Genomic DNA, 485,888 nt, shown 5'->3' with positions numbered 1-485,888 from the left:
AAACCCGAGCGCGAAGCGCGAGGGTTTTTCTGCGAATCTTATCCCGATCGGTGCTACGCAGGGAAACTGGAGGGAAATATCCGATTAATTTTGAAGGTCGAGGGGTATTTGGCTGGATTATTTTTTTCATTCCAATTTCAAACAATTAAATGTGTGGCATTTCACGTCATATAGTATGGTTTTTCACTCGTAGTTGTGGCTTCTCCAGCGTATATTTTCTGTCTGCACAAAATGCAGAGAATTGTTTCCAAATTGTGGCTTTTGTCTTCACTGTATCATTGGGAACATTATTTTTAAATTTTTGATCAATAATCTCCAAGGATTCTCCTCCAAATCTGCTCATGTCGAGGTAAAGTCTTTGAACTTGATTTTTTGTAATGACAGTTTTGGGGTTTGAAACGCGTACAAATTGTTTATCGGATATTTTCATTGCTTAGCAACAAACAGGGAAATATCCGAAAAATATCCGAAGTAAAACTCTCTTACTTGTACCACGTGACGGGAAATGCCACCATTTGATTGGTTGAAATTGGGATGAAAAAAATAATCGTAAAAATCACGCAGAATCGTGAATTAAGTCATAAGTGAGATTAGAATGCCCACAGAAGGAAAAGACAATAAATTTTTGTAAAAAAATGCGTCAAGAAAAATTTTTGTTCAGTAGTTTGCTCAGACTTTTTTTTTAATAAATGGAAATAAAAAAGCGCAAACAAAAGTGTTGTATGATGAAAAAAATTAGTTGCTGGAAAACCAAGTTTCTTGGCGGGGATTTTTTACCTCTTCGTCTCTGTCACACCTCATAGCATGAATTTAATTCTCTATTTTCAAAACTGCAAATTTAATTCTAACTTTTTTTCATACAATCTATCGTTTCGGAGGTAAATTTATCAGAGTTTACCATTTCGCTACTGATGTGAACAATTATATCCATTTTTTCTTCATTCCAAGATTTCACATTTTTTAAATTGTTCTTTCTTCAATTCGTTTATTTCTCATTTGTAATTTTTTTGATTTCCAAGCTCTTCAGCGTTACAAACCCATTTCGACAAGTGCGGAACGATTTATTTTAGGTACTGTACTACAACTCTTATAATATATGAAAAAACGAATTTACAAAGTTTAAATATTTTGCGGGCACCCCATCATGCCCCGGGTCCCTTTATGTGAAATTCATACATTTAATTTTGCGATGCTCCGTTTCGAAAATTATTACTATTCCAGTTGAGTGATTTGTACTTCAACTCCAGCAGCGAACCTCCTCCGCACTCCTAATAATATTATTTCTATAATTAACTTCGGAGCCCGTATCTCACATTCAGAATTTTTCCATTACGAATCAATGTTAGGATACTTAACTCATATTCCATTTCCCAACCAATATCACTCAATTAAATTTTACCCAAATGACAGCCATGACTGTTCATCTAAACAAATTCTCACTCCCATATTTCTTCCGAAAAATATACATCATTATTTTGGAAAGTGAGATCACGGTATCCCAAACTCGCCCAATATTTCATTCTTGTCTCTAAATCTAGCACCGGACGCGTGGATTTTTAAAAGCCGTAACTTGAACGTCTTATCTCTTGACAGAATGTAAACGTTTTGACTATAAAAATTGTCATATATTCACAGGGAGGATTTACTTCGTGCGTCAGACAAAATGTCAAGCTCGTAAGCAAATAAACTCCCAAAGTATGTTATTTTTCCCCGTTTTTATTAAATTTTGGAGATTTTTTTCGGGGAATGGATTTTTGACTGATGTACGTTCACAATCGTGGAAACCTGATAGAGAATTCCATCTAATAAATTAATCTCATGTGACTAGCTTGATAAATAGTCTAAAAGTTCTGCCAAATATGCCAATTACAGATTAGAAAAAATTATCGCATATAATACCACAAGTGGTTCAAAATTATCGAATATTTCCCGATAGATTCGTTGCAAACAAATGAAGGAGTCAAGTTTTTCAGGCTAAAAAATCACGAGTGCGAAGCACGAGTGATTTTTCCTGAAAAACTTGACGACTTCATTTGTATGCAGGGAACCTAGAGGGAAATATTCTATAATTTTGAAGCTCGAGTGGTATTCAGGGGATTATTTTTCCTATCCAAATTTCGGCCAAGAGAATTGTGCCATGACATGAAAAGAGGTTTATTTGGTTAAGTGTCGTTTGTTTACCAAAATATTCAAAAAATTATCGCATGTAATACCACAAGAGCTCCGAAATTATCGGATATTTCCCGATAGGTTCGTTGCAAACAAATGAACGTGTCAAGTTTTCCAGTTTAAAAATCACGAGCGCGAAGCGCGAGTGATTTTTCTGGAAAACTTGACGAGCTTATTTGTTTGCAGGGAACCTTGAGGGGAAATATCAGATAATTTCGAAGTTCGAGTGGTATTCGGGGGATTATTTTTTGCATCCAAATCTTGGCCGATAGAATTGCACCATGAGACATAATTTTCAACGAATTGCCATTTAATCTGTCAGATACAATTGAGGGTTACTTCAACATTTGTTTTTTTTTTATATATATCAACATGCAAAATTTCCAGTGTAATTTTCAAGAATATCCGCTGAAATACCGTGTTGACTATACAAAATAACGTCGAATGGTGCAATCCTATTGGCCAAGATTTGGATGGGAAAAATAATCGCTGATATTCGAGGTAGGCTATACAAAATATCAACAAATGGTGCAATTCTATTGGCTGAAATTTGGGTGGGAAAAATAATCGCATATAATATCACAAGAGCTCCGAAATTATTGGATATTTCCCGATAGGTTCGTTGCAAACAAATAAACGTGTCAAGTTTTCCAGAAAAATCACTCGCGCTTCGCGCTCGTGATTTTTAAACTGGAAATCGGATGAAATCAGCAATCACTGTGTCATCGAATTTTTGAATGAATGGCCCCTCGACGAAAGTACTGTACTCAAATATTCCAACAGTAAATTTGTCTAACTTCCCGAAGATCCAATTGAAAAAACGTATTGAATTTAGATAATCAATGATGGTTTTGTTTTTTTTTATATAATTATAAAACAGCTCCTCTGAGTATTTTTCACGCCTGGGCCGGAAAAAGTGATTGTGACGAATGCGATTTTACAGTCCAAACCGAGAGCAAGTCCATCAACTGGATGTGCTGTCCCAAACTGCACTGAGTGAAAAATGATTCCACCGGGTCTTTACCTTTTCTTTTTTAACATTAACAATATTTTCGCCAAATTCTCTGTGTCACAAAAATTCACTTACCTTCAACCTCTTGAAAACTCCAAATGCTGATTTAATATCAATCCCTAAGCACCTGACACATAAATAAAAATTACAACTTAAACCAACGTGACAAATACACTTGACTTACCATTAAGCCTCCACAGATTTTCTGAAAACGATAACGATGTGCGTCAATGCTGATACGGGTCTTGTCTTATCGATCTTGTCGTCTAAGATGAGTCCTTAACAACATATAGCTGTGTCCGTCGTATACAAGGAAAATATATAGAGTATGGCTGGGTATAAGGCAGGATAAGCTACCGAATGGGAATTCTGGAGACGTATTGTGGGTTGTCTTGACAACAGGATTCACTCCTTCTACCAACACTGACGAATTGATATTCCACATTACATAAATCTTTGTTTTTTAAGAAGAGGGGCGACCACTGGGGATGAGAGTAGAGATGAATATTGGGGTTTCAAAAAAATTCATCTCATTTATTGAATTTCTTTCCCTACGATTGATATTATCCAGCTTGTCATCTCTCTAATTCTAATTCTCTTCGAATTATTTGATGCCTAAAAAAGGTTCGGCGTTAGTTCTGTTGAATTTAAGAGTAAATTTCTCTATTGTCTGGCAGCTTAGTTGGTCTGACCGATTTTCCTCACCATTTTCCTGGGCTCTAAAACGAAAAACAAAAATTCTGAACGAATATGTCACTGACTCTCACATCCTCAAAGCCAATGAACCATCACACAAATATAACATTACATTTCAGTGATGCGAAGCGTGCTCGTGCGTATGTACTCACCAATTACAAATTGGTTTTGTTGATATACAATGAATCTACGTTTTTCTCATGTTTTTCTCGTAGTCAATAAGTTTAAGGTTGTACCCTCGCTCTGTATATATTTAATGACTGAATAAACATGTTTTGATAGAAAAAAAAAGTAGCTTAGTTGGTAAGAGTACTCGGCGTAATATGGGGAGACCCGGGTTCGACTCCCGGCCGGGTCAAAGTGGAAATTTTTTCTCTTTAATTGCAATTCTCTTCGATGGATATTTTCTCACTACATGTTATGTCTGAATATATGCTCTGATTTTCACCGAAAATTATGTTCAATGAATTGTGGGATATTCAGAACGATTATTTATACTTTTAGGAGATCTACTAAGGTTATAGTACATTTCGATACAAGTGCGATGGGGTAGTAACGAGTGTAAAGTTGGGGGCCCGAGGCGAAGTCGAGGGCTGCCAATCACACGAGTTAAAAAACCCCGTCGTATATGTATCCGAACTAGACTTTTTGTTAGTGATGTTACGGTCAGGGAGTGGCGAACTGTATCATTTTTCGTTTATAAGTTCTTACTTTTCGTTTACAAGTAAAGGAAAAGGCACTTTTTAACACGGGCTGAATATAGCAGCAGTGACAAAAAGATCGCAACGAGAAAAAAATAATTTTCCCCCGGGATATTATCAAATAGTTCAAAAACGTGTCCCGGGATATTATCAAATAGTTCAAAAACGTGTCTCTCACTGTTTAACTCCCTGACGAAATGATCAGAGGAACCTTCAGCCCCCTCACGCCGTACGCCCCTGATATTGTTTTGAATGCCCCCGCAATAACATGGTTACTCTTTAATTTGTTTGATGGAATAGTGACTAATTGACGGAGCAAAGGTATTATGGAGATGCTAACGATGAAGTGAATTGACAATGAGTGGGAAAAACAAAAATACTGCAAAACTACTGAATTTCTAACATTATGGTGCATAGGGCCATTATTAAAAATCCTTCACAGCTCTCTTAGTGATAGTCTATTCCAAATTTTCTTGTACTTTATAAGTAGTTGAGTACACATTCTAGTGAGACATGTTAAGAAGAAAAAAAAATCTCTCAGCACTGACAAATCAAAAATTTTTCGAGCAACTCGTTAAAGGTAATCATTAGAGCTATCTACGAGAAAAATGTCACAAGTAAATGTCTAATAATTAATCCACACGACAACAATCTTAATAGTAAAAGTTAAGCCTCTACTTGTTGATCCCCAAAATTAAGTCTCAAAGTCTTCAGCCTGACGCTGATATAATACATCAAATGGACTTCGTGGACACGAGGGTAGAGACAATGTGGATCAGAATAAAAGTTACCGGGGTCAGCTCGAGGGTCACAAGGGTTCAGGTAAGGGTCAGACTCGAAGTCCGGAATTTTCATACGATTAATTCATTCTGATAAGACCCTCAGCTTTTCTGAAATCCAAAAATATAATAGATCATTTACAGCGCTACGAATAACAAGTTACATATTTACTCATCTAAAGTTTTACATGAATGGAGCTGATCGAAAGATATTTTTGTTTGAACGACCGTTAAAAAAACAGCCCAAATTATATGATATTCGCGTGGTACGAACTTCAGAGCGAGAGTCACATTTTTCATGACAATGACAATGAATTTGCTGAATGTGGGAGCTCTTGGAAAAAAAATCGTCAGATACCTCGTGAATTCACGAAAGAGGACAGCGACTCGCCCCAGAATAAAACCGAGAGAGTCAACTATATGCAATCGATAATCTCCACGAACAAAAATACCTACCTCCCTCGTTGAAAGCTTATACAGTCAACGGCTTTAGCCCAACCCAGTGAATAGTAGACCAGGCTGATGGCACTGTTGGATGTACCCGTTCATATCAAGCGGGTATACTTTAGTTTTTGTGGTCCACCAATGCGCCGCTTTCCTTATATTTAAGGGGGTGCTCTCATGTGAACGCATACATTTTACCACTTTTTAGGAAATTTTTTTTTATGCGACAACAAAATTCAATCATTTTAATTTTTTAATATATTTTTCGCACTGTACACTACGAAATCTTACAAGAGACGAATAACCAAGCCGCTAGTGAGGCCCCAGTTCACCTCTATTAAGAGAGGGTAATTTCGCACCCCTGAAATTGTACAGAGAAATTTTGTCTTGACCATGAATAAATAATCTAATAAATAATAAATCTTTGAAAAAGTTCAGTAATAAGCGGTCTCGAAGGAAAGGCCACCACGATAATCTCAGTTGTAAAACCTTTTCCTTAATGCGAAAATATAAAAACTCTCGAACGAGTGAATTTTGTTTTCGGGGAAAACTAAAATTCAACAGATTTTATAGTTGTGGCAAGATATTCAGGTTACGGGTAGTTTATTAATTGCTTCTGTTTGTTGTAATAAGTATTGTGCTTCAGTGTAAGTACTTTGTAAATTTTATTTAGGAAAACTGGAAACAGGAGGTACTGCTCCCCGAGTGGAAATGATGTCAGGCGAGCCTGAGGTTTGATCAGAACTTGATCTGGTGGTGGCCAGGTTCAACTAATCAGGCGAGACTTGATGAAGAGCTGATCAGTTTTTGATTTACTCCATCTGGTCGGAATTACTCTGATCAGGTTCTGATATGGTGAGCTTGATCTGAACCTGAAGTCCGTCCAGCTGTAATCACCTTGATCAAGTTCGGATGAGATGGGCCTGATCTTATACTGAAGTCCGTCTGCTTGCGATTATTCAGATCGATTCTGATCACTTCAACTTGAGCGGAAATTGAGCAATGTGCTTACAATTGTCATCTGCTAGGCAGAGTACCGAGGATAAATGTCTATGTACAAAAAAAGGGGAAAAACCCGTAGGTGCGCGTGAACGGCGAGTAGTGTACACGTGTTGACCGCTTGCTCGGGCTACTACGACTTATCCGGGGAAAAAGGGAAAAAATGAGGAATTTCGCTACTCAATAAATTCCGTTTCAGAAAAAAGTATCTTTATCGAAAATCTCCCGAACGTGCCCATCTCATCTGTACCTAGCTAAAGGTGTCAATAATGAAACAATGGTTAAAAGATGGCATGAACATTACTATGAACATCTTGTGACGCAGCACTCACCGTGCAGCATAGTCCGAGTGTTCATTCGATCAAATCCAGATCTGTTTGAGGGGATTAACTTCTGTCCAAGTTCCGGTTATCTAGCCTCATCGAATTCTGATGGTCCCATGATTGTATTGAACAGTGAAGCTCCTCCGATTTCTTTAATCCAAAACTTATAATTTTATAACAATCATGAAAGTGTTTTTTTGGTGTTTTAAGAATAAAGATAAAGATATCACGAATTTAGTCAGAAGTGATGTTACAACGCACTATGTTATTTTACTTTTCCGCATCGATTTTTGACTGTGGACCTAATTTGCAACATATTACATCATAAAAAATCCCTATATCAGCAAAATAATTACTGGCACTATTTCCTGAAATGTGAATTTAGTATGCATTCGAATTTAATGGACTTGCCTATGAGTGACTTGCAATTTGTTGTTATGATTTCTGTGCTCGATGATCAGAATCTGAAATTAATAACCTTGAATTGTGCCCTTTCGTACCCCACATCCTCGAACATCGCAAAAACCTTTCTATTTCTGTTATTTTCATGGTTTTACGTAATTTTCAAGATTAAATGTCCTTGTTTCAATTAATCGATATTTTTTCGTTGAGTTGCATAATCGACAGCTCTTTGGTTGATTTGTTCTTCAAGGACAACGGCAAACGTCTGAATTTCAAATGCTGAATATTTGAATGTTCTGAAATGCGAATGGAGGGGAGAATGTTCTTCGATCTACTTTCGATAACAAAGTTTTGTGAGTGTTCGATAAGATATTCGCTATTTCTAGCCTAACTTTGTATGATATGCGGTTCATCAACATATTTCAAGAGAACTCTTGAATTGGAATAGTTTTTTGAAGGGTGTTCTAGGGACCAATAACTTTCACACAAGGATAGTACCCACTTTTGTTGACTCCCTACCCAAATGGAAATTCAGCCCAAGTTCAAATCAAAGTCATGTCAAACCAGATGTGACGATTAATCAAAAAAAGGTAAAAATAATTGTATCGGGCTCTGACCAATTGCATAACGACATTTTTCGTCAGAATTTGATAAGATCCAATTGATCCGAATTTGATGAAACCATTTGATTCAGTTGGGATGATGTTTGGTAGGGCCGAATCTATTCCGAACGCACATATCCACTTCTCATCTGAACGACTGATTCATGAATCAATGCCAGATCAGATTCCGATCAAATTAGCAGTAAGGCACAAAGAGAATATGCTGCATATATTTCACAGCGTCCCTCCCCTACTTGCGTTATCATGATGAAATATTATCAATGCATATCCTTATAACAACATTTCTTCTATTTTAAATAATTCCATAGAGCAATTTTGTCGTAATCGTTTCTGTGACAATTCCAAAATATATCCTTTGATATGTGGAGTCAGGTGAGTATGATGAGATTTAGATCATAGTACTTTCAGAATATCTGATGGCGGAATAAAAGAGGGGGGGGATAGATCACCGTATTTGGATCAAAATGAATTGAAGCTGCCTGCCTGCCTCAGACTGAGATCATGTCCACTCCATCAGATTTTAATCAGGATCTTCTCAGTGCTGCTGCCATTATGTTTGGTTCAATTTACTGGACCAGAACCTGATCAATTTCGAAGCGGACCAACCTAATCAGATGAAACCTGACGAAAATAATGGAAAACACTGTCAATCTTTGGAACAGGAGATACAACTCGTTGCTATGAACATATTCTTCCCAAAATTAATCGGAAAAAAGAAAAGAACGAAAATGGGAAGGGCGCATGCGATTTATATGATGTAACGGAGGTTGATTTGGCTTTAATCGTGTGGGTGTGTGTATATGTGCAGTAGCCCTCGCCCTTATTTTCGGAGATGTAGAGATTTCGATAATTGACTTGGCCGATACGCTACCGCATATCTGGATATTATAGACATACGGATTATTTATGTTAGTGCTTAAATAATGGGGTGTACGTCAGTCCGTTTCTGACATAAGTTTTCAGAAAAGTTTTTAAAGTAAATTAATTGAACGTCTGTATTTGCGTACGGAAAAAATAAAGAGCGGGCGTGCGACTAGTGAAATTCCACTGTATTTGTGATGGCTTCAACAAATACATATATGTATATATATACATATATTGACATGATCTATATGGATATTAGGATATTTCGATACAAGTGCGATGAGGTGATGAAGAGTGTGAAGTTGGCAGCCCGAGGCGAAGCCGATGGTTGCCAATCAGTCGCACGTGCATCCAAACTATACTTTTTGTTAGTGATGTTACGTTCAGTGAGTGGCGAACTGTGCCATCTTTCGTTTACTAGTAAATGAAAAGTCTTTTCATTTAAAAGTATCGGCTTTTCGTTTACAAGTCAAAGAAAAGGGACTTTTCGACACGGGCTGAGTGTAGCAGCGACAAAAAGTGCCAAAAAGTTACAAAAAGTGACCTTTCGATGACAAAATTCACTTTTCGGTTACAGCGACTAGTAGGACGATTCTCCCTGAAAACATTACCCCACTCGTATCGATATGTCCTTTTCTCACCTTTATAACGTCATGTACTATTTTTCACACAATTTTTTCTAGAATCTAATTATCCTAAAACAATTATTATTTCAAAAATCACTATCTGAGTTTTCGTTTCTAGTTTCCTCAATTAACTCTTGGAGAAGTTAGACAATTTTCCTTACGACTCGAATTCACCTCACTAGATTTAGAAGTAATAATGGTTTTAAAAATAATTATCTGATTTTTTTCTAGTTTCCTCAATCAGATCTTGGGAAGCCTCCATCTTCCGCAAAAATAAAAATCACTAAACTGTGAGCCAACACCCCTAACGACCAAATATATAGATTGCAATTGAATGAGGCTCACTGCTACCCTTGCTGTCGATTAACCCTGGGCGGTCCCATGGGATTGCTCGTCTCAAGGGCGATTCGAAGTTCAGCAACCAAAATCACTTAGATTTGTGCCACAAAGAACCCAAGATAATACATATCGATCTCGGTTATTGCCCCGCTCCATCCCTGATTCCATCGTCCCGTACATACACTCGCCCGTTAGCGTTTGTTACGTCGTAACGTGTCGTTATGACGTCACAAAGAGGAAACAATGAGGAAAAAGATTATGGGCTCGGTACGAAAATAGACAAGGGTTATTTAGCAACTCCCACAAAAGATATTCTCGGCTTTCTTATCAGTGTCCGATCGATTCCAGATGCGAGATATCCAGAATTTAAGTGATGTGTTACGTGGAGTATCCACGGAATTGGTTTATTTCTGAGGTGTTCAAATTCTGGAATATCTTCCAATATTGGAATTAAATATTTCCACGTCGATAGAAAAAAATTATTTTGCTATGAAATATCTTGAAATATGTACTTATGTCAAGAATTAAGTAACGGAATGTTATTAAATTAAAATTTAAAAAAACTTACTGAATTTAAATAATCAATGATGTTTTTATTATTATTATTATTATTATTTGCTTCGAAAATTTTGAACTGTTGTTGGAAAATTAGAACACAGCTCTTCTGTTTATCTTCAAAAATCACTCGACAAGGTTTATGATGTGCTTGGAAAAGTCTCCAGAAAAGGACTAATTTATGATCTGTTGTGCTCTGAACTTGAGAGCATTGCAAACCTTACGACATGTGGTATTCAAAGGAAACTCTGTTCTTTGGAGTCATAAACGTTCTGTTGTTTTTTCCCTTAGTAAAGGTTTTTTAAATAGTAAGAATTCAGTCTCTGGACAACGGTCCTCTGGGTCTGTCGTGCCTTCCTCGTGCCAATAATGATGTGATAAGATTAAAGTAATTGATTATGTTACTACATTTATTTATCTACTTTTACCTATATCCCAATAGTTGCTGTCAGGTTTTTTCTGAACTCGTAAAACTTAGAGTTTTAAGTAAAACGTACGTCACGGAGTGTACAAATTACTCAATTCCTGGTAAATTTAACATGACGGGAACCGTACTTTACGATTCCAAACTCGTAACCTCGACAGTGGGGTTGCCTCATCGCAAGTCTGTTGTGGTGACGATCGGTGCAGTAACAATAATAAAACTCTGACGTATGGGTGAGATCCTTGCCTGACATGCCAAAGGTCGTAACTTCAAATCGCGCTTGAAGAAAAAAATACTAAAACCAATTTTACGGAACTGATTCGTAAATTTTCCTCCTCGTGTAGTACTTTTTTCCATTCCACCTTTCACCCCATGTTTACGTTTCAAACAGTAAATTTTACGGAACTCCTCACGTACTTTTTCCAGTATTTTTTCCTCCCGTGTTCTACAGGCGAGTGAATATGGCACAGTGTAGGATCCAGGGCCGCATGCATAGAGTTGTGTAGGGCCAATTAGCCAAAAATAGGGCAGAAAGAAAGGGACGACACATTTAAAAAACCGAGTCGCTTGAAAGATATCTGTGAAAAATGATTCTAATTGAAAACTTTTTTCCCAAAAAATTATTAAACTAATTGAGCTAAAATTGTGCTCAATTTGTGTTCAGATTTCTTGGAGATAGTTTGGTCACCTTTTTATGCAAATTTCTACAAATTGACCGCTGGGACAACGGCAGTAACAGTTTACAGGCAGAAATGATCGTAAAACTTGATCTTTTCCCTTTTCAGACGCTTCTACCTCATTTCCAGAAACGAGGAATCAAAAATTGGAAAATCAGAAAATTGAACTATTGCAAAACTTCTATTCAGACTCAAAACAAGATATCACCGTAGAGTAAATAACCGAGGTACTTGGATATAATTGTGGGAATACTTTTTAAAAATTAAAAACAGTTAGCTATCTAGTAAGTCCATATAATTAATATGAAGTACTGTCTTTACACTTGAACTTAGCACTTAACATGAACTTTAACTCTACTGACTCTAATTAATTAAATACAACGTCTGAGCCCTAACAATCTCCGTCCACCACCTACTGTGGTACCTTCTTCACTCCTCAATTTCAAATAACTGCTAATTCTAAAAATCATTTCTCGTGACCCCCGATTCCTTCCACTTGGTCCCTTCTCCTATCACTATTATCCGGCCCCGTTCGCCATTTTCCATCTCAGGGAAGCTCCCCAAGTGTGACGGACTGGGCCAGCTAATGGTCACTAAGGGTTAGTTCCTCTGGAGACATCATAGGAGAAAGATATACATTCTGCGTGCGATAATAAAAAATTAAAGTTTACAGCCAAATCGTTTGATATTATTTAGTAAATCCCTATCCATAATCCAATAGTCTACCAAAAATTTTGAAATTTTCACTTACGAATCCGTGAACTGCTCATTACGCCCAGAAAAAATAATCTTCCTTTTTTTCACCCCCAGCGGATCAGACAGGAATTTGCAAAGGTCTTGCTGTTTGCAATATAAGGATCTGAGAAGATGAATAGTCAGATGGATTTTCGGGGTGGGGTTCGCGCGCCGGTGAGGGGAGGACAGGGGGAGAATGGTGAAGAGAGAATGAGCGGGGGAGGCAGATACGCCAGCGGTAGCAACCCCTTTTCGCGCGTAATAGTAATGGCCGCTGGGGGTTTCGGTGGCGTGCGCTACGTTTTCAAACTTCCCCGAAGAAAGGGCATGTGTTGAAGGGAGAGGGATATTACGTGCAAGCTTTGTCGTTGTAGAGGATACTCACACAAACTCATACCACCGGCCTCAAATGACGTCATTGCTCCGTGGCGCCGATAGTTCAATGTTTCACCCCTCGTCTCTCATCCCTCCCCGACGCTCCGGTTTCTCTGACGTCAGTCCTTGGCTCACGACCGGTGAAATATTCTAGGTTTGACAGTAGGCCATCTTTTTTTTCCTTACAGACCGAAACTTCTGTAATTTCCTCTCAGTTTTTCCTTCATTTTCACTTATTTTCACTTATGAAGCTCCAACAATTCTCGTGTATATATACAATATACAATATGTTTCATCGATTTTCATGGTCTCGGTTACAGAACAGACACGTGATGACGATTTTAAAAAGTTTAGATGTAGTATCCATTCACATGACATCTGTCATGTCGAAGGAATTGGTGTGTTTATGGTAACGGATTGTTTCCGGGTAATATCGGATGGTCGTTGGAGAGAAAAAATATATACAGGGTGTCCTATTTGAAACAATCCACGTAAATATCTCTCGAGGGGAGCAAATGACAGGAAATGTTTTCAGCCATTAGGTGCAGGGTTTTAACGGGGACATTTGATGCATGCATTTTTTCAGCTTTCAAGGCTGTGCTTGCAAGCTGCAAGCATAAGCTTTTTTTAAAAATTGTGATCACATTTTTTACCTTAATGAAAATGGGACGCCTTGATCAGTTGTTTGCTGACACCTCATCAGTCATATCAATTCCTGCGTTTTTACTCAGAAAATGCGACGAAAAGGAATTTTTGTATCACGATAAAGATTCAGATGGTGCGCCTTGTTGGAATATTTGAGTACTATTGGATTATATAGTTTCATTTTACTAAGAAATACTTCAAGGGCTTATGTATTCAAAAACGAATCGATGTAGAGAGTGCCGGAGAGTGAACATAAACATAAACAATGACTCCATCTCTCCATGGCGAGAAAGAAATAAGAGTTCTTTTGTAAATAGGTGCCGATATTCTTTTTGGTTCTATAACCGTTTTGTCAGTTAGCTGAAGCAGCCCATAGAGTACAGACGCTTTTCTTCCTCGTGCGTTTTAAAATAAAGGATAAAGTTATTGATGAATTCATTGCATTTTATATTAATTGAACTTCCCATTTCCAATAAGTACAGTTCTTTCATTGTCCTACAAAAATCACTCGACACCTCTTTTTGCTTTCTGGGAAACAGCTCTACTAAGGGACTAATTTACGATCGGTTGTACTCCGCTTTTGAGACGGTTTAATCCTAAACATATGCTGAAATTTCAACAACGGACTGTGTTCCTTTGAGTCATAAAACTGTTTTTTCTTTTCCCTGAGAGAGTTTTCCCTTTGATATAGTTTTTAGTCTCTGGACAACGGTCCTCTAGCTAAGACGTGCCTTCCTCGTGCTAATAAAGAATATTCTATAAAGTATTTTCACTGTGTCTCTTGAATAATTTGTTCACTTACCCCCATATTCCAATACGCCTCATACACTCGAGCTGTGGAGAATCATCGGAATGGAGTCGTCTCTAATCGTTTGATTGGTCGGGATGTTCTCATTTCATAGCCTGCACAGTCATCGGATAGAAAAATTAGTATATTACGCAACAAGTGCGGTAAATATTTTTCGATGAACGCGGAGGTTGGAAAGTAAGTCAGAGGCAAGCACTACAATCACGTGAGCTGGAAAATCTATAGTGCACATATTACGTACAGAATTTGACATTACGACCTTCGCAAAAAACGAATAACTTTGAGTGATACGAAACCATCAAGTAATTAGTTTGGAAACGACGGATATTTAATATTAGTACGAAATGGTACGATAATTTTTACTGAAAAAATATTTTTCCGTGTAACTTGTAATTGTAAAGTAATATAAATACATTTCCAAGATGCAATCGACTATGAAGCAACTGAAAATCCCTGAATAAGAGAGATGCAAAGGAATAGAGATATTCATTGCAGACAAGCTAAATCTCTCCGGGAATCAGACCGAAGCAATTCACTGTGAGTGATTTAAGGCCGTCTGAGTAAACTTGGCGGAAGGGTATTCCTATCAAACGTTTGTATTTGTACTGGCTTGCGGGGAAAGGTCAGAATACTCAGGTTATCGGAATTGATTCGATTATTTACATCGAATTCAAATTCAAATTGCGTGAAAGCACTTTCATGAAGAAAATACTATCGGAATGAGATTGATCTAGAGCATGTACAAATATATATTTTTGAGCTTTCATCAATATCGGAGGTTACATTTAATGATCAAAAACTATTGAATGTTGAGTTTGATCGGGCTATCAACTCGAGTGATTGATTGACCGAAGTTGAAAATAATTATGAATAATTATGAGTTGCTTGATTATTTTTTTAATGAAAGGATTGAATTTCATTAACAAAAATAATCAGTATTTACAATGTTTATAAACCTCAAAAACAACTCAAAAACAATGATTCTATAAAATCTTGATTCAATTTGAAAACTTTTGGCCTATAGAGACTTTCAGATTTTTGGAGTATTTGTCTTATCGAATATATTCAAATATCCAATTTTTATTCTCATCGAGATTAGAGCTGATTTTCCCACTGTCTGTGTGGAATATAATAATGATCTTTGTGCTAAAAAAAAGTTTTTTAAATGATACCAAATGTAAAAACATGGAATATGTTAAAACATACTTCGTATGTCGAGTATGTCTAGTATGAATAAATTGAAAGGTGATATGTCGCCAGTAATTTAATTTGTGATTCTCAGCTAGACGGGATGGAGTCTGACAGGATACGATGGGATAGGATAAGTGTTGGATACCACCTCATCTATTTATACCAGTAATCAACGGTATTGTAGCTAAGTATGAAGACGTAGTGATCCTTAGCAAATAACTTTTATTATCTAGCAATCTAAGTACCTTAGTTCTTATCTATTTTCAAAAAGGGAACACAGGACAAAACATGAACTGAACTAACTAACCAAGTCGCGTGAGGCCCAGAGTTCACACTCGACTTCAGAGAGCAATAGGGCCCCCTCCTCTTGCACCCATCCTGGTCTTCTCTGGTCACCAAACGTAATTGAGGAAAACTACAGCGGATAATCTTCACGGGGATTCCCTTTAAGGGGTTATTCTCATGTGAACGCCTATATTTTACCACTTTTTCGGAATTTTTTTTTTATGCGACAACAAACTTCAATCATGTTGATTTTTCAATATATTTTTATTTGTATTTTGAAGTATACGAAAAAAATTCTTTTTTTCGTTTTTTACATTTTTAACATATATATTTTTTAAGTCAAAGTAGTCTCCAACAAAAAAAGGTAGTTCACTGGTCAAGGTGATAACGGCTGATCATGTTGTCTGACATAAAAAAATCGAATGGATTATTATTCAGTAGATCTGTGGCTATCGTCCCTACCAAATATAATCAATTTCATTAAAAACAAAAAAAAATATCGAACTTCAAAAAAAAAATCACGAAAATCTCGTTCTTTTTCGTTACAAATCGTTTAAAAAAAATATGAAGATATTGTCGAAAATAAACAATTGTGGTAGGGACGATAACTATAAATGAGTAGAAGAACATATGTAAATTTTAAAGCAATCGGTTGAATACTTTTTCTTGTAGGACCTTGACCGTTTCAGAAAATGATGATTCGAGAAAAACGCGTTTAAAGTTGAAAGCCTGGTAGACAATCGCTTACGATACGTCGGCGACTATGAGCTGTAACTTATCAAATACTATGAATTTCGGTCTGAATTTTTCACAGCATGTTTTCAATAGGTTTTACTGTCAAAATATCAAAAAAAAAAAAAACGATTTTTTGAAGTGCTCACATGAGAATAACCCCTTAATTATTCTATGAAGGGGGGCCTCATAAAAATAAACTAATTAATATTTTCTATATTTTGAATTATTTTATAGTCGGGTGAATTTTGTGGTGGGGAAAACCCCAAAATTTAACAGATTTACCCACGTAATAGTATTTCGTGGAAAATTAGAACATTTCAACATTTGAAATCACGATTTTCTACATTTGTGGTGATACCATTGAAGATATTTAATCCCCTTATCAACACTGAGTTGGTCTATCTTCTGTTCTGTAATCCTACAGAGATATCTAAACAATATTCCTCTAAAAATATTCTGCGGAGAAAATTAGGATGAACACAGCTCGATACCAGTTTCCTTGAAATTCAATTCTGCCGTTTCATTTGGTTTTCACTGAGCTGGAAAAGTGAGTCAACCCCCTACAAACTAACATTTTCCATGTATACGGTGAGTATGAATAAGCATTACGTGAAACTAATACTAGCCAGCAATAAGTTTATCCTAATAACAATGACCTTCTTAGTAGGAGTTCTTCTGGTCGCCCCTGATATCATCCTGCCAGATAGTCCTGTGGAATTTGATAAGGATTTCACCATCACCACCCTTTCCATTCCAAAACAAGTGGGAATTTCTCCTTCGACAAATTTTCTCGATTAAATTTTCACCCCAACCAATCCGTATGATATCATGAAAAACTGATACTGTCAATCTTAAATTGTTCCCCTCTGAATAATTCCAACAATCATTTGTTTGTAAACATTCTTCTATTTTTCATCATTAATCAACCAACACCTGGGTCTTCAAGTTAATTGGACACCCACATGTTGGGGAGAAGGGGGAAGTCGTACAAAAGAATTTTTCAACAAAATTGTTGATTTGATGAAACTGAGGTCGTTAAACAATAATAAAAACATCCTTCCCAATGGAAGTTTCTCTTATCACTACCACTTCAGCAAAAAAATTGAAATCGTAAACAATGTAGGTCAAGAGGAATCGAGAACACGTGGAACCGTTCAGTTGTAAATTCCCGAGGGATGTGATACGCAATGCTCGATCACATGATTTTCAAGGATAATGGGGGAGATCTGCCGAATTGGGTGCTTCATCCTCATGAGGATTACCTTCACATCAACATATAGATCCTATCATACTGGCTGAAAAAATACTTTGTCATTGACATGGAAGATGATCTATAATATATATTGTATCGAAAGTAAATCCATTCGATTGTCATGAAAAAAACGATAGCTTAAATTGTTTATAGGAAAAACAAGCAGCGTAGAACTCCTAGTTGATAGACACCATGTGTTGATAATCCTTTTTTCGAATTTGTTTTTTAGATCATTTAATTTTTGCCAATACAATTGGTAATTGGCGTCTGAATGGATGCGTCGAAATTCCATTTGAAACGGCAATTAAGAGTCGTCAGTTTTCATCCATCTAGTAAAAACAATTCGGTTGTTGCTATTGGAGGTCATATTTTAAACTGTTTATCAAAAATTAATTGGCAGTTAGATTGAATAGGTTTTTGTACGATTTGTATTTCTTTTATTCTCGTGTTTCTACTTGAGATTGAAAAACATTTTTCTGTGTGAAAATTGCGAGAAGTTGGGGGTGTGATGTGTCTGCTCTGTTTTCTTGGGCCTAAGCAGAGGTGCATGAGTGGGACCGTTGCTGATGTGACTCACCGGATCCGGGGTGTTGTGGCCCTTTAGTCTTTTTAGTTAGGATCATTTCCTCTAAGGAAAAGGCATGATCTAGAGCGATTGTCCCTTTCGAGCGTATAAAATAATAAAAGAGGATAAAATAACATTCGCACGTGTGAATTATTACAACTATCCCATTTCTAATAGTTGCCCACAAATAATGAATAGTATCACGATCATTGATAATCCTGAAATTAGCAAAAAAAGAGCTTCAATCGAGGATATATAAAAAAAATCGCGCAATTTAAACAGTTTCATATTTTGTTTTGTTCTATAACAAACGATTTAGTTGTAATAAAGGCTTAATTGTGAGATAGTGTATTTTTAAACATGTGCAACCATCCCGTTCCCCCTTGAGCAAAACAAAATCAACACTATTTTTAAAGTTTATCTAACAAAATTATTTTAATTAATTTAAAAACAAAATCATTTTCAGTGCAATAAAAACAAACAAAAGTTGAAGTTCTCTGAGTGGTATATTTTCAACTTATGATTCATTTTAAATTTAAATTAATTTAGACGTTTTAAGCTAAAAAGAAGCTAAAAAGTTATATAGCAATTAACAGTTTTTTTTATTCATTGGTAACATAAAGTAGACTAAATTATTCACATTTCTATTTTTTGGTTTAATTCCCTCGAAATCTTCATGAACTTACAGTTTTCAACTTTTCCGTTTTAAATTTATTTAAATTTACGATAAATCACATAAAATATTTGAAACAAGACTTGTATAACTCGACAGACTTCACGTCGTATTCAGTCTGAGAGAAGAGTTTGATTCAGAGTGCGCACTGCCACTGCGCATCAGCGCCAGTACGATTTAAGTGATTTTAACGTACGAAAAAAGCTGAAAAATGGGCATCAGCGTCTAAATTGTGGTTCATGTCATTAGGACAGACGAACCTCGCGTCGCTCAGCTAAATCGTGATTTTCGGGCCCAACAATATTAAGGAGTCCCTGTCATACGGCGATAAAAGCATCATTTAACTCATTTGATGATATAGAGCCTTCGGTTCCCCTTCAACTCGGATTACAAAGCCACATTCGTCAAATCATTCTTTTACTGCCTAATGACATAATCTATCATTTCATGCCTAGGCCGTAAAAAGTGATGCTGGCGAGTGCGACTTTACAGCCTGAGCGGAAGGCCAGGATCATAAAGCTCATGGGTCAGAATCACTTCTTTTATGGTGGCTATGAAGTTATTTTATGTCATTCAGCTGAAGTTTGCGGATTTTCTAGAGTATTTTCGCGTCATGGCCCTCGGCTTTCAGAATAGAATTAATTTCGAGAATACTGTATAATAGGCATAATTTATATTTCCTAGTGAAAAATTTATAAATCTATGGGATATGTTGAAATCAGAATTTATTTGAAGAATAATCACAATTTATAATAAAAACTCTCGTGAACGTCACCTTTATGCATTTATTAACTTTCAATTAATAAACAGATTTCTATATTAATAGTTATTTATAAATAAATTGCAATATTATGTTGGAACATAATACAATACAAAGCAACAAGACAATATAAATGTTGTCATCAACCAGTTAAACATCCAAATAATAATATCCCTCTCATATTATTAGATATAATGTGCTACAAATGATTCATAATTTGATGACAAACTGACGAAAATCGATAGCCTCGACTTTGTCGTTGTTCAAGGAATAAAAAAACTAGAAAAACACTTGATCCACTCACAATCGAATAATTATTCTGTCATTCAACTGTGCGATTAAAAAAATGAAAATCCGTTGCTCCAAAAATTATTTGCATGCAGTATATTCACTAGTTTGTGGACACCCTTACGAACTAAATGAATCATTTAAAAAAAAAATTCTCTGTTGAAATCATCAGATCGATTGACTCACAAAGTGTGACATTTCATTTTATTAACTTATTCAATATTTTTTTGAATTCAGCAAATCATGTCCAGAATTTAAAAACCATAATTTGACCTGATTCAATAAATAAAAATAAAGTTCAAATTTGATTATAACATTTAGTAGGTGTTATTCGATTATCAACCAATGTGCTCTTATTCGATTTAAATAAACAATTTCTCCGGGTGTACCATGGGCACTATTATTATTCATACGGTATATACATAACTTTCTTCATTTTCTCCTCAACTACCGAAATCAAATTGAGAATAAAAGGCCGAGAGAGAGAGAGAGATTTAACAATTAACAAAATACTCTTGCTATGAGTTTTTACGCATCCTCATCATCAGTGACTTCTTCAATTTTGGGGCTGTTATCAATGGGCACCTCCAACACTGGAACACTATTGAAACCCTCGTGTTCTCCATCATACGGATGACAATCGCTCAAGTCATCGTGATCTGTTGATATACAGTTAGCTTCTTCTTCGACCTGAAACGAATAATTAAAAAACCCTCAATCTGCTGAGCAAAATGACAATTAATTTTTGTAGAAAATGTGGGTAGACCCTTGGTTTTCCTACAACTATTTTTATCATCATACAAAATTTTCCTTCTTTTCTTTTATTCATTTTTTCACAATTTTGAAGGCAACCCTTTACACAAAACTTTTTCATGGCGTATTTTTTATGAAAATTTCTTTTTGATTTTTTCAACGGTTTCAAGCATTTCATTTTATATGGGCAATTTTACTATGTGGCATCAAGAATTTCAGGGTAATCTAGTGGTCAACGTATTAGGGCTCGCAATCGTAAGGTCGTATGTCGAAATATCAAGTTTTCAAAATTGAGTTTGAGACCGATAGAGGCGCCTAAAATAGTGAAATGATAAAAAAATGTGGCACGAGCTACAATAGATTAATTTCTACATATTATTTGCGTAGCGTCTTGAACCTTCCAAACTCCGGAATTCAAGACAAATATTATCAAACCACCCCTCACCCCTCACCCCTGAGACATTCGATTCTCATACTTCAATTAATCTTTATATTAAAACAACTTCACCATTGTAAACAAACCCCACAAAATACATAATCACATATAAATAAATAAACGTTAAAAATAATGAAAGTCGTCAATTATTGTAGTGAATTTAATTATTAACTCGGAAGTATCGATTAAAATAATAAGATCGGTACACATATCTTCATTTCAATAATACGACATCGAGAAATAATTTAATACCCGCACCCAAATCGCCACAAAAAAATTTGTATTTCATTAATTTCAACATTAATTTTAGAAACACGACCGCCCATGATCTGTCACATATATTTCCTCATTAGTATATTATTATATAAGTGCCATAAGTAATAATCTGTAATGAGTTGTCAATAAATTGCTGAATATTCTTCAATTAACCCGTAATTCAACTAATTTTATTGATTTTCTTAAATTGGTCGGATTCATCGAGCAATATTTGGACGATGATCGGCGCCGATATTGGCCGGACATCGGCGGATCGTCGGCTACCTCCATACCTCCCTCACTCCAATGATTACCCCTTTTGTTTAACCCCATATTTTCATGATTAAAATGATTACGCTAGATGATTAAAATCAGCAGACATACATGCGTGTCATCATCAGCGTCCGGGCTGTCAGGTCTCTCCTCATGATCCTGTGACTTGGTATTGTCATGGCAACGGCATTCCTCGGAGATGGAACGAGGTAGGCCGGAATCATCAGGTGCAGAGAGTGCGATCTCTGCGAGTTTCTCCTCGATATCTTGTCTTTTACGAGCCTCTTCAGATGCCCTTTCAATCGCATACCGCTCCTCCTCTTCTTTCGCGATGATAGCTTCGAGTTCAGCGGCACGTCTTGATGATTGATAATTTTCATGATTAAAATCAGCAATAAATTTTTACGACACAACAGTAAATCCTACCTCTGCTCTTCAGCAATCCTCGCGTCACGAGTTCTCTCAGCCTCGAGTCTCTCTTCTTTGGCTATTCTCTCCGCCTCTGCCTTTTCCTGTTCCTCAATTTCCCGGAGACGCGCGGCACGCGCCTCTCGCTCCAACCTCTCGCGCTCTTCAATTTCCGCTTTCCATCTTTCCTCAGCCAATCTACATGATAACACAAGATGCACACAGATATGACGGGAATAAGGGAGACAATCGAAGAGACCAGGTAATTGTTACCTGGCCTGTTCGGCTTGCCTCCTTTTTTCTTCCTCAGCTTGCCTTTTAAGCTCCTCCACTTGCCTTCTCAATTCTTCTTCATCGAGTTTGCGTTGAAGCACTAGAAAAATATTAAAAAATAATCGCCCATGTTCCGACCCATTATCACGGCCCATAAGGTATGGCAAAATATTGGGAAATTTATTTTGTTGGATTTTCTATAAGAAAACTCAGGAATTATCTGTAGAAAATGTTTAAAGTATTTCATCCACAATAAGATAGCTAACTCTGGCTGTTTTTTAAATCCATACGAGGCTGAGGGTGCGTTCCACGCGAACTATTTCAATTTTCTGACTCGAACACATTGACCAATTAGGAGAAAGTCTTACACATGAAGTTAGTCGATGACTTCTGTGGTTAATTTAATTTAATTTATGTGCTTGTGCTTTCATAGACTGATGAAGGGCGATCACACCGTAAAAAAACGAATGTGAAAGTCATTGGTATAAATATGATGAGAGAGGTGACTTGATCCACAATAGATGATTTTAGGAACACGAACGTTTTTATGAAAAATTGATAAAATAGACGTACGATATTTTCATTATCGCATTCCAATTGTAAATATGATAAATATTAATCCGCCATATCTCACCGATGATAATTAATTTGGTCTTTGCATAATGATAAATTCATAAAATGTGAATTTAAAAAAATGTTGGTCACGTCGCCATATTATTATCGTTTTCCTCTCGCACATAATAATCCGCATTTCTTCGAATATCGCTAGAAGTTTCCCTTTTTCGCACTCAGGGACTTCACGCACCCGAATTTTTTTTTCTTCATGTGAGAAATTTGACTACCATCAAATTTCAAGAAAATTAGACTCATTCGCTGGCTTATTGTGCATAAATCATATACCATAAAATTCTCAAGAGCTACAATAATTATATACTATTGTCTACAAAGGAACTTTTCTTATAACATCTCTCCAAAACTTTGCCATACCTATCTCAGAAAAATGGACATGAAAACGCATTAATGTGAAGAAGAAGTCCATTATGACAGTCAGGATGATACACCAAATTGAAGTCGAGGTGACAGATAAAATAGAGGACAGAAACGTAGAGAACGTGCAACGAGTAACACTTAAGATGTGTATTGGAGTTTTACAAAGACAGGAAGTACAGATAGATCAACTGATATATTCTGTTTCCAATAGTTCTTTAGTTTGTGGTTTGAAATGTTTTATTATCATCAAAATTTCACTCAGACTGGGGTCCAATATCGGTTTCAAGACGAAGAACTCCACCCTTTTTACCCTCATCGTCAGTCTCCTGTTGATCTTCACCACTTCCCCAGAAGTCATCAACTTCAACAGCTTCAACATCTTCAGTTGGTGCTCCTTCACCCTCCAAATCTGGTAGCTGTTCACTTTCGACTGCTGTCTCCCCTTCTAATTCTACAGTAACGTCTTCTTGTGTCTCTGGCATTTGAGCGGATTCAGGTACTTCTGGCTGTGATTCTGAGATTTCTAATTTTTCCTGGATGTCAGGAGATTCAGATTCTATGATCACAGGTTCTTCTAGTTGCTGCTCTACAACTTCTGGTTCTACTGGCTCTTCAGGAAATACTTCTGGCGTTTGGACTTGGGGCTCTGAAAGGATCTCTTCTGCTTCTGCTTGGGGTTCTGGTTCTGGTTCTGGTTCTGGTTCTGGTTCTTGTGGAACTTGCGGTTCGGGTTCTGTTTCCACTAAAGATTGTTGCTCTGGTTCAGACTCTGCGACAACTGGTTGCTCTGGTTCAGGCTCTGCTACAACTGGTTGCTCTGGTTCTGATGCCTCTGGTTCTGCTTCTGGTTCTGATGCTTCTGGAACTGGTTCTGGTTGTGATGCCTCTGGAACTGGTTCCGGTTCTGATTCTATTACTACAGGCTCTTCTAGCACTGATTCTGGTTCTGCTTCTGCAACAGTAATCTCCTCTTGAATTGGTGCTGGTTCTGGAATTATTGGTATTTCCTCCACAGGTTGTGGCTGTGGCTCTGGTTCTGGCTCTGGCTTTGGCTCTGGCTCGATATTTTTTTCCGTCTTAGCAGGCTTTCGTCTAGTAGTCCGCACTTTCTTCTCTTTCAGAACTTCAGGTTTATCTTCTTTGATTTCTTCAGGTTCTTTCTCAACGACTGGTTCAGATGGCTCCTCCAGAACTGGTTTTGGTTCTGGAGCTTGGATTTCTTGTGGTTCGTACACTGTCGCCAAATCTGGTTTGTACACGGGCTCTGGATCTGGTGATGCTGAAGAGACCAGATTGTTAACTTTACTGAATAACAATTATATGGGGATCGTCACTCAAGGAAGATAGCAATAGGTTTGAAGCGTTTGGTGGTAAAACTCCGGAGGATTCAAACTCTCACCTCTTCTTGGTGCTGCTGAAGCAATGAAGTCTTCTGCCAATGCTCGAGCTAAAATTCATACTCATGATTTCTTTCATTCGTCATGGTTTTTTATCTTTTCTACGTGTAGAAGAACGAATCTAATGAAGGGATAAGTATTTCTAGAAGCGTGGTCTCCACAAGGTAATTAATCATAGACGGCCTTGGTGATAATCGAAACATTCATGATGATACAGCAATAATTTTTTGGTTGTAGCTAATGAAGAGCAGTTGTCTTGTCATTTAAGGGTATCAGAGTATCTTTTGCAGTTCAGTATACATAGTATCCTAACATACAACGTCTAAACCAAAGCTGGAAGTTTTTTTTTTGCAATCAGTTTAGCAAGTACCAACGATAGTGCGAAATTTGGAGATAACTTCAACTGATAAAAAATATACTAATTTTTTTTTGTAAATATTCGAACGATCGTAATTTACGAATCTAAATTGGTCTAGGCCATAAGGGAAAAATATGAAATACCTAGTGTAACATTAATGATTGTATAAATAACTCATTATGCGTGCTACGTCACTTTAAACTTGAGAAAAAAAAACAATAGCTGAAAGTGCTCGACCAATTGACGATTTTTTTTTTCAAGTTCGTTTAAATCCGTTCACGTCAAAAAAACATGTTTTGAAGGCCCGATTAAGATTAATTGAGAATCGAAACATAACCTCAAACTAGTATTACAGATTGCGACCAAAATAATTATTTGATAATTACCAAATCCAATTACCCCTTTTCATTTATTGTTACCGTATATTTGTAATTATGATTGATTCCAATAAAACTATTTTTTCAGTAGTCTATTTATATTCACGGTTTATGATCACGTGACCCTCGGCAATCGAGTCTGACGGTAATGAATTGAGATGCATAATGGATACAATAATCACGTGGAAGTGTATTGCGGATTCATTAAGAAAAAATGTATTCATGAAAAACTTGGTTTGGGCAATATCAGGGGAATGGCCTGTGATTTTTAACTTGAAAACCTTGATTCCTCCATTTGCTTTCACCGAACCATTAGGAAATGCGCGGTAATTTTGAAGCTCTTGTGGTATTAACAAGTGAAAATGCATGATTATCAGCGATACTGCTGGAGAGAAGTAATTTATCCCTTCATTCCTCTCAATAAATGGAGATAAGGAAAGAAAATCATGATGTACTAACCCTTTCTGAGCTCCCTTTCGGTGAGCGGAGGGTCGGGATCTAGGTGACACATGTAACACAAACATTCCCGAGTATTACTAGAATATCACCAGGACAGCACAATGACAATTAAGCACAGATGCACTAAGTGTTGAATTAGTATTAACAAATCAGTTGCTAGTGTTACAGGGCAAATGCAAAGTGCAATGAAAATCAAGTACCAGGACAGTGAGTTAATATTAATGTCGTTTAATGTAGCCTTAATCACACGCCGCTTCATTTTTGTCGCTGAAGCTATTTTAGTTTCAGTGAACTAGAAGCTTACCTCGAAGTATGAAATTCGCTCAGAATAATTTGTCAATAAATTCGTATTATTATTAATAAGTGAAAATAAGTGATTACAGTTCCATAAATTGTTTTTATTGGTGCAGTCAAGTCGTTTCTGCTTCTACATTTTTTTATTCAATTTCTTTTCCATCAAGTGTTATGGAGTCGCTTCGATTGTTGTCCAATTAGTACTTTTTCACTAGTGTATTTAGGCCATTGACGATTAAAAAATTGCTAAAAATGTGACGCTTTCATTTTTTATTTTTTAAGGTCATTTTTAACACTTCGTTGGTTGTATGGGCGCCAGGATTTCGATGAAAGTCCAGTGAAAAAAAATTGTAAACTTGTCAGTAAAAACTAAAATGTTTGAAATTTTCGGTAACTGTAAATATTGAACAGTTGATCGAATTGTTTCTATCAAGTGAAACGTCACAGAACGTTAGATATGATACGAAAATCTGTAGAACTTCGGAAATTTCATGGCAGTTGCTACAGAAAAAAGACGATTTGAGGGAATGTGCCAAACGCTAATGGCGTTTTACACAGATTTTCCCTTTGTTTTCACCCCAGTCTCCTTTGGAACATTCTACAAGAAAGGAAGATCTCTAGAAATTTCAACAGATAGACCAACTTCACAGTATTTACTAAAGCGTAGAAAAATAATGAGAATTTCTGCAGAAAACGATAGTCTATAATCATTTATATAGAACGAGAAACCTATTTATAAAATTTTCCGCGAAAAAAAATTGTTATCTTATGCGATGTGATTGTAACATGTCTAAATAACACAAAAAAATCAACACACAAATTCCCCGCACGGTATTTAAACGCGTTTTGTTTCTATTCAGCCCTTTAACACATTCCTTGTCTGCACAGGCAAAATTACCACAGGTATTTATGACAAGGACAGTCAATGCAGATTTTTTGCAAATGTGGTGTCAGTGTAAATTATTTGTTCCCGATTATTCATCGGTATACACGAACTATCGCTCCCCTTACCTATATGAAACGAGACCGAATGCGCGCTTCGCGCGCTCTATTTTGATTTCCCGCCTCAAACACATTGACCAATTAGGAGAAAGTCTTAGACATGAAGTTAGTCGATGACTTCTGTGGTTAATTTAATTTAATTTATGTGCTTGTGCTTTCATAGACTGATGAAGGGCGATCACACCGTAAAAGAACGAATGTGAAAGTCGTTGGTATAAATATGATGAGAGAGGTAACTTGATTCACAATGGATGCTTTTAGGAACACGAACGTTTTCGCCTTTTCGACTAACGCGAAACTTCATTCATTTAATCGGCCAATGGGAAAGACCTTACGCGATTTCGACTCGGACGAACTTCATTTATGTGCTTCTGCTTTCATAAATAGGAAAGAAGAACCAGCGAAAATCCCGAATAACAAGTCGAATAACAACTCGAATAAGAATCGATTATCCAAATGTTGAAGTCGAAAGTCGTCCTCGTTATATACGACGAAGAACTGTCAAGAATCTCGAAGAAGAAATCGAATTAGAACTTGAATGTCAACTCGAATATTCTCGATTGTCGATATATCGAACTCGAAAGTCGAATGAGGAGAAGCGTCAATTACGAAAGAAAATTACGAAACTAATCGATTATGTAATAGTTATGGTCGATCATTTGATAATCGATAGTCGATGCGTTTGTATATAAACCGCGACACGCGTCACTAATCGAAAATGGCGGATTTCATAGGAACACTCGAGGGTGTAACACTCATGATCGATCATTTGACAATCGATAATCAATTAGTGAAGAAGCAAAGGCAAATCCGGCGTGAACGCCGCGGTGGCGCCAGTTTTTCTTGAATACGATTCCTTATCCCCTTCCAGTTCTATTTGTTTTGGTATCACTCCCCATTTAGCGGAATTTTGGCGTTGGGGTCAGTGTGGCCTGGAATGATTCATGGATTACCGTCACGATGCTTCTCCATTTTATATTAAGTTCAAGAAATAATATGTAATTAAGCGAAGGTGATTATTTGTATTTGTATTTGAGGGAAAAAGTCCACGTTTCATGAAGGTGTGTGAAGTATCACAGTTCTCCAAAGTGTTGGGCACTCATTGAAACGACGTTTCAAAAAAAATCTGATATGAGAAAATTGGTTATTTTTCTTCTCACAATATCTGTCTTAGATCCTGTAAAATGTTTAATGACCTGCTTATTTTCAAATAAGATTATAAAACCAATTTATAAATTAATTCGTGCAGAAATAAACTGATTTCAAAATTTATTATGTTGAAATATTCAATTCAAATTTAAATGTTGAAAATTTTTTGTGTTAAATTTGCTTGTGTTGAGTTTCAGTGTTGAATTTGTATATGTCAACACTTACTTGTGTTATTTAAACGTGTAATACGTTTTCATAACCGAAAGTTCTAGAATTCTCCAAAAAATGACAAACAAACAAATGTTTAAAGAGTGAATGAGCAAGTTTTCAAAATTATCAAGAAAGTTCCGCAGCCACGATTGCAAATATTATCGTTAAATCGTTATTCCAGTTGAAAACGTAGAGTTTTCAATTGTTAATACTAACTTTTATTAAAATATCCTTAACGAGGTTTATACCCATCTTAAAATGAGGTGTCAATTTTCTCCCCATTTTTTCAACACTTTAAAACAATTTTATTGAACGAGTCATGAATATTATACTGTGAAACTCATAATGCGAGCGACGGTGTGTTAATATATTTCCCCCAGAAACTGAATAGGATTCCGAGTTCAGATAACGTTCTTCTGGTGTTGAGGGGCGGGATGATATGTCGGGGATAATCCGGGGGGTTACGAGGGTTTTTATAACCTGCGGAGAATTCTTTACACGAGACGTTACATGAGGGTGATACCGATTTTTTTTTTTTTTTCGTTATTTTTCGAGGATATGAATAAGGTATAAAACGAGTGATTTTATTCCTCCTCCAGCTCTGGCAGGCCATCCTCGTCGTCCTGCGTTGGCTGTTTTTTCATTTTAGTCGGGTCCTCATTAAGCTCAGGTACGCGGTCCCTCCATCCAGGGCCTGAAATGTTTAACATATCGGCTGCTGTTCCTTCTGCGTATTTTCATCAATTCCCAGTTTTTGTGGGCGCGTCATTCGGCGCCTTCGATATACTGACCATGACTTAGTGTTATCTATATTTTTCCTCATTAATTTTTTTATCGGATCTTTAGCGCTTCCGAGGTAGACATAATTATGAAAAAAACTCGGCTGCTTTTAACTTGAATTTTTATACCGTCTTACGTTCTCTTCATTGCACTATTACTGCCTCTTGAATATTCCCACTTTTTGTGTTGGCTTTAGACATCATTAGACACATGTAAAATAATTGAAAAAAAAAAACAATGACAATGAAGGTAAGTGAATTTTAGGGACTACCATTAATCATTGGTAAAACTGTAGGACATACTTTTGTACTGATTTTAATTCAATTTGAGCTCTCTATGTTTGATGGATTGGAAAGACAAGAGCTTTTTGAGAAGTACGTTAGTGAGAATGCTTGATATGTATGGACAAAAATGAATCATCTGTCTATAGCTGTTTTTAGTCCATCTCAGTATGTTATAGTTTTTATAGTTTTTCTCCGAACAGCACCGATATGGTCATAATGGTTTTAATAAATAGAACCAGAGAAGAAACAGAAAGGAATGAATGAACAAGGGCCTTTTGTCAAATGGCTCTAGAGTGTCAAATCTTTAAATAAATAATTAAGGTAATAGTTAAATCGTTTTTATATTATTGAGATAATCCCTATCCATAATCCAATATTCATCGAGTTTTGCTTCTATCAAAAAATTCAGGAGATTAAAAAATTGTGCGGAATACCGTAGTGCATTTTCATGAAAATTCTACTTTATTTCTATGGTACTTTTTGGTGATTTTTGACTCATTCTATTGTTTTTCAAAAGACCAGTCTTAGACGCTCCTTAGATTATCAGGAATATATATAAAAAATCCAAGAAAAAAGAGACTGGAAGCTGAATTTTTTAAATTAAAAATTCACATCATAATTTAATATATAATATATAATATATTATATATGATATATTGTATATCATGTGTCGTACCCTGATATAATCGATTATGAAGTTTCGCACTTACTTGGAGGGTTATCCCTTCAATTTGGTAGAAATTTTACAAATATAGAAAACATCAAATGCTAGTGATTTTCTAGGTCAAATATTCCACTAGAATCCGCTGAACATTAATAAAAACTTGAATAGAAATGGAACAAATTGTTCTAACGAATTTGCTACGATTTTCCATGAAATCAACCAATTAATAAAATTAAGACTATAAAACTCTTAAATTAAATAACTTTATTTCGATTGGTTTAAGAAAATGCTTTGCTATAATCACCAAATTGGCCTCATGTTCAGTACTATTCCAAATTTCTGAACAATTTGTTATTCTTTAGTATTCGTTAATCTGTCGCTGAGAATTTTCAATTTTCTATGAGGTTTTTTTTATATTTAAAATTTAATGTACTTCTCAAAAATCATTTGCGTCCATACTGCTTTTTAGGAATTCTCTTTTGAGAATTTTCGTTGCATATTTCCCAAACTCCCAAAAATTATAACGAAACGAGATAACATTAACAGTAGATTTTTGCGATGGGGTTTTATCACTCGTGTGAGAGCTGGCTAGCAATACGAGTGCTGAAGTTTTGGGTGAAGGAGTGCGGTTTTTACTGAAGTTTTCCACTAGACTTGGAAAACTTCAGTAAAAACCGCACCGTTTTCCACTAGATTTGGAAAACTTCTGCAAAAACCGTATTGCAGGATAAAATTTCCGGAGTTCGTTAAAGGGAGCCGTCTAAAATTCACTTATCACATCAGGACAAAAAAAAAAGAAAAAAAAGTAGAACACACGGGTTGCATACATCATAACACAACATAAATAAAAACAAAATTCTCAGACAGAAACGGAGAGACAATAAGATAAAAAAAACACTATGTCAAGGAACGGACAAAAAAATTCAAAATAAATCGAGACAATGCATCACACACGTCGGCGTCGTGAAGCCGTGGTTTATACAATTTATGATTCATTTTTTCAGTGCTTTTATCAAAATAATAATGATGATTCAGTAGTGGTATTGAAATTTACATTAACTGGGATTTTTAATTTTTTAAAAATTATTTTAGAAGCAAAACGTGGGAGGAAATAACATTAAACCACTTGTTGGATTAAGTTTTATTGGAAAAATCAGATTTGGAAATCTAATTTGCGATAAAACTCATTTTCATCCCACGTTTGACCTTCTGGAGGTGTAATTTTTATCCAAAAGTTCTTTCCGCGGAATGATTTTCACTTCTTCGAGCTCGAGGAAGGCCAATACCAATCCCCGCATGAGAAAAAGGGAAGGTCAGTACGGAAAAATTAGATTCCAACTCCACTACTAAATTCCAATGGCAATTAACTGAAATGACAATGTAAATGACTATGCGATACTAAATAATTCTTCTAAATACTCTAATCAACGTCTGATTCCCATAAAAATTACTGTGCTGCTTTACAATCTCAGCGCAAACGACAGGCCTGAGGAAAATTGCATTGAGCCCGTGTTGAGAAGTGCCTTTTCGTTTACTTCTAAACGAAAAATCAAAACTTGTAAACGAAAAGACTTTTCGTTCACTAGTAAACGAAAAATGACACAGTTCGTCACTCTCTGAACGTAACATCACTAACAAAAAGTCTAGTTCGGATCCACGAGCGACGGGGTATTTTAACTCGTCTGATTGGTACTTTAACTTTACACTCGTTACCACCTGGTCGCACTTGTATTGAAATATACTACTTCAACTCCGGTGAACTTGTATATCAGCCTCGTAAAAATTCAAAGTCTAATGAATGACGAGAAGAATCCCGAAAAAATCCGAAAAAAATATCCCCAAGATAAATCTTAATTTTTCATTTTTTAATTTATTTGAGACATATTTTGATTTCAAATGGACATTTTCAAAAAAAGAGGATTTATGTTTATTAAATTATTCACCACATTCACCGTTTTTTTATATAAATTAATAATTTTTGTTTTCTTTGGAAGGGGGCTTTGGCCCCCTCTCATCGCCACCTGAGGCTTCACCCTAGACTCCGCCAGAGGCGCTGCGCCCCCTGGACCCCCAGTATTGGTCTGTCACAGAACCCCTCTGCGTTAGTACAAAAAAAGGAAGGGAGGGTTTGACGAGCCCGAAGAGAGAAGGATTAGGGGGATGATATCCGTGACCGAAGGGATATTTGTCTCGGGGATATTTTTTCCGCCACTCGACGAGACGATAGACGTCAAATGGTTGACGCAACAAATCCCGTGACGGAGTCCAATGTCGGCAATGATCGGGTATATTCGGCGTTCATCATTAACCAATCACAATGAGTTAGCAAAAAAATTGCTGTGCGGTACAGTAAAAAATGAACGAAGGCACGATAAAATAAACTGATCTACACATAAATTTTTCAATTAAACTTAAATGAAAGATGCTAAACCTTCAAATTTTGTAGTGCTGTTTTGTAAATTTCACGCAGCCACATACCATTAATGATAAAATTTATGGTATTGATAGTAATGTTGATATATGAATAAAAGACATTGCAATATTCTACGATTTTGCAGTTCACTTCTAATGCCCAACTCAGTAATTTTTCGGCAACTTTTCTCTCCGTGTACGAACTACAAGACTTCCATCCGGAAGCAAAAATAAATAAATTGGTTTCGTCAAATCGTCAGAATGTATCGTCACGTCGTCAGTTCTGATGTAGAATTACTCACAGGCACTGGCAGCCGCCTGTCGATTCTTAGCGTAATAACTCAGCAGATTAACGTCACTCTGCACATCCGCTGCGCGCAAATCTGCTACTTTATAGTAGGGTCTTCTTCTCGAGTGTGGTTTTCCTCCAGTATAACTGACACCGGCAAGATGACCGGCACCGAATTCCCGATGAGCTGATGAGTCATACCAATTCGGTGATTCATCTTCTTTTTTGGCACTGTTGCGTCCTTGGAGGAGACGTCTTATGTAGTCGTCGCTGCGCATACGCTCTGGGACGATGACTTCGGCAAAATCACTATCGTCATCACAAAAATATTGTATTAAGGTTGTTGTGGCGCGACAGTCTGTGTGAAAAGTTAATGCGCTGAAAAAGGGGCCGGATTGAACGAGAGTATTTTGCCTGGCCCAGGCTTGGTCCAATAGTTACCCGAGTGGTAATTATGTAAAGCGAGCGTGAGGTTTGATCAGAACTTGATCTGGTGGCGACCAGGTTCAACTGATCAAGCGAGACTTGATGAAGAACTGATCAGTTTTTGATTTACTCCATCTGATCGGAATTACTCTGATCAGGTTCTGATATGGTGAGCTTGATCTGAACCGCAGGTCCGTTCAGCTGTAATCACCTTGATCAAGTTCGGATGAGATGGGCCTGATCTTATACTCAAGTCCGTCTGCTTGCGATTATTCAGATCAAATTCTGATCAGTTCAACTTGAGCGGAAATCGAGCATTGTGTTTACAATTGTCATCTGCTAGGCAGAGTATTGAGAATAAATGTCTATGTATAAAAAAAGGGAGAAAACGCCTAGGTGCACGTGAACGGCGAGTGCTGCACGCGTGTTGACCGCTTGCTCGGGCTACAACGACTTACCCGGGGAAAAGAGAAAAAAAATGGGGAATTTCTCTACTCAATAAATTCCGTTTCAGACGAAAGGCTCTTTATCGAAATTCCCCCGAACGTGTCCATCTCATCTGTGCCTCGCTAAAGGTGTCAATAATGAAAAAATGGTTAAAAGATGGCATGAACATTACTATGAACATGTTACGACGCAACACCCACCGTGCAGCATAGTCCGAGCGTTCATTTGATCAAATCCGGATCTGTCTGACGGGATTAACTTCTGATCAAGTTCCGGTTATCTAGCCTCATCAAATTCTGATCAGTTGTGTCTAATTAAATTCACATTTGGTCATATTGATCAAGTTCGGATTAGATCCGATTGATCAAGTCCGGCACGAGTGAAGGCGTTACATACCTGATCAAGTTTTGATCTAGTCCTCGGATTAGTACCTGATTATATCTGAGGGCGGACTTAATCCGAACTTGAAGCAGACCTGAGCTAAGTTTCCACTCGGGTAATTCCTACCTGGGCCAGGGTGCTATTCCATCGACCGATATTTCAATCGAAAAAATAATCTACAGAATTTTTACAAATTTTTTCGTCTACTAAAGGGAATGTCCTCTTGTTCATCAGTCAGACAGAATAAACAAAATTATTAATGATGCCATAAATTACCTAGATAATGGTCTCGGTACAAAAACATGGATTTTCCGGAGAAGGGAATCCGCTCTGGCACGAATTTCTCTCGCTTCGTCGTCGAACAGCTGTGAAAATATTAAAGAATTATATTCCAGGACGTTTCATCTAATAAAAAATTCATCTAATGATCGATAAAATGACGCAGTTTCCGCTCGCGAGAAAGTCTTTCAACCATAAACACTTCCTAAAAAATATAGTTCATCACTTTCGTATTCCTAATTATAACTTACGATGTTGTCCCTGGAGTTGAGGTACCTCGACACGTAAGAAACACTGGAGGGTCTCGGCAAATCCCGTATCCTCTGTAGTTCAGCAGCAATGACACTGGGTCTGACTCGTGAGTAAATTCTAATCGGCACTGGCACTTGACGAGTGTAGTGAATAACTGGATAAGGTGTATGGATCACATGGACCAGCCTCTTGTGACCAATGTAGGGGATTGTGTGGGGCAGATGGTTGAGTGCCTAATTTATCACATTTTTAATAACAATTGTTCATCGAAAATCAACAGCACTGAGAGATCACAGCAGGCGATAATAAATTATTTCTTGCAAAATTATCATTTTTTTATGATTTATCATTTGGTGAAGTGAACTTCATTAAATTTTTTTATAAATCTATTGGACCGATCATGTTTTCTCACTAAATTTTGGATAATATTTGCACTTTTGTGGATAGTGTTGCGGATAGTTGGATAGAATTTTATTTAAATACTAGTTCAAGTGATGAATATTGAAGTATTTAGTATTTACAAGCGAGGAAAGTATTAAATGTTCAAAGATTTCGAATAGAAAAATTCAAATATTAAAAGTAGAATATTTATTTACTTGAGGAATTACCGCGAAATATTGAATGTTCGTATTTTGAATAATTGAACGCTTCCTAAATAGTGAGTATCGTTAATTTTGTAACTTCAATTAGTTCTCATTAATAATGAACTTTGTATCGAAATACCTGGTATTTAATATTTTGTACAAGGAAAAAATTGAATTTAAACCGAAATTAAGTATTAAATTAAGGACTTGAGAATTTCATAATGTCTAGTTAAAAATGAATTAAGAAGCCACTAATGGACTTTTCTCACTAGAGTAATGAGTATTTAACATTCAAGGTTTAATCATCAATTTGGAATTGATGATCGTATCAAGACGGTTCATGAAATGAATAAAATGAAATCCCAATTGTAAATTCCCAGTCTACGATTTTAATTCTGTAAATTGATACATTTTGTTGAAATGTCTTTAAATATTAACGATTTGAAAATTTATTATTTCGTGTAGTATGTAATTATACTAACCAATAAAATATTTGGTATGTAGTTTTGCACAATGATTACCGAAAATAATAAATATTGAAAGCTATTTAATTACGTTCAAAGTGAATGCAAAAAAGTTGATTCCAAAAAAGATAGATTTTTAAGAAGTTATTCGAAAATTTGATAAAATCAGGGTAAACAATACTATGGGAGTACAGCCCCATATAATTTTTGAAGCCTATTTACAGATGTACATATTCATTAACGAATTTTTCTGAGGGTAACTGCGGCTATGATTGATCATGAGCAGTTTCTGATCACTGAGTTGCAGTTTTATTCATTTTGTTTTTTTTTTTGACAAAATTATTGAGTTTTGTTACAGACCGTGCGAAGAGAATAGTATTTTTACTTGAATTCTCAGTCGGAATCATGTGACTAATGAGCTCGAAAGAGCTCTAAAATAAATCGTAAAATGCCCTGGACCTGACAAGCTACCATTTTCAGTGCTTTGTTGTGGAGTGAAGTATCTAGCAGCGCAGATAAATTTATATTAGTAGTATTTCATCATATAAGTGATAAATTAGTGTAATAATGGTCGGTATCACATCTTCAATTAACAATAAATGCCTTAAACATTAGTATTTCATTACATAAAACGAGGTACTCAGAAACTAATAGAACATTCTAACTTGCTTCAGTTGTTAATCAGTATTATTTAACTTGGATATTCATATAGTTTTCTCTTGTCTTGATGATTATATAGATCCACAGTGACAATAATAGTTAATATAAATTATAAATCAACACAGCAGTGATGACTGAGTTCCTGAATTTCTTAAAATTCACAGTATTTTACCTATTAATAATTTATTATCCGCCAAGATCAGACAAAAGTTTCTACGTAAATGTTAGACCGCCTTGTGTTCGTGATTAGAAACTATTGAGAGTGCATGGTATGTGTAGACAAAAATTAAGGGTCTGTCTATAGCTCTGTTTAGTTCTTGTCAGTATTTTATAGTTTTTCTCGGTGTCAGAATTTTTAGAATAATTTTAATGAACAGAAACAGAAAAGAAAAAAAAAAGAAATAGAACAAGGGCCTTTTGTTGAATGGGTCCAGAGTGTGAAGACTTTGGTCACTAAGGGTTTGTTCCTCTGGAGACATCATAGGAAAAAGATATACCTTCTGCGTGCGATAATAAATAATTAAAGTTTATTGCTAAATCGTCTGATATTATTTAGTAAATCCATGTCCATAATTGGATGGAAACTGGCTCACTTTGTAATCAGAAACTCCTCCACTTGTAAAACGTTGATCCGAAATTCCCTCAAAATTGATTCTTTAAAACTGTGATTTTAGTTAATTATTTAATGTTCAACTTAACCCAATATATTGATAATCATTAATAAATATCGACATTTCAAGTTGAAGGAAGTGTCAATCGAATTTGATTGACATTTTTTTTTATTCGTCCTTCAGGATCACCACTGGGCTTAACTGATCAGAAACTGCATCAATTACTTTAGCTGCGTCATTTACGTCTTTGAAGACCGCACTTACCCATCTAGTTATTGATTCGCTAATTGGGAATGGACTAATTGGCTAATTGGGTTTCACTAATTTGCAAAAACTTCAGCTTTCCATTTACATTTGTTTATTTTTCACCAAAATTTACATTTTGGTGAGAAATAAAAAAATGAAAGGCTTAATTAGAAATAAAATCCTCAAACTAAAGGGAAATGTACCCCAAAATTACTCATAAAATAATTTCAATTGATCCATAAAATTATTATTCCAATATGAATATTAAAATCTCAAAGAAAAATACAGAATTCCACAAAATTTGAATAAATTACTTGAGGTTTGGCATCAAATATTGACTGCAGTCCATCTCGTAATTTTTATCAACTCATTTGATCAACTTGTAATTAATGACAGATTGTGAACGCTCGATTGATTCTCTCAATGCTGATAATTAGGTATTGTTAGTCCTCCAAGCGTAGGTTCCATTTCAATTGATTTGAATAATCTTGCTATAGATGCGGGAGTCACCCAAAAGCGAAGGAAGCTGAGTCGCCTTCGAAGTGTGTCATGTAAAGAGGATGGACCATTCCCTTTGCCGATGAATTGAGAATTTGTTAGGACACTCTTGGATGTACGTTGGAATGTGAGACATTTCTTCATTTGAGACAGACTTTGGAGATGGTGAGTGAGGCATTCCATAAAATAGTTGAAGGTTACTTTAGATTTCTGGCTAGTTGGATTGCCTGGGCTTGATGATGATAATGCAGTGTTGGGCATAAGTATAATTTATAAGCATTATCATTTATAAGTATTATTATGTTATTATTTATGAATACAATTTATAATTTAGAATTATACTCATACTCGTCTATAATTTTATGTAAATATTAGTTTAAAGAGTGAATATTGCAGTATTTAGTATGTATAACAGATGAAAATACTAAATATTAATGTTCAGTACTGGAAAAAATGAAAATATGAAATTTTAAAATCTTAAAGAGTCGGAGTGGTCTCCGCTCTTTACTTCGAAAAGTTCACCGATCCAAAAGGCTTTAAATATACTGGAGAAATATGTAAAGATCTGAAAAAATGAAAAACTGCTAATTTGGAATTTTAATGTAGCAAGAAAATTTAGTGTACTATAACTGACAATACTCACAGTGTAAATAACTTAAAATTATTATTATGGGTGAAACCATTTTTTTTTTAAATTTAAAAATTCTGGAAAATTTAATTATTTGAAGACCACCAAATACTAAATATTGAGGTATGTAGTGGTTTGAAACTTGAATCGGTTCTAAATAATGAATAACTTTATATTTAAGTATTTTTAATAACGAACAAAATATTCTGTATTGGAATTATCTGATAAAAGTTCGACTTATAATTTCTACGAGAATTTATCGTTAAAAACGAATCAATAAGTCACTAATGGACTTTTATTGATACAGTAATGAGTGTTCAAAATTCGAAATATTTCGAATCATCAATTGATGATTTTGGGACAATTTATGATATTGAATACAATAAAATAACAATTATAAAATTGTAATCTTTAATTCTCATTTTCTAAATTGATACATTTATTGGAATATTGTAAATTAAATAATTTACTAATAACTGGTGGGTGTGGATGACAAAAGCAGTTGAAAAAATAATATTATTAATATCGAAAAAAGAGGCATTAAACGTGGAAAAAATAATTAGTCAAAAAATACTTGAAGCTATCTTTAAGTATTAAGTATTCAAAAATTTAGTATTCAGTGCATAACTAAATAATAAATAATCTGATATTTACTATTTAGATTTCCACTAAACATTAAATATTTTTTTAGTTAATATTTAGAGATGTATCAAGTATTGAATAACAAAATATTTAGTATTTTGACTGATAGAACATACAAAATACCCAAATAATTAATCTGCACATATGAAATATAAAATTTTCAGATAATTCGTTACTTAGAACTTCTTATCTAGAAAATATTACCCAACACTGCGATAATGATAATGATGATAGCGATACGAGCGGAATAGCGTCAATTTTTTTCGTTTACATGAAAAAAAGTTGAACCATCATTCGATACATTTTCTTAAACAATTCCAATGTCATCACGAACAATAAAAAAATGTTCGCGTTTAAGTTTCCCATCATCTTAACGACCTGAGTTTTTGACAGTAAATATCACATTTATGGGAAAATTATAATAAAATTTTGAACTCAAGATAGGACTCTTGAAATCGTAATCACTCGATTAAAACTTCATCCATTATAATCATTCAATCATCGGAAGATTCAAATATACATTTGATGGAACTTTCTCTCATTAATAGTTAATTATGCCATTATTGTCTTAAATAAAAAAAGTAATGAATTAAAAGCTGACCTGCGTTTGCTGGATTGGTGTAATTGGTCGAATGATGCCCCCAGGATTCTGTTGTTTATTTATTGAATTTCCATATTTATGATGCCCAAGTTGTTAAAGATGAACCCACCCAATCACCAAAAATAAAGGGAGAGAGAGGCAACGAAGGCGACAGGACAAATTAAGCGCAGCGTATACAGAGAAAATAAAGCATAAACTTTGTTAGTATATCAATAATTTTCGTCTTAGATAAACATGGTAATAATGCTATTCTAATGAATGCGTTAAATTTTGTCTCGTTTTTATGAAAAAATACATTAATTGAACGTAACTCGTGTACTCCAAGTATCACACACTCGTACGATTGATTCATATTAATGTGAAGTAAATACTACTATTAAACAACCAATATAGGGAGCGAGGGCCCATTCATTTAAAAATTTCATGGTACATCGATTGCCGATTTCATACAATTGCGAAAGGATCTCAATGATTTCATGCGATTATCCATTTCATGCGATTTCATAGAAGTTTTGCAACAATTTCAGATAATTTTGAGTGATTTCAAATTTGTATGGCATCTCTTTCGTGGAAAAAGGGGAATTGATGAAGCGCGATCTTAGAATTACCATTTCATAACATACCGGTCATCGTCCTCATTCATTCGTTAACTCCATACCAATCTCGGCTCAATGATTAGCCGTTTTGTTTAGCCCTACATGGAAACGGTTTCCTGCGTTTTTCGAGTAGGCAATGATGTCCTTCTTGACAAGAGCATCGACTATCGCCACGTGTTTGTATTCCAGGCACGTGTACTTGACTATTCCGAGGCTTCTTTTAAGGGGGAGCGGGATCCACGTGTCTCTTGATATTTCAGAATTTTCGGATCTTCTACAACTATTAATTTTTTATTTATGAGACTATATCCGAGGAGCCATTCATTCGTGAAATCACTATGTCACTTCGGGCTGAAATCATGTTTGAAATCACAGGAAATCTCATGAAATCGGTCGAAGTTAATTGCAATCAGAGAAATTCTGGGATTTCATCGATTTCAGGTGACTGCAAATGAAATCACATGAAATCAGTGAAATGACTCGATTACTGACTGTCGAACGAGTAAGAAGTGTTTCGTATTTACGCTCCGTGACAGTGTCAATCGTGTTTACCTGTGCGTTCACGGTACTTTGAAAAATCGCGATTTTGGACAAATGTACATTCTATGAAAACAAATTAATTTGTTGCAAGTGTCATTGAGAGGAGGGGGGAAGTGCACTTCTCCCCTCTTTTCTTCTAGTAGAGTCTCTCGTAGACTGGGAAACTTTTGAATTGTAAAGAGAAGGGAAAAATCATATCTAATATAATGACAGCATCCACTAGCGGGATGACAGTTGTGTCCCAAGGAAACACTGATCATAGGCAATCGAAAAGGCAAGGAGGTTTGTACTCTCAGCGGCTGGCAAGGGACGTCCACCCTGATAACAAACGAGCCATCGTAATCGATCCCATTCAAGGTATTCCTGTTGATAAGTTTATGACATGCATTGGTGAATATATAGGACGACAGAAAGTCTTTTCAATTTCACGTCTCAAGGGAGGTCAAGTTTGTATTTACGTCGATTCTCCCGACACAGCTGACAAACTGATACTAACCCAAACAGATTTATCGATTAATGGGATTCGATTGAGAATCAGACCATTAGTTTCGCAGTCTAAGCGCCTTATTATTTCCAGCGTACACTCTTCTCTCCCTCACTACATACTAGAGGAAAAACTTACAGAATATGGCATCAAGACTGTCTCACCGATAACGTACATAGGAGCAGGGTCCAAAGTCCCTGGATATGAGCACGTCAAAAGTTTCCGTCGTCAAGTCTCCATTAACCCTGGGGATGAGACAAAGCTACCCAAGGTCATCAAAATCAGCTGGAATAACTTTGACTATATTTGCTACCCATCCACGGAAAGTCCGGTCTGCTTCCACTGCAAAGAAACCGGTCACTTCCGCAACAATTGTCCACAAATCCAGACAATGGGTTCCTCTCAGAGCACGGCTCACTCAGTGAACAATACGATCGAAAATTATGAGGACTGTATGATAGACCAAACCGATGTCACCGAACCCGACTTGAGCACTTCCGCTGTATTGAATAACGCTGAATTTCCAGAACTACCGAAAACCAGGGAAACAGCACAGGAAACGCTTATGGAATCTGAATCTGCCTCCATCAAACGTTCCCGTACGCCAGGCAAAATTTGCGAATCAGAGGCGGAAAGCTCCGACGATGATAAGACGCTGAAACGAACGAGGAATGATGACACTGCAAATGAATCACTTACCTCGGGCACCAACGGCAGGGATAGAGATACAGACGCCGAAGGTTTTGTCACCCCTAAACCCTTGAAAAGGAGGAACCGATTCAACTCGGAAGCTAAAGGACAAAAGAGAGCCCAATTCACTAAAGATTTGATTCATTCCAAAACACCACGCCTCCGGGCACACCTTCAAGTATCAGGTAGTGAATGGTGTGTTAATTATGAGCAATTCGTTGAAATGTTGGTAGCATGGCAAAACGATCGAGAAACCAGTAAAATCAAGGCAGAATTTAGTGATCAAATGGATAATTTTATACTCTTCCTTCGATATATTGGAATACACATTGATGACATAACAATAAAGATGTCAATCACGAGATTGGCGAATCGACTTGAAAATGATCTTGAGACTGATACTGATTCCTCCAATAGTCAGGTAAACAATTAAACAACACAATGGAAATTACAACGATCGATATCAAAACAATGTTCTGGAATGTTCGTGGTCTCCGAAAACACTACATGGATGTTCTTCTGGCGTCACGAGAGAATGATATTATCGTTTGCGTAGAAACCAAGATTGATCCACAAGACACTCGTACATTGAAATTTCCTGATTGTCAAACGCACCGAGAAGACGCAAAAGTGAATTCTGGAGGCATTGCCTTCATTTACAAAAAACACATCAAAATCAAAATTATTGACACAGGTCCGCCCATACACCCTGATGTACAAATCGCTGCAATACAGATTGTCAATGTCTCAGACCCAATAACCATTATTGCATGCTACCGAACTCCTGGGGCAACTCTTCAGCTGGAATATTGGCAGAAAATCACATCATTTACGAGGAAATTTCGACGTTCTGTTCTAGTAGGAGACTTTAACGCGCATCACCAGTCGTGGAATTGTGCAAAAATGACATTAATGGTGAAAAACTACTTGAATCTATACAAACCGAAAACTTATTTCTACATAATCCCACAACCAATACACATCTGGACATCTATAGAAATAAGTTTTCTAACTTGGATTTAGTTTTTTCTACTCCCGATATTGCTGACATAATGACAGTGATCGCTAATGATGAAACGTGGGGATCAGACCATTACCCGCTATTTATAAGCTTTACAACAGAACGTAGCATTTATCACAAACGTTCTTTAAAAATCACATCGGTGAGTACAGACTGGGAGGAGCTGACTAAACTCCTTGAAAAATTGTTTCCTCAATATCTTGACCCATATTTCCTTCACCTAGAACCGTCTCAAAAATATTCCTCATTCATAAACGATATTATCCAGACTGTCAAACAATGTACTCCTACGAGAAGAACTGTACCCCCCAGATTTCATAAAAATCCAGTGATGTGGTGGGACGAGGAATGCGCGAAGGCCACGAAACTAAGGAGGGCTACTTACTTGAAGTGGCAAGACACCAAAGAAGAAGCTGATCTGTGTAGTTATAAACGAGCAGTTGCATCTGCTACTAGAACATTCAAACGGAAAAAAAAATCCTGTTTTATTAATTTTGCAGAAGGCATTGACTTTAGGAAAAACGGAAAATATGTCTGGAGAACAAGTAAAGTTCTGAACAATACATGGGTTAAAATCAAACCAGACAACCCTCGGGACCCCGAATTAATCACGAAATCAATTGCTACGACTCTGAACAAAATTGCGCCAGCTTCCACCACCTCAGATCCTCAATCCCCTCTCCTCCAAATGCCTTACTCCTTCCTTGATCGAATCTTTGATTTCACCGAACTCAATTTTGCCCTCAATACCAAAAAAGACGAGTCCTCCCCAGGTCCAGATGGAATAACCTATCAGTTATTAAAAAGACTACCCATTAAACTCCACCTCGTTCTCTTAGACATATTTAATGAGATGTACACAACGGGAGATTTCCCTGATGAGTGGAAACACTCCTTCATTCATTTTATCCCGAAACCGAATAATCGGGACGTCAGACCGATAGCCTTGACTTCATGTGTGGCAAAAACTTTCGAAACTATGGTGAAAAATAGACTCCAATGGTGGTGTGAATCTAAAAATTTAATCCCCAATTACCAATCAGGTTTTCGTCCGGGACTTTCATGTATTGACAACCTGAGTAACTTGTATCTTAACGCGGAATTTAATTTGAAAGAAAACAAAGAAACAATCGCAGTCTTTCTAGATGTCCAAGGGGCATTTGACAATGTCAACCCTGACATAATGATTGATAACCTAGTAGATATGCAGTGCCCAATAAATGCCCTCCGCTTTATTAAACACCTAATACACGAAAGATTTATTCACGCTGAGTCGATTGGTGATAAAATACTGACAGTTCGCAAAGGAGTTCCCCAAGGAGGTGTGCTGTCTCCACTGCTTTACACCATCTATACTCGAAATATAATGAGAAACATCGATCAAGATATTAAATGTTCTCTGTTTGCCGATGATATCGCATTATATTGCTCATATAAAGGATCTGTTCTGGAAGTAAAGACTCTTGAAAACTCCATTGCGCAATTATCGAGAAACTTGAATAAACTAGGTTTAGAACTTGCTCCAAACAAAACTACTGTGTTACAATTCACTAAAACAAAATTAAAATTTGAAGAAGTCAAAATCACCATCGATAATGTAGAAATTACACCTAGCCCAGTAGTCAAGTTTTTGGGAATTAATTTTGACTCTGAACTCAATTTTAAATATCAAGTAAGTAAAGTCCAGCAAAAAACATTGAGGGCTCTAGATATTGTAAAGTTTCTCCGACGAACTTGGTGGGGTTCTGACCCTTCCACTCTTATTATTCTATATAAAAGTTTCATTCGATCAGTCATTGATTATGGAATTTTTATATATCTTCCCAACACAAAATTCATGAGAGATAAACTTGAGAAAATCCAGTATTCTGCTATTCGATTAGCGCTTGGGTATAGATGCTCAACCCCCACTAATGTCCTCATCGGAGAATCAAAACTCACGTATATTCAGGATAGAGCCAAATTTCTCTGTAAGACATATTTATTAAAAGCGCTCTCGAACCAACAATCACAGATAGCAAAAATTATCCACAACCTGTTCGAAATTAATTCTTACTCTCACCGTCCTAGAGACAAATTAATGATCAAATGTATCTGCGAGGTGCTCCCTCTAAAAGAATCGCTTTACATTGACACAAATTATCATATATTCACACACTCATTTGATGCCTACATTGTACCCATCGCCCTGAACGACAACTTGGGACGTTCGGCGCAAGGGGAAAACGAAATTAATCGATTTGTCAATGAAGAGCTTCAGAGAACTAGTCACGATTATTACCGAGTCTTCACTGACGGAAGTAAAAATAGTAATAATAATTATGTTGGAGCTGCGTGCGTCTGTCCTGAGATGAACACGCGTATCTCCACAACCTTAAATGTATATTCATCAAGCTTCACTGCTGAATGCGTTGCACTTACACTTGCGTTAAAATTTATAAAGGAAAATCCAGGCCACAGATACGTAATTTTAACAGACTCCTTGAGTGCTTGTCAGGCACTTAATAGCGGTAAACTAGCAGTTAAAACAAATCCATATATTACTGAAATCAGACAATTAGTTATTGAAATAACCAAAGAATCGAATCCTCTATCAGAAATCCCAATTATCTGGATTCCCTCGCATTGCGGCATAGAGGGCAATGACGAAGCCGACAAGTTGGCGGGAGAGGCGGAAGGTGATTTTAGTCATGAATTTAGGGTACCTTTTACGGATTTCCGAGCACTTTTTAAGAAGGAAGAACGAACACAGACAATTAGCAAAATCGTCGAAATAGGGAAGGAAAAAGGTGTACAATATTTCGAACTTTTTTACAAGGAGTCTGCAAGACCATGGTACGGAAAGTGTAAGCTCTCTAGAGAATGTATTGTCACAGTCAATCGCGTCAGAGCTAATCATTATCATCTCGCAGCCTCTTTGGCTCGAGTTGGGATCTCCAATGATCCCAGTTGTTCGTGTGGCGCAGAAAGCCAAACTTTTGACCACATCTTATGGCATTGCCCCAGGTACGAACAACAAAGAGACAAACTGATAGACAGACTATTTGAAAAAAAAATTCCTAGGCCTTATACGACAAAAAAATTCCTAGATGCGACAGATTTTGGGTACATAGAGGAAATATGTAAGTTCCTCAAAAACTGCAAAATACAAATCTGAATTAGAAATTAAGGGAAAAAAAAAAAAAAAAAAAAAAAAAAAAAAAAAACAATGTATCAAATGAGAAATGTAATACTTCTGAAAGTGTAAATAACCCCTAGGTTGGGTTCATCACTTTAAAACAATAAAAAAAAAAAAAAAAAAAAAAATCAGTGAAATGCCATGCAATCAGTGAAATCGCATGAACTATAACACCAAAGAATAAAGAGAAAATCGTCCGCAGATAAGACAAAAAAAATTCGAATGTATTAAATAGGTGAAATAAATACGGAATATTTTCGATGAATTCAACGTGTTTTGCATCGAGGTGTTAACCACCTTTTGTTTTCAACTCCGGACGCTTTTTTTACGGAAAAAAAAACAAATACACAACGCCAGAGGATCGACTCATAAAGTTCTCAGAGAAAATCGATCGACGTATTTTCTCAGAATCCCCCAAATCGACGTTGGACGCGTTTGAACTGGCAATTTCGACCACACGCGAAGTAGTACAGTTATTAACGAAGCGTCGTCAAATCATGTGAAATCGTGAAATCGTGAAATCACCGGAAAAAAATCCCTGGCAATCACATGAAATCAACGATTTCAAGAAATCATTTCTGATCTCGAAATCAGATGAAATCAGCAATCACTGTGTCATCGAATTTTTGAATGAATGGCCCCTCGACTATATCAGAGTCTCAACCAGTGAATTAGCCACGTGCACCGAGAGAAATATCCAGTGAAAATTACGGAAGTGGTTATTTGCGCACCGATTACGGCGTTGACTGGGAAATTTTACGTGACAGTACAGGAACTTTCAGGGAAATTGCCCAAATTAAAACTAAAATTATTCAACTGAAATAAAATTTCTCGTACGACAGATCTGTTCCAGACATTTATTTCGTCAGCAGAACTTGATTCAACCAACTCATGATATTCTACAGAAAAATGATTCTCAATTGTGGATAGAATATTTATTTATTAAGTCACAAATATATACGAGTAGTTAGCATTTAAGATTATTGACAATGACAACAAGTCCCTATAGTATGGAAACTGACTAGGTAATCACTCCGCTACAGAAGAAATAAAATTTTCGATTGCGATGATCATTTTTAAAATGACATGTTAGATGTTTATGAATTTTTCATAAGCCAGTGTGTGCGTGAATTCTGGGATACGAAGATGTGTTTCATAAAAAATTGTTGAGTTTATCAGACCCTTTTTTGAGGGACATTTCACCTCGTATTCCAAGTCATTCTTCAATAGAATTTTTTAAACTAGCAAAATTCATCAATTTTCTTTGTCCCATTGCCAATATAAACAATTTCAAGACACCTGACATATCTAATCGCAATAGACAATTAAACGCAACTTAATATTCTAAAATTGAAAGCAGTTTCATAACAAACACGAGAATACAATTTTCATTAAAAATATCGATTTCAACCTGTCGAGACTAAAAGTCGAAGAAAATTCCACAGCAATTTTAGATTTGAAATTCGGAAAATATCATGTTCATAGGATAATAATTATCCTTATTATGTCCCTAAGGGCCAAAACAAACCACGCAGATCTTTCAGGACGTCTTAAAGATGTGTCATCAACACAGAATTTTATCGCACCAGTTTTTATAAAATCACTAAAAAATAATCGACAATGGAATAAAAATCCAAATTCTCCAGAAATAGAATCGAACATCTTCCAGGAAAATATCCTTGTAATTTAATAATTCTTTACTACACGGATTACTTGGAATAATTGAAAATATATGGGATAGTCCGGATTTTTAATTTGGCGAGAGCGACCTGATGGTAACGTAGGAGGTTAGCGTGCCTGCGGGGCAGAGGTCACTGCGTGGGCGGGCCATTCAAACTCGCCCAACTGATCTTGCATGTTATTTATGATATCAAACATTGCGTCGATTATTTTTGATGCGCCCGTTTTATAAATCTCGTATCACACCTCGTTCATGACGAAGTCTCCGAATTTTTCATGTTATCCTATTTTTATTTTATTTCTTTTAAATAATTCACAACACACCAACAACGTAACCTCTATAGAATGACGTGTTGTTTACTTCGGCTCATTTCGCCGCTACGGAGAGTGGTTCGATTTGAATATTCGCGACATAATAACTGCGTCGAACAAAAGTGCGCGGGTGTCGAACCTCTCGTGAAAATTTTTATTTATGAAAAAATTAATTTAAATATTAGTGCGCAATAAGAATCGATCCGCATTGCTTAACCCTGAATTATCCACAAAATGGCATCGATACAACAAAATTTCAATGCACCCATTTTCTAGTATTTTGGTTTTCTTTCTAAATAAAGCAACAGAGTATCGAAACTTTTGATATTTTCCCCCATTCCATGTCCTCCAAATTTACTGCGGAAGTTCCTTAAAGTGACTCTACCCTCACGTCAGCATTCTACCCACCGGATATGCTCTTTTTGAATATTTTCAATTGCTAAATTTTCAAAAAATTTATATATACTCAGTATTATCTAAAATAAATTTCTGAAAGTATTGATATTCTTTCAAACATTTCCTTCTTATAAACAAATTATAGAGCTCATTTGCCAACCACTGGATTATCTTCTACGAATTGTCAACAAATTTCTTTATTTTTAGACGTTTGATGATCAACAATTCAAATTTTAATCGTTAACTACAATGGAAATATTGGTTTCTCATAAAATACCGTTTCAAATTCTGATTTTTAAGTTTTTTCCTTTAAAAAGCAAACGGTAATAAAATTGACCAAAAAATGATTCCAAATGTGATAGAACTTTCTGAAAATTGTGCGTAGTTCTCGATAATTTTTGATTTTACTAAAAAGATAGCTACTTTAAGCAATATATGTACCCCCCCCCCCCCCCTACGCTTGGTGAATGCTCAATAAATCTCCCAGATTTTTGGTACTCCGTCCCTTTTATAATCCCCCTTTCACTTGACTCGGGCAACGCCCCTCTAGGACATCCCCAATCGTACATTTCACAGAATTTCTACCCCCCGCGTTCCAAAATAACTGCGATTAGGGCTCTACCGCACTGAGCCCTTCGCCAAATTCCCCGGATTTCCATTTCTCAATAACGATCGACTTAATTGGAGAAATGATAGAGAACCACAAATTTTATTGTTGCCGAAAAATAATGATTGTCGGAGGAAAGTACAGTGCGAGAAAAATGTAATTTTGTCAATCATATTTGTTTTAGACAGACAAATGCTCGAAATTCGAAAATTCGCTTTAAACTTTTGTCAGAAGAATATTTAATTAGCAAAGTTATATATTTTTTTCAGGATAATCGAACATTGACAGAGCAGCTTTCCTGATAAAAAATTTAATTGTCGCTGAAAAATAATGTCTGTCGGAAAAAAATTAATCAATGTTGACATAACAGGTTTTCTGACGACGAATAACCAACGATTGTAATTAGCAAAAATTTACTGCGATAAAATCGGAAATTTTACACAAAAAAATTTATCATGTTTCTCGATTCTGCCTCAAAAGGCTCTTCAGGATAATCTTAGCCCTTGACATGGATTTGTTTTTTATTGTCAATGACGATGATGATCTATTTTTCGATGGGCTTTTTAAACGCGATAAGAGTAGTGACGGTAGCTTGTGCCACCGGGAAGACGTCCAGACGTGTGACTATCGTAGGATGAGTGATAACCACCGGGACCTCCCGTTGAACGTGTAGATCTTTCAGTGGAGTATGTACCATATGGGCCAGACTCGCGTTTATAAGTGGACTGCTCTGTACGTGTTTGTGGTCTACCACGTGGATCCGATGATGATGAGGTGTTGGTGTAACTGTAGCTGTACTGCTCCTGCGCCGATCTGACTCCAGCGTCGGGATAGTCACGGACGACGTAATGCCGGGGTGTCTAGATACGAGGGAGACAAGGATAACTATTGGAGAACCTTTTGTCCATTTCGGAGGGTACTTAAGGTCTTTTTGCACGGATGCGGCTTTTTTTGGGTCTTGTGACCGGTAATGGGGTACAGGGGGAGTTGGATATTCAGGATTTCATGAGGATTATAGAAATAGAGACGAAGCAAATTTTTTCATTGAAGAGATTTCTCGGGAAATTTTATAAGTTGGAAACTGCAAAAAATTATTTTTGTCGAATATTCAGTGACTTTAGAGAAGTATTTTTTTTAATCTTTTATTTGTGGAATGGAGCAATTCTCTGAGAACTCGGATCTTGTTAGTTATAACTTTGAGGGAACTCCGGCAATAATTAATAGCATAACTCATCGAAATAATTTCCTTGAGGGAAAGGAAAATTTTGAAAAATTAAACACAGAAAAAACTAATCGCAAACTCCGAGATTTAAAACGTAATTTACGGGATATTCAAACAGGTAAATGACGATTTCTCAAACGTAGTTAACAATTTTTAAAATGTAAATTACGAGATCGTCCTTTTTTCCACGTCATTTACGAGATCTCGATCACGTAAAATCCTAGATTTATGAAATCGTAAATATGACCGAAAACAAAATAACTTGTTTTGACAATATAAAATCTGTATGTTTTTAATGATTTTATGTTATCTGGGCTCAACTTTCAGAGACATTTTTTCAAAAATGTTTGAAGGGAATTTCGAAAATATTGCGAACGACGTTGATTAAACCACTAAAAAATTGCTACGTTTTTTGGCATCGTGATTTACAAGATAGAAACTCGTAATTTACGAGTTCAAAATTCTACTTTACGTGTTACGTTTTGGAAATGGTAATTTACACTTCCAAATTCGTAATTTAGGACTTTTTCAGACGTAATTTACATTTTTACAACGTAATCATAATTTGCGAGTTTAAAAATCTCGTAAATTAAGTTTCAAATTTCGTATTTTACCACTAGTTTTTTTCTGTTTGAATAATTATTAATGGAGTTCATTGAAGTTCATAGGAGTTCGTGCAAAACACTCATCCTCTACAGTAATATGATGATCATAATTTAAACCTAACTCGGTCCCCCTTGGGAGTGCTGAGACCGAAGAAATACAATTTTGAAAAACTCAATCCTCCTCTAAAGTAAACCAATATTTAGGAAATACCATTTTTTTTTAATCAAAATCTAAAATTTCGAGAATAGCCCAATACCATTTCCAACCGAATTTCAACAATTGAATTGAGCAAATTTTTTCCTCTATTTCATTCCCAGAGTCCAAGAAAAATATTCAATTTATATAATTTTCTTCTTCTCCAAATGCAGAAGCAGAGAGAGTGTCATATGAAATATGTTAGACTTTCCTTCTCCCCTCCCCACAATTACCAAAATAACCTATTAATTCATTTGAAATGAAATCCTCTTCACATATTTCATCTTTATATTCCTCCCAAGTACGAGTATCAACGTAATTCTGAGTCAATTCCTAACGAATTTTTCATCGAGGTCTTTATACCCTCGAAGCACCGTCGAAAGCTCCCCTGACAAGACATAAATATCCCCAACGCCTGACATTTAATCTCCCCCAGAACTTTTTATCACCCACGCAAAGATTATACCCCCAAAACTGCAAGTTCATATATAATTCAGGGCATTAATCAAGACGAAAATATCCACCGGAATGTTTTCTTTTTCCTCCGCGATTCTTTCTCTATTAACGTCACAAATTATAAATTCTACATTATATTCTCCATTCGTTGACGGGAAATCGCCTCAGATATTAAAGAAAAATATAATACAAAATTACCAATCAAAAAACTATTATTAAAGATATAAAATTGAAGAATAAACAAAGGAAAATTCAATAATTTGAAAGATTGACGATTCGTCATTAAATTTTTTAATCTATGGAACATCTCAATAATTAATTAATTAATTATCATGTCATATGAAATTTCTCTGACTGAATGATCATAATTTTTTTGAATAATCAACCTAATTTTTTAAAATAATTTATCTAATAAAATCGTATCACAATTTGCTATTTTTGCGAAACATTTTTCATATCTATTCGTGTGGCGAGAAATGTCACTGAATGAAGCTGCCGAGCCTTTAAAATGAGTCGTCAGCATCTGAACTTTTGTCCGACTCGACACCTCACGGAAATCTCCTTTTCCTCCCATCGTAATACAACAGTAAAACTCACCACGCAATCACGTAGGAGTAATAGTCTTATAAAAACTATGACGTAGTGCCAAGAACGTAAAATAATAGTTGATAATGGATTTAATAATAATCTACCCTTGATGAAAATATTCAGAACACTGTCGAGGAGGAGCTGTTAGGCAATAATAATAATAATAATAATAATAATGCTCTTGGCGAGCATTCCCTTGACATAAAATTATTAACAGTGAGGGAGGGAGAAAGGAGTCCGTTGATTTATTATCCTTGGGAAAAGGTTTAATAAATGTTACTCGGTGTCTCATCGGCCAAAATTTTGTAAGATGAATAATAATTATTCTTAGAATAATTCCCTTGTCTATCGTAACTTCACATGAATCAGTGGTGGGCAGAATAGTATTTTATAAATACGAAGTATTTAAGTACTTTGGGATTTCATATTTTTCATATTTTAAGTAATAAACTTTCTGAATATCTGAATTATCTGAATTTTGTAGTTTATTCGTGCAAAGTCATTAGATATTTCAGTATTTGGTATTTTCTACCAGTCAAAGTACTAAACAGGGGTTTGTTATTTAATAGTGGATTACTTGGTAAATATTGCATTACTATCAGCTGAAATTTAAACAAAGAAAATAATTCCCGAAGGCAACTCGAGCTTTAAAATTAATCGAAGATTTCCCTTCAGGTTTTCCACTTTTTACGACTTAAAAATTTGCAGATGCAACTGATAAAAAATATTCCAAATTTATTTGTAAATATTCGAAAGACTGTAATTTACGAATCTAAATCGAATTAGGTCATAAGGGGAAAAATGTAAAATAACGAGTGCAACGTTGATGGCGGTTTAAATAATCCATTAAGGAGACAAAAAAACGAGGCTGTTGCATTTTCTAGAGTTTAATTCTCCAATAATACGAGCTCATATAATTATTATACTTTCATCTTCTAAGATATATTAGTATTTTCTTTTAGTGTAAACCATGTAACTACTGAAAATTTTTACGTCCGGTTTTTTTTCTGTAAATAAAGATTGAGTGTATCTGTTCAAAGTGAACTGTTTTTTTTTAATAGCCTAATCATCTTTGCCAAAATTATTATGAAAGAATTATGTCCTCAATATTTGTTTAGTACTCCTTTCCATACAAACGAATCTGTCAAGTTTTGCAGAAAAATTTCTCACTCTAAATAGCGCTCCAATCGAAAAATACCTGCGAATTTTCAAATATTTGGAGGTATCATTTAAAGAATTCAATTTCGGAATATTTGTTCATGAGATTTACTCTGAAGTGCTTGTTCCCTTCCCAGTGTACTTCGATTTCCACGGTCTAATAATGTTTTCAAATGTCAATGTTATTATCAAATATTGTCTATGCATTTCCTCAATTTACGAATTATCCAAAAAATCAGGAATCCTTAGGAATTATTCAAAAATCAGGTTGTCTGCAACGTAAAAACCCCAACTTCATTCTCATTTCGATTGTTTGTAATGTTATTGTGATGACTTATTATTCCACAAGTGTTGCAGAAACCCTTAAGGTCCAAGCAAGACTCCAGCCACCACCCCTCCCCCTTTTTTTGCGTTGCCATTTTCTTCTCACTGCACTCCTCCATTTCCTACTCAGTATCGAATCAACCAAATGCCTAATTTTCTCATACGCAATTTTCTACGATTCTAACATTAATTCGCCCAAAAATGTAATTTTGCCAATTACATATTCTTCCGCCAACAATTTAATGTTGATTTTCCCGAGGGCTCATTCATCGGGAAATCTACTAACAGCGATTGCCGATTTCATACAATTTCAAAGGAATTTCGATTATTTCATACCATTATCGATTTCATGCGATTTCATAGAAGTTTTTCAACGATTTAAGAGAATTTTGAGTAATTTCAAATTTGTTGTTACGTCTGTTCAATAGAAAATGGGAATTGATTAGTGGCGCTCTTACAATGATTTATTGTCATTTCATAACATATCACAAATAAGCGAACAAAATAACTTGTTTTTTATCATAATATTTGAATAGGATTCCTTAATTTCTGATTTCACGATTATACATGATGTCACCAACTGCAAGTGATTGCAATCGAAATTGTTAAAAATCAATGAAATCTGATTTCACCGATTTGACTAGATTTCCAGGGATTTCGTACGATTTCATTTCTAACGATTTCACAAATGAATGACCTCTCGAATTGTCCAATGGAAATTTCGGGCAGTTATTTGTACAAAACAAAATACGATTGACAAAATTATATTTTCCCCTCAGTGTATAAGCGCAAACTCCGTAAATTAACATTAGTTTTTCAATCCCCTAGTGCCTGTCTGTCAAGTCACTCTCCAATTAACAACGTGAATCTTAAAATACGAACATTGCGAGTAAAGTAATGAGTTTCACCGATAGAAACGTTCCGAATTTATAAAACCGTGTAAATTCCCAAAGTGTTTATCTGTTCCAATAAATAAATACATCACGTGTTTTTTTAAATAAATCGACTACCGTTGTTCCAATCAACCGCGTGATCCAACCGTTTGATTCTTCACTTAAGAACAAAACATACTGCTGTACACTCCGAAATTCCAGCATTAGAACCACATTTTTCCCATCTTAAAACCTCGTTGCCGTTAAAAGCAATATCCTAATCCAACACCGTTACAACCTTTTTCCTACAGACAGTCCGACTCAAGACCTTTCCTGATCCTCAGACTCACATGTCCACTCTCTACCCCTACTCCGATCCTCTAATAGTCACGTGATCATCCCTCAATATCTCCCAGAAATTGTTTGTAGACTTCACTTTTCGAATCACCATTGAACACGACTGGTTGTCTCAACAAATTGTACTCCCAGACAAGGAAATAAAGTTCTTTTATTTTGTGGATTATTAAAAACGAGTACGTTTACTCTGGTATCCAACAACACACCATAACATTCTCTGATGAATACAAAAAATCTACCTCTACGCAAAGATCTACTCAATAAAAGAGTCTCATCAAAACGCAGATATCTAAATATCTCCACAATGTTTACAATTTTACAGGTATTACATTCGCGTTAAAAACGAGCAGTAGAGCCCTGGGGTCTAAAAGCATTATACATATTTAACAATAATAACAAAATACTTATAACGATAAAAATATCTTTATAAATATTTATTATCGTTAATAATAATACTAATTATTATTATCGTTATAAATATTTCGGTAAATGACGAATACCCTATTTCGAAAAAGAAGTGAAGGTATTGGAGTTTACATTTCGAACTGTTTATCAAAAATTAATTTTCAGTTGGATTAAACAATTTTTTGTACCATTTGTATTCTTTCATTCTGGTGTTTCCACTTGAGGTCCAGAACACATTTTTATGGGTGAAAATTCTGAGAAGTTGGGGCTGAGGTATCTGCTCTGTTTTCTTGGGTCTAAACAGAGTTGCCTGAGTGGGACGATTGTTAATGTGAGTCATCGAGTCCAGGGTGTTCTATCCCTTTTGTTATTTTCGTCAATTCCTCTGAGGAAACCAACAGCAGCGGATGTGCCTTTCCAAGCGTGTCCACAACCGCATTTAAAATACTTATTCACAAGTTTGGATAATTTAAAATTACCCCACATCTAATAGAAGGGATAAAATATTAATGCGAAAAATCTGAAGTCATCAACCTCCTCTTTATTCATCAGAAAAATCTAAAAAAATATCATTACATAGGCTTTCAGAATCTGTACCAAGATGGTTTTTGCAGTGCCATGAGAATTTTAGTTCGCCCACTGGCGGGTATAACGACGTGTCTATTGGCTCCAGGTTGTCTCGATAAGACACCCCTTTCAAAAACATGACCCCTAGCTGCCAATTCAGCAGCTGCATCTAATCCAACTTTAGACACAGTACCACCTCTGATTAATTGCCTAGTGTGATCATCCTTGGCAGCATTTTTTCCACGAATACGATCATTATCTGCTATCGTAACATACTGATAGAATTCTTTTTCCGGATTCACCTTCTTTCGGCCCCAAACGGTAAACGGCTCCGGTACCAATGACGGCCGAGGTACAAATGGTACCTTCTCCCACGGGAACAATTCACGTTCCTAGAAATTTATTTTATTTTGGAAGAGTTTAAGGCAGTTTGGAAAATTTTCTGACTTCTCTGGATCATGCCGGCGTTCTTAGCAGGGATATTAATATCCAATAGCCTTCCACTTCCACACCACAACCTCCACTGGACGCACGTATGAGTTTTAGAAAGGGTACAGATGTCGGTGATTCGGAGATTTTTTTTTTTTAACCCCAGAGCTCGCTCTTTTCGTGATTATCGTGCTAACTTTGTTGATTGTGTGAGAGTAAATTATGGATTTTCAATACATAATTGCTGAAAGTTTTGTGACCTTCAGTTGGCTCTATCAAAAAGGTGACAAAAAATTTATTTTTCTAGATTTGTGTTCAGAGCCCAGGGAGGAATCGTCTTGTCAAGCCCGATGAGGGGAAAAGATCGGTAGCGAGGGTGTGCAAAAATGCACTAGACTAGGCTCTATGGGATTAGCCTACATGGAGAGGAAAATCTGTGAATTTTCAGTGTGATTTCGATAAAAATTACTATGCTGATTTACAATCAACAATTACCAGCATTTGTTTTGTCTCATTCACCGGCCTGCCCTTTTTTGCTGCATTAGGTTTCTCCACATAGATACTACTAGTTTGGCTGTGCTGTTTATTTATCCTCGCATCCTCATGTGAGACCACGAGAGGACCTGCATTTTTTGAGTGGGCTTCGAACCACTGACCATTAGTCTCAATAGAGACGCGTCTTGGACTTACGCCCAGAATGCCAAGAATAGTCTGCGGTATGTCTCCTTAACCCTGCGAAGGGGAGATTGAACCAGATATCGATCTAGCCGATTCCTGAAACCGACGGAGGAGAGACAAAACTAGAGAGCAACCTTGTCGTCCCTTAGAGTCTCGAGAGAGTAGCGAGTGAAGCCCACCAAAAGGAATAGCCGGTTGATCAGTTCTCAATCGTGAGAAAGGAGAAAGTCCAGGCTATCCCGGGTGCAGTGCTGGGGGTGAAGTACAGACTTAAAGGAGCTAACTAGAAGTTCAACGCTCAGGACTTGCCGAGCGCGAACTGCTTGAGCGCGTGCCGTGCACGCCTTTATATAGTCGATCTGGAGTGGGGGGGAGAGTAGTGTGACGCAGCGCTCGCTGCGCCCTACAAGTGGTATCGAAGCGCCAAAATTCAGAATTAAGAACCAGGAGCGTAAGTAGTGCAGCGACTGCAACATTTTCCCCTTCATTTCGGACTGTTAGCCTGTGTCAGTGAAAGCGTATAATAAATTTTATGTCTCGCCCTTAAATAGCAGCAGCAGAAGATCGTGAAAAATTCATAAAATGATTTTCCACTTTAATTAATACTTTCAATTTTTGAATGGAACTCATATCGAATAATTTGAGTCGTTGCTTGATAAAGAATATTTATAGAAATACTTTGACCCGTGGAATAGATCAGTTTCGCATTTCATAACTGGTGCATTTAAAAATTAGAACTATTCGAGCCTAATTAGGTCAGATGACGAGTGAATTAACCAGTCATCATTAGAAAATTAAATGGGTTAGAGAGGATCATGGCTCATACTCGTTTTACATCCGGAAATGCCGAGGTCTCTGCCAAAATATTTATCCACCGGTATTGCCCACACTGTTGACGTACCACTGACGTTTGAATTCTATATATTATTGCCGGATTCATCAGACTGATCGATTGGCAAGTCCAATCGATGATTGATAATTTTTCGTTTTTATGCTTCGCGAATGTACAGCGCTAACTTCCTCTAACACACCATAAATAAATATCTAAATTTCCACTATTTTTTATCGACATTTTTAGACACTTAAAAATGTTTGAATGCAATGAAAAGTGTTTTAATTTGCAAACATGAATGACGATGTTTAGATATCAATTAGTCTGAAATTTTAGGTACCAATTAGTCTAAAAATGAAATTCAGACCAATTTTCATTTTATTCCAGCTCTTTTACTGCATAAAAAAATGTTTTTAAAAAATTTGACGAATAAATTCCGACAGAAAAATGACTTATTTGAATTAGAAAAAAAAATATCTCTATTCGGTTTTTCTACTCATATCATGAAAGTACTGTTCAATAATAAGGAAAATCGTTAACTTATTTCAAAGGAAAGGATTTATATTCCAGAAATTATTTGTTCAAAGCAAATAAAATATTCATCAATTTCAAAACGTTTTTTTCTTTTTGTTTTCCAACGTTCTTTGTACATTGAACAAGTCATATTTTATGTTGTTAAAATGTTAACTGTCTATTTAACATTTATAAAGGATTTATTTGCATTAAGTAATTTTCATTCAATTTATAAAATTTACGTAAGTAAATTAATTTATTTTGTTCAAATAAATCATTAATTCGTTTTTCGTTTTGTTGGACGAATCTGAAACTCCGCATTCCAATTTTTTGATTTATAATCTGACACTGATGACGTTAATCATCCGAATCTAACGAATATATTTACTGATGAAGAATGCCGGGATGTACGTGCATGAATTTACGGTGACGTAGATATGAACCACACGCTTGCATCCGCAAACGGTGGGGGCATAGGCGAGCGTCGGGACGCTGTGAGGCTAAATTAGGGCAGCGTAACGCAACACCGGCGCTACTACGTGACCGACGCTCTCCCACTATTCCCCTTCTCCATTCGTTTAAACGATTACGCGGAAAAATTTGTTTTGCAAAAAGAAATTGTCGAGGAGATTTATGCGAATTCCGGCAGTCAATCAGTACACTGACTCATCTGCATTCAATGTAAGTTCTGGACAGGGAGAAAAGTTCAATAAAAATTACCCCAAAACTTGAATAATTCTGAAACAAAGTCTCATTAAGAAAAGAAATTACCGCGTGACCTTGAATTTTTTTATAATAATAGGAACATATTGCGATAGCGTTCGGGAACAGAAATATTCAGTAAAAATTACGTCTTTTGTGTAATTTCGAAGCGAAGGTTCCGTCATTTTTATGTAAATTGTCTGTGGAAAATTGCGATAGTTTCACGTCAAATGTCCCAATCGATTCCCTCATCGATCAGCAAAATCCGAGTTCCGGAATTATTACGGAATATTTCAGCAGCGAAATGGAAAAACGAGACGACTTGACTTATCGCTGAGTCGAGTTTTTACGCGATATCTCCGAATCTAAGAGAGATACTTGAATTTTTGTCATGACATTTATTTTAGCTCTCAATGCGTTCCACAAAAAAGGTTAGAATGAAAATTTTGCTATCTTTCCTATATTTCGAGATATTCATTCAAAACGTGTCAATAATCAGGAGTGACTCGTTTTACCACTTCGCTACTGCTTTTTCTTCGTTTTCGTAGAAAATCAGAATGAAGCTTTGGTAGAATCTTTCTCTAACGATACGTGAAACCTCAAGCTCATCTGGTAATCGTTCTATGAATGAAGAGTTATTATTGTATAAGTTCTCCTTTGAATCGTAATTTAATTGAGTATCGAAGTGGTAAAGCGCGATAAGTTGACGCATCTCTAGTTTTTGAGCGATATCTCCGAATCTAAGAGAGATAGCACAATTTTCGTAATAATATTTATTGTAGTTCTCAATTGGCTCCACAAAAAAGCTTATAATGAAAATTTGGCTATCTGCAGTAGATTTTGAGATATTTATAAAAAACAAGGCAATACTCAAAAATCACTTGTCTCGTTCTACAACTTCGCTAATGAATTGTCAATCATGTAAAGGATAATGATTGTCCCTTAATAATGAATGTCTTTTAGAAACTATCGATATGTCTATCTTTTAGAGATATCTTCGTCGACGCAACTTTCTACACCATTTCATTCTAATTCCGTAGCGAACAGGTAAAACGAGATAAACGATTTCTAACTATTGACGATTTTTTAATGAATATCTCAAAATCTAGAGGGAATAGCAAAATTATCATCATAATCTTTTTTGTGTAGTGGATTGCCAGCTACCATAAATGTTATGATAAACATCACGCTATCTCTCTTAGATTCGGAGATATCACTCAAAAACTCGATTGAAAGATAAGTCAACTTATCTCGTTTTACCACTTCGCTACTGAATTAATCAACTGCATCAACCAATTTATTTATTGTATCATGTCCTCTTCTTCGCTGGATTTAACAATCCATATGGATGTGCAAAGTAAAAAAAACTTCTCACTCTAGCTAAACCAACAAATTTTACGTCGCCTTTTCACGCAGAGAACATTACGTGAAAGTTCCGTAATTCGCAAGCGAGAATAAAAAAGACAAAAAAAAATACGGAACGCTCCGTAAATAATACGCAGCGAGTTACGTAATTTTTGCTGAGGATTCCGTAGTTTTGATCAAACCTCCGCAATTTTCATCGCACCTTTATTTTTACTAGGGAGTTACGGAACTTTTACGTAATTTTTATTGAACTATTTCTCTTAAAACAACGAATATTTTTTCATTTCGAGGGGAATTCGCTAGTTTCTAGGGTTTCCTAAGAGTCTATTTCTACCTGAATCGCTATGTTTAACACATGACCAAGAGTACTTTAATAAAAATATCGAGGAAATTCCGCAACTCACGAGTGATCACTAAGGTCCGATAAAAAATACGGAAGAATCAGTGAAAAGTTACGGAACGCGCTGGAAAAATTACGTAACTCGCTGCTATTTATTTACGAAGCCTTCTGTACTTTCTGCTGTATGGTTCGTAATTTTTGTCGTCGAAAACTTACGAATTACGAAACCTCCATGTAATTTTTGTGGAAATTTTTCTCTCCCCGCATCATCGAAGGCCTCTAAAGGATAGTACATTTCAAGCCCCTATAGTACGAAAAATATTCAAAAAATTACGAAACCCATAAGTAATCGTGGGACGAATTTGGTTTCCGGAAAAAGTACTGAAAGTCCCGTAAAAATTGTCCCAAAAGGTCGTAAAAATTCCAGCTCACTGGGACAATTTTTACCTTTCAGTAATTTATTCTCAAAAGCAAAGTTACCCCACAATTACATAAAAGTTATTTTTACTTGCAATCATTAACAAAAAGTCTAATTCGGATACACTTGCGACGGGGCATTTTCACTCCTCTGATTGACCCTTCAATTTCACATTCATTACGATCCCGTCGCACTTCTATCGAAATATACGATTTTACCGTAATTTTTCGAATATTTTTCTCTCTGTGTAACGGCACATAGTAGATCATCCCCCTGTGTGTGCAGACTTGACAGCCAAGCACGTGGAGAAAAGTGATATGTTTTCTACTGCGTGACCTCAACGATTTTGTTCGGTCGCAGGACCTGAAAAAGTCAGGACGAGTGCTCTAGGTATTTTTAGTCTCGCAGCGTTGGCGTCCGATCGCCCAACGACTAAACATCCCTAGCCATGCGAGTGAAAATCCCTAGGTTTCTAGTAATGAACGACGCGTCATTGCCAATCTCGAGACAAGAAAAAGTGAGATCAGGCTGGAAAATACGTTTTTCTGGGTCCGTATCGCCCAGAAAATAGTGTTTTTTAGAGATCGATCTGGAAAAATGTTTTCCATTCATAATTTATCAACAATTAGTCAGTAGTTTTTCATCAGCATACAACGAGAAAAATATATAATTTTGTCATATTTGTTTCTGACAACAAAATGGCTGATATTCCCATGAATGAACCGATAATATTTGCACTTAAAAATCGTATTTAATTTGTTGTCAGATGAATATTTGATTGGCAAAATTATATTTTTCTCTCGGCACACTACACAAAATTAACTACATATTATTTTTCGTTTTATTTTCTAAGTATAAACATTTCACAGTCCCGGAAAATGGCCCTGTAGCTCGGAATAGTCGTAACTGTGACCCCATTGCTCTCTACATCATCTATTAATACCCACTTTGATTTTAAAACTCTAGTTCACGCATATCCCATTTACCCACACATTCTTCACGCTAATCCTGAACACGCAGTGAATTTTTTTAAAATCACCCACTGATTGTGTAAAGGGATAGAATGGAATTCGCGAGTTGAGCTCGACGTTGAATTTTTTTAAAATGTAAAAATAAATTGTAAACGTTGGAGGCATAGTGCCAAATATCGTTGATGCATATGTGTGAGGGCACGTGTAGATTGCCACAATACTCGTGCCAAATATTACGGATGGAGATTATGATAAAACTCCTATTTTCATATTTTTATAAACAATTTTACTAGGTTTTTCGCATTTGACGAGAATATTTACTTCGTGAACATGAAAAACACAGAAAACTTGTCATTCAAAACCCGGAATGTCATATATCGGGATTTTCTTACACAAATAATATTTTTGTTCCTTAATGTAAAGGAATTATTTGTAAACATGAGTGGAAAGTCAGTTCCACTTGTCTATTGTTGGTGGATCTCCAAATCTATTGGATTTATTTGAATGTTTATTAAGATATCTTCAATGAAGATAAAGTCAACAGTGAAGTGGTGCAACAAAATTTTTCAATTTTATTTGACGGCAAAAATTTAAATAAAGTCCATGAATTGTCGATCGATTCTATTGAATTATTTTTGTCCAATTTGAGTTGATAAAAAACATGGATAATTCAATAATCTATTCAATTTTTCCATATAGATTATCTTTAGATTTTTTAGACAAATTTCTCAGCTCAAATTTTTTAAGTTTATTAAACTTTTTAAGACGAAAAAATGGTAAATTAGCGCTTGATAAATTTGAGTGGTAGAAAGTCTATCTAAAATGAAAAAAGGTAAGTTATAGAGGGAAAATTGAATTCAATTGATTTTTTTATTGAGCAGATCGACAAAATCGACCAAAAACAGATAAAAAGTTAATTAAAAAATTCGAATCTATAGATATCCCACTAAATTTTGATCGAGTGCTCAGGTTTTTCTATTAATCAACTCATTTTCGCCAATTCACTATTGAGTTTTAAAGTGATGACAATTGTTTTTTTATAATTATGATGAGAGACGAGGGGTTTTTAACAAAACAAATGCATCTACAATGTTTTACATCACGTGAAAAATTAATAACAATCGTAAACCCGTGTGAGACACCGAGTACACTTTTATTTATCCAATGCAGAATAAGAAATCGATGATTATTTGGAGTGATTGATATAATGAAAGTAGTAGTGGTCGGAGTAAAGTGTGGAAGTTGAGACTTAGCGACACATTATCGAATCCTTCCACCAACAAACCAGATTCATCAATTAATTACAGTTACACAATTATCATTTAATCTGGTAGTAATTTACTTGTTGATGAAGGAAACGTAAATGTGATGTTTTTATTGTGATTAACATTGAACGCTGCAGAGTCAATGTTTCGCTGTATTTATTTGTCAGGTAAACAATTAAATATGGGAGAACGCCATTACGATCCTCGAGTCAAGCTATACATGAAAATGTTTATAAAAAATTTAAGCGTAAAGCTGATTGTCATTGCGTGCACAGCTGTTTGTTATTGTCATTTTGAGATTATTGAGTATTTGTTGGTAAAATCGGATGGAGCCATTCAAAGAAAGTAATGGGAATTTGATTGCATTTTATTATTGCAATATCTTTCGTTTTCCGAGCAAAATGATTTTTGAATGATTTTTTGTGTCAATGAATTTTTGTTAAAAAGAAATGTTACCGTGGAAAATACCGTGGAGGTTTTATTCTGAATTTTTTTTTAAAGTGACGCATTATCACATGATATGAAAAAAATAACTAGTATAACTAAACTAACTAATTAACTGCAGAATTTAGATGAAAAAACTTGAGGATATGAGCAGCATTTCACTGTAAATTTGACGGTAAATTATTTAAATTTGGTAAGATTAGATTAAAATTCCGATACTAAAGCGTTTAAAAACATTTAAAAAGTTCAAAAATAAAATTCAAGTTGTTGAAGCCTCTCGGGCGATAACTTTTTGCTAGAGCTTACACATTTCGTATTTTTCTATAAATACGTAAACAATTGATTTATGAAAAAGTAGATTTTTAAGCGTAAAATGATGAAATAACTGAAAAATTGCCATTTTTTAACTTACGATCATTCTCTCTAAATAATTAATAATTAACCGATGTCATACCTAAAAAGCAATGGTTTCGGAAGTTGTAACAATGCCAATTGTTTATTTATAAAGAACTCCCGAAATTTCTTGAAAAAAATTGAGTCTTGATAATTTTCTTTCAATTGTTCTCGATCGATTCAATCAACACCTATGCTTTAATTAATAACTAATTGATGAGAACGTAAATGGCTCCATATATAGTACGGTATGTACAAAATTTTAATAAATGTTTACACAATTTTAAACGAACATTTTTTATTGAAAATTAAATTTCCCACTAAGAGAATTGAACGAAATATCTCCACAAAATCACTCCTTATTCATAAATATAAATTCCTGAACAACATTGAACTCAGTTATGATTCCGATCCAAATAAAAAAAGCCGAAACGTTGACTCGCCTTTTCAACATAGTGATTAGTGAGTAGTTTCACTAGTGAATGTCTGTCCAAGTGATAATTTGAAAGAATTGTATAGGAAAATGGGTAATTAGTAGCGTAATGCGTACACACGATTCTAATTAACGTCCTTAGACCTCGAAAAAACTAAAATTATAAAAAACTAAATCACTCAAAAAAACAAACATTACTAACCGTGATGGTGTAGTGAGAAGAAATGGGCCGCGTGTAGGGTCGTCGGGTCGTATAGAAATCGCTTTCGTAAACCATATTCGCTTCGTTGAGTTAGTACTTAAACTCAAAAAAAATATATTCCTGCAGTTAATCCAAATGAGCAGTAGATCCGCTTAAACAGTTGATGTTGCCGCGGTGGAAGTTCGTACGGTTCTGTCTTTAAAGTCAACGTCAGAGACTTTTGGTACGCACTCCAACTCCTCTACATATGTCCAACGCTTTATTTTTTCCCGCCTGTATAGAACCCCAACATCCCACCCCCTCACTGGTCATCTCTTTCGTTCATTAGTTTTTTTAGGGAACGGAATAGATTGCGTCAGGGTCCTCCTCCTCCTCCACCCCCCCCCCCTCCCAGTCTGATGCATCGAGAGAAATAGAATCGTGTTAAGGTTGCACACGTCCACTATTTTTTATGCTTCCAAATCAGTGTTGGGAAAACTTAAGTATAACATTATTTAAATACGTTCAAGTACTAAATATTGCCAAAGTTAGTATTTATAAGCGTTGAAAAATGTAAACATTGAAGTATTTTTTATATTTTTAGTTAAATATTATTTTTTTTTGTATTAAGGATATTCAGGTGAGGTATAGAAATGCAGCCAAATTTAGTAAACATTTTTTGGAGATTCATAAATATATCCGGAAGCCTTGTGTGGTATTGGATTATGGATGGGGATTGTGTCAATAAAATAAAAACGATTTAACTATAAACTTTAATTATTTATTATCGCACGCAGAAGGTATATCTGTTGGAATATAGCCTCAGTCTTTTGAGACTTTATTTTATGAGTCTATGGTTTCAAAAATGTATCAACATGAAGAGAGAGAGAGAGAGAAAGATCTCTAGACATAAACACAAACCATGAGGTCATGTGGCAAAGGAACTGGGGATTCTTTGTCACATTATGACGATTTTTCTTTTTAGTCTAGTTGACCACTTCAGTCTGCTGTGGCAGGTCGTAGAGTACAGACATTTCTTCCTCGAGTAATTTTTCAATAAATGATAATTAAGAATATTTAAAACCACTGCGTACAAAGTTATTTCTCTGTCCCCCATATTCCATTAATATCTTTCTGGTATGATGTCTCCAGATCAACTGACTATTAGTGACCAACGATTTAACACTCTAGACCCATTTGACAAAAGACCATTGTTCTTTAATTCCTTTCTGTTTCTTCTCTGGTTCTATTTATTTATTTAAAACCATTCTAAACATTTCGGTACTGTTTGGAGAAAAAGTATAAAAATTATAACATACCGAGATGGACTGAAAACAGCTATAGACAGACGATTCATTTTTGTCCACACATATCAAGCACTCTCAATATGCGAAGTTCCAAATTAAAGCGGGGAAAATTTGCGTTGAGTCGGGGACGAGGGAAAACCGAGACCCGACGGGAAAGGACGAGGGCTTGACACCCCCTAGTGACGTCGGGTCCAAAACAAGGACCACACAGGGTGAATGGACAAAGTCGGAGGACAATTGGACATTCAGGCCTCGACCTGCCAACGAGACACTCCTTTGACTGTCCTCCAACGTAGCACATATTCGTATATCATTGTCGCGCGATTTCAGAGCTTAAATCATATTGTCTTATATTGTATCCAAATCCACTTATTACATTAAATTCTCAAACATTAAAAACCTCATAAAAGTTATTACTACAAAATGTTAGAAGAATGTCATTCGAATACAATAAATTATTGAAAATAGTCGATTTAAACCACGTGCATGAGACAAAAGTGGAAAATTCACAGGCCAACGATAAAAATGTGGTCAATATCAAGACATTTCATTCATGTATGAGAAATTAATAAGAACACCTTCTACGAAAATAATAATATTCATTCAGAATGTTTTCCAGTCGTAGTTAACAAAAAACTACAACATTGCACTAAACTGATGGATAGGAATATCCACGGTATATTCCAAAATTTTGTAAACGATATCGTGGATTTGATTATCCGAAAATAATTTGGCATATAACTATTAATGAATATGTTTGCAAATAGCCATTAATGAAACGTAAGATATTCATAATCTACAAAATGACGGATTAAATAGTTGATAATGTGGTGTGTAATTAATTGTTGGTTTTTTCATGAAATAAATAGAGAACAAAAGTCAATCTTATTCTCTTCTGAGTGTTGAAAGACATTTTTATGGGTTCGAATTAGGAAAAGTGTGAGGTATGATGTTTAGATTTGATTTTAAGTATGTAGACAAAGTGGAATGAATAGGACTCTTTGAGAGATGTGACTAAAAGGTCCAGGGTGTTGTTTCCCTTTGTAAATCTTGTTAGCTCCTCTAAGAAATCGGTACAGAACGGATGTGTCTTCCGAGCACAATTATTTGAGTTAAATAATAAAGAAAAAAAATAGTTTAAATTACTTACAAAATTATTATTTCTAATAACCCATTTCTAATATTAATCGAATAGAACAGGCCTCAATTAATTTATATTTACGTCTCTCCACACTTTCCACATTTTCCATTCCAAAAAAACATAATTCTCAAAGGGATTTTGATTTGAGGTTAAGTGGAACCAATCCAACATAAAGACTACACATTAGATATTATCCCATATTTTGCGTGTACCGAGCTCAACATGCACTCACTTACATATCATTTATGATTCTCTACGAAGGCGCGAGTCGAAGAAAAAACATTTTGTAACATCAAAGGAAATAGTGAAAAAAAAGGAGAAAACTATGACAAGCTGGCAACTCTGCAACAAAAAATATGGCATTAGTCCGCGGTTGCCATTTTTTTTCTCGCAAATCAATTATTCCCGGTTTATTATTAACAGTGGAATGAAAAATGTTTCAAGACATGCCCCACGTGTAAAAAAATTAAATGGCGATACAAATATTATTTAAACATAGAAAGTGTCAAATACACTGTGACCATTTTGAAAGACGTCAATTTCCACAGTTCAGGTAGTGGTCTTCTGCAACAATACCATAAATACTCCTGCCCCACCCCGCCAACATTTCCTCATCCCCTGAACATCATTAAAAAATGAACATACTAAACCCCGGAATTTTTTTTTTATTAAAATTATTGGGAATATTAAACAATTTGAGTGGGGCCGTTGATAAAATACCCTCTAAATATAACAGACGATGCGAGGAAATAGAAGAGACATTAACTAGAAATCCTACGATTTTTGTTTGTAAACAAATATGTCAGGAATTAAAGTGCATCAACAAAGTTCCACTTTGTCTCTCTCCCGCAGTTTTGAGGGAAATTGAAATTCTCTTTTTGAGGGATCACCAATTTTTTTCGTAAAATTGAAATTTCCCACCAATAATTAAATTTTTGACGTCTTGGAAGTAATAATAAACCATGATATTGACGAAGAGTGACAGGGATGACCTTCAAGGAATATCACGGTCAATGATGCACCATTGTATCTCCTTTCTAATTTTCTTTTCCATTCCGTCTATTTTTGTTTTTGTTTTTCACCCTGCAATGACGCAGGGAATGGCAAGGTCGAGTGAAGCTTTAAATCTTTTATCATCGAGAAGCACGCGATGAAAATCAATGATGCAGCATTTTTATTTTCACAAGCTCATACAGCAGAATAAAAAAAATTGCGTAATTACAGACAAATCCCCCTCCAAACGAGACAAAAAAATGATCATTAATCATTTTTCTCTGCAATAATTTAACTATTGATAACTCTGTCTATGGCAACACTTCTCGATGACTTGTAAACAAAAGAAAAAACTTGTAAACGGAAAAAAAAAACTTGTAAACGGAAAGAAAAAACTTGTAAACGAAAAATGACACAATTCGCCACTCGCTAAACGTCACATCAGTACCAAAAAATATAGTTTGTCTACACGTGCGACAGGGTCTTTTAACTCGTGTGATTGGCAGCCCTGAGCGTCGGCTTGAGCCGCCAACTTCACACTCATTACCACTCCGTCGGACCGGTACCCAAATATTCTATTAAAAGTTATAACCCACCATACAATCTATTCAATCATTGAAAATCGTTAAATTTGTCAGTCAAATTTTGCAAGAACAATTTGAAAACATTTTTGGCATCCAACGTCACTAAAATTAAACTTTACACAGTAGAGTTAGTGTTTTAAATATTAATTATTTATAAATGAATAATTAAAACTCTTCAAATATTCTGGAAATTTCCAGATTTCGATTCTTCAATTCAGTAGCGAAGTGGTAAAACGAGATAAGTTGACTTACCTCCGATATAACTCCGAATCTAAGAGTGATAACCCAATTTTTGCGAAAACATTGTTTAAAGTAGGCATCAAAAACGCTCCCTAACTCAACGAAAAGTGATCGTTGAATTTCGGAGACTTCCGGGGTTCATCGGATCGGTGATCTTCGGGTCTCACCAACGAGCTATCCCTCAACGCAACTTAATGCTTAATAATTTTTCGAGTCAATTAACACGATTGTTGTTTAACACCGACTTGATTCACCACAATTTAATTGTATCCAACAATCACTCAAACAACTGTGTACATTTTGTATATTTTTTTGATAAGTGATAATAAATCGAGACGTCTTTTATACCTCAGTTTTCGGCCTCAGTTGGTCTCCTCTTCTCGACACAATTTTCCGACGCCTGACAATCCAAAATCTACGTTCCTCAACAAACAATCATTTATTGTACAACTCAATTCGCTCTACACAAACGTTCTAATGGAAATTTTGTTATGTTCCCCAGATTTTGAGATATTCATCAAAAACTAGCCAATAGTCAAAAGTCACTTATGTCGTTTTACCATTCCGCTGTTGCTTTTTTTTGCTAGAAATTAATTTCTTGGAATTAATTTATTACGATTTTAAACAAATACTATTAATTTTCTCAAGATGTTTTCATCTTGAGAAAATTAATAGTTCTCTACTTGTTCATTATTTCAGAAAGTGGATAAAAAATTATTTTACCAATTATCCTTTCAAACTACATTTTTCTGCTCCTCCGATTTTCGAAACCGAAAATAATCGAAATTTATATTCAGCACTGTAAACTTTGAACAATAAAATCGTCGTAAAATGGACGGCAACTTGAGCGCTGAAATGGAAGCTCTAATGTTCGACCGTAAAAGTAGAAAACATTTCGCTGGGAAAACATTATCCTTTAAATTCTTCTCAACAATAACAATCATATTGCGAAATTCTGTTGTAAATCCTCATTATCCGGAGCACTTGAAGGGGCAGTTTTTTTATGAACTCGTGAAGAATTTCATTAAACCTAAAAATAAATATTGTCCATGAAACGTTACTTCACATTTTTTCAGCCACCATCAACACGAGCTATAGACAATGAAATGCGGCCAACGTCTAAATCAACAGTTTTTATCTCGCCGTTCTTTCTCACCTCCCACGCGGGTAGTAGAGACCCAGTGCTCAATATTTGTGTCAATGCCACGAAAAAATATTTGTTGAGTACTGAAAGAAATTTTGTGATCGCTCTCGAATAAAACGATCTCCTCAATTAAATTTAAATCCAATGAAAGGCATTTGTAGCTCACTCAGTCAAACTAGAGCAATAGAAAAGTTCAATATGTATTGGTAGGGTTACTTTTTAAAAAGATAAGGACAGATTATTTTCTATGAAAAGGGGTACAATTGATATTAACACTGTCTTCACTATTTTTAATACACTTAACACACTCTTCAGACACTCTTAAACGCACAAAAGAACATTCAACACTCGATACGCGCACTCTTAAGCGCGTGTATCGAACACGTCCTCTGGGAGTGTTCATTGTATAATCGTGCTAGACAAATAATGATTAAAAAATTATGCGACCAAAAGTTTTTTCCACCGTATTATTCTGGGGAATTTTTGGCCAGACTAGAGAAAAAATCTATTATGATCATTAGTGAATTTCTAGAAAAATGTTCGATAAGAATTTAAGCAATATAACCTTCTTGTATCCTACCATTTGTAAACAAATTAAACCGACCAGGTTTAAAACTGTTTAATAATAAAAAAAAAAAAGCGCACACAAGCAAAACGTCTAAGTCCTAATCGTCCTAATCGTCTAACCACGCGTCTATCGTCTATCATTCCTCAAAACCAACTCTGACCCTGTCTCTCTTCTCAACCCTTGGCTGGGCCCTAATCACGTCACGTGGTCCTAGCATCCCTGGACCTCACTGGCTGCAACGATCTCCGCCTGTCACATCTGTGGGCCTCATAAACCCCCAAAATATGACCCTCTAGGTACTTCTATCGTACAGACTTGCATCCTTGTACCAATCCATGTCTATTTGCGGGGTTTCCCCACGAATAGCACCTACGCTGCGACTACAATATAATCCTATAGCCCTACATCTTATCCTAGTATTATCTTAATAAAATGAATTGCATTTTTGTTCATTTTACGCTGCTTTTGGAAAATTAGAACACAGCTCTTCTGTTTATCTTCAAAAATCACTCGACAAGGTTTATGATGTGTTTGAAAGAGTCTCCAGAAAAGGACTAATTTATGATGTGTTGTGCTCTGAACTTGAGAGCATTGTCATTCTTACGACAGGTGGCATTCAAAGGAAACTCTGTCCTCTGGAGTCATAAACGTTCTCTTGTTTTTTCCCATAGTAAAGGTTTTTCATATAGTAAGAATTCAGTCTCTGGACACCGGTGCTTTAGGTCAGTCGTGTCTTCCTCGTGCCTGTAATAAAGAGTTCTAGTTAAAGTAATTAATTGTATTGCTACATTTATTTATATATTTTACCCATATCCCAATAGCGAGTTTTGCCGAAATTATTCACTGTTTTATTACCAGCGGGGGAAAGAATGTTTTACTGTAATTCTCAGTCGGAATCATCGAACGAAAATGCTCGAATGACCGCCAAAATAACTCGTCAAATACCATAGATCTGACAAGCTGCCATTTTTAGTACTTTGTTGTGGAGTGAAGTCGCAGCGCGGGTGAATGTGTAACAGTGGAATTTCATCATACAAGTGACGAATTAGTGTAATAATAATCGGTATCACCTCTTCAATTGATAATAATGGATCACGTGGTTAATAAAATAAATAGTCGATCATATTTTTTAACAAGTGATGTCTTCATCTTTATTCTGAAAACACAAAAAAAAACATTTTCACAATTGTTATAAATTTATACGTTTGGATTACAGAAATCGGAGGAACTTCACTGTTGAATACAATGATGGGACTATTTGCAGCGCTTCGATTAGGGCTGAAATAGAAAACGATTAGTTCCGGGTTGTTGCAAAGTTGGAGACTAAACTTGAACTAACTGAAATTAAATGTGTATTCGCACATAAAATGATGAATGGAGTGGGGGAAGCATGACCATAAGAAACGAAGGTGGATAATCGGGTCTTACTTGGGCCGTAGGGTCTGCGGTCCATGAGCGACCCTACTAAACACATAACGGACCCAAACAAACGGCGGTATTTCGATAAATAATATATTAAAAAAATTTTGTTAATTTTGGGGAATTCCCGGTAATAACGATCAAAGGTCATGGATAATTGAGGACATAAACTGATAATTTCGGAGTTAGCGCTAATAAACCGGACATCTGAATCTTATTACAATATTTGTGGAATATTGGGGGAAAAAAATAATAGAGAAAAAATTCTCAGTAGTAATACCCCAAGACCTTCAAAATTATCGGATACTTCCCGAGACTTTCATTGCGTAGCAACGAATAAGGGATAAAGGATACGTTTTGCAGTTTAAATTACGATTTGGAAATAAACTGTTCTTTATTATCGCACGCAGAAGGTATATCTTTCTCCTGTGATGTCTCCAGAGGAACTAACTCTTAGTGACCAAAGTTTTCACCCTCTGGACCCATTCAACAAAAGGCCCTTCTTCTCGCATTTCTTTCTTTTCCTTCTCTGTTTCTGTTTATTAAAACTATTCTAAACATTCCCTCACTGTTCTGAGAAAAACTCTAAAATACTCACATGAACTAAACAAAGCTGTGGACAGACCGTTAATTTTTGTCCACACATACCATGCACTCTCAATGATATATTTTTACATTCTAGGCTATTATTATTCTGCATCATTTCTACCAAAATTAGATTTTTTTTTGGATCGGCATTCGACGACTACAATGTTTTTATTTAGAAGCAAAAACTTATCGATATATTTATAACCAGTAATAGCCTGAAATATTTCAACGTACTTAACCCAGAATTCATTAACTCATCCATTACACGACAAAATTGCGATCATTTTTCGTTTGTTATTCAGTGGACTGTTTGTCAAGGCAGAATTTATTTAAAAATAAATTATCCAATGTCAAGTTTAAAATAGGCGAAAACTGCCACATCACTTCGCGCTCAAGAACTAATATTTAGCAATTACATCGATAATGCAGGGATTTGTATCGAAAGAGTCGCCATCTTGTTGCGCGATGAGTATTGGCGCAGTAGCTGCTTTTTTGTTTTGTAAACATACCAGTGGGAGGATCGGTTAAATTAATTGTTTATTTTGGACATTAAAATGTGGAGGATAATTTTGTAGATTAATTTGCAACGATAATTAAGGTTTAATATGTCACAACACGGCGCAGCTCTGCAAACTTATAATCAAGAACTTGTTAAATGTGAGTTACGTGTAACATAACCTTCAAAGTGTAGTTGAGAATTTGATAGCATAATTTTGTTGAATTTCTTTTAGAAGAAGTGGGTTTATGAGAAAATATCAAAAGACGGTTTTTGTCAGGAATTTTGTTAAATTACCAATCGAATGGTTGACATTTCATTCATGGACTTCATTGTTAATGAGATAAATAAGAAATTTACAAGTAAACTCAGTAGCTTGAAGTGATTTCAACTTTGGTTTCTAAAAATGATTGTACCGTGAATCAACAGTAGATTTTATTGTTCATTTAACGTAATTTCAGGCGGAAATATATTTATTGTCTTATAAGACAGTGTATTACGACAAAGTACAAAAGATTCTGGTCAGATAAGCCCTGTAATTTGACTGAAAGGCGGATAAAAACTCACTCAATCCAATTAAAACATCTTTCGGATTAAACAGTGAATATTGATTAATAATGAGCAATATTTTTTTTGAGTTAAACATTAAATAACTTGTTAACCCTTAGCGCTCCGTTGGCTCCGCTACCGAGCCGACCGTCATTCCATCCGTCAACGCGCGGAGCGCTAAGGGTTAAAATGTCAGGTAATCGCCACCGCAAGAAAAGTTTTCTAATTCACAGGGTTTCTTCGCATTACAGAGTAAGACTTTTGATATTAAAAAATTGCTAAAAATAATTAATCATTCTTCAGAGAACGATAATTTTTCAAAATCCTCCTTGAACTCTTCAGGAAATCATTTACTTTTAGAGCTCCCCCCCCCCCCCTCACAAAAGCAGGCGTTATCGGTTTTGCATTTACGAGATCGTCCGCGCGTGCTACGCACGCGCCATCTTTTCCAAATCATAAGAATTGAAAACTCTAGAAAATGAATGCTCTTATTCTATCTTCGAAGTTAAAATTAAAACTCATGGAAAAAGACAATTGGGAAAATCTTAATATATTTCGATTGCTCTAAGATTGCATATACTATACAGTGCGAGGCAGCATACGGTATACAGAATCGAGAACATTTCCGCAAATTCGAGATTTAGCTATAATAGCGACAGCAATCAGTCAAGTCAGGAAGAGGGCGTTCTTAGTCTCATAATAATCTAATCTAATAATTAAAGATTTTCTAATTATTTGTGAACATCAAATTATGCGATTGAGATTATTTATTCCCTTCACATAACCAAGAACATCGCTGCTTGCGAATTTTTTTTCGTGAGTAGTAGTGCAGGAGACATTGTTGCCGCACTAAGGTGTATACCTGCGACTTACAACCGTAGGGAAGGTTCAAACTGAATGTCTGCAAAAAAATCGCGTTTTAAATTTTTATTAATGAAACCATTAACTCCAAACCTATGCCACTTGCGTTCAATAAACATTTACAGGAGTGGGACGGATTTTGAAATGAAAACAAAAATAATGTTCCAACAATTATAATTGACATTACAACATATGTTAAGAACTATGAACAAACATTAACATGAATACATCCTTTGTATCACTTATCTGTGATTCCGGAGAGCTTTATCTACTTTAATCATAAAATTAATTAGTCTTCAGTTTTCTCTGTTATATATAAAAAATACAAATGTTTAGTAATACTTTTTCTTCAAAAACAGGGCCATATATTGAAATAAATTCTGAATAAATACTAATGTTCATGAATAGATTATTATAATTCCATCTGTTTTGGTTGTTAAAGCTAAATGAGTATTAACGTTACTGCTATGAAGTTGGCAGTCTTTAAAAGTAAAAAATCAGATTCTTAAAGAGCTCAAGCTTGTCAATGTTTCATTTTTGTGTAAAAAAATAACAGTATTAAACTTGTTATAGAATTCAATTTTTGCGTAAAAAAATAACAGTGTTAAACTTGTTATAGAACTCAATTTTTGTGTGAAAAAATAACAGTTTAGAACTTGTTATAGAAAAAATTTTCAATTTTGCAATTGAACTTCCAGAGTAAATAGCCCGTCATTAAAGCTATTCAGCTTTCAGTTTCTGAAACAAAAAAGATTATCTGTTCTTAATAACTGTTTAATGAATGATTCAATGCATTTTCATTTATATTTCCATAGAAAATTTTTTTTATTAATGTTCTAATGAAAATATTATACTGAATTCTGCTTGAAACTAAGCCAACATTAGATGAAAATATTGCAATATTCTCTTGCATTGAAGGGAGAATAGTGAAAAATTAAAAGTAATTAAATTTGGATAACCATAACCATTAATAAAAAAAAGTACCTTATTCGCGACGTCCATCGCCTCTCCAGATGCAGATTCAGCTGCCCCTCGTTTGAGAATGAGAGGAGGTGCTTCGACAGCATCATCCAACTCATCTTCATTGAGGGCTACATCCTCAGTCAGGACTGCAATGTCATCCATGCTGTTAATATTCAGAACAAAACCATCCCCACGACAATCAACTCGACCTTTAATGGTCATTTTGATTCCCTCGATCAAATCTTCTCTCGGGATGTATGTTACCACATGAATGGTCATGCGATGAACCCTTGTACAAAACATGCCAGATCCATAACTCGAACCACTTACCGTGGTAATGCTTCTGAATGGCTCTTTGAGCCATCCAGTGATCTGGACTGGCCCGCGAGCAGCACAAACGTTCTCCATCTCAATTTTTTATATGAGATGACCTTCGACCTTCCATTGTCAGCTCCATTCGTAATGTTAAATGTGCCAAAGATGTCGAAAGTGCTCCTACGTGCAAATTGAAATTCTTTGTCGCTCACAGTGTCCGTTGATCGCCGATACTGTGGATTGGCCGCTTTAATAATCCCTCCAGTGATTTTTATTATCTAAAAAGTAAAATTTCAAATTTTTCATCTATTCTCATAGATATTCATACAGATATTCGCATAGATATTCATATAGATATTCATTTTGTTTCCAAAACAGAAAACTGACCTAGAAAACTGAACTGGGCATTTATGTTATTTATTCGTTGATATTTTTTTTCCCTCAAGGTTCCCTACAAATAAATAACGTACGTTCTTACGTTAATTTGTTTGCAACGAACCTATCGGGAAATATTCGATAATTTCGGAGCTCTTGTGGTATTATATGCGATAATTTTTTCATAATTCTGCGGGTAGGCTATATATAAAAAAAACAAACGATAACTTAACCAAATAAACCTCTCTTCATTTCATGGCACAATTCTCTTTGCCGAAATTTGGATAGGAAAAATAATCTCCTGAATACCACTCGAGCTTCAACATTATCGAGTATTTCCCTCTAGGTTCCCTACCACTCTTGTGGTATTATATGTGACAATTTCACTTTTTTTCTTTTTGAATGGAAATCACCTGTACCTGATACATCTTGATCTCATCCTTGTATTTGAGAGCATCATCCCCCGAGCAAAGTATGCGAACCCTTCTGCCATCATTGTTATTTAAAATGCACTTGTAAATCCACTTAGATGGAGACTTTGGCAACTCTCTCAGGCCTTCAATGCAGTCGACGTAGCCGATGATTTTCCTAAGAAAAAAAAAATGAAATTACTCTCCGAACACGTGTCAATGATAGGTTATGATGATTGAATGCATAATAAATTTTTGAAATATGTTCATTTTTTAAAAATAATAATAGGAATACTTACATGAGTGTAGCTGCAACATTGAAATGATCAATGGCTCTGTTGGTCGTATATTTAATAGGTGGAGATGTCATGATGTTTCACGATTATAAATTATCTCCTTTTTATAATAGGATAAAAACACTCAAACACGTTGCCAAATGTGATGGTTTTTACCGGTTCATTTGTTCCAGCCCAATGTGCGACTAATATAATCGACAGATGTCGCTTCGGTTTCTGTCTTACGCTTACGCATTTTCGAGATATTTCTTCGAGAAATATCGATATCGATCTGTACACGGGTCTCCTTTTTATAATAGGATTGCAATTACCGTAACATATAAATTTAAAAGGTGGGGTTCTGAAATTGTAGTTTTTTTCTGCTTTTTTCGGCATATTTTCATTTTTGGAACATCTCTAATTGATACAGGACTGTACCAAAATTCCAGATAAAATTGAAAAACAAAAACTATCTATGCCAGATAGTTCCCTATATCTGACCGGGCCTTAAAGTAAAAATTCTCGTAGCGCGTGTGAATAGACACTTTCCCTAAACGTTTGTATTCTTCAATAACTCCAATTTAGTGGAACAAAATTGATTGATTCTTCTTTTTTTTGAGGTATTGGGTCTCTCTAAGAAATGAAAAATAAAAATTACACATTTGTTCTTAATTTTTAATTTAAAATTTTCTGTAAGATTTTAAATTTTCGATTTTCCGGAAATGTATCAGAATGAATTTTTGTATTCCATTAACGTGGAATACACGCTAAAATGTTTATAATTCCCATATACTTCCCTGATTGATATTTTACCGTCTTTCGTCGGCTTTGTTAAAATATAATAAATATTTTCAAATAGTAATTTTTTTCCGATTAAATAGGTTTGGAGAACATGAAATTACGACGGGCTGAATTACAAACAGAAATAGAGACACAAGAAGAGGAGAAGAGTAACTTACAGCGAGAAATTGAAAAGATGTCGTATAAACTAACACGGATCAATGACAGCCTAGGGAAGAGGATCGCTGTAAGAAATGAGTATGATCGCACAATAGCGGATACGGAATCAGCCTATATGAAGGTAATTTTCATCTGAATGAAACACGCCCTATCCTTAAAATCAACGTTGGGCAAACTTGAATTGAATTTCATTTAAATACTAGTTTAGTAAATATTCGTGTACTCGATACCTAAAAGCTTTCTCCCTAGTAAATCTCGCTAGTATTTACAACTTGAATTGGTCAATAATGAATAACTGCGTATCTAAATATCTGGTATTTACTATTTTCAAAATGAAAAGAAATTAATTTGTGTTGGAATTACCTGATGAACTGTGGACTAATGGATTTTTATGATAATGTCTAGCTAAAAATGAATCAATAAGCCACTAGTAGACTTTTATTAATAGAGTAATGAGTCTTTAAAATTCACGATATGCTTAATGATCAATTTAGGATTGATGATCGTTTCAGAACAATTAATGAGATAGCGTAAAATTAAATCACTTGTGTAAATTGTTAGTCTTCAATTTTAATTTTGTAACATGATACGTTTCGTTGAAATAGTGTAAATTTGATGATTTACCAATAAGTGACGAGTGTTCATGATGACGATAGTTCCTGATGCCCTGGTTAACGCGACAGGGGGCTGGGACGGAACAGCTTCTTTTTTCATTTTCTGGCCAGCACGTCAGGTTTATTGTTGGCAAGTCCATCAGAATGTCCTGGTATCCGGTAGTCCTTCAATTCGTCCTGTGTAAATTCATCCCAGAAACCCATCTCGTTTCTCTTTCATAATATAAAATATGGAAATTATGTTTTGGGTATTTCACCCGGTAAAGTCCATGCCTAACGAGCCCTATAACAAAGACAACTTCGCGGAGAAGCTTCATTTGAAACTTCACTTTTGAACTTTGAAGTTCTCACGGTTAGTTTCGTTTACTTGTGAGAGCTCCCTGAGACATTGGACGTTTTTTAAATTTAGTCAATTAGTGATTGAAGTTATTCACAGAGTTTTTCAGGCAACTCGTCGATTACCACATCAGCATTTCGACCATAGAAATGAATAAAAGTTACGGCCAAGTTGTGAATTATTCGAATGCACTTAATTATTAGCTGGGAAGTATCGGCTAAGGAGTCAATCGACACTCTCCCAAAAAAATTAAAATTCTAGAACACATAAAAAAAAAGATGTGGAAGAAAATTCGTATGTTGTCGGGAAGTGTCAATATCTCCACATTCACAAAATCAGTGCCCGGAATTCAGAATCAGTCCTAGATCTTTAATCCCTGGCGTATAGGATCTGTACGCCAGGCGCAAACGCGATCTGTTCCAAGAACCAGGAGACTTCCATCCCGTTATTTCCAGGAGACAGAGCCCTGCAGACTAATTTGAATTATTTATGAGTTTAACCAATTGGAATTCGTTCACAATTAGTTTATTATCGCATTGGGTGAGAGGAACAATTCTCCATTTCTTTGGCCTAATTTCAATCCTTTACGACAATCGGTGGACGAGAGCTTCAAATACGCTAAATTTATTTATAACACATACATTAGTAAACAATTTGAAATTCTATTTGCAGTATTCGATAGGACAGTCTCTCAAGAATTTTCAGTGAGAGTTTGCGATTTTTTGGGTGAAGTTCTCTCGAAAAAGGAGATGATTGAACCGATACGAGAATATTTTCATCTGCAACGTTTATTAACTTGAAATGAATGTAAAAAATGAATTGAAAAAAAATCCATCAATTGACTGCAGAGACAACTTCATTGACTTTCTAAAGTAATTTTTCTAATGTCACAAGCAATTATTCATTTATTGAATTCAGAATATTTTTGTTGTTATTGGGGAACAGCTGATTTAAAGAATAATTTGCCATTGAACAGTTAAAAATTGAAAGAATAATGGAATTCTAATTAATGGCGATGATTAAGGCTCACCAGTAGCCCCATTTAATTGAGGAACTTGAATCATTTAGCCGTGAAGAATTAAAGAACGATCTGACAATAGCATTTTCGGATTTTAGGAGCAATAATTGTATAACTGATATCACAAAAAATATAAAAATTATATTCTGACAATTTCTATTTATATTTCCAGATTCTTGAAAGTTCCCAACTCCTCCTAAATATGATAAAACGTGAAGCAACAACTTTGGATCAAACACTAATTAAAACCAACGGAGAAAAGCCGCAGTATAGACAACAATAACAAAAAACCTCAAATTCTAGAAAATTATTTATTAAAATATTTATCACAGCAGTGGGGGCTGCCTCAACTGATTGGGAATTTAATCCAGTACAAACTTGTAAATATCACTAGACATATTTTTATAAACAACTCTTTCTACCTGTTTAATCATTATTGGTTCTATAAATACGTAAATAATGGACGAATAGAATATCTATAATAATGCCTTTCAGATTAAGTAATTATTATGAAGTTTGGCGTCAGATGGGTTGTAGCACTGCCATAATAGTAGCATAAATAATTTAATAAATTTTATTAAAATAATGAGATTTGAGAATTTCGAATTATTCTAATCTTGTTTGTTAAACTTCAAAGCTACTTTGTAATAATATTAGACGAATATAAAGACTATTTTTTACATGACAATAATTTCATAAATTAGATAATACAATGTGTTTATAATAAATACCGTAAAAACGTAGTGAATTATATTAAAAATAAGGGTCCAACCATTTCCATTTCTTTAACAGTCTTTCTGAAATAAAAATAACTCCTATGAAGATAAACTGAAAACATTCTTTTTTTTTATTTTTTATCATTATCATTCTTATTTATCATTTATCATTATCATATCATTATTTAATATTTAAGAATCAACTAGATTATCTTTCGAATGTAATTTTGCTAGTTGTCAGTTATTCCGATAACTTGGAATGATCTCCAATTACCAGTGAATTTCAGATAACCCTCAAATCTCTAAACATTATAATTGGAAAATCAAAATAAAGTTTCATGAAAAGCTAATCGTTTTCCAATAGAGTAGCTCTTTGGATTCAATTAAAAAATACACGTAATACTAAGGTAATTGCAAGTTGATGATTGAACACATGTAATGGTTTAAAGATTGTTAATTGTCATGATAGATCTATCCATTCACAATGTCCTCTTTATCGAACTCATTTTTCAATCTTCATTAGAAACGCTCGTAGAAGATATTGTTGTAACCTACCTTTTGATAAATACAAACGGAAATAAATAATAATTGCTATACAATTCTACAAAATACGGGCTCACCCGCTCTCAAGGATGGAATTAATTTTATCTATTAAATTCCAAAGTGCTGATTTTAAATGATTCAAATATCAAAAATATGGTCTTTGGGGAACTAAAAATGACTATCTAAAAACGACCAAGGTAATCAATCAATTGGCATATAATTGAAGACAGAAAAAAACATACACTAAAATGTGATAGTTTTAATGAAACAAAAGTTCGTCGTCTTTGAAGAGTGAAACGCAGGGAATTTTCATAAACTTTTGTAGAAATTTAATTACCAGAAGTTGATTGTGAATATCCTCACCCACATTAACTTAAAATTCTGCACCAAATTGATTTACCTAGATTGCTGACGTCTCGATCGTCTCAATCCAAATCTAGGGGAGGTCATAACAATTAAAATTGGGGGTTATTTCAATTAAAATTGGTGTGGATAAGAATTCTCACAGCTAACTTATCCTCAGCTAATGCAATTCCCCAAACAGGTGATGAAAATTCACAAAATTTTGCTGGAAAGATCTTTCGAAATGGGAATTCAGAATCAGCGTAACCAATTCTATTAGCTATTAGAAAAATTGGGTCGAGCCCGGGAAGACCTAAATAAATAAAATTCTTCTACATATGAATTCCTTCCTGACCTCCTCAAAGTGAATATCTAAAATAGAACATCAATCACAATGAATGAAATAGACAACTAAGTAAATAAGGATGCTCACTGTCAGAATATAACACTATTTTCAATTATTTTTTAATTATGTTTTTATATCCAACACAACGAGCCAATAGATGTGAAAGCCCAAAATAAATTATAAAAAAATTTTTGGAGACTAATCAGTCTGCATTTTATAGACCTGTGTTATCAGCGACTCTTACGAACTGTAAAATCCACTGACAAATGTTATATTTTCAAACATGAAGGTGAAAAATCAATCAAAATAACGTTCGAAAGCTAATCCTCCCAGATCTTAGATTATCAAACAACATTACCTCAAGCATTTCCCATTCCCTTCTGCTCATTCCAGATCTCCTGCATCTCTCCAGGATCTCCATACCCATGCGAAGAAATAACATACTTATAATTATACTTGGTGTAGTCCTTCTTATAAAAATGGAACTCATCACAGTGAAACGGCTCAATATCAGCCTTTTTGGCAACCAGCCCCAGATAAATATCATCAAATCTAAAATGCTGGGTGTACAAACTCGTGAGGTACATCTCAATCATAGCAGCCTTTGAAAGAATATACGCCCCAGCAGTGACATACGGTGGCCACAAATCATACGGATATTCCTCCAGAGAGACATACCACTTGGAGCTCTTATGTCTGTGAGGAGAGGACACGAAAACGTACCCCGCAAAGAGTTTCACATCGTCAGGAAGTTCAAAATCAAGGACCTGACGTCGCCCCCTGGTTAATTTTTTATAAAGCATCGAATTGTTGAACCTATTCACTAAATCAGCTTGATCATCTCCAACAACTACTGATCTATCTCGTCTCATTAACTTCTGCACTTTAGAAATCTGCAATAATTTTTTATCCACTTTTTCATCTCTCATTTTTATCGATTGATCATCAGCAATGGGCATTCGCGTTTTGTTATGACTCTTCCATCCCTCCTTTCGTCGCATTAAAATTTTCTCTCGTGCAGTTGCTCTTGCAATTCTCGATAAAACCTTTGGCACCTCTTCACTCTGATTTACACTATCTCCAACATAATTGAGCGGATTATTAACTTCTATGACGTTTCCTCCCACCAATGGTCCCTCGTGAATCCCGGATGAATCCTTTGGCACTTGGTTATCCCTAAATAAACCATCTCCAACATCTTCAATTTCTCCTGATCTCCCACTCTGATCAGGCATTGACTTGTTATGATGTTTCCACCCTTCTCTTTGTCTCATCAGAATCTTTTCTCGAACAGTTGTTCTTTCAGTTTTTAGGATATTCGTTGGCATCTCTACAGTTTGAATACCTTCCATATCCATTAATGCATCATTATCTTCAGGTGTTGCTACTGTATCATAATGATCCGCTTCATTCCTCTGCCGGCCAGATGCCCTCTTGACTAGTCTATTTGGATCTTTCAAATACTCTGGATAGTAAGCGGGATTTCTGATGAATCTCAGGACATTCTTAACAGACACATAAATATCGTCATCCACGAACATATAAAATTTGGAGTTCCTGCAGTGATTGTACGCCCATTTAAACCCGATCATCGTTTTAATGGTGTTATTGAAATAAGAATCGATAAAATTAGCTTGCAAAATGTCTTTGAACTTCTCTGATTCTTCGTCTATCCTCTTCTGGAGGTCTTCGTCGTTTTCATGAATTCCTAGTAGAAAAACAGTCCTCGTGGGGACGTCGAAGAATCTTTTCTTGAAGCCCCAAGTGTTCCTGATTGCGACTCTTCTTTGAAAATGCTCAGCTGATGATTTTACGAGAAATACAATTCTCAAACTTCGAAAATCATTCTGGGTATCCACGCAGAAGTCCTTCAAATCGTGAATGTAACTGTAGTTGTAATCGTTGATGGGATCCATCTCCGGTTTCTTCCGGTGTTTCAGGGAATCGATGAAGCTGTGGATATCACCCTCGTAGGGATACTTGAAGTAGGTGTCGTAGGAGAGCTCGAAGACATGGGTGAAGGCTCCAAAAAAATCCAGGACGAAGATTGAGAATGCGAAGATCAGAATATATTTAAGTTTTATTCTGGAGATCATCCTGAGGCGTCTCTGGGTATACGGGGCCAACGAGGCGATCATGTGGTAATTTTATGTCAATCGTCGGAATCAGATTATTTGTCTTGGGATCCTCTGCTAAAAATTACAACAAGGTGAAATATTATTGATCATTAATCCTTTTTGCCGAAGACATTCTAGACTTATGAGTATATTAAATTTAGATTAATTCAAGAGATTAGGTGATGAGATACATTGCTATTTTTGTTTTTCCGATTTGTGTAACTAATAGTGTTGGACAGAACAGTATTTAGTAGATACGAAGTGTTTAAATACTTTCGGACTTGATATTTTCCACATTCTAGGTAACGAATTATCTGAATATTCCATATTCTGTTTGGGCAGACTAATTAAGTATTCGAGTATTTTGCATTTACCATCAGTCAAGATAGGACTGTCACCACTCCGCCATCATTCAGCACCACTCAGATCCTTAGTTTCTTACTTCGATTACATCGAAATCCTATAAACAACCACATTGTTATGAATTCCAAACCAACTGAATGAGAAAAAAAGTCCTACAATAGTCAAATCATTAAATACCTTACAATGACTCGAGAGATGTTGAGGTCATTCCCATCACCTCGCGTTAATCCACATTTTAGACTAATTTAATCGATTACGTAGTGTAAATCACTCTGAGACAATCACTGAAAGCCCCGCCGTTGTCTTAATGAAGCCCTAATTAATCCTCCACGTTTTAATGCTCCACAAACATTCGCACTTGAAAGTCACATAACCTCAAAAATCCCTTCAGCAGTCAACCGATTCCCACAGTCTGCCAGATCACAACTTGATATTAAAAATATTAAACTCTATTTTGATTCACGAAAATTGTTATCAATTTACTGAATGAGGATTTTCGATCCAAAAGATGAGTCATGACAGTTAAACCCCGGTGATATGCACATTTAAATGTTTCATGTTCTCCCCCCTTCGAGTCATCAAACCGTCGCCATCTTGTGAGTAGGTCACGAACCGGAGGTAGAAGCTAGTCAAAACATTTCTCCACCATCGTCAATAAATACCCCCCAGCAATCGAAAAGAAATTTCTTCCAATAAATCGCTAAAATCAGCAAATAATTGGTTACGTATTTAGGTGAAAGAAGTGATAATATTTACGATCTGTCGAAAAGTTCAACGACCCCGGGGTGACTGTGACAAGCCGAGGCAACCGGCCATGTTTATATCCGAGTGAATTTGAGAGTCCTGGGCTGAAGGGGGCCTTCACAAAATTAAAGGGTGAAGGAATAACACAGAATTTTATTTATCAGTGGTTACAATAATTCTCATTGGAGTTTATCTGTTGGAAATTGTGGTACACAACACTCTACCATGGAGACCAGTGAAAGAGGTAAGTACTCTGTTTAATTTATCGTAAATAGGAATGTAACAATATTGAGGGATTGACACAAATCGTGAGGGCAATGGCAGTGTCAGGGTCGAAACGAAACTAGTTCAGTGACCGATTTTTTTTCACCATATCGTCACCTATCATTGCCATAGCATCATTTTCTCTTCAGAGATGAGCAATTTCATAGTTTTGTTAACGAAAATAAATTGAATTTTGAGTAAACAACGAGAGAATCTCAGATGAAAATTGCTCGATGTCGTAGAGTCTGTTTATCATCAGAAGAATCTCATCAAATGTTTACTCCATTCAGTGAAAAATATAATTTATGAATAATTCAGCAACATTAGGATATCTTATCATATTCTTGTGGAATATTCTACAGATTTTTGTTTGTTGTTGACAAGAACGACATGAAGAGAGATAAAATTATTGGTCAATGTGGAAAGCTGAGGAAATTTTACTATACATGGGATAAAGATAAAAATATTAATGAAGATCGTGATGAGAAGTGGAATGAGGGCAAACGAATGTGACAGCGAGGAGAAGCACGTGAAAATAGTTCTAAGTAAAATACTATATATATCATGCAATCAGTGATTGCATCGTGGCGACACCTATTATACGTATTTTTGACTCAGATCGAACTCTAGGTTTTCCAAAAAAAAAACAAATCTATTAATGATCTGCAGTCAGCAGGTCATTCTCTGGTATTATTTCGAGTACTATTGAATATTCTTTGGATAATGAAGTCAGAATTGATTGTTTTATTCTGTCTGTCTATATTTGATACGAAAAGTATTAACGAGAACATGATAAATGTTGAATAAACGAGTTAAAATATTGAAGTGTTAATTATTATTAGTGTTTATATTTTCATTTTTTATATTCTTCGAATATAATCAAGGAGATTATGATTTTTTTTACTAATTAAAATCCGTTATATAACGATCCCTGACTGTAATCAAGGGTTTTTCTATGGTTTCTGGACTGAAAGAGAGTATACTACATATATGCAGTAGTACATATATGTCTCTGGAAAGTTCTTTGAATTACTTTCAAAATGACACCTAATGTGCCCAATTCGAATGATTTTTCATTGACTTATGAGAATTTTAAAACTGAAATGATTAACAAAACCTGAAAAATTAATTTTAAGATTTTGTTGGAAAAAGTCATTTTGGTGGGATTTTTTGAAGTCCCATATAAACTCTACAAAAATGTCTATAGACCGTTTCGAAGTATGATGATAGTCCTTCAAAATTGTGTATTCTAAATCCTATTTCATTGAATTTCCACTTTTTACGTTATTTACATTGAAAAAAATATTTTTGTGCCAGGTGTTGAGGTTTTAGACTCGAGCAATGGGGATGTATCATAAAATCTTCGAATCGTCCCCCTATATTATTCATTCGATTGATTAAGACAAATGTTATAAGCAATAATGCGTCGATTTTAGTACGTCACGTTTTGAAAATTTCTCATTTTGTCTTTTAAATATGAAAATTCCATAGTTTTTACTGTAGATTTAATGAATAGTTCTGTTTTAGATGGGAATATATTAAACGACCCTTAATTTGACCCCTGAATTATCCACATATCATCATTTTTCATCGCCGTGTGAGAAATTTTAGCAATAAAATTTCGTAATTTCATTAAAAAATTCCCATACTATATGATCATCTGAAAGTTTTACCAATTTTTACACAACATAAAAGTCACAAATTTAGAATTTATTAATGATTGAATGATCTTCATTCAATCTACAATCATAAATGCAATTTTTATTTTGTTATTACTGTTCACGCAGAAGATGGGAAGTTTTTATCGCGTTTCACTTCTTGTGACGGTATAGGATATTGTTACCTATTTTTAATTAAGTTACGGTTTTTTAATTAAGTACTAAGAGAATTAGGACAATTCTCGATATAATTTTTCAAGAAAAATCTACTGAAAACATGAATAGTCTAGACCGGGACTTGAATCCGAAACCATCGGATTATGCATCGGGCCCAAGATTGATTGAACAAAATTGGAGTTTCCATTTGGGCAATATTTATTAAAAATTAATCTTCGATTGGATCAACTGATTCTTCTTACGATTTATGTTTTTCTTATTCTCGTGTCTCTACTTCACATCGAAACACATTTATATGTGGGAAACTCTGAGAAGTTTGAGAAAAAAACCCTTTTATTACTTTCTTTATTTACCAGTTTAAAAAATTCAAAATTACTCGATTTCCATTAAACAAAATACCATAATTTTCCTTTAAAAACATTTTTTTACTTCCCAAATAAAAGTCTATTTTTCCAATGTCCATCATTAGATCAGAAGATATCCGTTATCTAAAAACTCCCTTTCGAGTCAAAATTTATTTTCAACCGTTAAATGAAACTCATCTTCGCCAATCGCCGTATCAATTCCAAAAATTTAAATAATTTAATGAATAGCATTTTATTTAATCTCTTTAGTCAATGATTTTTCCCTCTTTCGATCCTCAATTTCGTCTTGTCTCAGTCTGGATCCCTTTTATTTCCTCTTATTCTCTCGTTATATAAGTCCAAGGTCGTTTGCCATATCCCCAAGTTTCTCGCGTGCACAAGAAAAAGAAATTAAAAAAAAATTATCTTCAACGTGCGCCTGCATTTCGCTGCTATTTTGTACTCCGAGTGTAGCCCAAACTCTCCCTTCCAGTCGTCCCCAGCCGGTTATAGCACCGACTAACTGCTGTGTTGCATCTTAAATATGAAAATTATTATATTCTCGTGTCAGCGAGAAGAATATTTGACAAGTTTATCATCTGTAGACGAAACAAATTTCAATTTTCAACGAAATCAATTGACTTAATTTTAACATTATTAATTATTGATAAGACCATTTGCCTTCAACAAATGATCTTATTACAAAATATGACACACTTTTTTCATACTTGTTATGGTTTCTCGAGAAGTGGGGAAGGGGGATGAGGGAAAAATTTGCCAATCTGCTGTTGCACCTGTCGATTTTGGTAACTTTTTTTTTTCTATTATGTTCCCTCAGCCTTTGTCGATTGGGAAAGCAGATATTAGATGAGTTTTGGTTGGTTATTATGATCTTGGTTTTTTTTTTTATTCTTTGTGGCATAAAAGTTTGTTTCGATGCTTTACTTCTTTTAATAGGTTTATCTGAATGGGATCAGTAGGCGTGCAATATGGCATGAGGGAAACGGACGTCCTGGTGGTGTATCCTCACGATGATATTAATTATTATGGTTTTTATTCTTGAGATTTTTCTTTTAGGATAGTTGAACAATTACTCGTAGAGTCAAGGAAATCCGAAGGCGTCATAAGGTCATCATAATAAGGTCTTGTCAGTGATTAAAGGGGAGTTCCACGTGGAAAAGTATTTTTTTTTGTTTTATGAACTATTTTATTTTAAAAAATTATGGTATTGGAATGGGGGTAAATGATTATGCGATGGATTTAATTTTTTATGATTCAATTAACTTTATTCAATGGAGGGCATGCCCCCATGCCCTCCATTGCATAAAGGACGACCGAAAGAAATTGATGACAAATTTCTTTAAAAAATTTGAGGAATGAGGTATTTATTGATTCGTCCATTCTGTTTAAAAGAAATACGAGTCAGATAAACAGTCTGTCTGTAGCTCATAGTTTGTGGTACTAATAAATAATTTCAGTATATAACCCTGAATTTATCATTTAAATTAATAAAAAATCATTTAAAAGTGCTATAACTGCTGACCATCCGCATCTGACAATTCGCAAATTGTTCATTAAATTTAATACGCCATTATCGTCATCACCACCTGTCAGTTATTACCAGATTATTTAATTTAGAATACTTGAACAAAATATCCCAATTACCAAAATTAAAATTGAAGACTGATAGTTTACAATTGTGATTTAATTTTACTCAATCTCATGAATTGTCCTTAAACGATCATCAGTTCTAAATTGATGATTAAAAACATATTGAATTCTAGAGGCTCATTATTCTATTAAAATAACTCCATTAGTGGCTCATTGATTCATTTTTCGTTGGAAATTATCATAAAAATCCATAATTCTACATTTTATCAGTTAATTCCAAGATAGTTTTTTTTTTTTGTTGAAAATACAAAATACCATGTATTGACATATAGAATTATTCATTATGTAGAAGTAAAGTAGTACAGTTTTAGTAGTCAATACTAGTGATATTTTTAATCTAAGAAGTTTTAGACTATTAACTAAATGAATATTTAAGATTTGGCGGTCTTCAAGTAAACAAATTTTTTGACATTTAATTCTTTAATTTTTTTTAATACTAAATATTTTAATAATGAGTATTTTCATCGGTTAAAACTTCTCGATACTGCAATATTCAGTAATTAAACTAGTATTTGCATAAAATTATAGTCAAGTATTTCCAACAGTAATTTCACTCCTTAAACAATTGTATATTTGATCGTGGACACACGGTATGATCAGAAATTATAGAGAATATCGTGGCAACACGTCAAATTGAATCGGATCATTCTGTATGGAAGGGTGGGAGGAAATAGTTTAATAAAAATTGATCGCAAGTCCGTAATTGGTGAGTGAAAACAAAGATCAAATAAAAATTACCAAGGGTCCAACAAAAGTGTGCGCTATTATGAAGCGTTCGGCACTTTTTACAAATCTTTCCGTAATTTTGATTGAATTGTTTTTTGCTTATGAACTACGAAATTTGTATATAATTTTCTACTGAATATTTCTCTCTGTGCGATCAATTAGCTTAAGTCGGATTAACCTTCTAATTAATATTCTATTCCTATCTTTATTTCATGGAAGAAAAAATAATCGTCAGGTGGAGAGGATATTATTAAGATAATTTAAGTGTAAATTTAAAAATTTACTTCTCAATCATAAAAAAAGGGAATGATTTAGAAGAGAAAATACGTTTTTCATCAAACTGTCCCTAGCTAATGTCTCGATAGCTAATGACCCCAATAGTCGTCAGCTACTGAAAAAAATCATAAACTAATTATTTTACGCATTCCGGGAGATAATAGATAATGAAACACGCGCTTATAATACGTGAGTGATAGGCCAAAGGAAAAGTACGATTTACCACGAACTTGATTTTTCCATTTTACGTGAAAACTACTCCTGCGATATTCTCAAGGATAATCGAACAAGAAATAGATTATTCGAAAAATGCAGCTAGTTTTATAAACATTTTTTTCATATGTTATTGAATAAATGTTAGCATCGCTCGTGATATTTCATAAATCGGAGAAGCAGAACAAAAGTACGACTGAATTTTAAATTTGTTGTTTGGTTTTTGACATCACATGAGATTTATCTAAAATCAGATTGTGGGCACGAAGTCCTTACAAAATGTAGGATCGATCGGGTACAAAGAAAAATAAAAATACTTCAATGAAAAATAAGAGCAGAAACATGAAAAGACATGGAAATTCCGAGGAAAGACGGTTAGGTCTGATAAAATATTATAAATGGAGCTAACCAACATCTGAGGGAACAAATTTCAGTACTTTTTAAAAGTCAGGCACATTAGACCATATAATCCTCTTTTTTACGACATATCTTAGCTATCACGCATAGAATAGAATAATATATAACAGTAAGTATATGATATTGATCGTTTGACCGAAGTTTAAATGATTTAAAGTTTCAAACTAATTATATATCACTAAAAATGAATAAACACAGTTTTAAAATTTTTTTTAACATTTTGTTTTTGCGTCTGATGATCAAAAATTTAGATTTTGGTCTTTGATCAGAATGAAAGTGTTGATTTTTCATTAAAACTCTTATATGAAATTCTGGTTTTTCACTTTTTTTTTAACCAAATACGAAAATTTAATTGAGGAAAAAATTACAAGTTGAAATGTGATCGAGTTTTCGAAAAATTTGTATGTTGAAATAACATAGAGAAAAGCGATGATGATGCAGTAAAAAATGTCAAATGGCTGCTGTCAGATAGACGATAATTCCTGCTTGCATTTGTGGCCAAAAAAATTATCTTTTGGGTCAGTTTCTCGATGAATGTAACTTACTAATGAATTATTAACAAATGCACAATATGTGAATTACTAAGACAAAAAATGGAACGAAAATTTTATCAATTTTTTAGTAGACATACATTTTTAAAAAATTCCTAACCGCGTGCGTAACAGCTAGATTACCATTTGACCGTGAGGGTATTCAAATCTTTCTCATTTTATAATCTGCCCAATATGTCACACCTGATAGCCACTATCTTTCTTACTTGACAAGAACCAAATAGGGCTAAGAATATTTAAGGTGTTCTGTGGAAAAAGTCAAAGATATGAAGAAAAATGGAAAAATCCATTCGTACGAAACATCAGATATGTTACACAACAGAGAATTTCAACATATTTTTTTCAAAATTTCCCTCAAACAAATTAAGGGAAACTTCAATGTTTCTGTGATATCGCAAACTATAACCTTCGGGGTTGCCTCACTCTCAATTGCGGAAATTTACATCGCACAAAAAATACGGTTTCCGTCTAAAATTCTCTGGGAATTTTCGAAGTGAAACTTCTTGGGCAGCTTCGCAAAAGTTTCCGTTAAACGTTTAACACTTCGGCGGGCGTAGGATTGCACGTTTAACGTCACTCGGAAAAAGAAAAGCGAAAGAGATCCGAGTGGAAATCCCCTGAGGCCGCTCTGATGTTGGATCAGTATTTGATCCGGTATTCGTCAGGTTTGTCTGATCAGGCCATGCCTGATGATGAACTGATCAAGTTTTGATCAAGTTACTCGGATCCGAATTATCGAGGTCAGGTTTTGATCTGATCAGCTTGACCTCAGTCTGATCAGCTGATACATGATTAGAAACTGATCAAGCTTTGATCAAGTGACCCTGTTCCGAACTACCTAAGATGAATTATGATCAGGTTTTGATCTGATCATCTTGATCTGAGTCTGATCAAGTGATATCGATGGGAAACTCATCAAATTTTGATCCAGTTCATCGGAACATAAATAGTCCAGGTAGAACCGAATCAGGTTCTCATCCAATCCGTCTAAGCTTAGTCTGATCGGATGATTATGATTAAGTTTGAATCCAATCGTCCAGATCTCGAAAACTACAGACTACATTAAATACATGACATCGATTTGCTCATTATTATTATATCACTATTTAAATCGTTGTCATCAACGGAATTGAATCCTGACCGAAAAAATCTTGTAAAATATACGCGCACATCCGGAAATAATTACAAAGTTAACAGATACCTCGATAGAGATCGTATAGGCAAAATAGAGTTGACTTGATCATAAGATCCGGTTAGCCTAGTCGATCGGAGATAGGACTGATAATCGGAACATCGCAGGTTCGAGCCCCAGCATCGGTAAAATGACATGTGATTTTTCATATGTTGACTGTTTGACTGTTACCTGTTGATGTTTCACTGTTAATAATGGAAGATATCCATTAAGATAGATCAACAGTAGTGAAAAAATTGAATTATTTTTTGTTTTCAGCTACTAATGATTGTTTATTCGCATCATCAGATTGAAATAATGTTGACTTGATCAAATCCTGAGCTGTTTGGCCTGATCAAGTCTTGATTTAAAAAGCCGTTACGTTACTGATCAGAGCTTGATCAAGTCATCATGTCATTTTCTGATCCAACATCAGGCGCAACTTGATCCAATCCTGGTTTGGACCTGATGATAATTTCCACTCGGGATAAATTTGAGACCAGGCTGACCTGACCAAAATCCGATCCGAATTATTGCAGGAGGACGGATCTTAGCCTAAGATTAGTTTTACCTTATCCAAATTTGGTCAAAGTAATTGTAAGCAAAATGCTCGATTTCCGCTCAAGTTGAACTGATCTGAATAATCGCAAGTAGACGGATCTCAGTATAAGATCAGGTCCATCTCATCCGAACTTGATCAAGGTGATTACAGCTGAACGGACCTCAGGTTCAGATCATGCTCACCATATCAGAACTTGATCAGAATAATTCCGATCAGATGGAGTGAATCAAAAAATGATCAGTTCTTCATCAAGTCTCGCCTGATCAGTTGAACCTGGCCACCACCAGATCAAGTTCTGATCAAACCTCAGGCACGCCTGACATCATTTCCACTCGGGCTCCCCCACCTGCCACGTGCGACAATGTCACACGATCAAATATCCCTATAGTCCTTTGTTATATCCCAGCTTTTGGTAATTGCGTTATTGTTGAATATGTGAACCGCGCGATAAAGTATAAACAATTAATCTACTATTTAAGAGACGGTTAAGTCTGAACGGATCAGACCTAAACCGGACTCCGACGCGTACAAAAGTCGTAAACTCTTTGTAATGGATCAGATGACACAGTTATTGTAACCTAGTAATAAACAATATAATGTAAATACCAATAAATTATAAAATAATAGTAAATGCCCCCCACACTGGGTACCAAAACTTATTCTCAAAACTACTATTTTTGGGAAGTTTTTTTCGAAGCTATTTTTTTCCAAAAAATCTTTCTCTGCTGTATTTTTGTACTTTCTCTAAATATTATCCAAAGTGAAATTCAAAACATCATCACAACAAAATAGTCTACCGACCATCCACCAAATAATCTTTTTGGGTCACCGGAGAGATCTTCCGAAAATGATGATGATTGGTCGGTGATTATTTATATTTAAAAATATCCCAAAAATTTTTAAAATTTTTAACAATTTTTTTTACACTCACTTGATAACATGTCACGTGTTGTGGTAATACTTGACATGACCACCGCAACACTTGTGCACGTTTGTAGTTGAAAATCTATCTAGAGGCACAAAGGCCGCCTCTCAAAACGATAAGAGAGAAGACGTGACACTGATTGAACGTGCTTTTAGCATCACGTATGAGAATTAACATAGCATTCATTCTCACTGAGACTAATTTATTTTAGTGTGTCAACTATCAGCGGAAAAACTCCACCCACGCGTGGATATTTATAACAATAAATGTTCGTGATACTGAGGGGTTTCGTTCTTGGGAAAGAATTATGATATTGATTCGAAATATTTATCCGAGAAATTACCTAACCGTTTGGTAATCGCCCGGTTTTTTTTCCGGTCACGAAGAAATACCAGGTCGTTCGCTAAAATTTGGGGGCTGTTTAGAAAAAATTATCTGGCCGTTCGATAAAACATTAACTGCGACGGATAATTGGTAACTGATTATTAAAAGTCATCTAGTCTTCTTTACCGAATTACATCATCGCTTCGTTAAATATTTTTACTGCTTCATTAAAAGTATCTAGGGATAGGTATAATTTTTGTTAAAAATGTTAAATTGGAGTGAGTGTTTAGGTAATTTTTTATCATATGGCAAAAATACAAAACAATTACCAATCGAGATGGTAATTGGTAGCGAAAAATTTCTCTCCATTTATAGGAGGTTCACCGCAGTTACGTAATGGAGAAATTGAAGTAACTCTACCCTCAGGTCAGTATTTGACCGACCGGTTATGTCGCTTTTGAATATTTTCAGTTGATGAATTTTCCAATCCATTGTATGAGTAAAATTCGAATAAATTGATATATAGTATAATTTAAATAAGGTTTCAGAAAGTATTGATATTTTTTTAATGCATGGCTTTGTTGCAAACAAATAATAAAAATTGTTTTTTAAACACTGGGTTATATTCTAAAAAGTATATGAAGCATTATATATTCATATTTTCATATTTGACTACAACGGAAATGTTGATTTTTCAGTAAAACTCTGGTGTGAAATTCTCATTTTTAAATTTTTTTTAAAGCAAAAACTATAATTAAATTAAAGAAAAAAATTACCTTTCCAAAAGTGACGAAGTTTTTTAAAAATTTCGTGTAACTTTGGATAATCTTTGAATGGTTTGTCTCAAAAATAAACATGAATCAATGAGCCGCTAATAGTTTGTCATTAATATAGTAATGAGTCTTTAAAATTCAAGTTGTTTTGAATCATCAATTTAGAATTGATGATCGTTCCGAAACAATTCATGAGACTGACTAAAATTAAATCACAATAGTACATTTTTCGTCTTCGATTTTAATTTTGTAAGGTGATACATTTTGTTGAAATATTGTAAATTAAATAATTTTCCTAATACCCGACGGGTGTCGGTGATGACAATGGCCTATTTCAATGTATTGAATAATTCGCAAATTGTTGAATACATGTTCAACATGATCCATTGTGTTCGCCTATGAACAAAAGATTAATAAGTTTACATTTTTTACTGGCAGCCCAACAATAATATTATTAATATTGAAACAAAGATGTTCTGCTAAATGCAAACGTGGACAAAATAATTAGCCAGAAAATACTCAAATACATCTTTAAATATCAAGTATTCGAAGTTTTAGTATTTACTGCATAACTGAATACAAAATAATAACATATTTGGTATTTAATTTTGCACTCAATACTGGATACTTTTTACTCAATATTTACAGACATAAAGTATTAAAATAAAATTACATTAGAATAGTATTGGAAATGGGTTATTAGAATTAATAATTCTGTAAGTAACTTAAACTATTTTCTTTCTTTATTATGTAACTCAAATAATTGTGCTCGGAAGACACATCCGCTCTGTACCGATTCCTTAGAGGAACTAACTTGATTTCCAAAGGGAAAAAACACCCTGGACCTTCTAGTCACATACTCTCAAAGAGTCCTATTCAGTCTACTTTGTCTACATACTTAAAATCAAACCTAAACATCATACCTCACACTTCTCATAATTCCAACCCATAAAAAGATTTTTCAATTAAAATATAAAGACTCAGAAGAGAATAAGATTGATTTTTTTTCTCTATTTATTTCATGAAAAATCCAACAAATAGAATGAAAATAAAAAATATTGTTCTGCCCAAAAATGCATGAAAATTCCGTAAGTGCCAAATAACCCAAAATTTCGATAAAAATTACGCGATAAACCAGGAAAACGTCCGGAACGTTCCGTAAAAATTACGTAACTCGCTACCGATAATTTACGGAGCGTTCCATACTTTTTACTGAACCTTTCAGCATTTTCAAGAAAACTTTATTTCGATTTGCGAATCCCGAAAATACCGCGTAATTTTTATGAAAACCTTTCTCTCCATGAGCTCAATAACTCATAAAAATATATATATTCAGTCATCAGTGAAATTTTCTCCTGGAAATCCACAAGGACTAACTTTTTCCCTTATTATCCTGATATATAGTTTGATGCACTGAATCTGTTCTCTGTGGAAAAGGGAAATAGGCGTCTGCGATCTGGACGCATGGGAGACATCGACATGAAATTTCTCAAGGCCATAGGCTGCGAGATTCTGACACGTGCTACGGCTACTGCAATTGCACATATACCGTGTTAAAATCCCACACATAAACACTTAGACTTGCAAAGGATATAACTGCATACAGATTAAAAGTTACGAAACAATTTTATTGTCGTTGGCAGGAAACAAGGCTAGGAGTAGTTGCAGTATTAACACATGGAGATAACAGCGTCAAAATGACACAAAAGAATCCAAAACATGTCCAACTCCCAGTTCACATGAATACCTGCCCCTTGAAAATTTAATAACTAAAGTACAAATCACGGATTTCCGAACTCAATTCAAATGTCAACACCACAAAGAAACGTCCACCAAAATTATAGAGCAAGGAACTAGTGCCAAAGGGATAAAAGGGTCAAAATTATGATTTTCTTAATTTAGGCATTTAAACCCAAGAGTTTATTCTGCTGCAAAAAAGATTTTGTTTTTTAACAACATATCCATAATTTGTCTTCTTAGTTCTTCAACAGTCAGTAGTCTTCAATGTCTTTAATTATTTAATGTACATGAGGCGAGAAACGAGTCAACTAATAAAATAATATTTATTATTAAAGTTAAAAAAAAAACGAATTTCATATGGTGGAAAATGGCCTTCACTTTAGTCCATTAATAAATTTTGGACGATACTGTTGATAGAGTGGACAGTGCCAGAGCGCATGATCTATATCTTCAGATGGTTCACCTCCTTGGCCAATTCTTTTTAATGAACTGGCTAAACCTTAATGATCTACCCTGGCCCACTTCACCCAAGACATAGCCTTTGTCATAGCTTTTCGTCGTAGCTTTTGTCAAGTTTAGGATATCAATAGTACCAACGTTTTTTGCTTTTTTTGTATAATAATGTTCCAAGTAATTGGTTCTATAACGAGTAGACATTTCCAAAATTTTGTCTTCGGTACTAGGGAAGGATTATCCCTTAAAACCTTCATTGAAATGTGTAAAGGAAGCAAGATTCGATCTTTGAGCCAATGAAACATTGCATTCCCTGCAAGATGGTCTGCTTCTTCATTTTCATCTACTCCCATGTGGAATGGAACCCATGGGAATTTAACATTTTCAAATCGATTTCAGCATTTTCCTTTAACCTTGAGTATTGGTGTTAAATAAAAGGGATCTTCTCAATAATCAATAAAGTGGATCTTCCAGAAGATAAATGAAATAGGCCTTAAACGTCACACAAATTTCACTTTCACTTTCTGGCCTATGGACGTGGTACATTCTTCAAAAATTATAAATTTCCAACGCTGATCATAAAAATCAAATCAGTACAACTGTTGTAATCATCTTTTAACTCCAATTTAATGGCATAAAAAAACCTTATGTTATGATTGAATTCATTTGAAGAACGATAGTCAAAGATATTTTTGGAGTTATTAATTATTAAGAGAATATTTTTTTTACATATTTCCCAATAAATTGAAGCAGCAATTACAGCTTCTTGTTTGGATCTTCAAACTTGAAATCTGGTTAAAATCACATCCAAATATTTTCCATAAACAATTTGTATTTTTTGAACCATTGTTGCATGAACTTAGAATATTTTTTGTATTCGCGGAAAAATTCGCATTTTCAAATTATTTTTCATAAGAATTTTTATATATATTTGTATTTCTCAGGAAATTGAATCAAAAGAAACAGAGTCAAGACAATAGACAATAGATATAACGGAGACAATTCTGTGCACAATCCATTGTGGAGTGTAAAACACAATTATTTGATAAAATGATCAAAACATTTTTATTTCCATTAACAAATTTTCTATTTAAGAGAATAATACCATATGTTTGGGTTTCACTTAATTGCGGATGATTAAAAAAGTGAATTGAGGCGTCTCATTTTGATTGTGTTAACGATCTTCTCAGAAAAATCGGCAGCAGAACGTGTTGACCCGAGATAATTACTGGCTTTTCCTACGGATAAAGACAAAAAAAGAAGATGATCATTTTGTGTACGAGTTTGAGTGTCAAAGGTTATCGGAATAAATTAGAGTGGTGTTTGTAATTGGAGTAGTGGATATTATTTTTTATTATTTGTAAAATTAATTGTTAAAGTATCGACTCCAAGCGGCTGTTTCCGACGAGTTTTTGCTCATTTTTTTCGCTATTCCGTTCGTAAAAAGATAATCGATATTAAACTTTAATTCGTTCTCAGAAATAATTTATTTATTCTCTATGAATATCGGTTTTTGTTAAATAATGTTCCTAGAAATAATGTTTTATTTACCATCGTCCCTATATTTCTCAGAGATGTTTATAATAATTTTCAGTTATTACAATGGATTTCAATTAACTGAGATGTTTTCATTCAAAAAAACAACGACTGAAAAAAACAAAAATAAGTTTTCTGTAAAAAAAATAATTGAAGTGAAACCAAAGTTTTTTATTACTGAAAATGTGGAAATCTGTATATAAGATTTATTTACATTGTTGATCTAAGACTAAATTCTTACCTTACGTTCCTTTCAATATTGACAAATGATTTATCTATACTTGACGTCTGTTCCATTTGCAAAAGTGTTCGTTGTACAAGGAGCAGTGCAGGCAGACCTCCGTAGTCTAGTTGACAATTTATTTTCTTGTCTTTGGGAATTCGGGCAGTACCATAGGATGTGGTAAAAATTTTGAGATTCTGGACCGCGTAAGCAGACCGGGTCAATTATAATTCCAGTTCGGTGTAGTGATGCTCCTAGATCGTAGTGGTTTGCTCTAATACGATTCACACTGTCAATACATTCTCTGGATAATTACATTGCTTGCAACAGTGGGTGGGGAGATTGTCTAAAAATTGTCTTTTGTCTAAAGTATAATTCAAAGTATTTGGCGCCTTTTTTCTGACAGTTCATCGGTTGAGCTAGAATCATGCTTGTTGCACTAGAGAATTCGTCTGAGGCCAACCGAGCCGAATTTTTTTAGCTCACTGTCTCTGTCAGACTCAATAGCACTAATTTAATTTTCAATTTTCCCATATGAACAATATTATATAATATACTATTGGATTAGGGATTGTCGCAATAATATAAAAATGATTTAACTATCAACTTTAATTATTTATTATCGCACGCAGAAGGTATATCTCTCTGGTATGATGTCTCCAGACAGATCAACTGACTCTTAGTGACCAAAGATTTCACACCCTAGATCCATTTGACAAAAGGCCCTTGTTCATTCATTCCTTTCTGTTTCTTCTCTGGTTCTATTTATTAAAACCATTCTAAACATTTCAGTTCTGTTTGGAGAAAAACTATAAAAACTATAACATACTGAGATGGACTGAAAACAGCTATAGACAGACAATTCATTTTTGTCCACACATATCAAACACTCTCAATATATACCTTATATACTATACTAGGAATATGATTTGATTTTTTAAGTTGAAAAAAATACTTCTGTTCTCTTCTCTCTCGCATTTTCCATTAAATGTTTTTTATACGCTAATGACATAAATAAATAACTCGTTCTATCAGTTTAGTTTTAGGGTGCAACTACTTCACGACATCCCTTAAATTCCTCCTAAGCACGACATATTTTCATTCATAAAGTCCAGAAATAATAAACTCAATTTGATCTCCATAAAATAATCTCGGAGTGCGTATTTTCAGTCGTAATATGATTCCCTCAACGCTTCATAAATACCACATTTCAAGTAAATGAACATCTGTTTGTTCAGAATCAACAAGACATTAAAGCTCTGAAATACAGTATAAAACGTTTGAGCTAATAATTTTCCACAAAAATGGGTCAGGGTGTAAATTTCCAATGTTGACAAGTGTGGAAAGTAGGTTAGTAGGTAATATGCACCGACTCACAGCGAGGAGTATCCCGACATTGGCCCATATCCGGCTATTGCACATTGCTTCCCTACCCCTCGCGAGTGTCAAGGGAACTTGCTGGGAGGGCGGGGGTCAGGGGTGCGGGGACCAAAGGGGAGAGAGTTAGTGGGGTGGAGGATGTTTCCAACGGATTGCACAAGGTCCTGACAACTCTGTTGAGTGCACTCGAACCCCATATCACGTCTGGACAATGTAAAATTATATAACGATGTGAAATATTCGTTAAATTTCGAGGAAATTATCGGATAGATATTTTTATATTTCATTTTTTTACTCACTCGAACATATCGGCATTCGTAAATTCAATAAGTTTCGGGAATCCCATTTTTCAGTTGTATTGGGTGTAAATAATTTAACAAGATAATTGAATAAATAAATTTTATAAATAATAAATTGAAAAAAAAATCATATTCAGCGTCATTTAAATTGTATGTTGCGTAGAATTATCTGTCATTATTTTTTTGAATGAATAAATGAGTTTACGTTAATTGGAAATAACTGAATTAATAAAATTACTTAAACTTTAGGGAACCAGATATTTTTTTAGATGACAGCGATGTCTGGTGAAATTATGAATATGAATCAATTTTTTGTAACTTTAAATCGATTATTTTTAATAGGGACACATCTTCTTCCATTAAATAAGACGTTCTTACAATTAATTTTATCAGATGTTTAACTTATTTGAACGTTATCATTGTCATCATTATTCTTATCTATTTCTTCTCTACGACTGATTATATTTTTTCACTTCTCGAGCTCTTCCTTCACTGTTTCCATAAAATGTTACAAGAAAAATATGATATATATTTAATTAAAATAACATCGGAAGAGATGAACAGAAAACCTACATCAGCCTTAGAAAAAATGTTTTTTTTTCAAAGTCGCAGGCGAGGATTATAAAGCCCATAAGCTCATGGACAGTTGATCACCAATTGCCAGGACCGCAACCTTCAGCTGTCACTGAAAATTTCGTGATCTTTCAAATTTTTAAACAACATAAAGACGAGATTTCCACAGTTCATTGAAATTTTCAAGAAATAGCAAATTATTATATATTATAATGAAACTTTTACTGTATAATATATTCTATATTATACTATTATATTATATATTATACTGTTCTTTCTTGGATTTTCCACCAGTATTTAATTTATACTCTAGACTGAGGCGCAAGGCGCAGCGTCTCATAGCTTCATGATATCTTCTATCGAAAGTAATTAAAATATATACAAAATTTTCAAGTGCTAATCTATTAGCAAGAAAATAATTCTCTATATAATACACAAGCGATTGTCCTTTTGTTGTTATTATACATTTTTAACCATTTGCTGTTAAAACTGTAAATATGTCCTGCTGAAGAATGTTCTATTCATTACTTTTTTTTCTTTGTTTTTCGGCTTTTGCGACCTTGACTATTGATATTATTGGTTTCCGGCTGGATACCACAGTTTATTTCAGCGTTTTTGCCGAATTCCCCAGTTAAAATGTCCTCTCATGAAGTTAAAGCTACCGAAAGATTCGATTTATGGGAATTTCGAGATTTAAATATTCTTACAGATTCTTATTTACAGCTCATCTTAATTCAAAGTGTCTAATCAACTTTTACTGAAACCGGGTAATTAACGTGGATTAAAGGCGATAGATCAGAGTTAATCAATAGCGATTATTCAGTTCCACTGAAAGCTTTTCATTGAGATCTTTTTCATGAATCGTAATTAATTGCAATCGCAATGAAACATTGAGATCTTTTTCATGAATCGCAATTAATTGCAATTCATGAAAAAGATCTCAATGTTTCATGACATTTAAACTCCAGGTCAAGTTGGAATACGAAAAACATCCTGATGCTTCCACATATTCATATGTTGAGACAAAAACAACAATATTAAAGTTGTATTCGGGCCGTCGAGCTCTGATTCTCTATCAATTATGCGCATATTGTGAAACATGAACCCAACGATCTATGACAATCGTCCGTGACAATGTTCTCATATTAATCGCCAGCAGATTGAAATTTTCATGCCTCTGTTTTCAATCGGTGAATGACAATTGTTTGCTAATGCGCATTTGTTTTCTATTGAAATTTTTTACTGCACAATGTGGTCACCAGGATAACGGTGCATGGGTGTGATTGTCACACGGCTCGAATGCTGTTTCATTGGTGTCCTTGGTGGCTATGTTACTGCGCTAACTGCGCCCACGCCCGTTAGATCAATCTTCCTCATGAACGAGCATTATTTATAGCCAAGTACCTACGTGAATGTGTTTATCAACGTTTCCATGTGTACGCATGGTTTCTTCTAGTTCGAGATGCATGAGTGAACGAATAATTGGGCGTTCATGAGAAATTGAGAGGTGAATTAAATGACTCCAATACACCGAAAGAAATTTTGAATGAAATCTTGACCTTCAGAAGGCGAAACGAGCGATGAAAGTTGGTTTTATCACCAAAATTAGTCTCCCAAGTCTAATGTTCCTGACAAAACTGGACTCAACAATTTTTTTTTTTTTTATTATTAAACAGTTTTAAACCTGGTCGGTTTAATTTGTGACTCAACAATTTGTTGTATCATTTAGTCCCACGTTTCGTTCTCTGGAGAATCAATTTTTATGCAAAATTTTTTTCCGTGTGCTGTATTCGATTTTGAACACTTGGAAGTACCAGAGGTCTGACATGCATGGAACATTATCTACAATTTATTCTACACGACGAATTGATCTTTATGTAGCTGTTTTTAAAACGGAGAGGATTTGAATTGACGACAAATCGCATTTATTGAAAGTCAAGAAGTTGAGAATTAACATCTTGAGCTTTTGCGATTGGTTAGTCGTGGAAATCGATGGTTCCTGTGTCTTTTGATTGATTCTCGGTTTTTCTTGTGCTTCAAAGTTAAGTTTGATGATGTTTTGGAAGAATGCAGTCATCGCTGAAACTCTTTATCTTAATGTCACTAAATCAAAGTTGAAGAATGATTACAGTAGCTTATCGTCATTTCTTGGGAGAGTTCGCGTAAGAGTCAATTGTCCAATAGATTCTTTCAGCAAGAGAGTTGTAAACCAGATAATTAGTTGTACAGACAAAAGGAATAATGATAATGATCACGACATCTAACTGAAGGAAACATCTGACAAAATTAACCGTAAAGAAATTTAATCGAATGAGAACCTCAATGCAAGGAAATAGTGTGTTATTGTTAATTTATAAGTAAAATAAGTATTCCATGGAGATGCCCGTTAGGGTGTTGGCCAAGAAAAAGTGTTGACTCTGAATGTCCATCCCTAACGTAATCGACTCAGGTCAGGCGCTAGCGGGTATTTATACACGACACAACTACCCCCTCTACGATCTCTAAGTGATTTTTAATGATGATCTGGAGCAGATGGCAATAAATTAGAATATTGCTCTTAGTTACACAATATAAATCGTCTATGGTCTTTCCAATGGTACATCTTTCATATTTTTCGGATCGATAGTTACGAAAATACCCGCATAGCGACGGTCCCCATTCGCATTCTCACGATTTCACATAAATAAAATTGCCAGAATCAATTCCTGGCGTTGGCAGCACTGACCCACCCGAATGGGAACCTCAAATGTACGTACGACATTGAAGTATTACCAACAGTGGATTTGAATGTGATGTTAACATTCAAAGAAGTAAAAAGGAAAAGCATCTTTATTCAACTGAATTATCAATTCAATTTTTTAAAAAGTCCATGACACATTAAAAATTTTTTTTTGTCTTAAAAAAATCTATAAAATCTGATGAAAAAAATTAATAAATTTTCGAAAAAAATGCGCGAAGAAAGAGTTTCAAAGATTTTCATGACAATACTTTTTCTTGGGACTTTTTTTACAAAAATTAATTTTTGTTTGTTTTAGCATATGCAATAACAAAACGGTGTGCCACTAATTTAAGCATAAATTCCGGGCTTGATGCATCAGAAATATCATCATCCTTTTTATGTTTACGAGACATAGTCGCGCGCCACCGCGCGCGATTTGGTTAATCTTAATTGTTGTGATATTTTTTATTTAAGTCACATTTGCGGTGAGCGCACCTTATTTTAACTACTGTATGAGTAGAGCAGTTGAATTATAGGGATATAAAAAGTCAATGTAATATTTAAATTCAAAATAATTATACCAAAATGATCCTGAAGTAATCGCGTATGACGTTGAACACGTCATCATTTCGTAAACATGGATCTTTAAAAATTGCTGATATATTCACAGCTGATCTATTTCCCACTTGTAGGCAACATGCAATATTTTAAATGTCTTGAAGCTGTAAGACGACTTGGAAAATACAGGAGTTTCGATAAGACATAGATATTTACATTTGATAAGTAACTTGTTTAATTTCCATTTTCTAACTAAGTTTTTATTTTCTACTAATTAACTCATCCTTTGACTTGATTTACTTGATACTTGTGTACTTGTGAAATTCAAATTTTGCCGCTGTGAATGTATCTACCAATCACGAATAAGTGTTACGGAATTTCGATATGTTCGATTCGATTCGAGATTTGAGGTGTATGTCCTTTTTACAAAAGGATTATGGATTTGAGACATACCATTTTCGTAGGTACTTTTCATGGCCTTTTTTTGGCTTCTCGCAAAATTCATTAGCCGTTATTATTTTATAATAAACCAGTAAAATTGTTCCCCTGACTTTGATCTCGTGCCTAATGCGTTTCAAGGTCACATCTAAAAGAATTGCTTCAACAGAGGCTGAACAATATTTCCCCGCAATTAAGTTCATTAATTTATAATTAGACTTGGCCTAATAGACCTTTGATGATTCACAGATTAATTTTCCCATGAATTTCATGAGCATTGGCTTTACTAATTGATCGATAGATGTAACGAATATTTGGCTGTTTCCCCCATTGTAGAAAAATACAGAGTGACCATGGGAATACGGAAGAAACCCAAGCGAAACTGGTCGATGGACGGATAGTTTTTGAGAAGAGTGAAAGGACAGAAAAAAAAGGGCGAAAAATGGCTTGGATGCAGCTGTCGAAGAAACCGTCGGTTGCACAATGCACGGATTCGGAGGAGCCTAATTTCTAAAACAGTTTGTGGCCCCCAATCAGACGCTCCATTGTTCCACAGGAACCTAGGAAGGCTTTTGCAATTTTTTTCCCAAAAGATCCTTCTCGTTTCAACTTCACCTAATGACCGCTCAGCGTTTAATGTGTTTTTTTTTTTCATCTTGTGGACTTACCTTGCTTTTAAAATTTTTGGAAATTTCACTGGTTTAATGTCTTTTCTACGAGCGAACGTAAAACCGAAGAGTTAATAATATGTATTATGGTTTTCAGGCTGAAATATAACAGCAGAAATCGAATTAACCTAGTTAAGTACACATTTATAAATAAAACGAATGAAATCTAATAAAAGACTAGAATAAATAAAAACCAGTGAATCATTGCGTGGGAGTCATCAGATTCCAACGTAGAAATCATATTCACAGAATATCAAGCATTAAATGATGGATCAAAAATGTTTATCGAATATAATAATGAGAGCAAGCGTTAATAATCACCAGAGGTGATGGTATTTCTAAGTATATAATTATAATTATGGGAAGAATATACACTTTTCTCATTAAATACCCCTTTAATGGTAAATACACCATCGATTAACATTTGGAATTAATTAAAATACTGAATATCAAGTTCTGTCAAATTTAGAAACTTGAGAAAATCAATTTCAATAATTTTGTAGCTCGTAAATATAAAACGGTTAAGTATTTAGTATTTAAGCCTTTTCTGAATACTAACTACTTGTGTACTGGAAGAAAAATGTAGGAAAGGGACGAATTATTTTTTCATTCAAGCAGTCAGTGTTTTTTTAACAGTTCCAATGGAATAAGTCCTTGACGATACGAAATTTCTGGGGACTTTTGATGGACTGCATGATTAAATGGTCTGTTTCAATCATTTAGTCTGAGGGATCCAACCAGAAACCTCATGATTCAGTCACATCAGCTGGAGATCATGTTAGATTTAACACTGAATTTTTTGCATTTTTCTAGTGACTACATATGACTTGACTTCAAAATGTATTTTATTCGATTCAAGTAAATATAATTCGCAGAGACATGATTTATATTCCCCCTTAGAATGTTAAGTGTTTCAAATTAGTTCCAGTACTTCACACTTGTCGCAAGACAAAAATATCTGAAAAATTTTCTTCTGTCAGTATGCAATTAGAGGTTGTCGATGAGAGTCAACATCGTGGAGAATGGAGAACTGCTAGAGGCACATTCGACCCGAACCATCAAAGTCCCAAGAATTTTTCGGCTCCAACTCAGCCTCTTCTTTTTTTTTTACTTGATATTTTGTTTATTCCATTTTTTCTCAACCCAACGGACTGCAGTCGCGTCATTTTGCGGGGGTAGATGCAGAACGAACGCTAGAGAAACCGGATTTCTGAAAAAAATCAAAACGAAATAACACAGAGTCCAGTTAACCTTTTCTCGTCCTCGACGACTTCCACCAATCGCGAAAATGAGAGGGAGAGAGAGAAAGATAAATAAAGCACAGGTGGGAATAGAAAAACACAGGGTGCGGATAAACCCGTATGATTGTTGAACTATTTACTTTCTCTAATTCAAACGTAGGTCGAGGATTTGCATGTTTCAAGGACATTTCGTATCGGTATTTATTGCCTCAACGCGTTCGTGTGGAAAAATTGTAAACGTTAAAAAATTCAATAGCACTCGTGAGAATTTTCTTTAAAAATTCTTCTTAAAAATTTTTCTTTTCATTTTCTTTTAATTTTTTTTTTTTTGTGGACATTTGCTTCATCACATTTTGGAACATTTTATCGTAATCACTTTTTAATTGATATCATTGACATTGAAATAATGATATTTATCTGTAATTGTATTCATCGATTTTTTCAAATCACTGTTCATTAAATCTGTAGCAAAACGATAAAACGGTTTAAGTAGATTATTTTCAAAATTGATTTTTTCATATTAGTAGACGCTTCAACATGCAATGCATCTGTTGCAGAAGCGATTCGAGTTGTAGAATAAGTTGAGTGACTTTTGTAGAAATAAATCAAACCGGTCAAGTCGCAATTTTGCTCTAAATAAATTGCCAAAGAGCTACTTCGACATAGCTTTTATTTGATTAATCAAGTAGAATGACAAGAAGACGGATTTATTAAATCGACTTCCCTACATTGACGAAGACAGCTGTGATTTTTACCAAAATCTGATCGCTGACCCAATTCAAATGAATTGCTAGAGAATTTCTGTTTAACGCTATTTTTTATTTTTATTTAGTTGTCAAATTTTCAGGGTAGACTATTCCACAAAAATTTTCTTGGCTCATGTTTTACAAAAAACTATTTTCTATTTATTTTTAGCAGATTTCATCGATTTTTTCATAATAAAAAAAAATTATATTTCATAAACTTAATTTCTTAAAATTTATATTGGATTATGGATAGGGATTGTCTCCATAATATAAAAACGATTTAACTATCAAATTTGATTATTTATTGTCTCCCGATCAACTGACTTTTAGTGACCAAAGATTTCACACTCTGGATCCATTTGACAAAAGGCCCTTGTTCTTTCATTCCTTTTTGTTTCTTCTCTGGTTTTATTTATTAACATCGTTATAAACATTTCGGTACTGTTTGGAGAAAAACTATAAAAACTATAACATACTGAGATGGACTGAAAACAGCTGTAGACAGACGATTCATTTTTGTCCACACATATCAAGCACTCTCAATAATTTAATTTAGAATTCAATTAAATAGAGCGGATTTTCCATTTTACTTTTTTGAATGTTCGCAACACATTCAAATTCAGTTAGTAAATTACGTGTCACGTTGTTTGTCCGCGATGGACTCTTAAATTACTTAACCGATTTTAATGAAATTGGCACACCGTGTGCACTTTCATTCAACTTAAAAGATGGGATACCAGCTTTAACGTCTTCCTTCGTAAATATCAATTTCATTGTACTAAGGGGCTACGGTAGTAGAAAATCTGTCATGGAGGTCGCCATATTTTTTTACAAATGGCATCTAGGTTAAAAAGCATGGTGACCACCCTGACTGATGTTCTCCTACCGTTCCTTCTAAATAGTTCAGTGCAATGTAATATAACAAAAACCTTAGCCACAGCAACGCGTGGCCGGGTCTACTAGTGTAATATAATATGAAATCGTGAGAATGCGAATTGGGACCCTCGTTATGCGGGTATTTTCGTAACTATCGATCCGGAAACTATGAAAGATGTGCCATTGAAAAGATCATAGACGATTTCCATGTGTCACTAACGGCAACATTCTAATTCATTGTTCCCTGCTTGAGATAATTATTAAAAATGATTTAGAGGTCGTGGAGTGGGTGGTTGTGTCGTATATCGTTCGGTGCCGCTCGGCCTGAGTCGGTTCGGTTAGGGATGAACATTTAGAGTCAAAAATTTGCCTGCTAGGTGTCTTAGCCCAGATCTCGATAATTATTTTTGTTGCAATCTGTAATGACAGTTTGAGATATCGATTTTCAAATAATTTCAACCGGACCTCAACTCTCTAACAACCGGTCGAACTCGGAGCCAATTAGAATCGTTCTAGCCGACCTAACCCAATCCTGAGGTGTGTCTCGGTCAGTGAAGAAGGACAACTCTCCATTCTCTTCTCAATCAACCAATGAAACGTTTCCTGACCACCTTCGGAACGCCATTACCAATAAATTGGTCTCAAAGACGTATAATTTTCAATTAATTACCATAAAACATCCGAGCAACATTTCTCCGTAATTTCCCCCCATTAATTATCTTTATCTTATGGAAAAGGTGGGAATAGAAAAATTAGAAAGAACTGAGATTCGTGTATATTCTGCCATCTTCATTTTTAAACTGCTTTACATAAAAATCTGACGCTTTATGTGAAATAAAAAATCTCAACAAATCAAACGTCATTATCAAAAATTCCGGGTGTTAAATGTTTTGTATTATTTCCTCGGAAATCGCACAGAACAAAACAAGAGCGATAAAAGAACTAGAGATGAAGTAGTTGCGAGAATAAAAATGAGGAAAAAAAAAGTGGTGGTGGCTGTCAAGGTCAGCCACATGGTACAGTATAACGAAGAGAAGGCGTCTCCGTGTTGGCATCTTCTCTCGTCTTTTCGTTGCACCACGCGCCAAACAAACATTCACATCTCTCTCGCACGTTTTAGAGTACGAGAGAAGGTGGAGAGGGGTCATATATCTCGTTTTACTTGTCTATATTGGGGAATTTGCGCTTTCATGATTCAGATGTATCAGTAGGATAATTTCTTGATTACACGGAGAGAAAAATTCTTGAAAAATTATACGTTTGTTCCGTAATCTGCCAGTTAAAATTACAGAACAGTTACACATTTTTTCATTGAACGTTCCATACTTTTTCTGGAATGTTTAGGACTTTTTCCTGAAAGTTCGCTGACAAAGTGCGTAACTGTTCTGTCATTTATTGAGAGTACTGATATGTGTGGACAAAAATGAATCGTCTGTCTCTAGCTGTTTTCAGTCCATCTCAGTATGTTATAATTGTTATAGTTTTTCTCCAAACAATACCGAAATGTTTATAATGATTTTAATAAATAGAACCAGAGAAGAAACAAAAAGAAATAAATGAACAAGGGCCTTTGGTCAAATGGGTCTAGAGTGTGAAATCTTTGGTCACTAAGAGTCAGTTGATCTGTCTGGAGACATCATACCAGAAAGATATACCTTCTGCGTGTGATAATAAATAATTAAAGTTGATAGTTAAATTATTTTTATATTATTGAGACAATAATCCATAATCCAAAATCATTTCTACCAAATATTGTTTTGACTGGCAGATTACGAAACGAGCACGTAATTTTTCAAGAATTTTTCTCTTCGTGTCCGGATTGTTTATTTATCAAATACGAAAGTACTTTTGAATCAGCGTTGGGCAGACTTGGATATAATTTATTTAAATCGGGTTTAAGTACTAAATATTACAGGATTTAGTATTTATTATCGTTGAAAATACTAAATACCGGATGCCTGGTGAATTTTATATTAATAATAATAACAATGATAAGCTGTTAGAAGATGTTATAGAATTTTAAATAGAAAGGAGAAGGTGGAACCATACAAATGGCAAGTGCAGAGATAAAACTGTAAAAGTAGCATCAATATAAATAAATTCTATTCTGTTCTATCAAATACCGGAATACTCATTTATTTAAATGACACTTAGTACTAAATATTCGTGTATTTAATACTTGATAGCTTCATAAATAATAAGTATGGCTAGAATTTACAACTTCAATTGATTCTGAATAATTGATAACTTTATATCTCAATACCTGGTCTTTAGTATTATTTTCAACAAAAGAAAACATTAATCTGCATTGGAATTAACTGACGAAACTCCCTGGACTTCTTTTATTATTATTATTTAAAATGTTGAAATCTGTACATAAGATTATGTGCACTGTTGATTTAATAATAAATTCTTAACATACTTTCCCGTATTTATTGACAAATTACTTCTGTATAGTTGAAGTCTGTTCCATTTGCAAATTTGGCTGTTGTATAAGGAGGAGGAGTGCAAGCAGACCTTCTTAGTCTAGTTTACAATTTATTGCTTTGGATTTGGAAATTTCGGCAGTACCACAGGGTATGGTAAAAATCTTGAGATTCTGCTCCGCATGGGCAGCCCGGGTCATTTATAATTCCAAGCCGGTGAAGTGATGCTCCTAGATGGTACTGGTTTGCTCTAATACGATTGATACTGACAATAAATTGTCTGGGTAATTTACATTGCTTGTACCAAGACTGTGGAGATTGCCTAAGGTATAATTCAAAGTGTTTGGCCCCTTTTTTCTTATGGCTCGTTGCTGGTGGTGGAATCATGTTTGTGGTACTAGAGCATTCTTCTGTTTTACAGCGATTTCGGTAATCTGTGGAGGGAATAGGGAATTTCTATGATAAATCGTGTACCAGGTTTAGCATGTGGACTTATGGATTTTTATGAATTTCTAGTTAAAAATGAATCAATGAGCCACTAATGGACTTTTATTAATAGAGTAATGAGCCTATCAAATTCAAGATGTTTGTAATCACCAATTTAGAATTAATGATTGTGTCAGAACAATTCAAGAGATTGAGTTAATCTAAACCACAATTGTAACTTTTTTGGATTTTTTAAATTGTAATACATTTTGTGGAAATATTTTAAATTAAATAGTTTACTTATAACTGAGAGGTGTCAATGATAACAATTGCATATTAAGTTTAATGAAAAATTTCCAAGTTGTTTGATACACACTCAACATACAACATCAATTGTTCCCATATGAACAGCAGATTCTGAAGTTGACGTTTTCCCTGGCACTTCCAAAAATAATATTACGGTTGCGTATCTCCCTTCGAATCCCCAACTTAAGAACAATCTGACAGCCTGTGATGTCTGTCCAAGGGCGATTGTCTTCTGATCTGTCTGGTCATCAGATCTTCTGATCTTCTGATCTGATGACCAGACCTCCGCAGAATCTCTTTTCATTGATGGAACGGAAATAGCAAATAATATATTTGAAAATAATCTCATTCCAGAATTATCTGATCAGAATTCCTTCCAACGTCCGAACAAAATATGAAATTCCTCACAGAACAATTTCCCTTTATTTTCAATCTCCTCCTAGTGTTTCATCAGCCTACCATTTTGATTCCAACAAAATCAAAATGGCTGACAGCATAACACATTCATATTGCACGTCAAAATTGAAAAAAAAAAATTTTAACTTGTAAGTATAGATTCTCATTACTAACCCCGCAAAAATCGAGCTAAAAAGGTAGAAGTATTGTAACTTTAGTACCTCGTTTTCCGTGTTATCTCCGGCTAACCTTGAGCGAGTGATCGAGGAAGGCCATCAGGAGAGCGCGGGCTCGCTTTCATGTAAACTTGAGTGGTGGGGAATAACTGGAGAGGGGATGCCACTTGAATGTTGCACTAGAACTTGACTCGCGCAAGCTCCAAGAGCCCCTTTTTCCAAGCTCCTCGCACATTTCACTTATCTCACTACGAATTTGTTGATAACACTCACGAATTGTCTCATCACCTGGACATTTATGGCATCATCAGGGGCAGTGGGGAAATTAGGGAAAATTTTTTCAAGACGATCGTCATACAATTGTTGACTCTTTTTTTTTATTAAGCAATTAGAAACCTATTTACAAGGGTTATTAACTGTGTACATAGGGATGTGGAGTGTTATTCCATAAATAATAATAATAGCAATCTGACATAACGATTCAGTTTAACAAATTAAATGTTCAAATTATGTTCTTTGAAGGGTGTGTCAATTGTTGAATCAATGGGTGAAATTTTAATTGTCTGGAATTTGTCTCTGGAAAATTTTAATTAATGGGGTTTTATAGACCTGACATTTACCTTGACATTTGCTTTTTGATTCCGAATGGAAGTATTGTATTTGAACGATTTTTGGATTTTCTAATTTTAATTGCTAGTTATCTAGAATGCTATGACACACGAAAAAACGATGTTTTTTATATCATGTGCGTGTGTATGTGCTGAAAAATCCACAACTTTGAAGATTGTATTGTAGAAAGTGACAAAAAAACGGCAAAATTTGTAGCCAAAAATCTGAATTTTCAATTTTTTTTACTTGTTTATAATAATATAATGAATTTCACAATATACATATGACCTATTTGGGAAGAACTTTTGGTGCACGCACATTATCTATCTTAATAACTAATAATAATTAATCAATGAGGGTGGTAATTATATTAGTTACCTTGTTGTTTATGTTCATTGAATGAAAAATGTACCCGTTGATAGTGGAGACTTCGCATATTTTGGAGTAATTTTTTTTATGCACTGTGTAACGAGGACCGTCGTTAGTTGCACAGAGGAGTCAGCGCGGTAGAGACCACTAGTAGCAAACCACGCACATACGACTCGGTCCTGGACTGGTGCTCTCAGTCGTTCGCCGGTTCGCGACTATAATGCCCGATCCGTTGCGTATACCTCCGCCGGTATAATTTAATTACCAATATCTCAATCAAATACAAATCTTCAAGTTCATGGTTTAATTCATACCAGTGAATTGTGTAATCAAAAAATGGAATTTTTTTCCATTTCATAATTAAAGATATTAAATCAACAATTTCTGGAGAATAGTGAATATCAGCAGTTTCCTATCTATATAAAAAAAAGAAATCATTTATTTTCACCTCATTAGCAGAAGAATGGAGTTTGAAATTTGTGAAATGCAGTGAAAAAAGCGATTGCGAGTTAAAATTTTTTTGCGAAAAATAGTTTTGTTAATAAAACAAAAATGAATTAAAATTTTTAAGTAAAGAAACGAGAAAATTTCTTCGTTTTATCTCGGGATCATTATTCGCCTTTTTGATTAATTTTGAAAAGTTAACTGAATTACTATTTCAGTGAAAATATAAGTGTCATTAACGAATACTTAAATGAGCTCATTCAGACTGACTTTGAGTCTGGTGTAGTACTATGCTGTGATTGATAACTATGGGGGTGAGGGATGGAAAGAAAATGTAAAAACCCGAGAGACTATACATGGAAAATAAACTATAAGTGTCATTAACACCGAAAAATTGTTTCCGAGTGATCGATAAAACTTTAACGGACTCCCAAACACTCTGAGCCAGTTGCCAAAATTTTATCGCACACATTTCGCGGACTTTTGCGCAGTTACGGCTAGTGTATACGATGATGCACATAACCGAGGCCAATGCACACTTTTCGAATCAGCCTCTGGCTTTCGCAAAATTCAGATCGTTGATGCGACGATGTAATTCACGATTCAATACCATTCTATATTTACCCCGTTAAAACGTTAATTTAAAAATAAATTAGTGAAATATTCGGTTCGATAGATGTTTGCGAACTTAACCACTTGACAGAACGTGAAAAAAAATAAACAAAAAGTAAACAAAACATCGTTCGGCGAGTGATACGGTTGAAAATAATCTTGACCTTGGACTTGCAGACGTTTAAATTTGAGTCATCGGTTAGGCCGGGGTTGCTAATGTTAATGTTCTTTAAATCCTTTATTGCGCCGACGAATTGCCAAGATAACGCGATTTTTCTCATATCGAGCGGTCGAATATTCAGACTCGTCGACAATTTATTTTTAGTGATAACGATCACCTTGAAATATTTAATTACAAGTTCACTTTGAAATCATGACATCAACAGGAAAACGTGTTTTATTCGTTTAATAATTTATTTATTTATTTATTGTCGAATTGATTTATTTATTTTTGGAGGTAAAAAATATTTTTGCAATAACTGTCACGTGGTTTCATGTTGTCCCAGAATACAGTTAAAATAAGAGTTTAGTAGATTGGAGCAGAATATAAGTGAAACTGTGGGGCACATATCGATTCTACAGGCGTGTCTATATCGCTCTATGCACCCGCTGGAGGGCCAGACGAGCCGCCGACATTGGCCTTGAAATTCTCGTCGCTAACTCGTAGTCCCCCGCGGATACCCGTGAAAACCCATATACGTTTGTCTTTCGTACAAAAGCAAATAGATTAAAAAAAATGAGATATGGTATAAAAACAGTCGGCTCTCACCACTCGATCTCGTCGTGTTTCTTGTGATAAATGTGTCGGAACAGCGCGTTCATTCACACATCCCAAGTCCCTGAGATATGATTTTTTTACGTGGTTAGCGAATTTCCAAAAATAAATACGATATTCGAAAGTAGAAATTTGCAACATAACATCCTTTCGCTTAAGAAAAAGTATAGGGGGAATTACGCTATTTCTTTCCTTGGGTTGAAGGATTTTAATAGTAAATGGTGGAAGATGTTTTTTCGCAGGCTATTAAATTGGCGATTTTTTAAAATGGCACTTGATTTTTGGTGGAAAAGTAATCACAATTCTGATATCACCAGGTTCACAAAATCAGCTATAAAAACAAAAAAAGTGGCTATTGTCGTAAACGACATTTAAAGTTCGGAATTTGAATTTTCAATGAAATAATTCTTTAGTCGGTTTTTTAAAATATCGTCAGGCATTGCTGAATAAAATCACGGCATATTACAACTTCGTTGTTAATGACAATATAATGGAAATAGAATTTCACTGTTTTTTACAGCGACGAAAAAAAAAATTAAAAATATGGTTCCGTCAATAATTGAGTAAACGATGAATGAATACATTGTTTTTCTTAAATAAATGATTTCTGAAATTTTTTTTATGACAAATATTTATAGACAAAAAAACTTTCTGATTAACATACCTATCAATTCTCAATTAATTTTCTTAAAGTTCATAAGAATGAATTCCTAATTTGCAATTCATGAAAATTCATTAACAATTAATTCTGATGAACTAGAGGAATTGGTCCTCTTGAACTAGAATTAATGAAGAATTAGTTCTTATGAGCTCTTCTATCTTCAGAGCTTTTTTCCACAACAATTTGTATCGGAAAAAATTGCCAAAGTTTCTCCCTAAATTCAGTGCGAATTATTATAATCCTCAACTTGCCAAAATCCAAAAATTGAACGGCCCAAATTCCCGCCCCATCATTAATTCCTCAAAATCCTCAACTGAAAATATAAAAATCGTTTATAGACCGGAGTAACAACGCCAAAGACCCTTGGACAAGTGATTTGAGTGAACGAAGCCAAAACCTAAACCAAAATTACCTAAAAAAATGATTAGTGTCGGCATCAGCTAAACCGAAATTCCCCAACTTTAAAAATCTTCCGGAAGCTCTGGGGATTGTAGTTTCGTGCCATATGGATTGTGAAATGAGTGTACAAATGTAATAGAGAATCAAAAACACCCAGTGGAAACAATTTTGCGGAAATAAGAAGTGGTTTAGTTAAGAAGATCGGGAAAAAAAAACCGGTTGCACAAGATGATAAAGAAGGAGAAACCGATGATGTCGGTGACGGCAATAATCCAGGGCGCCCAGGCGCAACACTGGGCACGTGGTAACACCTGTACGTGTAATAAAAATCATTAATTATATGCACACACTAATATTTTAAGGCAACAAAAAATTGACAAACAAAAAATCCACCGGAACATAAATTTCTCTCGAAAGTATCATATTTTCTCTTATCATTCCATCTTATCAAACATTATTTGACACGTCCTGAAGTATAATGATAATGATTACTAATTATCATTAATCTCACTAATTGCTGGGGTATCTAATTGCAAATGGGTAAGAAAAAAGATTATTGGTGAAGCGAATTAATTGTTGGGGCGATTTATTTATAAAAAAAATAGGATTTTGACAAATTCTTCAAAAACCTCATTGTAAAAAATAGATTGAGTGTTTTTAAATTATTAACACTACAGCAAATACTGTAATGTTAATAATTATCAATAATTCCACATTCTTTAAATATTTTCCAAAGATCTTCCTTTGAAAGTAACTTTTCCGAATTTCCGGCAATGCAATTCATTTTTCTTTTTAATGTCTGAAATATTTTTTAATAATCAAAAACTTAGATTGCAATTCACCCATTTACAGTTCGAAGGTTTAAATTTCAGGTGAATAAAAACGGGAATAAAAATTGTGTAAAAATTCGAATGAAAGTCCTAACCCAGCGGTTTGGTACCGTATTTTAAATTAAAAGAATTTTTTTTATTAAAGAAAAACATTTTTTAATGTGGACTGTCTTCCTTTGAGATTATAAAGAGAATTGTAATTGCTGTACACTGAACTAATTACCGTCTCGGAAAATAATATTTACCAGTGACGCACTGTCGCATATGCTCGGAAGATGAAGATGCCTCACATAAACATCGACACACGTGTTTCGCTCATTTCCTCTGCTTCCTGTTGGTTATAACGAGCAGCTAAAATATAACGAAATGCTAATTAAGTGTGGGAGGCATGAATTTCGAAATTTATGGATAATTTGTATATAAATATTTCTTCTCCTAGTATAATATATAAAATTAAGTAACTTAGGAATTACTCGTGAAATCCCTTGAAATAATAAAATTGTTATATAGAATTGCGACAAGAAATTCATGGAATTGTGAGAAGGAATTCATAACTCCCATAGAATTGTTGGAAATACTTATAATATATGCGATATATTATACATTATTTATTACATTAGATATATTATTATCATATTTCATTTTGGAAAAAATGGTTCCAGAGGGGGTTTAACCCACGACTTTTGCATTATTAACATGTGAGTATTCATAACATTGATTGTTTGCTGAAGATTTCAATCATTTAAATTTTAAACAAATTGTTTATTATCAGAAATTAACAGACATTACTAGTTTATTTAAAGTCGCTCTGCCCTAGGATTTTTTACCGGCCCGATACGCTACTTTTGTATATTAATAACAATTGATTCCCTTTAGTTCGAAAATTTCTATCCATATACATAACTGCAACACTATGTATAAGCGACCTTATATAACGATATATAAGCGATTATACTCCATTTGTCCCCTGCGGAATCGTGAGAAAATTGCGACCAGAGGCTTTTGAATTTTTTCCGTTGCCAAATTTCCCAACTAATTGCATGAGAAATATTCGAAAAAAATCGTACATCGTCAGGATTATCTCAATTAAATTTTCAAATGTATTGATTTTTTTAACCATTTCCTTCTTATATAAAATAATAAAACTTGTTTCCCAAGCGGTGGATTATCTTTTACGAAGTGTCAAAAGTTCTTGATTTCTTTACCTCTAATGAACAATAATCCAGATTTTTATCTTTGATTACAATAGAAATGCTGATTTTCCCATGAGATTCAGTATTCAGTTCTAACTTTTCAACTTAATTCATTAAAAAATAGAAAAGATAATTAAATTGAGGAAAAAATTACAACTCTAAACGTTATCGAGTTTTCTAATAATCTTGGGTAGTTTTCCTTAATCTTTGAATTTATTAATGGGGTAGAAGTATCTTAACATAAAATTGTTGTCACATGCGAAGGCTTAAAATTTTCTCCTCTACTCAAATCAAAATTTTGATTAAAGAATCCTCTCGTGTACACAAAAATTTTTACACTGAGACCTCAAAATTTGATATAAGTGATACCTTTCACCAGAACAATAGATTTGGAAGAAAAAACTATTAAATAAATAAAAAGTTGACTCAATAAAAAATTTGATCTTCATCCACAAAAAAAAAACTTCTAAAAATTCACACTTACCAAACAGAAATGTGTAAATATCCCAATCCCAACACTTTCAACAAATGAAAAATTAAAAATGTGCAATTTTTATAAATACGTCCTTTCACTTCACTAAAACGTCAACATTTTGGTGCACTTGATACAATTCTCCTTGAAGTCAAGTCTACAAAAAAAAATAATTGCTCACGGATAACGCTAGGTTCACAATTAGCATCGGTCAATTAGTCTCCACGAATTAGCATGTTTAATTTTCGCCCTTTCATTACCGTCGAAATGTGTTATTATCTGATGATAATCTGTAACTCATGCGGAGCAATGTTGTGTCACGTTGTGAGTCGTTTCATCATGCATGTAGATGTTGAATAGGTGGAAAAATTACAATGAAAAGTCATGCACCAGTGAGGTTCGGTGGTAAACACTCGGGCGTTGGGGTGAAGGTCGGCTATTGAGTTGGAGCGATGAATTTGCCGCCGACATCATCACTGAAGTGTCAGTGTTATCAGTCGGTGAGCCCATTTGCCAATGTCCCTGGAAAACTTAACTTCTAAACTACACAAACACATGCACACGTGGATGATTATTGAATGGAAGGTCATGCTCGTTATTTCGTTATCGTTAGTTCACGAGGCTCGAAAGGTTCTTTCAATCTTCATTCCTTAGTCATTTTGCACACCTGGATTGTGTGCATACAATTTTTTTTTTCCCGGAAGCTTTAAATTCTTTCGTTGGAAAAAAAAATCTTCTAACCGTTTTTGAACTCTCTATTTCGATAATCAAGTAGTGTGATGTCATGTTTAGTTTATGTATATGTTTTGTAACTGTAATATATATGTATACACGGTATATGTATGTATAATGATTAGATGAGGCACTTTGCAGGCCTTACTGTTGCGTATTAAAAAAATTCTGATGAACAATCCAAGAGAGAAGAGAATTAAAACTCATTTTTTTGGAATTATCTATTACATAATATATATTAAATTATATATTTTATGATATATATATTGTGAAAATTTTCTGGGAAGTGGACCGAAATAAAAAATTTTAATTATTTGTCTAAAAACAATTCCATTCTCCTACTTCAGATTGAATTTTTTTTTTAATTTGCTAGGTATAATCGCATGTGTACTTTATGGCACATGGTGAAAGAAAAAGGAGTATGGAATTGTTTATAGACAAATAATTGAAGAATTTTTGTTCAATGAAATTGCACAACCAAAAAAAGTGTGCATGTGTCGCCTTAAAAAAAACGTATTCTATAGTTTTCAATTCTTCTGTTAAATTTACAAACATCTTACAATCGTAATATTGTAGAAACCAAGTTTTATAATAACAATTATAAACAAGCCAATTGAAAGCAACGTAAATAGCAATTCAAGTATAATGTGAGTTGAACCGTGATTATTTCCAAAAATCATTAATATTTACCTCTGGCTTTCAACCCATATTTTTTGTGCGTCATGGTGGGAGAAAAAAATAAATAAATCATGAATTCAAAGCATAATATTTATTTATATATATTATGCTTTAAATTAAACATTAAAAAAAATTTGTTACTATGCTAAAAATTTAACTATGGAATTAAATTGAATTAAATATACAATACATATTCAATTTATTTGATGAATACATAAATTTTCAATTATAATGGAAATCAATTTTATTGAATGATAAGTTTGCTGTTTAATATTTATATTATATATATACATATATACATATCTAATATATTATGATATTTAATTTTTTTTGAAGAGGTATAGTATATGATACCTCAGCAAAAAACGGTGACGTGAGTTTTTCAAATTAAGAATTAACTCACATCGACGACGCAGTCCTTAATGACTTCATTAACATTGGTACATGTGTTTGACATGTTTTAAATAAGATAGGCGTAGATTCGTTGTTTTTAAAAACTTCGTACTTTAGGTACATTTTTTATTATTTAATATTTCTGTCAGTTTATTTTGGAGGCCCAGGGATATTCTAGTGCTCAAGTATTTTGCACATTTAATTCTCAACAGTAAAACACATAATGCTTTACACATGATGCCAGAAGATTAGGTGTAGCATAATTTTTCGAGCAAACACAATAACTACATTTTATGAAATATAATAATAATTCTCCCCTCATCCTCTTTGCAATTTAGGAAGTGATTTATTTGAAAGAAACTCATGTCTTCCTATACTAAAAATTTTATTTTTTTATTTTTTCGAGTTCTACGTGTCCACCCTCCCGAGCCTTTACATTTTATTCCAACCCTTGCGGTGCCATGGGACTGACTTTTCCCCCAACTGTACCACCTTTGGACTGGGGCTGAGGCAAACCATAGGAGACCCCGGCCGTACAGTCGGCCGATGGTGCAGGGTCCTAGTGTACCCTTCCATCACACTAACTAGAAAGATACACTGAATCTCTTATATTCGTACATTCTGCTCAGCAATTTTTTGAGCGAGCGGTCACCTATCCAAGTACTAACCCAACGAAACGTTCCTTAGCTTCGACGTCCGTCGGAGCAAAGTCTTATTCACTTTTTACAATTTTTTATTTAACCATGTTTTATCTAACAGTACAATCAATACTTACAAGTACTTACAGCTATTTACAAACCAAAAAAACAGATATAAAAACAATTTTGATGTAAAATATGGGTTTTTTTTTTCTTGCAAACATTGGCTAGTTTTGTGGCTCCCGAGATTAGTTTTACATTTATTAATTATTATGTTCCCATAGCATTTTATTGGGGTAAAAGTAGCCTATGTTGGGATCAAGTTAGTAAACTTAATTTAAAGCACCAAAAAAACAAAAAAAAAAATATTATGTCTGAACATAATTTAAGACGTAATTGAGATTAATTAAAACGTAACAAAAAAAAACGTGTAAATAAGAACAACGCTTTTCTCGTCAATAGCAGATATTTTACTCATAAATTGTTTTTTCTATAAAATAAGTATGAGAAAGGACTCTAGGCATGTCCTCCTCCTACCTATGTCTATAGACCTTTAAAAGCGTTTCAACAGTTTTTTAAAATCCGGCCATTGACGTAAACAGTGAACAATCGGTCACGTCGTTGTCCTTGAGAAACGCCGTTCCGTCGATTACTGAACGTGAAATAGTAAAGCTATCATTTTTTTTTTATTCTGAATAATTCTGCAATCACGTGATCCTGGCCTTAGCCCCTCAGATCATTACTTTCTGCCGCGTAAAGGCCTTGAAAGGTCACATGACGGAAAAAGTGCAAGACCTTTAGTTTTCCCACACGTGCATACAGGTTCATTCAAAGGATTTCACGTGGGCTGTTTTTTCCAATAGTGCAGAGTTCTAGTTCGTAATTCACTGTTCACTTTTTTTTTTTTATTGACGATACGACCACGAATCGACCTCATAACCTTCTACGATTGACCCAGGTACGAGAGAATAGCTGCGCATGACACGTTGATCTATATTAAGTGCAACTGCATATAGAATACGTCACTGGGCTGTGAGTAGGTGCGTTCTCGGGTAGTTTCATGGCCTCGGTCAATTGCTCTATCAATATACAAAATCAATTAGATATTGTTAGGATATTCGTGCACAAAGTAATGGTGAGAAATGGAAAAGGAACTGAATTGTAAATATTTTATAATTAGAGGAGCTAGTCCATCAAGTCGGTATCTTACCGACCGAACACGCTGATTTTGAATATTTTCAGTTCTCAAATTTTCCGACTAATTGCTTTCATGATATAATATATGTATAATATTTAGATAATCTATAGGATGTATATAACAGAAATGTACGTTAAATGTATCATTAAATTCAAATGAATTGAATTGAATTAAATCCATATACCATTTATTATATATACGCTATATATAATATATATATTATACATTAAACGTATCATTCAATCAAATTTATTTTGCTTATAATTAAAAATATATATTTTATGAGACATGCACTCGTTTTTTGGAGGTGTAATTTCATTGAACACAAAGTTTTTAGTTGTTTGTTTAAAAATAATTCCATACGTTTTTTTTCTATAAACAAATAATGTAACTTGGTTCCAAAAAAGGTGGATTGTCTTTTACGAAATGGCAAAAAAGTTTTTGATTTTTTTTTACGTTTAATGATAAAACATTTAGATTTCAATCTTTGATTACAACAGAAATATTGATTTCCCTATAAAACACAGTGTTAAACTCTGATTTTGAACTTTACTTTTGAAAACCAAAAATGACGATTAAATTAGAGAAAAAATTACGATTCAAAATGCGATCAAGTTTTCTCAAAATTTTGTGTCATTTTCTGTAATTTTCGAATTTACTAAGAGAGCTGAGCTTCTTTAATAGAAGTGGATTAAAATCAGCAATAAATTAGAACAAGTGATGATATTTTTGTTTAATTATGTTATCATCATTAGACTGAATGAAATATGAAGTAAAGCGGACGGATTATTTTTTTATTTAAACATACAGTGTTTTTCAATAGTGTGAATGGAATAAGTCCTTGACGATACGAAATATCTGGGGACTTTTGATGGTCGCGTGATTAAATTGTATGCTTCAATGATCGTTGATTCTGAGGGCTCCAAACAGAAACCTCATGATTCGATCACCGGGGGGGTCAAATCTATCGCATATTCCTTTGGACTCCCTGAATATTTTATCACATTTAAATAGTTATTTGAATGTATCGCATTCCGTCAATCAGAAAACTTATTCTTGGTGACATCAACGGAATCGCATGCGATCTAAGATTTTCAATAGAATAATGACACATTTTCAAACGAATATGTGTCATTATTTACGCTCTGTAGGGAGTCCCCTATTAATATGAAGATTTAAAATGTTGAAAAAAGGAATTCTATTTTAAATGGAAATTTCAATCAAATATATTCTGTAAAATCTTCGATATTTTCCTCTGAGTGGATATTTCGAGTGAAATAAATCAATAGTTTATAATTTCTGTCCTTTGGCGGCTTATTCTCCAGTGAAATGGTTTTCTACTTTTTCACTTAAATATTCGAGCTGTTATTTGAACCTCATTCAACGATATGTTTTTGGACATCTCACTATGATTTTAGTATTCAAACTTCACACGTCCGAATCTGAATCTCGAAAGAGATCCAGAGAAAATATTTTTGTTTGTCAACAAACATTGAAAAAATTCTCAATTTTTTCAAAACTCTCCGACGTTTTCTTCAAAGGAATTCCGAAAACTTCCGATAAATTTTCAAATTAAATTTCAAATCACGATTGTCCACTCGTCACTTACGAAATTCACAACATTCTCTCTAAATTTTTGGAGTTTCATTTAGGCCTTTGAGCCCCAACTTTTTTTTTATTAGGACCCGACGGTCGGACGAATAGGGGTCAAAGCATCTGTACAAAAAGGGTACATGAAATTCAGACGTTTCTTTTTGTTGTCCCTATAGTGTGGCGTGAATCGAACAACAGATAATGCTCGAGCGATCTTCAATAATAATATATATTAACAATTTACGTGGAAATTGGACTATGAAAAGAAGCGCCCAGTCGTTATATTTCAATTTGAATCACATCACAGAAAAAATGTTCATGAATTTTTATCTCATTTATCTTTCACGGTGGCAAAGAAACCTCCCCCACTGGAAAAATTCTGCATGAATATCACAAGTGATGATAGACTTTTTCAGAGCGATTCGACGTGATGACGTCATCGTCTGACGATTTAAATGCTCTTCCGAAACTGAAAACCAGTTTTTTACTGAGTGTTTCTTGTGCATACACTTTCGCCTCTTTCGGGAATGTTGCTCAGTCCGTTATACTTTTAGTGGAAAAAATATGGAAGTTGCAATTTAAAATTATTTTTTATTTTCATTTATCTTTCATTGGATGACGAAGATCGGATACTATTTCGCTAAATGCACGGAAATTTGATAAGATTCACATGAAGAGACAAACAGATTCTCTCATTCAAGAGCTATTGTGAGTTAATTTATGAGAAATAATTAGGAGATTGATTGGGGTAATTAACTCAAGATAAATAACGTCGTCTATCAATTGGGTCATCTTTGTAGAATTAAATGCAAATAAATTGATCATCACATTCGAGGGTAAAAAATTTATTCACGAGAAAGTGCGCTTCAACCTTGCGATATCTTTTATTTTCCCCAGGGTTTTTCAAACCTGTACTTATAAGGCAAGCAACTGGCCTGCAAGTCCCCGATAAATTTCATGGTGAATCGACAAGGCAAGACTGCAGGGGAAATTTTAAAAAACTTTAATGCATGCACATCATGCATTTTACTTTTGAAGAAAAAAAATATTGGATTATGGATAGGGATTGTCTCAATAATATAAAAACGATTCAACTATCAACTTAATTATTTATTATCGAACGCAGAAGGTATATCTTTCTGGTGTGATGTCTCCAGACAGATCAACTGACTCTTAGTGACCAAAGATTTGACACTCTAGACCCATTTGACAAAAGGCCCTTGTTCATTCATTCCTTTCTGTTTCTATTTATTAAAACTATTCTAAACAATTCGGTACTGTTTGGAGAAAAACTATAAAAACTATAACATACTGCGATGGACTGAAAACAGCTATAGACAGACGATTCATTTTTGTCCACCCATATCAAGCACTCTCAATAGAAATATTGCCGGTCTTCCTTGTAGTGCAGGGAGAGAAAAATCAAAATGCTAGAAGACTGGAACATGTTTTATTCACACGTAAAAAGTCCTATGGCTGCTATAAATTTTGTAATTAATGAGATGCGGCTTCGTAAAATTAACAAAAGCACACGATAAAATTTGCAGGTCTATCATTTTTTATTAAAAAAAAATTTTTTTTTTAAATTAAAATAAAAAATGGATACACCTCCTTTAAAGGTTCCTGTCTAGATCAGTTGATTTTATTGCGCCTTCCTTTACTTTTGATTGTGCCGCATAGCAATTTTTCATTAACTGATTATGATTGGTTAACGATGAGCGCCGAATATAACCGATTATTCCCGACGTTGGACTTCGTCTTGGGAGGTCTTTTCGTCGCCCATTGGACTTTGCATTTTTACGAGGCCGATATAGAAGTTTTCCTAAGCCGATAAAGAAATTTTACTAGCTGGTATCGTAATTTTTCGCAGACCTGCAGTTTACGCCGCGATTGTAAGGCAGCACAGTAATTAGTATCGGAATCACTGTACAAATTTACAGATTTGTCTTTCCCTGTCGACAAGTTGTTGGAAAAATCTGTACATTTTTATGACCACTGATATGATCTTCAGGCCGGTCCTTTTCGAAAAGAACAAAAAGTAGTTACGCCAGATATTCATTTAATTACGAGGACTAATTATTTTACAAAATTATATTTCTTCGATTTAGTCATTCTCAGGAGGACCTAATTAGGTTTCAATTATGATAATCTTATAGTTCTTGAAGATGACTCTGTTGCACGCAACCTCAAATGAACTGCACTTAACGCGTTAATAATTTCGATTTTTATCTAAATTTCTAATTTCAATTTTTTTATAAATTTTGTAATTCTCTAGCGAGAGGAGTTTTGATAATTTTTTAAATTTCCGTAATTACTGAAGGGGTTCGCTGAATGTTATAATTACCATAATCATGTTTTAGAAAACTACAAATGACATAATTCAAACATAATAAGAATCGCCTAATGATGACGTGACTACAGAAATATGATATTGAAAAAATAAACACTTCTCGGAAGTAAACGGATATTCGTCAGAAATAATTTTCTTTCTCGGTGTTTACTGATGTCAATTTCTTTTTCAATTTTTTGTTTAGCAATAATTCCATTCAGTGTGATACTTTCACATTTTTTTTAAATAAAAAATCTACGGAACACAGACTGTTTTTATATTGTGCTTACATTTTTCACCGATTAGAGGTCATAGCCTTAAGGTATATTCATAGAAAATACGTTTTTCATAAATAATGATTATAGTAGTCCCGAGTTTTTGGAAAATTTCCAAGTGGATTTACTACACAACTCGGGACATAATAAATAATGAAATGTGCGGTTTCACACCCGAGGTATTGGCCGAACGGGTGTTATGACCGATTTCTAAATTCGATCTTTAAAGCCCATGAGGAAATGATTCACGAGGAAAAAACTCGTATAAAGTGGATACGTTATAATTAAAGGAAGTATATACCTAATACTTAAAATAAATATAATAATTTGCTATTCCATATTCCCTTTCAAGCACTAAAATGTTTCCGTCGAAGAACGTCAAAGAAGTCGATTGTCTTCCGGCTAACATCGATATACTCGAACCAAAAGTGTTTTTCTCGTATGCACTTACCTTCAGATACCGAGTTTTTATGGTTCCCATTGTTAATTTAGGGATTTTCACATATAATACCACAAGTGCTTCAAAATTATCGAATATTTCCCGATAGATTCGTTAGAAACAAATGAAGGAGTCAAGTTTTTCAGGCTAAAAAATCACGAGTGCAAAGCACGAGTGATTTTTCCTGAAAAACTTGACGACTTCATTTGTATGCAGGGAACCTAGAGGGAAATATTCTATAATTTTGAAGCTCGAGTGGTATTCAGGGGATTATTTTTCCTATCCAAATTTCGGCCAAGAGAATTGTGCCATGACATGAAAAGAGGTTTATTTGGTTAAGTGTCGTTTGTTTATCAAAATTATCAAAAAATTATCGCATATAATACCATAAGAGCTCTGAAATTATCGGATATTACCCGATAGGTTTGTTGCAAACAAATGAACGTGTCAAGTTTTCCAGTTTAAAAATCACGAGCGCGAAGCGCGAGTGATTTTTCTGGAAAACTTGACAAGCTTATTTGTTTGTAGAGAACCTTGAGGGAAATATCAGATAATTTCGAAGTTCGAGTGGTATTCGGGGGATTATTTTTTGCATCCAAATGTTGGCCGATAGAATTGCACCATGAGACATAATTTTCAACGAATTGCCATTTAATCTGTCAGATACAATTGAGGGTTACTTCAACATTTGTTTTTTTTATATATAGCAACATGCAAAATTTCCAGTGAAATTTCCAAGAATTTCCGCTGAAATACCGTGTTGACTATACAAAATAACGTCGAATGGTGCGATCCTATTGGCCAAGATTTGGATGGGAAAAATAATCGCTGAAATTCGAGGTAGGCTATACAAAATATCAACAAATGGTACAATTCTATTGGCTGAAATTTGGGTGGGAAAAATAATCTAATGAAAACAAAGAAAAACAATTTTTTTTTGAGGAAAAAAATTTTGGTTTAACTATATTTATTGATTCTTTTTCTGGAGACTTGACTGAAGGCAGATCTCCTGTATTTTCTCTCATCTGGCATTAATAAACCTCCCCGACTTCTCGCCTGAAAACCGTTAGCTCAGGGTCAATGGCGGGAAAATTCGGGGTCCAATGATATTTACTTTGACCACAAATGTCTCATTAATAGTATTCCCGTCCCCACAAGCAGTTCTGGACGAAGAAAAATTTTTCTGAATAATTTACCATTATTTAAAAATAATGTAGTTCATAAATTGGCGGGAAGGAATCACGACTGGTACGGCCAATCAGAACGGAGGGCTCCACTATCGAACTCGTGTTAAGGCGTCTCTCTTGCTAATGTCCTGGCGGATGTTAACCTCTCAGTAAATGTCTTGAGTTGGTTTACATGTCTCACATGTTGTTTTTGAGCAAAGTGAAGTGCATAGTTATACAATTGATTGAAATATTGTAATGGAAGAAACTGATAATGATGACGGTACGGTATAATTATTTAAAACATACCCATTGAATATAGAATATACTCGGATGGAATATAAAGAATCCTTAAATGGCGTATATTTTGATTGCGAATCTTTTGTTGATCATAGCGTAACTGCTTTAATTAATTACAAAATATAGTTGAACATAACTAATTCATTACCGCGTTATTATGATGTTTTTCAAGATCGAAACCCAAACAGCCATTGTTGTCTGCATCAAAAGCATACCATCAGTCTGATGATGTATGAAAGCTCAACAAGTCTCAAGCATTCAATGTAATAACGATATCTAAGTATCCTTAAGATATATTATTATTCATTTGAGGATAATATTTCACCAGAATTAAGAATTTTATTTAAAAAATTTTATTTAGAATTAGAAATGAATTAGAATTAGTAAATCAATGAATTAGATGTTATCGCCAGACCAACTTAAAAAATTATTCTAGAAATAATGTTGGGCAACGATTATTAACATGTCAAATTATTCCGACTTATTTCGAATTTTCGATTTTTTTTCGAAGTCTATACGGTACGATAATTATTTCTTCCAACGTAACTCTAATATTTGGAACTGAACTTCAACTAAATTTTAAACTGAAAATGTCTAGCTTGGGCAAATACCTTCTAAACAAATATTTTCTCTTGTCAAGAATATGAATCTTTAATTAAAATCAATTTGTCCCTCAGTGTAGGGTAACAATTCGCATGATTCCCCAGAAGTTTTCAATATTCCTCAAAAGCCCTGTGAAAAGTTTCCCAGTAATTCTTTCACCACTGGGCTAGAGCGATGACTTTCAAAATTTCAGTAATATTGATAAAGACAATTCAAAAGTTGCTGCTTTCAATAACTTAATATGTTATCATTCGCTCTATTTTGTTTCCACGTTTTTATTCATAAAAACAGTCAATATTTACGATATATATAACTTAAAAATTAGTAGAAAAAACTTTTGTCTAATTACAACGATTTTACTAAATTTTGAGGTCGTGTAGGGGCTCTCAAGGATATAGACTATTTATTAATTATATTCATTATATTAACTATATTGACTATATTAACAATATTAACAATATTATTAAAAATACACCACTCATAGCTCTAGGCTCTTTTCAAATTTTTGTGCGAATCATTTACTCTATCGATTTGAACTCCCCAGCCAATAATACCCGTCTCCGATATTTCATATTTATATGTTCCCGTCATTATACTTGTCTTCGGACTGCTCTTCATATATACAATGAATGTATTCGTTCATTTACCTATTCACACCTGAGCTAGCCAACTGGCATGCTTGAACCCTCGCCTTCGTCTTCAAACCATCGACATTGAACGTATTTTCGTTTGGTCTAGTTCGAAATTAATGCTCATTTTAAAGTTCAACAACTTACGTGCGTGAAGGTGTGAAATACCTAGGATTTCATCACGTTTGAGGCAATTGTTGAGGCGATCTTTTGTCATCGATGAGTGGATATTGCTAAAATTAGCATATGGATATGTACAATGAGTCATTGTAATCTCTTTACTATTATTTATATTCAAAACGCAATTCTATACATTTTGTATTACCTAACATGAAAGGTGATGAAGTATTTTTTAAACAATAAACTTAATCTTTTTTGTGAATTTATATATCCGGATAAGATGGTGAAATTTTACAAAATTTCAGATTAACCTTTCAAAACTGAAAAAGATATCTTTGGAACGAAAACAATTGTTAAATATAAGTAAGTTGTCGATTTCGGGCCATTGACAACCAAAGATGATTCATTTAACAATTTCTTGGAATTTTCTGCTGTCATATTTCAATTCTTGGATTATGTTCGAAATTTTTCCATTCTCATTGCACAAATGAATATAAATAGTAGTGACATCACGTTTTGCTGGATTGTCATTGTCAATGGGAGTGTCTATTCGCACGCGCTACGGTAAATTTTACCTTAAATCCATGGCGTGGATATAAGACAGCGCCTTAATCCTCTTTTTTCCCGTAGATATGAGATAAATGCGACAGTTTTTGATCAGATAAGCCCAGTGGTCCAAATGGACGGGGAATAAAAATAAAAAACTCAAACAAATCCAATTAAAACTTCTCTTAACTTGAGACGCAGATATCCATTAATAATTGTCAATCATTTTTTCGAGTGGGACTTTAACTAATTAATTAAAATCAGTTTTAAAGAATTCAATCTTTGAGACGTTTTGGTTGCAGTTTTACAGGCGGATGAGTTTCTGACCACCAAGTGAGACATTTTCTGATCAGGAAAACAAGGCGGTTTAGCATTCACGTAGAACCTCTTGTTTGATCTTCTTGGCAATTAACGACTTCTCATTTTTAATTTTCTTTGCATCTGCATCTCGTTATCCGTGTTCAGTCTTATCCTACTCTAGAAAGAACAAACGAGACCGAACGTGCGCTGTGACTGTGAAAATATTCAAAATTAAATGGGCTCTCAATTAAAATTAAGCGCCTCAGACAGCTGTGAACCGATAAGACATCGACGTGAAAGACTTTCGAGCTATCGATAGTATCGATGTTTGTTGTTTTTACAATAAAAAAATAATAGCACCCCGGGGCTGTGACATTGATACCGATTTGGCCTTTGGTTCTTCACTAATCGACTATCGATTAGAGCTATGACATCATCGATTATCTCCATAAAATTCGCCATGTTCGATTATTGACCTTTTTATATAGGAAAATCGATGATATTCGAGGATATAGACTCTCGAGGATTCACTAGTATCGATGTCCTTTTTAACTGTTAATACTATCGATATTTGCTTTTTACAATGGAATATATAATAACAGGTCCTTTCTATCGATCGATACAATCGATGTCTGCTTGTTATCGATCAATACTATCGATATTTACTCTTTTTACAACAGGACATCTATACTATTGATACCTCAAAAGTGTGTCACACTGATTTCTCGTAGGTGTACACCTCTCTAAGGCAGCACATTTCAATTCAGAACTCATTTAATTTTCAAATTGTCATTAATGATTCTCATAATTACAGCGCATTCGGTCCCGTCTACGGTAAAAAAGGAGGCCAATACGCCGCCTTAAATTCACGCTAGAAATGACCTTAAATCCACGTCACAATTTACCATGTATCCACGGTAGCAATTATTAGGAGTGTGAATAAGTCTTTCCCGTTTTTTTCAAATTTTGAGCCTTTATTGTGAAAAAATGGTTACAAATGAGTTATTGAAAGTATTGGCCATCGTCTTCTTGCGTTTGACACGAATCTTCATCAAGCAAAGTCGCCAATTCTTGATCTTCAAAGATTTGCGGCCGCCCGGAAGGCTCCTTGTCTTCCACGTCGAAATCACCACTTTTGAAGCGTCGAAACCATCCGCGAACACTTGAATCATCGACACAACCTTCTCCATAAGCTTCCTGAAGCAATCGATGCGCCTCGGCAGCAGATTTCTTCAAATTGAACCAATAAAGTGAAACTTCCCGCAAATGACGTCGACTCGGCTCAAATTTCGACATTTTCACGATATCAAAAATTTATGATGCGAAAAAATTTCAACTAATGTGTTAGTGTGGAATTGTTGACAGATGAATAAGCTTTGATTATGACATATGTAACCATTGAATACTCGTACAGTATTGGTGGCGGCATCTCTTACTAAAAACGGGAAAGACTTATTCACACACCTACCTTATTATTATTATTATTATTATTATTATTATTATTATTATTGTTAAATTCATGGTAAAAGCTCTAAGGGACAGATCATCTATTGGAATCGTTATTAGCAACTCAAATGATTTTTGTAACTACGTATACCTACAAACTCATCGAGACAAGCGAAACCGCCTTAGCGTAGGTCGTAACCCGTTCGGAAACGTTTCAAAATAATATCCGACTGTACACCCCAGGGGGAAAAAAAATTAATACGCGAGAAGAAAAGAAAAAGAAGTCAATGCTGCTTTCGTACATGTATCCAGTGTGGCTGCGTTTATCATGTAAACACGCGGGTATAAATATATTTGCTACGATGAATAGCCTGAGCTCTCGAGCGTTGTACCGACGTATTTGCTTGGTCAAGGTGCCCGGGCGGTCTGTCTCGTTTTTTTTTTTCTCATGAGAGAGACAAAAGAGAGCGAGGAGAGAGAAGAGAGAAAGACCTTGGGGGAGTGTGAAAAAATTAATTCAGCCGTTCGAGGAAAATGATTTAATATTCAGTGATCGGGTAATTTGTCAAATGCGTGTATATGCTGATCGTAAATCACAATTGTGGGTGACAATGATGTTCAATTGGAATTACTGATAAACTTAAGGTTGCTGTCGTGCGACAATCTCGGTTAAAAGTTTATGCGCGGTAAAGTTACTCAGATTAAAGCACAATCTTTTGACAGTGTGGAAGCTCATTTGATTGATTGTATTGGATGTGGACAGCTAAAATATAACGATATTTTTCATTGTAACTGTTATTTATTATGTAAATTTACGGACTACCTGTAATTATTTAACGATAACCAAACGGTCAGGCGATTTAATTTTTTATTGTTGTATTGGATTCTTGGTACTGATGCAGCTTCTATCCTGAATAATTTTTAGTTGAAAAGGTATCAAGTCGATGATTTTTTAAAAATTATAATCCTTTATGCTCTATTTAAACGCGAAAAAAGTTACACAAATTTCAAAAATCATGATCTCAAGTTTAAAATCCACTATCTAAAACAGAAAATAATTATTTTGCAGCGGTTTTTTTAAGTTATTCACCATAATAATTTTAACCGAAATTGTACATGAGATTTTAGACGAAACAACCTTAATGGCATAATTTTAATAAGTCAAAATTTCAAATAAATATATTAAATCGTTTCATTTGTACGCTCGGGCGACACATCAGCTCTGGTTCGTTTTCTTATAGAAACTAACTATAATGACAAAAGGGATACAATAGCCTGGACATAATGACTCGTATCAACGAAGGTCCTACTCATGCAACTCTTTAGATCTGTGAAAACAGAGCATACACATCATACCCCAAACTTGTCACTTTAAACTTCAATTTCCGCGCATGAAAATGTTCTTCGAATTGAAGGGAAAACACGAGAATAAAAAAAAATAAAATCGTATGAAGACTTATTCAATTAAACTGAAAATTAATTTTTGATAAACAGTTCGAAATGTCGACTGCAATAGGAAGCAATAAGTAAAATGCATTTTCAATCGGAGCAATTAATTTATTTATTTGGAGGCATTTCCTCACTGAGAACAGTCTTCTATGAGGAGTAATTAAAAAAAAAGAAATTTGCAAATGCGATTTTCTGTCGCTCATAAAATCCGTCTAAGATGAATATTTATATTTTATATTATTTCGAAGAGAGCCACGAAGACCTTTTGATTTTTTTAAAAACCTGCCTGAAATTATGAATATATTGAGAATATAGAATTTCACTGATGGAACACGTAATCCTTATATTGGACTCAACTCCATAAAATTTATAATGTCCCAAGGAATTCTCAAAAAAATATTTTTATAATATTCTCCAGGTAATAATGTACCTAGAAAATTCTTTTTCATTCATCATAAAAATGACTAGTCCCGCAACTGGTTACATAATTGATGTTCATGGTATTTGCTGTCACCCTGACATCTCACTCCGGTTGACCCTGTACCACCATCTGTTCAATTACGTATCACGATATCGTTCGTAAATATCCACGAGTGAATTGAACAATAAATACACGCGTTTGTTGAGGAATTTCACACGTGAAACTGAAATTCATTGGCTGATTAACTGTCTAATTTTTATCTAATATAAAATTGCTCAATTCGTATTTGTTGTTTTTCAGGGCTGAGCCTCGACAGCAGTAACATGTCGATGTCCTCGGTGGGGCCCCAGAGTCCTCTGGATATGAAACCAGATACTGCGAGCCTCATGAACTCCGGGAATTTCAGCCCTTCTGGACCTAATAGCCCGGGGTGAGTTTTGAGAAAATATTCGGAATATTTAGTAAAGAGAAAGAAAATGATTAAAATTACCATTTCCATAACGAAGTGGTAAAGTGAGACAAGTTGACTCATCTCTAAATCGGAGAGAGGTAGTGAAATTTTTGTTATAAGATTTTTTGTAATACTCAATTCGCTCCACGAAAAATGTTATCAGTAGTAATACCCCAAGACCTTCAAAATTATCGGATATTTCCCGAGAGTTTCGTTGCGTAGCAACGAGAGGGATAACTTTTGCAAGTTGAAAATCCCGAGCATGAAGTGCGAGGGTTTTTCTGCGAAACTTATCCCGATCGGTGCTACGCGGGGAAACTGGAGGGAAATATCCGACTAATTTTCAAGGTCGAGGGGTATTTGGCTGGATTATTTTTTTCATTCCAATTGCAAACAATTAAATGTGTGGCATTTCACGTCATATGGTATGGTTTTTCACTCGTAGTTGTGGCTTCTCCAACGTATATTTTCTGTCTGCAGAAAATCCAGAGAATTGTTTCCAAATTGTTGCTTTTGTCTTCACCGTATTATTAGGAACATTATTTTTAATTTTTTGATCAATAATCTCCAAGGATTCTTCTCCAAATGTGCTCATGTCGAGGTAAAGTCTTTGAACTTGATTTTTTCTAATGACAGTTTTGGGGTTTGAAACACGTACAAATTGTTTATCGGATATTTTCCTTGCTTAGCAACAAACAGGAAAATATCCGAAAAATATCCGTAAAAGAACGAATGTGAAAGTCGTTGGTATAAATATGATGAGAGAGGTAACTTGATTCACAATGGATGCTTTTAGGAACACGAACGTTTTCGCCTTTTCGACCAACGCGAAACTCCATTCATTTAATCGGCCAATGGGAAAGACCTTACGCCATTTCGACTCGGACGAACTTCATTTATGTGCTTCTGCTTTTATAAATAGGATGAGACCGCCAGCGCGCTTCGCGCGCCGGTTTTGAATTTATTCCGGAGTAGAACATGTAATATTTTCGATGGTGACTTATCATAACGATGAAACGAAACTAACTCATTTTCGGGCAACATAAACAATTCCAGTAATTCTACTAATTGATTGTTTAAGTCACCATCGAAAATATTACATGTTCTACTTCGGAATAAATTCAAATTCGGCGCGCTGGCGGTCTCGTCCACTATGAACCCGAACGAATAAGGAAAAAGTCTTACGCATGAAGTTAGCCAATGTCTTACGTAGCTAACTTAATTTATGTGCTTCTCCTTTAATAAATAGGAAACAGACATCGATTATTTTTATAAATCGATTGACAAACAGTCGATTCTCGAATCTCCCAATTCGATTATTCGAGAATACGTCATTTTCACCCTTACTAACATCGATATGAGCTGCTGCATCTGCACGCTGCGTGTGCCATGAAAAAATTATATAGACGTCAATCGACTAGTCCTATAACACGCCTCAGATGACCCTTAACATATCACATATTAGTCGGCCATTATCGCAACGTTATATTGTACTCAAACAAATGTATGGATTTCCGTGTGAGACGTACTACGATATGCCCGTGTCATCCGGCTCACACAGGAATTCCTGCGTGCAGCACGCTGCACGCTGTACGTGATGCAGCGTGAATAGTCACACCCGACAAAATTAAGATATTTCTCCACTTAAAATAATTCTGAGTAAATAAGCTGCAGGTGGAAACTATCTTCGTGTCTAGTCCGCGTAATTCTCCAAATTCAAATACCATCATTTACGAATTAGTTCTCAACTACAAGATAAAGTTTGAAAAATCTGTAAAAATTTAGAGGACCGAAATGAAAAGAAATCAGTGACTCCGGAGCATTCGTGACTGACGTGACCACAATCTGCAGGTCTGTCTGATCCCAGCCTTAAAAACGCATTACCGGGGATGAGTCTGGCGTGGCCGTCACGCCACTTTTGCATTCGCGCATTGTATGTTGTCTATATCGCTGTATCCGGTAGCCCTGATGTAATTTTGAGAGGTCACGCAAATTGCGGTCACTTGCCCAGACTTGTCATCAGTTGTATGACATACAACGTTAGGATTATTTTTTATTATTGGATTTCGGATAATTATATTGCAATTATTCTGTCAGGTATTGAACGGTGTAAATTAATGTTTTCGGGACGAAATTGAAATTGTTGATGCGAAATAGCTAATCGGGTTTGCTTAGGACACGACTACGACAACTTAATTTATGTTTAAGGCATTGAAGTGATTATTGACTGCGAATTCATTGGACAATTTTGAGAATTTTTGGGGATTTCCCCAAGTACAAAATTCACTCTTTCTCCTCTGGAAATATGTTCTAGAGCTTTATTGCGATATGGCCCAATATATAAAAAGGTGGAAAACTTTTATTACCCGTTTTGCTGAGCAACATTTGACCACCAGAAGTGGACATGGGATTATAAATAAAAACCCCTTTTGGGGATGGAAATGTTCTGGTCCATGAGGCCCAAAAATACTATCTTTGAGTTTAGTCTGTCGTGAGAATCTGTAGAGGAACATACCTCCTGACGAAAGTAGAGTCACGAATAACGAATAAATTATAAAGTGAATAAAATATAACGGAAGTGTTGTTTATTTCAATCCCATATGTCAATAAGAATGTTTTAAAAGTTGATATTGTGGTCATGAATTTCATATTTGTCGGGAAAAAATGTGCTATAATTACACGAGAACGGGAATCAGACATTTGTTATCCAAAATCACCGGAAATTTACCTAATTAATTGAAGGTGAATGATTACGGTCATCTAATTGAGGTGAACAGATAGTTAGTCCGACATTTCTATCTATATTTGGATTCATTCGTACTAAGGATGTTCAGGCGAAATTAAAAAATGGAGCCAAATTTTTAAGATTTTTTTTTGACATTTTTAGATATACCCGAAGCCTTGTGCTGAGTTTCGAATTTCTGAGGAACGTCTATCGAACGCAGTAAATTATTGAAAACATCCGTTTTAACCCACGTTCGTAGGGAAAAATGAAGAAATGCCAATATTATGAAACTTAGTTTTCTGCTAGAAGACCATAGATGCCATTTTCTCTCCTACACGAAGAGAAAAATTGTGTAGAAACTGAGGGCCTGTTCCGTAACCTACCAGTGAAAACAATATTCGGTAAAAATGACGGAAGAGCTGCGCACTTTTTCAGTGAACTATCATGAAAAAGTCCAAAACGTTTTAGAAAAAGTATGGAACGTTCAGTGAAAAAATGCGTAACTATTTCGTGATGTTTTCGAAATCCTGTTGTGACTAGCAAATTACGGAACAGGCACGTAATTTTTAAAGAACTTTTCTCTTCGTATACATTTCATTATATTGTTATATCCAGCGAAGAATAAAGACGACACAGGTTGGTAAATGTTTGGGGCGGTTTATTAATTACAAGAAGTGTGACGATGTGTCATGTAAGAGCTCCGAAGAAAGACACACCAAGACTAATGTTAATCCAAAAGACAGTCGTTCTTCTGACCAAGTTCAGGTCATAGACAAATGAATGATATTCGAACGGGGACACGTAACAATATTAACAACAATTCTTCAATAACTTTCCCTCCATAAACGTGTAAAATCCAATATTCGTACATTTCCTTGTCTTAACTCAAATGAAAACATTATATCCAACTTGATTATATCCTAGATATCCTATTTTCTGATGCAATGACATTGAAAAATTGGTCGTGCGGAGTCTTTGCGTGCAGAAGAAATGAAACTTCTTGGTGATATTCCAAAGAATGCGTATCATCTCGTACAAGAGAAAAATAGCGAGAGGAAAAAGACAATAATATGATCTATCGCGCAACATTTTTCTCAATTCACGTTTTATAAATTCATCACTAAACAAAGTCGAAATTTTCAATTTACAATTGGATTGTGATGACTAAACTTCGATGTAAAAAGTCTTTCGTCCATTTTATCTAAATTTCTCGCGAATATCGCATAGTCAGGTGCCTATTCATTCTTCCCGTTCCCTCACTCCCACTCTATCCTTCTCTCTTGCTCTTCTCCCTCCGAGCAGCGTTGAACGTTCAACGCCACTCCCTCCACTGCCGCGTTAAACGCTCAGCGCAACCTTTGCCGAAGTCGCCTAAGAAGTTTCACTTGGAATACATCGGGAACTACGCTATTCGCAATAGGAATTACTCAGTGTATCAATGCATATCGAATGGCCACCTAGCCAGTTCATGGGAGGGTGACACTTTTTTTTATGAGACAACCCATAATGCCCATAATGCCCATAATGTTTATCCATGGCTCCTTCCGCCGAGATGCGGTTGAATGGATGCCACAAATCATCCTTGATGGATCAATAAATTCCTACACGTTTCCAGGTCATTTACCATGGGATGCCACAGTAGCCTTCTGAGCACATCACCAGGCGGCCAAAGTAAGACCGGTGCTGGTTCCCCGTATCCACCGAATCATCCACTATCCGGCAGCAAACATCTGTGCTCGATCTGCGGTGATCGGGCCAGTGGAAAACATTATGGTGTCTACAGGTTCGTATTAACCCATCCGGTCACGGAATATCGTTCATATGAAATTATTCAACCTCCGTTTCTTCGATATTCTATTCACTGTTTTTTATTATTCAAGAAAAAAAAATTTAATTAGCGATATTTCTTTGTGTGGCTGTTTTTTATGGGTCTGATGAATTTTGCTGGTCGTAAAATAACGAGAGTGACCCGGTGGAATATATATACAAGGAACACTCAAGAACTACGATTGTGCAAGAAATTACTAACCGAAATGAAGAATTTCATGGAGTGTTATAATTATTCTATCAATTATAATTTTTTTCCTGGCTAATGAGATCATTGAATTGCTTTCGAGGCCTTAGATTCCTGCTTAAAGATTCCCCCTTTCTTATACACTGAAAAAAAAAGTTTTTGCCAAATATACATTTACTTCAGAGAAGTATTTATTTTTTCAATATCGTATTTCTCCACTCTAGTCATTACTAAAAAATTGTGATTATATTGCCATTATGTTAATTAGATTCATCGACAACGTGATGGTGTTAATAATAATCTCGAGTGAACTATTTTAATGGTTATGAATGATTGACAAATTCATAGAAATTCTTCCCACTAGAAATTTTCATTTAATGTTTTGTGTAACATAATCATCTGTAGAAGCAATAAGATTCCCATTAATTAAAGTTGATTAGGTTCCTCTAGTAATTACTCAATCCAAGAAATATTTTTTTGGAAAATTAAATACTTTTCTTAAATAACTGAATATTTGGCAGAGAGAAATTTTTTTTCTCAGTGTACCCTAAGCAACACAAATTATCTTGCACTGAGAGGAATAATGAGTGAAAATCAAGGAATTCCTCCAATAGTATCAAAACAATACTTTCCTAAAATCCATGCAAATTCGTTGGCTTCGATTTGTTGTTACCATTGCGAAAAATTAATTGCCTTAAAACACCACAAATGTCATCAAAATGAAAAATAATTAATTCCTTTTTAAAAAAACTCTTCACCATTATCCCGAGAAAATATTTTTTTGATTCACCAACTGACTAAGTGAGTCTTATTGTAGTCCGGGATTGCGCCCCCTATTTAGTCTAAAGGATTGAAGAGTAAAAGTCTTATGTCTTATGATAGCCAGCCAATATTAAGACATTTCGCCGACATTCTCAGATGACTTCAAAAGTAGATATAAAATACTGTTTCTCGCCATCGACCGAACCTGTAACCAGAACAATCGGCGCGAGTCTGAACCCCTGGCCCCGCTGATGTGGCTGATACAGGGGCTGTCTTTCCTATTTCTTTATGACTATATTCGTCTGGATATGAGCTAAGAACCCAATCACATCGATGATTTTGTCATCCCAGTCGAAGACGACGATATTGGGTCTCATCGGAACGATGGGCCTGATCATTGCAAACGAGATGCTCCGGTAGATCTTGCCTCTATCATTCACGACAACGGACTCAATATCCTCTGGAGAATTTTTTCTCTTTTCTACGTATAAGTCATTGTAGCCCAATTGTAAGCACAACCTTCGATTTCCGCTCAATTTGAACTGATCAGAATTTGATCTGAATAATCGCAAGCAGACGGACTTCAGTATAAGATCAGGCCCATCTCATCCGAACTTGATCAAGGTGATTACAGCTGGAAGGACCTCAGGTTCGGATCAAGCTCACCATATCAGAACCTGGTCAGAGTAATTCCGATCAGATGGAGTAAATTAAAAACTGATCAGTTCTTCATCAAGTCTCGCCTGATCAGTTGAACCTGGCCACCACCAGATCAAGTTCTGATCAAACCTCAGGCTCGTTTTACATAATTTCCACTCGGGTAGGTTTTTGTTGCGCTGCTTATGTCACTCATTATTATCATTTATTTACACTACTCTCCTTCCTTTTCCCCATCACTTCCGCATTCCTCTTCTGCCCCCCTGAAGGTCTTCTCCACTCTCCTCACTCTGTCACGCATTTTTCTGTCTGGTGGTGCCCTTAACATCTCCACCATCCTCTCCCTCCAATACTTTCTGCTACTGGACCTGCATCATTTCGTCCACCGGCTCTCATCCTCCATCTTTAGCCTTCTCCTCAGCACGTTGCACCTCACGATATCCTCCATTATCTCTCCTTCTCTCCCACAGGCCCTACAGTTGCCCTTGTTCATACCCGTCGTTCTCCGTATCACCGCAGTCCCGCACCTCCACCTTGTCCAACCTGCCTCCCATCAAGAAATACTATTTCCGATGACGCTTGGTTGACGGACGTCGTGCCGGTCAGGGTTTTCCATGGTCTTGATTGGTCACCAGGAGAGTCTGTAGGTGGCGTACAGCTCCCGGGGTAAATACCACACAGTTGGAGAGTAAGTCGACCCATGATACCACAACACAATGTAAAGCCCCGAGTAGGGTATGCATCCTTTTGTAAAAAGGACATACACCTCAAATCTCGAATCGAATCGAACATATCGAAATTCCGTAACACTTATTCGTGACTGGTAGATACATTCACAGCGGAAAAATTTGAATTTCACAAGTACACAAGTATCAAGTAAATCAAGTCAAAGGATGAGTTAATTAGTAGAAAATAAAAACTTAGTTAGAAAATGGAAATGAAACAAGTTACTCATCAAATGTAAATATCTATATCTTATCGAAACTCCTGTATTTTCCAAGTCGTGTTACAGCTTCAAGACATTTAAAATTTTGCATGTTGCCTACAAGTGGGAAATAGATCAGCTGTGAATATATCAGCAATTTTTGAAGATCCATGTTTACGAAATGATGACGTGTTCAACGTCATACGCGATTACTTCAGGATCATTTTGGTATAATTATTTTGAGGTTAAATATTACATTGACTTTTCATATCCATATAATTCAACTGCTCTACTCATACAGTAGCTAAAATAAGGTGCGCTCACCGCAAATGTGACTTAAATAAAAAATATCACAACAATGAAGATTAACCAAATCGCGAGCGGTGGCGCGCGGCTATGTCTCGTGGAATAAATAATATAATATTGCTGTCATGACAACACTCTTAAAGACTTGTCATGACAATCGAAATTCCATTTCATTGAAAGCTCGTTGAAGCTTTTCAAGTTTTTTTCTCTCTATTATTTCGTCAATTTTTCACCTTTTCAGTTTTTAACAAACTGTCTGATTGTTCAAGGACACAATTCACAGCTCGGTTTGATATCCCCAGCGAGCATTTACTGTTGTCACTGAATAATGCGTCAAGTTACTTTTATATAGCCCTCTGGCAATGTCGAAAATTTTTCTCATTAAGTCTTTCCCCGTCTACACCTATACCTGACTCATTCCCATTTCTTCAAAAATTTTATCATTGTCAGTGCGTAATTCTGGAGAGGGGTTCAGACCACCGTAAAAGGGAGGTTTTTTTGTACGTCTTTGTTCGGCCGAAGTGATGGGAAATCGCGTGGGCGCCCCTTGTCATTTTTTCAACTCAGTAGACAGTCGCGCAAACGTCTGTTTCCTCCTTTTTAGATTTTTTTTCCTCTCATTCATCCACTCCTCATGCTTTACGAATAAAGTTTTCTGAGGCAATCAATTACGTATTTATATTCAGAATCTATTAGTCCTTCGTCTGTAGAGTTTTAATCTAATTATGATAAGGCTGATTTGTCATTAAAGTGCACCTTAAGGTAATTCTGCTTCTAAATATTTCGATAATTTCAAAGTTGATCGAAAAATACTTCACGTTTTCAGAAAACTCGATCTCCTTTGGAATCATAATTTTGACATAAATTTAATTATCATTTCTGTTTTTTAAGAAAAAAATTAAGAAATCAGAAGCTAATGCAGTGGTTCATGGGAAAAACCATATTTTTGTTGCAGTTAAAGACTAGAACTAGAATTTTCGATCATTAGACTTAAATAATTAAGGAATTATTTGAAATTTCGTAAAAATAATCCACCCTTGGAAAAATAAGTTACATTATTTGTTTATGGGGAAGAAGGGTTTTTAAAAATATTAATACTTTCTGAAATTCAATTTCGATAATACTGGGTTTATGAATTTATTCGAATTTTACTCATGCAATTAGTTGGGAATTTTGGCAATTGAAAATATTCAAAACAACCTATCCCGGCGGTAACATACCGATCGACCTGAGGGTAGAGCTACTTTGAATATGTTTAGTAAATTGCAGTAAATTTTATTTAGTGTTTATTCCCTGAATGACAGCAAAAATACAAACTGGGTATTTCTCCCGGACAACCCTAATCCAAATATTAGAAAAAATTGGAACAATTAAAGCTCACCAGCTGTGGGAAAATCTAATACTGTTACGTAAAACTTCTTGGGATTCCTGATGATGTTTTTTGTAATTTTCACAGCAATACAAGGAAAAATTCACATTTTACCCAATAAAATTATCAGTATCAGTGCTGGAATTTTCCCTAATAATTATTGTGCACTTTTTTTTGTTTTACCACTAAATTCAACGATGACTCTTCAATCAATGGCGACTAACTTTGTGCACAGAAACAGCAAGTTTCCAAATTTCTCAAAAAGAGTTGATAAAATTAACGTAGAACAATCTACCGTTTATTAAGTTTTCTAATTATTCTAATTACTAAATGGTTCACGAAGTTTATCGTGAAATCATCGTGAAATAATTTTCCTACTTTCTCAGGAAAACATTGGCAGAAATTTACAAAACTTTACCAAAATTTCGAGATAAACAGGGGAACGCTATTATGTGACTGTAGATGAGTTATTGAAATGTATGAGTATCTTTTCTTTGCTATCAATTAATGGATGGCGAGCTTTCGAACGGTTTTTACAATATATTTTCCCTATTAATTTATATTTATTAAGAATATGTATAGATCTAAATGGGGAAATGAACAAAATATTTAATTAGCTGATGCAACGAATTTTCTTTGTTCATTTCTATCATTTTCCCCTATTTTATTCAATTGATTATCGTAGAGTTTGAATTCATTATGATAGAGGAGATCAAGACTAAAATTTTCAGATTAAAAAACTAGTTGGATCCAGTGAATTTTGAGATATTCCGCATAATCATTTTACACAAAAATCTGAAGATCTATGAAACTAATCGTTCAATTACGTTCATTTTCAAGACCATGTGCCAAAATCTCGTCCATATTTTTCCTTAGATAAGACGGCCAACATTTTTTTTTCAAAAACCAAAAAGTGCCAATAACTATGATTCCCTCCAGGATCCACTTTCCAATTTTTGATTGATTCCAATGGATCCAATCAGGACGAAAAAGATGGCAACGAAAAAAACAGAATACTTTCTTTAGTTTTTGAGATATTCCAAAGAAATCATTTATAAACTAATCGCAATTCCACAAAAAGGGCTTAACCGGTCGAACCGAATCTCAATGCAAAGTTACTCGCAATTCTTACTCACTGTCTGCCAAAATTTCAAATTTTTTGGACCCATTTTTCTACCCATCTATATCTTTTCAAAAAAATTTGTATTTTTTCATTTCAAACCATTTTACATCCTTTCCAACCAAAATTACATGATTGTTTGCGAACAAATTTCCTTTCCTCGAGATTTCTATTCTGTAGGAAGAGAACAATCGATAAATTGACGTGGCGGAGTTTTTCAAAACAAAAGGTTTTTTGTTTTTTTTTTATAACATTACATCCTTTCCAACAAAAATTAGAAGATTTTTTTTGCGATCGACATGGAACGATCCCAATGCTTCCACTCAGAAGCAAAAAAAAGTCAAGGATTTCCCTCAATTATTCTGAACAATTTACGAATATTCACAAAAACTCTACCAATGCCACGGAGAGTAACGACTTTAATACTATTTTCTTTGGCCTCCAAAAACAAGACTCATTATACAATTCTATTGTTTCAGAACAGTTTTCACAATAGAGAGTAATTAATTACCTCATTCAATGCTCAAACATTGAAACTCATAAAAATAAAAAATAAAACACTGGATGAAAAAATTATTTCACACGACAATATGATGTGCCATAATAACTCGTAATTTTCACGCGTGTAATGACTACGACTGCACATTTTGTGTCATGAGAAAACACGAGATCCTGCCTGGTAATAAAAAGTTCCTCCACCTTTCCCTCGAATTGCAGATTTTATATCGAAGGCATAGAATAACCTTGGACTTGCTGAGAGTCATGTTTATGAGTCTACCCACCCGTAGTTCCTACAAACATGAGAAGCCAGTGTTGGCCTCCTGAGTTACTCCGCTCCAATGCCATCTAATTGAGCAATCCACGCCCGTTTACCGAGAATCCCAATGATCCTTTTTTTATTCTATAATCAGTCAGCGTAAATTTTTATATTAAAATATTATTCTCTATTTATACGACCGGAGAAATGAGTACATGGGAATTAATCATCCACTTCTAGTCACAGTTGAATCTATATCGGTTTATGAGGACCTTGGAGATATAATTCATGTGTTTGCGAGGTATTTCATTGCCGCAGAATTTAAAAACTTCAAAGGAATGGGGGAGTGCAAACTTTTGACTGCATTATCGCATTACCGCACTCACAAGTTGTCCGACAATTTTACTTTCATCTTCTTGTGATGCAGGAGACGATGAAGGAAGAAATATTTTTTTTTATTATCATTATTCAAAGAGTTGAAATCTGTACATAAGATTTACAGGGTCGATCTAATATTAAATTCTTAACTTACATTTCTTAAAATATTGAGAAATTATTTTTATATACTTAAGGTCTAGTTCATTTGCAAAATTGTTATTTGCTCACTGTTAAGGAGAAGTGTGGGCAGACCTCCTCGGGTTGGTTAACAATTTGTTTCTGTGCATTTGGAAATTTGGGGAGTATCACAGGATGTGGTCGAAATCTTGAGATTCTGCTCCGCATCAGCAGCCCGAATTGTTTATAATTTCAATCAGGTGTAATAATCCGTCTAGATGGTAATGGTTGGTCTAATATGATTGACATTGACAACAGATTCTCTGGATAATTTACATTGCTTGTACCAAGTGTGTGGAGATTGTTTATAGTATAATTCAACGTAATTAGCACTTTTTTTTCTTATGGTTCGTTGCTTGTGCTAGAATCATGTTTGTAGTACTAGGGCATTCCTCTGTTTTAAAATGATTTCGATAATTTGTTTAGGGAATGGAAAAGGGGATAGAAATGTCGGCGGGGAAATAATGTCAAAGATCTTGAATTAACGCTTTAGTGCGTTGGGGGCGATTTCTTTTTAAATATGAAAATTGAGGAAAAAAATTGGTCAAGAAAAATTTTTGTCTGGTGCTTTGCTGTGACAATTTTTGAAAAATGAATGCAAATGAGAAAAACTCACTGTTCTTGTCGAATTTAATAGCATCAATCTAATTGTCTATTTTCCAATCGGTGGAAACTATTTCCTTCGACAATTTTTTTTCATCGTTGAAAACTTTTGTTGGGCGCTTTTTATTATTTTTGTTTATTTGTCACAAATTTTCAGAGCAAACCATTACGCAAAACTTTTTCGTGGCGCATTTTTTATAAATAATTATTTTTGTTTTTTCTTCGCCAGATATCAGAGATTTTCCAAAATTGAAAAAAAAGTCTTCACATTTCATGGATTTTGTTTATTAAATTTACATTTAGAATTCAATTAAATAGAGTTCTTTTTCCATTTTACTTCCTTGAAAGTATTGTTGATAATACTTCAATGTCGTACGTACATTTGAGGCTTTCATTCCGGTGGGTCAGTGTTTATATGCAAAGAGTATTTGATTTCCTGCCAGCCACGAATTTTCTTCTTTCCAGAAATTCTTTGATCTACTTTAGAATCAAAATTATTATTATGATTAAATAAGTGGATATAGTAATCAACCTGTTTCTACGTTTTCTTAAGTAAGTTATAATTGACCGGAGAAATTCGCATGGTGAATCACAGAGAATATTATTACCTGGAATAAAACTGGAGATTGTAATGAGATATCGTGAAGTCGCGAGAAGTTTATATTTCTTCCCCAGAACAACAACATATTCATTTACAATGACGGAATCACATCCAGAGAGAAATATTCACTAAAAACTGAGAAATTTTATACGAACATATCGTAATTTTTATCAGAAGATTCAGATAAAAATTATGGAACGTTCAGGAAAAATTCGCTGACTGTTCTGTAAAATATACTATAATTGCACTTCAATTTTGCTGTTATTAATTTTCATGTTTTTTTTTTCATTTCAATAACTCAAGTCCTTTTTATCTCATTTCAAGTTATTGCGTGTCTAGATATTTTATTTTTTATCATCTTAACGAACGTTTTGCATAATTTTTTCTTTGCTCTAAGTGCTCATAGTTATTAATGATGAAAACAAAATTTAATCGGAATTTGTAAATTGCATATATCTAGGCATTTTTATCGAATCTAGTTTATTTTCAATATCTTCTTTCCCAAATCTTATTAATTGGGCCACAATGAACCATCTTCAATGGTCGATAACTTAAGATGGGCTAAGGAAAATTCGAATTTTTTTGCTTTCAAATAGAAACTTTGTAGCTTCTTCCTTGGAGAACATATTAATTTAAAAATCATCAAGTTTTTCAGCCTTGTCCTGAATAAATAAGGTTCGGCTCCAAGAGCTATTTTATTTGATTTAAGTGAATAAAACTGTTGGAAAATTAGAACACAGCTCTTCTCTTCTGCTTCAAAAATCACTCGACAAGGTTTATCATATGTTTAAAATAGTTTCCAGAAAAGGGACTGATTTATGATCTGTTGTGCTCTGGACTTGAGAGCATTGTGATCCTTACCACAAGTGGTATTCAAAGGAGACTCTGTCCTCTGGAAACATAAAGGTTCTATTGTTTTTCTCCTAGTATAGATTTTTCATATTATAAGAAGTAAGTTAGTCTCTGGACACCAGTCCTCTAGATCAGTCGTGCCTTCCTCGTGCAAGTTAAATAAAGAGTTTATGATTATAAAATTAATTAAATCACTACATTTATTTATACCCTTTTATCCATATCCCAATAAAAACTCCCAGAAAAATGATTGATATTTCTCATAAAATCTGATCTGATTCTTGTTTCAAGAAAAAAATATCTCCATGAAAATAATTTTTTCTGGCAACGTAAAAAGACTCCGAAAATACAAAAATCAAAAATTAAATTTTCGCCGGGAAGAGATCCCTTGGGAAGTTACTCCCCAGAAAAAATCTGTTAGAGAAAATGAAGATGAAAATGAAAATGAAAATGAAAATGGAATAATTTCCTCTCCATAATGCGGTCCGATAACTCTTCTCACGAAATATTCTCCGATGAAAATTTGCTCTATTTTTCATCGATCTGATGTCTGTGGACTTTATTGTCATGAAGACAGTCAGTGAACTAATCGATAATCAGTTGTATACACTTCAGGACAGTTTTGAATTTTGTCACCGGAGAATAAGCACTGATTACATGCTATTAATTTACTCCCCTCCCAGTCCCGACAGAATAGTTGTGTGGTAAAGACGTCCGGATATTCTTCGTGAATTCTCAAATTATTTTTGGTTCATTTGTACAAGAGGTAATTTTTTCCTAAAAATTCTCGCATGTAATACCACAAGAGCTCCGAAATTATCGGATATTTCCCGATAGGTTCGTTGCAAACAAATGAACGTGTCAAGTTTTCCAGTTTAAAAATCACGAGCGCGAAGCGCGAGTGATTTTTCTGGAAAACTTGACGAGCTTATTTGTTTGCAGGGAACCTTGAGGGAAATATCAGATAATTTCGAAGTTCGAGTGGTATTCGGGGGATTATTTTTTGCATCCAAATCTTGGCCGATAGAATTGCACCATGAGACATAGTTTTCAACGAATTGCCATTTAATCTGTCAGATACAATTGAGGGTTACTTAAACATTTGTTTTTTTTTATATATATCAACATGCAAAATTTCCAGTGAAATTTCCAAGAATATCCGCTGAAATACCGTGTTGACTATACAAAATAACGTCGAATGGTGCAATCCTATTGGCCAAGATTTGGATGGGAAAAATAATCGCATGTAATACCACAAGAGCTCCGAAATTATCGGATATTTCCCGATAGGTTCGTTGCAAACAAATGAACGTGTCAAGTTTTCCAGTTTAAAAATCACGAGCGCGAAGCGCGAGTGATTTTTCTGGAAAACTTGACGAGCTTATTTGTTTGCAGGGAACCTTGAGGGAAATATCAGATAATTTCGAAGTTCGAGTGGTATTCGGGGGATTATTTTTTGCATCCAAATCTTGGCCGATAGAATTGCACCATGAGACATAATTTTCAACGAATTGCCATTTAATCTGTCAGATACAATTGAGGGTTACTTCAACATTTGTTTTTTTTTATATATATCAACATGCAAAATTTCCAGTGTAATTTTCAAGAATATCCGCTGAAATACCGTGTTGACTATACAAAATAACGTCGAATGGTGCAATCCTATTGGCCAAGATTTGGATGGGAAAAATAATCGCATGTAATACCACAAGAGCTCCGAAATTATCGGATATTTCCCGATAGGTTCGTTGCAAACAAATGAACGTGTCAAGTTTTCCAGTTTAAAAATCACGAGCGCGAAGCGCGAGTGATTTTTCTGGAAAACTTGACGAGCTTATTTGTTTGCAGGGAACCTTGAGGGAAATATCAGATAATTTCGAAGTTCGAGTGGTATTCGGGGGATTATTTTTTGCATCCAAATCTTGGCCGATAGAATTGCACCATGAGACATAATTTTCAACGAATTGCCATTTAATCTGTCAGATACAATTGAGGGTTACTTCAACATTTGTTTTTTTTTATATATATCAACATGCAAAATTTCCAGTGTAATTTTCAAGAATATCCGCTGAAATACCGTGTTGACTATACAAAATAACGTCGAATGGTGCAATCCTATTGGCCAAGATTTGGATGGGAAAAATAATCGCATGTAATACCACAAGAGCTCCGAAATTATCGGATATTTCCCGATAGGTTCGTTGCAAACAAATGAACGTGTCAAGTTTTCCAGTTTAAAAATCACGAGCGCGAAGCGCGAGTGATTTTTCTGGAAAACTTGACGAGCTTATTTGTTTGCAGGGAACCTTGAGGGAAATATCAGATAATTTCGAAGTTCGAGTGGTATTCGGGGGATTATTTTTTGCATCCAAATCTTGGCCGATAGAATTGCACCATGAGACATAATTTTCAACGAATTGCCATTTAATCTGTCAGATACAATTGAGGGTTACTTCAACATTTGTTTTTTTTTATATATATCAACATGCAAAATTTCCAGTGTAATTTTCAAGAATATCCGCTGAAATACCGTGTTGACTATACAAAATAACGTCGAATGGTGCAATCCTATTGGCCAAGATTTGGATGGGAAAAATAATCGCATATAATACCACAAGAGCTCCGAAATTATCGGATATTTCCCGGTAGGTTCGTTGCAAACAAATGAACGTGTCAAGTTTTTCAGTTTAAAAATTTTTCTGGAAAACTTGACAAGCTTATTTGTTTGTAGGGAACCTTGAGGGAAATATCAGATAATTTCGAAACTCGAGTGGTATTCGGGGGATTATTTTTTGCATCCAAATCTTGGCCGATAGAATTGCACCATGAGACATAATTTTCAACGAATTGCCATTTAATCTGTCAGATACAATTGAGGGTTACTTCAACATTTGTTTTTTTTTATATATAGCAACATGCAAAATTTCCAGTGAAATTTCCAAGAATTTCCGCTGAAATACCGTGTTGGCTATACAAAATAACGTCGAATGGTGCAATCCTATTGGCCAAGATTTAGATGGGAAAAATAATCGCTGATATTCGAGGTAGGCTATACAAAATATCAACAAATGGTGCAATTCTATTGGCTGAAATTTGGGTGGGAAAAATAATCAAGTGAAAACGAAGGTTCGATAAAAATTGCAGACGCCCTTCGTAATTTTAATCGGACTCCTGTTTTCACTTCCACGTAATTTTTATTGAACTATTGTTGTCCATGAACTTTGATTATCATCGCAGTGTTCCTTGACCAGGTTTAAACAATAAAAAAAGTTTTCCGAAAAATTTCCCAACTGAAAATATTTAGAAGCATCGTATCTCGTCAATAAAATATCGACTTGACAGTACAGCTACTTCAACAAATAATGCATAATGAATAAAATGATGGAATTTTGCCTTAATTCCAGAAATTTATTCTCTAGACAATTAATAAAAATTATTTTGTAATTGAAATTGTCATTGTCATGATAATGATCCACTTTATCACCCCAACAATTGAAACGAATGGAGTCAGACAGAAATACTTTGAAACATTTGTTTCTTCACTCTTCATTCATTTCCCCCCATAGTAATCTGAATTCACATTATTCCGTCAATCCAAATAACCGAGTTGGCTGTCATGACATTGTACATCCCTCTCTTTCATCATCCCAGCCCCCAGATCCTTTGATATTGAATTGAAACTCAACCGAGATTTAAATACCACAAGATAAATTTAATCTCCAGACATCACCTCGTGAAATTAATTTTGGCGAATTTATAAATTGACGTTAAAACGGTGAAAATGAGACCGGAAATTGACGTGAAAGTGAAAGCAGTGGATGAATGCCAAACATCAGCATCAAAACCGTTAAACTTCCAGGGGTTACAAAAATAAATCTCCAACATCTTCAACTGATGCATTTTACCAAGAAATTTTTCCTCTGGGTTTCATCCAAAAATTCACAAAAATAAAATTGAAAAATAAAACTCGTTATTTTAGGATGTTTAAATAACATGTCTGTTGGAGAATGAATTTCCGAATAATATACTGAATAAAATTTATTACCAATTTGTTTCAGTTGTGAAGGCTGCAAGGGCTTCTTCAAACGAACGGTGCGGAAGGACCTCTCCTACGCCTGTCGTGAGGAAAAATCCTGTATTATCGATAAGAGACAGAGGAATCGCTGTCAATATTGTCGTTATCAGAAGTGTCTGGCTATGGGAATGAAACGGGAAGCTGTACAGGAGGAGAGACAGCGTACGAAGGAACGAGATCAGAGCGAAGTTGAGAGTACCAGTAGTTCGCATTCTGATATGCCTATTGAGAGAATCTTAGAGGCTGAGAAGAGAGTGGAGTGTAAAATGGAACATCAGGGGAATTATGATGTGAGTTACACCATGAGTAACGGTCAAATTTTATTTAACTAGGTATTAAAAAGATGTTTAAAGGGGCACTGGTGGAAAAAACATTAATTTTATCAAGATTTCAGTTGGATCCACTCAATAGGTTGACGATTGTCAAACAAAAGTGATTTCACTATGGACTAAAGTTATGTCTTCTGTGGGACTGATTTGATTGAAGGAGATAGAACTTCTTTTGGATTGTAGATTCCTTTATTTATGGGAATGACAGGAGTCTTCGATTCCTTGCCCATTTTTCTTTTTTCTGGAGGTCCTTTGGTTCACTTAAGCATGTAAATTGTTCTTATGATTAAATAGGTGGTTGTAGTTTTGACACGTCTCTACATTGTCTTAAGGGGTTATTCTCATGTGAACGCCTATATTTTACCACTTTTTCGGAATTTTTTTTTATGCGACAACAAACTTCAATCATGTTGATTTTTCAATATATTTTTATTTGTATTTTGAAATATACGAAAAAAATTTTTTTTTTCGTTTTTTACATTTTTAACATATATTTTTTTAAAGTCAAAGTAGTCCCTAACAAAAAAAGGTAGTTCACTGGTCAAGGTGATAGCGGCTGTTCATGTTGTCTGACATAAAAAAATCGAATGGATTATTATTCAGTAGATCTGTGGCTATCGTCCCTACCAAATATAATCAATTTCATTAAAAACAAAAAAAAATATCGAACTTCAAAAAAAAAATCACGAAAATCTCCTTCTTTTTCGTTACAAATCGTTTAAAAAAAATATGAAGATATTGTCGAAAATAAACAATTGTGGTAGGGACGATAACTATAAATGAGTAGAAGAACATATGTAAATTTTAAAGCAATCGGTTGAATACTTTTTCTTGTAGGACCTTGACCGTTTCAGAAAATGATGATTCGAGAAAAACGCGTTTAAAGTTGAAAGCCTGGTAGACAATCGCTTACCACACGTCGGCGACTATGAGCTGTAACTTATCAAATACTATGAATTTCGGTCTGAATTTTTCACAGCATGTTTTCAATAGGTTTTACTGTCAAAATATAAAAAAAAAAAAAAATCGATTTTTTGAAGTGCTCACATGAGAATAACCCCTTAAGTAAATAATGATTGAGAAGTCATGATTAATGATTTAAGTAATGATTGAAGTAAATGATAATTGGAGAATTTTATATGGTGAATCAATTGTATCAGTTCTAGAGAAGTTCTATTTGTATCAATCACCTCGATCGCAGAAAATAAAATAACTCCATTCCAAAGTTTTCAGCTTAATGATAATTAGTCCAAATGAAATTCTCTTGATACAATTAAGTTATTTTATCAGGCCAAAAAGTGCAGTAAAATCCGTCAGGATAGGTATTGCCGTATTACGAACAGTGGATTTGAATGTATTATGAACATTCAAACAAGAAAAATGGAAAATCAACTCTATTCAATTGAATTCTACATTCACGTTTAAAAAACAAAGGCCATGAAATATAAAAACTATTTTTTATTCTGAAAAAATTAATGAAATCTCCTGAAAAAAAAGACACAATAATTTTTTGTCGAAAATGCGCGAAGAAAGAGTTTTATGCAGTTGTTTGCCCTGAGAATTTTGAAACAATCGATAAAAATCAAACCGAACACGAGACAAAAGTTCTTTATGAGCAAAAAAACTAGTTGAAGACGAAGGTTCTTCGTATACTGAAGGTAATGAAATACTTTACAGCATAAAAAATTCAAATTAGAGAAACCAAAGCAACATAGTCGAGACAACTGACAAAAACTGAAAATAAATTATATTTTTCCACTTGGGGACCAAAATTTAAAAAAAAAACGAAACAATTTTTCTATTCGTCCACTTCTCTCTCCCCTCAAGGAAAAAATAGATGAGATAAACTTCTAGGAGTTCAAGACGGGAGCGTTGACTCATTTGGCATAGACTACATCGACATATTGATTGTTGATTTGAAATGATAAATTATCGATGAATAAATGATTTTTTCTGATTTCATCTCACCATAAATTTGCCAAATTCCCTCAGAAGTTTTCTTGACGAACCAACTGGTAAAGTTTAATGCATTCCAAGTCCTCGGTTATTTAACAAAAAATTAAAATTCAATCACCCAATTTAAATTCTCGATATTGTCTGAGTAATTGACATGCATTATTCATACTTGTTTCATAACGGGACTGCCTTCGATGAAAATTTAAGCATAAAAAAACTGGAATCTTTCAATCGTGTTCTCTCAGGCTCTCTCATAAACTCTCTATTGGAGAATGTGCAATTATGAAGTTGAAAACAATTGAGTACGCGAGTTTCCTCTTGTTACGTCATTTAATTTTTGCATTTTCCAATTCTAGGTAAAAATTGATGGATCAACTTCTTTCGTGTTTTCAAGTATAAATTTTTCGATTCGAAAATCGATTGATTAATAGATTGATAAACTGCTTTCATTTTTCAACCATGAATCTCTTTATTCGAAAATTCATTTGGACAAAATTTTAAAAAACGGTGATATCACGAATTTTTTTCTGAACAAATGTAAATATTTTTCATTGCAGAATTCGCAGTTTTCACAATGAATTATTTGTTGAACGATTTATTTTCCCTTGTTAACATCTTGAACATAATTCCATTATCGACTTGCAAATGTTGCACACTAGTACAAATATGTTTTAATGAAACTTTGATTGAGGAAAAAATTAATTAGTTCATCGATGTAATACGAAAAATTTAGTGAAATTCATTAAAGAATGATTGTCACTTCAGTTACCGTCCTATTTTTAAGAATAATACTTCTTCTTACGTGAAAATTCATCATTTTGAAAATAGCAAATGTTCAATGTATGTAAGTAAAACATTCCCAGTCGATTTATTCGGATGTCAGTACTTTATATTTTTATCTTTGATAGTTTTAATAGAGTAAAAGACCAAATTAAATGATCATTCATCATTCATCACTTCGATTCTTTTGAATAAACAAGGGTACTTCGAATAATATAATATAATATAATATAATATCCTAATTTTCATAAGTTTAATTAATCTTCTCAACAGTGCAAACTTTTTTTTCAATGCACAAGTTGCCTTTGTGACCCTGAATTATTCATTCCACGATTTCTCGAAAAAACTTTCCAGATTATCGAATTTTTCCGTCTCGTCAAATGTCCAAAATTAATTCCACAAATATTTGTTTCAGAACGCCCTTTCCAGTATTTGCAATGCGACGAATAAGCAGCTGTTCCAGTTGGTGGAATGGGCCAAACACATTCCCCACTTTACATCACTCCCCCTGGAGGATCAGGTCCTCCTGCTTCGTGCAGGTTGGAATGAGCTGCTGATAGCGGCATTTTCTCATCGCTCAATCGACGTGTCCGATGTTATAGTCCTGGCGACAGGTATCACCGTCCAGAGAAATTCAGCTGAGCAAGTTGGCCTTGAGAAAATCTACGATCGTGTTCTCTCCGAGCTTGTGACAAAAATGCGTGAGATGAAGGTAGACAAGACCGAGTTGGGGTGCCTCAGGGCCATAATATTGTTCAACTCCGAGGTTCGTGGATTGAAATCAGCCCAAGAAGTTGAACTTCTTCGTGAAAAAGTGTACGCAGCCCTCGAGGAGTATGTCAGGATTGCAAAGCCCAATGAACCAGGACGATTTGCCAAGCTCCTACTTCGTCTCCCTTCATTGCGTTCAATTGGTCTCAAATGCCTTGAACATTTGTTCTTCTTCAGACTGATTGGTGATGTGCCCATCGATTCATTTCTCATGGAAGTGCTGGAGAGTCCAGCTGATCCTTAGGAGATGGAGGTGTGCCGCGTATTGGGGCACACCGACATGTAATTTGCAATTAACAGGAGACAATTATCTTTTCAAAGTATAAATTAATTATTTCTGAATAACACACCTGAGGGGGGAATTTGATGAGGTATTTTTTTCAAACAGGGATACTTATTAATAGATTTTATCCGCTATTTTTTTCGTTATTTATGTCGAATGAGTAAATAAAAAAATAATTTTGACGGATTAGAGTAGATGAAAAGAAAAAATAGAGGAGAGTATAGAGTCGGGACTGCTGCAAAATTAATTAATTCGATGATTTATTTGGGAGAAATTCTTTTTTCGAGACGTTATACACTATGCAATTGTATATTTGGAAATATTTATGTGTTTTTTTTGTTACATTCCAAGCGCAGCTTTTTATTTGATTCTTTCAGGAGGAGATTGTTTCTTAGGTAGTTGCATACATGGGTATACCCATATACGTACAATTACCCAATAAAAAAAATGAATATGTAAATTACGGTAATTTATTGAACTCTTGTTTGTTTTCTTCTTGTGTATATTAAGAGATATGATTGACGAGGGATAAATTGGGGGTGAAGTGTAATGACTATTGTTTTTACGTATGGAAAATTTCTGTGGAAAATATGTCAGTCAATGGATTATTTTTCTAGGAATTTTTAGAAACGTTGGGAGATGTTCTAGAGGAACTGGGTCTTTTTTAAATTTTCTCGTGAAATTCCAAGTTCATGAGGTACTGGGGTATTAAGGAATACACGAAGTTCGGAGAAATCAATTTATAAGTTCCATTTTTGTATGTTAAGAGCCAGTCATTATCATGAAAAGTACAGAAAGAATAGAAGAATGAGCCACGTACCGACAACAGTGATTTCGGAAACTGTCGAAGGGAAGTCTAGATACCAAGACTCGTCGAGAAGAATTGAAAAAACATACTCCGATGAGGATTGGTTGATGGATCCCTTAACGGCCAAGGTTTTCCATGGTTTCCCTTGTACGTGGTGTACAGTTCCTGGGATACAATGCCACACAGTTGCCACGAAAATTGGCTTATGATACTGAAAAAAAAGGAAAAATCTGAGAAATGTACACGTGGCAAGGGAAAAAGAAAATATAATTAACAAAAAAAAATGCAAGAGTGAGCTTATCCTAACGGATTTTACTGCACTCTAGAAACTCTGGACCCTTCAAATTAATGTCATCACTGGTGTCGATGTGCTGGCGATATTTTTATTCTGTCGATGTCGACAGTAACAAGATAGGCGGCGAATCGGTAGTCGCCGACAGTGGTAGGCTGACTGAGAATTATAAGAATATTCTGAGAGTTCGTAACATTAGTTTTTAGAGAAGATGGAGTGGTGTCTTATGTCATTAAGTGAAATGCGAGGCTTTTTCAGACTGCGTTAAGGGGGTGGCACACAAAGAGAAAATTCTACCGTAAATTAGCGTACTGTTCACTGACCTATGGGATCAACTCGTGGTCACCAAAAAGATCAGATGTGGTAACCTAATTCCTAGGGAAACTCCTAAGAAAAATGGGGTAATTAGGGTGCCACATTTTTGGTGGTTCATCTGAATTTAATTGTGATTTTTTTTTCTTCTTTCGAGGATAGTGGATAGTCCTTTAAATTTTGAGGGGACTCAAATGGAATAGTCGTGTATTTTTGTCTCTGTACATGAGGTGTGAGGGCCAAGGCGAAGTCAAGTCTTCCCTAATCATGCCCAAGGCCATCACCTAACGTAGTCTAGAAAATCCAAAGACTTCAGGGATGGCCTCAGGTTCAGATGTTATGGATTTAATGTCAGGTGGGCGAAAATCCTTAGGGGGGAAGGCGAGGATTATAATCACATTAGTCAAATGATAATTTTATCGCCTCATTACATAATTAGTATTTCAAGGAAGGCCCAATGTCGATCCCCGCATGACTTAAAGCTAAGATCAGTAGGAAAAAGGTCATAACGGAGAAGATAATTTTAACAATCAACAATTTTCCGTTTTCATGAAAATTTTGACGTATCATGAATAAAAATGAGACGATCAGAGATTGAGTTATTGGAAAAAACAATTGAATGTAAAGATACAATGTCAATAATTTTTGTCTGAATTTTACTTAACAATTGCGCTGACACTTCAGATTATTATGGCATTGAAAATTAGAATTTCGTGGAAAAATCTTAAGAACTGAAGATTCTGGTTCCATTTTTTCCTGTGAAATAAACAGAGAACCGGAAAATTGTTGTTAATAAATTATTGAATTTGTAGAACAAAGACACTGAAAGCAATCTACAAAAAAATGAAATTTCTGGTCTCATAAAAAATTTAATGTCACTTAACATCGCATATTCATATTAGATTGAAAATTTAAAGAAAATAAGACCTTCTGATTCTCATGTCACTTGAAATCCTGGAACTCTACTGGATTTCTAGTGAAACCAGGAGTTTCACGTCTTGAGCGAAAGAAATATTTATTTACTTCAGAAAAGTATTTATTGTTTTAAAATTATATTCCTTTAATTAGATCATTCCAAGGGGATGATCCCATTGGTTTCAATTATGACCAGCTTACTGCCTCTAAGGATAACTATGCCAACCAAAGCCTTAAATCAACTTCTTCAATGATTTTCTTTTATTCTGTAAATTCCTGATTTTCTAAAAGCAGGCATTTCCATGAATGTTTCAATATTAATAAATATTTAAGCGGTTCAGTTGAAATTATAACTGATATGATCGTCTGAACACCGAAATATGTCCGCAAAATTATAAATAATTGAACCCTTACGTTGATTTTTTGTGTAAAAATTCCATTTCACAATTCCATGGCAGGGAATTCAAGTTATTTATAAGTTATTCATGTCGTAATATCAAAATAAAATTCATAAAAACTTTGGCAACCGATAGAAAACGATTTTATGAATTCTCAGAATATTTTTATAGGACTGATGTCCACAAGGAATGGTTGATAAATATTAAATGGCCAATACCAGAAAACGTCATATTGACAACAGAGAATATTAAGAGATCTTGGAACTCCACGAAATGATTTTATGAAACTTCGAGTAATTTCGTAGGGATAATTGCCACAGAAAACTTCACGTTTCCACGATTTTGTTTCAAATTTATTCAAAAATCAATGAAAAGACAGTTTGTTGTGGCTATAAGAATACCTCTAGCGTTTGGCGTATTATTTTCCCAAGGAAACGAAAATTGTAAAAAATATTTACGAATTTGATATAATTCACGATATCCTCCGTAGACATATATTTTACAGAAATTCTATGACTTTTTCATACGTCTCATGCAGCTAAACAATTTATTGACGACTGTAAAACTGAAAGTCCTGCATTTCGAAAAAAAATCATTGAACGATTTAATCGAAATTAAATCACATAAATACTGCGAGAAAATATAAATGTACTTTCGTTGTAGAAAACTAAGAATTGCGTAGAAAGAAAATAGACAATTAACGATTAAATCTGAACAAGAATGTAGACTTGTTATTGACAAATTTTTCGTCTAATGTTGAGTGGCAGCTGAGAGATGTAAAACAAATAATTAATGAATTCTACAATTCAGGTAAATCTGTCTGACGACTGAGATTTCTTGAAAGCAGGGGATAAAATTAAATTTATTCACCACTATTTTGTCTCTGAAGTAATTTACGTAAATTCAACGTATTGTTTATTAAATAAATTGTCAGTAGAATGTGAAAAGACTCATTTGCTCTCAGCTGTCGCCATTAATGTCATCGATAAAAACAGTAATAAATTACCTACTTACGATTAACTATTAACGATACAATTATCGAATCGATATTTCTATTTTTGCGTGAATGCGTAGGGGATCGTTAGTTGTTGGTTATTGTTATTACACTTGATTAGAGTTTTTTAATGTTGATGCCTATCGCAGAGAAAAACCCACGATTATTCAGAATACAAGATCATATTGTAAATTATGATATTTTAATTTTAATTATTTTTGTATAAATCAAAATTATAATTTCATCATTTGATTCTATTAATTTTTTCATTGATCGAGACCTGATGCCTACCAGTGCATTACCAATAATCACAATCGAAAGAATTAATTATAGAATATAAAAAAATCTATAATGGAAATGAAATAGAATATATAACACTTGTAATATTTTTCTCGTGATGTCGCTGACAAATGGATAAATAAAAAGTGGAGGAAGGAAACCTGAACCGAAATTACCTCGACGTACGTGAGAGTCAATAGTTTTGGTATCCAACAAAAAAAAAAAAAGATAAAATTAATAAAAAGAAAATAAAAACAAACTACAAGGAAAGAAATTATTTTGACAGACTAGGAAAGCACGGGCGAGAATGCTACCTGTGAAAATTTTCATAATGAATTATATTTGAATGTTGAAAAAAAAATATGTAAGAATAAAACCGAGATATATATTAACTTAAGCATAGCGAGGAAAATTTAATGAAAATCCTGACGATTACTTGCAGTAGATTAAGGGCATAATTACACGATACAGTAATGAGAAAGCCGAGTAATTGCTTTTATTCATTTTTATCGCACCTCTAGATGTTACAGTACGAAATATGACAGGACAAAACATTAAAATTATGAGGCACCTGTGGAGAGGTCGATTTTATCCAATGAAAAATGTCGAATAAATGAGGAAGGAAACGACATATTTTTTTTCGACTGTGACAGTAATATATATTATCCTTTGATGTTTTGTCCTTGTGATGTTCATTGATAATCTTATCGTCTGTAATGTTACATTCGAGTAATGGATAGGGGTGATGTTTAACTCTGTAAAGTATTGTAAAAGAAAATGTTTTTTATTAATGCTCAAATTACTGGATTCACTGATCGAAAGGTAATGAACATTTGGTTGGTGAATTGAAGAATAGATTTGTTGTAGGATAATTAAAATCTTTGATCAATCAATGACAAATTGGCATTATCGACTTGCAAATGTTACACACTAGTACAAATATGTTTTAATGGAAGTTTGATTGAGGAAAAATTAATTTGGTCATCGAAGAAATACGAAAAATTTAGCGAAATTTATTGTAGAATCATCGTCACTGCAGTTACCGTCCTATTTTCAAGGATAACAATTCTTTTTTACGTGAAAATTCATCATTTTGAAAATAACAAATATCCAATGTACCTCTTTAATCATTTAGAAAGAATACAGTGTTCTGTGGATAATGCGTTCAAATAAAACACTACCAGCAGAATTATTCAGGTGTCATTATTTTATATTTTTATCTTTCATAGTTTTAATAGAATAAAATGATAAATTAAATGCTCATTCATCAATTCGAATAATGTGAATAAAAAAGGGTATTTTCAATAATATAATATAATATTTAGATAACATAAAAAAATATTTAAAAATTCAGTAACACTGATAATATGCTGTGCAAACTATACACATTTTAATAACTTTTAATTTGAAAATGATCCAGCGATTCTGATTACTTCCGTCAGATTACGAGATATCAGATATCGTATAGAATTAGACGAAAATGAACTAGAGAGTTGGAACTTGGAGGATATATTCTTCGAAATGATAATAATTATCCTTCCGAAGTTCCAAAACGATGAACCACGCAGATCTTTCAGGAGAAAATATTAAAGATATGTCTTCAGCAACAGAATCTTATGGCACCATTTTTTATAAAATCACTAAAAAATAATGGACAATGGAATAAACATCCAAATTCTCCACAAATAGAATCGAATATCTTCCAGGAATATATCGTTGTAATTTAATAATTCTTTACTACACGGATTACGTGTAATAATTGAAAGTATATGGGATAGCCCGGGTTTTTGTTCGGTGAGAGCGACCTGATGGTAACGTAGGAGGTTACTGTGCCTGCGGTCCAGAGATCACTGTATGTGCGGGCCATTCAAACTCATACAATTGATTGCTTGCACGTTATTTATGTTATCAAACATTGGGAGCACGTCTAAATATCCGGTCGAAAATATCCAGTCCAAAATATCCAGTTAAAAATACCCAATTCGAAAATATCCGATTGTAAAAAACCCAATAGCAAATATATCCGCGAACATTGGATCTGTTTGTAGATCCAAGAAGGTGGATTGGAGTTCAAAATAGATTTGTCTAATTTTTGTATTGGATTTGATAGCATTTGGATATTTGTGTTTTGGATATTATTGTTTTGGACATTTTTCATTGGAGATTTTTGTTTGGGTATTTTCGACTGGATATTTAGACGTGGAACCCAAACATTGTGTCGATCATTTTAGACGCGTCGGTTTTATAAAGATCCTATTACATCTTGTTCCTAATGAATTCTCTGAAGCTTCTATGTAGTTCTATCCTCATTTCTTATAAATAATCACAACACACCAACAACTTAACTTCTTTGCAAGTGCGTGTTGTTTACTTCGGCTCATCCCCGCTGATACGAGTAGTATAATTTTGAATACTTGGGAGATACCCTGCTTCGTCGAAACAAAAATTCGTGATTGTCAAACCTCTCCTGAAAACGGTTTATTAAAAAAATCATTAAAATATTAGCGCGTAATAAAGATATCTCCGGATTGTTTAACTATGAATTACATAAAATGGTACGGAATTAAGAAAATTTTAATGCACCCACTTTATATCATTTTGATCATTTTATTTTTTTATCTTGAGTGCCATATTACTTACCATCAGAGTCAAATTATCAATCCCATTATATATTCTAGGGTGAAATATTTATTTTTCAATGAACGAATTCTTATGCCCTCAACAATGACGTTACACGGAGCCTCACAATTTGTATTTTGCAAAAATAATCATTTCACCCCACAAAATAATCGCATTTAAATTTTTACTCTGATGGTAAGTTAGACGGTCAGTTAATGATGCAGTTGTGTCGAAACCCTTGATATTTCTCCCACTCTACACCCCGCCAACAAGTTAAATAAACACCCCACATAAATCATTCCTATTTGTTGAAAAACGCGACTGGATCCGTTTGAAGAAACCACTCCAATTCTTTCATTGATGATTCTTAGATTTTTCTGATCCCCTTATAATTCTATTGAAATTCTCGATGCGATCTCCTCAATGAGCGGCTTTAATTAACTTTTTAATAGGCATTTACAAAATGTTTGTTCCACTGCCTTTTCAATTAAATGGGATTATCCCAGACAACTTAAAGCCGATTAGTTCTGTATGAGTCTCAAAGACCTTCATTTTATAAGTAAATGAAATAATTTTCCTGTATAACAAAGGGTTCACTTATGAAAACATTTTTATTGATTGAAATGGATTAATTGGGCTCACGAAAACAATTTTATTTCATTCCATCATTTCAAATCTTCAACATCTGGATCTTGCTCACATCTATCTCCATCTGCTCCTTCGATCTATTCTGAATTAATAAATAATCGAAAATATCTCCGGTATTAGACAATTCGTTCTGTTACATTCATTATCATTGACAATGGGTTGATTGAATTTTTATGTACATTCACAAATTGGTTAAAAAAAAAGTACAAAATCAAAAATAATCATTGGCTATAAATTAAATTGCGTGAATTCGTTGGACACTGATTATTCCCAGCACGCGGGAAGCAAAGGTACAGTCTTGATTCCGGATTTATCTGAAAAAAAAGAAAAAACTTTAAGAAAACAAAATTTGAGTTTTTATATTTATCGTTGAAATCAATGTTTTGATGAATGACTATGTTCAGATTTTTTTTACACAAGCACTGATCACAGACAGAAATTACTCACTGAGTGTGGTATAAAACTGATAATTTTTCGAATTTTCCTATTTTTTCTAATTCACGTTGTTGTATCTATGAAGGATCTTCATCAAATGGATCACTCAAATTTTTTTGTCTCCAAAAATTGAGAAAAAAATTTGAGCAGCGTTAGGCAGAAAAGTTTTTTTTATAAATACGACGTGTTCAAATAGCTTCGTACTTGATATTCTTCGCATTCTAAATTTGTAATTTATGCGTGTAAGGTAATTAAGTATTTGAGTATTTTGTATTGACAACCAATCAAAGTATTAAATATTTTGTTATTTAATTCTTGACACATCTTTGAAGACCAAGTAAAAAGGATTGACTATTGAGTGCAAAATTAAATACTAAATATTTTATTATTTAGTATTATGAGATTATTTAGTATTTTGTCAAGCAATATTTGTAGTTTCTGTCAGAAGTTTCAGAGAATAAATCGTGAAGAATGAAAAATTCTCTGGTTAAATGGGTCTTTGTTCGATCTGCTAGATATTATTTATTCAATGGAAAACTTTTCTTAGAGGATTTTGTGTAGCATTTTGTATAGTGTGATTTGCACAAATCAAATGAAAAATGCTCGAATTTATCCGAATAATCATCGAATTAAAATAATTGATGATGTTAAGAACATAGACAAAATGACGATCTATTTATTTCAATTCTTTCCTTTGAAAAGAGCTCAGAGTCTGCTGCATTCAGAATCATGTTTGTTTAGTGGCTCATAAAATTATTCAGAAAAATTTCTCATAAAATCTTTCTCCATTTGCCGCAATAATTCAACAGTAAAAAATCTGAGAAAATTTTTCCTCGTAAATTTTACTGAAATGTTCGGTTAATCTAGACGGTCTGATAAAATAATCAGTCCGGGAATTTTATTACCAAATTTTATCACACGTCTGGGCAATGAAAACGTCGATAGATAGACGCTATCATTAAAAGACATGTAAAATTAACGTTAAGCAATTTATCAACTTACAAAATTTTTATTTCGTTATCCAATAATTTGTTGAATATCTAATGAATTATTGTTTAATTTAGAATTTCTCTTCCTCAAGACCGTGTTTGAAGAACATGAGTACTGGAGTTGAGACACCATCGATTTCACGATATTCCATGAGACCAACGAGTCCATCGATGTCCATGGATTCACCGGTGAAGAACTGAAGTTCCTTAAATCTTCCGAGGATTTCCTTCATTACTTTGTTCATGTTGGTTTTGAAAACATCAACCTGATCTGGTGATTTTTCCTCCAATTTAGCTACCAATCTGAAAACAAAACAATACATGAAGCAGTGGTTATAAAAACGAAAAGGACAAAAAAATGAAATTTCTATAATGAAAATAATTCAGGATGAAGGAACGAAAAATTGAATAATTAAAGAATCAGTCGATTTCGGGAACATTAATATTAAATAAATGATTAACAATAATCTTCAAATTTTTAGACTCAAAGGGGAAGTACTGCAATAGCTGGGACTCTTCAAAACGAATCGTAGTCAAACAAGTCTATAAATTTTCCATAATTTTGCATCCATGAGATGTTACAGTGAAAAAATAAAATAAAATTCAAGGAGAACACAATCCTTGAAGTGCACATAAACAAATGACGTGTCCTTTAAAAGAGCAGAATATTAAAAACGATGATTGAAATAACAGTTATTGATTAATTTTATGAATATTGTTACTCACTTCTTCATAAAGTCTTTAAGGTAAAGAGTATAAGATTTCTTGTCTCCAAAGGCGTAAGTTTCTGCCAATCTGTGATTCAGCACAACATCGACCCCAGACTCAACTCCTTCCTCTGTACCTTCATCAGCTTCCTCCGCTGAGGGATTGAAACCCTCGATCTGAATTTCTCCAGCTTTACGGGTCACCAACTGAAACAATTACATAATGAATAATCCAGAAATGGTGGAGAACAATCAAATAATGTGTCATTCTGCCGAAAATTTTCATCAATTTTTTCAGTCGCTCTAACGTTTGTATATCAGGAAAAAATCATGAGGTATTCAGAGTCGAATGAATCAATTGCTGACCCTTGTGACTCTATGTACGAGGTATGATAATAGGTTTGAAATTCGTGAGAATAGTCTACTGCCATCACGTAATTATGAATTTAATAATTAGAAAATATTTGGATTTTTCGTTTAGCAGAATAAATTAATTATTCGAATTTCCCAAACAAGAAAAATCAATTGTTGATGTGGGAAAAATTGAATTCTCGACAAGGATTTCCAAAACAAATGAAAAATACTATTTTTAAAATTATTATCGTCATTAAATGTTGTTTTTTTCTTTCTTCCTAAATTTAAAACTATATTAAATGTAAAAATAATTGGACCTTTTTCGTCTTATGTACGAAAAGAAAACGACTCATTCACCCAATTTAATTGATAATTAAATAATTTTATGGTCAAGAATCCCGTGACAATGTCCTCATGATTTGAGTTTATGGAGAGTTTACCTTTCTTAAAGGTCAGAGTCCTCAGGGCCCCAGATCAAAGTTTCAAGCCCTTTTTCCCAAATATTATAAGAAATACGTGTTGTGGGAGATTATAAATTCACAAGGATATATTCCCGAGACATAGTAAAGTCTATGTATGGAGTATTTAAATTTTGATTCAATGGCCAATTATTTTTTGTCATTTTCCAAAAACCAGTGACAGAAGACTTAGTGTTGATAACACATCTTTGCTATTATCGCCTGAACGATCTGCTTTGTTCATTGTTTGTAAACTTCTGAAGGATAATTATTATCATTTGAAGAATATATTTTGAAATATATCCATAAGACTGAAATATATACATAAGATCCTCGAGACGATCTTTAATCTTTAAGACAATGCAAATTAGTAATTAACTTGGTTAACCTCTAATATACACAACGCCACCCCAATAAATTTCCAAATATTCGTCAAAAATTGATAGTGATTTTCCCGTGCAAATGGCTCCCTAGTTTAATTGATTATTAAAATGTTTCGACTTTCAACTAACTCAACGCACAGGAATGCGAATGGCTGGGTGATCCAGACAGACAAAAACATAATTAATCAATAATAAAAAAATCTCTGAATAGTTCATGTTAACTTACCTTGCCATAAACTTCGTACAACACGTCGTCAATCAATTTAATTTTGTAAGTGTCCGAGAACATCTCGTCACCTGGAAATCAAAATAGAGAATGTTAAATTAATAGGTTATGTTCGTTACCCTATTATAAAAAAAACGTCTTCGTAGATCTTCTCTGCCAAAAAATATCGTAAAAAATAAATGTATCGAGGATGAAAGAGCAAATATGAAATCCCAAGTGAATTCTGACAGGAGAGAGGGTGAATAAGTGTCACTGCGATTGTCAATCTGGATTTTGCAATTTACTGTATATTGCGACAGAAACAACAATCACCAAAAATATACATGAAAAAATGACGTAGAAATGTGTGAAATGATACGCACCAGTGAAAATATCCTTATAGATCTTCATTTTGGAAGATGGGAATAGATTATGTTACAGCTAAAACTAAATAAGACACAGCCACTACAACGAGCGAACCGGAAAAGGACACGGACGACTGTGAAGTGAAGAAGGAGCACTGTCGACGTCGAGTGCGCATCTTCATGGCTATATGCACTTCCGCCCTAATGGGCGGATCCTCAACGACAATATGGTTGGCGCGCAAATTATGTATTTTTCAATGTAACTTATTTGTATCGCTTGGAAATTATTCGTGATGATTTAGGAATGGAATTTTATTATTTGGGAATTAATTGTTTATGTATAATTAATTTTTATTTTTAGGGTATATAGTTAGCAGGCAGAAGGATTAAATATTGAGTTGAAAAAACCGAATATGCCTGAACCGATGGGATATGATTTGAGAAGTATGAAAAATATCATCGACAAATTTGGAAAGTGATAATTACCATCCAAACATAATTCTCATGTTTTATTTGCGTTTTATTTGCGAACACCCCGATCACGGCTCAACTGTGTGGTGTTGGTGTTTGCAAGGTTTGCAAGCATCTCTCGATCAGCTGTCGAACTTGTATATACTTCAGGACTTCGAGAAAATTAGTTGCTTTGCATTTTATGCTGATTACTGGTGTGAAATTTTATGAAATTACCAGTGTCCTTTCAATAATGAAAAGAGTGATATTGTTTGTACTTCCCAAATCATTTCCCATCGGTTCAGGCATATTCGGTTTTTTAAACTCAATATTTAAACATTCTGCCTGCTAACTATATGCCCTAAAGATAAAAATTAATTATACATAAATAATTGGTTCCCAAATAATAAAATTCCATTCTTAAATCATCACGAATAATTCCCAAGCGATACAAATAAGTTACGTTGAAAAATACATGATTTGCCTGCTAATTAAATGGGGGGGGGGTCGTGGATCCTCAATGAAATAGTCGATACAGGGGGGACCTGACTTATCAGGATGTCTTTTTAAAAATGGACTGCGGTTTGTGGATATCAGGTTTCCTCAGGTACTTGAAGTAGCCCTACCCCTTTGGTGAATTCAATGATTATCGACAACTACACAAAATTTCTAGAAAATTCGATCACATTTGGAATTGTAATTTTTTTATCAATTCAATTATCTTTTCTCTGTTTCAGAAACAAAAGGTAAATAATGAGAACTTCATACAGCGGTTTATGGGAAAATTAACATTGCTGTTGCAGTCAAAGATTGAAATCTGGAATTTCGATCATTAGAGGTAAAAAAAGCTTGATTTGAGATATTCGCGAGAAAACGTTAAAAAACAAATGACTATTGGTGAAACACTAATAGATGCATCAAGCTGGACTTTGGCACCGAGCTAGTCTCAAGTTACATCAACAAAGGGAGAAAGTTTCAGATTTTTTGGAACGATTTTCTGTTTAATTATCAAATTTACAAAAAAATCATCCCCCAACCGGTCCCCAAATTTCGGAGTCTCACATTTCAGACCAATGTTTGGCATACTCAGGTATAATTTTATGTAAATGCTGGTTTAAGTGCTCTAAGTATTCATTAATACTTGAATTGTTCTAAATAATGAATAACTTCATATCTAAATGCCTGATGTTTATTATTTTCAAAATGAAAACAAAAGTTAATCTGCATTGAAATGAATTGATGAAATGTTGACTTACGGATTTTTATGATAATTTCTAGTTAAAAATGAATCAATGAACGATTAATGGACTTTTATTAACAGAGTAATGAGTCTTTAATATTTAAGATGTATTTCATCTTTAACTTAGCCTTGACGCTCGTTTCATAACTATTCGTGAAATTGAGTAAAATTAAATCACAATTATAAATTTTTAGCCTTTGATTGTATAAATTGAAACATTTTGTTGAAATATTGTAAATTCAAGAATTTACGAATAACTGACGGATGCTAATGATGACAATGACGAATTAAGTCTAACGAATAATTTGCCAATTGTTTGATACACTTTCAACGTGATCCATTGTCTTCACGTACGAACAGAAAATTCAGTAGTTCAATTTGTTTCTGGCATTTTCAAAAATCCTATTGATAATATAAGAAAAAGAGACGGTTTATCAAATTCAAACGTAGAAAACATTTGTCAGAACGTCCAAAAACACGTCTTCAAATGTTAAGTGTTTGAAAATTCAGTATTTATTGCACAACTAAATATAAAATGATAAAATATTTGCTATGGAGTTTCACACCAAATACTAAATTTTTTTTTATTTACTAGTTTAAGACGTATCAAGTATTCAATCACAAAATGTTTAGCATTTTCACTGGTGCTAAATACAAAAGACTGAAGTACTCAAGTACTTTAAAATTATATCACTATTTATAATACAAAATATTCATATTCATGATTTGTTGCTTATAAGGTCAATAATATCAAGTTCGAAACTATTTAAAAACTTCGTATCTATCAAATACTCTTCTATCCAACGCTGTTTTAGACCAACCTCCATAACTCAAACAAAATTAAAAGCTCATCGATTCCAATGCTTTCAATCAGACCCAAAAATGATCAACAATTACATTACAAAAATCCTCCTCTTAACATGAATTTCTGACTAAATGCAATCGAAAAATATTCACGTCATCAATAATCTCCAGCTCCCCATATTCTTATCAATAAATAATTACCACAGATCATATTCTTCCTTCCCTAATACCCCCACCATCCAATAACTAAATCCCCCCAAAATAATGAAAACTGCTCTCCTCATCTGTTTACCCAACATACGATATACTTATTACCGGATTAGTTGACCCCTGTGGCTTTTAAATTACTCCCGGAAGACTGCATCCAGGACATCTGGCCCATCACGTTCTCCACTCGAATCCCCTCAATCCAAAACTCTAGAAGGAAAAAAAAAACAACCGCCAGTGGTATCAATTACATTGTTGTTATTGCACCGAGGGATGAAAGATTCCCGTTGATATAATACACTGGTATAAGAGCATACAACAATGGACAGGTATCAAAAGGGGCGAGAGGGGCTCTGGGGGGGTGAAAATTTGTGGTAAAGCCCAGTGGCAAATGTGTAATGCGATAGCCATCTAGGGGGTGTGCAACTAGGCGTTTAATTTCTCAATTCACTAAATAGATACAGTAACAGGGAGAAAAAAAGTTACTGGTCCACGATATAATGGCTAAGGGCCTTTGGAGATTTCAGTTGATCCTGCGAACATGTCGGAGTCGTACACGAGACGAAAAAGTGACTTCAGTATTGCGAGAATCCTCTCAGATGATCCAAAATCATCGTCGCAGGTTGAAAAAGGAGAGGAATTATCGAATGCTGATAGTGATTCATTTGATAGTGATGATGATCTTGATGTTGTCACGGTTGATCACCAGAAGGAGACTTCTCGTGATGATCAGCACGATCATCGGCTGATGCTCGTGAATTCCTGTGAAAAAAACGATAAAGTGCATTTATCTCGGGATGATGATTCAAATTTGAACGTTTGCGGGGAATTAAAGTTGCAGAGTGATCTTCAGTGGCTTCACTGCACGAGGTACAGACCCCCGAGGCTACCGAGAAGAACTTCTGGAGCCAGAAATTGCAAGAGAAGACCAGCTACACATCCTAGAATACCTTTTACGTCCTTTCAACTGGAGGTACTCGAGAATAAATACAAGAGTGGGCCGTATCTTACGCGGAAGGATGTTCTACAGCTGGCGGGGAACCTGGGGCTCCCCCAGAGTCGAGTGAAAATTTGGTTTCAAAATCGACGGGCGAGGGATCGGCGGGAGAACAGGGTATCGAGTAGTTTAAGTATTCACTAAAATGGTAGAGTAACAGGGAAAAGAGTTCGTGGTCCAGGATATATGATGGATAAGGATTTTTGAAGATGTTAGTTGGTCCTGCGGACATGTCGATGTCGCACGCGAGACGAAAAAGTGACTTCAGTATTGCGAGAATCCTCTCAGATCGTCCAAAATCATCGCCAGACATTGAAAAAGGACAGGAATTATCGCATGTTGATAATGATTCATTTGATTATGATAATGATCTTTATGTTGTCACGGTCGATCATCAGAAGTAGGTGCCTGGTGATCATCAGGACCATAGGCTGATGCTGGTGGATTCATGTGAGAAAAACGATAAAGTGCATTTATCTCGGGGTGATGATTCAACGTTGAACGTTTGTGGGGAACTGGAGTTGTAGTGATCATTAGTGGCTTCACTAAACGAGGTGCAGACTTTCGAGGCAACCGAGAAGAAATTCCGGAGCCAGAATTCCCGGCGGGGAATCTGGGGCTGCCCCAGATTCGAGTTGAAATTTAGTGTCAATATTGACCGGCGATGGATCGACGGGAGAACAGGGTATCGAATAATTTAAGTATTCACTAAATAAATAGAGTGACAGCCAAATAATTTTGTGAGTTTATATCAAATTATTTTATATAAGACAAGAATAAATTTAATAAGGAGTGAATAAACGAATAATTCCAAGTATTTATGCTGCAGTCAACTCACTTCAATTCAGTTCCCTCGAAATAAATCGTTTTAAATTCAACTTGATTTTTAATTAAACTTTATTAGTTTAAATCAATTAATTATGATTTTTTTTAGTTCTTCTCTTATATTTACCATCATCTTCCAAGAGAAATTTTTATATTTCTATATTTCTTATTGATTAAGTCAATGTTTAGGTGTGGAAAAAAATTATTCAACAGCATACAAATGTGATGATCATTTTTTTATAATTACAACTGATTGGTAAAATTTGCAAATTAAATTAATGAGTTCAGACTGAACAAACTAAATAATTGGTTACAAGCATTTTACAGAAATTGTTCTTTCAATATTTTCATACAGTTATTTCTTTTCATGATTTTGTGCGCATCAGCTTCTAACAATCAACAATACATTAATTATTCTTATTAATACACAGAAAATGGTGCGCTCAGATAATTCTCTAATTAATTTAAATCGTCAGAGAGCAATGACACTCTCTCTTCCAGCACCAACACCAACCCATTTAACTGAAATAGAAAAATCGTACCAGAACATTTAAAACATTTATATAAATTAAAAAATAGTGATTTATTTGATTTGTCTTACCTGGAATATTTAAATTTTCCTCAATTATTCTCACAAACTTGCGAGCATTCACGGGTAATTTGTCGAGGGAACGAACACCCTCTGTTGTTGATTTCCAGCCCTCAATCGTTTCATAAATCGGCTCGACCTTTGCAAGATCCGATGCTGTACTTGGAAAATGTTCAATTTCTTTTCCATTGAGACGATAACCAGTGCATATCTTCAACTCAGGAAGTGTATCCAGTATGTCCAATTTAGTTAAGCACAGTGCGGTATATCTGAAACAAGTAAAAGCAGAAATATTTCAGTTATAGGCGAGACATGAAATTATTTTTAAAAACCATTCAGGGAGACTTATGTATTGCATATAACGTAATTATTTTTATATTTATTTATATCATTAGTCCGTAATAAAACGTAAGTATTGCGAGAAAAAATTGGAGGAGGGGGAGGGGATGAAAATGGGAAAAAAACTCGTAGTACAGATTAATTTATTGATTTTTATATTTTTGTTATTTTTCCCCACAAATGTACTCTTCTCCAAATAAATAGTAAATAATCAATCAACTATTTTCCAAAGATAGCAAATGAGACAAAAATACATATAACTAAAACCAAAAAAAAATGTCTCGCGGTGTCTCTAGTGTAGGTTTTCCTATGGAAATTGATGATATTTCCGTCAGCGTGACATCATTTATTCATTCAGGAATAAATTTAAAAAATAACTAAAAAATAACTATCATCATATTTACGTTATGTGACCAGCATTTTATGAAATCAACGACCAACTTAAAAAAAAAGCTTTAAAGATATTTACCCGTTAACCATAGTGGTGAACTTGAGTAAAGCCAGATCTAACCAGCCGCACCGTCTTTTCCTGCGCGTTGTAACTCCAATTTCCCTTCCACGAGTCTGCAAAATTTCACCAGTAGAATCTGTTAGTTCTGTTGGAAAAGGTCCATCACCAACTCTTGTCGTATAAGCCTTGACAACACCGATAGTCTCTCCGATGGTGTTAGGTGGTAATCCCAGACCAGTGATAACTCCTCCAATACTGCAATTTGAACTCGTTACGTAGGGGTAAGTACCAAAATCAATGTCCAGCATGGCAGCGTTGGCTCCCTCCACGAGGACCTTTTGGCCGGACTTAAGAGCGCCGTTGAGGTAGTAAACTGTTTCTTTCACGAGTGGTCTCACACGTTCAGCATAACTTCGAATAAAAGAAGAAAACATGATAACGGAATGATTTCAGCTCAATTTAAAAACTAATTTGAAGTTAATAATTAAATAGATAATTTAATAATTCAGATATTCGTTTAAGTACTGAATATTGCAGTAATAAGTCTTTCTAATCGATGAATATTCTGAATATTGACATATTTTGTAGAAGGTATTTCGATGTATTTGAGTATTTTGGATTCATCATCGATCAAAATGCTAAATATTTTGTTACTTATTAATACCTGATAAATCTCCAAATGTCATGTAAAAAAATGATTCAGCATTTCGTATAAAACTAAATACTAAATTTTCGAATACTTAATATTTGAAAAAGTCTTTAAATATTTTTTGACTGAGTATTGAGAATGCTTGATATGTCTGGACGAAAAAGAATGGTCTGTGTATAACTGTTTTCAGTCCAGTATGTTATCGTTTTATACTTTTTCTCCAAACAGTCCCGAAATGTTTAGGATCGTTTTAATAAATAGAACCAGAGAAAAAACAGACAGGAATTAATGAACAAGGGCCTTTTGTCAAATGGGTCTAGAGTGTCAAATCTTTGGTCAATAAGATTCAGTTGATCTGCCTGGAGACATCATACCAGAAAGATATACCTTCTGTGTACGATAATAAAGAATTAAAGTTAATAGTGTTGTACACCCCAAAATTCCAGTCTTAGAACCATATTTTTCCTCTCCTTACAACCTTATAATTAAAACCTTAAGCCGTTAAAAGCAAAATCCTATCCTAAAACTATTCTAACTTTCTCCCCAATAAACAAGCCTCATTTAAAAGATTTTCCTGCGAAGAGTCCCACTCAAGACCCTTCCTGATCCTCAGGCTCATACATCCACTCTCTACCCCTACTCCAATCCTCTAATAGTAATCACATGGTCATCCCTCAAACCTCCCAAATATATTTTGTAGACCTCACTTTTCGAACACCTTTGCACACAACTGGTTGTCTCAACAAATTGTACTCCCAGACAAGCGAATAAACTTCTTTTATTTTTGTGGACTATCAAAAACGAGTACGTTTACTCCGGTATCCAACAATAGTTAAATCGTTTCTACATTATTGAGACAATCCCTATCCATAATCCAATGCTAAGTGATTTTTCCATATTTTCATTTAACGGAACATCTCTTTTTTAAGTATTAATATTATTTTTGGAAATCCCAGAAAAAAAGTGAACTGCAGGATTTTCTATTTTTACGCGAACACAATTACTCATATTGAACACGTATGGGACGAATCGTAGTTTACTCATTAAATTTAATGGGCCAAAATGTATCAATGATGAGAGTTAACATCGAAGAATTTATAATTGTGATTTAATTTTACGCAATTGCCCGAGTTGCCTTGAAACTGTCATCAATTCTAAATTGATCATTAAAAACCTCTTGAATTTTAAAGATTCATTACTCTTTTAATAAAAGTCCAGTAGTAACTGATTGATTCATTTTTAATCGGAAATTATCATAAAAATCCATAAGCGCACCTTTGATCAGTTAATTAGAATACAGATCAACTTTGTTTTCATGTTGAAATTACTAAATACTAGGTATGGTGGTAAGTTATTTATTATTTAGAACCAATTCAAGTAGCAAATACTACCGATATTTACTGTTTAGGAAGCTTTCAAGCATTAAGTATATGAATATTTAGTATTTGGTGTTCATCAAGTAGATAAGTATTTCGGTATTTAATATTTTCCATTTTTTTCTTACTGTAGATTGTGATATTTAGTCTTTTGCCTCGGTTATAAAGACAAAACACTCCAATATTGAGCACTTGAACCAGTATAAAAACATGATCTCTATCAGAGGTATCGAAGATAAACTTGAAACGGCGTCTTTTGCTTATGGAAAGCAAATTCAATAGTTTAATATTTCGCAATTTAATACATCGTAATCCAGCGAACATTCCATGATCTACTATTACCGTTGATAATATAATTTACCTCTTATACCGCTCCAATTCCGAGTTGACATCAACCTGAAGTGATGGAAACATTCTTTGATACTGCAGTACCAGAGTCTTGAATTTTTCCGAAAATTTATCGAAATCCCCGAGAAGATCTCCAATTCTCAGTCCATTTCTGGTAGCTTTACTCGAATAGGTAGGGCCAATGCCTTTCTTCGTTGTTCCAAGTGACTGTGTGCCTTTCTCCAGCTCCTGCATGCCATCAACTTGCTGATGAAAGTCGAAGACAATGTGAGCACGATCGGAGATGATCAATCTGTCCTGCCAGTCCTTGAGGCCCTTCGCCTCATTTTGCTCAAGTTCCTCGAACAATCCCGGCAAATGAATGACTACTCCATTTCCTGAAACAATCGGAGATATTCCAGTGAAGTTTATTTATCGTTAGTAATAATTTTTATTCTAAGTTTGATCGATGCTTGAGTAATGAGATTTGTCAGGCGACTTCTTGAATTTTATTTATAGCAGTTATATCTCGTAATTGACTTGAGATTTCTGAGTATTTTATCGATTATAATATTATTGCAAAGTCCAAGTGGAATGGAAAATTATTGCGAACGGATAACTGTCTGATTATCGTGGGAATGAAGAGCTCCGTAATTAATTAATACTAGAACAATAACGTTTGCGATTAATTAGCGCTATTGCGCTGCAAGACAATCTTGTTATGGAATAAAAATATCAGGCAAACAATTATTTTTATAACTGTTTGAGAGTATCACAGAAAAACGGAATGATTATATTATCCTTGTTTATTATAAACGAAGTTGACTAGATTTTTTAATATCACTATTAAGTCGCAATTAAAAATGACGACGATAGCTAAATTGGTTGATGGCACTATTACGATAATGATTGAAAAATTTGAATTTTTCATGGATCGAAGTCAAGGTTTTCGCAACTTCATTCAAACTTATTGAAGTACATGTAAACAAAATTTATCTTCATCATTGTAAAAGCGGTGAATCGAGTTTAGAGGATTTTAGTTATAGACGAGAATTTGACGAATAACTCAGAATTTTGACGAGATGAAAGAAATTTCGTCATAGCCTCTTTTAGAATCCTCAATCGACTCTACAAAATAGGTCATGAGAAAATATTTGCAGTTAGTGTTAATTTCTGGGACATTCATCAAAAACTAGTCAAAGCTATATCTAAAGTCAACTTAATTGGAAATGGATTCTTACTCAATTAAAGAAAATGAAAAAAATGGTGAAATATCAGTGAATGAAGGAAATTATACACAGAATAACTGTTCAACATATACATAATTTAGCCGCAAAAATTATTGTATTAAATAAAGATTATTCCATTTTGATAATTTGACACAGTTAATTTCTCTATCGAGTAAGAATTTAGTAGCAAAAATAATGATTGTTGTATTTTGATAAAGTAAAACAATGAATTTCTTTCCAGCGAATGACAAAATTGATTATCCACAAAAACAACATTATGCGCAAATAGAAGAGCATGCAAACATTTTATTAAAAAATCTCACCTAGAACAGACTTGCATTTTGGATTGATGATTCCACTAGGCAACAGATGAAAGAAGAACGGGACTCCATCAACGACCACCGTATGTCCAGCATTATTTCCTCCCTAACAGAAAGAAATTATATTACTATAAGTACCAGTACTCGTGCAGTTATGGGTATTTAGGACACGTAAACCACTTTTTTTTCATTAGTTTAAAGTTTTCATCAATATCGGGTGTGACGGGTTAAGTTCAATTTTATTAAAATACTTGTTTGAGTATTGAATATTGAAGCATTTAGTATTTATAATCAATGAAAAAACTCCATATTGAAATATTTGATATTAAAAACAATGAAAATATTAGATACCGCAATGCTTACTTCCTTAAAAAACGACAATAACTAAATATTCGTGTACTTAATACTTCAAAGCTTCTGAATAATGAATAACTTTGTAGCTAGTGTCGTGGTTCAATCTGACTCTCAGAACGATCAGTTTGAGCTCACGTCGCACCTGAAGACTTTGTAGCTAAATACCTGGTATTAACTACTAACTATTCGAAAATTTAGTGTTTAGTGCATTCCTAAGTACTTAATAATTTATTACATACATCGCAGTAATTAAACATCATTAATTAATTATTATTATTCAGTTTTTATTTATAATTTTTTATTTAGTATTTAGTGATGTACCAAACATTGAATACTAGATAATAAGTAAATAATAAATTATTTAGTTTTATACGAAATACTGAATACTTTTTCCTTGATATTCAGAAATGTATGAGTATTAAATAACAAAATATTTAGTATTTTGACTGGCGAATACTTAATTACTTTGCACCTGAAAAATACAAACTATTCCGATAATTCGTTAGTTCGAACGTGGAAAATATCAAGATCGATCGACTTCTTTATTTTCCCACTTAAGTTTTCCCTAATAAATAAATTTAATCTCGAATTCCTGGGTATTTTCCCATCCCCAAGACCTTCAAACTTCCTGCAAATTCATTTTTTTCGCTATTAGTCCCATAAATTACTAGAAAAATGCACTTTACGACTTGACATTTTTTAATCGTGCGACTACTGGTGCCTTCTCGGTATCACTTCATAAAAATCGTTAATGTCTCGCACTACGTTATCATTTACGCGAGTCCCAGATAACAGAAATTAATCAGCTAAAGTGAATTTGTATTTAACAGTTTATCCTTTCTCCTCGAGTCCCAATGCCAATTTTTTGTCACTCAATTTTCATTCGTCGAATCAAAGTGCAGTTACGGCTTCGTCATACGATGATTGATTATCATTGAATTGCAGATTTTACTAAGTCGACGCATTAAGTGTGGTAATTTTCCCAAGACAATCGGTCATAAATCAAGTACGTTAATGAGCAGGAGACATTTACGATTATTCGCCTCAAGGATCTATAACGAGCGCATTACATTGAAAAAATCTGTCCTTTGAGAAGTACGTTTTAATTTATATTGAGAAAACACGTTAGTAAAATTGTTTAAAAATTGTCACTGGGTCTTATGAGCCACTAATGGCCCAACAAAGTAATGAGTGGTTAACAGTTCACTTAGAATTGATGGTCCTTTCAATACAATTCATGAGATGGAATAAAATTTAATGAAATTGTAAATTTTTAGTCTTTAATTTTAATTTTGTACATTGATACATTTTGTTGAAATATGGTAAATTGAATAATTTGCTCATAACTGACACGTGATGATGATAATGGTGTATTAAATTCAATGAGTAATTTGCGAATTGTGTTCGCGTGTAAACAGAAACTCTGCCGTTTACTTTTTTCTCTGGCATTCCCAAAAATAATGTTATTAATATTCAAAAAATTTGGAGAAGATGATTTGTCCGAAAGTATTTAGATACGCCTCTAAATGGTGAATACTAGAAAATTTAGTATTTCGTGCATAACGAAAGATTAAATAACAAAATATTTAGGATTTTGGCTGGTGGTAAATAGGAAATACTCAAATACCTAATTACTTCGCACATGTAACACACGAGATATTCAGATAACTCGTTACTTAGAAAGTATTCAAATGCTTTGTAGGACAGGTGGAAAACATTCAAATTCTTCGTATTTATAAAATACTCTTCTGCCCAACGCTATAAGGAACACATAATGACGAAACATGCCATCTCTCTCATATTTTCAGATACTCATAAAAAATTGTTTGAGAATCCAATTCTGCATAAGCCAATACACCAATCTACAACTGAATTTCTTGATACGAGTGAAGACATATTCCTCAATAAATTTTTTCCCAAATGCACCAAAGTGAAGATTTTTCTACCGGTAAACAAATTCTACATGTTGGCGCTGACAATTGGCAGGTTCTGAAGCCATTGGAAACTCTAAAAATAATAACTGTTCTCAAAATCAACGCTCAAGGCCTGCCTCCACTCCCCACCCCATCTATTTCACATTTGTTACAACACACACGTTGTAAAAATCATGGCGAAATACATCTAAATAGAACAATGGACAAGAATTAATAGGAAAGAGTAATTTGATGCGAATAAACTCCCACATAATCGCAAAAATCTAATTACATGTCCAGTTGGCATGCTTCACATGTGAGAATTTCCTACAAGTTTCACATTCAGTCTCAATATAAAAATAGTGGTAACAAAAAATGATCAGTTTTTCATTTCACAACTGCAAGCACACAACTGCTTTTATGATGCCGGAAAAATAATGAAAAAGTAAAAAACACTGAGTTTCAGTGTTGGAGGAAGAAACAGATACGAAAATTTTATTGTACCAAAAAAAGAGAAGGTTGGAAATATATTTTATGAACACATTTCGAATAAGTTTGGACTTCAATAATCAGTGCTTCATCGCAATGTGAGAAAATGATGATGATCTCAGTCCCCCAAAATTTCTTTTCCCCCAAAAAAAATCCTTATTCGTTGGGTTCATCAGAAAATCAACAAATTGGCAATCGAAACCGAAGAGGATTGACTTCCTCTTTGATCGAAACCATAGAAACTCGATATCTACAGCTAAGCAATACGAGAAAAGAACTTTTGTTGGGCAATACATTTTGTTCTCGTTTCGGAGCACAAGAAAATCTTACCTGACACCGGCAGACAACATCAGCATCGTCAGCGAGCATATCCACAACCTTGCCTTTTCCCTCATCGCCCCATTGTGCTCCAAGTACAACCGTGACCTTCGATTCATCTGTGGTAATTGTTGTCCTCTGTTTTTTCCTAGGTGATGACAAATTACCATCACCATTCGCCTGCTGAAGTCTCGGACACGCGGACATGATTACAATTTTCGATTTTATTTCACTTTGCACCCGAGATAATTAACTCGAGATTTTTAATTGTCGTGATGGTGGGTTTTGTTGGACCTGAGGGGCGATTTTACAACCCAGAAGAGATGAAGACACTCCGTAAATGGGGTTGGCAATTTTCAGAGGAAAAAAAAAATGGACACGAGAACGTGCCTCGTTGAACCCCCGCGTCGCACTCGCCTGAGGAATCACGGGATCTTGGCAGCGCCGTCATTATTCAACCGGAAATTTAACGTGCGATAAGGGAAATGGCGACATCTAATGGCGTCGGGAGGAGTCTGCAGAGGGAAAAGCAAAGAGGATAGACCAAAGTAGAGGCTCAGTTGTGGGGGTTTGACTGACGCCAGTTTCTCCACGTTACCGACACGATTTCACCCCCGAGGAGACGGGGCGCCACGAGTCCTACTGGGGTATCTGCATATCGGCCAAGCGGGGGGGCTCCGTTCGTACTTGTTCAACTGTACAAATGATCAACTGTACACAGAATTTTCAAACGGTGAGAGCACCGTTTGAAAATTCTAAAATTCTAAAAAGCTAGGCTGTACATGTGGCGCTGGGTCCACATGTACAGCCTAGCTTTTTCTCTCGACAGTTGAATCCCTTCACAGTGGTACTCTCACCGTCTGAAAATTTTGTGTACAGTTGATCATTTGTACAGTTGAACAAGTACGAACGGAGCCCCCCCGCTTGGCCGATATGCAGATACCCCAGTAGGACTCGTGGCGCCCCGTCTCCTCGGGGGTGAAATCGTGTCGGTAACGTGGAGAAACTGGCGTCAGTCAAACCCCCAGAACTGAGCCTCTACTTTGGTCTATCCTCTTTGGGGAAAAGGGGTTTAAGACCGAAGAACTGACCAGGGATTATAGGGGATCTCTGAACTGACGCACTAAACCAAAGAGGATTGACTGAAGTAGAGGCTCAGTTCTGGGGGTGTTAGTGACGCCAGCAGGATCGTAGTACCTCACCCCAGACGAGGCAGGGCGCCACACGCAATGCTGGGGTGTCTGCCCGCTTTTAATTGCAAATAATTCTTAATCCCTATCTTACTGCAGATAATTCTCATTTCCGAGTTTCTTTGAAATCATGAATCAAGAAACCATTCGTTTTTTTTTATTATTAAACAGTTTTAGACCCATCCCTAAAATAGGTACAGCCGCAAAGAATGGTACAGGAAGTGGCGGCCATTTTCCCCAGAAGTTTCGGGGGTAGGGCCATCTAGAATCACTGTAGGGAACTGAAAAAGAGAATTTCTTTACCTGTTGTGAAAATTACCGATCGGGGAAAAGAATGCGAATGTCCTCTATCATAATTTTATTGTAACACATAATTTTTATGTTTTATAGATGGCGATAGTAATCCAATAATCATCTTTCAACGTTCTGTCAAGGGATGCTCAACCTAAAATACTAACGAGAATGTGCATGGAAGCTATATGCCCCGTTTTTTTCAAATAATTAATTAATTGTTAATGAATTAATTTATTGTATCGATGATGGTTATTCACTCTTTGAACTTAATCAGAAATTTTTTTTTCGCAGTGCTCTATAATATTTCTTATTGTTACGGTTAGTTATATATAATTGGACCAACCTAAATTACCGGTGATGTAATTTAAAATTTAACAAAATAATAAATAAATAGTTGTACATTCGATTATATATAATTAACCGTAACAAGAAGAAATATTATAGAGCACTGCGAAAAAAATATCTGATTAAGTTCAAAGAGTGAATAACCATCATCGATACAATAAATTAATTCATTAACAATTAATTAATTATTTGAAAAAAACGGGGCATGTAGCTTCCATGCACATTCTCGTTAGTATTTTACGTTGAGCATCCCTTGACAGAACGTTGAAAGATGATTATTGGATTACTATCGCCATCTATAAAACATAAAAATTTTGTATTACAATGAAATTATGATAGAGGACATTCGCATTCTTTTCTCCGATCGGTAATTTTCACAACAGGTAAAGAAATTCTCTTTTTCAGTTCCCTACAGTGATTCTAGATGGCCCTACCCCCAAAACTTCTGGGGAAAATGGCCGCCACTTCCTGTACCATTCTTTGCGGATGTACCTATTTTAGACCCATCCTGGAAAATCAGGTGGAATTCTTGAGAATGGTTGGAAAAAATGCGATAAAAAATACGATGCGAAAATGCGAAAAATACAGAACGGTGTACCTAGCACAATCACAAATTAATTATACATTCTAGTTATGCTTATTTGTTTGGGAATCTATTGAGGATATTTGGGAAAGTAGTTTCACCATTTGGGAAAGACTAGGATTTTGATGACTTAAGTGAGATGTCTGGCTGTGCACCCAGGGAAGTAGTTAAGGTCAACTCGATCTTTGCGCAATTGATAGACAGGATCGGCTAGCTATCGGATAGTGATCGACCATTTATTGACGCTAGATTATGGGTTAAAGTTGATGATTTTTAGCAACAAATATTCCCGTCTTCATGTTGCATTTTCTCAAAATAAATCTGTAAACTTTCGAATTTTCCAGCACATACACATAGATATGATCTCGAAACATCATTTCTTTACGTTTCATAACACTTTAGACAACTTGCCATCGAAATTAGAGAATCGAAACATCGGTAAAATATAAGCCTGCGATTAGGGAGCACAAAAGAAGAGAAACGTGATCTGCTCAGTAGTAATACCCCAAGACCTTCAAAATTATCGGATATTTCCCGAGAGTTTCGTTGCGTAGCAACGAGAGGGATAAGGTTCGCAGGTTAAAAAACCCGAGCGCGAAGCGCGAGGGTTTTTCTGCGAATCTTATCCCGATCGGTGCTACGCAGGGAAACTGGAGGGAAATATCCGATTAATTTTGAAGGTCGAGGGGTATTTGGCTGGATTATTTTTTTCATTCCAATTTCAAACAATTAAATGTGTGGCATTTCACGTCATATAGTATGGTTTTTCACTCGGCGTTGTGGCTTCTCCAGCGTATATTTTCTGTCTGCACAAAATGCAGAGAATTGTTTCCAAATTGTGGCTTTTGTCTTCACTGTATTATTAGGAACATTATTTTTAATTTTTTGATCAATAATCTCCAAGGATTCTCCTCCAAATCTGCTCATGTCGAGGTAAAGTCTTTGAACTTGATTTTTTGTAATGACAGTTTTGGGGTTTGAAACGCGTACAAATTGTTTATCGGATATTTTCATTGCTTAGCAACAAACAGGGAAATATCCGAAAAATATCCGAAGTAAAACTCTCTTACTTGTACCACGTGACGGGAAATGCCACCATTTGATTGGTTGAAATTGGGATGAAAAAAATAATCTAGGAAAAATTCCGATTTTTTTATGACTCCAGAAATTCTTAAAATCCGTATATTTTCTTCAAAACTGTTAAAATACTCATCAATTAATTTTTCATTTTCAAATTTTGAGAGAATAATCAAAAAAATATTCAGAATTGACAATAGGAGAACAACAATTGTTATCGCATCATCAATTATTAATAAAATAATATTGCATAAAATTGTTCTGCAGTTATCATTGTCCTTGCTTTTATTATTATTAGTAACTATCTCAAATAACATTCTGTCTGTCCATTGTCAAAGTGACAGGAGAAAAGCTTAAGCTTTCTATACCTTAAGGGGGTACTCTCATGCAATCACTTCGAAAAATCGATTTTTATTTTTTTATATTTTGACAGTAAAACCTATTGAAAACATGCTGTGAAAAATTCAGACCGAAATTCATAGTCTTTGATAAGTTACAGCTCATAGTCGCCGACGTGTCGTAAGCGACTGTCTACCAGGCTTTAAACTTTAAACGCATTTTTCTCGAATCATCATTTTCTGAAACTCTCATGGTCCTAGAAAAAAAAGTATTCAACCGATTGCTTTAAAATTTACATATGTTCTTCTACTCATTTATAGTTATCGTCCCTACCAGAATTGTTTATTTTCGAAAATATTTTCATATTTTTTTTAAACGATTTTTAACGAAAAAAAAACAAGATTTTCGTGACTTTTTTTTGAAGTTCGACATTTTTTTTTTTTTAATGAAATTGATTATATTTGGTAGGGACGATAGCCGCAGAACTACTGAATAATAATCCATTCGATTTTTTTTATCTCAGACAACATGAACAGCCGCTATCACCATGACCAGTGAACTACTTTTTTTTGTTGGGGACTACTTTGATTTAAAAAAAAAAATATATTAAAAAAGTAAAAAACGAAAAAAAAAATTTTTTTTGTACATTTCAAAATACAAATAAAAATATATTAAAAAACTAAAATGATTGAATTTTGTTGTCACATAAAAAAAAATTTCCTAAAAAGGGGTAAAATGTATGCGTTCACGTGAGAGTACCCCCTTAAAAGTCCTTGCTCACTTGGGAAAATGTGAGGCTGATGGGTCAACCGATGTGACATGGAATACCTCATAGATAATTAAAGTCGAACGTATTACCCTACATTAATTTCAATTCAATGGGGTCGTAAGCCCTGTCGTTGATTCCTGAATTAGTAGTGACGTTAAATAATTATCAACGTACCCTATATTTTTCAGTACTTCTTTCCCTGGGAGTCTATAATTATTGTCAGGCATTATTCACATTCAACGAATCTCCACGATATCCTCGTCGGAACTCAGTTGTTTGAAAGTTCTTGATGAAGGGAACATAGTTCAGAAGTGTATCGGAAGTGTATTCTGAAAAAAAAACTCAATGTATCCGATCAATTTGGAAATATAAAATGAATTTCTGTGGTCGACTCAAAGAAGTCGTTTGTTTCCGAGAGTTCATTGCGCTGACCAATTGCAAATCTGAGAGCAGCGAAACAAGTCCGGAAATTGATTTCGATGAGGAGATCAAGTACTCTCGAATATCGATGAAAATCATCGGAATTTGGCCCTTCGCATATCGCGGAAAACGGACCATTCACTATATTGCAGTGCCTGTTTTAATTTTCTTAGTTCTCCTGACGACGAAATCGTACGTCATAGAATGGAAAAATGACGGAACCTATCAGTTATTCATCACCATTTTTTTCGAATTAGTTACTACCAAAGTCTTCATATGCAAACTTTTCGATGAACAAATTCAAGAAATATTTGCTTTCATGGAAGATGATTGGAATCGGTCAAAATATTTTACTGTTGAGAGAAAGAATATAATGATGAATAGTGCCAAACAATCACAAATTATTGCAAAAGTGGTGGCGGTTGTGACGGCTGCTGGAACTGCATGTAAGTCGCAAATCTATAATTTAAGTCTATAATTTAAAATCTTTTCGTGAAATACGGATTATTTATTATTTCCTGAAATTGTTTGTGTGCGCCGTAATTCAACCATGATTAAAAAAAAAATTTGAGATTTCATTTATTTTAGGTCCACAATAATAAAATTTGGTATTTAAAATTAACGAAATTAGATGATTAGTTTCTGCAATACCTCCCCTTATCTGTAAAACTCTGCTCCTTATTATCTCAAAAACTACCAGCCCTATTTGCTCCCGAATTGCGGAAAAATACGTCATATTTATTAAATATTTCTCTATATTCGTAAATAACAATTTGCAATATTTCAACAAAATGTATTTACAAAGTTTACAAATTTAATTTTACTCAATCTCTTCAATTGTTCTGACACAATCACCAATTCCAAATTAATGATTAAATACATCCAAAATTTTAAAGACTCATTACTCTATTAATAAAAATTCATTAGTGGCTCATCGATTCCTGTTCAACTAGAAATTATCACAATAATCCATAAGTCCATATTTCATCAGTTAATTCCAATACAAAATAATTTTATTTTCTCGTTGAAAATACTAAATACCAGTTATTTAGATATAAAGTTATTCATCATTGTGAACCAATCCAAGCAGTCAATACTAGCGATTCTTACTATTTTGGAAGTTTTCAACTATTAAGTGCACGAAGATCTAGTATTTGGCGTTCTTCAAGTAAATAACGATTTCGGTATTTAATATTTTCCTTTTTTAATACTAAATATTTCGAGATTGAGTATTCTCGTAGTTTATGAATAACAAAGACTCAGTACTTAAAGTACTATTCAGATAAAATTATGCTGAACGTTACCCAACACTGGCCATATACCATCTTGTGTTGAACCTTTTCAGCTGTAATAAGTCTTCCATGGATAGCATCACAAGTCCTGCAGGAATCAGTTCAATTTTACGCTGATGTCTGGTATCCTTTTACCATATCGCCCATCTCTGCATTTATAATGATCCTAGAATTTTTAACGATACTGTATACTGCCATGGCCTTTGTTTGTCTCGAAACCTACTTCATCATTGTGGCCAAACACTGTTGTGCACAATTAAAAATCCTCAGCAGTACCATTGAGCAGTATAATGGACGTATTCTGCATAATATTCCCACGCAGCAGTACGATTGTGCTTGTACTGAATGCATTGTTATGAGACACGTTGAAATAATCGAGTGAGTTGTTAAATCATAAGGCATTACCAATTCCTGATGTTCATCTGATGATATCAAATTCACAGATTTTTCAAGTCAATCAAAAAATTGTTTCATCCACTTATATCGACTAATTTGGTACTGGGACAGATGTATATTCTTGCAGCAGTTGTTACGTCCTTTAAGGTAAAATAAATTGGGTTCAAGCGTTTTTTTCTCTCTAATTGTAATTTTCTTCCAATTATTTGATGCCTAAAGGTGGTTAGACGATGTTTTTGTTGAATTTTTTCATGAATTTCTATAGTATCCAGTTGCTCAGTTGGTAAGATCACCCGGTGTCATACTGGGAGACTCAATTGTGCTTTATACTGTTTTTTAAGGTTTGTTATATTGTAAATATTTATTATCTGAGAGAGAAAATGTTTTCGTTAATTCGAATTCTCTTCGATTTTTTTAAAGATCAATCAAAGTGAGTAGACCAAGTAGCCATATTCTTTATTGTTTCGTACGACATTGTTTATTCATAAGTGTTCAACGTCTTCATTGTAAAATGACTTTTCTTCCACAGTTATAATCTTCAAGCTAATGATATTGGCCAAATGCAATTCCCTTAATAAAATTATTTTTTTTTCTGTCAGTGTATGAGGAACTTGTATTTGGTATAATTTTGGACTAACAATTAATTCCAGCAAAGCGGATCTGCAAGTAATTTTTTTCTCGTCATTTGTTGGATGTCCGGATGTCTGGGAATTCTGACAAAACTCCTATATTGCAACGTCGGTGAAGAGCTCAGACAAGAGGTATTACTGTGGATTCTCGGATCATCATTGTTAGGCTGGAACTGAGAATGTGTTGATGTACAATTATTGGAAATTAGTAGATATATTTGATAGTAATAGTCATTAGATAGTAATTTTAACTCTCAGTGCAGTTAGTAAAACTGCGCTCGCTTAGGTGGCCAGAGTGCTCAACGCAATACTGGCAGATCCGGGTTCGATTCCCAACTTGGCCGGGGCAGAATTTTTGTCTCCTAATTTCGAATCGTCTTAGATCTTTTAAAGAATCATACATCTGTATTTCGGAATGTGTTTTCAAATAATTTCCATGAAGCATGTGATAACACAGGTTATTAACAGTTTCCGTATTTTCTCGAAAAAGTGGATAATAGTGAGATAAATTACACTGCCATTCGTAGAGAGAATCTTCGAAAACTGATAAATATTTTCAAAGTTAGAAAAGGAATAGCTCTTTACATAAAAAAGAAAAAAGTACTCTAAAAGGCTTCGAAAAACGAAACAATTGTCAATATTTGTTAAAAAATAATCGTTCTTCAGTGACAAGATCTATAATCATGTCCTCAATTTACCACTAAAATTTAAGATTAAAAATTAAACTTTTTGAGGAATGGCAAATCGCAAAAAAAATGATTCGGTCATAACAGCTTCAAAAAATCATTAGATTGAGTTTAATTGCACTCATTTTTAAAACTTTTTTGATGACCTTCAAATGTGCGCAAACGAGAATTCAATTCTTAATAGTTCAATTAAATTATTTGCCCTTTGTCAAAAAACAATAAAGTTGAAGGAAAAATTTTAAAAAGTTCGTAACTCTTTAAAAAAAAACTCAATCCCTCAAAAAAAATTATGACAGCTTCATCTCATATAATTAGTCTCTGAAAAAAATTGCGAAACCGTGGGTAGTCATTAAAAAACTCCCTGGCGCCCAGTAAAGTTTATTAATTCAGTCGAAAAAGATTTTCCGTTAATAATCTTGAGCTCCAACGGCCTCTGATCCATGCTGCCCCGAGTGAAGGCCTTCAGCCCTTTGTCGAATTTGCATTGTTAATCGTCATTGAGTCAAGTTGCCAATTAATGAAATTTTTTTTCTGACACAGAGTCTCAACGTAGGTGATGCTGTATTCAATTGTCAATGGCATGAACTAGAGGGAATCGATGCTAAATCAAGCTTGATGACGATGATTATTTCACAAAAAATGCCTATGGTGATAATGGCTGGTGGGATTTTTCCAGTTTCACACGAATTATTCAAGGACGTAAGAAATACATCACACATCACATATTTCGTAATAAATTCGATCAATGATGCGTTTTAAATTTCAGTGTGTCTTCTCGGTGCTTTCGGTGTTCTCACTCTTCCGGTCCATCTATAAGAAGACCAGTCGATCACCGACAACTGAAATTTGAAAATAAAAATGAATAAATAATGATCCAGAATAGGAAACTTCCAGAATTATCTCCAAATTATCTCAAAATTTTGTAAGCTCCAATTGGAATCTAAGCGCTCAAGACATTGCTAATTAATCAACAATTAATTCTTATAAACAGGAGAAGTCCCCTAGGTCTTCCCCGACTTCTCCAGCAACGGTTACAATCCCTGATGAGGAACAGGAGGATGTTGCTGAAGACACAGCGGACATCATCGCCAACGTGTTTCTCTTCGTACTGTCCGATCTGCTGTTGATGGCATTGTGGTACAGACCTTGCATCATTGGCCCATTGGCTGAGGAAAGATGTCTTCGAGCCTCATCGTAGGATCTGGTCCTGATTTAGTCAAAAAATCCCGAATGATGGAATTGGCTGCTGAAGCAACAAGTCATAGAAATCATGAAGATAATACGCAATTGACGTTAACTCCACACGATTCTTCTCTCCCTCTCCTTTCTCAGGATTGCGACCTAATCAACCGGATATCTCTCCCGGTGAGCTTTGCTCACCCATCTCACTCCTCTCCTTCCCGGGATTCGAGAAGATGAGTTTGGTCTCTAGTTCTCTCCCTCCTCCATCGGTTTGAAGAATCAGCTCCATCGGCCTCATATTCCATCTCCCCTTGACAGGGTTGACAAGACCTGTCGCGGACCATTCTTTGCCCAAATGGAAGATGTGTCGTACTCGAAAGATAATTAATGTTAGCCACTCAAGCTAATCTATACATTTCTATAGACAATCGCCACCTATCACCTCCTCTTCTTCTTTCTCCTCTTTAGCGGATGTGAGTAGACGATTTGCCTTCTAGCCTCTGGATGCAGCTCCAGAGACCCGTCCCACTAGGATACAGTTATATTGGTAACTCTCAGGGCTAAGTTTAACCAAATCTCATCGCCAGAATTTTGTATACCCGCTAAATGGCATTAAAAAATTAAAAGTGAGACCTCTATTATGAGAATAATGGTTTCAGGGTCAGGGATTCGGTTAACAAAATGTAACGTTTGTTGTCAGCTTCTTTGGGCGGATAGCTAAGCTGTTTATATTATATATTGGGGTAACTGTGTCTTCTCTAGGTCCTATCATGTCACTCGTAAAATCTTCACTTTAACATTCCTTCGATGTAGACGCCCCTTAATTAGGCTCAAATTCCTACAATAAAATTTGAAGCGTACTTTCGCCGATTTCCCTAATTATCCGCCTAATCGAAATCCATTATCCGGATCGCAGAGCTTATTATAATCCTGGGACAAATTTACAAGCCCCGAGTCATAATACCATAATAGCCTGCTGTCCTGGCCGCCTGACTGGCGCTGTAACACATCCAGGTCATTACACTGGTCCATTATCCTGAAATATTGTATTGAATATTCTAGAAGATAGGATATCTTACAGGTAACTGTCATAAATTAACGTTGGAAAAGCTCAAAATAAAGGGTTCGTACTCGCAAAGGGAGTTTGTCATTCATCTGCAACCTGTTCACATCCATGATATTGTATATTATGTTATATTAGACGTATAATTAAAAAAAAACAGTTTCTATTGTCTTCTCTTTTGGAGTTTCTATCACTATTTTTCTTTTTTTCTTTTATGTCGCGTGCGCTTAAATAAATAAGTAATTAAGGGTATTGATGATAAGGGCTGCAAGATTAATTCTACAACTGATCAAATATTGCTTTCATTTAATTTGTCCACTTAAATTATATCTACATTACATGGTTTTTGGATTATGATTTGCAAAAATTTTCTTTACAGAAACAAGTTATGAAAATAACGATAGATCGCGATATTATAATTACTCTCAAATTCACATTATTCATTGCATGTTCTCACATTTGTTTCATTAAAAAAACATGGGATGTTAACGATTTTTCATTCTTAATGATGTATACTTGCTATTTTGAGTTTTTTCGGATGACGAATTGCTCTGCCTGATTCACTGTCCGATGATTCTGATTCAGAATCATTGTAGTTACCGATTCCAACTGCTTCTGCTTTCACAACCTCACATGTTTCGGCAGCAAAGTTTCCCGTTATTTTTGCTTTCTCGAGGGTTCGAACTGGTAAAAAAAATTGGGATTAAATCAATGAAGGTGCGGCCTTGGTAACAATACACCAAAAAATATTTTGACATATTATTAAGTTAATAAAAAATGGTAGACAAAAAGGTGTTGAAAAAAAAATGAATACATGAGATAAAACTAAGCACAATACAAAATAGCACCGTAACTATTCGAAGAAGCATACGTAATCATTACCAGAATCGGTTTATTTGTTAATCAGATTCCCTAACAGCAAATTGAAAAGTCTTGAACACTCGTAGCCATTCAAATTACATTTTACATAGGATTATTTTTTTCAATCCTATGTGTTTATAGATAAATAATTGAAATTGCGTAGAGTTTTCTAAGTTGAATGATGTTATTAAAATCCAATCAAGTGACTTAGAATACAGAAACGATTGATTATAAATTATTTATAGAAAATTCTCGTCATTTTCGAAAAAACACATTTTCCAATTATTCTATCCTCCAAAAGTAAACCTTTTTCTCCGGAAAAAAGTTTGTTTTCAAGTTTAAATGTGTTTTGGAAAAGGACAATGTCGAGATTTAAATTCGATCCAGATAAAAATTGAAAAAAAATCCTTGTACAATGTTCGCAAACTTGTAGTTAAATAGAGCTCACATGAATGTTCTTAGGTCTGAATATGAAATTAGTATATTTCGATAGAGAGGAAATAGCCATACGACTGGAATATTCTGGAAAATAAAAATTTAGAGAAGGATTACATACTCTGCGATTCTAACAAATTATTCTGTCTCTTGAGGTCCTCAATGTCCTGCTGGTGTGAGGAATTTTTGCGTCTCATCTGCTGAATATACTCAGCAGCTTTTTTCAGTATTTGCGCTCTACTCGCAACTTTTTCGCCCTGAAGTGATGGTACAGTATCACGTAAACTCGAAAAACTGTCTTTGATGTGATCTCTTCGCTTGCGTTCTAACGCGTTATGGTGCGCCCTCTTTTCAGCCTAAAAAATTTTTAACAATTCGATTGAATAATTCGTCAATTGTATTCCATGAAATTACTACCTGTGAATAGTACTGAGGATTGTTCGATTGCCTCTGTCTGGAATCGGAGTCATCGCCTTCCTAAAAACAAAATAGTAACGCCAAGTTGCAATTGAACTGATGATTTAGTTATATTTTTTCCCATAAAAAATTATTAATTTCACAAATAAATACATTAATCCTGTGAATGTAAATACTAATCCGAACTTACTAATTAATTATTATTATTTTTATGCTACTTACATCACTCTCGATATCAATGTCCCTGTCATCGTCACTCATTTCACTTCGTGATTAACAAAAAAAAAATCACTGAACAATGACGAGATTCACAAAAGACTGACTGTTGATATGATGTAGCTCTAGTACGACTGATCGAACATTTGCTCCGATCTATTTTATCCAAAATTTCGACTTTCTAGGGGTTTCCAACTGCTGACAAACAATCAACAGGACACTATGAATGAATAAAAATTCACGTGACTTGTAGTAACTTCATGGGATTCGTTTCTGGATGAATTATTCTCACAATTCTCGTGCAACAACAACAAACACAGAGAGACACGAGATAGCAAACGTCAGGGAGTACGTAATGGCAATGAATGCTGGAAGGAGAGGAAAACACGAGAATATATTTGGGAACGGAGCGCCCCCGCTGTTATTGGTTTGCCAGCGCAGATGGCGGGTACGTTAGTTGCTGCGCGGGAATTTTTGAAATAGTGTAGGATACTGAACATGTGCCAGAAAATTGTTGATATAACATTTGATAATTTACAGGTAAATAATTGAATTGATTCGAGGATTTTTGTCATTCAATAATCGTATTAATCGCCGAATTTTTTGTTAAATTTAGAATTGATGTTATTATTAAGGTTTCCAAATTGTTAACGGTTTATATTATTAAATATATTATTGAGATAATTATTAAGGTTTTCAATTCTCGTTGTTTACAGAAAAATACATGAAATTGTTCAAAGTTTTCTTATACGTAAAGAACGTGTTTTGTAAAATTGTTAATTAAATGAATTTGTTATAATCCTAAATGTCATCGATTGATTATAAATTGTGTATAGAAAATGCTTGTCATTTATAACAAATTCATCGACAAAAACAACATTTTTAGATTATTCTGTCTTCTAAAAATAAAATTGTTGCTTTAAAGAAAACGGTCAAATTGTTTTTAAGTCAATGGATTATTTAATTTGTCAATATACGTTCCGCTAAAATACGGTTGCATTATTGTAACAATATAGAAATACGATCAGTAAAATGTTGATAAAAATTAGCCAACATGTCGTCAAGGTCGTATACTTTACACAGTTATGGCCTGAAAAAAGCAATAGAAATATTCCAAAAAATAATCAAATAAATAATGGATCATGAATTCTGCCGGTGGTCATATACGGACTTAATTTTTTGTTGCGAAACGATGTAGAATGGTCGCACACATATACACACGATGTTTTTGAAGATGTCTGATTTACTTCGCAGATAGAATAAAAAATTTCGAACACCAAAACGCCTTTCTTGAATTATTATGCAGTACTTTTCTGTATCATTATCGATATATTCATTTGGGGCAGAATCATTACCTGATTATCATTTGTGGAACCTGTGTGGAGAAGTGTTACTACTGTCATTACTGATTAGGGATTTTCAGAAGAAAATAAATTAACAGAATATGTGATTTTATGGAAAAAATTTAATTTCTGTTTCGAATACAAACTCTCACAGCTCTTAAATTACTTCGTAAACAAAAAAGGTAAATAGATTGATCTCGTCTGTTCCTCATTCACACCACCCTCAAACACGTCTTTTTTTGTTGTCTGTTTTGAATTTATTCCTACATTAAATAATAAACATGAACACACACTTAATCATCAGACCCAGCAGTTCTCTTCGCTTTCCTTTGCCTTGGACTCTGTTTTGGGGTTCTTGGGGATTTGTCTGGAATAAAAACATTCAAGTTATTAGTGATTGGAAAAGGAAATTCACCCACTACTAATTTATAATTAAGTTTCAATCAAATTTCATAAAATGAGGCGAATGACTTCAATTTGAGTGTTAACTTTTATTCGCTGATTCGGAATTTCGCAGATAAAAGACTTTATTTTAAATTTTTCACTTATTCCAAAGAGAAAGGTTTAATTATATTGAACAACAGATTCGCAGTAAATATGTTTTTTAGTTTAATAAAATCAGTTGTTTATATACTAAATACATTAAATGAATACTCATTCGATTGGAATAATGAACTTTTTTGTGTATAAGAAACCTATTCGATTCATATTGAGCTTGATTTGATGTAAATAATTTTCATTTGATTCCAATAAAGTAGCTCTGCTTGTCTTCATTAGATTTATATATATTCAGGAAAAAATGTGAAGCAGAACATACGACAATATCTTATGAGAAAATGAATATTTCTGTTTGCGTCAACGATGAAAATCTGAATTTTTTATCATTAGAGGCAAAAAAATAAGGAATTTTTTAGAGGTTTACTGATGCAATTAGTTGGAAAATTTCGCAAGTGAACAGATTTGAAAGTAGCGTATCCGGGCAGTAAAATATCAAGATAACGAGAGAGCTATTTTAACTCTGTAGTGAAAATGAGTAATTGAAAAAATGAACTTACTGAGTCTATTGAGAGTCTCTTTTGGTAGCCAGTCGAAATCCACATTGTTGGGGTTCGACGTACCCATCTCCACAGCCTGTTTCCTCGTCGACGAAGATCGCGACTTCCTTCCAAGAGATGCAAGTAGCTGCTGTCCACCCACGAGGGTCAGAATGACACAGGCAGCAAGGAAAATGTATAGGAAAACAGTCTCACCATCCAGACCTTCGTCTAATTCGATTATCTGGACTGTTTCATTGTAGACAGCTTCACTGAATATCGCTCCATTCTAAGAACAAAAATGATAATGATTCAGAAGAGAAGTAAAAGATTAAAATCGGACAATAATTTTAAAAAATTTGCATAAATTCATTCAAAAGTAGAATTAAATTATTAAATCATTTAAGCCCATGAAAATATCACTTTTAATCACGAATAACGTGATAAAAAAACGGGAAAAATCATGAACATTATAATTTATATTGAATTGACAACGAAATCGGAGATTTTATTTTTTTTTCTTCTAAATTACGTTCAGTGTTGCTATCCTCCAAAAACCAAAAATGTATTTATCAGAATTTTCTGGCTTGTTGTTCGTTTTCGGAGAAAGATGAAACCAAACTTTATAATTTTGTTCGTTTTTTTCTCGTCAATTTGGATTTTTACTACCAAGACATTCTCAAATTTTAGTAAATTACGACACCACAAAAAGACCATAATTTCCTACCCCTAACTTTCTTCCGGTCACAATATTCTAAACCCCTTGCAATAACACTGATAGAGTAGCCTTAACGGTAAAAAATATGGCTTTCATTTGAAGCAAAATCACCAAAAATACTTTGAAAACGATAAATAACTTCAGTTTTCCTATTTCTAGACTAGATTGATAATATTTCTTACAGCATCTCTGTAATTCAGATTGACATTGAGACCGAATGGTCGTCCAGCAAAGGTCTCAGAAGGAATGAATGAATATTGTAGAGTTGCTTCGTGATCAGGCTTGACAACTTTGTTGACAGCAAGATGAGTGAAATTCTGGATGTAGAATTTGAAGTCCATGGGATAACGCAGGGATGTCTCCAATGTGTCCAGGATGAAGTCTGTCTTGCCTTTGTTGGTGAAGCCGACGAGGAATTCAACTATATGGCCTCCGGGGAGTTCTATATTCATAAATAAATAAAGTTTAACATGATGATCTAATTTCATTGGAAACTTTTTTTTCATTGTTCTTTGGGTAATTCACGTGTTCATATTCCGATTGCCTTTTCATTCACGCTTTAACAAACCCGCCACAAGGATTAAACAATTATCAAACATCTTTTGACATTTTTCCGGAGAACCCTTCACTATCACGATGTTAACGAAAAATAATTTTATATTTAAAAAAAACGAAAACAAAAATAGTAATTACTATAATTTAAATTAATTTTCCAAAATGTCGAATTCTTTTCAATATTTTTTTCCATCAATGAAGAAACTGGACTACAAAACAGTTGATGGTTGTATTATAAAGTGTCGAACTATTTTTTAATTTTCTCAAATTAAACAGGAAAACAACCCAATTTGAATCTTTAAGTGATAATTGCCCATATCTTCTCATTTTTTGAGTTATAAAATTGACGTGAAAAAATATACCATTCTTAAGTTTTACCGTTATTTAATAACTCATAAAGTTCTGTATGAATCATGAAAGGAATTCTCAATAAACTTTTGCCAAAATTCTCAAAACTTGACTAAAAATTTGTAAAGATATACACACAACAATGGAGATTTTGAAGTCATTGAACAATTATAAAATCGGAAAAATGAGAACATGTCGGTAATAACTCCTGAATCATAACAAAAATAATTGATTTGAACATGAGTTGACTTCCTTACGTTGTCCCAACGCTCAATTTTTCAGGGAAGACCTCATGAAGATTCTTTAGTATTCTCTACCCAAGATTAGAATAATAATGAAACCCCTGAAGAGGTCTCTCCTGGTAGATGAAAAATAGAGCTATTGTACAGAATTTTTTCACGTCATCTCCATTTCTACTTTTATAAAATTGCTAACGACCGTTCAGGTCCATCAATCGTCTGTCCTCATGTCCTCATGTTTCTCACCTAAAGTCGACAACGGACTAATAACAGGTTTCGTGAACAAAATAGTGGTATCAGCATCAGCTGAAGCTGTCTGTGCCTCTTCCTCTAATTCATCCTCAATCAGTACATTACTCTCCTCCTCGACGTCCACCATATCGTCAACAGTTTCATCCTCCTGGGCATATGCTACATGAGCCCCTGCAACAAAACCCCCAAAACCTTCATTAATAAAAGAAAATAAAATCCTTCTAATCTAGAATAATCTACAAAAGGCGATACAAAAGGCAAAAAACTGCGCAATAATTCAGTGATCTGTCTCCAAATGTGAAGATCTTTCACACAAACTTTTCATTTCATAACATAAAAAAATGTGAAAAATCATTTTAAGGTGAACAAGAACGGTCTGAGTTATTTAAAAATATTTATCCCACATGTTTGATGTATTGTTTCACTGTAAAAATAAGGTAACTTACCACCATTAAGAATGGAAATCAACGCCGGCAAGGTAATGAGTACAAGAAACACCAAACTCCTCATATTTATGGCTAGTTTATGAAAAAATAACTTTGAAAAAATTATTAATATATTTTCACACTTAGTTTCAAACCGAGTATTTTGGAACCTAGTGGATAGGTGAAATCCAACTACGTCACTACAAACTCCAAAGCCCGATTGTCAAGAGTAAACTGGTACGATTTACGATGATTTTTGGTTGAGTCTCCAATATCATTCTCTCCAACCTACTGCTACGTGGAAGAACCGCTGCAATCGTCAATCGTCCCAGCGACCAACGTGGAAGTGGAAAACCAAAATAAAAAAATCATGAAGTTCGGCTTCGTCCACGAGTTTTCGGGCAGGCATTCCCCAATGGTGCCATCCCGTGGCGGCCGATCGAGTTAAATAACAAAATGGCGGATGTTTGTTTTCGTGGCATGTGAAGGAGGAAGGAGAGTCCAAAAAATCTTCCAATTTTGATAGATTTTGAACAACTTGAATCAGAACCGGTTATTGGTAAGTGGAAATATTGAGTTTGCACCGAATGGAATTGTGGATGTGGGTGAAAGTGATGGAAATTAATTTTTATTCAACTTTTTACTGCACGCAATTTCCATTTTCCCTTATCGCCGTTGGATTTGTTGATATTTTGATAACGTCAAACAAGTGCTGGGTTTATGATTACAAATAGAAGAACTGTAGTAGTTCTAACTTTGGTTTGTTTTTTGGGCCAGAGCCCCATAGAGATCCGGGAAATGCAATACCTCCATTTTTAACATTCTTGGTTGGAATTCATTGAAGAAATTTTTTTTTACTTTCCCTTGGGTCTCGATAAAAAATGTCAACAACAAAAATATGGAATAACAGATAAACCTAAGGAACGAGAGAGAAAAAAACTAGGAAGACAGTTTCCAGCAGTAAACAATAGTATCATTTTACACAATCAAAATGGCATTGAAGTGAGATGGATAGGGAACATAGGAATATGTAGATATGAAACAATTCTAAATGTCGGGGATACGAAGGGATTCCAATAGTTCATTCCGGAGAATATCTGTAGCTACTCAGTGGTCAAAGGTGATTAAAATTCAAGAAGTTAATAATTTGTTAAAAACATTTGGATGGGTACTGCTAATTTATTTACAAAATTAACTGTACTATAAAGAGAACAATGGCAATTTGTCCTTTTTTCATGAATGTAATTTACGATGTAATAAATGTTTTTCTTACAGATTAACAGAGGATCAAATCAGGATGGATTTGGACGATGACTTTTTCTTCGAGGAGGACAAAATGTTAGTTAAAAACATTTGGTTGATTCAGTTATAATATTTAATATCTGATGTTTATGTCGATGTTTCAATGTGATTTGATATTCAAGCAATTGTTGATGTGCTTCGTCGTGTTTGTTTTGTTCATGCATGCGTTATTACGTTGGCATGAACCAGTAAGAAAGATTTGAGTGATAATACGACAAAGGAGGAAAAGGATAAAGGCGATTTTGATATTCTCACTGAACACGTTGAGTCGGAGGAGCTCATCATGATGGAAGATCGCATGTATGCCGTTCTTGTTTTTTAATATGAAATTTATGTCTTGAAACATTCATGTCGCTTTTTCGCATCCTTTCATTGCCTGCTGCTCTGGATATGATCAGTCCAGAGGTATCACTGGTTGCGCAAGAGTCACCATCTAAACATCAGCTGTTTCTTTTGCAAACGTAAGTTTAGGAAATTTCTCTGAAGCTCGTGATGTAATCCAGGCGTCAGGGGTTTTTGAGTCGAAAAATTCCTATCAACGGTTTTTCTGTTTCTATCGCTAATATTAAAGTTAAGGAAGAGAAAGGCGAACCATTTTTTTCAAAATGATTAGAAGCGTAGAAAAAATATCACTCAAATTTTTTCCGACTTCTTTAACAAAGTATTTTGGTGTTATGACTTTTTATATTCTACCCTTTCATTCTAATGACTCGGGTTATTTTCACCCAATTTGAAAACATCACGCGTTTAAGGAGGAGTTGCCGGTACTCCACAACTTTCAATGTCCTTTTTTAGATTCTCAGCGAAACATTGATAAGATTGACACAAAAATAATACCGTTTCAACCTACGTGATTATTCAATGAGTTATAATTTTCCTCATCGTAGAAGAATTGTTGCTACGGTTTCATATAATTTCCTAAAAAATTCATAAAATTTTAGTAAAACTCAACAAAAATAGTCACGTAGTTGCTTAGTTGTGTTTATTATGTGTATTCTCCGTAACTATTTTTGTTTATGTTTTTTATTTGTGTCATCGAATGACGGTAAAATAAAAAGGGTGAATTTTTGCGTCAATCGGATCAACTCATTCGCAGAAAATCGGTAAAAATAAAAGAAATGGAGAGTTATCGTCAATAGCTCTTCAAAGGTTCTATGCTTCAGCAATTGTACGAATTTCTTTCGGTTTCCTTCAATTTCTTGATGCGTTAGAACGGATTTTTAGATCTCTGTACGACTGGAGATAGGTAATTCCTAACAAGAGAATTGATATATAACAGTGTCTAGTATTTAATTGCACCTGCGGTATTCTCCGTCTAAATGGAATTAGTTTCATCAATCTATTGCATAATAAATTTTGAACAAAGCATTCGCACCCCGTACATACTTGGATTTATCAAAATCGCGATAACTTTTAGCTGAAAATATTTGAAAAATTATTCCAAAAAAATAGTTTTTGGCTATAATAATCTGTTGAGAATGTACTGAACCGTATTATTCAAGTTTGTAAAATTTTGATAATTATCACAAGCGCTGTTTTTCGTTACTGTGTGTTTCCCTGCTTTATATGCAATTAAATATCTTCAGCTTTCATGCTAACCACATGCAATACAAAATATTCTTTTAACAATGCTGTAGGAGAAAGTGAGGCAAAAACACAGAAGGAAAAGGTAAAAATTGAAATGCCATTGTTTGACCTATTTACAACTAAAATAAACTATTTATTGCTTCTCAGGAATTCTCGTCCAAGGATTAGTATTTCATCCTTTCTAAATTTGAAAAATGACTACGGAAAAAAAGGTCCCTGAACACGTCGTCCATGAAAAAACAGACCTCCGAGAAATAGTTTAGAAATAATCCATTACCAAAAAATTGCTCATGGATAAAATAACTATAAAAATAACCGATGGAAAAATACCCCATGGACAAAATAGTCCATGGAAGGAATAGGAAATCCCGGAATAATAGTTTATAATCAAAAGGCTTCTTACACTTTCTCGCATTTGTGAATTAAACCCTAAGTTTATGATCAATGAATATTAATAGTTTATGAACAATTTTTTCTGTTTATGAATCATACAATCGTTTTCCTGCTGGTTTATTTTGCAACTCTCTCTTCTAACAAGAAACACTAGATGGGTATTCACCGTCGATTTTGATGAGACAGTACAGAGGACTTAACATTAAAGGGCACGTATTTTTTCGCATTATCAAATACGTTAATTTGAGATTTGAAATTTCGTGCACCATGAGCGTCTGTGAAATTTCACTCTCCACACGTGTGTTCAAAGGATGGGTTTCGCCCTTGGAGAAAAAATAATATCGAAAAAATAAAAATAAATAACAACGAATATCAAATAATAATAATAATGCAAAATAGCCAATATCTCAGACACCAGGGTCGGCAAAGTGGGTCTTTGTGATGCAAATGGCCACATATTAAAGTCCCATCAAGATGAGAGGGGGACACCTACCTAACGTTTCTTGAAAGTACTTTTCTTCATCACCTAACAACTCCGATTCACTCATATTCCTTTGGGGTCATCTAGGGGTATGACAATTACCTCTGGCAATGTGGTAATTCACAAAGACAGTAGCAACATGATTGGCATTAGTATTGGAGGTGGAGCACCCTACTGTCCTTGTTTATACATAGTCCAAGTATTCGACAATACCCCAACAGCTTTGGAAGGTACACTTCAATCCGGAGATGAACTGTGTGCAGTTAATGGTGCATCAGTCAAAGGGAAAACTAAAATTGAGGTGGCCAAGATGATTCAGGCTTGTGATAGTCAGGTTAGCGTCAATTACAATAAACTGCACGCCGATCCTCGACAGGGAAAGACTCTGGATATTGCATTGAAAAAGGTGGGGAGATTAATATTGACTGGATAAATGGTGAAATTGTGATACATTTTTTTTTCTCTAATCACAGGTGAAACATAGACTCGTCGAGGGGATGGGAAGTGCAACTGCTGATGCACTGGGCCTTTCACGAGCTATTTTATGTAATGATGCACTAGTACAACGATTAACAGCTCTACAGAGGACAGAGAATTTGTACAGAGGTCTTGTGTCACATGCCAAGTCTATGCTACATGCTTTCTTTGATTTAACTCAGATTTATAAAGGTAAGATTATTTTGCAGTATTCTGGTTTAAGTGGCCATGTCATTTACTATCAGAGTAAATATTTCAATTCGATTATTTTGTAGGCAAAAGGATTATTTTGGAAAACAGGGATTGTTGAGCTCTCTGTAAGGTGATTATTGAGGGCATGAAAATTCGTTTTTCGAGAAATAAACATTTCACTCACGAAAATAATGGGATTGAAAGTTTTCATATGGTTACTTAAAAAATTTTCTTTCCAAAGGCCCATTTCTTGCCTCTTTCTTCTAATCAAATTTATGATTGTTTAATGTTCCTGCGTGAGGGGTAATGGACTTGAAATTTTTTAATAAAAAAATAACAGAATGATGGTTTCAGATAACTTTTCAAAACTCATGAAGCCGGACATTCCCGAAAAGTTGATGATCTCGTAAAATATTTTGTTGGCGATCAGTTGAAAATTTGGATTATTATTTTTGGGATTTGGATTATTTTGAACCTTCCATCCGTATTGTTAAATATTTATCAATGCAATTCACCAGTCTTTGATATCAAATAATTATAATATTCATTAACTAATGCATTTATTATTTCAGTATTCGGCGATGCATTTGCAGCGATTGGGGTTCGTGAGCCTCAGCCTCGTGCCAGTGAAGCATTTCGTCAATTCGGTGAACAGCATCGTCAAATGGAAAAATTTGGGGTGACTATGCTTAAAGCCCTGAAACCCATTCTCAGTGACTTAGGAACATATCTCCACAAAGCCATCCCAGACACTCGTCTGACGATCAGCAAATACGCCGACGCAAAATTCGAGTATTTGTCCTACTGTCTCAAAGTCAAAGAGTTGGATGACGAAGAGCAGAGTTACGCAGCACTACAGGAGCCCCTGTATCGGGTTGAAACCGGGAATTACGAGTATCGATTAGTTCTGAGATGCCGACAGGAGGCGAGATCAAAATTTGCAAAATTAAGATCTGATGTGCTCGTCAAGTTGGAGCTTTTGGACAATAAGCACGTACAGGATGTCGTTTGGCAGTTACAGAAATTTGCATCTGGACTCTCGAAGTATTACGCCAATACAAGAGAGCTTTTGGACTCAGCTACGCTCTTTCCAGTCGAAGTAGATTTATCACAGTCAGCTTTTCAATACAAGTCTACGGGGCCGCAGAGTCTGACAGATAGTGAGGATAATGAATATCTTGATGATCCTGAGGAGAAGAATGAGGGAAAATCTAGCAATGATGTCTTCATGCTGGATACGAGTGAACCTTTGTTACTTATGCCTGAGTTCAATGATCTCAAGTAACAGTGGGTTAAGTCAAATGGTGATAGCATAATTTACATTCCACGCCAAATACTGAATTCCAAAGAATTTTATTGCTTTAGGTAAATTTTAATTGATTTATGAGAAACTCCATGTCAATTTGAAGATTCAAGTTTTGTCATTCATTGGAAAATATTATTGTTGTGAGCGACGTTTTGAGAAATAACTTCGAATCTAAGAGAGATAGCGGAATATTTGTAATAACATTGATTGTAGTGCTCAATTGGCTCCCCAAAAAGGGTTCAATGAAAATTTTACCATTTCCCATAGATTTCGAGATATTCATCAAGAACTGGTTGATAGTCAGAAGTCACTTATCTAGTTTTACCGCTTCGGTACTAAATTATTAAATTAATTTGGTTTCAGATTTTGAGAAATTTACACAAAATCACTAACTACAACAATAACACAAAACTACAAAACTATAAAAGTGACAAAGTAGTCCAGCAGAGAAAAGCCAAATTTTGGAATATTGGCTTTTTCTGCTGGAAATTCATTCTGTTTCGCAAATTTGTGAATGTTTTAATGGACATGGAACAGCCATAAATACCCTATTCTATTATTTAATTTATGAATTATTATTGTTGTGCGTAATGATTTGAGTATGTATACAAATGCTTGTATACAGAAAGATTCTTTCAGCGTTATGAATTCTGAATTTACTTAATTTAATCTATCATTTCAAGAAGGAATAAAGATTAAAATTATCAATTTAGTGATGTGAATTTTCATGTTTTTTCCCAGAGAACTTTGACTTTCAGTGAAATAATGAAAAACTCCTTTCGTGGGATCACAAAATTATTCTCGCCTTTAGTACAAGAGCACTAATTTTTTTAACACAATTAAACTACTCAGCTCCACAAGGGCCGGAACTCTCAAATGGAATAAACGAATTCAAAAAACAATTTTTTAATTATTCCAATTTTGTGGTTTATAATTCGCTCTGAACTTGGAATACTAGTTACAACAGCCACTTGGAATTTTAGGAGTTGTTGATAATTGTTTTCGAACTAATCGGGTGGATCTGCCTTTGATCTTATTATAAAAACTAGTCTGGGTTTCGAAGATGTCGAGTTCATTCCACATGAAGAAGTAGGACCACTTTGACCCATTCAACATGCGCTTGGCCGTCAAATTAGGTAAAATTGACATTTTTCAATAGCGTCACTCCATATGGATAGAGAATCATTTGTAGATTAATAATTTATTTGTCTAATTAATTGTTGTTAATGGAAAATGTGGCTCACAGAGGTCACTACTAAGGCTTCATTTTAAATTATTTATTTAAAAATAAAGGAAAAACTAACGAACTATTCTAAGCATAGTACAAACGAGCGCAAGCTTAGTTCAAACGATAGTAGTAGTTCATTTTTGGAAAAGCCATTTCCTGTTGGCTATCTGGTTATGGATAAGTTGCACCCAACCTCAAAACGTCATCCAACATCTTTATATACATTCTTCTCCGCCCAACAGAGGCGTAATCCAACAAAAGATGTGTCAAACCAGTCTCTCAATTGACGAATCAGCAATGACAGATTTACAAGTGCTTCGGTAGATCCTGTGAAAATATATCGCATTTATATAATAAATACTCGTATCAAAGGTTAGATGATCGATAATGGATCGCAATAAACTTGGACTGTCCGTCAAAAATTCCATCATGATGGAGGACCTGAAATTCAAATTTTTGGGCCTTATAAATAAACAGGTGAGGTTACCAAGAATATAACAACAAATAAATTCACATGATGAAATTTCCGGTTTCATATTCAGGATATGTGACTAGTTACAACCGTCAATGACATGAAAACAGGTAAAAACTTATCTTCTAGACTTCCGAATGAGAATTTTTGCACTCGAGTTGTATTCCTTGTTTGAGTCATTGACAATTTGAGGAAGTCGGAATAAAAAAAAAATTTGGTTTACTCCGGAATGACACAAGTGCCACCATTACAATATTCTTTTGGTTTCTGGGGCATCAGTTACCGTTCAGATAAATACGAAATGCGAGTTTTATTCGTAGCTTTGTGTGCAACAAAGTTTTTCTTCAATTTTTCACAAATAAATTCATGAATGGAAGTAATTTCTTTAAAACACAAAAGTCATTTACTTTAGAATGACATGCGAGCAACCATTAAAAGTTATTTAGTCCTCTATTTGTTCAATTTTCTCAAAACTAATACTCAATATTTGTATTTTTACATTTCAGAACATTCCATATCATTTCGATGCAACATTAGAAAATACAAAAAGATGACGATTGCAAAGCTTCCCTTGTGAATAAACAAAAAAGGAATTTCAAGATTAATGGCATAAATAATTTATTTCGATAAAAAGTTATATGCTTCCGATCGATTTCGAAGATGAACACGAAATCACTAATGGTTGTGTCGATTTCCCTGAAAATTCGTAAAAACTTTGTTTTTTTCCAAATCAGAAGTCTGAAGATATTTTTGAATGTTATCTGTTCAAAGAATACAATGAGCTCACAAATTGTGGTCCCCTTCTACTGATTCAAACTTAAAAGACGATTCCGACAGCTGGTTTCTGGAATCGATTGTTATGGTAATCGTGGACGTGTAATAAATTTCCTGATGATTTTGTTAAATGACATGTTTCAAATTTGAGTACATCTAAACAGAATTTTGCCCTGCAAATTTGTAGGAGATATATTTGAATTATAAAAAATACCATCGGTTCTATGGAAGAAAAACCTAATAATAAAGATGATAATAAAAATATTCTTGCTAAATTAGACTTCTCAAAAAATAATTCGAACAAAAATCTGATGTTATTTGATAATATGTAATACACAATGAATTGTTCCTGATCGAGTGATATGATGAACAAAATAATCCTTCGGAATTAAATTGCAATTTTTTTAGTTGCAGTGACTATTCTCTATGCAAACGATTTCCTCCTCATGATGAATTTAAATAATTGCAGAATCAAACGAAGATTCCATCGATGGGACTGAATCCAGAGTTATTAAACCCGCTCGACTCTATTCGTCACGATTTTCAAGATGACGCTAAATCAGAGGCCAGCCAGTCAACAGAAGGTGAAGCAGTACCAGACCAGGAGATCCTGGAGTCGATAGAATTATCGTATTACAATACAGACGGTACCTTCGACTCTTGTAGACACGAATTGAAGAAATTACCGGATAAGTTGAACTGTAAAGATATCGAGAGGTACTACAAGAGGCTGAAGCAGCAACAGCAGGTGGTGTCCAAGAAGGTGCTGCAGTTGATTCTGCAGCAACAGAGTGCCTGTAACGCGGAATTTCAAGAGATTTTGAAGCTTCAGGAGCAACTTCAAGATGTCCTCGAGATTTGCAGGATGGGAAGGTTTGATCTCAATCTGGCAAAGAAGCAGTTCACCACTGCGAGTTTGGGGATTTTAGCAAATTACAGGAAGCGCCAGACAGTTCAGCAACTTCTGAATAGCCTAAATACCATCAAAACCTTGCAAAAGACGGAAGATCGTCTGCAAGAGCTGCTGAAAGAGGAGAATTATCCAGGTGCTATATCTCTCCTTCTGGAATGTCAATCAGCTGCTCAAACTTACAAGCATTTCCACTGCGTCGTCGCCCTGCATGGAAAGCTCCAGGACACGCTCGAGCAAAGTGAAGAGACGCTCGACCACACGCTCTCCCGGATATGTCTTCAATTCGACAAGAAAACGTACTCCTCAGTCCAGGAGGCCTATAAACTCCTTGGCAAAACCCAGACAGCAATCGATCAGCTTCATATGCACTTTACAGCTGCTATTCACAACACGGCCTTCTCCGCAGTTCACTCTTACGCTGGCGGTGACATAAAACGTCAGTACAAGCAGATCTGTCAATCAATTCCACGCGACTCTCAAATCAACTGCCTCATTGACCTCAGCAAGGCCCTCTGGAGGATAGTCTGTTCGTACCACCAGGTCCTCTCCTGGCACAAGTCAAATCCCTCTTCCCCGGAGGCTTCAGATCCTCCGAAGAACCTCGAGGAGACCTTCAGCAATCAATACATCAAACAAAAGTTGGAAAATGGGATGACGAGAATATGGCACGATGTGGAGATCAAAATCTGTACATTCCTCACAGCCACAGACCTGACTTCCCTCAAGTTTGAGCAGTTTGTCCAGGTTCTTGGAATTATAAATCGTCTCATCGAAGTTGGGGAAGAACTCTGTGGCTCCAAAACTGAGAATCTCCAGAAGACTATGAGAAATCAGTGCTTCTTGTATTTCTCTCATTACCATGTCTGCAGGCTCGATGAATTGAGGATTTTCCTTGAGCACGATGGCTGGGAGCTTTGTCCGGTTAAGTCAACATTCGTTGCAACTCAACTGCAGGAGTTCAAAAGCCTCAGACCAGCATTGATCGACTGCAGAAGCCCGGATGGCTCCAGTGAGCATGACAACTCAGTCTTCGGGTGGTTGCATAGGTATCTAGAGACTGATGTCTCTCCATTCGATGTTGGCATGGATGAGACCATGGATGAGGACATTCTTGCCAATAATTTAAGTCTTGATATTTCAGGTCAGTGATACATAAGTTAATGTAACGTTACTTATATAATTATTAAATATACAGCCGATTTGTAGTTGATAATTAAGAGGTCTTAGTCGACGCTTGTTCAGTATGTAGTACTTTATCTGAAAAAAGTGCTGGCACATTTTGGTACTCTTGATAGAACAGTTCGAAGCCTGGGTGAACAAATAGATGATTAGCTAACTCATCACCGTTGTCAATATAGAGAAGTGCAATTAGTAAAAGAATTCCGGAATAAAATAACGATCGGAGAAATTTACTTCAACAATTGAAAATTGGGGAATAGTTCTTTGGGAAATATTTCTTGGGCAATTTTTTTAGAGGATCTTTTTTGGGCATAAAATTTCAGGAATCTTTATCGGAATTTTTTTCCCTGGGAATAGCTATTCGGTAATCAATTTCAATTGAACAATACCAATCGTAGAAATCGATTCAAGAGAAAGTACAAATTTGCAAGAAAAAGTGACATTGCTGGCGGTTGATGTTTGGACCTGGAGGCATTGGTATCGCTGGATTTCTCTGAGGATAACCACTCTTTGGCCTCTTCCAATAGCGTGTCCTCATCCTGTATAATAATCAATTTCCATTAATTCCATACAGAATGACATTGGATGAAACTTCAAGTTCTTTATGAACTTCGCTGATCGATTGAACACATGCTCGATACTTTAATTAGGAACCTACGACTCGATATGTTCATAATTATTATTATTGATTATTATTTCAGGTGGTGATTACTCGGAAGTGTCTTCTGATGAAGAGACCGAAATCATTGACGAGGGTTCTAAGAAAAAGAAGAAGAAGAGGGGAATCACAGGCCCAATGGTCACCAACACGACGTTGAGTGTCTTGAGGATCTGTGGAAGATACCTCCAAATGTCTAGATTACTCAGATCGATTGCTGTGACTGTCACCCAGAGCATGTTTCAATTTTTCGAGCTTTACTTCTATGCAATTCATAATTTTTTTACTTCAGACCTCGAGATCTCCAGTGATTCTGTTTACAGTCCGATATTAAAACTGACTTTAGCTAGAATTCGTGAGAATTTGATATTGGGAGAGGGAGAAGTAAAAGAAGAGGATGGAAACGGAATGAGAAGTGTGAAGATTCAGCAGCCGATGCTATCGATGACAGTTGATCTTGCTAATGAGAAAAGATTGTATGGATTGGCCGAAAGGATTGTTGCGGTGGAGTCAATTGTGTTCCTGGGGGCACAGTACGAGAGTCTCAAGAGTTATTTGGAGAGATTGATCAAGGAAAAGGAGGAGAGAGGATTTCTCAATCAGTTCTATGGACAAACGATAGCATCTGCAGTTGATTTGAGGAAGCCGGTGTACATGGCTGTGGTATCGAGGGCCTTTGATGTTGCAGGAGTATTGAATCTTATGGGAAAAGTCAATTGGGAAGTGAGGGATGTGATGTCCCAGCACAGTCCATATGTGGATAAGATTCTGAAGGAGGTGCTGGAGATGAAGAAGAGACTGGATGAGGTGGGGGCGATACTGCCGCTGGTCGATGAAGTCAAAACTGCAATCTGGGAAAATGTGGGACATCTGGTGACGCATACTCTTGTGGAGGGGTGAGTGGAAATTTTTGATTTATTTGATTTGCTCGCTTGTGCAGAAGGGAGTCAAGATATTTTTATTTGTTTTTATTTGTTAAGGTCTCAAGGGATAGCGTATTCATAAATTAGATGTATTGTTGAATTTTTAAGTTGTCAATTATCATTATCAATCTTTAATATGGAATTTTTGTAATCTGAAGTTGCAATATTTGAGTTACGATGTATTTTACTTACGAAGATTTGAGTTGGAGTGATTGATATGGTGAATCAGAGAGGATATTATTGAGTAGAAGAACTTTGAAATTGTGTTGCGATATCGTCAAGTTGGGAGAAGTTCGTATTTTTCCCTTAGAACAACAACATATTCATTTACAATTGACACAAATTTGGATATCACAAACATCGTCAATGTGGTCTATGAGAAGTTCAATTCAAAGATTAGTATTATTCCAAGGAAAAACAATCAATTTACTTATTGAAGTATTTATTTCACGACTACAAACTTTTTATTTATTCGTGAAAGTGGAAATTTTGTTAGCTGAAGATCATATTATGTTTAAAGAAAGTCAACTTTTTCATTCGTTCGGTGAATATATATGACTTGATCCTAAGAGCTGTTTGATTTGATTCAATCAAATACAACTCGAAGAGAAATGTTAATGTTCGTCCTAAGATCTTATGTATTTTAAATTAGTTCTCGTAATTATTACTTATTTCAAGATAATAATATCAATCAAAATAATTTATTCTATTGGTATAGCAACAGTTAGTTCATAGCCGGCATTTCTATTGTAAATTACCTCGTGACTGTCTAGAGTCTAAAGTAAACTTTTCATAATAATTCTTGAAAATTCTCGAAATATTCTTTCATTTCTCTCTTCATAATCCAATAAGAACGATTGCCATACTTCCATTCGGACACAAAAATACTTCGTACGATTTAGTATTAGTATTTAATATTTCAAACAGGAATTGAAAAGTCACATTTCCATATTAACAATTACTTACAGTCTTTTTGACATAATGATCAATTTTTTCCCTCCCCATAATCATAATTTCCATATATTCTCTTATTTAATCATCTCATCACTTGATTTTACAGATTCTCAAATGGTAAAAAATGCTCCAACGGAGGTCGTGCTCTCATGCAACTCGACTATACCCAACTGAAATCCAACTTCGAGATAATAACGTCTGTGAGACCAATGCCCCACAGCGAATACGTGGAAACCTACATCAAAGCCTATTACATATCAGAAAATATACTCGAGGGATGGATAAAGGAACACAAGGTACTCAATCAGTGCTGCTGGCAAATGAATCCTCTTAACAAATCCTTGATAAGTTTATCGAATAAAAAACTAAATATCTCATTTGTGTACTTACAACCGTTGAACTTTCTTCCAGGAATATTCGGTGAAACATTTGATAGGTCTCATCTCCTGCGCCTGTCAAAATAATAAAAAGTCACGCCAGCGACTCATCTCGATCGTCGAGGAACAACGACCCAACAGGTAACGATTGTTACAGACCCATCACTCTACAATAATTTAAACAAACGGAAAAATGTTTTTAATGAAGAATTTGAGAACTAAATCAATCATGTAGATTTCGCTTTCTATTGGAGTAATCGAAAGATTGGAAGATCTGTAAGTGAATCTCATTTTTTATTTTTATTATAAGTATATTATGTTAATTTTAAGGCTATCACAGCCATGGTTAATGGTACAGTTGGTTTAAGGCTGGAGGTTGCGTCTAGTTTCATCATTGCGTCGACCTTTTGCAAACATTCCAGGGCTTTGAATACTGATGTTTGGACGGATGTCTCGCATCTATGTTTCCTGGTGATATGGATAGCGGGGGTTGGTCTAATCACGCTTTTAATCGATTAGCTCTTCGTCTTTATCGATCGTCTTCCTGGGTTTTTAAGTAACGAGATCGGACCCACGCCATAATTATAAAAATCATGATTGAAAAGGTCAACATCAAATGAGTTTTCAATTCAAATTTGCCGGTTTAGATAGGTGTGATCTAATGAAGAATCAGTGTCGTAGAATTTTGACATATCGATAGTATCGATTTGTCCTTTTTACAGTAGAATCTATTGATTAATTGACAATAACTCTGCTGATAAATCGAGAAGTTGAGAGCATGATTCGATGACATCGGTAAGGCCCCCATTATCATATAGGAACAGGATAATGGGGGGCAATGGGGGGGGGGGGATAATGGGGGGTTTCCTCTATGAGGGAAAAAAAAAACACGTTAACTACCATGAACCTCGATTCAAACCGTACATTCATGCAAAACTCAATGCGAAACTCAAAACAGTCGGAATATTGTTACCTTCACCCTCTCAAGATGACAATAAACGAAACGAGAAAATATCGAGCGTCAGCGGATTTTTATTTCTGTGTTACGAACACACCATACTATAGACAATCGAAAAGGGTTGAATAAAAATCGAGGAGAATCGAAGGGAGAGGCTGCAGAATTAGCTCGATTTGCTCGGAGGTATTCGCAGAGCGGGGTAGGGTCGATCGCTCGGTCTCGGGAAGAAACTCACTTAAAAATATAAAATAATAAGACAAAATCGACCAGGAAACCTACTACATAAAGACGAGAGTTATTTTATATTGTAGAAAATCGCGAATCTCTCTTGAAGTAATTTTTTACCCATATTCGCACTCTTGAGGGTTACATAATCCTAAAATAAACAAAGGGACAGGTGGCAGAATTCTGAAAAATTCAGTCATTAAATATATATGTAGACCTCCAGATATCGGAGTTGCACCCCAGAAAATACACATTAATATTTGCAAAACGTCCACGCAATGCTGAAACTAAAGGTGCCGTCCATTCAGAGGCCAACTGTGACAAGTATTTTACCAGTGCAACATACAAGACAGTTTAACAGCATAAATATTCATTTAATAGGGAAGTGATAAATGCTTTTATTATCTGGAAAGTAGGCGCTCTTAGGAGTGAATATCCATAGTATATTGTTCACTGCGGGCGGAAAGTCGCCCATTCCCGGCGAGTTTGATAGGTGCTGCCTGAGGTGGATGAAGGATGGTGGAGATCACGAGGACTGCAGCTATCGAACTCACCGGGAATGGGGAACTTGCGCCAGCGGTGCACATACGATTTTTTCACCCATCTGTTACGAAAAGTTCGCGCACAGTATAATTCAGGAGGGTTTCGCCGTCGTCAAATAGGGGTGGTCTAGGGGACGCAGCGCCCCCGGCAAGGAACATTGTTTTATTTGTATGTGATATGTGTAATTAAAAAATGCGGATATAATCAATAATTTATTTGAAAAAAGTGGCGTAACAAGTAGTCATTTCGTCAAGAAAGAAAAATGAAAGAAAGCAAAATATGAAAAACAGGATTTTTCTAAAACTTTGATCAAAATATAAAATGAACATTTTTCATGCGTATAACAACAGACTTGACAAAATAGAAAATTTCCAGATATTATTACAAAGAAAAAAAGGTCAGATATATTTTTGTTGGAAAAAAGGTTCACCAACTTTCCCTGCGAATGAAATCATTTTTTATTTTTTTTGATGAATAAGACAATATTTCTGAAATTAAATGAAAAATGCAGTATTGGTGAAGGAAATAACCAATACTGTGAAAACTATAGAAGTTGTAACTACTGATTAGTATGTACTAACGCGGCCGTACTACCTACCAGTGTCTGTTTACATCGAGTTTTTGGGTTTGGCGAAGCTTATCTGTAGAACTGCTCCGTAATTACTATAATACCATGTATTAAGGATCACCAACCCAGCCAAATCTAAGTGAACTCTCAATACCTCGATGTAAATAGGTTTAGTGTGGGGAATATGACGGTAGCGTCGAATTTTTTTATACAGGAACGTGAGCAATCAGTGAAAAATCGAGAAGTGAAATTTTGCAACTTTTAGAAAAGAAAAAAAAGAAAAGAAGAAAAAGAAAAAAAGAAAAGTACTTACTTTCTCGTCTCTTAGTAGGGAACAAAGTACGAACTTTTTGTGCAGAGATGTGAAAAAAGATATTTCTTCTAGAGATATTGATTCCCCCATAAAATATGTATTTTATTGTTCTCTTCTGCATTTCGAAAATTTTCACCAATTTCTTCTCCATTGTATTATTAATTTTATGGAGACACTTTTATGGAGATTTTGAGAAAAAAACGCTTTCCAGATCCTAGAAACATTCAACTCTTCTAACATATAGTTGATTTTTTATGTCTAAACATTTTTAACGCTATTTAAATAACGAACTCATCATGTCACGAATTGTAAATAAAGAGTGTATTTAATTAACCAACAATTAAAGGAAAAAGTTGTTTCAGCCTACGCTTCAGGTCGATCCCCATCATACTGCCATCTGTTCCTTCCCCTCTCCACGGCAACGACCACACTGATTTGTTGTCTTTTTCCCGAAATCCCGATAAATGTATTCAGAATTACAACTTAAATTAGTTTTACCTCTCCATGTTCTCTTCAGTTGTGTCACTTTCCCACGACCCTTTTTTCGGGCGTTTCCAGATTTAATTCTTGATGTAGTCTATGTGAACTTCCATTGTCGGCCAACTCATCGACTTTTTCATTATCGAGAATATCAGCCTGACCTGGAACCCACACCGTCCACATATGGGGGGAGGGGGACCTGGTTACCAGGGACAATTGTCCTGGGCTTCGTTTAATTCAACTGTCAATTATCTCTGGAGATATCTAAAACTACTAAAAAAAACTCCTGAATTATAAGTAAAACTTGTATTTAATTAACCCAAAATACACAAAGGGATGTCCTCTATTTCATGGCCAATGTAGATTAATCCCCGTGACATCCAACGCCGCGATATCTACGTCCACTCCCAGTAAATCACCTAAACTCGGTTTCGTTCTTCCAAAGTCCCCATGAACAAACTCCTTAACGTAAGTTCCTGCTTGTGTCTTAAAATCCAAAATAAAAAGATTATCTAACAAAATGTCTGGAGTATTTTTTTTCAATTCTTCAGCCTCTTTGTTCGTCAATCGCCTCCCACGCATTCTGTACAGCATTCGCACACGTGCGGCCAATGGCCGTCGATGTAGCACCCTGACAGGTGTCTTTTGAATAATCTTCACATGCCTCATCTCCGCTAGTTTTTCTAAATTCAGGGCTTCGATTTTTGATTTATTGTTGACGACACACAGAGCCCTGTAAAATTTTGATTTCTTGTTCTCGCCGTCCTTGAGGGTCTTCAAATGTTCTGCGTCCAGGAATTTCAGATTCGAAGTAATTTGTACTAGTTCTGTAGACGAGTTGATCTTTTCAGAAATCATTTTCATTTCATCCTCAGGAATCGTTGTACGTCTAGGGTTGATCAATTCGACAGCGAATGGCCTCCCAGAATTGATTGTCCTTACATCAACGTCTTCCCTACCTGACGACAAGAATTTTAATGAATCAGCTCTCGTCGCCTCAATCAAAGGTCCACAAAGAAGGTCCTGTACAGACGATTCCATTTTCTTCTCTCCATTTATGAACCAAGGTGTCTGACTGAGTTCTCTCGACAATTTGTTGTATCTTCCTCCAATAAATACACCAGCATGAGAACAGGATATTTTCTCCAACTGTATTGGTCGCGTCGGTTTTGCTGGGGGAATAGCGAAGAATTCAGCAAATTTATTCTTGTCGATCGTTGAGAGGACCTTCTTGATGTTGTTTCTACTGTACTTAATGTTTCGATTTCTTCGTTCGTGATAATTTGGGTCACATTTCTTCAACAGATAGTCGTAATCACTCTCGTCGCAATCGTGGATCAGTGAGATATCAATTAAGAAAGGGGATGGACTGTTACCAGTGATCGATGTCTTCGAAATTTTGGCTTCGATCCTGGGGAGCATCTGGATCTTCCAGACGTCTTTGATTGATTCGATTCTGAGAAATAAATGTTCTAGGTCGTTCGGGGGAAGGTCCAGGTTCTCGCGAATTGATATGTCGAGGAACTTCTCACGGAGCGTGAGGGACATTGGGACTGAGAGGGCACATGTGAACGTGGGGGAATCGTTGCCCTCCAAAAGAATGACTCTGGTTATCTGAAATTGACGAAATTGAGATATTGAGTTTGAAGAATTCGTTTTTTAAAAATGAAATTCGATTCAACAGGTGGAATTTGAATTTATATTTTGAAACGTTAGGGAACACTTTGTTAATTATTTATTTTTAAAAAGTGTCATGTTTCTTTATCAGAAATCTACTTGTTCAGGAATATTCCTAAGCCTAGGAATGAGGATAGTTTTGGTTTAAGGAGTTTTTGCCCACATCTTCTCATTTTTCATGTTTTTTGGAATTTTTTCGAGCCCCTAAATCAGATAAAGGAAAAAATATTTTCAGGTTTTGTCATTATTCAAGGACTCACTAATTTTCATAGTTGTGCGTCTATTTGTTTGAATTTTTCGTAATGGTTTGTAAATTTGATTAAAAGTTTACTGAGAAAGTAGGAAAATTCTTCCACATTGAAAATTCGTGAGCCATTGAAAAATAGTAAAACTATAAAACGATATATTTTTTCACATCAATTTTGTCAACGGTTTCCCAGAAATAAAAAATCTAAAAAAAAATGAGAAGATATCGTCATTGCGCAGATGTCAGACGTAATTTTGTTGGCAAAGTTCGTAATTGAGAGGTATTACTAGGAGGTTACGATTAAAAGGTGCTTGTTGTCGTGTTTTTACCTCCTCCAACACTTGGTGTTTGCCGGTCTCTTGAAGTATTCCAAGGCAAGCGATACAGGGAGATTCCTCAGATATTTTGTAGGATTCTTCAACATATTTTAGCTGGAAAATAATAAATTTTTGTTACGTTGTGAGGGAATTCAACTTGAAAATGTCAATATGAAAATTGGAAAATATTTAGCGATCGATAACTCAAGATTGGCAGTGAAATTAATGCACTGTGACATAATTTCAAATGTGATTTGTGAGTCTTTAAAAGGAATTGAGATATATTAAAATGGTATCATGTGATCAGATCATCTTAGGAAAAAATAAAAATCAAATTATTTTTGAGCATGAATTTAATTAGAAGTTAAATAGGTTTATAAGAAAATATTACGACATGACATTTAAGATATCATGTAGTTTGTCTTCACAAAAAAATCTCTTATGAAATTGTTTGAACCAAAATGATCTATTACCAAGATAATTCCACATTAAACAAGAGTAGAAATTCAACTGTTACTATTTTAACAGAATTATGTTTTACCTTTTTGGAGGCCTCAATTGGATTTTCATAATATTCAGGATTGTGTACAGAGACTAGTCGTAAACAGCAATTTATGCAGCATCCAATCTCCAATAAATACTTGAATATCTTTATTTCCGTCTCATGAGTCAGCGAATCCATTTTGAAGGTGTCAACTTGTTAACGAATATCAGGAAATCACGTTAATAAAAATTTTCAAACGATGTTTGTCAGTCATCTGCACACGTGTGCAACATTGAAAACATTCAAAGTTTGTACTGCTCAAATAAAAAATAAAAATTGAGGTTATGGTTCCTTCTTCAGTCGATAAAGTCCATTACAGCAGAGTTCTTGAGATATATTCCTGGCAGATGGAGCGGCTGATGACTTATTCATTTTACCTTTGAAAATGGGGAATGGAAATGAGGAAAAATATATTCCTCTGATCATTTAATAAGCAATAAGCAATATTGTATTTTCACACTAGGCTAGATACAGAAATTTCTGGACTTTTTAAATTTTCAATAAATGATTCACGAATACTAAATTAAAAAATGATTACATAAGATTATTCGTATATAATTGTGGAATTATTTATTCAATTGATGAATATGTTATAAATCAAAAATAAATATCTCCGTCAGCTACAAAGTTGGACTTTCAGCTCCACTCAACAATTTTTTAATGTAATTTTTTTTTTTTGTATCAAATGACATTGAATTAACCCCTTTTATCTTCAATAGAAAATATCGAAATATCGACATACAGATAAAATCTGGTTTAGACTTCTCCAGACAACTAATTACTGAAGTCCTTAAGGGGTTACACCACTGTAGAATTTTCAAAAAATTGAAAATCTTTTTATTGGCTTAAAAATTGTTTTGAACCCTCTAAAATAAAAGGTAAAAGGTTTCATATCGGTCTGAAATTTTTTTCATGAAATTTCGCCCTCTTCTCCGAACACAAGTCAAATATTCAAACGCATTTTCCTCGAAACATGTTTTTTCAAAACTGCAAGCAGTGTAACTCAAACAATTTTTATTTTTTTTACTCCAAATTTATATCACTTATTTAAAATAACATTCCGCACAGAAATACGTAGTCGATTTTCGATAAGTTGTATTTGTTGGTCAAATAGAGGTTTTTAGAGACATTTCAGTAACCATTTGTAGGTGAAACAATAACTTTTTTCTTTAAATGTTTGTCAACTTCACAAAAATTAATATTTCAAAAATTTTCTACGTATTTCTGTAGATATTCTAATGCAGATTGAGAAAATATTTTTTTTGTTCCAGATTAATTTTTACGCCTTGAGTACTGCTTGCAGTGGAGCCATGTTTTTCAAAACCTGTTGACAGGAGTTGCCATTATGCCGCTATTTTGTATTTTTCTTCAATAAAAAAATTTGTTTTCTTCATTTCAAGAGATGCATAACAATATCCTCACAAAGAATTATCCTCATATTTTTTCTTCTAGCAAAAAACACTGTTTTTTGCCTCCCTACAGTGGTGTAACCCCTTAAGGGGTTATTCTCATGTGAGCACTTCAAAAAATCGATTTTTTTTTTTTTTGATATTTTGACAGTAAAACCTATTGAAAACATGCTGTGAAAAATTCAGACCGAAATTCATAGTATTTGATAAGTTACAGCTCATAGTCGCCGACGTGTCGTAAGCGATTGTCTACCAGGCTTTAAACTTTAAACGCGTTTTTCTCGAATCATCATTTTCTGAAACGGTCAAGGTCCTACAAGAAAAAGTATCCAACCGATTGCTTTAAAATTTACATATGTTCTTCTACTCATTTATAGTTATCGTCCCTACCACAATTGTTTATTTTCGACAATATCTTCATATTTTTTTTAAACGATTTGTAACGAAAAAGAAGGAGATTTTCGTGATTTTTTTTTTGAAGTTCGATATTTTTTTTTGTTTTTAATGAAATTGATTATATGTGGTAGGGACGATAGCCACAGATCTACTGAATAATAATCCATTCGATTTTTTTATCTCAGACAACATGAACAGCTGCTATCACCTTGACCAGTGAGCTACCTTTTTTTGTTGGGGACTACTTTGACTTTAAAAAAATATATGTTAAAAATGTAAAAAACGAAAAAAAAATTTTTTTTCGTATACTTCAAAATACAAATAAAAATGTATTGAAAAATCAACATGATTGAAGTTTGTTGTCGCATTAAAAAAAAATTCCGAAAAAGTGGTAAAATATAGGCGTACACATGAGAATAACCCCTTAAACGAACGCTAACACAATTAATTAATTGATTATACATAATTAATTAATTATGTTGAACGAGTTGAACACTCGTCCTACATAATTAATTGTGTTAGCGTATAAACAAAAATTTTGGAGTTTACTTTTTTGTCGGGCACTTTCAAAAAATAATATTTTTAATATTCAAAAGACAGAACTTCCGTTAAATTCAAACGTATGGGAAATAATTAGGGTGAAAATACTTAAATACATTTTTAACTAAATTAGTGCATAAGTAACTCCAACATTATACAACATTTAGTGTTTAGTTTTGCACCAAATACTGAATCCTTCTTTGCTTGATACTTACAGACGTATCGAACATTAACTAACAAAATATTTAATATTTCAACGAGTGATAAATACAAAGTACTTAAATACTAACTCACTTTGTGGATTAAATACAAAATGTTCAGATAATTTGTTACTTAAGAGACAGAAAATATCAAGTCCGATAATATTTAAACAGTTGGCACTTGTAAAATAGTGTTATATATTTTTCCTAATCGACTAATATCCACTAAAAATTACGTATATATTTCGTAATCTCAGTGAATTGGACAGATTATTACAGTTTAGCGAGTTCAGGGATCGAAGGATTGCAGATGCAGTGAACCATCTGAAGGTTTAGCTCATGTGCTCTGGTACTGTCCACTCTACACGGAAAGAAAAATCTGACAATTTTTATAGTGTTATTCCGATAAAAATTACTGTGCTGTCTTACAATGTTGGTGTAAACTGCAGGTCTGAGAAAAATTACTATGCCACTTAGGAACATGTCTTAAGGGGTTATTCTCATGTGAACGCCTATATTTTACCACTTTTTCGGAATTTTTTTTTTATGCGACAACAACCTTCAATCATGTTGATTTTTCAATATATTTTTATTTGTATTTTGAAATATACGAAAAAATTTTTTTTTTGCGTTTTTTACATTTTTAACATATATTTTTTTAAAGTCAAAGTAGTCCCCAACAAAAAAAGGTAGCTCACTGGTCAAGGTGATAGCAGCTGTTCATGTTGTCTGAGATAAAAAAATCGAATGGATTATTATTCAGTAGATCTGTGGCTATCGTCCCTACCACATATAATCAATTTCATTAAAAACAAAAAAAAATATCGAATTTCAAAAAAAAAATCACGAAAATCTCCTTCTTTTTCGTTACAAATCGTTTAAAAAAAATATGAAGATATTGTCGAAAATAAACAATTGTGGTAGGGACGATAACTATAAATGAGTAGAAGAACATATGTAAATTTTAAAGCAATCGGTTGGATACTTTTTCTTGTAGGACCTTGACCGTTTCAGAAAATGATGATTCGAGAAAAACGCGTTTAAAGTTTAAAGCCTGGTAGACAATCGCTTACGACACGTCGGCGACTATGAGCTGTAACTTATCAAATACTATGAATTTCGGTCTGAATTTTTCACAGCATGTTTTCAATAGGTTTTACTGTCAAAATATATTAAAAAAAAATCGATTTTTTGAAGTGCTCACATGAGAATAACCCCTTAATCAGCTTACGAAAACTTCTATATCGGTTTTGTAAAAATGCAAAGTTTGATGCAACATTTCCCATATGACAAAGGCGAAGATCGGCAATAATCGGTTATTTTCGGCGCTCATCGTTAATCAATCACTATTGGATTGTGGATAGGGATTGTTTCAATAATATAAAAACGATTTAACTATCAACTTTAATTATTTATTATCGCACGCATAAGGTATATCTTTCGGGTATCTTCAGATGTTTCTGCAGACCTTTCTGATGTCTCCAGATCAACTGACTCTTAGTGACCAAAGGGTTCAGACTGTAGACCCATTTGACAAAAGGCCCTTGTTCATTAATTCCTTTCTGTTTCTATTTATTAAAACTATTCTAAACATTTCGGTGCTGTTCGGAGAAAAATTATAAAAACTATAACATACTGAGATGGACTGAAAACAGCTGTAGACAGACGATTCATTTTTGTCCACACATATCAAGCCCTGAAGACTTGCTGTGTGGCAGAGTCAAAAGGCCCAGTAAAAAGGCCCATAAAATAAAGACCTAGATAGGAATTTTTAAAAGATTTCTATCAACTTTTCATTAAATGTCAAATAAAAAACGATAGACCTTGAAATTTTACAGTGTTGTTTAGTAAATTTTACGAAGTCAATATCAATAATTACAAAATTTAAATTGCAACTCGATGTGTGAGTAAAAGACATCGCAGTATTGTAGCTCGATTCTAGTACTCGGAACCGTAATTTTTCACAGATTTTTCTCTTCGTGTATAACTACTATTGCCCAAAACTTCTGAATAGACTGCAAAGTGAGTATTATTCTCCACCTTATGAAATTTGCCATTATCTGAAAACCTTAAAAATAAAGATTATTGTTTTAATTAACTCGTTTCTCACCTCAGGTAAATTCGATATTTAATGATATTGAAGACAACTGAATGTTGAACAAGTAAGAAGGCAAATTATGTATATTTTGTTGAAAAACAAAATATTTTCTTGTCGTTGTGTTGTGTTTCTTGTCTTGAATAAATCAATAGATTTGAATGTATAAAGAAAAAAATATTTCGTAATCCTCGAGGCAAATGTCCATTACGAAAATTTTCTGAAGCTGTTAAGGTTTTTTCAATCTATTCTATTTTTACTTGAATTCGTTATGAAAAATTATATTTCAGACCCTTAAATTTTCTTAGTCACCGCCATAACCGCTTCGAACGTACGTCGCTGACCCCCGAGAGGAGAAATTCCTATAATCATAGAACCATTTCAAGTAAGACAGCCCATTTCTTCGAAAAAAAAAAATACAATTATAGAAAAGTTGACAGGGCATATTGTTAGAAAGGTTTTTACATTTTTCTTATTTCCTCCCAGAAATATCTTAATAGAATTTTTCTGGTTATTTGGAGTAGCATGCGATGCTGAGGAAGTAGAATAATACCGAAAGAGGGAGGCTTTTTTTCCCTTGCCATATTGTGTGCGTATATGTGTTGACGCCTGAAACGTTTGTCGATCGATCTTCGTCAGACTTGATTTCGCAGCGTGCTACACAATAATCCAACAAATAGAATTGTACATTGCCCCATCTAGAACGGTTTTTCCACTCCCCGTATATCTTGACAACTGGCGGTGCGTTGTCAACAGACCCTTATATTAGGACTATGTCGAACTTAGGGTCTAAATCAGTGAAGCTTTTGTCAATTTATTGGAATTGTCAGTGGCTTCAAAAATCGAGCTCGTTGCTAGATTGTTGTTAAATAATTTAATGCTATTTTAATATTTTTTAAAATATATAGAACCTACAGATATTTTACTGACCTAATCATATAAATACTATACACTGAGAGAAAAATAAAATTTTTCCAGTTAAATATTTGTCTGATAAGAATTGAAAGCGCATTTCCCAATGGAAATTTCGGGCATTTGTTTGTCCAAAACAAAATATCATTGGCAAAATTATATTGTTCCCTCCGTCTACTTATCTATATGATTCCATCGCTTCCCTCAACTCTTCCATAAAATGTTGATAGAAAAATTTAATTAGTTGTAAAACAATTAAGTAGCGTAGAACTTGTACTTGGTGGACCCCATATTAGATTTTAATTGAAAGGTTAATAAATGAATAGACGTTTAAGTAAGAGTAATTGAATTATATTTTACTAAGATGTGTTCACACTTCGAGAGCAGTCGCCGAACTAACAAACGATTTCGAAGTCTCAAAAGCCGAAGCATCGGCATCATGGTTTCTTTCTTTCCATAAACAGAGATTTGTTTATATTATTTAGTAAACACTCGTTAGAGTTTTCGTCGTAAGACCACACAGACGGCTTCTCCAAGAAATAATGACCTCGCGGTATAATAAATATAGACTTGTATAGGTCTGTAATATGATCGTATTGTTTTTGCTCTTTTCAATACCCCATGAGTTGATAATTCTTTTTTCAATTTTTTTTTCCAGATTCTTCAATTTTTTCCAATTGGTCATTGTCTTCTGAATAGATCTGTCAGAGTTTAGAAAAGAAAAATCAACAGTTGTCAGTTTTCATTCATTCAGCAAAAACAATTCAATTGTTACCGAGAAATAATAACTATTTTATGTGGTTATTTTTCCTATCCAAATTTCAGCCAATAGAATTGCACCATTTGTTGATATTTTAGCCTACCCCGAATTTCAGCGATTATTTTTCCCATCCAAATCTTGGCCAATAGGATTGCACCATTCGACGTTATTTTATATAGTCAACACGGTATTTCAGCGGAAATTCTTGGAAATTTCACTGGAAATTTTGCATGTTGCCTATATAAAAAAAAACAAATGATGACGTAACCCTCAATTGTATCTGACAGATTAAATGGCAATTCGTTGAAAATTATGTCTCATGGTGCAATTCTATCGGCCAAGATTTGGATGCAAAAAATAATCACATATAATACCACAAGTGCTTCAAAATTATCGAATATTTCCCGATAGATTCGTTGCAAACAAATGAAGGAGTCAAGTTTTTCAGGCTAAAAAATCACGAGCGCGAAGCACGAGTGATTTTTCCTGAAAAACTTGACGACTTCATTTGTATGCAGGGAACCTAGAGGGAAATATTCTATAATTTTGAAGCACTTGTGGTATTATATGTGATTATTTTTTGCATCCAAATCTTGGCCGATAGAATTGCACCATGAGACATAATTTTCAACGAATTGCCATTTAATCTGTCAGATACAATTGAGGGTTACTTCAACATTTGTTTTTTTTTATATATATCAACATGCAAAATTTCCAGTGAAATTTCCAAGAATTTCCGCTGAAATACCGTGTTGGCTATACAAAATAACGTCGAATGGTGCAATCCTATTGGCCGAGATTTGGGTGGGAAAAATAATCGCTGATATTCGAGGTAGGCTATACAAAATATCAACAAATGGTGCAATTCTATTGGCTGAAATTTGGGTGGGAAAAATAATCCCCCGAATACCACTCGAACTTCGAAATTATCTGATATTTCCCTCAAGCCTAGGTTCCCTACAAACAAATAAGCTTGGGTATTATATGCGATTATTTTTTTCATCCCAATTTCAACGAATCAAATGGTGGCATTTCCCGTCACGTGGTACAAGTAAGAGGGTTTTACTTCGGATATTTTTCGGATATTTCCCTGTTTGCTGCTAAGCAATGAAAATATCCGATAAAAAATTTGTACGCGTTTCAAACCCCAAAACTGTCATTAGAAAAAATCAAGTTCGAAGACTTTACCTCGACATGAGCAGATTTCGAGGAGAATCCTTGGACATTATTGATAAAAAAAAATTTTAAAAATGTTCCTAATACTACGGTGAAGACAAAAGCCACAATTTGGAAACAATTCTCTGCATTCAATTCCCAATTGAAATTGGAGACCAAAAAAATCAGTGAAATATCAGGCTTCCATTCGGAAGCCAAAGTCTTTCTCAGCCTTTATTCTTTCATCTCAATTCCTGACCCGCAGACGTGTCAATCCTTCTTGTATTCATTTTTATTATTTATTTTTCTCCAAAATCTTCAACAAACTGTGATACGTTATTGAAAATGGCCATTCTTCTCAATACACATCCTGTGAATGCGTTCCCAGTGAATGGTATGCGTGGATAAGACCAAGGATGGGTGTGCTGGAGGCGGGGGGAGGACGCGAAAAAGGAGAACAGAAAGTATGAGCAGTGGCATCGTGAAGAATGTCATAGATAGTTGTTTCTGGACGAGGAGGGGTGGCTGACACCTCGGTGATGGATCGTTGGTTGGTCCACGACGGCTGGCTGCTGCCGTTTTCTGCTCATCCTGATGCTTCTCAATCCAACATACGCGTGATCCATATTTCGGTCATGGGAGGGATGGAATCAGGAGAATAAGTAATTTATAACGGGCTCACTTCCGTTAATTAAATTTAATAAAAACTCCGCTGCAATGCGATACTACTGGTTCTTTGTTATTCATTACGAGACCGAATGCGCGCTTCGCGCGCCCTATTTTGATTTCCCGCCTCAAACACATTGACCAATTAGGAGAAAGTCTTACACATGAAGTTAGTCGATGACTTCTGTGGTTAATTTAATTTAATTTATGCGCTTGTGCTTTCATAGACCGATGAAGGGCGATCACACCGTAAAAGAACGAATGTGAAAGTCGTTGGTATAAATATGATGAGAGAGGTAACTTGATTCACAATGGATGCTTTTAGGAACACGAACGTTTTCGCCTTTTCGACTAACGCGAAACTTCATTCATTTAATCGGCCAATGGGAAAGACCTTACGCGATTTCGACTCGGGCGAACTTCATTTATGTGCTTCTGCTTTTATAAATAGGAAATAGGAAAGTGCTGGAACCTAAGAGTTGGATTATTTACGTTGTCGTGGTTTTACATCTTGTGTGCATTGTTTTAGTTTAAAATATCAGGGTATATTAGGCGTTTAGTTTGCATTGTTTCAGATAATTACATATTTGTTGTATATAGTTGGAGTCTATTACCTTTGCGAATTTTGTTGCGGTGTAAGGAGGGGAACAGTTCTTGGCTGTTGGATTTTTCATGAAATAAATAAAGAACAAAAATCAATCTTATTCTCTTTTGAGTGTTTATATTTAAATTGAAAAACATTTTTATGGGTTGGAATTATGAGAAGTGTGAGGTATCATGTTTAGGTTTGATTTTAAGTATGTTGACAATGTGGAATGAATAGGATTCTTTGAAAGCATCTGACTTAAAAAAGGTCCAGGGTGTTGTTTCCCTTTGTAGATCTAGTTATTTGAGTTGAATAATAAATTATTTGAGTTAAATAATAAAGAAAGAAAATAGTTTAAATTACTTACAGAATTATTATTTCTAATAACCCATTTCCAATATTGGCTCTCAGTTTACTAAACAATTTTGTTCTCTGAAGGTGAAGACAAAAGCCACAATGTGGAAACAATTCTCTGCATTTTGTGCAGACAGAAAATATACGCTGGAAACCACAACTACCAGTGAAAAACCGTACCATATGACGCGAATGCCACACATTTAATTGCTTGAAATTGGAATGAAAAAAATTATCCAGCCAACTAGCTCTCGACCTTCGAAATTAGTCGGATATTTCCCCCCAGTTTCCCGGCGTAGCACCGGTCGGGATAAGTTTCGCAGAAAAACCCTCGCGCTCGTGAATGTGTGAGTAAAAGACATTACTCACACATGAAAATTCCTATTAATACAGTAAATTTTGCAATAAATTTTAATTGTAATTATTGATATGTGGCTTCGTAAAATTGACTGAACACCACTATAAAATTTCGAAGTCTATCATTTTCTATTTGAGATTAAATGAAAAATTGATAGAAATCTTTTAAAAATTACTAGCTAGCTCAATTTATTAGGTGTGTGAATAAGTCTTTCCCGTTTTTTGTAAGAGATGCCGCCACCAATACTGTGGGAGTATTCAATGGTTACATATGTCATAATCAAAGCTTATTCATCTGTCAACAATTCCACACTAACACATTAGTTGAAATTTTTTCGCATCATAAATTTTTGATATCGTGAAAATGTCGAAATTTGAGCCGAGTCGACGTCATTTGCGGGAAGTGTCACTTTATTGGTTCAATTTGAAGAAATCTGCTGCCGAGGCGCATCGATTGCTTCAGGAAGTTTATGGAGAAGGTTGTGTCGATGATTCAAGTGTTCGCGGATGGTTTCGACGCTTCAAAAGTGGTGATTTCGACGTGGAAGACAAGGAGCGTTCCGGGCGGCCGCAAATCTTTGAAGATCAAGATTTGGCGACTTTGCTTGATGAAGATTCGTGTCAAACGCAAGAAGACGATGGCCAATACTTTCAATAATTCATTTGTAACCATTTTTTCACAATAAAGGCTTAAACTTGAAAAAAACGGGAAAGACTTATTCACACTCCTAATACTTAATTGGGCCTTTTTACTGTTCCAGGTAGCAATTCTGCGGTATCTATTCGTGATTGGTTAACGATGAGCGCCGAAGATAGCCGATTATTGCCGACGTTGGACTTTGTCATATGGGAAATGTTGCATCAGACTTTGAATTTTTACGTAACCGATACAGAAATTTTCCTAAGCCGATAAAAAAATTTTACTAGCTGGTATCGTAATTTTTCTCAGACCTGCAGCTTACGCCGAGATTATAAGGCAGCACACTAGTTTTTATCGGAATGGCACTATACAAATTGTCAGACGCTCGGCACAGGAATTTTTCAGCGACTTTTCTCTTCGTGTACGTCAATGATATCCCAACCAGTCAAGGGTTGGGTGAAACCGAACTGCTGTACCGCTATATGCGACGAGAGGAGAAACAGTCCGTTATTCTGAGTAATACTATGGGGTTGTCGTGGATTAAAAAAAAATATCAGTATATGGTGGCGCAGTGGGAGCGTGCTAATGGCTACTGACATGCAGTTTTGATGGATCGTCCCACCGCACACTTTCTATAACCACTCCTGAAACAACCACGGCGTTTTCCCAACCAACTCAGCCGTACACCAACAATGTTCAGCATCATACGAAGGGGATGAACTAGTTTCACCCTGAAAACCATCATCATATTTACCAAATGCTAGACGCCCTTTTCATATTTTACTTCTATTTCGCTTGAAAAATTTCATTATTTCAATTCTCAAATTTGAATTTTTGCATTTCAGGTACTTTTGCTAGCATTTTTGGGAACATACCATGTGGACTCAGGCACTTCAATTTTCTTGTACTCCAGAAGTCGTTAAGGGATTACTCTCATGTGAACGCCTACATTTTACCACTTTTTAGGAAATTTTTTTTTTATGCGACAACAAAATTCAATCATTTTAGTTTTTTAATATATTTTTATTTGTATTTTGAAATGTACAAAAAAATTTTTTTTTGCAAGGGGAAGCTTGTCAACTTTTCCAGTTTAAAAATCACGAGCGCGAAGCGCGAGTGATTTTTCTGGAAAACTTGACGACTTCATTTGTTTGCAACGAATCTATCGGGAAATACTCGATAATTTTGAAGCACTTGTGGTATTATATGTGATTATTTTTCCCACCCAAATTTCAGCCAATAGAATTGCACCATTTGTTGATATTTTGTATAGCCTACCTCGAATATCAGCGATTATTTTTCCCATCCAAATCTTGGCCAATAGGATTGCACCATTCGACGTTATTTTATATAGTCAACACGGTATTTCAGCGGAAATTCTTGGAAATTTCACTGGAAATTTTGCATGTTGATATATATAAAAAAAAACAAATGTTGAAGTAACCGTCAATTGTATCTGACAGATGAAATGGCAATTCGTTGAAAATTATGTCTCAGGGTGCAATTCTATCGGCCAACATTTGGATGCAAAAAATAATCCCCCGAATACCACTCGAACTTCGAAATTATCTGATATTTCCCTCAAGGTTCCCTACAAACAAATAAGCTCGTCAAGTTTTCCAGAAAAATCACTCGCGCTTCGCGCTCGTGATTTTTACACTGGAAAACTTGACACGTTCATTTGTTTGCAACGAACCTATCGAGAAATATCCGATAATTTCGGAGCTCTTGTGGTATTATATGCGATAATTTTTTGATAATTTTGATAAACAAACGACACCTAACCAAATAAACCTCTTTTCATGTCATGGCACAATTCTCTTGGCCGAAATTTGGATAGGAAAAATAATCCCCTGAATACCACTCGAGCTTCAAAATTATAGAATATTTCTCTCTAGGTTCCCTGCATACAAATGAAGTCGTCAGGTTTTTCGGGGAGTGCGAAGCACTCGTGATTTTTGAGCCTGAAAAACTTGACTCCTTCATTTGTTTGCAACGAATCTATCGGGAAATATTCGATAATTTTGAAGCACTTGTGGTATTATATGTGAAAATTGGAGTTATTGTTTACAGTGAATCTATTACAGTGATTATAGTTACAGTGAATCTATACACGACACTACCACCCCCTCCACTACTTCTGACTAATTTTTAATAATTATCTCGAGCAGGGGACAATGAATTAGATTATTGGCCTTAGTTACACTATATAAATCGTCTATGTTCGTTTCGATCGCACACCCTTCATATTTTTCGGATCGATAGTTAAAAAATACTCGCATAGCAACGGTCCCAGATTCACATTCTCACGAGTTTACATTATAAAATTGTCAGAATAAATTCGTAGCGTTCGGAGCACTGACCCACCCGAATGAGAGCCTTAAATGTACGTACGACATTGAAGTATTACGAACAGTGGATTTGAATGTGTTGGGAATATTCGAAGATATGAATTGAATTCTAATTCAATCTTAAGAACCAAAGCCCATGAAATATAAATCCTTATTTTTATTTTGAAAAAATCTATGAAATCTGCTGAAAAAAAAACAAATAAATTTTAGTAAAAAATGCGTCAAAAGTGTTTCGTGTTTTGGTTTGCCCTGAAAAGTTTTAAAATTTAAATAGAAATAAAAAGGAACATGAAAGAATGGTTTTGACAATTACCATCTGGCCTTCTACCTCAAACGTAAAGGATTGATACATTCTGCCTTTTGTGGATGTGGTCAGCCGAGTGAGGACCTTGATCATGTCCTTTGGAACTGTCCTCTCTATGCGCAGTACAGATATCCCATGATCCACGGTCTTCCATCGCTCGGACACTTACCATAATACCAAACTCAATCATTTGTAAAAGACCTGAATAAGGAATGTTTAGTCACTATAGACAATTTTCTAGAGAAATGTAACATAAATGTATAACTGCTCAATTTCTGAAGATATTATTGGAATATGGGTGTAAGTGAACAAAATATATTCAAGAGACATAGTGAAAATTATTAGATTTTAATAAATTGGAAGCCAGGTTAATTAACAAAAATGCACGATATAAGTAAGAGCAGTTTTTATTTCTTGAGGAATATATGTTCACACTTCGAGAGCAGTCGACGAACTAACAAACGACTTGGAAAATCTTAAAAACCAAAGCATCGTCATCATGGTTTCTTTCTTCCAATGAACAATGATTTCTTTTTTTCATTCTATAAACATAAACTGGAGGTTTCGGCGCAAGACCATGCAGACGGTCTCTCCAGGAAACAATGACCTCACAGTACTGGTGTAAACTTATATATGCCTCTAATATAATCATATTGAAAATACTTTATAGAATATTCTTTATTAGCACGAGGAAGGCACGTCTTAATTAGAGGACCGTTGTGCAGAGACTAAAAACTATATCAAAGGGAAAACTCTCTCAGAGAAAAGAAAAACAGTTTTATGACTCAAAGGAACACAGTCCTATGTTGAAATTTCAGCATATGTTTAGGATTAAACCGTCTCGAAAGCGGAGTACAACCGATCGTAAATTAGTCCCTTAGTAGAGCTGTTTCCCAGAAAGTAAAAGAGGTGTCGAGTGATTTTTGTAGGACAATGAAAGAACTGTACTCAAATATTCCAACACATATCATAACGAAAAACTAAATTCGCAAATTCCAAATTATTCCTGTAAATATATATTTGTACCTTTCTAAACCTATAGGTTTCAGCAAGCTTAAATAAATAAAAAAACAATGATTTTGCATGATGAAAAAAAAATGACGGAAAACCAAGGTTCTTCACTGAGAAAAAAATATAATTGTATTAGGAGTGTGAATAAGTCTTTCCCGTTTTTTTCAAATTTTGAGCCTTTATTGTGAAAAAATGGTTACAAATGAATTATTGAAAGTATTGGCCATCGTCTTCTTGCGTTTGACACGAATCTTCATCAAGCAAAGTCGCCAATTCTTGATCTTCAAAGATTTGCGGCCGCCCGGAACGCTCCTTGTCTTCCACGTCGAAATCACCACTTTTGAAGTTTCGAAACCATCCGCGAACACTTGAATCATCGACACAACCTTCTCCATAAGCTTCCTGAAGCAATCGATGCGCCTCGGCAGCAGATTTCTTCAAATTGAACCAATAAAGTGAAACTTCCCGCAAATGACGTCGACTCGGCTCAAAATTCGACATTTTCACGATATCAAAAATTTATGATGCGAAAAAATTTCAACTAATGTGTTAGTGTGGAATCGTTGACAGACGAATAAGCTTTGATTATGACATATGTAACCATTGAATACTCGCACAGTATTGGTGGCGGCATCTCTTACAAAAAACGGGAAAGACTTATTCACACACCTAATACCAATGATATTTGTTTTAAACAATCCAGTGAGAGTGCTTGATATGTGTGGATAAAAATGAATCATCTGTCTATAACTGTTTTCACTCCATCTCAGTATGTTATAGTTTTTATAATTTTTCGTCAAACAGTACCGAAATGTTTAGGATGGTTTTAATAAATAAAATCAGAGAAGAAACAGAAAGGAATTAATGAACAAGGGCCTTTTGTCAAATGGGCCTAGAGTGTGAAATCTTTGGTCACTAAGAGTCAGTTGATCTGTCTGGAGACATCATACCAGAACGATATACCTTCTGCGTGCGATAATAAATAATTAAAGTTAATGGTTAAATCCTTTTTATATTATTGGGATAATCCCTATCCATAATCTAATGCAATCAAATGCCCTAAGTTTCCGTTGGGAAATCCCCTTTAGATTCTTATCCGAGGAATATTTAATTGGCAAAATTATATTTTTATCTTAGTATTGAACTATTTTTTACAAAAACTGATTTCTACCTTTTTCAGCATATTATCGTTTATTTCAAACACAATGTTCATCTATTGTTTAAAATGGGGTTACTATTAGGCTTCTTTATGGGGCGTATGCGAGACGAAATAACTGATTCAACTTGTTCAAAGGGGCACAGGCGCGACGGGTCTTTATGTTTTTTCTTCTCACATTGATGTATCTGTCCCCGAGGATCTCCGCATAAAACCGAGTGACAACTAAAGGAGAAAAGCAGAGACGACTCCTGCGAAAATACTGTTATTCATTAATTTTTCCAATGTCATTACTCAAGTTTTTTAATAAAACGTGTAAAAATCGCATGAGAAATTAGACAATGATAACTTGCAGAAGGCAATTTTATCCAATAAAAGAAGTATTTCGACTGATGTTTCATCGTTCTAGGACCACCTCGAACGATAAAAAGTTGAACTAATATCCTGGAAAAAATACAATATTTTGAAATCCGTGACTGCGAATACGAATCCTCGGGGATACTACGAGATATTTTGGGAAGTTCAGAGTACACAAAGTGTGGGTCCATGTAGACATAGTTCTGTAACGTCTTGACGTATCCCAAGAGCATTTCCGTATTCCCCAAGGGACATCCTCGGTGGTTCCATGTACCTGGACCCCTCAGATATTTTACCTTCGCTCGCATGACATCCGCGTTAAAAATTTTTTTTCTGTCCGCATGAAAAAAGGTTATTCTTCCGCTGAAAAAATTCAAAACTGTTTTTTCAAGATATTTTTGAGTGTGACATACAGGCGGAACCCTGATTCACATCAGTTTCAAAGTGAAATAAAATTTTTCTTATTTTCTACATTTGATGTAGCAAGTTGTGCTTATGGCACAATGAAAAAGGATAAAAAGTGCTCGGTAAATATTTTAAAAGTCTGCTACGAAATTATGTTGCGAAAGAGTATTAACATAAAAACGATAGTCTGTTTGGAGACAATTTGACTGTGATTTTTTTATTCCCCATCATCTTAATTTCACGTTATTGATGGTGTTGGATTATGGAATAGGGATTGTCTTAACAATATAAAACGATTTAACTATCAACTTTAATTATTTATGATCGCACGCAGAAGGTATATCTTTCTGGTATGATGTCTCCAGACAGATCAACTGACTCTTAGTGACCAAACATTTCACACTCTAGACCAGTGTCTCGCAAACTTTTTTAGTCTGCGGCACGCTAACTGAGGAATTTTTTTTCCGCGGCACACTAAGCTAAATAAATTTTCGGAAGAAAATGTATATTTAAAATAATTTAAAAAATTGGTTTTTTCAAATCGCTACATTAATTAATATTTGGTACAATAGAAAGGAACATATTCTTATTTTAAGCTTAATGTGATGGATGGGCTTGTTTCTGGGAACAAATTTGCATTATTCGTACCCCCTCGCTTGTGCATCTTGTTGTTACGACAAAGTTTGGGAGGGCAAATACGAGTACCTGCGTTCTGGCTAATTTAGTTAAAGTTAAATGACTATTTTTTGGGTAATTTTATAGTTATCAGAAATTGGTTTTTAGATTAATCTCAGAATATCTAGTGCAACTTGGAAAATGTTTTGCGGCACACTTACCATTCTCCCGCGGCACACAGTTTGCGAGACACTGCTCTAGACCCATTCGACAAAAGGCCTTTGTTCATTAATTCCTTTCTGTTTCTATTTATTAAAACCATTCTAAACATTTCGGTGCTGTTCGGAGAAAAAGTATAAAAATTATAACATATTGAGATGGACTGAAAACAGCTATAGACAGACGATTAATTTTTGTCCACACATATAAAGCACTCTCAACAAAGTTTATCGACCACATACACATCAGATCATCAAATTTTGTCTTTTTACGTTTCACACCATTTTACAATATTTCTAAGCAAAATTAGAAAATCCAAAATCCAGACGACTATACAACTTCCGTTCATAACCAAAAATTTTTTTCACACTAAATGTTATGTGCACCAGGAAAAAAAACGTGAAATAAAGTTGTCAGGTGCCATCTGCTGGTGCCCAGTGTCTCGGCATTTTTTTCAGGCCCAAGATAACGAGAATAAAATGACAGAGCAAAATCTTAGATCGAATAACAAAAAATAATGAAATAATTCATTCATATGAAAAAAAATGAGACCTGAGAATAGATAATATAATATATAAATGTCGTGGGTAGGCCGTGAGACAAGGACGAGAGGAGAATGACACGGTCACGTAGAAATGACAGGTACATGGTCTTCTCGAAGGCCCTCGGTTTTGGCTGCGCGATATCGCCTGATCTGACACACACAAGTCCCATCCCGCCGCCGGCGGACTCAGTCCCAGACTGATGGCGCAGAGGATGTGTATCGCGACGGGTTTTCGTCTCGTTCGTCTGCCAATATGCCTACCTGTCAACACACACTGAATTCAATTAGTTTTGAGGATATTCTACGATGATATGAGAAATTTACCTTATCAACAAATTTTTCAGGTAAAATGGGGGGGGAAATAGATGGAAATTATTGACGAAGACCTATAAATCGACAAATCATCGAGTCAATGGGGGGATGATTAATGGATTACGCAGGGTTAGAGAATTTTTTCGAGTCAATGGGATGAGAATCGTTTCAATTCCCGGGAAAAGCCGCTGGAATAGTTCAAAATGTTTGTTTGTTAAACTAATTTGAATTTTTATATCGAGGATCCGGGTAATAATTTTAGATTTCGATTACTTTTTCTAGAAAAAATATGAAAAAAAAACAAACTAGGCAAGAGACTTCGATATTTTTTCCATTCATTTTGTTCCCCATTGTTTCAGATTATTATTAAAAATACCTTAAAGAAAATGAAAAAACAATTCCTATATTTTAACTTGCGAGTTCTGCTGTCGGCCCTGATAATGTTTTTTATCGAATAAAAGGGTTCAAACCGAAGCTTTTCAACTTGAGAATACAGGTCAATATTCAAAATGTCGACTAACAATTTCATTTCTCCTCTGTTAAAATTAACAAACTCAAAAGTACTCAAAACCCTACACAAATTCATTATAATGACAGAACAAAATAGTATCTCAACTCCATTGTAATTAAACACCTAAAATAAGTTAAATTATAGTGTCAACAAATCATGCAGATTTGAGCACTTTAAATAATAAAAAAAATTGAGAATATGTGTTTAAAGAAATAATTTAAAATGTATTGGTGTTTATTCGAGCCTTTGGAGATTATTCAGTTTTTTATAGCTCAAGAGTTTTCGAAACACTCGAAAATACTGTTTTTCAAAATTTATTGTAGTTTCTGAGTAACCTATCCTGCCCCGCATCTCCCCTAATTATCTCATTATATATATAATATATAATATATATCATATATTATAATCAATATATAATATATATATTATTAATATATTAATTCCTATATTTATAATATATAATATATATATATTTAAAGAAATATAGGAAAGATAATAAATATAGGAAAGAATATTGTCCTAATTATCATTTAATTATGTAAATAATTACTATTGTTAGGACAAAATTAGCCGAGATCATTTACTCCCCTGATGTTTATGTACCAACAGCCTTATTTACATCGTTGCGACCTGGACACACCCTCCCAAGCCCTGGGAAAAAGTCACAAGTGGATGGCCACCTACAGATATGCCTCTTCGTGTCAAGAAAATCACTTCTCGCTTTGTTGCATCCTACGAGGCTCAATATTTCTCTCCATCCTTCTCGAATAACATTTACATTTTAAATATTACGAAACATTTTTAAATACAAAATTTTCCCCATTTCTATGCTCCCCGGTCTCAATTTTTGTGTCGCAATGAACCTTTCTGGGCTCAATACTTCTACATACTTTACAAGTCTTATCGGTAATGATATAATTTCTTTTTTGTTTCAGATTAAATAAATGTGGAAGGTATCGTTGACATTGAATCGAATTTCATTGATAAGAAAAATCGGAACTTGACCTTTCGACGAAGATCAATTATCGGGTGTACAATCAATATCATTGTTGGTATATTGTCGATGTATTGATAAATAATTGTCCTTTCATTGAATTTTTTTTAATACATAAAAATACTATTCATAAAAATACTATTTCGCAGAAAGTATAACATTGTGAATATTTATCGGGTTCTGCCGATTACAATTACTGTGCTGCCTTACTATTGGATTAGGGATAGGGATTGTGTCAATAATATCGATAGGGGTGCGTCTGAGCGAAAAGTGGAAAAGGAGTTTTCGGTTCCAAATCACCCCCAAAACATGCCGGTGCAGTCCCAGCAGGATCATATAAATGACTCTGTAGAAACGATTTAACTATTAACTTTAATTATTTATTATCGTCCGCAGAAGGTATATATTTCTGGTGTGATGTCTCTAGATCAACTGACGCTTAGTGACCAAACATTTCACACTCTAGACCCATTTGACAAGAGGCCCTTGTTCATTAATTCCTTTCTGTTTCTTCTCTGGTTCTATTTACTAAAACTATTCTAAACATTTCGGTACTGTTCGAAAAAAAACTATAAAACAACTATAACATACTGAGATATGGACTGAAAACAGCTATAGACAGACGATTCATTTTTGTCTAGACATATGATGCACTCTCAATACTTACAATCTCGGCGCGAATTGCAGATCTGGGAAAAATTTCTATGTCGGCCTTGTAAACAATTCGCAGTCTAATGGGTGACCAGGAGATGGCCGCTAAATGGCTGATGCGTCATGTACGATGATAGAGCCCAAAGTCGGCAATAATCGGAGACAGTCGGCGCTCATCGTTAGCCAATCACAATGAGCTGATGAAAAATTGTTGTGCCGTACAGTCAAAAATGAAGGAATTAACAATAAAATAAATATCTCAATAAGAATTTTTAAAGAGTTTTTATGAATTTTTCATTTGAATTCATAAAAAATGATAGATCTTCAAAATTTATGGTGATATTTTGTAAACTTCACGAGAGCCAGCCCTCGTTACCAGACCTGACCCCACGTTACATTCCAATGCTCATCCACTATTGATCCAGGCTTGGATGCCAAGCCTGATCCAAGCTTACCTAGTGTTGGCAATAGCTTGGGTGAAGCATGTGCCATTGGTAATTTCCTACCTGGGAATCTCGGCGCAAATTGCAGACCTAAGGAAAATTACTATGCCATATAGTAAAATTTCTTTATTGGCCTCGTAAACATTCAATGTCTGATGCAACATTTTCCATATGACGAAGTCCAACGTCGGCAATACCCTGGCAGGAGATGAGGAATGGCCGACAGTGGACCGACATTTGGCCAATGCTGGCCGACTGTCGGCCATTCCTCATCTCCTGTTAGGGTAATCGGCACTCATCGTTAACCAATCACAAATAGTTACCGAAGAATTGCTATGTGGAACAGTAAAAAGGGCCAGTAAGAAGGTCCAATTAAGTAAATTGAGCTGGATAGTAATTTTTAAAAGATTTCTATCAATTTTTCATTTAATCTCAGATAAAAAATGATAGACCTTGAAATTTTATAGTGTGATTTAGTCAATTTTACGAAGGCACATATCATTAATTACGAAATTTATTGCAAAATTTACGGTATTGATGGGAATTTTGATGTGCCAGTAACAGACATTTCAGTATTGTAGCTCGACTCTAGTGCCCGACACAGTAATTTTTCACAGACTTTTCTCTCCGTGTAGTAGTTTGATATAACACGAATAATATAAAACTTGAATTTGAAACCTTAAAATGTTTTTAGACAGCAGCAAAATGATATCGATCCTTAAACTAATTATACAATAACAGAATTATTTTCTCGCCTCATCTGCATGCAATAACAATTTATTCATTACTAAAATGAAATTTTTTGAAACATATCGTGAGTCGACACTTTGTGTAGCATTACCTCATCATGAATGACACTGCAGTTTTATTGGGATATCTGTGGTCACATTTACCTGAACTAGCGCACTAATATAATAATACCCTTGACCATTTTTTATCTTAATCTACATAAGTAGATACTGAAAAAGTATAATTGCGCTGTGTGTGTGAACGGCTCTTTTATATCACGCACATGTGCAGCGCGACGTCACTACACCCGCGCGAGAAAAATTGTGACAATATAGGGGAAGGTGGGGTAAAGTGGACCGCATGCTATCGACTCAAAACCTTCATGAATCCTATGTCTGGCGATACAAAAGTGCTTTAGGTATTTTTTTGTAAATTTATATACATAAACAATGGAAAAAAATCGATCATTAATTATCATCGATCATTAATTGACTAACCAGTTATCCAGTGATTAACTATTGGGATATGGATAAAAGTGTATAAATAAATGTCGTGATTTAATCAATTTTATAATCATGAACTCTTTATTTAACTTGCACGAGGAAGGCACGACTAATCTATAGGACTGCTGTCCAGAGACTAACTTACTTCTTATAATATGAAAAATCTTTACTAGGAGAAAAACAATAGAACCTTTATGTTTCCAGAGGACAGAGTCACCTTTGAATACCACTTGTGGTAAGGATCACAATGCTCTCAAGTCCAGACCACAACAGATCATAGATCAGTCCCATTTCTGCAAACTATTTCAAACATATGATAAACCTTGTCGAGTGATTTTTGAAGCAGAACAGAAGAGCTGTGTTCTAATTTTCCAACATCAACCAACAATGGACCTACCATCGCTCAGTGCGCTAGTGGATCTCCTATCGAATCCTCATCGAGTAGCCATCGATCGATCGGCTACGACTAATTCGCAAATTTACGTATCATCAGTTAAAGTAATCATCATTTAAAGGTGTGAATTTTGTATTTATTCGAGTTTACATTTCAAATATTCGTCAAAAATTAATTTTCAGATGGAATGAATGGGTCTTTGGACGATTAGCATTTCTTGTATTCTAATGTTTCCACTTGAGAGTAGAAAACATTTTTATGAGAGAAAATTCTAGGAAGTTTGGGGGTGATGTGTATGCTCTATTTTTCTGAATGTATACAGAGGTGCAGTGCATGAGTGGGACCATTGTTGATGATGAGAGACATCAGATCTAGGGTGTTGTATCCCTTTAGTCTTTTAGTTGGTTATTTTAAGGAAACGAAGCAGAGCGGTTGTGCCTTTCCATCGTATAAAATAAAAGAATAAAACAGGTCTCACTCGGCGAATAATTTACAATTATCCCATTTCCAATTGTATTGATTCATGAAATTAGCTCATTTTTCCTTTGAAATTTTAGTCCAGTCAAGTAAATGCGTCTGGACAACTAAATGAAATTTTTCATATTCAGGATAAGCTTTGATACCTTTGATTGACTTGATTTAAATGTATAATCGTTATTTCCGGAAAAGATATTTTATAAATAATCATTAGTTCTATCAATGTCTCGTCTAATTAATTCCTTTCAACTACTATCATGTATCACTGATGATTGATGGGCCATGGGTTCCAAATTAGTGATTTTGATATTGTGTACAAATCAGTGAAACAAAAATCAGTTTAAAGTTTTCAGATTAGCATATGGTGGATACATTTATTCAATCAAATCATGAAACTTCATTTTCTTATTAAAATTCCTGATGAGGAAATGAAAAATGGGCATTGTCGGGTAATTGTGCGGTCAAATTGAGGACAATTCAAGATATTTCTATCTAAGACAGTACTATTCATTAAAATTGGAGTAAAAATATCGAAAAAATGACAACTTTTCGAAACGTGACCTGCTCAAATCCGCGCATTATCGCTTAGAACGTTTGTCTTAATCGATAGAATGGATAATATAGAGTGTTGATTTGAAGCTGGCGATGATGTCTTCAAACTGCTATATGGTATATCTCCACTAATTCAGTATAAAACATCAATAACTGGCCAAAACTCTTTTTTTTTCAGTCTGATCACACTTAAATCATTTTTTAAGTGTGATATAACGTAAAAAATGCAAATCACCTACAACAATTTGATGGAAATTCAATGAAATTGGATTTATCATATACCATTTTGAAGAACTATTAACACACTTCAGAATGGGGCACGTGAGATGGCAATTTGAAGCTTCTTTAATCACCTTTCCAACCGGTATCCCACATAATTATTGTTTGATAGTGTAAGGAGGAGGATTTCAGTCTAGAAATCAAAGAACATTGAGAGCGCTTGATATGTGTGGACAAAAATGAATCGTCTGTCTATAGCTGTAGTCAATCCATCTCAGTATGTTATAGTTTTTTTATAGTTTTTCTCCAAACAGTACCGAAATGTTTATAATGGTTTTAATAAATAGAACCAGAGAAGAAAGACAAAGGAATGAATGAACAAGGGCCTTTTGTCAAATGGGTCTAGAGTGTGAAATCTTTGGTCACTAAGAGTCAGTTGATCTGGACACAATAAATAATTAAAGTTAATAGTTAAATCGTTTTTATATTTGTAGGGAAATATTCCCTGAGTGTCAGGAGTTTGAAATAAACTAAAACCAATGCTTCTTATTTTAAGAAGTATTACATTAGTCGATTATATTAAATGAACGATTGAATACAGCAACTCCGATAAATTCCGGATTAAATGGAACAATGGATGTAAAACGAAATAAGTTTGGCGATGTGCTCTCGGTTAAGTCGTGGAGCGAACTGTCCTCCACTTTTCGTAGTTCTAGGGACCTCAGGCCCACGTAGACCCCTTTTGTTTATGACCGGAAAACAGCCAACGTCGCCAGCGTCCTAATGTTTTCCAGATGAAAATCCGGGGTGTCGAGTGGAGTACACACAAGCGCCCCCTTGTCCTCTACTACGTCATGTGAGTTGGTCCAACGTATTATTGTTTTGAAAAATTCCCTCACATATTATTGAGACAATGCCTATCCATAATCCAATAATGAAAAATTCTTAGTTGCGGACACGAATCGTTATATTGTGGATAATGATGATGATAATTGTTCTGCGTGAAAAATATCGTTTTTGAAGAAATTTTTCCGAATAAACAGATTTGTTTTGAATAATTTTGTGCTGGTTGATTGATACAAATTGTAAATAAACGGAAGTAAATTTCAAGGAAGGGGTGAATTAATCCCTCAATGGAATGGAGTTGTGTCAGTGCCATGTCAGAAGTATAACTGGGGGTAATAAAGTTGGAGCGATAATTATGACAGGCTCGTTACTCGTGCGAACACGTCGGTTGGGTTATTAAGTGTTAATGAATGGACGTGTCAGAGTCATGCCGACCGGCTGGTACCAACTCCATAATAATGCAGTGAGAAAGGAACAGTAAAAATTAATATTAATCTTATTTATGTTTGAATTTTCATTTTAACTGCTTGTTCGTCACTGAATATTCTAAGTAATAGAAAACTTATGAAATGAAATCTGTCACCGATCTATTTTCCCTTGACATTATTATGCATATTATGTATAGTAATATAATAAAATTATAATTATATAAAATATATAAAAATTTGTAATAAATATTTGGTGTTAATTGTTCATTTAAGAAAACAACTAGCACATCTTGCAGTCTATACGGAGCAAAATGTTGTTAAAGAAAATTTTACGGAATATTTACGTAATTTTTAATGTATGAAATGATGGATAAGTAGAAATTTCGAAAATTAACATTTTAGTGGATGAGAAATTTGGATTCGTTGAAGACGGTCACATGATCATTATGTACTCCTCTTCGCGCAGTCATAGATCAGGTTTTTATCGTGTGAATGGGGTTCACTGTTTTGATTAGCTTAAAAGAACTTAATTGCTTATGGAAATTCAATTCTAATTTTAATGAGGACGTTCGTTTTTGCTCGGTATTAAAGAAGAATTCTGTTCAGAATCATTTGCTTCCTTGGGGACTGCAGTTTAATTATGAAGGCATGAAAATCTTCACATGAATCTATATCGACCTAAATTATAATTTAATTCCAATACGCAATTAAAAGTTACTCCTAATTTAATCGAAAAAATGGAAACCGATTCATCCAACGAGAATAGCAGCTCTGATTTCGAAAAGATGAATCCTTTATACAAGTCAGCATTAAATTCTAATGGTGGATTTGAAATGATGAGAAAGTGGGATGATAAACAATTATTTAAAATAGCCTCTTAATCATTCAACGAGAAATGTTTGACTGCTCTTGGATTTAGTATCTTTAAGTAAGTCAATTAAATATACAGATATGAATTTAAAGTAACTTTATTCGATATAAAACTACCGAGTGAGTTAAATTTCTTCAAAATAAGTGGTGAGCCATCATGTGCCACTCAAGTGCATTATTTTTCTCCACATTACAAATTACCATCACATACCAAGGATGATATTCTAACTCCATTTTTGACGTGACAACGTCTTAAATTAGGTTGCGGCTGGGAGTCACTTATGAAAAAGTGTAACGCCCGGTAACGTTACGATGAGTCACCGAACGAGAGAGAGGCCCGCCGAATGCCTTGCGTCTCTCTCCCACTCAACTATGATCGGTCTCAAATAGGAGTTAGTTAAGTTTAAGTTTACATGTACAATGTTTTAGTAAACAAAATATATTTCTATAGTTAAAATTTGTGCAATTCTTATTTTCATTCAATTCCTTGTTCCTATTGTGCAATTTAATTATATTCATATCAATAAATATTCTACCGAGAAAAAGACGTTGTCACGTAAAATCTTCGCCCGTAAAACCGACTTTACAGGCAACAATTTTTTTTCTATGAGATTTTTATTGCATAATATTGGGTTATGAATAGGGATTGTCTCAATAATATAAAAACGATTTAACTATCAACTTTAATTATTTATTATCACACGCAGAAGGTATATCTTTCTGGTATGATGTCTCCAGACAGATCAACTGATTCTTAGTTACCAAAGATTTCACACTCTAGACCCATTTGACAAAAGGCCCTTGTTTGTTAATTCCTTTCTGTTTCTATTTATTAAAACTATTCTAAACAATTCGGTACTGTTTGGAGAAAAACTATAAAAACTATAACATACTGAGATGGATTGAAAACACCTATAGACAGACGATTCATTTTTGTCCACACATATCAAGCACTCTCAATACCTAACTAGATTAATTTTCAGCATCTAAACAATTTTTCTAGTAAAATAAAAGTTAAACGTAATATATAGTTTTCAAGAAATCAGGTACACGTGTTGAATTATTTTTATAATATCAATTTTCCAATCGATATAAACGATTTATTTATCAATAATTTTGTTCATTCACTGGTGTCATCAGAATTTTCAGTTTTCCCATGTTTTTTCTTTTTTTCAATTTCACATTTTCTGATGAAATATTTTTTTTCTCAAAATCGACTATTCATTCTATGGATTAAAATAAAAGCGAATAAAATTCAAACGACAATCGAATTTCATTTATCGAATCATTAATTTTTTCATACATCAGTACTGTCACCCTAGTAGTTTTTTTTCATTTCTAATGCACTCCATCCCCATTAGAATATTCCAAATTACAGTAAAAAATAATTCAACTATAAATTTAATTAAGCGAAAGTGTCACCCCAGGATCGACCAAAGGTTGAGTTAATCCCCTTAAAAAAATAACAGCATGAAAATTATTATGGTAAAGGAGAAAATCCAATCGATCTTCCTCGGATGAATTTTTCCATAATTCCAGGCATTTTCGGAAATTGTGTCAGGCACTATCTTTTCCTCCAACTTTGTATGGCCGCGCACACACGCGACATCCGGAGTTGAGGGAGAGGGTAGCACGGAAAAAGGGTCCACAAGGGGCCGAGACTGGGGGTTAACAGAAGAAGGTGGGGAATTGGTGTCACAATGGAGCCATCGATCATTTGCCGGCAGTCTCTCTCGATTGGTGTGTGCTCTGTGCCCAACTGCAGGCCAATGCCACTGGAGGTACGAATGAATCAATGTGAGCCAAGCTACCGGTTATTACAGAATGCCAACCCCTATATGTATACATATCTATCTATATAAAAAATTCCCACTGCTTTCCAAAGAGAAGGAGGGTGATGAGAGCAGAAGAATGAACACGTACTTGGAAAAATTATAAGTTTGTTAGTCACTTCATTGGAGACTCGTGATATCGATAGGAATTTTCACCGATAAGCTGATACCAGAGAACACCGAAGACCGAAAACAAACAACATACTCTGGAATTTGCCAGTCGAAACAATATTCGGTCAAAATTACGGAACAGTTACGTTTTTTTCAGTGAACTTTCAGGAAATAGTTGAAAACTATTGAGAGTGCTTGGTATGTGTGAACAATTAATAGTCTGTCCATAGCTGTTTTCAATCCATCTCAGTATGTTATAGTTTTTATAGTTTTTCTCCAAACAGTACCGAATTGTTTAGAATAGTTTTAATAAATAGAAACAGAAAGGAATTAATGAACAAGGGTCTTTTGTCAAATGGGTCTAGAGTGTGAAATCTTTGGTCACTAAGAGTCAGTTGATCTGTCTGGAGACATCATACCAGAAAGATATACCTTCTACATGCGATAATAAAGAATTTAAAGTTGATAGTTAAGTCGTATTGATATTTATTGGGATATTATTAGATTTTATTAATTAGAAATCAGGTTAATGAAAAATAGACGATATAAGTAAGAGCAGTTTTATTTCTATGATGATGCGTTCACACTTCGAGAGCAGTCGACGAACTGACAAACGATCTTGAAATCTCAAAAAACGCAAAGCATCGTCATCGTGGTTTATTTCTTTCCATAAACAGAAATTTGTTTATATTATTTAATAAACAAACATTCATTGGAGTTTTTGTCGTAAGACCACACAAACGGCCTCTCCAGGAAACAATGACCTCATAGTATTGACATAGACTTATATAGGTCTGTAATACAATCATATTGTTTTTGCTCTTTTCAATAGATATGGGTAAAAGTAGATAAATAAATGTAGCAACACAATCAATTACTTTAACTTGAACTCTTTATTATTGGCACGAGGACTGGTGTCCACAGACTGAATTCTTAGTATTCTTACTATTTGAAAAACCTTTACTAAGGGAAAAAATGAGAGAACGTTTAGGACTCCAGAGGACAGAATTTCCTTTGAATATCACATGTCGTAAGGGTTGCAACTCTCTCAAGTGCGGAACACAACACATCATAAATTAGTCCTGGAGACTCTTTCGAACACATCATAAACCTCGTCGAGTGATTTTTGAAGACAAACAGAAGAGTTGTGTTCTAATGTTCCAAAAATATTATTTAGATAATCCCTGTCCATAATCACATATAATACCACAAGTGGTTCAAAATTATCGAATATTTCCCGATAGATTCGTTGCAAACAAATGAAGGAGTCAAGTTTTTCAGGCTAAAAAATCACGAGTGCGAAGCACGAGTTCATATGTATGCAGGGAACCTAGAGGGAAATATTCTATAATTTTGAAGCTCGAGTGGTATTCAGGGGATTATTTTTCCTATCCAAATTTCGGCCAAGAGAATTGTGCCATGACATGAAAAGAGGTTTATTTGGTTAGGTGTCGTTTGTTTATCAAAATTATCAAAAAATTGTCGCATATAATACCACAAGAGCTCCGAAATTATCGGATATTTCCCGATAGGTTCGTTGCAAACAAATGAACGTGTCAAGTTTTCCAGTCTAAAAATCACGAGCGCGAAGCGCGAGTGATTTTTCTGGAAAACTTGACAAGCTTATTTATTTGTAGGGAACCTTGAGGGAAATATCAGATAATTTCGAAGTTCGAGTGGTATTCGGGGGATTATTTTTTGCATCCAAATCTTGGCCGATAGAATTGCACCATGAGACATAATTTTCAACGAATTGCCATTTAATCTGTCAGATACAATTGAGGGTTACTTCAACATTTGTTTTTTTTTATATATATCAACATGCAAAATTTCCAGTGTAATTTTCAAGAATATCCGCTGAAATACCGTGTTGACTATACAAAATAACGTCGAATGGTGCAATCCTATTGGCCAAGATTTGGATGGGAAAAATAATCGCTGATATTCGAGGTAGGCTATACAAAATATCAACAAATGGTGCAATTCTATTGGCTGAAATTTGGGTGGGAAAAATAATCCAATAAAAACGTGTGGGGAATCTTTTGGCATACAGCAAACACTTCGGCCGTTTATGAGCTAAACAACCCAGCACTTGGGCAACTCAATAGACGAAAGAGCCTTGTCTTTGGATCCCACCTCTCACCCTGGAAGAACGGAGGACTAGGGGCACTCTGGAACAGTGTCTCGCGTTAACTACATCAGATCATCAACCCAGCTAGAATTATATCGAGTGTTTCACTAAAACGTATATGTTAAAAACTGATTAAAGATCGTGTCGTATAATTAAATATTGGGAGATATTTATTTCCTACAAACGTTACAGAAAAAGTGTGGAACGTTCAGTGAAAAAATGCGTAACTGTTCCGTAATTTTTACTGAATACTGTTTTCACTGGTAAATTACGGAACAGCCACGTAATTTTTCAAGAATTTTTTTCTCCGGGCAAGCGGGCGACTGTAAATGAGTGATTGAAATGTATGGATATATTTTCTTTATCGTTAATGAATTGATGGCGAGAACTGATGAAAAAATATAATTTTAGTAATTAAGTTTATTGTGGACAAACAAATATTGGAAATTTCTAGTGGAAAATCCGCTTTAAATTCTTATCAGAAAAATATTTAATAGGCAAAATTATATTTTTCTCTCAGTGAACTTCTAAATGGTTTTTGCAATCTTTTTATTTATTAATTTATAGATATGAAAAATTTATATCGATCTGAATGGGAAAATGAGCAAAAACATGTCATTATTTGAGTAAACAATATTTATAGGTTTATTTTTATCATTTTTCTCAATTTTATTCAATTGATTATGATAGGGCAGGAGAGACCACCGACCAATATTTTCAAACAAATTTTTATATGAACGTTTTACACCATTCTACATCGTTCTCAAGCAAAATTAGAATTTTGTTTGTGGGGGAGAATTGGACGATTGCAATGCTTCCAGTAGGAAGCACAAAAGACGGAATCGTGCTGATTAAAAAATTGATAATAACATGATATTCGTCCGCTATTCGTGATAGCAATCTGTTCTTGTTATCTCTTCGGATAATCACTTCTTTCTTGGCCGGAGAAAATTAAATTCCGCAGTTTGTTTTGTTGAGGTGATGAATCACATCTTGATATTGTTGTCAGTGCATTCAGATGACGGTGCTAGCTCCACTGTTTATGTATTTAATTTCCTTCTCTATGTCGCTAATTAGATGTGATTTGGGTAGTTGAGAAGGATCATGCGGTTGAGGGAAGTTATAACAAGATCATACAGTAACGATACCTCGAATTAGAAAGACGAATTCATTGGTCATCCAGTATTAATTGCTAAGTTGAAGAGGATATAAAAACCTGTCATTCTATATTATAAAACTCATTTAAAGTTAAAAAATTAATTAGTTAATTAAGAATCACGTGTCCAGGTGCAACAGGACGATGGAATGAAGTTATCATTTTGGATCAAGTTTGATTGAGAATTGACGAAGGTGGATCCAGTCTACATTCTCAAGGTTGAACCAACTTAGATGAAGTTCGTAAATTCACTGAGTCTCCAGGTTGGAATTTCCAGCCTCGATCAACGCTTTCAATTGCTGGATAATTCACCAATTAATTAATTATCATTGATAACTCCTTGAAGTATTTTAGTGGAATAAAATTGGCCACATTGAGGTACGTCATTTGTGAACCCAATAATTATAGAGAGTGAATGGAACATTTAGGTATGAGTTTGAATGAGTCTTGGATTCGATAATGAAATCAAGTTTCATTCCATCCTGGGTCCTTCAGCCTGGAGGAACAAGACTCCTTCAAGATTCCATTGAGATTCGAAGGACAATATGTAGCTAAAATTGGATCAATATGGGATTCCACGGTGGAATCAAGATTGCTTCCACGCTGGACCTCCCAAGCTCGATCTCCAATCCTGGATGTACCTTGTTTCCATCATCAGGATGAGCATTGCTCACTTGGGACCTTCAATAAGGATTGCAAATATTAGATTCGCTAGCAATGATAGTCCAAAGCGTCCAAATCAAGGTCACGAAGATGATCCTGATCTGATCTCGTTATAATGACCGGAAATGATGTGCTGGCCAGAGGAATGCGAAAGAACTCGAATTTGAAATTCAGCAGAGGATCATGAGGATCCGATAAAAGATTAGAAAGGTTGGTAGAGGAAGAATCACAAGGATCAGTCCAAGGGTCACAAAAGTTGAAATAAGGCAATCTGGGGGTCACGAGTAATAAAAAAAGTCAGAATGATGGAAATGATCAATGATTATCGGGATAAGAGGCAGAAAAATGAGATTAATGTCACAGGTATTGAAATCAGGATCATGAGGACAATCATATGGACTTTGAGGATTCGTGAAATATCCTCGTCATCACGTTTACTCAACTCTACGAATTACCGATCGACGGAGGGGGCTGACCAAGATAAGGGGGGGCTAGGCCCCCGGGTTGAGAAGTTGAACAAACGAGGAACGTAGCCGCCTTTTGTAACAGTTAATCGCGTTCGATATATCATATTCAGAGTGCTTGATATGTGTGGACAAAAATGAATAGTCTGTCTATAGCGGTTTCCAGTTCATCTCAGTATGTTATAGTTTTTATACTTTTTCTCCAAACAGTACCAAAATGTTTAGAATGGTTTCAATAAACAGAACCAGAGAAGAAACAAAAAGGAATGAATGAACGAGGGCCTTTTGTCAAATGGGTCTAGAGTGTGAAATCTCCCAGTCACTAAGAGTCAGTTGATCTGTCTGGAGACATCAGACCAGAAACATACCTTCTGCGTGCGATAATTTAACTAGGGAGTTATTAAATGTTACTAGAGGCGAGCATTAAAAGAATCACAACAATGTACGCCACTGTTTTTCCATTCAATTTTTGACGCCCGAATGCGCCATTCTCCCAAAAATTGTGGAGTCGTCGTCCACCTGTTTTCCTCATTCAATTGGATGGATGAATTGACTACAACGAAATGATGTTCTAACTAAATTACAGGACATGGTTTCTTTCATCGGCATTCACATGTCTGAGGGGGAAATGAACAAGTGATTTGGGGGTTATGATGTCTCGCCGGGTTACTAGGTTCAGGCTTGGCGCTTAACAGTGTGCGGAACGGGGAAATGCAATACCTAGCATGTCGCGAAAAATATGAAATTGACTTTTCATCGAATATTTTAACTCTCATCAGTGCAAAAACATGTAAATTCCATGCGACACGGCGTGACGTATAATACGTATTTTACGTTGCTGTATGAAGTGTATATTACGTTTTATACGTTTGAAAAAGGTGACGTAAAATACATGGTATAATACGTATAAAATACTATGGATTTTACGTGGCGTATTTTACATGCCCAACCCTGCTTCTGACCCAATAAACAGCACGGAGTAGGGATTTTTTGTCTACACTAGAAATTACTAGGAAATTATTTATATTGCAAAACAACGTTTGCCGGGTCAGCTAGTAAATAATTAAAGTTAATAGTTAAATCGTTTTTATATTATTGACACAATCCCTATCTATAAACTAATATATCAGTTCCCCATTTTTCTTATCAAATTCGGTTACATTTATTCCGAATTAGCAGAGAATAAAATGAAAATATGATTCACTCCTTGTCACTCCCCACTCACTCAGAACCGATAAATTTTCCCAGACTAAATTCCCAGTGACTTCTTGACTCTCTAAGACGACCATAATATCCGCATAATAGCGAATTGTTAGCTGGGGATAATCCCCGGATTACTTCTGCCCAGCAGAAGTGCCCATCCTAAACATTCAAAAAGATGTCTTGTCAATCACGAGAAAAAAAAAGTTTCACGGTACAAGTCACAACACTACAACGGGTGGTCCTGCGAAGAGACACTGGAACTTTTTCTGCTATTCATGGATCCTCACAGCAACTTTCGAAGGTCCAGTACGCACACCCAACAAGTGACCTCAGGGCGAGGCGCGTATATAGTTGTTTAAAATACGTAGTTTTCAGGTATATGGAGAAGAAAGGCATCATTGAGGGCGGATGCAGAGAGAATGAACCACGAGAATTTAAATGTTTCTTCCATGAATTGTTGGGTGTTGCAAGTAGACGTGGAAATGTTGAATGGACGAATACAAATATTCAGTAAAAATGACAAAACTTAAATTCGCATGTCAATTACAAAAGTCGTTGAGAAGATTTATCTGATGACATTACAATTTTTCACGGAAAATTTAGATAAAAATGATGAAATGCTCGGAACAAATTCCGTAAAATTTTCCTCCACTAATGTAATTGTTTATGGGGTTAATATTTTGTTCGTGGGGTTGAAGTAATATTTGCGTGCGGAAATAAAAGATTGTCCACTCACTGTAAGAAAATTACTCCCACCATTTCAAACGTAACATCATCAAATTGTTAACAATCATTCATTGACAGGATATTTTTGTGTTTTTCGAAAATCAGTTGAATTTTACACATGAGAATGAATTTAACATTTGTGGATGTCATTGGAATATTTATAATTATAAAATTCAATGAAGTGGAATGTAAATATTTCTGCCCCAAACTGACCTGTGGGAAATCAACCCTTTGAAGTTAATTACAACGCTTTAAAATTCCGATTAATAACTTAATTTCTTTTTTGTTGAAATCACCAATTTCAAACGTACTTGGAACGATACAAGAATTTATTGCAACGACAGAACAAAATTGAATGAGTTGAATCACATCGATTTCAGCAGTTTAAACAATTAAAAAAAAAATATACATATATATATATATATATATATCTTTATTTTCAAAAAAATTTCACCACCATTGATATAAAAGATCATTAACCAAAAAATTCTTCCAAGGATTAATACTTATTGTTTACTATCAAGTTCTGAAATATTGAAAATTGTATTAATTTTCCTTCACTAGTCAGAGAAATAACTTTTAATTTAATTAACTGTTGACTTTGAGAGTTCAGTCGATAAGAAAATGTTATAGAAATATTCGAAATAGTTTTTGATACGATAGAGACCAGTGTTTCATACATACAGGCATGTGGACGTTTGATGTTGGTTTAGAGGTTTGGCTGGTTAGAATGACAACGCAGGTGCCTCATCCTACGTCAAAAATTCTGGAGAGATTGTCAAAAACTCAGCGTGAAACTTCTCATAAGACAGACGTAGAAAGATACACCCGTGACTAAAATGTCTTCGAAAGACAAGATGATCACCTGGACAATTGTTTAGGGGGATAAGTGACTCATTTGAGTAATTACACGGGTGACTTAATTAAGGTGTTTAAAATCTACCTAATTATTGCTGAAATCAAAATAATCCTTCTTTGATCCGTTAATTAAAAAAAAAATGAAGTTAACGTTTTTTGTCGGCGATCTATATGTTTAGTATATACGAAACCGCTGATTTATATATAATATATTTAATATAATCCATAATAAATAATAAAAGTTATAACTTGTTGTTTAGACTCGTTTTTTTAAAGCGCAATAAATCACTACTCGTCATTGGCTCACCCTCCGAGTAATAATTACTCTAATAAAATATTTTAGGAACCACATAACATTCAAATTGTTGATTAATCTCGAGAGCCATTAAGGGGTTACTCTCATGTGAACGCATACATTTTACCACTTTTTAGGAAATTCTTTTTTATGCGACAACAAAATTCAATCATTTTAATTTTTTAATATATTTTTATTTGTATTTTGAAATGTACGAAAAAAATTTTTTTTTTCGTTTTTTACATTTTTAACATATATTTTTTTAAAGTCAAAGTAGTCCCCAACAAAAAAAGGTAGTTCACTGGTCATGGTGATAGCGGCTGTTCATGTTGTCTGAGATAAAAAAATCGAATGGATTATTATGCAGTAGATCTGCGGCTATCGTCCCTACCAAATATAATCAATTTCATTAAAAAAAAAAAATATCGAACTTCAAAAAAAAATCACGAAAATCTTGTTCTTTTTCGTTAAAAATCGTTTAAAAAAAATATGAAAATATTTTCGAAAATAAACAATTCTGGTGGGGACGATAACTATGAAGGAGTAGAAGAACATATGTAAATTTTAAAGCAATCGGTTGAATACTTTTTTTTTTAGGACCATGAGAGTTTCAGAAAATGATGATTCGAGAAAAATGCGTTTAAAGTTTAAAGCCTGGTAGACAGTCGCTTACGACACGTCGGCGACTATGAGCTGTAACTTATCAAAGACTATGAATTTCGGTCTAAATTTTTCACAGCATGTTTTCAATACGTTTTACTGTCAAAATAAAAAAAAATCGATTTTTCGAAGTGATCACATGAGAGTAACCCCTTAACTGACCAAAGATTAATATAAAAAGCGGATAATTCATACATGTTAAATTGTTGATGCATACCAGCTTTTAACGTAAATATGTGCAAGTAATTGTTGCATTATTGAATAAAAAAATGGTTTAAAAAACTCATAGTAACCAAAATTTTGACAAAAAGCTCCTCGTTCATTCATCTCTCTCTCTCTTTCTATATTAAATCATTCTCCCTTTCCTGATGCTTTTCTAAGAAAAACTAGAAAACACCGACATGGACATAGTATTAATTTTCGTACACTCACACCAAGTGCTCTCAATACTCGATGAATTGACGGAATGGCAAAATAAAAAAGACAGGTGCGTCACACGAAAAACCGCCAAAAAATTCCCCACATCGGGATCGAGCAAGGCCACCAACCGATAAGTGTCAACTGCACCGTGTCAGATAAAAATGAAGGAAAAAACCGATGAAAACAAAAAATATAAAAAAAAAACTTGAAATATATATACAATCAAGAACCGATCCATCAAGGTCTTACTCGGATGGTAGGCGAGAATATTCCCAGCAATTGGCGAGTTAGCCCTGCCCATTTATCGAATAAACCCACCTCCATTGGTCGAGAAAAGAACCGATCCCACCCATCTAACTGGTCACATACTGCGCAGGTATGGGAAAAAAAGTGGGGATTACCCGCCAAGGTCCTGCCCTGATATCACCTGGGAACGCGCTGGTAACCCCCGAAAGCTCTTACCTGCCTCCGTCAAACAACAGTCAGCTTCAGGATACCGAAGCGATTGTACCCAGTGATACATCCACATTTTTTTTCTATCTAAACAATAACATCGTTCACACGCCGGGTTATCTGGAAATTCCTTAATTATCTCAAATTACACCAATCAAGCAATAAATTTCAAGTGAATAAGTGTTTCGTGCTGCAAAAACATGTGAATAATAAAGAAATTGGAGGTGATGTCAAAGAACATTATCAGTTAATGTGTTTGACCCTTGTGATGCTGAAGACCTTGAAAGGTTTCAGTGATTGAAATAGCAAAAACTAATTATTTATACATCCCTGAGTTCGACAAATCCTAGTGACTTTTAGTGTGCAAGTGTTGACAGGTCATTCTCCACGAAATTGCCGTCGATTCGACTCGAGATAGTCAATTCCAATCTCATTGTTTCCACTGTCCAGTGACCATTTTCGACGGGATATTCAAATTTATTGTACGTTAAAAATGCCGACGACAGGTGTTGGTCGATGTGGTTAACGGAAGTTGTCTCGTATCGAACGAAATCGTAAAATAAATCATTAAAAGAGAAAGATTATTGATGTCCCTACCTGACCGTGAGGATGATGATGATGGATATGGGTATGTATGGTAGCTATGGTAAACCAGACTCATACTACAGTTTACATACGAGTCATCAGATACCACAATCTGGAGTACAGTCACCAGAATTGACAAATCCGTACTATCCACAAGCCTCGATATCTCCATATGTCAGTACACCTGATATTTATATAACTCCTGAATCAGGTTCGAGTGGTTCAGGTGTATCTGGTACACCACCTCAAGGTTATTATTCAACCTCAGCTGGTCCAAGTTTGCCCGACGACGGAACGGCTATTATCTCATCCGAGAATGGTCTTAGCTACACGAATTTGGACTACGCCAACTATTCGTCAAGTTGTTCGAATGCTGATCAGCATCACCAGGGATACCATCACATTCAGCACTTGTCGGGCCAACAGCTTCATTCTAGTCATCACAATGAGGATTATCAAATCAATCATCACGGGGTCCAGTCAACGACCGGTAATTACCACCATCAGGTGCCCCAGGATGTCATTGGATACAGTCAATCCCATGGTATTAGACAGGAGTATCAGACGATTAATTATAAGGAGGAAAGCACTGACGGCGGTGGTTATCACAGTTGTTTGCAGCAGTCTACTCTACACGGTGTACCTAGTCATCATCATCAGGGACAACAGACTTTGCCGCATGTTCAGGGTCATCAACAACCGGCGCAAGTGCCTACGTACAAGTGGATGCAGGTCAAGAGGAATGTTCCAAAACCGACTGGTAAGTGGTTCTTTTGGATGGATTTGAAACTGTCGTGTGGAGCTTGGTGCACATCAGTTGTGCATTTTTCGTGGGATCTTGCAGATATGGATCTGGATAGGTTTCGAAACCGTCGTATATAGAGTTGCTAACTCCGTCACTCTGGATGCTGTCCTGATTGCCTGATGCGCTAATTGGCGAACAGTATTCTTGATTAATTGCTGATCCAATTTATGGGATCTGAAGAGTGTCGGAAATTATTGACGCAAAATTTAATGATTCTGATGTAGTTGGAATTCATCTAATGTCAACGCTTCTAGGATATTGAATTATGGATAGGGATTGTGTCAATAATATAAAAACGATTTAACTATGAACTTTAATTATTTATTACCACACGCAGAAGGTATATCTTTCTGGTATGATGTCTCCAGACAGATCAACTGACTCTTAGTGACCAAAGATTTGATACTCTAGACCCAGTTGACAAAAGGCCCTTGTTCATTAATTCCTCTCTGTTTCTTCTCTAGTTCTATTTATTTAAACTATTCTAAACATTTTGGTACTGTTTGGAAAAAAACTATAAAAATTATAACATACTGAGATGAACTGAAAACAGCTATAGACAGACGATTCATTTTTGTCCGCACATATCAAGCACTCTCAATATAGGAAAACAATATTTTTGATTAGTTGTGGATTCAACTTATCAGATCTGAAGAGTGTGGAAAGATCTCGAGCTAAAATTCAATGATTCCGATCTAGTTGGAATTCATCTAATTTCGATCCTTTGAGGGAAACAATATTTTTGATTAACTGCGGATCCAATTTATGGGATCTGAAGAGTGTCGGAAGTTCTCGAGGCAAAATTTGATGGTTCCGATCTCGTTGGAATTCATATAATTTCAACGCTTCTGGGGAAACAATATTTTTGATTAATTGCGTATCAACTTATCAGATCTGAAGAGTGTCGGAAGTTCTCGGGTAGAAATATCAATCGGGTTGTTGAGGTTGAAATTTGTTTCAGATGAAATATTGATTATGATTTTCTCATCAGATTCTGCAGATAAGAGTCTGACTGTCTTGTTTCTAAACCGGTTATTAGGATTCGACATGACTTAGTCACTTCTGATCCTATCCTGACCAGTCAAAGCTGCTCAAATTAGACTGAAGACTTCTGGTGCAATGCAGATCTAGAATACTTGATCTCAAACTTTATAGGGAATGTGATGTTTTTGAAAAATATAATCATATTGGAATCACTGCTTATTGACTATTCTGTTGGAAATTTTGATATTACAGATTCTCAATTCTTGTTGACATTTCGATAACATACGGAGCGACGTGCCCTCATAGAACATTTTACACAACTGTAACAGAACTTTTCCTGAACATACGATCACCAGAATTTCCCAATCAATTCCGTAATCAATGAGTGAACTCCCAGTTCCGTAATTGTTATTGAATATTTCTCTTCGCGTGAGGAACTATTTCCTCAGTTGGACGAGTGAATTACCCAGGTGGGAAGTTTGGATCCTGATGATGGAAACAAGGTAGATCCAGGATTGGAGATCGAGGTTGGGAGGTCCAGCGTGGAAGCAATCTTGATTCCACCGTGGAATCCCATATTGATCCAATTTCAGCCGTATATTGTCCTTCGAATCTCAATGGAATCTTGAAGGAGTCTTGTTCCTCCAGGCTGAAAGCCTCAGGATGGAATGAAACTTGATTTCATTGTCGTATCCAAGACTCATTCAAACTCAGACCTAAATGTTCCATTCAATCCTTATAATTGTTAGCTTCACAAATGACGTACCTCAATGTGCCCAATTCAATTCAACTAAAATACTTCAAGGAGTTATCAATGATTTTCTTTTTTCATCCCAATTTGAACTAATCAAATGGGGGCATTTCCCGTCACGTGGTACAAGTAAAAGGGTTTTACTTCGGATATTTTTCGGATATTTCCCTGTTTGTTGCTAAGTAATGAAAATATCCGATAAACAATTTGTACGCCTTCCAAACCCCAAAACTGTCATTAGAAAAAATCAAGTTCAAAGACTTTACCTCGACATGAGCAGATTTAGAGGAGAATCCTTGGAGATTATTGATCAAAAAATTAATAAAAATGTTCCTAATAATACGGTGGAGACAAAAGCCACAATTTGGAAACGATTCCCTGCATTTTGTGCAGACAGAAAATATATGCTGGAAGCCACAACTACGAAATGCCACACATTAAATTGGTGGAAATTGGAATGAAAAAAATAATCTAGGCAAATACCCCTCGACCTTGAAAATTAATCGGATATTTCCCTACAGTTTCCCTGCGTAGCACCGATCGGGATAAGTTTCGCAGAAAAACTCTCGTGCTTCGGGCTCGGGATTTTTAACTTGCAAAATTTATCCCTCTCGTTGCTACACAACGAAACTCTCGTATTACTACTGATTATTAATTATTGAAGAATTATCGGGTAATTAAAAGGGTTCATCGAGGCGGCAAATTCGAGTCTGAACACTCAGTGAATATTCGAACTTGATTAAAGCTTGACTCAACCTTGAAAATAGGCTCGATCCTAACTTCACCCCATCGTCGATTCCCACCGGGGCATAATTTCCTTCTTAAATTTGTGATGATAATTCGGGTTTTTCCAACTGAATATGCTTTATCTAAAGCGGATTTCGTAGCTGCGCATATTCTCAGCCGTCGCGGGTTGATACCGTTAATCATAATACCCATCAAAGGCGATGGCTCTTACTGATTATGAGGTAAATCCCGCAGAGCGATGATAAAGTTTTCATTTTAGAAAGCAATCTAATGACAATTTTTTAGCCAAATCTCTATCGATATTTAGTCACTGTGGTATTGAAACTATTAGACGTACAACTACGGATGCGTTGCATATGTGGATTAAGATAATTTCAATCCTCTTTCTCAATTACTAATCGTTATTCTTCTGCGCCTCATTTGAATTTTTCGTGATTATGAGGAGTAGAGACGTGAGGAACTGGCGCCAGTCGTCCGTCGAATCCGTTGTATCTACGAGGACCAGAGGTGGACGTGAACGCATTAAGTCAATTAAAACGTTAAACGCGGCCAAGCGAACTCGGCCCTCGTTATCTCGACAGGCTCGCTTCTACATAGTTTTATGGTCCAATCGTTAGAGTCACCCGGATGACACATCAGCCTAACCGCATTATAAAATACTATTATATTTTTATGAATAATGAATTACATTATAAATATTATTTCAATAAATTATTAATCTGTGGAAAACATGTTGGGATTTTTGTTGTAAAAGCAAGAACGTTCGATAACACTCAGTATTATATTTTTATCATAATTTGAATAATGACTTTCATTATAAATTTTCTTTCAATCAATTTTTAATGTGTGGGAAACGCGATCGTGATTAATTTTCTGTTACACGGAGAAAAATATTTCATAAAAAACAGATTTTTTCGTAATTTTTGGGCGCCATCAAGGGGGAGGATATTAAAAATGAGATAATTTAAATTACAAAATTGCCAAACTTTGACTTAAAAAATTTTATTCTCTAATCGCTCGGAAATTTCCTCTCGTTCCCAATTCATTAGACGAACTAACATAACTAACAAAGAGGTACAACATTCTGACAACCAAAATCCATTCGTCTGTAATAATTAATCCGGTCTATCAGTGTAGATTTAGTAACCATACACTGATAGAACGATTTAATTACTCCTAGCGAAATTGGTTAACTATTAACGAGTAATAGAGTCGAACATGGACAAATGAATGTTTGTTAATAGTAAACGAATGGCTCACTTGGATGGTCGATGTCAAGTTAAATGAGGTTTATCAAATATTCATTTGTTAACTATTAACTAATGTACGGTTAGTGGAACCAAGTGGATAGTAACATACTACCAAAATCCATTCGTCCGTAATAACTAATCGGGTCGATCAGCGTAGGATTCCCCGTTTAAAACTATATGAATGTTTAGAGCCAGTAAGAACAACTATAATTTATTTATTTTATAGTAATAAGATAAATTTATGATATAGTAATAATTCTTGTAGTAACGCCTACCATAGGATATGGTAAGACATTCTCAATAGTAATGAACTCTACAGATATTGTTAAAAATAGAATTTCTTATGATAACGCGTACTATGGCACATAGTGAAGGATCCCATAGTTCGTTGGTAACATTTTTCATAAGTGTTTGGGGAAAAGTAGGGTAAAATATAGTAATACCGCCGATGCACAATAAAGTGAGAAATAAACAATATTTAAAAAAACGAGGAAAATAGTAGAACAACTAGCTATCATAACTATACATAGTAACCGTTACCACTCGTCTCATAGGTGCCATCATTATCGAGTATAGTAGAGAGCTCAATGTGCCTATAGTACCATTTACAATGCCCACATGTAGGGAAATATTCCCTGAGTGTCAGGAGTTTGAAATAAACTAAAACCAATGCTTCTTATTTTAAAAAGTATTACATTAGTCGATCATATTAAATAAACGATTGAATACAGCAACTCCGATAAATTCCGGATTAAATGGAACAATGGATGTAAAAAGAAATAAGTTTGGCGATGTGCTCTCGGTTAAGTCGTGGAGCGAACTGTCCTCCACTTTTCGTAGTTCTAGGGACCTCAGGCCCACGTAGACCCCTTTTGTTTATGACCGGAAAACAGCCAACGTCGCCAGCGTCCTAATGTTTTCCAGATGAAAATCCGAGGTGTCGAGTGGAGTACACACAAGGACCCCCTTGTCCTCTACTACGTCCTGTTAGTTGGTCCAACGTATTATTGTTTTGAAAAATTCCCTCACACACAATGCTAAATCGTCCCATAATAATTCGTCATGATTGCTACTGCGAATAGTAATCATTATTATAGTCGCATAGTATTACTATACTAGGCTTACTGTAGAGCAATGTAATTTCTACTATTCTACGTGGTAATCATTATCATGAAGGTCAAGCGAAAAAATCATTTACCGTATTTTGATGGTAATGAATTAATTGCTTTCGAGTGAATAAATAAATAAATATTTATTAGGTTTTTATTGGAAGCCAGGTTAATGAAAAAATGGCCGAAAGACTGATTACAGTTCTGGACTAATGAGGACCGTCTAGCGGCAATAAAAATCGAAAAAGTCACAGTCAGGGTAATGAAAAATAGACTTTTAAATAAGAGCAATTGAATTATAATTTACTAAGCTGTGTTCACACCTCGAGAGCAGTCGTCGAACTAACAAACGATTTTGAAATCTCAAAAACCAAAGCATCAGCATCACGGTTTCTTTCTTTCCATAAACAGACATTTGTTTATATTATTTAATAAACATTCATTGGAGTTTTCGTTGTAAGACCACACAGACGGCCTCTCCAAGAAATAATTATCTCATAGTATTTATATAAACTTATATAGGTCTGTAATATGATCATATTGTTTTTGCTCTTTTCAATAATATTGTTTTCCATCTACAAAGGTGAAGAATTCATTGGCAAAAAAAATTTGATGGCCTGTAAGTTCTCGACGGGAAAATTCAGTAGGAAAATGAATTTATTGGGCGGAGCAAATTCTACACAGCCGGCGTTTACATTCATGCCAGAAGATTTTAATCCCCCTGATCTCTTCCGGGATTGGACGATACATCTGTCTCTTTCTTCCCTCGTTCGATCCTCCATGTGGATGAGAGACTGCCGTGTCGTGTCGTCTCTCGGGTACAGAGCGAGGGGAAACTGTAACGTCCAACCCCTCGCTGTCAAGCATCCCCGGGCACAATCTATCATACACCAAACTCGATTTCATTTTTTTTTCTCGTTGTTCAATGATTGGACCAACCCCGGAATTTTCCATATAGAGTAACGATATGAGAGATATGTTCGTATGCTGTATCTTCGGGGGGCTACAGAAAAATTAGATTATTCAATTTTTCGGGCATTTCTTCAACCTTTCCATGTATTTTACGTTTTTACGAAAAAAAATTTTCGTATTACAATTCAGTACTAACAGGATAATATTTGGATGAAATTATAGGAATTGCCAAGTGAAAGAAATACAATTGTCAATTTGCTATTCATATAATCTTTTTTAAACCTGGCAGGTATATTGTGTCAATAATATAAAAACGATTTAACTATCGACTTTAATTATTTATTATCACACGCAGAAGGTATATCTTTCTCTTATGATGTCTCCAGACAGATCACCCTAATAGGAGATGAGGAATGGCCGACTGTCGGCCAGCATTGGCCAAATGTCGGCCAGCATTGGCCAAATGTCGACCGACTGTCGGCCGTTCCTCATCTCCTGTTAGGGTCAACTGACTCTTAGTGACCAAAGATTTGACACTCTAGACCCATTTGACAAAAGGCCCTTGTTCATTAATTCCTTTCTGTTTCTATTTATTAAAACTATTCTAAACAATTCGATACTGTTCGGAGAAAAACTATAAAAAAACTAGAACATACTGAGATGGATTGAAAACAGCTACAAACAGACGACTCATTTTTGTCCACACATATCAAGCACTCTCAGTAGTAGGAGATAAGGAACAGCCGACAGTCGCCCGATACTGGCCCAGTGTCGGCCAATGTTGGTCCATCCTCGGCCGAGTGTTGGCCGATGTTGGGTCATCTCCGAAAGAGTGTCGGTCGATGTTGGTCCATCCCCGGCGGAATGTCGTCCATTCCTCATGTCCTACTAGGGAAATGAAGGCGAGGAACACTCTAGGTTCGAGGGTGAAATTTCAAATTTCAGTATTTTGGTTATGAAACAGTGGTCGAGTAATTTGAGATTCGAATCTTTATATTTCATTAATGATTAATTTAATTATTGAATCATTATTTGGAACTAGGGTTAGGTTTAAATTACAGTAATCGTATTACTCTAAAGGATGACTAGTTTCTACCCGACCTTGAATGAAGTCCATTAATAATTGTTTAGGACTTCTAAATTTTTGATTATCTCGATAAAATAATTTCGACGCATTATTTAATGGTCATACTTATCACAGTCCACTCGAAGTTATAATTAACATGATCATATTCCAGAACAATACAATTGACGAGATTGTAATCAAAATGATCAGGGAATTACTCGATTTCGAAATAAAGAATTGAAAAAATAAATTCTTCTTCGAAGTAAATGGATATTCAGCAAAAAACACTTTGTTTATCAGTGCATGTGCAATGTCCCGGTCTGGACTATCCATTTTTTCAGTAATTTTTCTTGCAAAAATTATATGGAGAATTATCCTGTTCCTCTTCCTACCTCATCCAAATCCTCTCCAACGACTCCTTTGACGTCACAACAAAGATGTGGAACGCTATATAAACTTCCCTCCTATGATGTAAAAATGTACATTGGACTGATGTAATGCACATTGAGCTGAATCTACTGAATTCGAAAATTTCTTCTCACAGAGACCGCCAAAGTCCAGTGATTGGCTCGCACTCTATTAATCCAAACCAGAGCGAACCTAGCGGGGTTCATGTTGTGAAAGCATGACTTACAATTATTTTATAAAATTCTCTGAACTATTCCCTGGCGATTAGATCGAATGAAAAATGCATCAGCTTAACAATTTTCCTAATACTTTCCAAGTGAATGAATTTAGAAATTTTTTTTATCACTTTTAGTTATTAGTGAGTGTTATTGTATATTTGGTGAGGGTTAGTTTAGTTGTACAGCGAGTCGAGTAAAAAGCTGTTCCATGTGGGGGTTAGCTCCCGTGGCTCATGGGGCGACGCGTGAGTGACCGGGACACAATATCTCGCGAGGGGATCTCAGAGGATCGTTCGCGTGTTTCAGTCGTACCCGCCTGTTTCACCCCCTCTGATCACCCAGCGCAAAACCCACCGGCCACTTTTACCTGTATAAACCTTAACGTGTTGTAGCGTAGCCTGACCGACCAGTCGTCTGACTACTCGTTCTCGTTCTGCTTCCTCATGTCCACGTGTCTCTCACCCACTCGCGCCCACCGGTGATTTTCATTTCCGCGCGATGGAAAGGCTTTGGCCAGAAATTCTTCTGGAATTTTTTTTTTATCCATATTCAATATGAAAAATTCGTGATATCAACATCCCACGTATTTGAATGAAATTAACCCGGTGGAAGGCCCGAATATCTCATTAGTAATCGGTATTGAGTGTTAAATTGTCAAATTGTCTGGTTGTCAATGTAACAAATCACTGATTAATAATAGTTGATTATGCGTGTGATATTGCACCTGTACAAGGCACAACCCACAGCCTTGATATATATAATAATAATGATTTAGAGAATTACGAGGTAGAACTGTTGGTAATTTAATTACTCCACTTATTTTTGGTGTTTTTTAAATCAGCACAAATATGGATAAACTTAGCTGAGGAAGAAATTACCATCTCAGGTTCAGAGGAAAGTCGCATCACACCAGTACCTGAAGATGGATCAAAAAGTGATGAAGTAATTATTAGGAGTGTGAATAAGTCTTTCCCGTTTTTTTCAAATTTTGAGCCTTTATTGTGAAAAAATGGTTACAAATGAATTATTGAAAGTATTGGCCATCGTCTTCTTGCGATTGACACGAATCTTCATCAAGCAAAGTCGCCAATTCTTGATCTTCAAAGATTTGCGGCCGCCCGGAACGCTCCTTGTCTTCCACGTCGAAATCACCACTTTTGAAGCGTCGAAACCATCCGCGAACACTTGAATCATCGACAAAACCTTCTCCATAAGCTTCCTGAAGCAATCGATGCGCCTCGGCAGCAGATTTCTGCAAATTGAACCAATAAAGTGAAACTTCCCGCAAATGACGTCGACTCGGCTCAAATTTCGACATTTTCACGATATCAAAAATTTATGATGCGAAAAAATTTCAACTAATGTGTTAGTGTGGAATTGTTGACAGATGAATAAGCTTTGATTATGACATATGTAACCATTGAATACTCGCACAGTATTGGTGGCGGCATCTCTTATAAAAAACGGGAAAGACTTATTCACACACCTAATAGATCAGGTTCTGATCAATTGTGTAACAGCGTTTTATATTAGACTTTGATCAGGTCAAGTTGATCTGAATTTGATGAAATCATTTGATTCAGTTGGGATGATGCTTGCTAGGTCTGAATGTTGGATTATGGTATTAAATAAGGAAACACATTTGTCAACTTTCAGAAATGATTTTAATTTGGAATATTTCTAAGACTTGACAGATAGAAGTCACTTCACTCAATGAATATCTACAAGAGACTGAAGAGGTATTACAAGTTAGACTCAGTTGCCCCGGAGAGGGTCATATTATTTCCACCCCCTGAAACATTTCCTTTTTATAACCCCTTCTGGTCAGCAGATGTATTTTGGAAATATCCAAATGTTATAAAAACTAAGGAAGAACTGTGGACATTTCACATGATTTTAAAACCAAGGGAACATCCGGATAACGTGGGAAATGAGGAAATAAAACGTAGAAAGAGTGAATTTTGCAACTGGGGGAATCCGCGAAAACCAACACTGAATGTCTTCAGAAGGTGCACATCCACTTCTGACGTCAACGACCGATTTATGAATCAATTCGACATCCGATTTCAATCAAATTAGCAGTAAAGCAAAAGAAAGGGATAGACTGTGTATATTTCGCAGTGTTTATCCCCTATTTACGTTACTGCAATTAAATATTAACAATGCAATTTTATCGTAATAAGTCGAGTCCTTATTTATAAATACATTTTCCCTGATCACCAATTTAACCAGACAGAATAAAAAATTAATTAAACTAAATGAGAACTGTGACAGAATGGGATATTACTACTGGTGGCAGTGACAATTGCCAAATATATCCTATTGGAAATGGGTAATTTGAAATAATAATTATAGAAATAATTGAAACTATTTTTCTACTTTATTATTTAACTTAAATAATTGTGCTTGGAAGACACATCCGCTCTGTACCGATTCCTTAGAGGAACTAACTAGATTTACAAAGGGAAACAACACCCTGAACCTTTTTTAAGTCAGATGCTCTCAAAGAGTCCTATTCATTCCACTTTGTCTACATACGTAAAATCAAACCTAAACACCACACCTCACACTTCTCAGTATTAGATTTTAATTGGAAGCCAGGTTAATGAAAAATAGATGATTTAAGTAAGAGCAGTTTTATTTTATGGTTATGTGTTCACACTTCGAGAGCAGTCGTCGAACTGACAAACGATGTTGAAATCTCAAAAAAAAGCAAAGCATCGTCATCACGGTTTCTTTTTTTCCATAAACAGACATTTGTTTATATTATTTAATAAACATAAACTGGAGTTTTCGTCGTAAGACCACACAGACGGTCTCTCCAGGAAACACTGACCTCATAGTATTGATATAAACTTATGTAGGTATGTAATGTGATCGTATTTTTTTTGCTCTTTTCAATACTCAGAATTCCAGTCCATAAAAATGTTTTTTCAATTCAAAGTATAAACACTCAGAAGAGAATTAAATTTTGCTTTTGCTTTTCATTTATTTAATTCATGAACAAACGAATAGATTCATTGAAAAGTGCAGTCAGGTGAGTATGATCTGATCTACATCGTAGTACCCTCACAATATCTGATTTCTGAGTTAAGGTAGGGGAGCATGACCAAATTTGAATCAGAATAATTTGAGGCTGCCAGAGCACAGACTGAGATCATGTCGACTTTATCAGATTCTGATTAGGATTTCCTCAGTGCTGCTGCCCTTATAGTTGATCAAGTTAACGGATAAAAACCTGATCAATTTCTGGTGAGGACCGATTTAATTACATGAAACCAGACTATGGTTGGATCAATTTCTGATCTTAACTCAGAATATATGACCGGAATTTTTACTCGGGTAGTCCCGTGCACGACCAGAAATTATTGATAAAAATTAGTCTATCGTTGCGTAAAAGAGCATCATGAGTCGTCTCGTTACCTCATTTCTACACGAAAAAAAGTGAATGGTATAAATTATTATACAGAAAGAAATATTTAATAAAAATTACGGAATACAGTTCACTCACCGATTACCGAATCGACAAGGAATTTTTACGAGAAAGCATCATAATTTTTCATTGACTATTCAGATAAAAATTAGGGAACGATAAAGAAAAATTCTGTTATTGTTCGGCAAAACTATTTCCTATAACCGCACTTCGTTTCACAATCATGGAAACGATACGTTATTTTTATTGAATATTTTTCTAGAGTTACCATAAATATATGATAAATTATTTTTTCCCTTGACCTTCATTCCGGTGCGTCACCTTAGCAGATTTAATGAATCTCAATGACACGATAATGAATTTATCGTTTCGCAATCAGACAATATCGTTAAATACATTCAAAAAGAGTAACACAACTTATCAAAGCCCAATATAAACACTTGAGGCCACCAATAATTATTAATTTCGTGTCTATCTCCCTCAATATTTCACCCGAATTTTCGTCGTTTGTCATTTGATAAAAATTTTGCAAATGAAAAATTTTGAATATCATAAGTTTAAAGGCAGTACCAATACTTCTTTTGTTTTATTAACGCATTTTAATACATAAATCTGGGCTGCTCCCACAATTTATTAACTACAAATACAAATATATAATTTACTAGATTTACTTAATTAAATGAAATCGTATATTTCTCTCACTTTACTTCAGAAAAAAAAAACGTTCATATTTTGAGGACGAAGGAGGTCTTTTACATCGAAGGGTTGGAATATTCCTTCCACTAATAATTATTATCAAGCTGCACCAATTGAATGCCTCTTCTTAAAACAAAACGATTCTAAATCTTATCACGTCCAATTTATTGTAAAAGTCTTCTGAAATTTTTTTAATTTTCAATTAGCAAATTTCTTCGTTTTTCTAAATCTACTGTAAGCGTAGAACGATTTTAATAATAAATTAATATCACTGGTGAACAAAAATTAGAATTATGAGAATAACTATTATACTTCACCCGATAGGAACAAAAATGTAACAAAGTTATCGACCAGCAGTGACGTTAATGTATTTTTAATTTATTATCTGTACGTTGGTTCATATGATTGTACATTTGGATAACCTGTTAGGGTATACATGAATGGGGGGGAGGGGGGGGGGTTTAGATGACTACAGTATACATGCAGCCCCTTAAACACCTAAGAGTGACATCTGACATGACTCAGTACATTAGTAGGCATAAGCATCTAATTAAATTCCCATTAATTATGGCTTAAATAGTCACATACTGTCAGATCTTTAAACTGTTATAGTAAAGTGTCTAGAGAAAGTTTAATATAATTTAATAAGTGCAATATAGAAACAATTGAAACATTTCAATTTAACAAACGACTTTATTATTTACAAGAATAATAATGTGCTATGTCAAAGAAGGACTGTTTCCTGAATTATTTACGTTTTGGGGGCTTTATTGTAATTACGAAGGAATAAATATCTTCATATAAATCTATCTCTACCTGAATTATCAATAAATTTCAATAAGCAATTAAAAGCTACACCAAATTTAATCGAAAAAGTGGAAATCGATTCATACAAAGAGAACAACAGCTTTGATTTCAAAAAGATGAGAAGAGATTTGAAATGATGAGAAGGTGGGATGATAAACAATTCATTAAAATAGCCTCTTAATCATTCAAAGAGAATTGTTTAACTGCTCTTACATTTAGTATCTTTAGGTAAGTTAATTAAATATACAGATATGAATTTAAAGTCACTTTATTCGATATAAAACTACCGCGTGAGTTAAATTTCTTCAAAATAAGTGGTGGGCCATCAGGTGCAACTCAAGTGCATTCTTTTTCCCCACATTACCAATTACGATCACATAACAAGGATAAAATCATAACTCCATTTTTCTATGATATTTTTGTTCCATAACAGAATTGATTTTCCGCGCTGCAGCGCTAATTGTTTGTAAAACCGAGCATTCCCACGTAGGAGAGGAGAGCTGGCCGACAATCGGCCGACACTGGCCCAATATCGGCCAATACTGGGCGAGCCTCGGGCCACTGTTGGCCGTCCGTCATCTCCTACTAGGGTTATTGCGGCTCTATTTATGTTTAAGGTAAAATCATGGAAATGAAAATTGAAACAAATAACAAACCCTTTGCTCTTCTAATGGTAATAGATTTTGTTCATTTTCTTCTCATTAATGACAATCAATAACAGATTTCTGCATCAATTATGAGCATTCGTGTCTGCACGTCATGTGAAATTTCTAACTAAAACTCGTATTGACCAATAAACGATACAATAAAAGTCTCACATCTGGAGTGGCTAATAAACCCCGCGATTAGATCACCCTCGTGTTAATAATATTATTTTATAGAACTCAGTATATCTATATATCTATATATATATATAAATATAATGTACTGACCAACGTTGGGTCACGTGGGTCTGTGTCTAGGTGCGCTGGATTTAACACCGGTCTGCGCCCACCTCCGTACGCTGCGAGGCCACCACCAGGACACGAATCGCGCGCAGACGATTTATCGAACCGTGTTGAATGTTGAAAAAAAAAGTATGTTCACGCAGACATCCCAGGGTGCCCACAGAGTCTTTAATATGCGATGATTCAAGTTCATACTGCCTATATTTGGATTGCACAGATAAAATTTCCCTCTCGGGGAGAGAAACATTCGCTAAAAATTACGTACATTTTCTGTAATTCAAAAGTCAAGTGCGGTTGTGGGAAATTTGACGGAACTATCGCGCAATTTTTATTAAATTACGATACTGTCACGTAAAATGTGACAGTCTATTATGTAATTGGTGAGCGAGTCGCAAGTTCCGTAATTTTTCTTGAATGTTTCTATCCGGGTGTGAAAATTGCAAGGAATGTTTTGTTAATGTAACAACACAGTTTTCTCATGAATATGTGCGAAAATGCTCGATCCTTTTCAATTTTTTTTACAAAATATTCTCCATAATGTCCTGTATCTATATGAATTAAAATATATAATGGAATAGTTTTTAAGATATTTAGGTTTTTCAGTTTCTGAGTAGTAAAAGTGGAGTAAAAATTAAGATATTTATCTGAAATCGATCACGAACCTGCCTCTCATCACACGGAAAGGAATATTGAGTAAAAAATACGGAACATAAGTTCACTTATCTATTACAAAGCTGACGAATAAAATTTACAATTTTTCGGTTTTTTTTTTTTCGAAAACTTCGATAAAAATTGGGGAACGATCGATCGTTTTTACTCGATTTTTCTGTCCCAGTAGATCGGTACAAAATTTTTATTAAAAAATTATCTCCGTGTATCGTGTTATTGTTTTAGAACGCTAAAACCTGTATATTAAGTTACTGACCCTTTTATATAATAATTAATATTAATTCGATTACATTGTCTTACTACAAATTACTTATTATTGTGTCGGGCACTAAAATCGAGCTCGAATACTCCAATGTCTTTTACTCGCGCATCAAAATTCCTATCAATACCCTAAATTTTGCAATAAACATTGTAATTCTTGATACGTGGCATCGTAAAATTGACTAAACACCACTATAAAATTTCAAACTCTATCATTTTTTATTTGAAATTAAACTAAAAATTGATAGAAATCGTTTAAAAATTCCTATCTACCTCACCTCATTATATTGGGCCTTCCCACTGGGCCCTTTTACCCTTCCACACAGCAATTCTTCGGTATCTATCCGTGATTGGTTAACGATGAGCGCCGAATATAGCCGATTTTTACCGACGTTGGTCTTCGTCATATGAGAAATGTTGCATCAAACTTTGAATTTTTACAAAACCGATATAGAAATTTTCCTCGCCGACATAGTAATTTTTCTCAAATAGTAATTTTTCTCTGCACGTTACACCGAGATTATAAGGCAGCACAGTAATTTTCATCGGAATGGGACTCTATAAATTATCAAATTTTTCTCTCTGTTGGAATATAGCCTCAGTCTTTTGAGACTCGATTTTATGACCCTATGGTTTCAAAAATGTATCAACATGAAGAGAGAGAGAGAGAGAGAGATCTCTAGACATAAACACAAGCCATGAGGTCATGTGGCAAAGGAACTGGGGATCCTTTGTCACATTATGACAATTTTTCTTTTTAGTCTAGTCGACCACTTCAGTCTGCTGTGGCAGGTCGTAGAGTACAGACATTTCTTCCTCGAGTAATTTTTCAATAAACGATAATTAAGAATATTTAAAACCACTATTAGATTTTAATAAATTGGAAGCCAGGTTAATTAACAAAAATGCACGATATAAGTAAGAGCAGTTTTTATTTCTTGAGGAATATATGTTCACACTTCGAGAGCAGTCGACGAACTAACAAACGACTTGGAAAATCTTAAAAACCAAAGCATCGTCATCATGGTTTCTTTCTTCCAATGAACAATGATTTCTTTCTTTTATTCTATAAACATAAACTGGAGGTTTCGGCGCAAGACCACGCAGACGGTCTCTCCAGGAAACAATGACCTCACAGTACTGGTGTAAACTTATATATGCCTCTAATATAATCATATTGTTTTTGCTCTTTTCAATAACCACTGCGTACAAAGTTATTTCTCTGTCCCCCATATTCCATTACTCTCTGTGTTGAATTTCACAGCCTCTTACGTATCAGCATATTTTTTCCCCGTGTATTTCACGAGATAGACGAGTTGGAAGGCCTTGAACATTCACGTGGAACTCACAGCCAATAATCATCTGCTTCTGAGGTTTAAAATCACCCCTCTCTATATCACTGAAGTGACATTATGCAATGCAAATATTATTCAAAGGCTAAAAGCCGTGGCCAGATGATGTAACACCAGCTTCCGCATACTTCAGACCCCATGGGTACTCTGCCATTAGGTATAGTGTTACGACTGGCTGAGACCCGGCGGAGTGATGGGGGATGGGGTGGGGTGGAGGGGGGGGGGGCTAAGCCCTCGTTTGAATGCGGGTTTTTAAGGTAAACCTGAAAAGAGGATTGAGCCACTTACGGTGGAAGGCTTCTTTTCACCCATTCTGACTCTTCAATGAACAAAAAAAAAAAAAAAAACCGGAACAACCCTCTTCCAACATGTAATCCCCTCTGTCACCGCCTCCTTTCGTTCGAATAATAGGGAAAAAATCCGAGTAATCAGACAAAATGGCGGGCTTTATCTTGAATTAAAAATACTGAAAAAAATCAACAGCTGTCATTCTTAAATGTATCGGGTTACAATTTCATTTTCATGGTATAACGCTTTCTAAATTGAAGTCAAATATTAAGGGATCTATTTTCAGTGGTTTTTTTTTTCATCTTTTTATGTTTGAGGAGACAACAGATATTTGATAGCTGTCTTTTCGGAAAACCTGTATGCCAGATACAAATCGGATCGATTCTAGTATAATGTATCCAGGGAAGGGGAGGGGCGAGGGGAGGAGGTACTTTTTTTTCTCAGTTAAAATCTTGAAATCTGTACATAAGATTTATTTACACAGTCGATCTAATAATAAATTCGTAACTTACATTTTTTTTAATATTAAAAAGATATTTTTATATAGTTTTATATTTTTATATAGAGCCTGTGCCATTTGCAAATTTGTTCCCTATATGGGGAGGGGTACATGCAGGTACTTATGATTATTCTGGTTTTAAGCTTGAAGGGATAAATTCCGCCAATAATTTTTCAGTATTTAAATAATATCCTTTATTACGTGCTTATAATTGCTGTGTTATCTGCCTGATTACAAAGAACTTACGACGTTTGTACGCGTCGGTGTGCGATTGTGGTCGGATCCTTGCAGAGTAAACCGTTTTTTAAATAATACATTGATTGGTCGTATTTTATCATTTGGTCAGCATAATCCAATTAAGTTGCCCAGGTGTCACGCTGACGATGCTGTATGTCCCCATATACTATATAGCATAATGCAATTAGCCAGAACTGAGGTGTAGGAATAATTATTAATCGTAGTCAGATTTGAGAATGAGTGCACAGAGAAAAATGTTCAAGAAAAATGACGTATCTTTTCTGTAATTCTGGAGCGAAAGGCGACTGTCGGAAATTTTACAGAACTGTCACGGAATTTTTCCTAAAAGTTCCGTAATTTTTGGTTGAGTCGGAAATGGGTGAAAAATTACGATCCTGTCGCGAAAAATGTGCTCGTCGGTTCTGTAGTCAATGAGGGAACTGCGAGTTTCGTAATTTTTACGGATTATTTTTTTCATCCCAATTTCAACCAATCAAATGGTGGCATTTCCCGGCACCTGGTACAAGTAAAACGGTTTTACTTCGGATATTTTTCGAATATTTCCCTGTTTGTTGATAAGTAATGAAAATATCCGATAAACAATTTGTACGCATTTCAAACCCTAAAACTGTCATTACAAAAAATCAAGTTCAAAGACTTTACCTCGAGATGAGCAGATTTGGAGGAGAATCCTTGGACATTATTGATAAAAAAAAAATTTTTAAATGTTCCTAATACTACGGTGAAGGCAAAAGCCACAATTTGGAAACAATTCTCTGAATTTTGTGCAGACAGAAAATATGTATACGCGGGAAGCCACAACTACCAGTGAAAAACCATAACATATGACGTGAAATGCCACACATTTGATTGTTTAAAATTGGAATGAAAAAAATAATCCAGCCAAATACCCCTCGACCTTGAAAATTAATCGGATATTTCCCTCCAGTTTCCCTGCGTAGCACCGATCGGGATAAGTTTCGCAGAAAAACGCTCGGGATTTTTAACCTGGAAAAGTTATCCCTCTCGTTACTACGCAACGAAACTCTCGGAAGATATTTCACTTCGTATGCTTTTACAAGTAAGCGAACAGACACTTTTCCGTACGGGGTGAACGTAGCAGCAATGACAAAAACTTACTATAGTCATCCATTTTTGACAAACGTCATTTACATTTACAATTTCCTCTGTTTTCCTATCTATTTTACATAAATAACACTTCTACAGCCAATAAATAAAAATTACGTAATTACGGATTATTTCAGTCATTATAAAACGTCGAATGAGGAATCGAAAGTCAAAAGATGAGCACAAAAATATTAGTATGAGTGCACCTTTCATAAAATTGAACGTTCTATTTTTTATAGTTAGGAGGTATACATTCTAATGTAATCATTATTGATTCTTTTAATGAGCACAGTTAACACTCTTTATTTCTTATTGTCATTAAGGATAAACTTTATATTCAGACCTTCAGGGGTATCACCTAAAGCGAACGAAAAAGAGATCCGTCACTTAATTCACCCTGTGAATGTCCAGGCCAATGCACTGAGTTAACATTTTACTTAAGGCCTTAACGAATGTGGAAGTTTCTCCAGACTCATACATCAATTTAAGGGCTCCCACGTTTTTGTTTCGTCTCTTAGCATCAGCTGTTTTACCTGTTTCATCCTTCTCACTTCTCCACACGGAGAGAAATATTCAGTAAAAATTACGGAACTTACGCCAGCTTACTGATTACAAAAGTGACTAAGGAAATTTCCGCCATGATATTACATTTTTTCACAGAAAATTTTAGTAAAAATTACTCAACAATTCCGTAAAATTTTCTTCCACCCATGTAGGAAATCACCAATGGCCCAGGCTTCACCCAAGCTATTCCCAAGACTAGGTAAGCTTGGATCAAGCTTGGCATCCAAGCCCGGATCAATAGTGGATGAGCATTGGAATGTAACGTGGGACCAGGCCTGTTAACGAGTGCTGGCCCAAGCTAACTTATTAAGGCTGGTCCAGGCCTTCGAACCAGCGCCGTTCCAGGCTTATATATTAAAAAATCCCTAGGCTTTATTCAAACAGTTTATAGTACTCAACATATCCAGATAAATTACAAATGAACCAGATACCCTGTGGCATTCGAAAACTTACTTTACACTTGTGTAACAATATGGGGTTAACAATGAGGCATAATACCATAGGACATTGCCACCCTTTGGTTTGACGTGTGAGTAAAATCAGCATGCCGCCTAGTTAAAAAGAAATAAATTTCAGGCAGTTGGTCAGTCTGGGCCCAGGACTGGTCGAGAGACTATGAACCAAGGCTGAATGAACCAGACTTTTCCCAGGCTTGGCACAAGCTTGGTACCCAGGTTTGATGTCAGGGAAGGATCCAAGCCTGGGCTTTCTCTGGTGTGACTAAGATACCAAGCCTGGTGGAGTCTAGGACTCCCAAAGCTTGGCGATTCCTACCTGAGCACTAGATGTCGCACCACAATTATGGGAAAAATCCCTAGTTTTTATTGAATGTTTATCTCCTTGGATGAGTATGTTCCGGGTTTATTGTCTCATTCATATGCTCCGGGAGAAATATCCCGCAACATTTATGAAACGTGATTGGAGATCGAGCCTGGGAGTTTCATCAACGCGAAAGCGATCTTGATTCCATCGTGGAATTCCATATTGATCCAATTTTAGCTACATACTGTCCTTCGAATCTCAATGGAATCTTGAAGGAGTCTTGTTGCTCCAGGCTGAAGGCGCCAGGATGGAATGAAACTTGATTTCATTGTCGAATCCAAGACTCATTCAAACTCAGACCTCTATATGCTACATGGGTATCATCAAGACGGGAAGTTTATATAGCGTTCCACATTTCTTGTGACGTCAAAGGAAATCTTTGGATAGGATTTTGGATGAGGTAGGAAGGGGAACAGGATAATTCTCCATATGATTTTTGCAAGAAAAATTACTGAAAAAATGGATAGTCCAGACCGGGGGGGGGGGACATTTGTTCCATTCAGTCCTTATAATTGTTGGCTTCACAAATGACCTACCTCAATGTACCCACTTCTATTCCGCTAAAATACTTCAAGGTTAATTATCAATGATAATTAATTATTGGGGAAGTGTTGGACAATTCAAAGGGTTCATCGAGGATTGTTGGTCAAATTTCGTCCCAGGCTGGAAATTTTTATCTAAACACTTAATGAATTTTCGAACTTCACTCAAGCTTAATTCAACCTTGAGAATCTAGGGTACGTCGGCCTTGGTGAATTCTCAATCAAGCTTGATCCGATCTACATTTCATCGTCCATTTGCACCTGTGTAGACGATTCATCGGATGAATTCCCCATTCCCTACACAGATGACCGAAATCATTTTAAAGGAGACGAATTTGCTGGTACAATTACTTTAATTCACATGTATTTTCCATACAAATACAGCTTTCCACTCTTTTTCTCAAAAGAAAAACTTATATTGACTTCAGTGTGGCGCATCACTACACCGGCTCGAAATTTTAAACGACCCGAGCTCACCTATGTTCATGTGTAACTGAATCCGAAATGATACTGTCCAAATTTTCAAATGCAAAAAAACAAATTGTTTATTGAACTAAAGAGGTCTGACTGCACTCCTCCACACACTACGAACAAAATTTCCAGATGAAACGGATTATAATTATACAGAAACAACTGGTCAATATTTCAAGGAATGTGAGTGAAAAATTTAGTATTAGACCAACAGTGTAAATAAATCTTAAGTACAAATTTCAACACATTAAATAAAAAAAAAATACTTGAACGATGACGAAGGTTGCGTTAGGCAGCAAAATATTTATCTTTCCCAGGGCTTCTCCTATTTTTCACCTTCACTTGTTGACTTATTGAACGAAAAATTTCTCAATTAGTTAATTTTTCCCTAAAATATTTCGATTGAATCAATGTTCGTGTTTTGCCGAGGGTGTAGTATAGATTTAATGGACTCGTAGATTCATCGTTGTATGCGCAGGCTAATTACGTCGTCCGAGGTGAATGGTTGTGGCCGTTCGTTGGGTGGGCGATGGCGAAACGATTAGATTAGATCGAATTAATGGCCCTTACGGGCTTCAACCCCATCCCCTGCCCCAACTGAAGTCTAAAGTATTTACTCTTGGAAGGTGTAGGTAATATGATTCCAATAAAAAAATCCTATCGAAAGAGGAAATTATTTCCTGATTACATAATTCCTTTTTAATGTTAATTTTAATTTTCCCTGCGTTATGGGTAGTTAATGGGCGCTTATAATTAATTTGAAAGATTTTATGGAGGTGATGGGAAAAGTATCCGTCACAATATATTTCATTATAACAGATCTCTCTGGACTCAATTGAGGCTTAGATTCGACTAATGACATCAACTGACACTGAAGCTATTGTGATCTCACTCGGACCATCTGATCCATTATTACCCCTTAAGCCAGCTTGACCCTTTGGTCTCTTCAGCCCCGAAGAATCCTCGAAAATTGACCAGCTGTATTGGACAACAAAACGTATTATCCCTTTCGGTAAAAGGATACATCCGCTCAATTTTATCTCAAATATTGCGTCATGACGTGGTGACCGTTTATTCCTGCGCGGAGGGAAATATTCACATATAATACCACAAGTGCTTCAAAATTATCGAATATTTCCCGATAGATTCGTTGCAAACAAATGAAGGAGTCAAGTTTTTCAGGCTAAAAAATCACGAGTGCGAAGCACGAGTGATTTTTCCTGAAAAACTTGACGACTGTTCAGGGGATTATTTTTCCTATCCAAATTTCGGCCAAGAGAATTGTGCCATGAGACATAATTTTCAACGAATTGCCATCCAATCTGTCAGATACAATTGAGGGTTACTTCATCATTTGTTTTTTTTTTCTATAGGCAACAGGCAAAATTTCCAGTGAAATTTCCAAGAATTTCCGCTGAAATACCGTGTTGGCTATACAAAATTATCGGATATTTCCCGAAAGTTTCGTTGCGTAGCAACGAGAGGGATAACTTTTGCAGGTTAAAAATCCCGAGCGTTTTTCGGCGAAACTTATCCCGATCGGTGCTACGCAGGGAAACTGGAGGAAAATATCCGATTAATTTTGAAGGTCGAGGGGTATTTGGCTGGATTATTTTTTTCATTCCAATTTCAAACAATTAAATGTGTGGCATTTCACGTCATATAGTATGGTTGTTCACTCGTAGTCGTGGCTTCTCCAGCGTATATTATTTCATTATTATTAACGGAATTCATTGCAAGTTCTTGCAAGAACTTGCAGCTGGCCATCGCCCGAGGGCCTTCAGCCAAGTATTTACAAATATTTACATTTTATTGTATAGCAATTGTTGTAACAAAAAGCAGCGTATATTTTCTGTCTGCACAAAACGCCGAGAATTGTTTCCAAATTGTGGCTTTTGTCTTCACTGTGTTATTAGGAACATTATTTCTAATTTTTTGATCAATAATCTCCAAGGATTCTCCTCCAAATCTGCTCATGTCGAGGTAAAGTCTTTGAACTTGATTGTTCCTAATGACAGTTTTGGGGTTTGAAACGCGTACAAATTGTTTATCGGATATTTTCATTGCTTAGCAACAAACAGGGAAATATCCGAAAAATATCCGAAGTAAAACCGTTTTACTTGTACTACGTGATGTGAAATGCCACCATTTGATTTGTTGAAATTAGGATGAAAAAAGTAATTTTCCATAATTCTGGAGCGAAATCCGATTGTCCGGAATTCTTACGGAACTGCCAAGGAATTTTTCCTGAAAGTTCCGTAAGTTTTCGCGGAATTGACTGTGAAAAATTTTGATACCATCGTGTAAAATTTCTCCGTCAATTCTGTAGTCGATGAGCGAACTGCGGGTTCCGTAATTTTTACGGAATATTTATAGCCACGTGTAACCTTTTTTTATCGAATACTCTGATACTAAATTACTTTTGAAATTTTAGTATGAAACTTGTAGTCTGTTTACTTTAGTAGATATTGGATTATTACGTTTAATTCTTTATATTAAATGACGGTTACAAAAACGAATCGACGTGGACGGCGACAGAGCGTCGCCCGAGAGTCTGTATAAACATAAACAATATTTTCTGAGTAAGAAAGAACAGAGGGTTCTTTCATTAGGTGACGAATTTGGTTTTGGCCTTAGTGACTAGTTCTTTAGTCTCTTGGAGAGATCCATAGCGTACAGACGTATCTTCTCCGTGCCATTTTAAAGAATAAAAGATTTCAAGTTATTCCATTGCGCTGAGTACTTATTTATATATCCCACAACCAATAGTAGATGTGGGAAGTAAAGTTGGCGTGTATCTAAAAAATATATCATCTAAGGAAAAAGTGATGAAAATTCAGAAGAAAAGAGAATAGAGGAGCGAGAATACTTTGAATAATTTTATAACAACTGTGGAAAAGCCTGGTCTGTAGGAAAGCCCTTCGCAAGTGCGAAGTACATCATGGATTAATAGGGCTCGTGCTAATCACCATAGTCTGGCTGAGTAAACTGCTGAGTGGCTGATAAACTGTTTGAATAAAGCCTAGGGATTTTTTAATATATGAGCCTGGAACGGCGCTGGTTCGAAGGCCTGGACCAGCCTTAATAAGTTAGCTTGGGCCAGCCCTCGTTACCAGACCTGGGAGCAAGTCTAAATATCCGGTCGAAAATATCCAGTCCAAAATATCCAGTTAAAAATATCCAATTCGAAAATATCCGATTGTAAAAAACCCAATAGCAAATATATCCGCGAACATTGGATCTGTTTGTAGATCCAAGAAGGTGGATTGGAGTTCAAAATAAATTTGTCTAACTTTTGTATTGGATTTGATAGCATTTGGATATTTGTGTTTTGGATATTATTGTTTTGGACATTTTTCATTGGAGATTTTTGTTTGGGTATTTTCGACTGGATATTTAGACGTGGAACCCCAGGCCTCGCCCCACGTTACATTTCAATGCTCATCCACTATTGATCCGGGCTTGGATGCCAAGCCTGATCCAAGCTTACCTAGTCTTGGGAATAGCTTGGGTGAAGCCTGGGCCATTGGTGATTTCCCAATGAGCTAAAAAGATGGCAGAAAGGGTGGGAAAATGTTCAAAAAAGTGCTTCACCGCAAAAATACCCAATTATTCACTCCAAATATTTTTCTGTTACAGCACCAAAAGCCCCATCGAACAACGGAGATTACAATAGTGTCCAACTGACATCAGTACCATCAAACTACTCATCACCAGCCGGCACCGTAAATTGCCTGACCGTCGGTAATTTACCCGGAATGTCAGGTGGTTTCAACAACACAGGCCGAACAAATTTTACAAATAAACAACTGACGGAATTGGAAAAAGAGTTTCACTTCAATAAGTACCTGACTAGGGCGAGACGAATTGAAATAGCGTCCACCTTACAGCTCAATGAAACCCAGGTGAAGATATGGTTCCAAAATCGTAGAATGAAACAGAAAAAACGGATGAAGGAGGGATTGATACCAAGTGATAGTTCAGTACCATCCGGTATTTGCGGTGCACGGAGCAGTAGTAACTCACCAACAGGATCAAATCTCGATGTTGGAGTATCCTTCCTTCCTAATTTTCCTAATGAAAATAGCCGGGAGTCCATGAACTCCTCGAAGGATTGATGGGTTCCCATTGTTTTTTATATTTTTTGTTCAAGACTGCTCTGTATTTTTTTTCATGTTTTTTATTCCAAAGAGTCTTTCGTGATTGTTTAACGATGAATGAAAATATATTCTCAGTGAAAATTACTATGCACGTATCACAATTAAAGTCGCTAAAACGAAATTACATATTAATAAATAGAAGGCGAGATGTCGAGTGGAAAATTCGAGATATGATTTTTCCAAAACAAATGTGATTTGTAAACTATATTTTCCCCGGGAATATCAGACGATTCTCATTAACAAAATGATAATATCACGCTGCCCTGATCCGCTCTCGTAGAGCTTTAATCGATCGTCAGTCAATGGCCAATCGCTATTCGATTGTTAGTCGATTCTCAGTCGATTAATTGAGCAGAGATCGAACAGAATATGAGTACAGAATTGAAAATTGAATTTTCCAAGTCTTTGGATCGAAATAAATCGTAATCCTCATGTAAAAAATACATGACATCTGAAATCGATTAATCGAAAATGGTGGACATAATCGAAATATGGCGGGCGTATTGAAAGCGACACAGCGACTAAGTGGCCGTCCATGGCACTTATTTGCCTATACAAAAAGTGACGCGGGTCACTAATCGAAACTGGCGGATTTCATGGAGATAATTGATTATGTCATAGTCATAATCGATCATTTTACAATCAATAATCGATTAGTAAAAAAGGAAAGGGAAAACCAGCATCAACGCCGCGGCTGCAGCGGCCCTAGTATGTAGAATATATACAACATCTGAAATCGATTAATCGAAAATGGCGGACCTAATCCCAAAATGGCCGCTCACAAAAAAGGAAAAATTGCTCATACTTCGAAAATGGCTAATTCATAGGCATAATTGATTATTCCACAGTCATCATCGATCATTCAATAATCGATTAGTGATAAAGTCAAATGAAAACAGATATCAACGCTGCGGCCGAAATGGCGCTGGTCCTATATAAAATGCAATACAGCTAGGTTACTAACCGAACATGGCGGATTTCATGGAGATAATCGATTATTCCAGAATCCCAATGGATAATCGATTAGTGAAAAAGCAAAGGCAAAGCAGGCATCAAGAGCGTGGCCGCGGTGGCGCTAGTGTGATTCCAAAAAAATCTGACATCTGAAATCGATTAATCGAAAATGATGAATATAATCGAAACATGGCAAGGAACATTGAAAACGACACAGCAAACAGGCGGCCGCCCTCGGAACTCGTACGAAAAATATATCACTCAATTTTAAAAATGAAAACGAGATTCGTGATGAGAATGAATATTCGCGATATATTGTACTGCATAGTAATTTTCACGAGATTATTGCTCTCCTTTGTCAACGACCATTAACAATTTTGTAATATAAAGAAATAAATATAACAAATCACGCGGAGAATGAGGGATTAAGTACCCTCTCATTGACTAAAGTTGAATTCTTGTTTCTCGGCCATGGGATTTAGACGGAGCTCATACCACCCGCTGCACTCATACCATTTTTACCTTGTGCGCCCCGTCATCACGCAACCATAATTTAAAAAACTCGCGGCTTTCACTTGGCGTGTCTCGTTTCGTGGACTCTTTCGTGTTTCACATTGAGAAAAAAAAAATGGAAAAAAAAAAGTTTATTCGTAACATAAAAATAAAATGAAAAATCTCTACAACTTATTTGTCTGGCCGCCTAGTGCGCTTATTTCTTTGTTGATGGTGTAGATAGACTACTGAGAGATTTTTATATTTATTTAAAATTTATCATCGATCAACTGTTGAAGAGATGGATAAGCTCAACCGAATAAATACCTCGGGTCATAGATTTTCTATTCTTTTCTCTGTAACCGTGTATTAAATATATTTTCAAACACCAAAAGTTACCATCGAGTATCTCGCAAAGATGATGATTTTGTTCTTGTGTACTTCGTGTAAATTGTAATCAAATTATCGATCATTTTATCCTACAATATTATTTTTAAATAGAGGAGTTGCGAGGTTAATGTAAGGGATTCTTTGTCGAATCGGTAGGTGAGAAAAATCTTCTGGATGAAGATTATGGGTTTTTATGATCTATCACTTATCACTTATCATATTTAGACGGTCCTGTCCGGAGGTGCAATCAGCCTCTCGGCCATTTTACACCCTGCCCTCAGGCAGCCGTCTAGTCGCTGGTATCGAGTATCTGTGCCGTACGAGCTAACTCATAGAGCCCCTTGATCCCGTCCCTGTCGACACGTATATCTATGCAAGTAGACCCGAAGACATTCCATCTGGCTTCATCGTTATGATCTATCATTGGATGTATTTTCCATGTTTTCCAAAAATAAATTAAAAATAATTATGAATTTTCAAATGTCATCAATAATATATGTATATTATATATATATTATATATAATATATCATATATGTTATATAATATAATATATACAGACAACCGATTTGACCAAGAATCCCTCATTTGAAATATAATGTTTTGCGAGTAGTACTCATTTCTATTGTGATAGCCCTTGACTATATATATATATCTACGATCATTAATTTAATAATCAATTGATGATACGAAATAACGAAGTAATGCCGATAGTGAAAAGTTTATTTAAAAAATACTCAATATTATTATAAATCAACTTGGATGTAAATAATTTAATCGCGAATTTTGAAAGAGATGGGTTGCATAATCTGCCTAGTACGACTCAAGGAAAAAAAGAATTGTTACACAAACATGTTTACCTCGAAATGTGTTTTCAAGTGTAATATTTCATAACTTGGAATGATGAGTATTTAAGGATAGCAATTAAGGGAGTGAAAACTCGAACGGATTTGGATGCAAACATTGATTTATCTCCGAGAGTTAACATTAATAGATTTGAGGTCGATAGCTTTCAGGAATTGTTAGAACAATTCTTCCGATATTCAACACTTGACGATTGATTCGATGCTACTCATGAAGTTAAGGAAGATCGAAAGTCTAACACATACTCGGAGTGGAAGAATCTTGCCTCTATCAGTCTAAATTAAGTGGTAATCGATTGTAGTTTATTGAAAATATGTAGAGAAAATAAATATTATATTAAGAAACATGAAGTGGTGGGTTTTTATTCACATTCAGCCTTTTCGTTGGTGAAAATAGGGAAATAGGTTTATTCTATTTTTCCCCATTTTTGAGAATGAAAAATTTTTTTTTGGTGCACATTTAATGTTGATTATTTTTCCCATCCAAATCTTGGCCAATAGGATTGCACCATTCGACGTTATTTTGTATAGCCAACACGGTATTTCAGCGGAAATTCTTGGAAATTTCACTGGAAATTTTGCATGTTGCCTATATAAAAAAAAAAAACAAATGATGAAGTAACCCTCAATTGTATCTGACAGATTAAATGGCAATTCGTTGAAAATTATGTCTCATGGTGCAATTCTATCGGCCAAGATTTGGATGCAAAAAATAATCCCCCGAATACCACTCGAACTTCGAAATTATCTGATATTTCCCTCAAGGTTCCCTACAAACAAATAAGCTTGTCAAGTTTTCCAGAAAAATCACTCGCGCTTCGCGCTCGTGATTTTTAAACTGGAAAACTTGACACGTTCATTTGTTTGCAACGAACCTATCGGGAAATATCCGATAATTTCGGAGCTCTTGTGCTATTATATGCGATAATTTTTTCATAATTTTGATAAACAAACGACAACTTAACCAAATAAACCTCTTTTCATGTCATGGCACAATTCTCTTGGCCGAAATTTGGATAGGAAAAATAATCCCCTGAATACCACTCGAGCTTCAAAATTATAGAATATTTCCCTCTAGGTTCCCTGCATACAAATGAAGTCGTCAAGTTTTTCAGGCTAAAAAATCACGAGTGCGAAGCACGAGTGATTTTTCCTGACTCCTTCCCTTCCTTTGCTTTCCCTCCTTTCCTTCATTTGTTTGCAACGAATCTATCGGGAAATATTCCATAATTTTGAAGCTCTTGTGGTATTATATGTGAATAATTGGGTATCTTGCTCCTGAAAATTTTCCGACAAAAATGGAAACGGGAAACATTCTGATCATCGATTATTCTGCCAAAATATAACATTTAAATGCATTTTCTCTCTAACTTGTAACACGATTGCATTGATAATTATGCTTTCGATTTTGGATGACAAAGGCCCGAGGAAAATGTGAAAACCCGGGATGTTATACACCTAAACCAAATTGAAAAAAATATTTTCCCTTTCAAATTTTCCAGGAATTGGTTGATTGGTTTTATTACTGGGGGCGCCACCGATCAATCCTGAGAGATCAAGCTACCCTCAATCGTACAAGTAGGTTCCTCATGTTTCTACACTGGATAACTTCGAGGAAATTTGCAGGAGAATTTCGCATTTGAAGGACGGGCTCCGTTCGTACTTGTTCAACTGTACAAATGATCAACTGTACAGAGAATTTTCAAACAGTGAGAGCACCACTGTGCAGGGATTCAACTGTCAAGAGAAAAAACTAGGCATAGCCACATCCAAAGAGGATAGACCAAAGTAGAGGCTCAGTTCTGGGGGTTTGACTGACGCCAGTTTCTCCACGTTACCGACACGATTTCACCCCCGAGGAGACGGGGCGCCACGAGTCCTACTGGGGTATCTGCATATCGGCCAAGCGGGGGGGGCTCCGTTCGTACTCGTTCAACTGTACAAATGATCAACTGTACACAGAATTTTCAAACGGTGAGAGTACCGTTTGAAAATTCTAAAATTCTAAAAAGCTAGGCTGTACATGTGGACCCAGCGCCACATGTACAGCCTAGCTTTTTCTCTCGGCAGTTGAATTCCTTCACAGTGATGCTCTCGCCGTCTGAAAATTCTGTGTACAGTTGATCATTTGTACAGTTGAACAAGTACGAACGGAGCCCCCCCCCAGTTGGCCGATATGCAGATACCCCAGTAGGACTCGTGGCGCCCCGTCTCCTCGGGGGTGAAATCGTGTCGGTAACGTGGAGAAACTGGCGTCAGTCAAACCCCCAGAACTGAGCCTCTACTTTGGTCTATCCTCTTTGGCCACATCTGTACAGGCGGCGCAGGGTGGGTTAAACAGCGTCGACAAGGTAGAGATTGATACTTTTTTTCTCTCGACAGTTGAATCCCTGCGCAGTGGTGCTCTCACCGTCTGACAATTCTGTGTACAGTTGAGCATTTCTACAGTTGAACAAGTACGAACGAAGCCCCTCCCCGCCCCTTAAGCGCCACAACAAGACACACACGCTTTGCAGGCGTTGTGGCAGATCGTCTTATCACATTCAAAAGTCCCGATGTGCACAGTGTGGATACCCAGCTAAGAAGATGCGTTCCTGTAAGTTTCCCAAATAAAAACAAATCCTTAAATACTAGTACAGAGAAGTGACAAATAGATTCAGTTTGATTGGTTTTGAGAGGAGAATGCATTGTAATTTAGATTATTTTTGTGAGACAACTGATCCATCCAAGCCAAGAGGAGGAAGACCACTGGTACTGGACGTATGCATCAGCTTAAGATCGTTCGTCGCAAGTTCAAGTTCGTATTTATTATTTTATGCTTGGAAAGAAATTAAACAACGCTCAGCAGCTCCTACATTATTGGGGGGAATTCATGGCTGAGGATCAAATTGGTTAGGTTGAAATGAAAAGTCCAGAATTCATTAACTTGTTGTTTATCAAATCCGATCACTCTCCTTTGTTTTCAACTCAGACAGTAGATTAATTGTGTTAATGGATTTAGGGAGGAACTTCCAAAACCGAAAGCAGTCGCCACCAAAGAAATGATTCTATAATGAGCATGTTTTACTTCAATAAAGATCATGAAATTTTGTAGAGCAAATATCGTAATTATTCATTCATCACGTTCTGATTAGAAATATTTGAACAAAGTAAGATACTCAGCATAAATTTGAATAAATCATTTAACACTGAATAATAATGAGCTGATAATTGTCGATTACGTCCTGGCGATCACTGAAGGGGCTAGTCAAGAGGCTGATCAATAGCAAATCATTTCTATGTACGACTGCCGATTCGATATCCCTGCAAGCCCACTTGCCTCTATGGCGTCTCAGGTGGGTCTGCAGATTCCTCCGGGATGCCAGCAATATCCACAATCCAATCGATATAGCTATAGACATTCGTTAGAATATAATGCTCCAGTGATCTGTGTGATGCCGACATTATTCCACTAAGTCTGTTGTTGACTATGAAAGCGGAACCGCTGTCACCCTATTTCAAAACAGATTTATCAGATAAGGATTTTTTGCGATAAAGTACTGAGGTTTTATATTAATTTCGTTCTTTTGTCCTTATGCAACAAATATCTGAAAAAACTTGGGACAACACAGGAGTCAATTATCAATACATTGAAATAGAGAAATGTTGTAGGTGTGTACTTACCTGTGTCGAATTAACGGTTTCATTCCGGATACAAATTAGACCATTTTGGATCCATCCGTCGCACGGTACGACCTTAAACGTGGCTTTTTTCATCGTTCCGAGTGTTCTGGGATTTGAAGATGTGGGTCCGGCTCCAAGCAGGATACCTTCGTCACCGAACTCGGGGGGAGCGCACGGTAACTTAATAATTTGCTGTGTAGGACCTAGCTCTACAACTTCGTTTAACTGGAAGAATAAGGGCGTATTTAGTCATCAAACCTGAGTTGACAACTTGGCTCATTGGCAATGTCCAAGCTGAGAAGGGTTTACGTACCTCGAGAATGGCTATATCGAAAAGTGACCATGGATTTAAATTTTGCTGAACGTACCAGCTGCCGAATCTATGTATTCGTTTAACAGTGTAGTCGTTGCCACGCTGACGAAGACTAGCAACCCCTGCTATGACAGACATCTGGCGCGGGAGCCAGAAGTAAGGGGATTTCATAAATGTTGTGTCGTAGGAGACAGTACAGTGTGCAGCAGTCAGTACATGAGTTGGGGTAATGAGCGATCCGCTACAGAGTTCCACGTTCCGGGTTCCATTGAACTGGTAGAAGATAGGGAGGAAGACATTTGATGGAAATTCTTCAATTAGGGCGTCTTCCCCATTAATCATTCTTGCTTGTCGTCGTGCCTCAACATCTTTTGAGGGATAACGGTTCATGAAAATCTATCTTATGTTTTTTTGCAGTTTTATGTCAATACCTTTCATTCTGCAATCTAATAAATTGCAGCCTAATTGCAAAATAGGAGACTAACAGTTTCCAAACTTTACCTTTAACAGAATCGCAGAATATAAAACAGATGTAGATCAAAGAAATTGTATTCAATTTTGCAAAAAACATGTTGGTCGGTGTGATAGGCAACATACTGACGAATGGATTACTAAAAGCCACTTTTATGTACCATTGGATGCCAGTGCCATAAGGCGAGAATTATATTGTAAAGTTTGGAAGTTTTAATATCTTTTGAAGTTTATCAAAAAATGGAGTACAATAAAGTTGACCATCATCAGCGATAACACACGTGTTTCTAAATGAAGAATGTTCACATTAAGAATAAATTCGGAAAAATATTGGGGAATAGTTTCATTTTTTTGTAACGTAAAATTAATACTAAAATATTTCTACTTTTGAAGTCTGGTTTAGTATACCTCCAATGGCCCTGGCCAGATAAGGTAGTCCACATTCCTCGAACTGCATATTATTGCGGTTTTATGATTCCACATAAAAGGGAAGATAATATTTTCTGAAGGTTAAAAGATCGAACGCATAAATTCCAATGGTTTTTCGGCCATTTTTGTGACTGATAGTAAATTGATAGGGGGTATAAAATAATCAAAAATAACTTTTGACGCCTGGCTTCGTTAAAAAAGAGAATTTTTCCATAATAAAAAATCCATTTTTCTCGATTAATCACATTCATCAGGAAATATTTTCTGAACCATGTGATGTAAATCACTTTTCATGCTGACCTAAAACACAGGCAAGTATATTCATGAATTTTGTTTTGTGTTTCCAATTGAATAGAAATAAAACATAACACGTTCACCTGAAAATTATATTATTGTGAATGCGCAACTGCTCGTGGGATTATTTTGTCTCTTCCGCGCTCCAGGACGAGGAAATCGGTGCGTGACTAATTCTGTCGTGAAGTGGTAAACTAGGATAAGTGCATTTTTTTTGAAAATGGGTTTTTTGTTTAAATTGAAGCATAACATTGTTCCGGAGGTCCTCACAAAAGGATTTAGCTGAAAATTAATTTTTGGTGCCAGTATCGAACAAAAATGAGGAGGATAAGTGACATTATGACAGCGCAAATGAAGATAAGTTGACATATCCTCGGAGGTTGAGTTGCTGGGAAAGGATAAGTTGACTTATCTTACTATTTTTACACGACTTGCTGCATTATTTGAAATCAACTTAAAGCGATCCTTGGCGTAGTTCGTTGCGTGCTTGCCTCTGAAAACAAGCCGCTCGAAACAGACCTCGTTCAAATCCAGCACTTGACAATTTATTTAAACAAATCAACAATAATTCGTTGGGGATTCCGGGACAGTAGTTAGGAATCACATACTGAGTTTCCCGGCTTATGAGTCGCACTATTCTCGCAGCAGAACCCCCAAGAAATTTCTACCTTCTCACTTGACCCGGACTCAGATGTTTAAACTGTATAAGGAAGCATATCCTGATCAAGCCGTTTCGAGATGGTCATATGAACAAGAGATCAAAGCGCTGGGCTTATCATTCAAGGAACCGAAAACTGACACGTGCAGAACCTGCGATCAATTGCAGATTCAACTGAAATCAGCTACTGCCGAGTTAGAGAAGACTTATGCCAAGGAACAACTGGAAACTGGTCTCATTTAAATATGGCCAATGCACCATACAGCATGCACACATAATCATTTCAGAGAAATTATGACGGCAAAGACGAGATCTGAATCGAATTAATGTCGGTGCTTTTCTAACGATTACTTATGTCAAAGTGCATTGCTATTTATGAAAGCATAAGCACATGAATTACGTTAGCCACATAAGCCAAAGGGAAATAATTTTAAAAGCTGTCTCGGAAAAGACTATGATACTGGATAGGATTTCTAGTAAATCAGTTACCTCTCCGCAGTTGCCTTTAATCAGTAGTTGGATTGACGATAATATCACGGTAGTCATCTGCATCAAGTTTGGTATGATGTTGACAGCGTTTATCCTAAATATGATATGGATCCTTACCGCAATGAGAATAATAGTAATGGTTTGCACGATACAGAGAATGGTGCGCTCCAATGGCCAGATGCCCAGTGCTTTACACCACCACCTCGGTAAATCAAGAGCATAGTGCACATCGACATTCCATTGCAAATGCAATTCAATGTTATCTTTCATCGGCAGACTAGTACCTCTAGCGTATTTGGACAACAATGATGAGACACTACGAAGTGTTCTCTATGACAATAGGCAGTGGGGACTAGGGAGTACCGTGTGCTCCTCACGGCATTTATTATTTACCTGTACAGCACTCGGGTTGAAGTGTTACTCATGCAAACTATTACTTATTCAAATTCTTTCAATGAATAATATAGAGCGCATGCATCCGTGCTGCGCTAACCCTTTTACATTGATTATTCATCTGAACACTACTCATGTTAAAATTGTCTTGGATATCCACCATCTGATGAAATAGTCATGATGATGTCCAGTTCTTTATATCATTTAGATGAATAATTTAATTTCTACCACTGGTTATTAATTTTTTTCTTCGAAAATATAAATTCATAATCATTCAACCTTGCACAACCTTCGTGACATATAGGGGTAACACTACATCACTATAATAGCATTGATATACATAGGGTAGGTCCCACGGTCCCTATCCTATGGACAAAGGCACAGGCCAAGGACTAATCCTTAGCCCCATCCTATTCAACATTTACACCTCTTTCCTACCCCAACTCCACCAGTTCCAGGCTGAATCTATCGCCTTCGCCGACGACCTCGTAATCTTTTCTCGCAACTCCAACCTCTCCTCTTGTTTGGAATCTGTAGAAGAAGCAACCAACTCCATAGCCAATCATCTATCTGACAGAAACCTTGAAATCTCACCTAATCATCTTTTCAAAAAAATACTTCATCCCTTCTGACCATCACATCTCTATCAACGACACTCTCATTCAAGCCAAAGAAACCACCAGATTTCTTGGGGTCACCCTATTTCCGGTTCTCCTTCTCCCCTCACATCTCAGCCTTAACCAGTAAATGTGCCAAAGTTATTGCACTCATAAAATCCCTCAGAAAAACCGGGTATGGAGCACACCCCAATAATCTCATCACCTTCTACAGAGGTCTAATTCGGAGCTCCATAGAATATGGCAGTCACATTCTTCGTTACTCAAACTTCTCTCACTTCGACAAACTCAACAAGCTTCAATACAAAGCCCTCCGTCTTGCTATTGGTCTTAGAAATTCTACCTCCACGAACGTTATCTTTGCTGAAGCTGCTGAATCCCCTCTAAATCTACGAATTTCCCAACTTTCGAATAGGTACATGGCTAAATGTTTCTCCCAATCACTCCACCCTGCTCTCGACAAACTCGCCTCCTTACACTCGATCCTTTCTAGGAAAAACTCCAACATCCATAGCATCAAAACCGATTTCCCCATTTGTCGCTCGTACACCAAACTCCTACAGCACATGCACCTAGTTCACTCCCATTCCCTTGCTACCCCTTACCAATTTCCGTTCTCTCTCATCAATTCCCCTCCTCTAATCAACACTTCCATTGGCCATTCTTTAAAGAATGCCATAAACATAACTGCCACCCTGTCTGATGAGTTATCCAAAAACAACCTTGACCTCCACACCCAAATTTACACTGATAGGTCGAAAACACATGAGGGCTCCTATGTGGGCTTTGCTGTCGCTGTCCCCTTCAAAGACATCGTCATCAAACACAAGATCACTTCTTATGCCTCGATATTTACAGCGGGAGCCCTATCCTTACTAACCTCCCTCCAAACCATTGATACCCTTAAAATCGAACGCTCCGTTATCCTCTCAGACTCCCTCAGCGTTCTGATAGCTCTATCCCATCTTTCAAACCAAAAATCTTCCTCTCACATAATCTACGAAATCCTCGAACTCTACTCAAATCTCTCCCTCAATGGATACCACATCTCTACAGACAGAGAGACAGGGAGAGACAAAGAGACACAGTGAGAGACAGAGAGAGACAAGGAGAAGGAGAGAGAGGCGGAGAGACACAGAGAGAGACAGGGAGAGGCAGAGAGAGACAGAGAGAAGCAGGGAGAGACAAAGAGAGACAGGGAGAGGCAGAGAGAGAGCGAGAGCGAAACAGGGAGACAGAGAGGGAGTGAGAGAGGCAGAGAGAGACATGGAGAGACGGGGAGAGGCAGAGAGCGACAGGGAGAGGCAGAGAGAGGCGGAGAGAGACAGAGAGAAACGTTTATTATATTTTGTATCAAGCATAAACAAATAAATAAAATTTATAAAAAAATCAAAATTACTGTATTAGTTTCAAGATTATTCCAATATAACAGCCACCATAACCTCTTTTGAGCTGTCAAAATCCAATGTCATTTCCAATAACACCCACACATGTCACTAATGACTAATCAGCACAATCCATCGTTTATCAAATATTATGCCGTTTAATTTAATGCTTCTCATCAAAATATCAATTTATGAAAAGTTAATATATATGATGTATATGTACACTATATATACATGTCACTACACATTATTGTTCATAACAGAGGAATCGACGCAAGCGGCTGATCGGTGGGTCGATCTAAATTTTTTATCTCCATTTAATTAATCAAAAAATGAATGTACAAACGAAAGGGAAAGCAATTCGTGATGTACAAACGATTCTCTATCGAGTTCACTGCTTATGAACTCTAATCAAGCAATTTTTGATTCCGTTCCGGCCAGCATCATGGCAAGATTTATTTAATTAATATTAATTAATGGGTGAATGTACAAACAAAACTTTTGCTAGTACAATCATGTACTAACGATGTACAATCGAGTATATAATGTCGTTTTTGCAATTAGTGACCCGTGTCGGCTAAGTACCTGGGGGTCACATCTCTCTCATCTGGATTCGCTCCCATGTGGGAATCCCAGGCAATGAAATAGCTGATCGTAACGCCAAAGAGGCGGGGGGGGGCTCCGTTTGTACTTGTTCAACTGTACAAATGATCAACTGTACAGAGAATTTTCAAACGTTGAGAGCACCGGTGTGCAGGGATTCAACTGTCGAGACAGAAAGGGACCCAGCGCCACATGTACAGCCACATTTTTGTCTCGACAGTTGAATCCCTGCACAGTGGTGCTCTCACCATTTGAAAATTCTCTGTACAGTTGAACAAGTAAAAACGGAGCCCCCCCTACGACCGGACCACTGCGGGAGCTATATAGAATGTTTCTCCCGGATCATCAACTGGTAAGTAGACGCTCTTTGAGTGAAATACCAATAACTAAAGCTCAATATTTGCACATCGTTATATTCAGTTTCAAAAAATGAAGAAATTTCAAAATAACGGAGAATAACAAAATAAAAGAAATATTCTCATCAATTTAATTGCAGCATGAATCTGAGAACGGACAAAAAGGAAAACATAATTTTGGTAATTTTTGCAAAACTTTCATGATTCATGACGAAGAAGTGACCTCCTGTTAAGCGACAGGAGACATTATTACGGATTATCATAAATATCATATCTTTAACAATATCTTTTGACATATTGTACCATGCACAATCATAGAGAGCACTCCGCAATTTGTCAGCGTGGCTCGATAATTTTTCACCAACATAGCAATACATGAGAAGTTCCATGTACCAGACATAAAGTCTTGCTGCGTAGCTCATTACTATACGGTCCACAGTACCTCTTTGAATGCTAACAAGCAGTAAACCCCCTAAATAGACAAAATCAATGTCAGAATGCATCCCAGTAATAAATATGTTTCGATTATAATCTCCCATATGTATGAGAAAATTTCAGAGGATATCTTGGCCGGAAATTCTAGTACTATCCTTTTGAAAATGATATCAAGCCATAAATTTTTTTAACCTTCAAGTTTTGGAACTTTACATTAATATTTATTTACTCTACAATCTGCTTTGATAGAAGAAAATATTAAATAATTGAAATGTTTTTTGTCTTTATATTGCATCATGATATCTCCCTACAGGAATGTACTCTATGTAATTTTTTCGTGCCTGTGGTCTTTGGCTTGAGAAGACCACAGGCACGAAATGAGGTATGGTCATGAGAATAATTTCATGAGAATAATTTCCTAAGCTAGAGAACGCCCTTACCTGTGGCACAAATGGCAATACTATTGCTCAGAAGTTCCGTCAGGATGATAATATTGATTAAGACATCCATGTGTTGCCCCAGTTCAATTAATTGATTATGTCTCTTGGAGTATTCTTTAATTTTACATCTCTGCATTAAATGATCATCTCCATCATTAATTTTTTTAATATCGACCTCGAGTATTTCAAACTGACCACAAATATGGAGAGCAGTATTGAATATAAATGCATCACACCCTGTGTATGCCAATACTGCCCACAATATAGAAAAGAATACCAAATAGTAATAAAGTAAATAAATACTGAGAGGCATCGTGGCTGGAACCCAGCATGAAGGTGCCAGTAACATATTTCTTGATCTATTGGTTTGTGAAATCTCCCTTATTATAGTTGGACGGTCAATCCACGCTGTCAGTAACATAGCCAGAACTGCTCCTGCAATTTGTAAAATAAAAACTAAACGTCCCCAGTATGCATTCCGATACATGATATCTCGGGATTCTTTTCCAGTAGCATTTGACCAATCATCAATTATCGATGAAATAATATAACGCATTTGTTGTTGACCGAGCCAAAGGGAAAGAACTTTAAAAGCTGTCTCTGCATAAACTATGATGCCGCTCATGATTTCTAGTAAATCTATCATCTCTCCGCAATTACCCTTTGTCAGTAGCTGGACTGATGACAATATGGTGGTAATCACCTGTATCAAGTTTGAACTAATGTTGATATTATCCTAAATGTAATATGGTTTCTTACCGATGTCAAAATAATACCACTAGTTTGCACGATACAGAAAATGTTGCGTTGCCATGGCCAGATGCCTAGGGTTTTACACCACCACTTCGGAAAGTCGAGAGCATAGTGCACATCCACATTCCATTGTGAATGTAAATTAATGTTGTGTTGCATCGGGAGACTTGTACCTCTAGCGCATTCTTACAACAATGATGAGATGCTATGAAGTATTCTGTATGACAGTAGACAGTCGGCCATAGGAAAAATACCGCACGCTCTTCATGGCATTTATTATTTACCGGTACAGCACTCAGGCTGAAGTTTTCCATAAATATCATCCTATTACCTATAAAATACTTATGCAAGTGATCAGGTATTCCGAGTCCCTGGATGGATAATACAATTCGTGGCGAGCCATTATTCCTCTTGTCGCGACTCATACTGAAATTTTCCTGAATACATATCGACAATTTTTTCAAATAGTTATGATGGTCTGCAGTTCGGTACATCATGCTAATGAATGATTTAGTTTACCGCTGGGTATACATTTCTTTCGAATACAAAATTCATAAGCATTGCCCAAAGAGGATAGACCAAAGTAGAGGCTCAGTTCTGGGGGTTTGACTGACGCCAGTTTCTCCACGTTACCGACACGATTTCACCCCCGAGGAGACGGGGCGCCACGAGTCCTACTGGGGTATCTGCATATCGGCCAAGCGGGGGGGCTCCGTTCGGACTTGTTCAACTGTACAAATGATCAACTGTAGACAAAATTTTCAGACGGTGAGAGTACCACCGTGAAGGGATTCAACTGTCGAGAGAAAAAGCTAGGCTGTACATGTGGACCCAGCGCCACATGTACAGCCTAGCTTTTTAGAATTTTAGAATTTTCAAACGGTGCTCTCACCGTTTGAAAATTCTGTGTACAGTTGATCATTTGTACAGTTGAACAAGTACGAACGGAGCCCCCCCGCTTGGCCGATATGCAGATACCCCAGTAGGACTCGTGGCGCCCCGTCTCCTCGGGGGTGAAATCGTGTCGGTAACGTGGAGAAACTGGCGTCAGTCAAACCCCCAGAACTGAGCCTCTACTTTGGTCTATCCTCTTTGGCATTGCCGGTGATGTTGCTCAGTTCAACTTCATCGTGTGTCCCAGACGGTTGGGGGGGCTCCGTTTGTACTTTTCCAAATGTACAAATGATGAACAGTAGGGAGAATTTTCAAACGTTGAGAGCACCGGTGTGCGGTGTCCAACTGTCGAGACAAAAAGGTAAGCTGTACATGTGGCGCTGGGTCCACATGTACAGCCACATTTTTGTCTCGACAGTTGGATCCCTGCACACCGGTGCTCTCAACATTTGAAAATTCTCTCTACTGTTCATCATTTGTACATTTGGAAAAGTACAAACGGAGCTCCCCCAGACGATTTACGATATTTCTAAATATCTGAAAATGGCTCTAGTCGATTTATGTACTTTGTGCTTTGCCCTCGGCTCTTAGGGAATTTACAGCAAAAGTTGCCAAAATTCGGGAGGTGGGGATACGTTCGTACTTGTTCAACTGTAGAAATGGTCAACTGTACACAGTTTTTTCAGACGGTGAGAGCACCACTGTGCAGGGATTCAACTGTCGAGAGAAAAAACTAGGCATAGCCACATCTGTACAGGCGGGGCAGGGTGGGTGAAACCGCGTCGACAAGGTAGACATTGATAGTTTTTTCTCTCGACAGTTGAATCCCTGCACAGTAGTGCTCTCACCGTTTGAAAATTCTCTGTACAGTTGATCATTTGTACAGTTGAACTGGATAGGCTAAGTTAGGGGATGCCCCCCTTAACCCCCTAGAATTGAGGGTTGCGCCTTCTACGGCTGGAATTGTTACTAGCATTGGCGTGGGTCGCCAGACCCCCGGGACCTGGACCTCTACCGCCTCTACTTTAGTCTATCCTCCATGGATAGGTCATGAATTTAACTCTTTCAACCAAGTATAGTAGATAACCTTAAAGAAAGGAGTAAACGTCAACTCTCCAAACGATACATAATTTGCTGAGTTTTTCATGAATAAATACTTGTGAAATTCACCATAATGTTCCGTAACTTCCTTAAGATTGCTGTGGATATCTACTGAAAGCGATATCGAGGTAAATACGATTAAAAATTGCGAGGCTCATACTTAAATCCCTTATGATGCTTGTGATGATCGTGAATCTTTGGAGTGACACATCACTGGTCTTCATTCAGGGATAACATAGCATGAATTGCATTTATAAACCATTGTGGTATAAAAATTCCGGGCTAATTCAGGAAAAATGTAAACCTAGCGTTTCTTACACTGTTAAGTGTTGAATAATCTCCAAGAGGACTGAGCTTAGTGACAAACGTCAAGAAACCCTGCTTGTGATCAAAATTTGTTGATGAGGTCATTAGCTGATTGGCTCATTAGCTCATACTGACACCAGGACTTACATTCACACTGATTTTCAAATCCTGAAGTTTGTATTGGGATTACAGTGGTGGCAATAGTTTTTGTTGGAAATGGGATCTATAAATAAATATTAATGTAGTAGATTAAATTTTATTTCTTCTGGTTTTTCAAATGGCTCGAGGAAGAAACGTCTGTACTCTACGAATCTTCTCAGCAGGCTAAAGGCTAGTCTCAAAGATCAAAGAAAATTCGTTGTGTAATGACAGAATCCTGTGTTATTTCTTACGCAAAAAATATTGTGTGTTTATGTAGACCCTTGGACGATCCTGGTGCCGTCCACGTCGATTCGTTTTTATAATTGTCATGAAGACAATTGTCATAAGGCATCGGCAGTAACCCCCTAGAGTCCTTTGCTGAGTGCAATTAGATGATCATTTCCATCATTTTTCTACTGAACTATTCTTTACTATTGTAATTAAGGTGGTATCATTTGAATGGATGATAGCGAATTGGATTCTGCCGACGAGTATACCAGTCTGATGGACGCCCACGTAGCAGAGAGCAGGACTGATAGCACAGGTCTGGTGACTGAGAGAAAGAAACGAAAATCGAGAACATCCGGGAGTGAGGAGGTACCGTGAAAATCCTTCTTTCATATTAACAACAGTGCAAACGTTGTAAATTCGGTAGTGAATGAGTAAACGATTGTGTGTCGATGTTTTTCGATAAATGAATTTTTGCACGAAAAATACACACGTTTCGTATAAATTTTTCTCGGGCCCTAGTTTATTTACAGTTGCGATTACAAAGTACCCCTGTGATCTGTGAATAGGAGAAACGGTTCAGAACACGGGCCGGTAAAAGTATTTATTCGCAAGTATTTATTCTCTCATTATGAAAATATACTTAAAAAATTTGGGACAATTATTCAAATTTTTTCAAAGAGCCTTTTCTTGATTAATGATCTACATGTTGTGTATTGGAAGACTTGACGTTTCATCCTCCCTCCCCCATATTATTGACAGACAGCCACCATTTGTTGCTGTAATAATTCATTTTTAATTTCTCTCGATTCACTTATTTCTCAATATTCTTGAGGAGGGCTCTTTGAAAATGTTCCTAATATTCTTAATTTTTTCAATTATATGACCATAATCTTTGGGAATCTAGTACTTACAAAAAACAATTCATAATTACACGGGTTTGCAGATAGATATTCAAACAAAAAACTATCTAGATAACAATATTAGACTTAATGATCCTATTCAACTATAATACATGTAAACTTGATAATTTCCCCAGGTTGACACCCTACCAGAGGTTCGCATTGAAAATCCCGGCTCCTCTGCCTTTTTCTCGGCCTCCAGGGCTCCCGGTAATCCCCAGTCTTCAGGAGTTGATCCAGAAGACTACCAACAAGAAGATGAAGAAGAGGAACTGAAGTATGGAGCTGCCCACGTAATAAAACTTTTTGTACCGGTGTCGCTGTGCATGTTGGTGGTGGTTGCAACCATCAGCTCAATTACGTTTTATACGAAGAAAGATGTCTACCTCGTGTACACGCCCTTTCACGATGACACCGATGATACAAGCACAAAAGTTTGGCAAGCTCTTGCCAATTCTCTGATTCTTCTCTGTGTCATCGTTTGCATGACAGTTGTCCTCATTATTCTGTATAAATACAGATTTTACAAAGTTATTCATGGATGGCTGATAATAAGTTCTCTTATGCTGCTGTTTATATTCACAACTTTGTACTGCGAGGAGATACTCAAGGCTTACAATATTCCAATGGACTTGATTACCCTAGTTATTATTTTATGGAATTTCGGAGCGGTCGGGATGATCTGTATTCACTGGCAGGGACCACTGGCTCTTCAACAAGCTTATCTGATATTCATAGCAGCACTGATGGCTCTTGTATTCATTAAATATTTACCTGAGTGGACTGCCTGGGTGGTACTAGCTGTTATCAGTTTTTGGGGTAAGTTTTCATATTACGCATATGTGTATTTCAAAGTAATCGGTTTTATATGACAGCAATAGTCTTGACTTATTGCTGTCAAGAAACCAATGAAAAGTTAATTACCAGTGCTGTAGAACTGCAAGTCAATATTGTTATAGATTTAAAATATCACAAATCATTATTATTGTTATTATTAATGCTGTTTGACAGTATCAGAAAAACGGAATTATGGTATTATCCGTCTTCGTTATAAAATATTGACGTGTTGTATGGAATAATGGACCAATAGAAATGTCAAAAATCAACATTTTAATGGGTAAGAAATTCCGATTCATTCCAGATAGTCACATGATCATCATGTAATGATAGTAATGCTCTTTTTACATTTAGAGATGATGTTTTTATTATATGATTTAGGTGTCACTGTTTGCATTAACTTAGAAGGACCTTTTAATTGCTAATGGGAATTCAATTCTAATTTATATGAAGACATTTCCTATATTAAAGATGGATTTTTTCTCAGAATCATTTACGCTCTTGGGGGCGTCATTTTAATTACGAAGGGATGGAAATCTTCACATATGTCTATCTCTACCTAAATTAACCTTAAATTCCAATCAATAATTATAAGCTACTCCTAATGCAATTGTAAAAGTATAAATAGATTCATACAAGGAGAACAACAGCTCTGATTTCAAAAAGCTGAATCCTTCATACAAGTCAGCATTACATTCTAATAATGCATTTGAAATTATGAGAAGGGGGGATGATAAACAATTATTTAAAAAGGCCCTCTTAGTTATTCAAGGAGAAATGGTTGATTCCTCTTGAATTTAGTATCTTAAAATCAGTGCTGCGCCATCAGATGCAACTCAAATGAATTCTTCTTCTCCACATCACAAACCAACATCATAACTCCATTTTTCTATATTTTTATTCCATAAAAAGATTGATTTTCAGTACTGCAGCGCTAATTGTTCGTGAACGGAAGCTTTATCGTGGTTTTATGAATATCTGAGCGAAACAAAACTCAGTAAGATCTATAATTGAGAAATTCCATTACTTTACTGGTGAATAATTCTTTGAATCGTAAGATCTTGGTACAACATAAACACTCCCACCTACATTTGGTGGATTGTAAAGTTTCCATTCGAATGTAAAAAAACTAAAAACTTGAAATCTAAAGTTGGAAAAAAATCACACCCAAAACAAAAATTCCTATCGAGGTTTCATGGCATCCTAATTTAATAATTTTTATTATTGCAGACTTAATTGCTGTATTAACACCCAAGGGACCCCTTCGGATTTTGGTGGAAACCGCTCAAGAGCGAAACGAACCGATATTCCCCGCTCTTATTTACTCTTCAACTATTTTATACAGTTTTACCGTTGCTTATACTGGATATGTTGGAGCTGCAACGATGGCAAGCGGAGATACTGTTGAGGGAGATGGTATGGCCTCACCAGCACGTGCACAACTGCAAAATCAAAATATCGCAGGGGAGAGGGAAGAGAGTGGATTTACCACTGAATGGGTTGAAAATCATGGTGAGTTAAAAGAAGAACCATTGAGAGTTAGGGTTTAATTCTACTTAATTACCTGGTGCAGAATTTCTTCTGTTAAACTTTTTTTTACAAAAGACCATAATTATCGAGCGATTTTGCAGAAGAAAGAGGAACCAGAAGGGCCCAACTGGTCACTGATACCGTTGACACACCCAGAAGAACTACCCAACAACCCGTAACCCATAATCAGTCTCAAGGATCACTTCCTGAAGAAGAACGAGGAGTTAAACTTGGACTTGGAGATTTTATCTTTTACAGTGTTCTTGTCGGAAAAGCCTCAAGTTATGGAGATTGGAATACAACTCTGGCTTGTTTTGTGGCTATTTTGATTGTAAGTATTAATATTCAACAGTTAATTACCGTTTTCAATTCAAATATTCGAATTCCAGGTAACTGCACAAAATTGCAGTTTAATTTAAAACTCTAAAACGAATAGATTCAATTCAACTGGATATGAAAAATCATTTTCTCATTATCATACTTTTCTCCTCGTTCTTAGAACGAACACACAATTTTTTAGTAAACTTTCTTTCCATATGAAATATCTCGCACGTGAAAATTTTCAAGCTTCCAGTTCTCTTCAAGATAACGCAAAAAAAAGAGTCAAAAATTATTTCGCAGTGCAGTCCATATATTTTTTAATTGAAAAGATTTGTAATGGTCCAGAGTATTCATTAACGGGCTATCGCGGATTAACAAATGAAAAAATGAAACAACAATCAGTGACATGCTGACTGTCATATCCTTGCTTTTGTCAATTACAAAGAGAGCTGCCGAATTTTTTGATAAGACGGATGATAACAGAGATGTATATTCTTAAATTTTCTGTTGCAGGGATTGTGTTTGACACTACTTCTCCTTGCGATATTCAAGAAAGCACTACCTGCCTTACCAATATCCATCACCTTCGGTTTGATATTCTACTTTGCAACTCGAGTAATTGTAGCTCCATTTGCCGATAGTTTGGCTAGTGAGCAAGTATTTATTTAATCTTAAGTTTTGTTAAAATCAAAAGACTTGTTGGTATTTCATTTTGAACGGCATTTAATTACTGATTTCATCATATTACTTCACGCCACTTAATTCAGTTATTGGCTCATTAATGAATTAAATTCAATAATCAGTCACTTGTACAAAGCCAATTAGAGAGAATAGTGCGAGATTATTCTTTTTATCGATTGTAAAATAATTGGAACGCATCATTAATGATATAATCAATTCATTAATCATAACTTTGAATTCAATGTATTGATATAATAATTGATAATTAATAAATGGGAATTTTATGATAATAGCGTGATATATTTTCGCTCTTATATACAGAACAGATCTATTTTATTAATATCTTTCCTGTAGAAAAAATTGTTCACGGAACATGAGGTAATGTATGTCGAATAACTCATTTCATTCGTAGTCTTAACTATTCATTACTCATTAAGATGATTAAGAACCACTAGACACCAGGGGGTAGTTTTAAGTCCGTATTGCACAGCCATGGGATTAATTATATAGCGAAATAGTGAATAACACGGATTATACCTTCAATATTTTGGAGACAAATAGGTTTTATGAACAAATTCGTGGATAAATTAATTGTCTACAACTGAAATAGTTCGAATACTTGTGACGTTGACATAAATTATCAATGGCCACTAAATAATTTTTTTAGAATTTTTTTTAATGAATATTTCGACAATAAGTGGATTTTATGAAGAAGATAAAGAAACCATGACTCTTGTAGAGATGTTGATTAATTACAAAAAATTCTATTCTGTGTTTGAATAAATCCACTACTGTCTAAAATATATACGGAAATCTGGGAATCCGTTTGGTCTTCACAACTTCACTATTAAAATATGTGATGATATTCACAATTTCTTAGTTAAATAGAATTTTTCATTCGTCTCGGCTAATGATTATTTCTTCCTTAGGCAAAATTGTATTGCATACGAATAAATCTCTTTCAACACAAAACTAATAACAATATCATGTTAATATAATTTATTTATGTGCGATATTTTTTTTCTTCAACATTTATAAGCTAATTCGCTCGATTCCACTTGAGGCCCATGTTGAGATGTTTTAATGATTAATTAAGTGCAAGGTAACATTATTATAATTGTAATGAACTAATATAATTTAGTAGGTTTCAGATCATAAATCATTTTCTGTATTCAACATATTGTTTTTCAGATTATATGTTGAAAAAGCATTCAAGTTGAGATTCATTTCATTTTAAACCCGCAATTATCATGTTCATTGCGGAAATTACATCATACATCGAAAGACTACATTTTTTTTATCGAGAATTCAATTCTCTGCAAAAAAAAGTTTGGTGACATTCACAAGATGGTTCCGTAATTAATTAGGATTATAGTTTAGACAGATTTAGAATTTTCAATTTGCTAATTGTTCAAATACTTCACTAATGAGTAGATTTAGGGACATGTTTCTTGATTTTTGATCAAGCACTAGTGTTATACTTACATTTTTTCATGGAACATTCGTCATAGAACATTCATGTCAGACATAACTATTATTAATTAATAATTGCAACGTTTTAAAGGCCTGAAAATGTGATGTTTTTTCAAAAGGTGACGGTTCTGTGACGAACCATTCCGATCGTGATGTATGACCAAGTTGCAAGTGTTAATTAATTAAATAATTGATCTAATTTCCAGTTACATTCAGATCCAATCATCTCAATTAGTTTAAAATCATCATCACCAGGGCCCTTAGGTGGAAATTGTTCCATAACTAGCCTTTAAAATTCTTCCGCGTTAGTTACAAATTTTCAAAATTACTCTCTCCACAATTTAATGCAACTTATTCTATAAATTCATTTATAACCCGATATTTTTAAATTAAGTTATTACATTTAAAAATTTCTTAGTGCGTACTTTAATTGAATACTGATATTTGCCGAAGCGATAATGCAATACTTGCTATTTAATGAGGCCACTTTAATATCATTTATTCTCATCTATCCTCCTCCTCCGTCACCCCTCTTTCCTCTAATCAATCGAACAATTGCTCCCAGTGGGACATAAACAAATAAATTACATAATTGACTGAATGAGGAAGAGATTAAATATCTAACGGTAACCAAACGTAAAATGTACCGAGAGATAATTTTTTCATCTCAATTTTTCTTTAAAAATATTGCTCTTCGATTCATTAATTATTTCGGGAATAATTTAATCGATTCAGAAGAAAATATTAAAAGACCGGCCTTGTAGTCGACAATATTTTCTTGATTATATCAGTCATAAAATTATATCTAACATTTCCCTCTAGAACTATTCATTAACGACGTAATTATTCAATAAGAATTGTTCTACTAATTTTTACTTCTTTATGTTGCAATTGTTTGAAGTATTTTTTTCTCTGAAAAATCACAATCGCCAAAAACGAGTAGTAAAATGTAGATTTCTATTTTGAATAGAATTACATTCGCAAAAAAACTATTATCATTCATCGTAGAAGAAAAAATAAATAATAATTTCATATTACAAAATTATCAGCTGTCAAACTGAATAAAATTAAAAATAATAAGAGCCAACAATGTGACCCAAACCGTATTTTTTAGCTGGTCCCGTATTTGCTGCTCTCAAATGTACCACGTCTGAAGAATGAACTGAATTCAAGAAGTGATTTTTTATCGATGTTACTAAGATTCCCTCGGAATTTATAGAGAGGCTCGCAATTGGGTAATTCCGAACAAACTTGAATTAATCGCCTGAGATATTCTTCCAGACGTTTTCTTCGTTGTTTAGCAACTATTTCGTATCTAGGAAATACCTGCCGTGGTGGAAAGCGAATTGATGATACCTGAAAATCACAAGATAATTGGGTAAATTTTTAAATCACTAGCACTTCGCGCGCTTCAGTCTAGAGTATGGACATAATACAGATAGAAAATCCAAGGGAGAAGAGAATAGAAACTCATTTTTTAAAATTAACATTCGTTAGCGAAGTGGTAAAGCGAGATAAGTGACTTTTAACGGTTGATTAGTTTTTGATGAATACCTCGAAATCTAAGGAAGATTATAAAATTTTTATTGTAAGCTTTTATGGAGCGAATTGAGTGCTACAATAAATGTTATGTCGATATCTCTTACATTCGCAAATATTGCTCAAAAACTAGACTCATACACGCTATGGTTTTACACCAAATGTTCAGATTTGCGCTTTATTTTTTGCAAATTTAATTAACGCAGCTTTGAGTTTACGGTAAATCCAAGATTAGTGAACATTAAAAAAGATGTGGAAAACTAGATTACATTAAGAATTGCAATTTTGGTCTCAATTCATTTTATTGATTTTTGAAAAAGTTATCAAATCAAGATTCCATCCAGTGTCCTAGATAAAAATAAATAAGCTAAGTACTGTAATAAAAAATAAATATTTGAACTTTTCATAATTAGATGTGAGAAAATCGCCATTTGTAATTTTATCAAAAATAATCCACAATTTCACGAATATCATCTCTTATTTGCATGAAGAAATGCTTAAAAAACAGTTTTCTTAATATTTCATCATGTAAATTTAATTGAAAAATTGCAAAACGCGAAATATTTAGAAGTACCATTGCTTGGAGGGGACTAGAGCTCCTTTTTAAGGTCCTTTCAAACATTTTCAATGTGAATAGAGTTGACAGACTTAATTTTACTTACCTTTCCGTCATATTTCTGCCTCATGCTGACATAAAGTTCTCGGAATCGTCGGTAGCGACGTAAAAGTGTCCAACTATCATCAACAGCAACGACACGAACTTCGTACTCGTAGTGACTCGAGGTGCCGGCTCCACGTATGACGTATGAGGGTACGGAGATGATCATATTGATGACAGCATCGGCTGGGCTATCACTAGGTATCAGTGATGGTAGTGATCTTGTAATTGAGAGGGAATAGGGACTGCCTAGTCGATCTCCACGATTGAGGCTCTGTAAGAAAATCCATTTATGATTTATCATGGTTCTATTATGACCAGTATTAATGCCTTTCTTGAACATTTATCGTTCGGTTGGATATACTGAGCTATCTGGAATAGATAATTTTTGTTTTTATATTTTATCTGCAACTTCGGTGCAATCTTGCATCAAGCAGAGATGTACAAAAAAATGAAAATACAGGACCCGGCTATAAAAGTAAATGATTTCCTGAAGAGTTCAAGGAGGATTATTTTAAAATGTCGTTCTCTGAAAAATTATAAATTATTTTTGGCAATTTTTTAATATCAATAGTCTTACTCTATTATGTGCAAAACTCTGGGAATCAGAAAACTTTTCGTGAGGTGGCAATTAGCTGTCACTTTAGCCTGTCAGGGAGAGGGAAGCCCACTTTTTACCAATCGTAAAAAGTTGTTCTCTGAAATTTTTTAAACAATTTTTAGAAATTTTTTAATTACTATAGTGTTACCGTAAAATACATAGAACCCGGGGAATTTAAGAAATTCAATTGTGACAATCAACTGTCACTTTATTGCGAAATAACTGGAGGGGTGGCCAAATTCATGCTGCTATTTGGTGATGCAAAATGTGCTGATGTTGCAAAGTGATAGCTGATCACAACCTCACTTAAACTTTTCTAATTCCCAGAGTTTTAGGCATTTTACGGTAAGACTAGATAATTTAAAATTTTTTAAAAATATTTACTAATTTTTCGTTATTTTAAAATAATGCTCCATGAATTCCGTGGGAAATCGTTTAATTTTATAGCCCACCCCGCTCTCTCCTTCCCTCCAGCTCCACCCAATCAGGCATTATCCGGTTTGCAATTATTGCATTTATCATAAAATATAAATTTAAAAAACCAGGTTCTATATTTTTAGTTTTTCTTCAGAATATTTTCATTTTTTCAGTGCATTTATAGTTGATGCAGGACTGCACCAAAGTGTTAAATAAAATATAAAAACAAAAACTATCCATTCGATATAGTTTAGTCTATCCAATCAGGCCTTAACGTAAAACTAGAATGATAACGATGAAACCAATTCCGTTTGAAGTTATCACAAATAAACGAAGTTATGATATTATGTTTGTTTGTTATAAAATACTGACATGTTGTATGAAATGCTGGACATAAAGAAATTTCCAAAATCAACATTTTGTTTGGTTTGTTCAAGATGGTCACATGAGCATCATGTAATGATCGTGATCATTACATCATATCATATACATAATTATCATGGAGATTGTTTAGGGGATTGTGTTCACTTGAAATCATCATTAGACTTCATCGTTGGTTTATTTACCCGTTTTATCAAATAACACCCGATCTATTAGTCCCGTAATTTCCCTTTATCCGTTCAAATATTTAAAAAACACTCACGGTAAGGTAAACCGAAGAATATCCCCTGCTGACCGGCCCCTTTTGCGCTCCATTCCTCAGACTCTGCTTCCTCTCCTCATCCTGATCGCTCATAACATCCCTCCCTCCCGGCGATCCTCGCCCAACTCCACCAATCCCACTTTCCACTCCAGAATTCCAGTTCTCATCTTCAGACTCTGTCTCCATATAATCCACCCTTCCTTCCACCCTTTCCAAACCCCCCCTCATCTCGTACTCCTTTCCCCTCTTCCGTAGCCAGATCTCAAGCTCAATCTGCTGCCTGTGAAGATCCTGAAGTACGAGAATCTGTCGATTCAAATCATCCTTAGCTGGTGCACCAGACTCAAGACATCTCATAACCGTCATCTTCTGTCGTGTTATCCTCTGGTTGAGCCTCTTCATCGCCTGATTCTCATGATGATCAGTGCTTAAAGTCTCTACTGATCCTCTCGCATGACTTGCAAATGTCCTATCTTCTTCATCATTATCATCATCATCATCATTATCTTTAGAAGTCTCACCTAAATCACTAGTTAATTCTTTATTGTCATCACTTTGCTCAATTATCTTATAATTATCACTCACTAATTCAGTCTTTTTTTCTTGTTTCTCTGATTCTGAAGACGTTTGAAGAATTATCGATTCATCGCCGATAGGCTCATTGGAAGTTATCGTTTGATGATTTATCATGTACTCATCAATTTTGTCTTCACTTGAGGGCAATATTCCAGGATCCTCATCGGTCTTACGGTCATTTAGGTCGAGAAAATGTTCATCTGGTGAGTTAATTGCCTCATGGGACTCGATGGAGCTGACGGGTTCAACTACATTGGGCGAGGACGGAAATGACTGGAGGTCTGGAGTGTCAGCTGCTGCTGTGTGGAAGGTCTCACTTGTATCGGTGGACATGCTGAAGTCAGGAGGCAACAGACAGAGAGCTGAAGCGATTCTCAGCTTGCGATTGCAGGCGTCCTGGAAGGATTTCAGATCACAGCTTGCTAAAACATCGCTGGAACTGCTGGAACGACCGGAAGAGGCTGGAAGCGTACGTTTTAGATTTAGGGAGAGAGATTGTTTGCGTTTGAGGAGCTCCTGGAGTTGTTCCTGGGTGCGTTTGGCCAAAACGAGCTTCTTTTCGGTTATCCCTTGACCCTCAAACTAGAAGAGAGGAAACAGTGAAATCGTGAATCGTGGGATTTAAGTCCATTGTAGACAATGGTTTTTTGCTTTCCAATGAAACTACAGTGAGTTTGAGACTAAAAAGCAAAGGAAAACCGTTACGGACACGGCTCGTTATAATAGTGAATTAACGTTTTATGGAAAGCCTGAAGGAAGAAGGGTTCCCCTCAAAAAACCTGTTCAGCTACATTTTTTTTTATTTATATTGTCCTTCACTATAAACAATATGAGAGAAACTTCGTACTTGTGTTATTTATTATTCAAATAGTTACCTCGAGACTGAGCATTTGCTTCTGTTTGTCTGCCATATCTGATAGCTCCTCTTCCATTTTTTCCACTCGAGATTGATGTTCATTCAGGGATTTGACTTTGTTATGGAGTTCGGACTCTAACGCAGCCAATTCTTTTTTCTGTTAAAAGCAAATAAGTTTCTTTATAATTAATTATAAGACGATGACAACAAATGTAGAGAGCAAAACAATTTACGTTTCGAACTTTGACTTTCATGAGTAATTTTGAATTTGGATAATGAGGACGGATATTTTGCGATATTTATAGATTACAAAATCCCCTATCCAACATCATTTTCATAATAAAAAAGTTAATCGTGAAACAAGTAATTTAAATACAAACATGATGATTGACGAGTTCCTTCATGGTATCCACTGATTTTTTATTATTAAAACTTCCCCAGGACTCTGGCAAACTGCTCTCGCTGATGGTATTCTCATCCGTCTGAAAAATTAACCAAATTTCGATTAACGATAAAATTCCTTCATAATAATTTCCATCCATTATTATACAAATTATCAAGACCCATTTACATTAATCCATCAACTTCAATATAATCCAAAGCAATTTATTCATCTTACCTTGATCACATTTTGTTGTTGTATCATCAATTCATTGTGATTACTCATGAATTCTTCGAACTGTAGCTGTTTGTTCTGGAGATTGGTACGAAGGGAGGCGACTTCCCTACACAAACTTTCTACCTAGCCACACATACCATACTTCAACGTTAACAAAAACAAAATAAACTCAGTAGTAATTAAGTTATAATCAATAAATATGAAAGAAAATATGTCCAACGATTTTTTTTTCATTTTCTACAAAATCAATAGATAAGTAAATGAATAAAAGAATCAAATCACTTGTACAGTACAACTCAAAACAGTTTCGACTTATGTGTAAACAAGTGGGGATCTGGATGAATTAATTAATAGAAATAATTAATAAAAATTATCAGACAAAAATGAAGGAGTGACTGACGATCATGCGATGGTTACTGCACCAATTTCTCTTCTCAATTATTTCGCATTTTCAAATATCTTACCTGTCCTCAACCATTCAAGTTTTCATATTCCAATTTACCCGTTCTCACTTGCTCTCAAATACTTCGGGTTTGTTAATTGAATATTGATAATTAATTACGAGTTGTAATTAATAACGAAAATTTAGTGAAAAATCAATAAAATATGTAACAGCTTGTTGCAACTCGCGTTCAAATGAAATATAATGACAACAATGGATGTATTAAATCAAATACGAAAGAATCGTTGCTCATTCGAATGTAAGATGTCAAACGCCAATGTTTGTAAGAAAAATTTATTAATTTATTAACAGTTGAGTATAACAATTTATAGATCCTCTCTTCTCATAACAAACCCATAGACCATCTAAACCAATAATCTAATATGTACATTATTCCGGCGCTCTTGCGCTTTTACAAGTCTTCTACTTTAGGTAGAACATTCCAGTTAATGTTTGTCAAGCAATATCAACAGTTTTTTTAAAATAGAAATGAGTATTTTTACAGGTAATTAAAATATAGTGGTGAAATTCTGATTTCAGAGAATTTATATAGAGTGTTTTTTGAGTATCCGGAAAACTAGCGAGATTAGGGTTACTTAATCAGAAATATTGAGGAACATCCTGAAGAAATGTTTACATTCTCGAAATCCAATCTCGTGACATCCATTTTTTTATTATTAAAAGAGCAAAAAGTTTGAGATTCGTTTAGATTTTCATTTATATCGATATTCACACTAATCCATTCTAAGATCAGATCGAGATTCGTATTAAAAGATCCTCCATATGATTAAAAGAATAAAAAGTTTTTCACTTATTTTGATTTCCATTTCGATGATTTTTCCTCAAACATAAATAGAGCCACAAGAACGCTCGCGTTTACGAACAATTAGCGCTGCAGCTCCGAAAATCAATGTTGTTATGGAACCAAAATATCGTGGAATAACGGAGTTATGATATTATCGTTGTTAGGGGATCGTAATTGGCAATTTGGAGAAGAAGAATGAACTTGAGTTGCATCTGATGGCGCAGCACTGGTTTTGAGTAAACTTAGTTCTCTCGGTGGTCTTGTATCAAATGAAGGCTTTAAATTCACATCAGTATATTTAGTTAACATACCTACAGACACTAAATGTAAGAGCAGTCAAGCATTTCTCTTTGAATAATTAAGAGGCTTGTTTATCAACCCTCCTTCTCATCATTTTAAATCCATTATTAGAATTTAATGCTGACTTCTAACTTGTATAAAGGACTCATCTTTTTGAAATCAGCACCGTTGTTCTCCTAATGTGAATTAATTTCCACTTTTCCAATTAATTAAGAGTAGCTTTTAATTGCTTATTGAAATTTAATGATAATTCAGGCAGAGATAGATTTATATGAAGATTTTCATTCCTTCGTAATTAAAATGAAGCCCCCAAGAGAGTAAATGATTCTGAGAAGAATCCATCGTTAATTTAGGAAATGTCTTCATATAAATTAGAATTCAATTCCCGTAAGCAATTAAAAGATCCTTCTAAGTTAATGAAAACAGTGACACCTAAATCTTATAATAAAAACTTCATCTCTACCTACAAAAAGAGGCGTACATAATCCATTATATAATGATCACGTTGCCATATTGAACAAATCGGAATTTCTGACCTATTAAAATGTTAACTTGTGCATCATTTCATACAATATGGCAAAATTTTATAACAAACAAGTCAAATATCATAATTCCGTTTTTCCATGATATTTTGAAAGAGTTGTGACAGGAGGTACTATTTTCCCCTCGCGTCGGGGCGATTTCCCCACTCTCGGGAATCGTCTCAGACTACCGTAGGCTAGGTCCTAGGGATAAAAACCCACCACCCGTCTTTACGACGACTGCCAGGGACCCTAGCCGCCCTCAAAGGGCGCATGCGTCGGAAATATCGATCGAACTACCCCGCAACAGGTCGTTCGATCGGAAAAACGATTACTCTTGCCCCGGTGCTATTGTCGATCACACTGTACACGTCCCGGTGCCTTTTTCGCCCGGTGTTACGTCCGAATACTTTCGTGTAATTATTGTACGTGTGCTTTTGTCATACATTTATAATTTCTTAATTAATAATTCTATTGTATTGTGAAGTAATTTAATTTATTGTGTCACGTGGAGTCGATTCCCGAGGTGTGCCAGACATACAGGTCTTATTACCGTCAATAAAGTAAGTTGTGAATTTATTACGCTTCTGCCTTAATTCTCCTTTCTCTCTCACTCTCTTTAGTCTATACTGGGTCTTCCAACTCTCTCACACCCCGAGATTTCCGGGAAACGTTGTTGGCTCTCGAAAAACCAACTGGCGCCCAATTAACTATTATTAAATTGTTTATTAAGCATATCTCACTAGAGAAATACTAGAGCCCTGACAGCCCTTGACCCAGGCCGCGTCAGGTGAGGGTCTTTATATATATTATTCGGATTAACGAGTATATTATAAATTGTTTATAAAAGAAAGCCCGTGTCTCAGAGTAATAAAATAAATTTACTTGTGCTATTTTCATTCCATAACAAGATTGACTTGAGGCGCTGCAGCACGAATTAATCGTTACCGACACGTTTATGTTCTAGGGTCAGCTAAAATCAAACACATCATCCTTCTGGAAACGATCGGACTATATCCTACTTTCATATTATTCCTTGAAACCCACCTTCCCTTCAGAGGATCCTCTATAAAAATCAAAATTTCATCACTCAAACGATACTTAAAATGCTTAAAATTCCTGGCTTTTTGTCATTCATAATTCACCCATTCCAGCCATTAATCCAGTGAATATTGACTTCACAAATATGTGAAAAATTATCCGAACTGAATATAATCTCATAGATTCATGAAAATCTACCTATAAATTCCTGGGACCAGCTAGGAATTTTTGACATAATTGTGCATAACGTTTACCATACCAATAATTTGAGATAATTCGTCACATGTCAAGTGGACATACGTGGGAATAAATGATGATATTGCCAGACAAACAGATAATAACACCGAGTGCGATGAGGGCAAGATAAAACTGGCAATTCATTGATATTACATCTACATCCGGATCTGCTGAATCCAGTCCACTTACTTGTGTCATCTCGTCTCGCCTTTCTTGCTCGAGTACACGTCGTCTTGTACGCAATTCACGTTGTTTCGCCTCTAATGCAGCTATTGCATCTGCCCATTCTTTCCATTGTGCACCCCATTCTCTTTCTAATTCCCTTTGAGCCCCCTCCAATGCTTCACGTCTCGCTGCCCATCTTTCCTCCCTTTCTTCTTGTTCTTTCTAAAATGGATAGAGAGCAGACATAGTCATTAGTTTTCATTTTTCAATGTTTTTTGCGTTCCTTATTACACATTTGATACATGACAATCTCTTAATTTTCGACTTTTAAATATAATTTCCACTTAACCACAAGAGCGAGTGAGACCTTCTCTAGTATTTACAGCACAAACAGTGCGGAGTGAGTATATAATCGCGATTATGTGACAATAAGCATTTACTCATACTTTCTCTGCCATCACTGAATAGTGTGTTTCCGGGTAGGGGTGATGGAATGCAATTTTTCATGGATTTTTTAGCAGAAAAAGGAGCATTGAAATATATCGAAGATTAAAAATGAATTGGTGTACACTGAGAAACAAAATATTTTCGCCAAATATCCAGTTACTTCAAGAAAGTATTTATTTTTTCAATCCTTCATTTCTGAGACCGAGTAACTCCCTGACTATTCTGATTACGTTTGAATGGCGTCAAGTATAGTGTTCTACAATATGATCAGATTAATTATAACATTGAGTGAACTCCTGGAATAATTGTGACTACTGAATCATTCATGGAAATCCTTCCGTTAAGGAAATTAGAAATTTTAGAACTAAATGATTATGAATGGAGTTCATTCAAGGTCACGTACAAAATACTCATTCTCGAGAGGAACATGATTATTATCGTAATATTGTAGTGACTTGGTTGGAGAAATGCAATATTTATAGAAAAGCTAGGATAAGCTTAACCCAAAAGAAACAAAATTTGACCGCATTCTAAAACACAGAGAAGGGTCGTTTTTTATTTTTTTCAATTTTTCGTGCTGATTGTGATTTAATACAATTTTCTGTAAAACCAAAAGAATAAATAGATCGACTGACCTTAAAGTCTTCTTTCTCCTTAATCAAAGCTGCCTTTTGTTGTTCTAATTCTTCAAGAGCTCTCAAATCCTCACTCGAGTTTAGTAAATTATCGCTGGAGGTCGACACATGAAGATCCGAAACACTCCAACTGAGTAGTGATAATCTTGATAGATTAACAACCGTCGATTGCAGATTGCCATTACCAGATCCGCCTTCTTTCCTCAATTTTGCAGCCTCGACAGGATCATTGTACCTGAACATGTTATTTCTACCAAGGAGAATAATGCATCCCTGAGATAATCTCGTAGGTTTGTCCACCTAAATGGAGAATAAGTAAAATAAAATTTTAATTAAATTAATTAAAACAATGCTACATCCTCGCAAGAAACGAATTACTAAGCGACTCCTCACCTGAACCATATTGATCCAACAATGAGGTGATAGTGGCAGTAAAGTAGCCACCCCAGCAATGAGTTCAACGATACAATGTTCAGGTTCGACATCTGGACCAGTCAGGGCAATATCCTGCAGAGAAATGGCTTCCTCTGTACCCACCAGAGTCTTTCCCTCTTTCAAATGATACAGAGTAACCCCAGTACTCAATAAATCATCATCAATACCCACGAGATGAGGCATTTCAGAGTCCAGTACAACTCCAACTCCACTTTTACGTAATCCCAGGGCTTTTTGTTCTTGTAAAATTTTCTGTGTCTCCCTCCATTTCTCCGTCCATTCCTCCGTCAAGACTTTCTCCTGCTCTTGTTTCTCATGTATTTGCGCCAGCAAAACCTTCTGCTGGGGAGGCTTTTCTAGACTCATATCCTTTCCCATCATCGATTTCAGTTTTAGAATCTCTTCTCTCAATTCACGAATTAATTTTACATTTGCGTCCTCATTTATAGTTGGTTTATTTATGATGTTCTTAGCTCTATTAGCATATCGAAGGGTGCTCAGTGTTTCTCCATAATTGCAGTCAGCTGGACTGATTGCGGCAATCATTATCGTCTTGGAGTTCCCACCGAGGGAATCCTTCAATAGCCATGTGAGGACTGAGTCTCTGTAGGGGATAAAAACGCTTTTTCGAATGTTGTTTGAGTCGGTGGAGGATTGAGAGACTTCTGCCAGGGCGGAGATGACTGACCCCAAGGTTACCAGGGATTTATTTATATGGGCGCCCTCTTTTAATCGCTGGCCTGTGGCTCCTGTTGCATTCGCTCGTTCACTGGAATGATTTAGCATTAGTGAATTATGGGTCAAGAATGGATCTGGAGGGATGGAAACAATGAATATGTGAAACCTGCATTCAGTTTTCTTTCAATTTCTCAATCATGCTTTTGGAATCTGATTAATTTGTTTTTCATTTACAAATATTTCAACTAGTGTTCACTAATTGACGTTCAATTATTGGAAATTGTAGCTTTCCACATGTTGAAAGTGCTAATAGCGTTGACGAGATAGTCGAGCACTGGATCAATAACAAAATTAGTAGTTAGAGCCGAGCTACAGAATTTTGAGTGGTACTATAGTAATCTTCGTAATGTAATTGTTATTTAATTAGATGCAATATTGTGCTCTTTGCATGTGTTTACTGATTTATTAAATAAATTATTCACGCATTAAATCCCATCGATTTTTTATATTTCCTAATAATCTAATATTCGAATTTACAGTGATCAATGAGAACACTTAAAAGTAGAATATTTAAAGGACTGATCATGATTTTTTTCCGGAGTGAAAGTGATTTTCGCCAAAATCGAATTGAGCGACCGGATGATGTTTTTTTTCGCATTTGTGAACCCCCAGATGTCAATAAAGCTCCCAGGAGCGAGAGAAACGTGAAAAAAACGTTTTCGCCCGGGCGGCCAGGGAACTGATCTTGAATTTTTTCGGAGACAAAGAGAATTTCGGCCGAATGAAATTTATTGTTGTTACTTTACCTTCCAGCCAAGTCTACCAGATGCACCTTAGAAACAGTCTCCGATGGCAAGTTTCCTTCGGAAAATCCAGCCTGCACGAATGTTATTGTAAATATCGCGTGACTTCTACTGCTCACATCGTTCATATTTGTACTTGCAGTTGTTCTGTGCGTATTTCCTCGCACCATGTATTCCTGCAATGCCAAAAGAGTCAAGTATATATCTATTAAGTTATCTAACAACATTCATTTTTTTGTTAACATGTAGAGGAGGCCGGGGCATGACGGGGCACGTCAGAAACAGACCGCCATTTTGGTTGACTTTTTAGTGCGGAAATTGTTAATTCCCGTCTCCAATGTACTAAAATTGGGGGCAGACTGAAGTGCTCGTAACAAACTAAACAAAAAATTGAAAATCAGTTTTTTCCATTTTTTAGTTTTTATTGCTCGAAAGAGGTTTTAACATTTTCTCATAAAATCCCTCGCTTCGAAGATAAATGCTCAACTGTGGAAAATTTCAATTTTTACTTGTTACAGTTTAACACTGGCTACTGATGGGTTTAGTATCATTTTATGTTTATTAATTTATATATTTTCTATGTTTTAAATTGTAGTTATTCAATTTTTTAATTCTTCATTCTTTTATTTTCGAAATAACTGCAATAAAAATCAATTCAACATCGTCATTCGTGTTGAAATATTCATGAGAAGCACTCACCTGAATGTCAGTGTAATCATAAACCAAGTGATTAGACAGGTCCTGGACATAAGGCCCCCTTTTTGGATGCTCTCGGACCTTTAGGGAATGTGATTGATTCTGGTCTGGCCTCAAAAGATCTCGTACTCGTTCATTATGAATCTCAAGAAATGAAACTTCTGTCCTGTAAGATGCGCCTGTTTCCTTTCCCGCTGCCATCCTCGCGAATAAAGTCTTGCATATCCTTGGGATTAGGCCCTGGGCTTCCTAGTAATTAAGGCCCAAAGTAGTTAAGATAAATATTGATTTATTTATTAATTTTCCGAGAAGAAATCATTGACTTCACTTCAAAAATTAAAAAAAACGTAGTTTCGTGAAATGACAACTCATTGTAGGCGATATCAATGGAATCGCATGCAATAACATATTTTTAATGAAATAATGACCCATTTTCAAAGGAATATTTCATTATCTACTCTCTATGGGGAACCCACTGCAAAAATCAAGAATTAAAATGTTGAAACAATAGAATTGTTTATTGTTACGAAAGAATATGCATCGAACAAAATATATTTCGTAAAATCAACGATATTTTTCACTCAGTGGAGTAATCATTCATAGAGAGATAATAATTACCGGCGAGCCCATCATTGTAAACGTTTTTCCCGATCCAGTCTGACCGTAGGCGAAAACACAGGCGTTGTATCCAGCAAAAGCACTCTCAATGACATCTGTTCCGAGATCATAGAATACCTGAAACGGTAATGGTAAATATGAGGACACCTTAAATGGTATGAAAGTCAAGTAACAGACGCGCTCGTTCGTTTTCTCTGATTCTTAATTTATTCTGTGATGTAATTATGATGCTATGCATCTACTTCGTACGGAAACAGACACCTTTGAGACGATAAGACGGACATCGTGACCATTCTGCGCCGTAAATTCCAATCACGGTAGGTGTGATTGATGAGGATTACTAAAAAAGGATTGTGAAACCGTTATAAATAATTTTGGCAAGTTGACGGCTTCTCGCCATCATTGAATTCATCATCGCAATTGTTTTTTCATTTCTCTCTAGTCATTCACTCCCATCGTTTTCATTCACTAGGTGTAAGCACGCACTTTGCGCGCGTAGTTTATGGTATGTTGTTAAAGAAAAAAGAGTATGGAATGGTTTTTAGATAAATAATTTAAATTTTTTTATGCACTGAAATGACAGCCAACAAAGCAAGTCCATGTGTTGGCTAGAAAAAGGTGTTTTATAGTTTTCAATTTTTGTATTAAATTTACAATGATCATGCAATCATTATATTGTAAAAACCAAATTTCATAATAACAATTATGGACAAGTTTGTTGAACACAAAGGATATAACAATTCGAGTATAATGTTATTTCAAATATGGTCATTGCCAAAAAGCATTGAAAATTACAATTGTCGTGTATACTGAGCTGAATTTATATTTTAGTTATTTGGGGCCTTTAACACATATTTTCTCTGAAGTTAACAATGGAGAAAAAAATAAATCCTAAAATGTATCCTAAAATGTATATTGCAAAATACAACAGGAATGTAGACTGTTATGTCAATTTTTAATGGAGGAGTAATAAAATAAATGACCACATGAAATCGAATTTTCGAGAAATGAAAATTGGTTGAAAAAAATACGATCATAATTAAAATAATTCAATTTGTGGAAACAAATTAAAGACACTCACATCGCAATTCTCTTTTAGCAAAAATACTAGTTTTTTGGATTAATTATTAATTTTTCATAACGATGAGGGAATAAGTGGAGAAAAAAAAACTAAAAAAGTACATTTAGAGCTAAGAAAAAATTACTTAAAAGTCTTGTAATCTCGCAAAAATTGAGATGATTTGATTGAGCTACATTTGTAAATTGATGAACTTTCTTTAGCTTTAGATGCATCATCCAAGTGAGCCATTCGTCAGCTATGAGCGAATGTTGAATTGATCATATTGGACGCTGTCCTTCTTTAATAGTCAACGAATGTCAATTGGAATGAATAAATCGTTCTATCACTGCTTTGTATTGTTAGCAATATTGAGCTCTCGAATTTGGGGCAGACAAGCATTCAGTGGTACAATTTTAAAAGAAAAGTGATTGACAGTGAAATCGAATAAAACCGAAAATGGCAACGATTCGACGGTGAAAGAGTCAGCTAAAACTCTGAAGACTATTCTTACTCACTTCTTCTTGCGATGCATAGTTTCCATCACCAGTATCAAAGGACCAATAGGAATGATCGAATGTGAAGTCTTTGTACGTTTCCTTGTCAATGTCTCTGCATCCACCAGGACTCTAGAAAAAAAAACAAATAACAAAATCAATCAACTTAACTATTTACATTTTCTTTTACGATTGTGAGTGTATATTCGATGGGTGTGGTTGGAACTAGCCCTGAGCAAAGTCGGGAAAAATTGGGGCACTTTCTCGATGCCGCCCACGGAGGAACAATCTTGAATCCTCGTAAAATATGAAAAAATATATAATTGATAGTAACGATTGCCTCTGAAAATTATCTTTCGTCGATCTGCAGTGGCATGAAATTATACTTTGAAAAACCGCATATTAAAAATACAATATTTTTCCAGACACAGTGGAAAACAAATGCTGAATCGAGATCCGAGCCGACGGTGAAGATTCTGTACCTTGTGAGGTGTTTCAGGGCGTGCACTGAGAGAAAAATATCGTAGATTCTACGGAATAGATGTGGTTGGATGCATGTTCTTTTCTTTGAAAATAGAATTCCCTTGTTTCAACATTTTAGATTGTCTTTTTATCAGTGGATTTCCTATAAAATTTAGATAATAACATATTCCTTTGAAAACGTGTTATTATTCTATTGAAAATATCTTACTGCATGCGATTCTATTGATGTCGCCTACGATAAATTTTCAGATCGACAGAATGCATTCAAATAATTATTTAAATGTGATGAAATATTCAGGGAATCCAGAGGAACATACGATAGATCTGATCATGAGGTTTGTGTTTGGAGCCCTCAGAATCAACGATTGACGCATACACTTTAATCACACAATCCACCAAAAGTACCCAGATACTTCGTATCATCAGGGATTTATTCCATTGCTACTATTGAAAAACACTGAGGGTTTGAATAAAAAAATAATCCTTTCGTATTACTACATTTTTATCTCAGTGTGTGTAATGGAGATCATCAGAAGGGGATAAAATTCCTCAGTACATTCGATGATGATTTTGTTTATGAGAATTATGGTGATGGCAAAGAAAGTAAAATTCTAATAATTTTATTTTTCATCCCGAAACAAACGTCCAAGTGCGATTATGAAAATAATATCCGGTGGACGGTGTCTACGGCCATTATTTTCATAAATCAACAGATTGCCAAAATTAATAAATCAATATTTCGAGAATACAGCCTCTTCTCTTATAATAATCTGGATAAGTTTCTCCCAGTCCGGAAATACAGTCACGCTCGACTAGCAGCTACTCTCTATAGCTGCAAATGATGACATAAAAACATTCTAAAGTTATCCAAACGTACCTTGCTGCTGAATATCCGTGTCTTCTTGCCATCCATTTGTACCATGAGCTTAGCATTCATAGCCAATTCTCTGCAACAGAAAAAGAAGTTATGAGAGAGAGGAATAAAAAAAGCCAAATGATCGTTAATGGATGGTGGCTATGGGTCAGGCATATTCGAATCTCCCCAATGACTTCCTAGAGACTGTAGAAATAGATCTAGAACAGGAAGTTATGAAATAATAATTTCGAAAATTAGAAATTAATGAACTGAGGAAATAAATGCAAAGCGACACAAATTGTAAATTATTTTATCAACATATCGCGAGAACAACGAGATTCAAGTTAATAATATTTTGTTATCAATAAAAGAGCTTAAATTTACAGGATTTATTCACACCGTCTGTGAATAAAACAACATGAGCTAACAAAACTGATGTTTTTCTCAATAATTCTAACTTTATCTAGTTTGCTATTTGCAGTACCCGAGTGAAAATCTAGTTTAGGTTAAGATCAAAGTCGCATCGAACGAGAGCTGATGATGGTTTTAAATGCGATGAAATAATTGGATCAGGTTCCGATCAATTGTGTAACCGTTTTTATGATCATAATTGGATCAGATCAAATTAATTTGATTTTGTGAAATCATTTGATCTAGTTGGGATGATGCTTGGTAGACCTGAATCTATTTAGAATGTACATATTCACCTCTGACGTAAATGACTGATTCATGAATCAATCCCACATCATATTCCAATCAAATTATCAGTAAAGCCAAAAAAGGGATTGGTTGCGTATATTTATCACAACGTTTATCAAATTAAATATTATCAATGCACATAATGAACAATTTTATCGTAATAAATCAACACCTTATGTCTAAATACATTTAGACATAAATACATTAAGACATGAGGAGTTAATTTAGGACTTGACATCTAAATAAATAATATATCCATGAATATCAATTTGAACAGAAAGAATGAGATAATAATTAAATTGAAGAAAAGCTGTTACAATGCCATACAATTGACAATTCTCAAATATATCCTTTGAAAATTGTAATCAGGTGAGTATGATCATTTAGATCATAGTACTTTCAGAATATCTGACTTCTGATTGACGACAGGGGAATATGACCAAATTTATATGACCTCAGACTACGATAATGTCCACATCATCAGATTCTAATCAGGATCTCCTCAGCGTTGTTGCCATTGTGTCTGCCCACATCAACTGAATCAAATCTGATCAATTTCTGATGAGTGCAGATCTGATCAGATGGAATCCGACTACGATCGGATCAATTTGTGATCCTGACTCAGGCTACCTGACCCAAATTCGCTCGGGTAACTCCGTTGAGCTAGACAGTCCAGAACTTTGATCCAATTGGTCAACAGCTTTCAATTACATGCTTCTTATATGATTTCTTTACGGGCCCTGGCTAAAGGTACTACATGTTAAATACCTAGTCCTGTGTAGTACACAAAAAAATTGGAAGAGAATTACAATTAGAAGGAAAAATTTCCGTTTTAACTCAGCCAGGAATGGAACCCTAACCCCCCAGTATCGCGCCGAGCACTATTACCGAGTGAGCTACTGAGTCCAGTGACTCTAAATAAAAAATGTCTTTACAAGTATGGACTCAAGCGACGAAAAGTAAATAAAAGATATTGAATTAATTAATCACTTTAGTTCCCATTAAAATTCAATTAAAGTTGATCGAAATAAAGTTCCAATTAAAATTCTTCGAGCTGATACTAAATTTGACAACGAATGTAATGAAATACATTTTTCACGCACTTGCGATGTAAAGTTATATTTGCAACTAGTTTAGTTCTGATGATAATGCACTTGCACAGAGGCCATCACACGCTTCAGGCTCTTACCGCCTTTGTGGTTGTGCATAATCATCATCTGTCTACAAATATTGCATAATACACTATTTCAGTATAATTGTAATAGAGCTCCACTGGAATCTTGGAGAATGCCAACACAAATGCAGTTCCGGATACGACAAAACACACGATTCTATTGTCAGTTATCAGACTTTCCTACAGTCCACCAAATGAATGCCTGTGGTTCAACGTTCTCAAGTAGAAATGGGCAGAAAATTATCTTCAGGGCGAAAAATTTATTTACCAATGTCAGTTCAAATTTATCATTTTGCAGATGTTCTTTTTCTATCATTCACACGTGTCAACAGAACACGATAATTTGCACAAATATTAGTACATAAACTTTTTTTTTCAATTTATTTATGTATTCAAACCTATTGGTTTATTCTGCTACAAAAAGATGTTTTTTTTCAAACAGAAATATACATAAAATATCTTCTTACTTCTTCAACATTTGGTAGTCTCCAATATCTTAAAATATCTAATTTATATGAGGTGAAGAACGAGTCAATTAACAATAATGTTTATTTTAAAAATTTTCAGAAAATAGGGAATTTCATAAGATCAAAAATAGTTTACTTTGCATTCCATTAATAAGTTTTTGACGATACTGTTCCCAGAATGAATAGTGCCAGAGCATATGAAATTTTATATCTTAAAAATAAGATAAGACCCTGCAGATTTTTACATAGATTCAAGGAAACCCCAGACTTTATGATATTTAAAACAATTATCTTCCATAAGAACTCAACTGTAAAGTTTCATTAAAAAAACTTGTGTTCTTCTTCAACTTTTCTGAAGATCTGCCCCAAGTTGCAGAATTTGTACGCCCACGTAACGAAAACAACCGTAATTATGGAGAAGACTTGATTTTCTTAAATAACTATGAATAAATAATTTTTAAAAAACGAGGGAAACCAATTTATCAATTTCTCTCGATAGTTTTGCAGATACCATTACATAAGCGTACAAATTCTGTAATTTTGGACCAACGACAGGTGAGATAAATATTGTCTTAAGCGCCAATTTAAATATTAAATATTCCAGTATTTGATATTCAGCATTTAGGGTAGGTTAGTACATGGATTGGTGACCGTTTGGGAAGACCACGTGTTCATCCAAAAAAAACGGTGGGGAAGGCACGAGTGTGGAGACCCAGACTATCCTCCCTACCCAGTCAGTGTGACAGAAAGGGCCATTGAGACATTTTACTATCGGTCGATCGTACGGAAAGGGTTTTCCATGGTTTCCTTCTAGCCCTGTATAACTGCAGGTTAGTTTAGGAAAAAGTCGGCCCCATGGCCCCCTGGGGGAAGGGAACAAAAGGTAAAGGCCCGCAAGGGTATACTTCTCAATAACACCAAATAAAAATATCTATATAATATAAAAGGGACTGGCCCATCAAGAGAAAATCATCACTTTTTGGGTTCCAATTTCGGAAAAAAAAGGTGAACAAACCCTCAGCTGATGGGGATTTTTCTAAATTTTTGAACTCAACTTGGAATAATGTGCAATTAAGTTGGAAATACAGGAGAGCCTTTGACCTACTAACAATCAACGTCCATAAACATGGGGCAGAAGTTAATGGCCCCTCTGACCATCCTCCTGTCCCAGGTATTGAAAACAGCTATGGATAATCCTTCGACTGAGATGCCCTGGTGGAGCCCTCAGTGACTCGCATAGATCTGTTTCCTTTGTTCCTGCAGTGAGGAGATTACAGACGACACCCCATCAACTTCTATGCTGGATGTCCTCAGTGCTTTCCTAATTATTCTTAAGTGAATGAAGGATAGCCCGTGCTAAGGTAGTACTTTGTAAATCCAAAATTTCAGTTTATAGTCAGCCATATGTCAGTCCCTTCCCATAAATGATCTAAAATTTTAGACTAAAATGTTTTGTCTGGGGTCAACTGCTGGGTTTATGATGGTGATAAAAGCAATGATGGGATAAATCTAGCACGTCTTTCGACGTAGAATTTGTTGAAGTTCTTTTGTATTTTTCTCACCATTGGCTTTGTTTAAAATTTTTGTCCTCGTTTGTATGATGACCAGATATTTTAACAACAATATAACTTAATCGAAGTGGAAGCAGGACTTTCCACGTGACTCCTGTACAACTCTAAAACCCCTTATCCTAGCAGTAACTGAATTTTTTTGTTCTCAGCAACGAACTCTTTTCTGAGAAAACTGATTCGTTTGTCATATTCTCTACTCTTTGATTAGGAAGCTCATGCCAGCTGATGACGATACGTTGCGTTGCTAGGATTGAAAACAATAGTCGTTACATTTGGTCTGTAGTTTATGTAATCCTAGTTGCAAACTAGTCGACTAGTTAATATTCAGTTTTCTTCTAAATCCTACAGACTATATTTAAAAATGTACGCTGAGAGAAAAATGTAACAAAACGGACGGATTATTTTTTAATCCATACACTCAGTGTTTTTCAATAGTACCAATAGAATAAGTCCTTGACGATACGAAATATCTGGGAACTTTCAATGGATTACGTGATTAAATTGTATGCTTCAATCGTTGATTCTGAGGGATCCAAACGAAAACCTCATGACTCGATAACATGGGGGTTCAAATCTATCGTATATTCCTTTGAATTCCGGGAGTATTTCATCACACTTAAATAATTACTCGAATCCATTGCATTCCGTCGATCTGAAAACTTGATATAGGCGAGATCAACGGGATCGCATGCAATAAGATATTGTCAATGGAATAATGACTCGTTTTCAAATGAATATGTCATTATCCCAGTTCTACAGAGAACCCATTGATAAAATGAAAATTGAAATTTTTGAAATATTGGAATTCTATTTTCATATAAAAGAACATGCATTCACCAAAATATATTCTGTAGAATCTACGACATTTTTCTCTCAGTGTAAATTTTGGCAAATTATGTTCTGTAGAAAAATGACTGTTTTCAGCCTCTGGGAAGACCACCTACGCATAATCAAAACCTACAATCATCTTCAGAGGATTAATTTTCACATATAATACCACAAGTGGTTCAAAATTATCGAATATTTCCCGATAGATTCGTTGCAAACAAATGAAGGAGTCAAGTTTTTCAGGCTAAAAAATCACGAGTGCGAAGCACGAGTGATTTTTACTGAAAAACTTGACGACTTCATTTGTATGCAGGGAACCTAGAGGGAAATATTCTATAATTTTGAAGCTCGAGTGGTATTCAGGGGATTATTTTTCCTATCCAAATTTCGGCCAAGAGAATTGTGCCATGACATGAAAAGACGTTTATTTGGTTAGGTGTCGTTTGTTTATCAAAATTATCAAAAAATTATCGCATATAATACCACAAGAGCTCCGAAATTATCGGATATTTCCCGATAGGTTCGTTGCAAACAAATGAACGTGTCAAGTTTTCCAGTTTAAAAATCACGAACGCGAAGCGCGAGTGATTTTTCTGGAAAACTTGACAAGCTTATTTGTTTGTAGGGAACCTTGAGGGAAATATCAGATAATTTCGAAGTTCGAGTGGTATTCGGGGGATTATTTTTTCCATCCAAATGTTGGCCGATAGAATTGCACCATGAGACATAATTTTCAACGAATTGCCATTTAATCTGTCAGATACAATTGAGGGTTACTTCATCATTTGTTTTTTTTTATATAGGCAACATGCAAAATTTCCAGTGAAATTTCCAAGAATTTCCGCTGAAATACCGTGTTGGCTATACAAAATAACGTCGAATGGTGCAATCGTAAAAAATCCGAACCGACAATCAACCTAGAATCTGAGAATTGTCACCGAGAGCATCTTCAGCAGTGATGGTCATGAACTGTCATGAATTGTAATCGAGCACCTCCAGCAGCAGGAGGCATCAACTTCCTCGTACCTCAAATCTCGATGTAAATAACCCCGTTGTAACATTCCTTCCTGAATTCAGCAGTGAAGTGCTAAAACGAGATAAGTTGACTTAGCTCTCAGTCTAGTTTTTGATGGTTATCTCCGAATTTAAGAGAGATACGTGAATTATCGTCAAGACATTTTTTGTAGCTCTCCATTCGCTCCACAAAAAAGGTCTGAATAACAATTTTGCTACCTCCCCTAGATTTCAAGATATTCATCAAAAACAGGACCATAGTCGAAAGTAACTTATCTTGTTTTACCACTTCGTTACTGAATTATCGTATCGCGTCCGGGTCTCTACGCTTCGCCACCCTGAGAGGTCAACCAAGTCCTCTACCCCCCTTCGCTCTGAGATTCTCTCGAACAACAAATGGAAACACAAGAGAAAAAATGAAGAGCGAATGAGACAAAAACAAGAGGAAAAGTGACAGATACGACAGGTGGGAGTATGTGTAACACGATGGACGACGCCATCTGGATTATATTCGAAGGAGAGAGACCATCTGAAAACCCTCGGTAAAAATTAAACTATCGTTTTGGACACTCAACATCCAAACTTTTTCATCGAATTCCTGTAAATTAAGCAGGTAAAATATATCTGAACAAGGAAACATCAATTGACGGTGACTCACCTTTTATTGAAGGGGCGAACCCTAACGGCCACCTTCACCGAAGCCATAACTCTCGAAACAAAACAAAGAACAAATGACCAACGAAACAATCACCAACACTCAACTCTTGTTTTATTCACAAAATTTAACACTCCTGTTATGCGTTAAGTGATCCATCGTAATCCTGAATTATTGTCTTCGGGGTTATTCTCGTAAAATGGTAGTTTGCACAGCCACACAACTCCATTATCAGACGCACTTTCCTGCCCCTCAATGTTACGCTTGAGACACTGGCGCACTGACTGGCGACTGAATATTTAGAACTTGTGTGAGAGGGTCAGTTGATGGTTGGCCACGATGATAGGGCGGTGGGGGGTGATAAGAGGAATTTTCAAACTGTGCATTTCAGACATAGAGGACAGACTGAAGTAGAGGCTCAGCTCCCGGAGGTCAGGTGACCCCACGCCAACAGTAGTAATGATCCCCACGAGAGAGGCGTCGCCGTCGATTTTGGCAGTGGCTCAGGCGCCCGAAAGTTCCCTCACTAATTGAAACATTATATCTCCCTTCCTAATGAATATTAAAGAATGAAACCAACGTCACTTGGGGGGGAATTAAATTCTACGCATTCCGACCAAGTTTCATCCCTTAATCTTGATAAGTGAAAATGAAAAACCACGAGGAAAGTCGGTGAGTGACGACAACCACAATGGAATCTCGGCGCAGAGGTGCTCAAAAATTTCTCCGCTCGTTAAAAAATTGTATCTTCCTTCCTAATCAATATTAAGGAATGAAAGTGATGCTGTTTGAAGAAGAATTGAATTCTCCCCAATTGGGCAAAATTTCATCCCTTAATCTCAATAAATAAATATTAAAAACTGGGAGGAAAGCCGAAGAGGAGCAGTAAACCCAATGGAATCTTGGCGCAGGTACCACGCTTTGATTAAATTACTCTCAAACCCAGAAAGTGTCGAATCAATCGTTATCAGATTTTATACACAAGTATGAGTCAATGACAATATCCAACATCCAAAATTTAATATTTTTAGCTTAATATTTACGCTTTTCGACCACATTTACATTGAAAATCTATAAAAAAGGACAATTGCTTGAATATCCAAATCCCCCTGGGGGAGTCGATCGATATTTCTATTGATTTCGATAGAGAATACCACGACGAATAATTAAAGAAGAATGAAATTCGATTAGTCATAGTAACGATCATGAGGAAATGATTAAAAATAAATAAACATGCAAAATTATCGATAATTCTAATTCGATGAAACGTTTAAATCATAAAACACAAAACCCGATTCTGTAAACTTCATTCTGCAAGTCGAATCCTAAAAACGTAAACGATCTTCGGAATTTACATCGTTAGAACAGTTGCAGCGTACCTCGGTGCACAGGCAAAAAACTTTCGAGAAAAATACCGTCTTGGATTTGCAGAGTTAAAGCAGTCCATTATAATTTAGCTCAGTCTTTAGGCCACTTAGGAATCACCAGCTGTGGGGATTGCCCGTGTGGTTCTTCTGAAGATATCAATCACGTCCTCTGGCAGTGTCCGTTATATATTTCCCATAGGAAAACTACGACGAGGAGATTGAGAGCTTGTGGCTTCTGCCCCCCGTACCCCACCAACTTCTTTTCAAATTTAGTCGATCCACAATCTGTTCGTGCAATAGATGATTTCCTGGATAACGTTAATCTCAGAACTTAAAAAACTAGGGCACTATCAGCAACTTTACAACACTTTCCTTCTTGTCTATTGTTGCCAAATTTGGTCTCACATTTATGTAATTTAGCAGAATGAATCCGAAGGTTCGAATGCTTCGAAATAAAAAAAAGCAGTTGCACTAGACCTTGTGATCTTCCATTGAAACCAAAAACTGAAATTTCCTCATTCCAATGCAACGAAAAACTTGGACTTTTCAATGGGGTGAGAATCCACTGCATAATCAGAAAGTCTCGTAAAGTCTTGTAAAAAAATACAAGATGTGGAACGCTGCATAAGTTGATGGATAATGTTGGTAGAACTCTCAACACGAATCTGAAGACCACACTGGACATAATATGACATCTCCACAGCTTCGTATGAAGTTCTCGGTGGTGTCTGATTCGTTGGAGAAATTTTCAGAATTTCTTACAATTTTTTGAAGAAACATCTCCAACTGGGTTGTAACATTTTACTGCAAATACACGGAAACAAATATAAAAAAACATGACAGACTGAAGAATATTTAATCATTCACATTATACATAAATTCTCCATTTTCTCAGTCATTTCTTCAAAACATAATATTTGCATCGTTTCTATGCCAAAATCAATATGGATACAAATACAAAGGAATTCCGGTGGACATCTTTGATGATTAATTTCATCTCAGAAAACATTCCGGCAGATGGGACACGTCGGTTTTTGGCTCGTGGTGAACCATTTGTACTGAAAAAAAAATTAGAACAAAGTTAGTAGACTGAGAAAGAAAATGGTTTTCGTCGAAAATTCATTTACTTAAATAGTTAATTAGCGGTGTAAGTCGCTAATTGCATCGCTAATTGTTCGTAAACGCGAGCGTTATTTTGGCTCTATTTATGTTTGAGGGAAACATTGCAGTAACATTAATGTAGTTACAGTGTAATTGATAACTCCATTAATTTTCTATTATAATAAAACTCAGAATAAGATCATACTGCTTTCCGAAATTTCAAAATTTTTAACATAATTTTCAGTTGTTAATTTTTGGTTAATTAAAAAAAGTGAATTCATTCACAGATTTTATCGACTTCACTTGTCTGAGGTGGATCCCAGCGTTTATTTTTCTATTAATATCCATTAAAAGGATCGATCGATAGCAAGACCAATGAAAAAACCCGTACCAATCAATCTCATGAAAAGAAAATTTACTGTTCCCTAAATCCTGAAATATTAACAAGTCCTGAATAATCAAACCTGATTAATCTCAGTTTGTCACTCTACTAATTCACCGTTAAAAATACACGTTAATTAGAATAGTGCTGGACTGCCTTGACTAGAGGAGAATAGATTTAATAAAATGTTTCTCTCAAATAAATAGATATTCGGCAAAATGTTTCCCCAAGTGTAATTTACTAATAATCAAACCCGAAATTGATATTCTACGATTTCAAAAATAAGATTTGAAAAATGAAAAAATGCACTTTAAAACGATTCCTTACCAGACAACGTGCGTGATATTTCTTCTTGCAGGTACGACACACAATTTTTGGTATCTTATACGTATTATAATGAAAAATGCTGAAACAGATGTAGCACTCTTCAACTCCAGCAAATTTCCTATCCAGATTCGTCTTCCACATATTGAGCCCTTCCGAAATCGAGCCATTCTGGTGTGTCAAAAATATTGACAATTGCTTGTGATAATTTTTCCAGGTGGTTTTTCCACCTATCTCTTGCCCTGACTCAACAACAACATGCCCCAAGGGATAATTAACAGGGAGCGCCATACTCAGTTCTAATTTAGTATCGTCCATCTGATAAAAAGCAATAACAGTTCTAACATTGGGAAGTACTTTGATATGCAGATTTTCCATATCTTTCAATTTTTCGTTGGACAATTCCTCTCGACAAAGAATAGGACTGACGTAGATGGTTGTGACTCTCTCCATTATACTTGAAATTCTAGAGTCTGCCGTACTCCACCATTGCCTGGCCAGTGCTGGTAACTGTCTCAGGCACTCGATATAAATCGAGCAGACAATTTCGTCGATCTTAATCGCACTCGGGTTGTCATCAATTGTTATAATTAATTCTCGTTTGAATATCTCTATATCCCGATCCACAATTCCTCTACTCCTGCTCTCCCGCAGTATATCCATAGGCATAAGCCTGAAGAGATTATGCATTAAATTTGGAAATAGCTCGTTCTTCAGGGACTCAGCATAATTATACCTGAGATCAGCATCTGCCGCCTTACACATCTTCAGTACCACCATCCATTCCAGTAAATAAGCCAACGTATAGGTGTACGAATCTGTATGACTTTGAATAATATAGCTCGAGGGATCATGGCGACTAAAATCAATCAGCATAGCATGGACGATCTTCTCATTTTCCAAAAGACTTGCTCGGAGTTTCATGAAATTTAACGTATTGGGATTAAAATTCTCCCCGTCAATCGCTGCTTTATCCTCGTCCACCATCTCTGGAATCAGACTTGTCAGAAGATAAAAGCATGAGATTTGTATGGACATCAGAGAGGATGTAAATCGCATCATGGTGAATTCCATCAATTGATCCGTGTTGATCCTCGAGGAGTTTTTCCTGAAGACAGCTGTGTCTAAAACCGTCAACGTTTTTCCTAAATGATGGAGAACAATGACTGGGGCCAAATGATCATCTGTCAAGTTCAATAGATCTGCGTAGAACATCCACATTTTCACAATAATCTCATTTACATCCCGAGCGAATATTTCCTTCCATTCTTCTTTCAGATTCTCAGGTAGCTGGACAGTTTTCTCTTTGCTGAGCTGTCGTAAAACTACTTGGAATTCGAAGAAAAAATCACTGACAGCTGATATGAAGCATCGTACTTTGCCGTCCTCATGATTTTCCTTAGATTTTTGAATTGATAGAAGCCATGATAAAAGATAAATCATGGCAGAGTCCCATACAGAGTCATCTATTTCTGGGACTTTTCGGATGACATCTGTGAAGAGTCTAACGAATTCCAAACGCAGATGAAATTCAGAGAGTGAAAGATGGGCGATATTGGCAGGTTTCTCTCCATCGTGTAAACTATATACCCCTTTTTTGTGTAGAGATATGAAATGTTTGAGAACTTTCAAAGGTCTGGCTAAAGGTTCTTCACCACAAAGGAGTCTTCTGGATATAATGAGAGCATGCATGTGATAGCCGAGGGGTTTTTTAAGTGGATCAATGAGTTCTGCTTCCTCTAAAGTCTGTTCATTTAGATAATCTTCCAAGAATTGTTCTTCTTCTTCTTCTATAAAGACTGAAGACTCATCATTGCCATAAAAATATCTCAAGAACTCATTGAAGACGCTCCCCAATTCGTTACAATACGTCTCCACATTTTCAGCCTCGACAATCTTCTTCCAAACCTTCCTAGGAATTTCTTGTTTCAGTTTCTTGCATTGTTCGTCCAATTGGTCATGAATTATAGCAATACAATCATAATTCTTCGAGTGTCGGTAATGAGTCCGATAGAACGTACCTAAACTTGTGATGAGGATTATAAATTTGAGATTACTTGGGAGATTCATTAAACACTCCTTCAGTGAATCTTGATCAAGGTCTTCCTCATGTAGCTTTACAATTAAGTGATTAATCAGGTGAGCATTGAGTAATGCCCATTTTAAACAAGAGCCCATCATATCTGGTGGCGTTTCTTCTGCTGGAGTGATGAAAATCACATCTTTATCCGTTCTAATTTTCGTCATTGAATTCGGCAGATAGAAATTGCCAGAAATAAGCTCCCCCTGTAGAACTAAAGTAATAACTCGAGGAAGCCAATCAGAAGCAAGTACTTCATGTTCCAAATTCAATAGACTTAGAGTACTCAGAGCCTTGTGATACTTATAATTATTCGAAGATTCTATGAAATCAATAGATATTTTAATAAGTTGGCCGATATTCGTGTCGTCAGAACCATAAAGTCTGTCTAGAAGTAGCTTGTAGCAATCTCTCTGGACCTCAATAAAATGTACATTTGTTCCCTGTATTTTTTGCTGAATTTTCACAAAACCGTTCTTCCACTTTTCTTGGATTGACTCTTTAAGCTCAACTGATAACTTCTCGTTGAGATTCAGTTCAAAAAGTGTCTTGAGCATTTTCAAAGCTCCTAAAGACAATACCGTATGGGCCCACGTTAGTTCTAAAAGCTTGCTTATCAACGCCGTAACATTTTCCAATATTTTATACTCTGATTTGCTGGAAACTGAGCAAAGAATCTCCGAGATTTTATTAACAGTTTCGTCATTCACTGTTAATTCACCATCAGTCGATTCAAAAACTAGTAAAAGTAGTCTCATATCGATATTTTCTACGGTCCCCTGTAGAATCATCGCATTGCAAATGTCTGTCAAGTATTCGGTTATTCTGGGCGTCCGCAACCAGTCCTTAATCAAATTATCTCTTCTATTTTCCGGCCGAAGAGCACACGTCAGGGCCGAATTCAATAAAATCTTACTTTGAAGACTATTCAAAGAATTTAGAACGTGTTCCTTCTCCTCATCAGACATATATTTCCATACAGTAAAGGTCAGTGCGATGGCTTCTTGACAACCACTCTCAAGTAGGGGCTTGAGGTTGTCATTATAAAAATTCAGGAGATTTCCGTTTTCCTGTTGACGTTGTGCTAACGATAAGAAGAGATCCTTAGATTCAAATATGCAAAGTAATCGAGTCAAATAAATGATATTCGTATCAGATTTGTCGTCCTTGTTCCTCTGTATGTACGAAACACAAAGTTTGCTCACAAATTCCTCTAATTCCTTCCTGAACACCTCATCTTCATCAAGGGTTAACGGTACGCGTAGATCATCTACATCAAGGGTTAACGGTACGCGTGGATTATCTTCATCAAGGATGAACGGTACGCGTGGCTCATCTTCATCAGGGGTTAACGGTTCGAGTAGATCATCTTCATCAGAGGTTACTTCAGCATCTTCATTGGCGGTTAGCCAGTTATCTTCATCAAGGGTTACATCATGATCTTCAGCGGCTCTCCTTTCTTCCTCAATCACTCCCCCAGTCACCTGCTCACACTCGATGAACCTTACTCTCTTATTTTTTTTAATCGGATTCTCTGGGTTCTTGAGACTCGACAAAAACTTGATTTCAGCCATCTGAACACTATCAATTATCAATTTATTGTGAGATGTTAGGGCCGTCGTATTGATTTTATGGAATACTGATTCAATCTGCTCCCAAAAGGTTTGTATCAACTCTGAATAAATATTGTACTCGTCATTGTTTCGATTTTTACTCCAGTATTTGATCAAATTGGCGACTTCACGGAAGATTATTGTCTTGGTCGGCGAAAAGTCATTGATTGATGATTCAACGATGGGCATCAGCTGATCCTTCAGAAGAGCTTTACAAAGTTCATTGTCTTGATTATTCAGAATTATTGTGTATTTTAAGCACTCAACGAAGGCTGTCGCAACTGCCAACATCTCAGATTTACTTGTCACGACCGTCTTAACGCTGAATCCTTGTCTCATATTTTCGAAGAAGTTTATAAATAGTTGGGATTTATTCTCAATATCGAATGTCGGGAATTTTGAAAGGAAGGGGAGAAAATTGGGGTAGATTGCAGACGCAGATCCTTCTCCACCACTCCTCAAGATTTTCCAGAGTTTTGGGAGAACCAATTTTTCGATGCTGACGAATGACTGCCAGTCCTCGATTTTATCGATGGCTACGAGGGCGCATTCCCACACCGCTGAGAGAATTCCTGGGTCTGATTCGGCAAGGCTGTTCATTATTATGGTCATTGCTCGCTTCTTTTCTCCGTGTAGAAATGCTGGAGCATTAGAGACGATAGAAGCTAGGGCATGGAAAAATGCTGTCCTTATTAGAAGCACTTTGTGTCTTCCCAATTTCCAAAATGTGGGGGATGATATTATCTTCTGGTTGATGTCCATGGTTTGCGTTATTTGGGCCAAAGGGACTTGCTTGAGGTAATGGGCATAACCCTGCAGACAGCAAATCAAAGTTCTCTGTTCCTTGGCTTCAGTTTCCTCGGGTGTTTGAGTCTTCTGAGTGAGGACGGATTGTGGTGGTCGGGGGAGGATGTTATCTTGAATGTAGCCGAGGATTTCACATTGACAGTGAATAAGGGCAGGGACTGCTTTGGCTTCTGGAAAGGTTGAATCGAAGGAGTTGAGGGCAGCAGAAGCAGCTGGAGGATAGGTGTCGAATTGAGAGGTGTACCAACAACCGGCAAGTTGTTTTAGGTAGAGAGCTAGGGTACGGCCAACTCGATGCACCAACGCAGAGTGGGCTACTTGAGAGGCCTCTCGTACACGATGCTCGATGTCCACGGCGAGGACACAATAATTACGGGGCCACAAAGGCAAGACATCGGTCACAGAAGACATGGGAGCATTTTCGCAGAGATATGTAAATTCTTGAAGCGCCTGTGAAAAAGGATATGCTGAAGGATCGGTCGATTTTTCAACACTTTTGAACAAAAACATCCTTATTAAGGGGTTACTCTCATGTGATCACTTCGAAAAATCGATTTTTTTTTATATTTTGACAGTAAAACCTATTGAAAACATGCTGTGAAAAATTCAGACCGAAATTCATAGTATTTGATAAGCTACAGCTCATAGTCGCCGACGTGTCGTAAGCCACTGTCTACCAGGCTTTAAACTTTAAACGCGTTTTTTCGAATCATCATTTTCTGAAACGGTCATGGTCCTAGAAAAAAAAGTATTCAACCGATTGCTTTAAAATTTACATATGTTCTTCTACTCATTTATAGTTATCGTCCCTACCACAATTGTTTATTTTCGAAAATATTTTCATATTTTTTTTGAACAATTTTTAGCGAAAAAGAACAAGATTTTCGTGACTTTTTTTTGAAGTTCGATATTTTTTTTTTTCCAATGAAATTTATTATATTTGGTAGGGACGATAGCCGCAGATCTACTGAATAATAATCCATTCGATTTTTTTATCTCAGACAACATGAACAGCCGCTATCACCTTGACCAGTGAACTACCTTTTTTTGTTGGGGACTACTTTGACGTTAAAAAAATATATGTTAAAAATGTAAAAAACGAAAAAAAAAATTTTTTTCGTACATTTCAAAATATAAATAAAAATATATTAAAAAATCAACATGATTGAAGTTTGTTGTCGCATAAAAAAAAATTTCCTAAAAAGTGGTAAAATGTAGGCGTTCACATGAGAGTAACCCCTTAACAGAATTCTATGACAGAAAATACTTTAAGTTGTATCGTGTTGAATACGATGAATATGACGCCGATCATTTCTGACGCGAATAGAACAAAAATCAATCCAAATTTATGGTTGACAAAGATGAAAATTTTCAGATACTTGTAACCTTCATCTGCTTTTTGTTATGATTTTTTTTTACGAGTTTGGCAAACACACGAATTGATGAATTTCGTAAGGATTATTTCTCTTTATTTATAAAAGTTTGCAGAGCTATAGAAGGAACTGTCAATGGAAATTTGTGTTCAATTGTCTGTGTGACCACCTGACGTGTTAAGACAAAATTAATATGCGATCATCAACTGCTTCGCCATAAAAAGCGTTTTTCAGTACTAAATTCGTTAGGAATCTATTCAACGATTCAATACGATGATTACAGAAATTTAAATACCTTAAATTTAGTTATTGGATCTTTCTTATTCATTTTTTTTAACACCAAACGAAATTCGGGATTGATCGAATTGATATCCCCTTCGCCGCTGGCACTGATAGACAATCCAGGTAGCACAGGCACGTACCCGCCATCCCTAGCTGCAGAGAATCCCACGAAATTCGGTACCGATGACCCCAAGAGTTCAGCACTTCTGCTACTGTTTGATGGCTAAACATTATAAATTATTAGAATTCCCCCGGGAATCAACAGCTATCAACCGTTATTTACTAACATCAATTTATAGGTTAACTACAGTCTACATATCAAAACTAATTCATTAGGAATTTACCTTGGCGTTATTCTTCGTTCGTTGAGCTTTATTTTTTCCCATTGTTGAATATTCACGTATTCAGAATCATTTGTGCTGTAAAAAATCAGGTTATTTATGTTTTATTCTTCCAACAGGTCAATAGTTTGACGTGCACATTCGACGATTACCCACCGAGTATGAAATGGAGTACGAAATATTACTAGAAAAATTTGTTCATATTCTTTATTATTGAAACGGAATTTACCTTCTCAATGAGTGCTTCCATAAATAAATTGCAAGGAATATTTTTTTTGATAAATTTTCTCAATTATTGTGATCAGCTTTAGGCTTTTCCTTTTGTAGTTAGTGGTTTGCAAGGCGAATCCAGACTGTGACCGTTAATTTTTATTCGGTATCACTCTGATTACCACTTCAGTTACTCGAAACGCGAGATGTCATCGCTATCGAACCCCTTCCCCTCATTTTGTGTAAAAATCATTTACTTTAGTGAGACGGAAAACTTTATTGTTGCTCCGAAATAAATAGTTACCTTCGGGCCTTTAAGTCATAATCCATCGATTCTCATATTCACAAGTCCTTTCAACTCAGTAAAATGTTGTTTTTTATTGTTTAGAAAAGTTGATCGTTATCGTCAAGAGGTCCTTTTGATTTTCAAATTAATTGATAAAATCATAACAATAGCCCACAAAGTAGAACGACTTTCATGAATTTGCGCGCCTATTTATTCGAAATAGCCAATGGCAACTCAAGGTACAATGAATTTAACAGGGTGGCCATAGTTAAATCCAAGATGTCCGTCCGCTTGACGCGAGAACTTCCACCGCAATCCGCTAAAAATACTTTTTTACTGACTTAAGTAATAGTAATTACATTAATTGGAGTTTTGTCGAGCTATGGAGTTTTCGGTGACAGATTCAGCAGTTTTGGAGACATCTATAGATATCGTTGAGGATACACCAGTGGACGAGGATTCGTTTACAGAGATTGAGATCAGCCACAACGTTAACATCCCTGTCGACAATAATAAGGTATAAATCACTGGTGTTTTCCAGCCTTTAGACCCTCCTCAAGGGGCAATAAAATTTATTGTTGAACAACATTGAACCTTTCTTAGTACTCACTGCGTCAATTAGCCCTGGGGATTCGCCAACTTCCCGCCTTTTTGAGTATTGAGTCCCAAATTTAGACACTTGTAAACTTCGTTGGCCTGTTATGAATTTTTTTACGAGAGTTTGGCAAACACATGAATCGATGATTCTCATGAGGATTTTTTTGTGTTTTATTTACGAGAGAATGTAGAGATACAGGAGGAATTGTCAAAGAAAATGTCTTATGCAAATTTTTGGAAATTATGCAAGTAGACTCCTAAATTTTGTCATAAATGTACTGAAATTATATTTATGGTTGATCGTGTTTTCACTCCATGAGTCAGTTATTTTTTTAAATATAAAAGTGAGAGACTTTTTTTTTATTTAATATACACATCAGGTCAAAGAGGTTAACGAATATCGACAATAATTAGAAATTTGTGTTCTGTTGATTAGCCAACATTTTTTGGAGTATTTCAAATTTCCCATTAAGATTGTTTCTTCTTGTTGGATCTTCAATTAAATCAACAAAATTTATCATTTTGTTCTTTCTCATAGATATTTTTCCACGTCACTTTTTAGTTTCCTTGGGTCTGATCTTCAGGGCGCCCACCTATAGTGTGGTATAGGAAGCACAGATGCAGATACTGTACAAATTCGTTCGCTGAGTGCCCTGAAGATCCTACCCCTGGAGAGTTAAAAGAATTATCTGAACGTTTTGCTTTTTAATGGCTATTGACCCATTCGATGCATACAATACAATCGGCGGAAATTGTAGAAAACAATAACTGATAATGATACAGGAACTAACTCAAAGTAATTCAGTCAATTTAGCGATAATCAACAAGTGAGGAATACAAGAGCTCAGTCGATAGTGTGGCCCTTCAATTATCCTATGGATAGTGGCCCTCATAGTCGAGGCGTCAAGGGTCTTATGGTTAATCTATGTCAGACGATCGATTTTTTTCCACCATTCTCTGGCGTCTAAATATATAAAGGGAATTCTCTGTTAAATCGCTGGGTCGTTGACCTTCACTCGTTCCCAAAAATACTAATTTTTAGATGTTTTTATGGATTTCTAACATAACTGTTGTGCTATTCAACCAATTGTGATGAATAAAGAAAGAAAATCTTGGAATATCCATCGTCTAGTAGAATATATTTTTCACATTGCTATCTGATACATGAAATGTGGAAATTCGGGGAAAAAATAGAGGAAAACTCAAATTTCACTGGATCTACGTAATTGATTTTTTTTAAGAAATTCATGAACATTCTACTATCGATCAGCAGTCGTACTTAACTCACCGAACCGTGAAAAACGTTACAACTTCCATCACAATTAACTAAATTACCAACTTTTCTGGAAATACAAAGTTATCCATTCACCCACAGCTAAAAAATTGACTTTCTCCTTTTATCTCTCAGCAGGATTCAGTGGACATCTCCACCGAACCCGACAACACAGATCTAATTCATCCCTGTTACATTCACGTGGAAAGATGCGATAAAATTTGGGAGACAATGAAGCTTATTCGAGAGCTGCAGGAGCCCCACTCCGACGACTCCCTTGAACACCTCTATTACGATGATACCCACGAGCATGATGACGACGAGGACGAAGAGGAAAGACGAGTAATGGCTGCTGACGATGAGGAAGAAGAAACGACTGACTCTCCCCTGAACGACGAGGAATCAAATTCCTCCTCTCAAGCGCATCCCATGATTCCCTACATAAAATATCAACCAGTATTGGGTAATGGTAACACAGCCCTCCCAAACTTTCAATTTTCTGTAAAAAGCACTCGTGCTCTATATCAATGTAACACATGCGGACGTCAATACAGCCACCGTTCCACATTACGAGAGCACTCAGAGCGAATCCACAACATAATTCTGCCCATGATTCGTCGTCCCCCCAAATGGAAACCCGATCGATCAGACAGCAGCTCAAAAACCGATGACAAATCACCCGACAATGATGACGACGAGAGTAATCATGAGTCAGGAAGTACCATCTCATCAACTCCTTCAGAAGACAAAGAACGGCTTCTGGATTCAGCCAGTGAAACTCACGAAACTGATTACCTCAGTTCATCCGGTAAAATTCGTCACACAGGGACCTGCAAACACTGCGGCAAGGTTCTCTCGGAGAAATATTACTTAAAAGTCCACGAGACTCTACTCCATGGACTTGTATCTCCCTTCCGTAATGGTGGTGGTCCCCTTGTCCTCAAGAACTATATAACGAAAGCACCACCTGTGGTTAGCTGTGATCACTGCAACGATTCGTTCTACGGAATTGAAAAGTTGAATGAACACAAGCACATCATTCATGGAATAGCTACAGAATCTTCCATATCAATCCCCACTGTTTCGTCATCCTCGGACAGTAAAATTAACGGCAGGAAACAGGTGGCAGTGAAAAAGCTAACGATATCATCTGTACAAACGTTGTCCTCCAAACGGCTGGAGCCGCAGAGTTCATCGAGTCAAAACCTGAAGACGTTAAAATTGAAGTCATCTGTCGTAACATCACAACTCATTCGAAGAAACAAGAATGAAAAGACGACACGAGCATGTGAATTTTGCGAAAAGATCTACAGCAACGAGAGAAATTGGAAAATTCATCTTATAACAGTCCATGGGGTAGCACCACCCCAGAAAATAGTTTCCCGTAGAACCTACGTTAACAATTCTTTAGGAATTCACAGTTGCAAGTACTGCAACCGAAAATTTTCCTACGCAACTACTCTCCGAAATCATGTGATTTTGCAGCACATGAAAGAACAAATTTCAAGTCAAAAGCCAGTAAAGCCTCAGAAGTCCTCACAGATTCAAAAGAAATCACCACCAGTTCCTTCATCATTAGAACTCGATGTTTTTCAAGTCAACAAAGCCCCACCAAAATTAACAAAAATCGCTCCACTAGAGCAGGAAGACGCGAAACCTCTGATTTACAGTTGTGAAAGTTGCTCTAATACGTATTGCTCACGGCAGAGTCTTCTGTACCACATGGCCAGTGTTCATCAGATTTATCAGAATTATACCAGAAAGGTAAGAAGAAATTTCAACAAACCATTTGTCTGTCAAGTCTGTCACGAAAGATTTTGGGGTAAGAAAAATCTCACCCAACATGAGCTCATCTTTCATGGAATACGGACCTCATCTCTACAGGGAAAACAAAGACTCGTTCACAAGGCGAAACAACGATCTAGCTTGTGCTTGACAAAATCCAAGGATGGAATAGTAAAGAGACCCCCACAATTGACGCCAGTTCGTTCTCTACGTGATAAAGAGCGTTTGAACTACGACGAGATGAAACTATTGAACGAGAAAGAGATCTACAAGACCCCGAAGACTCCACTAGTCTCGAGAACAAAGAAAGATACCACATTACAGACATCATCGGATAATGAAGAGCCAGTGCTTCAATGTATACTTTGCAACAGACACTGCAAGAAGATAAGGAAGCATTTTGTAGAATTTCATAAGGTGCGAAATCCGGAAATACTGATCTCCCAGTGTCAGATATCTCCAATGAATCAATTATCTACCACGAAGGAAAGCAGGACCGCGGTGATGGTCAAGAAGGAAATCGTGGCTCCAGTGCGTATTAAAAAGGAAATCAAAGCTCCATTACTGGTTAAGAGGGAGATTAAGGCTCCGTTGCCGATAAAAAAAGATGTGAAGACTGGTTCGCGGACTAAGGCAAATCTGATAAATATTTCTCAGATAAAACAAGAGCCTGGTGCTCTTCACATTCCTGTGAAACGAAAAAGAAGACCAGTAGATTCCATGAGACAGAAGAAGACGATGCCTGTTCCGGGACCACAAGCGCCTTTTGAACTTGTATTGAAGGAAATACAGCAGAGGAAACGACGAGTCTATTCATGTAAATCCTGTGGATTTGTAACTTATGGGTATGAAACAGCGAGGAGGCATTGCAGAACGGTGCATGCAGGGGGAGAAATTGCTGGAGTACAACAGACAAAAGGGGATTCACCGGAAAACATGGATGTTAAGATTGCTCCCGTGATCCAGAGGCGCAGGTCTGAGGGACAATTGGGAAACCGAAAACGACGGAGGGAGTCGTTGGATAAAAAGGAGATTCAGAAGAGGAGGATCTCATCGATCTTCGGGGGTGAGCTGAGAATGACGAGAGCTGTAAAGAGACTGAAAGAGGAATTGGAACACAAGTGTGAGAATTGCGAGAGAATGTTTAGGAATGCTGATATTCTCGCTGCTCACAAGGTTTCTTGTAAAGTTAGAATGATGTTCGAGTCGGGAATGGAGTCCAATGATACTAGGGAAAGCAGTGATAGAGATTCTGGTATTGGTATTAGTATTACGATTAAGAAAAAAAATGACTCGTATGAAATCGTCAGCAGAGATAGCAGCGGAGAGAGGCCTTCCAAAAGGTTAGTAATGAGGTTTAATTAATTATCTGTGAATAAGTAATAATTATCTGTGAAACGTTCTCCAGTCTGCTGGCAAATCTGGATTTTTTCAAAACCGAGCAGGCCCTGCAGGGGTTTCCAGGATTTGTTTGAAAGCCATGACCCGCAAGGTTCCTTTCCTATCTGGATCACATTTTCTCTTGTAGACTCAATACTAATACATTCCATTCGTAAATTTGAAAAAAATCTCGTATGCTGTTATAGCATAATGGAACCATAATTTAGAACCGAAATAATAAGTTTTTATGCAATCAACCTCATTGCTCTATTCAGTTTCAATTAAACGTTTATCATTATTATTTTTACAGATTTAATATGGGAGATGGTTCCTCCGACGCTTCATCCGATACAAGAAACTCTCTGAATTTCGTTCCTGAACGTCGAGCCATTAAAAGAGAGAAAATGGATGACGACGATTGGGAGGTAGATCTGGAACGAGAAGTTTTTGAAGAACAGGAGTTAGAGAGCGTCGACGCTGTGGAGGATCCACCAACTGGACAGATTTTGTCATTAAGAGATCTTTGTAAAAGAGCACTTGGATACACTCGTGAAGTACCCAAGAGCCCAAAAATTCGCAGCACCAGGCGGCACGGTTTCCAATGCAGGATCTGCAAGGGATACTGGCCAAGTCGCAGATCCAGAGGGACACACTGTTGGAAGGCTCATAACGTCTCAGCCACTGAGCCTTATCTTGTCTACAGGGTCGAGACATTGAGAAACCTTTGTGTCAATGTACTGAAGCATCATGGCGATCCCGAGGCTGCTAAGAAAATTTGGTATCCTTGTCATGTCTGTAACAGCGTCTGGCCGACTATTAAATCCCGACAGAGTCATGTCAGTGCACACGAGTGGAGGAAGAAGGGTAGTTCATAATTTTGTAGATTCATTATTTAGGAATGAAGACGTCAAGATAAAGTAGTGATTATTTATTACTTTTGTTGGACATAATTTGGATTATTGTATGATCACTTTGCTATGTTATTTCGTTAGTGGAGCACGTGATTATGTTTTGGAATTGATTATTTGGGATAGAGGGGAGGATTTTTATACACATTTTTTGCGGCTATCCGATTATTTACAAGCAGATGTCTCTTAACTTGTTGAATTTCCCTTCTAAACCCTGGGTTTTTGGAGGCATTTGTAAAATTGTGAAAAAAACCGTAGACATAGAAATACTTTAGAAGCAAACAAATATAATCATGTTCACACATTAGACGCTATGATCGATCTGATCTTTGTATAAATTTTCAATTCATCAACATAAGTAATACAACAGAAAGAAACCGCATAACCTCATTAAATTGTCTTTATTTGAATTCGACATGTCACTACATGATTTAGATAATTTTTTAACAAATTAAAACTCGTCACGTGTTGTTAATTAGGCGTAAGGTCGATGATTAGACCAAAGCAGTGTTATTAACAAATGCAAAAAAAAAATCTCTATTAAAAGGGAAACAATAAAATAGCTTAATTGATAAAAAATTAAGGGAAAAAAAATTGTGCATTGAATGTAAAAACATTAGCATTCAGTATGTCCTGTTTCGTTCTGTTATGTTACTTCGGTATAAGTGTACTAATTAATTACCAATCAAATAATATGAATTATGTACCAGTTAGATTGCCAGGGACACATCACGCTCGACGAAGCTAAACGTTTTAAACCCATTGATATTTTTTCATCAATAAAAACATTTTAATGAAATAAGTAAGGATAGTTTGTATGTAGGAATTTGTTTCGAAAGATTTTTAAAAAATCATGAATAATGTGCATGTAATGGCATTTATTTTAAACGTACATCATTGAATTATAATGTAAATAAATGAAAAAAAAATTATCCATACAATAAAACATGTGTTTCTATACTCTAAATACTTCACTGCATCCTCCACTTTACTTAACTCATTAGATTTTATAAAATAATTGAATGAATAATAGCTACATTAGTCTTTGGAAATCTTCATCAAGAAGATCAAAGATAATGTAGTGCGTCTCTGGTTTGAAAAGAATCCTAATGTTTTTGTAATAATAAGGATAATCAAGTGAATTCAATCGAATTATCCTACATAACTGAAATTGCAGTATAAGATAACAAAAACAAAACATGAATGAAAAAAATAGCAATTTGATACTTGTTTTTGGTCTCTTCGATGTTTGGTTTATCTTGTAGGCGGTAACTCTTTCTGGAACACTGATAAAAAAATACTTTGATCAAATTTTGAATGGTAAAATGGCTCAGGTTACAAGATATATTTTTCTTGATTATAATTATACCTTATGATGAGGATGAAGAATTAGGGGAATCAAGGAAATTAGAATTTTTTAACGGATCCTTCTGCATGATTTCTGTGATATATTTTTTTATTTTTTGAAGACTTCTAATTGGCTTTTTTGTTCATAAGGCAAGAATGTTTTTTTTTATTTGCTCAAAGTGATGGGGTCCGTATAATAAATGAGTTAGACTGTCAGATTCAGATTTGTAAATTATAGTCTTTCAAATATTTACAGATAAATTTGGTATATTCTTAGTTACTTGGATCTGAGAATTTACTCTTTATGAAAGGTCACATACACTTGTAAAGAATGATTATTACTGTAGAAAAACACAGCACCAATGCAAAACAATCAACAAGTTTTCTATTAATTTTTCTTACAAATGCGTTTTTTAAATTATACCGGCATTAACTAATAATTTACTTAATACTACTTTTAATAGTAGTTTATTTTTGTTACTACTCTTTTGGGAGCATTTTATGTGTTTTCTGTATTTTTCCAAATTTAACTCTTTTTTCAAATACAATTTGTTACCTCAAAATTCCAGTACTATTGCTTCGGAAGATAATTTTCCTAGGAAATCATTTTCTGGGAAAAAATTGTCCAGGGACCATTAATTCTTGAACAGCCATTATGTCGCCAAAGGAAGTATTAATCATTAATTATAGGAAACAAGGAATACCTTCAAAAGGCCAAAACAATCAACAGATAAACGAATAAATTTCACTCTCACCTGGATGACCTAGAAGTTTCCATCAGGGATTTACTTCGCCCTTCGGTTGAGCCTGATGGGTAAAAGCTGCCCATTGACGTTAAGTGATTGAGCATCAAGGGCGAGTTTAGCTGACGCTGCATTTTCAAAATTAACAAATGCACAAGTACTGTCTGGAGTTCGGTAGACACTAGCAACACGTCCATAACAGGAGAATGCGCGTTTAAGAGCAGATTCAGTGATGGCACTGGTTAGTGATCCAACCCATACAGCTCTATTATTCACATTGATCTTAGGTGGAGTCTTGAGAACAGCTTTCTTCGCACCGGAGGCATTTATAACTCTCAACTCTCTAATCGCAGGTGATGGAGTTATGTGTTGAGCTATTTCGGAAGATTGATATTCTGACTGTCCTCTACGAACTACTTTACTATCAGAAGTAGATGAAGTATTTTTATTTTCATTAGGCTCTCTATACGGCAGGTCATCCTTAGCGAAAGAAGAAAAATTTGCCATCTCCATGAATAATCGTGCATAGGAGGGATTTTCTTCACTGTCTGATTCATATATGTCAGCATCCGAAATGGAGATGGAATTTTCAGGAGAGTCTTCGATGTTCCTGGTCTTTGCTAGATCAGTAAGGAATTCGATAGCCTCGTGGAAAGTGGAATAAGGAATGTCATAGAGAAGGTTGATTATGTCGGTTTCTGAGAAACCCATATTTTGAAATTTACCTATTTTCGAACGGAAAAGCTCACAACGGACTACTTTATTATTGGGGAATAGGTTCAGGCATTCTTTGAAGCACTGCTCAGCCTTCTCGAACTCCTGGGAAAAAGAAAATTTATTACTATAAAATTGTGATAAAGCTCTGACAAAAGCATTCATTTGCACTTATTTACTTGAGTAGCAGCGAGTTCAAATGAGAGAACACAGTGGAGAACTGATATTGTACTGAATGTAGTTAATCATTATTCTATACTACTTGCCAAGACAGTCCAGGCATCAGAGATAAAAATTCGATCAAGCCTTTATGAAAAGTAGCAGTGAATCTATTGAATCTACAAAATAATATCATCTAATTCTTTGCAATAGAATACCATCATCCAACATTTGTACGAAAAAGCTGGCCAACCCTTTGTTTGTAACGCAATAGAAACACATATGTTTCTCAATAATCTTTAAAACTGATTATCATTTTAATTTCCATTAGATATGATTTGATTATTTACCTCCATTCGCATAAATATTTGACCTTGTCTACATTTCAGCCTTGATAAGTTTATAGTATCATCAGTATGAGTCATTACAAATTGTATATCTCTGAGAGCTCTGTAAAAAAAGATAATCAATAAATGAATCCACCAGTTTCGATAATTAAATATCAAATTACGGTGCTGAAAGGCCAGGCCGACTCACTCTTCGTAATTTCCACTGCATAATTGTGAGTAACTTCTATTGAAATAATGTCGAATATCAGAGGAATCTAACGCAAGTGCTCTAGTTAAGAACTCGGTTCCTCTATCAGGCTTCCCTTCTATAATATATTTGTACGCCTCGAAACCAAAACCCTCGGATGTTTTATTTATTCCTCCTTTGGCAATTTTCCCCTGAAACATTTCAGCAAACAGTTCATATTGTTGTATTTGATGGTTTTAAGAAATTAATAAGTTGGATTATTTATTTATTTGTGAAAAACATTCAAATCGTTGCAACGTTTTTTTATTTACTCAAGAGATTGTGACAACTGAAGATTATTTAGAAGGGATGAGATGTCCTTCAGATGAGTTAAATTTTACCCGTGTTAAACAAGTTAGGGGATAGGGGAGGTAATTAGGGGATGTCTTCAAGGAGAGGTTTTTGGAAAAGTGGAGAGGGGATTATTGTGATACTGGAGGGTTAAAGAGCCAAAAAATAAAGGGACATTTGGCACGATTTACTGCGGATTCTAATTTACAATATTTAAATATTTGTTGTAATTACAAAGGTTTCTTACGAAGTGAAAATACGGGTTACATAAAATGTATTTATTTGTTATTTCACCTGCGAAGATAAGAGAATATTTTCTATGACTATCGAGACTGAATCATTTCTAATTTTAGTTTCAACTTTATGTTTATGTTCTCATAAAAATAAAGAATATGTCTGATCAATTATAGTGGATATAAAATACATTATGGGTTACAACTGAATAATAGAATTGAATTGAAATTGTTGAGATTATTGTAAAATGTCGGAAAACGCGGGGTGAAATGGGGTTCCAATGACAGCTCTCAGGTTCAAGTAAGAGGGCAGCAAAACTTTCGACTGTAGGGAAATTACTTCAGTACCTGGACTGAAAGAAAAATGTGGTAAAACGATCGGATTGATTTTTTATTTAAACCCCCACTGGGGTAGAAATCTATCGCATATTCCTTTGTATTCCGCGAATATTTCATCACATTTAAATAGTTATTTGAATGTATCGCATTCCGTCAACCTGAAACCTTATGGTAGCCGACATCACCGGAATCGCATGTGATAAAATACTTGTGATGGAATAATGATTCATTTTTAAGCGAATATGTCTTTATCGAGACTCAAGAGGAACCCAACTGATAAAATGACGTTCTGAAATGGCGAAACAATGGGATTCCCTTTTTATATGAGAGAAAATTCATCCAGCAAAATAGATTCCGTGGAACCTAGAATATTTTGTTCTCAGGGTGAGGTTGATATCTGTAACCCTGAGGACCAACGATTGAAGGATACAGTATGACTCCGCTGTTTGTTTAAAATACCGAGATATTTCGTTACATCAATTAATTGTTCTGTTTGCATTATTGAACAAGATCGAATAGTTGAGACAAAAAATAATCGTTCAGTTTGCTAAATTTTCCCTCAGTGTAACAGTTTAACAAAAGCCACCAACCTTTTTAACACGTTTGAAGCCATCTAAACACTCCTCCTGGAGTTCTTCCTCCGTTAAGTTCAATTTAACAGGTCTCAAAACATCTTCTTTATCTCGACCGACCTTCAGCCCAGTTTTCCCGATAATTGATTGTACAAAAGCTGACTCTACTTGGTTGGATATATCAAGATCATTACCACGACCATCATTCTCGCCAGGTTCAATAGTCTCCTCGGTGGAGCTCCTGTCACTTGTTTGACACATCTCAACGCCAGGAGGTTTTTTAAATTTACTATCATCCGGCGCTTCCGTTGCAGACTTAGCTTTCTTCTTCATCATCCTCTTATCGTGTTTTATATTACCCTTGGACTTTTTCCTGGCGACGACCTTGCTATTTTCACTGTTATTAATACCATTCTGCTTATTCTTCATCACTTCTTTTCCCTTGGCTTTGTTTTTCGATGGTTTAGGACACATTTTTGGAGGTATTCAAATGTTGTTTTAATTATTCAAAATGTAAAATTGGAAAGATCCAGCTACAACCGATTTCAACGATCCTCACACAATTTTGTCAAAGCAATTGAGATTTTATTATTGCCTTCAACAAATGTAACAGCAAATATAAAACTGACGAATTCTCTCGAAAAGTATGACAACAGACAGGCTTCAACGAGTTTATAGGGCGAGTGGGTGATGCACACACCAATCTGCTTGATCTGATTGGTTCTGACAAATATTGTACTGCTTGGTACATGAGAAGGAACCAGGTATCTCAATACAGATCCCCCCACTCGACGCTGGACTCCCCCGTTTGTGTTGTTCAATCCCCCTACCCAAAGCCGGTGATGTTCTTTTTTTTTGTAACATTGCTGATAAAAGAATTCTGCGGACTTCTGTGACTGGTTTTTCCAGAATTAACAAATTTTATCGTTTGTACTGGGTGTGTAACCGTTTGTACTGGGGTTTAAATGTTTCGTTAGTCATTTATTTTTAAGTGAATAAGTAACAATCCAACATGAGATTGGCTGACAGATTACTGAAAATTGATATTTTTCAATCGTTCTACTCCATATCGATCGACAGTCGTTTGTAGTTCAATAATTGAATTGTCTAATCCAAAGAGGCCTGAAGATAATCCGAAGAGGCCTGATTGCCTGAAGTAGAGGCTCAGTTCTGGGAGTTTGAGTGACGCCAGCAGCATCGTAGTACGTCACCAAGAAGAGGCAGGACGTCGCACGATCCTGGGGGGTCTGTACGTCAGCCGACTTAATAATTCCTCAATAACAGTTTCGCTGTTAGATACAGAGGGACTAGTTAAAAATGGAGGTGTAGTTATCTGTCTCCCCGAGATGCTCTTTTTTCTATGGAAATTAGATAACATTAGGATGAGCAGAAAGGAGGATATGAGGATGTTTGATTTAAAATTAGGGAGCGATCTCCATCTCTACCATTTTTTTTACCTTTTTGACAGAACAATCGAATGATTTCTTGATTCGGGATTTCAAAGAAACTCTGAAAATGAGAATTGTTTGTAGTAAGATCGGGATTAAGAATTATTTTCAATTAAAAACTGGCAGACACCCCAGCATTGCATGTAGTGCCCTGCCTCTTCTGGGGTAAGGTACTACGAAGCTACTGGTATCACTCAAACCTCCAGAGCTGAGCTATCAGTCAATCCTCTTTGTGGTCCACTGTAATTCATGCCATCGCCATTTTCCCTAGATCATTTCCAGGAACAGAATGTGTCCATCTGAGATTGTACAAATGATCCCCTCCCCCGGGTGGGGCGGGGTAATGAATAAAAAAGTTAACAAAAATTCGTACTTTTATTTTTGCCCTTTATTTTCTTATATTTTAAAATACGTTTTACATTTTTTCTGGCTTTACTAATTATTTTTACAATTTTAAAAATACTTCCTTTAATACCGAACAGCTGAATGGCTGAGCGATAAGGAGTTGAGGGGAAGGTCAATTCGTATCTGACTTTTTCCCTCCGTAATTGGGCGCCATCTTTGGGAAAATTTGTAAGTTTGTTTCTTGCTTGTGTGGTGTCCCACGTTTGGAAGAATTTCGTGGATTTCCCAAAAATTTCGAGCAATTTTCACCGAAAATGATAGATTTGAGGGGTGATAATATCAACAAAGATGGTCCGGTGTCAAGAAAAAGCAATGACGATCTCAATATCCCAGGTGAGATGACCTGTTAATGATTTTTTTCAAGGTTTTCTGGTACATAGTATCGATTCTAACCTCAAAAAGTTACAACATGTTATCACGAAGAATCAATTCAATTTTTTCAAGAGAATGTGTCTTATCGGTTATCTAATGACATTTGTGGGAGAGAATGGTCGGAATGAATTTTTTAAGGAGTCAGAAATGTCTGATGGACTTCTAACCTATTCTGAGGGACAATCGTCAATGATTTTGGAGGCTCAAAGGGGAAAAATGATAACGATTTGCCCTATTAATGATAAAAAACAATGGGTTTTCTTCAAAAACCCATTTCCTCGTACATTCTGATGAAGGGCTGAGGGTTGGAAGTGAAAATTAAATTTGGGAAATTTTCAAGGACACATGACAGGAGTCAAACCATTAGTTATGTAAATATTTTTAGATTCGCCCAAGTTTGTATGGCTACACTGAGGAAAAATATTGTAGATTCTACGGAATATATTTTGTTGAATGCATATTCTTTCATATGAAAATAGAAATCCATTATTTCAACGTATTAAAGCTTCATTTTACCAGTGGGCTCCCTATAGAACGAAGATGATGACATATTCGTCATAAAATGAGTCATTATTTCATTGAAAATATCTTATTACATACGATTCCGTTAATGTCGGTTACAGTAGGTATTCAGATCAACGGACTGCGATACATTCAAATAACTATTTAAATGTAATGAAATGTTCAGGGAATCCAAAGGAATATAGAATCGATTTGACCCCATGTGATCAAATCATGAAGATTCTGCTTGTGGCCTGCAGAATCAACGATTGAAGCATACAGTTTAATCACGCAATCCATTAAAAGTACCCAGATATTTCATGTCAAAAAATATTTTATCTGTTTGACTACATTTTTAGAAACATTTTTATAACACCTCTAGATTGACATTAAGGGGGGATCCTGCTTTAGAGGCTTCAAAAAATCTATATTTTCAAGGATTTTTTTGAAAAGGAAAGAAATGTCTGATTGAAATGAAACTCTTAGGATTTATTCTTATATATTTGAAGAGTCTTCTCAAATTTTTTTATTATTATACATTAGATATTTTTCATGTTTGAAGAAATTTACGGAGGCACCTCGAGTGTGCAATTTCTGTGTGGTGGGGAAGATGCAGGTCGCAATTTTCATGTGAAACAAAAAAACAAAAGAAATTTTTAATTTTCAATAGTGTAATTCCTAGGTGAACCACGAAAATTCAACAAAAAGTGAAAAATTCAACAATTTTTCGCAGATTGAAAAAAAAATGCATTAAAAAAAAAAATTACTTTAAATCGTTTAAAAACCGGATTAATGTTAACTTTCTTAAGATATGTTAGGTTCACCTAGAAGAGAATTTGATTCCAAATACAACGATTTTGATTCGTTTCGATAGGACGTTTACTTTTTTCCTATCTTGCCCCTCAATTTGAAAAAATCATAAAAATGGAAATCCGAGAAATGGCGTGTCAAAGTTTTCGTGATGCTCGCATACCTGCTCGACGCTTGCTCACTATTTCGTCTGTATCTCCGGAAATAATCCGAATTTTGTTCTGAAATTTTGGAGACATATTCTTGGATAGTTTAGGAAGTGACTTACGCAAAAAAAAATCGATTTTTTGAAGCCTCTAAAGCAGGCTCCCCCCTTAATCGAATCTTGCGTTAGTTTTTGTTTCACGAGTTCTTCAATGATTTCTCATGACACCTATTGGTCATTAGACATTAGAAATCCCTTCAGGAAATGGAGGCCACTTGATTTGTAATGATTTCTAGAGATTTTTTCCTGGATATTCAAGCGAGTGAGCTCTGATTTTTTTATTCACCAGCTCCTCAAGGAAAAACCCAATATCTGATAATTCGATAATTCTATCCATTTAAAATAAAAAGTTTCACGACATTTTTGATCATCTCATGTACCCCCAAAGATATTTGACAAAAATAATAATCTACCAATAACAGTAGTAAGTAATAATGAATAATAATAAAAATAAGCATAATAAAAAGTGAATTTTAGAACTCGACTGCGATTATTTTATGAATATTTTGAATTTGTTCTCCGTTATTAATTAGCTTGGTATCATTTCAGTAACTTCTCAACAAGGATTGACTCCTCTCAGTCCGTACCTGAACTTTGATCCGTCATATCTACCTAATAGTCAACCGGAGTTCATTTTTCCTGAGGGAGCTGTCAAACAAAGAGGGAGATTTGAGCTGGCATTCAGTCAAATTGGAGCTGCGTGTATACTTGGTGCTGGATTCGGTGGGGCAACTGGTTTTTACAGAGGACTCAAGGCCACAACACTGGCTGGACAAACTGGAAAACTTAGGAGAACTCAGTAAGATTGTCAACATAATAAACAAATTTATATCTAGATGATTATAAATGAAGAGAGAATTTCACAAATTTTGTTGCGTTAAGTTTTCTATCATTTCGTTGATACGTTATTGTTGTAGCATATGACGCACTATACTTTATTCAATTATGATTGTTAATGCATTTTTTTAAATCCAGATTAATAAATCATGTGATGAAAAATGGTGCATCAGTGGCAAATACTTTGGGAGTTGTAACTGTCATGTATAGTGGATTTGGAGTCCTTCTTCAATGGGTTAGAGGAACAGACGATTTCGTTAACACTCTCACTGCTGCTACTGCTACCGGAATACTGTTCAAATCAACATGTATGTGTCCATTATTTTTAAACGGTTACTAAACATTATCTCAGGGAGACAGTGTATTCAAATCAATCATGGATAGAACTAAATATTTTGTAGATTTTCGTTGAATTTTTTTTTAAAACGTTATTGACAGTTGACATAGTTTTCTTCAAAAAGAATTACATCAATATGTCATGTAAAGTCCTATTGATGACATCTCGTCGAAACATTTTTTCCAGTTAAACAAAAACTCAAGAATTTAACGGCCCCGAAGAGAAAAAAAATTGAGTGTCTGCAGGCCCAACGTCAAGACTCAATGTATTCTTTATCTTTAATTATTTGTCTTTAAATATATATGATTGATTTTCAACACACGAATCTCACTCCAATAGTTGACAATTTTTTAAACTCATCTCAGTTATGACTTAAATGTCAATTGGCGATTTCCAAAGCTGAAATTCATTTTGTAAAAGTGATAATTTCATTCATTCAATTCAAGTCTTTAATAGTTTAATAATCTTCAATAATAATAATGGACAAATATGGTTTTACAGCTGGAGCTCGAAGGTGTGCGATTGGTGGTGGTGTTGGATTAGGACTAGCTGCGCTATACTGCCTGTGGAACAGTCGTGAAACCCTAACTGAGTTGAGGCATCATAGCATGAATCCAGCGTAAGATGTGTGTAGATTTTTTACCCCCGGTAGAAAGCTTGCAAAAAAAATCACACTGCAATAACTAATTATCTCTTTCAGATGATAACACGATAATTCAAACATTGACACGTCGCAGAGGTCAAGTTTTCTATAATAGATTAAACAGTGGTTAACTTTGCCAGTGTCCCTAGTCTTGAATCAATTGCAATTACCATGAATTATTAAGGTTAATTGAGTTATCAATTTTCTCTTTGATTCGCATAGTTCAGAGAGCAATTTGAGGGGAGATGTTGCCATTTTTTCATTCATAACATGTAATTAATTCACATAATAAATCGCTTTAAAGGCTATTTGTCGGTTTCTAGTCTTTCAATATTTTAAAATTAACTTGTATCGTTATTTACTAACTTTTCCCCTAAAATTTACTTGTTATTGTGTAAATAAACAAATTTAATACACTGAGAGGAAAATATCGTAGATTTTGCAGAACATATCTTGTTGAATGGATATTCTTTCGTATCAAACTAGAATTCTATTGTTTTAACATCTTAATTCTTAATTTTCCTTTTCAAATAAAATAGGGTGTAATTATAAAAATTCAACTTTTTTCATTATTTTAGCATTCAGTGTTATGAGCACCTACTGATTGAAGAAAAAAAATTATACGAAATATTCGTATAAATAGTGAAATATCGAAATCTTTTATAAACTCAAATCGGATTATTAGAAGTGGATTTAATAGAAAAAAATAAAGACAATATGGTGCCCCTAAACGGGGCTAACGATGAAATTTGAAATCGAGAGTCATGTCTAGAATTGTGATTTACCCATTTATTTATTCGACAGGGAATCATTTAAGAAAAATGTGGTGCTTATCGCCCTTCACATGAGGTACAAAATTAAAAAATTCAAGTTATTTTCTGGTGTTGTTCTGTCCTGCGCGACTTATTCAAAGCCTCGGATGTTATGTCAACACCTAATTTTTCTTTTCTAGTCGGTTTATTTGGCTTAGATATCACGACAAATGTGTGGCGGAACGTTTTTACATACGCTGAGAGAAAAATTTAGTAAAATGTAACGATTGTTTCATAAAATCAAGATATGTTTCATAAAATCTACAACATTTTCCTCTCAGTGTATTTATTTTAAACAATGGATGCCAAATTAAGAAGGAGACGGATTAATTATTATTTGATCTTCGAAAAAGAATAGGAATCATCGCATATTCAATTGGTATTACTTCACATTAATCCTGTCAGGTCACGCAAGTTGTTTACAAAAAATTTCGTCATCCCCTAGTTGACAAAAGCTGTATTGACAGAGAAGGTAATTCTCTAGAAAAATATCCTCTCAACTTTGTTTTATAATTCCCTTCCATGGATATTCACAAACTAATGCAGGTGGTACCGAACGTAGCTATTCTCAAAATTAAAATCTTTAACTCGTTTTTTAATAATTTCTATTTCAGATCCAAGTGACAATCTGACCTCCTCACCACCTCTGGGCTAGCAAAAAATTCTCCACCTCTGTAAATAGTAAATGACACAAAATCGACACTGACGGAATTAATTAATGCGAAACTGCTGTATGGTACAATTAATTAATGTATTACCAAGAAGAAAATCTAAACAAAGGAATAAATTATAAATTGCAGTTATACCAAATCACAAAGACGATTTATCCTTCTTTGTCGGATTAAATTCATTCTGTGTATCTATGTCGTCTATGACAGCCGAACCCACGGCGAACGTAATCTTATCTTATTCTATCTCAACCGGACGGGTACCTGATAGTGATTGGGTACAACAGTCTCTATTCCAACCAGAACAGATACGAAAACGAATTTTTGAAGATTTTAGTTTCTAAAAGTGAGAAAAAAGCGCCGACGATTCACACAAGCTCTCGAATTCTTCGTTCATCTTTAACTAATTAAGTTATTCAATTAGAATTGGATTGAGAACGTCAAATATTAGTGAGTGAAGAAAATGTTCAAGTGTTTAAAAACTTCAGAAAATGATTTCCAGTGTTTTGAGCGGCAGTGAATAATAATATCTCAATATCTCAGATATATATTCCTTTTTTATGACCCTCTTTTGAGCTCTAATGCCTCAGCGAAAATAATTCTACGTAATTCGATATTCAAAGCTTTTTAGTAAATTTCACAAGAAATTATGAGTATTTGTGTAATTGCCTGGGAATAATAATCGACTGTGTGAACAGAATGAGCGCATCAGAATTTGTGGAGATGTGTGACGAAGTAATAGACAACTTTCGAAACGTTATGCTGGAAGCTTAAGAGAACACGCCTCCCTTAAATAAATATTTAAACTGTCGCCTTGGGAGTTTTATACTTGTCGTGGCCTCTCGTGATTTTTACCTGTGATTCACCGTTTCCAGTAGAATAAATAGATAAATGTCCATTGTGCATTCAGAAAAATGTACAGAGTTTTCCGGGATGAGTTTTTACACTTGTATAAAACCTATTTCTTCTTCGGAATGGAAGCTTTGTTTTTTGGCACCATCGAATCGAAGATTTTTCATTGGAAATAGAAGAAAAATGCTGTACGCTGGCAAAATTTTGCAGAAAAATCAATTTAAATGAATTTAGTATAACTTTCATGCACCGAAAAGTAATTTGCAACTCATTTTCTACAGATGAAAAATACGTCTTTAAGGATGTGCAGTATTGTTTAAGGCAAAATTAATGCTTTTCTCCGTTTTTTGGCAGATTATCGATGAGATTAACGCGAAAAAATATCACGTTTCTATTTTTTTTTTAATTATTCACTGATTCACGAGGTTTCAAGAGGTAGCGAAACTTTTCCTGCATTTTTTTCGACTTTTAAAGAGAATCGCAGATCTGTAGGAAAAATGCAAGGAAATCAAATTTCTTTTTTGGCAAAATAACAAGAAATCGCACATCCACACATTTTCTAAAAACTTTTTTCGACGTTTCATGACATTCGATATTATTTTCAGGCAGAATTACAAAATTCTAAAAATGAAGGATTACAAAACTTCCATTTAAAAGCAAAAAATAAAATAAAAAACGAGCAACTCGGTAACAAATGTATTTTCACAAACGGCAAAAAACTGCTTTCCGTGGATTATCCCATAAAATGTTAAGAGTTAATCAATACCTATTTCAATCTATCAACAAATGTCAGCTGTCATGATGGCACTCTTGTAGATCAAATAATAATAATCTCCTACCAATTTTATAAACGAAAGATAAAATATTTTTCAATCACGGTTTCACTGTGAGATATTTTCGTATTGAAAAAGTGCAATCATCTACAACTTATTTGTTTCTTGAGATAATTATTTCGTTATGATCAACAACAAAGCAATTATTAATGCTTGAGAGTCTTGCATTTGACGAATTTTGTTTTTTGGCCAGTTTAACTAGCGATTTTATAGCCCCAAACAGGTCTCGTACGAGAACCTGTTTGTTTTATTCTCAGTGTACACAGTAAAATGTGGACGGATTTTTTATTTGTTAATACGCAAATCCCTGTAGAAAATATTTTTCGATGTCTGGTTTTCATGCACTTGCTGTTAGGAGTAGGCTAAGACGGAGAAAAAAAGTTTTTCGTTTGAACTCTGTTTATTTATACGATTTTTCAATCAATATGTCAAAAAAACAACACTTTAACTTCATTTTAAATTTTGTGTGGAGTGAATTGAGGCCTACAACCAATGTTACGACAAAAATTTTGCTATTACCCATAGATTTGGAGATATTGCTAAAAACGCGAGTCAGAGACGAGCGAACTTATCTCGTTTTACCATGTCACAACTGAATAACTTTCATGAAATGGAAAGTGTTTTTCCGGAAGAAGCCTTCGATAATGTAATGCTATCAGTTGCATTTTCATTATTTATGAAATTATTTCACTGATTACTGTTTCGATGCCAAAATGCTCTCAATTCTTGCGACTTTGGACTCACTACATACGAATCTCTTGAATTTATCGGTGCAATTTTCTTTCACATTTTCATTTCATTTGACATTTCCTTTGACGTTGTCAATTCAAAAACAATTAACATCTCAAGCACTTGACTTCCTTCACATTCCAGATATTAATACAAATGAATCACCAGACAAATTGGAAAAAATAAGCATAGAAATCTCATTAGCAACAGATTTAGATAATTTTCCTAACGCTACGTTTTCTCGACGTTCTGGGTTTTTGATGTATTTACGACCGTAACATTCCTCAGAACATCTAAACAAAGACTATTTTTAAAAGTAGAAGAAAATTAGAAACTGCCCACGAAACTAGAACAATTATTCACATTACACCAATAATTTAGGAGAAGAAGAAAAATGACGAAATTTGAATCCTTCAATACTTGGAGTTTTGTCATCATAAATAATGAATGAACTCTAATGTCAATCGATGAAGAATGTCTATGGATTACTGATCAAACTGAAGACTTCCCCAGTTCTTGGTCAACTGTTGCGCAGTGCACAGTGTTCCGTAGTGTTCATAAACAGTGAAAAACCGTTGGGGATCGAAAGATGAGATTGAGATAACATTTTTTTCCATTTGAAGTTGACCGATAACAGGAATAAAAGTGAAAAGTGACCAATGACATTATTGCCATAACATTAAATATTTTCTTTCGTTTATGATAAGAACAACGTGATGTTGTGATTATGGCGTAAAATTAGAAAAACAGAAAACTATTCGATGCGTCAAATAAAAATTAGTAATCACTGGTGAAGCGATAAAACAGAATACGTCGACACATTTTCACGGTAAGTTTTTTATAGATGTGGTTAAAAATTAAGATTTATAGTTCAATGTAGTTCAGATTTTTTTTGGAAAAAATATGAAAATTATAAAATGAATGTGCACAAATATCAGAAATTGTATTCAAATTTCGTAGTGTTATTTACAAATATTTCACTTCCAATTAATTAATTAAATTTGGAAATTCAAGTTTATGCAAACAAAATTTATAAAAACTATGAACATTTAGCATCATTACATTTACATTTTACACGACATTATTTTTTAGTATTCTTAATTTATTGATAAATAATGAAAAGTGATTAAACCCAAGACAATTAAATATTCATAAATTATTCATAGAAAATACTCATAATTTTCAAATTTCGTGATTTTTTTGGGTTGTTATCAATCTTTGCCTACAACTGCACTTTTTATTTGTTTCTCAATCCAAGATACACTTCCTGGCGGTTAAAGATCGAAATTCAAATTGATATTTGCAAGACTCGGACAATAATATATGTATACATATACATATACAATGTATTTGGTTCCGTCATGTACACTCATTCGGGCTTTCACATTCTGTTCTCTTCCCTGTGTCCCTTGCAATAACTTAAATTAAGTAAAGCAGTACATAATTTCATAATTTTCTAAATTTTCCTTATTCATAATTTCAATCCAGCGTAGGAATATTCTTAAATGGTAGTGGTTCGGTCTAGTATGATTAACACCGACAATATCTTCTCTGGATAATTTCTATTGTCTCTACCAGGAGCATGAACATTCTCTAAAATGTAATTCAAAGTATTTGGTGCCTTTTTTCTTAAGATTCGTAGTCTGTCTCAGAATATTTGTTGGGCTACATATTTCGTCTGCTTAAAAATGATTTCGATAATCGGTGCAGAGAACGGGGAACCAAATTTTCATACACTGAAAGAAAAATATTGTACATTCTACGGAACACATTTTGTTGGATGCATGTTCTTTCATACGACAATAGAATTCCATTGTTAAAACATTTTAAATCTTAATTTCACCAGTGGGTTCCCTGTAGAGCTGAGATACTGACATATTCGTTTGGAAATGATTCATTATTCCATTGTAAATATCTTATTGCATGCGATTCTGTTGATGTCACCTACGATAAATTTTCAGATCGACAGAATGCGATACATTCAAATAACTATTTTAATGTTATGAAATATTCGGGGAATCCAAAGGAAGATACGATAGATTTAAACCCCTATGTGATCGAATCATGAGGTTTGTGTTTAGAGCCCTCATAATTAATGATTGAAGCTGACAGTTTAATGAAACAATCCACTAAAAGTACCCAGATATTTCGAATCCTCAAGAACTTATTCCATTGGCGCTATTAAAAAACACTGAGTATTTAAATTAAAAAATAATCCGTCAGTTTACTATATTTTTTTCTCAGTGTAATTTTACTGAACATTTCTCTTCGTGCGGTTAAATTACTCGCAAATAATAAATCCCCTTTAGCTGAAAGCTTTCCGGTAAATGCCTATTGTCAGAAAAATCTCTCTTGCATTTTTTCTTGCAATAAGCTACGTTAAAAACTGAACAAACTAGCAAATTAATGTTGAAATCATATACAGCCGTTCTTAAATTGCAATACAGATGAATGGAAATCAGGCAGAAAAACGCCTGGGGATTCTCTACTCGTTATCAGCGATATTCTCAACAATGTCCCTGGTATGCATCTTAATTGCCTGGCAACACTGGTCTCGCACCCTGAACGGATGCGTCGGGATCGACGTTGATTGTGGTTGTATTTTGTACGGTGTTAACTCGTTTAGCACCTTTATGGGTGGTGACGTCAAGATCTGCCACTTTGGCGTGTACGGACTCGTCCCAGCAATTTTTATGGGCGTTATTCTTGGATTCTACCATGGGTACAGATCGTGCATCACGCGGAGTCTTGATGAGCCAAAAGTTACGAGAGGAATTAGCTATTACAATAACAGGTGATTTTTTTTTTAATTTAGAGGTATTTTACCGGTATCTTAAGACAAAAATGAAGCAAAAATCACCGTAAAACGTGAGATTTTGCATCTAAAAATGTTGTCTGTTTATCGATACATTTATCGATTGGGCATCAACATGATTACTTGGTCAATGGCTGGTTAATCGTTAATCGATGACTAGGTGATGATCAATTAACTGATCACTATTAGTTCAAATGACCGAAGACCGACTGGTTGATCATTATTCGATTGGTAGTCAATCCTCAGTCGATCAATTGAGCAAAGATCGTTTAGCACTTGACTGAGTGCATAACTCGATTCTACTATTGAGCAATCTCTCAGGGGAGATATAAACGAATAGATTTGTAAATTTACTGGATTTAATCAAACGGTACGAAAAACCGAAAATTTATATATTTTATACATTGACGTAATTTTATTTGTTTTTCTCTTTCATGGTAGCAAGTTTTTAATCTAAGAATGAAAAGATGAAACAATCCTCTTAGAAACAAATGTCAAAATCGTATTGTTTTAGTGTGTGATCGATGTGCACCTACGCAGTTTTTTATATAGCTCTGAAATGAATGTAGAAATGACTTTCATGGAAAAGTTGACCTTCGGAGTATTACTTTACTACCCCTCATTCAATTGATTGTTATCTTTTCGTAGGAGTGATAATGAAGGTGGTGTGGTTGTAATAGCTCCCAAGGGTAGATCGCCCTGTAAACAATGGATGACGCCTACTTTCTTAGCTGCATTGATCGGTTGTCTGTCGTTGGCACATGCTGTCGTTGTCACTGACGGATATTACAAGACTTGTGAGCAATATACGAAACAGACACTTCAAATGTTGGGATCCAGGGGGAGAGAAGCTGAGGTGAAAAGAATTAATGAAATAATGATTAATAACTAAATTATTTTATCTTCGTATATCATTTCGAGTTTTTACGATTTATTCCTATCCCACCCACAATACCTTGTACCGTATTCACCGAATAATTGGAGAAATGAAAATCTCTTTGTCACCAGGTGATACATAACCGCCTAGGATGTGGGTCAATCTTTGATTTTATGGATTACCTTCAACCGGACACTAACAATTGGAGGCGAGGTGACGAGATCAACACGGGTTTAGCACTTCAACTCGCAATCTCATCATCTTGGTTCAATTTCTTCATTTGGGGACTTATTATGTGCATCAACTTGGTAATGGCCAGGCAGGTGCATCGCATTTTGGGAGATAAACTCTGGTGCTGTTGATGTTAAGGACCATTAATAAACCTAACAAAATTCATCAGAACCAGCCAATTTGCGCTATACGTACAATTATGTTGGTGATTAGTGATTACATGAGAAAATGTCAGGATACCTTTGGTTGGGAATTTTATCAATGGCGAAAATGATTGTCAATAGGACCTACCAGTCGATTACAAACCATTGAAAACGGTGGCGTGCTGATTGCTGAATCCTGTTAGATGTGTTTGATTATAATAGCCAATCGTTTGTGAATTTGGAAAATGGGGTTTGGAGGGGCAGCTCTCACAACTGTGCGGTTCTACATATTTGGACGTATGACATGGATTACCTCCTCGAGGTTCTCCGTGAGTGTGATGTTGGCACTTTGAGAAAAAATGATGCCATCGTTGGAAAGTCTTCACCAGCTTGCTGACAGATCTGGATACCATCGATCGTGGTTTTCTAAATTGAAACATGCGGAGATCATTTAACACACAATGAACATTAATTTATTCGACTCGTGGTCGGTCTCAATGCGGGTTTTTACATTTACAAGAATTGAGTTACTGATTATTTTATGGTTGATTTAATTGGTGATTTAAGAGTTGATTTAACTGGTGAGTTACTTGAAAATTCTGAGGTGATTTCTCGTTGAACGTTGAAACTGAACTGGTTAATTGAGGGGGTGTAATAGTGAAAATAATTCGACTGGTGACCGTTGACCGATGAATCACGATCATTGTCGTAGTTTTCCGATGATTGGCGAAGTGCCTTCCGATCCGGTTCAACTATGTTCTAAACAAATATTTATTGTAGTCCTTAATTTCCTGCACAAAAAAAAGGTTCTGATAAATATTTTATTATCTCTCCTCGATTTCGAGATATTCTTCAAAAACTGGTCACCAGTCAGTGACTTGTCTCGTTCTATGACTTCACTATTTGATTTAGTCAATTATAAATTGACAATTTGCATGAAACGAGAGTTACGTCAACTGAATGCATTCTACAAATTTCATTTCTCCACCAAGAAAATAATATAAAATAATATTTCTTCTAAAATACAGTTTCTATGAATTCAAAACATAATTTTATTTGTCTCATTTATTGCAACTTTAGCCAGTCGAACACTAAAAAATTGGTCCAAAAGGTGAACATCCTTTTTTATTCATTTATCAGAAATTTTCAATAATATCATAACTCTCACCATAACAGTTTTGGTTTTCTGCAAGATAAACGGAATTAGTCGATCCGAAGATCATTTACAATTACAATTGAATATTGTATGATACACAGATGTCTTTATGTTACACAGGATTGAATCTTTTTCTTGTTTAAATATAACAAGTTGACATAACAATTTAACAACAAAATAAGCCAACAAATATTATAAATACATGTGTGTTTGTTGTTTCGTTTTATGCCTATACATTATGTTATTATATTACTTCAAGTAAAATTAGTCACATTATATATAGAAAAAAGAAATTGATCCGTGAAGTTTTACTAAGTTTACGGATGAAATTGAAGTCTTGGAAGTCGTACGCATGTCGCACAAGATGTCCTCTCATTCGTGACGATATTTTCTCCCTCGTTTTTTCGATGAAAAAAAAAAATTAATTATGGAACAACAAATACTGCTGACAGAGTACATTAATTTATGGATTCGGATGATGGAATTATCCTCATGCTTGTTTTGGATGTGCCACTGGTGCTGGATTTGGATCTGAACGGAAGCACGAAAGAAGAAAACCAGTGTACAATGCGAACAAAACCCCCATTGCTATCAGCATGTACATGTAGATGTTGAGTTCCGGCTGACGGAACCTATTTTTCCTCAGCCATTCAAGGACCTCTCCTTCCTTGTGTAAATCACCTGCAAATTCAATTGTCATTAGCTTATTTCTGAATAAAATTGAAGGGAGGTAGATAGACAGATTCGTTCATTTTCATAAGCAGTGAATTATTTAAGAAACAAAATAAAGAAATCAAGGAAATTTTCTGAACTCCGATTCATTTTCGATGACTTCTTCAAACCAAAAATGTCTCGCGCTGTATTTTCTATTAATTCAATTTTATTTACTCACCTCGATAAATACTTGGAAATTTCTTACGGAAGTAAACAATCGCCGGTAATTTTGTAACTCCCCATTTCCTGGCATAACGTGTATCCGCCATTTTAACGAACGTTATATCTAGATTATCAGTTTCACTGTCGATACTTTCTAGTTTTTGATTAACTTCGGCGCTCTCCTTGTTGTTGTGTTCATCTAAAAAGCAAATGTTCCCTTTATCAAGGCTCATTATCCCTTCACACCCTATCACAAATCATTTGTTGTTGACATAACTTACAGAAAAAAACAGTTACGAATTCGTTTTCCTCTAATAATTTATCCAACATCTTCCTGTTGACCTCTTCGATCTCATTTTTTATTTCGAAGACATCCTGAGATGTTAGCCACTGCAGAATCTTGTCAGCTTGAGTCAAATCTCCATCGTAAATTAGGGGCATTTTTTTTCTAAAATAAACTAATGACGGAACGTTGATGATTTGGTATTTTTCCGCAGCCTCTGGACTTGATATCTTAACAAAGTCAATCCCAAAGAGATCTGCTTCACCGTCGATTTGCTCCAGAGCTTCCATTATCTCATCGCACTCTGGACAGTCTTCATCATCTTCAAGAATCAATTGTTATGGATAAGTCATCGTCATTTAACAGTGAGGAATTTAGGGATGTTCGGTACTTACAGAAGAAAACAGCTAGAAATGGAGACTCATCCAATAGTCTCTCCAGCATTCTGTCATTAACCGACTCAATTTCATCTGCTAATTCTCGATTGTCGTCGTCAATCAGCCACTCAAGCACTGATTCCTCATTCTGCAGGTCACCTGAAATTAAGCAAAAGTTCCTTCATCAGCAGTTCAAGAAGATTCTGAATAGAAAGAAAATATAATTGGAGTCATTAAATTTTCCATAAATCCAGACGTAGCTTCTTTTTGTTCAAATTTTCCATATTAATGAAAAGTATTTAGGACTCGATTTTTCAAACGATCGATTTCTTCAATAAAATCGATCCATTTCAAATCTAGACAGTATCTGATCCTTTCTGACTGCACAATCACAAATGAAATATCCGTGGGAAAATTATTTCGAATAATTATACTTAAAATAATTATATTATTACACTTATTTTGAGTATAACGTATACACTTTAATTACGTTACGAAATGATACAAAATGATAGAAAGACAAACCTTCGAATAACAGTGGATTTCCATTCCTGAAGTAGACCAGAGCTGGAAATGTCTTGATGGAGTATCTCTTCGCTAGTTGCGGATCTCGTATTTTCACTAGATGAATACCAAATACGTCGCACTCATCGTCGATACGTTCCAATCCCTCGAGAATGTCATCACAGATATGACAATTTTGTTTATCTGGTTGTAAATTGGAGGAAGAAATTAGTGAAATCACATTTCATATCGAGATCTTAACTTTAACTTAATAAAAAATCAAGAAATTTGTTTTAAACAGAATAGTGTTTGCAGGTTATATACGTCAATGGCCAGTGTTTTTAAATATAATTTGACGCAGAAGAAGGTCTCATGTAAGAAGACGGAAAAGATCATTCCCGTTACTTAAACCTTAGTTGTACTGAGAGAAAATTGTAGTAAAATGGCCGAATTATTTATTGATTCAAACGCTCAGTGTTTTACAATAGTACTTTTAATTGATTGTTTGATTGAACTGTCTGCTTCAATCAGTGACTATGAGGACTCCAAACACAAACCTCATGATTCGATCACATGGAGATTCAAATTTATCGTATATTCCATTGGATTCCCTCAATATTTCATCACAGTTAAATAATTACTTGAATATATCGTATTCCGTCGACCTGAAAACTTATTGAAGACGACATCAACGGAATCGCATGCAAGAAAATATTCTCAATGGAATAATGACTCCATAGGGAAGCCACTAATCAAATGAAGATTTTAAACGTTGAAACAATGAAATTCTATTTTCATATAAAAGAACAATGCATCCAACAAAATATATTCCACAGAATGTAGAATATTTTTCTCTCAGTTTACGTTTCCGAATGAATTCACAATAATTTTCAGTCAACTAATTCGATTAAACTAATTACTAAATTGATGAATTTTCTTGAAATTCCGAACTTTCAGTATTTATTTTCATGATCAAATTGGAGGTCCACAATTTTTTGTGACTTTTTCCTTGTGTACAGATGTTAAAAGAAGTGAACTCACAGAAATAGACAGCCAGGTATTGTGTGTCCTCTACAGCTGATTCTAACATCACTCGAGTGATTAACTCAATTCGATCTTCAGTTTTCTGAGTGATCAACCACTGCAGCACTTCTTCTTCTTCGGCTAAATCACCTTCGAAGACATTTGCCGTTTGGGACTCGTAGTAAACTAATACTGGAAAGTCAGTTACACCGTAGTCTTCGGCTATCTTAAAGTCCTGGAATGTTCATTTTGTCAAATTAGATGATTATGTTGTTCTCTGAAGGACTGGTTCAATTATATTTTAAAGGATTCTTTGTCATCGCACCTTCTCATCATTTCAAATTTATTATTAGAATTTAATGCTGACTTGTATAAAGGGCTCATCGATTTCCACTTTTTCAATTAGATTAGGAGTATTTTTTAATTGCTTATTGGAATTAAATTCTAATTTCGGGAAAGATAGATTTATGTGACGATTTTCGTTAATTAAAATGAAGCCCTCAAGGAAGTCAATGATTCGGGAAAGTATCCTTTTTTAATAGAGGAGAAAAACGAATGTCTTCTTAGTAGAATTGAATTAAAATTGAACTCCCATAAGCAATTAAAAGGTTCTGCTAAATTGATAAAATCAGTGAAACTTAATTCTGTAATTGAAATACCACCTCTGATTGTCAAAAGAGGAATACCTGATCCATGATATTATGATCCTCATCATTATATGATGATCATGTGATCATCATTCACTAAAATGTTAAGTTTTGACATTTCTATTTGTCGATCATTTCATACAATATGCCAATATTCTATAACAAACACTAAGAATATCATAATTCTCTCGTTCTGCGATACTTTCAGATAACAATGCAAATAATTTTTCGTCCTCGACTAGTAACAGAAATTTTTTTTTTAAAGAGAAAATTGATCTAAACAACGTTTGGCAACTTAAATACTAATTCTATCACTTCCTCACAATGAGAGAGTTCAGATTATTGATTGATTGATTGATTGATGAATTTTACCTGAGTTTTGACAAATGTAATTCCATGTCTATCACAGTCATCATCAATGTTCTCCAGTTCCTCAAGTATTCCAGCGCACTGCTCACACTCGTCGCTGTCTGTGAAGAAACTCTTTAATGAAACAAAAAAGAGATCCTCAAAGCCAAACAAGCACAACATGAACATGGCAAGAAAATGCATACATGGATAATTAAATATTAAGGAACTTTATTTCGCTGACGTCCTCGTGTTGCTAATAAATTTCCATCAATATGATTGGATGCATATCCCGATGAGGAAATGACTGTATTTTTTCATCCCTACGGGTGGTCCAACATTCAGGGAGGAAAATCATTAACGTATGACAGTTATAAAATATTTAGTAATTTGTCAATCTCAATTCGAGGGGTTAAATTTGACGTTGAAGTTGTTTCCTCTCCTGTCTTCCTGTATGCAATGAATATGTCTTTCTGTGTTCAACATCTCAGAGTGAATGGTAAAAGTTCATTAAGGGGATAATAATTAATTTCGTAACATAATCATAAAACGAGAACATTAACAAGTGCAGTAAAATGGATCAAACTATTGAATTAGAAATTGTAATATACTTTTGCCAACAAAAACGTGGAACTGAACAGAAATCTGTTCATTTAAATCTCTGTTATAGCACTCGGGTTTTAATGGAAATTAATTGATAAAAATTAATTGATCAAGACTGTCAGTCGGAAACGAATTCATCTCACGATAGGTTTATTTTAAGTTTTTAATCAAGACTGTATCAATAAATAATCGTCTTGGTGACGCGTGTGACTCAAGAGTCTGTTTTCACAATAAAAATATTTTTCAAAAATGTCATAATTTTTATGAAAATAAAATTTTCTAAAATTAATGGATTGGATATTTCTGATGAAATTCTCGTGGATGAACTTTATTTTGGGATAAATTACTCGGCACGAATTTACGTAAAACCGAAATTCGATCTAAAATATTCTGAAAACCAAACTACACCCAATTGATCGCATTTTACTCCACTGAATTAATCATTATGAATTTCCACAAATCATTATGCAAAAAAGCCGTAAGAGTTCTGCCAAGGATTCTGCGCAGATAGCAATGGGCCTATCCAAATGTGGGTGGGAAAAGCGCTACGTCCACGGTAACACCCAATGAAGCTATTTACGAATTATAATAGTGAATTAATATTATTAATTTGGCATTTTTGCTTATGGTCGATACCAATGGCATCTTCGGTCGCCTCGGCCTGCTCGGCAATCCTCTGCTCCTGCTTGTGACGCATCTGCTTGCGGAACGCTTTCGATTGGCACATGTCGCAAAGCGTTCCGTTCCCTACGAGCATTAGTTTCCACGTCAGCATGAGAAATTAATAAAAAACTGATGGGAAAATTTATTAAACAGATAGATAGTGAGATTAGCGAAGACAATTAGCATGCATTCAAGCGGATACATTGTCACTGTAATTTCATTAATTTGTTTTTATCATTTAGATAATAGTTTAAGCGCTCAGGGCTCTCATGAATTTTTTTACTCACAGAAATAAACGGCTAATGCGTCGGATTCTCGAATTAAATGAAGAAGGTCTTCGCCCTCGAGGGCTTCTATTACTTCACCAGAGGGATCTTTCTGAGTCATCAGCCACTGGAGTATCTGCTCTTCGTCGTAAAGATCACCTACGAAAAAATGATTTAGAGAAAATTACGAGGAATTATTCAATTTTTCAGTTTCACTGACTTGATGAGACTATTTTAATGAGGCAAGACAAAATTAAAATATAAAAGTGGAATAATTTTAATTTTACCAGCGTAGATGACAGGTTCCTTGGAGCCCAATCTGAAGAACAAAATTGCTGGTAGAGCGAAGACGCCGAACTCCTTTGACAATTGTTTGTCATCAATTTTAACGAAATTTATTCCAGCGTGATCAGCCTCATCATCAATATGCTCAATCTCACTAAGCACACGACTGCACTGTTTGCATTCTTTGCTGTCTACCAGCATGTGTTTCGGATTAAATTATCATAATTAATGTTGAATATAATATTATGCGGACTTCCAAAAGGAAATAATCAATTAATTTATACTTACAAAGAAAGACAGCGACGTAGTCGTTGGTCTGTCGTATCTTATCGAACATTTTTCGATTGATCCTCTCAATGTGATCAGTCAATTCCATATTTTCTGGATTTGTCAACCAATCGAGAATCTCCTCCTCATCGTCAATATCACCGTCGTAATTTATATATTTCCCTTTTCGGAAATATGTGATACCTGGGGGATTTCTGAAGCCGTATTTCTTCGCCATCAGACGATCGCCCATTTGAACTATTTTTATTCCATATTCGGCTGCCTCATCGTCGATCAACTCAATGTGACGAAGTATCCGGGGACTTTCCGGATCCTCCTCTTTATCTAGAATTTGCAGAGACCGGTTAATACCATTTTATTAATTACAAAACTCAGGTAACGTTATGTGTCACGGATTTATTTTGTTGAGGTATCATATAAAAAAAGAGAAAATAAATAAACATGATCCTATAGGTATGAATGTATATGTATAATGTATATAAAATGTATATTATATATTGAATATATTATATATTTATCATTTGATAAAATTGATTTTCAATATAATTAGAAATTTATATATTTATCAAATAAATGGAATATGTATATATATATTTAATTCAATTCAACTCCATCATTAAATTTGAGTAATTATAATAAATTTGATTGAATGCTTAATTTGGAGCGTAAAATATATATTTTATATTTTATGTATTTTTTTCTCTTTTGTTAACTCCACAGAAAATATAGATTGAAGGCCTCAAATAACTAGAATATCAATTCAGTTGAATATATAGCAAAATTGTAATTTTCAAGGCTCTTTGGCGATAATCATAGTTCAAATAACATTATACTAAAATTGCTATTTCCGTTGCTTTCAACAGACTTGTCTATAATTGATATTATGAACTTTGATTTTCATAATGTAACGATGGTGTGATACTTGCAAATTTAGTAGAAAAATTGAAAATTATAGAATATGTTCTTTTAAGCCGACACATGCACTTCGTTTTGGGCTGTGTAATTTCATTCAAATAAAAATTTTCCATTATTTATCTAAAAACAATTTCATATCCCTTTTTCTGTCACCGTGTACCATACAATACGTGAGTTCAATACAAATCCAGTAGAATTTTCTAACGAAATCTGTAGAATCTTCCATTCAATTTTTTCGTAAGTGCATTCTCGAAGACTTTTTTTTCTTTTGTGGTACATGAAACTATTGTAGTACATGCTAAACTAGATTGTGTCATTTTTCAAATAGAATCTATACTTTATTCATACCAGAAACGATAAAAGATGAGAAAAAAAGGGCAGATTAAAAAATAGGAATGAAAGATGATGAAAAAATTTAAGAAAAAAATATGATGAGTAAGTGTTGATTTTTTCTTAAGGGGTTTTGGGTGATTATTGTTTTATGAAATACTTACAGAAGACTACGGCTAAGAACTCTTTCGTCTCGATGTACTTCTGCAACTGCTCGCGATTTATCTTTTCGATACTCGCATCGTTTCTCTGCTTTGTCATCCAGTCAAGAACTTCGGATTCGTCCAACAGATTTCCTGAGTTTTTGTAATTCAATTTAGAGGAAAATATTGAATTTTCGATAGTGGATTCGGTTGCAGGACTAATGGAGGTTTATACGTTAGTATTTCGCATGGAATATATAAAATATTCACCAATATTTTTTTTACCTGAATCTGCAACGAATTCTAGTGTGAGCGAAAAAAAATGGGAAAATTAGAAAACTTTTTTATAAATAATTACTCGAAATCAATGCTAACGACTATTGAATTATTGATCTATTGAGCTATTAATTTCATGTTATTTTATTGTTCTTAGAACATCTTAATTATAATCTGCTTCCCGGCGTATCCATTTCTTTCAAGGATGACACTAAACGCGCTAAAGCGCACGGTAATTATGAACATTGTAATTGAAAATACCAAAATTCCGTGAATTCCGAATTTAAATTAACTACTTGGGAATGTAAACCAATGATTTAAAAACTTCCTTGTCCCGATTTCATGATTATACATTATTTCAAATGATTTCATATAATTTCGATAAAATAAAAAAAACGACGGACTACACTGAGAGAAAAATATAATAGACTTGACGAAATATATTTTGCTGGATGCCTATTATTTCGTATGAAAATAGAACTCTATTTTTTCGAGTTTTCATTTTCCCAGTAGGTTCTCAACAGAGCGTAGATAATAAAATGTTCCATTGCAAATGGGTCATTATTTCATTAAAAATATCTTATTGCATCTGATTCCATGGACATTGCTGTAATAATGATTCTGACCAACGACAGGTGATACATTGAAAAAACTATTAAAATTCGATGAAATATTCAGGGAATACGAGCCAATATACGATAGATTCGAACCCTCATTTTCTCGAAAAATGTCAATATATTTGATTACATCAATAAATTATTTCGTTGTCAGTATTGAATAAAACCGATTGGTTGACTCGAAAAGTAATCAGTCCATTTTGTTAAATTTTTCTCTCAGTGTACCAACAAATTGTCGAGATTTCAATAAATTAGTGAGATACGATCTGAAAAGAGCATCTATTTTATTTCTATGTTCATCAGACATATGAACATTGTTGCAAAAATGTTTGAAAAATCGCAGTGTCTCTTACCTGTTCCCTTCACTTGCCCATTTATACTCTCAATTTCTCCCACCGTTTTCATTCAGCGAATGGTATTCCATTCCTTTAATCACTTCGATATTCATTTCAGTAGTGAAGTTATAAAACGAGATAATTTAACGTATCTCTGAGAGGCCTTTTTGATCAATATCTCCGAATCTAATGGAGACAGCGCAATTTTTATAATAACATTTATTGTAGTTCTCAATTTTCTGCACAAAAAAGGTTCTGATCAAAATGTTGTCATCTCTCTTAGATTTCGAGATATTCACCAAATACTAGTCAAAAGTGACTTGTCTCGTTTTACCACTTGGCTGCTGAGTTCTCATATCAAACAATGAAAAAAAATCAGCAAATTGAATCATATGAATAAATAAATAGACTTGGCTGGCTGACCGCAGGTAGGACCGTTCTGGAATGGCTATGCAAGGCTCCAGCATCCGGAATGAATAAATCTAGGATTATTTCATAAAACGTTAAATATTACATTTTCCTTTTCTTTATTTTATTGAAATTTCTTTCTCCGTACATCAAATAGTTGACCTTCTTCACCAAAAACCGCTGTACATATTACATTTACAAATTGAATAAATTAATAGTTTCAACAAATTCATATATAAATATATACATTCGTATAAATGTCTTGACTCAATGTTTTCAATGCTCGTGAATGCTCATGTTCAAACGATTTATGATAATGATGATTTGTTATGGACTTTAACGTAGAGAAAATAATAACTCAGGCATATTTTTTTTTGTTAGAAATAGCTGTAGTATCCATGCTCATCACGATTTCAATCATATAATTAATTATTTTAGCATAAAAATTGGACGGTACAGCGGCTGTTTATTACATTAATCAACATCTATAGTCTTCTCAAAACAGAAAAAAAATGCGGAATATGAAAAAAAATGCGCTCAAGATACGAATTGAGAATTTAACAATTGAGACGATATATTAAATGGCGTGAATATTTTAATATTAATGCGTTATATTATAATATTGAATATTTGATAATGCATGAATTAGTGCAACGATATTTCACCAAATATTGTAAATGATCCATCAAAAATCCAAAACTCATTTAACATTAAAAAAAAAAAATCTTTCAATGATTTCCCTTCTTTCATTTTTATCGAATCATCATGCTTGCGATAATGACTGGGCGACGAAGAACGAGTGAAAATGATAAAATAAATATAAATATTGCATCCCCCTCTCCCTTATTTCCCCGGGCTGAATTATTCTCATCGATATACCAGAAGTGGAAATTGTTGTTACTCATAAAGTCCTCCATCAGATTGTGGAATACGTCTGAATCAGATCTTAATGAGGTAGGGTAAGCCAGCGACCACTGCAAAATGTTTTTCTCCTCATTTTCCATTTTTTTTTTTGGGCAATTTCTTTTGTTGATTTTTTTTAATAGTTACCGCTTCCAAAAAATCCTTTCTTGCCTTTGGTAGCTTTACCGCTAGTCGAATCACTGGCGGTTTTCATATTTTTCTTAGTGTCCTTTGGGGTGAGTTTATTTATTTGTTTGAGGGCTGGGGGGACTGGTGTCTTGCTACTGCGCGGTGATACCTTCGTTGATTGTTGAGTGACACGGTTGACCTTGGCTATCTTGGTTGGACTCGGGACGTTTGCGCGACAGCACTGGTAGGGCTCATAGGAGGGTATCATGGGTTTCGCGCTTTTACCACCCATTCCAATGTAGAAACAGCCGTCGCCTGGGTCAAGCACATAAAACAGAATATTTGTAGTGGCACAGATTTTCTTTTGGTTTTTTTTGTTTTTCGTTTTACGCACGGAGTTAAACGGTGAGGGTGGGGGACGTTAATTATCGATGAGGGATTAGTTGGAATGATATGGCAAAAAGGCAAACGTGCAGTTTTCGGGTTTGAGGTGGTTAAAGTGTAAAAAAATTGTTAGGGCGATCTACGCTATTATTCTACGCATTATTTACGTAAAATTTTGCGGAGAAGCTGATGAAAAGAGGAGTGATGTGGATGATCCTGAGAGATGGCGAATTTTCTCAATTTTTATTTTCAATAGCGAGGTCGAGTAAATTATAATTTCGGTGTAAATTACTGTTCTTTGGTGATTGTTTTTGGAAGTCATGGAAGCCAACAAACAATGAAAGTTGGAACCGATAAATCCACCGGAAGAATTGAATAGATTTTGATTATTGATTGTGTTTTTACAAAAATCTTGGACTTTAAGAAAAAGAGAAAAAATTTACTTTCAACTTTTTCTTTAATTTTTAAATTGATGCACAACAGTGATGATAAGAAAATTCTTTTCGATCCTCAGATATTCGTCTAAAGTGACCGATAATTGAAATCGAATGAATTCGACGTATCGTTCTGTCATTCAGCAGAAATTGTCTAAAGTTTGTTTTACGTGAAAAGTATTTAAAAGAGATTTTAAAAATATAAAAAAATCAGAGACTTTAGTTTCGAAAAAAGGCTCGTGAAATAACTTGTTGAGTGTGAAGTAAACGACCAAATATGACAAAAATCTGCTGACGCAAAACGTTACAAGGTCAAAATAGTTATTAACAATTGCGTATTCATTAAATAACAACTATTCAGTCCACGAAACAATGCCTAAAGATCATTTTTATATATGAGATCATCAAAACTCTGCAACATTTAAGGAGAAACACAGAATTGACTTCACTATTGAATGAGCTATAGAATATTTTAAAAAATTGAGGTAAATCTTCTGAATCATCACACATTAAATATAAAAATCGTGGTGTACGCCCTCCAGAAAGCCGACGGGAATGACAAAAATAATGCTCGCCCAACGGAGTGGATATATTTGTCTTCACGATACTAAAAATCTAAAACTAAAGACTCAACATAAAAATGTATAAATGAACACGCAATAAATATCTAAGTGACTCGACCTCGACTGTCTGATCCATGGTGGCTATACCTACTAACGAATATTCCGTCTCAGGGAATTTTAGATGATCGTCAGTCAGAATGAATTATCATTCGATTTTTCGTATGTTTTTTTTTCAACTCATCGTCATTTTCATTTTATTCATCCTAGGGATTGCCAAGGTCTTCTCGTTTACCTTTTTCAAGGATTTTCTTGAGGGCTTTCCGCTTTGGTTCATCATCATCATCATCTTCATCATCATCATTGTCTTCGTCATCATCTTCATCATCATCATCATCATCATCTTCATATTTGTCACTTTCATAGTCAATATTTTCATTACTATCATCGTCATCATCATCATCATCATTATCATCATCATCATCATCATCATCATCATCATTATCGTTTTCATTACTATCGTCTTCGTCGCCATCATCATTACCTGTGTATCAAGAGTAACCATTTGTGATATAAACGATACGTTTCTCGATATAAAAAAAAATCAATAATTTCCCGAAACGCGTTTTTTCCCGAAAAAAATTCAACCATTTTATTTATCAACTAAATAACTTGAAACAGCCGCTGGAGGTGTGCCCATTCCGCTAATTGAATGTAAATTATGCTTCGATATTTTATTTAAACCAACATTGTAATTATTTTTTAGGAAGCGAAATAAGGCGCCAAAAACATGCGATAAATTAAAGACAACTAAAAGATTTAGACAAATAATATATCAGCAGTGAAGCACTTTTTTGACAATATCTTAGAGACTAACAGAGATTCTGTTTTGTGACTCGAAAATTAATGAATTATTGGCTTATTCCAATTATTCTTAATTATCTTACCGAAGCAAAGGATCAATTATATGTTTAATTGAACAATTAAGGGATGAACATGAATATCAATTACCAGGAAATTTTCGTCATCACGAATTACTATACATTAAATTAGTCAATGTGATTTAACACAAAAAATGCGTTCAAATTTCTGAATGTTTGAGAATAAAAAAAGATAAAAACAGTTAGTTATCTTCCTATCAATTACTTCATGATAATCGGAAAAAAATGGAAAGAAACATTTGTACAAAGCGGATTATAGTCAACAAAAATGCAATCATTTGAATTGATAATGTTCGATCGAATATTTGTACTATCACAATTAGTCAACGCGTACGCGTGGGCACGACACTTTGTGAACATTATTACTATTTCTGTATAACGGTAGATCAGTAGTTACGATTGATATTAAAGTAACAAAGAATAGTACACCCGTTATAATCAACATCATTTTATATGTTTTCTTACTTTTTTGCTCGATTAGCCATTCCAGAACTTTGTCCTCGTTCTTAAGATTACCTATAAAAGTCAGACAACACGCACACATATATAGAGTAATTTATTCAAATGTTATTATCAGTGATATCTAATTTTTATCTTTTATCCAAATAAAATTTACTCTTCAAGTGGTAAATAAGTACAGGACAACCTTAACAATTATTTATATGGAATTCATGTGAAAGTAAAACTGTGCTTTGCCAATAGTTGTACAAAACTAAACACTTTCAAAAATTAATGATAATTCAGTAATGAAGTGGTAAAACGAGATAAGTTGACTTATCTCTCAGCCCAGTTTTTGAGCGATATCTTCGAATCTGAGAGAGATAGCGCAATTGTTGTCATGACCTTTATTGTAGCTCTCAACTCGCTTCACAAAAAAGGTCCTAATGAAAAATGTGATATCTTTACTACATTTCGAGATATTCATAGAAAATTGGTCAATAGTCAGAAGTGACTTATCTCATTTTACCACTTGGCTATTGAGTTCAGAAAATGATTTACCACTTGATTAATGATTTATCATATGTTAAGCTCAGAAGAAAAGAGTATATTTGAAGTGTACCTCTGGAAACCAGATGACTCGGGGAAGAATCATCTGTTTTCCATGGGATCGAACGAAATTTTTCCGACACAGTGCCCGGAAATTTGTGTTTTTCAAGCACAAGTTTGGAAAAAATTTGTTTAGCAGTACGTGTGTACTTTCGTTCATAAATTTTTCGTTCGAAAATTATCAAGCATTCAATATCTTACACCAAGAAAGATCTTACGCCAGTAATACATCCCGCACTGAGTGCGTTAAAGAATTTTTTGACGAGTGGGAGGGCTGGAAAATCGGTCAGTAGCGACTTTTATAATGAAATCGGTCAGATAATCTATATCGCGGTGGTTAGTAGAGCATTTTACATTACGAAATATGTAAAAGACAATTAACATATGTCCCAATGTGCCTAATCCGTCGTTTTATGCACGGCGTGATCCAAAAAAAATATTTTTATTTCTTCAAGATAAAAGGGCCTTTGAAGCATATGAAGAAAGAACGCATGTAAAATATGTTGAGTCAGCTCGAGACAACTCAAGTAATGTTTAAGTTAAAATAGTGTAAATTCCGCGGCTAGAAAACAGGTAGATTTACGAACTCAGTAGCAAAGTGGTGAAAACGAAATAAATCACTTCTAAATGTGAACTAATTGGTAATGAATATGTCGGGATCGAGGAGAGATAGCAACATTTTTATTGGAATCTTTTTTATGAAGTCAATTAAGAGCTACAGCAATTCCGTTATCTCTCATAGGTTCGAAGATTTTCTTCGAAAATTTGACTCAGAGATAATTCAACTTATCTCGTTTTGCCACTTCACCAATGAATTAGCTTTTACTTATTTTGAGAAATTGCGTTGTTAGAGTGATTGACAAAATACACTGCTGTATTACATTTAAAAGTTGACTACAGATTATCTGAAGTTCCAGAGGGTCACATAAGCAGATTACTTTTCCAAGTACAGCCAACATAATTGTTTAATTTTTATGGAACCCAATGTCTGAGATGCAGTTATGATGCCTACAAGTCGGAAATTGGGTTTCATTAAAATTAATAAATTACTTTGCCTATAATTAGAAATGTCATTTTCTACATGTGACTTCCGGAAAGCTCCCCTTAAAAATCATTAAAAGTTTTCAGTTATTATGGAATAAGTAATTGTATTCTCAATTTGATGATTGAGACGACGATAATTGATTTAGAAAGGAATTGAACATTTAAGACATCCTGATTTATGATTTGTTTAATATTACAAAACTAATAATATTTATTGATCGTTATTATTATATGCATATGTGCTAAAAGTTGAGAAATTGTATCGTAAAGTTACCTAGTTCAGTATAAAATTTTAGATAATTTTCCTTCTAAAATACGATTTGTTCCGTATTTTGCTTTCAACTGTTATCATCTATAGGACAAGTACACAATGTCTCAATGAACTCTTTTTTAGCGTAAGATATTTTGTTCTTGAAAATTCTCAAACTTAGAGTTTCTGCATTTGGTTCTTTTCGCTGTGAGAATCTTTCTTGTCAATGGTATTCTTCTGGATTGATAATACTTAGCTCCCACGCACAAAAGAATGGGAAGGGCATGCTTTGAGAGAACAAGTATTGAAAACACAAGATATTTTTTTATATGGGGTACATCAGTTGCGAAGTGGTAAAACAGAAGGCAATTATGTAATTCGAAATTATTGGCAGTTGTTCATTTATACAAATATCCCCAATAATTTTTGCTCCATTCAGTATAAATGTTATTTAATAGTGGAACAGATACTGAAACCCATATTTAAAAAATCCTGGGAAGTTTCACCACTTCACTTCAACACGGAGAGAAAAATATAGTAGATGGACGAATTATTTTTTTATTCAATCACTCAGTGCTTTTCAATGGTACCAACGGAATAAGTCGTTGATGATGAAAAATATCTGGATACTTTTAATGGATTTATGCTTCAATCTTTGATTCTGAGGGCTCCAAACAGAAACTTTATGATACAATCAGATCGGGGTTCAAATCTATCGTATGTTCTTTTGGATTCCCTGAATAGCTCTTCACATTTAAATAGTTCTTTGAATGTATTGCATTTTGTCGTATGCAATCAGATATTTTCAACGGAATAAAATTCTATTTTCATATGGAAGAACAATGCATCGAAGAAAATATATTTCGGAGAATCTACAATATTTTTCTCTCAATGTTATTTTCAATGAATCGTAATTCTTTGCAGATCTTACCGTCGTACATGATGGGTACACCAGTCTCGTAATAGACCAGCGCTGGAAATGAGAAAATACCGATTTCAGCTGCGAGTTTAGCGTCGTTTGATTTGACAAATTGAATGCCATATTTGTCAGTGTCATCATCGATTGTTTCCAATTCGTCGAGAATCTCACGACACGTTTCATCATGTTCATCATCTATAATGCAGGGAGATATTAAGATAATCTTGTCATTCATGATTGGAAAATTTTTCTGACTAAAATGACTCACAGAAAAATACAGCGAGATGTTCAACATCATTAATTAATACTTGAAGCGTTTTCCGGTCGACATTCTCGATAACATCTGGAGTTGATCGTCGAAGCTCTAATACCCAATCAAGAATAGCCTCCTCGTGCATCATGTCTCCGGTATAAATCTGTCGGAATTTGTGACGATAAAATGCAAGGGCTGGTAGTCCAGGGAGATCATACTCCTTCTCGATTCCATCATCAGAAATTTTGACGAAATCAATGTCCTCTTCTTCACACTCATCATCGATGTTCTCCAGTTCTTGAAGAATTTTGTGGCTCTTCTTGTCGCCCTCTTTATCTGAAAGAAATGAGATATCAGATATTAATTCTCGAATCGAGGTGCACGGTAGGGTATCGGACAAGAAAATGTTTTGACAATGCACGAAATAACTACCCCCTCCACCATATCTAACTGATTTTTGATAATTATCTCGAGTAGGAGACAATGAATTTGAATATTCCCCTCAGTTACACTATACAAATCAACTTTCATATTTTTCGGATCGATTGTTAAGAAAATATCCGCATATCGACGGTCCCCATTCGCATTCCTACGATTTCCCATAAATAAAATTGTCGGAATCAATTCGTGGCGTTGACAGCACTGACCCACTCGAGTGAGAGCCTCAACGTGACCTTGGATTGGATTTGAATGTGTTGCGAACATTCAAAGAAGTAAAAGGGAAAATCAACTCTATTCAATCGAGTTCTAAATTCAATTTTGAAAAACAAAGTCCGTGAAATATAAAAACTTTCCTTTTAATATTGAAAAAATCCATAAAATCTGAAAAAAATCAATTTTCGTGAAAAATTTGTCACATGTTTCCATTGACCTTTTACGTGTGTGTAAATAAAAACATTCCAACATACACATGCCAGTTTCTGTTGTTCTTTCTTTATTAGCAAAATGAACGATTTTTTCCCTCAAATTCCCGAACGAAATGCCAATAACATTAAAATAATTAAAGAAAAATAAATACATACAAAAGAAGACAACAACGTGATCATTTTCATCAAGAATGTTCTCCAACATTTTAGCGTTGACTTCCTCTATCTTCCCAGGGATCTCCAGTGTGTTCTCATCAGTCAGCCAAGAGAGAACTTCATCTTCATCTTCCAGATCACCACTGTAAACCAGTGGCTCCTTATTTCTGAAGAATGCGAGTGCCGGGAGAGGTTTGATTCCATGTTTTTTCGCTACTCCAAGATCCTCGGTTGTGACAAAAATTATACCGGTTTCATCTAGTTCGTCATCAATGTTTTCAAGCTCTTTCAAAACAATTTCGCATTCACCTCCATCATCGCAACGGCCACCTGCGGAATTTGCAAAAACATAATTCAGTAGCTAAGTGGAAAAATGAGGTAAATCCCTTCTGATTATCGACCAATTTTTGGTGAATATTTCGAAATCTAGGGGAAATACCAACATTTTCATTGAAATATTTTTTGTAGAGCGAGTTGATAGCTACAAAATTTTGTAATATAACTTTTAAAAATATTGTTAACTCAGTTTTTGGGAAAATATGAATATTCGTGAGAAAAAAAAACCTCACGTTACTACTTGAACACAATCTGGAACAGCCTCAGGCTTCAGTCTGATGATATAAAATAATATTTTCCTATTTTCTACAGAGGAATATGTTTTTCAACTCTAAAATATTTACTAAGCATTTACTCTGAGGTTTAATTGACAAAAATATAGCTGACTCACTGAAGAAGACGACAACGTATTCATGTTCTTCAATCAGATCATTAAGGATTTCATCGGTGACCTCCTCAATCGTCGCTGTATTCTTCTGCTCAATGAGCCATTCAAGGACATCATCTTCGTTCAGCAGATCTCCTTCGTAAATTGCTGGAATTTTGTCCTCGAAGTAGATCAACGTCGGAAGATGATCAATGCCATATTCCTTGGCCTCGGCGTCATTATCAATTCTCAGAATGACGATGCCCTCTTTTTCGAGCTCATCGTCAATGTTTTCTAATTCATTCAAGATTCTCATATTTTGCTTGTCCTCCTTATCGTCTGTCAATGTAGAAATCATTTCAATCAGATGGAGTTTAGAGATCCTTAGAGGATCAATGTGTCATGGAGACTTACATCAGATTACTTACAAAACAGAACAGCAAGATACTGTGTGTTCTCGATGAGTTTCTCCATCATTTCATCTGTGACTTCGGGAATCTCACGGTGTTTCTTCTGGTGAAGAAGCCAACCCAAAAGTTGATCTTCATTCATTAAATCACCTAAAACATACAAATGAGGCGGTTAAAGTGCTGCAGAAAGTAAAAAGAAACTAAATAAATTACGATTTTGGGAATATTCCTGAAGATCATAAAACTATTTAATGAAGTTCATTACATTAACAAAATTTACAAATGGAAATATTAACCTTCATTAAACCATAATCTAAAACACAAAAAAGTGTTCTATATTTCTTAATGAAGAATTTAATGGAATCGATTACGTCAAATTTAGGATTTTTTTTTAAATCGACGACTTCATTCGTTGTATTTTCTATTTTCTTTGTTGACTCTCAACGAATTGTAATAATGTAACACTTCGGCTTGAACATTTTTTTACAAAGTGATTTAAAGAAGTCCAGAATATCGTGATCTTCAGAGAATGATTGGACCCTCAAACGGCCATCGAAAGGGGGGAGGGGAGAGGGGCGATGATATGAATCTGCTGTTCTACGTTTGTAAAATTTGTGAATTGCTCGATAAAGGGGATCTAACAAGTTGGAAAAATTATCTGCCATTTTTGATGATTCTTCCCGAAATGATAGATAATTTTTACTATATGTTTACATTACTTTTTGCATCTTACCATCATACAAATGAGGAATGCCTCTCTCAAACAGAACAAGAGCTGGCAGTGTATCAATTCCATACTCCTTAGCTTCCTCATCATCATCAATTTTCACAAATGCAATGTCGTGTTCATCACAGTCATCATCAATGTTTTCCAGTTCGGTTACAATTTTCTGGCTCTTCTTCTGATTCTTATCATCTGCAAAGATGAATGATAAAATTCCATTAAACAAGTAGATGTTTTCGATAATAATTTGGTACTCGAAGGATAAGATAAGAGGAGTGTCAAAAAGAGGAGATTGTTATTCACGAAGATCCAATGAAGATATGACCAGGAGTTAAATAAATGGTCACCTGAGGCAGAGCAAGAATGTCAAATAAGGCCATTAAAAGAGTAAGGGGTTGGTATTTGCCTCGATTTTCATTTCGATGATTTTTCCTCAAGTATAAACCACAATAATGTTCGCGTTTACAAACAATTAGAGGTGCACTGAAAAGCAATCTTGTTATGCAATAAAAATATGCTAGAACGGAGTTATAAGATTATCCTTGGTATATGATTCTAATTCATAATGTGGGGAAGAAGAATTCGCGTGAGTTGCACCTGATGATGCACCACTGATTTTGAGTGAATTTAACTCCCTCTATGGTATTGTATCAAATGAAGAGTTTGAACTCACATCAGTATATTCGATTAAGAGGATATTTTAAAGTATTATTTATCATCGCGCCTTCTCATGATTTCAAATCCATTATTAGAATTTAATGTTGACTTGTTTATACAAGTCAACATTAAATTCTAATAATGGAATTCATAAAGGACCCATTTTTTTTTAATCAGAGCGATTGTTCTCGTTGTACGAATCAGTTCCCATTTTTTCGATTAAATTAGGAGTAGCTTTTAATTGCTTATTGGAAATTAATTCTAATTTAGATAGAGATAGATTCATGTACAGATTTTCGTTACATCGTAATTAAAATGAACTCCCAGAAAAGTAAATCATTCTGGAAAGAATCCTCCTGTAATACAGGAACAAAACGAACGTCTTCATATAAATTAGAATTTAATTCCTGTTAGCAATTAAAAGGTTCTTCTAAGTTAATGAAAACAATGAAACTGTGAAAAGAGGAGGACATGTCCCAACATATAATGAACACTATTATAACACATGACCCTAGTTAGTCGTTACTGACTTCGGCGTTTGATGAAAAACTCTTCGAGTCACATCTGATAGGTCACTCTGAGTGAAGGTACAGGGAATGTTCTGTAGTACTCACAGAATAGAACGGCAACATGTGGCATCTTCAAAATGACCATATCGAGCATCTCATCAGTGATGTCCTCAATCTGATCCGACGCTTGTTGATGCTCCAGCCACTTCAGTACCTTCTCCTCATCCTCGAGGTTGCCTTCATAAATCGTGGGGATTCCCTTCTCGAAGTAGATGAGTGTCGGTATCTTTTCAATTCCGTATTCTTCTGCCTCTTCAGCGTTGTCAATTTTTACGAATACTATCCCCAGCTGATCACACTCGTCGTCGATGTTTTCTAGTTCATTGAGCACGCGCTGAGACTTACGATCGTTATTATCATCTGGAAATCATTTAAACTCATCACTCATGACTAGAGAATTAATTTTAATATCCTCACCCAGGAATAGTATATCTGAGGATAAAGGAGAGGACAAAAAAAACGAATCTATCGTATATTCCATCTAAAAAGTTATTGCAGGTGACATCAACGAAGTCGCATGCAATAACATATTTTATGTGATGAATAATGACTCGTTTTCGAACCAATTAGTACAATTCGACACAAGTACAACGAGTTAAAACACCCCATGGCACGTGGATCCGAACTATATTATTTGTTAATGATGTTACGTTCAGGGAGTGGTGAATTGTGCCATTTTTCGTTTACAAGTAAACGAAAAGTCTTTTCGTTGACAAGTCAACAAAAAGACCCTTTTCTACCTGGGCTGAACGTAGCAGCAGTGACAAAAATGTCATTATTGACGCTCTACAAGAAACCCACTGATAAAATAAAGATCTAAAATGTTGAAACAATAGAATTCTATGTGTATAATGATTGATTAAACTTACAAAAAAGCACTGCAATGGTTTTTCCTTCCTTAACAAGACGATCCAACATCTCATCCGTGACATCCTCGATCTCGTCCTTTTCCAACTGAGAAAGTAGCCACTCGAGAATTTCATCCTCATTCTCAACATCACCTAATATATTTAAAATTAATGTAACCTAGCACAAAACTACCAAAAAAAAGGTGATGTAAACAAAACGATGAGTTTATCCAATCATCGAATTCATTTCATATGAATTCCCCGTGATGCATTCCCTCTAATAAAGCAGAAATATTTTTATTTTGTTATATTTACCATCATAAACATTTGGAATTTGTCGTTCGAAGTAGACGATTGCTGGCACACTGTCAATGCCAAAGTCCCTGGCTGCCTTGTCATCGTCAATTTTGACGAATTGAATTCCATGCTTGTCGAGATCATCATCAATCTTTTCGAGCTCCGTCAGCACCTGCATCGAGTCATCATCACCGTGGTCATCTGCAATTTTTTCATTTAACAATGCTTCAACATAGTTCAAACATTAATATTATTATTATATCATCAATAATTTGTGTGAATTATTGAATAGTCAATGATGCCTAAATGAGAGAAGATACTCACAGAAAAGGACGACGAGATTGTCCATGTTTCCGATAAGAGTGTTGAGGGTTTTAGCTGTCACATCTTCAATGACATCTTCTTCATCTCCAGTACTTTTGTTGGACACCAACCATTCAAGGACGTCTTCTTCCTTGCTGAGTTCATCTGAAATTTAAAAAAACGATGGGTTCGAGATAGTCTGTATCACACAAGTCAATGACACGTTCATCACATCGAAAATTCATCTCAATTCTTTCTAGTTCAATATTGATCGAATAATTCCTATAAAAGGTTTTTTCATTTTTATCGTTAGGTTCAATGCTAATTAACAGAAATGTGGAAAATTTGCCCCAAATATATTGTTTAAGCAAATTACAGTTCCGGTTTTACAGTTTTTTCTGAATACAAAATTATTTCTTATAAAATTCTGCCCAAAAAAGGTTTTTTCACATTTTTTTTCATTTTGGTAATAAATTTAAAAAAACAAGTAGCAAAGGCTTATGTATAACTTACTGGCCAACCACATGTTGGAGAGTGCATGTACGTCTTCACGTGCTAGTATCTCCAGTTGGATTGTTATAAAAAAAAATTCAGACCTTTTTTGTTCATAATTTCATAAGAACTAATTTTCTATTCATGTTTTTTTCTCTCTTGTCAATCTTCATCGAGATATGGAATAAAAACGATAAAATCGCGAATTTCAATTGTGTAAATAAGACTTCCGGGGTGAATTTTGGGGGCGAGTTCTTCTTTAACATTAATATAAGCGAGAGAAACAGAAAAAGCTTTTGTAGGAACTTTTCGACTGAAAAAACTAACTCATTATTCATTTTTTGAGAAACAAATTCCGTAAAAAATTTATGAAATTAAAATTCTAAGACACTTACGCTCATAGATGATTGGTATTTGATGACGGTAATAAACCAGTGCTGGAAGTGCCCCCAGATTGTATTCCTCTGCCAGTTCTTCATCTGCTATTTTAACGAATCCAATTCCGAGTTGATCTGCCTCATCATCAATATTTTCCAGCTCTTGCAAGGCCTTTGCGCACTTCTTGCAGTCGGGCTTGTCTGTCCCATTCCAAATCAATTACTCGTATTACTGACCAATCAATCAGCATCCTGATTTAGGATTATTAGGATAACTATACACATTTAATGAATGAACATGACCAAACGGGAGTGTAAAGAAATGAAAAAAAAACGTGCATATTTACATGTGTCTGATGCTGAATGGAAAAAACTCAATCTACTATTCTAGCTTTTGTTAGTACATTCAATTAAGGTTTTACATTACATCTCTTCAGAGCCATATATCAATAAATAATAATTGCCTTCACAGAACAGAATTTCTAATTGATTGGACATCCGTTCTATTCCACATTCGTGTATTTGAACTTTATTTCTTGTCAATTATGTGACCTTCAGTGAGTGCTGATTCGTTCAATTTTTCGTTTATCACATTGAGAGAAAAATTGAGTAAAACGGACGGATTATTTTTTTATTTAAATACTCAGTGTTTTTCAATAATCTCAATGGAATAAGTACTTGACGATACAAAATATATGAGGGCTTTTAATTAATTACGTCATTAAACCGTATGCTTTAATCGTTGATTCTGAGGACTCAAGAAATTTCATGTTTGATCACATACACTGAGAGAAAAATTATTTAATAATTAGGTACTCGTTTCGTACTCTACCAGTCGAAACAATATTGTGTAACAACTAGGGAACAATTAAGCATTCTTCAGTGAACCTTCAGGAAAAAGTCCAGAACGTTCCAGGAAACGTATGGAACGTTGAATGAAAAAATGCATAACTTCCTGAAGATCCAATGGAAAAAAAAAATACTGAATTTTGATGATCAATTATGTCTATTGTAGATCCAAGAGGGTGGATTGAAGTCTTAAGTAAATTTCTGTACCGTCATTTTTACTGAATACTGTTTTGACTGGCAGATTACAGAATAGACACGTCATTTTTAAATAATTTTTTTCTGTGTGTAGGGGTTCAAATCTATAGTATATTCCTTTGGAATCCTTGAATATTTCATCACATGTAAATAGTTATTTGAATATATCGCATTCATCGATTTGAATCGATAAATCCCATGGAATAAGCTATTTTCAATGAAATAATGACTCATTTTCAAACGAATATGTCATTATTTAGACTCTACAGAGAACCCTCTGGTAAAATTAAGATTTCAAATGTTGAAACAATGGAATTCTATTTTCACATGAAACAATATAGATCTTACAAAATATATTCCATAGAATCTACGATATTTTTCTCTCAGTGTAATGAACGAAAAGTGTTTTTCCATACTAATTTTCACTTTTCCTCGTCTGGGAATTGACCCTAGCCCTTCCTCGAACTCAAAAAAGTGGAAATTATTACGGAAAAATATCGTTGATGACTAGTGTTTTGTGAATTTTTATAGTGTGATTCCGATAAAAATTACTATGCTGCCTTACACTCTCGGTGGAAACTATAAGCCTGATAAAAATTACTATGGTGCCTCGTAAATTTTTTTTATCGGCTCAGGACAATTTCTATATCGCCCTCATAAAAATTCAAAGTCTAATGAGCGAGATGGGAAGATGGGCGCTAAATGGCTGTCGGAACAGGTCTCATGGCGGAGTCCAACGTCGGCGATAATCGGATATATTCGGCGCTCATCGTTAACCAATCACAGTGAAGTACCCAAAAATTACGGTGTGGCACAGTAAAAAATGAAGGAATGCGTAATGAAATAAACTGATCGAGGTAGAAACTTTTAAAGGATTTTGTTGTATACCCACTATATTTCAACATTTACTCTTTATGTTTTATAGGGATTAGAAAACTTATAGATTTGTTATTATCAATAACCTTCAAAATATCTTATCTTCGCATTATTTAAATAACTAAACTAATAGACAAACGCTATTAACGTAATGCGTACGTTTAATGTTTATCCCTAAATTCCTAAAAATATGAAAAATTATAGATATGCATTTCTAAATATTGTTACGTGTCCCCCTTCGAATATCATTCATTTGTCTATGATCTGAACTTGGTAAGAAGAACGACTGTCTTTTGGATAACATTAGTCTTGGTGTGTCTCTCTTCGGAGCTCTTACATGACACATTGTAATACTTCTTGTAATTAATAAACCGCCCCAAACATTTACCAACCTGTGTCGTCTTTATTCTTCGCTGGATATAACAATATGTACTATTCCTAACACTCCTAACACTTTTTCAAAAACCTCTCCTTAAGATCCTTGATAACCCTGATATTCCTTGATAACCCTATCCAGTTCAGTTTCAGTTTTAAACTATTCATTATACGAGTAACATCAATCCCATTCTGTATACTATCTCCCTCTTCCTTACCATCTCCAGTTTTAACAAATTTGAGTGTCTTTAAGAATAAAGAACATTTAAACTTATTCGACATTTGAGTCGTTAATATACAACAATTTCCATTAATTTTTCATTTACAACCAAAGAAAAAATGGTAAACCTTCCAATTCGATGGTACTGTTTCGTCAATTTTATGAAGCCACGGATCATTAATAGCAAGATGTATTACAGCATTTATGGTATTGATATAATTTTTTATGTAGCAGTAGAACACATTCCAGTATCGTAGCAATTTGCACCTCGACTCTAGTACCTGACACAGTAATTTTTCTCCGACTATTCTTTCCATGTCCACAGCGAGAAATATTCCGTAAAAATTACGGAACTCGCTGTTCGCTCATGGATTACGGAATCGACTGAGACATTTTACGCGATAGTATCGTAATTTTTCGCGGTTGGTTCAACAAAAAATTACGGAACTGGCCGGGAAAATTTCGTGGCAGTTCCGTAAAATTCCCGACAATCGGATTTCCCTCCAGAATTATGGAAAATTTAGGCAATTTTTCTTGATTATTTTTCCCACCCAAATTTCAGCCAATAGAATTGCACCATTTGTTGATATTTTGTATAGCCTACCTCGAATATCAGCGATTATTTTTCCCATCCAAATCTTGGCCAATAGGATTGCACCATTCGACGTTATTTTGTATAGTCAACACGGTATTTCAGCGGATATTCTTGGAAATTTCACTGGAAATTTTGCATGTTGATATATATAAAAAAAAAACAAATGTTGAAGTAACCCTCAATTGTATCTGACAGATTAAATGGCAATTTGTTGAAAATTATGTCTCATGGTGCAATTCTATCGGCCAAGATTTGGATGCAAAAAATAATCCCCCGAATACCACTCGAACTTCGAAATTATCTGATATTTCCCTCAAGGTTCCCTGCAAACAAATAAGCTCGTCAAGTTTTCCAGAAAAATCACTCGCGCTTCGCGCTCGTGATTTTTAAACTGGAAAACTTGACACGTTCATTTGTTTGCAACGAACCTATCGGGAAATATCCGATAATTTCGGAGCTCTTGTGGTATTACATGCGATAATTTTTTGAATATTTTGGTAAACAAACGACACTTAACCAAATAAACCTCTTTTCATGTCATGGCACAATTCTCTTGGCCGAAATTTGGATAGGAAAAATAATCCCCTGAATACCACTCGAGCTTCAAAATTATAGAATATTTCCCTCTAGGTTCCCTGCATACAAATGAAGTCGTCAAGTTTTTCAGGAAAAATCACTCGTGCTTCGCACTCGTGATTTTTTAGCCTGAAAAACTTGACTCCTTCATTTGTTTGCAACGAATCTATCGGGAAATATTCGATAATTTTGAACCACTTGTGGTATTATATGTGATTATTTTTTTCATCCCAATTTCAACCAATCAAATGGTGGCATTTCCCGTCACGTGGTACAAGTAAGAGAGTTTTACTTCGGATATTTTTCGGATATTTCCCTGTTTGTTGCTAAGCAATGAAAATATCCGATAAACAATTTGTACGCGTTTCAAACCCCAAAACTGTCATTACAAAAAATCAAGTTCAAAGACTTTACCTCGACATGAGCAGATTTGGAGGAGAATCCTTGGACATTATTGATAAAGAAATTTTTTTTAAATGTTCCTAATAATATGGTGAAGATAAAAGCCACAATTTGGAAACGGGAGCACGTCTAAATATCCGGTCGAAAATATCCAGTCCAAAATATCCAGTTAAAAATATCCAATTCGAAAATATCCGATTGTAAAAAACCCAATAGCAAATATATCCGCGAACATTGGATCTGTTTGTAGATCCGAGAAGGTGGATTGGAGTGCAAAATAAATTTGTCTAATTTTTGTATTGGATTTGATAGCATTTGGATATTTGTGTTTTGGATATTATTGTTTTGGACATTTTTCATTGGAGATTTTTGTTTGGGTATTTTCGACTGGATATTTAGACGTGGAACCTTTGGAAACAATTATCTACATTTTGTGCAGATAGAAAATATATGCTGGAAGCCACAACTACGAAGTGCCACACATTTAATTGCTTGAAATTGGAATGAAAAAAATAATCCAGCCAACTACCCCTCGACCTTGAAAATTACTGGGATATTTCCCTCCAGTTTCCCTGCGTAGCACCGATCGGGATAAGTTTCGCAGAAAAACGCTCGGGATTTTTAACCTGCAAAAGTTATCCCTCTTGTTGCTACGCAGCAAAACTCTCGGGAAATATCCGATAATTTTGAAGGTCTTGAGATATTACTACTGATTATTTTTCCCACCCAAATTTCAGCCAATAGAATTGCACCATTTGTTGATATTTTGTATAGCCTACCTCGAATATCAGCGATTATTTTTCCCATCCAAATCTTGGCCAATAGGATTGCACCATTCGACGTTATTTTGTATAGTCAACACGGTATTTCAGCGGATATTCTTGGAAATTTCACTGGAAATTTTGCATGTTGATATATATAAAAAAAAACAAATGTTGAAGTAACCCTCAATTGTATCTGACAGATTAATGGCAATTCGTTGAAAATTATGTCTCATGGTGCAATTCTATCGGCCAAGATTTGGATGCAAAAAATAATCCCCCGAATACCACTCGAACTTCGAAATTATCTGATATTTCCCTCAAGGTTCCCTACAAACAAATAAGCTCGTCAAGTTTTCCAGAAAAATCACTCGTGCTTCGCACTCGTGCTTCGCACTCGTGATTTTTTAGCCTGAAAAACTTGACTCCTTCATTTGTTTGCAACGAATCTATCGGGAAATATTCGATAATTTTGAACCACTTGTGGTATTATATGTGAATATTTCTCTGCGTGTATCACTTCATCCTATTTCCATCGAGATATGCTAGTGCGACAGTTAATTCATTATTAATATAATGTAAAACCTTAATTAGAGTTTCCTTATAACATGAATACTTACTGGAACCACTACCGGTGCACCGCTCCGTGTTTGGACCTGTCAGGACGAGATACACACAAGATCTTCATAAGAAACAACAAACGAAAAAAAAATTGGGAAAAAGTGTGCGACATTAACGGTTCATTCGACAATCGCACGATCCAAGGGCATTTCCTCGTTTCATTTCCTGATGTATCCACATGCAGATTTAACATTTAAAAAATTGATTAATCTCATATCTTCCGCATGTACAGAAGCCAATGATTTAAACAGAAACGGACGGACATAAAAATTTGAGTAACAGAAATATGTTTATTTTATTATTATTTTCACGGGATTGTTTGCGATTGATGACGATTTTTGACTCACAGAAGAGTACAGCAACGAACTCCGTGTCCTCGACGATTTTTCCGAGAATTTTCGCATTGACTTCTTCGATCCTGTCCGGTAGGTCCATCGCCTCGAGACTCGTCAGGAAGTCCAGGACGCTTTCCTCGTCCATCAGGTCACCTGTTGAATTACTCGCACGATGAATCTACAAGTGCACGTACACAGACGATTTTTTAATGAAGAAAATTTACCTTCGAAGATGATCGGCTCTTTTTCTCGGAAGTAGGTGAGCGCTGGAAAATTCTTGATGCCATATTGTTTCGCCAAACGTTTGTCATTAATTTTGACAAAGTCAACACCGAATGTATCAGTGTCGTCGTCGATTTTCTCGAGCTCGGCAAGAACTTTGTCACACGTCGTGCAACTTCTTGCATCTGAAAAGTAATTCATTATTTTTTAAATATTCCAATTTTTTAGAGAAAGTTTTTTTTTGTATTTTACAAACTTTAGAAATTGTTTTAGGCCTATATTGGAAATGGGTTATAAGAAATAATAATTCAATAAGTGATTTAAACTATTTTATTCTTCAAGATTCAAGTCAAAATAATTATGCTCGGAAGACACGTCCACTCTATACCGATTTCCTAGACGAACTGACCAGGTCTACAAAGGGAAACAACACCCTGGACCTTCCAGCCACATGCTCTCAAACAGTCCTATTCATTCCACTTTGTCTTCATACTTAAAAACAAGCCTAAATGTCATGCCTCACACTTCTCAGAATTCGAACCCATAAAAATGTCTTTCAACACTCAGAAGAGAATAAGATTGACTTTTGGTCTCTATTTATTTTATGAAAATCCAACAGCGTATCAGCTGAATAATCTGATTTCTGTTGAAACACAGCAAAAACAGTGAGTGAATCAAAAAATTTTTTTGCATCGTCACAAAGAATAATTTGTTTGGAAGAAATTAATTAGGTTTCCTGTGGATGGTATTTGTGGTATTTTAAGACAATAAGTTGTTCGAAATGGCTAACGATAAATCGAAACAAATGAATTTGTATTGATTCAAGACAATATTCTTTTGGTACTATTGGACGATATTTCTTTGATTTTCGCTCGTTATTGCTGACAGTACATGAGAAAATTGAATATCAGGATATTTGAGAATTCCTCTAATAGAAATGAACACATCAGGGTGTTTGGATTTCCTAGAAGAGCCAGAAATTTTTTTAATTCCATTTTTAATCATCACATTTTCTTGGTTTCTGGAGCAATTTTCAATAAGTCAAAATAATGACGTATTTTTCTTCATTGCCGGCAATTTTAGAAATTTTGTTTTGTTCTACGTGGGGCGAAACCAAACGACTTAGTCAATTAAAATATCAGGAGCAAAGTGGTAACACAAGAAAAGTCACGTCTGACTTTGACCAGTTTTTGATGAATATCTCAAAATCGGGGGGAGATAATAAAATTTTGAATGGATTTTTTTGTGAGCGAATTCAGAGCTAGAAAAAATGTTGTACTAGAGAACAATAATTTTAATGCTCTCCACCCACGTAGAGCAAAGTCCTTCATTTCTCTTTCTCTCTTTGAGGGACAAACGAAAACAAATTCCTTTACTCTCACTTTGTACCTTATTATGCCCCTTAGTATGTGCTTATTTTGTGAAAATTTTTCCTTTTGTTTACTCACTTCTAAGAAAAACCATAAAATCATTTCTGAACATTTCCAATAGGAACGAAATTTAATCAAAGTAATAAATTAATTTTTGGATCGGTTCATCAATATTTCCACAAAAATGCTGATATTTTCTTCGCGTTAATTATGAGCGGGTTCATATAAGAATTGTATTGGCCGGTTACGTTTGGATGTTTAGTGATATTTTATGTAAAAACCTATCTAGTGATTTATATTTCCAAAATCACTCGTAAACAAGATCAAATAAGACGACTTATTGTTGACAAAAGTGAGACAAGTTTTCGAAAAGGTCGGTTGGGCACCCGATGGGCTCTTCAAGGACTAATTTTATTGAAAGTGCATGGTATGTGTGGACAAAAATTAACCGTCTGTCTATAGCTCTGTTTAGTCCATGTCAGTATTTTATAGTTTTTCTCAGAACAGTGCCGAAATGTTTAGAATAGTTTTAACAAACAGAAACAGAGAAAGAAAAAAAAGAAATGAGGGAACAAGGGCCTTTTGTTGAATGGGTCCAGAGTCCAGAGTGTGAAAACTGATCACTGAAGGTTAGTTCCCCTGGAGACATCATAGGAGAAAGATATACCTTCTGCGTGCGATAATTATTGGAGCTTACATTTCGAATGTTTGTCAAAAATTAATTTTCAAGTGGAATGAATGGGTCTTTGTACGATTAGTATTTCTTTTATTTTAGTGTTTCCACTTGAGAGTCGAAAACATTTTTATGGGAGAAAATTCTAGGAAGTTTGGGGGTGATGTGTATGCTCGGTTTTTCTGGATGTATACAGAGGTGCAGTGCATGAGTGGGACCATTGTTGATGACAGACATCAGGTCCAGGCCAGTCCAGGGTGTTGTATCCCTTTAGTCTATTAGTTAGTTCGTTTAAGGGGGGAGCCTGCTTTAGAGGCTTCAAAAAATCTATATTTTCAAGGATTTTTTTTGGAAAGGAAAGAAATGTCTGATTGAAATGAAACTTTTAGGATTTATTCTTATATATTTGAAGAGTCTTCTCAAATTTTTTTATTATTTTACATTAGATATTCTTCATGTTTGAAGAAATTTACGGAGGCGCCTCGAGTGTGCAATTTCTGTGTGGTGGGGAAGATGCAGGTCGCAATTTTCATGTGAAACAAAAAAACAAAAGAAGTTTTCAATTTTCAATACTGTAATTCCTGGGTGAACCACGAAAATTCAACAAAAAATGAAAAATTCAACAATTTTTCGCAGATTGAAAAAAAAATGCATTTAAAAAAAAATTACTTTAAACCGTTTAAAAACCGGATTAATGTTAACTTTCTTAAGATATGTTAGGTTCACCTAGAAGAGAATTTAATTCCAAATACAACGCATTTTGATTCGTTTCGATAGGACGTTTACTTTTTTTCCTATCTTGCCCCTCAATTTGAAAAAATCATAAAAATGGAAATCCGAGAAATGGCGTGTCAAAGTTTTCGTGATGCTCGTATACCTGCTCGACACTTGCTCACTATTTCGTCTGTATCTCCGGAAATAATCCGAATTTTGTTCTGAAATTTTGGAGACATATTCTTGGATAGTTTAGGAAATGATTTACGCAAAAAAAATCGATTTTTTGAAGCCTCTAAAGCAGGCTCCCCCCTTAAGGAAACGAAGCAGAGCGGTCGTGCCTTTCCAGCGTATAAAATAAGAGTTAAAACGGGATTCACACGTTTGATTATTGAACCATTATCCCATTTCCAATAATAAAGAATTCAAGTTTACAGCCAAATCGTTTGATATTATTTAGTAAATCCCTGTCCATAATCCAATAAATTTAATAGACCAACACTCTTTTACATATGTAGGGAATATTTTTGACATTGGAATCCAATCAAGCGACCCATTGTAAACGTCTCTGAGAAGTGGGGAAACACTTGGGCCGTTTATGACCAAACAGCCCAACACGTGGACAAGCCAAAAGACAAAAGGGCCTTGTCGTTGAGTCGGACCTCTCACCCTAGACGAGCTGAGGGCGGAGGCACTCTCGAACGGTTTCTCAAGGAAAGCACACGGGATTTCGGCTCAGTAGTCTTTAAGGGGTTATTCTCATGTGAGCACTTCAAAAAATCGATTTTTTTTTATATATTTTGACAGTAAAACCTATTGAAAACATGCTGTGAAAAATTCAGACCGAAATTCATAGTATTTGATAAGTTACAGCTTATAGTCGCCGACGTGTCGTAAGCGATTGTCTACCAGGCTTTCAACTTTAAACGCGTTTTTCTCGAATCGTCATTTTCTGAAACGGTCAAGGTCTTACAAGAAAAAGTATTCAACCGATTGCTTTAAAATTTACATATGTTCTTCTACTCATTTATAGTTATCGTCCCTACCACAATTGTTTATTTTCGACAATATCTTCATATTTTTTTTAAACGATTTGTAACGAAAAAGAAGGAGATTTTCGTGATTTTTTTTTTGAAGTTCGATATTTTTTTTTGTTTTTAATGAAATTGATTATATTTGGTAGGGACGATAGCCACAGATCTACTGAATAATAATCCATTCGATTTTTTTATGTCAGACAACGTGAACCGCCGCTATCACCTTGACCAGTGAACTACCTTTTTTTGTTGGGGACTACTTTGACTTAAAAAAAATATATGTTAAAAATGTAAAAAACGAAAAAAAAAATTTTTTTCGTATATTTCAAAATACAAATAAAAATATATTGAAAAATCAACATGATTGAAGTTTGTCGTCGCATAAAAAAAAAAATCCGAAAAAGTGGTAAAATATAGGCGTTCACATGAGAATAACCCCTTAAACGAGTCTTTTCCGAAAAATTGCATATGAACTAAATCGGAATGAAGAATGTGACATTTAATTACATAATGAAAGTTATTTATTTCCTATACATACAGAGACAAAAAAGTAAGATTATCCCAATTGATGACTTTGAGAATAGAAATTCACTCTATTCCAGAGAATTACCAAACACCGACCTTTACGATTTTTATAGAATTAATGATCAGTAGATCTGGTGGCTAGACGATGACTCCAGATATTTTAAGAAACTCAAAGGCCGAGAAGAAATATTTGAAGATTCCAGTAAAAATAATAGAGATAATTTACGAAATAGACAAAGAAAACATAATCGTCGTCCATTTTCTATGTAATTAATTTTTTGAACTCCTAACTTTAACTTTTACCTTAATATGTCAATGGAATGAATACGACGGCGCCTTTTTCTTCACTCAAATTTTTTTTTCCGGACTCAAAAACAGTAATGCTATACAAATAATGTTATACCAAGCGATATTAATAAGTTTTTGATATAAATACTGTTTTTTTGCACAAAACTACATATATCAGTAGCGAAGTGGTAAAACGAGATAAGTTGAGTAGTCTCTAAGCCAAGTTTTTGAGCAATATCTCCGAATCTAAGAAAGATAGCCGAATTTTCCTCATAACATTTACTATAACACGTCATTTCCTCCGCAAAAAAGGTTCTCACAAAAATTTTGCAATTCCCCCTAGATTTTGAGATATTCATGAAAAATGGCTCTTCAGTCAAAAGTGAGTTATCTCGTTTTACCACTTCACCACTGCTAGATTTTATTATTAATTAAAGATTTTTCTCCAGTGTCTTTCATGAGCGAAGATGCAACAATTTATTACGTAAATCATTTTTTAGCATCCACGTCTTAAGAAAAAAATTGGGGGAGCACCCGACGTATGATCGGAGAGTCCTGGGTTCGAATCCCCGCCTAGGAAATTTTTTTTCCCTAAAATTATCTGGAGATTAATGCAGCTTCCCTTCCTACTTAATCCTAAATCCTATCCAACAATTTGCTGTGACGTCACAAAATGTGAAACGCTATAGAACTTTTCCGTGTGAAAAAATATATCGTCATTTCAGTGATCATAAGCCCAATGGTGTGATCATTTAGGAGAAACTATACGAAATATCGAGCTTAGTCAGTAACAGGCGATCTAACCGGTAGCTCTCTGTAACCCAACACCTTCTACTTCCACCACCCAATAATCGTTAACGAACGCGCGCGCACCCGAACTTGCAAAGAACAGAAAATGGTGAAGACGAGGGAGAGAGGGTATGTGTGGGTTGCAAGAGACGAAAGAACGGCCAAGGCTCTGGCAAAGACCGAAATACACGTTTTCATACTTTTGTTGTTTTTAATAACTTAAATGATCATTTTTAGATATTTGAAATTTTCGATCTTCAATTTCACCTTCACTCGACGGAACCATTGAATTTCTGCAATTTTGAAAAAGAGAAAAAAAAATTTTGAAAAAGAGAAAGAAAAATGTTTTCTTTCTCTTTTTCAAAATTGCAAAAAATTCCCCTTTTTTCGCACTTTTCAATTTTTTTCAGCTGCATAAACTTGTAACTTTTGGGCTGAAAAATGAAAAAAAAAATTTTTTTTGTTCTCCATAATTAACGAAGGTAACGAATAAAAAATAGATTATATTTTATTTAAATTGTTTATTCGAATGTTTGTGTTATCTCTTATAAATATTTCCAATGCCCAATCCATTCACCTATCTTCACCCCCCGTCGCGATCACCCGCTGCTCGTGCGCATGCGCCGAGGCTGATTTGATCACTTTGCATAAACCTCACGTTGCTCCCGCACCTGAATTTTGCGCGGGTGGACTGTCCATCACCGACCTTCTTCCCCCTCCGCAAAATTTTTTTATTTACCTCATTTTTCGCGAATTTACGAAATATTGAAATACTATACTCTGACGTGAGCGAAAAATTCCTATTGTTTATCGTAAATGGGGAGCGATGCGTTGATCAATTTGGTCTATCGATTTGTTGATAGTTACGTAAGAATCAAGAGTATGAACTTCGAAGAACAGGTGGGGAAAAAAACCTTGAGGATCGTAAGAACCAAAAATTAATGAACAAAAAAAATGAAAATCATCGATTTCCTTGAAATTTCAACTTTTCGAAGAAAAAAAAATTTCAATTTTCAAATTTTTGAAAAATGTCGACAGTATAAAATCGTCACTATCGAATTAAACAAAATTTTTATCGTTCTTCTTGACTCTGCGAATATTCAACAAAAAAAATGAATTGAAAATTTTTTTTTTTTCTAAAATATTCAGTCGTCTTCATTATTTCTCAAAAATGTCTCGGAATTTCTGTTCAGATAATCTATTTCTTTACTTTCACTCTATCCGATAAAGCCTTTCTTCTCTAGACCGAGAGATATCCCCCAAAACCGATTTTTCCGATGAATTTCCCGCGATTTCTCAATTTGGTGTCCGCTTTAATTTTTCTCAACTTCTGAAAATCATTTTCAAGTGCTAAAAACTCGGTAACCTATTTCTTCAGCTCTGATCACCCTCTATCAACTAAAAAATCCAAAAAATATTCACATCTCTCTGAGATTTACCGGTATTCATCGAAAACTCACCCTCAACCCAAATTTCTCTATCTCGTCCCTCTGCATCGCTCCGAAATTCAAAAGTGAACGCATTTAGACCAAGTTTTTCAACCGGCACACATTTGGCCCGGGGTAACTCGACGCGTCGACAATGTCATCTTCTTTTTTCACGTTTCATAGCAGAGAGAGTGTCGATCGATCTAAATCGCAATTGAATGACCAGCTCCAACCAAATAGATCCATCATCATCCTCCCCATCTCGTAGCGCTCTCCACCCCCCAAAAAACCATCAAAAATCCTCCTTGAATGTCCGAAAATCAGTGACAATTGTTGGTTCCCCTAAAAATCGAAAACCGATGTTTTCTAGACGATACGATCATCGGCAGAACCAAATGGCCGGGGGGAAAAGGGAATATTTCGAGTGGGATAGAGGATAGAAACGGCGCTGTGCCAAAATAACTCTGTACGTATTCTAAAAGCGGTTGCAGGCTACTGTGGGTAAACGGCGTCGTCTATGGCTAGACCTTGCTGCTCCTCTCAAAAAAAAAAAATTTCAAGACAAATTAACTCGCCCTTTCGCCCGACTCACAGAAAATCAACCCCTAAACATCCCTAAATCTCCCACCGATTTTCTTCGATTACCTCGACGATTACGCAATTTCACACGTGTAAAATGCCACAAAAAAAAGTCAATGAAAAAAATCAATTACTTATATCAAAAATATCACTGTCGAAAAATCCAATTTCTCTGGACTTACACCAATAAACAGCAACAAAGTCCTTGTCGTTGAGTATTCGCTCGAGTTGTTTAGCGTTGACCTCCTCAATAACCGGTTCAGTATCTCTTCCCTGATGATGCTGTCCAGTTGACACTGTCTTACTCGATTGAATATTATCTCTAGCACCGCGCAATGTATCATCGGTGTGTTTATTTATCTTAGTACAATCAACATATTGACACGTGTAAATTAATACAACTAGAATACCAAGTAATTTAATGAGGAGGGCACTAGGCCTCGTCATCGTCGTCCGCCAATAATGGCAGCGCAACGTCGAAACGTCGTTCGTCCTCGACATCGTCGCACTAACTGGCAAGTGCCTAAATCGCGGTTGTCAGGTGGGGGCACATTTTATTTTTGATTCTTTTACCCCTCAATTTTACACACCACGTTGTATACGAGAGAGATGGATATGAACTTATTTATTCTCTTCGTTGTAGCAACGATATGGAGATTAGGTAGGTACAGTAGTAGGTGGAGAACGCCCGCGCAAGTCGCTGATTTTTTTGCAGTTGTTGCATTAACTTTCGATTATTCTCAACATTTTTGTTTTTCGAAACGACGACTGAAATAAAGGCTCTGAATATCTTCCTGATTGCTTGTTATTGCTGACAGTCTTCAGAGAGTTCTGATTGCCCTGGCGGAGAGATCGATGGGGACTCGATAGGGGATCGACCAGTATTCGGCCGATGGTGAGCCAATTGATGGTCGATAAGTCAATGTTTAGTCGATTAACGGTCAATGGTCAAATGGTTGATTGCTAATCGATCACTGGTCGATCGTTAGTTGATTGATCATCAACCAATCGAACCGCCATCAACTAACACTCCACTCAGTCCTCAGCTCGACCCCCATATTGAGCGATGATTAGGAGAAGTTTGAAGGATGAAAATTTTAAGTTGATGTCACTAGAGGGATTATTTTAATCCTTTAAATACAATAAATGACGCCGTGGGTATGTTAATATTTATGGATTTATTACATTTTTTCCGCTCCATATAAAAAATTCAAAAACCTATTCCCACCCTTCCAGACCCAATTACTACCCTGGGTCAATGAATTATTCTCTTTACGCAATAACAATTAAATTTGTCCGTCAAACAATACCATCATTTGTTGTTAAAAAGATCCAATTATTTGAACTTTCTTTTGATGATTGTTGTAGAGACTATCAAAGTCTCAATTAATGATATGCAAAATCTATTTGCATTTTCTTTACATCGAAGACGGTCCAATATTGTTGTGCTGTCATTATGCGTTAATGCCCTGGTTAATTAATGTTCTTTCTTTCACTCCGTTTTTATTAAGTACCGAATACTAGAAATAAACTAACGTCCATTCAAGAAACTATTGTGTCGAATTTCTTCATGAACAAAACTTTTCTTGTAGCTCTTGATCTTTAGTCGATTCACATTTTCGTAGTGTAATCTATTAGTACAGTAGAATATTAGTTTAAATTGATTTTGTTAGTCATGAAACAAAATACTACGTCATCTCGCTGTGAAACGACAAAAATTTTTTGCTAAACAATGATCCAATGGTCCTTCTCAGATCAAAATGAACAACACCTAGCCACGTATAATACATAAATAACTTCCACAGAATCCACTGTTTGCCAATTAAAACTCCTAATCTACCTTCCCAGCTTTTAACATCGCTCATTTTCTCATCATAAATAGCATCCGTGCAGCACCTGGACATCTCCATAAACGCCGACATTCTCTGGGAAGTCTTCAGAGTGTGTTCAATACTCCGAATCAAGTCGTTAGTCTTGAGAACCAACAACATCTGCCTATTTACTCTCTCAAGAACTTCACTTATCTGTGGTAGTAGATTGGGTACCTCTTTCTGAAAGGCATTTTTTTCGTTTTTACTGTATTTGGTTCTCTCTACCCCTGCCATGATCGTATCCCAAGTCCTTCCAGAAACCATACAGGCCAGCAGACCATAGAGATCACCGACTCCTAAATCAGTGCAGTATCTCTTCATCCCTGTCTTATCCTTATTGAGAATTGCCATCCACAATTTGGAATAGGCCCACCTGAATTCATTGGAAAGTTCAGCGTAAAGACCGTGATCCAGGAGGACTATCTCTGCTTCGTTCCTATGATTTGTCTTCACCAGAATGTTTCCAGGATGGGGATCAGAATGTACGAAACCAGTGACGAAAATCATATGACTGTAGAGTCTACCCAATTTCTCACTAATTTCATATGGATTAATGTTATTTCGACGGATAAAGTCTAAATCATTGACTTGTCCTCCCTGAATGAATTCCATCGTCAGGACTCTAGGTGTACACAGTGCCCAGTAAATTTTGGGGATTTTCAGCCATTTATAGTGACGGAACATCGCTTCAACCTGTTGAAGACAGAAAGGTGGGGCCGATATAAGTGAGGATTGAAATGTACGTGGAAAGAATCATAATTAGTAGAATCACGTGAAGAATCGTGATATGGCTTTCAATTGAACGAATCGATTCTCCCTGTGATTAATAGAACATGAGATTTTGCATTTGTTTCAGTTTTCATTTCGATGATTTTCCCTCGAACATAAATAGAGCCACAATAACGCTCGCGTTTCCGAACAATTAACGCTGCAAATCAATCTTGTTATGCAATACAAATATCCTAGAACGGAGTTATAAGATTATCCTTGGTATATGATTCTAATTCATAATGTGGGGAAGAAGAATTCGCGTGAGTTGCACCTGACGATGCACCACTGATTTCCAGTAAACTTAACTCCCTCTATGGTATTGTGTCAATTGAAGACTTTGAACTCACATCAGTATATTCGGTTGACATAGTTGAACATACTAAATGTAAGAGCAGTCAAACATTTCTCTTTGAATGATTAACAGGGTATTTTAAAGGATTGTTTATCATCGCGCCTTCTCATCATTTCAAATCCATTATTAGAATTTAATGTTCACTTGTATAAAGGACCCATTTTTTTAAAATCAGAGCAGTTGTTCTCGTTGTACGAATCAGTTCCCATTTTTTCGATTAAATTAGGAGTAGCTTTTAATTGCTTATTGGAAACTAATTCTAATTTAGATAGAGATAGATTTATGTACAGATTTTTGTTACATCGTAATTGAAATGAATCCCCAGCAAAGTAAATTATTCTGGAAAGAATCCTCCTGTAATACAGGAACAAAACGAACGTCTTCGTATAAATTAGAATTCCCATAAGCCACTAAGAGGTTCTCCTAAGTTAATCGGAACAATGAAACCTAATTCATAGAATAGGAATATCATCTCTGGCTACGAGAAGAGAAGTACATGATTCATCGTGTAATGATGATCGCCATCGCTCGAAAACAGGATTTAAAATTCGGCCCTAAATTTCGTTTTGGAATGGAGTCAATCCTCAAATGTTCATGTTTTTGATCGCAATGACATTGTAACTAACCTTCTCAGCATTCTGCCCTTCATGATAAAAGTTCAATTCCCTGGGGATGTTCTTCTTAGTTTCATCAACTAACCAATCGAATTTGAACTCTGGAAATATCCAAGAGCACATTTTTACCAATGCAGCCATGGTTTTAATATCAACGTAAGAGTTTGTCTTCACTGATCTGTGCTGGACTTTAACCGCAACTGTTTCACCATTTTTGAGAACAGCTCGATGCACCTGAGCGAGAGAAGCAGCTCCAAGTGGTTCCGGATCGATTGAGGCGAAGACATCGTAAGGATGCTGCTTCAAGTCTTCCTTCAGAACAGTGAGAACGTCGTTGAAAGAGGACTGTGGAGCCTTGCTATGGAGTATTTTCAATGTCTGGACATACTCCTTAGGGAGAAGGTAGTCCAGAGCACCAATATGTTGGCCCACCTTAATGTAGACACCTTTGTTAGCGCAGCAAAGTTCCAGGAGACGAGCTGCACCAAATGAATGGGCTGAGGATTTGAGTTCGAGGTATTCTGGTGTGTCCTTTGGTAGCGAGGTAGTGTAGATGGTTTTTCGGTAATGCATGCCGATTACGAAGACTGACAATGCGGCTCGTGAAAGCCGGACGATGCCGATGGAACCGATGTCGTACTCGTTACTGCGGAGGGAAGCAAACGTCCCTATGGAGGCTGCCCCCAGGGCTGTGATTTTCAAAAGCCTACGTGGTTGCCACATTTTCACATAGAATTTCACAGATAATGATGGAGATCTGAAAAAAAAATTGGGTTAGAAGATGGAGAATCATTCTATTGATTTTAACGAAATGAGATGGAAAATTAACCGATTTCGGTGATGTTTTTGATAGTTTTATTGTCATCAATAAATAGATAGTGGCGTCAAAACAAGTAATTTTTGATCAATTTTTAGCAAGTGGTTTTTTTTTAATTTGTTGGGAATTGTGTTCTGCACGAGCAAAAATAAAAAAGTGAGTTGATCTGTCATTAGATTCATTTCGGCTTTTTTTTAAGTCGAGCCGCCAGGGTTTTGAGTTGAAAAATGTCTATAAAAGGTTTTTCTGTTTCTATCGGTTATATTAATGTTAAAGCACAGCAAAACGAAAAATTCCCCTCCAAAATCCCTCCCAGAGTATTTTTTGAACAATTTAAATTCGTGATGTTATCGATGTTATTCCATGTCTCCACAAATATTGGCAATAGAGAAAAAAGAATATGAAGACAAAATTATTCGTTATAGAATGTCATTCTTTACCATTTGGTGATTCTTAATTCCTTATCCATCCACATCATCACTTTCTTCCTTCGGACTTGACTGTCAGCTTACCATCGTAACAATTAACCTACAAAGTAACGAACGATAATAATTATTTGATTAAAGCCACAATGACTGCCAAGTTCTCAGCCACACAAACCTATGAAAACTGAATCACTGTTGATATTCAGTTGTGAATATCACTATTATCAATCAATAAAGTAATTGTCCGAGATACATTGATTAACTATTGTTTCTCTAAAGAGAAAGTGAAGAGAAATTGACGTCATTGACGAATCCATTTCCTCAATTTCAGATCAGAGGTGGAAGATATAAATGTGAAAGGGGAATGGGAAGAGTGGGGGGGAGAGGACTACTTACACTAGTTAGAGAGAGAGAGAGAGAAAGAGATTTTTCTCGAATCTATAACAAAAGGGAATAGAGAGAGTTAGAATATCAGGGAACCAATTCTCGCAGTCTCTGCGAGGTCGCGCGACGGTCACTTCCACCTTCCCCTCATCTCCTCCTCATCCCCACCAGGCAGCAGTTCGACACTGGCGGGATTATTTTTAAGTGTTAAAGTGATGAATAACCCCTCTAAAAATGTAAAATGTATCTTAAAAAAATAATAGAATAACAAAAGATAACAAAAGCACAATTATTCTTTATTCTGGTTTCACTTACTTTCCCCTCCGCCGCGATCTTCCGCTGCAATCACCCATTTTTACGAATTAATAAACTTATAGATAATGAAAAATCAGAATAAATAATTTTTTCTCTCAATTTTGCATCTGTTTTTCAGAGAAAAAAAAATAATTAACCTACTCTGCTGGAATTTGAACGCTTGGCGCCTGAAATTGCTGAATGGTGGGGATGAAGCGCGCGCACAAGTGCGGTACGCAGCGCCATGCGCGGCGTCTCGTGGTACTTGTCTCCTTGTTTTTGGTGCCGGTGCCAGCCGAGTTTGACAATGGCTCTCTCCATCATGTCTTCAGGAGAGGTTCTCCTGTGTTGTTTATGAAAAATAGTTTTCGAGGTTATATAGAGGTAATTTTGTCGAAAACATTGTCAATTATTTCATCTCCATCAGCTGCAAACCCCTGCCAATTGCTCTGTTGTCTAGAAATATTATTATCCAGTAGTATTATTTTCGTTCAGCATCCTTTTTTGCCCCCTAGACCCCCTAATAATTGTGTTTAGGCGAAATGACACTGATGAATCTCCACCTGATGTCTTTCAACAAATTTTGTTGAAACAAAAAGTAAAATCTTTATTACGATCGCAGGACAGAACAATGGGGGATGCCTCGAATATGGCGCCAGAACTGGCAAAGTATCTCTTCGAAAACGGAGGAACGATAATTATTACTGACGTTCCCAAAGGTACAGATTTCGGAATTGATTTGAAGTCCTGGAATACAGGAGAAAACTTTAAAGGAATGAAGATGATACCGCCTGGATTGCATTTCATACATTACAGGTAATATTTACATTCAACTTATCACATATAATACCACAAGTGGTTCAAAATTATCGAATATTTCCCGATAGATTCGTTGCAAACAAATGAAGGAGTCAAGTTTTTCAGGAAAAATCACTCGTGTTTCGCACTCGTGATTTTTTAGCCTGAAAAACTTGACGACTTCATTTGTATGCAGGGAACCTAGAGGGAAATATTCTATAATTTTGAAGCTCGAGTGGTATTCAGGGGATTATTTTTCCTATCCAAATTTCGGCCAGGAGAATTGTGCCATGACATGAAAAGAGGTTTATTTGGTTAGGTGTCGTTTGTTTACCAAAATTATCAAAAAATTATCGCATATAATACCACAAGAGCTCCGAAATTATCGGATATTTCGGATATATGTTTGTAGGGAACCTTGAGGGAAATATCAGATAATTTCGAAGTTCGAGTGGTATTCGGGGGATTATTTTTTGCATCCAAATGTTGGCCGATAGAATTGCACCATGCGACATAATTTTCAACGAATTGCCATTTAATCTGTCAGATACAATTGAGGGTTACTTCAACATTTGTTTTTTTTTATATATAGCAACATGCAAAATTTCCAGTGAAATTTCCAAGAATTTCCGCTGAAATACCGTGTTGACTATACAAAATAACGTCGAATGGTGCAATCCTATTGGCCAAGATTTGGATGGGAAAAATAATCATGAATATTATACACGAAGTGATTATCGTCACACGAAACAAAGACTCAACAATTTATATTTTATTGAGGTGACTGCTACAGTTTCTGATCAGTTAAGCCCAGAAGTGGGAATAAAAAGTGGGTGGACGAAAAAAAGGTCAATCAAATCCAACTGAAACTTCTTTCAACTTGAACTGTCGATATTTTTGGATAGAAATAATATGCACTACGAACTAATTTTTCCCATATAATTTCAGGGCGGTGAATGAACTAGGGGAATTGTCTCCAAGAGTTGGATTTTTCCACATAGTCAAGGAAAAAGAAATACTCGTCAAGAAGTGGAGTAAATTGGCAGAGGATCTTGATGATCAAGGTGAGAATTCAAATAATCAAGAGTATTCATTGACACTCCAAATTGGATTGAATTTAATCCAAAGGAAATCATTGCAGAAATCAACGAAGAAATTGTTATGAGATTCAAAGAGAATCTGAAAGATCTTGATAAATTTCTCGGGCCCTATCCTTATGATATGTGGAAGCCTTGGAAAGACTTGACAAGCAAAATCGATGATAATCTTATCGAGAGGTGTCGACCGTTATGTGGGTGAGTAGTTGCGATAAAACTGATGACAATATTCAAAATAATGCATTCTTTCTTTTTTTTCTCTACCTATTCATCTTCCTTATCATTCAATGAAATTCTGACTTATAATTGAACGGAAGGAATGTGTCAACTGTCAATGTGAATCAATTCAATGATTGAATTACAATAATCATGATTAATATTGATAATTTCAATAACAGATACGTCAGATCTGCTCTGGAATTGGTTCACTGTGACGATGCGTCCCGTCCAAGAGGTAGTCAAACTCGTAAACGAAGACATCACGTGATGACTCTTGAAGAAAAAGAGGATCTCTTGCTGCCGGACTTAAAACCTCTGCCAGGAACGGAATTAAGATTGACCCAATTACCAGACAAATATTATCCTGACGATGCGACACCCACGGAAATTACGCAATACTCGTTGGACTCGAGTTATGCACTAAATATTCTGTTGAAAAAAGTCAAGGAGTAAGTAAGAAACTTAAACAAATAAAAAAAATTAATAAAACAAATAAAATGAATAAAAATAGACTACATAAAATGAATTAGGGACTGCGTATGTTCTTTTGCAAACGTTTTCTATATCCACTTTGATTTTAGATTGTTTTTTTCTCACTATGTGATCCCCAAGAACTATAAATATATCTTTTTTAAACTTAAAAAATTAGGGACATTTTCAACGAACCTTTTTTTCTATTTCTTGGAAAAAAACATTTAAAAAACCGACCCCATTGCAGACCTATATAATTTATTATAAATTTATTATACTATGGAGTCACTCCTCCTGAAGAAATTGTCCCTGTGGTCTTACGGTGAAACTTCAAATTAACATTTATTAAATAATATAAGCAAATGATTAAGCTTCGAAAGAAAGAAAACCTGGTGTCGATGTTATGATCCAAGTGATTTCGACGTCTATTCAGGGACTTCTCTCGAAGTGAGAACTCATCTTAATCAAATATAATTAAAAATAAATATTTTACTATAAGTGTATTTATAATTTTTGGCCATATCACAGTGACGACACATCAGGTTAAAATTAGATGGTTCTGTGGAAAAAAAAATGAACAACAATCTAGATTACGTTGAGTAAATAGTATGCTTGGGCGTTGAACAATTTAACGAGTCAGCTGACTCCTTTTGTCCATTCAATTTTTCGAATGATCAAATATATTGTCGAAACCAAATTCGCTCTTATGAGATTATAAATAAATATAAAAAATATATTATTCATTAGCATTACCCATTTGTATGAACGGAAAAATGAAATAAGTCGAAATGAATAGTTCGAAAGTAATGAACAACATTTGGATATTTTATAAAATTTGATTTCCATGGAAAATTATTAATTTATTTTTCTCTTAATGGAAAAATTTCAGCCCAGTGGAAATCATAGGTGAACTACAACTATCTTTCGTGTGCTTTCTTGTGGGCCAGAGTTGGGATGCTTTTGAACACTGGAAAAAACTCATTTCCCTGATATGTCGTGCTGATCGAATTATTCCAGAACGTCGTGTCGTATACGTTGAGTTCCTACGAACACTTGAAATACAGTTGGCCCACGTCTGCGAAGACTTCCTCTGCGATATTGTTTCCAGCAATAACTTTGTTTATCACCATCTTCGCATCCTCTTCTCCAACATTGAATCGAATTCCGAGGTTGACGGTAGATTGAAATCTGAAGCTGCGAGAGCCAGGAACAGATTAACCAGCAAATTGTCGTGGGATTTTGAGAACTTACAGGATGAAGAGGATGATGAAGCCCCTGTTGTTGTTGCCATCGAATAATTTCTCTTTAATTATTGAACGGATGGAGATAGAATTAATTATATGGAATCAAAAATAATTATATTGTTGTATAATGATTGGATAAATGGGTAAGTAATAAAAATGTATATATTAAATTTGTTTTTATTGAAGACACCTGAGTATTCCTTATATCTTGAATATTTAGTAACTATACAGAATGACTCGGATGCAATGACATATTTTCAAGGGAATAGTGACCCATTTTCCAAACCACTCCACAAAACTTTGTATTGGTGCATTTTTTACAAATATTTATTTATGTTTTTCTCAACACATTTCATAGATTTTTTCAAAATTGAAAATATTATTTTGATATTTCAGGGACTCTCTTTCAAATTAAATTCAGAATTCAATTGAATAGAATTGATTTTCCATTTTACATCTTTGAATGTTCACAACACATTCAACTCGACTGTTGGTGATAGTTCAATGTCGTACGTACATTTGAGGCTTCTATTCGGGTGGGTCAATGCTGCCAACGACCCCGATTGATTGTGACAATTTTATAATATGAAGACGAGACTGGTGCTATTCGCGTATTTTCTTAACTATCGATCCGAAAAATATGAAAGATGTACCATTGAAAGATCATGGACGATTTATATTATGTAACTAAGGGCAATTTTTTGGTTCCTTTATAATTATTAAAAATCATTTAGAGGTAGTGCAGAGGATAGCGGTATCGTCTATACATACCCAGCAACACTCGGCCTGAGTCGATTAGAAATGGACATGCAGAGTCAAAACTTTTTCTTGCCCGATGCCCTGTCGGGCATCTCGATAATCACCCAATTGATAATCAGTAATTGGAAATTCACAATATATATTATGTTTTAAGAATGATAATACATGTCAATCTTTACTGAACTGATACATCAAGAATTTGGAAGATCTTCAGCAGTCGCCCATGCATAAATACAACAATTTATTGGAAAAAAGTCTTTGAACAATATTAAATTGTTCCAAACGTGGAAGTATTCGTCATATTTAATGCGTCCAGTGTTGGTCCTTTTCTCCTCGGTCTCTTCATCATGTTGACAATGTAAGGGTCGAGTGTTGCCTATCGAACATATAGAAATGACAAAAGTTTTTGATGAATTTCGTAATGTAATGATTCTTAAATAATGTGTCTTATGGTAAAATCAGCATTTCAAAATATTCCAGAGAGTTTTTAAAAATTAAATCTATTCAAATTAGAATTTTGAAATTTTCAAATGATTAAAATAATTAGAATTTTTAAAAATCATTTCTCCAACTGCTGCCCAAGTTATTCTGAACCACTTTGATATACTGACCGCTATTGAAAGTGACTTTAATCAACACTGAGAATTAAATAAATTAAATTAATAGATTCAGTGGATAAACATCAATGCCTTCCTCACATTTATATAAAAATTGAATGTAAAAATTATTGAAATATGTACGAACACGCACTGATTCAGTTTCTGTAGAAGGACTCTCAGCTTCACCGATTCCTCTGTCGAGATCCACAAATTTTAATTCGTCGGGTTTCACCGATCGGCTCATGGCTACGGCACAAACGGATAGAACTCCAAAAATGACAAACCTCATTTTTTCTTGGACAAATGTAGTTGAGGTCTACTAGTCTCGGTGCTTTTATAGCTAGTCTCATCCGAAAAAACTACGTCATTAGTCTATTCTATCTCTGATATTAGGGAGGAACCACTCGAATTGTCATTGCGTGATTCATAAATTGAACTCCACGCTCATAATGGCTGATTACGTCTATACACGAAATTTCCTAAAATTTATCGATTTCATGGTCCAGCATTATTTGATGGACTAAAGTGAAGAATATAGGAGAATGTGCCATGAAATGCCTCGGAAGCTGAGCATTCATTGTTTCACAGTTTATGAAGAAATTGATATAAATTAAACGTACGGTGGGGAGTGCTAGTTAAAATCTAGAAGATAAATTAAACGTATGGTGGGGAGACATAGTTAGAAGTTAGGAGAAAGAGTAGAAATCACCTTCATATTAACCCCGAAAATCAAATCTTGATTTTCGATCAATGTTTCAAATCAAATCAAGCAAATAAAAGTTTGAATCAAATCGAATCTACCGAATAGGATCGATAGGTTCGAATTTATCATATATTCCTTTGGATTTCCTGAATATTTCATCGACTTTTAATAGTTCTGAAAACTTATTATGGACGATAACAATGGAATTACATAAAATAAGATATTTTTAATAGAATAATGAATATGCAATCAACAAGATATATTTCGTAAATTTTTTGCAAAATATTTTTTCTGAGTATATTCTTAAAATTATCTCCATTATAAATAATTTAAGAAATGTATTTATTCTTCTTTTTATTTACTTCAAAATGTCTCCATTAGTCAGTTGCAATAGTAAGTCAAGTACACCATATCTTCATTACATTGCATGAATTACATGAATAATTTCTTTATTTTTTTTTGTAGAAAAATTGGTCTGTCTCAGCCTTCACCGACACCGAAAATATTGACGCTTTGATTATTCCAAATCCAGTTATGTCTGCAGTTTTCATCAGCATCGGTTCTTCTTTTTCCTTAGCAAAATGTACGTACATTCCAGTTATTGGATGTTTAACACAAGTGGATCCCTCCGTATTCTCCTGTAACATCATTGAAAATTAGCCGAACGAACAGGACATCACGAGCTTATTTACAGTCGCGCTACCCTCAGGACGGTATTCTACCAACCGGATACACTGATTCTGAATATTTTCAGTTGCCAAATTTGCTATTTGCATGAGTACAATTAGTATTACTCAGTTCCTCAATTCAACTTTAGAAAGTATTGAAATTTTTTTAAACATCTCGTACTTATAAACAAGTAATGGAACTTGTTGTCCAAACGAGGGATGATCTTTCACAAAAGTGTCAAAAAGTTCTTCGATTTTCTTACGTTAAATTCTCAAAAATTTCCACTGTAATCGTCAACAACGGGAATGTTGATTGTCCCATAAAAAATTCTTTTCTTTTTAATTTTTCAATTTTAGGTCTTTCTGTCTAAGTTTCTATAAAAGTTAAAAAATATGAGAATAAGATGATTGCAAGACGAACGCGAAAACAAAAATACAATTCTCAAAAGTTTTCGTAAGTTTTACTATTTATATAAATCTTGGATGTTAAAAAAACATCACCGCAAAATTTAATTTAATTTTTCAGATTATTCTACATACTTTCTAATGACAATTAACTTATCGAAGATGACAGTTACCATGGAAGTGTTGGACGTGGTCGTGGGGGAGCGGGTGCTCTGATGATGAAGTTGTAATTCGTAGCTGGAGTGTCCTTTTAACGAATACAGGTAAAAAACAGATTAAATAATTAATGTACATCATATATTATTCATATGCTATATATATATATATATATACATAACATATATAAAATACATATCTATTAAACTTATGATTTAATAACATTTATTCTCGTTATACTTAAAAATTTATATATTTATCAAATAAATTAAATATATATATAATAAATATATAAATTTGATTGAATACTTCATTCAAAGCATAAAATATATATTTTATGATTTATTTATTTTTTTCTCCTTTGTTAACTTCACAGAAAATATGGATTGAAGGCCCCAAATAACGGAAACATCAATTCAGCTCAAAACGCTTTAATTTTCAGTTTTAATTTTCAATGTTTTTTGGCAATAATTATATTTCAAGTAATATTATCCTCGAATTGCTTTTTCCGTTGCTTTCAACAAGCTTGTCTATAGTTGTTATTATGAAAGTTGGTTTTTATCATGTAACGATTGCATGTTCAGTGTAAATTTAATAGAAAAATTGATAATTATAGAGTACGTTGTTTTAAGCCATCACATGCACTCCGTTTTCGGCTGTGTAATCTCATTAAACCACAAATTTTCAATTATTTGTCCAAAAACCACTCCACACTCCTTTTTTTTTCATCACACACTATAAAATACGCACACGAGGCGCATGCTTATACCTAATTTATGGTAAATTTATGCTTATAATAACATACTGCAGTTGGAGAGGCTTCATGGAAGGGTCCAGCGATTCCTCGGTTATTATTCTTTGCTGTCTTCAATCTCGAACAGATACATCTGCCCATTCCCACCATAACACACGTCATCAAAATCATGACTATGAGAAATTTCATTTTGTTCTTCAACAACTAACTAAACTAACGCTCATCCATGCTTTTATAACTTAATTAAACTTCGTCACACTGAAATTGCCTGAGCCATCATTTCCTGATCGCTGACGCTCGAGAACAAGCTGATTCTGTTATCTCTACCTACTGCATTTGACGTATAAATCGAGCGTCAGAGTATAATCTCTGTGACTGTCCTGGCGGAAATGCAGTAGTTGAAAAATATATTATTGCAGTCATGATGCTGGGGCGCCTAAAATAATTGTCATTAATTATCAGGAGAGAAAAATTGATTAGAACGGAATGATTATTTTGTTGATTTCGTTGTTTTATGAAGGGAATGGGGCTTCGATTATTGGGCCTCTGAAACAGACCCATTTGGCAGTTAAAAAATCGAAGAATTATTGTGAAAGACAATCCAGTTTTTATTAATTATGACCGTTATGAAGCATGTCGAAATAATTTCACACCTTTTATGTTTGCTTTTTTATTTATTATCAACAATTCATAGTAAATGTATAATAAATTTTGTTTGATAAAATCAGTATTGTATCAGCTTCATATTCAGTAGTTCCATCTCCAAAAACAATCCATTGTGACACTGGGATTCCACTCTATGAATTTATTCAAAGCCTCTGTTCGGGATAAAATGTCAATAGAAATTGTTCATGATCTTAGTAAATTACAGAGCTGGATATCAATGAAGATACTTACAGGATGTGGTGGACGTGGAGGAATTGGCAGTGGTTTTGGACGGCTTGGCTCGGGCTCAGGTGCACGACGAAGTCTCTAATGTCGGGAAAGATTATATCATTAAACAATTCAGATTCAGGTAACTTGAAAACAAATTCAGCATTAAAATCGTCCAAAACAATAAGTCTAGGATATAAAGGTCACTGTTTAAAAAATCTTATATTTTAAGATAAGTGACGTAGGGATTTTTCTTCTCGTCTTCGAGTCTGACGACAATGCCACGCGATGAAAAATCCCTAGGGATCCTTCCATGAATAGTATTTTTCCCCAGTGACTTTCACTTTCTGGAGTTGGAGGAAGGGTTAGTGCCAACCCCTGAGCGAGGAAAAATGAAGACCAGTACGGAAAATGAATTTTAGTGGATAGCTGACTATTAATTTCCAGAGTTTTGACACTGCGTGCAATTTAGAAATAAGAAATCATAAAATTTCAGATTTCATTAAAAATTCTACAAGATTTCAGACTTTTTCGCCACAGGGCGATGAGAATTCCTTAGGTTATTAACAATTAACATCTAATTGGAATATTCAGTGACAAATTATAATGTATCTTCAACAAAATGTCAAATTTTCTAATTTTTTTATGTCTAAATCGCACATTTTTTTCTTGTTGAAAACGCCCAATACCTAATATATGCTATGCTATATGTTGCTATGTATCTTTATTTGTCTACGGAGGGTTAGATGGAGTGGCACTATTAATTATATGAAACTCGAAATTGCTCAAAAAGCAGAGTTACTAAAGGGATCTATCTTGCTCATCGTCAAATCGTTGCTAAGTTACCTAATATCAAATATATGTAAAGTTATTAATTATTTAGAATCACTTCAAGCAGTAAATACTAGCCATATTAACTATTTAGGGAGCTTTCAATGTTAAATACACGAATATTTAGCATTTGACGTTTTTCAAATAAATAAATATTGGGGTATTTAGTATTTTCATTTTTTTTATACTAAATGTTTCGATACTTCGTTTTTTCATCGATTATAAATATCAAATACTGCAATATTTAGTACTGTAACCGGTATTTGCAAAAAATTAAACTTGAGTACGGCCCACACTGGTATCTTCTTACCGGATGAGGTATGACTGGTCTCACTGGAGGATTAGGACGAATGGGCTTGACCGGAGGTGGCTTAGGAACCCCAGCGGGTTCCGGTTCGGCCATAACCACAGCAGCAAAGACAACCAGCAACGCAAAAATTACCACTTTCATTTTTCTGATATCCTCAACTTTTACTGACTGAGACAATTCAGAACTGATGTTAGTAACACTTGCAACGAAGTCTTTTATAGTTGGATATAATTGAATTTTTTTCTTACATTTCAGTATCGGTGGAGTCGGGGAATCACCGACTTCTTGGATGCAGAGCCTATTTGTTTTCCTTGTGCGTTCAGCACACGTGCGTCGTATTCGTACCACGATAACATGGAGAGACGATACCCTCGGCCAGTCGATTATTCATGGATTCGTTATGAATTCAATGTATGTATCCAAAGGCAAGTTCAATGAGCATCAGGGGATTCACCAGTCGATTGCTGCAGTTAATTTATTGACACTAGCGTATGAGGCACCAGAGTATAAAAAATACAGATTAAATATACAAGAGAAAAGAAATTAGAAACTAATTTTTTTTTAATTAAAAATTCAAATCATATCTCGAATATCATATATAATATAATATATAACATAATATAATATATTTTACAGTATAATTAATCAAGTATTGAAAACCACGTTTATTGACAAAAATAAAGAATGAATCATTTCAGGGGAACAAACGGAGAGTGTTAACTTCAGAGAAAATATTTTAGAGAAAGAAAGAATATGAAGATATTCGAAGGAGAAAGAGTACAATTTATAACAATATACATACTTTGATATGCACAGCTTAGCTACGCACCCAAAAAAACCTAGTAAAGACCGTTACATCATCATGCGAGTAATAGATTCGTTAATTAAAAAAACTCACGTAACGTTGTGTGTCACCGCTTCATTTTGCTAAGGTATCTGTAATATAATGCCCTTTGAAAAAATTAAATATTATGATGACTTTTACTGACTTTTATTGCCGCTAGACGGTCCTCATTAGTCCAGAAGGGTAATCAGCCTTTCGACCATTTTACACTTTGCCTTAGGCAGCCGTTTAGTCGATGGTCTCGAGTATCTGTGCCCTACGCGCAAATTCGTAGCATCCCTTGATACCGTCCCTGTCGACATGTATATCCATGTCCATGTGGACCCCAAAACCTCCCACTGACTTCATCGAGTCCGCTGCATCTTGTGCATAAGTGATGAGAAATATCATGATATAATGTAAAATTTATATTATATTGTTACGTGTCCCCCTTCGAATATCATTTATTTGTCTATGACCTGAACTTGGTCAGAAGAACGACTGTCTTTTGGATTAACATTAGTCTGTGTGTGTCTCTCTTCGGAGCTCTTACATGACACATCGTAATACTTCTTGTAATTAATAAACCGCCCCAAACATTTACCAACCTGTGTCGTCTTTATTCTTCGCTGGATATAACAATATATTAATAAGCTTATCTTATAAGCTTAATAAAATTTATATTATATACATGTATGTATTAATAAGAATTAGAAATTTATGTATCTATAATAGAAGTTTTCACGCATAGTGCGGAAAAAGTCATTCTGACGAATGTTGCTTAACACCCCGGACCGACGGAGAATATTATAAAGCGCATGAGTCAGAATTGGTTTTTTGGACGTCGCTGTGATGTTATTGTCTGTCATCGGCCGCAATAACATAAAAGGTTTTTCAAAACCCTTGAAAAACGAAGCAGTATTGGTTCAAAAAATGATTCATTCATGTCGCTAAAGTCATAAATTTCCAGCAATGTGTGCATACGACTCGTTTACTTTGATAAGAAAGTTATTGATATTTATTCAAGATTAACAAACTCGTTGTCAGTGACACCCATATAATCTTCGACATTTATACAAAAGTTATATTTATTTTTCACAAGAGTTGTTCGCAGGCGTTTCAGCTGGGTCACCATCACTCGATAGTAAACTGACTTTTTCTTGGTATTTTTTTCGGAGATTCTGGAAGAGTCCAAGCTGAGTTTCATACTCAGTCTTGAGTTCCGCGTTGAGTTTTGCAGTTGTATTCATTCGACTTATCATCTCATCATGGCGAGAACGTTCGGCTGATATTTTTGATTCCATACTGTCTACGTCCTCCTGCAAAATGTATATTTATGACAACAGGACAATTGAAATGCTACGAATATTTAGGAAGATATTTATTTAATAATTAATCTTTATGGATATTTTTCTGTTTTCTGACCAAAAGAATTGTGAACATAGATAACGATCCGAGATATTCCATTTTAAATGAGTTAAGCTCTGACCTTCAACCTCTTGAGAAATTTTTTTTTACGTCTTTTGCTTCAATGGGGAGATTTGAAATTAAGCTTCTGACACTTGAACAGGCCTGAGGTCGTTGTCTTCAGGCCTAGGGCCTGGTAAATATCACTTACTCCTCAGTCGTCCCCCAATTATAAAATAGAAAGGTCAGTATCTCGATTCGCATTCGAAGGGAGTTCAATTCGAGTCTCTGCAGATTTGAATCAAACAGAACTCGAATACTAATCGCCTGTCCGGAGATCCAAATCGGACTTCCCTCGAAGGCTAATAAAGATATTGAACTACTTGATTTTATAATAAACAATCGATCAAATCTCGAATGATGGGTTCACCAGGGCCAAGCTCAGGCCGGTCCACAACTTAATTAGTTGGGCCTCGTGAAGATAGTTTATCGATTTTCAAGACAAACGTGACTTAATGGTTGGAACCCTCAGGACACGACGTTTTTACTAGAAATTCGAAAATGTCTCCCTTGTTCTTTAATTTCTGGAAAAAGTATCAAGTTTTTTTATGTAGGAAATTTTCTTAGAAATTCTTAAAATGTCCTGGCAGATCGTTCGATGGCTAGTCGATTGTCATGGACATGAACACTTGGTCAATAGCTGATTGATGGTTACTCATGACTAGATGATCAATTAATCGATAGTCGAGTGCTGGTCGACAAGCAGTCGATGATCGCTCACTGATGATGTGTCAACCTCATATTTAACAGAGGTTGATCATCACTAGTCGATTATCGCATCAAACTAGATATCATTCTAATTAAAACTACTTCCCCCAGATAGTCCTCATCATCCCAGTAATCACCTGTAAATGCTTCACTTCCATGTTCCGAATATCAAGAAGATTCTTCGTGATTGCCACCACTTCCTTCAGGGATGACACCTGCTTACCCAAAGCACTAATCTGGCATTCCTGATTAGCGACAAGACGACTTCGACCCTCAAGTTTCCGCTCAGCCTGACTCAACTTACTTTTGAGGTCTTCAAGCTGACGACGAAGAGACATCTCATCGTCTTTGTTAGATGTTACTGCATCGTATGAGGCCTCCAAGGCTGCTAGTTTGCTTTCGGTTTCCTCCAGCTTCTTCTTATAATCATTACGCTCCTTTGTTCGTTCCTGGGATGATTATTGATAATTATTCATTTTTAAAAGGGATAAAATTTCAGGGACATGACAATGTAGTACTAGGGTTTGAAGATTTGGCATCTGAAATTGTCTTTTTGTCAAATTTAGTTACATTTCGTTATTAGTTTCTATTCATCTATTTATTTATTTAGTTCTGAATAGTTTGACTTACGAGTAACTTTTGTTGGAATAATCCGACCAACTCATTTGCCGCAGCTTCAGATTTCTCCCCTATTTTAGGTTCCGTATTCGATGGAGCTATTCCAGGCTCCTCTGCACCTGCAGTTTCCGAATTTAATGTCAACTTTTGTGGTAGCACCTCAATGTTACAGGAGTCACCACCTGCATTACAAGAGTCCTGAATAATTTCTGACATTCTTGTAATATTTTTTATTGATTTTGATGACTTGAGGATGTGGTGAGTCCAGGAATTTGCCTGTTTTCACAATTCCGATGATTCTGCGTGTTCCTCCAAACCACAATACTTGAAGACTACGAAAACGAAGCAGGAAATAGTTATTTTTAGACAATTCCACGACGGTCACTCTATTTTAAATCCAGAGGCACTATGACAGCCCACTTCATCCCATCGTGGAGTATTTCTCGTCGAAAATCCTTAGTAACAATTGAATCCACATTTTACCGTAACAAAATCCAATCCTATAATAAACCACACATCCAAAGAAGATGATCTCATGTGATCAATGAACTACGTTCTCTGCTCAATTAACAAAAATTTGAATTTTCACAAGTTCCCGCGCTGAGGAAACTGGGCAATATATTATTCCTAAAATTATATTTCAAGCTATTTGACAAATTTGGTTAATACTGGAGCATTTTACGGGGCTTTAATATTGAAAAGTCACTGACAAAAGACTCATGGGGTGGAGAATAATGAATGTGGATTTGACTCAACAGTAGTCTCTCCACTCATCAGGGTCGAATAACCTGTGTTCGGGCGCAGGGAAAAGCGTGACACTGTCTCATACAGCGATCAAATTTCAGGTAATTGAACAGATAAATCAATTTGGAAGAGGTGAAATAATTGGAACGTCTTATTGTCGTGGAAAATCATTGAGTTTAACATTTGGTAGACAGTTGTTACTCTGGATGTCATCATCCTAACCTCAAAATTCATCGTAATACTTTGGTAGGGAATGACTGAGAGTTCAAAATCAAATTATTTTCAATGCGAGGTGAAAATTGCTTTGATAACATTAACCGGATAAAATGTTAACATTAGATTCATTTGAATTTATTGCTCTCAGTGGATGTCATAAACAACAGTCGTCACTAGCGATCGCTAAATCATGAGGTTTTGATTAATTTCCAGGATCAAGGAATTACGAATATGTACGAGTAATTGAATACAGTGAGAAAAAAATATCGTAGATTCTACGGAATATCTTTTGTTGGACACATGCTCTTTCATATGAAAGCAGAATTCCGTTGGTTTAACATTTTAAATCGTTATTTCACCAGTGGGTTCCCTATAAAATTTAGATAATGACATATTTGTTTGAAAATTAGTTATTATTCCATTGAAAATTTCATATTGAAGGTGATTCAATTGCTAATAAATGAAATATTCCGCCGAGTTTATTACATTTTTCTCTCAATGTACCAATTGCCTTTAACATAGAACAACTAGTGAATGGTTATCGTAGAATACACATGTAAAAATAGAAAAAAATACCTTTGCAACAATAGTTTCCGACAACAAAATTTTTCTATTGACCCCGAACGTAGCGATCATTGACACAAACTATTAATTTTTCAAACACTATTTTTTAGATTGCGTCATTCCCAGAGGAGCTTAATTAGCTACAATAATGACAATCGTATTGCCCTTAAGGAACGACTACGATGCACAGATCTTCCAATGAAATCTGTTGACAATTTTTGATTTTCTGAAGTGGAGAATTTGCAGCAATTTTTTAATGTTCATAATTATTGAAGTTGTTCACTCAAATTTATTGTCAACATGATCGTGTTCTAGAACACTCTAATTAACGTAATTCAAACCTATCGAGAAATATAATATTGAAAAAACAAATACTTCTCTGGAGTAAATGAATATTTGACAAAAACAAATTTTTTTTCTTAGCGTAAAAGTTCTATTTATTGTCATCTCCTATAACAGAAAAAATCATGCAAATTAATGGATTAATTCATGCGAAATAATTTCAATATTTTCCCCACAGATATTCACGAATAGACAAATAAACAAAACAAAATGGAAGAATATGCGAGAGAGCCCTGTCCCTGGCGCATAGTCGATGACTGCGGAGGTGCCTTCACAATGGGAGCTATCGGAGGTGGGGTATTTCAAAGTATAAAAGGATTTCGAAATGCCCCCAGTGGTATCAACAAACGTCTTTTGGGTTCCCTCATGGCCATAAAACAACGCTCCCCCATAATTGCTGGTAACTTCGCCATTTGGGGTGGCATGTTCTCGACAATAGACTGCACACTGGTTCACTTCAGACAAAAAGAAGATCCTTGGAATTCAATCATAAGTGGAGCTGCCACTGGTGGAATTCTTGCTGCCAGGAATGGAGTACCTGCTATGGCGGGTAGTGCTGTCATCGGGGGAATGCTCCTGGCCCTCATCGAGGGCATTGGCATTCTATTCACGAGGTTATCAGCTGAACAGTTTAAACCACCGACGCTCGATGTTAACGATCCTTCGCAACTAGGACCACCTCCACAGGGCTATTCTTCGTAATGATGAAGGGAAATTTTTTTTTGAGTTTATCACAGTGGAATATCTGAATGTCGTCCTTGTTTCTTTCGAATACATTTTTTGAACAGGCATAGACGTCCGAATAAAATTAAAATTTGGTTAAATTTTCAGTGTGCATGAAGAACGTCCTTCAGTGTTTGAAAAATATGAATAAAAATTTTACGGCCATTGAGATGTTATTACTTGCTGTGATGGACTCAATACGGTAACTACTAGAGTTTAATCCAATTTTAGATCATTTTGATGTTCCGTCTGAGCCTCAATAAAAATCCTCATTCGATTTATAGGTAGTGTTACGTTCGTTGTACAGTTAAGGACCAAAATAATAATTGTAATGTATAAGGATGAAATTTTTGTCTTTTTTTTTGTGTTGACTGTTTTTCGTTGAAAAACGACCTCAAAACCCTAGATTCTTTCTTATTTATCCGACACATTTTTTGAGAATTGTGTCATGTAACGTTAGAGGAAATCCAATTGGTCGAAATTCTTATGAAGAAACTTACTAAATTCGTTATTTAATTAATTTTGATTAAATTCATGTGGCCCTCCTCAAAGTTTATCTCGATTTTTTTCGATCATTAGAAGATAGACAAATTACTTCAATTTTTCTTAACAGCTCATTCCGCATATTTTTATCTTTTTTTAATTAATTCGATTTCTATGAGTCGCACGTTAAAATCTATAGAAATACTTTTTTGTAATCTTTTACTTTTGAATGGGACTTGGCAATTGTTAAATTGTTCGATTGTCCAATTTTATTTACAAATAATGGAAAATTGTCTGAAATGGAAAAATACGAAGTTTCATCGGTTTAGTTTCACCAAACAGGACTTCCTATTACTTCAATTTGTTAATTGCTAACGAATCTTGGTAACAATTAAGAGCCGCATTTAATGCGACTGGATCATGCCATCTCTGTTTTCTATCAGTCAAGAAGATTATTAATAATCATAAAGGAAAATTCCCTTTAACATATGATATCAGTAATGGAAAATATAAAATAAACAAAGGTAAAAAATAAAGACGATATTTAATCGTTATGAAAACATCTTTGTAGTGGGTTTCTAGCGTCTCTTTTTACATTCAGAAAAATGTTTCATTTCTTTGTATATACAAATGGTCAGTCTTTATGGGCGTGGTGATAAATAATGTAGGCGAATATTTCAATCTCTTCTGGCAAGTATATGCAAGTGCAAATCAAAAATCTTCATCAAATTCTTCTTCTTCTTCTTCTTCTTCTTCTTCTTCTTCCTCTGTCATATATACTTTCATATGAAGTGGTACATTGAGATCGAGCTCTTCAACTTTGGCTTCAATTGGGGCTTCGCTCGGTACTTTCTTTGGCGATACCTTTGAGGATTTCCTCAGTAATGCTATTAAATGGAGCTGCTCGACCTGTTGAAGGAATACATAATTTTTTCATTGAACTGGACATGACGCAACAGTCATTACTAATTCGTGCATAAACATGATATGTTTTTGCATGTTTTGAAAACTGATCATTTGACGCTTTTTAATAGAACAATTTTTCTTTTTTATTTTTGAGATAAACATATCTTAAAATACACTGCAAAAGTAGTCTATTCGTACTTTCGATTGTCAAACTTTGGAACTAATTTCATGAGTAAAATTGCACATTTCAGATTGTTTGACTACGCAGGAAATTTTTAATAAAAACGGTGTTAAGTTCTGACTTGTCAACTTTTTATTGAAATCAAACGATAATTGAATTGGAAAAAAAATACGATTTCAAATGTGATCGAGGTTTCTAAAAATTTTCAGCCGGATTCAATGGTCTTTGAGTTTACTGAAAGTGTCAAGTGATATTCCCAAAATTGTAAAAAACACTGCTCATTGTATACATCTGCGAATGAAGTTTAAATAATCTCTTGGCCTGTGTGTTAAGAGATTGTTATGCTGAATTTATTACGTTTGTTGAACAATTTTAAGAATTTATTTTTGTTTCGAAGTCAACTATTACCTATTCCCGCTGATAATAATTAAATACCTCACCAACACGTTTATCTCTGGCAATAATTATTCTAGGGCCTGAGAAAGGCCTTCAACGATGTTAATTACCACTACATTAATTTAAATACAATGGTGGTTATAATATCACACCCGAAATATTGATAGCATTACCTGAAGAATATTAATTTGTTCTTCGATCAGAGTGAGACTCTTCCTCAAACATAATTCTTCAGCAGCCAGTTGTCTTTCGGATTCTAATAACTGAGTCGATGAATCCGTCATCCTTATTTGGGTACCAATTGTTCGTTTATTCTAATGATTATGTTGTCATGCTGTGTTCTCAGCCGATCTGCTGAAACGAAAATAGGTTACCGCAGATTAAGGTATGATTTGGGGAGGTATTCTCAAATTTGGATGTCGCCGACAAGAAAACAGGGGTCAAGTACCTCCGGAAGCCGCACGCGGCGCTGTACACCGTCTCCCCTTGATGCGCGTTTCGTCCCCACCACTCGGCAATTTCTGCGGTGGAGGGTTCAAATCTCGGCGAAGGTGCTCATTTTTTTTGCAATTTCTCCCAAAAAATTGTTGACATGCAAATCGGAAAATTATAAAGAAAAAACATGGATAGAGAAAGGATAAATGATGATTTTTTAAAGAATCTATTCGTCACTTCATACATTCTCGCTCACGATTTTCCATTTTCGCACGAATAAAGTATTCACAGGGAGACTCTTTCCACGTCCCCAAGAGGTAGAGTCATCGACGCGTTTTATTTAAAGTGGCCGATCGCGAATCGTAAAGAAATCTCCCCTCACTCCAACGCCCCTTCGTGAAAAAACATTTTGATTTGTAGGTGAATCAATGAATTTACTTACATTATTTTGAATATTACTAGTATCCGGTTATTCGTAATCAATAGAAGAAAAGATTATTCTATATTTCATTATCAAATAGTTCACTAATTCGCGGGAATGAGTGGGAAAATCATGGGGAAAGAGATAGTAAATTAACCAAAAAATACCAATGATTCTTATTATTTTTGTGTTTTTCCTTAATTTTCTTCTTTGTAAAAAAATTTTTTACATTTTTCCGTACTTTTTAAAATCATTTTGCATTTAAAAAAATAATCTCAGCAGTGCCGAACAGCTTAAAAGAGTGAGGATGACCAGAAGTTGAGGGGAAGGTGAAAGTGACCGCCGCGCGCCCTCGTGGCGCTTGCGAGACCTTGTCCCCTGTTTTTCACTTTAGAATACCTCCCTAAATCATACCTTATGGTAACTCAGGTAGGACATAACAATAGCCGTGTTGGGGTGTGGTACTACACTTGACCGTCGTCATCTTCACCCCCCAAGCTGAGCATCCACTTTGGTTGTGCCCAGAATTGTAAAAGTACTAACCTCTCCTTTTGAGGTTACAAAACCCTCGGCGTGTGCTTCCAAGTATCGGCATCAGCCAAGTGCTCGCAATCATTACATTTTCAACGATTATGACAACGTCCACGACGATGGAGTGTGGGGATTTCTTGGAATTTCAGGTATTTCTTCAGGGAAATCATTTTTTTTCTTGTCCTATGAGTGCAACTGTACGAGAAAAATTCTAAGTGCAACACTCCAACTTCAACCAGTAAATTTCGAAGATCGAACAATTTATTCCATTTACTAAAAAATGGGATAAAACCATTTTCGCACTCCGTGAAATTCTCTATGAAAAGTGTTTATTACATTTTTCAAAAAGCACGTCCTTTTGACGATGATTGTTTAATCAATTCAACGTAATTGGTGGCTAAGCTCCAGATCAATCACACGATAACAATGAATTTGATTTTTTTAGAAACTCGATACAAACAAATGAGTTAATTAATTGCCGCCTCCTGGTTTACCGGACTATCTCACAATCCGTACACTGAGAGAAAAATGTAGTTAAACAGATTATTTATTGATTCACCCACTCAATGTTTTTTTCAAAAATTTATTTACTTCACAGAAATATTTATTTTTTCTATATTGTAGATCTCCAGTCAAATAATTACTAGACAATCGCGATTACATTTAAATTATGTTAATTATATTCCTTTAGAAAATGGTAACGCCAGTTATAACCCTGAGTGAGCCGATTTTATAATTATAAACATTCAGAAATTCATCGAATTGCTTGTCTTCAATAAATAAGAAATTGAGAAAAATAAACAATCATTAATAGATTTCGAGATTTATTCCATGTTCTATGCACCATAGTCATCCTCAAGAACAGTAAGATTGTTAGCACTGGAACCTAATTAGAGTCAATTAAGCTCACTTAGGTAAATAAATATTTGCCAAAAATATATTTTTTTCTTAAACCGGAAAAGAAATTCAAAATATCGTGAAGTTTGTGACATATTTTCTAAATCATAAGAAAAATATATGACCGGATGCACCTCTTATTGTTCTGATATGCAATTATTTAGTAAATAAACAGTTTCCCGTATAAATTTAAACAGAATCGTTTATCACCTGAAAAATTTTCTCCAAAACATTTAATTCGAAGGGAGTTTGATGAAAATTAATCCGTTAATCATGAATTGTTTTAAATGTTGCAGGATGCACTCCAAAAAATGCGACAGATAGACGACAAAATAATCTATCTTTTGAATACAACGATACCAACTGAATCCTTCAAGGGCCAGGTGGATGCAACGTCCAAGTGCAAGGACTTATTTTATCAGATTCAATCTGGTCATTCCCAAAGAGAGATCGCCATTAAAAAGTGTCTCAATACAAGCCGCGATAAGGTCAAACAGTTGAAGGACCAGAAGGACAATGATCCCAATAATATACTCCTCCTGAAGAATTTGAGGAAAGAGCAGAATACTCTGAGAATGCTAGAATCGGAATTGAGTGTCGAGGAAGTAGTCAAGAGCCGCACAACCAAAATCTACCACGAAAAATGTCGTAGTTTCTACAAACCGAGTGAATGAGAGTGGAGCTAGTGATTCTATCATTTTTAGACCGACTTTAACTTGTTTTATCTGATTTTGTAGAAATCAGTTGGGCTGATTTTTCAAATAAAAACTCTCAGTATCATTTGACTGAGAATTGTTAAATATTTTTGCAGATTTTTCCTGCATTTGTCTACAAAAAGTGTGAAGTTTGAGTTGAAGTTGGAGGCGATAGAATTCAATAAATTGTTATTATATATTGTAAATATAAATGGATTTTGAAGAATTATCTGTGTTGAGGGTTTTTATTTCAAGAGATAGTAGAGTGAAGCGAGTGAATTCGATATTCAATCAATTTTACGTTATTTTCGGGCTTAAGGAAAGGAGGGGGTATATGTCACTTAAATAATTTCCGATTTACCATTTACCTTCATCCCCAACCCATGCGCTCCTGAGATGGCTCTACATATTAAATTAGTCAGTTGTCGAATTTCAATGTCAGCTGATAAATTTCTCTTTATTTTGTTTTTTTTTTTTCAATAACGCTTTGCAATTCACACCAAGCAATATTCTTCAACACAGCAAATAGTCTTAATAATAATTTCCTTCGTCGAGTATTCTTTTCGAAATTCCTAGTAATTTCATTATCGATCGTCCATAATGACGCGACGCTACTTGGAAATTTCCTCTATGCAATAATTCCTCCTGTTAAAATGAATGTTAATTTTGGGTAAATATTTTCATTTTTAACCGTCATTTTTTTCCTGATTTATTCTGTATCACGGTTTTGCCCCTGGGTTGTTGTGTGCATCCTTAGCGATGGAGTTTCAATTCTACATAAGTATACCAATATTATGACTGTCTTTATTAAGAATGTAACCATCAATGATTAATGGTTTTTGTCTTTCGTGGTATTTCCAAACGTTAATATCATTTTTCATTAATTCTCGTGCATCTCATGACGATTCAACGATTATTGTTCATCAAAATTGGAAAACTGTGTTCTTATGCCCCCACCCTCTTGTATATAGTATACAATACAACATCAAATATCAGCAAATATTTTTTCTTTTTGATAATTCCTACCGCAATTACAAATCACTAACGAAATGGTAAATAAGATCACTGTTGACTATTGATTAGTTTTTGTGATAGTGCTGGAACCAACGGTGACAACTATTCAATTGTACAGACGAAGCCTGCGTTTGTGTCTACCTTAAAGTCTGGAAAATGTATTCAGTCAATCAGAAATAGTAAATTTGCGCAGACGTGCTGTCTACATTGGTTCTGTATTGATCTCTGATCTCTTGTTACTTCGGCTTGTCCAATCTTTCCACTACTACCAACAGATAGCAAAACTTTCATTGCGAGCTTTTTTGTGGAGCCAATTGAGTGCTACAATAAATGTTATTACAAAAATTCCACTGTCTCTCTTACATTCAGAGTTAGTGCTCAAAAACTGGACTCAGAGATAAGTCAACTTATCTCATTTTACCACTGCGCCACTGACTTAAAATTTGAGTAAAAATATCATTACAACGTTCTGATAAAAAATAATCTCACAATCTTTAATAAAATTAAAAAATTCACTCTGCAATGGCAGACCAAGAACCGGCAAAAGGCCCAATAGCTGATCGACTGATTGATCAAATTCTTCTGAATCATAAAAGTTTCAGGAAGAAAATACTTTCTGTGTGAAAACTCTCAAAAATATACTAGAGCTCTCAGTGTATTTGCAAATAGCATACTCCCTCTATGTTAATATTCACAAATTTATAAAAATGCGTTACATGTATCAGGAATTGTTGATGGAAAGAAATAGTAGCAGTTAACTGTGCACCACCCGACTGTTCCTACTTTATTGTTACTCCTACGAGTGTTAATGACTTTATCGAGTTAATCTATCTACTGCTATCAATCACATAAAAATTATGGCTTTTTCGCAGAGGCTTCAGCCATTTTTTGGCGAAACTCTTCGGTGACCTGTTGACGGTAATCGGTACGAGTGTGCTCCATATTATCCAGATATTCTTTCTGCACTTTTTTGCTCGTTACCACTGTATAGAGGGCGTACATTCCTGTCAATACCATTATCACGGTGGAGGCTCCAATCCTGGCTTTGCTCATGGCGTTCTGCATTATATTATCTCTGGAAAATGAATTAATGTGAAGATGAACAATTTACAAAATCACTTTGTGTCAATCATGAGTATATTCGGAATTCATTTCAGCGATTTGTATTTTTTTTTCAATTGTTTAAAGTGCGTAAATGGAGCAAATGTTTTATCGTTGTCAGTAATATCCTGTCAAACTCATTAGAATATGTGGAGTACTCCATGAGACTAGAGGCGACGGTCACATCTACGAAAAAATCATATAGAAATTTTTCTGAGATGGCAATTAGAATTTTACCTAATATGGCATTGAAAGTTGACTTTTGGAACGGTTTAGGGTGCGGTGAGTGCTTATCTCAAGTATTTTACGGACAAAATCCACGACTTGATGGCAGATACTAGTCAGAACGATTGATTTGGCAGCTTTGACTGATATACTGCGAAATTACATCAGGATTACAGTCTTCATATGCTCGTAGAGCTTTGAGAGAACATTCAAGCAGCTTCAGTTGACCAAATTAGGTGACAAGCCAAACTCATAATAATTCCTGGAGGTGACACCAATCTTCGAAAAATTATGTGGAGTTTTTGAAGCCATAGTTTGAGGGTACAAAGGAGCTACTCTGAGAAGCAAATGTGGTAAATCGAACGGATTATTTTTTCATTCAAACACTCAGGGTTTTACAATAGTGACAATGGAAGAAGTCGTTGATGATACGAAGTATCTGGGCACTTTTAATGGATTATGTGATTAAATTGTATGCTTCAATCGTTGATTTTGAGGGCTCCAAACAGAAACCTGATGATTTGATTACGTGGGGATTCAAATCTACATATAGTATATTCCCTTGGACTCCCGAGATAATTCCTCATATGTAAATAGTTATTTGAATCATTTTCAAACGAATACGTCATTACCTGCGATCTATAGGGAAACCAGTGACGAAATGAAGATATAAAATGTTGAAGCAAGGAAATTCTATTTTCATGTACAAGAACATGCATTCAAGGAAACCGATTCCACGGTTAATTTATTCCTCAACATGATTGAAAACCCCTCCTTAAAAGTGTCGAACATTTATCCAAGGTTGTTTTAAATTGTAGAATGATTATTAGTGAAGACTTCAGAACTAAGCACAACGCCATAACAATTGAGGACGCTTTCGGATGGTGCAAATAAAAAACAAGTACCAGGATGATGTTCGAAAAATGTTTCTCGAGGGGTTTAAACAGGGCGCATTAATAACTGTAAAGAGTGTTAATACTTAGAGTAAGTTAACAGGATAGTACTGGTAGTGTAGAGATGTTTTAAAAATTTAAGCACTTTGAATATTAATTTGATGAACAATTAATAAAACTGAAGAAATCAGTTGCGATAAAATGGAATGTTTTATTTATGACAAACATATTGGAACATGAAAAAGTAGGAAAATTTCATTTGATTTTCAGGGAGCAACAAGAATAGTCTTGAGAGAGAAATAAAAATATGGGATTTCCTATTTCATGACAAAATTAATGGATCAGAGGAATTAAATGACTTACGCTACAAGTGTTGGGACTTGGTCTTTACTCGGATATTTCTTTGTCACCACTAGGATCCATTTGTCGAAATCTGTGACTCTATGCTGGAAAGGTCCTGCAATTTTATGAATAATTTAAAGGAAGATCATAATTTAGAATAATATTCCCCAAGAAATTTGTGTTGTGCAATTTCAAGTTTTTCAAAAAATTATGATGAAATGGGCACCTTCGGTAACGGGTCATTTCAGAAAGAATCAGAGGTGAAAATTATCAATTATTCTTCTAAATTAAAAGGGTACCAGAGACGAAATTTCTTCAATTTTATATTTCTCATTTTGACGTCAATATTATCCCCGGGTTATTTTATTCTTTATCAAATGGCTCTAGATCTTTGTTCTTTGAAAGGTATAAGCTACATGGAAAATGAAATGCTGAGAGCTTATCTTGATCTGTCTGGACTTCTGTACGAGGAAACTAATTAAGCAATTAACGATCGACATATTAGAAAACACAAAGCCATCAGTCTTTAATAAAATTTGAAAATTTGAAGCTTTTGGAGTATTATAACCGAAATTTTTTTTCTGAAGCTGAAAAATTTCTCTATAAAAACCATTTTCCTTAATATGTTCTAATGCAACTTTACAGTCTAAATATATTATAATTAATAACATTGCGCTTATACCCAAGACTTGTTCTGTATTAGTTTTGGAAGCCTCCCCCGTAGCTGGTGAACTTGCTGCTTTCGGCTGAGAATTCTTCGACATTGATCCCACTGAGAAATTTCTCAGGTTCCTCAGAGAATTTGTGAAACGAAGAGAATTCCACATGATTCTAAAAAAATATCAACAGGTTAGGCGTACAGAATTGAAATATAAAGATAGTAACCGGCTAAAGTGTTGGTGATCAGGATTGAATTTTGAATGGAGACATACTCCAAGGTGAATGAGGGACTACGTGCCTGAAAGTAAGGTAAGTAGAGGGGAACTTACCCGAAACTGCGTGGAAAAATCATAATATCATGTGAATAATATCAAAAATAATTGTTGTAGTTAACGAGCGAGGGGAGGGGAAGTCGTGACCTCCAGCAAACTTGCTCTACTAAAGCCCCTAACAATTCCCTAGCAGCGTTATAGTTACTAGGCAGACTTGAGATTGTAATTAGAAAAAAAAAACAATCAGTTTTCTTTTCAGCTGCTGATATTAATGATTGCTACGTGCAAGTCTGGCCCTCGGGTATTCCAGGTGGGGGGTCCGTTACCCGCGGAGTGCTGAACCACTCTCCACCACAAGTGCGGGAATTTTCAAATATATTCGACGAACACAAACACCAAACGTTTGATTAATGCGATTTAATGTTTATAATTCACTCAGAATTTACAACAACTTAAAAATTTAGGAGACGTTAATAATTGTTGACGAACTGGTCGTGTCCGCGGATGGATTCAATCTATCTTTTTGTCTTGGACCAAGGGTCCTCTAAGATGTGGGGTTCATCCCACGGGAAGGAGTAGGGCACCAATCATGGCCTTGAACTTGGTGAAGGTTGGTCTTGTACCTACGTGTAGCTGAGACTGACCCAGCCCCCACTCACCATGCTACGTGACTTGAACAAGGAGGATGACATGTGGATTTTTGAGAGTGACAGAAAGTACTTGAGCTTCTCTCGACAAAAATAAAAGTTTCTCTGGAAGAGTTTTACGACTCGAACAGTTTAATGCGAAGCTCCAATTACATTCGAAAACTCAACAGGAAAAAATTTACAAATGATTTTTGTTTTGGATAACCAGAACTACATTGAGAGATTTTGAGATTTATGAGGCGTTTTCGATTTTCTACTTTCGGGTCATTTTCTAAAACTCCACATTTTGTTGGCGTGAAACGGTGGTAATATTTCGTTGGTCAAGAATGAGGTTTATTCAATTTAATTAATAATGGATTTGAATTTTAGCGGCTCAATCTAGGAAGAAAAAAGACAGTCTTAGGGACCCCACGCCGCTAGAAGGGGATTATGCGATGTTATATGGAAAGAGGATTGAAAATAAAGTGACCTAGATAGGAATTTTTAAAAGATTTCTATCTAATTTTCAGTCAAACTCAAGTAAAAAATGAGAGACCTTCAAATTTTGTAAGACTGTTTACGTCAATCCTCTTTGGTTATATGTCTGCTAATTGTACGCCCGTTTTTTCTCGGGATAAGGCAAGGTCAGCGACGCGTTGCGAACCTTTGTTGCGGTGACACAAAAGTAGGGGAAAAGTATTTAAGGGGTTACTCTCATGTGATCACTTCGAAAAATCGATTTTTTTTTTATATTTTGACAGTAAAAGCTATTGAAAACGTGCTGTGAAAAATTCAGACCGAACGCCTGAATTTTTAAGCCTGGTAGACGTGTCGTAAGCGACTGTCTACCAGGCTTTAAGGGGGGAGCCTGCTTTAGAGGCTTCAAAAAATCTATATTTTCAAGGATTTTTTTGGAAAGGAAAGAAATGTCTGATTGAAATGAAACTTTTAGGATTTATTCTTATATATTTCAAGAGTCTTCTCAAATTTTTCTATTATTATACATTATATATTTTTCATGTTTGAAGAAATTTACGGAGGCGCCTCGAGTGTGCAATGTCTGTGTGGCGAGCAAGATGCAGGTCGCAATTTTCATGTGAAACAAAAAAACAAAAGAAATTTTTAATTTTCAATAGTGTAATTTTCAGGTTAACCACTAAAATTCAACAAAAAGTGAGAAATTCAACAATTTTTCGCAGATTGAAAAAAAAGTGCATTTAAAGAAAAAAAAAATTTACTTTAAGTCGTTTAAAAACCAGATTAATATTAACTTTCTTAAGATATGGTCGGTTCACTCGAAAGAGAATTTAATTCCAAATACAACGCATTTTGATTCGTTTCGATAGGAGGTTTACTTTTTTTCCCATCTTGCCCCGCAATTTGAAAAAATCATAAAAATGGAAATCCGAGAAATGGCGTGTCAAAGTTTTCGTGGTGCTCGTATACCTGTTCAACGCTTGCTGACTATTTCGTCTGTATCTCCGAAAATAATCCGAATTTTGTTCTGAGATTTTGGAGACATGTTCTTGGATAGTTTAGGAAGTGATTTACGCAAAAAAAAAATCGATTTTTTGAAGCCTCTAAAGCAGGCTCCCCCCTTGAACTTTAAACGCGTTTTTCTCGAATCATCATTTTCTGAAATGGTCATGGTCCTACAAGAAAAAGTATTCAACCGATTGCTTTAAAATTGACATATGTTCTTCTACTCATTTATAGTTATCGTCCCTACCAGAATTGTTTATTTTCGAAAATATTTTCATATTTTTTTTAAACGATTTTTAACGAAAAAGAACAAGATTTTCGTGTTTTTTGTTTGAAGTTCAATATTTTTTTTTTTTAATGAAATTGATTATATTTGGTAGGGACGATAGCCGCAGATCTACTGAATAATAATCCATTCGATTTTTTTATCTCAGACAACATGAACAGCCGCTATCACCATGACCAGTGAACTACCGTTTTTTGTTGGGGACTACTTTGACTTTAAAAAAATATATGTTAAAAATGTAAAAAACGAAAAAAAAAAATTTTTCCGTACATTTCAAAATACAAATAAAAATATATTAAAAAATCAACACGATTGAAGTTTGTTGTCGCATAAAAAAAAATTTCCTAAAAAGTGGTAAAATATAGGCGTTCACATGAGAGTAACCCCTTAAAAGTAAAAGTATCGGAACGCCATGTGCGACGCTGTGTACTGCCGTCTACTACGTGCGGTTAGTCACAGCCATTCGCCCATTTCAGGCGCAAAGCATTCAAATCTCAGTGGAGTAGGTCAATTTTTTTTTAATCACGTGGAAAAAATGATGCCTACTGAACAAAAAAAAGTATTTATCGGTTTTTCATTTTCAAACAGGGTATTAATTCGCGAAAATGAGCGATTGCAAGGGAAGATTGTGGTGGAGAGAAGTGTGAATAAAATAAAAATTACGAATACTTCGTGCTTTTGTTGTTTTCGTTTATTTTCTTATTTTTTCAAATACATTCTACATTTTCACTGGCTTTAGTAGTTATTTTTACATTTTTTTAAATAATCCTGGCAGTGCCAAACAGCTGCATAGTGGAGATGAGGAGGTGAGGAGAAGGTCAAAAAGAGCTCTAACAGGTTGGCCCCTGATTAATGAAAAATTTATTATTTTGACCATAGAAATCCATTGATAGGGGAATGATAGATAATGATTGACGATCAAAATAATTTGATAATTTGTTTTTAATGAATTTTTAAAAAGTTGTTATTAAAGATAAAGCTCCTCTTTTTTTTAATTTATTGATAGAAACTTCTACTTGGGCTCATTTTACGCGGAAGCAGGTACTTTTGCATATTTAGAAATTTTCAAATTTATTCTACCAAAATCAAACAAATAATACAAACAAATAGATCAAATTTATTCTAACAAATTTGATTTCTGAACAAACAACACATATCTGCTACGTTTTATTGTTTTTATGTTCCTCTTTTTCCATTTATATTTTCCTTTTTTGACTGATTTGAATTCTTTTCAGAATAACATGGAGCAACGGATTCAAATCAATCTGGAGAACTGGATGTTCACTGTTTGTTTATTCCTCGAGACGTCCTCTCTACATGTTAAACTCTCGACTCTATAAATCTTTCTTTGAATATTTTCTATGTATTTTTTATGTTATTAAAAAAATATATTTTACAATATATCCAGCCGTTTTCATTTACTTATGACTTATGCCTTATGATGAAAATGAATACGAACAAGAATACATCCCCTCGACTCCGGACCCCCGCCTATGGCTTCTATGATGCTGACTAGATTTTTTTTATTTTATGCCAATATATCGAATTAATAGACTTTGATTCAGTGTCTATCAATGTCTATCAAATCATTCCGCATAAAATGAGTCCAAGTAGAAGTTTCCAAAGAGGATAGACCAAAGTAGAGGCTCAGTTCTGGGGGTTTGAGTGACGCCAGTTTCTCCACGTTACCGACGTGATTTCACCCCCGAAGAGACGGGGCGCCACGAGTCCTACTGTGGTATCAGCATATCGGCCAAGCGGGGGGGCTCCGTTCGTACTTGTTCAACTGTACAAATGATCAACTGTACACAGAATTTTCAAACGGTGAGAGCACCGTTTGAAAATTCTAAAATTCTAAAAAGCTAGGCTGTACATGTGGCGCTGGGTCCACATGTACAGCCTAGCTTTTTTTCTCGACAGTTGAATCCCTTCACAGTGGTGCTCTCACCGTCTGAAAATTTTGTGTACAGTTGATCATTTGTATAGTTGAACAAGTACGAACTGAGCCCCCCCGCTTGGCCGATATGCAGATACCCCAGTAGGACTCGTGGCGCCCCGTCTCCTCGGGGGTGAAATCGTGTCGGTAACGTGGAGAAACTGGCGTCACTCAAACCCCCAGAACTGAGCCTCTACTTTGGTCTATCCTCTTTGGTTACAGGGGGCTGGCCTCGACAAATCTGGTTTCACGTCACTATGTTTTTGTTGTTATTTTGATTAGTCTGCATTTGACAGCCGAAAAATCTGACCTCAAGCCCCCGGTCGGGCTCTAGAAATCTACCTCTAGCTCTACTAAGCATGGCGATTGTTGGCCAACCATCCGTGTTTTTTCGTCTCGCTTGTTTCAATACTTGGAGAAGTGGTGTCTCGAATCTCACAAGTTATAATGTGCGAGCAAGAAATCATCATCATGAAGCTCCTACCAGTGAAAATAATAAAGATGTTGTCATAGTTGGAGGTGGAATGGTTGGAACCGCTCTAGCAGTTGCTTTAGGTTAGGATGTTTACCTTTGAGTTGCAAAATAAAACATAATAATTGTATTAGCCAATTAAATAATTTAACGTTCGAAATACGAATATCTACGTCACATAATCAAACGTGAAATCATTGATAATGCGATGTCTGAACATTTGAATTCGCTCATTTAATTAAAAAAATTGAAATTATCAGTCAACGTATCGACGCAATTATGATTATGATCATGAAATACTCGATAATTGCCGAATTACTAAGTGTCATAAAATTGATACTTGTCACTGCAACAAAACTGCTTCATTAAACTCCATTTTTTACTTTCCTTCAAAAATTAAAAACTAAAATCTTCTTGTTATTGCTAATTATGTATTTAATTGAAGAATATGTAATAATTTCGAACAGTTAAGAATTAAAGAAAAATTGTCAAAGACGAGGAAATTATATCTTTTTAAATAAATTATTAATTGAGTTTTCAATTTTTGTAATTTTGGATTTATTTTTTAGCGAAAAATCGGTGTTTTGAAGGGAAGAAAATTGTTCTTGTTGAGGGAAGTGGAAAACTCAAGTATGTTCAGAAGGAGAATTATTCTAATCGAGTCGTAGCATTGAATAAACAAACACGAACTCTTTTATCGAGTATTGGTGTGTGGAAGCATATTGATGCTGCTCGTTTCACTCCAGTTCGCAAAATGCAGGTACCCTTCTCAGAGACAACTATGAATTATCATCACCCTGATATTTGCAGAAAAAAAATGCTTGAGATGCCAAAATGAATGCAACAAGCTCTGGAAATTGCAACCTTTAGATGATTTACTGGCATACATGTTGGAAACAATCAGACTTCCTGGATATTTCAGTAACGTTCATGATGGAGACATTTAATTTTATGTACCAGAGAAAAACATGGAAATTGAAATTCTTCTGATAATTTAAAGTGACAGCGGATATCTTCTTCTTTCATTTTTTTCTAACGTTCTGGAAAATCATGGAGCACATGGACATAAAGAATTATTCCGTGTTTAGCTTTATCATTCTTCAATGACTACAAAATTTTCAGAATCATGTGATTATTTTTATAGACTGTTTATTGATTTTGTTATAAGTTTTATGATTTTTTAAAAACGTTCACTGAAGAGAATGTAAAAAAATTCGTCTACTCTGATAAAACTTCGTGAACTATTAAATAATGATAAATACCATAAACATTTATTTTAGCAAGCATTTTCAAGAAATTTATAAAGAATTTGAACAAGAAGAAGATATCGCTAATAATCCGTTAAACAGTATTTGATACTTCTTAACAATCTGACGAGAATAAGTTTCTTTGAATTTATCGTTTGTCTAAATCTCTATTTCCTCCTAATAAGCCAATAATAATTATTCAAGTCATTCAGATCACAGAAGAATCGAATGATTAATTCCCCATAATATTAGGCTACGAAAATTTTCTGCAAATACCTGTGATTACAATCTATTATTGTATTTATCACATCATCCGACATTATCTGCGAATTTAAATGTAACACTTTATGAATGATATTTGCTTTTCTGTTCGTTTCGGAATTTTGCAAATGTATTCTTCAACTGATAATGGTTGCTCTCACGAACTTCCAAAACGATGAACCAGCCAGATCTTGTCGGAAAAAATATCAAAGATGTGTCATCAACATAGAGTTTTATAGCACTAGTTTTTATAAAATCACAAAAAATAATTAACAATGGAATAAAAATCCAAATACTTCGCAAATAGAATTGCCTATATTCCAGGAACTCCTCCTTGTAATTGTGTGATCTCTTACCACACGCATGACTGGCTATAATTACAAATATATTCATTACGCCAGATTTATCGTTCAGTGAGAGGGACCTGGAACTGACCGCTCACAAGCTTTCAATTAAAAAACAAATTAATCATCATACGAAAAATAATTATTCACTGCCAATTAAATAATTGCTTAATTTTTTTTCATCTCCAGGTGTGGGATGCGACCTCCGATGCTATGATAACTTTCAATGAAGATTATCTAGCCGATGAGATCGCTTACATCGTTGAGAACGACATTCTTCTCCATGCTCTAGATCAAGAGCTCGAGGATAAATCAAACCTCAATGTTATCTATAACGCCAAGGTTGAAGATATCTGTCTCCCATCCCAACGAGGGGAGAATGCGAAAGTAAAACTTCAGAGTGGAGAAGAACTCTCCGCAAAATTACTGGTAAATAATAATTTTTTTACTATATTCTAACTAAGAGTCAACATAAAAGGTAACAGTTGTAAAATCCTCTATCACTGATTGGAGAAGAGCGAAACCAGTGAGTATAATGAGGAACCGATGGACATAAACAGTTTTGCATTTGCATTTGAATTAGTTAACAGATTACCCCTATTCCCTCGTATTTAATCAACTTTTTTGTAGCTAGTCAGTTGGGGCATTTCTTTAATTGCTCAAATTTACACTTACAATAACATTATAATATTACAAATTCAATTAAAATCAAATGACATATACAATATTAAATTTCAATCTGAATCCTCGAGTTGACGTCAGTAATCAATAATTCCTCAGTTTCATCAGTGAATATCACCAACTTTCGGCATTAAAAAATGGCATGATATTTTAATTGAGAATCAGTTCGCCTACAGAAGCTTCAGGAGAGCTGTAGATCTTTTCACCAACGGTACTGAAATGTTATTCCACACTATAGCTGACATTCGAATCCGTTTGTTAACATTTTATTAGTTTATGTGTATTACCCATGGAATATAAATTCAACCAGTCCTTTGATTCTTCGCATCGATCTCTCTCAGCGCAGTTTCCACCCTCGAAATAAGTCCATCCAACTTCACTGAAATATTTTTCGAGTACTTCCTAAACTCTTCTGTAATCTCTGAGACGTGCTGCCTGTCGATATCACTAGAACTCGCGGCACTAATTAAATTACGTGATTCGCAGCCATCGGAATCCTCTTCACGACATCGATTGTTCCTTCTCCACAATTCATGTTCTTTTTTCTTTCGGTTTTCTTTATCTGTTTTTTCCGATACAAGTCCCCAGATTGCTTTTAACAGTTCCTTGGGCAGTGTCGTCTCTCTTGGATCATTTGGCTTTATACGAACAACAAAACCACTATCATGAGGTAATATCAATGCCTGCCTTCTCAACATCTTGCTTAATGCACACAAACCATAATCTAGGAACTTTGAAAACAATATACTTTCTAAATCCGCCACCAATACAGCTCTTGTCACGAGTCTATCCAATCCAGCACATCTTCTTAATTCTTGGATATCCGAAACTGCAAGACCCACCATGAGGTTAGTCAATATCACAGTTACCAGTAGAACAAATGCCAATAACATTAGATGAGAAGTCCACGGAAATTTAAGTGGAACATCATCATCGTAGAATACGTCTTCGAACTCTAGCTCTCCAGACATCATAATAATTGTCTTCAACAGTCCCAGCAGTGGATTGCGAAATGATTTGTAATCTTTATGAAGAATAGTGAATCCTAGAGCAAATCCGATAATAAGAGAGATGTAGGCTCCAATAAATTGAAAAAAATTGATAGCTACTTGTGCAAACATTTGTATATACACCCCAAACGTTGGAAATCTTCCAAGGACTACCATCAATTCGATCCAGACTAAAAGTATATCAATGGCTACGACGTGGTACTGCCATTCTTCAATGGGAGTAATCAAAATAAGACTTGTCAAAACTGTAATACTCCACTGCAACCAATTTTCCCAACGTCTTACATAAATTGAAATACCGTGTGCAAGTTGAAAAACTTCTTTAACAACTAGCATAATAGTAAAGATAACAACTGGCCAGAATAATATTTTTCTCATCACATGGTAGGATTCGTAGACATACGTTACTAGAGTGTAACTTGTGAAAAAAGCCACGAAGATTGCTCGAAAGATGAGAGTAATAACAAAGAATTTCCGGACTCTGAGCCATTTGAGATACAAAAAACTTTCACACAATGGATGTTTCAGAATAGATTTTTGATCGGCTTCCACGAAGCAAAGCAGTAGCTCTGTTTCACGTTGTCCTCCGGCCATCAATGGACGAAAGTCCAGGTTTATTTCGCAATCAACATCACTTAAATCGTGATCGTAGGTCAAAATTGCTTGATCCAATTTAGCGACGTATCGTGGTATTACATCAGGGATACGACGCATTACAAAGCTCAAGGCTGAAACACCGCTGTTGGTACGTGCAGTTAGATCTGCCCCCCTAGAGACGAGTAGATTTACTGTGGAGGAGGACACCTTCAGGGTGGCTGCGTGCAATGGAGTCAAGCCAAAGTTGTCTGGTTGATTGATGTCGGATCCTGCCTAGAAAATTTAAGGTTAGAAGGAATTAGCTGATGGAGCTCTACTGAAACAAATGATAAAATAATAACCTGCAATAGAATTTCAATCATTTCATTCCCTTCCTGCCTTTTGGCGACTGCACAATGTAATGGAGTACGACCCGTCTTATCTACAGCATTAGGATCTCCTCCAAACTCAAGGAGTACTTTTACAGTTTCCGCTGATTGGGCCGTAGCTGCTAAATGCATAGCGGTTTTATTTCGAGTATTTTGAGCATTTATAGGTGCTCCAGCCTGTAATAACAATTTGCAACACTCCCAGCTGCCGATTTCGGCTGCTAGATGGAGAGGAGTAGATTTTTCTGAGCCATGACGTAGTTGTACATTTGCTCCATGTTTCAGCAGCAACTGAACATTTCTGACTGAACCTAAACTCGCAGCTATGTGAATGGGAGTCTCCGTAAAAACTTCAGTAATGTTGGGGGATGCTCCAGACTCTAATAATAGCTCCACGCAATCGTATGAATTGTTTTTAACGGCGCAGCACAGAGGAGTGTTTTTTGGATAACCCTTATTGACATCTCCATTGTTTTTTATAAGTAATTCAAGAATGCGAACATGGTTTTTTTCTGCTGCATAATGCATTGGTGTCATTTTTTTCTTCGAACAATCGAACGCATTTGGACTAGCTCCTTTTTTCATAAGTTCTTCAACGATTTCGGTGGATCCTGACCAGGCGGCCATGTGCAGGGGTCCTCTGAAATGTTTTATTTTATTATTAAGTATTTACTGTCGACATTCGAAACCATCTAGCGGAGATGACACCTTGATTTCTCTGATATAATAGAGGTGTAGAACCTCAAAGGGAAGAGAATAAAGGAACAAGCGTGACAGACTCGAAATATCGATAGTATCGATGTTTGTTCTTTCGATAATAGGAAAACGATTGAGTTTTGAAAAACCAAGCCATTTTCTGTGGATTAAAATAAATTCTTTCAGTACCTTCCCTGAGGATCCTTGGCGGATATATCAACTTGGCATTGTAGGAGTATCATTACAACATCATAATGTCCACACAAACAGGCAATTAAAAGCCATTTTTCAGGCGACGTATGAAATGACCATAGCAGGGCATCCCGAAGTTCATCCGATATGTTGTTAATTTTTCTGCAACGGTTGAATTGAAAATTTATCATAAACTGCAATTATCCCATCAATATTTATTCGAATAAACTCAGAGTTGACTTACTCATTTTTTAAAGCAGGGAAATAGAATTGATTGCTACCGTTCTCCCCGTCGTATCCGTCTGCATCGTTGAGAATACGTAATAGTAGGTCAGTTTCCATCGTAGATATTGCATTGAAGATATGTTTACCATCTGGAAAATTTGCATATGATGTACTTATGTGATTATTATCGCCAAATTTGGATCGGAATTGTTCGATGTGCTTTCTGGGGGCTAGATCTGCAGAACCCTCTTCCACGAATGTACATGAAGTGACCCTTTCTTCTAACGACACGTGTTCATCGTCACACTGGAATGAAAATAAAATTGAAGATTGAATGATAGTGGTTTTCACAATTGTTACAAACTTATAGTACAAAAAACTGTTCAGACCGAGAAAGAATTTATTGAACTTGCCACCGATCTTCGATTTTATTCCTCTCGCATTGCCAATTATTGGGTAATTATTGTAGTACATGATTACTAGTATTTACATGAATATATATTTTTATCAAATATATATAATATAAAATGGGAAGACTATTCATAAGTTTCGAATAATTCTAACATTTTATGTGAAATCTGTTACATCTTTTATATGATGATAACAGAGTTGTTACACATACTGCATAATATACTCCAAAAATATATAATTATTTATAAAATTACCATCAACAACATAAAAAAACGTTCAATACAATTGTAATAAAAGAGCATTGATGTTTGTTGAGAATATTCAGAGAAATTCCGTGTGATCCCTCTAATTTATGTTAAAATCTCCGGCTTCTGCGGACTAACTTCTCGGGAGGTGATTATTGTCTCCAATTAATATAAACATGAATATTTTACCAATTTCGGCAGAAATGTCGGTGCTAATTCAGTCATCTCTATATATTGTCCTTCGACGTCGTCGTTTCTTCTCGATGAGCTAGGCTTCATATCATCATCATTTACGCTAGATGATTGCCGACCCGTCATTTTCAATTTCTATTTCCACATCAGAGAAATCTCTTTATCTATATATTTCTCTCAAAGCACTACACAGAACTGTGAAAATTACGCCTCATCCACTCGGTATACCTCTTCCCCACCGAACGTTTAGCACTTGTGTTTATAAACACAAGATTTATATATAGATCGTCCTATCAATACGTTTTGTCTGTTCGAAAAGAACATTAGTAAATGAATATAAAAAAATTTTTCCGACTTCACTGTTTTATTTTTTTCATTATTCACCACAGTATTGTCTTATTATGACAGGAAAAGTTTTATCTATTTTTGTGGGGAATGCAAGACACGTAGTTGATTCACTACTAATATCACTCAGGGAGCGGAAGTGGTCTCAACTAATTAATTTCTTGTTCATGAAGTAAAAGAAAAAATTTAGAATGTTACTGAGGAACAGATGGTGCGAGTTAAATTATTTATATCACAAAAAAGAGCTCATCTTGGAATAAATCTTTGTAGAAAAAAAACTGAATGTGTCGACAATTGTTGTGATTTAGGTTCATGGAGAGAAATCAGCTGAAAGGGTTATTGATGGGTTTGTTAGAAAATAAAGACCTTGAGTTTTGCGTGAATAAATTATTAATTAATGGGATTTTGAAGTAATAAGATAGGAGCAAGGAATGGAACTTTGAAATGAGTTTCCGACCGATGTTCCTCCCTCAAGGTAGGAGAGAGTGAAGAGCTGAAGATTATTTTTATAGCTTTTGTTTCAGGCTGTAAACACATTCCTTTTGAATTTCGTTATTGAATTACTTTTTCCTTACTCTATTCTTGATTCTTTAATGTTTAACTCCCCGGAATAGAAAAATTGTATTAATTCAAATCATCGAATGTCGATTTTCCATCAACTTCACGTTTCAAAGTCTCTACAACCTGTGGAAACCATTTTCCAAGAGATATCTGCATGTGTGTGGATGTCCTTATCAGTGTGTATAGACAAATTTTCGTTAACAATTTCCCAATCATAAATGATGCACTCATAGTGATCAATGACGAGATCGATAGGTCTTCACGTAATTAAATTTAGTGTGGATTAAATTTTGGAACAGATCGATGCGGTGGTTTTTCGTTTTTTTTTTGAAAACCCCCAAATTAACAAATACATGTGATAAGGATTATGTCGAAATAAATTCTCGTCTATTTATTTATCATAAATAAAATGTTTAAACATCGATTTTACTGGGGAAATCAATTTCCTTGTTGTCTAGATCTAGATCGATTAACGTCTCCAAATACAACATTTATACAGAATTGATTATTCATATTGACTTTATTTGCAGGTGGGGGCTGATGGCGCAAATTCTCGCGTAAGACAGGCGATGGGAATTCAGTACATCTCCTGGGATTACGAACAAATGGGGATTGTTGCTACACTCAAACTATCAGAGGTAAGAAGATTATTCGCGACAATTGTACTAAAAACTAGTGGTTCTATTTTTTATTTTATCGAAGAAAACACTATTTATATGGCAAAAAGTCTTATAAGTACAACTATCCTATTTTCCCCGAACTATCATAATACAACAGCGATTGTTCGTTGGAGATATGTTATCTTGGAGACTGTTCCACCTGATCTAAATTAAAATTCAAATGTCAATGTATTTGTCTGGAAATTACTTTATACAGTTACCACTAGAATTTTCGAAAGTCGTAGCACATGAAAACATGTTTTTACAACGTTTGGAAAACAAGTTCTATTATTTGTTTATAAGCAGCAAATGATTAAAAGAATATCAATACTTTCCGAAATTTAATCTTGATACTGCTAGCCTTGTAGAATTTTTCTTTAATGTCTGAAATTTTTTAAATATAACATTTTGACGAGGACATTGATACCCAAGAGCTCATCTATTCATTTTCCTTTTTTAACTACTTTATTGTTCCAGGCAACAACAAATGTAGTCGCCTGGCAGCGGTTCCTTCCAACCGGCCCCATAGCATTACTCCCTGTAAGTATGATAATCATTCGATAATTTTTATGTGTCATTAAAAGCAGATGTGATAATGGAGAATCTATCATTGTATGCAAACCTTCGTTCCCAAGGCATAAATTAAGTTATCAAGAATTTAACTTGATTTACAGTCCTCGACTAAATTTTTCGTAGCTCTCAGAGAATCAAAGTTCTCTCGTCTGGTCTCTCCCCAGTAACAAAGCCAAAGAACTCCTGAAAGAACCTGCGGAGGCCTTCGTCGATGCCATAAATGATGCATTATGGAAAGTCTACCCAAAAAATAGTGTAGTGGAGGGTGGAATGACTGCTCTCCAGCAGCTACTTAATCGATTATCACTGCAAGCTGGACATTCTCATCAGTTGCCACCTTCAGTCACCGAAATTGTTGAAGGATCACGAGCCGCTTTTCCTCTGGCGTTTGGACACGCCGTTAATTATACAACTCATGGAGTCGTATTAGTGGGGTATGAATACGTCAATTTATAATTCTGCATTATTCTAACGATTTATTATAACAAACAATTGATGACACAATTGGACTTCAAGTGCAAATAACATTCAGTTATCCAGCAACAGTTGATTGGACTTCCATTCAAGTTGGCCAGGTTTAAAACAACTTATTCATTATTGTTATTTCGAAATCTTATTTTTTGTTTTGCATGTTTGACAATGTTCCCATTTTGCCACGAGAATATTTTAACTCTTGAGAGTAAAATCATTAATTTTATTGACTTAAATGCTATAGGGATGCAGCCCACAGAGTTCATCCCTTGGCAGGACAGGGTGTAAATCTCGGTTTTGGGGACGTCACTGCTCTTGTGAAGATATTAGATGATGCAGTACGCAATGGCACTTTCATTGGAGATATCTCACATCTGGCGAGATATGAAACTCTGCGGCAGAGACACAATTTACCGACGATGATGGTCATTGACACACTTCACAGATTGTATAAAGGAACAGCTGCTCCAGTTGTACTTGCGAGAGGTTTAGGACTACAATTATTGAATAGTCTGGCGCCATTGAAGGTAATGAAGTGTTTCATTTACTTCATAAATTAAATTTTGAATGATTGTGATGATACGTTTTGCATGAAGTATGAAATCTTCTTCACATTCGTACGTGTTCCTCAGTTACTCTCATTCTATTCACTGGAAATTGAATTTATTCTTTTTTTTGTTCTTCTAGAGATGTATGGTGGATTATGCATCAGAGGTTCCAGTCAGCCAATAGCAGTACCAAGTATTTTAATTTTTGTTCGAATATAAAATAATAAAGATGTCGCCGCGAATAATCTGCAAATATTTATGACTCTTGGGATGGCGGGGGGGGGGGGGTGTTTCTTTCGCCAAGAATACAGTGGAAAGACGAGTAAATTTAACCCTTTTAGTGCCGGGAGCCGATATATCGGCTCCAGCTGTACTTGCGAAATAGGCACCTCTACATATTTGGGCCGGCATTAAAAGGGTGAAACCTATCAATTTTCTTCTATCAATAACTTGCAGTACTTCAATGTACCACTTAATACGGATAAATCCAACATGACGATTATATAAAATGAATATTAACATAATTACATTTAACGTGACTCAACTCTAACGAGTCAAATAATCTCATCTGCAATCATTCGATGCTCTCAAATCAAAGGAATACGATTATGTGACCGATAATGAGCTTCTTAAAAAAACTAATTTCCTAAAAAACTTGAAATATTTCGGTCCTGATGTCACTGGTAGGTAAATATCGTTAATTCTACGGAATATATTTGGTTGGGGATATGTTCTTTCATATGAAAATTGAATTCCATTCTATCAAAGTTTGAAATACTCACTTCATCAGTGAGTTCTCTATAGAGAAAATGAAAATTTAAATGAAAAATAGGAATTCTTTCACATTACGTCCACTTACAATATAATTTAATCATACGTAGTCCGAAAAGCCAATGATATATTTGCACGAACTCTTGACAGTTACAAATTTTAACTTTTTCCCCCTAAATTCCCATAATGACCGATTATCTATCAACAGTGAATACGTTATTATTCTTTTAAATGATCAAGAATCCAATCAGTGTAATAGGCAACTCTTGTGTACACTGAAGGATATCCAGGTGTTTTGCAATTTCTAGTTCCAAAACTTACGATTCCATACTGTACAAACTTTATACTAGTCCTATTATAGATTGCAGGAGCCTGAAGAGGGCCACCACTGTCTCCAAGACAAGAAAATTGATGGCCTTGAGCGCACAGCTGCTTGTACCATATTTTCGTGTTTTTTTCATACGCCTTCGTACATTGCTCATTAGACACTGCAGTAAGTTTAGCCTGCAGTAGATCCGGACTTCTGGTGCCAGTTTCTGTGTCTCCCCATCCTGTCACGATGAATTTCGTATGATGATATGTGGCTGTATCACCAATGGGCAGGCAAATTGGTCGTACATTTATTGGTGTCAAATCTATGGGTGAATCAACTCTTATCAATCCTATGTCGTTCTGCGATACAGATTCGGTATATTCTGAGTGGAAATGAATCTCCTCAATGCCGAATTCTTGATAAGGATCTGCGCAGGTCATTTCCAGACTGTCAGGACTTTTGTTACAATCTATCTCAGTTCTTTGATCGTGTTCTCCAACACGGACACCTATCAGCGTTAGAGCTAGTGGAGAAAAGGGAAAGTTAAAGGAAGAATCAGAACCACGATCGATGAAATTATTCAATAAGTAATTCGTTATAGGTACATCTTGTAACGAATTACATTAAAATATAAAGATCGAAATATATATTTAACACTAGTCGTTTGACTGAGGATTATTTATATTTTAAACAATTTATCTGGAGCCAAAAATGAACGGATCCTCGAGGACTGTCAATACGTCAATTTTAGTGAAAAAAAAAAAAAAAATCAAGAGAAATTATATGTTCAACTTCAAAATTCTCTCATTATCCTCAATTCTTGGGATTGCAAATATTAATGAGGTCTCCGAAAATTCTGCATTTAATATTTTATGATGATTATACCCACCTCTAGGAAGCTGTGTGACGCAATGTGCAGCCGTCAAAATATAGCGATTATTAATGACGGTACCACCACATCGAAATTCTATGTAATTATTGTACACCTTGTAAGCAATGAGGGCCATCCAGGGGTAATCAAAGACTCCAGTTTTGTCACCGCCTATTATTTTTTCCTCGGTGACTGGACCACAAATATTTTGATCTAGAAGCCGGAGATTTCGATGGGTCGTCACATCCGGCAGTGGATCGGGAGGATCTTGGCGAGGGGCTGAAATGGTTGCTGCAGTTGTTACAGGCATTACAGGCGTTACAGGCGTTGTTCCAGAAGACGATTCTGGTGAATTCAGCAAACTCATCTATTTAATAACGATTCTATCAATATTTTTTGTATTAAATAATTCAGCGTAATTCAAATTTTAGATTGGGATCTTTGCTTTTCAATGAGTTTGTTATCGAATCAGTCTAGAATATTTTTCTTTACCTGCGAAGGACAACAGACTTTAAACTCTCGGACTGGAATGCCGTCAAGTCCGCAACGAGATTTTCTCAGCATGTCCACATCCTCCTTAGTCGGATGTTTAGGTGAGTTGAAAGAATGCATCAACACATGACATCTTTTAATGTTGATACAAGTCCCAGGTTTTCCATTGGGAGTGGTACAATCACTTCCTCCATTAGACAATATCGCTGTACCGTCTTCGAGGTCTGATTTCGAGAAATGAAATGCGAACATGAAAAAATATTTAAATTAATTTAAATGATAAAAATACGTTTCACTGCTTTATAATTGAATCAATTTTTTATTATTAAATGAGCAGGAGTTCGTTTCGATTTTCATTTCGATAGTTTTCCCTCGAACATAGAGCCACGATAACACTCGCATTTACCAACTATTAGCACAACAGCGCTGAAAATCAATCTCGTTATGGAATGCGAACATCATAAAAAAAACGGAGTTATGATGTTATCCTTGTTATGTGACCGCACGCGGATCGCATCGTTATTGTTACAGTAAATATTAACAATCGATAATATTTATGTTGTGGGAAAGTATCTTCTGCTGTAGGTTTCCCCTCAATACTTCAAAATGAAAACTCTTCGATAATTATTTATATGAAAACGGCTAAATTTTCCCTTTCTTTATTTTTTTTTAAATGTAATGATTATTACACTTGACCTGTGACGAGTATCACAGGAATTCTTTTGGAAAATTTGATTGTGCTCTCCTTTAACTGCGGAGACTAACAGAAATTTGTTATTTGCAAATTACTGCCTACAAAACTGATTCGTAAATATACTGAATCAAAATATATATCGAGAGCCCATTTTATTGAATTGAGATGTAAAAAATAAACAGTAAAAGAGTCATTCATATCTGTTTTTTATCGGTAATACAACTCTCCTTTTAATTGTAATCATCAGTTCATATGAACAGATAGGAACACGGAGACAACTTACTGAAATCCTCACTTTAATATCGCGTAATATTTAAAACTCATTGTTATTTTTGTTTAGTGAAATGATGAAAGTCACCTGCACTTATTTTTGCTGCATTTATCACCACAAGTCCCACAATCACAGGAAGAATCATTTCCAATAGAAAATTTCGTGTCAGATGAGATGAAAAGGTGAACGTCATTCACATGGATTATTGACCGATAGTAGAGTGTACAAATGATCAAAAACGGTCTCTCACTATCATGTCTTTGTCATTTAACCGATGCGTCTGGTTCTATCTTTTGGTAGTTACTGTGGGAGTAAAGACATATATTTAAAGTTAAGTATCGTCTTGCAATCTAATGAAGTCATAGATTCATCAATTTTTCCTTACTGTTCGACCTTGTTGGTTCTCTCGCTTTCACTTTGAAATGATCTTTTCATCGTGCATACTACGAATTTTTCCTCATTGCATTATCCATGATTAATTAGAGGAAGCGGAGGGATAATTTATGGAAACCATATTTCCAGGAAGCAGAACAAAAATTCAAGTGAAATCATTATTTCATTATTATTCATCATTATTATCTTTGTACCTAAAAATACATAAATCTGTATCATTTTTCTCTTGGATTTGTGTTGTATGAAAAAAGTTCGCTTTCCAAGGACCTTAAGGGGGGAGCCTGCTTTAGAGGCTTCAAAAAATCTATATTTTCAAGGATTTTTTTGGAAAGGAAAGAAATGTCTGATTGAAATCAAACTCTTAGGATTTATTCTTATATATTTGAAGAGTCTTCTCAAATTTTTTTATTATTATACATTGGATATTCTTCATGTGTGAAGAAATTTACGGAGGCGCCTCGAGTGTGCAATTTCTGTGTGTCGGATAAGATGCAGGTCGCAATTTTCATGTGAAACAAAAAAACAAAAGAAATTTTTAATTTTCAATAGTGTAATTCCCAGGTTAACCACGAAAATTCAACAAAAAGTGAAAAATTCAACAATTTTTCGCAGATTGAAAAAAAAGGCATTTTTAGAAAAAAAAAATTTACTTTAAATCGTTTAAAAACCGGATTAATGTAAACTTTCTTAAGATATGTTAGGTTTACCTGGAAGAGAATTTAATTCCAAATTCAACGCATTTTGATTCGTTTCGATAGGACGTTTACTTTTTTTCCTATCTTGTCCAACAATTTGAAAAAATCATAAAAATGGAAATCCGAGGAATCGCGTGTCAAAGTTTTCGTGATGCTCATATACCTGCTTAACGCTTGCTCACTATTTCGTCTGTATCTCCCGAAATAATCCGAATTTTGTTCTGAATTTTGGAGACATATTCTTGGATAGTTTAGGAAGTGATTCACGCAAAAAAAAAATCGATTTTTTGAAGCCTCTAAAGCAGGCTCCCCCCTTAAGGTTACTGGTGAATACACCTGGAAAATTATCGATATTAAACAGCGAGTATTTATTTAATATATCTCACTGAATTGTTGAATGTCCGGCGAGTTTCTTCAACATTGAGCCTTTCGCACCGCGGGCGATAAGTCTCGCAATTGTGGTTAATTCTTATCATAAAACTGTGACACTTATATTAATCTATTTTTACATTGAGTTGAAGGATGAAAACTTCTCTCGACCTTCACAGCACCAAATGAAGGTCTTCAGCAGATTAGAATAAATTAATTCAAGCAAATGGTTATTTAAAATTATAAGTCAATTTATCGCGTCACTTCATCAAATCGATCATCCCACTTCACTAATACCAATCGATCCCTTACACGGAGAGAAATAGTTCAATAAAAATTATGGCAAGGTTCAGTAATTAACCAACGACAACGAGGTTTCGATCAAAATTACGGAAAGTCTAATTAAAAGTAGCGAACGTTCTATAGAAATCAGTAACGAAGTGGTAGAATGAGATGAGTTGACCCATCTTTAAGTTAAATTTTTAATCGATAGCTTTGAATCCGAGAAAGATAGCGGCATTTTGTTTATAACATCTACTGTGGTACACAAATCTATTTCCCCTAGATTTCGAGATATTCATCTGAAACTGGTCCACAGTTAAAACTGACTCATCTCGTTTTACCACTTTACAACTGAAATAACGTAACTATTCCTTTTTACCGGATCAACCATAATTTTCTTTCAACTTACGAATTATGAAACTTCACTTTTTGTTACAAAAATTGCTATACAAGAAAATGTAAATATTTGTAAATACTTGGCTGAAGGGCCTCGGGCGATGGCCAGCTGCAAGTTCTTGCAAAGAACTTGCAATGAATTGCGTTAAATAATAAAAAAATAAAAAATATGGAACTTCACGTCATTTTTATTGAACCTTTTGAATCCGTGTGAACAGCATTATTCACTTCCTTAAACGATCAAGAATCCAGTCAATGTAATAGACTAGTCTAGTATATACTCCAGGATATCCCTCGATTCCACAGTTCTTAGTTCCAAAGCTGACAATTCCATACTGTACAAATCTTACGTTCATCTTATTGTAAATGGAAAGTGCTTGGAGAGGTCCTCCACTATCCCCGAGGCATGAATCCTTGTGATCAGTGCCTCCAGCACACAATTGTTTGTACGATATCACTGTGTTTTTCTTGTATGCCTTTGCACATTCCTCGTTAGAGACTAGAGTGAGCTTCACCTGGAGAAGATCTTGACTCCTGGGCCCATTTTCAGTTGCTCCCCATCCCGTCACAGTGACTTTTTTCTGATGATGGGTAGCTGCATCACCAATGGGAAGACATATTGGTCTTGCATTAACCGGACGAAAGTCTATCATTGAATTTACTCTTATCAGTCCTATGTCATCCTGCAGAACTGATTTCGTAAATCCCGAATGGAAATGGATCTCTTCGATTCCAAAATCTTGATAACGTTCTGCACAGTCACTTTCTAGACCATCCGCGTCTTTGTTGCAGTCTCTTTCGGTTCGTAAATCGTGTTCTCCAACTCGTACTCCAAATACAGTTAAAGCTGAAAGAGAAGATAAAAATGATGGAGTTAAAAATGGAGAGTACAGATTGTATTGGTTATTCATGATTTCAAGATTGTCTTCATGATGAGGAACTATTCGGAAAAACGTCAAATGGTCCCGGTGGAGAAAAAGTCTTTTAACACTTCAGTGGCGACGTGATAAAACGCGATAAATTGACTTATCTTTGAGTGGCTCTTTTGAGCTCCATCTCCTAATCGTTGAGAGATCGCGGTATTTTTGAGTAATAACATTTATTGTACAACTCAATTCGCTCGACAAAAAAGTAGTGAAAATTTTGCTATCTGCTCCAGGTTCCAAGATATTCATCACTAATTGATCAATAGTTGAAAGTGACTTATCTCGTTTCATATGCTCCACACTTTCTACGAATCCAAAATCAGCCAGGTCTTTTCAAGCAGCGATAATTATGATTAATGCATGATAAAAAAAAAATATATTACAATAAAACACGGAATCACAGAATATTTATAAATTTCAATTTCATCCCTCATAATATAGATGAATACAATTAGTACACCTGTTTTACTGTCGGTATCGATATTCGATGATACAATTAATTAAGTAGATGAGCTATACTAATAATTACTTAATTCCTTAATGTGTGCTTATCATCACTGTCAATAAAGCTAATTAATAGTCAAATAACACATCTTCGTTGGATATATAACTACATATTTCATATTTTCCATCAACTAATTTCATAATCTTGCCGAATCTTTGTAACTGTCAACATTATTATTCCCCAAATTAATGGACAACTGACGGTCATTTTGATAATTACAAACCTGATGGAAGTTGAGTAACACAGTGAGCAGCAGTCAAAATGTAACGACTATTAATCACAGATCCACCACATCGGAATTCTATTTGTTTGTTGTTGATTTGATAAGCGATTAGGGCCATCCAGGGATAATCGAACACCCCTGTTTTGTTACCTCCTATTATTCTTTGCTCTGTCACTGGACCACAGACATTGTGATCGAGGAGTCTAAGATTCGGATGAGCTGTGACTTCTGGAGGAGACTGCACAGTTTGGGTGGAAATTGGAGTTGTGGCGGATGGAATGTCCAATGTCACCTGGGGAAAGAAGTTGATAAAAATAATAGAACAGATAAGATTTTTTAAAATATAGTAATTTCATCATAAATTTTGCTCAACGATTGGATTTAACAACTGTAAATATGGCACAACGATTTGTCAAATTAGGAAAATCATAAGCTATGGAATAACTGTGTACTTATTACTTTCATTGAGGTTTTATGAAAAATATAATACTCTCGAAGATGTTCTTCCTAATTCCCTGATTTTACCCTGGATATATGGTGAATTTGACGTGGATCTAGGGTCATTTCTGGCGTCGATAAAGGGCTTTGCTTTGGGCCGCTTGTTAACGTGGATATACGTCAGATTTTAGGTGTTCAATCTGTAATTTTTAATCATATCCTTCCTACAAGGACGTCCTTACATGTGCTAAGGGTTTGAAATGCCATTATTTGGTGTGCAGACAGGCTAAAAAAATACCAAAGTCCGATTATATTGATCCACAATGACAATAATGACTGAGATAAATTATGTAGCAGCAGAGCAATAATGAATAACTTGCTGAACTTTCTGAGATGAAGAGGATTTCAACGATAAGTGCTTTGAGTTTGAAAATTGTGAATCCCAGAAAAAGTCCAATGTAAATTTCGTAAATTGGGTGGGCCTTAATACGTTTCAGACGGGGACAATTTGAAGGATAAGAAAAAGACATTGGAAGGAAAACGAGATGGAGTTGAAACGAAATTAAAATTTGAGAAGCCTCTAACTATCAACAAGATTAAACGAGTTTCTACGTGAATGCTAAAACCGCCTTGTTTTCGTGATCAGAAATTATTCCCCTTCGTGATCAGAAACTGCTTCACGCGTAGAACTGTAATCAGAAACTCTGAAAGACTGAATTTTTTAAAACTGTGATTTTAATCATTTAATGTTCCACAAGAAAAAATTATTTATGATTATTAATAAATATCCAGAGTTTGGCCTAGAAGACGTTTCGATTGGGTTTGATTAATTTTTTAATTGTTATCTGCCTTTCTTTCAGGTCACTGGGCTTTGCTGATGAGAAACTGTCCCATTTACCTTATCATCGACTGCAAAAAAGGGGCCCAATGCACTGCCTTACATCTGCGCCAGCAATTGCCTTCAATTCACGATGAAGCATTCACTTTCGATGTTCGTTTAACGATTTTTCGAAAACTGTTTTGGAACATGCTATTCAATGCATCATCACGTGATAAAAAATGAACTTACATCACTGGAACAGCACACTTTCGCCTCCAGACGTTCATACCCACAATTGGCTCTCTTCAATCTGTCCAAATCCTCATTTGTTGGAGGTCCAGTTTGTCTCAGGATACCTGCCAGCTCTCCACAATGACTAATTTTTATACATGTCCCTGTTCTTCCCTCAGGAGTCCGGCAGTTGTCTCCTCCCTCACGAAACATTACGGCATCTGTTTGCAGCTCTGATCCCCGAATTCGAATTAACGCGTGAATTAATGGGATTTTTTTTGATAAAAATTAACTTCATGTCTCTAAACAACAATATCATTAAAAATAATTCAATGCTTAGACTTACGTGCATTTAATTGCGCTGCATTAGCCACTACGATGACTACCAACACATGAGAAATCATTTTTCATCGGATTTTTTTACATTCGATGGAAAGTATAAAATTAACTTGATTCACATGAATTATTTGTCTGCACTACACAGTCACGACGACTTAAAATTATTCCTAATGTCTCGGCGCTATCGATAGTGTAATAACCTTTGCAGTGAACTATCATCTTGCTTTATTTCAATTATACGGCTGTCTCTATCGTTCTTTGTTCAGCCGACGATGACTGAATTCAGTGAAAAATACATAAAAACAGTTCCATAGCCTGGAAACACACTGAGTAGACAATGCTCGCCTGTATTCTGGCAGTCTGATGGCCTTCGTACTCGCCCCACTTGTCGGTAATTTTTTTTTCTCTCAGGAGAAATGCTGATTCATTTGTTCATCAAATCAGTAAAAGGGAATAATTTGTAATTAGAATGCTCATAACAGCACCGGAGAACGTGTGGAGTTTGGGAGAGGTTAACCTTGAGCCTGATGTACAGGATATGTGTGAGCGGATATTTCACAGAAAAACACTGATTTAATTTTCTAGTTTGTCGTGTACCATCATTATTTCTTTATTTTCCATTTACGAAATGCCCGAAATTTCTCAAATATATTCAGAAGCCTCTAAAGCCTCAAACCAAGTCTCCATCGTAGCCAAATAAATCCGCACTTCTCTCATGAGGCTAATAAAACAATGAGACTTCGATTGTTGTTGCTAATACTCAGACAAACCCTAATATTTGGTCCACATATTGGGTGCCTCCAAAAAGTATCGTTCCTCAATTTTCCCCTATTAAATGAACAATCTAATCGTTGTAAATCTCTCAGAAAATAACGAAAAACACTCGGGTTGTTTTAGTGTTTATGACCTAAACAGCTCATGTGGACCGACTCCATAGACAAACGAGGCAGACCTCTCACTCTGGACGAACCAAGGGCGAGGGACACTCTCAAACCGTGTCTCGAGTAAACCACATCGGATTATCAATCCAGCTAGAATTATATCGAATCCTGATTAGAAAATAAATGTTAAAAATTGAATAATGATCTAGACAGGAAATTAAAAAGAAGGAGACATTTGGTTACAATAATTCTGCCATTTTCCAAAACTCATATTCTCCAAAGGAATTCTTCCTTAGATTGAGTCCAAATTACCCTACAAACCTTCAACACCTTTCAAGTTTAGGAGTCTCAGTGTAATAATAAAATTACTCATAAAAGGTATCTCATTTTCCCAATTCTCCTTATATTAAATTAAACTGTTTTTTCTTGGGAGTACAACAAGTTTTAAATTAACATGGTCTAATTTGGGTTACAAGTGGGTGAGAAAATCATGTTTCACTTACAAGGAATCATTTTTTTTGGAAGGAATGTCTGCCCATACGTTCTCACAAAATTATGAGAATTAAAAAAAATTTGTCAGTAGTAACATCACTACCCTGGTGGATCGATTGATGGAGACTCGATACAAGATCGACTAGTGCACTCGGTCGATCGCTGGTTGATCACTGAATCGATGGTTACTCGACTGATGATCGATCATTGGTTGACGCCTGAAGGATTATTAGTCGATATGCTAGCCAATCATTGTTGATCGTTATTTGATCGATGATCAATCAATCGAACTACTATCGACTAGCACTCGACTGAGAGCTCCAAATGTGGGGAATATTTTGACATTAGCTCGAACAAGCGACCCATTGTACACGTCACAGGGCAATACGACAAACTCTTCGGCAGTTTATGACCTAACAACCCAACACCTGGACAACCCAATAGACAAAAGAGCCTCAGACCTCTTACCCTGGACGATCCGAGGGCTAGAGTCACTGTCCAACGGTCTCTCCAGTAAACCACATCGGATTATCAACCCAGCTAGAATTATATCGAATCGTTCCCTAAATCGCATATGTTAAAAGCTGAATAAAGATCGTGTCGTATAATTAAATAGTGGGAGATATTTATTTTCCACGAAAAATTATTAGACATTTTCAATTTCACTGAGAAAAATTTTTTGCAAAAACCATTGTAAATAAATATACCAACATCAACGTATTTTACGTAAAGACTCCAGTCAATATTGACATTGAAGTACATGTTCTGATATATCTTTTAATCCGGAGTAATCCGAAATTCTCTGAACCATAACCACAATACAAAGAACTTAAAAAAAAAATTTAATTTAAAAATATTTAACAAACAAAGTAAAATTTTTTTTAGAAATTATGTTTGATTTTTGAGTAGGTAACTAACTGGGCTTGTTTTCGGGATCCAAATTCTGAAAACAATTCTACGTCATATACCACATCCTAAAGTCCACATAAGTTTTTACATCCCTGGATAACCCCACTCCACATGATTAGTACTTGTAACCATTTCCCCCACTTCAAAAATCTGAGGAAAAGTTATGCTGACTTCAGCATATGTGCGGAGCATTCATGATTAGGGAGAATGATTATCAATGATCCGAGATTTTCCGTTCGGTTGTGACCTCGATTCTGACCTTTTGATAATGTGACGGAATGGGTACAGAATTTCCGGGTAAATTCATATAGATAATATCTGACTTATGACGCAGCTTGGGTGAGATATCATTACTCAAGGCACGAATACGGAAAATTATTCTGAAAACCGTCAATTGAGAAGGGAAATACCGTTTTTCTATGAATCGTATCATTGGTTTTTCGTATATTTATGAGCTACTTACCGATGAATAAACGTCTTTCGAAGGTGCGTTCAATGAATCACAGAAGTGAATTGACAAGGAAATTCGAACGGTTAATTCAGTTGTCTTTTCTCTTATATAAGATGGATCAAGTTTCTAGTTTTAAAATTAATCTTGAGAGATTTTTGGGAGAATATTATATGTTATTTATCCATATACATTTTAATATAATATATCATATAGTAATGGATAATAATTACATTGAATAATGAACTCTACATCAATTCAATTTATTTATATTCCATGCGGCAACTTCAAGTATAAATCTAAACTCGGTAATATAAATTGATAACAAAAAGGCCTACACTGTTTTGTTTATTTTGTTTATTTAATCAAAGCCTTAAAAATGCAGACAAACTCCATACATCTTGTTTCTATAGAAACTTTTTGTTTAAGATTCTTAATATTGTGAAGAATATTTTTCATTCCAAAATTGTTTGATATAAATCAAAATGGCTTCAATGAACGCCTTAAACTAATTATGTTGTTGATAATTACTGAATGCCAATTTATATTTTTATTTTTTTAGTTGGACTTTCCACTTTTCGGATTCATTGACTTTGAGGTATACTTTTTTATGCGATGAATACTTTGTTATTCTATCAATTTGAGCATTTAACTTAAAAATATCAAATAAGTATAGCCTTCATATTATTGCTATAAACTTCTCCTTGAAATGGAATTTTTTAACGAATAAAAAAGATGTAAAAAAATTGAAACCACGCAGGGATTTTTTTCTGACGTCTTCCGTTGACTTTCTAGGTAAATAAAGAACATGTATTATACTTTACAAAAATCCCACATGACATTCTATGGGAAATACCCATTACTCGCATAGATGGTCAATAATCAAGAAATCCCCACTCCGCTGCGACCTTGATTCGAGACTCGTATGTACCTAGCTCCTGTACATTATATAATATATACTATATTATATAATATATAGCCTGTAACGTATAACTTAGTAACTGGAAAAATGAACATTTTTCAATTATTCCAGTTCCGCATTTTCGGTTACAATTTTGTTGCAAACAACGCGTAGAAAATTCTTAATAATAATTTATTTACTGAGTTTCGAGGAAATTGAAATGATATTCAATTTTTAAAAGACTGATCTGAATACATACACTACTTTACATCAAATACGATTTCCGAATTTTGCTGTTTAACGTAGAAAAAAAATTCGCTGTACAAAATCTTCAATTCGCAGAATAATCTGCAATCTGTGAAACGTAACTTCATTTCACCGATTTTCCGATATAATGGACATTTCCAAGAAAAACATTATGAGATATTTTTCACTACAATTGCATATTTACATTTACATTAGATCTATCATTTTTATTTTCCTGATTTTCATCAAACCCTATTAGCCCTTAATTTATCTTTAGAATCTCTTTAGAACATTTCACACCTTTTTGGTCCAAATTATTTAATATTTATTAATTTTGCGATTTGTATTATTATTTCCTTTGTCGCATATTATTAATATTATTATCAATATTGATATTATTATTTAAAATATTATATCCAGAGAAAGATAGCTTAACAGACAGGTTAATTCACAATTCGGGCGGTGTATCAATCATTAGGAGGGAGTACAGGACGATGATCCGTAAGATCGACTGTGATCACTTCGAAAAATCGATTTTTTTTAATATTTTGACAGTAAAAGCTATTGACAACATGCTGTGAAAAATTCAGATCGAAATTCATAGTATTTGATAAGTTACAGCTCATAGTCGCCGACGTGTCGTAAGCGACTGTCTACCAGGCTTTAAACTTTAATCGCATTTTTCTCGAATCATCATTTTCTGACACTGTCATGGTCCTAGAAAAAAAAAATATTCAACCGATTGCTTTAAAATTTACATATGTTTTTCTACTCATTTATAGTTATCGTCCCTATCAGAATTGTTTATTTTCGAAAATATTTTCATATTTATTTTAAATGATTTTTAACGAAAAAGAACACGATTTTCGTGATTTTTTTTTGAAGTTCGATATTTTTTTTTTTTAATGAAATTTATTATATTTGGTAGGGACGATAGCCGCAGATCTACTGAATAATAATCCATTCGATTTTTTTATCTCAGACAACATGAACAGCCGCTATCACCATGACCAGTGAACTACCTTTTTTTGTTGGGGACTACTTTGACTTTAAAAAAGTATATGTTAAAAATATAAAAAACGAAAAAAAAAATTTTTTTCGTACATTTCAATATACACATAAAAATATATTAAAAAATCAACATGATTGAAGTTTGTTGTCGCATAAAAAAAAATTTCATAAAAAGTGGTAAAATGTAGGCGTTCACATGAGAGTAACCCCTTAAGATAATTGTCGTACCCAAGGGCTTCACTGGATGTTCCATCAGAGACCAAGGGGGGAAATTCCAAGGGAGATACGTAGCAATATTATCAAATTACCACAAATATTTATATTTAACATTTAATTTAAGAATCCCAAAACTGTAAAAAAAACTCATAAAAATCATTTCACCAAAAAGAAACGTTGGAATCGATATTTAATAACGACAAAAGGCAACAACGTTATGTTCTCTCGACCTCAGTCTGATCGATAACTGATCAGAAAAATCAATAAAACGTGAATTTTGATGGAAAAAGGTGTGGAATATTCTCAAAAATTCCCGTAGTCCTTCTTTCCTTTTTCGATTCCTCAAGGTCTCATGTTTCTGACAATCCAGTCAGTGAATGCAGCAACCCTTGTGTAAACCCCAGGCCACCCTTGCATTCCACAAGGGGATGGTCCAAACGAGACAACTCCAGCAGCTGCCCACTTTTGGGTACCATCAGCAGCTGTTTCCACACTCATCAGCGGACCACCAGAGTCTCCCCTGCAAGAATCCTTTCCTATTTCACCCCCAGCACAGACCTGACTACTTCCAAGTCTCACGTTATACATTCCGTATTTGTTTTCGCAGATGCTTTGATTGACAAATGGAACAGCCAATTTTAGTTTGATCGGTGATGAACTTCTGAATTCAGTTTTTCCCCAGCCAGCGACCCAAAATCTCGGCGGCAATTTGTTGGTCTTGGGAAGACAAATGGGCTGAACGTAATCGGTAAATTGGACCTCTCGGGTGAGTCTTAGTAGTGCAATATCATTGATTTGATTAGTGTCCAAGGGCTGATAATTTTCATGCGCAATAGCCTCTTCGATTCCCACTGTTACCAGCGGTGGGGCACATATTTCTGATTTATCACTGTCCATAACGCAATCGGGATCGGTGTCTGTGTTGTATTCACCAAGACGTACGTTGATTAATTTCCAGGTTTTTGGTAAATCCTTTCCTTTGAGACAATGGGCGGCTGTTAACACGTAACGTTTGCTGACCAGAACTCCTCCGCAGGCTGTGGTCGTACCGGTAGCTGGAGGAAAAATTGGATGTCATTGAGCAGCGGTTTTGAGGATTCCCCGACGAGTCATTCGATCGCGGAATAAAATGGTTCACCCGGTGGAGTTTTAATGAAGTACTAGGAAGCTCTGATTCATTGATCGACTGAGGATCGACTAGCAATCGAAGAGCCATTGATTATTGATTGGCGATCGATCAACCGTCGACTGGCAATCGAATAGCAATCGACTGCCTATCGATTATCGATTGATAGATCCTCACCTAGTTGTTAGTTTAACGATCAGCCGATCATCAAAGTTTTGTAAATTTTTGCAAAAGTTTAGTGAGAAAGTGTTATTACTGGATAAAATTCAATTGTTTCTCCTAAATTTGGAAAAAATCTTAAAAAATGAGAAGATATCGCCGCGTGCGGTAAAGTTGCTGATCGAGCAACGAAGTGGAGCATTTGATGAACTTTCACGCACGCAGCACATGTTGTAGATTGTGTAACGGTCCTAGCACGATATCTCTTCAATTTTTATAGTTATCAAAATTCTGTAAAAGATAGATTATATTCTGCATACCATAAGAAGCACAAGATTTTAATGGATTCAAGATTTTAGACTATTACCACACGCTTGCAGTCACAATTTTTTTATTATTCTATTTTTATGGCCCACTAATCTCCAAGCTGATTGATCGGCCCCTATTACATCGATAGTAGTTCAGTGTCGCAATGGGTTAAGCCATTGAACCCGATACTAATGATAGAAAATGAAATTTTAAAAAATGGTAAACAAACAATCCGTTATCCAATTTTATGATTTTATCCCGCGAATATTTTATGTAAAAACATCCGGACTTTTCAGTCGAGTGGAATAAAAATAGGAGCTCCTTCAGGACCTTCTCTGAGCACAGAAAAACCTGCCGGGTTTTTTTGGAGAATATTATCGTGATATCGTCAAATATTATTTAACCATATCACGTGAAAAAATTATTTGAAATAATGAACACCCACAGAAAATTTGTTTCAGCAAAACTTGGCATTTCCTACCCTGAGAAAAATCATTTCTAGTATTTAATAAATATATGTTTTTGTGGCAAAATGGATTTCAATTCAATGGATAAAATTCAATTTTGAGTTTATCTAACATTTCTTCAATAAAATTTTATTCTATAAAATCGATTTTGTCGCAAACAACTATATTTACTAAATTTTTCATTTAAAACTCCCAAAACGTTTTGTCGCCGTTTTATTTTGCTAAGGTACCATATAATAAAAAATACCGTTATCAGATAAATTGAATATATGTTACATATTATATATTATCGTATATATCCTATATATCTACGATATATATAATATATAGTTCACGATTTATTTTTTTCTCCTGTCTCCTGTGTCTTTCACCTCACCATAAAATGACCGCACGACTACCCCCAGTCCAACGAATTTTTTCTCTCACAACTTCTATTGAATTTATAATTAAATTATTTTGTCTACTTGTATTCTTACGTTTTTGATATTCCAGAAGCGCCATCCAAGGAAATTCGTCAATTCTCACTTGAACACCTCCGACTATTTTTAATTGGAGATCAGGACCGCAGTTTTCAGGCAACAGATCAGAACGTGAAGCAATATTGCCATTATTATTATTATCATTGGGATCTGGGGCCAGCGTCGGTGTTGGAAGTTGCTGATCAACACAGCATAATTTTGGATCCTTTCCTTCGTATCCACAAATGGAATTCTGCAGGAATTTAATTTTTTGAGGATCCGAATTTTCATATTGAAGTATATTTAGAAGTGAGGGACATTGGCGAATATTTATACAGGTCCCAATAATTCCGTTTGGATTTCGGCAAGAGTCACGATTCCATTCTGTAAATTAAAATGAAATCAAATTCAAGATTGGTAAAATATATGAGATTTTATCAAGTTTAGTAGTATTCAGAAATTTTGATTTTTAGATTTTTGGGATTTTAGGTCAACCATAACTATTGTAAAAATGAATTGACTACTTTTGTAAATTAATTTAAATAGTTAAAGGTCATTTCCAATTTAATTTAATTAGTCCATGTGTGTAGCAAAAATTATTTTATAATATTTCTGATCATCGCTCAATGAAATTATTCAATGCAATGAAATTATTTGAGATAAGGCTTATCTCATAATAATTCATAGTTCATTTTCTTATAAATGACAGTTGGATAGTGCAAATGTGGACAAGTGTGTGAGGAGTTATCAAGTTGCATGAGAAAATAAACTTGAAAATATTATGTTGATTGATTTAGAAAAATGATTTGCAGAAGTTACTCACGTGATAAGGAATCCTGAATACCAGTGATAAATATCAAGGCACACACTTGCAGCGTTGAAACCATTTTTAATCTATTGTCTATGAGAGTATTGGGAGAGTAACTAATAATCAAGAAGAATAAATGAAAAATTCAGAGTCGCGTCTCTGCGATTTCAATTCCGTTGAGTTGAAGAGCCAAATGACGATTAAGTAAGACTGACGATAAACTGACAGAGCCAGGGTCAACTGGATCTCCCACCATTCAGCTACATTCTCCGTAAATTTACTTTTTAAAAATCTCCGCATTATTATCGGAAGTTGCTTCTGTCGCCATTGATATCAGTTGATGTAATATTCGTATTATTCACTATTTGTTTACTAACAAGATTCAGTGTCTGTCCTATTTTTGATGGTCACGATATCGTGTTTTAATGAAAATGACCGGAATCGTGCCCTCGTTTTTAACTATCTAATGTTGAAAAATGGAATGAATTATTTACAATTATCGGGGAGCGATACAAAAAATAACAATCAGACATGTGCGGAGCAATAAAACTATCTGTCTCGCCAATAAAGTTATCGGTTTTATGGTAATTTTCAGATTAGTTTGCAGTATATTAACTTTGTATTGTAACAACTCCACCTCCGTCGCAACCCCGTTGTACTGGCAACCAAATTATACTTTCTGCTAGCGATGTTACGGCCAACGACGGGAAAATTTATAATTAATGGTGTCATTTTTCGGTTACTAAGAAATGAAAAATTATTCGGTTGATAAATTTTGATTTTTCGTTTCCGAGTAACGGAAAAGGGGCTTTTCGAGCCAGGTTGCCCCCCAGGTGGGAATTCACCATTGGTCCAAGCTTGGTCCAAGCTTGGACCGAGACTAGGCTAGGTTGGTTCGATCTTGGTTTCCAAGCTTGGAACAATCTTGGCTAGCCCTTGGTTTGTAACGCCCGTCCGAGCTTGGATCCCAAGTTTGATCCAAGCTTGAATCAAGTTCGGCGTCCAGACTTGGACCAACCTTGATCCAAGCGTCACCCAATTTGAGATCAAGTTTCAGCCTAATTTGATCATCAGCCTTCACCCAAGCGCGACTTCCAAGTTTGACTTGAAAAAAAATATGTTCAGCTTGCTGCCCCCAACCCAAGCATTAGTATAGCCAAACAAAACTGTCAAAAGTTGATAATTCTTCCAATTTAAATTCTGACTTAATTTTTTTTCTTTGACCATCACGTCAACTCAATTTTTTTTCCACGAATTTTGTTAAGTTTTCCGGTTTTGGCTCAAAGCCCTCCGACGATAACCAGTTAGAAATTCTCGAACTTGCAAAAAATTAAAGAAAATAAAATCAATAAATAATATATTTATTTATAAAAAATATGGATTTATATCTTTATATAATATAAACTATTGAATTTTTTCTACAATATATTGGCCCGAGCTTGGTTCAAACTTATCAATTCAAGCTCGGAGACTCAAGCTTGGATCAAGATAGGAATTGCCTTGCTAGCCAAGCTTTAATTCACAGGGAATCGCCAAACTTGGGTTTACCTAGCAATTACCACAGGTTCAACCCTGGTCAAAACTAGGAATCCCGAGGCTTGGTAACCGAGGTTGGACCAAGTTTGAGCCTATCGTCCAAGCTTGGAAACCCTCACCTGGGCCGTGGCAGCAATAACGAAAATGAAATTTTACAAAGCTCCACATGAAGAGATTAATTCTGGAAAAAATACGTTCCTGTTTCGCAAATTTACGCAACAGTTACGCATTTTTTCACGAAACGTTCTACACTTTTTGTGGAACGTTTCGGACTTTTTCCTGAGAATTCCGTAATTTCTACCGAATATTGTTTTGATTGGAACATTACGGGGCAGGCACGTGATTTTTCAAGAATTTTTCTCGCCGTGCACTTTTAACAAATTGCATTGAAAAATAATATATATTCGATACTCCCGAGAAAAGTGTTTTTAGGCACCTGGAATTATAGCACTCGCCCTATAAACCTCCCACGAGCCCAAACAAACTCTTTTGTCACTGTTGCTACGTTCAGCCCGCATTGAAAAGCGCCTTTTCGTTTACTTGTAAACGAAAAGTCGAAACTTGTAAACGAACAGACTTTTCGTTTACTAGTAAACAAAAAATCACACAGTTCGCCACTCTCTGAACGTAACATCACTAACAAAAAGTATAATTCTGATACACTTCAACTTCACACTCGTTACCACCTCGTCGCACTCGTATCAAAATATACTATTACATCACCACAGCCGAGAAAACGGGTTTATCGCCTGGTTTCGCTCGACGAGAAATGCGTTTTCGGCCACGATGACATAAAACATCATAGTCAGGGTTAAAAATCGCCTTTGGCTCAAACTATGAAGCCGCATTCATTAGAATCACTTTTTCCGGCCTAGTCCTGAAAAATATTAGGTGTGTGAATAAGTCTTTCCCGTTTTTTGTAAGAGATGCCGCCACCAATACTGTGCGAGTATTCAATGGTTACATATGTCATAATCAAAGCTTATTCATCTGTCAACAATTCCACACTAACACATTAGTTGAAATTTTTTCGCATCATAAATTTTTGATATCGTGAAAATGTCGAAATTTGAGCCGAGTCGACGTCATTTGCGGGAAGTTTCACTTTATTGGTTCAATTTGAAGAAATCTGCTGCCGAGGCGCATCGATTGCTTCAGGAAGCTTATGGAGAAGGTTGTGTCGATGATTCAAGTGTTCGCGGATGGTTTCGACGCTTCAAAAGTGGTGATTTCGACGTGGAAGACAAGGAGCGTTCCGGGCGGCCGCAAATCTTTGAAGATCAAGAATTGGCGACTTTGCTTGATGAAGATTCGTGTCAAACGCAAGAAGACGATGGCCAATACTTTCAATAATTCATTTGTAACCATTTTTTCACAATAAAGGCTCAAAATTTGAAAAAAACGGGAAAGACTTATTCACACTCCTAATACTATTCCGCAATCGTATCGAAATGTGCTATTTCAATAAAAAAAACTTTTCCCCTCGTCACGCCGTTCTCGGAATTTGTAGTTCACCTCTTCTAATCGAGGTTCATATATAAAATCATTGTCAAATTATTGATCATTCAATTCTCAATCGATTGGTGTTTGTTCCATCTCTCGATCCCAATTGTGGCAGGATAAATTTATTTTCATATTGCGCACATAATTGCGGCTTTAGCTGGTATTTAAACCCACAACGATTTTCTCAAAATCGTTTGAGTCTTCGATTCCGCTCCAGTTACGCGGATTACACACTTTCCTGTACCTTGACTCGTTATCGGCGTTCCGTGTACTCCCTGCCTTACCTTACAGCACTGGGTATGACGTGGTTCACGCGCCCGGCTTTATCCGCAAAACCAATTGTTGGTGCAAAACCAACTCGAAAATTATTTCAGGCCTCTGCTTTAATTTTTTTGGCAGAACACACTCCTGCGAACCTCGAGGTCTCACCCACGTTGATTCTCTCTACTTTTGTCTGTTATTATTTAACAGAACAGGAAATTGTAAATGTAACTGCGCATGGACGACGGCCATTATCATCTTGGCGCGCATCAATTACTGGAAATCGATAATTAACCTTTGCAATTAATTAGGGAATCGTTTGAGGGAAGTGAGAACACTGAATTTACAGTTTAGGCAGAGTTCATTAATACTTAATTAATGTTTTTGATTGAGGCGTATAGTTAGCAAAAATTATTTCTTTTGTTTTTGTTAATTATGTAGAATCGTTTGGGGAATTGATCCCAATCATTGTTACAATGCGGGACATTGAATTAAAGTCAATAATTAATAAATTACATTATTCGTGGATTTTCCTGTAGAGCGCACGCGCACCTTTCTCCCTGGCTCCTACCACTTTCCACCCCAGTCTAGCTCGTGAGAATTAATTTTGCACAACCAAAAAATTACTCATCATGTTTTCAATGCGTATGTATGGTGATGTATGGTGAATTTGTCATTAATTTTGCTGGACCACAAAAAGTTGTACTGTATTACTATTTTTTTTTTCATTTCTGGCGACATGACGATTTTTTTGTTGATTATCGAATTTATTAAAAAAAATTATTTGTAAATATATTGGAAGATGAAGGAAAAGCAAACTGCTTTCTATCCTATTCTATAGTTTCAGATTTTCTATTAAATTTACAAATAACATGCCCTATATTAAGGGGTTATTCTCATGTGAGCACTTCAAAAAATCGTTTTTTTTTTTTTTAATATTTTGACAGTAAAACCTATTGAAAACATACTGTGAAAAATTCAGACCGAAATTCATAGTATTTGATAAGTTACAGCTCATAGTCGCCGACGTGTCGTAAGTGATTGTCTACCAGGCTTTAAACTTTAAACCCATTTTTCTCGAATCATCATTTTCTGAAACTGTCTTGGTCCTAGAAAAAAAAGTATTCAACCGATTGCTTTAAAATTTACATATGTTCTTCTACTCATTTATAGTTATCGTCCCTACCAGAATTGTTTATTTTCGAAAATATTTTCATATTTTTTTTAAACGATTTTTAACGAAAAAGAACAAGATTTTCGTGATTTTTTTTTGAAGCTCGATATATTTTTTTTTTAATGAAATTGATTATATTTGGTAGGGACGATAGCCGCATATCTACTGAATAATAATCCATTCGATTTTTTTATCTCAGACAACATGAACAGCCGCTATCACCTTGACCAGTGAACTACCTTTTTTTGTTGGGGACTACTTTGACTTTAAAAAAATATATGTTAAAAATGTAAAAAACGAAAAAAAAAATTTTTTTCGTATATTTCAAAATACAAATAAAAATATATTGAAAAATCAACATGATTGAAGTTTGTTGTCGCATAAAAAAAAAATTCCGAAAAAGTGGTAAAATATAGGCGTTCACATGAGAATAACCCCTTAACGCCCCAACGGTTATATTACAAAGAACAAATTTTATAAATACAATTATAGCCAAAAAACATTGAAATTACAATTTTTCGATAGATATAACTGAAAAGTGGTATTTTAGTTATCTGGGACCTTCCCATATTTTCTGTGAAGTTAACGAAAGAGAAAAAAATAACTAAATAATAATAAATATATTGTTAATTTATTAGATAAATATATAAATTTATACATTATATTGTCTATTTATACGTATATAAATAATATATGACATAAAAATTCGAGTAAATATAATCATACATTTAGTAGATATTTATATTACATATATACATATTTATTACATTATCATATTTAATTTTTTTGAAAAAGATATGTTATATGATACCATAACAAAATAAAATGATGACACAAAATGTTACGTGAGTTTTTGATAAAATTATCAGTTATATAGTGTTATATCACTACTAATTCATTATTAATTTACAGGACACTCAGCAAGGTGTTATGTACAATTATATTATGTATGAAAATGGGAAAAGTGGGTGACTGTAAAAAGTCTAAGATTATACAGTCATAAACTAACTATTAACTCTTCCTCGAGACATCGAAAATAAAAAGCAGGACAATAACAATCGCCTCACTAACACCGACTACACCAGCTACTGAAAATATAAAAAAACATCATGAATTTGTCTGGTGCATTGCGAAGAACTTATCTGGTGCCCAAAAAACAGTCTTCTGGTCCTCTCCTCGCAGTCCAACCGCTTTGGAAATAGCAATGAAACTAAACTCGTCTCATTCAAAAGGAATGTGACCCATCTCATGCTCAAGTTTACCAAATTTATAACGGTTCTTCACCAGCAATTAAAATTTCTACTTATTTAAACATTACGTGAGTAACAGTATTTCACACATCAAATAATAATACTCGTCTTCATCCTCCCACGGTAAAATCCACCTCCACTCGTTGTTAACTTTCACCTTAACTATCAAGATAGAGAGAGGAGAGCTTTCCCCTCGTCACGGTGACAATTCTGAACTTTCGCTACAGCAAATCAGTTTAGTGTCCAACACTTTCGTAAATACGACAGTCTGGTCCATCAGATACATCTAAATGTGCACATCATCATCAAAATCATCAATCAAGTCACAAACCACGAGAACATTCACAGAAATTAATTCAATTAAGTGCCAAATCTTCAATCATGAACATACTTCCGATCATTACAACGTCTGTTCAACTGATTCTAACGCATCAACTTGATTGTTCCCTTGATGGAAAATGTGGAAATACAAGTGTGAAGAGCTCGAGAGCATCATGTGACCGACCGTGTGGAACTGAAGTCTTCTCCAGTAAAAAAAAAATAAAATCAAGAGGAAATCCACCTTTCTCTTATTCGAGAATGTACTCAAGGCTCAGTAGGCCGATGCTGCCCTTCCAAGCATTTCACATCCCACCTTCATCGTAAATAAAATGGAAAAAAGTGAGTGATGTGAGACATGCACTGCTTCCAACGAAATTTTTTAGAAATAAAAGAACAGAACGATTTTACTTAAAACCCCGGTACAATATATTTTATTGCGCAGATTTGCTCGAGCTTGGGGGTGCAACAGAAGGCGTTGAAAATATTGGGAATGATCCAAGTGCTCGATAATTTTGGACATTGGATTGGACTGCAGTTGTGAATTAAGAGATTTTTTTTTATTGTTGTTGGACCATCATTTGATTAGCAATGGATTATAAAAGTGTTTGTGAAAAAATTATTGAGAACACGAAAGAGTTCGAGGATTCAGGTAAGTTCTGACCTAGTTAATGAATGTGTACTGACGCTGGTGGTAATTAGGAGGCGTTATCTCAGTAGTTCAATAATCAACAGGAAACACTGAGATAAAAATACTTTTTGTAAAATTTTCATTCGTTTGAGAAGAGTATTTATTTTAAAAATATATATTTCTTGAACTGTATCAGTCAAACAGAAGCCTGATTAGCTTTCAATGATGACAATCTTATTGCTCTTGAGTACGACTATGTTACACAGAAGTTGAAATGAAATCCACTAATGATCTATCATTTTTCTAAGTTTCTGATTTCCTGGAGGGAAGAATTCTGAGGAATTTTTGAAGCCTCATAATTATTGAAGTAGTTCACTCAAGGTTATTGCTAACATAAACATGTTCAAGAACAATCTAATTAACATAATTCAAACCTCATGTGTGAATTGCTGTTGTCATGACTTTACTGGAGGAGCACAATATTTTGGAAAAATAAATACTCCTCAGAAATAACCAAATATTTGGCAAAAACAAGTTTTTTCATTGTGTGGATAGAACTGATAATATTTATTATCAGTTCTCCATTTTTCTTGAAACCATTTGTGTTAATTAGTCGTAGGGATTTTTTATCGCAATCCCTTGGGGTGTTGCGTCATATGGATTTGTCATTTTTATTTTCATATTCCGCTTGGAACCTTATTCATCCGTGAAAAGAAACGAAAGTCGTCAAAATACCTGATGATAACTTTCTTCTGAACCAAAACTGGTTGAATTTGATTTTATCATCGATTCACGAATTCGGTGATTTAATATAAATACATAGGTGGGGATATTAGTTCTGTATGTTACTATATTCTGTAAGGACTGAGTTCTGAAATTCGCACAGTGAGAAACAAAAACTTTGCCAAAAATTGATTTACTTGAGAGAAAATATATCTTTTGCATTGAGTTATTCCCAGAGAAGCTTAATTAGCTTCCAAAGATGACAATCTTATTGCTCTTGAGTATGAATACAATACACAGATCTTTAAATAAAAACCATCAATGACTTTTATTTTTCTAAATTTCTAAGTTGCTGGAGGGAATAATTTCCAGGAATTGTTAAGGCTCATAATTATTGAAGTAGTTCACTCAAGGTTATTGCTAACATGAACATCCTCTACAACAATCTAATCAATATAATTCAACCCTAATGAGTATTGCTATTGTAATGACTTGACTGGAGGAACATAATATTGAAAAAATAAATATTTCTCCGAAGTAAACGAATCTTTGGCGAAAACAATTTTTTAGTGCATATCTCATCCCCGCATTCAGACTGTGGGGGAGGGGGGAGGTGTGGACTATTATTTTCTGGTTAAAAATATTAATGCCCAAAACGGTGTCTACACTGATAGAACCTCAGGAGCGATTAAGTTGGCTGAAACAGGTTTTTTTAACTGGTACCATCGGTAACTAACTATAAACAAATCGAGGTAATATTTAAGAAGGTACGTTTGGTACAATTAAATCGTCTTATCAGTGATCTGAAGAGGATGGCCAGGTAATGCGGTAAATTGGCACCTGCTGTCAAGTCAGAAGACCCCGATGATGAAGAATGTTGTAAAGCCAAACAATCCTGTCATGTCAGAGGTCTACACTTTTTAACGCGATAGTAATTCTTAGACACGTTATGACACCCGCGGAACCTCAGGGACAAGTTGCAGAACAGGTATTTCCACACAAATTCGCAGTAACTTATCGCTAAAGTGGTTTTGTCAATTCTAATGAACTTATAGAGGGTTTCTCCTTACGCATCAGGAAACTTCAAGAGTTATGCTTCAAGAAACTAAGAGCCCAATCGCTAGAAAATTTCATTAAAATTCTATTGAAAATTCTGTTTTTTTTTGGTTGATTTTTGTAGATTGTTTCTTATCCAGATGTTGATTAAAAAATATGAGACAGAAAAATCAATAAATCTTGGAGTCTCTGTAGACTAATAAAGAAGGGGTCAGCTGGCATAGATTATTCGGTCGGGCAGGTAAATAGTAATGAGATAGGCTTATTCCCAGACTGTCGACCGGCTTCCCCACAGGAGAGAAATTTTTTTTAATTACATGCCTGATCCGTTGAGCTGTCAGTCAAACCGATATTCGGTAAAAATGACGGAACAGTTACTCACTTTTTCAGTGAACTTTCCGGAAAAAGTCCAAAACTTTCCAGAAGAAGTATAGAACGTTCAGTGAACAAATGTGTAATTTTTCTGGAACTTTTACTTATTACACGGAGAGTAAAATTCTTGAAAAATTACGTGCCTATTCGATAATTGGCCAATCAAAACAATAGTCAGTAAAAATTACTGAACAGTTACACATTTTTTCACTAAACGTTTCACACTTTTTCTGGAACGTTCTGGACTTTTTCCTGAAGGTTCACTGAAAAAGTCCGTAACTGTTCCATAAATTTTACTGAATATTATTTTCACTGGTAAATTACGCAACAAGTACGTAATTTTCAAATAATTTTGCTCTCCATGGAGCTGTGGGGTCGAACCTGCTGAGACGATACCATCAGGTCCGAAGGGGACTTAAGGAAACTGTCTAGTAGCAAAAACAGTTTTTTTCTTTTAAAATGAACCTGTTGAGGTGATGCCACGAGACCAGGACTGCTCTCTGAAACTCGGCCTGAGTCCGGCTGCCTGGGGACATTCCATATTCAATTAATTAAATTAATTATGTGAGAAGCGTGCGCGCCTAGCAGACGTAGCATCTTTATTTCTATTCTTGAATAGAGCTGTGTCGCTGACTTTCCAAAAGCCATATTCTAGACGGTCCTTTTCAAAATGCGGCAATGCATCTATAAATGGAAAGAAATTGGAGATAAAAACTAGACCTCTAGAGGACAAAACGTGGGAGGAAATGACAATGAACCACTTTTTAGGTCAAGTTTTGTTAGAAAAATTATACTTGAGGGGCTAGTTTTCCGGATAAAACTAACATTGGTCCCTCATTTCACCCCCTGGAGGTCTAATTTTCTGTCTAAAGTGTGCAACTAGAGCTGGTTAAAGCCCTCGGTCGTGAAACTGTTCGATTAGGGCGCTACAAATTTTGACCGTCACCGGGAATCGAATCTGGATCAGTTACATACTAGTCTAGCTCTTTAATCACATGGCCACTAGCGTCAATTTCATGTAAATGCATAGCAAACACCAGCTTCCCCACTCGCACAATCGCATGCATATTTTAAACCGCCGAATTGTTCGACGTATTTGGTAATTCACAGTCCGTCAAGAATACAGATGTCTTTTTTGTCGTCAGCACGCATACAAAGTAGCTGGGATGTTATCAAGTGGCACGATCTTCATGTTAAATAGCGCATACTAGCTGTATTCGTCGGATAATTTGTGGTGTCTTGTCAGGTCATAATAAATCAATGACTCGATCCTTAGTACGTAAAAATAAAATGGTTTAACAATCGAGCGACAAAGAGATACTAATTAATTCAATTTTACATACTTTTTGAAGAATAACGAGGAGCCCGGAATCTGGAATAAATATCACGTTATTATATATCAAAGAACGAGAAGGGGAATATGATTTTTTGAAATTTCATTCAGAGATTTCTGAAGAAATATCGTTTACCACGCCCTAATCCAGAATGCAAACAATTGCAATTACAATTTGGTATCTGTTGTTTATAAAAACGTTTGGGGTCTGATGTTTATGACATTAAAAAGTAACTTTGCAGACAATTAGTGGAACTTTTAATTAATGCACATTCATCAATTAATAGATGAATGGTTGTAACGTGGTAATGTCACGTTACAATATATGAAATAACGACAAAAGGAATATGATTATCTGAAAATATATTCAAGCATTTCTGAAGAAATATAGTTCGTAAATATACTTCCTGTTTAAAAGCTAGTATACACACATGTCAGTTGCTTATCATCACAGTAATTAAATCGGAGTTAATAATCATTGGCCAATTTCATATCTTTAAGGAGCATTGCCAGAAAGGGAATGTGACTCTTATGAATATTACCGTCGTCCTTCATTGGAACAGGAATTAAATCCGTGTAATTACATAACTGGTGCATTTTGCGAAGATGTCTGCCAGGGAAAACCTAACGCAGAGGAAAATTGTGGATGACTGACAGAATTTTTATTTTACGGGATTTTTTTTATGGGAAAAACGTACCTTCGCGAGATATTGGAGACTAGAAAAATATCATTCCTCTCTTTCTCTCTCTACTCACGATTAACTCGTTGCTGAGTCTAATGACGAAATCAATAAAAAATTCGTTACAAACGTCATCATTTGATTATGACGTCGAAGGATTGAACCTTTCATAGAACATAATAGACACTTCGTCATTTAGTGGTCGCTTTAACGAGCTCTCAGCACCCAAACGACATGGAGACTTCTGGTGATAACTGTTATCATAAGAAATGTCATATAAATTTTTCTGTCCTTCGTTTACTACGACGGTTTCATCAACATCATCCTAGACTCATTTTCACCGTCCACAGCAAATTGCGCAACCTGGTCTCAATTCTGCGTCATCATACTCATTGATATTGTTATCAGTGTGAATATTTTCTAAGCCTCGATGTTTTCCTACAGGAGTGTATGATAATTTTATATTCATTTGTAACTAACTCACATTATCTCGAAAATAAAGCACATTCACCTGTATACTGCCTACTGTTAGGTTAGAGTACAAGAAACAATAACTGTAAAGGTTAGACATTTTGCAGTAACATTACGTTACCTAACAGGACAAAGAGTAAGAAAAAAGAGAAAAATATTTTTGTTGAGGGGCCAGATACAATTTCGTTTCTGTTGTTTCTGAAATTAAAAGTCAACTTGGCACGCAATTGGCGTAATTTCTAATTGATGCACATTCATTAGTTAATTTTTTTAACGGCCAATTTGACGAGTGTGGACAGGAATCGTCAAAGGAAGGATCCAACTTGGGAAAAGCGTTACCAAACCAACTTTGAGATCTTTTGTTAAAATTATGTACTTTATCTCTTATCGAACCCAGGTGTACCGGGTGTATCTTGAATCAGAGTTACTTTCGTTATTCTCCCCACCTCAAGATTTACAACAGTCTGAAGCAAACCTGCGTTAGGGAGTCATCACGGAACCAGCCCCATTTGGGCCTTAAATCACTCTATGTTTTTTTAGGCTGGTCAAATTAACCTATCCCAAGAACTGTTTTCATTGTTAGCATCGTGTTTCCTTACCTGGGAAGCGTGTTGATTTTTAAAGACATTTCGACTGAATTTCTTGATTTGACATACTACAAATTGATTGAAGGCCTACACATGGCGCCCTGGATTAAGTGCTGCCAGGACCCCAGAAAATCCCTATTGTAATCGTTGAATTCCACACAACCAGTTAATTGTTTAACAATTGACAACAATTTCCCACAATTTCCAACAATTTCAATAGAAGCCAGAAGACCGAGAGTTGAAGAAATTTAGAAGACATTTGACAGGGGAAAGTAGAAAATTAGGCAAGAATATCATATTAAATAATCACTTACCATTTAATGTCGACAATTTAGCAACTTTATTTAATCTCAATGCTTCGAATTTTCTCCAGAATCGGCTCTTCCACTATCGCAAAACAGTGGAAGAACAATACAGAATATTAAAATAATACAAACAATTCAATTTCATCGGAGAAAGGACATCAATTACTATATTTACTTATGCGTTGGAATTTAAAAAATTACGTTCAACCCATTCTCATATCGATGGAATTCAATATGATGTCAACACAAAGCGAAAAATCGTATTTCCTGTCACATATGGTTTACATTTTCTGTGCTTAGACAAAGATGAGATTGAGAAACGATTGACTTTCCTTCTGGAGGAGGGATCCAAAGTTCCAGCGGACTCAGAAGACTCTGCAGTTGCACTTCCTGATTATTTCGATGATGAGAAATTTCGATTGGGTCAAGAAGTCTTCGCGAAGAATATATTCACCATGATGATTGCTAAATTATCAGGATTATTGGTATTGCTGGCTGTACCTTCTATTCTTGATGTTCTACGATTTACTAAGCAAAGTGGTACCCCATGTGCTGCATTTCGACGATATGCTGCAACGATATTACACACATGCATTTGGTATAAGAGTATACCCAATCTGGGCATAAAGTAAGTAAATTTATTAATAATAATGTACATGTATATGTGTTTCTAAGGATTACTTTGAGGGCTTTACTGATTTTCCAAGACCCACGAACAATGACGTGGTGGCACATATGGGGATCGTCCCCAAAAGGTACCAGTGCAAGGGTTCGTCGTGTGGTGAAGGGACGTTGAAGAAACATTGGCATCATGTCTTGTGAAACCTCGAAAATGCCGAAGAAGTAAACGCGTCTCCTTTTTGAACGACTTTTGAAAAGTGGATGAAAACTCCAGTTTTCATGTTTATTAAAAAACAAATGGAAGGACCGAGGAGACTTTTGATGGGTATATTGAGGAAGATCAAGGTGTGAGTGTCAATGTACATCATCTTGGGACTTCCTCGTGCAACCTGACTAGACTGCTAATTCAATTCCAGCATCGGTTGCCATGTGGTTGCCTGGTTGTCATGTGGGCAAACGTCTATAATGTATATATGTATATATTTAATTGACGGTAGGGGCTGTGCGGTTCGAGTGCTAAACTACTATACCACTCATCTAGGTTCGATTCCTGGCGACGAGGGTGAAAATTTGTAGCACTCTAATCTCACAGTTTTACTGCCGAATGGTAGTCTCGTCAAAGAGACGACTGTATCTGGGAGAGTTTTTCCCTCAGGATGACGTCTTCCCTCGTCCCTCGATGAATGCAGTACAGGAGGTTGGAGGGATAGGATGGGAATAAATCGTAAAAACCTGAAAGGGTATGCGATAAGGAAATAATAATTGTTTTTAGGAATGAGTCAATAGTTTTTTGGAGACTATTGAACGAAATAACTATTGTCGTCATTTGTTCCTGCGAATATTGACTTTGGAGATGATTAAAATTTTTACAAGGAGAGAAATTATCAATAAAAATTATGACAATATTCAGATAATCTGCTAATGTTAATTGTGGGCGTTTTTGAAGAAATGGATCAAAATGATCTCTGAATCTGTCAGGAAATTTTGTAGTCTACTAGGGAATAAAATGTACAAAAAAGCTACGTAGTTCTTCGTAAGTTAGTAAAATTTAACCATTTGAGAGTTGCCGAGTTATTGTGACGTCGAATATAAAAATTTTTGGACGCTGATTACTTTTTACGGAATTGGTACGTAATTCTTATGGTCCAGGATACCCGGAGGGAGAAACTCTTGAAAAATTAGGTACCTGTTCGATAATTTGGCAGCCAAAACGATATTCGGTAAATATTACGAAACAGTTATGCACTTTTTCAGTAAACCTTCAGGAAAAAGTCCAAAAAAGTTCTAGAAAAAGTATCGAATGTTCAGTAAACAAATGCGTAACTGGTCTGTAATTTTTACCGAATACTGTTTTGCCTGGTAGATTACGAAATAAGTACGTCATTTTTTAAGAGTTTTCCTCTCCGTGTAGATAACATTTGACGAGCGGATGAACTATCCCATCCTCGTGGTAGTTATTAAAAGAAGAGCAGGTTTTTAAATATTCTAATGTACTTTCTCATATCATACTTTTTATTCACTTCTCATTCATTTTTTTAACAAAAAAATTATTCTTCATTTTTGACGATATAATGAATTTTTCGATTGACAGATTTCATTGTATGAAAATTGAATACATTTGCTATTTAAATTGCAGATTCTTCGAATCGGTGCTAAATGTACGGAAGAAACATTGCATCGCCTCCCGTCGTTGTTTTGAAGCCGGAATTGGAAAAATATCTCAACGGGATATGGCCCTCACTCAATTCGGCTTTATGGGATTCAGTTTACTATGTGCAAAACCTTTGGGAATTGACATGAGTGATAAGGAAGCCGAAGGACTTCTTCACTTTTGGAGAGTAATTGGTCACATGTTAGGCACAGACGAAAGGTGAAATAAAAATTTCAACGATTTTTCTTATGAAAGTGAAATCGTTGAAAGTGAAATTTTCATTGTTCTTTCAGTAATTGTTAATAGTGATGAGGTGTTCCCTGACGTATTTAAGAGCGTCCTTTCTTAAAGTATCAAGTTCCTGTTCCACTTATGAGCCTCAGCACATTATCCAAGATTTTAGTTATAAATAATTCGTTAAAAAATGATACAATATATAGTATCCCTTATCAGTATTTGTCGATCAATATATTCTCTACGGGTTGCGCTACATTTCTTCAATTTGATTTCTCACCTTCATTCAACTTTTCAATCTGGTTTATTGCAGATTTAATTTGTGCAATGGAAGCATAAACGACTCAAAAGCTCTCTGCAGGAGACTATTGGAAGCTGTATTTATACCAAATCTTGCCAAAAACACAAAACACTTTGACGAAATGAGCAAAGCTTTGCTCAAGGGTTTGTGGCCTATAAATCCTTTCATCGATATTCATGCTTATAAAGCTATGACGTATCGCTTGACGTTAACTGCAGTATCCAATAATAATACTATTATTATTAACAATAATAATGATAATAATAATTCACTCACCTTTTCTGATAAATCCATGCCCATTCACAGCAGACTTATACTAAATTCGCAGTTGTTCGTTCATCGATACCTTCTGCAGACTCGATTCTGGTGGTCCAGAATATTCAGGGCATTTTTCAATAGTCTAATGAGAATGGCCATTTATTTAAGTGAGAAATTTCCCTTTTTAGCATATTGCATATTCGGAAGAAAACAATCGCATTTTAATATTTATAAATTCAATTTTGAGTAACTTCGGACTCATTTGTCCCATTTTCCAATAATTTTAGTATTAAAAATTTCTTAGGGATTTTATGAGTATCGAACTGGTGTCATGGTGTCGATGAAAAAATTGTAAAATAAATACTTATCTTATTTAATATTGCGTATTTTTTCTTGATTATCCACTCTACAAGGAAATGTTCAGTTACTCATTTTTTATAAAATTTTCATAGTTAGCACAAATTGTTCTGATTTTTTTTAGTTATTTGGGTATAATATGGATGAATGGCCGGGGTAACTTTTTGACAGACAATTGCAGAAACATTATGTTAAAGATCTAATATTTCTAATCTGTCTTTCCATTGCCTGTAATTAATAATAATAATTGAATCATAGTTGAGTAAGTTTTGGTATTCACAATAGGATTCGTTTTGTCGGTTGGGAATGACAAATAAAAATTGATATTCATTGAATTTCTTCTAAATTTAAATTTATTATAATTAAATATTTTCTCGCACTTCTACAACACTTTTACTCATAAAATGGTCACTCGTATTATCAACACTCACTCGTCATGTTTTCCATATAGAACACAAGTAGATTTGTTGAGAAAACCATATGTTCGTCTTTCGTTACAGTTAAACGAAAGATAAAGAAAAATTCATAATATTTATTACGTTATTTTTCCACAAAAATTTTCATTCGTCGTATATTTACAAAAATCATTGTATTTCTTGACTTATCACGGACTAACATAAAATAAAGCGATTTAGATACATTCATTAACGTCTTAAGAATGTTTTTATTTTCTCGGAAATGATTATTCACTTCACATTACTATAATTAACAAATTAATAATAAATGAGGAATTAAAATGCAAATATTTCTTTTCTCTACGATAGTTTTACAATTATCATTTCTCATCATTCAAATCGCTCGCTTTACGCTTGTGAAATATTAAAAAATTTGTACCCATTCATTCATGTGAGTAGTACAACTGTAAAATGAATTTAAATAGTTGTTTACTCCAGTGAGGTTTAGGGGAAAATGTGAAGAGAAACATTTCATACAAAATCTCGTGAGCTCCCTCCAAGGGAATTGGATAACGTCATATTTTTATGTTTGACAAATTCCCTTTAACGACTGGTTTGATCTATGCAACTTGTCAAATCTTGGCAGTCTAATTATTCAATCATTTCAGTAATTTGTCTAGAGAAACCCCGGATCTTTCATTTAAACTAAATACACTGGAATTCAAATTCGTTCAATGATTGAACTAATTTATTTGTCGGGGAACGAATGCTCAAGGCATTAAAATGGGACTTGCACGAGTTTTTAAAAAACAATATACTGTTCTTTTATGGATTGAAAACTGGTGATAATCGGTGTATAATCATCGATTATAAAATCGAGTTGATCAGTATCTCGATTTGACTCCGAGTGGCCTTTGATTCGGATCTGTGACAATCGTGATTAACATTCGAGTGGAGTTCGATTCGGATCTACACAGATCCAAGCAAAGATCGATGGTGTGGAGGTCGATTCGGATCTGTGATCTGAGATCTCGATTAACATTCCAGTAAGACTCGAGTGAGAGTGAGACCTGCGGAGATGTGAATCGAGATACTGAACTACTACACAATCGACAGTTGGCCAAATCTTAAATGATGAATCCACCAGGAACGCGAGATATATTGAATTCTCCTCAAAAATGCTCGGTACAATCTCAATCTCACGTCTCCCTATTCAAGCCTCTGACTTTTCAATTTGAAAATCCGAGATATTATTCATAATATTAAAAATTTAAGGAGAAAAAATTCGGCAACCGGAGTCCAATTTCTAGGGATGTTATGTTATCCGGAATTATACATGAATAATGCATCGCACTAATTCAAACATTTACAAATTTAAATTCCAGTGTTTCCATTCCCATTTTTGGCAAATTAAATCTGCACATCGTGTCATTAAGATGATAAATCCCAATGCAAAGTATCAAATATGAAAAATAAATTGAATACATCGTATACATACAAGTCATATTATGAAGTAAATGTTCAGTCGCTGATAAAACATGTCAAATCAAATTTCTCACTAAAAGAACAATTTAAGACGTATTTGTTCTCCAATTCCCTAGTTTGCAAAATACGCTCAAACAAATTATAAACCAATGTCCAAAATCTTCTCCATTTCACTATGGATTCATTCTAACGCCCAAAAGTTTATGATCAATCGTTAGATGTTCGTGCGAAACGTTTCAGAGTGTTGTCCAATCACTGTTCAATATAGAAAATAATCTTGTAAATTATGTTAGGCCAAGCCCATGAAATTCATTCCTCTCCAAAACCCTCAAATTTTTTTCATAGTCTCCAATAGTAATAAATATTGAATATTACTGTTTCTCCATTAAGGCAGGGAATTAGTTGATAATTAATGATTATTTACAAAAATAAACATCCTTTATTGATGTACATTGATACTTGGCTTGTGTTTCACGTAATCTCTGTTTATTTCTATAAACGTTTGCACTCTTCCGAATTTTTCCATTAATAGATATTATATATACGTATCATATCGTCAATGACAACTATATTTATTCATCATCATTACTATTCATTTGTTAATATTATTTTCTTATTATCGTGATTAGTATGTCAATGAGAGGTTTTTACAACACTTACTGAGCCATTTTGCACGAATATACAATTAATTACGACGAAAGATATTTTCCATTTCTAGATGATGAATTGTTTCCAATGTGATGAAATTAATTGATTTCGATGATTAAATGTAATCAATAGTTCTCCACAATTTTCTTTTTTATAGACTTTCATTTAAAGAAGTGCATCGGTAAATTTTGGAAGCATTAGATAGAAATAAAGACCCATTGGGGAGCTTTTTATTTACGATGGCCAGTTGGACAGTTAGAAAGATTAAACAAACCTATTTAGCTCCATACATACCTTAAGGTCATTGTCTGAGGATATATGGAACAAAAACGATTTGAATATCTCATTGTACATAAAAATTCTCCCAATGAGATTCTGGGTCTATCGAAGACTTTCGAAACTCATAAATGTCCCCTCCCCACCTTAATCCATTAAATCATTGTGCCTATCTCTTCTGCGATTTTTTTTATAGTGATGTTCACAATTAATTAAGATTAATTAACTTCTCTACATGCTGGTCTTTGCGTTGTCATCAGAGTTATCACTCGTTCATTCAAATTCTGTTTATGTACATACTTTATTAGCTAATTCAGTAGTGAAGTGATAAAAATTAACAAGCAGATTTATGTCAATTTTGTAAATTATGTCATTATCTAAGTAATTTTACAGTTCCGATAAAAATGTTGAGAGACATTTGCTAACGGAAAATTTCATCAACTACATGAAAGGTCGCGAAACACTTTCATTCAAAAGTCTTTTTTATCGATGAGATTGGTTCAACTGGATAATTAAGGAAAATGTTTTTTTTTCACTTGACTTGTTACGTTTATTACGTTACTCCATTAAAATTCGTTCTCTTGTTGGTGATTATTCGAATTGGATATTTTCTTACAGCAGATGCCTACAGTAATAAAACCAGTTAAAAAATCTGTACATTAGCTTACAATTTTTCACTCCCGATTTAAGATTATAATCTCAATTTTTTTTTTCTTAGATTCAGAAATTTTTTGGATTTAGTTTTTTTTTTATGTGATCGTATGGTAGAACAGGGTGAAATGCTTTGAGTTATTATGAATGGATAAAGATGAATAGAAAATTCATTTCAATCCTTATGTTTTATCATGATTGCTTCATTGAAAGTCCGCGCTGGAGTTATCATTTCATAAAATGCACTGAAATATAAATTAAAAGGAAAGAGATGTATTTGAAACGAAAATACAGACTAATTGACGTATCGATGAAAAGTGATTTACGACAAAAATATCATAAGATAATTATTATAGATAATAATTCCATCATCTACAAAAAATAGTTTTCTACATTTTCATTTGACAAAAAGAAAACTTTAAATCGATCAATCCTTTTTAATTGAGGTAATTTTACCATCATCTCGTCGACTGTCTATTTCAGAGAAAGATGTCACCATACCTGCTCTATAACAAAAACTACTCTTCTCACGAGCATTGAACGATTTTTCCATCATATGTGGAAAAGGGATGATTTACCCACGCGATGCGTATTAAAACTTACTTTTCCCACAGCATGATAAAAATTGATATTTTTTGTCAGTTCACTGTCAAATTACGTGCTAACGGAATAATGAACTTATCAAAAACTTTACATTGGACGTGAATTCAACGACGGTTGTTTACGGTTGAATAGCCTCAGTAACGAGTCATTCCATTAGAAAAAAACTAGATTTTTCATCGCTTTAAATTCATGTCTCACCGAAAAATTCTTCTCACTTTTTCCCTCAACTGCATTATCATTGTCTCAAGCTATTTCCAGAAAACTTGCCCAGAAATCTAAAATCATCTCCCCAGTAAAAACCAGACTGAACGGATTAGCAAGACAAAAATCAGAATTTTTCGTCTCTTCCCTCAATAATGAATCAGAAAGAAATCTTTCCCAATCATTGAATTCTGATTTTTTTTACGAAAACAATCTCAAAGCCCTTTATTCATGCAACACCATAATGAAATGAAGAATAGTAATAATAATAATAATAAATAAACTACCTAAGCCCTCCCTCCCCTCCCATCATCCAGAATTCGTTGCTGTAATAAACAATAGTTAGTATGAAAAATTCATATATAATTGCCGCCGTGCAAGTATATTAATAATGTTTATTCATTTCATTCTGTAATCCTTACTCGATTTAATTTATAGAACATGAATTTATTCATCTTGTAGGACACATTAAAAACGGAAAAATTGGGACTACTAACTTTTTTTTTTTCTCTTCAAAAATTCACTATTCGCTTCACACAACATAGGCGTATGATTGCGCATAAATAAGTATTTATCTTAGCCAAGATAGTCTAAAGTTGTCTTATCAATTTTTCAAACTCGCTCATCTGCTTGTTTGTGTGACAAACTCATACAATCACGTTGTTATATCTGATTCATTTCTTTTCTATAATTCATTCACTCTCGTTAAATCTATTGATGCGTTTTTCATCTGCAAATATTCGCAGCGGCTTCATATTGAGGTTTCTCTTTATATTTTTTATTTTTCGTTAAAAAAAAATTGATTTGTTTTTTTTTGTTTCCTCAATTAAATTGTACAAAATTTCGTACGGGCAGGCAATTAGACTTCTACTATACAAACTACATTGAGGGGAAAACCATAATGATTCTTCCTGTTCGTTCTCAGTCCATAAATCGAGCTCTGCACCTCGATTGATTGATATTAATTATTCAAAACATATTTTGTTGTTTGAAGCAGTATATTCAGCCTTGAACCGTTGATAAGAAAAATCATAAAAGAGAAAATAGTACAAAAATGGTTATGAAAAAGAATAAACAGGTGGAGTCAATCTGGAATCAGCTTGAGGGAGTTTTTGTTTTGCTGAGAGAATTAATGGTAATGGTGATATTCTCAGAAAAAAGGCAATTGTGTCTACTATGAAAGTCGCTGCCTCTTTGGCGATGGGCTGAGCTCTGAATCATCGTCTTCCTCGTCTGAATCCCCTTCGTAATCCACCAATCCCTGAGAATTAGAATCAATCATGAGATGACATATAGGTTTATCGGAATAGATCAATTATTTTCAATCATTTGAGTTTCCAGGAATAGTATTTCAGAATATATTGTATCTTCCACGCCAGGAATTGCTCGCCAAAATTGACGTGAATTCAGAAGAAAATAATAAAAAGGTAAGTTAATTTCGATACGATAACATTCATTTCCAATTTAATATCCACCATTTTAATTATTAGAAATTTACGCCGGTACGATGTTGAGATGATAGTACTGGGAAAAAATTTTCAGTCGTTCAGCCATTTAAGCATAAATTCATTCTAAGAGATCAATATCAAAATTGAAATTCACTGGTGCAAAGTTTAGATAATAAAATCATTGTAAACTATCTGGAACGTGTTATCAAATGAGACACACCAAAACTTCAATGTTCGACTAGAAGAGTAAAAAATTGTTGCAATGCAGAAGAATATCCAAAACAATGGGATTTATTTTAACATTGGTTTGACATGTAAAAAAGAAAACAATTTCTTCTTCAGATCTGCTATGATTTTCAAAGGGCTTTGGTTTTTCTTAGTAAATTCACCAGTGTCCGGAATTCTATAAAATAATTTCGGTTGGAAAATGTACTTGATGAATACTTTAATTATATACTCATCGTATCAATGCATTATACATTATAGAAACTAACTATCTAATAAGAATAAAAAAATTATTCTTTAGAAAACAGTTGTGGTAGATTGATTTATCAGAAAAAGCCTTTGGTTTGCCTTAGTAAATCCACCAGTGTCCGTAATTCTATAAAATAATTTCGGTTGCAAAATGTACTTTATGAATACTCTAATTATACAATTACCGTCTCAATACTTTATAAATTATAAAAAGTAACAAATTAATAACAATGAAAAAATTACCTTTTTGAAAACAGTTGTGGTAGGTTTCTCCACGCTATCAGTAGAGGCATTAATGATTCCAGATGAAATGGAGGATTCATTGGCCGTAGATAAACTACTACTGTTGTTAACTTGGGACTGTTGTGTAGCCAAAATATTACTTGGAGTGTTGTTATTAAGAACAGTCTGGCCTTGTTGCTGTTGGGCCTTAGATTCTGCTGGAATGGGATTCGGATTTTGTCCAGAATTTGGACTCGCCGGTTGCTTTTTTGCAGACGCTGGTGGCACTAAATCAGCAGCAGCTGCTGGTACAACTGCCTCGCCCTCATCAAAATCCTCTTCTTCATTAAACCACATCTCCTCGTCTTCATCGAGCTGCCTCTGATCACGCCGATATCGACTATTTCGTAAAATTGATGGTACGCTAAAACCATGAAACCAGTTTTTAGACAATTGGAAATTCTAATAAACTTGGAATATTTTAAAATACCCTTTAGCCTTTTCAAATGACCTTTTCAATCAATTTTAAGAAATAAGGGAATAACGAGAGTAATTAGAAATGGGTTAGTATCACGATAAATTATGGCTATCCAACATCAACAGTTTCTTGTCATGAGTGTTCATTATCCCATCATAAAACTATGCTTTTGAAAATTCAATAATCCTTCTTAAATATTTTCCCAAAGCCTCTTTGAAATTAATGAGCCATGTGGGGTAGGTTTGAAATGCGCCCTTACACCCCTCCTCCCCCCTCTCATGTTGATGTCGAATGACCAACATGTGTTTTTGCAATAGCTCATTTCTGATTTTCTTATGAAACATCTGATAATCTAAGTTTTTTAACACTTTCTTCAAAACCCAAAAAATGATGTAGAAATGATTAACGGTTACAACCTCATAACCTATGAAACCAATATCGATGATTAGTTGCCATCTTTTCGATCATATCAAGTAATAATAAAAAAAAAATTTACCTTTCTAGCGTAGCTCTGTCACGATCTTTGAGTTTATCTTGATGTTGTTCGTATTTTATCTTCAATGCTTTAAAAGTTTGTACATAATCAATTGTCTCCAACTCTTTCGAAAAGTTTTCCACCACGTGGGAGCACAATGATTTTATGTCCTCCTGGAATATTAAAAAAACATAAATAATGATGTAATTGCATCTCTAAATATTTCGGGCATGGACATCATCGATAACAATCAAAAGCTTCATATTTTGACCGCTCAGTTAGGTATTCTTGTTTATAATTTTTACGGCGACATTAAATGAATTATTTCATTAATGAAGAAGCAAAGAAGTAGGGAAAACTGATTTTGTGAAATTTAATATGAACATATGATCATTATTGAATTATCTTCTGAGTAATAAATTTTACAACAAAATAATGAAACACAGTTCCACTTTTAATTTAGTTTTGCACAAGAGAAATCTCCTCACAAAATAATGTAATATGGATAATGTGGATTGGAATCCATCTTTTTTTTAACTAAATAATTTTAATAACAACTAATTGAAGAGCAAGAAAAAAAGGGAAATGTAAAAATTCTCAAAAATAACTCGCAGTCACAATAATTAAAATAGTACCACTTCCCTTAACTTAAAAAATATCTATGAACTTACCAATTTGATGAATTCAAACATCTCCAAAATTGCTGAGTCGAGTAGATTATATCGCCCATTGTTCCTCGCAAAAGCATCAAACACAGGAGCAAAAAGATTCCCCTTAATAATATACCTATTATAAAATTCATCCTTAAGCGCAATAATCTTTCTCATGAACCTCAGCGCACATAATACTAGAAACGTGTGTGTGGATTTCATTAAAATAAGTATTCTCCTAAGCAGATCCTTGTTAAAAATGCAATTCTTAATCTGATACATGTGATGTTCCACACAAAACGATAGCAGTTCGAGTATTAATCCAAGCAACTGCACAGTTCTGTAGTCTTCCCTGACTGGTTTATCTCCAACAGTGTTCCTCAATAGTGGTTCGATGAGCGTCACAATAGTATTTTTATAGAAATAGTTGAGAAAATCAGTCTTCTCCGTTTTATTGACAGTGGCCATCATGTTCTCAGGATCGAGGAGTAAACGAAGGACCCCAGCAAGTTGTACAGCTCCACCGAGTTCCGGATCATTATCACCAACTAATTGTGCCACAATGACATTAATCAGCATCTGATCAGGCTCAGTATTATTAATCTGTTGAAGAGTATAATCTCTAACAACACTCGGTGAATATTCCACAATATAAGTAAGAATATCTATACTAGCTGTCTTAATTTGTGCATCATTTATAGCCAGTGTTATCTCCAAGGCAGGAAGTATTCCCAGAGCTGTAAGGGTACGATAAAATGCCTCCTTGCCCTGTGGCTGTAAATTTTGCGAGAAATTACAAAATTCCTTGAGAAACAACACAAGATCACGTCGTTTACTGATTGATGTTGATTCATCAGTCAATTGTCGAAACAATTCTGTCAGAAATCTCTCGTCGTCCTGGATTAGCGTGACTATTTCAACTTTATTAAAAAATATAAAACTACTTAGTGTACTCAGCATATTGTCCTCGAAGACACTTGGAGTTGGTAGTACAACATCTTGGATATACTGGACACGATAAGTTTGATGAATTTTAGCCAATAATTCTGCATTTGTTATTGGTATAGCTTGTTTGAACCTCGCTAATTGACGAAGATACTCCCGATGTCTTTTTGGTTGGGTGAGAGTTGGCTCGTACTCGAGACAACCAACTACATCAAAAATTACATCCTCAGAGAACATAACTTCGAACAGAGCATTTTTGTTCAAGAGAAATATATTTTTGAAGATATCGTAAAGATGATGCAGGCCCTCAATATTCTCTATGTCTTCGCAGGTGTGAAACAAATTAAGAAGCTTCTTTATGTAGCCTTCAGATTCCAGGGCCATTGCGAGCTTTTCTTTTCGAACTGGTGTGGACAGGCAATTGCCAATGAGCTCGTTAATATCCTCGAGACGTGAAAGTTCACATGGAGGAAGTTCAATCGGCGGAGCTGAGTCTGACATGTCATCAAAACGCTCATCCTCAGACTCTTCAACAATGTCCTGGGTTATTTCTACGGACGGATCCTTCCCCTGGACCTGACAAATTTTCTCCCAAATTTCGTCGCAACCGGCTTTCTCTTGAAAACTCAGGGCCAAATCGAAGTTGTCACCTTCTGACCAGACTATTAAGGTGTCCTAGAACATTCATCAAATTTAAGTTATAAATTGATCATCGAGCAGATAAACTATTTTTTTGTTGTTCTCCATGATGAGGACAGATAAACAATACAAAATGTACAAAAAAAACGATTTTAAGTAAATTAAATTGTAATAATACATGTTACACTAAATATCTCCATAAAATTGTCACATTTATTTATTGAATTTGCATGCAATTATTAATTGTATTTCAGTGAAAAAATGGCTACGAAACACGACTATTTTCATCTTTTCCACATCTTTAGAAGGCTCAAATATGACATAAGATGAAAAAAAACAATGGTGCACTAATAACACCTTGTGTGTTATTAAATAGTACATAGTGGTTCTATGTGTATATTAAATAATGGAAACCAGAAGATTCAACATTTTGCAGTGACAACACTCGGTGAATATTCATCAATAACTCCCAGTAAATAAATTTATCAAAGCCCCTCTCCCCTTCACTGATAACCTCATCATTAATAATAATCAATAAAACAATAAACAATACCTGTTGCTTCTGATAGGCAGTATCAGGTTGAATCTTGCTCTCCAAAAGCACTGATCCATCACTCTCAGCTCTGACGAGCAACGAAATTCCCTTGAGTCGATCAACATAAGGTGACGACACGTGACCAGTGCCACGATCATCCCACTGTCTATCTGCATTCAGCGCATAAAGCTTGACTCTTCTCCTAGTATCCGTCATTTTTTTTTCCCTTCTTAATTCCAACGACAATAAAAAAAATTAATCAATTTCCCTTATCCACTCTTAATGAATCCTCAGTGAATCGTGTCCTTGAATCACTCAAACGACTGAAAAAATCGCACGATCCATTCTACCCAAACACAGATACATTATTTCTCCGGAAAAATAAATACAATTTAAAAAATTGATAAATAAGTAAACTGAAAAAAAAAACACTACTAATCTGTCTTTCTTCTTATTACGTGCATCTTATGTTATTATCATTATATCGAAAATAATTGCAACAATATCCACATTGACATTCAGTGTGTTTCAGAATTATCATCGAGGCCAAAAGATACACCACCACCACTTACGGTCACTCAATGGCACTTTACCCGGTCTCTCTACTAAGTAATGAAAATTATTCGATATAAATCCAGATAATGATCAACTAAATTCACTGTGATGTTGACCAAATGTATCTGTAGTCTGATTATGTTCGATCAGGGAAAGAAAAACCACCGGACTCCAATAATATTTCACTTTGTTCACTCACGTTTCTCTCTTCACCCTTCTCAGGAATCAAACCATTCGGGGTTGTTCTCCTTTTCCTTGTTTATTTACAAGAATAGTATGTTTATATGCGCAGGTTGCATAAGTCTCTTGTGGACTTGGCCACAAATACAGACATATATATCACATATATCTGCATATATAGGTTTTGTATATATATATGTGTATATATAGATATATGTAACTACACACACATCTCTGCGAAATGGAAAATGAGAGAGAATGAGAGATATTGTTCTGTCTTCACTTCCACACGCGGGAAATCAATATCAATTAATTATTTATTTTATTTATTAATAAAAATGTCAAAAACTCTCTTTTTATGTATATTAAGATCAGTTTGGCACTTTTTTTTTATTTCGGTTTTTTTTTTCCTTTTCACTCAACCACGAATAATCATCATAATAATGATGAGAATAAATTGCTCCCCCGTATTTGTCCTTTATTTATCCCCTGAAGTCATCCACAAATGTCTCAACGATAAAATAAACTCCTCATCGACTCATTTATTTATTGATTACCAATTAATTTATGTGCAATAATGCAATTAACAGCAAACTCTCGGTTCATGCGAAAGTTGCGATTGGATTGGGAAGAAGAAATTCACACGAACCCTCTGACGATTTCACTGACGGTCACGTGGACTACAGGTTTACGGAGCCTGATAAATAGCGGCAATCAAACGTTAATACTTGTTAATATTATGGTTAACCGTTTTTTTGTTACTGCGTTGTCATTCCAATAGCGAGTTTAATATTGGACTGAACTGACGTAGACACTCAGCAGCCACAACACTACGTTCCGCCATATTAGATCACAACAACGCGCCACGGGGTTCACTCGCCACGCACCAAGGATTTAATGCGGGAAATTTCAAATTCTCCGGTTGGGGTTGGAAACGAACTTGATATTTTTTGCCCTGTAGAAAGGTATTGTTGAATTTTTAAATTGTCAATTAGTAACATTAGTGATACATTTTTATTTATTATAACTATCAAAAATTCAATCAATATTGTAAATATACAGAATGTGAATGTTTTTGGTGGTCAATAATTTAACAGCGAAGATTGGCAGTTATTTGATTAATTGAAAAATGTATTTTTCAATTCGAAATTACTAAGGAGTTTCTGATAATTTTTTTCTAAATTTCTGTCGTTGTCACAATTGTCAAACCAGTGTCACAGTTTGTTTTTATAAATTTTTGGCCAAATTTTTGCAGAAGTTTACTGAGAAAGTAGGGAAATTCTTGCATGAAATGTCGTAAGCCATTGAGTAATAATAAACCTTAGAAATATTGGTTTCATGTTAATATTATCTCCGGAATTTGAAAAAAAATTAAAAAATGAGAAGAGATCGAACATGACCCTTCCAACAATGTTGAAGCCCATTGTTGTAATGGACATCACCACCCTAATTGTTAAAAAATTGAACTTT

The 485,888-nt window shown here is 35.1% G+C and overlaps 37 protein-coding genes and 6 long non-coding RNA genes across 125 annotated transcripts; 16 read left to right on the top strand and 27 right to left on the bottom strand.

Moving 5' to 3' along the window:
* Positions 1–11,911: 11,911 nt before the first annotated feature.
* Positions 11,912–13,162, bottom strand: LOC135166657 (uncharacterized). The gene is made up of 2 exons (XR_010299728.1): positions 12,385–13,162; positions 11,912–12,273 (listed from the first exon to the last, which is right to left on the bottom strand). It is a non-coding gene; the product is annotated as an uncharacterized LOC135166657 (long non-coding RNA).
* Positions 13,163–19,668: 6,506 nt separating this feature from the next.
* Positions 19,669–65,215, bottom strand: LOC135166894 (uncharacterized abhydrolase domain-containing protein DDB_G0269086-like). Of its 10 annotated transcripts, none has more exons than XM_064129606.1 (12): positions 64,967–65,215; positions 39,728–39,775; positions 34,793–35,026; positions 34,539–34,627; positions 33,022–33,317; positions 25,925–25,963; positions 24,733–24,780; positions 23,644–24,612; positions 22,344–22,443; positions 22,089–22,253; positions 21,774–22,020; positions 19,669–20,635 (listed from the first exon to the last, which is right to left on the bottom strand). In XM_064129606.1, exons 1-12 carry the CDS (start codon positions 65,039–65,041, stop codon positions 20,474–20,476), a joined length of 2,472 nt encoding a protein of 823 aa, XP_063985676.1. In that variant the 5' UTR covers positions 65,042–65,215; the 3' UTR covers positions 19,669–20,473. The 10 variants fall into 10 exon arrangements, with proteins under 10 accessions (XP_063985676.1, XP_063985678.1, XP_063985681.1 ...); XM_064129608.1 differs by having other exon boundaries at positions 22,089–22,268; positions 22,386–22,443; XM_064129611.1 differs by having other exon boundaries at positions 22,089–22,268; positions 22,407–22,443.
* An 8,182-nt stretch (positions 65,216–73,397) lies between these two features.
* LOC135166653 (microtubule nucleation factor SSNA1-like) lies at positions 73,398–80,937 on the top strand. Its single transcript, XM_064129128.1, has 3 exons — positions 73,398–73,586; positions 78,055–78,254; positions 80,275–80,937. The coding sequence occupies exons 1-3, from the start codon at positions 73,535–73,537 to the stop codon at positions 80,383–80,385; spliced, it is 363 nt and encodes a 120-aa protein (XP_063985198.1). The 5' UTR covers positions 73,398–73,534; the 3' UTR covers positions 80,386–80,937.
* On the bottom strand, positions 74,397–77,497 carry LOC135166652 (uncharacterized). Of its 2 annotated transcripts, XR_010299721.1 has the most exons (5): positions 77,198–77,497; positions 76,908–77,076; positions 76,129–76,391; positions 75,820–75,944; positions 74,399–75,573 (listed from the first exon to the last, which is right to left on the bottom strand). XR_010299721.1 is itself a non-coding variant. In XM_064129127.1 (4 exons), exons 1-4 carry the CDS (start codon positions 77,266–77,268, stop codon positions 75,567–75,569), a joined length of 510 nt encoding a protein of 169 aa, XP_063985197.1. In that variant the 5' UTR covers positions 77,269–77,497; the 3' UTR covers positions 74,397–75,566. The 2 variants fall into 2 exon arrangements, 1 of the variants encoding a protein (XP_063985197.1); XM_064129127.1 differs by lacking the exon at positions 75,820–75,944 and having other exon boundaries at positions 74,397–75,573.
* LOC135166641 (beta-1,3-galactosyltransferase brn) lies at positions 80,400–85,102 on the bottom strand. Of its 6 annotated transcripts, none has more exons than XM_064129100.1 (4): positions 84,707–85,102; positions 84,541–84,626; positions 82,408–84,238; positions 80,400–80,899 (listed from the first exon to the last, which is right to left on the bottom strand). In XM_064129100.1, the coding sequence occupies exon 3, from the start codon at positions 84,185–84,187 to the stop codon at positions 82,409–82,411; it is 1,779 nt and encodes a 592-aa protein (XP_063985170.1). In that variant the 5' UTR covers positions 84,188–84,238; positions 84,541–84,626; positions 84,707–85,102; the 3' UTR covers positions 80,400–80,899; position 82,408. The 6 variants fall into 6 exon arrangements, with proteins under 6 accessions (XP_063985170.1, XP_063985171.1, XP_063985167.1 ...); XM_064129101.1 differs by having other exon boundaries at positions 84,712–85,102; XM_064129097.1 differs by having other exon boundaries at positions 82,408–84,241; positions 84,707–85,101.
* Positions 85,103–85,352: 250 nt separating this feature from the next.
* Positions 85,353–156,475, top strand: LOC135166645 (retinoic acid receptor RXR). Of its 4 annotated transcripts, none has more exons than XM_064129114.1 (6): positions 113,739–113,877; positions 116,314–116,687; positions 134,425–134,554; positions 138,940–139,083; positions 151,880–152,186; positions 155,377–156,475. In XM_064129114.1, exons 2-6 carry the CDS (start codon positions 116,603–116,605, stop codon positions 155,974–155,976), a joined length of 1,266 nt encoding a protein of 421 aa, XP_063985184.1. In that variant the 5' UTR covers positions 113,739–113,877; positions 116,314–116,602; the 3' UTR covers positions 155,977–156,475. The 4 variants fall into 4 exon arrangements, with proteins under 4 accessions (XP_063985186.1, XP_063985184.1, XP_063985183.1 ...); XM_064129113.1 differs by having other exon boundaries at positions 138,916–139,083; XM_064129116.1 differs by lacking the exons at positions 113,739–113,877; positions 116,314–116,687 and adding an exon at positions 85,353–85,517 and having other exon boundaries at positions 138,916–139,083.
* A 6,749-nt stretch (positions 156,476–163,224) lies between these two features.
* Positions 163,225–167,351, bottom strand: LOC135166650 (translationally-controlled tumor protein homolog). The gene is made up of 5 exons (XM_064129123.1): positions 167,195–167,351; positions 166,833–166,903; positions 165,431–165,618; positions 164,718–165,007; positions 163,225–163,594 (listed from the first exon to the last, which is right to left on the bottom strand). The coding sequence occupies exons 1-4, from the start codon at positions 167,220–167,222 to the stop codon at positions 164,776–164,778; spliced, it is 519 nt and encodes a 172-aa protein (XP_063985193.1). The 5' UTR covers positions 167,223–167,351; the 3' UTR covers positions 163,225–163,594; positions 164,718–164,775.
* Positions 167,352–168,173: 822 nt separating this feature from the next.
* LOC135166649 (homeobox protein engrailed-2b) lies at positions 168,174–171,762 on the top strand. Of its 2 annotated transcripts, XM_064129122.1 has the most exons (3): positions 168,174–168,233; positions 168,364–168,464; positions 168,539–171,762. In XM_064129122.1, the coding sequence occupies exon 3, from the start codon at positions 170,419–170,421 to the stop codon at positions 171,016–171,018; it is 600 nt and encodes a 199-aa protein (XP_063985192.1). In that variant the 5' UTR covers positions 168,174–168,233; positions 168,364–168,464; positions 168,539–170,418; the 3' UTR covers positions 171,019–171,762. The 2 variants fall into 2 exon arrangements, with proteins under 2 accessions (XP_063985192.1, XP_063985191.1); XM_064129121.1 differs by having other exon boundaries at positions 168,364–171,762.
* A 158-nt stretch (positions 171,763–171,920) lies between these two features.
* On the bottom strand, positions 171,921–180,482 carry LOC135166644 (adenylosuccinate synthetase). Its single transcript, XM_064129112.1, has 6 exons — positions 180,066–180,482; positions 176,983–177,085; positions 175,465–175,828; positions 173,097–173,489; positions 172,301–172,557; positions 171,921–172,221 (listed from the first exon to the last, which is right to left on the bottom strand). The coding sequence occupies exons 1-6, from the start codon at positions 180,258–180,260 to the stop codon at positions 172,172–172,174; spliced, it is 1,362 nt and encodes a 453-aa protein (XP_063985182.1). The 5' UTR covers positions 180,261–180,482; the 3' UTR covers positions 171,921–172,171.
* Positions 180,483–186,305: 5,823 nt separating this feature from the next.
* Positions 186,306–190,443, top strand: LOC135166655 (uncharacterized). 2 transcript variants are annotated; one of them, XR_010299724.1, is made up of 5 exons: positions 186,306–186,740; positions 186,806–187,519; positions 188,614–188,772; positions 188,840–188,995; positions 189,065–190,443. It is a non-coding gene; the product is annotated as an uncharacterized LOC135166655 (long non-coding RNA). The 2 variants fall into 2 exon arrangements; XR_010299723.1 differs by lacking the exon at positions 186,306–186,740 and having other exon boundaries at positions 186,754–187,519; positions 189,065–190,442.
* A 164-nt stretch (positions 190,444–190,607) lies between these two features.
* LOC135166651 (protein max) lies at positions 190,608–192,620 on the bottom strand. 2 transcript variants are annotated; one of them, XM_064129124.1, is made up of 4 exons: positions 192,254–192,620; positions 192,029–192,091; positions 191,736–191,970; positions 190,608–191,002 (listed from the first exon to the last, which is right to left on the bottom strand). In XM_064129124.1, exons 1-4 carry the CDS (start codon positions 192,290–192,292, stop codon positions 190,821–190,823), a joined length of 519 nt encoding a protein of 172 aa, XP_063985194.1. In that variant the 5' UTR covers positions 192,293–192,620; the 3' UTR covers positions 190,608–190,820. The 2 variants fall into 2 exon arrangements, with proteins under 2 accessions (XP_063985194.1, XP_063985195.1); XM_064129125.1 differs by having other exon boundaries at positions 192,032–192,091; positions 192,254–192,619.
* Positions 192,621–193,692: 1,072 nt separating this feature from the next.
* L(1)g0320 (lethal (1) G0320) lies at positions 193,693–197,473 on the bottom strand. Its single transcript, XM_064129120.1, has 6 exons — positions 197,332–197,473; positions 197,183–197,254; positions 196,731–196,907; positions 195,525–195,784; positions 194,646–194,913; positions 193,693–193,957 (listed from the first exon to the last, which is right to left on the bottom strand). The coding sequence occupies exons 2-6, from the start codon at positions 197,244–197,246 to the stop codon at positions 193,884–193,886; spliced, it is 843 nt and encodes a 280-aa protein (XP_063985190.1). The 5' UTR covers positions 197,247–197,254; positions 197,332–197,473; the 3' UTR covers positions 193,693–193,883.
* A 106-nt stretch (positions 197,474–197,579) lies between these two features.
* Positions 197,580–203,611, top strand: LOC135166643 (PRKCA-binding protein). 7 transcript variants are annotated; one of them, XM_064129104.1, is made up of 7 exons: positions 197,585–197,720; positions 198,437–198,499; positions 198,653–198,763; positions 198,862–198,924; positions 201,012–201,330; positions 201,398–201,593; positions 202,166–203,611. In XM_064129104.1, the coding sequence occupies exons 2-7, from the start codon at positions 198,459–198,461 to the stop codon at positions 202,876–202,878; spliced, it is 1,443 nt and encodes a 480-aa protein (XP_063985174.1). In that variant the 5' UTR covers positions 197,585–197,720; positions 198,437–198,458; the 3' UTR covers positions 202,879–203,611. The 7 variants fall into 7 exon arrangements, with proteins under 7 accessions (XP_063985176.1, XP_063985179.1, XP_063985174.1 ...); XM_064129107.1 differs by having other exon boundaries at positions 197,615–197,720; positions 198,586–198,763; XM_064129105.1 differs by lacking the exon at positions 197,585–197,720 and adding an exon at positions 197,827–198,281.
* Positions 203,612–204,290: 679 nt separating this feature from the next.
* LOC135166640 (syndetin) lies at positions 204,291–217,669 on the top strand. Of its 4 annotated transcripts, none has more exons than XM_064129094.1 (6): positions 204,291–204,604; positions 205,106–205,461; positions 205,843–207,427; positions 208,167–209,019; positions 210,107–210,296; positions 210,412–211,198. In XM_064129094.1, exons 2-6 carry the CDS (start codon positions 205,459–205,461, stop codon positions 210,520–210,522), a joined length of 2,742 nt encoding a protein of 913 aa, XP_063985164.1. In that variant the 5' UTR covers positions 204,291–204,604; positions 205,106–205,458; the 3' UTR covers positions 210,523–211,198. The 4 variants fall into 4 exon arrangements, 3 of the variants coding, with proteins under 3 accessions (XP_063985164.1, XP_063985162.1, XP_063985165.1); XR_010299720.1 differs by lacking the exon at positions 205,106–205,461 and adding an exon at positions 217,521–217,669 and having other exon boundaries at positions 204,292–204,604; positions 210,412–210,653; XM_064129092.1 differs by lacking the exon at positions 205,106–205,461 and having other exon boundaries at positions 204,292–204,604.
* On the bottom strand, positions 213,756–216,535 carry LOC135166642 (tRNA pseudouridine synthase Pus10). The gene is made up of 3 exons (XM_064129102.1): positions 216,247–216,535; positions 215,718–215,819; positions 213,756–215,078 (listed from the first exon to the last, which is right to left on the bottom strand). The coding sequence occupies exons 1-3, from the start codon at positions 216,385–216,387 to the stop codon at positions 213,813–213,815; spliced, it is 1,509 nt and encodes a 502-aa protein (XP_063985172.1). The 5' UTR covers positions 216,388–216,535; the 3' UTR covers positions 213,756–213,812.
* A 5,471-nt stretch (positions 217,670–223,140) lies between the features above and the next one.
* On the bottom strand, positions 223,141–225,529 carry LOC135166654 (uncharacterized). Its single transcript, XR_010299722.1, has 3 exons — positions 225,336–225,529; positions 224,997–225,040; positions 223,141–224,313 (listed from the first exon to the last, which is right to left on the bottom strand). It is a non-coding gene; the product is annotated as an uncharacterized LOC135166654 (long non-coding RNA).
* A 3,944-nt stretch (positions 225,530–229,473) lies between these two features.
* On the bottom strand, positions 229,474–251,916 carry LOC135166656 (uncharacterized). 3 transcript variants are annotated; one of them, XR_010299726.1, is made up of 4 exons: positions 251,742–251,916; positions 250,181–250,361; positions 230,601–233,555; positions 229,474–230,420 (listed from the first exon to the last, which is right to left on the bottom strand). It is a non-coding gene; the product is annotated as an uncharacterized LOC135166656 (long non-coding RNA). The 3 variants fall into 3 exon arrangements; XR_010299725.1 differs by having other exon boundaries at positions 229,474–233,555; XR_010299727.1 differs by having other exon boundaries at positions 229,474–233,542.
* Positions 251,917–252,067: 151 nt separating this feature from the next.
* LOC135166647 (homeobox protein Hox-A1) lies at positions 252,068–280,935 on the top strand. Of its 2 annotated transcripts, XM_064129119.1 has the most exons (3): positions 252,069–252,810; positions 252,979–253,527; positions 277,373–280,935. In XM_064129119.1, exons 1-3 carry the CDS (start codon positions 252,792–252,794, stop codon positions 277,849–277,851), a joined length of 1,047 nt encoding a protein of 348 aa, XP_063985189.1. In that variant the 5' UTR covers positions 252,069–252,791; the 3' UTR covers positions 277,852–280,935. The 2 variants fall into 2 exon arrangements, with proteins under 2 accessions (XP_063985187.1, XP_063985189.1); XM_064129117.1 differs by having other exon boundaries at positions 252,068–253,527.
* A 2,165-nt stretch (positions 280,936–283,100) lies between these two features.
* On the top strand, positions 283,101–299,121 carry Psn (Presenilin). Of its 6 annotated transcripts, XM_064129143.1 has the most exons (8): positions 283,163–283,187; positions 283,290–283,388; positions 290,177–290,258; positions 294,803–294,929; positions 295,600–296,281; positions 297,530–297,811; positions 297,931–298,160; positions 298,664–299,121. In XM_064129143.1, the coding sequence occupies exons 1-8, from the start codon at positions 283,178–283,180 to the stop codon at positions 298,817–298,819; spliced, it is 1,668 nt and encodes a 555-aa protein (XP_063985213.1). In that variant the 5' UTR covers positions 283,163–283,177; the 3' UTR covers positions 298,820–299,121. The 6 variants fall into 6 exon arrangements, with proteins under 6 accessions (XP_063985212.1, XP_063985210.1, XP_063985213.1 ...); XM_064129142.1 differs by having other exon boundaries at positions 283,101–283,388; positions 297,934–298,160; XM_064129140.1 differs by having other exon boundaries at positions 283,130–283,388.
* LOC135166667 (trypsin-like) lies at positions 283,529–285,228 on the bottom strand. 2 transcript variants are annotated; one of them, XM_064129157.1, is made up of 4 exons: positions 285,069–285,228; positions 284,568–284,935; positions 284,255–284,479; positions 283,529–284,083 (listed from the first exon to the last, which is right to left on the bottom strand). In XM_064129157.1, the coding sequence occupies exons 1-4, from the start codon at positions 285,160–285,162 to the stop codon at positions 283,913–283,915; spliced, it is 858 nt and encodes a 285-aa protein (XP_063985227.1). In that variant the 5' UTR covers positions 285,163–285,228; the 3' UTR covers positions 283,529–283,912. The 2 variants fall into 2 exon arrangements, with proteins under 2 accessions (XP_063985227.1, XP_063985228.1); XM_064129158.1 differs by lacking the exon at positions 285,069–285,228 and adding an exon at positions 284,999–285,020.
* On the bottom strand, positions 290,280–292,205 carry LOC135166666 (odorant receptor 22c-like). Of its 3 annotated transcripts, none has more exons than XM_064129155.1 (4): positions 291,897–292,205; positions 291,415–291,840; positions 291,138–291,327; positions 290,280–290,734 (listed from the first exon to the last, which is right to left on the bottom strand). In XM_064129155.1, the coding sequence occupies exons 1-4, from the start codon at positions 292,047–292,049 to the stop codon at positions 290,388–290,390; spliced, it is 1,116 nt and encodes a 371-aa protein (XP_063985225.1). In that variant the 5' UTR covers positions 292,050–292,205; the 3' UTR covers positions 290,280–290,387. The 3 variants fall into 3 exon arrangements, with proteins under 3 accessions (XP_063985225.1, XP_063985224.1, XP_063985226.1); XM_064129156.1 differs by having other exon boundaries at positions 290,446–290,488; positions 290,566–290,734; positions 291,138–291,840; positions 291,897–292,196; XM_064129154.1 differs by having other exon boundaries at positions 290,288–290,734; positions 291,138–291,840; positions 291,897–292,196.
* Positions 299,122–299,815: 694 nt separating the features above from the next.
* On the bottom strand, positions 299,816–324,289 carry LOC135166660 (kinesin-like protein Klp98A). Of its 2 annotated transcripts, XM_064129135.1 has the most exons (15): positions 323,341–324,286; positions 316,951–317,020; positions 315,612–315,722; positions 314,037–314,153; positions 313,422–313,667; positions 312,726–312,898; positions 311,200–312,010; positions 310,807–311,106; positions 309,749–309,946; positions 306,214–306,336; positions 305,975–306,076; positions 305,614–305,751; positions 304,163–305,320; positions 302,506–302,775; positions 299,816–301,660 (listed from the first exon to the last, which is right to left on the bottom strand). In XM_064129135.1, the coding sequence occupies exons 1-15, from the start codon at positions 323,385–323,387 to the stop codon at positions 301,415–301,417; spliced, it is 4,110 nt and encodes a 1,369-aa protein (XP_063985205.1). In that variant the 5' UTR covers positions 323,388–324,286; the 3' UTR covers positions 299,816–301,414. The 2 variants fall into 2 exon arrangements, with proteins under 2 accessions (XP_063985205.1, XP_063985206.1); XM_064129136.1 differs by lacking the exon at positions 306,214–306,336 and having other exon boundaries at positions 323,341–324,289.
* Positions 322,339–325,763, top strand: LOC135166670 (uncharacterized). The gene is made up of 2 exons (XR_010299731.1): positions 322,339–323,224; positions 323,296–325,763. It is a non-coding gene; the product is annotated as an uncharacterized LOC135166670 (long non-coding RNA).
* Ltn1 (Listerin E3 ubiquitin protein ligase 1) lies at positions 325,544–333,397 on the bottom strand. Its single transcript, XM_064129134.1, has 5 exons — positions 333,237–333,397; positions 333,011–333,085; positions 332,680–332,889; positions 326,515–331,461; positions 325,544–325,762 (listed from the first exon to the last, which is right to left on the bottom strand). Exons 2-5 carry the CDS (start codon positions 333,050–333,052, stop codon positions 325,703–325,705), a joined length of 5,259 nt encoding a protein of 1,752 aa, XP_063985204.1. The 5' UTR covers positions 333,053–333,085; positions 333,237–333,397; the 3' UTR covers positions 325,544–325,702.
* Positions 333,398–333,590: 193 nt separating this feature from the next.
* On the top strand, positions 333,591–340,156 carry LOC135166662 (uncharacterized). Of its 3 annotated transcripts, XM_064129139.1 has the most exons (4): positions 333,591–334,020; positions 335,509–338,501; positions 338,567–338,650; positions 338,849–338,988. In XM_064129139.1, exons 1-3 carry the CDS (start codon positions 333,886–333,888, stop codon positions 338,631–338,633), a joined length of 3,195 nt encoding a protein of 1,064 aa, XP_063985209.1. In that variant the 5' UTR covers positions 333,591–333,885; the 3' UTR covers positions 338,634–338,650; positions 338,849–338,988. The 3 variants fall into 3 exon arrangements, with proteins under 3 accessions (XP_063985209.1, XP_063985208.1, XP_063985207.1); XM_064129138.1 differs by lacking the exon at positions 338,567–338,650 and having other exon boundaries at positions 333,606–334,020; positions 335,512–338,501; positions 338,849–340,156; XM_064129137.1 differs by lacking the exon at positions 338,567–338,650 and having other exon boundaries at positions 333,631–334,020; positions 338,849–340,156.
* Positions 340,157–340,304: 148 nt separating this feature from the next.
* On the bottom strand, positions 340,305–345,172 carry LOC135166665 (uncharacterized). Of its 7 annotated transcripts, none has more exons than XR_010299729.1 (6): positions 344,439–345,172; positions 342,947–343,137; positions 342,760–342,859; positions 341,549–342,355; positions 341,350–341,434; positions 340,305–340,732 (listed from the first exon to the last, which is right to left on the bottom strand). XR_010299729.1 is itself a non-coding variant. In XM_064129152.1 (6 exons), exons 1-5 carry the CDS (start codon positions 344,892–344,894, stop codon positions 341,579–341,581), a joined length of 1,419 nt encoding a protein of 472 aa, XP_063985222.1. In that variant the 5' UTR covers positions 344,895–345,172; the 3' UTR covers positions 340,305–340,732; positions 341,549–341,578. The 7 variants fall into 7 exon arrangements, 5 of the variants coding, with proteins under 5 accessions (XP_063985222.1, XP_063985218.1, XP_063985219.1 ...); XR_010299730.1 differs by having other exon boundaries at positions 341,350–341,403; XM_064129152.1 differs by lacking the exon at positions 341,350–341,434 and having other exon boundaries at positions 341,549–342,156; positions 342,262–342,355.
* A 1,266-nt stretch (positions 345,173–346,438) lies between these two features.
* Positions 346,439–360,575, top strand: LOC135166668 (mitochondrial import inner membrane translocase subunit Tim23-like). Of its 15 annotated transcripts, XM_064129167.1 has the most exons (7): positions 350,036–350,162; positions 351,405–351,908; positions 353,127–353,789; positions 354,254–354,701; positions 356,320–356,666; positions 357,336–357,543; positions 357,696–360,575. In XM_064129167.1, the coding sequence occupies exons 5-7, from the start codon at positions 356,320–356,322 to the stop codon at positions 357,924–357,926; spliced, it is 786 nt and encodes a 261-aa protein (XP_063985237.1). In that variant the 5' UTR covers positions 350,036–350,162; positions 351,405–351,908; positions 353,127–353,789; positions 354,254–354,701; the 3' UTR covers positions 357,927–360,575. The 15 variants fall into 15 exon arrangements, with proteins under 15 accessions (XP_063985242.1, XP_063985243.1, XP_063985244.1 ...); XM_064129169.1 differs by lacking the exon at positions 353,127–353,789 and having other exon boundaries at positions 351,405–351,804; XM_064129162.1 differs by lacking the exon at positions 353,127–353,789 and having other exon boundaries at positions 351,405–351,804; positions 354,017–354,701.
* LOC135166658 (uncharacterized) lies at positions 358,986–395,987 on the bottom strand. 4 transcript variants are annotated; one of them, XM_064129130.1, is made up of 27 exons: positions 395,159–395,987; positions 387,577–387,759; positions 387,365–387,505; positions 387,017–387,052; positions 381,566–381,748; positions 380,700–380,843; positions 380,394–380,576; positions 380,100–380,231; positions 379,276–379,590; positions 378,014–378,196; positions 377,299–377,430; positions 376,895–377,209; positions 376,168–376,497; positions 375,161–375,481; positions 374,905–375,087; positions 366,667–366,798; positions 365,258–365,581; positions 364,972–365,160; positions 364,706–364,843; positions 364,392–364,502; positions 363,177–363,274; positions 362,176–362,392; positions 361,156–361,338; positions 360,649–360,789; positions 360,252–360,575; positions 359,987–360,169; positions 358,986–359,775 (listed from the first exon to the last, which is right to left on the bottom strand). In XM_064129130.1, exons 1-27 carry the CDS (start codon positions 395,475–395,477, stop codon positions 359,585–359,587), a joined length of 5,331 nt encoding a protein of 1,776 aa, XP_063985200.1. In that variant the 5' UTR covers positions 395,478–395,987; the 3' UTR covers positions 358,986–359,584. The 4 variants fall into 4 exon arrangements, with proteins under 4 accessions (XP_063985200.1, XP_063985202.1, XP_063985201.1 ...); XM_064129132.1 differs by lacking the exon at positions 364,392–364,502; XM_064129131.1 differs by lacking the exon at positions 387,017–387,052.
* Positions 395,988–396,135: 148 nt separating this feature from the next.
* On the bottom strand, positions 396,136–400,190 carry LOC135166664 (aarF domain-containing kinase 1). Its single transcript, XM_064129147.1, has 4 exons — positions 400,002–400,190; positions 399,842–399,929; positions 398,597–399,341; positions 396,136–397,540 (listed from the first exon to the last, which is right to left on the bottom strand). Exons 3-4 carry the CDS (start codon positions 399,305–399,307, stop codon positions 396,665–396,667), a joined length of 1,587 nt encoding a protein of 528 aa, XP_063985217.1. The 5' UTR covers positions 399,308–399,341; positions 399,842–399,929; positions 400,002–400,190; the 3' UTR covers positions 396,136–396,664.
* Positions 400,191–400,760: 570 nt separating this feature from the next.
* Positions 400,761–411,370, top strand: LOC135167012 (protein AAR2 homolog). Of its 8 annotated transcripts, XM_064129840.1 has the most exons (11): positions 400,761–400,888; positions 401,127–401,320; positions 402,251–402,366; positions 402,444–402,597; positions 402,798–403,067; positions 403,979–404,476; positions 404,730–406,977; positions 407,420–407,516; positions 407,589–407,730; positions 409,239–409,392; positions 410,647–411,370. In XM_064129840.1, exons 1-6 carry the CDS (start codon positions 400,859–400,861, stop codon positions 404,385–404,387), a joined length of 1,173 nt encoding a protein of 390 aa, XP_063985910.1. In that variant the 5' UTR covers positions 400,761–400,858; the 3' UTR covers positions 404,388–404,476; positions 404,730–406,977; positions 407,420–407,516; positions 407,589–407,730; positions 409,239–409,392; positions 410,647–411,370. The 8 variants fall into 8 exon arrangements, with proteins under 8 accessions (XP_063985910.1, XP_063985914.1, XP_063985913.1 ...); XM_064129844.1 differs by lacking the exon at positions 410,647–411,370 and having other exon boundaries at positions 406,860–406,977; positions 409,239–409,898; XM_064129843.1 differs by lacking the exon at positions 410,647–411,370 and having other exon boundaries at positions 404,755–406,977; positions 409,239–409,898.
* On the bottom strand, positions 409,032–414,365 carry LOC135167013 (uncharacterized). Of its 2 annotated transcripts, XM_064129847.1 has the most exons (6): positions 414,020–414,365; positions 413,527–413,838; positions 411,381–412,533; positions 410,392–410,875; positions 409,275–409,349; positions 409,032–409,195 (listed from the first exon to the last, which is right to left on the bottom strand). In XM_064129847.1, exons 1-3 carry the CDS (start codon positions 414,221–414,223, stop codon positions 412,303–412,305), a joined length of 747 nt encoding a protein of 248 aa, XP_063985917.1. In that variant the 5' UTR covers positions 414,224–414,365; the 3' UTR covers positions 409,032–409,195; positions 409,275–409,349; positions 410,392–410,875; positions 411,381–412,302. The 2 variants fall into 2 exon arrangements, with proteins under 2 accessions (XP_063985917.1, XP_063985916.1); XM_064129846.1 differs by having other exon boundaries at positions 410,392–412,533.
* A 310-nt stretch (positions 414,366–414,675) lies between these two features.
* LOC135167014 (mitochondrial import inner membrane translocase subunit Tim17-B-like) lies at positions 414,676–416,943 on the top strand. 2 transcript variants are annotated; one of them, XM_064129849.1, is made up of 3 exons: positions 414,676–414,852; positions 415,642–415,861; positions 416,052–416,943. In XM_064129849.1, exon 3 carries the CDS (start codon positions 416,084–416,086, stop codon positions 416,573–416,575), a length of 492 nt encoding a protein of 163 aa, XP_063985919.1. In that variant the 5' UTR covers positions 414,676–414,852; positions 415,642–415,861; positions 416,052–416,083; the 3' UTR covers positions 416,576–416,943. The 2 variants fall into 2 exon arrangements, with proteins under 2 accessions (XP_063985919.1, XP_063985918.1); XM_064129848.1 differs by lacking the exon at positions 415,642–415,861 and having other exon boundaries at positions 414,698–414,852.
* A 661-nt stretch (positions 416,944–417,604) lies between these two features.
* LOC135167017 (snRNA-activating protein complex subunit 5-like) lies at positions 417,605–418,988 on the bottom strand. The gene is made up of 2 exons (XM_064129853.1): positions 418,736–418,988; positions 417,605–417,988 (listed from the first exon to the last, which is right to left on the bottom strand). Exons 1-2 carry the CDS (start codon positions 418,844–418,846, stop codon positions 417,791–417,793), a joined length of 309 nt encoding a protein of 102 aa, XP_063985923.1. The 5' UTR covers positions 418,847–418,988; the 3' UTR covers positions 417,605–417,790.
* Positions 418,989–419,787: 799 nt separating this feature from the next.
* LOC135167016 (protein MIX23) lies at positions 419,788–421,768 on the top strand. The gene is made up of 2 exons (XM_064129852.1): positions 419,788–420,098; positions 421,143–421,768. The coding sequence occupies exons 1-2, from the start codon at positions 420,051–420,053 to the stop codon at positions 421,518–421,520; spliced, it is 426 nt and encodes a 141-aa protein (XP_063985922.1). The 5' UTR covers positions 419,788–420,050; the 3' UTR covers positions 421,521–421,768.
* Positions 421,769–421,971: 203 nt separating this feature from the next.
* On the bottom strand, positions 421,972–426,495 carry LOC135167015 (uncharacterized). The gene is made up of 4 exons (XM_064129850.1): positions 426,106–426,495; positions 425,799–425,947; positions 425,138–425,231; positions 421,972–423,630 (listed from the first exon to the last, which is right to left on the bottom strand). The coding sequence occupies exons 1-4, from the start codon at positions 426,126–426,128 to the stop codon at positions 423,411–423,413; spliced, it is 486 nt and encodes a 161-aa protein (XP_063985920.1). The 5' UTR covers positions 426,129–426,495; the 3' UTR covers positions 421,972–423,410.
* A 4,061-nt stretch (positions 426,496–430,556) lies between these two features.
* LOC135166828 (ubiquinone biosynthesis monooxygenase COQ6, mitochondrial) lies at positions 430,557–453,739 on the top strand. 2 transcript variants are annotated; one of them, XR_010299760.1, is made up of 9 exons: positions 430,557–430,933; positions 431,420–431,610; positions 432,892–433,131; positions 438,756–438,863; positions 439,362–439,424; positions 439,581–439,891; positions 440,173–440,455; positions 440,616–444,218; positions 448,976–453,739. XR_010299760.1 is itself a non-coding variant. In XM_064129462.1 (8 exons), the coding sequence occupies exons 1-8, from the start codon at positions 430,738–430,740 to the stop codon at positions 440,658–440,660; spliced, it is 1,437 nt and encodes a 478-aa protein (XP_063985532.1). In that variant the 5' UTR covers positions 430,557–430,737; the 3' UTR covers positions 440,661–444,911. The 2 variants fall into 2 exon arrangements, 1 of the variants encoding a protein (XP_063985532.1); XM_064129462.1 differs by lacking the exon at positions 448,976–453,739 and having other exon boundaries at positions 440,616–444,911.
* On the bottom strand, positions 433,323–437,684 carry LOC135166826 (transient receptor potential channel pyrexia-like). Its single transcript, XM_064129460.1, has 6 exons — positions 437,317–437,684; positions 436,491–436,777; positions 436,244–436,408; positions 435,332–435,998; positions 433,671–435,263; positions 433,323–433,597 (listed from the first exon to the last, which is right to left on the bottom strand). Exons 1-5 carry the CDS (start codon positions 437,443–437,445, stop codon positions 433,686–433,688), a joined length of 2,826 nt encoding a protein of 941 aa, XP_063985530.1. The 5' UTR covers positions 437,446–437,684; the 3' UTR covers positions 433,323–433,597; positions 433,671–433,685.
* Positions 439,914–444,117, bottom strand: LOC135166829 (CLIP domain-containing serine protease B4-like). Of its 2 annotated transcripts, none has more exons than XM_064129463.1 (4): positions 443,976–444,117; positions 442,924–443,147; positions 442,450–442,798; positions 439,914–442,083 (listed from the first exon to the last, which is right to left on the bottom strand). In XM_064129463.1, exons 1-4 carry the CDS (start codon positions 444,079–444,081, stop codon positions 441,467–441,469), a joined length of 1,296 nt encoding a protein of 431 aa, XP_063985533.1. In that variant the 5' UTR covers positions 444,082–444,117; the 3' UTR covers positions 439,914–441,466. The 2 variants fall into 2 exon arrangements, with proteins under 2 accessions (XP_063985533.1, XP_063985534.1); XM_064129464.1 differs by having other exon boundaries at positions 439,914–441,882.
* Positions 444,426–449,654, bottom strand: LOC135166830 (CLIP domain-containing serine protease B4-like). Its single transcript, XM_064129465.1, has 4 exons — positions 449,513–449,654; positions 449,185–449,399; positions 447,678–447,969; positions 444,426–446,870 (listed from the first exon to the last, which is right to left on the bottom strand). Exons 1-4 carry the CDS (start codon positions 449,568–449,570, stop codon positions 446,248–446,250), a joined length of 1,188 nt encoding a protein of 395 aa, XP_063985535.1. The 5' UTR covers positions 449,571–449,654; the 3' UTR covers positions 444,426–446,247.
* LOC135166831 (CLIP domain-containing serine protease HP8-like) lies at positions 452,578–458,159 on the bottom strand. Its single transcript, XM_064129467.1, has 3 exons — positions 457,952–458,159; positions 457,147–457,512; positions 452,578–455,664 (listed from the first exon to the last, which is right to left on the bottom strand). The coding sequence occupies exons 1-3, from the start codon at positions 458,013–458,015 to the stop codon at positions 454,952–454,954; spliced, it is 1,143 nt and encodes a 380-aa protein (XP_063985537.1). The 5' UTR covers positions 458,016–458,159; the 3' UTR covers positions 452,578–454,951.
* A 3,643-nt stretch (positions 458,160–461,802) lies between these two features.
* Positions 461,803–473,578, top strand: LOC135166832 (uncharacterized). 5 transcript variants are annotated; one of them, XM_064129468.1, is made up of 6 exons: positions 461,803–461,881; positions 463,323–464,320; positions 464,424–464,630; positions 470,437–470,764; positions 472,394–472,627; positions 472,956–473,578. In XM_064129468.1, exons 3-6 carry the CDS (start codon positions 464,570–464,572, stop codon positions 473,449–473,451), a joined length of 1,119 nt encoding a protein of 372 aa, XP_063985538.1. In that variant the 5' UTR covers positions 461,803–461,881; positions 463,323–464,320; positions 464,424–464,569; the 3' UTR covers positions 473,452–473,578. The 5 variants fall into 5 exon arrangements, with proteins under 5 accessions (XP_063985538.1, XP_063985541.1, XP_063985540.1 ...); XM_064129471.1 differs by lacking the exon at positions 461,803–461,881 and having other exon boundaries at positions 463,180–463,728; positions 464,134–464,320; XM_064129470.1 differs by lacking the exon at positions 461,803–461,881 and having other exon boundaries at positions 463,180–463,728; positions 464,026–464,320.
* On the bottom strand, positions 467,453–469,351 carry LOC135166833 (uncharacterized). Its single transcript, XR_010299761.1, has 3 exons — positions 469,285–469,351; positions 468,792–469,211; positions 467,453–468,717 (listed from the first exon to the last, which is right to left on the bottom strand). It is a non-coding gene; the product is annotated as an uncharacterized LOC135166833 (long non-coding RNA).
* Positions 473,579–473,893: 315 nt separating the features above from the next.
* LOC135166827 (serine/threonine-protein phosphatase 4 regulatory subunit 3) lies at positions 473,894–485,277 on the bottom strand. The gene is made up of 5 exons (XM_064129461.1): positions 483,702–485,277; positions 481,586–483,184; positions 480,936–481,087; positions 479,983–480,385; positions 473,894–479,078 (listed from the first exon to the last, which is right to left on the bottom strand). The coding sequence occupies exons 1-5, from the start codon at positions 483,897–483,899 to the stop codon at positions 478,992–478,994; spliced, it is 2,439 nt and encodes an 812-aa protein (XP_063985531.1). The 5' UTR covers positions 483,900–485,277; the 3' UTR covers positions 473,894–478,991.
* Between the last annotated feature and the right edge of the window lie 611 nt (positions 485,278–485,888).

The sequence above is a fragment of the Diachasmimorpha longicaudata genome, chromosome 10, assembly GCF_034640455.1.
Source record: "Diachasmimorpha longicaudata isolate KC_UGA_2023 chromosome 10, iyDiaLong2, whole genome shotgun sequence".
In the NCBI taxonomy this organism is placed as follows: Eukaryota; Metazoa; Arthropoda; class Insecta; order Hymenoptera; family Braconidae; genus Diachasmimorpha; species Diachasmimorpha longicaudata.
This window is presented reverse-complemented; position numbering and strand designations above follow the sequence as displayed.

Coding starts and splice junctions, on each gene's coding strand:
- LOC135166662 (XM_064129137.1), top strand. CDS start 333,886: ATGGAGTTTTCGGTGACAGATTCAGCAGTTTTGGAGACATCTATAGAT. Junction 334,021..335,508: donor TCCCTGTCGACAATAATAAG/GTATAAATCACT, acceptor TTTATCTCTCAG/CAGGATTCAGTGGACATCTC. Junction 338,502..338,848: donor GGAGAGAGGCCTTCCAAAAG/GTTAGTAATGAG, acceptor TTATTTTTACAG/ATTTAATATGGGAGATGGTT.
- LOC135166828 (XM_064129462.1), top strand. CDS start 430,738: ATGGCGATTGTTGGCCAACCATCCGTGTTTTTTCGTCTCGCTTGTTTC. Junction 431,611..432,891: donor CTCCAGTTCGCAAAATGCAG/GTACCCTTCTCA, acceptor TTTCATCTCCAG/GTGTGGGATGCGACCTCCGA. Junction 439,892..440,172: donor CATGGAGTCGTATTAGTGGG/GTATGAATACGT, acceptor TAAATGCTATAG/GGATGCAGCCCACAGAGTTC.
- LOC135166658 (XM_064129130.1), bottom strand. CDS start 395,477: ATGTCGAGGACGAACGACGTTTCGACGTTGCGCTGCCATTATTGGCGG. Junction 387,053..387,364: donor GTTCGTTGCTGTACTCTTCT/GTGAGTCAAAAA, acceptor TCGTCCTGACAG/GTCCAAACACGGAGCGGTGC. Junction 380,232..380,393: donor AATTCCAAATGTTTATGATG/GTAAATATAACA, acceptor TAAATATATTAG/GTGATGTTGAGAATGAGGAT.
- LOC135166827 (XM_064129461.1), bottom strand. CDS start 483,899: ATGACGGATACTAGGAGAAGAGTCAAGCTTTATGCGCTGAATGCAGAT. Junction 483,185..483,701: donor CTGCCTATCAGAAGCAACAG/GTATTGTTTATT, acceptor TGAATGTTCTAG/GACACCTTAATAGTCTGGTC. Junction 481,088..481,585: donor TGTTTGAATTCATCAAATTG/GTAAGTTCATAG, acceptor TTAATATTCCAG/GAGGACATAAAATCATTGTG.
- LOC135166667 (XM_064129157.1), bottom strand. CDS start 285,162: ATGTTGCCTATCACACCGACCAACATGTTTTTTGCAAAATTGAATACA. Junction 284,480..284,567: donor TCGATATAGCCATTCTCGAG/GTACGTAAACCC, acceptor TTATTCTTCCAG/TTAAACGAAGTTGTAGAGCT. Junction 284,084..284,254: donor AAACCGTTAATTCGACACAG/GTAAGTACACAC, acceptor GTTTTGAAATAG/GGTGACAGCGGTTCCGCTTT.
- LOC135166664 (XM_064129147.1), bottom strand. CDS start 399,307: ATGTGGCAACCACGTAGGCTTTTGAAAATCACAGCCCTGGGGGCAGCC. Junction 397,541..398,596: donor AAGGGCAGAATGCTGAGAAG/GTTAGTTACAAT, acceptor TGTCTTCAACAG/GTTGAAGCGATGTTCCGTCA.
- LOC135166653 (XM_064129128.1), top strand. CDS start 73,535: ATGTCACAACACGGCGCAGCTCTGCAAACTTATAATCAAGAACTTGTT. Junction 73,587..78,054: donor TAATCAAGAACTTGTTAAAT/GTGAGTTACGTG, acceptor CCGATTAAATAG/GTTTGGAGAACATGAAATTA. Junction 78,255..80,274: donor CGGAATCAGCCTATATGAAG/GTAATTTTCATC, acceptor TTATATTTCCAG/ATTCTTGAAAGTTCCCAACT.
- LOC135166830 (XM_064129465.1), bottom strand. CDS start 449,570: ATGATTTCTCATGTGTTGGTAGTCATCGTAGTGGCTAATGCAGCGCAA. Junction 449,400..449,512: donor TGCAGCGCAATTAAATGCAC/GTAAGTCTAAGC, acceptor TTCGGGGATCAG/AGCTGCAAACAGATGCCGTA. Junction 446,871..447,677: donor TGTTACTCAACTTCCATCAG/GTTTGTAATTAT, acceptor CTTCTCTTTCAG/CTTTAACTGTATTTGGAGTA.
- LOC135166651 (XM_064129124.1), bottom strand. CDS start 192,292: ATGAGTGACGATGACAGGGACATTGATATCGAGAGTGAT. Junction 192,092..192,253: donor ACATTGATATCGAGAGTGAT/GTAAGTAGCATA, acceptor TTTTGTTTTTAG/GAAGGCGATGACTCCGATTC. Junction 191,003..191,735: donor TAATTTGTTAGAATCGCAGA/GTATGTAATCCT, acceptor TTTTTTTACCAG/TTCGAACCCTCGAGAAAGCA.
- LOC135166668 (XM_064129169.1), top strand. CDS start 356,320: ATGAATGGAAATCAGGCAGAAAAACGCCTGGGGATTCTCTACTCGTTA. Junction 356,667..357,335: donor ATTAGCTATTACAATAACAG/GTGATTTTTTTT, acceptor ATCTTTTCGTAG/GAGTGATAATGAAGGTGGTG. Junction 357,544..357,695: donor CCAGGGGGAGAGAAGCTGAG/GTGAAAAGAATT, acceptor CTTTGTCACCAG/GTGATACATAACCGCCTAGG.
- LOC135166642 (XM_064129102.1), bottom strand. CDS start 216,387: ATGGATTCGCTGACTCATGAGACGGAAATAAAGATATTCAAGTATTTA. Junction 215,820..216,246: donor CAATTGAGGCCTCCAAAAAG/GTAAAACATAAT, acceptor ATTATTTTCCAG/CTAAAATATGTTGAAGAATC. Junction 215,079..215,717: donor AACACCAAGTGTTGGAGGAG/GTAAAAACACGA, acceptor CGTCAATTTCAG/ATAACCAGAGTCATTCTTTT.
- LOC135167015 (XM_064129850.1), bottom strand. CDS start 426,128: ATGATTTTTCCACGCAGTTTCGG. Junction 425,232..425,798: donor TAATACAGAACAAGTCTTGG/GTATAAGCGCAA, acceptor ATAAAATTGCAG/GACCTTTCCAGCATAGAGTC. Junction 423,631..425,137: donor CAAGTCCCAACACTTGTAGC/GTAAGTCATTTA, acceptor TTCATTTTCCAG/AGATAATATAATGCAGAACG.
- Psn (XM_064129140.1), top strand. CDS start 283,274: ATGCATTGTAATTTAGATTATTTTTGTGAGACAACTGATCCATCCAAG. Junction 290,259..294,802: donor TTCTCCCGGATCATCAACTG/GTAAGTAGACGC, acceptor AATGGATGATAG/CGAATTGGATTCTGCCGACG. Junction 297,812..297,930: donor TGAATGGGTTGAAAATCATG/GTGAGTTAAAAG, acceptor GCGATTTTGCAG/AAGAAAGAGGAACCAGAAGG.
- LOC135166832 (XM_064129468.1), top strand. CDS start 464,570: ATGGATTATAAAAGTGTTTGTGAAAAAATTATTGAGAACACGAAAGAG. Junction 464,631..470,436: donor GAAAGAGTTCGAGGATTCAG/GTAAGTTCTGAC, acceptor TTCTGTGCTTAG/ACAAAGATGAGATTGAGAAA. Junction 472,628..472,955: donor ATGTTAGGCACAGACGAAAG/GTGAAATAAAAA, acceptor GGTTTATTGCAG/ATTTAATTTGTGCAATGGAA.
- LOC135166665 (XM_064129148.1), bottom strand. CDS start 344,894: ATGTGTCCTAAACCATCGAAAAACAAAGCCAAGGGAAAAGAAGTGATG. Junction 342,860..342,946: donor TGCAGTGGAAATTACGAAGA/GTGAGTCGGCCT, acceptor CTTTTTTTACAG/AGCTCTCAGAGATATACAAT. Junction 342,356..342,759: donor AAATATTTATGCGAATGGAG/GTAAATAATCAA, acceptor TCTTTTTCCCAG/GAGTTCGAGAAGGCTGAGCA.
- LOC135166829 (XM_064129463.1), bottom strand. CDS start 444,081: ATGACGTTCACCTTTTCATCTCATCTGACACGAAATTTTCTATTGGAA. Junction 443,148..443,975: donor TGCAGCAAAAATAAGTGCAG/GTGACTTTCATC, acceptor TCTCGAAATCAG/ACCTCGAAGACGGTACAGCG. Junction 442,799..442,923: donor AAGTCTGTTGTCCTTCGCAG/GTAAAGAAAAAT, acceptor GTTATTAAATAG/ATGAGTTTGCTGAATTCACC.
- LOC135166660 (XM_064129135.1), bottom strand. CDS start 323,387: ATGGCTTCGGTGAAGGTGGCCGTTAGGGTTCGCCCCTTCAATAAAAG. Junction 313,668..314,036: donor TTACAATGATGGGCTCGCCG/GTAATTATTATC, acceptor CTTAATTACTAG/GAAGCCCAGGGCCTAATCCC. Junction 301,661..302,505: donor GGCAGAAATATGACGGAAAG/GTAAGTAAAATT, acceptor TGTGATTTTCAG/GTATCATCAATTCGCTTTCC.
- LOC135166645 (XM_064129113.1), top strand. CDS start 116,603: ATGATAAAGAAGGAGAAACCGATGATGTCGGTGACGGCAATAATCCAG. Junction 139,084..151,879: donor AAACATTATGGTGTCTACAG/GTTCGTATTAAC, acceptor AATTTGTTTCAG/TTGTGAAGGCTGCAAGGGCT. Junction 152,187..155,376: donor AACATCAGGGGAATTATGAT/GTGAGTTACACC, acceptor TATTTGTTTCAG/AACGCCCTTTCCAGTATTTG.
- LOC135166644 (XM_064129112.1), bottom strand. CDS start 180,260: ATGTCCGCGTGTCCGAGACTTCAGCAGGCGAATGGTGATGGTAATTTG. Junction 177,086..180,065: donor ATGTTGTCTGCCGGTGTCAG/GTAAGATTTTCT, acceptor TCTTTCTGTTAG/GGAGGAAATAATGCTGGACA. Junction 172,558..173,096: donor TTCACCACTATGGTTAACGG/GTAAATATCTTT, acceptor TACTTGTTTCAG/ATATACCGCACTGTGCTTAA.
- Ltn1 (XM_064129134.1), bottom strand. CDS start 333,052: ATGGGAAAAAATAAAGCTCAACGAACGAAGAATAACGCCAAG. Junction 332,890..333,010: donor GAACGAAGAATAACGCCAAG/GTAAATTCCTAA, acceptor TATAATGTTTAG/CCATCAAACAGTAGCAGAAG. Junction 331,462..332,679: donor ATCCAATAACTAAATTTAAG/GTATTTAAATTT, acceptor CCTTTTTCACAG/GCGCTTCAAGAATTTACATA.
- LOC135167012 (XM_064129840.1), top strand. CDS start 400,859: ATGAAAAATAGTTTTCGAGGTTATATAGAG. Junction 402,367..402,443: donor AGAGGATCTTGATGATCAAG/GTGAGAATTCAA, acceptor AAATCATTGCAG/AAATCAACGAAGAAATTGTT. Junction 403,068..403,978: donor CTGTTGAAAAAAGTCAAGGA/GTAAGTAAGAAA, acceptor GAAAAATTTCAG/CCCAGTGGAAATCATAGGTG.
- LOC135166649 (XM_064129122.1), top strand. CDS start 170,419: ATGTCGGAGTCGTACACGAGACGAAAAAGTGACTTCAGTATTGCGAGA.
- LOC135167017 (XM_064129853.1), bottom strand. CDS start 418,846: ATGACGGATTCATCGACTCAGTTATTAGAATCCGAAAGACAACTGGCT. Junction 417,989..418,735: donor AACAAATTAATATTCTTCAG/GTAATGCTATCA, acceptor TTCCTTCAACAG/GTCGAGCAGCTCCATTTAAT.
- LOC135166826 (XM_064129460.1), bottom strand. CDS start 437,445: ATGACGGGTCGGCAATCATCTAGCGTAAATGATGATGATATGAAGCCT. Junction 435,999..436,243: donor GCCAAGGATCCTCAGGGAAG/GTACTGAAAGAA, acceptor AAAACATTTCAG/AGGACCCCTGCACATGGCCG. Junction 435,264..435,331: donor TGATTGAAATTCTATTGCAG/GTTATTATTTTA, acceptor TAAATTTTCTAG/GCAGGATCCGACATCAATCA.
- LOC135166666 (XM_064129154.1), bottom strand. CDS start 292,049: ATGCAACACAACATTAATTTACATTCACAATGGAATGTGGATGTGCAC. Junction 291,841..291,896: donor GTGGTATTATTTTGACATCG/GTAAGAAACCAT, acceptor AACTTGATACAG/GTGATTACCACCATATTGTC. Junction 290,735..291,137: donor TATTGCCATTTGTGCCACAG/GTAAGGGCGTTC, acceptor TTGTCTATTTAG/GGGGTTTACTGCTTGTTAGC.
- LOC135167016 (XM_064129852.1), top strand. CDS start 420,051: ATGACAACGTCCACGACGATGGAGTGTGGGGATTTCTTGGAATTTCAG. Junction 420,099..421,142: donor GGGATTTCTTGGAATTTCAG/GTATTTCTTCAG, acceptor TAAATGTTGCAG/GATGCACTCCAAAAAATGCG.
- LOC135167013 (XM_064129846.1), bottom strand. CDS start 414,223: ATGTCAGAAATTATTCAGGACTCTTGTAATGCAGGTGGTGACTCCTGT. Junction 413,839..414,019: donor TATTCCAACAAAAGTTACTC/GTAAGTCAAACT, acceptor TAATCATCCCAG/GAACGAACAAAGGAGCGTAA. Junction 412,534..413,526: donor TGGAAGTGAAGCATTTACAG/GTGATTACTGGG, acceptor TACATTTTGCAG/GAGGACGTAGACAGTATGGA.
- LOC135166647 (XM_064129117.1), top strand. CDS start 252,792: ATGATGATGATGGATATGGGTATGTATGGTAGCTATGGTAAACCAGAC. Junction 253,528..277,372: donor GAATGTTCCAAAACCGACTG/GTAAGTGGTTCT, acceptor TTTCTGTTACAG/CACCAAAAGCCCCATCGAAC.
- LOC135166650 (XM_064129123.1), bottom strand. CDS start 167,222: ATGAAGATCTATAAGGATATTTTCACTG. Junction 166,904..167,194: donor CTATAAGGATATTTTCACTG/GTGCGTATCATT, acceptor TTTGATTTCCAG/GTGACGAGATGTTCTCGGAC. Junction 165,008..165,430: donor CTTAAAGACTTTATGAAGAA/GTGAGTAACAAT, acceptor TTTTGTTTTCAG/ATTGGTAGCTAAATTGGAGG.
- LOC135166643 (XM_064129104.1), top strand. CDS start 198,459: ATGGATTTGGACGATGACTTTTTCTTCGAGGAGGACAAAAT. Junction 198,500..198,652: donor TTCTTCGAGGAGGACAAAAT/GTTAGTTAAAAA, acceptor GGCATGAACCAG/TAAGAAAGATTTGAGTGATA. Junction 201,594..202,165: donor TTTAACTCAGATTTATAAAG/GTAAGATTATTT, acceptor TTATTATTTCAG/TATTCGGCGATGCATTTGCA.
- LOC135167014 (XM_064129849.1), top strand. CDS start 416,084: ATGGAAGAATATGCGAGAGAGCCCTGTCCCTGGCGCATAGTCGATGAC.
- LOC135166652 (XM_064129127.1), bottom strand. CDS start 77,268: ATGACATCTCCACCTATTAAATATACGACCAACAGAGCCATTGATCAT. Junction 77,077..77,197: donor AATGTTGCAGCTACACTCAT/GTAAGTATTCCT, acceptor TTTTTTTCTTAG/GAAAATCATCGGCTACGTCG. Junction 76,392..76,907: donor ATGAGATCAAGATGTATCAG/GTACAGGTGATT, acceptor TTTACTTTTTAG/ATAATAAAAATCACTGGAGG.
- LOC135166831 (XM_064129467.1), bottom strand. CDS start 458,015: ATGGTTTCAACGCTGCAAGTGTGTGCCTTGATATTTATCACTGGTATT. Junction 457,513..457,951: donor TATTCAGGATTCCTTATCAC/GTGAGTAACTTC, acceptor TTTAATTTACAG/AATGGAATCGTGACTCTTGC. Junction 455,665..457,146: donor GCTTCTGGAATATCAAAAAC/GTAAGAATACAA, acceptor TTTTTCCTCCAG/CTACCGGTACGACCACAGCC.
- LOC135166641 (XM_064129100.1), bottom strand. CDS start 84,187: ATGATCGCCTCGTTGGCCCCGTATACCCAGAGACGCCTCAGGATGATC.
- LOC135166894 (XM_064129605.1), bottom strand. CDS start 65,041: ATGGTTTACGAAAGCGATTTCTATACGACCCGACGACCCTACACGCGG. Junction 25,964..33,021: donor ACAGGCGGCTGCCAGTGCCT/GTGAGTAATTCT, acceptor TGTGTCACCTAG/ATCCCGACCCTCCGCTCACC. Junction 20,636..21,773: donor ACGCTGATGATGACACGCAT/GTATGTCTGCTG, acceptor TATTCGTTTCAG/GTCGAAGAAGAAGCTAACTG.
- LOC135166640 (XM_064129092.1), top strand. CDS start 204,515: ATGGATCGCAATAAACTTGGACTGTCCGTCAAAAATTCCATCATGATG. Junction 207,428..208,166: donor TTTAAGTCTTGATATTTCAG/GTCAGTGATACA, acceptor TTATTATTTCAG/GTGGTGATTACTCGGAAGTG. Junction 209,020..210,106: donor ACGCATACTCTTGTGGAGGG/GTGAGTGGAAAT, acceptor TTGATTTTACAG/ATTCTCAAATGGTAAAAAAT.